Raw genomic sequence first — 576716 nt, forward strand, 5'->3', positions numbered from 1 at the left:
CCTCCACCCATAGAAAATATTTGAGAAAATTTCATTTTTGCTGAAATTTTCCATGGAAATTGTTGGTGAAATATTTAACACTTTCAACTGAAAACTTAAAATTTTAATTGAGAAGTGTTGCCATGGTGACTTATGGGGGGAATTAGTTCATGTGCCTTCTGTCCTGATTGTCCTGTATGGACCATGTTCTCTGGCCAGCCTACATCTGCTGTGATATACTATCCCCTTGCCAAACATCTTCAGTGAATAATATGAGTGCCTGGTCCCAGTGCATGATGGGAGATAAAATCTAGCCAGCGAACCTGGTCCACAGATGAGAGTGGGTATGACACACCTGATTTAAAATTCCAAGTTGCAATTTCCCATAAACACCTTTTCATGAAAAATTTTGTTTAGACAAAATTCCAATTATCAGAAGTTTTGATAGAATATTCAACCAGTCAACCTGTTTCTTAATGGATCCATTCATTCCCTGAGAGTTCTTAAAAAAGAGTTTTAGGTGGAGCTGGTCAAAAAAATAGGATGAAACTTTGACAGAGTTTGCATTAATAATTGACCCATTTTTATGGATTAAAATTTTTGAAGGAAAAAAAATCATTTAAATTTTAAAACTTTTCTACCAGTTCTAGTTTTGGGTAATTGCTTCTTGGTCCCAAATGTTCTTGTGTGGAATATGGCAGGAGCCAGTTTTATATCCCCTTCTTTTAAATTTTGTTTACAAGGCTGTTAGGAGAGGTCTTCAGGATACATGGGCTGAGGTGTATTGAGTATGCTTAAGAGACCCAGCTCTGCATAGCTATCACACTAGAAATAGCTTGTGCAGTGGAATGAATATCTCATCCTCATAAAACAAAAGTATATGAGGGCAAGCGAGATGAGCCTTAATCCAGACAAAATCCAAGGTATGTCAGTGGGTTGTAGTAAGAAGTAACTAGAAGAGTAGATGAAGTTGATATCTATTCCTAGGCTTAGCTTTTCTCCATACTTGGAGCAGTTTATCCTGCTTAGATCATGGGGGAAAAGGTTACTTGAAACAGCTTGGCTTTTTGCCCACTGAAAACTGTAAAGATAGGGGCTAGCCAGTTCAAAAAGTGAAGCACTGATGTGATGTGGTTTCATCAGTCAAACTTGCTTAGTTAATAGGATGCTGCATGCTAGACAGCTGTAGAGTAGTTTTCATGTTTCTTGTCTTTGGATGGCTAGAAAAAGCAAGGAATGCAAAAGCATCCTCAGATAGTGCCTCACCTTGACAATAAAAGGCTGGGGATGTCCACAATAGGTGGGCAAGCTGTAGGTCCCACTACTTCAATTTTTTTCATATCTGCTAGGGTCTCCTCTATCTTACCTGCACTGAATTTGAGCTACTACTTTTCACCCAGGATTGAGTTTCCTCCAGACAGTGGGTTAACGGAGAAACAACACTATCCATACTTGCTGAGGAGGGACATAGCTAGATGTCCTGGTATATTGGTGGCATTTTTTATTTGAGCATCTCATGATCTCTCCAAACAGTCTTATATGTATGCTGATGAGAAATTATAAGACTGAATCCCATGGGACTCTGCAGATGACAACTTTCTGAGAAAATAAGCACTACTCTCTCACATCATCAGAGGTGAAACAATGAAGCCATCCTAGCACCATTTTGTCTACTCCTGCATCATCACCACAGTTAGTCCATGGGCATTATATAAATGGTCTGAATCAGTAGCCATTCTGTATGCTGAGTATCTGCATAGTTCTAAAACATTAAGATCTATATTCTATATACATTGCACATTGTGATTCTATGGGGTGTAAATCAGTGGAATTTGGAACTGAAGTCTTATCTGATTGTGCTTATGGTGCAATGACAGAATACTGCCCTACACAACCCCCATATATATGTAAATGGTGTTAATGACTTCAGGTGAGAAAGAAAGGCCATAAAATTCAATTCAGTATTTGTAAGGTCTTCCAAATGAGGTGAGTTTTTTTGATGCCTACTTTTCTTTTTCAGTAGCACATAATCCAAAACAATTGCTGGGAACTACAGTTCTAATTATTATGCTGGTATGACTAATGTCCAATATCCATTTTTGGGAGGCTCACCATATATGGCAAAAAATATATATGAAGTCTTCTTTTATGTTTAATGGGGCTCCCATCATACTTTGACAATAGATCAGATACACCTGATGAGATCATTGTGCTAATGTTCAATGTGGTTTATCCAACATCCAGAGTTCTGTTTTCATTTATGTTAAGATGTTTGAATCAAGCCAAAATGCATGTGTAGAAAAGCTGGAACTGTGAATTCAGGCAAAACCAGACCTGATTAAGATTCTAGTAAGTTTAACCTAGAAAGAGCTACTCATTCAATGTATAGAAATATAGGACTTACCATACTGGATCTGACCACTTTATTTCACCTAATCCACTGTCTCCAGCAGTGGGGTATACCAGTTGTTTTAGAGTAAGGTGAAAATGACAGTATTTAGGTCTTGCACATCAGTTTTCATCTTCAGAATGCTTTACAAATGTTAATTGATTGAGCCTCATAACATTCTGTAATGTACGTATGGATTTCTCTCTCTAGTTTCCTGGTAGAAAACTGGAAGCAAAGAGGATGAGGGGCTTGCCTTAAATGTAGGGGGACACAGTGTCAAAGCCATACTGAGAACACCTGCCATAATGCCTTTTTAGGGTATTTTCACAGGTACACTCATCACTGGCAGCTCAAAATAGACAATGATGGAATCTGCTCATAACCTTTGACTTACCCAACCTTGGCATTAGAAAAATGAGATGATGATTATGAAGGAAAAGGAGATGGTGAAGGGGGTGTAAAAGGCATTAACTGTATAATTCAGTTTGGAGGATTGGTAATAAAAATATTAAAAAACCAAGCAACTCTGAGGTGCAAGATGAGACAACTATAAAAAGGGTGGAAGAGTGGGCAGAAAGATTAGACTGCAAAGTGAATACCAGGAAATCTTCTAGAGGAAGGGAAGGAGAGCAGGATGACAACATGAGCCATACCTGTTGGGGGCCACTCTTCCATTCTGTCAAGGTACTTATATGGCACTCATCACAATAGTATCAAACAGAGGTGGTAGAACAGAGGTCCAGGGGTGTGGGGGGAAGGCATATGGGGAGTTGGGTTAAGCTAGTGCCCCTGCAATGGAAATGTTGTAGGGACTTCACCCCCACATAAACTCGCACACAGCTAGGGGGGGAGGATGGAAGTGAAAGTGGGACCTAGAGGAGCAGGAAAACCTGCCACAGGACATGGGACTGGGCTGGGAAGCAGAAAGCAGAACCTGGAGGAGCAGGCCAAGCAGGCCCAGGAGCAGATAGGAATTGCTGGGATCCTCCTTCTTAACCTGGAGTTGGCTACTTCACCCCCACCCCAAATAATTCCTTCCTTCACTCCCCCTCCTAAGCCTCCACACACCCCATTCAGGGTGCTTTCCCTTCCTTCCACCCAGTGTCAGAGTCCAGATACTCAAAAGATACCTGTTTAGGCACATAAGTTCAGCATTTCAGAACCAAGGACATTTTTCAAAAGTCACTCAGCTGCTACCCCCCCCCCATAGGTCTTTAAGTTCCCTGCCCTCCCTAATGTCTGCTGGTCGGCATTTGCAAAGCCTCCTAAATCCTGATACCACGCCACAGCTAATAAGCAGCTCAGAGCCCTCACTGAAGCCTTGGAGGCCCTGAAGCAGGATTCTCAAATTAGGTGTGGGGGGGCACCTCTCTCACTAGTGGAGTCCACTCCTGGAGGCACGCTCAGAGCACACCTAAGACCTAATAGCTGTCAACCCTGAAGCAAGTGGCTTCAATAAGGGGGAAGGGCAGCACACCCCCATAAAAGACAGCTGAGAGGTACAGGGAAACCTGAGGCGAGTGTGAGGGATGTATCAAGTGTAAGCCGGCGACAGACTGTTACAGATGCTAGGGGCTGATTTGGTTTAGGTGCCTAACTTCGGGCAAGGATTTGTGGAGGAAGGTACCTATCAAGTGCATTAGGTCAAATCAGGCAGGTCCCCATAAAGCTTGCTGGCATCTGAGAATTCCTTTCTCGATGGGAGTCAGGGGCTTTAGAAAATCCCACTAGGCCCCTAGATCTTTGAGATCTACTGATGAAATGGGTTAAGTAAGAGCTAGATAATATTATTCTAATGGCTAGTCTACACTAGAAGCACTACATCAGTGCAGCTGCACTGCTGTAGCACATTCCTGCTGAAGATGCTCTATGTCTCAGCATAATAAATCAATCTCCATGAGAGGCAGTAGCTATGTCAGTGGGAGAAGCTCTCCCACTGACATAGCGCTATCCACACTGGTGGTAGGTTGTTATAACTTATGTCGCTCAGGGAGGTGCTTATTCACACTCCTGAGTGACGTGATTTAAGTGGTAATGTAAACCTAGCCTAAGAGACTCTGAGCAAGACAACGGTTTGAGATTTTTAGAGTTAAACTTCAGCAAAGATTTTCAGAATCAGCTCAGGGTGACACTCCTAGCTGGGAAGTAAGTAGGTATAATTAGGTGAGAAAAGGAGGTTGTTGTCTAGAAGCCAAGATGGAAAGCCATACAGGCAAGAAAGTTGCTTTGTTTATCTAGTTGTGTGTCTCTAGAAGGTTCTGTTCTTTGATGTTTAAGGATTTAAGACTCATGAAGAGAATGTGGCTGGAAACTGTCATTGGATGTGTCTATTTGGTTTTACAAAAGGCATGTAAAAAAATAAGCCTGAAACCCCAACCACAGGTGATTGCTCAAAAGGGGTCTTCAGGGAAATTTCTTCACAGCTTTCCGGACCCTGGCACTATCTCAACTCAATGCAGGAGAATAGTTTTTATTATACAGTGTCAGGAAGTATATTCAGAATATGTCAACATTAACTATTTACATATCTGTATATAAGTAAGCCAATATCAATGTATTTGAGGAACATATATACATACTAGGCATGATTCTTAATCTCACTTACATGGATTTTATGTTGCAATATCACCATTGGCTTCCATCCTACTCCAGTTTTAAACTGTTGCAAGTACAATCAGAATCAGTATCTATTAATATGCATCATATTTTCAGTTTACAGATTATATTTAAGTATTATCCAAAGATAAATTTCATAATTTTAAAAACATTTTAAATGATGAAATAATGTTCAGTTTCCCAGCAGGCTTTCCTGCAACATGGGGCCTCTTCCTGAGGTTCTCCCTATGCAGTTATCTGTGTGCTGTCTAGTGTGGTGTGGCCAAAATAAAAAGGGGAATAGGCTACTTTACCCTATTTTATCTTCAGTTGCTTTTCTGTTGCTTACCTGGTATATGGTAGCCGTAGTGGAACCATTGTGCTCTCTGGGAAACACTTTTTCCTGGCCATGCTGCTTCCGCCCGCTATGACTCACTCCTTTCAACCCTGGTCGCCATCCTGCACGCTGATTTGTATGGGTGAAACTGTGTGCTAACTCAGAGTCCCATGAAAGTGAATGATGTTCCAGATGGGAGCCGAGTCCATCCACATGGAGCACTGGGGGCTTCAAATTTCATCACTACAGATTTTCCAAACACTGAAAATTAAGAATTCTCCCTTCGCTTAGAACTACTTTTGGGCTAACATGCAACTTAAAACACCACAGGATTTACTCTCCATGCACTTATTTTTATTTGTCTTAAGATACCATAAATTCCACAAAGACAATTGCTCAAAACTTCTCAGAATGACTTATTTAAATGTGATTGAAACATCAGCATTCTACTAGTACAACTTTTATTTTTAGTGCAATAGATCATAAATCCTCTCTCATCTTTATTTGTAATGAGTGAGAGTTATTAAATATGCAGTTCAAACATTTCATACTTAAACTTTCTTAAGCATACTTTCTTTTAGGAAACTGCATTCATTCGCACATTCTAGTTCATTTTATTAAGCATTTGAATATTGCTTACAGCCATTAGCATTAGGGGAAAAAAGAAATTAAAATGCAGACATTTTTACAGGTCATTAGAGTATATACATTTAGTTACTGTAAAGCCCCATCAGGCATTTGAAAACATCAAACCTCTAATGTGAAAAGTGGTAGAATGGCAAAATGTAGTAGAAAATTACTTTAAAACCCTAAATGACCCAGCATTATGTGCCTTTAATAATAAATTATCTGCTGAACTATTCACTGTGGATCTACTCAGTGTGTGTGTTAATGTTAATCTTTAATATTAATTCAACCATTTTATATCCTTGTTGGTTATGTGATTGCATACCACTAGGCAATGGGACAAAGTATTGGGCAAATATTTGACAAACAAAGGTTAACCAGATTCAACTTATAAAAATATTCCATACACTCGCTGTAAAGTAGGTACATACATTATTGGTTTATAACGATTTATTGTCAAATAGAACATATCAAAATGGTTACAAGAAAAGAATTGTTCCTAAATCCTATACTTTAAGTTCCACAAGAACAAAGTTCAGAATCTGACCCAGACAGTTGCTCAAGTACAGTGAGCTGATTTCCTGCATCTCTCCAATTGAAATTGGATATGGGGCAGCATTATCAACAATGGGAGGAATGGGAAGATCCCCTGGTGTCACAATACTGGTGTAGCAGCTTCTACAAGATGGCTGCCTGCTGAAAATACTGTATTAATATAGGTTTCAGAGTAGCAGCCATGTTAGTTTGTATTCGCAAAAAAGAAAAGGAGTCCTTGTGGCACCTTAGAGACTAACAAATTTATTTGAGCATAAATTTATTTATGCTCACATTTATTTATTTATTTATTTATTTTATTTCAGCATGCTCAAATAAATTTGTTGGTCTCTAAGGTGCCACAAGGACTCCTTTTCTTTTTTGTATTAATATATTGAGCATAGCTGGGGCTCCCCCAAGACCCACAAAACCCTGGCTGATATTTTGGCACGTTGGGGGTATTTGGCAGTCAGCATAATACAATGCAACCTCCTGACTACTCTATTTGCTGGGGGCGGGGGCCACAATGGCACATTGCTGGCCTGGGACTGGGAGAGTGCAAAGTTGAATTTCCTGCTGCCTTTTCATTCATCCATACCTGTGCTGTATGCTTCTTATGGGCTACCCCTGAGGATCTGGCAGTCTGTTTTGAAGTCAAAACTAACTTCACCAAAGGGGTCACTATAAAATCCCTGAAGGCTATGTAGGCCCAAAAATAAGAAAACCAAATTGTGAATAAAGCCCTGAAGATGCTGAATTCAAACTGAATAGCAATGTTCTATCTGGCCAGAATCTTTAGTTAAAGAAACTCATCTCAATACATCGATTTGTGTTTCCAGATGAATTCCACCACAGAATAAGCAGTTCCTATTGTGAACTTGCTGGTTTGGAAGGAGAAAGGAAACCTGGGTTTTATTCCCCCACCCCTTCAGATTTGTGATGTTGGGTGAGATTTTCAAAAGAATTGGTCTAGCTTTGTTCCTACTGCAGGCTATGGCAAAACTCCCATTGCCTTTGGTAGGAGCAGAATTAGGCTGAGTGTTGATGAAAAGCCCACCCTTAGCTTATGTCTACACTGCAATCAGAGGTGTGATTGCAGCTCAGGTCAGCATACCCATACTAGCTTTAATCTAACTAACATGGTTAAAATAGCAATGAAGATGTATGTGGTGTCACAGGCTTCAGCATGGGCATGCAATCCCACTCAGTATCCTCATTACATGTACTCATTCCTCATTTTACTATACAATTATGAAATAAATCAATTGGAATATAAATTTTGTACTTGCATTTCAGTGTACAGTATATAGAGAAGTATAAACAAGTCATTGTCTGTATGAAATTTTAGTTTGTACTGACTTCACTAGTGCTTTTTACATAACCTGTTGTAAAACTAGGCAAATATCTAGATAAGTTGATGTATTCTCTGGAAGACCTCTGCATACCCCCAGGGGCATGTGTACCCCTGGTTGTGAACCACTGATCTATATAATGAGATTGGAGAAACACGAATACTGGTTCACCATGACCCACCACTCCCTTTCACCCTCTCTTCCCACCCACCACTGTGCCACACTGTAAGTGCCATACAGAATCTGGCAAACAGAAGGATGGTAACAGGAGTCCTACCCCAGATTTCTTCAAATATGTATGCCATGCAGCTTGGAGAATGTTAAACTAGAGGACCTGGTCACATGAGATCAATTGAAATCCATTTTCCCAGAGATAAGAAAAGGGGAATTGAATTAATTTAAACAAAAAAGACCAAATTAATATGATTCAAGAACTGTGTTGTAATTATGCTTGTAAAAACAGAAAATCCAAGGTATGTCAGTGGGTTGTAGTAAGAAGTAACCAGAAGAGTAGATGAAGTTGTTATCTATTCCTAGGTTTAGCTTTTCTCCATACTTGGGGCAGTTTACCCTGCTTAGATCATGGGGGAAAAGGTTACTTGAAACAGCTCGGCTTTTTGCCCACTGAAAACTGTAAAGATAAGGGCTAGCCAGTTCAAAAAGTGAAGCACTGATGTGATGTGGTTTCATCAGTCAAACTTGCTTAGTTAATAGGATGCTGCATGCTAGACAGCTGTAGAGTAGTTTTCATGTTTCTTGTCTTTGGATGGCTAGAAAAAGCAAGGAATGCAAAAGCATCCTCAGATAGTGCCTCACCTTGACAATAAAAGGCTGGGGATGTCCACAATAGGTGGGCAAGCTGTAGGTCCCACTACTTCAATTTTTTTCATATCTGCTAGGGTCTCCTCTATCTTACCTGCACTGAATTTGAGCTACTACTTTTCACCCAGGATTGAGTTTCCTCCAGACAGTGGGTTAACGGAGAAACAACAATATCCATACTTGCTGAGGAGGGACATAGCTCATGTCACATGAGATCAATTGAAATCCATTTTCCCAGGGATCAGAAAAGGGGATGAGGACTTTTATAACAACACATTGACACAACATCATAAGACACATCACAAACTACTACTGTGATGTAATTACTTTGTGATTCTCTTCACTCATAGGAGGAGAAAGCTGTTCAAGACTGGGTATTGCTGTTAGTTAGCCCTTTTCAGCTGTGCATCTCAAAAACCTTTACAAAGACGGGTAGGCATAATCATCATTACAGGCAAGACGACTGAGGCAGAAAGAGATTAAGGTCCCAACTCAGGAAAATTTATCCAAATTGTGAGATCAACTATAAAACATATGTCAAAGTTTATAAAGAGTTATGATAAGGTATCTTAAGAAATGTTAATGGGAAAAGGTGCAAAAGGGAGACAAAAATTGAATTAGTTTAAACAAAAAAGACCGAATTAATATGATTCAAGAACAGTATTGTAATTATGCTTGTTAAAAACAGAAAATGTAAAATGGAAAGTTAAGAAGCCAAATTGCTATGTCAGATATTAGGTCTAACTGGTAAACAAAGTAATGAAGGGATGGGCTATTCCACCTATCTTTTCTTTTAGGGTCCTTAAAAGAAAAATGTGGTGGGAAAGTAACAAAAGATCAACAAAAAGAACACTTGAAAGAACAAAAAAAGCTACTGAATGAAGCTTCACCATCATGGGTGCCAACCGTCCCTCCCTCCACTGCATATCCTGGCACACTGGGCCTTCATCATCCTGATCTTAAAAATATTTTGATTAGACCCCCCAGGCCAAAGAGAGGGAGCCAGATGACATTGCTACCCCTTCCCAGCTCCTTCTGAAAGTCCTTTAACAAGAGCAGCAACAACAGCTCCAGCTCATCTGAGCTAGCCTCGTCTTTCTTTTTTTAATCCTTTTTTTAAAATAACAATTATTACCATCTTTCTTACCATCTAAAAAAAGGTCAAACAAGGTTTGGTTTTTTTCCTTCTAAAATACTCTCCTGCTAAAGGGAATGTTAAAATGAAAGCCTTATTTAATACTCCACATTTCAAATGCTTTAACTGTTTTTCCTTCTTTTAATAAAAGGTTAACAAAATTAAATGGTGTATTTGCCATGGTACTAAGCAGGCTAAGGTATCTGTATACCAAACCCCAGACTGCCTTTAAAACCGTTTAATCTTAAACGGTAATGAGGTTATGTCAATACATTTGGCCCACTTATTCCATTTAAATTAATACAAGAGTGACTTACTCAGAGTTACACAGCAAGCCAATGGCATGGCTAAGACTCCCAGTCAGGTGCCCTGTACTCTGGACTAGAGTCGTGAAGAGAAAAGGTGATTCTATTTTGCAGAGGATTTAGATACTTTGACCATGGACCCTGGAAGCCCAGGCTGCTGAAGAACTGGGAGCTGGGGTTTGCAGGCTCCTGGCTCCCCATTAACCTGACTAGTGGTCTGAAGGGAGCCAGGAGTCTGCAAGCCTTTGTGGATCTAGGAGCCTCAAAGCTTGGGATCCACAGTTCCCAGGGCTTCCACCCTACTGGCATCCCATCGGACCACAAAATGGGCTGCCAGAGACCTGGGGACCTAGAAGCCCAGGCTACTGAGAAGTCAGTTGGTTGAGCTGGCAGGAGGCCATGCCTGTGTTCCACTGCAACTTTATTGAAATGGAACAATCTCCACAAAAATCTTTGTATTTTAATAAATCAGTATTCTCAGATAGAAAAACATTCTATTTGAGAATTTCCAGCTCTACTTCAGCTTATGCTGCCTGTCACCAGAGGGTATAACCAGTCCCTAATACCTTCCCCTTTGAGTCCTAAGTGCCACACAGAAAGGTAAGAAAGTAGGTGTAGTCTGGGGAGGCTGAATGTAAAGCTAAAAAGTTCCTCCACCATGTAAGCATTCCAGGGCAGGGAGATAGAGACATCCGTAACAATGGACAATTTAATTATTCACTAATGGAATGAGACAAAAATCTCTCACAAGGAACATGCAAATAAAGGAAGAATGTCTGAACAATCCCTTAGAAGTCAATAAATATAATAAATTACCAACGGAAATTTTTAAAACTTGTTTTTCTAATACTTCAGTGGTTACTTTTTAACAAGCCAAGCACAAAATAGCCCTAAGATAGCAGGATCTGCAGGATTGCAGATAGCACAGAATTTCATCATTGGCACTTAGGATATTATATCCAGTTACTAACTAATAATGCTTCCATACCCCCTTCAATTTTAACTGAAACTAAAAGTGTCTTATCGGACACTAGCAGATAAATTACAGCCAGATTCTCACTCTGAATAATCTTTTGCAAAAGGTTAACCATTTATCTCTTCTTCTCTCTCTCTTCAACCCCACCACCCTAAGGCCAAAAGGAAAAATACAGAAACAACTTTCTACTAGGTAGGCAGATGTCAGCACGGATTACTGATATGTTTATTTTATTGTTTCTCTATATCTGCCAATTTTTACATCCATCCATTTTACATAAAAGTGTTCCAATGTCTGTTCTCCTCCTCTCTCTTTGCTCATTTCCTATTTGTTAATATACCCACTTACTGTGCCTGGTTTTAAATGTAGGCTCTCAGCCTGCAAGTCATAGCACACAGGACTATCAATAGGGTTCTGCATGAGTACAATAATCCAACCATGTGCTGTACATTGTAATGTCAGGGTTTAACCTGTAAGCTCTTCAAAGCAGGAGCAGCCTCTTAAGCATGGCTTACATGCTGTTTTTGTACCATTATAATTCAGGTAGGGGTATGATTTTTTAAATCTAAATTGATACATGTACAGCCCCCTAGAGTGAATATAACTATACCACTATAAAGGTGCCAAATTGGTATCTCTGACTCCCCTTCCTGTAGAGAAATAAGCTATCAGCACTTTTATACTCATATAATTGCTTCCACACTAGAGGGGTTGGATTGCTATACCAGTGCAGTTAAAGCAATACAGCTTGTGTGTGCGGACATGACCTTACCGTAAGTTTGTACGCCTACTACAATAGGGCCCATATTAGACTGGGGATTCTGGATACTCCTGTAGATGAATTACAAACAATATAGAATTTTATAGTATAGTGAATTCACATGTATTTCGTACAACGCAATTAATGTAAATCATTAAAGATTAGTTGAAAGAGTAAAAATGTTCCATTAGAGATTTACATTACAGACAAGTCAAAATAAAAATCCTTACACAGAGAACCTCGCAAAATGAGTAAGAGATGGGAACAATGGGACTGGGGATCTTGTGCTGAACTCTAGTTGCCACTAAAGTGGAGGGATTTGTTTTTGTTTTTTTGGTTGGTTGTTTTTTACCAAACACATGCAGCAAACAAAAACATCTCCTCCCCTTCTACTATTTCTGCCCTTCTCCTCTAAGAAGCCCCGTAATAACATTCACCTTTTCACACTTCCTGTCCCCTTGCTGCCTCACACTCACATCTATCCTCATTTGCTCTCTTATTTAAATTCACCCTATCTCTGACTTCTCGTCCATTGTTGCAAATCTGTTTGTGCACATTTAGCAAACTCCTTCCCTGGGACTGTGGTGATCAGGTCTGTTTGTGGTAGCTCATATGTCTATAGTGCTATGAGAGGAAGAACATTGTATAAGAGACACAATCAGAGCATGTACACTACCCATGTAGAGATAAGAAGCCTCATACCTATATGATCTGAGGGCTCATTTACACAAACACTTAGGATACATAGCTGGGAGGTGTGATTCTGAGTTCATGAAGATGTACCAGTGCTAGCTCTGAAGCTAGCATGTTACAAAATAGCAATGTAGTTGGAGTACAGCTGGGGATGGGTCAGGCTAGCCACCCAAGTACGTACCCGCCCAGACCCCCTTGGTATGTAATTGGGTGCCTAGCATTATTCAGTGTGCTAGCTTGAACAGAGCTACCACTCATACATCTATACAAGCTGGGAATCACCCTTCACAGCTCAAATGCAGATGTATGTTTAGTTCGTGGCAAGCTGAGCTATAGATCTAACCCCTGCCCCCCCACCTGAGTCTGCCATGCACTAAGGCCCAGATTTTCAAGTTTGATGGGGTTTAGGGTCCTAAGTTTAGGCTGCAGGGAGGTGCCCTAAGGTGCACAAGTCTCTGAGTCATTCTAACTCGACAGAAACATAAGCACCTAGGAAACTTTTACTGCAGAAGAGTTGGTGCCAAGTGACCTTAGGAGCATGGCAGGCAAGTGGAAGTTTTGCGGATTGCAGTGGTGGCTAAGTACTTTATGGATTCCCTATTTAACCATGGAGTACAAAATAAATACATAAATCTGGCAACACAGAAGGAATTGCAAGAGTGTGGGAAAAGCCCAGAAAATATATAAGGGGAAGGCATATGGGAGTGGTGTAGTGCCCTGCTCCATGACCATGAAGAGAATAAGCCTTTGATAACATTCTAGTAAAGCTTCATCAGACTCTAGACCTCATGAATTCTGCTAGTTGAAAAGCAACAGAGCACATTCTCATTACTTTCAGTGATGTAGAGGAGTGGCTGCCAAGAGCTTTCTTCTTTTAACAAGTTTGTAGGGGGAATTATAATAACAATGGTAAATCTTCCCTCTCATCCATTAAATAGCCACATCCGCATCATCACATTCTAATTTCTTTCCATATGATAACACTGCATTTCCAGGGATAACTGGTGGAAATGACAGAGGGGTAGATGATTATGCTTTAGGACAGCTGTGAATCTGAAGAAGTCCATTAATGGCAGTTTTCATCTCAGAGATTTAGTGAAGTGAAAATTAGAATTACCACACAGCTCTGGTTCTGACCAAATAAAACAGTGTAAGCAGCCAGTTCGGAAAACAAAGAACAGTTGTCTCTAGCATGCTGATCATGTTGTTCTTCTCTTTAGCAGCGAATTTTGTTATCAGTCATAGAATCATAGAATCATAGAATATCAGGGTTGGAAGGGACCCCAGAAGGTCATCTAGTCCAACCCCCTGCTCAAAGCAGGACCAAGTCCCAGTTAAATCATCCTAGCCAGGGCTTTGTCAAGCCTGACCTTAAAAACCTCTAAGGAAGGAGATTCTACCACCTCCCTAGGTAACGCATTCCAGTGTTTCACCACCCTCTTAGTGAAAAAGTTTTTCCTAATATCCAATCTAAACCTCCCCCATTGCAACTTGAGACCATTACTCCTCGTTCTGTCATCTGCTACCATTGAGAACAGTCTAGAGCCATCCTTTTTGAAACCCCCTTTCAGGTAGTTGAAAGCAGCTATCAAATCCCCCCTCATTCTTCTCTTCTGCAGACTAAACAATCCCAGCTCCCTCAGCCTCTCCTCATAAGTCATGTGCTCTAGACCCCTAATCATTTTTGTTGCCCTTCGCTGTACTCTTTCCAATTTATCCACATCCTTCTTGTAGTGTGGGGCCCAAAACTGGACACAGTACTCCAGATGAGGCCTCACCAGTGTCGAATAGAGGGGAACGATCACGTCCCTCGATCTGCTCGCTATGCCCCTACTTATACATCCCAAAATGCCATTGGCCTTCTTGGCAACAAGGGCACACTGCTGACTCATATCCAGTTTCTCGTCCACTGTCACCCCTAGGTCCTTTTCCGCAGAACTGCTGCCGAGCCATTCGGTCCCTAGTCTGTAGCGGTGCATTGGATTCTTCCATCCTAAGTGCAGGACCCTGCACTTATCCTTATTGAACCTCATTAGATTTCTTTTGGCCCAATCCTCCAATTTGTCTAGGTCCTTCTGTATCCTATCCCTCCCCTCCAGCGTATCTACCACTCCTCCCAGTTTAGTATCATCCGCAAATTTGCTGAGAGTGCAATCCACACCATCCTCCAGATCATTTATGAAGATATTGAACAAAACGGGCCCCAGGACCGACCCCTGGGGCACTCCACTTGACACCGGCTGCCAACTAGACATGGAGCCATTGATCACTACCCGTTGAGCCCGACAATCTAGCCAGCTTTCTACCCACCTTATAGTGCATTCATCCGGCCCATACTTCCTTAACTTGCTGACAAGAATGCTGTGGGAGACCGTGTCAAAAGCTTTGCTAAAGTCAAGAAACAATACATCCACTGCTTTCCCTTCATCCACAGAACCAGTAATCTCATCATAAAAGGCGATTAGATTAGTCAGGCATGACCTTCCCTTGGTGAATCCATGCTGACTGTTCCTGATCACTTTCCTCTCCTCTAAGTGCTTCAGGATTGATTCTTTGAGGACCTGCTCCATGATTTTTCCAGGGACTGAGGTGAGGCTGACTGGCCTGTAGTTCCCAGGATCCTCCTTCTTCCCTTTTTTAAAGATGGGCACTACATTAGCCTTTTTCCAGTCATCCGGGACTTCCCCCGTTCGCCACGAGTTTTCAAAGATAATGGCCAAGGGCTCTGCAATCACAGCCGCCAATTCCTTCAGCACTCTCGGATGCAATTCGTCCGGCCCCATGGACTTGTGCACGTCCAGCTTTTCTAAATAGTCCCTAACCACCTCTATCTCTACAGAGGGCTGGCCATCTCTTCCCCATTTTGTGATGCCCAGCACAGCAGTCTGGGAGCTGACCTTGTTAGTGAAAACAGAGGCAAAAAAAGCATTGAGTACATTAGCTTTTTCCACATCCTCTGTCACTAGCTTGCCTCCCTCATTCAGTAAGGGGCCCACACTTTCCTTGGCTTTCTTCTTGTTGCCAACATACCTGAAGAAACCCTTCTTGTTACTCTTGACATCTCTTGCTAGCTGCAGCTCCAGGTGCGATTTGGCCCTCCTGATATCTTTCCTACATGCCCGAGCAATATTTTTATACTCTTCCCTGGTCATATGTCCAACCTTCCACTTCTTGTAAGCTTCTTTTTTATGTTTAAGATCCGCTAGGATTTCACCATTAAGCCAAGCTGGTCGCCTGCCATATTTACTATTCTTTCGACTCATCGGGATGGTTTGTCCCTGTAACCTCAACAGGGATTCCTTGAAATACAGCCAGCTCTCCTGGACTCCCTTCCCTTTCATGTTAGTCCCCCAGGGGATCCTGGCCATCTGTTCCCTGAGGGAGTCAAAGTCTGCTTTCCTGAAGTCCAGGGTCCGTATCCTGCTGCTTACCTTTCTTCCCTGCGTCAGGATCCTGAACTCAACCAACTCATGGTCACTGCCTCCCAGATTCCCATCCACTTTTGCTTCCCCCACTAATTCTACCCGGTTTGTGAGCAGCAGGTCAAGAAAAGCGCTCCCCCTAGTTGGCTCCCCTAGCACTTGCACCAGGAAATTGTCCCCTACGCTTTCCAAAAACTTCCTGGATTGTCTATGCACCGCTGTATTGCTCTCCCAGCAGATATCAGGAAAATTAAAGTCACCCATGAGAATCAGGGCATGCGATCTAGTAGCTTCCGTGAGTTGCCGGAAGAAAGCCTCATCCACCTCATCCCCCTGGTCCGGTGGTCTATAGCAGACTCCCACCATGACATCACTCTTGTTGCACACACTTCTAAACTTAATCCAGAGACACTCAGGTTTTTCCACAGTTTCGTACCGGAGCTCTGAGCAGTCATACTGCTCCCTTACATACAGTGCTACTCCCCCACCTTTTCTGCCCTGCCTGTCCTTCCTGAACAGTTTATAACCATCCATGACTGTACTCCAGTCATTTGAGTTATCCCACCAAGTCTCTGTTATTCCAATCACGTCATAATTCCTTGACATCACCAGGACCTCCAGTTCTCCCTGCTTGTTTCCAAGGCTTTGTGCATTTGTATATAAGCACTTGAGATAACCTGTTGATTGCCCCTCATTCCCAGTATGAGGCAGGAGCCCTCCCCTCACAGACATTCCTGCCTGTGCTTCCTCCCGGTATCCCGCTTTCCCACTTACCTCAGGGCTTTGGTCTCCTTCCCCCGGTGAACCTAGTTTAAAGCCCTCCTCACTAGGTTAGCCAGCCTGCTGGCAAAGATGTTCTTCCCTCTCTTCGTAAGATGGAGCCCATCTCTGCCCAGCACTCCTCCTTCATGGAACACCATCCCATGGTCAAAGAATCCAAAGCCTTCACTCCGACACCACCTGCATAGCCATTCGTTGACCTCCACGATTCGATGGTCCCTACCCAGGCCTTTTCCTTCCACGGGGAGGATGGACGAGAACACCACTTGCGCCTCCAACTCCTTTATCCTTCTTCCCAGAGCCACGTAGTCCGCAGTGATCCGCTCAAGGTCATTCTTGGCAGTATCATTGGTGCCCACGTGGAGAAGCAGGAAGGGGTAGCGATCCGAGGGCTTGATGAGTCTCGGCAGTCTCTCCGTCACATCACGAATCTTAGCCCCTGGCAAGCAGCAGACTTCTCGGTTTTCCCGGTCAGGGCGGCAGATAGATGACTCAGTCCCCCGAGTCACACTATTAGAAAACAGATTGACAGAGCAAGAGGGGTACCATCAGAAGACCCAACCACATGAGCCACACCATCAGGGGCTCATTCACCTGCACATCTATTAATGTGATATATGCCATCATGTGCCAGCAATCCCCCTCTGCCATGTACATTGGCCAAACTGGACATTCTCTACATAAAAGGATAAATGGACGCAAATCAGACATCAGGAATCCTAACATACAAAAGCCAGCAAGAGAACACTTCAATCTCCCTGGACATTCAATAGCAAATTTAAAAGTAGCCATCCTTCAAGAAAAAAGCTTCAAAAACAGACTTCAAAGAGAAACTGAAGAGCTACAATTCATTTGCAAACTTAACACCATTAATTTGGGCTTGAATAGGGACTGGGAGTGGCTGGCTCACTACAAAAGCAATGTTCCCTCTCTTGATATTGACACTTCCTCATCAATTACTGGGAGTGGACCACATCCACCCTGACTGAATTGGCCTTGTCAACACCGGTTCTCCACTTGTAAGGTAACTCCCTTCTCTTCATGTGCCACTATATCTATGCCTGTATCTGTAATTTTCACTCCATGCATCTGAAGAAGTGAGGGTTTTTTACCCACGAAAGCCTATGCCCAAATAAATCTGTTAGTCTTTGAGGTGCCACTGGCCTCCTTATTTTTTTGTGGATACAGACTAACCCGGTTACCCCTCTGATATTGTTAGGTGTTGAGTTCCTTTCATTTAATGGTCTGAATAATAAATCTCACTCTCTCTCTCACTCTGTAATTATCTGGAAATGTGTTGTTATAGTTTCCCCAGGAAATGTAGTGGAGTTTTTGTCTTTCACTACTTACTGAGGAAGTTGCTACATCTTCTAGGAACTAGCCAGCATGTTTAAATTAAAAAAGCAAGAGGAGTAACATTAAAAAATAAATGTTTATGTGAAGTGTCATAACTATAGACATTCTATACTTGTTTATTGACTGCACAATTTTCTTATAATGTTGCATATATATCTTGATACAGCTACTCTGAAGAATTATTTCAATGATGGCATATGATAGATTGGCTCTCCCTCTGAACATTTAAGTTGCTTATTAAATTGTTTTCAAGGGTGATAAAAAGTAGGTGATTTATTAGAATCATTCCTATTACTATACATGCTTATTTATAGCTATTCCCTTTGGATGGCTTAGAGCTGGATTAATACAGAAAGTGTTTCAAAAACATTTTTGCAGATAAAAGTGGTGAGTCCATGATTCTGCTGTGGAGCTGTGGTCTACAATGAAAATTTAGATGGAAACTAGCTACATCACTGAGGAGTGTGAATTTTTTACACCTCCGAGTGTCATAGTGAAGTCAGCCTAACCTCCTATGTACACATGGCTAGGCTGACAGAAGAATTCTTGCATTGACCTACCTACCACCAGGGAGGGAAGTGGTTTACCTAAATTAATGGAAAAACCCCTTCTGTCAATGCAGGAGGCATGGACACTACAGGGCTACAACAGTATAGTTGCAGAGCTGCAGCTGTAGCACAGCCATGTCCCAAGACACATTGAGCTCCCTTGTCCCCAGGCTGCAAGATAAAAAAGGGCATAGATGGGACACAGAGAGGGGGAGGACCAATAGTTTAAGGTTTCTCCCTCTCTCTCTCTCTACACAACACCCTGCTCCCTCAATAGCCCTATCTCTTCCCATATTCCCCATTGCCTCCCCTGATAAGCCAGACTAACTGCCAGGCTCAGAGGATCCAGTATACTGATCACATCTACTGTAAGGGAAGCAGGATGACAGCCCTGCAGAAGGAAAGTAGTGAGTGGAAACAGTTCAGTCAATGAGTAAGAATAACTTTATTTTTATGTAAGTTAGAAATGTGGCCTAAGCTTGAGAAGTTGGGGGACTCTGTGGGTGTGCGCGCGCATCTCTAGCTTGGAGTTTGGGGGCATTTGTGGTTTTAGAGAGACAAGAATATATCAGCTCTTCCCTTTACCAGTTTTTAAAAGGAGAGTATTTTTAAATCATTTCTCTTTAAATCTTTACAGTTAAATCCAGGGTGGAGGCTGAGGTATCAGTTATCTTTTGCAGAGTTAATGTGTCCAACTTAGTGAAGAATTTCAAATCATTAAAGTGGAATTTAAGTGCTGCTTTAAGTGGAGGTCTAAGTAGAACATCACCTGTGGGCTCACCACCAGCATCTCCATAGTTAGAAAGTTAGTAATGACATACTGCTATCTTTAAACGATTTTAATTAGGCCAGGGCCTAATTCATAGCTTATAACAGTGGTAATGAATACAGGTAGATCAGCATAGCACCAGTTTTGAAGTGAAATTTTATCTGATTGCTGGCACCATTAATGCTAACCTGATCCTTATCGGTCTAAAGTAAAAGCACTCCTCCTTAACAGCCTGTGTAATTCTTTATGACTGCACATACCTTACACAACATTATAAAAAGCCTATTGTATCAAATATGCACTGAAAGGGGCATTTGACTTCCCAAAGACATATCTGCAGTTTTTCTGTTAGTTTCACCAGGCTAATCTGTTAAACTGTACTTTGTTCCAGAAAGTCGATAAAGATTCATGTTTGACTACAGTGTTTGAAAACTCTTCCCATTTTTCTGTTTATCCTTGTAGCCAGAAAATGAAACATCCCAATGTTGAGAATACTCTGAGTTCTGCATATTGATGCAACAGTTACTACACTTTCAAACAAATAAGTGCCAAATATTTCACAATTTGTAGTTTCCTTTACTAAGCATAAGTATCATCTTTGTGCATAATGCCTTCTTCTGTATGGAGTCCAAAGCCATTTGCCACAAGCTTTACTTGCAGGATGTTTGAACTTGCTGTTTTTCTAATGATGTTTGGAGAATGCCAGTGCACCCTGCTTTGAAAACTCAAAGTTAACCCATAGTCAGGACTAGAATTATTTTTTGTAATAATTGCAATAGCAAATAGAAATCTGAAAGCATTAATGTCCAGTTGATTTTTTCTTGCTCATGCTCACCCTTGCATTTTGGGGAGGCTGAATTTCATCCTTTGGCCCAGAGCCTCTCCTCTGCCTCCGTTGGCTGTTTGCCTCATTCTGGAAGTGAAAGCAGATGGCAGTTACCAAGGCATTCCTGTCACATAAGAGAATCCTTGGGTGCCATGGAGCAATCCAACCAGGAACCTCCAGCATAGATAATGTAATGGGGGCATGGCTAGAATGAAAGGGTATACAAAAACACGACTGCATTCCAGTGATCCTCTGCTAGTGTAACAGACCATTAGGATATGTAGCAAGAGGCATAATTTAGAGTAGCACGCAGGCAGATTAGACACACCTTTCCCCTCACATTCCCCTCATCTGCACAAGGTGGAGGTCTGGTACAGCTGAGAATCTGGTCCTCCATATGTATTTTTGAGATTCTACATAAAATTTCAGTGCTTACTACAAAATGTATAGAAAATATTCAGGTCAGAAATTAAAGCTATGTAAAGCTTAAAGTGCTCTCACAAGCTATTACATTATTGAAAGGTTTGTTGAGATAATATTCAACATATTTTTTGTCTTTATTCTTTGGAAGATGGGTTGTTTTTTTGGTTGGGGGAGGATTCAGTTAATGTTTCGGAAGAAATCAAAAGGAAACCTTAGAAGTCTTCAAAGAAAATCTACTCCTACCAAACCTAAAGAAGCACAATAAAACAGTCACAGTCACATCATTTAAAAGTTGTTTTTCACATAACTGAGCTGTTCTACAATAAATATTCTGGGCAGTAGATGTCCTAATTGTCCTTTGGTAAGACCTTCTAGCTACACCAATCTAGTCAAATAAAGTATCTGACTGACAGACAGTTATCGACTAAAGTTTACCTTATAAGGCAAGGAGACTACCTCACTTTGATATAGACAATAAAGCAGCAAAGACATTATTAGGTTTTGCTTTTGGAATAAAGTAGCCACAGCAAATGTGATTCTAATTGTTGAAAGCTCAACAATTTTCTAGCCAAAGTTTCTGAGCTTCTGCCTCACTTAACAAATCAAGCAAATTGACAGTCTAGGCAGATCCTTACATATCCTAATGCAATTCTCCCACTGGGGATTTTATCAGTGAAGCTGATGGGTTTGTTCACAGGATAGAATTAGGTCAGTTGGGATTGATTGAAGATAACTCTGGTGGTTAATCAATGATTGGAGGCAATCAATTATTCTATAAAATAAAATGGGCCCTTTTATGTAATCAATAGGCCAAACAATGCACTGACACAAACTTAGAGATTGAGAGCTTGGGAAGCATACATACAGAGTCAAATTCTGCCCCCAGTTATATCTAAGCAACCAATCCTACCCTCATTGAGTCAAATCCAATTGACCAGTGCAATCTCCTTGATTTGTTGTAAAGAAGGTTAATAAGTGGGAGAAATGCTACAGGTAAAAATATATAACAATCTTATTTTTCAGTTTTACAAAGCTAGGAAAAGGAGCTGAACATTTAACAGCAAACACAAGGTCATTTTTATTCTTACTATAGTATGTCTAAAAAATAACTCATGGGGTTTCGCTGTGCAGTTTTTTTCCCCCACAAAACTATTTTGAAATCGAATCTAGCTGTATAAAAGATGAAAGAAGAATGACTACAGTAAAAACCATCTTAACTGTTTAGGTCTATTTAATAACAATAACAAAATATTCAGAGGCTGAGGTAATAATTATCTAAACTATCAGACCCTCTTGGGTGAATATTACTGGCCTGGAAATTTCAAGAAAACAGACCCTCTCTCAAGGGTTTCAGTACATCTTGCTTCTGGAAAATGCCAGAAATGCCAAGAGAATAGCTTTTTTTCCTAGGTCTGACTCTCCTTTCTCTTACACTGGTATAAATCAGGAATAACCACTGCAATCAATGAAGTTGCACAGATGCAAAACTGATGTGGCAAGAAAGTCTGGCTGGATCCAAGAAGTAGGGCATAAAAAATGACAAATAATGAAATAATATAATTACTTTTTTTTCAAACCTCAAGATATTCAATGCTTTTTTTGCCTCTGTTTTCACTAACAAGGTCAGCTCCCAGACTGCTGTGCTGGGCATCACAAAATGGGGAAGAGATGGCCAGCCCTCTGTAGAGATAGAGGTGGTTAGGGACTATTTAGAAAAGCTGGACGTGCACAAGTCCATGGGGCCGGACGAATTGCATCCGAGAGTGCTGAAGGAATTGGCGGCTGTGATTGCAGAGCCCTTGGCCATTATCTTTGAAAACTCGTGGCGAACGGGGGAAGTCCCGGATGACTGGAAAAAGGCTAATGTAGTGCCCATCTTTAAAAAAGGGAAGAAGGAGGATCCTGGGAACTACAGGCCAGTCAGCCTCACCTCAGTCCCTGGAAAAATCATGGAGCAGGTCCTCAAAGAATCAATCCTGAAGCACTTAGAGGAGAGGAAAGTGATCAGGAACAGTCAGCATGGATTCACCAAGGGAAGGTCATGCCTGACTAATCTAATCGCCTTTTATGATGAGATTACTGGTTCTGTGGATGAAGGGAAAGCAGTGGATGTATTGTTTCTTGACTTTAGCAAAGCTTTTGACACGGTCTCCCACAGCATTCTTGTCAGCAAGTTAAGGAAGTATGGGCCGGATGAATGCACTATAAGGTGGGTAGAAAGCTGGCTAGATTGTCGGGCTCAACGGGTAGTGATCAATGGCTCCATGTCTAGTTGGCAGCCGGTGTCAAGTGGAGTGCCCCAGGGGTCGGTCCTGGGGCCCGTTTTGTTCAATATCTTCATAAATGATCTGGAGGATGGTGTGGATTGCACTCTCAGCAAATTTGCGGATGATACTAAACTGGGAGGAGTGGTAGATACGCTGGAGGGGAGGGATAGGATACAGAAGGACCTAGACAAATTGGAGGATTGGGCCAAAAGAAATCTAATGAGGTTCAATAAGGATAAGTGCAGGGTCCTGCACTTAGGATGGAAGAATCCAATGCACCGCTACAGACTAGGGACCGAATGGCTCGGCAGCAGTTCTGCGGAAAAGGACCTAGGGGTGACAGTGGACGAGAAACTGGATATGAGTCAGCAGTGTGCCCTTGTTGCCAAGAAGGCCAATGGCATTTTGGGATGTATAAGTAGGGGCATAGCGAGCAGATCGAGGGACGTGATCGTTCCCCTCTATTCGACACTGGTGAGGCCTCATCTGGAGTACTGTGTCCAGTTTTGGGCCCCACACTACAAGAAGGATGTGGATAAATTGGAAAGAGTACAGCGAAGGGCAACAAAAATGATTAGGGGTCTAGAGCACATGACTTATGAGGAGAGGCTGAGGGAGCTGGGATTGTTTAGTCTGCAGAAGAGAAGAATGAGGGGGGATTTGATAGCTGCTTTCAACTACCTGAAAGGGGGTTTCAAAGAGGATGGCTCTAGACTGTTCTCAATGGTAGCAGATGACAGAACGAGGAGTAATGGTCTCAAGTTGCAATGGGGGAGGTTTAGATTGGATATTAGGAAAAACTTTTTCACTAAGAGGGTGGTGAAACACTGGAATGCGTTACCTAGGGAGGTGGTAGAATCTCCTTCCTTAGAGGTTTTTAAGGTCAGGCTTGACAAAGCCCTGGCTAGGATGATTTAACTGGGACTTGGTCCTGCTTTGAGCAGGGGGTTGGACTAGATGACCTTCTGGGGTCCCTTCCAACCCTGATATTCTATGATTCTATGATATAGTTCACATTTAGTTCATGTTTCAGATAAAGGTTTGTGGGGAAGGGAAAGATACTTTCCCTTATTAGCACAATAGTTTCAATCCAAAACTCACAGCAAATTCACATTAGTTGGCATATATTGTATATGGAAGGTCATGTCCTGTGTTGTTGGAACATTTGCTGACTACAGTCATTCATCCAAATACCTGTAAGTGTTACTACTGAAGTGAAGTATGGTCTGAAAGAGGAATAACTATTTTAAAATCTGATCAAGGTCACCAGGCTCTGGTTTTTAATTTAGCCTCTAAGCCAAACCAGATAAATTGTTTGATCACTAAGATCACTATTTTGGTTTGTGTGTGAAACCCAGGTATTAATTCAGTAGAGGAACCTGTTATAAAAGAAAATAGACAGCATAATCTTGACCTCAGCCTTTACGACCACATGAGCTTTTTTTCTAGTCAGTGTAGACTTTGAGTTTCAGACTTGTAAACCTTACCATTTCAGATGGACAGATTTGAAAAAAGTAAAAAAAAACACGCTGTCCCCCTGTCCATGGCATTCCAGCTAAAACCTTCTCCTTTTCAGTAAGTCACATGAGAGGTGTTAGCTGCTAAACCCAATTTAAACTGTTTTTGTTTCTTTTCCAGTATGCTCCCATCAGCAGCATGAACCGCAAATAGTGCCTGGCAGTTGGAGGGCGGCAGATGCCTGAATACCATGTTTTTCATCTCACTGCAATATCTTTGACTCATGCATCCTGTCTGAGCTAATGTTAGTTTTCTGATTGCAGTGTGTCTGGAGCTTTGGAGTCTCATCAAGCGCCTGAGCTGTTCCAGAAGGGTCACTCCTAGTCATTAGTAGATCTAATTCTGTGCACACTTTACTGTCCCCTTGCTGACTGTGTTTGGAAGTGGGCTCATAGGGCCAAATTCTGCTGGCAATTACACCAGTTTATAGGTGGAATTACTCTGGATTTCCACAGATGTAACAAAGCACAATTTAGAACATACATTTAAAATAGTCATAATTTATTCCCTAGGTAAACTCAAGCCAGAATGTTAGTTATTTTCCATTGAAGAGATGGAACTGTCACCCTATTGTATAAGCCAGTAATTCAGCCCCCAGAGAATCCACTGCAAAATTAAAGCAAAATGAATTACCACTAGGGATTATTGTATATCCACCCTATAATTCCTGTTATGTTGTCCTATTACCTCTATCATATGTGGTGCCCCAATTTAGAAAAAATGGGGACCAGAATATATCCATCTGCTGCTGTTTCCTTTGCAAAACGGGGAAAAAAATCTGGTAGAATGAACACCATTTTGACATTTTTGTTTTCAGGTTTCTTTTTAAGGAAATTATTCACTGTATTCAGTCTGAATTGGTGAATCATTTTGGTGCCCCACCAAAATTGCCCAACAGTCCCAGGGACCATTATTGCAGAATGACAAATACTTTTTTTGAAGGGTATGAAAATAAAGATTCCTTTATGTACTTGGGGAATACTCTGAGATGCTGAGCACTGAATGTTAGTTAAAATGGTTAAAAAGGATACCAGACCACATGGTAGAAATAAGAAAATTACCTAGTACACTTGTTCTAGTTCACCTATTTTAGCTCTGATTTAGAACTAGAAACCAGAGACTGGAAGAAAATAATAATGAGTTTTGAGTGGGGGCTTATTTTTATGAATCATGTTTAACTGAGTTTAAAAGTAAAAAAATAATACGTGAGGGGGAAACTCCATTTTGATCAGTTTACCCATTGCTAGCACTGAGCTGTGTGAAATGTTCACATGCAAAACCCATCTAATTCAAAATTCAACATTAATTCATTGAAACAATCACAGATATGTGGTATCAATTCAACTTTTAGGCACTGGTAATGGGCAGAGTAGACATGTATATTGAATAGAGCTGGGCAAGTGCTTTATAATTGCTCTTTCAAAACTTTAAATATATTTGCTTCAACTTTTGTTTAATCTATTTAATCTCTTTCCATATATGGCCTTTGTCCCCTAGCACCTCACAAATATTTATCTTCACAATACCCTCTTGAGACAGGGAAGTATTCTTATCCCATTTCACAGATGGGGCATTGAGACACAATGCCTAAAGTCACTCAGGAAAGTTTGAAGCAGAGCCAGGATTCCATGTCTCCTGACTTCCAGTCCACGTGTTTAACCACACCACTACCACCGCTGCCCTTCCTCTCCATCCTCCTTTGTGCTTGCTTCCCATGAGTTTCTAATGAATGAGTAAACTAGGAGGAATGTTTGTGGTAACAGCACACTTTAAGAGAAAATATGGAAGAATATTTGGGAAAAACAAATTTTGAATTCAGACATGAGCCTTCACACCAGAATCCTGATTCTGGCCCCAATCCAGCAAGATACATAAGCATGCACATTTAGTGGAACTACACATGTGCCTTAAGTCATGAACATTCTTGAGTACCTTGATGAATCAGGCTCCCTAAGAGCTATACTCATCCAATCAGGGAACGGAAACATACTGTGTTCCCACTGTAAACTTCAAAAGTCTCCTCTTGTGTGCCATGAGTCTTCACGGATAAATGAGAGACACTGTCCTGGCCCTAAGGGTTCTTAGGGCCTGATCTTGTAACAATATACTGACTTGAATGTAAGACTGCTCATGTGAACAAGAACTAGCTGAGTGAACAAAGGGTTCCAAGATAGGGTTCTAGCCTAAGACATGACAACATAGGGCTAAGAGCAGGGAAAATGAGGATAACAGCTATATGATCATATAGTACCTCTGGTTAGTAATACATACAGCTTGTGGGGTAAGTACTTTAAAAAAAAACCACAATAATGATGCTGTTAATAATGGATTTGTACTCCCATAGAAGAAGCACATTTTAAAGGGAAGACGTAAAGAACAGGAAGGGGGGCATCAATTAACGGGTCAGGAGGGGCAGATGTTGAAAGCCATTTATAGTAAGTCACAAAAACCAGAGACAGAGATGGAAACAAAGGGATCAGATGTTGCTGTGGCACTAGTGATGCGACTTCAAGCAATGATGCCTTATCTGCAGCTGCAGGCAGGGGGTCAAAAGACCCATCAGTACTAGTATGATCTATACTATTCATGCTCTAGTGCGATGTAGGGTTCAGTAAGTGCTCCTTTAAGATGACTGTGAGCTCTGTGTGATAATTTAAGCTACCTGTGGAGTCATGATACTTCTCACAGACCAGGTATGTCTTAAGTTCCCCCCTCCTCCTAGGGAACATAGAGCCTCCATCTAGCTTTCTTTCTGCCAGTGAACTCACCTCACTTCTGGACACATACATTACCTATTTACTCCACTACAAACCTCTATAGGTGTGAACCGCTCCAGTTGTCAAAACATTGGAGTAGCAAGTAGGGAGAAAGTCACACACAGAACCTTTTGAGCCAAATTGAATGGTTGTGCTTGAACTGCTCCTGTCTCTAATGGGCCTTGCTCCAGAGCTGCTTAAAGAACCATCCCTAGGTCATCTAGAAGTGACCCTATTTGTCCAGCCATTTAGGTAGCCTTTCCATTTTTTGCACAATAGCTATCTACGGGTGATATCATGATAACAAAGATGCAGTGTTAACATTTATCTTTGTTCTGTATTTGTTTGCTGGGCCACTTTCCTTAAACAATAAAATAGCTTTCAAATAATATAATCATTATGGATGCATTTGTTTAAATGACCCAGATTATGCAGCAGTTTGTTAAACACATCACACACCAGGTAAGTAGAGGAATAACATTCTCCCTGCCTCCAAATTTCTACTTGCACCATAAAAAAAAAAAAAAGCTCTTTTTCAGGGAAAATGACTCTTACTCCATTTGAACAGGGCACAACTGATCTCAGCAGAGGCCTCTAGATACTACTATTATAAACATATAAATAATGGTAAGAAAAGTCTGGATGAACAGTTTAAAAAATAAACCAGAACCTACACTGTAATTTATATTATTCAGATGTAACCTAAAATTGTCTACTTGTTTGATGAGCCCCAAAGGAAGCTGTCAGATCTACAGATAAAAATCCATTAGATCTTCCCAATTCTTTTGGCATTCATCTAAATCCAAACTGAAGTGCAGATTTCACTTGTGTTATTCCTCAAGATCAGATTATAATGGATATGCAGAGGTTGTACAAGAAGCCTTTTCTCCTAGCATGGCTGAGCAGTCCCCGAGACCCATAAGTCTCAGTTTCATTCCAAAATTTTCATAACTCTACCTAGCAGTCTGTCTCGGGATTACAGACAACAAACAATAGACCTTACCAACACCAAATGGACAGGGCACCAAAATAATAATTATTCCTCCACTGAAGGAGGTAACCTAATAAATCTTTTTCAATCTCTAATTTCTCTGATTAATTGAGAAGCAATCATGCATATTTCATTTGACATAAAACTGGTTGATATAAAGATGAGAATTCATATCACATATTTTACATCATTCATTATGTAGATCATGCATCAGATGTTGTACACCCTGTATCCTTTTGCTTCCAAAGGGATCCTGAACATTTAGATTCTTCTCCATTGGTTATGGTCTTTGAAAAGCTTCACACAGTAATTTTGCTCATTATTATGGGATTCTTCACCCATGTGGGATGAAGGTTGCTTGCTAAACACACAGGTAGTGTATTGGAATCATCAGGTAAAGAAGATGAGATTGAGGCGGAAAGGGGAAACATAAGGCATTTGCTCAAGAGTAGACAGTTTCTCCCAAGGGAATGTCCATATCCCATTGTGGGAGTTTTAAACAATTTGATATGGGATGTAGTTATGTGGAAGTGTCGCCAAATACAAGGTGACTGAATTATTTTAAAAACAGATACAGTCCCTTGGACAGATCTTCAGCTGTTGTGAATCAGTATAGCTGATAGAGCTATGACTGTTTCCACCAGCTGAGGATTTGGGGCTTTCTGTCCCCACTCTGCCTCCGGCAAATGTCAAAGGGAAGAAAAATCTTCAGCAGAGCAGCTATAAAGGAAAGGTGGCAATATATGACATTTCATTTTCTATCTCCAACTCCTCTACAAAAGTACTATGTGATCCATGAACCACACAATAAACAGTGAGAAAAGCCAAGAATCAGCCATGCAGTGCTACATGTTCCACCCTCAGTTAGAGCTCTGCACAGCCCCAAACCAGGTCAGAATGTCAGTGATGGAATTTGGCCTGTAGCTAGAGCACTTGATGCAGGCTAAACAAACCCAAACAAGCTGAACAGAAGATGTTGCTAAATTATTTTTATAGTGGCTATATATGTAATTTAATTATTACATATTGGCTATATTTTCCCTCCCATTTGAGAGTGAAATCATAAGCTTTAGGCATTTATCTTGTCAACTGTGTGAGGTTTTTGATTGTGTCTGACACTGCTATAATTAATCATTATGATGATTAATATTAGTACTACTGTAGTTGCAGGGGCATTTTATATGGAGCACTAATTACAAAATGCAAATAGGTCTCAAATTTGGACAGTTTAAGATATTATTTATTCCCAGTGGATACCTGTTTGCCTTCAATAGTATAGAGCTCATTTAGCAACATATCACTAGTAAATGATCCACACAGATACAAATATTACAGTGGAGCAATACAATCAGAATAGTTAAGGTTGAGAATAGCTTACCGGTTTATATACATGAGTGGTAAGTAATTGTCTCTTATACATAAAAGCTGGAATGGGGCCACATACCAACGGTCTTAAAAATCTCAGTTCTCAGGAATGTGAAGAATCTCATCTTATTAATATTTATGCATCTTTCCAGTCCACAGGGAGCTACTGCTCCAGCAGTCAATAAATCTAAATTCCAAGATTTCTCTCATATTATCTGTTGATAACTCTGTCAAGTCACAACACTGATTTTCACAACTCATTGTTTCTCCTATTTTGCTTTGGATTTCCTCTTTCCTGAAGAACTAAAATCAAAACTGAAGACGTTATTAATTTATGAACTGCCTGTATTAAGAATCAGTCTTTTGGGGTATTTAAGCACATCCACACAAAGAGCTGATGTGGGAGGGAGCAGTAGTAAAACCAGGCTTCAGAGAATTAAGAAAGCTAGCATTATGGACATACTTTTCAACACAATTGTAATAGTTCAGTTCTGCAAACTGACTCACCCTTGTGGAGCCTTACCTCCATGAATTCCCATTGACTATCGTGAGACTGTGCATGGGAGCAAGTGTCCACATGTGCCACTGTTTTGGGGCCATGACTTTAATCAACCTCTGAAGGAATGAAGGAAGAAGTATGTTTTCTTTCTAAGTGTAACAAACTGGAGACCAATCTTGCAGGCCTACCACCTTGCTCAGGAAAAAATCCCAGGATCAGGCCCATGATTGCTTTAAAAATGAGTGACAAATATTTATCAGCATGTCCACTTTCCAGACTCGGAAAGGGACTACTGTGAATGCAAATGGATCATTCATTTTCACACCATGCATACATTGTAGAGACACATATGTTGTAAAAAATTGAGTCCTGCGCACATAAAATACTTCTTGGTAACCCATTTTCTTTAAAAAAGGACTAGATCAAAATGCAAGATCTGAATGCCCCAGACATCAGGTAAATTCCAATATAGTTCTGGATTTGAATTTTGCAAGTATCCAATCACAGTAAGAACTCAGTACCACACTATTTTCTCAGTAAGTGGGGGAGATTCTCTCTCTCCACCTTCCTAACATGATCCCTAATCCTGCAAAGAATTACACATGTGCTTCATTATATGTGCTGTATATAGTCCCACTGAAATTAAGATCAATGCATAAAAGTGAAGCACATGTTTAAGTCTCTACAGAATTAGGGGTTTACTTCCCTCACCTCAAGAGATGGACATTTTACAACCAGTTTAGCCCTTTGCTACTCACAGAGATCTCTGTGGTTGCAGGTCCCTTTAAATCCTGACCAAATAATCCATCTGTATCACCCATAGTGGAGGTATCTTAAGATACATCTACTATGATTTATATAGATGGATTATGTTGGGGGCAAAATGCCAATATTTATGTTATACCAGACACCTCAGTTCTAGGTCCAGAGAGCTATCCAGGGTTTAACATAACAACTAGCTGTAATATCTGTCACATATGTTGTCTACTTTTCATGGGGCAGGACGGGCACAGGATGACAGCAATATGACAGCAAAATTGAAGACTGTTTGGGGCACTTTGCTGCATTTTCATTCTTTCATTTGTTATCCTTTTGTTTATTTTTTTTCCAACTTGTAACCATAACTATGAATTTCATGGCATTTGGGATGTTTGCATTTTTAGAATGCTAAACAGTCTATTAAGGTCTACACCCCTCATATATCCTTAAAAATTATTGTATATTTACACCTTTAACCTCACCATCTCACTTTAACAAACCTTTTTTTCTTTGGAAACTCTAGTATCATCACCTCACTCTGCAAGAGATATATGGTCATTCACTGTTGATACTTATGCCTGGATTGAAAAGTCTTTAAGACGATTCAAATGGCTGGTACTCAATACATTTCTGTGGCAGTTTTCCTCCCATTTCAGGGAGGAACTGAGTGTATTTAGTCCCAGCTCTAAGACACATAAATTATATTACAAATATAAATATCATACAGATAAGTCAATGACTGTTGTACCAAATGATGCTTATTGCAGTTGGAAAAAGTAGCATTTTCTAATTTTTGAATAAAATTCTACAAAGTTTGGGTTAGACTTTAATTAGTTAACTGTATTTCATAAGACTTATTTAGCAATCATCTTGATTGACACAAATTGATCACAGTTTTGACTTGTGAAATTGAAGAAGTTTTCACCTTCCCTCCTCCTATTTAATAAGAGCCTGCTCTCTCTAAGGGCATATTTCCAATTTTCACAGCTCAGCCCATGTTGTGTACTGTATTGCCTGAGGTTCATGACTCCAAGCTGGGACTTCCACTGTGTGTTCTGAAAGCCAAGAGAAACTGCATTCATCATTCAGTCATTACGAGGAAGAGAGCCAGAAGCCTCAATTTGCAGGGCTGTTCAAAAGAAATCTGCCAGAAAGTTACAGCTAACAAGAGAAAGAAAATTATTTCTTTTTAAGTATTACAAAACAAAAAACAAAAACTGTGAAAAGATGGAAAAATCAAGGTTTTTAACTCTTATGGGAAGTAACTAACAAGTTTAAAAAAAGCCATTTCTGAAGTTCAGTAAGTTACAGATCTACAGAGACAAGACTTTGTTCTATATATAGTGCTTTAAGAAGCCAGGAATGCTTTCCATCATGTTCATTTATTTTCTATAACTATGAAGAACCAGAATGTCCACTCTCTATACCACCCTCACCTAAATCCCAGAATTCTAGCAGTACAGTTGCAGCATAATCTACATACTCCCACAGCCCTTTAGAAGCCCAAGCTGAAATAATGCCCCAAAGGGAAAAGTTTCATTCTCTGACACTAGTGATAAATGAGTGCTGTGCCTAACCATGTGAACAAAGATTGAGGAGTGAGAATATAAAACTCCAACAAAAGTTTCTTCTGCCACTACTGGTGCCTTGCCATGCAATGCCTACAGTATACAAAAGCTCCATGGAAGTCAAATAGCAGCCTTCCAGCAACCCTCATGGGAGAATTATGAAAGTCTCTTTGATCTAGACGTGCCTTTTCAATCTGACAAAACTCACTGTCCACTAGAATGTCGAGCCAAGAATCCAACTGTTCCAAAGGCAGTTGCTCTTCCACTTGAATTTAAAAAAATATAAATAAATCCTAATGCTGTCAAGTAGTATCTTCTTCCAGGCCTTTAACTCGTAGAGTACAAGTCTATTGCTGATGAGTAACGGTGTTTCTTCTGTTCATTAGAAATTGAAATTGTAAGCATTGAAAAGAGGTTTAATTACACAGTACAAAAATAGAACCATAGAAGATGTGTCATCCCTAACCTTAGCAGAGTTATGCTGGGGTGGGCACATTCTATACTTGTTCAGGCAGGAAAAGGGTTAATTCTCTACAAAAAGCAAGTAAGGCAGAGGACTTTTCATGCCCTGAAGAAGCTGCTGAACCTGCTAATTAGTAGTAGTGTCACCAGATCACACACATATTTGGGAAAAGACAGCAGCTTGAAAGTGGTCAGAGGGAATAAGAAGAGGCCTGTCTCCCTTCTTTCAAGTCTGCCTAGGAGAGATGCAGATTCATAAACTGCTGGCAGTCTCTCCATCTAAAGAGTCTTCAAGGGAAGTGGGAGACCGGAAAAAAGAAGCCTTCAGAAACAGAAGGGCTATTTTGGCATTTCCCCCCAAAACTCTGCCCAGTGAGAGGGCCTTTTACTGCTGCTCTTGGGTCTCCATTTCAGTATGGTCCCGCTTCTCTGTATACTAGGCTGAGTTGTTCCTTTCCTCTGTCAGCCGTTGTCCAACTCCTGCTTAGGTCCAACCTGGAGAAGATCTACCACTGGTAACCCCGGTCTGAGGTTAGGTCATCTAATTTGCTTCTGCTCCTGCCACTTTACTTGAGTTGTCTAAGCCAGGCATTGCTCTGCCACTCAGTAGCACAATGGTAGTGGTAGAAACAAAGTCAGGGTATTTCTCATCCAAGCCAAACCAGAGCTTTACACCTGATTGATGTTTATGCAAATATTTTTCAGGTACCATTGCAAAGGTCAGTGTATGTCTAAATGCTGAAAGTACCTAATAACTCCTCAATATGGTAGTTGTGCTATAGGGCCCATCAATCACCTGCTGGGATGATGCAATGACTCTCCCCGTTAACTCTCCCCTGCTAGCAAATACCCACCCCAATAGCGAGCACAGCCAAACTGGAATTAATGCATTCACTGCTTTGGATTATTAGTACTGGAATAATGATGCCATGTGCCCAGTTCTGTCCCTGAAAAGTAAAGCTGGTTTTTATATTAAAGTCAAGTGCTATGGGCTAAATACATTCTAGCAATAAGAAAGTGCTCTATTTCTTCTGCAGATTATTACTTTTTATGTATCCAGTCAGGAGATGACACACAGAATGATTCATTCATTCCATCCTCTTTTAACCTCCCAAATTTTTTTCTGGTTGCAGATGCTAAACAACCCATCTCTAACATATTAATCCTGTTCCCTAGTGGGTTATGCTTTTGTCTTCTATGATTTGGGATTAAATATGTGGTTTGCTTTGGGCACTCATCCTGAATACAGTGCCCTACTAATGTAAAATATTAGTCTCAAACCTCTCCAATATGCTGCTTTACAGAGTTCTCCACTATGCATGAGTATGATACCTCAACATGCCTTATTTTATGCCTGTGAGCTTTCTAATGTAATTATAGTAAAAAAAGAGCATGTACTTTTAAGGGCAACTTTTATTTATTTTTTCAACACCCATAGCTGAATGGCAATATTGCAATCCTAATAGCTGACATCCACACCTTGCTAAGTCTTCTCTTCCACACACAGCTGTTACTTTTCCAAACCTTTCCCTAGTTATTTTCATTACTTCATCTGCAAATAAAATAAAAAGCAAAATTCAAAGTTAAACCTGCTATTAGCAGCCAAGAGTATGAGCCATCAACTTGAATGGAGCTGCACCAATGAACACCAGGAGAGAATTTGACTCTGTGTTCTTATAATCCACCCCCATTATGAGTAGAGACATTGCAGAGGGACTCAGAACAGTGCGCACCAGAGTACAATCATATCTTCAGTATTACCTGATCTGGACCATAGCTTTGCACACTGTACTCTTCTGCTGTATTGCCAACCGCAGGCATTCAAAAATCGTGAGTCAGGCCCCCAACATTGTGAGACTGGTTTAAAAAGTATGAGTTAAAAAATATTAGGCCTTTTAATTTTCCTGATTTTTGAGCTCTTAGTGTCCATGGTTTTTCAGCTTTTTCTTTGCAACCATAAGGACCAGAAACTTGCCTTTCCCGCTCTATTGTTAACACACACACACACACAAAGATTATCAAGTAATCACCTCATTACAGGAGACTGCATTTTAAAAAAACACCAAATATCATGAGAGTTGGCACCACTCCTGCAAATTGAGGTTATTGTTTAAAAAGAAAAACCACCACCTTCTAGGTTGCATTTGTTAGAAATCCAAAAAGTGTTCCAGCTGTAATGGTCTTGCAACATTTGTGTCTGTTGTAACTCTGTTCATGCTATTTGTTTATTGGATTGAAAAGTGGGTTTTCAATGTAAAAAAACTTCTCTCTGCCAAAAGTTTTGACTTTCCAGTTTTGGGGATTCTGATGAAAAATTTGAAATTTTCTATAAAAAAAATCAGTAAAACAAAATTATATGTTTCCATCTAAATTATCTATGAGAAAAAAAATGTCTGACTTGCTCTACTTTGTTCTTGATTGCATTGCTTCTGTATGTGTTATACTTTTAGGGTATGTCTACGCTGCAGTCAGAGGTGTGATTGCAGTTCTGGTTACTCACGCTAGATTTAATCTGGGGATGTACTTGCATTGCTAGAGGATTTGTGCAGTCCACATTGAAGCCCACACCACTGTGCCTTCATTGCTAGCTAGGTTAAAGCAGGGTATGCCTGCCTGAGGTACAATCATACCTTTAATGTGAAAATCACTCTACAGTCAACACTTAGAACTGCAGCACTTTGTGGAGTCAGCCCTTGGAGCCCTAGTCATGGACCAGGATCCCATTGTTCTAGTAGGTATACAAACACTGAACAAAAAGAAAGCCCCTGCCCCAAAAAGGTTATAATCTAAATAAAAGACAAGAGACAGATAGCTCCAGATATATGGGTCTACCCTAACCTGGCTGCAACCCAAGATATGTATGTGCATATAGAAATGTTCACCTTTGTAGTTAGCCAGTTTCTCGTGCTTTACTTAAGCAGTAATATGAGCCCAGTGCTTGAGCCTGCAGTCATTAGTAAGGAAGGGACTGTGTCATCTCTAATAAATCATGCAAAGTTAATTACCAGGATATTTTTTGTATGAAAAGAAACTCTGAAGGGAAAGAAAACTCATAGAAAAGTATGTGATGATTAAATACAGGTAAAATATGAAATTATTGTTTTAAGCTTTGCTTCAGTGCAACTCACTGAAAATAAGGCCCATCTTTCTTTCTGCCCAGAAGCTGACTCAGTCACTGTTCTTGTGCTTGATCAAAACTCAGCATCTGTGTAGCTCATATTTTTCTCTCATAGGATATCAATGTTGCTAGGATGAGCAGAATTTAATGAGGACTAACAGAATAGCTCTCACATGCAGATGTATTGCAGATCTACAAAATATCACCAGAATTTACTGAGCCTGTCAATGACTCCTTTGTTACAGCTTTTGTTTAAATCCAGTACAGTGTCAGTCTCCAGGGCCAAAAGCTAGTCTTTTTAAAAAGAGGTCCAGATTTATTCCCCCTGATTTGAATAAGTAAGAATGCGTTTTGTTGAAACCTTCCGAGAAGTAAATGGATTTACTCTGGAATTGCCTACTGTTTATGAGTTTTATTAAAGCATTTGGCACTTAATGATTCCCAGACTAATCTGAGGATTTTTTAAGAAAGAAAAAAAACCCCAAGAAATTGAATATGCTGAGTGTTAAAATGTTTTCCACAAACCTCACAGCAAACTTAATATAAAGACTTACTTCAGATGTCAGAGATTGTTATGATGGTGTAATGCTTACTGACCTACTTCTTAAGCATCTAGACTCAGTATAAACCCATATTCTGTTAAAAAAAAACAACAACAACAAAGCAAAATAAAAAGTATGGAAAAATAATTAGTCCATCCAGGTGGCCTCCTGAAACCCAAACCTTTTCCTCTCTACTCTGGTTTAATTATCTACCACTCCTCCCATATTCGACTTTCCCACAAAATTTAATACTCCCCCTCAATCAGTTTTGCAATCTACCCACTAACCATCCCTTTAATAGCCATAAATATATTCATTTCAACCTGCAATAAATTAAGCACACTGCAAGTGTATTTACAACTGCAAAGCTAGATTGTTTGGCAGATTTGTCATTAAATACTATGGAATAAAACAACTTTAGTGGGACACTTCCTGAGCAATTATTTAATTTTAGTTCTGCAGGCAAAGGGGCTCATTGAGCAAGACCTCTAATAAAAGACACTGGCACCAAAAATGCACAAAGAAGGTCACAATAAGTTGAATCTATTTGAAACATTTATATAGGGACAACTGTAGCAGCAGCACTGGTGGCGATGAGAATAAATACTATTTATATTACAAAAGAGAGAAACTACCAAATAAGTTTACATAAATATTTTAAAATCGACACACAGAGTTTGGAATAAAATACAGGGCGTTAACAGTTTCTCATGTGTACATCCTCAGATCTATGCACTACTAATCATACTTTGCATAGTGTGTGCTTATACTCCATTCCTTTCAGTGTAAATACTACTGGGAACTGTTGCTGGAGTGTATGTAGAGTTCAATAGCAATTAAGAGGTTAATTCCAAATAAATCAAAACTAGAAGTCAGTTACAGCACCATGGTTGAGATTAGGATTAGGCCAAAGAAGTGGTCATTACAGAACAGTATAAAGAGAGGGAATGGTTTGGAACCACCTGCTCCAACATGTTCCACAGATCCCCTGGAGCAAATGTAGGGGGTTGAATACAGAAAAGTATGGTGTCTGGCCTCTCAGATCCCTGTGCTCCTCCGAAGCCATCACCAGGGCACGGCACTGGAAGAGCGTTGTGGGGAGGAAATACCTACCAAATTAAAATGAATGACTGATCCCTTTAACCCATTGTATTCACCAAAACCTGGCTCTCCTCTTCAGACTGTGGCTCATTTAGGCCTTAATCAATCTCTTGCTGACCTCATTGGGCCATTGGTGGCCTCTCACTCCATCATGCTTCCCACCCTAATGGTCTTTGTAGTAGTCCTGGAATCAGGCTCTATAATTCTTGTCACTCACAGTCCCTCCCCTATCTCCTTACTGCATGTTTCCAGTACCTCTCTGCTCCCATCTCCCACACAGTCTCCTCATTCAAAGTGCTTCCGATTGCAAAGTGCATCTGGGTTTTCTCTTTCTTCTCCCTCCACATGGCTATTGTTTGTTGTCCTCTGGCTCTACATAATCTTCCCCACCGAATTTATTATTTGTCATATAACACCTAAAGTATGCTATATACTTTACAAACAAATAACAAGCTAAGGTCTCCGCCCTGAAGGTCTTCCTAGCCAAATAAAGCAGCATTTGGCTGTCCCTCTTGCTTTCATCTCCGCCCCCTACTCTCAATGATTTTAACCTCTGGTGATGACCTACCTGACTCTGCTGTCTCTCACTTCCATAGGTGCTAGAACTAGGGGTAATGGGGATGGTGCTGCACTCCTTGGCTTGAAGTGGTTTCCATCATATACAGTGTTTACAGTTTGGTTCAGTGGCTCTCAGCACCCCCACTATACAAATTGTTCCAGTGTCCCTGCTCATTTCTGATTTCTAACTTCCTCGTTTGATCTGAAACTCTGAGTCAGTTCATGGACTTACTGCTTTGGTCATCCTATTGCCTACTTTTCACAAAAGTGCCTCTTCAGTCTTTCCAGTCACCACCATATTGTCTGTAATATAAGTTCCTCCTTCTGCATTCTCTGACTTTACTAGTCATTTTCCCATGACCTTCTTCCCACCAGCATCCCTGACTTTTTTATAGAATCATAGAAATGTAGGACTGGGAGGGACCTCAACAGGTCATCTAGTCCAGTGCCCGGCATTGAGGCAAGACTGAGTATTGTCTAGACCATCCCTGACAGGTGTTTGTGGTATCTCTGTCATTGGAGATTTTAAAAAACAAATTAGACAGCTTCCCTAGTAATTTGTTCCACTGCTTAACTACCCTTACAGTTAGGAAGTTTTTCTTAATGTCTAACCTAAACCTCCCTTTCTGCAGTTTAAGATCATTATTTCTTGCCCTGTCCTCTGTGGTTAAGCAGAACAATTTATCATCCTCCTCTTTATAACAACTAATGTACTTGAAGACTGTTATTATATCCCCCCTCAGTCTTCTCTTCTCCAGACTAAACAAACCCAATTTTTTTTTCAATCTTTCCTTGTAGGTCATGTTTTCTGGACTTTTAATCAGTTTTGTTGCTCTCCTCTGGACTTTCTCCAGTTTGTCCATATCTTTCTAAAAAAACTCGACACAGTATTCCAGCTGAGGCATTATCAGTGCTGAGTAGAGTGGAAGAATTACTTCTCATCTCTTGATTACAACACTCCCACTTTCCTGCTAATACATCCAGAGAATGGTGTTCGCTTTTTTTGGCAACAGTATTACATTGTTGACTCATATTTGGTTTGTGATCCACTATGACCGCCTTTTCTGCAAAACTCCTTCTTAGGCAGTCATTTCCCATTTTGTATTGTGCAGTTGGTTATTATTAAATTCCATCCTATTATTTCAGACCATCTTGTTTGTCAAGTTCATTTTGAATATTAGTCCTGTCCTCCAGGTTTGTAAGATTTCAGTGCCCTTCCTTCCCCCATTGTCTTCAGATACCAACAGCTCCAATTTCAACTTCCTTTTCAACATCCTTTGCCCTCTGTGTTCATTCTTCACTCTATACCACCAATCCCAAGCCACTTCCTCTGTGCTTATTTCAATGCATTCCTTTGATCTTGTCTTTTATAGACATCCAAGGACCACATGAACTTCCTCTACTAAAAAGGTCATCTGTCTTTTCTTCTATCCTCTCTATAAACTCACAATACTTGTCTCTGCTTTAAATCCTTTCTCCTCCTCCTCCTCCTCTTCTGCCCAGGATCTCCTTAATTTCTCTACGGAGAAGATAATTCTGGCTTGACTTTCTCATCCAGTCCTTCTCCCCTATGCCCCTTTCCTTAGCCATTACCCTTTCCTCCCTTCAGCATTTCTTTAAACAGTTGATCCTTCTCTCTCCATTGGTCTCCAGAAGGCTCTATTCTTAATGTCAATCCAGCTGTTGTATGTGCTCATTGAGTTCACATGATATAAGTTCTTTTGAAGTTTTTGTTAAAAGAATGTCTTTATTTACAGAAACTGGCTCATATGTAGATATCGGTCCAGAAAACAATGTATGAAATGCCAGTTGCTAACAAGGTCGGTCATCACGAGACCTATTCATTAAAATTTAAAAGATGATCTATTTAAAAAAAACACATTTGTTAAAATGTATATATCTGAAAAATATGTACTTTGTGGCCTTTTTCACACAAGTCAAAATGTCTGTGTATATATTTCCTACCCAGTCAAGACACATTTATTTTATTTTTAAAAACCCACGGTATTCAAGTAAAGTTTCAGTGTTATATTTGTATGTCTCACAATTTTGGCTGAAATCTTTAACATGAAAAAACAGAAGCACTTTGTAACTTGACTGAGCATGTAAATCTATCTTGCAGGATAAGGTTATTCCACTTCCAAGAATATGAATTCTGTGCAATTAGGATAATCACCATCTGCTGATATTCCGTCTCTCCTGGGGAGCTTGATTGCAATTCTCTATAATGAAACACTGACAACAGATTGCTCAAAAAAATCCCTGAAACAACTTGTAAATCAAATGTGTATCTTTCAAAGTCATTCTCCATTTCATCGTAGCTTCTCACTTTTACTTTACACATCTAAAATCCAAATGTTGTTCTACAATGGAGCTGTGGGAGCTTTGAATTATACTGGCAAGCAAATCCCTCGTTTTAAAAAGATACTCCTTGAGTTTCCCACCTCTAAGAAGGAAAAACTAAACATATTACACCCCAAGAATAGTCAACCTCTGAAATGTAGAGCATTGGTGGTCTTAGCCTATGAAAGATTTTCAAGACTTCTTGCTTGCTTTTCAGTAAAATTGCAGGCTCCTCATTAAACACAATTTATCTCAGGACATCTCCACTCAATAACCATATAGAACCAGTATGTCATGGCAATGGCCTAGCTGCTGCCAAATAACCTAAAAACCCCAAATGTTACACTTGTGAATGCAAAAAGTAGTTCATTTTCTGCTTTGCTCCAGTTACTATTATTCCCATCTCTCTATTGACTAAATAAAAGATGACAAGAACAAAAGCTGTTACAAATCCAACCAGAACTGACTCGCTAAATCTCATCAAAACTACCACCTAGTCAAAAATCCCACAGCACAGAACCATTTGCAGAACTGCAACAGGCTTGCGCTCTGTAGTAGAAGAATAGATTCCAATCTCTCAATTAAACCATTGTAAACCTGGAATAGCTTTTCAATTCAGCTGAGTTACTTCAGATGTATAGCAGTGTAGCTGAGATCAGAATCTAGCTGACAGTATGGAGAGTTTGGAAGGAAATGTATTAATGTTTGAAGCACAGTATTGTTCTTCTCAGTTTAATTTGTGTAATTACAATGATAGTTCAAAGGTCAAACAATCAGTTGTTTATTCCCACAGCTTTGCTCCACATAGTACCTTAAAATCAGTCTTTCCCCCCGAAAGATGGCCACTTTGCTGGCTGGATATAGCATTTACTTACTAAAACTTTGTTGAGTAGTTTACCCACACAATTTTGCTTATCATTTGTGCTGCTTGACTACAAACATCAAAAAGGACATCATATTTTAATAGTGGTCAAATAACTGGGGAGCTGTTTTTTCTGATGTAGCAATAGAGTAAGTTGCTCGTTTATGGAGGCATAAAATGTAAAACAGAATTCCCTGTAAAGGCCCACTAATCTCAGCAACAAACAATAATTTGCCTATGCTTGTCTTGCTATCTGCTTATAGAATATCAGGGTTGGAAGGGACCTCAGGAGGTCAATCCCCTGCTCAAAGCAGGACCAATCCCCAGTTTTTGCCCCAGATCCCTAAATGGCCCCCTCAAGGATTGAACTCACAACCGGGGTTTAGCAGGCCAATGCTCAAACCACTGAGCTATTAACCCCCCCCAACGCACCCCATGTGACTGTGCTAAATAGTGCACTGCTACAATTATTGAGGATGATGATAATTTAGGATATGTGCAACTCCTTTGGAGATGGTGCTTCTGAAATATCACACTGACCCTCCAGGGGATGTACCCCAAACTTTAGTAGCAATGGTAGTAGAGGCTTAAGATTCTTTTTCCCAGATTGCCTAGGATATGGGGCAGAGATAGAACTGGCTGGAAACACTACCAGAACCAATTATAAGCCAGAACTCAGAGACAAAGAATTTGTTTTTACTTTTGGCAGAGTTTGGACTTTGGAGTGGAGCCGAGACACAATAAGGAGGCCCCTTTTATCCTCCACATTCCTACTCAAATGAAAACTTTGGGATTTCTAGGACATTGGGCAGTGTTATCTCAGGACAGACCAGAAACTCAGGAGGCTGAGGAGAGTCACTGTTAGGTTCCCAAGAGCTAGCCTAACTATACATTTGAATCCAGACCAGAGAGCCACAAAGATGATCTTACCATCCTTGGGGCGGATACTTTGTAAGAACTATAATAATTCTTTATTATAATATTGTATTTTAAGATGGTCCCCAATTTCAGTGCTGCACCACCCATCAAAAACTAAGCCCAGATATTCCTTTGTGGGGGTGTACAAAAGACCAGTCCTTGATTCCCCTGGTCTCCCAGAGCAGGGGAGTTTCCCCTCTCTTTGATCCACACAGTGCATGAGCCAGGGCTTCAAGGAGTCAAGTTCTTAGAAACTCCCTTGAGCTCCATCATACAGAAGGAGACTCCTGATGGGCCAGGTTGCAACACCACTCACTGATGTTAGCCCAGTCACCCTGCCCTCTGGACATAAGTATGCTTGATTTAAATCTCAATGGTGTTGCGATCACTCAGCTGGAGCAATGCTCTGGACTGCTCCAGCAGTAACCATATTAGTTAGTATGGCCCTACGGCTCCATAGCCCATGAAACTTTGAGCAAGGCATGGGGAAAAGAGAATTCACCCTACTAAATAGCCAATTGGTGCCACTGGTGGAGACAAGGCACTGTAGTTTTTGCCTCTATACAACTAGTCAAGGTATGTGGGGTTTATATTGTAATGCAATGTCAATGAAGCCCATGTCCACCGTGCATTATTTAAAAGCAGAATATGTAAATGAATTCTTTTTTTCTTAGCAAGAAACATAGTTACATTGCAGAATCACTGAAGCAAAATGTGAAATATAATATATTAATTAAAAACTCCCTAACCAGTGTAAAGAGCAAGCACTCCAGTGTAGTGAAAAAGTGCTGTTTGTGCCTTTTCTAATTAAGGAGAACTTTGCCTTTAGCTTCTGTGAAAATAGGAGCAGACCTATAATTTCTACTGTCAAATATTCTGTTAACATTGGATCACAGGAACTGTGGAAGGAGATAAGACTAGTTGCCCTTCTAGTCCAATATTTTGTTTGCCAAGGTCCTGATTCCATGACAAGTGAAAAGGCTCCCACTGACTTCAGATTGGTATGGGATAAAGCCTCAGATGTTTCAAAACAAAGGCAAGACACTTCCTAATAGATAAGTATAGAATAATCTGCTCATAGGGAAAGTTTTTGATTTCTCTGATGCTTCTATTATTTATTTATACAATATATTCAAATTAACTATAGCATGCAATGAGATAGTAGATACACGTATATATTCTGTTGTATAAAACAAAAAACATTTCTGCAAACAAAGTAGGCAGATAATGGTAACAATGTACCAAAGATCATTTCATTATCTGTGGCAATTCAGTCAAAGGGGTGAAGCAAAGCTATTGGCATTTGAGAGTTAGCATACCTCAAGAAGGGTAAAATAGAAGATAAGTTTTCTGATTAGTCTTAATCCAAGTATAAAATTCAATGCACAGTGTAAGATAGTATACAGAAGTACAATGCAATAAAATACAGCAAAAAACCTCTTTCTGAACATGAAATAAAAGCTTAAAATGTAAACACTATTCAACATTAAGTGCCCATTTACACACATCCCAAAAATATTTGGCTACACCCAACATTGTCTAGGACAGTGTTTCCCAAACTTGGGATGCCCCTTGTTCAGGGAAAGCCCCTGACGGGCTGGGTAACAAACCGGCCCAGCCCGCCAGGGGCTTTCCCTGAACAAGGGGTGTCCCAAGTTTGGGAAACACTGATATACAGCATAAAGCCTTCTCTGTCCTGCTTGATTAATAGAGGCTTTAAAATACACACAAATCACTATAGTCCCAAGGGTGTGTCACTACTTGTAAACTTGTAAGCACCTTTGCTCTTCAGTGATCAAATACCTCTTTCCAGGCATTTCAACATATTCATCATTTTTAAACCATTATCTTGGGCCCACTGCATCTATAACCCAGATAGAAAGTACATTGGGAGAAGATTGCTTCGATAAAATCATCCCAGTGTTTAAACTTCATGTATTCTCTATTTCAAATCACTCTTCTTGCCAGTAAATGCTGACACTGCTTATCCTTTACCCAGCATCTTCTCTTTAATGATTCATTGCCATTTTGGAGGATTTCTAGACTATTTCTGGACCACTGATATCTGCTATCACCTTGCACAGTGCTGCAGTTTGTCACATCAATACAATCCAAGGGACAGTACTCAGACTGTTCTTAGCATGGAGGTAAAAAGTTCAATGGAGCAGAGGAGCATCCATAAGAAACGAACTATGGGAAGGGCTTAAAAAGCAAAGTAGGGTTAATTGTATATTATCCATTAAAGGTGTCGGTACTATATGGTAAAATTGATAGATAGAAGTTGGATACTAATTTTTTGGATTAATTAGGAGGGCAAAAGCAATAAATCCTATGCCTGTAATTTTCCTGTGCAATACATCTTATGCTGAAAAGAAACAGTTCCTTCTTCCTGTATTTTGTAACAATTGCAGGGCTATGCAGTTATGCTGCACTTCATGGTCACTCAGAACTTCATGGCAGCATAGTGAATTCAGGTCCTCCCATTCCATAATCAGTAATCCATTCAACATTTGTTACCCGAGAATCAATTTTAGCTGGTAGGAGTAAGGGTCTATGTCACACAATGAGTAGTTCTGATTGCATTAATTAAAAGGCAGTAGCATATATACTAGCCTCTTTTTTACATTTCAGAATTTGGTTATGAACAATAGGTTTGATTCTCCTCTCAGGAGAGCAGGAATAACTTAAAATCAACCAATTTATGGCACTTTGGCTTGTGCCTGCCACTTTGGGAGCAAGAGTCAATCCACTCTGAACTAGCCCTGATTTTGTGATGTGATCACAAAGAGATCATGGGCTTGTCTGTACAGAGAGTTAGCGTGTGGCAACCTGGGGTGTAAATCTACAGAACACTAGCCTGCCATACACTAGAGTTATCATGTGGGCCCAGCTATCAGACACTAAAAGTTCTGTAGTGCGCTGTGACCTACCGGTTTTATTCACCCATTTTCACCTGTGCTCAAATCTAGAGCACAGAGTTCAGCCAAGAGAACTGTGCTGAGTAGGGGCAGGGAGGGGAATCCTTCTCCCAAGCTATGGAGTGGCTGCACAAGTTGTTATGTGCTTTAGTATGGCCTCCTGCAGGAAGGGGAGGAGGGTTTGATGCTGTGGTAAATCTTCAAGCTGTATGCCCACCCCATCTCTGTTCCAGTGTCTCCTGCACATTGTAACATAGGGAGCTTGCACAAAGATGGTCTCCATGGAGGTCATGCCATCCAGACATCTTGCTCAGCAAAACTGAATCAATTCTGCTGTCAAAGGGCGCTCCACAATCACAGGCAAATGGGCTGGATTTACTCTATTGAAACCTAAACCAGCACTAGAGCCTAGCTGTCTAGACATGAAAGTGGTGTAGTTCATTAAAAACTTGGATTCAGAAGATTAAACATATAGACATTTGACATGAACAGCAAAACTGGATTTTGCGTCTTCACTCTTCCAATAACCTTGGACATTTTAAAGACTACTGAGTGCCATTGGGCCACAACATGCGCACCCAAGTCAGTAACTTCTCTTCTGCTTCTATTCTCTGTAAAAGATCAATCCTTTTGATCAATCAGTAGTGCTCAGCATTCATTGAGAGAATTCTTCTTTGAAATATACCTTCATCTTGATCAATTATCTCAAATTGGCCCATACTGTAAACATTAGAGCAAAAAGCTGCAGTTGCGTTATGCAGAACTTTATCTGATTACCACATTTCAAAGCAGTTATCGTGTGATAATCTACCACATAAAAGAGTTAGACTGGATTTTTTTGAATGCACTTCCATGTTTTTAAAACCTAGCAAAGAACCTAAACTTTAGCATAGTTTTGTCTGTGTCATATAGAAATGCCTGCTACAGTTTGTCACCAAAGTTTATACCCTATTGAGAATACTACTTTATAGAGAGCATTTTGCATTGATACCTGAAATGAGAAAACTACTGTGGTAAAACCATAAAGCAAAAAGGCAAGAAAATACTTTAATAAGCCATGAGAATAAATGTGTAAAAAAAAAAAGATACTGGTTAATCAAATTTATGTGTGTGTGTGTGTGTATATATATATATATATATAACATTAATTAAAGAGAAATTTACTAGTGCTAGAAATAACAAATGTCATATATTCCTATCCAAAGACATCAATATTTTAACTGTTTTGTTCAAAACCAATGACTGACAAAGAACATTGCAGATATAGTAGGTACATCAATTGGTCTTTTTTCAGACTGCAGTAGCTTTAATGCAAACTAAAGCAATTTTTTTACACATAACATCTGTAACTTTTTTTAAAATTATAAATGCTTTAGGATTGGGAGCTCCAGCTGGTGTTAGACTGAAGGAATCCTCATGACATCAGCAAGCAGGAATTGTATTTCATTCACCCTTTTCACCATGGTAAAGAAGTCAACATGATCCAGATGGTTGATCTGGGTGTTTAAGAGCATCTGCTTTGTAATTATTATCTGAGACACAAGCCTTTTCTTAATAGTGCTGAAATAATTGATTTCATCCAGCAGTAAAGAATTCAGAAATGCAGCAATCTTCTTCCATTATTCTTCAGGGTGAGGAACCTTCTAAATGGCTTAACATGTTGCTGGTTACCATGAAGTTATGTAGTTTATCAAGAGACCAAACAAGTCAGGAGAAAATTGTAATCCAATGATCTGATTTCACTAGGTAATAATATACTAAGAGTGTAAACTGGAGTGCTAGCAAAGTGCTAAAGGACCCTATTTTTAATTTTTTTGAAAGTGTCATTTGTAATTGCAAATATATGACATTAAAGTGGAAATACACAATTGAAAAGAGATCTGTAGGAATTCAAAGTATGAAGGTGTGGGATTGTTGTTTGTTTATTTTAGAAAAAAATCAAAGAAAGTTCTCAGTTTGTACTTCACTATATAATACTCCTTAAGGTAAACGCATACACAGCTTCTGGGATGCAAAGTATTCAGATACAGTATATGCTTCTGTGAAAATATATTGTTGTTGCTTACATGGATACTTTTTTTTCTTACAAATCCAGCAGACTTGGAGAAAATAAGCATTCCATCTTTGTTGTAATATAATTTCTAACAGTGTTCACTTAACACTCAGGAGCTGGGTTTGTCAGGAGAGAAGAGATATGGTCCTCTTATTAAAGGCCTAATCCAACTCCACTGCAGTCAGTCTAACTGCAGAAGCATCCACTTCCTTCTGATCTTGGACACGCTTTTGGAAACACAGTGGGCGTGCTTAGAAGCTTAAATTAGTCATCAGAATAGACACACTCATACTAACATGGTAGAAGAAATATTATACCTACTATTTCGTAAGGGAAAAGAGGACCACAACTTCATTCCAATCCAAATCTTAATGCTGGTAATTTTTCAGTGTAAGATCTATGAGGTTGAGGATTTATATAGTCTCACACTGTTTTCCTTTAAGTATGCTATTTGTATCCCTTTCCATCATCTCCCGAGCAACAAGATACTATATGATTTTTCTTTCATTGATCACTAAGATGCCATTTCAAAATAGACAGTCAGGGACCAAAAATTAGTCTTCTCAGTGGAGACTCAAAGCACAATATTGTACCTCATTAACAGCAACACAACCAAGGGTGTTGTTACATTACAGAGCTTCCCAGTACAGGCCACTAGCACTTGTGTGATTATGTCTAAGTGCTTAGAAAGTACTTTCAGGAAAGGTTTGATGAGAGACAGCAATGAATAAAAGAAGGATAAAGCCTGAATGGTGCCTTGTCCAGGCTCTTTATGGTTACATGTAGAACATGCATGTACCAGCACCACATCACATACGCAGTAGCAGAGGAAACATTCAGATACCACAGTGGTGAATCAATATCTAGACAGATTAGAGAACACACACATTAAAAAAAGGAAGCATCATCATTACACAGGAAACAGATTTCTATATCAAGGAAAAATACCATACTATATCCTTGTAAATTCAATACTGTGTAATAGGAGTATACCCACTGGTTATAAATGCCACCTCTTCTTCACCCCGTTCTTCCCCCTCCCCCACCCGGTAATATCCAAGAGACTCTCAAATTATTGTGTAAACATACCCAACCACCCATGGCTGGTCCATATCAATTGACTTGGGCTCGTGAGGCTTGGGCTTCAGGGCTATAAAATTGTGGTGTAGATGTTTGGGCTTGGGCCAAGCTTTGAGACCGTGTGACAGGAGAGGGTCTCAGAGCCCAGTTCCAGCCCAAGCTGGAACATCTACACCACAATTTTACAGCCCTGCAGCCTGAGCCCCATAAGCCCAAGTCATCTGACCCGGGCCAGTCATGGGTCTTTAATTGTAGCGTAGACATATATTCTGAGGCCTCAGAATATACTATAGGAATATAATGCTTGGACAAAAGATCAGATGCCAGATACCGGGATATAGCTGACTTACACAGAGAGCAGGTAAGGAATGTACGAAGGCAACAGTGGCTTATCTCATCTTTCCATTCCCTGTGCATCGCCAGTACTCTTAGGTACAGTTACAGCAGTTTCTAACTTATTCCAGCTGCAAATGCCTCAAGAAAATGTGACCACAGCAGAGGATTAGCATAGGGCAAGGGCCTTTCAGCTTCCTCTTTTTGTCCAGACATATTTCCTTTTGCCTGTTGAGCTGGTAGTGGAGGTATGTGTGAGTTAAGAGTCCCTGCATCAGCTTTGTGCACTGAGGTGTTCCACCAAGCTGTTTAAAATGTCTTCTGGGCCAAATTATACCTGCAGTGTAGGTATGAGAGGGTCTGACCTCACATCAGCATTAAAGGGCTAACAACATCTGGTCGTAAATTTCCCGATGACATATTAGAAACGGAGTGTGTGAGCTGTAAAGCCAGATAATGCAAAGCTCCACCACATTGATTATTTTAGGGTATGCCTCACCTAAATCATGTAATCTTCACTATGCACCTGTATTGCATATTGTTGGCAACAACCAAGGGGACAATAATCAAAAATGTTGGTCTTTTGATACCTTGTGCATAGGACATGTTTGTAATGAGCATTTATTTTATACAGTATGTGGTGACAGCCCAAGGCAGCAAGCTCTGAAAATATCCACCCACATCGGATAGGAGCTATTTGCATTAAGCAGATATTGCTGCAAGGCCCAAAATCTGGGCAAGAGGAGAAAATATATATATATATTTTAAATGGGAATCCAGATATGCATTGCCAAATGTATAAGCCTCTGGAACAGCTCCTACTGAAACTTCCCCCAGGTTATCAGGAAGCTATAAAACCACAAAACTCATGAGAATTTACTTCCTGTCCCCAATCAGGCTACCAAATTAGTTATGAGAAGTAACTATTCCAGGTAGGCATACATATGTCTCTTGTCCTGGTGCTGAATGGTTGTGATGACATGCAGATGTGTAACTGAAAAAAATTAGGGGGAAATAAAAAGCCAGAGGTTGGCACCAGCTTCAAGAATAGATCAAGGAAACTGGGAAGCAGACTGAAAATGCAACCCTCAGGTAAAATATGCTGTATCCAGGAAAGTAACCAGAATATGGATGACAATGCAGACAAAAATATTAACAAAATGAGGTTTTCCAACATTGAGATGCTCTCAGCAAAACAATTGAGGAGGTGCTTAAGTCCATTCCTAATCAGAGAACACTTAAATAGAGTTCCATTGATTTCCATGGCATTTAAGCCCATGGTGAAGTGCTTTGTTGACTAGGATTCGACTTAGGGTATGTCGACACTTCAATCACAAGGTATGATTTCTGCTTGTGTAGACATACCCTAGCTAGCACTAATCTAGACAGCTTGGATACAAAAGCAGTGAGGCTGAAGCATGCACTTCAGCATGGACTGTACAAGTTTGCCCAGAATCCTGGGTAATTACCCACGCAGCTAGCCAATGCTGAAGCTCACACTGCCATGGTTTCATTGATCTAAGACCTGAGTTAGCTAGATTAAAACTTGCTTGGATATATCTAAATGAGCTTCAGACACACCCCATGACTGCAGTGTAGACATTCCTCTAAATCACATGCCTAAATGATTTGCTCAATCAGAGATTTCTGAAGAAGGCAAAGTCCCATTCTCCTAAATTTTGACTTAAAAAAATTAGAGTTCTATAAAAGAAAAGCTTGAAACCAAGCTGCAAACACAGGGAATAAAAGGGAGGAAGCCATTAACAATACACCAAATTCCCCTTTCCATTCTAACCATAAACATACTGCTAAAGAAAGAGACCTCCATTTAATCAGAAGGCATTTGACAACCAACTTATACATATAATTATTCATGTAGGTACCACAGTTACCATAGGTAACTGGTAAAATTTCAGGTAATAATCAATTATTTTGTTCATTTTCTCCTGAAGCATATATGATTATCTAAAAATATTTAACAGGGAAGCCTTTTCAATGTCAGAGGTGGAGTTCTCTGCCAATGTGTATCCAATTACTGTACTACATCAACATGACCTGAAAAAGGGTACCTTCCGAAAATCCCACACACTGGTGATAAAAGGGGCTTAGAGAGCACAAGTCCCATTCATTTCAGAAGTATTGAGCATCTTCAACCCCATTTAGAGTAAATAGGAATTGCAGGTGTTCAACATCTCTGAAAAAAATATATCAGAAATTGGGACACCCAAAATTAGTGGAAGCTTTCAAAAAATGTGGCCTTAATCTTTCTGTGCCTCTGTTCTCCATAAGTAACATGGGGATGACAATAGTTTCTCATCTCACAGTGGTATTGTAAGGATGAATTCATAAATGTGACTAAGTCAAAGAAAAGAAACAAATTTTAAAAAAATGAAGGAATTTTTGAAAAGTATTTTAAAATAATTTAGGCTTAGAACTATGTGAATTACAGATATTTTTCATTCACTGGCAATTCAAAGCAAAATTTAAAAAAAATAAAAATTGTTTGGGGTCAAATGAAATGCTTTGTTTTAACCAAAAAAACCCACTTCATTTTGATTTGGGCGGCTTGTAAATGTTTGCTTTTAAAAAATAAAATGAAAAGGAAGTTTTGAAGAAAAAATAAAGTCATGTCAAACCAAATAGTCCAAACATTATTTTTGCAATTTTTGAAACAAAATGTTTTGTTTTGTTTTAAATTTTGGGTGGCGGAGAAAATGGGTTGACCAAAACAATTAAGTGAAACTGACATGATTTTGGAAAATGTTCCAGTATTGCCATATCTGCATTTTTTGGTGGAAAAAAGTTTCATCAAAAATTTTCACCTACCTCTGCTTAGGAGCACAACCCCATTATAATTCTTTCAGAAATTTTCATATGCATATAGTACACTTTGTCCAACCTTAATTTGTAGGATTGCAGCAGTCAACCATAGGGCCCTCATGCAAAAGATTAATTATAAAAAGAATGCTAGATCCCTGCTTTCTTACCTCCAAAAAGACACAGAATCCCATAATTGTTTTAAACTATTTCCATTAATTCCTTTATTAAGTCTGTTACTTCTGTAGCCTGAACACTCTTTCCCATTATCTGCCTGTCAATAAATTACCATCTTCCTTTCCCTTTTTCCCACTCCCACACAGATTATTAGCATAACCTATTAGATTTGACCAGAGTAGTATGGACAAAGGTGAAATCCTCCCTGTCATGGAGGCGAGCAAGGAGGGACCTGGCAATGGAGAAGATCATGTCATGTGTTGTAAAATGCATAGGTCTTCATTTCTACATAGAGTTGCCTGATGCAACCATTTCTCTGTTCACTTTCAGTTTGTCAAACTTCCAATGGAAGATAAGGGGTTAGTATTTGTGTTTATGTTCATGAAATTTCTACAGGGAAGACATACATGTTTCTTTTTGCAATAGCCTGGGGAATAAAAGCAAAAGCACATTATTTGCCAAACTAAAAAGACACCATTTTGTGAAGTGACAATCCCTACCACTAGCTGAATCCTGGATTGTTACTGTTTCATAGGGTCCACCTGTTATGATGGGAAGAAAGAAGAGACAATATTGGGTGAAAAAACCCAACCTCCCACTGAAGTAAATGGTAACATTCCCATTAACTTCAATGGGGTCAGGATTTCACCAGCATCTCTGCATTGCCACATCAGTCATATTTTTGAATCGAACAATAACCAAACAGCACTCCCCTTAGTTTAACCCTCCATTATAACATCATATTTATCATAATAAAAGATACCGTGAATTCAGTACAAAGTTGAAACTGCATTGCATGACATTTAAAATTCTTCTTGATGACAACACTGACCTCTTTTTCCATTTCTACTCAAATCTATTTTTTTATTAGTGAATTTAATTAAATCCCTAGCTATCTAGAAATTCATATTGTCACAGTGTTGTATACAATATGCACTCTGAGCACTTCACAGCAGCAAAGACAGAATTCAGATTCTCTGCTTCAAAAATACAGTCCCCTACAACTCAAGTTAAAATAGAATCTCCATTAGCTAGTATCAATATAGCATCTATGACAAATGGTTGAATAGTACTGATTGCACAAGGTAGAAGGCAGTGATAGATACACTAGCCAGCTCATAACTTTCTTTTAAAAAAAATAAAGAACATTAATCCTGATTATCCCCTTATATCAGCATAAATCAGGGGGAACACTGCTGAAGTCAATGGAGTTACATGGGGTGACAATGGATATAAATGAAAGGAAACTTAGGCCCTGTTTTTTAACTAGATTACACAAATGACTCAACTGCTTCAAAATATCCAGTATTTATAGAACATATTATTGAAAGTTAGGGCATAACTACTGTACCTTACCCTGAGGTGGTACATTTTACAGAAGCTTGTATGTGTTCAAACAACAGGCCTCGATGTGTGATGCTATCTATGCTTTATTCTTCAGGTTTAAAACCCCATCTCCTTGTTAGGCGTTCTGGGTAGAGAAATCCAACGGTACAATTACAACAGCCACTAGAGAGTATATAAATTATTACATTCACATGTTTCTATATTACATGTGATGTGGGAGATAGTTAATACATAGGAAAGTTAAAACCAGTAAGGCCCCACTTTATTGAAAGCATAATCAATAGGATTACTCTCATGCTTGAAGTTAAGCACATGCTCAAATACCTTGCAAAACTGGCATCTAAAAATAGTAGACTCTATTGTCCCAAAAAAGTTTCTGGGATAGCAAAAATATTTAGCTAAACCACTTTTCATATAAGTGTGTGTGAGAGAGAGTCTGAAACATACACAGGACCTATAACAGCATTAAGGAGGATTTAACCGGGCTGTACTGTATTAGAGATGCTTTAGTTTTGTGCACATTACCATTTTATAACTCAGAGGATAAAATCTCTAAGTGATGAACAAAATCACTAAGATTTTACTGCATAAGAAAAACTGATCAGTTACTCATTTATACTCTGACCCAAACCAAAGCAACAGTTCTTCTATTCCCATCCTTTGTAAAATACAGATGGGTTAAACTGTGCTGCAACATAGCTTGATTTGTTTTAAATAATTCAGAGCTAAAGCTGTCATTCCGCACCTAATTTTAAAACCATTATGAAAAGGGAGTTGAAATCTTAAACTATTGAATTCCTGACAATGTATAAATGTGTTTAAACAAAGACTGCCTGAAATACTGCATACAAAGAGATAGCTGTGTGAAAGATGTTTATTCAGAAAAAATCATTTACCTCTGCATTTATTCAGAAAACAAAAAATTATTATCCTAAAATAAATCAAAAGTGCTGTCTGCCTTGAGACTGTCTTATTTTGTATGAATCATTCTCATTTCAGGTCAGTACCGCATTTAGATAATTAAGATGAAAAAAAAGCTTTTTCTAGCTTCTGATTTTATGCAACCAAAAACTTTCTACCTTCAAATATGTAACTGTTTTTCCCAGTTATTTTATTTTTTATCTAAACATGTGTCATAATTAAAGCAATTTTGAAAATAACTTTCCTGGCCTGTAATATTTAATATTCCTATCTTGTTAAAAAAGTTGTGTTTTATTACAGCTAGTCAGCACACATGGAATCTGTAGATAATTCTAAAGGTTGGAGTTGTAAAGGATTAATTTGGGGAACACACTCATTTTGCTCGTGCTATTATAATTGGTCAATGGTGGTTTCCTTCTAGATATTTTCAAACACTCCTTTTTCAGTGGATTTAAGGTGAATGAAAAAGTGCTGAACTGAAATGGAGGCAAAAGTTCTTTTGCCATAGCGCAGTTGCATCTTGGGAGAACCACGAAAGCTAAGCCCCAGATACTGAATACTTATTAACCTACTTAAATAATTCCTCCCCTGAGTAGCCCCACTAATTTCAGTGGAGCTTCCCACAGTTGTAAAGTCAAATACATGTTTGTTATAACAGGGCCTTATTCACCCACACTCACCACTGTGCCTCATCTCTGCCCTAGAGAAACTATATGTAAGGTCAGTAATTTGGTTTCTCTTCTCATTCAGTCCTTCAGCTTTGCTGAGATCACTATCAATGTCAGTTATTAAGATGTTTTTGTATTGTTTACACATGTGTAGTGGGAAACACATCATGGTCACAAAGGGTACAATCCACAATGGTACTTTAGGCATTTTAGTCCCATTTTAAGGAATCATTGTGATCCACAAAACTCCAGCCCAGATGCCACCTAACCCTGTAGGCACCTAAACTTACTTAGCGCCTATGTTTTTGCCTCTGGGCATGCATGCTGCTGCTGCCTCACTCTAGGTGCCTGGGCACCCATCTCCTGCCTGAACATACATGCTACTGCCTCATGCTAGGCATCTGGACACCTATCTCCTGCCTAGAGCGATTCACAAACCAGGAAAGATAGGTGCTCAGCTTCTCGCATGCAAGGTCCTGATCTGGTAAGTGTGGTCAGAGGTAACCTACCACATCAGGCCCCTCAGGCAAGTTCACACACCACAGCCTCCCTTATAACTTTTAGACTACTGGATAGGGCACTCACCCAGGATGTGGGTGAACCCTGGATCAGGTCCTCCCCCCACCTGAGGGGGGAAAAAAGGGGATTTGAATAAGGATCAGCCACCTCACTGGTGAGAGCTTTAACCACTAGGCTATAGGTACTCACCGGACATGAGGACGATCCCTGTTCAAATCCCTTCTCTAGGAGAAGGGGAGACTTCCCATATCCTGGGTTAGTCCCCTATCTGCTGCTCTAATGGTTATGAGAGAAGTCCTCCTTCTGCCCCCAGCTATTTTGTTTCAGGCCCTGCATGCAACTTCCTTCTTCCAATCTTACCCCAGTTCATGGATCTCTAGCAGAGCTAGTCATCTCCCTTCAGCCTGGATTTAGGCACCTATTTCCGTGGCATTTCCCATTAGCCATCTTAGGCAGCTCCTACCTAGCATGTGGCTCAGCGGATTGCAGTCTAAGGCACCTATCTCTCCCCTTTCAGAGCTAGGCACCTAACTCAGGCTTTTTGGATCACAGTGTTCTTCCTGTGATTTTCTAGAAGCCTAAAAGTTAGGCACACAATGTGCTCAGTGATTAGAGCATCCAGATGGGAGACCTAGGGTCCAGTCCCTGGGCTCCAATCAGTCTTTCATTATTTATCCACAGGAACAGCTTCAACAGAAGAGACTGAGGGAGCCTCACATCAAAATATCCCATTGCCCAGGTATTAGAACACTCTCCTGAGAGGTAGGAGAGAGGCTGTTCAAATAATTCTTTCCCCCCGCTCCCCATCACCCAGAAGAGGGGGGGATTTAACCTGGGTCTCCTACATCCCAGGAAGTTCTCTAGCTACTAGTCTAAAAGTTATGAAGTAGGCAACACCACAGGCCAGATTTTGAATGGGACCAATCCGGTAGACATGCTCAAAGACCACCTAATGGATCGGGCACCACATGCAATGTAGACAGCTGAATATATATGTTCCCCGAGTTTGTGAACTGTTCTGTTGCTTAGGCAGGAGACAGGTGTTCAGATACCTAGAGTGGGGCAGCAGAGTGCATGCCCCGGGTTTAAATCATAGGTGCCACGAGTACTCTGATGATTGAAAGTTAGGAACTGAGTGAGTTTTTGGCACCTACAGATTAGACAGCAGCCAAGTGGGAGTTTTGTGGATGCTACACACGAGGATTTAGGTGCTTAACTCTGGACAGTTAGCGCCTAAATTGCTTTGTGAATTACACTCTTAGTCACTGTCAGTTTGGACTGGTTTAGAATGCGTGACACAAAAGGAACAACTCTGTATCCCATGACCAAGTCCCAGCATCATTCAATTCTGTAGTTTATCACATTCACTGATGCATGTTTCATAAACTCAGTGAAACTAAGGAGGACGCAAATACACTACACTATACAATATACTATATCAATACACTAACTGTCTTTGTCTTGGCATACTACCTTCTGCTGGCAGCTATAAGCTTTGCCACAGATATGCTTTCAATACATTTCCAGAACTCAGCCCTGGAATATTCTTCTTAAACTTCATACCAGGCATTTTCTGCTAGAGACTAGATCAAACCAAAATCCTAACTATAAACATCTGCTGAACCTTGGGCAAGTTCACATTTAGAGTTCAGATCTGAACTTTGTTGTTCATTAGTCCATATCGTGGGAATACTTGTGATGTTTTAGTATCAGACATATATACTGCCAGAATGTGAAATAATGTCAAACTTTCCTTTCAGAGGGTACATTATATATATCCTTAATTTTCATCTGTATACTTTTCTATCCATTTAAAACAAAATGAATAAGTCTACTTTTCTTTGTGTTGGTGAAGAATGTGGATCAGCTACTTACCTTTGTGGTTAATGAAAAGGTGCCATGTCCTCAGAAAAAGAGGAACCAAAGACTCCAATTTTGCAACTAAATCTGTGCAAGTAAAACTTGTGCTTTCATGGAGCCCCAGTGATGTTTGGTTACATGATTCAGATTGCAGGATCGGATTAGGGCCTAAGGGAAAACCTAACAGGTGTTAAAATGTTTATCACCTGGTTAAGAGGGAGATATAAGAAAAAAAGCAGCTAATTGCAACATGGCCACTTTAGGACTACAGCTGCCTATGTCTACCTAATTTAAAGGACCAGTGCTCTGAAAGGAATATTAGGAAAAAGTTCCTACAAAAGGGCAACCATATACTGGAGATAGGAATAGTTGGAACCAACCAGTCACAAAGGAAAATATGCTGGGAACAGGCTGCTGCCATATATCATCAACACTATAATCATATGAGCTATTTTCTGATTTTCCCAGGCAAAATTATTTGAGGGGATGTCAATGCTGCTTCAGTCAAGAGGGATTAGAGCTGGTTACAAAAAGTGCAGAAAATGAGATTTTGCTACAGAAACAAACATCAACAACAGAACAGAAATTAAAACAATGAAAATTGGTTGATTTTTTTCTGTTTCTGACCACATATTATAAGAATAAGGGGGGGGGGGGAGTATATATAAATTGCATGATAAAAAATGCTTCTTGGCTTCAGTTGGATACACAGAAATTCTGGCCTATAAGAAATGGTTTGTAAAAACTGACATCTCCCTGCTATGATTTTGTTTTTCACAGCACAAGGAATTAAAACAAATCCCACATTGTTTTCGTACTTTGTTATTCCTTTGCTTATATCTTTGCAAAGCCATAATAACATGTAACCAGCAGTCTTTAATTAGACTGGGAATTTTATATGTTGTTTAGAAATTATTTTATTACAACAGAGAAATAAATATTTCAAACACATCCATTGTTTTCAAATTGACAATTTATTTGAAAAATGAATACAATTGTCTTTCTTCCTCATTTTCAATTGAATTATATAGTCCTACTCCCACAGAACATCATGCCTGAGTCTGATCACACTTACAATGGTGTGAATCAAGAATAAGTCCATTGTAGTCACTGGAATCACACCAATGTAAGGCCCCTATTATGCACTGTCAATCAGACTGCTATGACCATACATCATACCATAGACTCCACAACCTTTGGGAGATCAGAATCAGACCCATTGTATCATATAGTATGAAAACTATAGTTTGTCATGCAGATAGACAGATTTCAACATTAAAATTAACATGTGGAGTTACTAGTTATGTATTTCACAGGTGCCCAGAAAAATGTGTTACATGGGTAGAATGTTCATTATAGGGAGTATAATTTTCTTTATTTTTGTAAATTTCAGTTTCCTGTTTGGAAGATACTATATAGTTAAAAGCAAAGGAGGACTTGTGGCACCTTAGAGACTAACACATTTATTTTAGCATAAGCTTTTGTAGACTATCATTTTGGAGCTTTAAGCCTGAATTACTTAGATTTTCTTTTTCAGCGAAGGCTATAAACTCATACCCTTTGGCAAAGTGAGACATACTGTCATTGTTATATGGTAAATTTCTGCTCCATTAAGATGAAATTAAGAAACAAAACATTTGGGCTGAACTTCAGAAAAAATCTTTAAAAGTGAGATCTGTTAGACTTTGGAATCATCTCTCTAGAGAAGTAGTGAAAGCCGCATCACAAGTAATCATTGAAAACAAAAACAACCCTGAAAAATATACTGTGTGCAACAACTGTACATTCTTACTTTATGTAAGTAAGAATGCTAGGATTTTAGGAATATGGAGTTATTTGATTTAGTCTTCTACCTTTCAATGTCTTTTAGTCTTTCCTTACTCTAGAAATGCATTTCCATGCTCTATGCAAATAATTGTGGCAGAAGTTTCTTTTGATTGTGAGAATCTTGAACTTTTGAGCAATCTGAGGACTGCTTTAATTTAGGCCTTCTCTATGCTGTGGATTTGAGCAGGGGGGTTGGAATAGATGACTTCCTGAGATCTCTTCCAAACCTGATATTCTATGATTCTGTGACTTGCCCCACTTACAGCCATTGGCCAAAAGTGTAGGCACTCTGATGCACCTCCTCCTTCTTAGTGTAAGACAGGAAAAGGTACAAATAGAATCTGAGACAAGTACTGTACCAATAGCTAGGTGCATTAGTGTGTGTATGTTGGGAGATTCAAAGATGGAAATGAGCTTTTCTACCTCTGATGTATCACTTATTGACTACTACTTGGAGTAGGTTAGTCCAATGATCTAAGATAGTATGGCACATTGAATAGGCCTGTACTGTCATGGCATTTAACATTCCTGACTCTTCAGGTCACATCTGTCGTGCTGCTTAAAATAACAAACAAATGTTATTTGTTACACCAAGAATTTATTGTAGGACTTTTTAAATCTTTGACAGTCAGAAGAAATGCATTGGTTTTCGTCATTAAAAAATGTTTCAGTCTTCAGGTTCACATTCCTTCTTTTGAATGTCAAACAGATTATGCTGATGAGGCATACTTGGCCCTTCGAGGCCCCCTTCTGGAGGTCCTGTGGTCCTAGTACACCCTATCCCAGGAAGGAGCAGTGGAGGTGGGTCCTCCAAACCTGCCTAGAGAGGTGTGGAAGCATCCAATCAGAGCGTAGCAGGCTCAGATAAAAGGAGCTGCAGGTGTCAAGCAGGTCAGATCCTTGCTGGCCAAAACTGTAACCCCAAGGGAATGAATATATATATATAGGGTTCAAGGGGGAAAGCAGCAGCAACAAACAACAACTAATTAAAGGAAGCTGTATGTGGCTGCCATTTACAGGGTCCCTGGGCTGGAACAGGGAGTGTTGGGTACGCCTGGGTTCTGCTGCTCTTCACCAGTGAAGGAGCTTGAACTTTGAGCACAGAACAAGGCTCCTTTAGAGGTCTGAGCAAAGGGCTGATTTAAAAGGCCCAAAGATGGAGCTGAAGACCCTGGTGGAGACAGTTTGGTGAGCCCATTGCTACCCTGGGAGGGGCTCATATTGACAGTGACTTGGCTTAAGGGCTGAGCCAATGAAGACCCACCTAATGAGATCAGCAGGAGCATGCACAGGAATAAAAATTTATCTGCTTTTGGAGGCGCTAGCTTGCCCCCCACATGGCTTGAGGTATTGGCTCATGCTCTCCCTGCCCTGGCCCCTAGAGAAGTTCTGTGTCCTCACTGATTGGGGGGCCTGTGTCCCAGCTTGCCCCTCTTGTGCACACCCTCAGCAAACAACAGGGGGTGCCAGGAGTGAAAAAAGTGGCATAATACACCTAGCTAGTAGGAGGCACTCAATAAGTGAGTGCTGCCCCATCACACTCACCCTGTGTGTCTAAACAGCAAGCATGATTTTGTAGGCAAGCGTGAAAGCAAGAAAACCTGGGTTTTACTACTAGGCTTTTGTACACATCTTGTGACCTAGCACAAATCTTAAACCTTGTACCTTACTCTCCCCACCTATAAAATGGCAATAATCATCCTTATTTCACTGGGTGCTGTGAGACTTAATCTGTTAATATTTGTAAAGTGATCCGAGATCTTCAGATGCAAGGCTCTAGTTAAGTGCAGAGTATTGTCATTATGGTAGCTTCTTATTTATTACAAAAATACAACTTGGACTTTAGATATGACAAGAATTAGCTTTCACCAGGCATGCTTTGGAGATTGCTCTGCTCAATAATTAAGGCTTAGTTTACATTTCAGTGTTTGTATTTCGTGCTCCATTTTGTCTGTGTACTCCAAAAAGTTGGTGGTCAGAATTTTCTATGATTTATGGTATCAAGCACAATTTGTTCTACTCTTCAAGAGGGAGTTAGGTATTTTCAGAAGCCTCTAAACCTGATAAACATTTTTATATGGCCCTCAAAGGATGCTGCATGATAGTGATACTTGTGGATGAGCTGTAAAAGCCTCACCCATGTGCTGAGCTTGTCCATCTTTTGACATCTACATGTAATTTTCAACACCTGGAACCTTTTGTCTGAACCCCCAACATTTTGATGGTTAGGATAAAATAGACTATATGGACTTGAAACAAACTCATACAAAATTAAAAACAAACAGCTTGCCCAACAAAGAATAAATCATTATTGGTATATTCTGGCAACCCATGATCATCTTCTGAGGGATGGAAGGTGAGAACTTTTGTGATTTTTATCATGGTTATTTTTAAAACAATTCTCTAAGTCTGAGCTTCACCATGGCACGAGAGAACCTCCTGAGGTTTAGCAAGGGGATATGGGTCTCAAAATAGAATGGTTGCTGCTTGCATCTTGATCAGATTTCTCTAGAGCAAGCAGACTCATTTGTGCTTCCAGTGGCCTCTTGGGCTATGCCTACACTATGAAAAAGGGGTGTAGTTTTCCTGCTTGTGTATGCATACTTGCACTACAATCATTGAGTTAGAATGAGTAGAAATAGCCCAGTAGCAGCATCGGAGAGCCACGACTGAGCTGTGCCAAGTACAAACCCATCTGAAACACAGAGTTAGTGTAAGTATGTGTACGCAAGCATGGGAATCACACCACTAGCTCGTAGCATGGACATAGCAGTAATGTCAAATGCATGGCTTGAGCATTGACCTCAGTTTTTTCTCTTCACTTTCAGAAATGCCACTTCTGATGTGGCTATTTTGTGAACTTGTCCCTTAAAATCTGCATTGACTGAGTGAAGAATCACTGTTAGAAACCTGACCACTGTACACATAGTTTTGCAAGCTGCCAGATCATCACAATTTGGTTTAAGCAATTTCTCCCTAAGAAGCTCAAAATTGGGTATGTTTTATCCATTCACATTTCCCTGTTTCCCTTCTGTTATGTCTCAGGTTCTTTACCTGGTTTTGAGAGAGATTTAGTATCATCTCAGTTAGTGTAAATTGGCATCCCTCCATTACTCTGGCCTTAGTACAATATGTAAAGAAAGAAAATGGGCTCTAGTCCTGCTATGAACATTGCACAGATTGAAAATTGGCTTAACTTGGAGCCATTTAACTATGCTGTTGCAATTGAGCAGTTAGAATTCAAAACACTATCTTTAGAAATAAGGAGTTTGATTCTCCTTCTACTAACAGTTTTCACCAGTGTAGCTCCATTGACTCAAAGCAGTGTAGGTAAGGAATCGAATCTTAATTAGAAACCTGGCTTTTCAGTGCCTTGAATCTTGTACAGTCAAAATGTGGTTGTAAGTGGTATATTCATATTTTACTTTGTGCTGTTGTAAATTACTACACCGAGTAGAAGGCAATGGAGAATTAGAACCTAGGTGCTTTGTCAGTAGTTGCACAAGTAAACAGGTTTCAGAGTAGCAGCCGTGTTAGTCTGTATTCACAAAAAAGAAAAGGAGGACTTGTGGCACCTTAGAGACTAACACATTTATTTGAGCATAAGCTTTTGTGAGCTATAGCTCACTTCATCGGATGCATCCGATGAAGTGAGCTGTAGCTCACGAAAGCTTATGCTCAAATAAATGTGTTAATCTCTAAGGTGCCACAAGTCCTCCTTTTCTTTTTTGCACAAGTAAAGGAGGCTTTATACAATGTCTCCCTATCCAGTTCTGAGGCTATCTGGAAACCAGTTCAGTGCTGGATTTCTCTAAATTATCTGATTACAACAGCTTCCAGTGGGGTGTTCTGCCAGCTGAGAATCACTGAAATGCAGCAGGACTCCAACCAGGCATCTGGCTAACACCCCTGTTCCCTAAGTCATGGGCCAAGAGGGGACTTCTACAGGGCCAGTCCTATACCACATAAGTATTCATGGAATATTTCAATAGTGTAGGGGAAGAGAGAAAAACTGACTTTACAGCCACTTTGCACCGCCAATTCAGAATAATAAAGCTGCACTAGGGCTAAGCATCTGGTCTGCTAAGATGCCTAACACAGCTCCCATAATATTAAGATATGCCTGGAGCAGAATCCCAGATGCATTCAAGACAATTAAATCAGAACTTTAAAAAACTAGGCTCCCTTTTATGCTGCTGCTTTACCTCACGCTGCTTTGCCGTTGGTCGCATGCAACAACCTCAGCCTTACTTGTATTCAGATATAGATTCTGCATGTAATTCTATGAATAGTAGGCAGCTTTAATCAGAAATCTTACATGAAAAGAGCAGCAATTTCAAAAGCTCTTACATGGAAGCCTTGGAGGCTGATTGTCAGACTTCAGTGGCTATGTTTCGAGCATGGGGTATAGAGATTTAACTGTCCCACTAACATAAGGAGTCGTGAGGTTAAATGTCTGTGTGCCATTCTAACAATGTACTCACAAAGGTCTGGCAAAGAGCCTGCTGCAAGTTCTAAATGTTATGGGGATGGTGGTAGCCTCAGCTAGTGTGTAGCTCCACTGAAGCTGAGGAGTTCAGCTACCATATACCAGCAAAGCATCTGGCTCAACATTTGTAAATAAAGACTCTGCAAAGCAACACAATAGCTTTTTGGTTGAAAAATGAAGGGAGACTGTATGGTTACATACATAAGACTTACATAAAATAGCAAAAAGAAATGGCAAATGACTTCAGTTACATTTTGAAAGCATCTGAGAACACCGTAAGCAAAATCTAAAACACATATTGGTTTAATATAAGAGCCATGCTGGCAGTCATATAACTGAAGTGTTACTACCCAAAAAATTAAGATAGTCCATTTAGTTATAGTTTGCAAGAAGGTGCTTTTTGGAGACCCACAATTAAGCTACTGTACACCAGAAGGGGCTAACTTAAAATGTAGTCCGGAATTTCAAAATCTTTTGATCCTGCAATCTGTTTATGAACACCTGCAGTTATATCACATACACGTTCATTGGAAACAATCTGTTAACACTGTAAAATTGTTATAGTGTAGTCCCATACCATGTCACACTGTGGCAGTGCCTTTGATCTCAGCCCCTGGGAAACATTTTTTTCATGTGGGCAGCAGCAGCTGTAAATACAATGTTAATACTATTAGGGTATCAAATCTCCCTTTTATTTTGCTGGCTGAAGTCAGAGGGTTTATGCAGTACTACATTTCCCATATAACATGCTTTCAAGTTTCTGAAGTTTCAGGATAACCTAGTAAATGGACTATCTTAGTTTTACAATGGAATTACATGAGAGGAAAAAAGACCTTTCTGTTCTCTTTAAATCTGGGAACACAATCTGGTGATAAAGATGTGACTATTATGATTTACATTTTGATCCTTGGCTCAGTTGACTCTCAGTCAAGCTTTTGCTCTACAACTTTGACTAGAAACAACCTTATGACTAAATCTTCAGCTAAGTTTGGGATGGTGCTTGAAAGTAGTCAGATTGGATTTCCATTGCCTGTGATATTAATGAAGAAAAGTTTTTTAAAAAATTCAAATTAACTCTGTCAGTGCTTCTGTTTGTCTTCTAGCAGCACTGAAAACCTAGTCACATTTACTTTACCCCATACAAATCTCTGCCTGGCTCACTGCCCACAACTGCACCGTACACACTATTAGCACCCTCTGCCCCCAAATCAATAGAATATAGATTCTCTAACATTCTTTGAGAAACACTATAAAGGATAAATGTAAACAGCTATTCAGAGCTCTAGTGTAATGCTACCCTCATTCCTACTAGTTTACTCTAGTGTAATTATTTTGCAATAGCTTCTTGGCTATTCAACATATAAAGTTTTATGCAGGCTACTTTCTAAAGATTAGGCCTTTCTTTTTTCTTATCTCTACTGGATGTGCATGGTTAGTACATACATAAATAAAATGCGAAGTTAAAATTGCAGGCACAAGTTGATGAAGTAATCTTAACTCTGCTCCCTCTTTCTCCTTTTTGCTTGCAGAATATGAGAAATGTGCACCGAAGAACCCAGGTTTCATGAGTTGTTTTATCCATGCTGCTCTCTGACATCAGGTGATTTCCCCCTCCCCCCATTTTTGCTTTTTCCATGTAAGTGCTGCAATAGGAAGATATGGTGTGACTGGACAAGGTCCCACCTCTGTCTACACAGACTAGTTAGGTTTCAGAGTAGCAGCCGTGTTAGTCTGTATTTGCAAAAAGAAAAGGAGTACTTGTGGCACCTTAGCGACTAACAAATTTATTTGAGCATAAGCTTTCGTGAGCTACAGCTCACTTCATCGGATGCATTTGATGCATCGGATGCATCCAATGAAGTGAGCTGTAGCTCACGAAAGCTTATGCTCAAATAAATTTGTTAGTCTCTAAGGTACCACAAGTACTCCTTTTCTTTTTACAGACTAGTCAGAGACCTTCAGTTCTCAAACACCACCAAGTAACTTATTTACATAGCTCTCCCCCCACCCACCTTAGTGATCTATACACCACATCATTTGCAGCTTCAGTTCTCTTCAAACCTCTGCTAAGAAGAAAAGGAAGAGCTCTCTCCACCCAGAAATCTTCTGGGGGTCTAGCTTCTAGTCTCCCTTTCTCACCAAGCATTTACTTCCTGTGCTGCTTTCTACTCTCTGTTAATGGGCTAATTAGTGCTTTAGAGCTTCCCAGCTCATTCTAATCCCCACTAATTAGGCAGTCAGGTGTGTCTAGGGGGTGTTTAAGTGATCATAATGGTGCCTCAGCTATTGATTCTCAGTACTGTACACAGAAGTATATGAGGTTTGTATACGTATTTGGGGTTCTGTGCTTTGGAGCAAGCTGCGTCCAGTTCTTCTTGATAACCAGCCTATGAGAGTGGTGGGACTAAGATGGAAGAGGCAGACAGTTTGGAGTTTCAGAGCTGAGGAGGGATGCTAAACCATCCTCTAAAATTGATTAAAAGCTTCACAAGGATAAGAATTTCACAAGGATATTTCAAAATGAAAAATCTGCAAAAAACAAGAAAGGAAGGAGAATGAAAGACTGGCCTATGAGTAAAGATACAGACTATAAGTGAAAGAGGGCCTGAAAAAATCCTTCATTCTGATTAATGGGAATCTTGCCATTGACTTAAGTGGGAAAAGGATCAGTACCAACACTTGGAAAACTCTTCAAGACAGTAAAAAATGTTGTTGGAAGCGTTGTGTAAAAAGAGCAATGAAGTGAATCTCCATGAGAAATCAGAGAAAACAAATACCTGTGTAGCTTGTAAAGTCAGAGGATATTTTTGTGATATTCAATCCTTGAATATACCAGTATGTGATTTGATATTGGCTTAAAAATCCAAAATTGGCTATGTAAATATCCAAAATTGAGGATTAAGCAGTTTCTATATCTATGTAATAGTTCTTGTCTAACTCTAAACTTCTGCTTTTGTTACCCTGTGTTGGCTACTGATTCTATTACTTTAATAGAAAATGAAACTGAACATTAACAAACCTGAAGTTATTTAACGATATAAAAGGAGGTAAACATTTAACTTCAGATGGGGGAAAATATGCAAATGAAGAAACCACCAGTGCAGACAGTATAGCAGGTGGAGGTAGTAGATGTGCAATAATCTTCTACGTGCACTACTGGTAGAATTCTCAAATTTTGTGCAGCTGGAGATAGCCAGTTTTGTGATCTGAGGCTCAGTACATGTTAGGCACTCTGGATATCTCAGAATAGCTTGTTGTAAGATCCAAGTCTCCCATGTTCTCTGTGTGTTTCCACAACTGGGTACTCATTGGTGTTTTCAAGAGTGCTTAAAAGCTTTCCTTTGCTCCTCATTTGTTGTCAGGGACACTGCGGAGCCTATAGGCCCAGATTAAGCCATGCGGTTTACAGGTACTAGAACCACTCAGTTGCTCTGCATGCACACTTCCAGTAACATCACTCCAAAATTATTAAAGTGGTCAAAATATTGGAGAGGGGGAGAGGAGAACTAACAGCTTTTCCCCTGTGTTTTGTTGAAATTTCAAAAGTTTCTAACCAACCCTACTAAAATAAAGACACACAGGTTGGGTGACAGTGATTCTGATCCTCAGACAGACCAAGTTGTTAAGGGCTTTGTGGCTACTGTAGAGATAAAAGAGAGGACAGCAGGAAAGAGGACTGGAAGGGTTGGGGGACGTAAGAGGCTGAGGACTGTCTTGGGCTTTATAGGTCTGGATGGGGGCTGAAACAGTCATAGGCTTCAGCACAGCTCCTGACCATGCTAGGGTCACAGATGCACAAATACTCCCACACAGGTGCACCCCAGAGGCCAGCATCACCTGTGAGCTGAGCACAAAAGCTCAATAATTTTGGTTCTTTTGTCATAGATGCTCTAACAACATGTGGGCATATAAGGATGGAATAGGTTGTGACTGCTATCAGTTGCTATTTACTACTTTTGTTTCTTTTTACTTCACAGACCTTCTGATCACTCCTCTCTGCTAGGTCTCTTGTTCCTTCTCCTCCTCATTGATCAGTGAGCAGAACTTGGGGTTTGCGGGGGATCTTTGCACAGTTCCCTTCCATTAGTAAATAGAGCAGAGGGCTGCCCAGGGTGTGATCTGTGATATAGGTAGTAGTGAAACTTTGTCCTAATAGTGAGTGAGAAATGATTAATAGATCTCACTTAATCACTTCCTGCTCAGAGTGCCTGGTCCAAACTCTATTGAAGTGACTGGAAACTTTCCCATTGACTTCAACTTGCTTTTAATCAGGCCCAGAGTGAGGAGAGATTCCTCTCAGCTCTGTTGGCTCTGCTTGACTTAGAGAAGAGCTGATAGTTCAAACAAAAAGCTTTTCCTCTTGCCCCAAAAGGTCTTTGTTCCACTTATGAATCAAATTCCCTCAAAACAGTATAGAGTTAAGTCTCCAAATCTATATCATCTTAAAGTCAGAACAATAGTGTCCAGGAACAGTTAGATTGAAGTTTGGCTTTAAACCTATGCATACAGTGATGGGAAAAGTCTTTTTTGAATATAAAAGGAATGAAATCAATAGTGTTCCCAAAACCCATAGTTCTTTAAAGGGAACATTCCATAAGGCTCTTCCATATTACAGAAAGCTATTTAACTTTTGTCTGAAGAGTTTCTAATCAATTACCCCTCTTTACCCTTCTTTTATTATACTCCTGTGTGCAAACTTTTTCCTATTTAAATATCTTTACAAGTACTTAATTTTGTTGCATTTACTAGACATTTTCACTATACATTTTAAAATCCTGAAAACTGGAATTTATTTTGAATGGTATTTAAAGGGTATTCTAAAACAGAATAATTTTTTTTCAAATGAAATCTGTAATAAGCTGTCAAGAATAATTCAACATTCTGAATGAATGAATAAAGAGAACCAATTAAACAATGCTTGAAACACAGGAAAACACTGCAAATACCACAATCGGAATGCAGAGCTTTGTAAGTAGGGAGAGTTATACTTATTTCAGGAGATAAGAAGAAGCAGCAAATAAGTAAGTAATTATAAAGTTCCTTTTTGTTACTGTGGCTACAATAAAGCATTTCCCATAGAGAGAATTTGGTTTTAACTGTATTAAGAAAAAATTAGCAACTAATTAGTATGCTACTCTGTCTTTCAAGGCCACATAATCCAAGTTTTTTGTTTTAGTTTTTTTGGGTTGTTTTTTTTTTTGGTGGTGGTGGTTTTTAATTTATTGGCTTTTGATATTTTAGAGCATTGTTTTGTGCATAACTGCCAATTTTCATTCTGAAGCTTTTGTTCTTCCTGTTTGAATACGTGTGTGTGTAATATGAAGTTCAGAGTCTGTTTTTCTTTAAAAACAACAACAACAACAAAAACCTTCAGATATCTATCACTTATCTCGTGAAAGCAATTAAAAACTTAGACTTTTATGCTGGTGCTATTAAGGAGCATGAATTGGCACACTACTAAAAACATATTTACCCAGGGCACTTGTGACTCATGTCACACACATGCTAAAGGACTAAGTCCATAGATTATGCTGTAGAAGAAAAATCAGAAATGACAGTACAGATACTGAAGTTTTCAACCAATTTCCTCAAACCCCCAGAAATCTGAAAATAGAACTGTGTGGGAGGCATTAGCTTCTACTACCTGCTGTTCATCTTTATGAATGAGTCAGATTTTCTATTAAATCTTTGCAGTATGTGAGCTCTTACCTCTCTGTTGCAGACAGAAGGAATGTATATGGTACTATATAATTGCTTAGGTATTGAAATGGCACTGGCATCACACTGTTTTGTGTAGAGAAGGTAGAATCCAAACATAATTCATAACATTTTAAACATTAAAGATTCCTGAAGCTAGAAGGTTCAATAATGGTATGAGATTTAAGATTACACAGAGCAGAAAGACAAAAGGAGAGTGATGAGAGCAAGAGGGGGAAGATGCATGCATGCAATTCAAAGAATTCAGATCAAAGTCTGTTTGTCATTAAAGTTCTAGCTCTTTCACAAGGTATCTGGAATGTCTTGACAAAACTGGAGAAAATCCTAAGACTTCTCCCAACTGGCTTTTCAGTTAAAGGGGTGGGGAGAACCTATTTCTTTGAATAAAAGTTATAAGGTCTGAAAACAAAGTTACTTAGTTGCTGAAATCTCTATTTTAGCCTCGTGTGTCCCAATGACAGCATTAATAACTCTGGGTGGGGTTTTCAGTGTTGGCCAAATTCTGCTTTCATTGAAGTCAGAGATTTCCTGCTGACTTCAATGGAAGCAAAGTTAGGCCACTGCTGAATTGTGCTAAAAGTCTATTCATCATGCTTAAATCAAAATCATTTTTTCCATGCATATATCTTTATCTCACCTACATGATTCAGCATAGCACATACAAGTACAGACATATTCCTTAACACCTGCTAGTTTTTCCCCTTCTTTCAACTGTGGACTTTCTTCTTTCATATTTTAAGTGGTTAAGCCTGACTTTTTTCCTACATATTCACTCTGATAGAGGCCCTGAAATGTAACCTGTAACAGACAGGTAGTCATTCTTAAAACTACTTCTGGGTTATAAAAATCTCTATTTTACTAAGTCTGAGGTGTTGTATGAAAAAATTACAGACTCATGTCCTAATTGGGACTGCCTAATTATATTGAAAAGTACAGTTATAACATATGCTTATGCAGGTGAGGAAAGGATGACCCAGATTCTTAAATACTATATGAAGATTTTAAACTTAGGGCTTTAGGCTACCCGGATACATAGGGGCTGCACCCGCTGGCTGGAAGTGATTTTCATTTTATATATATATAATATGGTTTAAAGTTTGGGTCAATGGCTCTCAGCACCCCCACTTTAAAAATTGTTCCAGCACCCATGTCGAAATATGCACCCTATATATGCTATCTCATGCTATTTTGGTAATATAGAATTAGAAACTCTTAAATGAAAAAGAACACACAAATATGATTAGAAATATCACAAGTTATATTAGCATTAGTGCTCTTTTAAAAATCACTATGTACATTTTGAGGAATACAGTTCAAAGAAAGATGTTTGACTTTGTCTTCTAACTTTTATAGTAGTATGTCAAGCTTTATTTATGGTGTACACTTGTTTTTTCAATGAATGTGTCTGTGTATACACAGGCAAGTGAGGTGTATTAGGGAATGGTGAATAGAATACTATATTTGCCAAATAGCACAACTGAGTGCTATTCAGTGAGATAAATATGGCCTGAATGTTCAGCTTGCACATCTTCAGCTGCCCATCCTTCATCAAGCTCAGCTAGTTCTCACTGCCCGCAACAGTAGAAAGGTTAAACAGTTCTGTCATCAGCCTGAACATCTAGCCTCCCATTTTCCATATTTTAGACCTAAGGGAAACCTCTTCTAGTGGCCTGGAGCATCAGTTACAGTACTAAAAGGTAAACAATAATGAGAAGGAGCATTTTCTATCCCTCTGCTTTTTCAGGATGGGTGGAATGGGTAAAGTGTCTCTCTCTTGCTATGCTTTCAGGTCCCTAATTACTTTACATAGAATGAAATCCTGGCACTGAATTTTGCAATTGACTTCAGTGGGGCCAAAATTTCATTCAGTCCTCCAATACTGATCTCTCTGCTGGTGCTGGTGCTTGTGTTTGGATATTGTTATTATAGACTTGGTTGGGGAGCCCCTTGTTGGATGCTCATCAGGCTGTTGTGGTTGGGTCCAAGCACTGGATCCTGCAGGCTTGTAAGCCTACTGAATCTGAGAAGTGTCTAGGTACCATTTGACTTGGGTTTCTCAGGCTCACTCCTGCTGTGCAGACCTCCTGTCCTGGTACCCCTTCTCAGAAGTAAAACCCATGGTCCAGATCCCTTATGCCCCCGAGGTCAGTGCTGAACCCCAAGTCTCCCCAGTAGCTTAAGACCACCCTTTCCAGAGCTCTTCCATTGTGGGTACTCCAGTTTACACTTTAACTCTTCTAGGACATGAGACTCCTAGGAACTTGGAATCTTTGCAAAGGAACCTCCTATTGTAGAGAAAACAGATATTTTTGCATGGGTCTGTAAGTAACACAACCTGTCCACACAATCTCTCTCTCTCCAGAGCCCTCCACACTCCAAGAGCTCTTTAGGTTTTTGGTCAGCCTTCAGGTTAATCTCTCTGCCCTTGCAACAAGATCTCTAGCTTGTTCAGATCAATCAGTCAAAAGAAACCTTCTAGTTCAGAAAGCACCCGTCTCTTCATTCCTTGAACCTCCCAGATTCTGGAGTCAGTTCTTACATCTTGTTTTTCTATTTTGCTGAGGAATTTCCATTGCTCTGATTCCCACCACCACACTCACCACCTGCAGACAACCTGGAAAAACTAGCTTCCTTTAACAGCAAGTATCGCTAGTATCCATTCTATTGCCAAGGCGAAGACTTAATTCTTTGATTTGTTGTGTAGTTTCTTCCACATTTGGAGGGGGAAAGAGATGATACGTGACATGGTCCCTGTCAGCAAATGCATGGAGTTATGATTCTTGATTTTATAAACTCTGTATAAGTCATACAAATCTCCCAAACTATCATATCTATGTATTGGGACAATTTCTTTGCAGGGTGTACATGGGCACAAGTCCATTAACTTCAGTGGAATTATGCCCAATATAATATGCCCAATATACCAGTGGAGAACTGACCCATTAATTTCTCTAGCTGAATTGGATAATAAAATACTAGTGGCAGGGCTCAAATCTTGTGTTTGCAAAGGATTGCAAAAAGGTGCCCCTTTTTGGAAAAGACATTACTCATAGGTTAAAAGGCATGATTTTTCCCTTACTGAAACCATGACAATGTGAAATCGATCAAGTTATACTTGTTTAAATGTTATGCTATCCTACCTTTAATTAGCCTCTTCAAAAGTCAATGGGACTTTAGCTTCTAAGTCCTTTAGAGCTCGATTCAAAGGTACTGAAGTGTTGCAATGCTCAGAGTTCCAGTATCTATCTCCAAGGTACTCTGTTGCCTCGTGAGCTTGTCTGCCCTGAGGTAGGTGCCCAGGCTCCCCACACAATGTATGGGAAGAAACTACATGCCTAAGAATAAGAGTCTCTGCAGCTGTCAATCTGCGGCTAAGCTAGCCAGCAATGAAATGCAGAGGAAATGGGTGGGGTTTAGGATCCAGATTTACAAAGGGGGCACCTAATTCTGTCTCACCACTGGGCTATTGGGTGGTCTGGTATGGGTGTCTACTGTTGGAGCTGTCTTACTCTCTAGAAATTAAATATTCATTGGGCTATACCAATTAAGATGACTGATGCTATAGCCTGGTGGTTAGAGCACTCACTTGGAATGTGGGAGTCACGCTCAAATCTCTGCTCCAATAAATATTTAACTACTTATACAAAGTGGAACAGCTTCATGAGAGAGAACAAGCCACCCTAAAATACCCAATAGACTGATGGTAAAGGCTCCCACATGAGATGTCAGAGAGCTGATTCAAGTCTGTGCTCCAAATCAGGCAGATTGAGCATTTAAACCTGAGTCTTTCACTTCCACATCCCACTTGAGTTCCCTAACCACTGAATTATTGGGTAGACTGAGCCACACCCAGGGCAGTATTTTATGCGAGGCCTGATCCTTGAATGTCAGAGCCCAAATGTTGGATTTAGGTGCCTGAATACCTTTGTGAATCTAGCCCCTAGGTGTCTTTGAAAAACAAACCCTTCACCAGTCTAACTCTCAGGATTTTTCCTTGACTGTTTTTTTTTAAATGTGCAATCTGTACCCTATTAGCAACTTTCCAATCCTTCATTGCAAGGAAATAATAGGGCTAATTTATCAAATTTGCTTTAGCAGCCTTCCCAAAATTTGTCATGTCTGATTTAAAGTATTAAAAGAATTGGGAAACTTTCTCTACATTAAAAGAGGGAGGGACAAGACAAAGTTTCATAAACAAGGGGGGAAAGGAATCAATTAAAGTTCCTGGAAAAGAAACAATCACTCACAACATACAGTACAGCAAGTTTTTAAGAAGTAATTAGTGGGGGAAGGTCTTTGTAATTCCATACTACACTTGGTTTCCAGTGGCTCCATGGCTTATAAAAGCATTGGAAATGTATAAGGAATAATATAATATGAGTAACATATATGCCAGTAGAATTGTCACCACTTCCCTGATAAAATCTTAAGGGTTTAAAACTTCTTTCTATAAAGACTGCTGTGCCCTACTGTCTTTCTGAAAATGCTCAAATACCACTTGTCTCAGTAGCATATGTTTCAGTGATGTTATTATATTATTGAAATTAAATTACAATTGGATTTTCAAGTTTGACTGGAAATGCAGCCTTTTAAAATGGGGGAAGATGCAGAAAAATCAAAGCATCCAATATTATCCCACATACATCAGATTACATGAGATGGCTACACACCCTCACATATTTTATTCTAGACTAATCTCTCTTCAAGACACTTTATTCAGTCTGAGAACAACAAACCTTATGTCACACAGGAACAAAACAATGTTCAGAGCTTTTGATTTGTTGGATTTACTTCACAAATCTTGAATCTCAAAGCAGAGAAGAAAACAGATGTTGTAAGAACTCTAAAGATCATAGCACTCCATCCCCAATCTATTTACTATATTTCTGTCTTCACTTGTAACAACTGCAACACAGACCATATTGAAAGGCTGGGGGAGAATTACTTACCATGTAAGTAAAAATTTTTCCACAAATTTGTGATTTTTGGCTCTCATGACACTTGGCAGCATGAGGGATGACTATAATATTTAAATCTGACAATCATTCAGTGTGTGTGTGTGTGTGTGTGTGTGTGTGTGTGTGTGTGTGTATACACAAAAATATTGTGCTAATGTATATTATACATTAAATTCAGTGGAGTATAAAAGATATAGATATGTGAGAACAGAAATAGGCCCTGAAGGATTTTAGTTGTACCAGTGTAAATCTGCAGTAACTCTGAAGTCATGTTCTACTTGTCGTCAGAGGAGTTTCTCTAGGCAACTGTGTAAATATGAACAACAGACTCTGGCCTCTTTTGTTTGAATAACACCAACTTAGGGTTTGGTTTGGCTACACGTTGAGCTGGAAGTTTAAATTCCAGCTCAAGAAGACAGAGCCATGCCAGCTCTGATCAAGCTAGTATGATAAAAAATAGTGTAGCCTCAGCTGCATGAGGGGTTAGCCACCCTGAGAACTTGCATAATGCTTTGGAGAGGTATGTACCCAGGTCAGCTAGTCCCTCCCACCACCATAGCTACATTCTGTATTGAGCATACTAGTTCCATCAGAGCCAGCATGGGTATGTCTCCTGGAGCTGTACTTTAGGCCTCCAGCTCAAAGCGAAGTCATACCCTTACACTCAACTAAATTAGCTTCATGGCCACTTACTGATATATGGCTCACTTTTGCATCTGGAATTACTTACATGATGTAGAACCAGAAAGAAGGTTATTTGGGAATAAAGCAACTAGGAGGAGGTCAGAAGGTTGAACTTAAAATGAGGGTTTTGTCTTTCACCTGTGAAAGAAACAAAAATAAAACAAAATATTACCTCACCCATTATGTCTCTCTAAAACCCTGGGACTGCTAAAACTATACCACATAAAAGAACAAGCAATCTTAAATGCATTAATTAAAGCAATCTGATGGCAAAATGTCTCCACGTCATAGCCAACCACTATGATGTCATTTCAGATGAAAGTGAACAAGAGATGACCATAAGGAGGACAGGACCAGTGAAGAAAATGTACAGGTGTGAATGGTGATTTCATGAGGATTAAACTATGGAGAGCTATGTTAGCCCTTGGCTGGCATGTGAAGCATTGGGGAAGAGTGTGGAAGGATGAACTTTAAATCCTCCCTAATTTCCTAACCTAAGAATCCCATTACTAGATACTAATACTAGAGTTTAGTGGAAAAGCTATAGGAGTATGGAGTGTGCTACTAGAGCTCTGCTAATATATATCTGAAAGTGTGCCTGGATTTACCTTCTGCGAGACAGTACAGGCTGCAGCCTTTTGAATGGCAAGCCTGCCAGGAAAATGCCACCCACCTTCCTCAATGCGTGGGGAAACTTGATGGTGCTGGCTGTGACAGGAGACAGTCTCAGCAGCAAGGGAGGGAATACTTGCTGAAGGACACAAGGTAGTGTCTCTCCTGGAAGTCTCTGGCACCCATTGACCAACTGGGAGGAGGGTTGCTGGGTGGGCACCACCTCAGCTACCAGGATTCAACCTGGAGTGGGGGCCATGTGGAATCATTCAGCTCCATTCCAGCAGCCCCACCCTGAACTAGGAATAGGGATCCAACCTGACAGGTTCTGCCCATCTAGACCATTACCCATTTGGGGGTAGGGAAGTAATCTTTTCTTCAGTGGGCCAATTCTTTTTTTCCATTATTACTTGCAGCCAGTTTCTAGTGTGTTTAAAAGGGTAAAAATGAATGGTTACCAAAGGAGATGGGCCTTGGGCTCATGGGATCAGGTCAGACCTCATGGGCTGAGCTCCCCACCCTTCTGCACCTTCTGTCTGCCTTGCAAGGGGGAGAGTAAGGAGAGCCTACCTCAAGTTATGGGTTATCTTGTAAAAAACCCTGTAACCCCTGCATTCTAACCAGTTAAATGCCTGGTAGAGTATGGATGATGGTTGGGTAGAGCCCCTCCCCTGTGCTGAAGTTTAATAAAAATTGCAACCTGCCATTTAATTCCATGCATATATCTCTCCTCACTTCACCACTGTCTGCATCAAGTGAGAGGCACATTGTTCTAACACTTTAGGTCTGAGTCACCTAGGCTATGTCATGACACCACAATTTTGTGATACAAATGCATGCCAAAACCTGCTGCAATCCCATCCTGGTTATCAGTTTCCATTGTATTGTGTTAATCCCCACACTATCGTATAATAATAAATAGAAATATTTAAATCGTACGCTGTTTTTATCCATAGATTGATGGCAGCATCTCTATCTTACAGATGGGAAACCTGTGGTATGGAGATGAAGTGGCTTCCTTTACATCTCATAGCAGGTGAATGGCAGAGTCAAACAGAACAAAGGTTTCCTGATTCCCAGTCCAGTGGCCTAGCTGATGACTCATGCTGTGATCGCTTTGTTGATTCTAGAAGTATGAGGTTTTTTTTAAAGATGAAACCAATTAACTTACATTTCATATTCTCAGTTTCTTCATGATCCTTTGGTGCTTTGAAATTTCAGAAGCAATGAGAGTGAAAGTTCCCTGTTGTACAACAAAAGCAATATTAATTCCATACAACATTGATTCATCTGTAGATCCAAAGGCAACTGGGGAATATCTAAAATCCACATATCCATGAGTGCTGGATTTTGAATTTTGATCTCTTATTTAGCTAAAGTAATATGAAAAAACCAACAAACACAGGCTCCTAAAATGCTTGGGGCTGCAGCCATGCATGCTATATCTAATTGAAGATTACTATTAACTTGCACTCAAAATTCTTCCTTCTGATTAACCATTTTCCCATAGTGTAATATCATAGTGCTCAATGTGTACTCATTTAACTTATTTTTGTGTCTAATTATTCCCTTTCAGTAGGTATCTCTTGCACAACATACAAAATATAAAGAAACCACATGGGCACAGTGGGGCCCAAATAATTGTTTACTAATTATACACGATATGCAAGGTTTGTTCAAATTCATATAAACCCTGCTTTTCTGGTAAGATTCTGAGGGCCTCAGAAACATAGACATTGAGGCCACTAAAGGGATCACACCCTACTTAAAGGGCTATGACCCAATTCCTACAGGGGGTATCTGCAGACTAAACCTGAAGACAGGCTGATCTTTTGGGAAGATGACAGAATGAAAACACTACCATTGTACATATGATTAAAAATAGTCATTTTCCGTTAGGGCAGACATTGAAATAAATATGAACAATTTTTAGTGTACTGGCAAGGGCGTGTGCAGAAATTAACTTTGACCCCTTTGGGGAGGCACATTCTGTGCCCCCTGGCCCCAGCTTGCTCTTCCTTCTCCCGTCCCGGGGCTGGAGGAGGTCTGCGCCCTGATGATTATTGGGGGTTCCATGCCTCTGCTAGTCCCTGCCCCTTGCACATGCCCCTGTCGCAACAAGTTATATACTTATACCTCTTGGAGAAATTAAGATATTAGGCAAGACCATAAATGAGGTTAATACAGTGTCATGAAATTTAAATCTAACTTGAGTTAACATGATGAGGATCCTAGAGATTTATTTTTGGATTAAGATCTTTTTTTAAAAAAATACTGTCATGAACAAATGAGTGACTCCATCTCACTTTTCCCCACTTCTTTGACATGACATTTTTTTTTAGCTTTATCCAAAAATTGTACAGGACTGTGCTCTTCAGAATCTAAGTCTCTGTTTAACACTAGAAAACTAAATGTAATGTCTCAGTTACTGGAAATACTACTCCCACAGTAAAATTAAAAGGCCAGTAACACCAGTGCCAAGAAACTTAACTTGAAACTTGAAATCTAGGGACAACAGTTTCAAAATAAAACAATTCACTGTGGGAGCAGATTACTATGAGATATGTCCCAGCCTGTTTTGAAATCACTTATCCATTTGCTAGCCTTAGTTCCCCAAGTGGGAACCTTATGGATATGAAAATTGAGTCCTCTCATGTAAGGTATTGCATCAATTTGAGCTTTAGGGCTTTAAAACAGTTGTATATTTGTTGTGTTGTCTTGTAAGTACCTGAAAAGATAGCACTCTAGAGAATCTGTACATGTTTAATAGATATATTGTACAGATTTTAAATCAGTGAGTCAATTGCCCCAAGCAACAAATAGTTACTGTTTATCCCCTCAGTTATGTTGCAAGTCTGTCTAGATAATCATACTAGTCCCTTCTGGCTTTAACATCTATAAATCTGCTGATCTGTAAACTTGTAGGACTAGATTGTGCTTTTGATGCTCAATCACTACTCAAAATTATATAATGGAAGTATCAACTCCAAGTAACATGGATCTACCGGTCTTAATTGTGGAAAGAGCCCATACCAAAAAATTATAATCCCTCCACTAAGGCACAGTTGGGCACTTCAAATGTCAGTTGGGAAGTCCCAAGGACTGAAACTGAAAAGCAACTTTCAATTACTATAATCCAATGAGTTAAAAATGACTGCTAACTTTTAAAAAGTTCCAGGGCATGGGTTGTGTCATTCTGTTACTCTGTAACTGAAAAATTCTTTAACTTAGCAAAACCAAATAAATAAAACTAACCTGTGGTTCACACCAATCCTTAAGATACCACAGCTTAGATAAACATTTTAAAAATACACGAGAAGTTATTTTAAATAGCCTCTCAGAACATCAGACAAGATGTTCCTTGTTAAGAGGATTTTGGTACAACTTCAATCATAGTACAAACTTCAAGACTTATACAAACGAGTATGTACATAGATATCCTATGCACATTTTACAGCACCTTTCATCCCAAAAACTTCAGAATCTATGTATAGTACATGCACATACTGAATTCTGAAAGTTTTAAAGATGTAGAGACCATCAGGAGACAACAAAGAGGATTAAAAAATGGTATGATGGTGAGCCATAGCACCTAGGACAACCCTAGAAAGGCATGGTTTCTTCTTCCAACAACCTTGAATTTCTCTCCTGTAATCCTTTTAAATAAGGGTCTGACTTTTATTTACTATAAGGCCCCATTATGTAATGTAATGGGACCTTAACTGGATGTAAATGAAAATGGGTCCCACTAGAATTAAAGAGCAACAGACGCAGCTCATGAGTGTTCACCAATTCCTGGAATGATTCACACTCCCAAATAGCACATTTAGTTGTGTCCTCCCATACCCAGTTCCTTAAAGATGAAATGCTCCTGTCTTCATTTCCTCAGTGCAGGGGGAGATTTTCAAAGGCAATAGTGACTCTTAGGCACCGAACTGCTATTGGCTTTTAATAGGTGACTGAAGCCTAACTGCCATTTTTGGCTTTGAAAACTTCCCCAGGATCCCTGATTTGTGTCTGTGCAGCTCCTGAGTTTTTATATGATCACTGATTGCTCTTTACATTGCTTAACTGCAATGGCTCTGATCTGAAACATCCCTACAGATTGTTACTACCTTCGGGAGCACATTAGCACAGCTTCAGGTGGGCAGGAAATTAATGGAAAATAAACAGATTCTGGAGGCACTGCAGGCACTAAATAACAAACTAAATATAGCTAAACTGTAGGGAAAAGATACTTATGTTTGCTCTGGCAGGGATGGGAGATTGGGGTGAGGTGGAGGGCAAATTTAAATGTTTCGATGTCAAAATAATCCAAGGCTAGGGATAGGATTGCCTTCCCTGCCCAATAGAATCAGACTTCTATCCATCTTTCTGAAACCTTAGAATAAATCTGAGACTGGCCTTTTCTCTAACATTCAGATAAAAGTGGTTTTCATCCCCTCAATTCTTAATACTCTTTCTCTCACAGGTCACCGTGATGAAGGTTTGCATTAAGGCAGTGCCTTCCAATAACCTATAAAGGAAGTCAAAATTCTCCAACCCTTAAAGACTGTTTAAAACTGAGCCTCCATATTCAAGACAATACCCTTAACCCCAACACACCAACTGGCTTGAAATAATTGTATTAGTATGCCAATGATATATTAATTACAAGTACTCTATAGAGGAAAATATTTATGAACAAGACCCTCTGTATAACTTTCATACTGGAAAGAATGCTGCTCCTATTGATATAAATGTCATCTTAAAACATTGGCAAAGGGGAGTGCAACACAGCTTAAACACTGTATTTGTTGCTTCATATTCCCATGGGTTGAAAAGAGACTCAAATAATTTGTGTCATGGTTGTGTAGTGGGCTCTTAGTTCTTTTTTCTGGGTAGAGACACAGGTGATGTCATTTGTCTTTACAAATCACTTCAAATGGACTAGTATGGATAAATCATACTCAGCCCAAAGTGGACACTTTCAACCACAGGGACCCATGTGTAGTGGTCACCCCAACCAACTGGACCACTGAATATTTCACATACTAAATTGGTGGTTATCATCCTGCAGAGCACCATTCCTGGTCACTGCTACTTTTGTAAATAACATGTTAATCAACCACAAGATCTAATTGGCTGATTTTAAACTGATGCCACTTCCTGGTAGCAACTTTCTCTCTCTTTGCACTTATCTAGCACCTTTTGTCTGAAGATCTCAATATAAAATGCACATAAATAAGAATAATAAATAATAAATAATAAACATCATGTAACGCAAACCAGTCTTGTGGGAGAGACTAGCAAGTTAATTATTTGGCAACAGTTCAAAGGCTATTGTTGATACTAGAAACTTGATCCTACTTGGAAAAATAAAGGTGTGATTTCATACAGGATATTGTTCCAGGTATAGACCTTTTCCTATCACATAACATCCGATAATTCCACATTCTTATCTTTACTTTTTTAACTCTAAAGTAATGATTCACAAAGCAGATAGGAACTGCTTCAGAAGTCCAGGGCAGGTGAAACTGAAAAGTTTGTCAACTATCCGATCACACACATTACAAGGCAATTTAACACTCAAACACAATTTTCATGACATAAGGAAATATTTGACTTTTTGTGTATTAATTCATAATCCTGCTCTAGTTGAAGTTATCTCCCACAGTTAGGATGTAAATTCAGCTTTTCTGGGGGAGAGGGAGAATCTCATTGACATGGTTTCAAAAGTTGTACAATTTATGCTTTTTCTTAGGCTAGGTTGGTCTCTCTGGTTCAGCTCCACAAACCGAATAGAGATAAATCAAGAAGGCGATAATACATCTATTCCTTACTTTTACAAGTACTGAAATAACTAGATTACCTTGGCATTAACATGACATGTTACTGAATTACTGGAAATGTAAAATTGCCAAGGTTTCTGAAAGGAATTCTTCACAGCCAAGGCTTGTTTTCCATTGTGGTTGAATCATTTGGTCTCATTTTCTTTGAGGTTTTTACAGCTCATCTGTTTAAATATGACTGCACTTGCAAGTTTATATTGCAGTCCTTTAATATTTCTAGCTAGATTATAGTTGTCATTAGTAAAAAAAACCCTAATTGTTAAGGTTCTCTTGTCTCAACTATTAAATAAATTAGAAGCAGGAAGAGTAGTATTACCCATATGAAAACTACACCCATCTATAGAATTAGACTTATAGAAGTAAAACATATATCTGTCTGCTACAGTAGATTTTTGTAGAAATCTTCCACAAAATATGGCTTTGGATACAGTTTAAGAATCAATTATTTTTGTAATAATTGAACACCAGTAAATAAAACAGCCTGCTCAAAAAGGACTTTATCGCTTTTACTGAACTGCTTATGCCATATATTAATGTTCCATTCATTCTGTTAAAGGTATTTCTTTGATCTTCAGCAAATTTCTCTGCCCTTGATCTTTGGGTAAAATAGTAAATCTGGTTAGGTGTAGATATGTGCTTAGTTATATTAGAGGAAATAATATGTTTTATCAAATAATAAACTTACAAATAATATGTTTTATCAAAATCACCAATCATGTCAAACAAGGCCAGCATTGAATCCATATCGTATCTCTACTAACTTGTACTGTTGGCCCTGTATCTACTTAAACTCTCTGTGGTTGCTATGTGTCTCATTATAACTGACCAATCCAGAGTGAGAGAGACAAGGTAACTGAGGTAATCTTTTGATGGAAGGGACAAGATTTTGAGCTTCAAAGAGCTCTTCCTCAGGTCTGAATGGGCTTTCTAGTTATGGACCATTCACATTTGCGATCACTGCACTCCCTGTGATTTGGAGAGCATTGGGACTACTCACTGCTGCTTCCCCCCAAGGGAGAAGGATGCTGTAAAAAGAGCCAGGGGAAGCACGTCTGTTCTAGCCCCTGGATGAAACCAGTTGTGGAAGAAGCAGAACATGGAGAGATTGTGCCTTCCAGAGCTTGTCACTTCACTGCTCTTCCTGGGCTGATGGGTCTCCATGCTGTCCTCTCCAAAGTCATGTCTATAACTGTCCTGATGTAACCCTATAACTGAACCACACAACACAACACAGAGCAGAGGTTTCATTACGATCAGCATTGTGTACTGTATAAATCTTCGGATGAACTCATACTCAGTTTAAACAACAGGCATGAGAGAGCTATAGTTCTCAAATGTATTATTGCATTAATGTTTGCCTATAATATTAGACATGTGATTTGAGAAATTACAAAAGCTCAAAGATACTGCAAAAGGGGGCACCGGCAGGGTGGCTTCTCACTTGTAGGCTTTGTGCCTCATTTTTCCCCTCTGAAGTGCGTTAATAGCATTTCATATACTGAATGACTTACAGCAATATGAAGACATTGACTTACTACTGTATCTGCTCATTATGATCAGATGGAAGGTATGCTTACCATTTTAAGGAGGTCACATAAGTGGAGAGGGGGTCCATTTCAGGCAGATCTGCCACCTTGTTTTCACTGCAGGGGGCAGGCAGTCTACTAGTCATAGTGAAAGAGGACCCCCACACACAAGATGTTATAGAATTAGAGGAGTGGATCTGGCTACATTTTAAAACCCAGGACTCAAAGATGCCTTTGTCTACCTTTCTCCCTGCCAGCAAAGCTGACTTATCATATTCCAGGAAGAGCCCCATAGATTACATCAGAGGTAAAAACAGATCATCCTTGACTAAAATTGTTGGGGAGGAGTGCAACCAAAGCTTAGAATCACTAATTCCTAGTCAGCCTCAGGGCACTTCACTTATATAAGCAGTGCATTTTATTATCTTGTATGCACCAGTGCACTATAATCCTATCATAGCACCCCACAAGCATTAAGGTATGCAGCATCTACATGAAGGGCCTGGTGAGGCTCTTAGCTATGTATAGCACAAGCCCACACCACCTCCCTCGCCCTTCCCTCTCAGAGGTTTGACTTAGGGTTGGTTTGTTTTTGATGCTAGGCCTATGAGATTTACAAGGCCCAACTGTACCTCAGGCCACCACCAAAGCACAGTGCCGTGAAACCGGGTGGCAGGATTTCCTGCTGCTCCATCCTCTGAATAGGCATTGGATGTCTTCTGGGTAACTAAGTGCAGTGCTGACTTACTGGGGAATGTGTGGCTCATTAGACACCCAACCTGAATATAAGGAAGGTGGGAACAATCTCCTGGGGGCAGGAAGTGAGGGTCTTGGACAGACTGGCCTTAAAAGAAAGGAGCTCTATGAGCAGCAAAGTCTGAGGAAAGGAATTAGGCTGGTATAGAAGCTCTACAAGCAGACAATATCTAGGGTTTATGTATTATTATTGAATTAACTTTATTGTTAACAAAAAAAAGTTGAAATTTATTTCCTTTGCTTCTTCTCCCCCTACAAAGAAGTCACAGAAAGTTTGCTACTTATCTCCCAAATGCCACAGCAGTTCAAAGCCACGTGTGTGACTCAGTCACTTGCATAGTTGTCTTTTTGCATTGACCAATTATTGACTATGATTATTGGGCATTTATTTGTATATTAAGAGCTCCCCATTCCCACTGGCTTCAGCAGCACAATTCTAGTGCTGTGTTAAGGACTAATTGTTGCTCAGATGAGTAAAGTTTGTTTAGAATTTTTCTGTTAAGGCAAGAAATGTTAACTACACATTTTAAACGTGAATGTTTCTTCTGCAATTATGTTGTATCTATGTTTGTCCCAGGATAATGAGAATCAAGATGGGTGAGGTAATTTTTTTTTTTTGACCAACTTGTTGGTGAACAAGACAAGCGTTCAAACTTACAGAGCTCTTTTTCAGGTATGGGAAAGGTACTCAGTGTCACAGCAAAATACAAAATGGAACAAATAACTTATCAGCAGTTAACATATGGTTAAAGACCATTCAAGGAAAAGTGGCCAATTAATCCTTCTGCAGTCAAAGGACAAAAAAAAAGTGTGCTAATAAGCCATAAATCCAGTATCAAGTCCATGACTTTTAGTGTCTAGCCAAATTATGAACTTAAGCTCTCAGTATCTTCTTTGGAAGGTATTGTGCAGGTTTTCTTTAAGGATGAGGACATAGGTCAGATATGGAGTGATTGTTTTGTAAGTGTTCACCCATAGGTGATATGTTGTTTTTTGTCTTGTCACTTTTCTGTGTGAGTCAATATGCTTTCAAATTAACTATCTCATTTCATCAGTGTAATTGATATTGGGGAATTGAGTGCACTAAATGAGGTACATCACATGTTGTGATAAGCATGTGTAGGATTGATGGATCTTGAAAGGTTTTTGTGTGTGGGTAGGTGGGGGCGGGGGTTTGCATCTGTTTTCATAGCTCTGGCGCTGCTTTGTGTTGGAGTGTCCTGGTCTGTGGGAGCTTATTTCTGATGATGACCTTAAAGGTTTTGGGGAGGCATAGTTTCAAGGCCAGAAGAGGGCACTCAGGAAAGATTGTTCAGGATATTGAGTATGGGTTGTCATTTAATGATACCCTGTATGCATTCCAGTGGGGGGTGATAGATTACAACTAGGGATACAAAGGGTTTCTTCCCTCCCTCATATTGAACCATGTTCTGTTGAGGTATTTGGGTGGCAGGAGTCATGCAGACTCACTATATCTAACACCTACTGAGTCTTTGGTTGGGGTACCCTGAGGACTCTGAACAGTGATGGAGGACCATATCAAAGATAAGTTTTACACTTTGGCATTCAGCCACTAGTTGCTTAAAATCAACTTGTATTATAAATAAAGCTCATGTTTCTCTGTATCATATTTTTACTCACATCTAATTAAAGGCTGATGATTATTTCTACAATGGGTTTTCAGTTATGTCAATAGCTAATCTAAACTATGCCTCACAACCACCACATACACCAAGAATTTTTCTTCAGTGTTTATAGTTCTGAATACAAATATATTGAAAATAAGTGGAATAAATACAACTAATAGACAAGATGTATGTTATCAGCACATTGATATGTATAATCCCATACCCTAGTAACACTGAGATTGAGATCCAACCTAGGAGAATCTGACACTTTATCCTTAATATCTCATAGTAGTATGTTTTCCAAATTTGGCCTAGGTATAAGTCTGAAAAATTTCAGGTCACACGTGCTCAGTATAGACTGATTAGAGTATGGCAGCTAAATTTTCTGAATATTCAGTTTGCACTGAGCATGCTCCATTCCCTCACATATCTTTGAGTGTCAACTAGACTGCACATGCACAACCCCTGCGCCCCTGAGAGACCCAGCATGCACCATGTAGGGCTGCAGAGATGGAATAGGATTTCCATGCTCCTGGCTATTGAGCCCTAGCAGAGTGAGATCAGATGAGGAGCTGGGGGGATGGAAGATGGACTGGCTGGGCAAGGAGACAGACTCAGTGAGCTGGGGGTAGGGTAGAGGAAAAGGCTCAGAAGAGGGAGACAAGGACTGGAAGCCAAGGTAGGGGAAAAGAATGGGATGAGATAGCCAGGAGTGTGCAGACTTTTCCTGGAAAAGGGAGATGGGAGAGAGACTGGGACAATAAGCAGGGGGATGATTGCAGGGATAGACAGAACTGTGACAAGGTCAGGCTCAAGGGGACAGGGAAAGATCAGGTCAGGAGTCAAAGAGTTTGTGACCACTACAACCTGCTATCCCTCCAAACCTGGAATGGAACCTAAGATTCCTGAGTGTCATTATTCATATGCTGGTCCACACAGAGAATGGTAACCTATTACTGCATTTGGTGCCAGCGTTCAGTGGGGTGGATCTAAAGGTTCCAGCCCTGCTGATAAATCATGTGGTGTCAGTATCACGTTATATGATGGGATTTTTTTCAGGTTTTTTTTCCTTTTAACTCTGGGAAACTATACACAAAAATGTTAAAAGAACATTATTAAGTTTGCAAATTCAAGAACTCAAAAGCTAGGAAATGTGGATTTCTCTCTAGCAGTTACTGTATAGAAGTCTTGCATTTCTCTAATTGATTTTCATTCTGGCAAATACATTTCAGGTTTATTTTCATTTAATATATACCAGACACCCAATATATAACCACACAGATATTTTTTCTCCGAAAATTAGCTTTATGACTTTATTTGGTGCTTTGTTACAATCTGTAAATCCAATAGTCAAAATATAAACTAGGCATAATGTTAAAGCATTTTACAAGCAAAATACTTTACTCTTTTTTTTTCCAATTTGCATAGGATGGGATACGTGTATTGGTTAAAGGATATACTGTACATAAACAAAACCATAATTCATAAAACTGTTCTGAACAGAGTTAAAATCTTGGAAGTCAACTGCTTTTAAATGGACATAACCATAAATGAAAAACCATACACCTGGAGCAATAAATATGGCTGCCTTTCTATGAACACACTGTTTCATGAAGGCAACAAGCCATTGACCTTCTCTTCTCAAGATGTTGTAGACCTTTCTACTTCAAAGAAATTAAACAATAAAACAAGCCAGAATGGGTATATATATATTCCTGATTATTTTTTCCTATTTGACAAAAGGCCAGAATATAGAGGGATTTTGATAGCTATTTCTGAAATCATTTATAGTAACATCTGTTTTTCATATTTTCAGTACCATGGAGCCATCAAGCTTAGAGCTTCATCCACATTGATAATCTTTGCATTTGTCATTACTCTGTTTAAATGTGTAAACCCAGATTTGTTCCACTGTCTAGCACCAGACAATACAGAAATAGATGCTTTGCCATAGTAACCACATCTCTGTTCCTTCAACTGTATACCTCTGGCTTTAAAGTCTTACAAAACTAAAATATAGTTGATCTAGGTTGTAATAAAAAAGAATATTAAATACCTTTGGTAAAAATAGATATATTTAACAAGATTAGAAAAAGCAAATAGTTATATTGTCAAAAGGAGAGTATAAAAATGTACACGATAAAAAATACAAACAAATAAAAAGTCATAGGCCATAGTAATTAAAGTAAAGCCACTGTTCTTTTCAATGTTTGCCTCCTTAGCTCATGCTTATTGTCCAGTCAGCTTTTCTAAAAGGCAGGAGCTTTAATAGTGTGTGTGGAAAAATCCAGTCTTTCCTACTAGTATCAGACAAATTAAGTTTAATTCAGAACAAGACCATTTGTTTTAAAGCAAGTTTGTAAGACCTAGAACTATGATTTAGAGCATGTGGGAGTGGTTGAGTACAGAAAGACAGATTCCAGATGTCAATCACAGGCCAGGTGTACTGGAGCTGTAGAAGTAAGGTAGTCAGCAGAGTCAAGTCTTCGTGGTGTGAAATTTGCAATTTTTTACACTCAATTCTTAAATCCGTGTAATGTCAAGCCAACTGGAAATGACAATATATACTTTGAGTCATCCTCACTATGCCTTTCTCCCATCCTTTGACTGGGCCTCCAAGCAACAGAGCTTTTACACAACATATAATCCCAGTTTATTTTCTCCTCTCTTTAGAACTCACTGTAAATCCTGAAGATGGAAGATCCCCAAAGCAAACAACTGAGATTACGGAAGGAGATAATGCACAAGCCCCATAACAGAATCAGCCATTGATTGAATGTACTTTGAAAGAAAGAAGCACACTTAGCCACATTTATCCTTCAGTATTCCCTTTGCACACACAGGCACACTCCTCATGGTGTTCCAGGGGTACATCTGTCAATGATTTATGCAATCCCTTTACACCGCTCCTGGGCTTCAGCTGAAGAACCTGAAAGAGGACAATTGGAGCCAGGCTTTTAAGTAAATCATTAAACATCTTGTTCATGATCTACAGTACACTGGAAGTAGTAAACTGGAAGACAGGGAAACTACTAAAGGAAACTCAATCAACTTCACAAGTGAGCTTCTTCATTTATTCTGCTCATTAATATATATTACTGGGTTTTTTTTGGCTTTACCTCAAGCCTTCCACAAACTTGATTAAGACATTAAGATATGCTAGACAGACATTTATTTTGGTCAAAGCAAACTTTACTGCAGTGGGGTTTGGTGTTTTTTCTTCTTCTTTTTTGTTTGAAGGACTACTTATATAGTTGACTTAATAATTAAATATTATTAGATGGTACTGGTAAAATAATATTGACTTTAGCTATACATATTCAGGGATATGCAGTTTATAAAAAGGTTTTTCCACTCACAGCTATGGAACATTTTTATAGACAGTTAAAATATCTAATAGCTTTTTAAAATTATAAATTATTATAAGATGTATACAATATAGTTTAAAAGGTATACTGTTGTATATTTATATAATAGGCTAATTTATCTGCTCTTAGATGGTCCAGTGATATTTATGAACTTGCACATTATGTCAAGTGTTTTTTTCTCTAGAAAGCTATAATTTCTGTGATAACATGAGAACACAGATTATGTAACTAGTTGTAACCTGTAAATTAACTCAAGCCACTGTGTTACATATGCCCCTTCCTTTCCCTTTAGAAAATTACCACTAATCAAATCTGTTTCTTTACAATTGGATCATACCATTATGGCAATATATATAAAAACTAGTGAGTCACTGAATCCATATACTGAATCCATGCAAGTTTAGAATATAAATAGAGATATTAAACGGATATATTTAGGTCTACAATTAATTACAGACACTGGAGAAATCTTACATGACCTAGAGGTTGTTTATTGTCTTTTACATTCTAAAAAGTATGTTAGAGGATTTCTTCGGGCTTGGCATATTAACAACAAAACTGTAAAATGCTAACTTTCAAACTGGCCCAGTTGCTTGTGAAGCTGAGCATGAACAAACAGCAGTTTCAATTCACTTTTGTTTTGAAAAATAGAACATTTCATTTTGCCCAACTTAGATAAATTCTTCAAATGTAGAGCTCCTCAGTCTGCAAAAACTTCAGAGGTAAAAGCCCTTCTTGTGCACAAAAATAACCTCTATTCAAAAAATAACATTTGGAATAATTTACAACATAAATAGAACAGTTATATTTTCCACAGAGGTCCCCAAAAGAATGGAGTAAGAGAGCTCAGGCTCTGATTTTTTTTTAACTCTTAGTAAAAGAGAAAGCTTCCTCCAAATGTGTCACTGTACTGTGACATTAGTCTTATCCTATGAACTGCGTTCTGGTCAGCATTCACATTCCCATTAAAGATTGTTTCTTGAATGGATTTTCTCTGGTCTCAAAAATAAAAACACAAAATGAGGTACGTACCTCATGGTATTTTTTGGTGACTTTGGTTGGGACGCATTGGCACTCATTGCAAGTATGGTGACAGCAGGCACAGTTTCCACCGCAACGTTTAACCAATAGACATAGTGGCCAGAAGATGGTGTCAGTTCGCTTCAGCTCCTCCCTCAGTGACACTGAGAAGTTGCGAGGAGTACAGCTGTAGAGTCGCACCTCCTCCTTTAGAAGATTCAGATCCACCACTGAAGAGCAAACATATCTTTCTGTGACTCGTCTTTCAAATGCCATCAATAAACAAACACACTTGAATGCTCTTGTAGCTTCTCTAAGGAGTGCAAATCCAAGATCTCCAGAGCCACTGCAGACCAGATCCTTATTGGTATTTAAGTGTCTAAACTCCCATTGACTTCTGTGGGAGTTCATTTCAGTGGGAGTGAAATACTAAAGTACTTTAAGGCATCTGGGCCTGAGAGCTTTGCCATTGTGGAACTTACACAAAGTGCGCTTCAGCTCCTAGGCTGCAATAATGGCCTTAGTGTGGCCACATTCCCAGGATTCTCCCTCTCCTCAACACCAATGTAATTTCCCTGTCAAACTGCTGTACTGATACAGGATTTAGCCTGTAAATTAAACTGCAATACACTAAAGCTGTCTGTGGATTTTTATTATACTTCATTATTAATAAGGACTGGTAAAATCCACAGCAATTAAGGAATCTTGCAAACATCTTTTTTTTTTGAGTTTGTAAAACTTGTTCAAAGTGCGCAAAAGTTCTCTTCACTATATTTTCAATGCATGCTTTCAGCAAGGGAGATTCAATTGAAAGGAAAAACAAAACTTATTTTTCTAGCTAAAGCCTAATCATGGAACTTCTGGAAAGCTATGCTTACATCAGTGAATGTCCTATATACAGTGTGTGTATACATATATACACATATATACATATATATAAATATACATATATTTACTATACAAATATATACATAGATGGAGAGCAAGAAGGACTTATAAAATAAAAAAATATTTATCAGAAAAGTGTTAAGATTTTTCTTTTGCCCCTTCCTTGTCCCTTTTATAATCAGTCTGTCTGTGTCAACCTGTGTTGCTTTTCTCCATGCCATTTTCACCGTATTTATTTATTTATTCATTCTTGCTCCTCCCACTATCCGCCCTCTGTCACCAAAGTGGAACTCAGTAATATTCCTCCATTGAATCAAACTTTTAAATCTGTTACATTTGAGTAAGTTCAAAACTTGGTAAAACAAGTTAAGCCATCTCCACCACACATGAAACTTCACTATATCAGTTTCCTTATAGACAGGTTCCACTGTAGCATATGAAAGTTTTAGCATGTTGAGGGCTGAACAGCTTATGGAAAAACCAAAAATAGGGCAGTATACTTCTTGTTCCCCTAATTCTATGGACAAGAATTAATGGGCCTTGAAAAGGGAAAATGCCATTCTTTAAAAAACCTGGGGTTGGTTTTGTGGAACATTGAACACATTTTATTAGTGCAGGCTTTGATGAAAAGCACTGTAATTTGGCTTCTGGCAGAAAAGGAGGTTATAATGATCTGTGATATTTGGACTGATTCCTCCTCCCCAAGGAATAGATGCAATGTGTAATGGTATCGCCGATTTTTTTCACTGATGGGTTAGCAGCATTACATTTTCGTCTTTGTATACACCTCTGCCAGTGTGGCTATTGGAAATACTGAAATAAAAATCTCAGACGAACTAGCCCTGACATTTAAAAATAACCCTTTTCTAGAGGACCTATGATAGAAACCTGGGAGAAAAAAACAACCTCAAATCATCCGATTTATACCACAAATACATTCATATTAACATTTGGTAAAAACAAATCCTTTGTATACATTTCTAGTGGTTCAGGGAGGGAGAAAATAATCCTGGAACAGATTACTTCAGTTCCAGTTAAAAATGTAACTACTGAAAATGAAAAAAACAAAAGAAAGAATGTATGTATTATTAATCAATGGTTACCTGCTCCTTTTGTTAAATACTGATCGGCATGTATTCTTAATGGAAGATGGTCTCTAGTTTCAAATGGACTAAATATAATTTCCTCACCATTCTCCTCATGGCCATATCATGTTTTCTGGACACAGTCAGATAATTCACTATATGCCAAGGTGAGATGGCTTAACACTTTGTTTTTTCTTTTAAAGACGAACATGTGAAGAACATGTACTGCAGTGCAACTATAAACTGGTTAGGCCAATTGAGGGATAAACTGGCTACTAAACTAACTGATAACAATAGAAAAAAGAACACAGTGAGAACTGTTTGCCTTTCCCCCTGTGCATGAGGAAGTAATCCTTTGTCCACTTTAAAAGAGACATTTCAGTTCTAAGATGTCCTATTGGGAATTTTCTGTGTTCAAAACCACCATGTTAAATGTAAAATAAAGCTGCAATCATTACTACAATAGTGTCTACAATGGGCTAGCCACTACCCACACATGAAGAAAGACACAGATCCTGCCATAACAATCCTGCAATCTAAAGGTTAAAATACAGTTATGGGATTTTGTACTCATTGTGGCTAAGGTGAGAAGGCAAACAAATTACGTTTGCATTAGTTAATAATACAATAAAGTGTAATATTAATTGTTTGCCATGACATGGCAATACAGGTGCAGACAAATGGAGTATACTTGCCTCTTCTGGTCATCATCCTGGATGTGCCAAGCAGGACAAAGATATTTTTGTTTTTAACCTTGCTGCAAGCAGGGTTACTTTGATGACTTTCAGAACAAAGTAGGGTTTTTTTTATCACTAGTCTCTCATCCTAGAGCTGACACCAAAGAAATCAGTGCTGTCCCATAAAAATAATCACCAGGTAGGAAAATGTGTTTTTCCCTTGGCATGACTGTCACTGTCATAGAGGGATGGTTCTGACTAACAGTACCCCTAACTTTAGTGAGTGAGACCTAATCACTCAGCCAGAGAGGGAATAAAAAACAGGAAAAGAAAGGTTTAAAGAGGAAGGTGGGAAGGCTGGCACTGGATAACCTCTCCTCAGCAACAGCAACCCTTGTGTTGCTAAGGGAGGAATGCTTTATGCACTCAGTATTCAAATCCTGAAGGGGCCAATGTGCTTGGTGAAAGCATATGTATAGTATCACGTGGCCATTGAGCACAGCTTGTCCAAGGAGATCTATTCCCCTCCCCCACCCCAGGAAGTGGTTACTACTATAGTGGAATGGTCAGTTCAGGAGAGTAAAGGAAGCAATAAGGAATAGACTAGATGAATACTGGATCTTGAGTCTGGGTATCTGCTGCAGAATTGGGTGTCTGGTGGCTAATGCTGTAGGCAAACAAGTCATGGATGAAATCTGTATGTTGCCTGCAATCCATGAGAATTCCACTTGGAAGAGGGACCTCAAAGATGTTCCTATGAATAATGGATGGATCTGGGTTCTGTTGAGAGTAGTCAGCATAGATGTTCAGATGGTTCAGGATATAGAAGGTTTTCAGAAACACCAAGTGTTTTTCAGCATGGATTGCCTCTTGGTTCCTACCCTTGATGGTTTAAATAAGCCTTGAGAGTGATGATATATGACTTGATAAGGATGTGTTGCAGGCTGTGGCCTTCCCCAGTGGAAGGAGAACTAGTTAGCTCTCCCATAAATACAAGATACCGATGTTGAGCCTTTGCTCTAAATTTGATTACTTTCTCTAAAAAGACCTGAGAAAGCTGTAGTCCTCGTTCCTCCATAACAAATGTGATAAAGGGAATTTAGTAAAACATGACAGGGATGTAAGGGGTGGCCTGGTTCATTTTAGAAATAATTAAGTATAAAATTCCAAATGGAATCCCTGAAGTAAACCCCAGCATTGATCAACAGTGGGGATTTGCTGGCTTCTTTTAATAAGACAATCCAATGGTTCGGTTGCATGGGGAAGCTGATAATTTTTAAAATTCATGCCTGACCCCTTGCATGCCCAGTACAAAGCTCTTCCATTCAAATTGCCACCTGTGTCACAGAACAAAGACCATGATAATTGCCATGTTCAGAAATCAGGTGTCTGTGTGTGAATGCTCCAATGGAACACTGGATTAATTGGGGAAAGTAATTTCAGGAAACATCCAGAGCAGTCACCAAACTTCTATAGCTATTTCTGACTTTCAGCTTGATTATAAACAGTGTCAAATGTTCCCTGATCCTCTGAAGCATCTGAGCCACCTGAGGACAGACATCAGTATAGCAGATCAAAAAAGCCTTTCTTTCTCTGAAAGAATCTCAAGACTTGAGTCGGCTGTCCAGTTCTCCCTTGACAGCTATGTCTTTCCAATGCTGCCTTGTATGTCACTTATATGGATATTAGTATCATGTCAGGACATAGTCTTGTGGCTGCAATTCCACTCCAGAGCTTTTCAAAAATTCCTCATGTGTGCCCTGTCCACATACTGGAATCCAAAAAGATGTGTGTGTTGTGATAGATTGTTCAGTGAAGTATACTGAAGTCCTGCCTTTCCTTCTGTGTATTGGGCTGGGCACTTCATTCCATTACTATCAGGTTATGTTTGGCTACTAAGTGAACAATCTGATTTTCAAAAGTGCCGAGTGTGCAACAGCTCCCACTGAAGTGATTGATATGAAGCCAGCCTGCCTCCCAGAGTGGAGAAAAAAAATTCCTAGAGAAAACAGAGGAGGGAGCAGAGGAAGAGGAACCAGACTAGGAGAACTTTTTTGGAAGGGATACATGTGGTAGCAAAGAGGGGAATGGTTTTAGCCTTATTGGTCCAGGCAATAGTCCTGGGCTCAGAATCACTTTACATGTGGGGAGCTGAGCGCTGCACCTAAGCTGGGAATGGGGGCCTAAAGTGCAGGGAAAACTCCCAATCCTGCCAGCTGTTTTCTGCCGAGATTGAAGTGGTCTGCTGAAGTGGAGAGAAAGACAGACTGTAAATCACAGGCACATCAGACTTGTAATAAGGGCTGAAGGGCAGTGTTTGGACTTCCTGACACATTTCTTTGGCTTGCCTTTCTTCTCCACTCTGAAGATCTTCTAAAATGGAGACCTAAACCAGACACGTCACATGCTTCTCTTAGCAAGGCTGGAAGCAAGCCAGGTGGAAGGATGGGGGGATGCTACTGCAGGGAGTTCAAAAAGGATAGAGCTTGGCACAAAAAAATCTCATCCTCCTGCCTGACACCTCCTGCCTGAGCAACAGCAGAGTTACATGCCTATTTGCCTATGGCTGTTACTGACATGTCATGGGGCACGGGGAGTGGGGGTGGGGAGGGAGGGGAGTGGGGATTGTTCAAAATGGAAATTAAATGGATTATCACTTTAGAAACAATTCTGAGATGGGTTTAAACAGAGCCCTAGATCCAAACAGCCCAATTCTGGAAGGGTTCTGAACATGAACCTAGACTCAACATTTTCAATTCAGTATATTTTAGTGTGATTTATTGTAACAACAGAACTTCTGAGGTGTTGAAAAGCTTCATGTTCAGCTTCTCTTCTAACAAAGTACCCAAGGTGTACAGCTTTTATATCACATCATTCACCCTTGCCCTAGCTATCTTCTTATGTAATGCACTTGCATTAAAAGGTCTATGGCAAATTTGTCCAGTGCTTATGTAATCATTTCTTTGAACTGTGTGAATGAAGCTCTTATTTTTTCAAAGAGTACCTGTCTGTCCAAAATGTATTTTAACATACTGTGGGCACAAAACTAGATGACAGAATGTATATATTCCCTTAAAATGTTTACTTAACCATAATTTCCCAAGTGAACTAAGTTACAATACCTGTTATAATGTACTTGGCTTTCACTCATTTATCATGGTTGACGCAAAAGTTCTTTTTTAGCACTAGCTCAGAAAAAAACCAGTTTTTCCCCCCAAAACCAAGATATTACTGAGCAAAGAAAGAAAGAAAGAAAGAAAGAAAGTGATGCAGGTTGGTCTAAAATAAAATTGTATTTCAAAATAATGTATCTTCATTAGTTTATATAATTTAAATATACTAAGTTCACATCAATCTGAAATTAATTGCTTTTTATAATTGAGGCTATAACTTTCTAACTAATCTCCAGAGATGTGTACTAAAAATAATCCCTCTTTCCCAAAGCATGTACCAGCTAGATCCTGGTCTAAATAAAGCCAGGGGGGTAGACTGTCTCCTGCAGGTGGAGGTTGGTATGTGTGTATATGTGCATCAGGGAATTGGTTATGGCTCCTAAGCTCCACATCACCTAGAGATGCTCTCAGTGGCATAGGAGATTTAACAGCTCCTACAACAATAAAGGATTGGCATAACACACCTGCCCCCGGCTCTTCTTGTCCTTTGCCAGGAGTGCAAGGAGCACAGAGGCACATGGTCTCAGTACAGATATATGAACAGGAGGTTCCCACACACCAGGGGAATTATCTGCTTAACATAAGAACATAAGAATGGCCATACTGGGTCAGACCAAAGGTCCATCCAGCCCAGTATCCTGTCTACCAACAATGGCCAATGCCCCAGAGGGAGTGAACTTAACAGGTAATGATCAAGGGATCTCTCTCCTGCCATCCATCTCCATCCTCTGACAAACAGAGGCTAGGGGCACCATTCCTTACCCATCCTGGCTAATAGCCATTAATGGACTTAACCTCCATGAATTTATCCATTTCTCTTTTAAACCCTGTTATAGTCCTAGCCTTCACAACCTCCTCAGGCATGGAGTTCCACAGGTTGACTGTGCACTGAGTGAAGAAGAACTTCCTTTTATTTGTTTTAAACCTGCTACCCATTAATTTCATTTGGTGGCCCCTAATTCTTATATTATGGGAACAAGTAAATAACTTTTCCTTATTCACTTTCTCCACACCACTCATGATTTTATATACCACTATCATATCCTCCCTCCCCCATCTCCTCTTTTCCAAGCTGAAAAGTCCTAGCCTCTTTAATCTCTCCTCAGATGGGACCCGTTCCAAACCCCTAATCATTTTAGTTGCCCTTTTCTAATGCCAGTATATCTTTTTTGAGATGAGGGGACCACATCTGTATGCAGTATTCAAGATGTGGGTGTACCATGGATTTATATAAGGACAATAAGATATTCTCCATCTTATTCTCTATCCTTTTTTAATGATTCCTAACATCCCGTTTGCTTTTTTGACTGCTGCTGCACACTGCGTGGACGTCTTCAGAGAACTATCCACGATGACTCCAAGATCTTTCTCCTGATTAGTTGTAGCTAAATTAGCCCGCATCATATTGTATGTATAGTTGAGGTTATTTTTTCCAATGTGCATTACTTTACATTTATCCACATTAAATTTCATTTGCCATTTTGTTGCCCAATCACTTAGTTTTGCGAGATTTTTTGAAGTTCTTCACAGTCTGCTTTGGTCTTAACTATCTTGAGCAGTTTAGTATCGTCTGCAAACCTTGCCACCTCACTGTTTACCACTTTCTCCAGATCATTTATGAATAAGTTGAATAGGATTGGTCTTAGGACTGACCCTTGGGAAACACCACTAGTTACTCCTTTCCATTCTGAAAATTTACCATTTATTCCTACCCTTTGTTCCCTGTCTTTTAACCATTTCTCAATCCATGAAAGAATCTTCCCTCTTATCCCATGACAACTTAATTTACGTAAGAGCCTTTGGTGAGGGACCTTGTCAAAGGCTTTCTGGAAATCTAAGTACACTATATCCCCTGGATCCCTCTTGTCCACATATTTGTTGACTCCCCTCAAAGAACTCTAGTAAAACATGATCTCCCTTTACAGAAACCATGTTGACTTTTGTGCAACAATTTATGTTCTTCTATGTGTCTGACAATTTTATTTTTTACTATTGTTTCAACTAATTTGCCCGGTTAATGTCAATTAGACTTACCAGTCTGTAATTGCTAGGATCACTTATAGAACCCTTCTTAAATATTGGTGGTACATTAGCTATCTTCCAGTCATTGGGTACAGTAGCTGATTTAAAGGACAGGTTACAAACCATAGTTAATAGTTCCGCAATTTCACATTTGAGTTCTTTCAGAACTCTTGGGTGAATGCCATCTGGTCCCGGTGACTTGTTACTGTGAAGTTTCTCAATTAATTCCAAAACCTCCTCTAGTGATACTTCAATCTGTGACAATTCCTCAGATCTGTCACCTACAAAAGACGACTCAGGTTTGGGAATCTCCCTAACATCCTCAGCCGTGAAGACTGAAGCAAAGAATTAATTTAGTTTCTCTGCGATGACTTTATCATCTTTAAGTGCTCCTTTTGTATCTCAAACGTCCAGGGGCCCCACTGGTTGTTTAGCAGGCTTCCTGCTTCTGATGTACTTAAAATCATTTTGTTATTACCTTTTGAGTTTTTGGCTAGCTGTTCTTCAAACTCCTTTTTGGTTTTTCTTATTACATTTTTACATTTAATTTGGCAGTGTTTATGCTCCTTTCTATTTACCTCACTAGGATTTGATTTCCACTTTTTAAAAGATGCCTTTTTATCTCTCACTGCTTCTTTTACATGGTTGTTAAGCCGCAGTGGCTCTTTTTTAGTTCTTTTACTGGGGTTTTTTAATTTAGGGTATACATTTAAGTTGAGCCTCTATTCTGGCGTCTTTGAAAAGTGTCCACACAGCTTGCAGGGATTTCACTCTAGTCACTGTATCTTTTAATTTCTGTTTAACTAACCTCCTCATTTTGCATAGTTCCCCTTTCTGAAATTAAATACCAAAGTGTTGGCCTGTTGAGGTGTTCTTCCACCACAGGAATGTTAAATGTTATTATATTATGGTCACTATTTCGAAGTGTTCCTGTTATAGTTACCTCTTGGACCAGATCCTGTGCTCCACTCAGGACTAGATTGAGAATTGCCTCTCCCCTTGTGGGTTCCTGTACCAGCTGCTCCAAAAAGCAGTCATTTAAAGTATTGAGAAATTTTGTCTCTGCATTTCATCTTGAGGTGACATGTACCCAGTCAATATGGGGATAACTGAAATCCGCACTGGGTTTTTTATTTTGATAGCCTCTCTAATCTCCCTTAGCATTTCATCATCACTATCACTGTCCTGGTCAGGTGGTCGATAATAGACCCCACTGTTATATTCTTATTAGAGCATGGAATTACTATCCATAGAGAGTCTATGGAAAATGTGGATTCATTTCAGATTTTTATTTCATTTGATTCTACATTTTCTTTCACATATAGTGCCACTCCCCCGCCCTCCCGCATGACCTGTTCTGTCCTTCCAATATATTTTGTACCCTGGAATGATTGTGTCCCATTGATTGTCCTCACTCCACCAGGTTTCTGTGATGCCTATTATATCAATATCCTCCTTTAACATGAGGCACTCTAGTTAACCCATCTTATTATTTAGACTTCTAGCATTTGCGTACAAGCACTTTAAAAACTTGTCACTGCTTATTTGTCTGCCCTTTTCTGATCATCATTTTCTTTATAAGAATGTTTCTCATCTGATCTGGCCCATACTTTATCCCCTTCCATCCTCTCCTGACTAAAACCTAGAGAATCTCTATCAATAGACTCTCCTCTAACAGAAGTCTCTGTCCAATCCACGTGCGCCTCTGCAGCAATCGGCTTTGCCCCATCTCTTACTTTAAAAATTGCTCTGCAACCTTTTTAATGCTAAGTGCCAACAATCTGGATCCATTTTGGTTTAGGTGGAGCCCATCCTTCTTGTATAGGCTCCCCCTATCCCAAAATTTTCCCCAGTTCCTAATAAATCTAAACCTCTCCTCTCTACACCGTCATCTCATCCACTCATTGAGACTCTGAAGCTCTGCCTGCCTACCTCGCCCTGCGCGTGGAACTGGAAGCATTTCTGAGAATGCCACCATAGAAGTCCTGGATTTCAGTCTCTTTCCTAGCAGCCTAAATTTGGCCCCCAGGACATCTCTCCTACCCTTCCCTGTGCCATTGGTACCTACATGTACCACAACCACCGACTCCTCCCCAGCACTAAACGTAAGTCTATCTAGATGCCTTGAGAGATCTGCAACCTTCGCACCAGGCAGGCAAGTCAACATACAGTTCTCCTGGTCATCACAAACCCAGCTATCTATGTTTCTAATGATCAAATCTCCCATTATTAACACCTGCCTTTTCCTAATGGCTGGAGTAACCTCAGTGTGAGAGGATACCCCAACATCATCTGGAAGGAGGGTCCCAACTATGGGAAGGTTTCCCTCTGTTCCCATTGAGTGCTCTCCTTCTCTGGGCCTTTCATCCTCCTTAACAGTGCAGGGGCTGTCTGACCGGAGGTGGGACAAATCTACAATGTCCCGGAAAGCCTCATGAACATACCTCTCTGCTTCCCTTAGCTCCTCCAGTTCTGCCACCCTGGCCTCCAAAGCCCGTACATGGTCTCTGAGGGTCAGGAGCTCCTTGCACTGAATGCACATATATGCCATTCACCCACAGGGCATGTAATCATACATGCTACACTGAGTGCAATTAAGAGGATAGCCCCGACTCTGCTGTTGGGCTTCTGCCTGCATTTCTCCTACAGCTACCTAGGTTAATGTTTGTTTAAATCAAGAAATTTTGATTATAGTTTAGTTTAAAGGTTTTAAAGAAGGCCAAGTGTACCTTCTTTTTGTACCATTCATGTAGCATAAAAGAGCTGTAATTAGGCTGCAGAATGTAGCCCAAAGATTATTCACTGATTTTTGTGGGAGTAAGGCTGGACTACTTTTTTTCACTGCAATGCACTTTTTACTTTTTACTATGTATAATATTCCAAAGGAACTTAGTTTTTATATATGAAAATACTTTGGAATACAGAATCAAATTTTGCTTTTATCTACATGGAATAACTCCTTTGACCTAACAGAGGTATTCCAGATTTACACGGATATAATTGAGATCATAGTTTGGTCCTAAATTCTGGACATAAATCTGGCCTTAAATTAAAATGAATAAAACAAAAAGAAAAATGGCCTAATTATAGAATTTGAAGGGTACAATGTAGTTTTAATTAACTGATAAACATTTTAGGCCAGATAATTTTCTATAATACTTCTTAAAATAGATTTTAATGCAGTAGCGAGCATGTTATTAAAAACAACAACAATAAAAATAAAAACAAGCAAAAAGTTCACATTCTCTAACTATTCAAAGCAGCTAACAGTTAATACTGTGTCATCTTAATGGGACACATTTTCTGCCCCAGGCTATAACATTACACACTCAGTAATGCAGTCTGAGGGTGGTCCTTTTAAGATGAATGTGGCAATACTCTGATATGTTTATTCAAAGGAAAATCTATTTCATTGTCTAGTTAGAAGTCTTTAAAAGACTTACTCTGATAGTTTCTTGGGAAGATCACTGTCTTGTATGTAGAGAGTTGCTTTTGTCTATATAGATGTTATCCAACACCTGCAATTTTGTTTGTGTAAGGTTCCAGAAATATACATTGCTTTTCTCTCACTTATTATATACTTAAAATGGTAATGCAGTTAACAAATGGTGAAATTCTTTAATTAGGAAAGTGCTAAACGAATATTTGAAAGATGTGCTTCATAGCTGAAAGCTTTTAAAGACAAACTGCCTCCTGTCCAAGTCTTGATTTACCTATGTATAGCTGTAGCAAAAAAGCATGGCTAGAAGGGTAGATTTTTAGCTCTGATCCAGGGATCAGCTGTCAAAAAACTAATCTGAGTTATGAAAAGGATTCACCTTCTCTCCTTCCTTGCTGACTGAATGATAATCTACTTTACATTTGCCAACATAGGCACTGCTCACCGACATTTCATTTACACTTAAATATCTTCATTTTCATGCTATGTGACAGAGAGGGAAGAGAGTGTTGTCTGCATGCTGTTCATCAACATGGAATCCATAAATATGAAATAGTAGTAGTATCTGCAGGATATTTGGTGGAAAATGCACAAATTTCCAATGTAAGCAGAAGAATATGTCTTTCCTTGATTTACTCTTTGTAAGGTAAAATCCTTAATACAGGGTATATACTTTACACCTTCAATTAAGCAATTGCTTACCTCACCTAGGCCTGATCTACACTACAGGGTTAGGTCAAATTTAGCCATGTTAGGTCAATTTAAAAATTACTGCATCCACACGACCAACCCCATTCCGTCGACTTAAAGGGCTCTTAAAATCGACTTCTGTACTCCTCCCTGATGAGGGGAGTAGTGCTAAAATTGACCTTGCTGGGTCAAATTTGGGGTAGTGCAGACGCAAATCTATGGTATTGGCCTCCAGGAGTTATCTCAGAGTGCTCCATTGTGACTGCTCTGGACAGCACTTTGAACTCTGATACATTAGCCAGATACATAGGAAAAGCCCCGGGGAACTTTTAAATTTCATTTCCTGTTTGGTGGCATGGCGAACTCAGCAGTACTCAGCAGCACAGGTGACCATACAGTCCCCCCAGAATTGTAGCGTGTAGAATGTTTCTACGCTCCCCCTATAATCTCTGTCCCTGAGGTTATTGCAGATTAGAAGGCAAAAAAAAAAAGCACTCGCGATGACATGTTTTCTGAGCTCATGCAGTCCTCCTGCACTGATAGGGCACAGCTTAATGCATGGAGGCATTCAGTGGCAGAGGCCAGGAAAGAATTAAGTGAGTGTGAAGAGCAGAGGCAGGGCGCGATGCTGAGGCTAATCGGGGAGCAAACAGACATGATGAAGCATCTGCTGGGGGAGCAAATGGACATGATGAAGCATCTGTTGGAGCTGCAGGGAAGCCAACGAGAGCACAGACCCCCACTGCATCCACTCTATAACCACCTATCCTCCTCCACATGTTCCCATAGCCTCCTCACCCAGACGCCCAAGAACGCGGGGTGGGGGAGGCGGGGAGGAGGCTCCGGGCACCCAGCCACTGCACTCCAGAGGATGGCCCAAACAACAAAAGGCTGTCATTCAAACAGTTTGATTTTTATTGTGGCTACAATAAGCAATGTGGTCTTGTCCTTCCCTCCTCTCCCACCCCACCCAGGCTACTTTGTCTGTTATCTCTTTTTTTTTAAATTAATAAAGAAAGAATGCATGGTTTCAAAACAATAGTTACTTTATTTCGAAGGGGGGAGGGTGGTTGGATTACAGGAATTAAATTAACAAAGGGGGGGTTTGCATCAAGGAGAAACACACACAACTGTCACACCGAAGCGTGGCCAGTCAAGAAACTGGTTTTTAAAGCCTCTCTGATATGCAGTGCACCTTCCTGTGCTCTTCTAATTGCCCTGGTGTCTGGCTGCTCAAAATTGAATGCCAAGCGATTTGCCTCAACCTCCCACTCCGCCATAAACATCTCCCCCTTACTCTCACAGATATTATGGAGCACACAGCAAGCAGCAATAACAATGGGAATGTTGGTTGCACTGAGGTCTGACCGAGTCAGCAAACAGCACCAGCGAGCTGTTAAATATCCAAAGGCACATTCTACCACCATTCTGCACTTGCTCAGCCTATAGTTGAACTGCTCCTTACTACAGTCCAGGCTTCATGAGCCATGGGAGCAAGGGATAGGCTGGAGTAGGTGTGACTGTGTGGTGCTGCCGGCTGGGAGAGCAGCCTGAGGCAGAAGCTTCCAGCTCGCATGATATCCAGGCAGGACTGAATCTCCATGAGACGAAACTTAAAGAAGAGAATGACCTGGAGTCTCTGGCTCCCATTTGGTGCTCTAAGAGGAGGATAGCCATGTCTGTCCAAGCACCCCTGATCGACCTCACCGAGGTCTGCCAGGAGAACCCAGGAGACTTACGACGGCTATCAGTCCTACTGCACCATCTGCCACGAAGGCAAGGAGCTGCTGCTGTGTAGCAATGCAGTACCGCATCTGCCAGCAGCACCCAGGAGACATACGGTGATGGTGAGTTGAGTGGGCTCCATGCTTGCTGTGGTATGGCGTCTGCATGGGTAACCCAGGAAAAAAGGCTCGAAACAATTGTCTGCTGTTGCTTTCATGGAGGGAGGGAGGGAAGGAGGGAGGTGGGCCTGACGACATGTACCCAAAACCACCAGCGACAATGTTTTTGCCCCATCAGGCATTGGGAGCTTAACCCAGAATTCCAATGGGCACGGAGACACAGTGCACTGCTCTGTAAGTCAATGCTAGCCACGGTAGTGAGGACACACTCCGCCGACTTAATGCACTTAGTGTGGACATATGCAATTGACAGTATAAAATCGGTTTCTAAAAATCGACTTCTATAAAATCGACCTAATTTCGTAGTGTAGACATACCTCAAGTGGTGGACAGGAACACCACTGTTTCATGGAATAGTGTGGAAGAGGGCATTGACACAACTTGCTCTGAGGCCATAAAGATGGCTACATTCACATTCTGAGACAGCACTACAGCACCTGAAAGGAAGGTCAGGGATGGGCTGCACATCGGAAAGGTACAATTCCTTCCTGAATACCCCAATGCACAGTTTGTGAGCACTACACCATACTGTAGGTGGTAAAGAATATTGACCAATTTGTGCTTGGCCTTTGTGTGCTGGATGCTGAGAGATTGTCCTTTTTTTGCACACAACAGACAATCAGAATCCTTGCATTTGGAGGCAATGAGAAGTCAGGTGCCCACAGTACCCGTCAGTAGAACATGCCAGATGCAACTTTTCATCCCACTTTGGTCTCTCTTCTGTGTATACAATCTATTGCCTCTATAGATTAGATCAATAGATTAGAGAGATACAGCAAACATCCATTATTGTTACTGAAAGGCTACTGGGATTCTTTACACCTGGTCACATCATTGTTTTCCTGAGAGTAAATTTCCTAAGGTGCTGTACTCATTTTATTTTAATGGGAACATTCTCATCTTCACTTGGAACTCTCATCCCCTGCCTATGCCTCTTCTCAGTTAGCCTGGCAGCTTAACTACATCCAGAGAAACCCCTTTCTGGTGTTATGGCCCTTTTTGTTCCCCGTTGCTGTAATCTTTTTGGTAAGAAAAAATATATGTCATGATGTAAAAGAGTTAATGGCTGATCAGATGGGGGACAGGGAAGACATTCTGCAACCATGATCAAACTCATCAGTCCACAAGCTGGTTGGTAAAAGGGAGGAGTACAGGACCCAGGGCTGTATTAGGTAAGAAACTCCATCAAAGTCCATCTATTGCTCTGAAGAAGGGGGACTTCATTTCGAGTTCTATATTTTGGAAATTTCAATATAATATTATTATTTTAAATAGGACCTGGAGTGGCTATTCTCTCCCAGGGATGAGCCTGGTGCAAATGCCTCTAAATTCCCTGTGCTATGAATAGGACCCTACCAAATTCAAGGTCCATTTTGATCAATTTCACAGTCATAGAATTTTAAAGATCATACATTTCATGATTTCAGATATTTAAATCTGAAATTTCATGGTGTTGTAATTGTAGGGGTCCTGACCCAAAAAGGAGTTGTGGTGGGGGAGGGCGCAATGTTATTGTATGGGGGTTGGGGTACTGCTACTCTTAGTTCTGCACTGCTTCTGGTGGTGGCGCTGCCTTCAAAGCTGGGCCCTCAGTCAGCAGCCACCATTCTCTGGCTGCCCAGCTCTGAAGACAGCAGTGCAGAAGTAAGGGTGGCATGGTATGGTATTGCCAGCCTTACTTCTGCGCAGCTGTTGGTGGAGCGCTGCCTTCAGAGCTGGGCGCCCAGTCAACAGCCAGCACCGTCCAGCTGCCCAACTCTGAAGGTAGCTCAGAAGTAAGGGTGGCAATACCATGATCCCCCTAAAATAACCTTGCAACCTCCTCTACCCCCTCTTTTGGGTCAGGACCCCAGTCTGAGAATCACTTGTTCCCCCATGAAATATGTATAGTACAAAAGACCAGATTTCAAGGTCCATGATGTGTTTGTCCTGGCTGTGAATTTGGTAGGGCTCTAGAATTGAAACATGGAGAGATGCTCTGGCATTTGCTGCTTCAAAACCTATCTCATTATTTCATTTTGCTAAATTTCTCCATATTTTTGTGGAGACCTTTTTAGTCATTGCCCTCTGTCCAAGTCATAAAAATGTGAGAGTATCTATACTCCGCAAAGACTATAGAAAGTTAAAAGCTGTAAGACAGGGTGAAGAATGCGTAAAATGACTGTTCCTTTGCCAAGATAAACATCTCTGCAGAGCCATAAATTACAGAAGTGGGGGTTACCTCTTGATTTTCTCCCACGAATATATGCCTTTCCAAGGATTTGCCATGATGGTCTGTACAGATCTTCCAAATCCAGTTGCCACCTATCTGGTTCGAGATACCGGATAAGTTCTTCTACAGTACTAAATCCAGCAACAGCATTGTTTAGTAAATCTAATGGTAAAGCTGATGGGGGTAACATGGATGGGCTGGCAGCTTCTGTATGGTGCTGCAATAAAACAAAGAACAGTATCAGTTAGATATGTAATGTAATTGCTTAGGTCAAACATTGTACTTTATAAAGCTGGATAAACTTGGCAGTGGAGATTATAAAAGTAACTAGCTGTTTAACCAAATTACTGACTAAGACTAATGATAATCCAAGGAGCACCTAAACATTCCTCCCATTTTTAAAGTGCTAATTTGACTACACATTTTTTTCTTCTTACTTTCTTGTTTTTTAGGAATGACATGCTACTATACTTCTTTTCTGGAGAAGTTCATTAAATGATGGATGATATGTCAGAAATAATTAGAACAAATGGTGCGCTAACCCTTTGATGGAAAAATATAGCTCCATTACAAGCAATTACTCCCTCCTGAAATCTTAGGAAACTCACATTTCTCATGCTGCTTTTAGCACAAGGATTAACTGGCCTTTTGTGGGGTTTGGTGTTGTAGAGTCAAATATGAAACTATTCTAGTGTAACAATAGTAGAAAATGCTGTTGCTACTTATTAATGAAAAAGGGACTGTGTTCAGTGAAGTGCCAAGCATAGTGATGCTGACAACCAAATAATTCAGAAGAGTAACAGTAGCATTGTATATTATCTGCACAGATTAACAGCGTTATATAACAGCTAGGTATTATTTAATCTGAAATGCCCTCTCAACACTGCACACTAAACAGAACTTCTTTAAAATATTGAAAACTTCTTTAAAATATTAAAAGCCACTACACACACCATCGGAATTTTCTGCTATTGTAGCAATATTTTATTCCACTAACTGTAAGTGATCCAACACTTAAACTCTCCAGGAGGATGGGTACTAGATTAAGTGTGCGTCTGAGGGCTGACTTAAGGGTGAGGAGGAAAGGCAATGAGTGGAAGTAGTCAACATGCCTTTCCCAATATTTGCTTTCAAGAAATACCATGAGACTGGCTGTCCTTGCTTTATTTCTACCATATCCATGGTCCTTGGTTGTTGTTTTTTTAACTAGGTATCATGCAAGCATAGAAATATGTACAGCAATATCTAGTCTGTTGGTATTGGTAACTTCCGTAGAGATCTGTATCCTGTCATTCTAGCATTATTTCCAACAGAGAGGCTGAAGCCATCCAGCTGCTCAATGTTGGTGGGTAATTTAAATGAACATTCATCCCAGAAAACTAAGTGTTTATTTTCCTCATCTTCCTGATGCCCACAGTACAAATAGCATGACCATTGGGTTATGATAATAAACCAATATATTCTGGACAGTAATTTAAACCTTATACTGCATGGTGCTTCAAATTTCAAAACAGTGCTGTAATGCTATCCAGACTATAAAGAAAAATAAATATTGTAAGATTTTTCTTCCTGTTTTCCTCCAGAAAGAGTATTTATATATAAATATATGTTAATATTGATGTTTTCTGTTTTGAAAGTGTGGGGTTTTCTTTTGCTCAATAATAAGTAAATATCAGGAAGATTAACCTAGCAATCATTTTGAAGAAAACTCATTTTCTATTACTGATTTCTGACAATTTTTTTTTACAGCATGTTCTCATTTATGATGCACATACAAGGCCTGATTCACCAGTGTGGTACCCTCATATTATCCTGATGTAACTCCTATGAAATCATACAGTTGGTTCAGTGTAAAACTGGAGTAAGGAACTGGTGAATCAGACCCGTATTGCTTCATTGCAAAATGGATAAAGTAGTTTAAACACAAAAATTGTCATCACTGTCCATTAGTCTCACTTTAGAAGAACAAAATAAAACATCATTAAAAGATAGCAAAATTGCATACAATTGAAGATTCACGTCTTGATGAACCGTAATTACAAATGTATAACATCATTTAGCAAAAATAATTAAGTTTAATAAAACTGCATAAATCAGTGTAAAAACATTTATTGAGTACCCAATTTATTGAGTACATAATCGCAAAATTGTCTTTAAAGATGTGAATACTGTAATTGATATTTACCACATAGCAACTTCCTACTAAGTCTCAATTAAATGCATAGTTAAGTATTTTATGACAATTAAAATGTTATTCTTTGTTAAAACTGCAAATAGTTGTTTATTTTTCATTTAACCATTTTAGGCAGAATGTCAAGAGTAGCAATAAATAGTATTATTTTTCCTTTGGCTATTCCCATCATTCGTAACACGTTATTAGGAGTGGCGGCTTTATCTAGCTTGCAAACGACAAAAATTCACTAACATTTCAAAGCTTTTTAAAAATTATTTAATCTGTAGAAGTGTCATGATTTCTGAACACTGACAAAAGTTTGGATTCTAGGAGGGGGTACTCTCCCTGTTAGTAGTGAAATGAATTGACAAAAGATACAGTATCCTAACTTATTTACAAGTATGTACATTCTTTACAAGGATGTCAGATGGCAAAAGGCGAAGTGTAGATCAGTGGTTTTCAATCTGGGGTCCACAGACTATATCTAAGATTTTCAAAATAATCTGCACCTTCATTTGGAATTTTTTAGAGGTCCTCAAATGAAAAAAGGTTGAAAACCACTGGTGTAGATGATAATTCTCAGAGTTAGTATGGGAGTTGTAACCTCAAGCAAACAACTCTATATTCAAGTTCTCAACCAGACAGTTTCTCTCTTTCTGCTGTAGTAATGGAACAACAATGTAAGAGTATCAAAATCTGTCCATTTGTTAGTGGAATGTGTTTGGACTGTCACTCAAATTCACAGCACAATCAGCTGATCAGGTATATATAAAAACCATCTATGAGTGTTGCCAGATATACAGCTATTGATGTTTTGCAAGATAAAATGAAAACTGAATTCAGCAACCATCCCTCAAACATAAGAGCTCAACATCTGCCATTAACAGATTCTTCACTTAGATAGCACTTATTGTTCTATCTAAAGTGTGATTCTGTTCCACAGTTTGTTTAAAAACTTCATGAAATTCCATATTTGTGTTTAATTGATAACTGCACACCTCGTGAATCCCCCAAAAAACTGGCTCAGCTTTATGATGTAACAGCTCCTATGGGTTAATTAAGCCTATCAGTGTCATTAAAAATTCTTAATACAAATGAAACAAATTAATCCCTGTTGAAAATCCACAGGGCTAGAATCTCACCTGCGCTGAGTAAATCTCGGTGTATTCTAGCTCCTTGGGTCCTGCTGCAGCCTGTTCCAACTTAAAGCTGTTGTCAGCAGCTTTAAATTGCACCATTGGTTTAAGATCCTCAACAGACCTGATGACTGCGTGTAAAAAAAGTGTCTTTTACAGTGGGATAGCTAATGTACAACAGTTATCTCACTGTGAAATCCTAGTGGATACAAGACACTTTAGTTTTTACCACATGGTAGCAAGGTCAGCACTCTATCCTCTGGCCTTGATTGACCATGCCTAGTTTACCTCATGGAAAAAAACCACAGTGTCTTACCTTCACTAAGATTTTACAGCATGACACCTAACATACATTAGCAATCTATCTTTTTTGTTAATGAAGACTTTGCCTGAACAGAGCAAGACTCCAACACGCCTCTTCCCCACTCACTTCTTTGCGGAGAGGGTAGCAGGTCAGGCACTGACTGCACCAAAAGCAAACTCCCCTCCAACAGAGGAACTCCATAGTGGGCATTTGCAGTTGGGATATGGGAAAGGGGGCCGTAATATAGGTTATGAATGGGGCCCATTGTATCCAATGGGCTTACACCAGGGAGAAATCTGGCCCAGTCTTTCTAGTGAAGTTGAGGCACTCCAGAATATGGACTAAACTCTTAAACTTTTCTTTCACAGCTCCACATATTTGATTAATAGGAAAGTTTGGGGCTTCCCCCTCCCCCGAGAATGAGTGATTCACATCAAAACAGCAAAATGAAAATAATAATTTGAAAAATATCTTGACAAATGATATATTTTAGCATATTGCTCCCCCCACATTAAAAACAAACTTAAAACTTTTTCAATTTTTTTTATACCCAGCGAACCATTTTCATTTATTTTAATATGATGAAACATGTTTAAATACTAGATAGAGACAAACAATTTTGTCTTTACTGTGTTATTAAATATGAATCAGAGTGAAAACCAAATACCATAGTAAAATGCACTAGACCAGCAGCTGCTGTAGTAAAAGCCAAGAATGACAATTGTTGTTGGATCAAATGGAATTTCCAGTTAGGCTATTTATACTGCATTTTCCTGGGTACATTTGAGCCTATTGAAATGAATATCTTACAGATGTGCCTGAAGGAACTCTCAATCTTTAAAAAAAGTGGGAGAGGGGCAAAAGATTGGGGGGAGGGGAAGGTTGCGAGGACGAGATGCGACAGGAACCAAAGGACTAGACTGTAACTTTACAATCAGCCTCATGTAAGGGTTGACTTAAAGCTGCACTTCCTCAAGAACAGCTCAGAGAATGAACTTTGACTTAGAAAGTTAGAATTACTCCCCTGCTACCTTTTTGGTCAGGGACTGTAAGTTATTTCATCCCTTTTCATGCAGCAGCTTCTTTCCCACCATACTCCCCTTCCCCATTCTTCCCATGTGCATGACTAGCTATTCTGGCTGGAAAGGGGGCAGGGATGTAGTCATGCTTCCTCTCACCCTCTACCCACTCACTTGATAGGATGAATATCAGTCAAGTGGTCTTTGCTGCCCCCGAGGCCAGAGTCCTAATTTGAGGAAAACTGACAGGAGAGCAAAGGGGGCCTTATTCCTCTACATGGGTCAGAAATAGCTGTAACAATTCAGCCCAAAGTGAGTATTCTGATGTTAGGAGAGGAAGGATGGTACAGTGCTAGGGATGCTACCCTGGAATGCAAGAGTTTTGTGAACACTGCCCTGTTCAGCTACAGACTTCCTGTGAGACTTTGGGCATGTCACTTTGCCACAGTTTCCCATCTGTAAAAATGGAGATAAATAGCTCTTCCCTATGTCACAGGGGCTTGGTAAGGCTCAATACACTAATGATGGGGAGGTACTTAGACGCTACAGTAATGGGGACCATTGAAGTACCTTAGATAGATAGGTGCAGGTTATTTTTCTAAACCCTTCCCTTTCTTCTTCATCTCTCAGCCCTGCCTTCCGCCACACTTACCTCAATAGCTGTGGCTGTGCAAAAAGAAAAAAAACCCAAATAAACACATAATCACATGACATCAGTCAGCTGGCACTACAATTCAGAATGGCCCAGAAATCAAGGAAATTCTAGGTATCAAAAATATAATAGGATTATCTCAATAACTATGTTAAGATGAGTCATGAGATGCACATCGCTCCATTTCTTCTTTTCTGTCTCAGGGGAAGATGTGTGGTAGCTTGAAGGCTTGAAGGCTTTATAGGTCTGCAACGTGGCCCAACATCTAACTTGATTAGATGTCCAATTGAACAAACTCCTTCCAACTTACAGTATCAGATTTTTGGGAATGCAGACAAGAAGTCAAAGAGCTTCTTCAAGGTGGTTTAACTTGCCACTTGATGTTGAAGCCTACCATCTGTGTAATGTATATGAATAGTGTAGTATCCCTTTAAATAGTTTGAGCTTTCTAGTGGTGCTTACTGTGTTCTGTGTTTTAGAAGTTTCAGAGTAGCAGCCGTGTTAGTCTGTATTCGCAAAAAGAAAAGGAGTACTTGTGGCACCTTAGAGACTAACAAATTTATTAGAGCATAAGCTTTCGTGAGCTACAGCTCACTTCATCCGATGAATAAATAAATGCATCCTATGAAGTGAGCTGTAGCTCACGAAAGCTTATGCTCTAATAAATTTGTTAGTCTCTAAGGTGCCACAAGTACTCCTTTTCTTTTTGTGTTTTAGAAGCTGCCTGAAAATCAGTCAGAGCAGCAGAGTGGGTGTGCATGCTCGGGTGCATACTTAGACTTTGCATGGTGGGTGGGTGTAGCTAGACCAGAGTTTCTCAAACTGGGGGTCCTGACCCAAAAGGGGGTTGCAAGGCTATTGTAGGGGGGTTGTGAGATCACAACAGTTTTGCTGGGGAAGGGAAAGCTGAAGAGGGGGTTACAGCAGCTGCTGCTTTCTGGCCACCCAGCTCTGAAGGCAGCGCCACCACCAGCAGCAGCGCAGAAGTAAGGGTGACAATACCATACCATGCAACACCACTCTCCGGCCCCCAGCTCTGAAGGCAGCACTGTTGCCAACAGCAGTGCAGTTGTAAGGGTGGCATGAGCATGAGTATGCTTCTATGGGTAACTACAGTAATTTACTATCACTTTATTTTGTGTATGGGGGGGTGTCATTACAACCTGAAATATTTTCAAAGGGGGGGTCCTAGCAAAAAAAGTTTGAGAACCCCTGATCTAGACTTGCATGTTGTGTATATTTAGTAAACACAGTTATCTGGGCCCCAAGTATGATTTTCTCATATTGTATTTGTTATGCAAAAAACAAAAGGCACAACACAACCTGGAATGATAGGATATCAAAAATGGCTCTGGACATGGCACTGCCCTGGGCGTCCATTCCTGGTTCAGCAGACTGGGAGTGGGATTTGGATGTTAATGCTTTCAATCAGTTCTGGGGGATGATGTCCTAATAGGCATCTCCAAGACATAGCATTTACAATGGTTCCCCCAAGTTCACTGTGGATAGTTTTTAAAAAGACTGTCAAACAGAGCATTGACTGGCTGTGCCCCAGTCCCAGGTAGAAAAGGTACTGAATATTATCATCCGTTATTGATGTGGGTTCGCAGATATTATGGAGAGGGGCCATATATTACCTTAATAGATAGATGCCATTGCTTAAGGGGCAGGGCTTGAAGTCAGTAGATTTGGCCTCAGCCATGATCAGTATACTGGACCTTCAATCCTGCTAGGATCCTCTTAGAGGTACCATAATGTACATTAATAATAACTATATCAGGAAATACTGAGTGACATTGCTGATTTCCTGATCTTTGTTTACAATGTAGATAATTACCTGAGTAGAAGTTGGGGCTGTGCGCCCTTATATATTTTTACATAGGTGGCACAAAGACATGAGAATCAGGCATGCCCAGCCCCATGGACACTTCTGTCTGAAGAATTGCAAACTTATGTGATGAGGGCATGTATTAATCTATAGTGGGGCTCCATGCAGGCAATTTTAAAAGAACAACAGTTATTTAATTTGGATTTCTCTAAGACCATAAATGTCAGAAATAACTCACGGTAACATGCCCTAAATGCAACAAAAACAGTACTAATGTCCATGCTGTCCAATGTCATGTTGGAGACTTTGAAATCAATTCACTGTATTGGTGGCCTATGTGCCTGGACTGCAGTAGTTGTAATGTTTTTATACATAGAAAGGAGAATATAGAACGATAAATGTATTGGAACCTATATCTATGATGCATTTGTGTGGCCACATTGGAATTATGGAAGTGTTCAGTGCTAGGAAGTCCAGTTAACAACAAGATAAATGTCACCAAAGTAGTATTCAGTATCTCATGAAGAATTCATTGAAATTGCACTCTCACTTACTGTCAGCCGTATGTTCTTTATTCTACAAAATACAGCATCAGGAGAACTTGTGGCATCCATGTGAAATAACTTTGTTATTTATTGATTCTTTCATCCTTTCTATTAACTTATGAGAGAAATAGTAAACAGCTCTGTTAAACAGCCATGCTTCCAGAGAGCCTGGGGATTGTCAGGACCTGGGAAACAGAGCAAATGTACAGGGCCTCTGTGCGGGTGGCTTATCTCCTTTGGCTTCCCTGGGCTCCACAGGGCTTGTGGTTTAAATGTGTACCTCACCTTGCTGGTGGGGAGATGATTCCTGGAGCTTTGCTTTCTTTTAGCCTCTAAACATAGGTTTTTACTGTGGATGGGGCCACACATGCTTGTACTGGGATCACTGCATGGTGATGAATGCAGTCTAAGGACCTAAGCAGACAAGAAGTAACAAAGAGCAAATGAGATCCCCAGTGACTAAACCCCAATTCAGCCAAACACACAAGTATGTGGTTAATTTAAAGCACATGCTTAAGTGCTTTGCTGATCTGGGATGGATTTAAGCACGTGCCTCCATGCTTTGCTGAACCAGGACAAAAACTATACAAGTTATTGCTATGAATCCATTTTGCCATATGAATGCAAACAAAGCTGGCTTCAAAAGGAAGCCCTTTAACTCATTTCATTTAAATCAGTATTTTGGGGTTTGTTTGTTTCTATTTAAATTACTATAGCTACATTGAATGTTTTATTAATTTAATATCTGTCTTTTAGTTCCTATAAAATAGAATTTCTTTTTGGAACATTAATATTGGAATTATCTTATCTTTTAGCAAGCATAATCTCATCATTTACAAGTCTTTTCCTTGTTAATGTAACTTTTAAAATATTTCATTTACAATGAGCCTTTCCCACCCCACGCACACATACACCCTCCAAGAGAAAGAAAGTTTACCTTTCAAGTCCTAGCAACAGCTGCAAAATATTTTGGCCTCTGAACTTCAAAAAGATTTATGCCTCAGCTTTCTTAAACCAAACTCATACGGTACATTTAAAACTGATAAGATGCCTTTTCACCTTGTGCATATCCAACAGAAGAGTGAGGAGTAAAGATTAGATTTTATTGTTGAACGCTAAGGAAAAATAGAGTTAATCTAGTGGAAAACAAACTTTTTAGTATTGTAGCTCCATATCAATGCAAAGGTGTAGCTAATCTCATTCAGGCCACATCAAACTTTTATCTGCACTTTAAAGAGTTTAGGAAGAAGATGAGGCATGCAGACAAAAATGCCTGCCAGTAACAACTGAGAATAGGCTCTGCAAAGTCACAACTATGCCCTGGAACAATTTATTGAAATCTGTAAAAGTGGCAAAGAGTCCTGTGGCACCTTATAGATTAACAGACATATGGTATTCACCCACGAAAGCTTATGCTCCAATATGTCTGTTAGTCTATAAGGTGCCACAGGACTCTTTGCCGCTTTTATTGAAATACTTTCCTCAGAAAGAACTACCAAAAATGTATGTTGTTTGGGTTACTGCATATGACATTTAAACAAACTATGGAGGAAAAAGAAAATCATAAATGCTTATTCTGATCATAAAATTCAGGGTGCTGTACATTTAAGGAAAATATACATTGCTAACTGCAAGTGTGAAATCATTTTGATGTTTGGGAGTATCCTAATGAAATAAATCTTGAATGTAAATCAAAATGTGTATAATTCTTGTGTAAAAGGTCTAACACATTCAAAAAAGTATGTTTTTTCCCCTTACTGTTTTTTGTTCTCTTCAGAGTCTGTTTGGTTACATAACTGAATTTATTTCCTACAGACACAGTGTGGTCTAGTACATTAACACACAGCTGGGAATCAGAAACGCGTAGGATTAATTCTGGTTTTGCCATGGACTCACTAGGCCAAGCTGAGTTCTAGTATACAAAGGTCCAAACCAAATCTCCTATGTGATAATTAAGGAAACATTATCCCCATTGTCCACATTTTACAGGTGATAAAATTGACTCACGGACAAGATAAGTGTATTGCCCCAATCTACACCTACAATCTACTTGCTTATTCAGACCTCAATTTAACCTACTGTATAGCAGCGGGCTATAAACTTATTGTGTGGCTTAGTTTTCCAATCTGCAAAATTGGAACAATATTTACATAATCTACCTCACAAAGGAATTGTGAAGAATAACTATTGTGGATTGTAAGCTTTTGGCAGCAGTGACTTTTTTTTCATTATGTGTTTATATAATGTTTAGTATATGATGCAGGTTTCAGAGTAGCAGCCGTGTTAGTCTGTATTCGCAAAAAGAAAAGGAGTACTTGTGGCACCTTAGAGACTAACAAATTTATTAGAGCATAAGCTTTCGTGAGGTGCCACAAGTACTCCTTTTCTTTTAGTATATGATGGTCTCTGATACAGTCCCCAAGGTGTTAACACAATACAAATAATAAATGTTTGTACAGTGCTTTTGGAAATGTGAAGTTCTGTGGTGTATACTTGGCTATTATATAGCTGGCAGAGCTGGTTAAGTTATTCACTGTGAATAAATTATCTAATGAATTTAACCCTTATTTCTGTTCACATACTCTTTCAAAAGGTATTCTGATTTGTCATTTGTAAGTATTTGCTCAATAATCTGGGTGAACCACTTTTACAAGACTTTGTTTACAGACTCTTCAACTTTGAGTATCCGTTATTCCTAAAATGACTAATCATATGCAAGTCATGTGGTATTGTTTCTACTTCCTCAATAGATGACTACATTCTTTGAAAACAGAATACTGAGTATGTCTATTCTTGTAGATGCATAAAGTCCCTTGTTTGCATGAAAAAAAAGAATTCAAATAAGAACAATTATTTCTTAAACATGAGAATGTACAGATATAAACAGGAATTAGCACATAATTGAAGAAATTGTGTGTTTTTTGTTTGTTTTTTTCAGTATCCAGTTTACTGGTCGGGGTTCCCACCCCACTTCTTTATATAGTATATATTGGCATAGTTGTATAATGTTTTGTCCATGAAATGCTATTTTTGGAATGCCATGTTTTGATAGGTATTCTATGGGACATTTGTTATCCCTTTCTACAACAGAAATCTTATCAAGAATTATATTTTAAAATTTTGCCACAATAAAAGAGACAGCTTGAGGAAGTTTCTCTGCTCTTCTGCTCATAAAGGTATCCCAATAGGTACTTTTTATAGCTCAGATCAAAATTCAAACTTAAGTTTATAAGTTTCCTGGCTCCAAAGCTTTATAGAAACTCTGAACATACTATGTAATAATATGCGAATCCAAACAACGTCAAAATGGCCAAGCTTCTTTCATTAAATCTTTGGTCTAAATAAAGCACTCTATATGTGAAGTGTATCAAACAGTTTGAGTAAAGCCTCTTGTTCTGTACACTGAGAAACAAAACAAACATCATGGCTAACTGACTCTCACTCAGTTAAGAAGAAGGCCTTGCAACACCACAAACTGATTATTTATTGATATTTTAAACTGATATCATCCATACAGAAACTATCAGTATCTGTGATCAGATAAGTAATAATGTAGACCACAGTCCTGCAACTGGATACATGCCAGAGGACAAAGATCCACTTGCACACATCCAGTCTCAGGATTGGGAACACAATTTCTAATTGTTTCATTTATACATTAAAATTTGCACCAGGATGGGCTTCGATACATGCATCCGATGAAGTGAGCTGTAGCTCATGAAAGCTTATGCTCAAATAAATTTGTTAGTCTCTACGATGCCACAAGTACTCCTTTTCTTTTTGCGAACCAATTACATTTTCTTATACTCTACAGTAGAAAATTATTTTTTCTGCTTTATTTGCTGAGCACTAACCTGACAGTTAGTAAGGAATAAACAGCCCCACATATTAATATGTTTTCATAAAAGGAATATAACTGCCCCCAATAACAGAAACTTGGTGCACAATTCTATGACAGGAAATGTGGTCAGCCATAATTAAAGGATGTGTTCTTAGCAGCATATTTTTAAATTACTCATTTAAGTCAAAATATGTGAAGTTCTATGAAAACTAAACTAAATGGAGCATCTGTAAGTGTTTGGAATCTCAGTGGGAGATTATTTTTCTCAGTTTTTGCACAGTAGCCTACTTGTGAGCTGGCTATTTTGCAATGTAAAGAAAGGATCATCAGTGTGTAATGTCCGATAGAGGATATGAAACACCCCCGCAAATGGATTAGAAAGCTATTCATCACAGCATTCCAGAAGTCACTGAGGGCTAGATCCTCAAAGGTATTTAGGCACCTAGCTCTTATTGATTTCTATGGGAGTTAGTTCCCTAAATACATCTGAGGATCTGGACCTGAGCATTCAATAGAATTTTGTGGACAATTTCTTCGTGAGACCTGTTCTGTTTACTGAGTAGGACAATTGGTTAATTTTCAGACCTATGTAAAGTTCTATTTTCCCCACACTGAATTTCAAGTGAAAACATTCACCATTTCCTTTATATTGAAGAGTTTGGAAGTCCTGAAATTTGTAGTTTATGTGAGCAGCCATCTTCACTCAAAAAAACCCCCCAACTTCACTAAGCATTGTGAATTACCTTTAAAATTGTGTGCATCTTAGTGAAATTTCTGCAAATGTGTGCCCATTTTCTTGTTTTCAATTAAATCCAAAAAATAAAATAAAAATCAGAAATTACCAATAGTTTTGTGCTTTTATTGAAGTCTTTTATATACAGTTAATTTCCCATTACCCATTTCCATGTACCCATACATGACAGCCTTTTGCTTTTGCTGGCACTCTTAATTATCCTTTAAGATTCCTCTGTGAATTAGAAATTGATAACTGCTGTCATTTTCCTGGTATAAACACATAAGATTCATTAACCTATAAGTGTTTGGAACTACTGTCTCTTGCCAAATGTACTTGAGGATCTTAACAACACTGAAAAAGTCTTCTACAATGTAAGCAATTTTAATTTGATTTAGAATCCCTCAATTTACATTTGTTAAACTATATTTCATTCCAGGTTTGTGTTCATATCACAGTACAAATACAAGTGAAAAACATAGGCTTTATCATGTAACAAATCCACAAGGTTAATAAATGCACATTGTGGTAAAACAGAGGGATCGAGTTCCAGAGCCAAAGATCCTGCATGTAGAACTAGAACAAAATAACTACCTTCCATTTTACCTGAAGGGGAGGGATTTAGCTAGAACATCTCCACTAATCACAGCTATGGCGATATCACAAGGAGAGTAAGGTGATTTCTAAATTAGCTAAATCCCAAGAACATTAGGGAATTTTAAAGGTTGATATACTTAGGGTATTTTAGGTTAACATGAATAAAGATTACACAATCTATCAAATAAGGATAGTGGCAGAATTATAGTGGTGTGGTGTGTTCTCAAGCATGCTGTAGATTTCCTTTCAGAGATTTTAAAATAATCTGTTCAATTAGAGATTATAGCTCGAATCTCCTGTAATGAGAAGTCTAGCTTGGACCCTGATCTCATGTAAAGACCCACTGACTTCACTGACATTCTGCATAGGCACAGGGATCTATACTATCTTACAAATTTGCAATGCTGTGAAATTACAAACTCAAACACCGTCATCTGCAAAAGAACAAGTGTTACATACTGAAGCACCACTAATCTCAACCAATTTTCAAAGCATTATTCTATTGTATTAACATAAAAAAGGGGAACATTTTCTTTCAAAGGAATAGTTTTCATAAATATTGTAAAGTCTTCAAAAACGCCACTGTTCATTCAATTTCACATGTACCATTTTATCAATTTAAAAACTGAATACACCAAGTAATGACTGAAACATACTTCTGCTTTTATTTATGCCAGAAATTATTTACATTTAAAAATATTTTCTCTCTCTTAACTTCTTATTTTCCTGTTCTCCAACTGGGTGTTTTCTGATGATTTCATGCAGAATGTATAGAAATAATCAGAGAACTGAGTCATCAAAACTGTGGTTTTTCAAGCTTTGACTAATTGTGGTTTCATGGGCTGCTGATCTCCACAATCTAGGAAGTGGCTAGCTGTGGGGGTTTTCTGTGTTTTGTTCGTTCAAGCACAGAATTGTATTATGCGCCACGCTGATTTCACCTGAATTCTCTGGTACTTTAGTAAATCTCTGAACTTTAGACATTGTTTATATTTTACTGAATCCAGCATTGCTGCCTATATAATTTATTGCATTTGTTTACCAGATTGGGAGATGCTTGATAACTGCTAGCTCTGTCCTTTGATCAAAAGACAGTCTCGCAGGGACTTATACTCTTATGATAATAAATAACACCAATTCCTCCTCTTTTCACTCAAGCAAAACTTTTACTGAAGGATGGCACAACATATTACCCAAATAAATTAATACATATGTGATGGTTGTCTTTAAAAAAAGTCATCATTTTCCAGAATTTGCCACTGAGATACCACATATGAGATACCACGTTTTCCCCATGTGCTAATTGTAATTCTTGCATCACCCTGCTGACAGAAAAAAAATCAGTATCAAGCCTGGCAGGTAGGTATGGCCAGAAACAGCCCTTGAAAAGATCCAAACACTGAAGACTGTAATCATGAGGCTATCCGTGGGGATACTGCCTATATTAGAGCTGTGGAATGAGGCCCCACAAGATGATTTGTTTAAACCAGAACAAAACAGTTTTTAATTGCTCACTGCTAAAATAAAATGTAATGGAACTGGCATAGATAAATAATAGAAATGTTGACATTAAATGAAATAGTGTAAACAGGCCAACCGAACTGCCTACAATATCAGCCATGCTCTGTAATTGTTTTAACAGAGCTGTTGAAAGTAGGAAAGATTCCAAACTGATATGTGGAGAATAACCAAAGAGTAAGGGCTTCTCTACATATGGAAGTTAATGTGGAATAAGTTTGGGTGTGAATTTAAAGCCGATTAAACTATCTTGATTAACTCTATATTTGGTACTCTTTCTGTTGATTAAGCCAATTTTGAATAAGGAAGTCTTATTTCAGAGTAAGAGCATGCACACAAAGAGTTAATCAGGAATAACTCCCCATGTAAACAAGTCCTAAAATTTATCTTCCACTGCATTTTCATATAATATATTCAATTACCAAAGAAACAATATTCTTTATCTGTTTTTAACCTTCACCCACCCTTCAGTTAAAAGATATAATACAACTCTCAAAACATTTGTGCAGTCCTTTAGGGTAAATGTGCATTACAAGGATTTAAATTAATTAGGAGACAGGTGTGAAAAGGAGGCAAATTCTGTTCTCATTTACAACCATATAAAGCTGGTGTAAATCTACTGCATTCAGTGGAGTTACACTAGATTTATCTCAGGGTACCAGAGATTAAAATTTGCCCTACTAGCATTACACTTGAGCGAAGATTTCTGTTCTCTGGACAGAGGTAAAAATTAGCTATGCTACAGTCACATATTCCTCTATTCTTGTTCTTTATATGAAAAAAAAAGTTCACTATCCCTGTGAATCCTTGTCTGATTTTAAAATGCATCCAGTAACAAAAAAATTCTAATTGGGAGTCATTTAATCTTTTCCATATAACCTTTGGCATCCCAGTGACATCTTTCGATATGTTTTCGATGTCATCCCTAATAATCTCAAATTGCTCTGAACAGCATTCTGATGTAGTTGATGTATTTTATTTCTAACATACAGTTCCTCATTCTGCAGGGGAAATTTTAGAGCTTCAAGCAATGCAGAATCAGATTCACATAGCATGACAGTTACAATGTAATACAATTTAATTATGCATGATTTGGAATCTAAAAATTCCAAGTACAATATAAACAAGTGGATAACAGTTCTGAGATCAGGCACTCAGATACTACTCTGATGAAGACAGCATAAAAACCTCTAGGGGATAAAATATAATAGATTGGTCTCCAAGCATAAATTTGAAGTAGGACCCCTTTATGTAATATTGGAGTACTTTATTCCCACACTCAACCCCTTCACCACCAAACCCAAATGTCCAGTGTTACCCATGCCACTGTCTACCTATCCTCCCTCCTCATAAAATCTGTGTCTCATCCCCCTCCTGAGATTCCAAATCTCTAATCCTCTCCTTGCCTACTTTGGCTTGTCTGGCCCTTGACTCCCTGATTCTTGATGTCTGTGGCTGCTTGCCACAGTGCTACTACTGCCACGTGCTGCTCTCCAGGGTCAAAGTTACTAATTTCCATCACTGCCTGCCCCTTTTAGCCCCACCCCAATGTAACCATCAGGTCTCAGTGGACCAGATAGTCTTGACTGGCTGGGAGGGAAGCAAATATTTGACTCTGGGATCAATAAGGTGATTGGACCAAATGGTGGACAACAATCAGAGTGATCAGCTACAGATAGCCATAGTAAAATCTATATGCTTCCCCTTTTCTTAAGGTGATTGGACCAAATGGTGGACCAAATGGTAGACAACAATCAGAGTAATCAGCTACAGATAGCCATAGTAAAATCTATATGCTTCCCCTTTTGTTATTTATTTAACAAAAGTTACAGGCTTTGCTCCAGTGTGATGCTTTTTTCTTGAGATTACGTTAGGCAAATGTTACATCCTGAGGGAGGTGAAGGAGGTTGAGAATAGCACCTCTCTGACACACATACATCTACATTTAATTTATGCCCACACTATCCAAACACCCCTACAGAACATTAAACCTCTATGAAGTACATGCATTTGGGACACTGAATGCCAGCTTGGTCCAAGTTCCACTAATTTGCTACCTGTAAACACTTCCACCATTTTTAAAACACAATTTCTACCAATATATAATTTACATCACCATTTATTTCACTGCTGAATTTGGCCCAGGGTGTATAGTTCATTAAATTCTGATTACACATTCAATCAAAAAGAAAAATAAGAGAAGTGAGAAGGTTCTGTAAAATAAGAGCCAGGGTAATAGAATAATACACACATATCCTGCGAGCTGTTGTACGATAGGGAAACAGATTTTCAAACATGATCAGCTTCTATTTTAATAGGCACCAAATTTAAGTGCCCAGATTTTCAAAAGAGCTTAGCACCCAAACAGCTCCCATTCAGAACAATGGGAACTGTTTGCTGCTGAGAATGTTTGAAAATCTGGGCCTTAATTTTCAGAATGTCTGGACCCTAAGGCTATTAGGGCAAAATTAAAATCACACTAATAGCCAAAGTTTCCAAATTCCTATGGTTTGGAAAGTGCAACTGGATTTATTTGTTGAATTTATATAGTGTGCCTATCACTGTATGTCTTGGAATATGAATACTGTTTAAAAAACAAATAAATCCAAACTGAGATAATGTTAACAATAACCCTTAAAGTACCCTCCTCTACATAAGATTAAAACTTCCCCTTAACGCGTCTCTCACAGGAAAAGCCTAAATAAATAGATATGTCTTAAGGCCAGAAGGTCATTGCAAGACCTTTTGCATATTTAAAAAAACCTCTGTAATTTAAAAAGTTTTTTTTTCCTTTTCCCTTTAAAACAGCCACTATGTTTCAACAGGAACATAAGAATGTGTTTCAATAGGAATATAAGAACTGCCATAATGGAAGAAACCAATAGTTCATTTAATCTAGTATTCTATTTCCAGTAATGGTCAGACTTCAAAGGAGGATATAAAATGTCCATAATGCATAATTACCTGCAGGTCTATAAAGCATAATACCACACCATAGGAAGATGTTTCTGCTGGAGAACTCCTGTTAGAATATATAATCTCTCATCCCTGAACTGAAGGGGACAAGGTGTGGATTCCTTCACAAAGAAAATTCTTCTCATGTTTTGGTTAGGGATTTGATGTAAACAAACAGAAAATAGTGTTTTAAATAATTGTTATTGAAAAATATTTCCTTTCTCCTTTGCCATAGATGTAATAATCCTACTATTTTGCTTGTCTTCCAAGGAGTTACCTTTAGATTTAGACAAAGCCACACCCATGAACCTCAGCGAATTTTGTATACTAAGCTATAGCGCATTTCAGAAAAGTCAACTTGCATCTCATTTAATGATGCCTTGGGAATCTGCACAATTCTTTTTAAAATCTATGAATCTTTTTATCATTTTCAGAGGAAAAGGTGTTGTTTCTGTTCACATTAAAGCTGCTTTTGATTTACTAATTTTTTAGTTTTCCTCTATAATCCCTGAGTGACATGCAAATTTTATTTTATTATTTTTTTCTTCAACTGCAAGGCAATCTGCTTTTTAACTTAAAGGAACAGTTTTCCATTGTAACCTATGGAAACTTCTGAAGATAAACATTCGTTTTTTTAGGTTTCACATTCAGCCCCCTGTTTAGTTTAGTTTTACTGGGAGGGATGAGATAGATAAGTATAGTTATGAATAGCAAACGATAAAATAAAGAAAGTGAAAAATGTGTGGTGATTTCATTACAATGGGGTGCGGTGGGGGAGATATAAAAGACTGAAAACTTTACCATTATCTTCAATGTGTAGCTGCTGCCAGCAAAGTACATTTCCAAACACTTTTAGCTTATAACTTTTTCCCTACTAAATCTTATTCTTACGAAAGTGTTCTTTAACTAAATGAAATATATACAGTAGTGCCTCTCAAAAGTAATAGTTGGGTTGCTTTGTTCATCTCTCACCATGGGATCAGCCCAAAGATGTTCTCAGTGTTTAAATTTGGACATATTGTTGCTGCTCCATAGCACATAGCTACAGCAGAGTGGTTTACCACAGCAGAACAGAAAGCTGCTGTGTGGTTGGCAATCTTCCACTAGGCCGCACTTGTGCTCTTGTATAGTGGGCAGCTTTACAAATGGTGAGTTTTCCCCATATAGCAATCATACTAAATTCACTAATAAACTATTTTGTTGAAGTATAGCCACTCTTAGGTCTGTGATCGAGTGACCAGAGAGATTGAAGTGTTCTCCAACTGGTTTTTGAATGTTATAATTCTTGACGTCTGATTTGTGTCCATTCATTCTTTTACGTAATAAACTATGAATCTCAACAAAACATACCTTTTATTTTTTACTTTAAATTTACTTCTGGGACCAAGTGGCTTAACATAGACACACATTTTTACCCTGTCCTTGAATAAACTGAACTCTCTTCAAACAAAATATAATTAAAAGAACCCTCAGGTAGCAGCTAGAATATGTATTTATCAACTTTGCAAAATGAGCTCTTCAGCTTGAAATTCTAGTTAGCCTTGTGTCTAACATTTTCAAATTGTCACGCATTATAACGCAGCACTAGCTGAACAGTGAATATATTTGCAGCTTGATTCTTTGAAGTTCTAGCATTTTTAGACTTGCTTTGTTAGTGAAGTGGTAAACTACTTTCAAATTTACATATTTTCCCATCCCACATAAATATTTAGATCTAAAAGTAACTCCTCAGTTATTTTTTCTTAAGGACCTTTAGGTATGTACTGTGAAAAACTCTTTGGCAATGTATTGCTTTCTTTCTTTCTACTGTTCATTCAGCTATCTTTGGTTTCCAGTAAAAGGCTGAGCTATGTGCTGAAGCCTTTCATACCAGTGAATGGTTTGGAAATGCACACATGAAGCTTATGTTCATATTTATTTTGCATGCAAAATGTATAAATACTTTAAGCCTTTGATTGTTGGCCTTTTCTCAATGATAGATGACTATCTGTTGCTTAGGAAGCCAGGCAGTTAAAAAAGTAAAAGTAATATTTATTGACTGGTATAAAACTAGTGCAAATGACACAGGGCTAAAACAGACACAGGGCTTGACTACACTGCCCTGCATTAATGTAGTCCACTTTGAAAAGAACTATACTAGGAAACATTTAGTTCACCCCCACAATGTCCACGCAGGGGAATTACAGAACAGCACTTCGGTGTGCACCACTATTCGTACCCTCATAGTCCAAATTGCGGGCAAGTATAGGCATAGCCTAAGGCCCCAAATCGACTTGAACCAAACAAGGATATGAATTCCACACCCAAGTGGTCATTCCATAGAAAATTCAAGACCTGGAAGTCTTAAGACATAACTATGATTTACCAGAGCACCCTGTATTTTTAGGTCTCAGAGCATGGATACACATACAGAGAGAAGTTTCAGAGAGTACATCTGATCTGTCTGATGATGAACTTTAAAAGATTAACAAAATCAACTTTATTGGCAATATTAAATTTAATAGGGGATAAGTATAAGGACTAATGTTGAAGAAATACACTGGAGATGACCACCTTTAAGCAGGAGGGTTTTGGGCTGGCAGACGGAGTGAAGGGAACAGTGCTTTATGGCAGGGAGGGGGAGGGAGAGATGAAAACTGCTGCAAAAGGGGCAGTGTGGTTACTAACTCATCCCGTGGGAATGCAGGGTTTAAAAAGGGGCAGAGTGGTACCTCGAGTCTTCCTTTTTACATGGACCAAGGCTGAAGCAGGACCCACCCTCCCTCCCTTTTAGGTGGTAAAATACCAGGTTTGGTCAACACCTGCTGTGAGCCTTCTGTGGGACTACCACAGCAAAGCCAATAGGTCAAATTTATGGGCTGTGTTTTCAAAGCATATTCTTATCTCCTTTATAATTAAAGTCAGGAGTGTAGTTGGGCCATGTTGTTAAGACAATAATTCAACACAATTGAATTTGGGGTACAGTGGCAGGGCTGTCCAACCAATTGCCTGTGGACCACTTGTGGGTTCCTCCCCCACAAGGCTAGCTTCAAGCAGCAGTGGAATGGGTTAAGGCCTCCTGTGGGAATACCCAGCAAAGCTGTTGGGTCAAATTTGTGGGCTGGGTTTAATGGGGGTTCTTATCCCCTTTGTGTAAAATAATAATAATTAAAGTCAGAGATCGGGTTTGCCATGTTGTTAAAACAATAATTCCACAAGAATTAATTTGGGAGTACAGTGGCAGTGCTATTGCCTGTGCAATAGCCTGTGCAAAACCAACCAATTGCCTGTGCAAAACTTGTGTGTTTTGCCCCAAGGCTTGGTCCCCAAAAAGGCTCCAGGGAATTACATTGCTTCATAACCTCTCTGGGGTTGACAATGGCATAACACATGCCTTATCTCATTTTCAGGTACACAGATTTCTGGAGTTGGCACCAGGAGCAAGCCGGGAACCCAGGCAGATGCGACTAGCACTATGGAACCTAGGCATACAATGGTTGTCAGTGTGGTACAAAGATCAGTTGCTCTGCGCACGTGGCAGAGCTATGATAGAAGTTTTAACGATTTAATGCAATTTCAGGATCAGAAAGGCCAGACAACAATATGGCCTATTACAGAGGACCAGGTGTTGTGCTACATGCTGTCGTTGGCAACCCGTCAACTGGCATCCGCCACAATCTCGAATTGCCTTTCTGCCATTACATTCATCAGTAGGCCATAAATGGTTATCCTGATCCTTGCAGTGGATTTTTTAGTTCAAAGGTTTTTGGCTGGACAGTCATGTACCAGTGGCGCCAGGATGGATTGCCGTCGTCCCATCATGGTTACCATACTCAGGGATCTCGTGCAGATCCTTGGCACCATGTCATAGTGGACACAGGCGGCCTTGTTCAGGGTTGAATTCTTGATAGCATTTTTTGGTGCTTTCAGGATCAGTGGGTCCAGTAGGAGCTCTACAGGCACGGCTTTGCAACTGCGGGATATACAATGGCATGAGCGTTCAGTGATCCTACACTTGCGATGGTCAAACACAGATCAAGTTGGCAGGGGCAAATTTGTTGTCCTCCGGCATAGTGGTGAGCCTGAAGTCTGCCCAGTTCAGGCTTTTAAGGCCTACAAAATGATATGGCGAAGGGAAAACGGCCCCATTTTATGCATGGTGATGGGAGTCCCATCACAACATATCAATTTAAGATATTCAAATGGGGCCTGCCAGCCCGTGAATTTGGTTCCCACTTATTCAGAATTGGGGCAGCAGCAACAGCAGCCCAGCTAGGTATGGGAGCAGAGGCAATCCAGGCAATGAGGCATTGGCATTTGGACACATACCGAATATATGTGAGACCTCAGGTGGTAAGTCAGCATCAATTTGTTGTAATATCATTACAGATGTTGGACGACCAGCCATGCAGATGGTGGTGTGGATACACGGGCACAGTGTTGTCTTTTGGGCACATAGGCATGCATCCAGGTTGCCCAAGGGTTCCCACCTAGGCTTTGGTGGATGAAGCAATAATCAGTTGGCATGCCAGGAGGGGCATGTTATGGGATCAACTGATACCAATATTATATGCTGTGCAGGCCTGTCAGCAGCCACCAGATATAATTGTGGTGCATCTTGGGGAAAACGATTTGGAAATGTTTAAAGGGGTGGAACTAATGCTCAGAGCAAGGAGGAACTTGAAGATGATACTTGAACTTTTTCCAGGAGTTAACATTGTTTGGTCAGACTTGATTCAGCGCAGGATCTGGCGGGGAGCTGTAAGCCTCCCCAGGGTGGACAAGGCAAGGAGGAATGTGAACAGGGAAGTGGCCAAAGTCCTTGGGACCATAGGAGGGAGAGTAATTTCACATCCTGGCAGGGGTGCTATTTCAGATTTTGGTGGTGGTGGTGGGGGACTACTCTAACCATGATTCCAAGGGGTACTTAGGCACCTGAAAACTCTGGGGTTTTTTGGAAAATAACGTAGAAATTAGCTGATAGGAGCACTGTATCTAATTCCTATTTAAAAAAAGAGGATTTAATAAATATTAGACTCACTCAGCTCTAATACTAACATGTTCTCACATCTTGTGTCAAGTTACTTAAGTAACACTGGCTAGGTTTAAAATTTTAATGTATATTCTTTGTTACTAACTCTTCAATACAACAATTTAAACAACTGTAGAAAAATCGAGATTACTTTCTATCACTTTGTTGCAGTTTACCAAGCTTGGAATAGATCATTTAACTTTGGAAACATCATAGGAGGGCAAGGCCCTTTGAGTTTATACTGCACCTGCCTGGGGCTCTAGAGGTGTTACCTTACTACAAATAATAGACTAGAAACTAACAGGAGTGAAACTGACACTTTCAAGTCACTTTCATAGTACTGCCAATCCCAAATGTTCAAAAATCATGACTCAGGCTCACCAAAAATCATGAGATTGGCTTTAAAATCATGAGATTATGTAAAAATAACAGATTTGGGGTTCTTTTTATTTGCCTTCTGCTTTTTGAGCCTTCAGGGTGCACTGGGGTCATACTTTGAAGCTTTCTCCACAGCCACAAGGACTAGAAACTTCAATTTTCTTTAATAAAGAAGGCTGAAATCATCACATATCCACGTGACTCCAGGAGCTGGGGCTTTAAGGAAAACAATTATCATGGGACTCATGACAAAATCATGAGAGTTGGCAACACTGCTTTTACTTCTGTTTAAATGCTAGTTACTTTCATAGAATCATAGAATATCAGGGTTGGAAGGGACCTCAGAAGTCATCTAGTCCAACCCCCTGATCAAAGCAAGACCAATCCCCAATAAGGCTCTTAAACACAACACTACAGTGATTGAGTTGCAGTTCTCACAGGAGAATATTTAAAACCAAACACCCAAGAAAATTCTATATTTTAAAGTTGAGAAAAAAACTGAGACCTCTGAGGTATATCAGGGCCACTGCGGGCAGGAAAGGAAAGTAAACAGGCCTAGAGCTCTGGTCAGCTCTTCCTTTAGAAAGAAAGTTGGAGGGTTAAAACTTCTATTCCCATCAGTGCCTCCAATCATAGTTATAAACATCATAGTGAATATGTGATAACGTGTGTGGTCAATAACTATATACTTCATACTTAAATATTTGAGCCATCTTATCCAGAGTTACACATCTTATATGTATTGGCTCAGGGACTGGATTTTCTGGCATATTCTGAACAGTCCTGAGCGCACAGATGGTGCCCAGTGAATAATGCAAATCATGACAATAATCATTGACTTTATGGACTCTGTGGATGCAGTTTCTGTTCTTTGTTCTGGAATTGGCCTGAATACAGTTGAAACCCTAAGAATCTGAGGCATAATCACATCTGATACTTATCTGACACTTTCTCATTCCTTCTTTTTTCAAACTCAGAACAAAAAATGACTGAATAAAATGGTTTTCAGTTAAAATGTAAAATTGCACCACAGTCATTGCTGTACAACCCAGCCTGGGGCAGAACCTGACACCCCTTAAGAGTTAAGTGATCTTCTCTCATCTGACTTTCATTCTCCATCCTTCCTAACCTCTGTGCTCCTTTTCATGCTGTCAAACATGATATCCATCCTGTGACCATTTGCTGGAGTCTCAGAGAACTGGCAACCTTGGCTTTGCTCCCATCTATCAGAGTCCTCTTTTTTTGCAGCATGCAGCAGAGAGAGAATGGCTGCTCTGCTTGATAGGGAGCTAGCTCTGAAAGACCTGGGTTCTACTTCCCCCATGGACTTCCTGTCTGACTCCAGGCCAGTGCTTTAAGGACAGAATTTCAAAGGTTTTTAGGCGCCAAAAGATGTAGCTAGATACCTAATGGGGTTAACAAAGCATCAAACCTTCTAAGTACATTTGAAAATCTCACTAGGTACCTAAATATCTTTGAAAATCTGGACCTTAGTCCGTGTGCACCTCAGTGCCCCATCTGTACAAAGGGGATAACAGCATTGCTCTACCTCACTGAAAGACTGGGAGAATCATAGAATCATAGAATATCAGGGTTGGAAGGGACCTCAGGAGGTCATCTAGTCCAACCCCCTGGTCAAAGCAGGACCAATCCCCAACTAAATCATCCCAGCCAGGGCTTTGTCAAGCCTGACCTTAAAAACTTCTAAGGAAGGAGATTCCACCACCTCCCTAGGTAACGCATTCCAGTGTTTCACCACCCTTCTAGTGAAAAAGTTTTTCCTAATATCCAACCTAAACCTCCCCCACTGCAACTTGAGACCATTACTCCTTGTTCTGTCATCTGCTACCACTAAGAACAGTCTAGATCCATCCTCTTTGGAACCCCCTTTCAGGTAGTTGAAAGCAGCTATCAAATCCCCCCTCTTTCTTCTCTTCTGCAGACTAAACAATTCCAGTTCCCTCAGCCTCTCCTCATAAGTCATGAGTCCCCTAATCATTTTTGTTGCCCTCCGCTGGACGTTTTCCAATTTTTCCACATCCTTCTTATAGGGTGGGGCCCAAAACTGGACACAGTACTCCAGATGAGGCCTCATCAATGTCGAATAGAGGGGAACGATTATGTCCCTTGATTTGCTGGCAATGCCCCTACTTATACATCCCAAAATGCCATTGGCCTTCTTGGCAACAAGGGCACACTGTTGACTCATATCCAGTTTCTCGTCCACTGTATCCCCTAGGTCCTTTTCTGCAGAACTGCTGCCGAGCCATTTGATCCCTAGTCTGTAGCAGTGTATGGGATTCTTCCATCCTAAGTCCAGGACTCTGCACTTGTCCTTGTTGAACCTCATCAGAAGAAATAGAAGACATGGTGATACCTCAGATACCCTGGTGATGGGGCCACATAAGTACACAGATAGAGTGGGAACTTCTTTATACACTGCTAGCCCTTCCCTGGATTTAACCCCTTCTTTTTACCTACACCCCAAATCTCCCCCTTTTCTGAACGTAACCTAGGCTCAATGCTTTGCTGTATTTTTTTCTGAATCCCCCTGTTTCCCCTCCCTCCATGTTCTCTCTAAAACAACCCCTCTTCCTCCTCCCTCCTCCACAGAAGGATTCCTCTTTTACAAGCTAAACTTCCATATCCTTAATTTAATCACCAGCCCTTTCTTATCTTAATCACCCTGCCTCTGTTTGTAAACAAAATACTGACTCCCTGCCCCAGGGGCACCTCTCCTCTGCAGAACTTACATTTCACACTAATGCTGTGCTGTGAAAAGGGGCAGCGCGGTGCCTCGAGCCTTCCTTTTTACACGGACCAAGGCTGAAACAAGACCCACCCTCCCTTCCTTTTAGGTAGTAAAATAACGCAAAATAAGAACGGCCATACTGGATCAGACCAAAGGTCCATCAAGCCCAGTATCCTGTCCTCTGACAGTGGCCAATAGCAGGTGTCCCAAAGGGAATGAACATACAGGTTATCATCAAGTGATCCATGCCCTGTCACCCCATCCCAGCTTCTGGCAAACAGAGGCTAGGGACAACATTCTTGCCCATCCTGGCTAATAGCCATTGATGGACCTATCTTCCATTAATCTATCTAGCTCCACTGGAACCCCATAATAGCATTGGCCTTCACAACACTCTCTGGCAAGGAGTTCCAGAGGTTGACAGTGCGTTGCGTGAAAAAATACTTTCTTGTGTTTGTTTTAAACCTGCTACCTATTAATTTCATTTGGTGGCCCTTGTTCTCGTATTATGAGAAGAAGTAAATAACACTTCCTTATTTACTTTCTCTATACCACTCATGATTTTATATACCTCTATCATATCCCCCCTTAGTCGCCTCTTTTCCAAGATGAAAAGTCCCAGGTTTATTAATCTCTCCTCATATGGAAGACGTTCTATACCCCTAATCATTTTTGTTGCCCTTTTCTGAACCTTTTCCAATTCCAATATATCTTTTTTGAGATGGGGCGACCACATCTATACCCAGTATTCAAGGTGTGGGCATACCATGGATTTATATATAGGCAATATGATATTTTCTGTCTTATTTTCTATCCCTTTCTTGATGATTCTCAACATTCTGTTCACTTTTTTGACTGCTGCTGCACATGGAGTGGATGATTTCAGAGAACTATTCACAATGACTCCAAGATCTTTCTTGAGTGGTAACAGCTAGTTTAGATCCATCATTGTATATGTATAGTTAGGATTATGTTTTCCAATGTGCATTACTTTGCATTTATCAACATTACAGTTCATCTGTCATTTTGTTGCCCAGTCACCCAGTTTTGTGAGATTTTTTTGTAGCTCTTTGCAGTCTGCCTGGGACTTAACTATCTTGAGTAGTTTTATATCATCTGCAAATTTTGCCACCTCACTGTTTACCCCTTTTTCCAGCTCATTTATGAATATGTTAAATAGGACTGGGCCCAGTACAGATCCCTGGGGGACACCACTATTTACCTCTCTTCATTCTGAAAACTGACTATTTATTCCTACCCTTTGTTTCCTATCTTTTAACCTGTTACCAATCCATGAGAGAACAACCCCTCTTATCCCATGACTGCTTATTTTGCTTAAGACCCTTTGGTGAGGGACCTTATCAAAGGCTTTCTGAAAATCTAAATACACTTTATCCACTGGATCTCCTTTGTCCGCATGCTTGTTGACCCCCTCAAAGAATTCTAGTAGATTGGTGAGGCATGATTTCCCTTTACAAAAACCATGTTGACTATTTCCCAATAAATTATGTTCATTTATGTGTCTGACAATTTTGTTCTTTACGATAGTTTCAACCTCTTTGCCCAGTACTGAAGTGAGGCTTACTGGGCCTGTAGTTGTCAGGGTCACCTCTGGAGCCCTTTTTAAAAATTGGCATCACATTAGCTATCCTCCAGTCATTTGGTACAGAAGCAGATTTAAATGATAGGTTACAGGCTACGGACTAACGGCAGTTTGTCGTCTGCAATTTTACATTTGAGTTCCTTCAGAACTCTTGGGTGAATACCACCAGGTCCTGGAGACTTATTACTGTTTAGTTTATCAATTTGTTCCAAAATCTCCTCTAATGACACCTCAATTTTGGACAGTTCCTCAGATCTGTCACCCAAAAAGAATGGCTCAGGTTTGGGAATCTCCCTCACATCTTCAACAGTGAAGACTGATGAAAATAATTCATTTAGTTTCTCTGCAATGGCCTTATCATCTTTGACCAGGTCTGGTCAATACATGCTGTGGGCATTACACTAGCCGTCCCTTGTTTAGGGGGACTAGGAAGGAATTTTTCCCTTACCATGATATTGGTTTGGGTGCAGTTGGGGGGTTTTTCACCTTCCCCACAGCGGGTGTCAGGAAGGGCTCAGTTCATGCATGGCATGACAGGCGGAAGGCCATGTCACAACTCATTATTTAAGTGTAGGGTGGATGTCTGGTGCAGGTACTCTATAGGTAAGGTATACAGTGACCGGTTAAATGGCTTTGAAAAGGACTTAGAAAGAGGTGTTCATTAAATGAATGAGCAAGGGGTGGTTGGGGACTCCGATGATTGGTACAACAGGGAGCCAACTCCCGATTCGTATAGCCCACCTTTACCCTCCCTACAAGTGGGGGTGGGTGGTAAAATCCCGGCAATGGATTTGTTGGAGGGACCTGGATGGAAAAATATGGGGAGCTGGTAAAAGACCCCCAGGTAATTATGGAATAAACATGGAGTTACCTGCACTGTACACTGGTATCTGCTGGGTAGACCTAGATATCTCATAATAAAGTTGCAGTCTGATTAAATCCATGTCAAATGTCTCCTGTCCTTTTGGCATAGCCAGAAAATGATGTGAGTGTGTGAGAACTAGTGTGTTTCATTTTCATTCATCTTGTAAAGGTTAAGGTTCCATTTATTAAAACCTTTCCCCAAACCAATCTGTATCAGAAGTCTAAAGCTTTATCTTCTTAAAAACAGAGAAAGGGGTAGCAGAGGATACTCTAGTTAACTGATCTCCAATAAGAAACTCTTATTATATGAATTTAGCTATACTTTTTACATGCTAAAAACCTACCAGACTGATAAGATTGAAAAAAGAGAAGTACCCACAAATCCACAAGTATAAATATCAATAGTACTTCAGTTTTGCCCCATGAAGGAGTTCAGTTGTGAGCTGGAGGAATGCAGCACTACACAGTTGGGTGACATTATTGTGGAATTCCCCAAATAAATCCTTTAGCAGTCCCACCCCTTTGGACAATTGGAGTAAGCTAGTTTGGAATATCTGACGTTACATATTCACAATCTTTTCCAAAAGCTGTGCCCTTTACTTTTGTACGTCCAGCTTTCAAATGTCTTTAAGCCAAGTCTTTGACACACTAAATGGCTTCCTTTAATTTCCCTCAACTATGAGAGCCTGGCACATTCTGTTCTCTCTCATAAAAAGATTATTAATATTTTTTCTTTTCCCCAATGTTTTTATTACTTAGCTCATAAGTAGTGTGAAATGTACACTCAAATTGCATGAGACCTGCATGAGAATTCTATCACTAGAAATGCCTTTTGCCAGCTTGAAATTCCCTCAGTGCTCACACACAACATTTTTTTAATACATACAGTTCTTCAGCAGTGTGTACCAACCATCAATAGATGGCATGTTAGTGAACTCACAGAATTCTTTTCCTTTCTTCCAAAAACTGGATGCATATTCAGAGATGAATGAAAGCATAAGTGCAATGGCTTTGCTATTACTTATACTTTCTCAAGAAAAAGCATTTCAGCAAAACTCTTGGCTTGCTCTGTCATACATTTAATCATAACAATTTATGAACTCTTGATCATTTATGAAAGATGAGAAAATGACAGCTCATAATCCTTTTCTGTATCACCACAGGACAGGCACTGCAAAGACAGGACAGGTGCAAATCTCGGCATTTCCACAATGCATATTATCCAGGCCTTCTTAGAAACAAAATTGATTCTTTTAACAACACTAACAACATCTATGCATTAACCTTTCCATGACCAGACACTTGCCCTGGAGCTACTGCGCAGTGTTATTATTCTGCCAAGAATTTCTCCCCTCAGTTCCAAAGGTGCTTTCAGTCGTCTATAGCATTCAACTGTGCAGCCAGTCTTCTACAGAAACAGCTGCATGGTTTGATCTTGCATGCTTCAAACTTATCAATTATTCCATTTCCTTCACAACTCTGCTTTTGCTAACAGACCCTTTCATACCTAGAGTATACACATCAGGATAAGTAGGCTATACTAAGGTATTCTTTTGTTTGTCTTTTCTCAGATAATCTTCATTTCTATTTTTATCTTATCTTACATGTTCAAAAAGAAAACTCATACCCCCTAATTATTCACTCAAGCCCTGTTTTGTTAGGAAGAGGTGACAGGCAGTGTTCTGGCTTGACAGTCTCTAAGAGATGGATATTAACTTGACAGGAAAGCAGTGAGAATGGTTTAGCTCTTATAAAAATTATGCTGCTAAGTAAAATCTAAATGTCAAATGTGTATCTATTTTCATTTTTCATCAGTGAGAAAATCAAAAAATTTATTTCTTTATTTCTAAAGTATAAATAGATTGACAATCATATTGCAAAGGAAGGTACAAAGGTCCTTGTGCCTTCCCTTGTGTACATGTGCATGGATCAGGGATTAAGCTAGCCTCTAGTAAGAAGCTTCAGGAGGAAACAATAGAATCTGACAGTTGGGTATCTTAAAATATATGGGGTATAAGGGACAAAACAACATAAAAAGAACAATGATATTGGTAATTGGAAAGGGATAGGCAACCATACAAATGTATTCCATAATTCTTAGCAATTTAAGGGAAAAGATAAATGCAGCAAAACCAGGCAAATCAAGCTAATGGTGAGAGAAAAATAAGAGTGACTTTACAAATATATTAAGGGGAAAAGTACTACATAAAGAAAGTAGGTCTAAAAAATGAAGAGATGGATGAAATTAAAGATGACACAAAAATGGCTGAGAGACTGTACTCTTAAAAATCTATCATCAACAGTAAAATATAGAAATTAAATGTGAAAAAGTAAGAGGAAGAATGTAAAACTAGCTATTGGAAAGACTGGAAAATATTTATAATCTGTCATCAACAGTAAAAATATAGAAATTAAATGTGAAAAAGTTAGAGGAAGAATGTAAAACTAGCTATCGGAAAGATTGGAAAATATTTATATTGCTGTAGCACCCATAGAACAGAGACCCCAATTAGGAGTCTTGACACATCATGATAAGAGTCATACAAACATATATGAAGACATATATGAATTCCTCTCATTCAGAGCTTGCAATCAAGAAGTGACTTACACATTTTTCTTTTTAATTTGTGTGTGTGTGTGTGTGTGTGTGTATGTGTGTGTAATGTTGCATACGCAACCTTCATTTTGGTATTTCCTAATCTTACCTGTGCAACCTTAATACATGTGATAATGTAATTAAAAACTGTATCAGAATGCATAAATACAAGATGGCTGGATTATAGTTGCACTGGTGACTTTTCCATAGGCATTTCAAAATTTATGAGAGCTTGATTTTGAAAACTTAACAATGTGCTTTTAATATATTTTTTCTGTGAAATTTCTTAGGTTTAAAGAAAAGAAAAAAACCAAACAAATTCCATCAGGTAGCATCATATTGACACCCACATAGGGCACCAGCAGGGTTGGAACTTTTAGATCCACAGCACAGACCTCTATCACATGAACAAATAGTGTAACTGATAGCAGCAGTATGTTGTCATCCTTTATGTGGAGTAGCATTAGAGGGGGATGAGACAGACTCTGTGCCATGGATTTTCACAGAAATTTGTTGACAGCTAAAGCATAATGAGATTCCAGAATCTTGAGTTCTGCTCCAGGCTCTGAAGGGAGTGTTGTCTAGGGGACACACACTCTTCTGCCCATTCCTCCCAAACTTGATCCTTTATACCCCATCCCCCCCCACTCCCCTCTGTCCCAGTCCTGTCTGGTGCAACCTGAACTGTGGAATGGCTGCATCTTCTGTCCCACCAACCTGGGATATGCCTCTCACATTGCGAAGCTGTGACAAGCTGCAAAGCTGTGGCAAGTACTGCCCTTACACAGACATCCACAGGGAGGAACACCCAACTGAGTTACATGAATGCTTTGCCAGCCACTCATGAACCAACAATAGAGAGGCTCCAGCCAATTCCCCGCAGCTCCCCAGCCTTGCACCCCAGAACTGAACCATCTTGTCCTCATCAGAAGCCTGACCAGTGTAAGTTCATTACCTGGTCCACCCCTCCCTCAGTGTGGAGAGAACACACACTAGTTTGGGAAATCTCAGCTCTATTTACAAAGGCACTTCATAAGAATGGTCCTACTGGGTCAGACCAAAAGTCCATCTAGCCCAGTATCCTGTGTCTTCTGACAGTGGCCAGTGCCAGGTGCCCCAAAGAGAATGAACAGAACAGGTAATCATCAAGTGATCCATCCCCTGTCATTCATTCCCAGCTTCTGACAAACAGAGGCTAGGGACACCATCCCTGCCCATCCTGGCTAATAGTCATTGTTGGACCTATCCTCCATGAATTTATCTATTTTTTTTAACTCTGTTATGGTCTTGGCCTTCACAACAGCCTCTGGAAAGGAGTTCCATAAGTTGACTGTGCATTGTGTGAAGAAATACTTCCTTTTATTTGTTTTAAACCTTCAACCAAAATACACTGTTTTAGATCAAATATAAAACAGATTTATTAACTACAGAAAGATAGATCTAAGTGATTATAAGTAGTAAGCACAGAGATCAAAGTTGGTTACCTAAGAAATAAAATAAATTCATAGTGTAAGTTCTATAAACTAAACAGGATTTGAATCAAGCAGTGTCTCACCCTGGCAGATGGTATAAATACACAATTACACAGGCTGGGACTCTCCTCCAGCCCAGGATCACCCTCCCCAGTTAAAAGTCATTGTCTTCCAGATATGTTTTCAGGTTTTAAGTTGTGAGGAGACTGAGGCCAAGTCAGGATGTCACTTCCCCTCTTCATAAGATCTTTCCAGCAAGCTGGAAGAAACATGCTTGTGATGTGGAGGTCCACCCCCATTGGTCAAGCAGCCTCCAGTGTCTATGTGCTCTCTCTGAGAAGTCTTCTGGGATGGTTGTTGGGAAAGTGGATTCCCTTTAATGGGTCATCAGCATGTCTGGCTACTCCACTGTTGTACCTGAAAGGCTGATTGTGGGTGTTTCCAACCTCACAACATATTTCAGTAACACATACGTAACAAAATTTCATAACATCACATAGAATGATAACACATTATATCCAACAGGATATTAATATTCAACAGATCAGGACTTTTAAAAGGATGCCTCACAAGACATACTTTTTACAAAACATTATAATCATACCACCATGGTACATATGAAGGTGTCAGGGTGTTGGTTTGGGGTACAGAGTGCCATATATACCCCATCCCCTCCCAACCCATCTCTGACTCAGTCCTATCTCTTCCACATTCATGGCTCATTGTTTCAATCTCATTCTCCTCACATAGTCAGTCCTACTCTCCGCACCCAAACTTCTCATCATAATCTTGGTCTGCTTGCCCAGCCAGTCCTACTCTCCCACTTCAGACATCCCAGTCCGAGTCTCCCTCCCATGACCAATCCCATTCTCTTTGCTTAGCCAGCTCCAATTTCCCCCTCCTACCTCCTTTTCTGATCTGTCTCCCCTCACCACTGGCCTCCAATTGCCATCTCCCACTCATGTTTCCCATCCCCCATTGCTTCCAATCTCCCTCTCCAGAATCCTTATCCAATCACTCTCCCTCCATGGCTCTCCCAGTACCTATCATAGCTATTCCCCTTCCTGGCTCCTTGTTCCAGTGTATTTGCCTACCCTGTTCTCCCCATGCACGTTGTCAGATCCATCTATCCAACTTCCTTTCTTCTACCCTGTATTCTTGCCATCCAGTCCCAATCTCCTTCCCCTGCTCACTCCGCATCCAAATTTCAGCCTATCCCCAATTGGTCCCACCCAGTTCCCCAGGTTCCCACTCTGGCTACCAATCCCCCTTTTTTCCCAGTCAGTCCCAGTCTATTCTCAGCCCAGTCTCAGTCTCCTTGCCCAACCACTCAGCCTCCTCTGTCTCCCAATCACAGCTTCCCCTACTCCAATTCAGAGTCACAGTTTCCCTCTACCCCCCGCCTCCTGTCCCAGTTTTCAGCACCCTCAAGGCATTTTTTTCCCAGATCTACCTCCCCATCCACCCAGCTGGTCTGGCTCTTAGCCTCTCTGCATTCAATTCAGGCACCTTCTTCCTCCATGTTTCCGGGGCCCAGCAGGGGGACAAAGAACACAGGAGACACAAACTCACAGCTGTCAGTACCAGTGCCTAGAGCCAGCCCAGAGCAGCAATTGCAGGGACAGCCCTGCTCAGCCCTGGGCTGGAACATGCACTGTGCAGATGGAATCTTCAGAGATTTTAGATGGGAACCTCGAGCAAGTCTTTACATATGTGCAAACTGATGTTTTTCAAAGGCTTATAACTTGGCCAAATTTGGGTGGATATTTACAGAACAGCAAAAAGCACATACCTGATGCAAAGGCCACCGCTTGACAAATTTTAAGTCCCTACTCCAAAGCATGGAGGTTCTAGAGCTTCTTAAAGAAAAGGTTGCTAGAATTTCACAACATGCAAAACAACATTTTTCCCCCCATCAATTCCAGCTGAAGTTTTCCTAAAGCCTCAGGCAGATACTCAGAATGGCAAATGTCAGCCTGAAATGTTAATATTTGGCAAAGTCATAAGCAATTCATAATTTTTTATAATGGGAAGTGTTCACCAACCTTATAGTTGGTGCTCCAGCTCTGCCTACATTTACATATACACACACAAACACACACACACAGTTTATTGTATCATTATAAATTGATAAATGGTCAACTAGCCCCATCTCCCCCTCAACATAGCCATAATTAATTTGGTGATTTTTTAAAAATACACATTCTAGCAGAAATTGGTCTTAAAGACAGCTTTGAAAGAAGAGACAATATCAGCTCTAAAGATCAGTTTAGAAAAGGTTTGTCATGTGGCAAGCAGAAAACAACAAATTGTTTAAAAAAAGACCAATATTTTTAGCTGCCTTCCCCTAATTAGCTGTAAGAAAGATAAAGTAGCAACACAACTACAACAACACTGCATACTAATCAGTTGTAGTTAACCATATTTGCATAAATGTAATTTTAAAAAAGAAAAGAAAATCCCCAAATATTCTAGGAAAGTGTTTTACCATTTGGAAAAATAGGAACTGTTTCTTTCATTATGTTAATTACTTGTAAATTTGAAATGTCCTTCAAATGCCCAATCATAAAATGCAAATAAGGATATATTTAATTACAACATACAGTTCCCAAAACCTTTTAGGTAGTGCATGTTTTATTTCTTCAACCTTGAGGATATTTAAAAGTTGTAAATAAAGAAACAGCATTTTGCCAAAGACATTTCATTAAATTAAACAAAAATACTAAAAAATAAATGTTAGGATTATATTTCTAGGGCATCATGAGAGGAACAATTTATTTGTGAAGATAAACATTTTGAAATCAGGCCACTTATTTAGATGCCCACATTTGCACTCAGGAGCCTGACTTTAGGCATCCATATTTTAAAATCTTGAGGTCTAATCTCTACTGTCTGATTAGTGAATGCAATCTCAAGCTAATCCAGTAAGATTTTTTGAAATACTTCAACATTTTTATAACTTATTTAGAGTACTCACAAACTCTCCTTTAAATTTAAAGAAAGACTCCCAGAAAAATAACAGGACTGGTAATGCTAAAACCCCAGGACTGAAAATTACTTTAAGATCCTTGGTCTGCATTCCCTGCCCTTAATAACATAGTCTGTGTAAACTATATTTAAGGTCAATAAAATCAAGTTGTATGGCAGGGATAATACCAAGACTAATTACTGTGGTAATTCAAATAGCTATCCAATCAATTCTTTTCAATTTCCCCAAAGCACTTATATACATGCATAGCATTTTTCTTTTTTCCATTAACACAGACCTGATCTGCATGGTTCTCAGTTTCCTAGGATTGTATAGGATTTGATCTCTTGAACTTTTCAGAAAAATTGGTGAAATATTGTTCCTTTAGAAATTTCCCCAGCTGAAACCAAATTACTTGAGGTGACATACATATATGGCAGTCAGATCACTAAACACATCTTAAGAGCTCAAAGTTTTTAGAAGGTTTTTGAACTTGTAAGAGTCAAGGAAAAGGAAGACATTTTCAAAATTTGGAATTTTCTGTCTACCCTTAATTTCTCTTGTAGACATTTCAAATAAAAGGGAGCAACAAGCATAAGTGGTATATAATGCATTTGTAAGGGGACTTTTCATATTCCCTATTCTGGCACAGAAACAGGTGATTGAAACACCGGGATATAAATGAAACATCCTAAAGATTTCAACCCCTAAGCTTGGCGGAGAGGTAGATATGCTTGAGGGTAGGGATAGGGTCCAGAGTGACCTAGACTGATTGGAAAAAGAAAAGGAGTACTTGTGGCACCTTAGAGACTAACAAACCCATGTTATTTCTTCCTCCCCCCCCCACTGTTCCTCAGATGTTCTTGTTAACTGATGGAGATGGCCCACCTTGCTTGTCACCATGAAAGGTTTTCCTCCTCCCCCCCCCCCTTGCTGGAGATGGCTCATCTTAAGTGATCACTCTCCTTACAGTATGTATGATAAAACCCATTGTTTCATGTTCTCTGTGTGTGTATATAAATCTCCCCACTGTATTTTCCACCGAATGCATCCGATGAAGTGAGCTGTAGCTCACGAAAGCTTATGCTCAAATAAATTTGTTAGTCTCTAAGGTGCCACAGGTATTCCTTTTCTTTTTGCGAATACAGACTAACACGGCTGCTACTCTGAAACTAGACAAATTGGATGATTGGGCCAAAAGAAATCTGATGAGGTTCAACAAGGTCAAGCGCAGAGTACTGCACTTAGGACGGAAGAATCCCATACACTGCGACAGGCTGGGGACCAACTGGCTAAGCAGCAGTTCTGCAGAAAAGGACCTGGGGATTACAGAGGAAAAGAAACTGGATATGAGTCAACAGTGTGTCCTTGTTTCCAAAAAGGCTAACAGCATATTGGGCTGCATTAGTAGGAGCACTGCCAGCAGACTGAGGAAAGTGATTATTCCTCTCTATTCGGCACTGGTGAGGCCACATCGGAAGTATTGCATCCAGTTTTGGGCCCCCCAACTACAGAAAGGATGTAGACAAATTGGAGAAAGTCCAGTGGAGGGCAATGAAAATGATTAGGGGGTTGGGACACATGACTTATGAAGAGAGGCTGAGGAAACTGGGCTTATTTAGTCTGCAGAAGAGAAGAGTGAAGGGGGATTTGATAACAGCCTTCAGCTACTTGAAGAGGGGTTCCAAAGAGTATAGAGCTCGGCTGTTTTCAGTGGTGGCAGATGACAGAACAAGGAGCAATGGTCTCAAGTTGCAGTGGGGGAGGTCTAGGTTGGATATTAGGAAACACTATTTCACTAGGAGGGTGGTGAAGCACTGGAATGGGTTACCTAGGGGGGTGGTGGAACCTCCATCTGTAAAGGTTTTTAATGTCTGGCTTGACAAACCTCTGGCTGGGATGATTTAGTTAGTGTTGGTCCTGCTTTGAGCAGGGGGTTGCACTAGACTCTTCCAACCCTAATCTTCTATGATTCTAAGTTGGGCTCATCACAACATCACCAGCCCTTCACCTCAGCTCCAAACTTCCCCTCAGCAACACACAGAGTCCAGCTTCCTTTCTGCTCCCACTTTCTTTCTCCGTATGAAATTTCCTTGGGTTTTTTCGGTGTCCCCTCTCAGCCTTCACACCCAGTAAAATTTCTCCATCTATCTCTCTCTATCCCTGTTGAAGGAGGAGAGGTAGAGAGGGACATGAGAAGAGTATCCCCTCTTCTCTGAATGCCTTACCATTTTCAGAAAATAAATATTACACCAATTCATAGATACATTGAAGCGTAAGGCTGGAAAGAACCTTGAGAAGCCACCTTGTCTCCCCCCCGCAATGAGGCAAGAGGAAATATACCTAGACCATCCCTGACAGATGTTTGTCTAACCTGTTCTTAAAAACCTGCAGTGATGGGGATTCCACAATCTCTCTCAGTAATCTATTCCAATACTTAACTATACTTGCAGTATGAAAATTTTTCTAGTATCTAACGTAAATCTCCCTTAGTGTCATCTGCAAATTTTATAAGCATACTCTACTCCATTATCAAAATAATTAATTAAAATATTGAATAAAACTGGAACCAGGACAGACATTTACAGGATCTCACCTCCCTGTTTGACAGTGATCCGTTAATAACTACTCTGAGTAAGCTTTTTCAACCAGTTGTGCACCCACCTCATAATTTTTTCATCTAGACCACATTTTTTTATTTTGCTTATGAGACTGTCATGTGGGACTGTGACAAAAGCCTTAGTAAAATCAAGATAAATCACATCCACAGCTTCCTCACATCCACTACAACAGTAACCCTGTCAGAGAAGGAAATTAGGTTGGTTTGTCATGATTTGTTCTTGTCAAATCCTATTATCCTCTAGATGCTAGCAAACTGATTGTTTAATCCTCCCTGTTGCATCCTTGCTCTCTCCCACTCATTCCTTACAAGCCAAGGCAGAGAAGGCACTAAGCGGTGTTCTCCCCACTTGCCTAATAAGGAAGAAAACAATGATTTGGGGAGCATGACACTAAGGGTCTTTCTCCTCAGAGGCTGGGGGTTATCAGTTACTTGGTTCAGGTGTTTGTGGGGTGGCTGGCAGGCAGAGTAAGTGTAGTTCCCTCCTAAATTGCCCTGCCTCCTGCTAGTTTCTGTCAGCTCTGCTTGAATGGTTGCCTCTAGGAGTGGGATATCCTGAGAGACCAACATGCAGCCAGTGTCACTGGAAGTTAGAGAGAGAAAGAGAAGTTTTCACAGGAGACCTTTGTCCTCTAAAGTGACAGATGCTGGGATCCCCTTGGATCCAGCCTTTGAAAATCCTAAGACACCCTGAAAATAGATTAGATTAATGGAAAATTATCAGATGTGGAAACAGGATATCAGATATGGAAACAGCTGAGCAATTAAACACCATTACTAATAGAGATGAAAAAATCAAAATTGGAAGAGAAAAAAAGAAATAGAATTAAAGCTGGAGGACACAGAAAATGGAGACTGCAGGAACAACATAAGGATGAGAGGTATCCAGAGGAGACTGAATTGAGAAATCTGCTGGACACATTAGATGATATTTTCCATGACATATTAAAAGTGGCCAATAAAGATTGCATTCATATTGAGGGGGCAGATCTCTTTTCTTCAGGCCCCCAAGCAGGCTCCAGACCAAGAGACATGACTGTCCAACTACTGTCAAGACAAGGATAAAACACAGAGGATAATGAGGAAGAGAAGCTGAACCAATGATGATTCTTAACCAGTACATACAAATTTTTCCAGATCTGGCATCCTCAACCTGAGAAAGCAAAAAGGAACTATACCAAGTGACCACAATTCTTAGAAAAAACATAGGATACAAAGGGGCATTCCCATTTCGACAGTCCTTTAAATGGAAGGACAGATATGTCTATTTCAGATCCAAAAGAAGGGAAACAGATACTTATGGACACGGGAATAGGCGATTTAGCTCAAAAATATCTGAATGGGATTAAAGACATCGGTTCTACAGAGCACCAAGAAATCACTGGAAATCAGGGAGACCAAAGAGAGCCAGATATGACAGCAGAAGAACAGTACAGATATGACAGCAGAAGAAATAGTCCAGATCCAGAAGAACAAGATTAGTATATGGGCTAAGACAATACAATAGATAATAGATACTATATTCATGTGGTTATAATGATAAAGGGATATAGTGAAATGAAAGCTGGGCTGTATAGCACCCAGGATATTTTACTCTAGGTGGATACAGCATACTTAATAGATATAACGTTATAGTTAACTTATTTTATAATATAAACCACAACATTAAATTAATAACAAACTAGCAGGATACCCAGATCTCCCTTATTGAAATAAGTTTGACGTTAGATTTATTACAAACATTCCAAAATTTATGATAATTGAAGGGTCATCTATGGTAGAATATTTTAAGAATAGATAAACTAAAAGATGGTATAATAATCTCACAAGATCCAATGTTATAAAGGGGTTTGGCCCAATTAAATAAGGCTTGGTTCTTAAGAATACACATTTAAAAAAAGAAAAGAGAAAGAAATCCCTCTTTGAGCAGGGAACTAACAAGCCCATGGAGGAAATAAGGAAAGTCTGGGCTTTCATAGTTAGAGGGGACCAAGTGACAATGGGGGAATGCCCAGGGAGGGCGAAGGAGGGAAACATGGGATAAGGGAACAGATGTTAAATATTGTTGTATGCTTTAATACAAAAGATTACATTAATAAAAAAATGTTCAGGCACAGAATTTATAAGTTTATGGTAAATCAGACTCAGGATCAGGGTACAACAATATAGGCATTACAAAAGGAAAAGCAATGTGTGTGTGAGTTTTAAAATGAATGTGTGTTTGATGGGAACACTATCAACAATTTTACTTACAGAAGAATCGCAAATATAATGGAGCCCTGGCATCTGGCGGGGGGTAGGGTGTCTCACTACTTTTAACAAAGGGCAGTATACAGGGTGAGAGCAGAGCTGGTAGTCATGGGTAAGTTTATCAACATCATGTTTGTTAAGGTGAAGATGATGAACAGTCCAACAAAAAGGAAAAGTATATTCTGCTCACTGAAAAGATTTTACTAGTATAATCTATTTACAAAAAACACGCTTCAAGAAAAATGAGTATAAATACCTGAACACTTCTTGGATACAGATACCACAGGTCTCGCCAAAGCAATCTAACAGTAGAGGGGTGATAACACTCTGCTAAATACTTCCCTTTTATTGTTTCAGCACACACTGTAGATACAGAGGGCAGATGTATTTTAATTAAGGGGTCCTTTAGAGGTAAACTTTTCACCTTAGCCAAGATGTACGCTCCCAGTAAGAGGGAAACTTCGCTTTTTAATCAGTTTTTTAGGGATTTAGGACATTTTAGTGAAGATGATATTATTCTAAGAGGTACATGCCTAGCGGGAGCTGAATCTGAATGTCAGGGACTATATATATTATTCTGCTCCTCGTAGTTCTTATTCCAGGATTTATATGATTTTTGTGTCTAGGACCCTGACTAATTTAGTCAAAAAAATTATCTGGCAGATATAAAGTGGTCTGTTCATGCCCCTGCATATATCAGATTAAAAGATTGGAACTCAGTGGAAAAACAAAAGGCCTGGAAGTTGAACAGAGCTTTTACGTACAACTCCCTTAGAATTCAAGAGATGGAAGAAAATGTTAAGGAACATATAGATGAAAACTATAAGGAAAGGATTAATAAAAGTGTTCACTGGTATGCTGTAAAGGTGGTAAAGAGGAGGATCCTTATAAATAAAGCATCATACCTCAAAAAGATGAGAGGTCTTGAAGAAGAGAGTTTGGTTCAAAAACTTTCTGTTTTGCAAGGTAGACATAAATCTACAGGATCTAAAATAGTATAAGAAAATAAATTAGAAGAGGGAAGATTAACCTGTTACAAACAGGTAAGGCTGAGCAAACAATTAGATATATTAAACAAAAATATTATGAAAAGGTCAATAAAGTTCATAGGCTTTTAGCCAGAAAGTTAAAAAAAAGTAACAGGATAAATCAGCCATCCTTTGATTAAAAATAAAAAGGGAGATTTACTAATTGGCATGAAACAGATCTCTGAAACATTTGCTAACTTTTTCCATACTTTATATATGGTTCGGAAAATCCAAATCTTGAACAGCTCTCAGAAGATGATGTGGCAGCTCTTAACAGGCAAACTGCTGCTGAGGAAGTCAAAGTTGTAATTAAGAATTTAAAATCAAATAAAGCTCAAGGTGCCAATGGGTTTTCTGCAGAGTATTATAGAGCTCTAAAGCAAGTGTTGGTCTTTTTTCTTAACTGGATTGTTTCATGGTATATTGCAGGGGAACAAGATTCTAGGTTCATGGGAAGAGGCAAAAACTGTGGTCATTCCTAAAGAAGGAAAATATCTTACCAATTGTGCATCATATAGGCCTATTTCTTTAATTAACATGGATGCTAAAATTAATGCCAAGGTGCTAGCAAACAGATTGAGCATCATCTTGCCCAAATTCAATTACCCTCTTCAATCTGATATTATCAGAAGAACTCTGAATTTGATATGTCATGTTAATTCTAGCAATTCTTGCTGTATGCTTCTTTAGATGCTGAGAAAGCCTTCAACCCAGCTGGAGTGGGAGAACCTCAGACAGATTTTGGTAAGATTTGGCTTTGGAAATCAGTTTTATAGGGGCATCTTGGCCCTGTACACTCATCCTTAAGGGTCTGCCTGGGTTAATGGTCATCAATCCCTTTCTTTTAATTTGACTAGGGTACAAGATAGGTTTATCTCCCTGTGTGTTTTGGAATAGAGCCATTTGCAGCAAATGTGAGAAACGTTTCCACAGTAAAGGGCATCAAAACATCTTCTGGATTACAACACACAATAGCTTTGTATGATGATGATGTCATCTTACATTTGTAGGATCTCAATCCTTGTTAAAAATTACAGAACCATTGATATTGTAATTTGGGCAGGAAGTTTTAGGAATTTATATCCCCTAAAGGGTCAATATTTAGGAATAAATATTGTAGAGAAAAATATTATTTTAAAGGCAAATTACTCTCCAACAGGGAATAAAATAATAAGAGACTTGCAGGAATAGAACAAATATGAAAATTCTTGGCTAGGTAGGGTAGCCTCAGTAAAGATGATGAATATCCTCCCAAAGTTATTTTTGTTTGAGTGCATCCCTGTTGATATCGCTGACATGACAGTAAAAACAAGACAGAATGTGGTATTAAAATTTACATGGAAACAAAAGACAAAGGGTGAGTTCTAAATTTATGTATAAGCCTACGAAGTGTGGTAGACTAACTTTTCCTAACACGGCTTATTATTATTACGCATCACAATTAAAAGATGTGATCAACTGAATTAATAATAGATTACTCAAACAGCACTGGAGCCCAAATAGATATTCATAGTAACTCTTGGGTAACAAGTAATGCAGGTCACCAATTTTAAAAATTGGTCAAGTAATTAAGCAATCACCCATTCATCCAGACCACCTAAGCAGCTTTTGGCCATTTTTTTTTAATTCCCATTGTTTGGGCCCTCTCCCTTAAATATTTTCATTAAGAATTAGGAATTGATCCCTAGGAAATATCAAAGTTACTATTTATTGGGGGTAAGAGCTGAGATTACTCAATTTGGACAGCTGTTCCTGGATCCTGATTTGAAATCATACCAGTTAGCATGTACCAATGTAAATAAAAGATCCCATATTTTTAATATTTACAAGTCAAATATTTTATTGTGAAATCTGGATACAAAGCAGCTCTTGTAAAGACAGACCTTGTAAAGAGAGACCTTCTATCCATATTCGAGGAGGTAATCCAGGAGCAAGCTGGAACAAAAAACTTCAGTTTGTATATCCAGTTTTCATTGACAAAGATGTTGGTAAGAAACAACCCAGATAGTCAAATGGAAGAGGTATTTGGACAAAGAAATTTATCTGAATGAGTGAGTCACTATATGGGAAAGGGAATATACATCTTCAATTTATATAGCTCAGAAATCATAGAATATCAGGGTTGGAAGGGACCTCAGGAGGTCATCCAGTCCAACCCCTGGGTCAAAGTAGGACCAACCCCCAACTAAATCATCCCAGCCAGGACTTGTCAACCTGACCTTCAAAACCTCTAAGGAAGGAGATTCCACCACCTCCCTAAGTAACGCATTCCAGTGCTTCACCACCATCCTAGTGAAAAAGATTTTCCTAATATTCCTAACCTCCCCCACTGCAACTTGAGACCATTACTCCTTGTTCTGTCATCTGCTACAACTGAGAACAGTCTAGATCCATCCTCTTTGGAACGCCCTTTCAGGTAGTTGAAAGCAGCTATCAAATCCCCCCTCATTCTTCTCTTCTGCAGACTAAATAATCCCAGTTCCCTCAGCCTCTCCTCATAAGTCATGTGCTTCAGCTCCCTAATCACTTTTGTTGCCCTCCGCTGGACTCTTTCCAATGTATTGTTTAGATGGCATTTGACTCCAGTTAATATCCATTGTATTTTTGCTGGTAGGAAGGCTCTACTCTACTCTGTTGAAAGGGCTGTGAGGAAAGGGGAACATGCTTGCACATGTGGTGGTTGTGCCCAGAAATTAGATGATTTGTGGAGATTATTCTCATTATTATTGTTAGGGGACAGAGTTAAACAGCCCTGGGACTCACTTTGAGTTTATGTCTTATGTTCTAAAAATTCATGCTTTGGGAGTTCAGCCAGCCACTGGCAAGGGTCAGGAAGGGATGTTTCCATTGCTTGCATGTTTTCTGGGAGGATTTGTTTGGTTTTGCTTTGCTTTTATCTTTTTCCTCTGAACTGTTAGGGGTAGCCACATGGAATATGTTCTGTAAAAATTAAATGTTTTCCTCATTTTTAAAAAAAATCATTGATTTCTAGGCAATGAAACATATTATGTTACACTGGAATAAAGAGTGGGATAAACAGGATAACACAAAATCTTAAGCATGTCTCAGATCCCTGTGTCATGCATATGATGAACTCATAAGACTAAGCAAAAATACTTAGCAATAAATACCAACTATTTTTTTCTACAAACACTACATTCCACCCAATTAATCATTAAGTACTTTCACATTCTGATCACTGAAAGTGTTTTTCTTTTCCTTTTATTTTTTAAAATGCTTTTCAGTATGAGCTTCTGTCAAAATGATTTTACAGACCAATTTAAAAGAAGAGACACTCCAGTGCCGAGTAAACTAAGTATATTCCAAGTTTAGTGTGAGGGTAAGAAACCTGGTAAATTTGGCAGATGAGCTAAAAACATTTATTTAGTGGAGCAGTTATTAAGACAAGTATATTCATCTTTTCCTTCTGAGAACTCAAGGAATCAAGATTTGGCTTTAATGATCTTTTCGCAGCAGGATTTATGAGAATTAACACTGCAAAACAGCTAAGATGAAATCCTGGCCTCAGCAAAGTCAAGGGCAAAACTCCTATTGACTTCAGTGGGGCCAGGATTTCACCCCTCGGTGGGCTCTGACTTGGAGCAAAGGATTGCCCATCAGATTTCCTTTGCAGGATAAGAGCCTTCATTCTGTCTTGTTGCTGCACTGGTCCTCTCCCCCTTATCCTCATTGTTTCAGTTTTTGATATTTTTTTTTTAGTTGTGAGGGGTGGGTGGGACAAAAATGTTCTTATATAAAGACACAACAAAAACCACTGAGCAAATCAAACTAACATACTTTAATATAAACTAAATGGGGTGAAACAAGTCTTTGACATTCCACAGCTTGACTGGAGGGAATACAGTAAAAAGTGACTAAATAGTTCTAAAGAGAAGATCTCTGTAAATATCTACTCCAGTGGCCTCTCCTAAAGACTCTTCTCTTACGTCAATAGTACAAATTTAAAAATTTTATTAAAGCTGATGTTAAAAAAGTATATAATATATAGGTTGAGAAAATAGTGTCTGTACATTTGGGTATAGTGCTTAGATTATCCACAAATACAAAGTCATAAGATACATATAGAGCATAATCAGCAATAACCCAAATTTAGGTGAATGAATTTAGGAAGACAGTTTAGATATTAGCTGCCATGCATTAGGTACATTACTCATGAAAAAAGTTATACAGAGAGTTGGTGGCAGAAAGCAAAATATATCAATGAATGAAGACTGTTCCTCAGTAATTGAGAATTTTGGATAGGTTGTTCATTTAGAGAAAAAGCAGTCCATCAGGAAAGTATTTCAGTTACTTTCCTAACTGCGCTTCTCATCGGCACTCCAGCTCATTCCTCCTGATATTGCCAATGTTCAGTGATGTCTTCCATGTAGATGTCGCTCGACCACCTGATGGCATCTGATACCATGAGTTGCCGCATCAGCCAAGCATATCATTGACCGACTCCACATTCTCTCAGCACTCGCTCGTTACGGGGTCCCATGAGCCCAGGGCTCCAATGATCAGCATGTGAATTTGGACCTCATAGCCCCTACCTCTCAGGGTGTTGGCCAGAGGGGCATATTTCTCTAGCTTTAAAGATCAGGCATCATGGAAAGCCGGGGTCCTGGTTTCAAAGAGCACTGTGATGTCCACTATGATGATCTTCTTCCGGTCCTCATTGGTGATGATAATGTTTGGTTGCAGTTGGCTGTCCATTCCAGGGATGACAAAGTTCACGGCAACCTTCCCCAAAGGTGGCAGGATGGCTCTAAGCAGTTGATCTTGAATGGTGTTGTGTCACAGCTGCCAGGCTCTGGAATGGGGCTTGCAGCTACACAAGATGTGGGGTAGTGTCTCGTTGGCATAGCCGCACTGCCTTCATCGCTTGTCTCAATTTCCATGGTGGATGGTTCCATTCAGTGGGATGCAGTTGAGCCAGGACTGGTGGATGAACCTCCAGTTGGCAAATCGGGTGACGCAGCTCCCGGGGAGGAAGTGGTTGCTGGCACTTGCACATCACCTTGAAGGCCCTGCCCTGGTCCGGCTTCTGTTTCAGGTTTTCCACATATTGGCAGTGGATGGCATCCTTCAGGGTCTACTCCAGCTTGGTTCTGGTTCTCGGAGTGAGGATGGTGTTCTCCATGTTCTTCACCTGTGGCACCAGGCCTCCCATCTATTACATCTAAAGCTGAAGCATTTGACAAATTACCTTTAAAACTAGGGTGATCTTTCAGAAACTTCTTGGATTTCCATTTCCATTTCCATCTCAACTTGTATACAAGAGGGTAAGTATATTCCTTGCAAAGAAATTCTGGCATGATCTTCAGTGACAAATGACATGCTAACATGTGCCAAGAAAGATGGGTGATATAGTCACCCCCAACTTCAACTTTAACTGGAGAAGTTTTGTTCTCAATCTGCTGAATAATTAATAACTACTTTGGCAATCAGTCATGCATTCCTTAATGGCACCTCAGGCATCAAGTGTCCTATTCACTTGCTCCCCCAAGTAACAATAGATTTTATTACATCAAACTCTCTATGTCAAAGTTGTAACTGACATAATTGAAACTAAACAAGTCACCAGAAAGAATGTTACCCGGACACATACTGTAATAGTTCATAAGGTTTATTTCAACCACATATGGTTACTATGTAAATTACCGATGTATTGGGGTGAGGAGGGGAAGAAGTGAAATAGGCTTTCACAACGTACTTGGAGATTACTGGAAATCATTTCTTTGGCAATATTTTTTTCCCCTTTGTGATACAGCATGGCCAGAGGGCAGCAGAAGGGTGATAGAGGCGAGATATGCAAGCCTCAGGATGATGAGAGCCTTATTCCCTATAAAGGGAAGAGAGGTTGCTATAGATTAGAGCACCTGAAGCCAATTAGAGCATCTGAAGTCAGACATCTGATAAAAACCCCTGCTTCAATCAGACAGTTGGAGGAATTGAAGCAGAGTGGTCTGGTGTTGGAGCAGAGAACAATTTGAAGGAGTTGAAGCAGAGTGATTTGGTGTTGGAGCAGAGAGCAGTTTGAACAGAGAGCAGAGAACACCCCCCCACCCCAAGAAGAGAAAGCACGGGACCCATCATAGTGGTGCCGGCAATTTTCCACACCTTTTACACACCAAAAAAGTTGAATTGCGAAGTCATCATTAAGTAATCCTTAATGCATAATGTACCTCTCCATGAAGAAAAGACTCAAAAGAATTGGATGCAACATGGAAGAATGATTCAAAATGATGGACATTTAAAAAAAAAGTTTGAAAGCTTAAAATTATACCAAATTAGTTTCTATAGTACAGACAATTTCCAACACCTCTGCTTCATAAGATTCCAAAACAAATAATTTACAAATATAAATTATACATACAAGTGTATGAAGTTTCTGAAGAAAAAGTATAAAACAGAGGAGATGAAGTAAAATTAGGTCTAAAATAAGGGATGGCCAGCTGGTAAGTACTCGAAAAGTGAAGAGCTTCATATGTCTGAATTCTGTACTAAATAAACAGAAAAGTTTTTTGAAGAAAAGTCTTTTGAAGAAAAGTCATTAGATCTGGTCAGGGAATCTTTGCCATCTGCACTGGGTAGGGCCTGTATATAGTAGAACTAGAGTAAGAGCTTTCTATAAAATGATGCTGCAACTTGTGACACTACTGCTGGAACTCCTTTTGTCTGATTAAGTCTGAGAAATATCATCATCAGACTTACCACCATTCTTCAGATACTAAATCATCATGTAAAATGTAGGTTTGCAATTTAGTATACAAAAGTTTTTTAAAAAACTATTATAAATTACAGCAGAATTAAACAAAGTCATTCCCCCTCCTTAAGAGACATGAAATGTGTCCTGTGCCCCTAACTGTGTGTGGCCTCCAACAACAGAAACAAGCTTGCACTGCTTTATTTCAGTTTTGCTTCATTTCTCCTCAAACAATCTCTCATTGCTAATCTGCCAGCCTACCCAGCCCCCACCCCCAGCAGAACTGAGGGGTGGGGGAGGGGGGGTAGGAACATGTTAACTGTTTAGGACCAAGTCATAAAAGTAGACCAGTTATTTTTCAGCATCCATTTCATTACTCTGCATTCATTTAAACTTTTTGCTTCTGCACAAACAGGATCATCTTTCATTTTTGGACATGTGGATTTCTACCTCTTTTGAAGTATAATGTGATATAGGATTACGCAGAGGGGGTGGAAGGTCCCTGAGAATTGGGGAGAGGTAGAGGAATAGGAGGGGAGTTAGAGGTTCTCCAGACTGGGAAGGAGGGTCTCAGGGTTCCTACCTGCTCCCAGGCCTGTTCCAGACACTCTGGCTTCTGCTACCTGATCCCAGGCTCCATAGCGGTTACTCCAGACGATCTGGGTCCCTCTCCCTTCATGTCCCCCTCTTCCCTCCAGGGCACACACAGGTTTAGGTGGAGGTAGAGCCCCCCACAGTATTTCCATTGTATAAGTGCTAATCTCCCACCCCCCAGAATTACAGTTAACAGCAAAATTAATGACAGTAAGTTTTGTGCAACAGTTTTCAATATCTGTAGCTTAGATTAAGTAAATTCAGTTTTGAAGCTCATCACTTGTGATTAATGTGAAATATATAATGCCACATATTTGATGGTTGCATGGGCTGCATATTGAAATATGAAATATTATACTTTATAGCTTGTAACATGATAAAATTTGGGATGATAAAGAGTATTTCCTATTCCAAAGGGAGAAATGGATACATAGCCACACAGGTTTCAGAGTAGCAGCCGTGTTAGTCTGTATTCGCTAAAAAGAAAAGGAGTACTTGTGCCACCTTAGAGACTAACAAAATAAAATTCATGAAGTTGATAGATTTCCACTCCATACGGCTAAATTCAGTGCCTTGCATAATAACAGGTTTCAGAGTAGCAGCCGTGTTAGTCTGTATTCGCAAAAAAGAAAAGGAGTACTTGAGCTGTAGCCCACGAAAGCTTATGCTCTAATAAATTTGTTAGTCTCTAAGGTGCCACAAGTACTCCTTTTCTTTTTGCGAAAACATACAGAAGAAGCTATGAGGAACTGGATAAAAAAACAACAACACATAGTTTTGAAATATAGAGTAGGCATTCTGGACCAAATTCATTCATGGTGTAACTCCACGGATGACTTTGACCCTTTATCAATATTTTCTCATCCTTGGAAACATATCAAAATTATTTTGGCTGCCAGAGGGCTTCCATATTGTTTAACAAAGGAAACAGCAATATGCTGAAGAAGAAAATGGATATACATGAGTGAGTGATATTTCAGAGAGAGAACCTGGTCCTGAGACATGTTGAGTACCTGGAAGTTACAAGTGCAACTCTCAGGATCAGTCCCAAAGTGTGTTCCCCAAGAAAAATGTAATGAAAAGCAAGATATAACTAATTGAGTGTTTTGCTTCTACTATAAAACAATTAGCAATGACCACCGTTTTCCTGTATTTTAGCTATTTATAACCATTTATACCCCACAGAAGCTTGGCTGTGCCCTTGTAATGGCAAGTCACAACTAACAAATTAATTTATTATTTTAATTTTTCCCCTGGAAGAATGCTGGCTTCTCTGTTTAATTTCCCAATGAGCTTTGAAATGTTGTTTTCCAGTAGACAAGCAACTGATTCTTGATGCTGGCTAAATTCTTCCCAAAACTAGAAAAAATATCTTTTTTTCTGTACTGCGTTAGTAATGCAAGATTTTTTCTGAAATTTCTACATGAAGAACTGAGCCCACAACTTCCCAATCCAAAGCCATCCACGCTAACCACAAGAACATTTGGGTAGTTATATTACAGAAATAAAATTTATGGTCCTGTAAGACAGACTTAAGAATAATCATTGTGATAATAATGAAAGATATACAATTAGTAACTAACCCTAAACTATCAAGTCACTCTCCTGAGAAGTAGTATTGTTAACATTTTATGTTCCTGATACCTCTTGGTCATGAAACGATGTTACTTACTGGCATAAGGAGAGTATAATGGATGCAGAATCCAGGTTCAGAAGAAAAATATTCATCGGATACAAATCTTATCCTGATCTGGTTTCCTTTGGAGATTTGTTTGCTTGGGACAGTACTGGAACCACACCAGCGCCCTAAAATAGTGCCATCACTCGGCTCTTCAACTTCTACAAAGTCGTACCTGGAAAGAAAAGAAAATCAAACATTTATTGACTGATACATTTCCTATAGAATCCTCATGATTTAATCAACATAGTCACATTTCATTTTTAAAAAACCCAACAACAAATGTCTCTTTTCATACTGAAAGTAAGTAACTGAAGCCAGTAATTGTATTCCTACGTTCTTCATCCAAGTTGCTACTGGCTTAAACACATAATAAAGTCATTCAGTGGAGTTCAAAAAAAGCTAGAACCAGAGTTAGCATTCTGAACAAAACCTCTCAGTAACAAATGTATGTTTCTTATATGGAAAACAAGTATAATATATGGGACAGAGAGGAAGAAAATAATCATAAAAGAGAAAAGAAACAACATAATTTTGAAATATTTTAAAGTGTGATACAGTAATTGGTATGTGCTATATTAGCAGCAGAGGTAGTCGTATTTTGCTGATGACCAGTGTTCAATGGCTTCTTTTGCAGCTAACAACTTTATCCTCCTGTGCTCTGATAGGAAAGAAAGCTTGGAAAGGCTTGAAGTGGCATTAAGTTCTCAGTCCAGCAAAGCTCTTAAATATATTCTTAACTTTAAGCCTGTGTGTAGTTCCACTGAGAGCTTTGCTGGATAGGGCCTATCTATAGAATATACCAAAAATTATCCAGCATTTTGGGTAACTGTCTCAAAATGGATGGTCTGGAGATTGAGTTTTGAAGAAATAACACAAACAATGAAGGTATATCTCATCCCAGTCTTTTGTCATTCCTATCCACTCCAATCATCTGCTCTAAGGAATAGTTATTAAGAATAACCCTTGGAGTAGAGTGCTTTCTAATTCACCCCTCAAATAGAGGCACAGACATTATTAGGAAGGGGTGGGCAAGGAGCATAGGGCTAATCCAGTGCTGAAACTCCCAGGAGATGTTGCACAAAAAGGGTACAAATGGGCTTAAAGCCACCTTTGTGTAAACCAGATCCTTGACCAGTAGAAGGCCAAAGTGGACCCTAATGTAAGTTAGAGTACTTGTGGAGTTTGTTTCCATTACTCTACCACTTTCTCACTGCTACAAAGTACACACTTCCTTTACTCCACCCTTTTTGCAATCTTGGTTTTTCTGTCACACTGCATCAGTGAAAACTCTAGTTTCTAGCTTCTCAGACGTTCCCCAAACAGTCATGAAAGGAAATTATTGCTGTTCACATGATTCCGAACAGGAGCGAAAACATGGCAGTTCTGGGTCAGTTTTTTCTCTGCTGCAGCCTGGGAATCTCTGCGCAACAGCAGAGGCACTAGAGTTGTCCATCTGGTGACGTACAAAGGCAACACTGCTATTTAAGCTTAAAGGTGCCTTTGGAAGGTTATATTCATAACCATTAGGGATGGATGTTAAATAAATATATATATATATATATATAAATGATCATTCAGATTTTGAAAACAGTGATTGCAAATGCCTGGGGAAGTTTCCTACTCTCCCTCAATTTTTCAAGTATTGCTCACATTCTCATATATATATTTATGATTTACCAATTCAGGTTGCTTTGAGAAATGTATTTTGTGTGTGTTCATGTATGTATGCATGCATGCGTGTGTGTGTGTGTGTGTGTGTGTGTGTGTGTATATACACACACACACACACACACACACGCATACATACATACATACATACATGAACACACACAAAATACATTTCTCAAAGCAACCTGAATTGGTAAATCATAAATACAGTTCAACTGTGTTCTTAGAAACAAATAGTACTACCCACAACTGTAACTAATACTCTCATTTTAAAAAAGAAGAGAAACACACACACTCTTTCAAATAAGGCAGGCATTGTTTAATGTGAAAATCATTACTTCATAACAATTTTCCATTAAAGTTTTCTGTATTTTTTTTCTTCAGTAAACTTACTCTCTATAATTATTCCCAGTTCCCTAGCTAGACAGCAGGCAATAAATTCTTGTGTTTCATGTCTGTGCAAGTCAGGCTCATACATTTATTATCTCTGTTTAAAGGACCAGTATTTTTTCCACTTAATTAAAAATGAATAAAATGAACATGCTTATTGACATGTGTTCACAAGATATTACTGGCATATACTTGAATTTTAAATCTTCATTGAAATCATGATATACTACTAATTGCTTTATCACCATTGTATTTGATTTTCCAAATCAGCATCATGTATTTATATCATTTGATTCTTAAATTCATCCATCAATATTTTTCTTTGATGATCATGTGTTAGCATGAACACAATGTGTATGTAATAGCACTACAGGCTCAGGGATTTGAGAACATGTTTTAATTTGCCGTTTAAACGCAGTATATAAGTTTTTAAGAGGGTCTCTTTGTAGTTTATAGCCTCAGCTAGAAAACAAAAGAAAGAAGCTATCTCTTCTTCTATTTCATGGAATGTGAATAAAAATCTGTTAGGTGTTATATTTATTGACTTCAGACTCAAAAGTATTGGATGTCAGGCATACTACAGTCACCAGTGCATCTATGTAATTTATGCACTTCTTTCTATTGCACCTTCCAGACTCCTGGCACCCTAGGGGTAAAAGTACAATTCAAATTCCATAGCTTTAAACCTAGAGCTTTTTTAAATGAACACTAATAACTCAGCTAAATGGGAGACTAAGTAAGGATTCTGTCTAGTGAACAAAAGCCAGGAATGAGAATTATGACTCATATGCAAAATAGTCCCAGATAACATGGTTCATCTTTGGCTCACTTTTATATTCAGTTCTTGTCTTTCCAATTTTTGCACGTTATTTGAAAACAAGCTTCTGTTGCAACCAGTATACTTTTAATTCAGCATGTGTGTTACTAACAATAACTTGATTGAGCCTGACATTGAAACACTTGAAAGCGGTTTTATATTAAAAGAACAGATCACATACAAGTGAAAAAAAAACAAAACAACCCAGTACCACTGATAAGTAGAAAGCCATATGTCCCTAGGTGACCATTCTGGAGACACTGTAATCCTTATAATGCACTCACTAATATTGTATTGCAGTGTGCACAATTGCCCAAATCACTATTTTAAAGGATTTACTAAACCTATTTTATGAGCCAATTAAACATAACTTTCTCACAGCAACATGATACTGTACATACAGCACTAAGTGGTTTATAATGATTACTCCCTTATTCTAACATCTCCCTGGGGACCTATTGAGGATTTATGTTCAACAAACAAATCTGGTATTTTAGACAAAATTTCTGCTCTCATATGGGAATCTACAAGCTGTAAAGATCAGTTTCTTGCTGTTGAGCACAGGGGTAGGCAGTTTTTTGCAGAATAGGGTAGTACACCATTAAAAGGGGAGAATCTTTACACAGTCTATCTACGTCAGCAGAAAAACAGCACATTTCCCAGACATACTGAAATTCTGTCAATTAACTTTATTCCTGTCAGTTATCTAAACCAACTGTTCAGTCAGAGTCTGCCAAATGGATCAGATGTGCATCTCCAAATTCCTAGCATTGCACGTGTTGACTGGAATCTAAAACTTGCTGTGAAAGATAACAAAACAAACAAAATGGTTAGGAGTCTCCAGGCCCACACTGTACTTGGATGGTGTGCAAAACTTAACCTTCATGTGACAGGGCTGAACAGTAGCAGTGGCAAAATTCACAGCTATCCAAAACTATACTTTCCTATGTAGAGATTTGTTAGTCAAAACTGAGAAGGCACTGACAACAGATAAATGGTTTCACATTTTCCAATGAAGTTACAAAGATGATTTATACACTAAATAGTTTGCCGTTAAATAAACTACCTTTCCAGTTTTTCTTCTGCTATATAAAAGCTAGCTTGAGACTGCACTGTCTTCAGTACTATAATTAATTATAGCACTAATATAGCGCTTTACATTTTCAGTATATTATACAAACATTAGTCAGATTTTGGACTACAGTGCAGTTTATTCAGGAAGCCAAGTAGCCTTTTTAGTCATCATCAGCCCATTTTTCTTTCCTCTATTTCTGTGGTGGCATGAATATTCCACTTATTTTTGGTATATGTGCCTAGGACAGTGGACTGAATTAACAGATTATTTCTGTAAAGGACTACTTATTTGTAATGAGCAAATAAACAACGAAAATTGCTCTCTAAATTTTTAGGGCTTTCTAGCCAGGCAACGTATTTTTTTCCTGAGGAATGTATTTTTCCCACCTCTCTGTATTTTTCTATGGTTTGTGGGGCTGGCTCTAGTTTTTTGCCACCCCAAGCAAAAAAAAACCCCCCCCCTTTTTTTTGGCTTTTATACATGTTTGTACTTTGCAATGTTTTTTGTTGTTTTGTTTTGTTTTTGACTGTTTAAAATTTTAAAAAAATGAGAACAGAGAATTTGTAGTTAGTGAAATAAAACAATTTCCTACTAGTGAATTCATTTAATTTTAACAAAATCACAATTACGAACAATTTGTGTTCAACTACACACTGTAATGAAAAACGTTAGTGTCTTCCAGTGCGCCCAGTATCTCATAAATTAAAAGAATTTATATGAACTGAATTTTTCTGGTTTTTATACTCGCGTAGTCTTTTAATAATTCAGTGAAATCTAATTTTTTTGCAATGGTACTTTCAATTGAAATTAATGTGAGTCCTGACAAACGATTTTGAGACATGGTGGACCTCAAATAATTTTTTAGTAATTTCACTTTTGAGAAACTGCACTCACCAGAAGCCTCTGATACTGGTAATGTTAAAAGAATGTGTAATGCTATAGCAGCGTTTGGAGTGAGGTGCTCGGGGCTGTACATTCCGCACATGGGCCCCCAGCCCGATCTCAGACCTGGCACCAGCCCCGCAGAGGGGACAGTAACCGACAGAGCGGCTGGGGGTGGGTTAGCTGCAGGGAGGAGGGCAGACCAGGGGCACCCGCCCAGCGCTGAGCCGCCCGGGGCAGCGGGTCCCTTATTGGCTGCAGGCTCCGCTCAGCTCCGGCTCCTCCACCGCTTGTGACATTTGCGGCAGGAGCAGGCGGGGGAAGGGAGAGAGGAGCCACAAGGGGCTACGCAGGGGCTCATTGGTTGACTGAGTGGGGCTGGGGGGGAAAAAAAGGGTGGCCGGAATGCCGCCCCTGGAAATGTGCCGCTCCAAGCACGTGCTTGCTTTGCTGGTGCCTAGAGCCGGTCCTGGTGGTTTGCATTTTCATTTGCTAAATATATGACGTGCTGTTTACCTGGACCTGCAGCTTCAAGACCTTTGTGCATCTTCCCCCTGCCTCTAGTAATTTCAAAAAATAAATCAATGAATCTATAAACAGAAGCCTATAGATAGTATAATTCACTGTATCAGAGACCTTGGCTCTCCTTCTGTTCTTCTATGTGTGCATCTATGTTTTATAAATGAACATTTACTTAATAAAAATGACTTTGCTTTGGTGAAGTGTAATATTACTGCCTCCCTCAGTTGTTAGAATACAGAATTGTTCTTTTATGGAAGAATAGGAAATTGGTAAGAACCTCCCACTTGTATAGTTATTTGCATGATCCCTGTGTCAATATATTTGCTCTACCTCTCTTTAGAGAAGACTGTTAGGGACTAGAGCTGGACAAAAATTTTCTGACAGAACGTTTTGCCTTTGGAAAATGCTGATTCATCAACATTGATAGCTCGGTGGGAATGTGGCTATTTCAACAAATTCTGATCAAAATCTGTTAGATTTCTGATAACTCCTTGGTTGCCAGGAAATATTTCAAAAAGGTGAAAAGGAAGTGTCATTTTGACTTTTGCTAAACTAAATTTTGGAATTCACATTCCATAGGAAATTTCGTCTTGTTTTTCATTTTTATTTATTTGTTACATTTTGGAACTAATTTTTATTTTTGCAATTGGATGGGAAAGTCAGTTTCTGGCCTGCTTTAATTGGGACAGTGGGTTGGATTAATTGAATATCTGTCTACATAAGAGGACCAAGGGATTGGTAGCAGCTAGCAGGCTATATAGAATTCACTCTAACTTACTGGTGTTATAAGTGATTATTAGATGTTCCTGCAGGGCAGCAGAAACTTCCTAAAAGTGAGGGGGGCCATCAGTGCCCCAACTGTGGCCCTGCCCCTGCAGTGCCTCTCCCGCTACCCTTTCCCCCCTGAGGCCCTGCCCTCATGACACCCCTTTCCCTCAAGGCCCCGCTCCTGCTGTGTCCCTTCCCCGAGGCCCCACCACCTGCTTCCTCTTCTCTGCCTCTCCCGCCTTGCTCACCATTAGAGCCAGTAAAAAGTGGGGCGGGGGAGGGTGATGGCTCCCTGGCCACCCCATTCCAGCACACCTGTGTTCCTGGTGACATTACTATTGTCGTTTTTGGCCAAGCAAAATGAGGTTCTACCCTTAACATAATGGCATTTATGTTTGCCTGGTTTTTTGCAATGTGGTAACTATTAAACACCACATCTGATCAATTCCAAATTTACAGAGAATGTTCTAGGCACCAATGGGCACAGAGAGCCCCTGGCATGGACGAAGGGGACATGGGGAACATACAGAGCTCCTGGAATGTGGCAGAGGGTGAATGGGGTGCTCAGGGCTCATGGAATTAAACTGCTGTTGCGTGTCCATACTGTGCTCCTTGTGATGCTAGAGTGCATCCACATTAGCAGCTCTTGCAACGGCAAAGATAGCAGTACATTGTGGTAGCCATCCCACTGTGCAACTGGCTGCAGAGTGCTTTAGGAAGGGTTTGCAGTGCCTCATAGGGCAGGCACAGCATCACATGATGCAGGTTTCCTAATCCCATTGTTCCCTGGGCATCCTACTACACTGGGAAAAGAGTGTATGACAGGGAGTGTGAGTGTGTATGGAGGGGAGGAGAGACAATGTGCTTTGGTGGACAGAGAGTGTGTCAGCATGCTGTCTTTTAAGTTCAGACAGTGGCAGGAAGAAACCCCAACATCAGCCCCGCCTCCTCACAGCAATCTCTGCAGATCATCATAGTATGCAAATGATGTCAGAGACAGTACTTTGAAAGGGGAGGAACACATGTCTCCCATGCAGCCGAGTTCAAAACTATGAGCAGAGTGGTCACTTGAGGCATTATGGGACAGCTCCAGAGGCCAATTACAGAGCAGAAAGCAATCAAGTGTCTACACTGGCAATAGAGTGCTGGAGCCTCTGTGCAAATAGCCTTACGATTCTCGTCGAGGTGGGATTTTTTGCAGCATTGCAACTGAGGAGTTTCTGCACACAAAGTGGCTTGGCAGTGTGTACAAAAAGCTGCTTTACTGCGCAGAAACTTGCCAGTGTAGACAAGCCCCTAGAAACTTCAAAACACCCATTTAGTGCTTCTGCCTTTGAAATGGACCAAGTAACATTACATTTATTTATTTACTCATTTCCACAGGAGGATATTCCCCTGACAAATTTCCTTGTAGGCAGGATAAAAAGATATCACTCAGACCACATAGCAGCTGTCAAAACAAAACAAAAAACCCCACCACTCCTCTATACTTTAGGGGGAAAAAAATACCTTGGCAGACTCTGAACCCTTGTATCAGCACCTACAAAGATTGAGTGTCTGTATGGCAAAGGAGTAGGTGGAGCTATTTTGATTACAATTAATAGAAACGTGTGACCCAGGTGCTCAGAATTTCAAGAAATTTGAGAAATGCTGTTCTAAACAACATCACCCCAATTTAAAATGTTTGTAAGAACTCACCTCTGGCTATTCTGTAAAAAGGTGCCTAAAAGCAGTTTGTCTGCTAAAGAGAGCAGCCTGTGTAGTGTACTACCCTTAGCCCTCCTCCCCTCTACATGGACTTGGCTGAGCCTTGCACTAGGTCAGAGAGAACTCTTTAGGACACCACTACAGATTACACAACAGTTGGAAAGGAGACAAGATGTGCATATTAAATTACAATTTTGACTATGGTTGCTTCTTTTAAATAAAAATGTAATAATGATTTCTCACCATCAGTGATTTGAGCTGAAACTAATTTCCAGACTAGTATCTCTATATTGCATGGTATAATTCGTGTGCTCTAATAGCTAGTTGCAAGATGCAGCCTACTCAGACCTAGTCAAAAAAAAAAAAAGTAAGTACAAACTCTTTCATAGTTGGAAAATGCTTATAAACTTATACCTTTCCAGTCATAAATATTACTTCCTGCCTATATAGCAGATGAGTGTGGTACTGAAAAACAATATACCGCCATATCTATATTTACCATAAAGTAGTGATATTCACTGGCACAATCCAGCGACTAAGAACAACTTTTGCTGCTGTTCAACAGATATGTATGGGAGATATGCCTCAGACACATGTGTCACAGAGATATCTGATATGAATCAACAACAACATACTGTAGATTCTGCACCAATCTAATTTTATTTATTTCAGTCTAGAACATGCAATGTCTCTGGTCTTACAGACCAGGTTTCATTTTTTCCTGACTCTGCCTTAGCCAAGGCATCACCTGAAGCTGGAGCCTCTACATCTTGCTCAGTACATCTCATTGCTTAAAACTTTGAATTTAATCTAAGATTCAAGAACTCTTATCTTCATCTAAAAGTTCTTAGAGCATATTTCAGTGCTGGCTGACAGTGAAAATGAAATAAAAAGAGCTATGGGGAATAAACCATCACTGCTACTATCATAAGTGTTTGCAAGAGCAGTACCTAAGCCCATGCTTAATTTTAAGAATATGAGTAGTATCACTGATATCAGAGCCGTAGTGATTCAGTCCAAGTGAACTGGTAGTGCCAATACTAGCTGTACTGGTAGACCCATGACAGGTTATGTGCTTAAAGAATTCCATATTTAGGCATTGATCCTGAACTACTCATGCATCCATCTCAAAAAATGTACTGGAATTGGAAAAAGTATAGAAAAGGGCAACAAAAATGATTAGAGGTATGGAACATCTTCCTTATGAGGAGAGATTAAAAAGACTGGGAGTTTTCAGCTTGGAAAAGAGACGACTAAGGGGAAGAAGATAGATGTCTATAAAATCATGACTGGTGTGGACTGCTGTGGACAAATGCCTGCCAGCGGAGGGCAATGAAAATGATTAGGGGGCTGGGACATATGACTTATGAGGAGAGGCTGAGGGAACTGGGGATATTTAGTCTGCAGAAGAGAAGAGTGAGGGGGGATTTGATAGCAGTCTTCAACTACCTGAAGGGGGGTTCCAAAGAAGATGGAGCTATTCTGTTCTCAGTGGCAGCAGATGACAGAATAAGGAGCAATGGTCTCAAGTTGCAGTGGGAGAGGTCTAGGTTGGATATTAGGAAAAACTATTTCACTAGGACGGTGGTGAAGCACTGGAATGGGTTACCTAGGGAGGTGGTGGAATCTCCATCCTTAGAAGTTTTTAAGGCCTGGCTTGACAAAGCCCTGACTGCGATGATTTAGTTGGGGTTGGTCCTACTTTGAGCAGGGGGCTGGACTAGATGACCTCCTGAGGTATATTCCAACCCTGCCCTTCTATGTGTTATTTACTCCTCTCAACACAAGAAGTAGGGAGTCACCAAATCAATTAATAGGCAGCAGGTTAAAACAAACAAAATGAAGTATTTCTTCACACAAAAAACAGTCAACCTGTGGAACTCTTTGCCAGAGGATGTTGTGAAGCCCAAGACTATAACAGGGTTCAAAGAAGAACTAGATAAATTCATGGAGGATAGGTCCATCAATGGCTATTGGCCAGGATAGGCAGGGATGATGTCCCTAACCTCTGTTTGCCAGAAGCTGAGAATGGGCGACAGGGGATAGATCACTTGATGATTAACTGTTCTATTCATTCCCTCTGAGGCACCTGGTATTGGCCACTGTCGAAAGACAGGATACTGGGCTAGATGGACCTTTGGTCTGAGCCAGTATGGCCGTTCTTATGTTATGTTCTAAAGAATGCACGTTTACAGGATCAGGACCTTGGTCATTCCAAAATTAAGCTCTAAGTAGCCTTTTGGATAAATGTGTACCCACCTATAAAGCCTTTTTCTGTTACTAATCTATTACTAAAATGGCATGAAGCATCGTTAGAAAATACAGTGATACAACATCACTGTTTACAGACAAAAATCAGAGGCAAGAGACTAAAATATTGCCATTCAGGACTCTCTCTTATAATTTGTATTATTGTTAGGATTGAAAAAAAATTCCAGCCTTGTACCTTGTTTTATTTTATGCAGAGTTCTTTTTCCACCAACCACACACTCCTGGGGTTATGGGAGCAGCCACAGCCAAGGAGGAGCAAAACATTATATATATATATATATATAGTTATCTTACACTTACCAAAATTTAGGCTCATGCAGATTTCCTTCCCCCAAGATCCTTCCTGTGGGTTTTACCAAGTGAAAAATCCCCATAGTGCACCCAAGCAGTTTTGCAGTTCTGTACATGGGGGAAGAAATGTGCTTCTAACCCCTGCAGGAGATCAGCTTACATTTGAAGCATTTAAGGACTTTTACTCTCATTTCAGTTTGCATAGCTACAAGTTAGTGGTCATAAAATTATCCAAGCCTACATTAAGCCCACCAACAGTACATGAACCAATAACCTGTATGAAATAGCATTTCTATTATTTGTTGTCATTTTATTGGCCTTTGTTTCATGGAATTGTTCTTTTGCCCTACAGAATTGTTTTTTCCTTCCCAGACTAAATCTAATTTTTGTACATCCTCATTATGCATACATCCTGCCAGACTTCCCTTGGTTGCTCCCCACTACCACACATTTGCACTCTGCTTTAATGATTCTCCCATAGCTGGTAGGGCTGCCAACTTTCTACTCACACAAAATTGAACATCCTTGCCCTGCCCCAGGCCTCGCCCTGCCCCAAGGCCCAGTCCCTGCCCCCATTCAGTCCATCCTCTGTTGCTTGCTTTCCCCCCCACCCTCACTCACTTTCATCAGGCTGGCGCATGGGGTTGGGGTGCGGGAGGGAGTGAGGGGGTGCGGGCCTGGGATGGGGCCAGAAATTAGGGGTTCAGGGTGTGGGATGGGGCTCCAGGCTGGGACAGGGGGAGTGTGGTCCGGGAGGGGATATGGACTCTGGGGTGCGGCCAGGGATGAGGGTTTTGGGTGCAGGAGGGGGCTCCAGGTTGGAGACAAGGAGGTTGGAGTGCAGGAGGGGGGCTCAGGGCTGGGCAGAGGCTTGGGGTGTGGGCTCTGCGGTGGGCTCAGAGATGAGGGGTTTTGGGTGCAGGAGGGGACTCAGGGCTGGGGCAAAGGATTGGGGTGCGGACTCCGGGAGTGAGTTCCGATGCAGAAGGGGGCTCAGGGTTGGAGTGTTGGAGGGAGTGTGGGGTGCGGGCTCCGGGAGGGAGTTTGGGTATGGGAGGGGGTTCCGACCTGGGGCAGAGGGTTGGGGTGTGGAAGGAGTTTTGGGGTGTGGGTTCTGGCTGGGCAGTGCTTAGCTCAGGTGGCTCCTGGTCAGTGGCGCAACGGGGCTAAGGAAGGCTCCGCGTGGGTCCCAGAAGTGGCCAGCATGTCTGGCTCCTAGGTGGAGGGGCTGGGGGGTTCTGCGCACTGCCGCACCCACAGGTGCCACCCCCACAGCTCCCACTGACCGTGGGACCCGGCCAATGGGAGCTGTGGAGCAGGCGCTCAGGGCAGGGGCAGCACACGGAGCCCCTGTGGCCACCCCTGTACTTAGGAGCCAGACATGCTGGACGCTTTCAGGAATTGCATGGAGCCAGGGCAGGCAGGGAACCTGCTTTCGGTCCGCTGCGCTGTCAACCAGACTTTTAGTGGCCAGTCAATGGTGCTGACCAGAACCACCAGAGTCCCTTTTTGACCAGCCATTCCAGTCGAAAACCAGATTCCTGGCAACCCTAATAGCGGCTATGTTGGGTTTCAGGCTGCTTTGTACCAGCGGAGCAGCTTAAAGCAGCCACAGTGCATGATAGGATTGGGGACAATATTTCAAAGTTAACCAAATATAATACATACTACTCTTGATTTACTTCACCTGAATTTAGCAGTTCATCCCAGTATATAGAAAAATCCATATTATTTGCTTGAAGGTGCTGCCTATTTAGGTAAAAAGTATGAGAAAAAAGGAAAGTGAGAAAAAGTGAAGCTGAACAACAGGTGAGGAAACACAAATGTCTGTCTAGGACTAGGACAGTTGGTATGTCAGCTATTTCTGCTGATTAAACAGGAGGAAGCTGCTTATAAACCTGACAGTGAGCCTGCTGACTGTACTGTACTCAGACTTTCAGTAACTGAAAAACACCAGGGTGGGAGTGCATGCTATGTATAACTTACAGTATTTAGAGACTATACATAGTAAGTTTAGATTATGCTGTTGGCCTTTTCCTTGTAGTTTGCATTTAACTCTTGACATCATGGTTTAAGAAACCAGACAAGAAAGTATCTGGACTCTTAGAATCAAAACTGCTAAACTGTCTACACCACTGAACATAGAAGGCCATTGCTGTGAAGTCAGAAAGTCTGTTTTTAAGCCTTTTAGTGTATTCATTTACTTGTATCTTTTAATAAGTAACCAGAGGAAAAACCTCCATCAACATTAATTGTTCCCAGAATATCAGAGACAGAAACTAGATCTAATAGTGCAGCACTCATTTTCAAAGAAAATGACTTCAGTCTACACCATTAGAAACAGACCAACAACAGTAACATGAAACAATTTTAGAAGCAATAAATTAGGATTAGGTTCATTTACCAAAATATTTTGATACCGTGGATCTAGTTTACTTTATTTGAACAGCCTGCTTGAGACAGAGTACCAGTGAGGAATTTTAAGGAGTATGAAATGTTTTCTAAATCAATGCATGCAGTCTCTGGTGTGAGGAAAGAGTAGGAGTTAAATCAGCTGTCTCCTGTATGGCACACTCCCTGCTAAACTAGGAACAAAACTGATATTGGCAGTAAAAAAAGATATTCAAATGCTTTCCAAACAATAGAAACAACTATAGGCAGTAGCTTTCAAGCTAAGTATAGGTAGTGAATGCGATAGTCAAATTTGTAGCTATAAACTCAGCTTCTGTGGAGTACAGTTAGTGCATTTGAACTTTAAATATTTTGTTGTCTTAATAATCTTTGTTGTAACTGAAGAATATTTTGAGTATTCTAATTTTGTCTCCTTGTGTATTGTTTGTGACTTTTTTGCTTTATCAACTCTGCATAAAAAGTAGAATAAAATAGACAAACCTCAAAGAATTTGGATATTCTACATATATTCTACATTCATGATTACCGCTTCACTCGATGTATCTCTCTAACTTTGGTGATATTACTACCAACTCCACTGCAAGTTTTCAGCAAGTCTAGCAGTTTATAATCAGCCAGGTTCTTTCTACAAAACTGGAGTGCTCTGGGATTTCTACGTGCCATAGAGTCTCCAGGAGACTGTGCACTGGCTCTCAAGCCAACAACTGATTCAACAGAGATTGTCAAACCCAGTGAAGCCCCACCATGGATGATTCTATATGAAATATTATCCTGTATGCCAGGAGGAGAATTATCAGAGATCATGGAGAGCCTGGGATACATATACAGATCTTCCAAAACAAAAAGTCAAGATATAAACAGTTTCTTCCTCCGCTGTTTCCCCCCCCCCCCCCCGGAAAAAAACCCTAACGTACTCATCAGTAGTTTCAGCTAAAAGCTAGCATCTTCATAGAATGAACTACAGCAGTTCACCCAGTCTGGATTTATTCACAAGCAGATCATGTCATTTCTGTGATGTCACAAAGTTTGCCAGTGCTTCATTAATAACAACAAACCAGATGGAATGAGGCAACCATACTTTTTCTCTGTTCATTAGACCACAATATCACAACTAAAGTCAAAGTTAAAGTCTCTTAAAAACTGAATTATTAGTTTACTATTGCCTTTTCCAGGATTTTTTCATGTGAATCAGGATGCTCCATGTGCTCCAAGATCTCACAACCATGGATCAATTTAGATTCTTGATTAAATTTCACCCAACTTTTAAGTCTCTCCCAAGTAGTGCCATCATTCAGCTATCTTACACCAAACTGGTTGGGAAACTCTACCAGGCATGAGAGCCATATACTGAGAGCTATTGAATCAGGTCATCTGCACAAAGATTTAAGGTGCTGCCTATAGCTTGCTCCCACTTTTTGTCTGTTCATAAACATTAAAATATACATAAAAGCAGCTATCAGTTTTAAGTCATCTATCTCAGTCCTACTAATTCTCCCTCATAAACAGCTAAATCACATCACTGTATGGAGTTCATCCTCACTTATCTAGACACCAGCATTCTACATTCTTACCCTTCATATGGCATGGGTCTCTCTTCCAGACCCAAATAAACAGCAACAAAAATCGTTAATATAATGTAGATATTTTAAAAATCATCCCAATAAACAGGCTTACAAACTGCACACACATTTCTTCTTTGCACATGAAGGGGCTAAGAGTGAAAAAAGGCACAAGCAGCAAATGGATACAATACTATAGAATCATTGTAGACTGTATAGCTGGTGAAGCAAGAGGCATTTAAATGTTATAGATCACTTAGGTACAATGTGTACAGAGTCACCATTGTATGTGTTGCAGCATCCTCCGCTTTCTCAAAGTATAGCCAAAATCAGTGCCTGGATAAAGAGTGTCTAGCTAAAGCTGAACCCAGGTAATACTGAAGTGATAATTGTGAGAAGGAAGCACTATGAAGATTTGGCCTCTTCTATAACACCCTCTATTAGAGAGGGTGCCTGGCCATAGACTGTTATCAATTTGCAGCCTTGGCGTCTTTTTGGGCTCCTCACTGCTTTTGAATGCCTAAATAGCCATGGCAGGGGGAAAGAAAAGTCCTTCCATCTGCGAATGGTCATAAGTTCATGCCCCTCCCCATCAGACAGAGCCCTAGACATAGTGATCCAAGCAGTGATGATCTTCCAACATGTCTGTCACCAATCATTATGCAGGCACCCAAAAAGTACCCAATGGCACAAAATGCAGCAGCCCAGCTTCTTAGTAAAACATTCTCTGTTTGAGCTCCCCTTTAAACAGAGTCCAGTTCAAACTCAACCAATAAGGACTGGCTCATAAGTGTACGGAAAAGAACCTTCACATGCGCCGTGCCTAGCCTATGGAACTCATTGCCACAAAAAGCTAAAAATGGCCAGCTATCAACCCTTTCAGAACTAAGTGTAAATCTTATTTCTTCATCTTAACTTGACATTACTATGTTCTTCATGCATACATAGACAAACACACACCCAATCCCACAAGCACAAACAATAAATAAATCAAGATTTATTTGAGAGGCTGTTCAAGATAATCTACCGCCCTAGGTAAAACTTCAGTCTGCCAGCCCCTTCAAGCCCCCTTAGAAGTTTTTAGCCAATTCCCAGCACCTCCCCCACTGCTTCCACCCACATGCCTCATGCAACTGGGTCAAAGGCTAGTGGGGTAGACTCATGCCTGGGGCTGCAGAGACCCTGGGTCTCTGCAGGATGTGAACAATCCAAAGCCAAGATGATAATTGTAGTCCCCCTACCCCGGCCTCTGTCCTAGGCCATGGAAGTGGCCAAGACCCACTCCCTGGGTGGGCAATGACTCTCAGCTAGGGCTGCCTTTTCCTGGGAAGTTAGTACCACCCGCCTGTGGCTCAAAAAGGAAGCGAGTGAGCCCTGGCTCAGCACACTTGGACAGCAGAGCCTCCTTCCCCCAATTGGGATGTGGGCCAGGGGTGGCAGAAACTTCCTAAAAGTGGGGGGGACACCAGTGCTCTGCCCCCACAGTTCCCCTTCTCCCCAAGGCCCCACTCTCTCAGCGTCCTGTCCCCCACCCTCAAGGCCCCATACCCTGCTCACTCTTCTCTGCCTCCTCTTCCCCTCGCTTGCCCTTACGGTAAAAAAGTGTGTGGGGGGAGGGGGGCATGGCCCCCTGGTCCCTCCGTTCCAGCACCTGGTCCTGATTAACAGGCAGCAGAGATCCACTCCCCAGCCACACATGAAGGCACCTGGACTGGAAGCATTGTTCTGGAGTTTGGATCTCCACACCTCAGCCCCCACACTCCTGGCCAGACCCCAAGTCCAATCCTCTGGCTCAGCCCCCCACATCTACATCCCATCCAGCTGCTCTCTCTCAGGCAGCCGTACCAGCCTCATGCCCCACCACCACCAATCTCTCACCCCAGGAAACTGCTAAGTCTGCCTATAGCTAGAGTGACAGGTTTCAGAGTAGCAGCCGTGTTAGTCTGTATTCGCAAAAAGAAAAGGAGTACTTGTGGCACCTTAGAGACTAACAAATTTATTAGAGCATAAGCTTTCGTGAGCTACAGCTCACTTCATCGGATGCATTGTGAGCTGTAGCTCACGAAAGCTTATGCTCTAATAAATTTGTTAGTCTCTAAGGTGCCACAAGTACTCCTTTTCTTATAGCTAGAGTGGTGTCTGAATCAAGCTAGTTTTTCTACTAGCTGTGAAGGAAGATATTGAAATATTGTTATTTCTACTTTGAAATATTTTGGAGGTGCTCCGACACTATAGTGATGGGGAACACATAAGTATCTAGTAATAATCATCTTAATCAGTTTTAGCAGTAACCACTAGGAGTCTCAGGCAAGGACCAGTACCCCACTTGAAAGGAAAAGGCATAGGTCTCATCTAATCAGAACAAAGTTGTTCCACGTACTATGCCCAGTTCCTATGGATGTTGTAATCCTTCTGTTACAGGGAAACCTCTCTTGGGAGCATTATATATCCAAATGTTTAGTCTATTTATTATGTTTATCATAACTCAACACTGTATAATACTTATGTCCCTGAGTACAACAGCTAAGCAAATAATTTTCCATTGCACAGCTACAGACTACACAGAGAATGCTACATTTCAGCTGTCTGTGTGCTTCTTTTTGATACTTTTGTGTCACTGCCAAAAGTTAAGCAACAGCTACAGAAACAATGTTGATAATTTTCTAGCCTCAGATTAATTAAGGAAATAAATGAGTACTCAGAAGGCACATGTTGCAGAATACTTCTCCAGACTGATTGATAGTCTGCCTATGTTATCTGGCCACCAGAGGAGTTATGTGCTGGTCCATGTGGTCATCAGGTTTCAGCTCCCTCTTTGTAACTTATGCTGGATCAACACCTTTAATTATCCTTCAGGGGAGGAGACTCTTCTCTACCTGTCCAACAGCAATAGGCCCCAGAAGCTCTGTAAGCCTCATCATTGTGCCACTGCCGAATTCAAACCTAAGGTGAACCACAGAATATGCTAAATCTCTGTAAAAGATCAAACAAGCACCATGTGAACCTGTTGTAAAAAGTTTCAGAGTAGCAGCCGTGTTAGTCTGTATTCGCAAAAAGAAAAGGAGTACTTGTGGCACCTTAGAGACTAACAAATTTATTAGAGCATAAGCTTTCGTGAGCTACAGCTCACTTCATCGGATGCATCCGATGAAGTGAGCTGTAGCTCACGAAAGCTTATGCTCTAATAAATTTGTTAGTCTCTAAGGTGCCACAAGTACTCCTTTTCTTGTTGTAAAAAGGTATTAGGACCTGCAGTAGGATCAAGAAAAGGTAAAAAAGGCAGCAAAAAGTAGGACTGTAGGATTAAGTGAGAGCCAGGGAAGCTGCATGCAAAGTAAAAATATGGTTGAAGGGACTGAGCTAAGATATGATGGAAGGACAGAAACTAGTGTTGGAGGAGCTGAGAATTTATTGGTAGGCAGACCTCATTCATAATTGTAAGCAGCATCTGATGACAACACTGATCATTGTGTGCAGTTCTGGTTGCTCCAAAGCATAATAGGTGTATTAAAATTGGAAAAGGTATGAAAATGGGCAACAAAAATGATTAAGGGTATGGAACAGCTTTCATATGAGGAGAGATTTAAAAAATTGGGACTGTTCAGCTTGGAAAAGAGATGACTAAGGGGTAGACATGATAGAGGTCTATAAAATCATGAATGGGTGTGAAGAAAGCAAATAAGGAAGTGTTATCTACTCCTTCACCTAACATAAGAACCAGAGGGTCACTCAATGAAATTAATAGGCAGCAGGTTAAAACAAAAGGAAGTACTAGTTCACACAACACACAGTCAACCTATGGAACTCATTGCCACAAGATGTTGTGAAGGCCAACTACAATGGAGTTCAAGAAAGATTAGATAAGTTCATGAAGGATAGGTCCATTAATTGTTATTAGCCAAGATGATCAGGGACACAACCCCAGAAGCTGGGAGTGGATGACAGAGGATGGATCACTTGATGATTACCTGCTCTGTTCATTCCCTCTGAAGTACCTGATATTGGCCACTATCAGAATACAGGATAGTGGGTTAGATGAACCATTAGTCTGACCTTCTTATGTAACAGGATTTGTTTTAAGAAAGTGCTAAATCATTTGCATTTGTTTTTAAAAATCAGCATTTGTATACTTTTTCAGCAGAAAAATCTATGGCAAAATTTTTGTCAGCATTTAAATATTCAAAGGAAAATATTATTGTATAATCTTTCCTTTATGCAGTGAAATCATCAAATAATTTATTCTGACCTCAGTCATCCACTGGTCCAGTCTGGTTAACTTAGTTTTACAACAAGCTTTTATGCATTTTGGTCCTATATCTCAAAGGACCACTTCAAGTTTCCTCAAAGGGGGCATATTTGCTGAAATAGTTATGTAACTTGGTAAATACATAACTTCAGAATATTATTCAAAGATATTTGATCCATTGTTAATATTTCAGCACTGGAATTGCCTTCAAGTAACCAAATTGTCTTCAGGTAAAAAGTTCTCCATATTGCACGTGTAAACTAGACCCACTTTTTGCAAGTTTTTTTTTAAATTATAACTGTAGGTGTTTGTTTAAATAATGTTTACTATACTGGGAAGCCTGAGCAATATTAGCTGAAAAAAAAAAACAGAGAGTGAAGCTACTGCTGATATTCAAAATGCTCATAGCAATGAAGAAAAACAGGTTTCATAACAGAGGTGCTGACTTTTGTTTTTGCTGGTGGGAATTCCTCTTTGGCCCCTCCCCTCCACGTGAACGGGTTCTTGGGGGGGAAAGGCCCAGTGGGGTGGAGCCTCAGAAGGGAGCATGGGTGGAGTGGGGCCACTGTTCAGGCACCTGGGCCCATAAAAGATTAATCCAGCCCTGCGTGTACTGAGCACCTGCTACTTTTTTGGGTGGGCTTCATAATGAATGCATTTGGTTTCCTAAAAATCAAGCTCATTTCCAGTAAGTGCCCATTTCTCAGTAATCAATGAGTTGTACCTTATTTTACTTTCACACAGTTACCGTCACAATTCTATCTAAGACATTTATAAAGCACCCATTACTGTGCTATCAGGGCATGTTCCTGTGCTTTCTTAAAACTTATAAAGTAATCTTAAGGAATGGTAACTGATATTTAAAAAACAACTAAAACAAAGAAAAGCAATTGCATGCAGAATACCTAAAAGAAACAGAGTAAAGGAGGCATAAGACAAATTATTAATATACAACAGAGTTTTTTTATTTCTATTGTAGGCCCTTGACGTGATGTTCCAGCATGCAAACTGCTGACAACACCTGCTATTAAAAGGGATTGCCGCACACAAGCTCCCTATAAGGATACTGTACAATTTACCAACGCGGTGATTATTTGCTAGCCTTAGAGATATAAAACAGCAATTTAGGAAACTAATTGGGCTAAATTTTCTCCTGAGCTCCACTCAGTGCAGAAGAGGAGATAGGGGTCACCAAGGAGCTGGTTACAACTCCCTGATCACTTTTAGAGATGCTATCAGGCTACTTTAAAATATGCCACTAATCTAATGGTCTAGAGGGTTAATACACCACTGAAAGACTGGCATAATGGAGCTATGGGCTTGCCATGCCACCTGTCTACTCCAAACTCTTCTTTCCACAACCCCCTCCCCTCTTTATTGGGAAGGGGAGGTTTGCAGGACCTGAATCCAACACATCTTTTCAACTGGGAGATCTCTGCTAGCCAACCATGGACATTTTCTGGCCTCTTTGCACCATTTGTAGAGAATCTGCCACTGTCTTCTGAAGTAATGAGTGAAATCAAATGGAATAAAGCACACAGGTGAGTCTGAAAATATTGTAATATTTCAGAAACATATATCCATTTTACTCTTGATAAATACGCTTAAGGGCTATTTTGGCTCTAAGATACATGGATCTAACTCCCATTCAAGTCAACGGGATTTGTACTCACCTATCTAAAGACATAACTGAGGGCAGGGTTACACTTAAAACACTGCAGTGGAGCAGATGCACTGGTGCAGTTGTAGCACTTCAGTGAAGATGCTACTACATCAAGAGGAGAGCTTCATGAGAGGTGGCAACTATGTGATGTCAGGAGAAGCCCTTTGGTCAATATAGCACTGTGTACACCAGCGGTTAGGTCGGTGTAACTGCGCTGCTCGGGGGTGTGGATTTTTCACACCCCTGAGTGATGTACTTATACCAATGTAAGTTTATAGACCTGGCCGTAGTCTTTGAATTATGGAGACAAGGTGGGTGTGGTGACATCTTTTACTGGACACACCTCTGTTGGGGAGAGAGACAAGCTTTCAAGCTACACAGCAAGCTGAGGTCTGTGTCTCCTAATATCCTGGAACCTACACAGCTAAAAAAAACACTGCATACATCCTTTGAATAATGTTTTTTTAAAGGGTCAATGTGAATGGCCAAGGAAGTAGTAAAAAACAATCATTATTGAGAAACAAGGTGGGTGAGGTAATATCTTTCATTGAACTAACTTCTGTTAGTGAGAAAGACAAGAATTAAATATAATATAAAATGTTAATTGGACTATGAATATGAATGGCTGCTCACCAAAGTAAGCAAATAAGATTATCACCAGTTGGCCCTAAATTTAGAAAGTTGTGGAAAGAGATTTTTTAGCAGAAACAGGCTAGAGAGAAGGTAATACAAGATCATTCTGGCCGTGAGTCAGGAAAGCATTTAAGCACAGGCTTCAACTGGACTTCACACATGCTTAAAGTTAAACACATGTTTAAGTGCTTTCCTAAATTGGGGCCTCCCCCTCAGGAGGCTATACAACATATCCAGAATATTAGAGATTTCCCCAAGTCAGACTCCTATAGTGGGGATGAAACTGATAAGTCCAGGAAAATAGAAACAACAACTAATAACTCTAAAATTATAATTAACAGAAATATATTGTTCCACACCCACAGAAATGGGTGTGAACCTACTAAAGAGATTCAAAGTGTCAGGGGCAACTGTTAGGAATTAAGTATTTTTTTTCTTCACAAGGTTTACATGCTCATCTTAAAGGCTAAACCCTTTATGTGTTTGGAGGTTTGTTTGTTTAAATGTGTAAACAATATGTGAATTGGTCCCATATGCATTAGGAGAAACTTTAAAATGGTTAGTTACTTTAATCAACTATGTTGTAATACAATTATAATTGTGCATTGGGATGTGAACTAAAAGAAAGAGCTAATCTGCGACATACTAACAAAGACTTAGCACTTTGGACTGACACAGTCTCAGTGGTCTATAAACAAGGCATCTTCAGTTACATAGAACATACTAGCCTCGAGGGGAGACTGAAATAGAGACAGAGGGAAACAATGACCTTTGGGCATAAAATTCAGTGGGTCATGTCACACATTGCCAGAGAAAGAAATGCTCTAATACAAGTTGCATGTTGCTGCTAAAAGAGCCAAAAAACTTACTGCACTGCGGTTTTCGTCTCGTCTAACCAATAGATTGTAAAAGGGTTGGGCATTTCACCAGTGCAAAAAATAATTGGTCAATAGTCTGGTAAAATATTGTCAGACAAAGTAAAAAATGATCCAATACCTTAAAGCACTAATATATTAGCACAGTAACAAAAAGGAGTAAGGCTTTATGCGTCCATTTGGCTTAGCCTTAGAGAGATACTTATGCCTAAATACAAAACCAGGTTACTTAACTTGAGTTATTTTCACTCAGAAAAATGTGAAACAATGAAATAAATCTCTAAAGAAGGAAAAAAAATTACTATGACCACCTTTTAGTGATGTTAAGTTATCATTAAAATGTGAACGTTATTCAAGACAAGACAGTTACCTTTTCGGTAACTGGGGTGTTCTTCGAGATTTGTTGCTCATGTCCATTCCATGTTAGGTGTGTGTTCTCGCCACATGCACCAGTGCCGGAAGTTTTTACCTTAGCAGTATCTGTAGGGGACTAGCTCTGGCACATGGAGCAGTATAAGGGGCACCGCCAGCTCCTCAGTTCCTTCTTGCCAGAAATTCCGACAGTGGGAAAGGACGGCGGGTCATGAAATGGACATGAGCAACACATCTCGAAGAACACCAGTTATGGAAAAGGTAACTATCTTCTCTTCTTTGAGTGCTTGCTCATGTCCATTCCATATTAGGTAACTCTAAAGCAGTATCCCTGGAGGTGGGTAGGAGTTCACGGACGTGTAGATTGCAACACAGCTCTGTCGACCCAGTGACGTCCCTGGCCTGCTGAGAGATGGCATAATGAGTAGTAAACGTGTGGACAGAGGACCATATTGCAGCTCTACAGATGTCCTTGATAGGGATGTGTGCCAGGAAGGCTGCCAAAGATGCCTGCGTTCTCATCATAGATTCATAGATACTAAGGTCAGAAGGGACCATTCTGATCATCTAGTCCGACCTCCTGCACAGCGCAGGCCACAGAACGTCACCCACCCACTCCTATGAAAAACCTCACCCATGTCTGAGCTATTGAAGTCCTTAAGTCATGGTTCAAAACTTCAAGAGCAGAGAAGCCTCCCTCCAGTCAACCATGCCCCATGCTACAGAGGAAGGCAAAAAAACCTCCAGGGCCTCTCCAATCTGCCCTGGAGGAAAATTCCTTCCCGACCCCAAATATGGCAATCAGCTAAACCCTGAGCACATGGGCAAGATTCACCAGCCAGATACCCAGGAAAGAATTTTCTATAGTAAATCAGATCCCATCCATCTAATATCCCATCTCAGGGGATTTGGCCTATTTACCCTGAATATTTAAAGATCAATCATCGAATGTGCTCTGACAATCGGCGGCAACAGAACCCCCGCTAGGTTGTAACAGGTCCTTATGCACGAGGTAATCCAATTGGAAATCCTCTGTGAGGATACCGGATGATCCTCCTTCCTATCTGCTGTTGTGATGAAGAGTTGAGTTGGTTTACGGAAAGGCTTGGTATGGAAAGCCAAGGCCCTCCGGACATCCAGGGCGTGAAGACGCCTCTCTTCATTGGTCTTGTGCTGTTTGGGACAGAACACTGGGAGGAAGATGTCCTGATTCATACAGAAGGTGGAGACCACCTTTGGCAGGAAGGCCAGGTGGGGCTGCAACTGAACGTTATCTTTGTAGAAGATCATGTACGGTGGTTCTGAGGTCAAGGCTTTAATTTCTGATCTGTCTCACCGACGTCATTGCCACCAAGAACGCGACCTTCCATGACAAATGGGAAAGGGAGCAGGAACCCAGCAGTTCAAAGGGTGGGCCAGTAGCCTAGAGAGGAGCAAGTTAAGATCCCTCTGTGGGACGGTAGCCCGAACCTGCGGGAAGAGTCTCTCCAGAACTCTCAAAAATCTGACCGTACGTCATGGGAGAACACCATCTGTCCTTGGATCAGTGGGTGAAAAGGGGAGATGGCTGCAAGATGCACTCTAATGGAAGTGTGTGCCAGGCCCTGGTTCCTCAAATGGAGCAGGTAGTCCAGACAGCCTGTATGGAGAAATGTGAGGGAGAGATGCCCCATTCAGATGCCCAGTGGGAAAACCTCATCCACTTGGCCAGGTAAGTCAGTCTAGTTGAGGGCTTCCTACTTTCTAGGAGGACCTGTTGGACTCCTATGGGTTCAGCAACTCACCATCCACGCCAAGAGGGACATGAGTTTGGGGTTTAAGAGCGGACCGTGGTCCTGAGACAGCAGATCTGGTCGGTTGGGCAGGGGCCAGGGAGGGGCCGCTGACAGGCTCATGAGCGTGCCAAATCAATGCTGGCGAGGTCATGCGGAGGAGATCATGATAACCCGTGCCTGGTCTTTCTTGATCTTTGCCAGGGCCCTGCTGATTAGTGGAATCAGAGGGAATGCATATATCAGGCTCCCTGATCACGACAGGAAGAAGGCATTGGAGAGAGAGTCCTTGCTCAGACCCTATTAAGAACAAAACTGGTGGCATTTCCTGTTCTGTCTGGTAGTGAACAGGTCCACTTCAGGAGTTCCCCACCTCTGGAAGATCATGCAGGCTACCTCTGTATGGAGCGACCACTTGTGGTGAGAGGAGAAGTCCCTGCTGAGCTAGTCTGCCAGCATATTCCGGACGCCGGGAAGGTGACAAGCTTCCAGGTGGATTTCGTGGCTGATACAGAAGTCCCAGAGACGGAGTGCCTCCTGACACACAGCCAACGAGCACACTCCCCCTTGACTGTTGATGTAGAACATCGAGACTGTACTGTTAGTCAGGATACATACCACGTAGCCTGACAGGTAGAGCAAGACAACTCCACATGCTAGCCGGACTGCTTGGAGCTCTTTGACCTTTATATGTAACCGTGCCTCCTCCAGGGCCACATCCTGTATCTGGAGGTTGCTGAGATGCGCACCCCAGCTGACATCTAAGGCATCCGACACTAACTTGATGGAGTGAGAAGGGTTGTTGAACGAAACCCCCTCCAGGACTGTCCTGCGGTCAGTCCATCATCTCAGTAAGGTAAGTATCGCCTGGGAAATGGTAACCATCTTCTTCAGGGGGTCTCGGAACTGGGAATAGACTGTTGCCAGCCATTGTTGCAGGGGCCAAATCCAGAGCCTGGCATGGCAGACCACAGAAGTACATGCTACTATGTGGCCCAGCAGGCGCAGACAGATCCTGGCTATAGTCAGAGGGAAAGTGGAGACTTCCAAGCTGAGGTCTGCCAAAGTGTGGAACCTTTCCAGAGGCAAGAACACTCTGGAGCAGGTAGTGTCAAGGACTGCTTCAATGAACTCTATCCTCTGCACCAGCACTAACATTGACTTTTTGTCATTCACCAGTAGGCCCAAAGAGTGACATGTGGCTTGAAGCACCGCGACATCGCTTTGGACTGGAGACCTGGAGCCACTCTGAAGGAGCCAGTCATTGATATATGGTTAGATCTGGATACTCCGGCGCCTGAGGTAAGCCACTACCACCGACATGCTCTTGGTAAACACCCTCGGTGCTGTTGCCAGGCTAACAGGAGGACCATAAACTGGTAGTGGTGGGGCCTACCAAAAAACGGAGGAAGCGTCTCTGTCCTTGAAAGATCACTATGTGGAAGTATGCATCCTTCTAGTCAAGTGCGTCATACCACTGGATCCAGGGAGGGGATAATAGAAGCCAGAGAAACCATGCGGAACTTTAGCTTCTGTAGGTACTTGTTGCGGTCTTGCAGGTTCAGGATGGGCCATAGACCAACCTTGGCCTTTGGGATTAAAAAGTACCAGGATTAGAACCACTAGTTCCTGTATTAGAAAGGAACTTCTTCCACCACACCAAGCTATAGTAACCCCTTTACCTCCTGCATGAGGAAACTCTCGTGAAAGGGTCCCTGAAGAGGGATGAGGAAGGCGGGTGGGAAGTGGAGGTAGAAAGGAACTGGAGGATATAACCACATTCCACTGTGCTGAGGACCCAACGGTCTGAAGTTATAGTGATCCAAGCTGGGAGGAAAGAGGAAACGTGGTTGGAGAACACCAGAAAAGATGGATCCAGGGAATTGTCTGGTAGGTCGCCTTCGGGCGCATCATCAAAATGACCGTTTGGCTCCATGCTTATTACGGGTCGAGCCTGACTGGGCCGAGGGTGGAGGTGGGTGGCTCGGGCAGTGTTAGAGATAGGGGCCAGGGAAGAGGGGGTCTCCCACAGGACATCAGTGATTTTGGAGACTGTAGGGCCACCCTGGAGGGTGCCGAGGACCAGAGGACATCAAACAGAGAGACTGTGGGCTCTTCCAGTTCCTCTGCCTGAAGCCCCAGGTTAGAAGTGACCCTCTTCAAAAGTTCCTGGTGCACCTTGGCATCATCCTGAGGAACTGGCTGAGGGGGCTCCGTGATAGCCTCATCTGGTGATGATGAGGATGATGGCAGTGCCACAGGAAACTCCACATCCATTGCGGGTCCAGCCGCTTGCTCCCCTGGGTCCTCCTGGACCTGCGGGGTCTTACTCCCTGAAGCTTTAAGCACCAGAGCGGGACGGGATACCGAGGCCACTGGCCTCTCCGAGGCTCCCAACACCGATCGGGCAGCCTGGGAAGGTTGGGTGAACCCCCAGGGGTTCCATGGGTACCATGGCACCGGCCACTGCACTTGGGGCCATGAGGTAGAATTCAATGCCGATAATATAGTTGACACCGCTGGTACTGGGGCTTGTACCGCAGTCAGGGAACCTCGCTCTGAGCCAGAGCCACCAGTGGAGTGGTCTGTATTGGGCAACCAGTATTGGGCTGAGCGATGGCTCTTGTCTGACCGGTTCCTGTCACTGCATCCCGAAGCTGACCTGTCCAAGCGAGATTGTCTTGGTCAGGCTCTCAGGGACCGACAGCATCCGGCGGATCTGCATCATACACCGGGCAATCAATGCCTTCCGCTACTCGACCTGTACCGGGATGTTGAACGGGACCAGGAGCTACTGTGGGACGGTTGCCGGGAAGATTGTCCTGAATAGGACAATCTCCTTCTTGGAGATGGGTGATGATGGCCCTGCAACTGGCAGTCTCTGGTGTTGGATTGGTCCCGGGATTGGTATCAGGCCCTTGGAGATGGTCAGGGCCAGTCCCGAAGTTCTTGCAAGGTGGCATGTACCCCAGAGGGTCTGCGCCATTCCACCGGTGAGGTACGCCTCGAGTCCCTCATTTGGTGCCCCGGTGCAGGGACTGAAGAGGGCTCAGCTGAGCCTGCCTCTCTAGCCCTGAGGCATTATGGCTTTGGGCAGGCAAGCGATGATGGGACGGCCCTCTCGATGAGGAATGGTGTTGCTAAGGCTGGAACACACTTATAAGTCCCAAAGTGGGTTTTCCCCGAGACCGGGGTACCGCTGGAGCCAGGAGGGTCAGGATTTCCTAAGCCACTTGAAGGGATTCACACAGCTATCCGTGGTCGCAGGCCAAGTATGGGATGGGCTGCACCACTCAACCTGAGCTGGGGCCCGAGTTTCCAATGGGGGCATTGAGCTGCCTGGCATGGGTCGTGGCTTGCCCTCAGCCCTCTCCTTTCCCTTACAGGAGGTAGGAGATCTTCCTTTCATAGTCTTTTTCAGTTTTTCCACTGGAGCCGTGGATGGGGACTGGTGCCGGCTCGAGGACAGCGCTGGTGGATCACTGCGCATGGAGGCCGTGGTGCTTGGTGCAGAGTCAGACCACTGCTCTGGTGCTGAAGTCAGTGCTGACTGCATTAGGAGCGCTTTCAGATGGATATAGTGTTCCTTCTTTGTCCTAGGTTTGAAGGACTTGCAGATACGCCACTTGTCACTTACGTGCCCTTTACCTAAGCACCTTAGACAGCTGGTATATGGATCACTAACGGGCACAGGCCGTTTGCAGCAATCACAGGGCTTCAAGCCTGGGGACCGGGGCATGCCCCATCCCCTGGCTGAGTCCAGTTCGGAACCAATGAAGAGTTGAGAACTACTACTAAGGGTAACTAAGAACTACTAACTATATACAACAATATTACAAGTTTTCAAAGTTCGCAAGAACTGAGAACGAAACAAAGCTAGCTGAAGCAGCAGAAGTTCCAGCACCATCACCAGCGGCAAGAAGGAACTCAGGGTTGGGGAAGTCGGTGGCACCCCTTATACCACGCCATGAGGGCGCCACTGCAGGGGGTGCCAGAGCCAGTCCCCTCAGATACTGTTGAAGGAAAATCTTCTAGCACCAGTGCCTGTGGCGAGCACACACACCTAATATGGAGTGGACATGAGCAGCACTCGAAGAAGAATGAACAATTACAAAAGAAAAAAAAATAATCAGAAATAAACACATAGAAACTATAAAGGAAAGAAAGTCATTTTAATTAATAAAATAAACTGTGACATATTAGTGTGAGAACTGAAAGACCCTAGAATTGCTAGACATAGTTCCAAAAGGTATTACTGTAGCCATTTACTTGGCTTGTGTAGGATGTTTTCATTACAGCAGAGCAAAAGCTCTGCTAAAGTTAAATTTGAAACCAGCTTTGTGTCTAACACTGCACTCTTCTAAGTGCTCTAAATTCCATGTGTTAAATCACATTGCCTTGAAACTTGGTGTGCTTCATGGGGGGCACAGGGCACGGTCAGTGATCCAAATTTGGGGCCATTTGACCCTTAGATAGAGCTCTTGGGAGGTGGGGGGTAGAACAGCTTTTCTTAAAGTTGCCTGACACGGAATATGCAGTGTTTTGTAGATGTGTTGGTCGCAGGATATTAGAAAGACAAGGTAGGTGAGGTAATATCTTTTCTTGAGCCAATTTCTGTTGGTGAGAGAGACAAGCTTTTGATCTTACCCCTCAGAGCTCTTCAGGTCTAGGAAATATACTCACAGTGTCACAGCTAAATACAAGGTGGAACAGATTGTTTAAAGCTTGTCTCTTTCACTAACAGACACCAGTCCAAGAAAAGATATTACCTCACCCACTTTGTCTCTCTAACATTTTGGCAATGATTTTTTCCTCACAGATGGAGATCAAACACAGGTTCAGATAACTGTACTAAAGTCTGAAACATTTGAGGGTTACCCCAACAGAATGCATAGCACTCACCAGTCCATTCAGGAAAATCAAATTTAAATGTTATTTGAAAAAAAGAGTTGCTTCTACAGTTAGGCACACTAAGGCCATATCTACATTAGCAATTATGTCAGCAAAACTCTTGTCACTCCGGCGTATGAAAAAACACACCTCTGAGAAACATAAATTTTGCCAGTATAAGCATTCGTGTGCACAGTGCTATGTCAGTAGGAGACGCTCTCCTGGCAACATAGCTACTGCCCTTGTTGAGCTGGTTTTATTGTGTCGACGGGAGAGCTCTCTGGTTTACACTGAGCATGTGCAGAGAGAGGGGCAGGCTAACGATCTGTAAAAGTACCCCTTCTTCACTGGACCTGGGTAGTTCTTAGGATGAGGGTAGGGTAGTCATCAAATCTGAGTATCATCCCAGGCACTGAGTTCAAATTGAGCCCTGGAGTAAACAAACCAAAAAACAAACCAAAAACCAGGCATTTTGCTCCAATCTGCCTCTGTCAAATAGGGATTTCTATTTGTGGGAAATGTAATCTGAATATTCAGAAGGCACTGAAAAACTACATAAGCAAATGTTTGCTAGGAAGGGAGGGTGATTAGGAGTGAAAGAGTAAGTGGGAATGGAGGAGAGGTTGCAGGATCAGGTCACGAGGAAGGGATGAGGATTAGGGGCACTGGGAGGAGAAGGAAAAGGATGGAATATGGAGAAGGGAGCCATGGGGACAGTGGGGGAGGGGCACTGTCAGCCCCACATTCTCCTCGCATGTATGTGCCACAAGCCCCCAGCGCATATATGAGGACTGACCCCCCCACCCCTTACTTGCACCCTCTCCTGTGAGCCAGGTCCTGGAGGGGACTTACTTACCTTGGGGGGTTTGAGTTCCTTTCCTTACCCCCTCCTTTTTGAGCTGGGATCTGGGGATCCCTGTCCCCCACAATGGTGTTTGAGCCCCACTCCCTGCCATCATGTGTGACAGGATCTGGGGGTCTTCTGCCCATCTGTGGGGATGAGACTCCTCTTTCCTGCCCCCCCCATGTGTGCCAGATTCTGTGGGGCTTGCCTTTCTGAGTATGTCTGAGCCCCTCTCCCTACTCTTGCCATGTGAGCCAAGATCTGGGGAAGCTTAGGACACACATGTTCAGATGCACCGAGAACACACTGGCGAGACAGGGGTGCAGAGCTGAGAATGGATATGTCTGACACATACCAGAAACCCTCCAGCACTGGGGAAAGTGGAAGGGAACACTTACTGATATGAATAGAGCTACTGTTTTAGGCTGTATTCATCTCCATTGGGTATTCTCTTTCCGCTGAAAACATCTAATTGAAATGAATGGACTACTTAACGCCACTCTGAGACTGCTCTCCCTTCTATTCTCCCTTAAATTTCTTAAAATATTATAAGGGAGCACCAGCTCTCCTCTAGCTAAGGTTGGGAAGACTTTTCTCTTAAAAAGATGACTCTTCTTAGCACTCAAAAGCTTCCACGGATTGTTTTGCAATTTGTGCTGTGCCTCATGGGAGTATAGTGTAGGCTTAGTGATCCAAATGTGGGGTCATCTGAGCAAGGAGTTCCTGAGATACAGCTCCCAAGGCAAAAAACCCCAACAAAATAGCATTTCATTAACTTCACAGATTCTAGCCATTTTGAAACCCACCCTGGTCAAGAGAAGAAGAGAGGTTTAGGTCTTTAGCAAGGCATGAGGGTATTTTGGGGAGGGAGATACATTGAAATGGTGGTAGGGGAGGAAAGAGAGTTTGAGGGGGTTCGGGTAAAAGGCTGAGGGATAGGGATTGGGGGAGTGGGAGAGAGGAAGACAGGAGGTGTTGAGGAATGTGACAGGGAGAGAAGGAAGTTGTGGGGTTAGAGGTAGTGTGGCCTGTTGGCCCTGAATTCTCCCCTTCCATGTATGCGCTGGGATCTGGGGGAGCCCTACCCCTCCATAAAGGTCTGAGCTTCTCTTCCTCCTTGCTGTGTGTTCTGGAATCTGTGGAATCCTGCTTCTCTTGGGGTTTGTGAGCCCCTCTCCCTACCACTCCAGATGAGCTGGGATCTGGGCTGGAGGTGATAAAGGTAATAGAAATGTAAACTCCTGAAATCCAAAAATGAATAGTTAAGATGCACATCACCCCAGTGTGGGATGGCGGAACCTGGCAAGAATGTGTGAGGATTGGGCCCACTTTGGAGGAAGGGCAGACTGGGTGGACCAGGGACTTCACTGGGGAAGCCTGGCTAAAACACAGGTAGGAGGACCAGCTGAGTCAGTATGGGGAGTGAGGGGCCCAACTCAGTGTGAAGCTTGGGCTACATAACCACGGTAATGTGCAGCCCTTCAGTAAGCTGCTACCTGAGATATATATACGCAACAGCACAGGGCTGGAGGCACCAAGGAGCAACTTCTTACATGTGAATGGTTTCTGTAGTGCCAACTAACGGCTTACTAGGATTAGGAGAGAGGGAGGTTACATGTTGCAAGTAATGGTGAGGGAGGGGATGGAGAAGAAGAAACATACACCAGTCTTCTCTCACACGCTTAAAATTATTATAATAATCATGTAATAAAAATATCAGTGTTTCGGAACATAGACCATGGATAAAATTTCTCTTTCATGCTCTGTTAGCAGGTGCACACTGCAAACATTTCAAAGCTTGACCAATATCTCCAATTCACTGTAGCAAATGTACAAGAGCTGGGAGGAGCACTGAGGAATCACACAGCAACTGTGTGGCCTAAAGGAAACAGCCATGAACTGGGATTATTCCTAGGCTCTGCTACTGTCTTGCTGGCTGACCATGGGCAAGTCACTTCACTTCTCTGTGCCGTACTCTCCCATCTATTAAAAATGGTGATAATGATGTCAAGTTCTTTGAGATTTACTTATGAAAAGCACTATAGAAAAGCTTAGTTTCTTATTATTGCCTCAACACAGTAGCATATCAACTGCGAATCTAGGTGACACCTAAACTTCCTAAATGACCACCAGCTCCTACTATCAAACATTGCTCTTTCAGTTTAAAAAACTAGAAAATGAAATGGCAAAAAAAACTGTGCTAATGCAGAGTTAAGGTTGCTCAGTGATAGAGCATTCCAGAACACTGAGTCCAGCAAAACTCACACTGCTGAAAAGTAGGAAGTACTGAGTTAAGGTAACCATCCACACAACCTTAACTCTTCCCCCTTTAAGCAATGCCCCAGTATGCCCATAACACATCCACTCCTATTCTGCCTTTTCACTGTAATGGACAAGTGCTTTGCACTTGCCCTATGATCAAACACTGAGCCTACTCCCCCAACAGAATACCACATTTGTAAAATTTAACAACCACCTTTTACAACCCCTGAACACTTGCATTCAGGGTACCACCTAAACCTATACTTTCCCCTACCTATCATTAAATCCACAGACTGCTCTCATATTCCACTTCACTACTGACAGTACCTATGGCAAAAAAAGTCCCCAGCACCCTGCTACTGACACAACCTATACAATTCTATATTGAAATGAGGCAGACTCAAACGTTAAGTTACATATGTATCTCTTTCCTTTGATAACACACAAAGGGATAACACACTCAGACCCAGATCTCCTTATAACACAATCAGAGCTCTTTCAAGCTGCACCAGTTTATTACACCACCATTCAATACAGATGTTACCTAGCAGCTCTATGTTCTTGGGGAACCAGGGCGCAGTACCCAGCCTGTCTAATCATGAAAGGCCTCTCCACCCGCACCTCCTAGCCTCTGCTTGAACAAAATCTGCATCAGAAGAAAGTCTTACAAAAAGCAATGAAAAGGCAGTGGGAGACACACCTAAACCCCTGTGATAAGGATGACAAAATTAAGGAAACTCCGCTAGCCTTATCTGCATCGAAGATAGGACAAGGAGGCATCTCCATTAGCATACAGAATAGAGAACAGAGATTCCAAGGCAAGAACTGCACGGAACTCTGGGACCAGAAAAGCAGGGAAGCATTGCATGATGGGGGATCTCTGCTCCAGATGTTAATGAATGCACACCTACACACACCCAGCTCAGTAGTTATCAGACCAATTCTAGTAATAAATCCTTTATTGGTATCCAAAATAGTGAAGCTCCCTAATTGCATTGTGAGCTCCCTCCAAGGAACACCGCCCAAAGCTAGAAATGATCAGCTCCCATTGTGTACCCTGAACAAAACAACTTTGGTATTCTCCCTTGTTTACACATAAACAAATTAGTGTTCTCTCTTGAACCATTGTTGTTTCTCTACAAAAACCCCTATCCATGCTCAAGTAAGTGTTCTGATGCTTGGATCCAAAATCTGCATCAGTTGCATTGGTACTTCATCTCCTCCTGACTGGTCATGCTGGGGGCTCTGCCTGTTTCCAGCACTCCGGATCCTCAGCTACCACCACCACCTGGGACCCCTGATCAATTCAAGCTTCCTGGAGAGGTGAGAACCCAGCTCTCTCTCTGTCTCTCTCTCTTTCTCTAGGTACAGCCTTCTGACCCTGACTTGTGTAATCAGTTTAGTTTTGTAAACCTAACTTTTATAATCAAATGCAAGTTAGATTTAATATTATAACTGTTTTGTTTCCTTGGCTCACCTATGGTTATTACCTGACAATAAATAAAACTTTCATAAGTAAGCTGGTTGCTTCTCTTTTTCTACCTCACACTCATGAGTGTTTTTTGGTTCTCATTCACTCTGCAGCAACGCTCCTCGTATCTAAGCTAAAAGATCCCTGCAGCACCCAAAAATCCTGCGGGGTTTGCTCATCAAGAGGATTACTACCAGAACAACTGTAACATGAAAGTGGGGATAGAGATGTGCTGAACCTGGGACGTATGAGAGTGGCAGCTTGAAAGTGCTGCTCAACCCAGCGTGCTCAGGCATACTCTATTCCGGTGTGGTACTGATGGCAAATGAGGGTGACAGCTTGGAGGTGCTGTTCAACCCAGCCTGCTGAGTCCAGGGACATATAAGGGGTCAGCTTGGGAGTGCTGATTAACCCTGTCCTAACAGATCCTCCCATGCTCGTGTGTGTGTGTTCGTCTGATTCTGGGGCTGGAAGAACCTAGCCCTGGGGAACCTAGGTCCTGCAGGATAGCTCCATTGGGAGGGAACCTGCAGCAGGGAGAAGTAGAGCTCCCTATGAGAACACAAGTGACACAAGCAGTACATTGATAGAGGCACACAACCCGCCCACCCGCCCCAGAAGAGTAACCCTAATAAATGAGCATGCCCCAAAGTAACAGGCAAATGTGGTAACACAGATACACTCAGAACAGTTAATGCAGTTGGAGTGCATGCAGATAATTCTCAGTAGCAATTGTCATCTTCAGGGTCCATTTAATATAGTAATATGTTAATCACATTTCAATACTTGCTGAATTTGACTTAAATAGCTATTTATCTTCCTTTCACACCAGATAAGTTAGTTGATATCCTCCTGCTTCCTTTATTTAGTTTTAGTAGTAGTAGTAGTAGTAGTAGTATTTTAAGTTTTATTTTAAATTAGGTCAGAATATTGGTTGTTCTCTTTAGTTTTGTTTAGAAATCAAATCAATCACTTACATTTCACCTTCTCTTAAGTCTAACTTTTAAAGCCAAAACACCCTCAAAAATATACATTCACTACACAACCACCAATTACATTTGCACATCAGGTAATTTCCTGTACAACTTCCTGGTTTGCATGCACTAGGGCTGTCAAGCAATTAACAGCACAATTAATTTTTTTTTAAACAATAACAGATACCATTTATTTAAATATTTTTTTGATGTTTTCTACATTTTCAAATATATTGATTTCAGTTACAACACAGAATACAAAGTGCACAGGGCTCACTTTATATTTTTGATAAATATTTGTATTATAAACAAAAATAGTATTTTTCAATTCACCTAATGCAAGTACTATAGTGTAATCTCTTTATCATGAATGTTAAACGTACTAATGCAGAGTTATATACAAAAATGCATTCAAAAATAAAACAATGTAAAACTTTAGAGCCTACAAATCCAGTCAGTCGTACTTCAGCCAATCGCTTAGACCAACAAGTTTGATTACAATTTGCAGGAGATAAAGAGAACAGGTGTTCTCGTGGCACTGTTGTAGCTGGCATTGCAAGATATTTATGTGCAAGATGCGTTAAAGATTCATATGTCATGCTTCAGCCACCACTCCAGAGGACATGCATCCATGCTGATGATGAGTTCTGCTCGATGACGATCCAAAGCAGAGCGGACTGATGCATGTTCATTTTCATCATCTGAGCCAGATGCCACCAACAGAAAGTTGATTTTCTTTTTGGTGTTTCGGGTTCTGTAGTTTCTGCATTTGAGCGTTGCTCTTTTAAGACTTCTGAAAGCATGCTCCACATCTCGTCCCTCTCAGATTTTGGATAGTACATCAGATTCTTAAACCTTAGGTCAAGTGCTGTAGCTATTTTTAGAAATCTCACACTGCTACCTTCTTTGCGTTTTGTCAAACCTGCTGTGAAAGTGTTCTTAAAATGAACAGGTGATGGGTCATCAGCCAAGACTGCTATAGCATTTGCACATCAGGTAATTTCAAGACTACTATAGCATGAAATATATGTCAGAATGTGGGTAAAACAGAACAGGAGACGTACAATTCTCCCCCAAGGAGTTGAGTCACAATTTTAATTCCAATTTTACTTTTTTTTAAATGATCATCGTCAGCATGGAAGCATGTCCTCTGGAATGGTGGCCAAAGCATGAAGGGGCATATGAATGGCTAGCATATCTGGCATGTAAATACCTGGCAATGCTAGTTACAAAAGTGCCATGCAAACGCCTTTTCTCACTTTCAGGTGACATTGTAAATAAGAAGCAGGCAGCAATATCTCCCATAAATATAAACAAACTTATTTGTCTTATGATTGGCTAAACAAGAAGTAGAACTGAGTGAACTTGTAGACTCTAAAGTTTTACATTGTTTTGTTTTTGAGGGCAGATATGTAACAAAAAACCCTACATTTGTAAGTTACATTTTCACAATAAAGAGATTAAACTACAGTATTTGTATGATGTGAACTGAAAAATACTATTTCTTTTATCATTTTTACAAGACAAATATTTGTAATAGAAATAAGAATATAAAGTGAGCATTGTACACTTTGTATTCATGGTTGTAATAGAAATCAATATATTTGAAACTGTAGAGAAACATCCAAAAATATTTAATAAATTTCAATTGGTATTCTATTGCTTTACAGGGAGATTAATCATGATTAATTTTTTGAGTTAATCATATGAATTAACCATGATTAAATCGACAGCCCTAGCATGCACAAATTTGAGCATGCAATGATTGTATTTTTGTGAATGCACCTTTTGCTTTGAGATTTTTTAAATTTCACCAGTATCTGTTTGCATTCAATAACTGTTTACTCAGAATAAGTGTACTCCCAGAAAAATATTGCTCAATAGCTGTAAAGTTAAATAGTTAAAAGAACATTTCAACTTGTCTTACTTTTTCTTTGCAAGTGGACAAATGAAGCACCTTACTTGGATTTTCTTTCACTTGTCACTTCACTCTGCCATATGCAAAGAAAAGAAAAAGCAAGCTAAGTTTTCACTTGGAAATATGTACATATAAAATATTGTACAAAGGGAGTGCACGCATTTCAGCAAACATATGCTGCACAGTATGTAGTATGTCTGATAAGGCTGCTATAAGAGGAAAGAATTACTCCCTTCAGAAGAAAGAAAGGTGTACATTTGTATATTAGTTATGGAAAGGAGAAAAAAAGCAAACAAAACAAAGATAAGTGCAAAAATATCCGCATTTAGAATTAAAATTTTGTAACAACATACTGGTAAAGAAAACAAAACAAGTTACTAAATCAAGAGAGATTAAAAGAAAGCATCAAATTAAGTGAATACATAGGGTAAACAGCTCACAGTAAGAAGGAGCTATTTGGTAAATATTTGTCTATGAACATGTAACTGCAATGACATTCAATATTTTGCTCAGATGAAATAACCCAGTTGAAGTATCATTATCCATATATGCCTTTTTTTTTTCCATTTTGCCACCATATCCCACTGCATTGTGACCTTGTCTATCTTATGAATTAGGAGTTTTGTCTACCCGGTGATTAAGCACACAGCAAGGTGGGGTGTAAATCTACAGTGCACTAGCCTGCTGCACAGTAACTGACTGCGTGAACCCTGCTACTACACACTAAAATGTCCACAGTCCCACTTTGATGAACCTAAAGACAAAGTGTATTATAGAACTTCTAGTGTGTGGTACCAGGGTCCATATGATGACTGAGTGTGGCAGGTCAGCACACTGTAGATTTACTACCCAGGTTGCTGTGTACTAAGTCTCACTATGGACAAACCTTCACCAGCATCATGCTGCTAAACATACTCAGTAAGACATTGTTCCTGTAGAAAGCTGTGTTGGTGATCCAGTAGATGAAACTCTTTTCACTGAATGATTGTGAAACCAGTGCCATGGCTTGGCTTGTTTAGCCTAAGCAAAAGAAGGCTGAGGGGAGATATGATTGCTCTCTATAAATACATCAGGGATAAATACCAGGGAGGGAGAGGAGTTATTTAAATTAAGCACCAATGTGGACATAAATAGAAGTGGATATAAGCTGGCCATCAACAAGTTTATACTTGAAATTAGGAAAATGTTTCTAACCATCAGAAGAATGAAGTTCTGGAACAGCCTTCCAAGGGAAGCAGTGGGGGCAAAAAAATCTAACTGGCCTCAAGACAGCTTGTTAAAGTTATGGAGGGAATGATATGATGGGACTGCCTACAATGGCATGTGGCCCATCAGCAACTGCCAGTAGCAAAAATCCCCAATGGCTAGAGACAGGACACTAGATGGGTAGGGCTCTGAGTACTACAGAGAATTCTTTACCCAGGTATCTGCCTGGTGGGTCTTGCCCACATGCTCAGGGTTTAACTGATTGTCATATTTGGGGTCGGGAAAAGATTTCCCCCCAGGTCAGATTGGCAGAGACCATGGGGGTCTTTTGCCTTCCTCTGCAGCATGGGACACTTGCAGGTTTAAACCAGCATAAACGGTGAATTCTCTATTATGTGATGTCTTTAAACCATGATTTGAGGACTTTAGTAACTCAGCCAGAGTGAATGGATGAGGTTCTGTGGCCTGCAATATGCAGGAGGTCAGACTAGATGATCATGATGGTCCCTTCTGACCTTAAAAGTCTATGAGTTTATGTCAAGGGGCACTTTATCTTTTTCATATAGAAGTGAGAACCTGACCATTTGTGGATATTATAAGATTGTATGGTACTTTTATCAGAATAGGGGTGTTACATTCTAATGCCTTGACCAGAATTCCATCTGAGGTAATATGCCTGTGCAAATTTCCTCTGAAGAACCAGCTGGAGATACTTTCTTCTTTACTTCCTGCACTGAAGTGTAGTGTTGCTCTGCACTGTTAAACAGAAGCTGTATTCCCCCAAATATGACTATATATATATTTTTGGATAAGGTTAGGGATGTTGTTCTGGATTTTCAAAGCTGCCTGTTTGCTTTTGAGAGGCTAAGAGTTTGAACATTTTAATGCCAGCATAATTCTGTGGCTTATATGTTAAATGAAGGGAGGAAGCTTTTTACTGTAAGCGTACATAATTTTCTGACATCAATCTGAAGACAACATATTACTAAGGTACATTTTATTACTGTGCAAGTGCTGTGTTTTGGCAAACTTGATCAGTGCCAACACAGCTGTCACCATCCCCTCTTCAAGTTGTATATCAGCTAAGTAACTTACTTGCATATGTCATCTTCTGGGTCCTCAAGCCCAAATCTTTCATCAAAAGTAAGCTGTATCCACATATTCTCCTCTACTGCTACTAATCTCCATACCAGTAAAGTGTTGCGTGGGTAAGCGTGTGGGAACTTGGGACTGTGAATACTTCCATTGGTAGACACAGTAATAATCTTCTCATGCTGGGGATCTTGTACTCCTATAGCAGAGAAACATACACAAAACCAGATATAGTTAAGTTTTTATTATTTTTCTGCAACAGTTTGTTTCCCGCACAATCAAAGGCTTTTATTTTGTTTTGGGATTTTTTTGGAAGGGGGGGGGGGAAGGCTGGGCAAAGATTGCTGAGTCTAGGAAGATTTATATAAGAACAACATAGCAGACTGCAGAAGAAAATACATATTTCTTTTTTTTGGCTTCTAAGTAAAATGTTCAGACCCAGATCCTCAGGTGTGGCTGAGGAGAGCACAGTGAAACTAAGGAGAGGGACATCTGCAGCAGGTACTCCCCGATCCCAGGCAAGCTGTGTGCCAGGACAGTCCCCTGGCAAAAATTAAAGCAGTCACAAGAAGTATTTAAACTGTTCACAGGTTTCAGAGTAGCAGCCGTGTTAGTCTGTATTCGCAAAAAGAAAAGGAGTACTTGTGGCACCTTAGAGACTAACAAATTTAAACTGTTCAGGTTGCCAATGCCCCCTATAGGTCATTACAACAACTAGGGGTCACTGAAGTTTAGGAAAGCCCTGGTTATGCCTGCCACAGAAAAAAGGATGATGTTGGAGCAGTTATACTGACTCCATCCCAACAGAGGTTATCCCTAAACTGGTGGTTTCTTCCTATGGCTGACTAAGCTGGCTTTAGAGCTGCCCAAACACAGGGAAGACTCTGGGTCATAGTTTTAGAAGGTTACTAAATGTGTGAAGCAAGGCATTTATGGATGAATTTAGAGCAGCATATTACCCTTACATGATGGCGAACCCTCTTCGTAGGGGGTCATTGCCTCAAAATCTTAACAGGTGTCAGCCTATCATAAAACACTGGAAACTGAAATGCTTGCCTTACTATAAGACAGCATTTGAACCATGAAATGAATAAACCACCAACTATCTTTGCCCTTTAAAGCACACAGCAACCAAACCCTACTGCAAAGATTACCTACTTCAAGTTGGGAACTAAACTACTATAAGTAATCACAGGAAGAAAAAATATTTTTTCACTGGACAGTGGTGATGTACACACACACTATTACAATATTTAGGCAAATCTTATTTCTAAGGGTCTGAAATTCATATTCAGTAGTTAGGCATTAGTTTGTAACAAGTTAGTAACTGCAAGGAGATGCTGACAAAACTGGATAGATTTTTAACTTTATGAGATACAAGCCCTGTAGCCCCAAAAACAGAGTTCCCAACACCTCAGATAAAGAAGAAATTTCGTTATAGTAATAGGATTTTCATCCTCTGTGAACTAGCCACTGCCTAGAGCAGGAGTGGGCAAACTTTTTGGCCTGAGGGCCACGCTGAAGTTGCAAAACTGTATGGAGGGCCGGATAGGGAAGGCTGTGCCTCCCCAAACAGCCTGCCCCTGTCCCCTATTCGCCCCCTCCCACTTCCCGCCCCCTGACTGCCCCCTTCAGAACCCCAGACCCATCCAACCCCCCTGCTCCTTGTCCCCCTCCTGCGACCTCCCACCCCTAACAGCCCCCCTTCAGGACCCCACCCCCTATCCAACACGGTGGCATAGCTATGGGGGAGGGGGGACAGCGGGGGAGGAACCGGGGGCTAGCCTCCTCGGCTGGGAGCTCAAGGGCCAGGCAGGATGGTCCCGTGGGCTGGATATTTGCCAACCTCTGGACTAGAGGATGACAAAAACCACACACATAAGCAAGTATGATATCCCACGCAGTAGAGGGGAGTGGTGCACATATGTACATAGTGATCATTATAGTAACTAAATTTTTCGTGTAGTTTTATACTGTGCCATACTGGTTCATGAAAATTTTTTATTAATTTTGTTTCCAGAGGAATAGTCTCTTACAATTAAATAAAAATAAAAAAGGATAAAATAGTTAAAAATGCTAATACATATTTTCAATTATGTATTTTATAGTAAAATGTTTACCCTTTAGTTTATAGTAAAGAAAATTGCAATGCAATTGTAATCCTTCTTTTAGATCCACAGCTAAATTCTGACAGCTAGAATGAATGTATTTCAGAGGGAAGAGAGTACAGTAATAGCATTACAATTTCAGAGGAATTAATCTGTAATTAAATATAATTTAAAGTCTGAAGAACTAAAGCCTTTTATTTGTGGTACAAGAATAGTAAATTCTCTTTCAAGTTGAATTGCTACTCGCATAAAACTGATAAAGAAAACTGTGGTTTTACTGAACATCCACACACAATTTGCAGATGACTGTTAATCTTGTGTACAACTAAAATAGCACAACCTATAATAATAAAAAAGAAACAAAATGCAATGAGGAATGTCCTAATTTAGACTTTGTTGTTTTTTTTTGTTCGCTGAGTCACAGAGCATTTCTTCAATAAGGTATAAACTGAGATTTCCACACTAAACACTGGAGCCAACAGTAATAAAGATGAGATTATCAGAGATTATTATATGAGAGTGCTATTTTCAAAGTATGTAATCGCCTACTATTTTGCCTATGTCTCAACCTCGCTACTGTGGTATTCATGTCACTGTATCAAGCACCACACTTTTTGAAACCATATTTAGAGGTTCATTTTTCTTTAAAATGTGCACAAAACTGCCAATGATACTAAGTTTTACGGTATACATGTATATCCTGAGAAAGCTAAGGTGTCTCCTCCTTCTTTTCTATACTCAGGAGTGAAAACTATTGGCTCATCAAAAGATTACAGCCAATTCACCAGAAAGGGGCAAAAAAATAATTATGGGGTAATTTAGTCAATGGAAGTTTCAGAGCCTCCATTTCCTTGAATCATAATCTGTTTACAATGTAAAAATATATTTGCTTTAGCATACAGCCTTGTTCTATGAACACATCAACTTCTCTTGTGCATTGCTTGTTCATTCTAAATATTTGCTCTTGCGTAGTAGAATTTCTTCACTTTCAAGAGTAATATTTTATGTAACTACAAAGGCAATTGCTGTCACTGGAGAATAAAGCTTGCTATTTGTCTTTAGAGATGGTGTACTATTCCTTCTCATTCACTGTACACAAATGCATGCCAACCAGAAAAAACCTGAAAAAATAGTCTCTTCTAGCAAGACTAATTGGCTGTTCATGCGGATTCATTTCTGAAACCTCTTTTGAACAAATTGGGTGTGAAGAACAATGTCACAGGAATATGGCTAAGAATACTTAGCACCTTTCACACTGGATTTGAGCCAAAAGTATTAAAGTCACTTCACAGGGAGGACATATCATATCCTCGTTATTTTAGGGATAAATCAAAATCAGGATTTAAAAGGGAGTGATCCAATTTAGTTGAGTTCATGGTTACCATCTGCATAACCTCCAAGATATTTACATTAATTCTCTATTATGCTCCATCTGCTTTTCAATTAAAAAAAATAAGAGCAGCTTTGGACCATGTGGGCAGTAAGTTTCAATGAATGTCTTCTAACAACCAGTTTAAGGAACAACAGGGACTGAAGCAGCTGAGGCCTCCTACTGTTTTAGTCAGAGGGAAATAACAGACAAGCTGGTTGACAACATGTTTGTTTGTGTGTGTGTGTGGGTGGAAAAATGTAAGAAAAATGGAAAAACACATTGGTGGTTTCAGAATGGGATGGACATAGCTGTAGATCAGTGGTAAAAAAAAGTTAGTCAGATCAAAGAATTCTGTGTAGAGAAAAACTGAGATAACTAAGCCTAAGGGGTCTGTGAATATGTAGTGATGTCATTTTCACTGGTTATTGGGCAATAACATCACAAACTTGCTGTTAGTTACAGGATGTTCCATTCTGAGAAATACGCTAGCAGCAGTTTCCTTCAATGTGACACAAGATACTAATCATCTAATTTAAACACATATCAAGGTAGAATGTCCACCACAGAAAATAGGATTCCAAACATTCTGAAAGCACTACACTGTACTGACCCTTTAATTGAATAGGTAAAATGGAAATAAATAATCATAATACCAGGAACCGGATCAGCCATTGTCTCTGTAAACTAAAGCTCAATCCACTAATTGGACAAGCACAATCCTGTCTATTTTAAAGTACGATAAGTCTCTAGATTTCCAAAGAGCAGACCTGAAGAAGAGCTCTATGTACGCCTAAAAGCTTGTCTGTTTCACCAACAGAAATTGGTCCAATAAAAGATATTACCTCACCCACCTTCTCTCTTTAAACAGTCTTGATACCTGTTAAAATTACAGCAAGTACTCATCCTATTAACCACTATTTCAGTTCAGAAGGATTAGATTTTATTGGTAAATATCAATAGATATTGATTTCATTGTATACACACAAACTGAAAAAAATAATTCCACCAATAATAATGTAAATTTATAGATAGACAAAGTAAGAAAAATTCTACTTGAGAACTTATTAAAGTTTGGTTTAAGGATATTTACTTTGAATATTTTGACACTGTGATGTTAATTCTCTTTCACCCATAATTTTGCACAACTATAAAAATTTAAATTGATAAAAAAAATTAAAAATACTTAAACTAAAGATTAATATCCATCAAAATTATAAAAATAAAATAAAAATTGAATTCTGCCAAGCCTAACTATAATCAATACTTATTTTAAAGTAAGTGCCATGATTCCACTATAAGGTAAAAATTAAGTAAATCAAATAAAGATGTGGGGACAGGCAGAGCAGGGTAAGAGGAAAGAATGAGAGGGAGGAGCTTGTACTTTGGGAGTGCCACTGTGAGAACAGATTCATTTAAGAGTTTGTTACATTGATCTAGAAAATTCTGCACTGCACTGCCCACAAGGTACACTTCCTGTAGCTAAAACAAGCTGAGAGTAAAGCTAACCATTCCTTACCTTTAACATTGACAATTATTTAAGTATTAATCATTAACCCTTTATGAATTTCAAATACTCTCATTTGGATTATGTAAAAGAGATTTTTAGACATCCTGGGGACAGGAATAACATCCTTCTGTATATGTTCAGCACTGCCTGGAAAATAATGCCAAGCTAAAATGTAAAGGAATCTCTCGTTCTTTCATTGTATAGAGTGTGACAGAATAAAAAACAACTGTGGATTAATAGAGGATGTACCGTTAATTCTATTGTAGATACAAGATATAATTCTTATAAATGTGAGTTCTGTCTCTTAAAATTTAAAAACCAAACAAACAATGAGCTGCCTGTTTAGGCAAACACTTCCGGTCAGGAATAGGAAATAACAGAAATGAAGTAATTTAGCATGCCAAAAGGATTACTTCCAACACCATTCACCTGGAGGGAAGAGGGCTGCAAGCCACAGCTGTCTATTGCCCAGGTTCTTATTTGAAATTTTCATTAAAATTGTTTAAAAAAATTATTTTGACCGACTACACAACTCTTCAAAACTTTGAAAAGAGAAACAATGGATTTTTTATCTAATTTATTTCCTCCTTTTGATCTACTGTAATGTTAATAAAAAGAAAAGGAGTACCTGTGGCACCTTAGAGACCAACAAATTTATTAGAGCATAAGCTTACATGAGCTACAGCTACTTCATCGGATGCATTTGGTGGAAAAAACAGAGGGGAGATTTATATACACACACAGAGAACATGAAACAATGGGTTTATCATACACACTGTAAGGAGAATGATCACTTAAGATAAGCCATCACCAGCACGGGGGGGGGGCGGGGGGGGGGAGGAAAACCTTTCATGGTGACAAGCAAGGTAGGCTAATTCCAGCAGTTAACAAGTATATCAGAGGAACAGTGGGGGGTGGGGTGGGGGGGAGAAATACCATGGGGAAATAGTTTTACTTTGTGTAATGACTCATCCATTCCCAATCTCTATTCAAGCCTAAGTTAATTGTATCCAGTTTGCAAATTAATTCCAATTCAGCAGTCTCTCGTTGGAGTCTGTTTTGGAAGCTTTTTTGTTGAAGGATAGCCACTCTTAGGTCTGTGATCGAGTGACCAGAGAGATTGAAGTGTTCTCCAACTGGTTTTTGAATGTTATAATTCTTGATGTCTGATTTGTGTCCATTCATTCTTTTACGTAGAGACTGTCCAGTTTGGCCAATGTACATGGCAGAGGGGCATTGCTGGCACATGATGGCATATATCACATTGGTAGATGCGCAGGTGAACGAGCCTCTGATAGTGTGGCTGATGTGATTAGGCCCTATGATGGTATCCCCTGAATAGATATGTGGACAGAGTTGGCAACGGGCTTTGTTGCAAGGATAGGTTCCTGGGTTAGTGGTTCTGTTGCGTGGTATGTGGTTGCTGGTGAGTATTTGCTTCAGATTGGGGGGCTGTCTGTAAGCAAGGACTGGCCTGTCTCCCAAGACCTGTGAGAGTGATGGGTTGTCCTTCAGGATAGGTTTTAGATCCTTGATGATGCGTTGGAGAGGTTTTAGTTGGGGGCTGAAGGTGATGGCTAGTGGCGTTCTGTTGTTTTCTTTGTTGGGCCTGTCCTGTAATAGGTGACTTCTGGATACTCTTCTGGCTCTGTCAATCTGTTTCTTCACTTCAGCAGGTGGGTATTGTAGTTGTAGGAATGCATGATAGAGATCTTGTAGGTGTTGGTCTCTGTCTGAGGGGTTGGAGAAAATGCTGTTATATCGTAGAGCTTGGCTGTAGACAATGGATCGAGTGGTATGATCTGGATGAAAGGTAGAGGCATGTAGGTAGGAATAGCGGTCAGTAGGTTTCCGATATAGGGTGGTGTTTATGTGACCATCGCTTATTAGCACCGTAGTGTCCAGGAAGTGGATCTCTTGTGTGGACTGGTCCAGGCTGAGGTTGATGGTGGGATGGAAATTGTTGAAATCCTGGTGGAATTCCTCAAGAGCTTCTTTTCCATGGGTCCAGATGATGAAGATGTCATCAATGTAGCGCAAGTAGAGTAGGGGCATTAGGGGATGAGAGCTGAGGAAGCGTTGTTCTAAGTCAGCCATAAAAATGTTGACATACTGTGGGGCCATGCGGGTACCCATGGCAGTGCCGCTGATTTGAAGGTATACATTGTCACCAAATGTGAAATAGTTATGGGTGAAGTCACAAAGTTCAGACACCAGCTGAACACACAGTGCCATCCACAGCCTCAGAAACAACTCTCAAAAAGAAAAGGAGTACTTGTGGCACCTTAGAGACTAACAAATTTATTAGAGCATAAGCTTTCGTGAGCTACAGCTCACTTCATCGGATGCATTTGGTGGAAAAAACAGAGTAGAGATTTATATACACACACACAGAGAACATGAAACAATGGGTTTATCATACACACTGTAAGGAGAGTGATCACTTAAGATAAGCCATCACCAACAGCAGGGGGGGGAAGGAGGAAAACCTTTCATGGTGACAAGCAGGTAGGCTAATTCCAGCAGTTAACAAGAATATCAGAGGAACAGTGGGGGGTGGGGTGGGAGGGAGAAATACCATGGGGAAATAGTTTTACTTTGTGTAATGACTCATCCATTCCCAGTCTCTATTCAAGCCTAAGTTAATTGTATCCAGTTTGCAAATTAATTCCAATTCAGCAGTCTCTCGTTGGAGTCTGTTTTTGAAGCTTTTTTGTTGAAGTATAGCCACTCTTAGGTCTGTGATCGAGTGACCAGAGAGATTGAAGTGTTCTCCAACTGGTTTTTGAATGTTATAATTCTTGACGTCTGATTTGTGTCCATTCATTCTTTTACGTAGAGACTGTCCAGTTTGGCCAATGTACATGGCAGAGGGGCATTGCTGGCACATGATGGCATATATCACATTGGTAGATGCGCAGGTGAAGGAGCCTCTGATAGTGTGGCTGATGTGATTAGGCCCTATGATGGTATCCCCTGAATAGATATGTGGACAGAGTTGGCAACGGGCTTTGTTGCAAGGATAGGTTCCTGGGTTAGTGGTTCTGTTGTGTGGTGTGTGGTTGCTGGTGAGTATTTGCTTCAGATTGGGGGGCTGTCTGTAAGCAAGGACTGGTCTATCTCCCAAGATCTGAGAGAGCGATGGCTCGTCCTTCAGGATAGGTTGTAGATCCTTGATGATGCGTTGGAGGGGTTTTAGTTGGGGGCTGAAGGTGATGGCTAGTGGCGTTCTGTTGTTTTCTTTGTTGGGCCTGTCCTGTAGTAGGTGACTTCTGGGTACTCTTCTGGCTCTGTCAATCTGTTTCTTCACTTCAGCAGGTGGGTACTGTAGTTGTAGGAATGCATGATAGAGATCTTGTAGGTGTTTGTCTCTGTCTGAGGGGTTGGAGCAAATGCGGTTATATCGTAGCGCTTGGCTGTAGACAATGGATCGAGTGGTATGATCTGGATGAAAGCTAGAGGCATGTAGGTAGGAATAGCGGTCAGTAGGTTTCCGATATAGGGTGGTGTTTATGTGACCATCAGCATCGCTTACCCCATAACCTCAGCCATGCAGAACACAGTGCCATCCACAGCCTCAGAAACAACTCTGACATCATAATCAAAAAGGCTGACAAAGGAGGTGCTGTCGTCATCATGAATAGGTCAGAGTATGAACAAGAGGCTACTAGGCAGCTCTCCAACACCACTTTCTACAAGCCATTACCCTCTGATCCCAGTGAGAGTTACCAAAAGAAACTACAGCATTTGCTCAAGAAACTCCCTGAAAAAGCACAAGAACAAATCCGCACAGACACACCCCTGGAGCCAGGACCTGGGGTATTCTATCTGCTACCCAAGATCCATAAACCTGGAAATCCTGGACGCCCCATCATCTCAGGCATTGGCACCCTGACAGCAGGATTGTCTGGCTATGTAGACTCCCTCCTCAGGCCCTTCGTTACCAGCACTCCCAGCTATCTTCGAGACACCACCGATTTCCTGAGGAAACTACAGTCCATTGGTGATCTTCCTAAAAACACCATCCTAGCCACTATGGATGTAGAAGCCCTCTACACCAATATTCCACACAAAGATGGACTACAAGCCGTCAGGAACAGTATCCCCGATACTGTCACGGCTAACCTGGTGGCAGAACTTTGTGACTTTGTCCTGACCCATAACTATTTCACATTTGGGGACAATGTATACCTTCAAATCAGCGGCACTGCGATGGGTACCCGCATGGCCCCACAGTATGCCAACATTTTTATGGCTGACTTAGAACAACGCTTCCTCAGCTCTCATCCCCTAATGCCCCTACTCTACTTGCGCTACATTGATGACATCTTCATCATCTGGACCCATGGAAAAGAAGCTCTTGAGGAATTCCACCATGATTTCAACAATTTCCATCCCACCATCAACCTCAGCCTGGACCAGTCCACACAAGAGATCCACTTCCTGGACACTACGGTGCTAATAAGCGATGGTCACATAAACACCACCCTATATCGGAAACCTACTGACCGCTATTCCTACCTACATGCCTCTAGCTTTCATCCAGATCATACCACTCGATGCATTGTCTACAGCCAAGCGCTACGATATAACCGCATTTGCTCCAACCCCTCAGACAGAGACAAACACCTACAAGATCTCTATCATGCATTCCTACAACTACAGTACCCACCTGCTGAAGTGAAGAAACAGATTGACAGAGCCAGAAGAGTACCCAGAAGTCACCTACTACAGGACAGGCCCAACAAAGAAAACAACAGAACGCCACTAGCCATCACCTTCAGCCCCCAACTAAAACCCCTCCAACGCATCATCAAGGATCTACAACCTATCCTGAAGGACGAGCCATCGCTCTCTCAGATCTTGGGAGATAGACCAGTCCTTGCTTACAGACAGCCCCCCAATCTGAAGCAAATACTCACCAGCAACCACACACCACACAACAGAACCACTAACCCAGGAACCTATCCTTGCAACAAAGCCCGTTGCCAACTCTGTCCACATATCTATTCAGGGGATACCATCATAGGGCCTAATCACATCAGCCACACTATCAGAGGCTCCTTCACCTGCGCATCTACCAATGTGATATATGCCATCATGTGCCAGCAATGCCCCTCTGCCATGTACATTGGCCAAACTGGACAGTCTCTACGTAAAAGAATGAATGGACACAAATCAGACGTCAAGAATTATAACATTCAAAAACCAGTTGGAGAACACTTCAATCTCTCTGGTCACTCGATCACAGACCTAAGAGTGGCTATACTTCAACAAAAAAGCTTCAAAAACAGACTCCAACGAGAGACTGCTGAATTGGAATTAATTTGCAAACTGGATACAATTAACTTAGGCTTGAATAGAGACTGGGAATGGATGAGTCATTACACAAAGTAAAACTATTTCCCCATGGTATTTCTCCCTCCCACCCCACCCCCCACTGTTCCTCTGATATTCTTGTTAACTGCTGGAATTAGCCTACCTGCTTGTCACCATGAAAGGTTTTCCTCCTTCCCCCCCCTGCTGTTGGTGATGGCTTATCTTAAGTGATCACTCTCCTTACAGTGTGTATGATAAACCCATTGTTTCATGTTCTCTGTGTGTGTGTATATAAATCTCTACTCTGTTTTTTCCACCAAATGCATCCGATGAAGTGAGCTGTAGCTCACGAAAGCTTATGCTCTAATAAATTTGTTAGTCTCTAAGGTGCCACAAGTACTCCTTTTCTTTTTGAGAATACAGACTAACACGGCTGCTACTCTGAAACAAGAAACAACTCTGACATCATAATCAAAAAGGCTGACAAAGGAGGTGCTGTCGTCATCATGAATAGGTCGGAGTATGAACAAGAGGCTACTAGGCAGCTCTCCAACACCACTTTCTACAAGCCATTACCCTCTGATCCCACTGAGAGTTACCAAAAGAAACTACAGCATTTGCTCAAGAAACTCCCTGAAAAAGCACAAGAACAAATACGCACAGACACACCCCTAGAACCCCGACCTGGGGTATTCTATCTGCTACCCAAGATCCATAAACTTGGAAATCCTGGACGCCCCATCATCTCAGGCATTGGCACCCTGACAGCAGGATTGTCTGGCTATGTAGACTCCCTCCTCAGGCCCTTCATTACCAGCACTCCCGGCTATCTTCGAGACGCCACGGACTTCCTGAGGAAACTACAGTCCATTGGTGATCTTCCTAAAAACACCATCCTAGCCACTATGGATGTAGAAACCCTATACACCAACAATCCACACGAAGATGGACTACAAGCCGTCAGGAACAGTATCCACGATACTGTCACGGCTAAGCTGGTGGCTGAACTTTGTGACTTTGTCCTCACCCATAACTATTTCACATTTGGGGACAATGTATACCTTCAAATCAGCGGCACTGCGATGGGTACCCGCATGGCCCCACAGTATGCCAACATTTTTATGGCTGACTTAGAACAACGCTTCCTCAGCTCTCGTCCCTTAATGCCCCTACTCTACTTGCGCTACATTGATGACATCATCATCTGGACCCATGGAAAAGCAGCTCTTGAGGAATTCCACCAGGATTTCAACAATTTCCATCCCACCATCAACCTCAGCCTGGACCAGTCCACACAAGAGATCCACTTCCTGGACACCACGGTGCTAATAAGCGATGGTCACATAAACACCACCCTATATCGGAAACCTACTGACCGCTATTCCTACCTACATGCCTCTAGCTTTCATCCCAGATCATACCACTCGATCCATTGTCTACAGCCAAGCTCTACGATATAACAGCATTTGCTAAAACCCCTCAGACAGAGACAAACACCTACAAGATCTCTATCATGCATTCCTACAACTACAATACCCACCTGCTGAAGTGAAGAAACAGATTGACAGAGCCAGAAGAGTACTCAGAAGTCACCTACTACAGGACAGGCCCAACAAAGAAAATAACAGAACGCCACTAGCCATCACCTTCAGCCCCCAACTAAAACCTCTCCAACGCATCATCAAGGATCTACAACCTATCCTGAAGGACGACCCATCACTCTCACAGGTCTTGGGAGACAGGTCAGTCCTTGCTTACAGACAGCCCCCTAATCTGAAGCAAATACTCACCAGCAACCACACACCACGCAACAGAACCACTAACCCAGGAACCTATCCTTGCAACAAAGCCCGTTGCCAACTCTGTCCACATATCTATTCAGGGGATACCATCATAGGGCCTAATCACATCAGCCACACTATCAGAGGCTCGTTCACCTGCGCATCTACCAATGTGATATATGCCATCATGTGCCAGCAATGCCCCTCTGCCATGTACATTGGCCAAACTGGACAGTCTCTACGTAAAAGAATGAATGGACACAAATCAAACGTCAAGAATTATAACATTCAAAAACCAGTTGGAGAACACTTCAATCTCTCTGGTCACTCGATTACAGACCTAAGAGTGGCTATCCTTCAACAAAAAAGCTTCAAAAACAGACTCCAATGAGAGACTGCTGAATTGGAATTAATTTGCAAACTGGATACAATTAACTTAGGCTTGAATAGAGACTGGGAATGGATGAGTCATTACACAAAGTAAAACTATTTCCCCATTGTATTTCTCCCCCCCACCCCACCCCCCACTGTTCCTCTGATATTCTTGTTAACTGCTGGAATTAGCCTACCTTGCTTGTCACCATGAAAGGTTTTCCTCCCTCCCCCCCGCCCCCCCTGCTGCTGGTGATGGCTTATCTTAAGTGATCATTCTCCTTACAATGTGTATGATAAACCCATTGTTTCATGTTCTCTGTGTGTGTATATAAATCTCTCCTCTGTTTTTTCCACCAAATGAATCCGATGAAGTGAGCTGTAGCTCGCGAAAGCTTATGCTCTAATAAATTTGTTGGTCTCTAAGGTGCCACAGGTACTCCTTTTCTTTTTGCGAATACAGACTAACACGGCTGCTACTCTGAAACCTGTAATGTTAATCTATTTTCAAAAGTAAGATTTAGAGAAAAAAGGTAATATACTTACCGCTATACAATTGTTAAAAACAGATAATGACTACGACATACAGTAAACATTTCTTAAGACATGAGAAACCTGTGAGAAAAGACATCTGGATAAATACCTTTTGGGGAGTTAGGCGTGATGCCTGATTTTATACCAAACAGACTAACACCTTCACAGTCAAATTGGCCACAAACTAACTAAAGGGGGTGACAAAAGACAAGAAATCGAAAACAGAAAAATGGGTCCTTGACACACTGGGTGGGAGTGAAGAAAAGGAGAAAGGACTGAGCAAACTTTTCTCTTTCCCTACTCATTAAGTAGCTTGACTATTTGGTGTATTCCTACCCTCCCCGCTTCTACTGGAAGCTTAACAATACTGCTACCCCCAGGCCTCCCCTGTTTCATAGATACTAAGGTCAGAAGGGACCATTCTGATCATCTAGTCCGACCTCCTGCACAGCGCAGGCCACAGAATCTCACCCACCCACTCCTATGAAAAACCTCACCCATGTCTGAGCTATTGAAGTCCTTAAATCATGGTTCAAAGACTTCAAGGAGCAGAGAAGCCTCCCTCAAGTCAACCATGCCCCATGCTACAGAGGAAGGCGAAAAACCTCCAGGGCCTCTCCAATCTGCCCTGGAGGAAAATTCCTTCCCGACCCCAAATATGGCAATCAGCTAAACCCTGAGCATATGGGCAAGATTCACCAGCCAGATACCCAGGAAAGAATTTTCTATAGTAACTCAGATCCCATCCATCTAATATCCATCTCAGGGGATTTGGCCTATTTACCCTGAATATTTAAAGATCAATTACTTACCAAAATCCCATTATCCCATCATACCATCTCCTCCATAAACTTATCGAGTAGAATCTTAAAGCCAGATAGATCTTTTGCCCCCACTGCTTCCCTTGGAAGGCTATTCCAAAACTTCACTCCTCTGATGGTTAGAAACCTTCGTCTGATTTCAAGTCTAAACTTCCTGGTGGCCAGTTTATACCCATTTGTTCTTGTGTCCACATTGGTGCTGAGCTTAAATAATTCCTCTCCCTCTCCTGTATTTATCCCTCTGATATATTTATAGAGAGCAATCATATCTCCCCTCAACCTTCTTTTAGTTAGGCTAAACAAGCCAAGCTCCTTAAGTCTCCTTTCATAAGACAAGTTTTCCATTCCTCGGATCATCCTAGTAGCCCTTCTCTGTACCTGCTCCAGTTTGAATTCATCCTTTTTAAACATGGGAGACCAGAACTGCACACAGTATTCTAGGTGAGGTCTCACCAGTGCCTTGTATAACGGTACTAAAACCTCCTTATCCCTACTGGAAATGCCTCTCCTGATGCATCCCAAAACCGCATTAGCTTTTTTCACAGCCATATCACAATGGCAGCTCATAGTCATCCTATGATCAACCAATACTCCAAGGTCCTTTTCCTCTTCCGTTACTTCTAATTGATGCGTCCCCAACTTATAACTAAAATTCTTGTTATTAATCCCTAAATGCATAACCTTACACTTCTCACTATTAAATTTCATCCTATTACTATTACTCCAGTTTACAAGGTCATCCAGATCCTCCTGTATAATATCCCGATCCTTCTCCGAATTGGCAATACCTCCCAGCTTTGTATCATCTGCAAACTTTATTAGCACACTCCCACTTTTTGTGCCAAGGTCAGTAATAAAAAGATTAAATAAGATTGGTCTCAAAACCAATCCCTGAGGAACTCCACTGGTAACCTCCCTCCAACCTGACAGTTCGTCTTTCAGTAGGACCCGTTGCAGTCTCCCCTTTAACCAATTCCTTATCCACCTTTTGATGTTCATATTGATCCCCATCTTCTCCAATTTAATTAATAATTCCCCATGTGGCACGGTATTAAATGCCTTACTGAAATCTAGGTAAATTAGATCCACTGCATTTCCTTTATCTAAAAAATCTGTTACTTTTTCAAAAAAGGAGATCAGGTTGGTTTGGCACGATCTACCTTTTGTAAAACCATGTTGTATTTTGTCCCATTTACCATTGACTTCAATGTCCTTAACTATTTTCTCATTCAAAATTTTTTCCAGGACCTTGCATTCTACAGATGTCAAACTAACAGGCCTGTAGTTACCTGGATCACTTTTTTTTCCTTGCTTAAAAATAGGAACTATATTAGCAATTCTCCAATCATTCGGTACTATTCCTGAGTTTACAGATTCATTAAAAATTCTTGCTAATGGGCTTGCAATTTCAGGTGCCAATTCCTTTAATATTCTTGGATGAAGATTATCTGGGCCCCCTGATTTAGTTCCATTAAGCTGTTTCAGTTTCGCTTCTACCTCTGATATGGTAATATCTACCTCTATATCCTCCTTCCCATTTGTCATGCTACCATTATCCCCAAGATCCTCTTTAGCCTTATTAAAGACTGAGGCAAAGTATTTGTTTAGATATTGGGCCATGCCTAGATTATCTTTAACCTCCACTCCAACCTCAGTGTTAAGTGGCCCCACTTCTTCCTTTTTAGTTTTCTTCTTATTTATATGGCTATAGAACCTTTTACTATTGGTTTTAATTCCCTTTGCAAGGTCCAACTCTACTCGACTTTTAGCCTGTCTCACTTGATCCCTACATGTTCTGACCTCAATTAGGTAGCTTTCCTTGCTGATCCCTCCCATCTTCCACTCCCTGTATGCTTTCTGCTTCTTCTTAATCACCTCTCTAAGATGCTTGCTCATCCAGCTTGGTCTACAACTCTTCCTATGAATTTTTTCCCCTTTCTTGGGATACAGGCTTCCGATAGCTTCTGCAGCTTTGATTTAAAGTAATCCCAGGCCTCCTCTACCTTTAGATCCATAAGTTCTTCAGTCCAATCCACTTCCCTAACTAATTTCCTTAATTTTTGAAAGTCAGCCCTTTTGAAATCAAAAACCCTAGTTGCAGATTTATTTTTGTTAATCCTTCCATTTAGTTTGAACTGAATTAGCTCATGATCACTTGAGCCAAGATTGTCCCCTACAACCATTTCTTCTATGAGGTCCTCGCTACTCACCAAAATTAAATCTAAAATGGCATCCCCTCTAGTCGGTTCAGCAACTACTTGATGAAGGAATCCATCAGCTATCGCATCTAGGAAAATCTGAGCCCTATTATTATTACTAGCACTGGTCCTCCAGTCTATATCTGGGAAGTTAAAGTCTCCCATGATCATGCAGTTTCCATTAGTATTTACTTTATTAAAGACATTAAAAAGGGCTGTATCCATATCCAAATTAGATCCTGGAGGTCTATAGCACACCCCAAGCAATATCGTAGGAGAGGCTTTACTAGTTTTCTTCCCCAATGTAATTTTTGCCCAGACGGACTCTGTCTTATCCATTGCATCGCTTCTTATTTCTTTACATTCTACCTCATCATTGATATACCATGCTACTCCACCCCCTTTACCTTTGTTTCTGTCTTTCCTAAAGAGCACATACCCTTCAATACCTGTAGTCCAGTCATGACTACTATTCCACCATGTTTCTGTTATCCCTATCATATCTGGTTTCACTTGCTGCACCAGTAGCTCTAGTTCCTCCATTTTGTTACCTAGACTCCTCGCATTGGTGTACAAACATCTTAATTTTTGCTGTTTGGCCTCGCTCACATTTTGTACCCTATTAGGCACAGTCATTCTACATCCAGTATAACCTATTAGAGTAGTATCCACACCGCCCTCACTCCTTATATACATTCTCCTACCCACGGCTGTATCCATTCTTACTTCATCTTCTTCCCTCTCAATGCTAAAATCTGGCGTGGAGATTTTCTGGACATCTCCCAACCATCTCCTGCTAATTCCTAGTTTAAAGCTCTCTTTATCAGTTTTGCCAGCCTTGATCCTAGAAGTCTATTTCCTTCCCTACTCAGATGAAGTCCATCCCGAGAGATCTGACCTCTGTCCGTGAATGCCTCCCAGTGGCCATACATCCCAAAGCCCTCCTTATAGCACCAGTGCCTAAGCCATCTGTTGACAGTCATAATCTTGTCAGACCTTTGTTGCCCTTCTCTAGGAACAGGAAGGATCCCGCTAAAGATCACCTGAGCCTCAATTTCCTTAAGCGTCTTCCCCAGCCTAGCATAGTCTCCCTTAATACTTTCCAGCGAGAATCTAGCCATATCATTTGTTCCCACATGAAGGATAATTAGGGGATTCTTTCCCGCTCCCTTTAGGATCCTTTTCAACCTCAGGTCTACATCCCGTATCTTAGCACCCGGAAGACAGCACACCCTTCTATTCTCTGGATCAGCTCTAGTTACAGGCCTGTCTATTCTTCTCAATAAAGAGTCCCTGATCACATAGACCTGCCTTTTCCTGGTGACAGTGCTATTCTCCAGTCTCTCCCCTGTTCCCTCTGGCTGCAAGTTCTTTCCATTCCTATTTTCCCTTACAATCTTCTTCAACCCATCCTGTATCCTCCTGGGGCTCATATTTGGTGTAGTCTCCCTTGACTCTTCCGCTTTTCCTATAGGACTAGCCTCTCTTCTCTTCTTCCTTACCCTTCCACCTTCAACAAGTACCTGCTGAGCCCGTTCTTCATTTTCCAACTCTGCAAACCTGTTCCTAAGCTCTATTTCTCCTTCACTAGCCCATCTTTTTCTCTGCCTGGTTCTTTGAGTCACATGTTTCCACTGACCACTTTCCTCATCCAGTCTCTCCTCAAAATTCCCCAGCCCTGGTTCCATCTGTGAGTCTGAGGTTTTCCCTTCAGATACCTCATATCTTTGCTCCATCATCTGCTCAAACCCCTTCCTAAACTCAACCAGACTTTCCACCTGCATCTCCAAACCTCAGATGTTTTCCTCCATCAGCTCTATCAGACGGCATTTCATGCAGAAAAAACTCTTACTGGGTCCCCCCTCCAGGATCATACCACAGCTTCCACATCCAGTCATCCTCAATGTGTCTTCCACTACAGGAGTCACTCCCACAGCTGCCTCCGTATCTGTCATCGCCTTCCCAACTAAATCCTGTTAATCTGGGAAACACAAGCCACACCAAAAAGACCGCCCCCCCAGCAAAAGCAAACCCCAAACAAGCACCACAATACAAACACCCACTCAAACTCCCCTGTTTAGAGCTCTGTTTGCTAGCTTTTGTGCCACTGCAGCTGTCTGTGCCGCTGCCTGACTGGCTGGCTACCTTTATAGGGCCCCTAGTCAGAAGCCCCACCCCCTAGGCAGGGCTCAGCTGCTCTCTCAGCACAAAGCCCCACCCCCTAATCAGCCTCAGCTGCTCTCCCAGCACAAAACCCCTACACACACACACACACACACAAATACTAAAAATACAAAACCAAGTACAACTACCTTCTCCTCCAACAGAACTCCCACTCAAACTCCCCTGTTTAGAGCTCTGTTTGCTAGCTCCTGTGCCGCTGCAGCTGTTGTCTTTGAATGGCAAGCAGGGCTGGAAACAAGACACTCTTAGTTGCCCAGATATCACTTCTACTTGTCTCCAAGAACCAAAGAATAATCTTTAATTAAAGATTATGTCATTTGATGAAACCTCCAGGAATATGTCCAACTAAAATTGGCAACTCTATACTTGTACCAGGTCTCTGGACAATAGGATTTTCCTCAGAGGAAAGAGTCCTATGCCTCAAAGGAAGCATCCTCTCTTCCATACCCATATTAGACTGGTTTTGGTCCCCATCATCCAATTCAGGGTATAATATGGTCAATTCCATTGTCATCTGAAGCTGAACTGTTGAAACAAAGCATCTTCAATGCCAGAGACTCAGGAACTACAGAGACTGGAAAATTATTAACAGGCAAAGTTTAAATTAACCTCATTGGAAATCAAAAAGCTTTATCATCTCACATGTTACAGCCAGAAGACTGAAAGCAAATAAATGACTTCTTCATCAAAATCAAATTTCTTTTTATATAGGGATGACATGACAAACTTTTGGCGAGGTAAAATAGTTAAGAAGAATGTGAACATAACAGAGGAGAATCCTGAACATTCAGACTGAAATCCAAAGGTGCAGGGGCACAGATAGGGAGGAAGAATTCTGTGCAATGGGAGGGCAAACTCAAGAATTTGTCACAAATTCTGCCTGGCCTTTTTAAAGCTCAAACTCTGCTATTGAGCCAGCCTCTTTGCATGTATAATCATCTAAATTGACAAAATACCTTCTGAATGATTGCATATTCAGATACTATATATACTGTACACATCTTGTGATTGTTTGTACAGGTGGTCAAATAAGTGGAAGCGTATATAACTGTGGGACCACCTGATGCACTTCAAAATTAAACTTCTTGGGGATTCTTCACATAGTGGAATGCAGTTCACTGAAAGCAGTGTCAGGAATCACGAGAATGTACCTTATCTTATCCCATGTTTCATTTCTACAAAGCAAATCTGACCTGCTTCCTGGAGTGGGTAAGTTTTATGTCCCAACACAAATTCTGGATAGGAATGAACTTTACATAGGTATGCAATTTCAGCTAGTCTAAATTAAAACTGTTCTGGAGTGCTCTTCAGTGGCTTCTTTCTGAATGATCTGAAATGCTTTTTGAAATCCGTGCTTTCAAAAAAAAATGCTTTTTCCTTTGACATCTCCCATCCAAGTACTGACCAAGCAAAATGTCATTACAGCTACATTACATTAGATAGTTACCTTAGATATCTTGTATGGTTGCATGAATTTTCTGAGTTAGACAGCTACGAGTCTGATGCATGCTTGCTTTCTGGGTTTTGTGTTACCTACACCCTTTTATAGAATTGCATATGTGAAATCTACAGATGACCCTCCAATTATTTTCACCCTGAGAAATGTATCTAAAAATCTGACAACCACAAGAATACGGTAAACTCACTTCCTAATTAAAAATCTTAATTAAATTAAATTGATGAAAATTTTATAAATACTAATATATACACATAGCTACAACCTATAAAACTTAAAGGTTATGCAATAGTTTAATCTGCATGTATTTAGAGAACATAACATGTCCTGTTTACATTAAATATACAGAAAAAAACCCTCTTAGAAAGTTGCCTATCCAAAGTTGCCTATCCATATAATGCCTCCAGATGTTTTCAGAGTTTTTTTCTTTGAGTGATCATGTGAATGCATTTATGGTTATAACCTCTATTGCTCCCTTTAGTAGCCTATTCCAGTTCCACACATTGTTTAACCTCTGGATAATGATATTTCTCCTGAACTTATTAACCAAGTCCTTAATGAGATTCACAAATAAAACCCTGAAATTTGACCTTTTTGACAGACTTAAAATGCTTTATCAATTTATTCTTTTCCAAAACAAATGATTAAAGATTTTTTCCCCAGACTAAAAGAATGCCAGAAGCTTAGCACTCACAAGAAACCTTACATTACAGTACATATGTGATGAGTCAAAATGCTTGGTAAAAGAAAGACAGTTTAGCTGTCAATGGAGCTAGAACAATAAAATAAAATAAAAATAAATGAGGTACCTGTAAATGCAGTATCTGCTTCTCAGATAAATCAAGCCTGTGAGGTGTCAAGTTCCAGTAAGTAGATTGAGGGGAAACTTCCAGAGAGTTGGACAGAGTTTACACAGGACTGGAAGGAGATTTTGGTTATTTATTTATCCCCCATTTCTTCTTTACCTCGTCTGGCTCTTCCCTTGTTCCTCATCTTATTCTTTTATTGTAGCTGGGTGGGAGCATTGCACCCACTTACTGCCAGCTGGCTCCTCTCTCTCACTCAATCCAGGAAGAACTTCCCGCTCTGCTTAAAAACATATGGCCAGAACAAGGAGCAGAGTATACCAATCGGAGGTGTGTTCATGTGTTAAACATTGCAAGATACAAGAGCCTGATGGTTCTGGGCTCTCATTTCTGGCCATGTGTTTCAGGAATAAGGGTGGAAAAGGAGCAGACTGGCTGAGCAGCTCAGAAATGCCTGAGTGGGGCAAACGGGACTTAGTAGGAGACTAGAGAAGATTGCCAGGGGTGAACTGTGCCAAAAGCTTGTGCATTAAAGGCACAACATTGTCAATCACAGCCAAGGAGTGCAAGTGCAACTCAAGAAGGGATGTTGAAACAATGGCTGTAAGCCATTTTTGCACTCTCCTGATCCTGGTGCCAATGTGGACTGAGCCAATCGTCAAGCATAAACACAGCAGACCGAAAGCTGCTCTAAATTACACCATACCAATGACTTCAAAGGATTGTTGCTGCAACTGATGATTGCCAGAGCTTAGGAAAGCTCTGGCCATGCCCCCGTGCTCCCAGCAATAGGAGAAGCAATGGGATGGCACAAGAATAACTAAACAGCACACAAGGATCCCACTATGTTGGGGTGATCCTCCAATGGTTGGGTACACCAGATGTAGAGCTGCTTTATCTAACAGTAGAGTGTAAAGCAGCCCAAATGCAAAGGAAATTGTGAACTGGCATTGATCCTGAATGCTGAAGCATCCATAGCAGTAGGAAGTGATAAGAACATTAAGGAGCCATAATAATTAGTTAGTGAGAGTTCCTATTCCTAAATGAAACAAAATAAGGCAATGGTCACTTAAAAATGTACTAAGAGTAATAGAACCACTAAAAATTAACTAAATTCCTAACAATGGCATTACTAAGATATCACAGAAGGTGACTACAAACTGGGATATTTGTGATTCAGAAATATCATTTACAGGTAAACAACCCTCTTATTTCAGTAGTCTACAATACACTGGGATCTATCTAGCAGTTCCTTATAAGAACCAAGGCTGAAGTGAAGTAGAACTCTGGTTTAGAGCCTTGAACTTTGGTAGGAAACTGAGAAGGGAGTATTAATATTTAAAATCATTTCACAAACTGACCATTGGAGGTTTGAAATACAGACTGCAATAATGTCTCCCTGGGGTGAGAGGATGAAATACTTGTGGATCCCATGCTGCAAGGTGCAGGCAGAGGGAATGCTATCTCTGTGGCAAGTTCCTTCTGGAGTCTACAGAATCCCTTCTGTGGAACTGGAATCTACACCTCCAGCAAGCAGCTTGTCATTATCAATTCCATGGGAAATCCACATCAAGTTCATGACAGAGAGCACGAGTTAGGCGCACAAGTCCCAATGAAAGTCAATGGAACTTGAGCACTTAAGTGCTTTTGAAAATCCCACCCAGAGTCAGGAATAACTTTTGCATACAGTCTTTCCATGCTGTAGAATTGCTCGAGAGAGGTTCTGGGGGATGTGGCAGATGGGGGGAAGCACTCGGCAGCCTGGCTCCTTAAGGAGCCACACTCTCAGGGACCTAGAGGGGACTAGGGAGAGATAGGAGTGAGTGTAGAGGTACAGGATGTCTGGTATCCACTCTGTGATGCACAGAGATCTAAAAGATACATGGGTTTTGGCAGCTGCACACAGAGAGGGAAAGGAAAATCACCTTCCCAAGAGAATGATCAAGGAAAAAACCCCAGCAGCGGAGCCCGGTGAAGTTTCTAGTCTACTATGTGGATGTATCCTATGCTGGAGATGTGGGTTATAATCATTACTAGATACACTGATAACTTTCCTTTGATTCTAAGTTGTATAAAGAAACAAAACAAGCACAATGTTTATAGCCCTTGTATGTTCTGCCAGGCCACAGTTTAGCACTCTGGATACTCCTCAAAGGAGAGGAGGGCAATTAAGCAAGGAGTTTTCATAACATGTATGTTAAGAATTTTTGCAATAAAAGTAAACTCTTTATAAGATTTGATTTCAGACCAAATTCTTTTGGAAAGTCATCTTGATCTGGAACGTCTCAACATTTTTTCCATTAGATACGTATTTCACTTTAGCCAAGTTTAGGGATTTCTTTTGATAGCTGTCAGATGAGGTACAGTACTTGTGGCAATACCAGAATAAGTTCCAATTATTCTAACTTGTTTGAATGGGTATTAAATAAGAAATGTTCTCAATGGATGTGTTGCTATTGATGTAATATCAGGGGTGAAATCCTGGCCCCAATACAGTGGATAGCAAAACTCCCATTGACTTCAATGGGGTCAGAAATTCACCCAGATTTTATTAAACTCAAATATTTATAGGAGGAGGTTTTTGTAATAAAACTGGTACACCATCAACCTTAGTTTTTTTCGACCAATAATCCTGTAATCAGCATGATGGGAACGATTAAACAGCTTGAAAATATGCTCACCACATAAATATGTAAAATATTAAAGAGTTTTACAATACTATAATTGGAAGACCAATCTGTTTAGTAATACCTTTTTTCCTTACTGATGAAAAACAGCTCTTTTTAGTCACAAGAGCTCTATGGCACTTCCAACTCTTTTCCTTTAATTAATTCTTAATGACAGATTCATCAAAAGAGCTTTTGGAAACAGCATATATGAATTCTGAATCAGTGAATACACGAATAAGTGTCACCCTCCAAATAACAGTACTAACAGAAACAAATTGTTTACAAAGCTAATAATGCAAATACGGAGTTAAAAGCCATAGCTATATTATCTCATCACCCAGCAGCACACTGTAGAGGTCCTAAAGTGTTATATACAACTATAAGTTAATTAATTATTTTGATTTTTTAAAAATACACTCAATTTTCGAGTGCATGTACAATAAATATATTTACAAAACTTTACCAAAAGTAAGTCACTAATTGGTCTTTGCCCAATCAGCCAATCAAAATTAAGGCAACTCTCACTTATAAGCCAACATGTCCTCAAAAGCTTATGGGAACAGATAGACATTTGCAGTGTGCCCTTAAAGTCAGCAGACATGAACTGTATCTAATCAAGGGGGCAGGTGAAAAAATTCTAGTCAGGAGTCCTCACTCCAAGTGATCCCTTCCATTTAAACTATGGGACTCTTAGTTTGACTAATTGACTTGATCTCCCTTGCTGAGGTATCAGAAGAGAAAAGGTGTGGTTTTTCAGGTAAGGAGCTCTCAAACTATAAAGAATTTTATTGGTCAAAAATAGTATCTTGAATCACACTGGAAATGGATTTGAGATTATTACAGGTCAAAGAGCAAATGTGATATGTGTTCCAGAGAGAGAAGGACTCCACAAAGTTAATGGGCAGCTACATTCTGTCCTAGCTAAAGTTTCTGAATTTTCTCTAGGGCGGTAGCCATATGAGAGAGCACACTGCCATAACCTGATTTCAGCGTGACAAAGGCGTGGATAATTATACCATGGTCAACATCCAAAAGTATGGACTACAGTCTTCTGGCCAAATGCATATGGAATAAAACATCAAGTAGTAGTTTTGGTTCCACGGGTATTAGCAGGCTGTGAACCTGTGTTATTAAAAAGTGGGCATACACCCCCTGTCAAAGCAGCAAAAAATAACCTCCGCCATTCAAAGAGTACTTCCTCAGTCTAATTTGGACTGAGCTTCACCTAGCTGGTGCTTATCAGTGTACCTGTCTCGCTATTAGATATTGACTACATCGTTCAACTGCATCAACTAGGCTAGATATCTGCATCAGCTAGATATAAAAGGTGAGTGCCATCCACACACTGAAAGCACCATGATGAATATTTCATCGAATCGTGGAGGTCAACGAATGGCTACGCAGGTGGTGTCGGAGAGAAGGCTTTGGATTCTTTGACCATGGGATGGTGTTCCATGAAGGAGGAGTGCTGGGCAGAGACGGGCTCCATCTTACGAAGAGAGGGAAGAACATCTTTGCCAGCAGGCTGGCTAACCTAGTGAGGAGGGCTTTAAACTAGGTTCACCGGGGGAAGGAGACCAAAGCCCTGAGGTAAGTGGGAAAGCGGGATACCGGGAGGAAGCACAGGCAGGAATGTCTGTGAGGGGAGGGCTCCTGCCTCATACTGGGAATGAGGGGCGATCAACAGGTTATCTCAAGTGCTTATATACAAATGCACAAAGCCTTGGAAACAAGCAGGGAGAACTGGAGGTCCTGGTGATGTCAAGGAATTATGACGTGATTGGAATAACAGAGACTTGGTGGGATAACTCACATGACTGGAGTACAGTCATGGATGGTTATAAACTGTTCAGGAAGGACAGGCAGGGCAGAAAAGGTGGGGGAGTAGCACTATATGTAAGGGAGCAGTATGACTGCTCAGAGCTCCGGTACGAAACTGTGGAAAAACCTGAGTGTCTCTGGATTAAGTTTAGAAGTGTGTGCAACAAGAGTGATGTCATGGTGGGAGTCTGCTATAGACCACCGGACCAGGTGGATGAGGCTTTCTTCCGGCAACTCACGGAAGCTACTAGATCGCATGCCCTGATTCTCATGGGTGACTTTAATTTTCCTGATATCTGCTGGGAGAGCAATACAGCGGTGCATAGACAATCCAGGAAGTTTTTGGAAAGCGTAGGGGACAATTTCCTGGTGCAAGTGCTAGGGGAGCCAACTAGGGGGAGCGCTTTTCTTGACCTGCTGCTCACAAACCGGGTAGAATTAGTGGGGGAAGCAAAAGTGGATGGGAATCTGGGAGGCAGTGACCATGAGTTGGTTGAGTTCAGGATCCTGACGCAGGGAAGAAAGGTAAGCAGCAGGATACGGACCCTGGACTTCAGGAAAGCAGACTTTGACTCCCTCAGGGAACAGATGGCCAGGATCCCCTGGGGGACTAACATGAAAGGGAAGGGAGTCCAGGAGAGCTGGCTGTATTTCAAGGAATCCCTGTTGAGGTTACAGGGACAAACCATCCCGATGAGTCGAAAGAATAGTAAATATGGCAGGCGACCAGCTTGGCTTAATGGTGAAATCTTAGCGGATCTTAAACATAAAAAAGAAGCTTACAAGAAGTGGAAGGTTGGACATATGACCAGGGAAGAGTATAAAAATATTGCTCGGGCATGTAGGAAAGATATCAGGAGGGCCAAATCGCACCTGGAGCTGCAGCTAGCAAGAGATGTCAAGAGTAACAAGAAGGGTTTCTTCAGGTATGTTGGCAACAAGAAGAAAGCCAAGGAAAGTGTGGGCCCCTTACTGAATGAGGGAGGCAAGCTAGTGACAGAGGATGTGGAAAAAGCTAATGTACTCAATGCTTTTTTTGCCTCTGTTTTCACTAACAAGGTCAGCTCCCAGACTGCTGTGCTGGGCATCACAAAATGGGGAAGAGATGGCCAGCCCTCTGTAGAGATAGAGGTGGTTAGGGACTATTTAGAAAAGCTGGACGTGCACAAGTCCATGGGGCCGGACGAATTGCATCCGAGAGTGCTGAGGGAATTGGCGGCTGTGATTGCAGAGCCCTTGGCCATTATCTTTGAAAACTCGTGGCGAACGGGGGAAGTCCCGGATGACTGGAAAAAGGCTAATGTAGTGCCCATCTTTAAAAAAGGGAAGAAGGAGGATCCTGGGAACTACAGGCCGGTCAGCCTCACCTCAGTCCCTGGAAAAATCATGGAGCAGGTCCTCAAAGAATCAATCCTGAAGCACTTAGAGGAGAGGAAAGTGATCAGGAACAGTCAGCATGGATTCACCAAGGGAAGGTCATGCCTGACTAATCTAATCGCCTTTTATGATGAGATTACTGGTTCTGTGGATGAAGGGAAAGCAGTGGATGTATTGTTTCTTGACTTTAGCAAAGCTTTTGACACGGTCTCCCACAGCATTCTTGTCAGCAAGTTAAGGAAGTATGGGCTGGATGAATGCACTATAAGGTGGGTAGAAAGCTGGCTAGATTGTCGGGCTCAACGGGTAGTGATCAATGGCTCCATGTCTAGTTGGCAGCCGGTGTCAAGTGGAGTGCCCCAGGGGTCGGTCCTGGGGCCCGTTTTGTTCAATATCTTCATAAATGATCTGGAGGATGGTGTGGATTGCACTCTCAGCAAATTTGCGGATGATACTAAACTGGGAGGAGTGGTAGATACGCTGGAGGGGAGGGATAGGATACAGAAGGACCTAGACAAATTGGAAGATTGGGCCAAAAGAAATCTAATGAGGTTCAATAAGGATAAGTGCAGCGTCCTGCACTTAGGATGGAAGAATCCAATGCACCGCTACAGACTAGGGACCGAATGGCTCGGCAGCAGTTCTGCGGAAAAGGACCTAGGGGTGACAGTGGACGAGAAGCTGGATATGAGTCAGCAGTGTGCCCTTGTTGCCAAGAAGGCCAATGGCATTTTGGGATGTATAAGTAGGGGCATAGCGAGCAGATCGAGGGACGTGATCGTTCCCCTCTATTCGACACTGGTGAGGCCTCATCTGGAGTACTGTGTCCAGTTTTGGGCCCCACACTACAAGAAGGATGTGGATAAATTGGAAAGAGTACAGCGAAGGGCAAAAAAATGATTAGGGGTCTAGAGCACATGACTTACGAGGAGAGGCTGAGGGAGCTGGGATTGTTTAGTCTGCAGAAGAGAAGAATGAGGGGGGATTTGATAGCTGCTTTCAACTACCTGAAAGGGGGTTTCAAAGAGGATGGCTCTAGACTGTTCTCAATGGTAGCAGATGACAGAACGAGGAGTAATGGTCTCAAGTTGCAATGGGGGAGGTTTAGATTGGATATTAGGAAAAACTTTTTCACTAAGAGGGTGGTGAAACACTGGAATGCGTTACCTAGGGAGGTGGTAGAATCTCCTTCCTTAGAGGTTTTTAAGGTCAGGCTTGACAAAGCCCTGGCTAGGATGATTTAACTGGGACTTGGTCCTGCTTTGAGCAGGGGGTTGGACTAGATGACCTTCTGGGGTCCCTTCCAACCCTGATATTCTATGATTCTATGATTCCTTGCTAAACTTCCTATTGGCCCAATATACCAGTGGAACAGAAGATGAGATAGACCAGAAGCCTGTAGATTCCTGAATGAAAGGTGAAATTGCCCAACAGTGTTCTCTGGGATGTCTCAGGGAAAAAAAAAAGCCATTCAAGAGTTAAGCCATCTACTCCTCCACAAATTTGCAGATGGGTGATGAATGGTGTCAAGGGCAGCAGACAGATACAGGACAATCATTATGGACACCTCACCCCATCCATCAGCAGCATGAGAGATCAACAACACTATTTTTCCTGCCAAAGTAACTCCTTACATCATTTTTTCCCTTTTATGATGCTTGGAAACTGAAACCATTTAGAATCCATGTCCTATATAATTTTGTAGCTGCTTCTCATGTCTTATTTTCAGTTACTGTGAGAAAATACCCAGTCCTTCAGACACTCAGCACACAGAACTTGCATTAACTCCAAGTGGCTTGAATAAGTACACCGTCATGTGCATTGAAAACTAGCTAAGAGACTGTAAAAAAAGGCTAAAGATAGAAAGCAACATGTCTAGTTGCAGGATGTAGGAGATCACAGAGATCAGCAAGAGGTTCAGTTTTATTTAACATTTTCATTAGTGAACTGGTAGTAAGAGTAAACAGCATATTGATGAAACTCAAAGACAGTACTAAACTGAGTAGTTATTAATGTCAGCACAATGACACAAAGGAGTGATTAAAAATATGAGCAGATAACAGTAAAATGAGATTCACCTTGGAAAAATGCAAATATTCATAGATTTTGAAGAAAAATAACGTGAAACACATGTGCTCACTGGGAGAGGATATCGGGAAAGTGCAAGCTTCCCAGACCAGGTAAACACACTCACACTAGCAGGGCTCCAGCTAGCATGCTATTTTTAGCAGTGTGGACTTTGCAGCACCTGCGGAGGCTTGGCCTAGCCAGTGGAACTCACACCCACCCTACCCACTAAGTCCAAGCTCAGGTGACTAGCCTGAGCATTCCATGGCGCTGCAAAGTCCGCACCGCTAAAAACAGCATACTAGAAGGAGTCCCACTGGCATGAATCTATCCACTTGGGCTGGGAGGTTCACTCCCAGCTGCAGTATAGAAAAAAGAGACCAATGGATGAGTATAACAAAATAGAAATGAATTTTCAAGAGGACATCGTGAATGGGATTTATTTCCCATCTTATGACTTCTTAGAGATTAGCAAACAATTAAAAATTGGGGGGGAAAAAAAAGTAAAGTAATTGTTCTGGGTCAAGGTGCTCGAAGCACCACAGGCCTGGCAGTAGTACTCTGAGAAAAATGAGGCTTACACACAGCTGTGAGTTATTGGCTTTATTGAAGGTTAGTGACCCACCCGCAACGGGAACTGCAAGCGTTGCAGTCACAGAGGCGGGGAACCCAGCACACCGGAGCTTTGACTGGGACGGAGTCCAACGGAGGGGCAGATAGTCAGCATTAATAAGCATTACATAAAAACAGCTCATGAATATAGAATTAGGTACTTCTCAAAAGGAGGCTTTCCACTACCTGGCAAAAGGCCATGCAAAGCAGCTGTGTCCTTCAAGAACTATCTATATCCTGCAATAACGAAGCAGCTATCTATGTCCCACAGTAACCTCTCGGCTCGAGAAAGCGGAAGTTCCCTGGCTAGGCCGTAACAAAGTCTTCCTCAGTCCCTTACAGTAATTTTATTTTTTGGGGGGGTCCCAAATATTTTGGTGAAAATGTTCATGTTTTAACTAACATCTTTTCACATGTTTCCTTTTTCTTGTTTTCAGAGTAATAAATATTTAAAAATTGAAATGTCATCTTAGTCATATAGTGGGATTTTTAAAAAAAAATTAAAATATTTTAAAACATATTATTTAAAATAAATGAAAAATGTTAATAAAATGTCATGAAAATAATTGTATATGTAAATAATAGGCCTTTTAATGAAAAAATGTCCATTGTAAAATTACGACCACCCTATTATTATTTAACATTGTATTAGAACAGTGCCTAATGACTACAATCAATATTGAGACCTATTGTGTTAGGTACTGCATCACACGCATACACACACAGTCTTTGTCCTAAAGAATTTACTGTCTAAATAGATAAAACAGACAAAGGAAGTACTATAAGCCCCATTTTAGAGATGGGGAGTTGAGGCGAGAGGATTACATGATTGCCTGAGGTTAGACAAAAAGAAAAGGAGTACTTGTGGCACCTTAGAGACTAACAAATTTATTTGAGCATAAGCTTTCGTGAGCTACAGCTCACTTCATCAGATGCATTTGGTGGAAAATACAGAGCGGAGATTTATATACACACACAGAGAACATGAAACAATGGGTTTTATCATACACACTGTAAGGAGAGTGATCACTTAAGATGAGCCATATGTAGAAGCCCTCTACACCAACATTCCACACAAAGATGGACTACAAGCCGTCAGGAACACTATCCCCGATAACGTCACGGCTAACCTGGTGGCTGAACTTTGTGACTTTGTCCTCACCCATAACTATTTCAGATTTGGGGACAATGTATACCTTCATATCAGCGGCACTGCGATGGGTACCCACATGGCCCCACAGTATGCCAACATTTTTATGGCTGACTTAGAACAACGCTTCCTCAGCTCTCGTCCCCTAATGCCCCTACTCTACTTGCGTTACATTGATGACATCTTCATCATCTGGACCCATGGAAAAGCCGCCCTTGAGGAATTCCACCAGGATTTCAACAATTTCCATCCCACCATCAACCTCAGCCTGGACCAGTCCACACAAGAGATCCACTTCCTGGACACTACGGTGCTAATAAGCGATGGTCACATAAACACCACCCTATATCGGAAACCTACTGACCACTATTCCTACCTACATGCCTCCAGCTTTCATCCAGATCATACCACACGATCCATTGTCTACAGCCAAGCTCTACAATATAACCACATTTGCTCCAACCCCTCAGACAGAGACCAACACCTACAAGATCTCTATCATGCATTCCTACAACTACAATACCCACCTGCTGAAGTGAAGAAACAGATTGACAGAGCCAGAAGAGTACTCAGAAGTCACCTACTACAGGACAGGCCCAACAAAGAAAATAACAGAACGCCACTAGCCATCACCTTCAGCCCCCAACTAAAACCTCTCCAACGCATCATCAAGGATCTACAACCCATCCTGAAGGACGACCCATCACTCTCACAGATCTTGGGAGACAGGCCAGTCCTTGCTTACAGACAGCCCCCCAATCTGAAGCAAATACTCACCAGCAACCACACACCACACAACAGAACCACTAACCCAGGAACCTATCCTTGCAACAAAGCCCGTTGCCAACTCTGTCCACATATTTATTCAGGGGACACCATCATAGGGCCTAATCACATCAGCCACACTATCAGAGGCTCGTTCACCTGCGCATCTACCAATGTGATATATGCCATCATGTGCCAGCAATGCCCCTCTGCCATGTACATTGGTCAAACTGGACAGTCTCTACGTAAAAGAATAAATGGACACAAATCAGACGTCAAGAATTATAACATTCAAAAACCAATTGGAGAACACTTCAATCTCTCTGGTCACTCGATTACAGACCTAAGAGTGGCTATCCTTCAACAAAAAAGCTTCAAAAACAGACTCCAACGAGAGACTGCTGAATTGGAATTAATTTGCAAACTGGATACTATTAACTTAGGCTTGAATAGAGACTGGGAATGGATGAGTCATTAAACAAAATAAAACTATTTCCCCATGGTATTTCTCCCCCCCACCGCACCCCCCACTGTTCCTCAGATGTTCTTGTTAACTGCTGGAAATAGCCTACCTTGCTTGTCACCATAAAAGGTTTTCCTCCCTCCCCCCCACCCCGCTGCTGGTGATGGCTCATCTTAAGCGATTACTCTCCTTACAGTGTGTATGATAAAACCCATTGTTTCATGTTCTCTGTGTGTGTATATAAATCTCCGCTCTGTATTTTCCACCAAATGCATCCGATGAAGTGAGCTGTAGCTCACGAAAGCTTATGCTCAAATAAATTTCTTAGTCGCTAAGGTGCCACAAGTCCTCCTTTTCTTTTTGTGAATATAGACTAACGGCTGCTACTCTGAGGTCAGACAGTCTTTGGCATAGCCAGGAATGGAATCGATATCACATTAATCTCAGTAACATCCTCCATCTATGAGGAATCTCTGAGGACATTCTAATATCTCAAAAATGCAATTTTTCTATTGCTGTTTAACACATTTAAAAGTGTTTCATAAACGGTTTGAACTTAAAATCTGGGCTATATGAAAGTCAGGTCAATTCCTTTCAAACTAGAGGTGGCTGAAAAGAGGAGCTTAATTTTACTATGCCACTCTTTCATGTGCAGTTCAATTTCTAATATACAGCACTTGTTAAGAAGAGGTACTAGTAAATATATATGGGAAGAGTTTATCTCTAGGGTCTGTGGAATTTAACCTGAATATATAAATTCTGTGTATGATGTACAATTGCCACACTTTCAGACATGGCTGGTTATGTTAGGTATTAGGTGTTCAGCATAAAAGATAAAGATATAGTCCTAGCTTTTTTAAAAAAAGTCCTTCCACTATATATTATTATAATGGTTGCAGTTCAAAGAGGTTTCTGAATATCCAAACATTTCATTTATGATGATTATCGATCATATATAAAGATTAAAAAAGAAAGCATTATCCAAACCACACACAATTTTTGAAAAACACTAACTACATTTTAGCCACAAAGAGAATATGGCTGTTGAGAGCTGGTTAACAATTTTGAGTCAGAAAATTACAGTGAGGGGATAATGCATGAATAGAAACTAAAGAAAGACAACCTATTTCGTCTGGAGAAGAGAGTAACATGGGATAGGTATAGAAAATAATGTTTCAGAGCATGTGTTTGGGGTCCCCTCTATTTACATCTTCCCACAATACAAGCATAGCAGGATACTCTGTATAGTTAGATAATATGCTTAAAAAGGAATTTTAAAAACTACTACATACAACAAAAATCCTCTATGGAACAAATCTAGGATATTTAGGCAAATAGCCCAAATTAAAACTAGGGATAGAAGTAATGTAAGAACATAGGACTGGAAGGGACCTCGTGAGTCAGCAAGTCCAGTTCCCTCCTATAACAGGAAACAATGTCACATAATCCATCTCTTAAACTTAATGAGATCCATCTTAAAACAGTTACGTTTCTTGCCCCCACTATGCTTACTGAAAGGCTGTTCCAGAACCTCACTCCCCTGTGTTTAGAAAACTTCTAGTTTCCAGCCTAAATTTACCCATGACTAGTTTATATCCATGTGTTCTAGTGCCAACATTGTCCTTTAGCTTAAAGAGCTCTTTTCCCTTCCTGGTGTTTGCCCTCTTGATGTATCTATAGAGAACAATCATATCCCCTCTCAGGCTTTGTTTTGGTAGGCTAAACCAGCCAAGCATCTTTAGTCTCCTAGAAAGACAGACTCTCCATTTCCCTGGTCATCCTTGTAACTCTTCTCTTCAACTGTTACAGTTTGATTTCATCATTCTTGAATATGCATGACCAAATTGCATAAACTGTTCTGATCAGATCTTACCAATGTCTTGTATAATGGTACAAATACTCCCATACCGCTACTGGAAATAACTCATCTGATGCATCCTAGAATTGCATTTGCTTTTTTTGCAGCCATAGTCTCATAACCATCCCCTGCAATCAACTAATACACCCAAGTCTTTGTCCTCTTCTATGTGTAACATCTATGGATACACTAGCTAGGGGGAAAGTACAAGGATTATCAATCCTCTTGCTTCTATGCATAAAATCTTTGAGGTCAAAAGTAATTTCCTCCTCAATGTATTGGACAAGACCATATGAATGTATATTTATATAGCTAATTTTATCCCAAAGGATATCAGAATGCTTTACAAACTGATCTATACAACACTGCCAAATACAGAGACAAAATAATCTACATATTTACCAGAAGTAAGAAAGGGTTTTAGCCAGGTGCTAGCATAATTATACTCATCTTATTGTTCTAAAGCAGCAGTCTATTTAATTTTTAAAACAGCAAAAAATATTTTCCCCAGGAGAGACATCTAACTATGGTATGGGTTAACCAAAAAATGTGTACACTACTCATTTCTTCACAAAGTACGTGAAATATTCTGGAATGTGTTGGCCGTGATTTTATGAAATTCACCATTTTCACTGCATTGTCCAGCACTTCCTTCAGTTCCTTCGGCATGCGTTTTGCCGCGAGGGCTTGTCTATGGATACTGCAATGAGTCCAAGAGGTGTTTGATGCAACCTTTTTTGTACGAGCTACAATTCTGGTATACTTCCCAGTCATTGATGTGGCCCCATCAGTGCAAATGCCTAGGCAACAAGACCAATCTATTTCCTTTACTTGAAAATATGCATTAGTCAGATTGAAGATATTGTCTCCATTTGTATGTTCTTTCAATGGTCAGCAAAACAACAAGTCTTCTTCAACCATACCTTCATTCACATAATGTGCAAACACTAGCAAAACAGATAGATTAGCAACATCAGTTGATTCATCCAACTGTATAGCATACTATGGACTATTTTTCACTTTATGTACAATTGTGGTTCTACATTACTTGACATTATTGGACAAAGGTACTATGTCAACCCTTTACTATGTCAATCCTTTTCACCAAGCATGCAATGAACTACGTCTTTGATACATGGACCAATCAAGTTCTCTGCTATGGTATGGGATTCTGATGCTTTTGCTACTCAGTAGCTCACTTGATATGATGCTTCCAGTGCATTTTTGTTATCAGTACTTGGTTTGGATAAAAAACTAGTAATGTCACTTTTCCACTCGGCAAATTTTTGCTTGAAAGTATTAACAGGCTTGTCGAGTTGTGCAGCGTGCCTAGTTTCTATGTGTCGCTGAAGTAGAGAAAGTTTGAGACTGCTGTTTGCTAGATTACCACCACAAATTATGCGGTTTTAGACACTCTTGATCACCAATGCATGTAAAGCCATATTTTTATAATAATTGTCATATTTTCTTTTCTTCATAAGTGACTTTTCAGGACCATCATGATCATTTGACTTAGATTTCCACACTTTGGACTTGACAAAACACTAGCTGATGTCAAACATTTGTTTTCTCATGTCTTTACACTTTCTGTTTTCAGCCACTTGTCCAACACACTGAGAACACTAACAAACAAACAAACTAGTAAATGAGAAGATTCACTCATGTCTCACTGGAGCAAAACAGCACGCCACAGAGAATGACTGAGTATCGACTGAGGGAACGTTACTGCCGCTACATTAGCGACAATGATCTTGGTTCCAGTTTGGTGCGGACACACTTTTTCCTTCCACTATTACAGAATTTTTTTCCGAGAACCCACTGTAACATTTCATGAACCCCCAAGGACTTCCGAACAACAGTTTGGAAACCACTGAACTAGACTGAACTACTGTAGAACACAATACAGAATTTCACCCAGTAATTTCTGCATCAAGACCATAATATCTGGTTGAGCTAGAGTGTTTCTTTTGGAAATACATCCAATCTTGGTTTAAAGACTTAAAGTGATGGAAAATCATCACATCACTAGGTAAATTGTTCCAAAGGTTAATTAACTTTACTCTTTAAAATTTAAACCTTATTTCTAGCCTAAAGTTGTTTAACTCTGGTTTCTTGCCAATGGATCTTGTAATGCCTTTGTCTGTAAGACTAAAGATCCCTTTATTATCCAAAACTCCTTATGTAGGTACTTAGAGTCCATTATCAAGTCACCTTTTATCATGCTCTTGAATTATGTTAACTGTAAGGTCTCAAATGTTAAAATAGGATTTCCAGCCCTCAAGTCACTCATGTAGCTCTCTTCTGAACCCTTTCCAATTTCTCAACATCTTTTTTGAAATGTACACACCAGAACTGGGCACAGTACTCCACAAAAGGTCTCACTAGTATGATATAGAGAGAGGTAATACCCACCTCCTTAATCCTACTCAATATTCCCGTTTATAAACCTAAGGGTTACATTAGCTTTCTGAGACACAGCATCACACTAACAGCTCATCTTTAGTTGGTTATCCATTGTGACCCCTGAGTCCTTTTCAGAGCCACTGTTTATAGGATGGAGGACTATATCCTGAAAAGTGTGACCTATGTTATTTGTTCTGAGATATATGACCTGGCATCTGTATTCAAACATTGTTCAAATGAACCCATCTCACCAGAGCTGATCTCTCCTTATTTAACTCCACAAATGTGTGTCATCTGGAAACTTTACCAGCAATGACTTCATATTTATTTTGTTATCATTGATAAAGATATTGAATAGCAGTGGACCAAGAAAAGATCACTGCAGGACCCCCTAGAAACATCCCCACTAGAAGATGTTTCCCTATTTACAATTATTTTTTGAGATCTTTCAATTAACCAGTTTTTAAATCCACTGAATATGGACTACATTGATTTTGTGATTTTTTTTAATCAAAATGGCATGTGGAACTAAGTCAAATGCCTTACAAAAATGCAAGTTTATGAAATCAACAGTTACATTTATCAACCAAAATTGTAATCTCATGAAAAACATTAAGTTAATTTGACAAGACCTATTACTTATAAAACCACGTAGATTTGCATTAATTATACTTCCTTTAATTCTTTACTGATTGCATCCAGTATCAGCCTTCCTTTGATATTGCTCAAGTTCAATGTCAGGGTAACTGTCCTATAGTTACCCAGGTTATCCCTATTACCCTTTTTAAAGACAGGCACATTAGTTTTTTCCCAGAGTTCTTGAACTTTGACACATTAATGTTGATTAAATCTTAAAATAGTGGGAAAGAGCTTCTTGGCCAATTCCTTTACAACTCTTGGGTACAAGTAAGCATTGCAAGCTCAGTCAGGCCCCTCATTAGTCTTAGGTCATATCATTTCTCTGAGCAAAGAAGCCACTATTATAGTGAAGTGATTCACCACTTTTCTCTCTAAATTTATGCCAAACATTTGAATCCAGCTAAATGGAGCTCAGGTTAGGACCCAAAGGCATCTGGTTCACCACTTTTATACTTCCTTAATCACCGTGGTTGCTGGAGGGTGATTTGTCCACCAGAATAAGTTAGAGCAGCCACACAGACACTCTATCCTATATCAGTTGTAATGGTCCTTTACAGAGCATTATGTAGCTGAGGAGAACTGGTGTGCAGCACGTTCAAGGTAGATGCCCTCCTTGTCTCCTCACACCCCTGGCAACATCCCACCATTAGATAAATCCTCAGAGCCTATTTAGGGCAGCTTTATAGCCCCTTTCTGCCACCTGAGCAGGGGGATCTGGCCCACTGATTTCATGAGAGCAACACTGGCATAAGCTTGAAGTAACACAATAGTGAATCAGGCCAGTAGGAGTCAAAGCTCATCATGCCACATTACATGTGTCTGACATTTAGAAAGGAACCCAGTCTCACAACTGGATGATGTTTTCATAGACCTGGAATCAATATATTCAGAGTGACCTTTATTTTAAGGTAAGAGTAATCGTGTGATGGATATTTTTTTTCCGCTAAACTATGAACTAATGTTACAAAGGTATCAAAATGTATTGTAAACAGAAGATCAGTATCTCTCCTCCACCAATGAATTGTAATTTGGATTTGTACTATTAAGACAAAGTTTTGTGTGGCATGGCAACAAGTCATTCAGAGGAACAGGATATCTTTCATCAATACCATATCTTAATCCCCATTTAATTTACAACTGTATATGCTGAACATTTAAGAAGGCCTACATTAATGGTTTAAACACTGGCAGAGGAACATGATGTTAGTTCAAATGCAAACAAAAAGTGGGAACAACAAGCCCTCAGGATGGTGACCCCCCCGGTGTTTAGAGTTAACAAAAATTAATATTCACAATTTAATCCAGCACCCTAATTAACAGGGCTTTTGAATTAGGCAGCAATAAAACACCTACAAGAGCTACATATAAATATCTTGAGTACTTGGTGACTGAAGATGAAAAGAAAGTAAATAATTGTCAGACCTTCTTAGTTCATCACTGCATACTTCTAGCAATAGCCGAAATGTCTAGTAATTTTTTATGGCCTCTCATTTTGTTTACATCGTCCACCATGGCACTGTATGAAAAAGAATGATTCAAGAATACTTCAAAAAGTTTGAGATTGATCTGAAACAATGATTATATTCAGTTCCTGTTCAGATTTGAACCAAATTAATTTCTTTTTATTTCCCAAATACCATAGTCTGATGTCATAATTTTATGAAAATCTTGCATAATAAAAAAATAAAAGCTGCTGTTTAAAGTTGAAGCGTCAATTAAGGCACATTAAAGTAAGGTATTATCTGCACATCAAAGCCTGCCTGCTGGAAAGAAATATGAAGTGCTGGATCCCAAATGTTGTCTGTCTCCACTATGAACTTGAATATAGGGGCAAGGATTCCTGAGTGCAAAGCTAGTATGAGTGGGTTTTTTGTTGTTGTTGTTGTTTTTAAGAAATGTAGTTGTTAAAATATTTTTAATGCTAATAAATATAGTGCAATGTTTTTGGAGGCTGTGAAAGCAGACAGGCTGAATAAATGATATTCCTGTAAAATCTGTTTTCATGACTCAGCATATTTTAAAGCTGTATGAATACTCACTTCCCACTGATCTGGTTTCACTGAAATTTTTTGACTATTCTCTTTCATGTAGTGTTTAAAATGGCACTGACTGCCTACAGTGACAGAACAATGGAACAACATTGTTTTTGACAGTATACGCTAAATAGATTATTCTGCAGGGTGACACTGCATGGAACTTTTAATGAGGACATTATAGGTTCAATGCTGCAAACAAACATTTTACACAATTAATTTTTACCCAGAGTATTTCCACTGACTTCATATTGATTTTGATAGTAGAGAACCGTGAAACTTAGCAATATGCTTTACAAGCATTTATGTAAACATTTACTTATTTCTTGTTTACCTAAATAGCTATGCCGGCTGAAAGTGTGTTATTTCATCTATAGCTAGTCAAAAAACTATAATCCACCCTATCACGCTTGTGTTTGACATATTAATCTCTTTCGGGCTTAATGAATGAAGCCACCAATCTTTGGTGTGTGTACTTGTGTGAGGGGTAGCGGTTCCCAATGTAGCAGCCACTTATTTATCAATGCAGACTTTTGACAGTGCACCACCCAGCTCTTTGCTCTTAGCCCTTGTTTCCCTATGCTTAAAAATGGATTTAATTGCCTTGGTGTAGGCAACCAAGTTTAAAAACATTGGCCACTATGCAAGTAGATTCTGTTTTCTAAAGTATAAAATAGAATTCATTAAGTCTTGGGTTACTGAAATGGTTGGGAGGATGGGTGTGTCAGAGAGAGGGGGAGAGAGAGAATTTCCCTAAACTGTCCCAAAATGAAACAGTAGTTTTCAGAAGGCCCTTTTTCAATATATAAGGACAAACAGCAGAGGGACGATGATTGAAAGACAACAGATCTATGACACAAAGAGATGAAAAAACTGATTTTGTATTAATAGGTTACTTGTTCTTACAACCCCTGCCCCTTCCCCTTCCCCCCAAATACTGGTAAATCTAGATTTACCAATATGTGTTAGAGATACTTCCTTCCCCATCACACTGCCCTTATTAACATTCTAATTTCAATCAATTCCATTAAAAAACTAGTCTAGAGGGAAATAAACTAATTATCTCTTTAAATTGTATCTTTCTAATATACAGATGATATAGCTGATCTCTATCTCCCTTTGTACTGGGGTTTTAATAGATAGTACTCTGTGTTAATTATTTGTGTGATTAACAGCTACTGGCCAAGATTTTCAGACATAATTCATGATTTTGGGTTCCTCCATGTTTAGGTACCTAACTTAATCATCTTAAAGGGACCTAGTTTTCCGAGGGTGGATGCTCAGCTTGTTCTGAAAGCCAGGCCCGTTTAAGGTGACTCAAGTCACCCCAAAATTGGAGCACCTAACATCACTACTTCTGTCTGAAAATTTTGTCCAGTCTATGATTAACGTTGCTTAACTGTTTCCACTCTAACTGTATTTTCAGTCACTCATACCTTTCTGAAAACATTCATATTTCAAGCTGTATTTTCCAGAACTGGTCTCTGCCCAAAAGTCAACTGTTTGGGAAACTTTGACGAAAAACACTTTAGCCATTTTTAATCATAAGGCTTGAAGGGGGCTTTTATATTATCTTTTCCCCAATATAAAAATAGATGATTCCTCTTTTGAACATATGTAGCAGCAAACAAGGGGTTGGAAAGATGAAATATGAGACCTATGAAAGAAAGTGCTTATACAAATCAACTAAGTTTTCAACTAAGGCCCTGATCTTGTATCAGGATCTGCTGAGACAGACCCCTGCATCAATGTAGATTCATATTGAAGGTTCACTTATGTGGATTCTCACAGGAATCTAACCCGACTCCTCTCCTGTTGTATTTTTAAGCTGAAGTCACTTGGGTGAAGATCATGTGACAATAAGGGTTGCAACTCAATCTGGACAAGATGGAGAAGATGTATTCATCAGGGTGATGTGCTTTCAGAGACCAACACAATCTTTAAACTGCTCCATCAATTAAGGGTATATGACAGATTGTAGTCAAAGAAGTCTGCAGCTTAGATGGTCTTTCTACACTCCTCTCTATTCCAGATTGCATCAGTTACAAGAACCACATGCTTTCATCTATGGCTGACAAAAAAAAATCTGTATACACTTTTCCATAGAAGAGAATCTTGCCTTAAACATCTATGCTTTTGTGATATGTCTTGATGGCTCATACGGGCTCTTTCTGGGATTGACTGTGAAAGCTACTTGTAAACTCCAGTTAGCCCATAATGCAAACACTTCTTGTCCCATGTCTGGGTGGGCTGGTAAGAGTACAGCATAATCATGCTCTGCTCTGCACTCACTCAGAACTACTTGTGTAAAATTCAGTGTCACTATATACAAAGCCATCAACACCCTGAATTCAGGTTAATTTAAATTTTAGAGTCTCCAACCAAAAATGAAAAAGGAGTACTTGTGGCACCTTAGAGACTAACAAATTTATTTGAGCATAAACTTTTGCGAGCTATACGTCACTTCATCGGATGCATGATATACGAGTGTCAGAAATGCTGGAATGCACTGCATGAAGGCAGATCTTAGCAGGAGCTAAAGCAGGACATTCTCAGTACACACAACTCCCTCCAACCAGCCCCCAGGCATAGGGTGGCACAAAAGCTGTGGCTGTGCAGGTGAGAAGGTAGAGATGGTGGGAAAACTGGGAAATTCCTTTCTCTCTCTCCCTCCCCCCCCCCCCCCCGGGCCATCTGGGTTGGGAGGGTATGTAGGGCACTGGGCTTTAGGTGAGAAGCTGGGAGTCTGGGATCACTTTTGGCTCCTCCTTCTCTACTCAGATCCAGGAGGGGGAGCAGCAAGATTGCCTGCCTGCTTGCAGTGTAGTATCACAGCAGCCCCAGGAGGCCTAGTGAACCTGCGCAGCCGAGCTGAATAAATGACATCTCAGCTGATTTGAGTGTTTGTATGACAGAGATGCCAAAGATCATTCATCTCATGTGATACTCTCACATTTGGCAACACTTTGATACTGCACCCACATCTTTGAAAGTTGCTTCCCAGAAATGCCGTTAAGATTAAGCCTCACCACATTTAAAGTTGTTAGACTCTTGCCAGGCCTTTGCCCTGGATTCTTTGATTGATCTGATCTAATCTACGTATAGACTGACCTCAACTGACCAGCCAGATCACTTTGCATTCTCAGTCTTAAATCTCTAGGTAGTGTGGAAGTATACTACACTAATCATATACTAATATAAGCCATGCAAAGTGACCTGCAGTGGTAGGTGCCTTATAAATGCATTTATGTATCACTTTACACATAAAATAATGTTACCAAAATAGTTCTTACGGGATGCTGACATTAATTGCCTGTAATTGGAGATGTGTGAAGCCCACTGCAGGTGGGGCTGAAAAATCAATCTGTTCCTTAACTACTACAAAGCAAGTTTCAATGCCAAACATACCATAGGGGTTCAAGATTTCCTCCCACCACTTATGCATATGCAGCAAGGATCATTCAGAGAACCCTTATGAGACTACTGTAGCAGAATATAGAGAGAGCCTTCCTCCATCTGTCTAATATTTACTGGCCAGGAATGGCAAACTGGGAGCTACAAGCAGTCATACCCAAGGACACTCAGGTAAACAAAGCATCCCACGGCCTGCCAGGGGCTTATCCTGAACAAGCCTCAAACCAAGTTTGGGAACCCCTGGTCTAGATAATACTCTGTCCTGCCTCAGTGCAGGGGACTAGACCAGATTGCCTATATGGTCCCTTCCAGTCCAACATTTCTGATTCTATGATTGCAGGTCAGCAAATATCAGACATCTATTCTTGATAACACCTGCCCAAATAGCTTCATTAAGTCAATATTCTCATCAGAATCACCTAAATTATTTAGTGGTTGCAGTGTCTTTTTCTGAAGTATTTCTTTTTGATCATCCTATACAAAAGGATCCAAGTGAAATATTCCACAAGAGCCACCAGTCGCATCCATTTTCAAAGAAAGTGTTTGGAATTAGTTTGATTTATTTCTAAAAGTTAGAAAATTATAATGAAGCAATATTTCTTTTTCCTCTCTTAGAGTTACTATAAATAAGGACTAGATTCTGATTTCAGTGCAACACCACTAGTTTCAATGGTATTATTTCACATTCTGTCACTGGGCAAGTAAATAGTCTACATGTAGGGTGACAAGGCCAGAGATAAGATATTTATGTCACTTAAAAGGTATTACATGTAAATGTAGATGGCTAAAACACCTAGTGATAATCATCTGTTACATCTATGCATCCCTAGGGCTCAATCCTTCAAGATGCTGAGCATTGTCACCTGATGCAGCATAGCACTTAAGCACATACTTAACTTTAATTATGATAATAATAAAATGAAAAATAAAATAATATAATAATAATAACAACAACAACACCACGTAGCTCTTACAGAAATCTTTTATCCCAATGACTCTTCACAAATGAGGAAGAACAAAATCTAGACTACTTAATCTAGCCTAATATGAGTAATAACATTGAATTCCTTTATTTCTGTCTTTTACCTAATGGCATTTCATTAGGCAGCATGTTTTCAAGTGCTTTTAGGGAAAAGACAAGGTTAATAATGTATACCAATCCTGCATCTTTAATACACGAAAGCTTATGCTCTAATAAATTTGTTAGTCTCTAAGGTGCCACAAGTACTTCTGTTTTTTTAATGCAAAAGGATTTTGTCTTCCAGGGAGTCAAAGCTAGAAATAAATGTATCACATATGGCATCCTTGAATGCTTAACAAAACCAATAAAAGCCACTCTAATAACAGAAATACACATTCAGGTGACAGTTCACCCTTAAGATTTAGCATTAGGTTATAAGTGGTATAACAGAAATTCATTAGTTTTTTTGCAAGTCAATGTGTTTATTAACAGTTTTTGAAAGAGGAGCTTCCAATTCACAGAACTATTTCACCTGAATATTTAGGCTAGTCACAGTAGTTTGATGACATAATCCAATGGAATCTTTCTCATCTGCCACTGCCTTTTTTTATTCCATTTACATTTCAGATAGTAATGTGGATCCAATCTGGATGTCATATAAAGCACAGCTGCCTGTTTCTATTCTAGGTCTCAAGTGTTCTTCTTTACACACAAAAAGGTAGGTTTATTCTATCACTGTTCAAACTAATTTAATTCTAATCAAGGTCAGTTCAGGTAAAAAGAACCCTATCATGATATCTCCCTACAAGAAAGAAAAATCTCTTTCCTAAAATGTGGACACCCCTTGGTTACCTCTTGTGCTAGCTTAACAATAACAAAAATACACATACATTTTGGATGTCCCTGTCCCTATTTATAAAATGGGAAGATGCTTACCTTCCTTTATGATCTATAGATGAAAAGCACTACACAAGAGCTGAGCAGCATCATAATCATAATTAATTCTCTTAGAGAAAAGTCAGGCTTCTAAGCCTCATCGTAAATGCCTAAATAGCCTTATGAAAATGGGACTTAAAGCATTTTGAAAATTTAACATCTTATTCCTACTTTCACATCAAACACCCATTCACCACCTCAGTACCACCTCTCACTGTTCCAGAGCATAGCATAAATGCTAGGTAATTTATCAAGTAGCAGGGCTGCCAAATAAGCATGCTAACACATTGGCTCATACATGATTAATACACTAATTAATACATATTAATAATCAGAGTTTTACAATTTCAAAGCACCGTGCAAATGTTAAACTAAGGATGTACTAAATATTTAATTGTAGGGTTTGGATGAATACAAAATAAGTAGAAGTGGCATTTGGTCAAACTTGAATTATAAGTGGAATTGTAGCTACAGCAATAAATGGTACTGTTACAGCTATTATATTAGACTGTTTATTGCAGCAAGATGTTAGTAATAAAAAATACCAACTCAGCTTCATAACTTCACAAAACATACTGAACATTGCTTTATATATTGTTAAATTGCTATTGTCATCAAATTTTATGGACAAGGCACTGCAAATGGAACATCTACTTTTGATTGAAAACGTACAGAAATTTCAGTCTAATACTAACTAGTGGCAGAGCTGGTACCAACACCTATAGTTAAGATTACTCAATGCTTCCCATTATAAGACCCTGTTTCCAGTTGATTATAACTAATGTTAAGATTCTGTCACAGATATTTTAGTAAAAGGCAGGGACAGGTTATGGGTAATAAGCAAAAATTAACCGAAGCCTCTTATTGTCAGCAAATTTTATGGACAAGGCACTGCAAATGGAACATCCACTTTTGATTGAAAACATGTACAAAAATTTCAGTCCAATACTAACCAGTGGCAAAACTGGTAACAACACTGGTGAGACCTCATCTGGAATACTGTATGCAGTTCTGGTCTCCCATGTGTAAGAAAGATGAATTCAAACTGGAACAGCTACAGAGAAGGGCTACTAGGATGATCTGAGGAATGGAAAACCTGTCTTATGAAAGGAGACTCAAAGAGCTTGGCTTGTTTAGCCTAACCAAAAGAAGGCTGAGGGGAGATATGATTGCTTTCTATAAATATATCAGAGGGATAAATACCACGGAGGGAGAAGAATTATTTAAGCTCAGTACCAATGTGGACACAAGAACAAATGGATGTAAACTGGCCATCAGGAAGTTTAGACTTGAAATTAGATGAAGGTTTCTAACCATCAGAGAAGTGAAGTTCTGGAACAGCCTTCCAATGGAAGCAGTGGGGGCAAAAGACATATCTAGCTTCAAGACTAAGCTTGATAAGTTTATGGAAGGGATGATACGATGGGATAGCCTAATTTTAGCAATTAATTTATCTTCAACTATTAGCGGTAGATATGCCCAATGGCCTGTGATGGGATGTCAGATGGGGTGGGATCTGAGTTACTGCAGAGAATTCTTTCCTGAGTGTCTGGCTGGTGAGTCTTGCCCACATACTCAGGGTTTAGCTGATCGCCATATTTGGGGTCAAGAAGGAATTTTCCTCCAGGGTACATTGGCAGAGGCCCTGGGGGTTTTTTCGCCTTCCTCTGCAGCGTGGGGCACATGTCATTTGCTGGAGGATTCTCTGCACCTCGAAGTCTTTAAACCATGATTTGAGGACTTCAATAGCTCAGACATAGGTTAGAGATTTGTTAAAGGAGTGGGTGGGTGAGATTTTGTGGCCTGCGTTGTGCAGGAGGTCAAACTAGACCATCATAATGGTCCTTTCTGACCTTAAAGTCTATGATTACTCAACGCTTCTCATTATGAGACCTTATTTCCAATTGCTTATAACTAATGTTAAGATTCTGTCACGGGTATTTTTAGTAAAAGTCAGGGACAAGTTACAGGTAATAAACAAAAATTAACGGAAGCCTGCAACCTGTCCGACTTTTACTAAAAAATTTGGGGGAGGGGGGGTTGAGAAGAGAGAGAGAGAGCACTGCCAGGGCTTGCAGCTGTTCCAACCCCGCTGCTGCTCCAGTGGCAAGGAATTGCTGTTCCAACGGCCCCAGGCAGGGCTGGTCTTACCATGAGGAGAACTGAGGTGGCCGCCGCAGGTGCCAGACTGTGGAGGGGCGCCAGTAGGACCCAGAATGAAGGACCACAGAAAATTGTGTCTGTGGCTGGTGCATATGTATTCTCTCTGCTCTAGATGCACAGAGATAGTGGAATGCTGTGGTGGAGGAAGGAAGGCACAAGAGACATAACAGGCAGGCAGAAGAAAAGGTGAGGGAATAACAGAAAGAAGCAGGAGCTGCAGGAAGAGAGAGGAGGAGGAGCCTCTTATGTACCTCTCTAGCACCTCCAGGAGCCTGGACTGATTAACACCAGCTTCTCATGGAGCTTCCTGTTTCCTGCTGCTTACCTGAACCCACTTGAGGAGAACAGGCAGTCAACTGAAGTAGTAGGAGCCGGTTAGGCCCTTAAGACACTCGTATCTTCCCTTACTCAGGCCCCACTACTGCTTATTTGTCCCCTTCAATTGAGTTTTGAGAGCCACTACAGCTGGTGCAGAACAGCAGTCATGAGTGAAAGAAGAAAAGACCCCTCTGGAGCAGCATTCAGAAAAAGAAAGAAAGCAAAGGAAGCTTTTCTATCTAAGCACAAAGGAGCTCTCCTGAGATACACAGACACGGCCCCAGTGCGGATGTGAGTGTAGGGGAGATGCCTGATCTTCCAGTTAGTCAGAGTGCAGGTGACCTGGCAGATACTGCAGTATCCGTATCTCCATCTCAAATGCATGTAACCATTCACATTCCTGAAGAAAAGTGTAGATCAGAGAAGAGTGTGGTGGAGGCACAAGAAACAGCTGCTGCTGAGTTTAGTTCCTTAAGTCTAGATGATCCAGGACTGTGGACCCACTTAAGCAGTAGCCTGAGGGGCTTCCTTGTACTGCATGGGCCACAGCAAGTGGAAAAACTTCGTTCCCCAAAGACAATGAAAATAGAAGTTTCCATCCAACACATTACTGGCGTGAAATCCCCAATGGTGACAAAATGGAGAGGCCATGGCTTATGTACTCAAAAACCCAGAATGCTGCATACCGTTTTTGTTGAAACTCTTCCAGTCTAATGTTCCAGCCACATTGGGTTCTACAGGAACAAAGGACTGGAAAAATCTGGCTAGAAATCTGGCATGCCATGAGAAGGCAGCAAATCACCAGAGAGCATTCCATATGTGGAAAGAGCTTGAGATGAGACTAAGGTTAAAGATCACCATAGATAATCAGCATCCAGAGAAGATTGCATCAGAGTCTCTTTACAGGCAAAATGTTCAGAAAATGCTCCTTGCCATTGTTAGAATGCTTGCTACCCAAAACCTAGCACTGTCTGGCACTTCAGATCAGCTGTATGTGCCAAACAATGGAAACTTCCTTAAAATTGTGGAGCTGATGGCTGAGTTTGATGCTGTACTCCAGGAGCATCTAAGAAGAGTCACCATCCAAGAAATGTACACCCACCACTACCTTGGAAAAACAATTCAAAATGAGATTATACCATTACTGGCAACAAAAGTCAAACAGAAGATTGTGGCAGATCTGAAGTCAGCAAGATATTACTCTGCTATTCTGGACTGCACACCTGACAACAGCCCTATGGAACAAATTACTTTAATGGTGTGTTTTGTAACAACAAGAGAACATAGTGAAAGTGTCCCTGCAATGGTGACTGTCAGAGAGCATTTTCTAAGAATGTATTGACATTGATGACACTACAGGAGCTGGTATGACAAATGTGCTTCTTAAAAAGCTGGAAGATACGGGAATTGCGATAGCTGACATGAGAGGTCAGGGCTACAATAATGGTGCCAACATGAGAGGAAAGAACAGAGGAGTGCAGACACGGATCCGAGAGTTAAACCCTCATGCTTTATTGTCCCATGCAGGTTCTCATTCATTGAACTTGGTGGTCAGTGATGCAGCATCAGCTTCTAGTGAGGCTGCTGATTTTTTTAATGTAATTCAAAGCATCTATGTATTTTTCTCTGCATCAACTCATTGATGGCAAATTTTGAAACAACATCTTGGAACATCCTCTCTGACACTGAAACTACTGAGTGCCACACAATGGGAAAGTCAAGTGGAGGCAATAAAGCCTATCAAACACCAAATTAGGAAGATAGAAGATGCCATAGTTGCCATTATGGAGGATAATGCTATGACAGGAATGGTTTGTGGGAGAACAGTGGCTGAGGGAAATGGAATCACCAGAAACATACATAACTTCAATATTCTGTGTGGCTTAGTGTTGTGGTATGACATACTGTTTGAAATAAATGTTGTAAGCAAGAGATTCAAAGGTGTTGACCTTGATACATCTGGAGCAATGGAACAACTGGACAAAGCAAAGTCATACCTACAGTCTAATGAGGGATACCATACCGGTCAGATGAGGGATTTGAAAACGTTCTGAAGAATGCCCAGAAGTTGGCAGAGGAACTTCACACTGAAGCTATTTTCCCACCCATTCAAAAATACAAGAGTCACCAAAGAAGACGACATTTTTATTACGAGACGTGAGATAATCCCATAGGAGACCCCAAACAACAATACAAAGTTGAATTCTTTAACTAGGTGCTAGATTGTGCAATACAGTCAGCTGAAGAATGTTTCATGCAGCTCAAGGAACACAGCAGGATATTTGGAATGTCGTATGATATTACAAAACTCCTCACTATACCTGATGAAGATCTACACCAGCAATGCAGGGTACTAGAGACAGTGTTGACACATGATGTCATGCGCGATATTGATGTGAGTGATTTAGGTGATGAACTGAAAGCCCTTTCAAGATACATTTCAGCAGGATCAACTCCAAAGGCTGTTCTGGAATATATGTGCACAAATAAGATGACCTCCTTCCAAATGCTTTTGTTGCTCTGCGCATACTTCTAACATTTCCTGCAACAGTTGCCAGTGGAGAATGCAGCTTCTCCAAGCTGAAGTTAATAAAAACACATCTACTCTCCACAATGACATAGGAGAGACTGGTCGGCCTTGCAACCATCTCAATAGAGCATGAGCTGGGCCAAACTGTGAACCTTCAGCAGGAAGCAGTTCAAATCTTTGCAACCAAGAAGGCACGGAAAGCACCACTTTGATTATTCAAACAGATAAAAATGCAAGTGTTTACTATGCAGACAAGAAAAGTTACATTTGCTGTTCAGGTTGAAAGTTAAGTGTTACTTAAAATTTTTGAACAAGGCATTTTAAGTTGTTAGTTCTCCTTTAGGGGTAGGTAGCAGAACAGTACTATGAGAGGAGAAGAACAGGAAGAAGGCAGAATTGAGACCTTTCAGAGTTTTGGCCCAAGCGAGGGGATATGGAGGTGTCATCTGAGCTCCCTGCCTCAGATGCCAAAATGTTGTGGTCTGGCCCCGGGGCTGGCCACCGGTCAGTTGTTCTGGCAGCTGCTGCTCCAGTGGCTCCAGGATTGACAGTTGCTCCAGCCCTGCCCCAGAAGTTGTCACTGAGGTCCCGGAAAGTCACAGAATCCATGATCTCTAGGACAGAATGATAGCCTTACTAAACTAACCATTCAAGCTGAAATTCCCCATAGCAGATGTCTATCTTTGGCTGAATTTTTTGAAACTTTTCAGCAAAAATTGTTCTGCCATTTCCATGAATGAGATTAGTGAAAAATATGTTGTTTTTCCCATATTAGAAAAAATGTTATAATCATTAAGACGTTCTAGTGCCTCCATGCTTTGGAGCAGGGTCTTGAAATTTGGGGTTGCCTTTGTGCCAGGGATATGCCTTTTGATGTCCCTCGGGAAAAGAGCCCAAATTTGGCCAAGTTAAAATCTTAGCTCACACATGCTCAGTAGAGACTTGTTAGAGTTTTCCAACTAAATTCACCAAAGATTGTGTCTGTACTGAGCATGCTCCAGCCTGGGGTTGCAGGGGCTGAACAGGACATTCCCTGCAATTGCTCATTCCAGAGACTGCTGGAAGCTGTGGTGCCAGAGATGAAACTGAGAGCAGGGAGACTCTCTCTCCTGCGTTTCCAATGCCTGTTTCCCCCCTCCCCAGGGAGTAAAAAGAGAAGCAGCCTGACTCATCTGTAGATGGGACCTGTGGAAAAACAGTATGTGATCATATAATTAAAGACTACATCATAATGCATACTGTGGCAGAGCTCCGACCTTGTCCCCGTGGGTCCCGTGCTTCCAGGCAGTTTATGCTAGCCTCAGAGGCTCACTGTGACTCAACACATAGCCCTTTTCTCTCTAGGGCCAGGGTTACAGTCTACTGAGCCCTTTTCATCAGAAGCCAGCAAGGAGGTTGGTGAGAGAACTCCCACTGTCTCCGTTGTCCCTATGGGCTTGTTCCAGAACAGTTTAGCCTCCTGTCCTGAGGGGGGCCTGTCTTCCCCTCCCTGGAGATGTTTCTGTAGTGGCAGGTTGGTGGGAACCTGGGCCCGCCCTCTACTCCAAGTTCCGGCCCAGGGATCCTAATGGCAGCAGCTGTTGGCAGCCGACCTTTCACAGCCAGAGTTGCTACATTTCCCTGGGCCACTTCCCCACAGCTCTCCCACTTCTCTCTCTTAAAGCCTTCTTCACCCTTACCTTAGAGCTCCCTTTCCAGTGGCTTGAGGGTGTCTTCACTACCCAGCCCTTCAGCCACACTTCTGCTCCCTGGCTCTCTTTGGCCTGACTTGAGTGAACCCTTTTATACTATCAAAGGGGCCTTAATTAGAGTTAGGTGTTCACATTAGCTTAACAGCCTCACCTAACTCTTTGCTGGTTAATTGGAATCAGGTGTCCACCCTAGCCTGGAACAGCCCCTGCTCTGTTCAGTCAGGGAACAGAAAACTGCTTATCCAGTGGCCAATATATCTGCCTTCTACTACTCTGCTGTAGCCCCAGTGGGCCAGCCTATATTCCATCTTAGTCCCAAGGCCCGCCGGGGATGTCAGTTGGCGGCTCCTTCATGGAGCCGTGAGCACGGGTGTGAATTTGGCGAGGTTCACCTCAATCCCAGACACTTGCCCCTTTTGCGGCATGAGGGAAACCCTGGCACATATATACCTGGAGTGTGCCAGGCTGCAGCCCCTATTCTGGCTCCTCACCAATATTTTATTACACTTTTGGTTGCACTTCTCCCCTCACCTTCTCATTTATGCACTCCCTATCAGTGGCCCCACAAAGTCACAGGATCTCCTGGTCAACCTCCTCCTGGCCCTAGCGAAAATGACCATCTATAAAACCAGAGTGAGGAGGTTGGCCGATGGAGTCTCCTGTGACTGTGGGGCCTATTTCCGATCCTTGGTCCGTTCACGTATCCGGGCAGAGTTCCTCTGGGCGGCATCCTCTGACTCCCTTGACGGCTTTGAGGAGCAGTGGGCGCTGTCCGGGGTTCTCTGCTCGGTGTCCCCGTCCGGTTCCCTTCGTTTGACCCTTTGACCGCACTCCTGTCCCTGTTATTTTATTAGTTGTCCCCCGGAATTTTTTGGGTATCTAGGTCCTGTGGATCCCCCTTTTAGGCTGGGGGGATCCTTTAGCAGTGGACGGGCTTCGCCCGCCCACTTCCCGGATCCCAGTAAGACTACTCTGCTGTACCCAACTGGCCTGGGTCTATCACATATCCCTCCCTCCTGCTTAACACCAAGGGGTTGGGCAACTTGAGATGCCAGACAGTGTACACGTGATAAGGTGTTGCCATGGTGACTCCCCGCTCTGTGCTGTATCTGGAACTGGAAAGGTTGGAGGATAAGAACCACCTGGTTACCCTTGAGTTCTTTTCCTTGTTCCATTGCATCCATTGAAGAGGGGCATAGTATAGGAGATTCCTCTTGATCACAAAATAAGGCCCTGGCTCCCGGGCCTTTCCCTCTATAGGTACCCCATCTATCTCGGCCACCTCCTTCCTGGGGTTTTGTACCTTGGGTCTTCCACCTGGTCCCATCCAAAAATCTCTCTCCCGGGGCTTATCAGACCAAACTCTGAGGGATCTGTCCCTGTCCTCTCAGCCAGCTCTGTGAGGTTGGGGTTGGAACCGTTCTCTGACCCCTCCTCCATCTCGGGGCCCTCCCCTTTGGTTGCCCATGTACGTCTGCCTACACAGGCGGCCCTCGGTCCTTGTATCAAGATTCGGGTACCCAAGGCCTTGGCTGCCCTTCTTTCTCTCTTGGCATTCCTGCCTTTCCCCGGGACAGGGAACAGTTCCTGGGACATTTCCGTGAAAAATGGGAGTTGACATTCTGCTGTGGAAGCCCCCCAAAGTTTGGGGAGCTCCAATCCCTCCGGTGTAAGCAAATTTCCAAACCCAGGGAAATCTCTACCTATGAGCACGGGGTATGGGAGGTTTTGAACTACCCCTGCTTTCACCCTGGTGACATTTCCCTGAATTTCAATTTTCATCGGAGTAGTAACTAATAGTCCCATGGACAAAGGTTAACCCCGTATGCTTAGCCTGCATTAACTGGCTGTGCTTCACTAATTTACCCAAAATTAGCACTCCCCAAGTCTACAAGTGCATGGTTTCTACCCCATCCAACTTTACCTGCCTTGTATATTTATGTGGGGTGACTGCGACCCCTACAAGATTGAGTAGGCTGCATGGGTCTGCCCCATCCCTCAGGTTACACTGCATGGGCACTATGACACTGGGCTGCTATGTGCTGGTTTTCGGGAACCCACCTAGGACTCCCTGGGGATTTGGCTGCCTGTCCCCCCAGGGTTAGGATCGAGTGTTTGCTTCATGAAGGACCTCCCTTGGGTAACTGGGTCAATTCCCTGGCTGTCATCCGTTTTTCCACCAATGTGATCATTTCATTGTAGGACGGATCGTTCTGGCATACCCATTTGCGGAGATCTGGCAGCAGTCCCCACATGTAATGGTCCATGAGCAAAGTCTCCAAAATCTCCTCTGGGCTGCATGCCTCAGGCCATAACCACTTCCGAGTGAGGTGTATGAGGTCGAATAGTTGGGATCTCGGAGGTTTGTTCTCCTGGTATAATTGTTCTCCTGGTATTTCCACTCCTGGAACCTCTGGGCCCGTACCACTGCCATCACCCGATTGTGCTAGGAACTTTGCCCTCAGCCGGGAATAGTCAGTGGTGTCCTCGACGGGCAGATCAAAGTAGGCCTTCTGGTCCTCTCTGCACAAAAAAGGGATGAGAATGCTGGCCCACTGCTGTGGCTTATGTAGGGTCACCTCCAGAATTGGCCATGAGGTGGGAGTGAGACAAAGTGGCTAGCCTGGCCATAACGGCATTACCTATCCTAATAAGGATAGAATATAGCACCTCCTCTCACCTGTTCAGCTTCTTTTATTAGGTATTTGAAAACTTTGGCCAAAGATAAAGAGCAGAAGTTTGACTGAAAATTTAGAACACTTTTTCTGATACAATACTACAGTAAATCAATCAATACACACAACATCCTTATGATATACATAAATATTATTACTCCCATTTTACAGATGGGAAGAAAAAGATGCAAAGAGGCTAGGTGACTGGGCGAAAGGCATACTGTTAATCAGACAGCCAGGACCAGAATGTAGGAGTTGCATACTTCTTCCTGGTCATACTGCCTTTATTCCCATTTGCATGTCTCACAAGCGCACACACCACACACAAATTAATAGGCACACAGGCATCTATTGATAATAGAGTTGACGGATATTCAAAATTCCTCTTCCCAATCACACGAAACACAATAGTGTGATACAAGACCATCAATTAAAGGAATATAATCACTGTACTTTTGAAGGTGAAGGATGATTTGTCTTTTCAGTCTGACACAGTGTATTGTACATGCTGCATTCAACTCAATTCACTTAATCAGCACTCTGATGAATAGTACAGACACTTAATCGGAATAATAGCCTAGGGACAGATGCAATGCAAACAAATCATTGAATAAAGTGAATAAAGGCCTAGGTGCACCTCAGGATTTGCCCAGATTTCAGTCATTGGTAGCCATCCACCAGTATACCTGCACTAGTACAAAGCCTTGTTCAGACAGGGTTAAAAAGCTGTAAACTGCAATTTCAGCAGCCGAGTTTACCCTGGTTTCAAGCAGGGATTGGTGCCACTGATGCAAATAGCTTTGCCTGAGAACACATTAGTGGTTCGACTGCAAGCTCTTTGGGGCAGGGATTTTTGACTTTGTATAGTGACTAGCATGATGTGGCCCCAATCCAAGACTAGGCCCCCTAGGTGGTACAACAATACAAATAATAAAAATGAGAGTTTGCATCAGTGCAGCTACACCACTGATGGTTGTGATTAGGCCAAATCCCCGATATTGATATGTATCTAGTCATTTTTCATAGTCAATGTATATGGAATGTCTTGTTCATGATTATTAACAGGAGTGAACTGTTGAATATATAATATAATCTCTTTTTTCCTCCAAGGAATTTGATAGAGGAAAAAATTAACAATTTTTCTATTCCCCCCCCCTTTTTCCTTTTCAAAAATCTTCAACCTCTGAAAAGTTACAGAGTGGCAAAAGGCAAAATGAAACTAAGCAAAATATCCATTCTTTCCTGAAAAGGAAACAACTTCAAATTTTTTATTTTTTTCCTCCAAAAAACTCTTTCCTATTTTTGACCAACTCTACTTAATACATTTGTTAAAGCTGTGGTGATATGTACTATGCTTGTTTTCAAGACCCTCAATAGCGACTAAAGTGGAGCTACGTATTTCTGATAAACAAGATAATTGCCTTTAAAAATGGGTAAAAAAAGCTTATTAGCTTTTCTGCTCTTTCCACTGTTTACAAATAAGAGGCTTCTATTATAATGCATTGATACCAGAAAATATTCTGATCTAAGAACTGTGGGTCAACATTGTTTACTCAATTATTTCAAAGGAAGGAAAAAAGTACAGAATCTCACCTTCCTCGTGCCAAGTCATTTGATTGTTATTTTATGTATTAATTATTATTATTATTATTACTACTACTATTATTATTGGCAGAGTGTGTAAATAAAGATCTTACTTCCTATTTTTCTAACAAATGTTATTCTAGTTTGGGAGTTCTTCCTTGTTGATATGTAATACTGTTCTTTTAAACCATTTCCATCTGTAGAATTACAGTTAAAATACAAACTCTACAAGAACAGAGATCAAAAACTCTTATCTACCAGAAACAAATTCAAGTGGTTGTTCATTTAAAAATAATACATTCCAAAGTCATCCATATTCCTGTGTTCCAAAAGCAGATTTTCAAACATTTTTCCTCTGAGATAAGCTTTTTCCTTTCTCTTTATCCAGTTATTGATACTACTACCACTACATATACAGAAAAACAGAATTATTCTCATACTTGCAGGAATGATAGCACAGCTACCTCTATGACAGAATAAGTTTCTTACATTTACATTTAGAGAATCTACATACTCTATTTATATAATCACAGAATACATCTTGTTACTTTTCCAACAAACAAGGAAGTGCTATATCTGTACAAAAACATTTACCAAGACAAAACATTCTAATACCAGGTGTCTATTTCCAGAAGGATGGGCTGTCCATATGCATGTGGTTAGGGAAATGTACAAGCTAAATAAATAATTTTTTTAAAAGCTTACTCCTGCAGCTGTCTTTGTTCGGTCTGTTCAGCTGTGTAAACTATGAAATACCCACCTCAGATTACATTTTCAATTTTTTGAGTATTTTTAAAAGAGGACATTAATTGAACTTCAGTACATTTTATGAGCTTTTATACTACAGTACATAAAGAAGATACTATTTTGATTTAACATGAAATACTGAATAAACAGGAATTTATTAATATCATCATAGCAGCACTGCAGTAATTGTATCATACCCAACAAATTCTACCATTTTTCTGGATACAGGTTATCTGCAAGGGAGGGTAATTTCTGAAAATGTGTTCATCATTCATAGTTTGGAAAAATAGCTTTTGCAATAAAAACAATCCTTCAATTTGTGCCATGTGATTCATTATCAAAGTCAGTCCTCACAACATCCTTATTTTCTATCTGGATGCTGTATTTTACTATTTTCTAGCTCTAACAGGAGTCTAACTTCCCTTCACCCCCTTTTTTCTGTCTCAAACTTTCAATATTCATAATTGCTTCAGGGCTCTATTAAGTGAAAAATAAGAAGCTTTTCAAAATATCTCAGAGCCTTTCCAATCTAAATACTCTCCCAATATTTATTTACACTTGTATTCAAGGGGTCTTTAATTTCTGAATACATTCTTGCAAATAAGAACTCTCACCCTAACCTAAGTGACTAAAAAAATGCCAGATTCTGTCATCCCCACTAACTTTAGGGACTACTTGCAGAGTAGCATACTACTCAGCATGCATAATGAGAGCAGAATCCGGTCCTGGGTCAACAAATGGTGCTGTGAATATTAGAGAAATCAACTGATATTTTTAAAAAAAAATCTGTCACATATACTATTGTGAAGGCAAAAGTTTAATCTGTAGGAAATAAAACTACTCAGGATCACTAGGCAATGTAGATTTGAACAAGGATAGTGGCCCTGGTAGTAAATTGCTTGCAGCTAGGAATAGCTCAGCATACATTTTGGACAGGTTATGTACCAGTCCATTTATTCAAGAAATACTACTATGCAAGGGGTGGTTACATCCTGTTACAGGATCAATTTAAGGCCCAGTCTTCCTGTAATGAAAATATTAAGGGTTAATCCCTAACTGAAGAGATAACCACATATGATAAAATCTCATTTAAACCACCACCAACAAAAATCCTTGATTTTTTTTTTAATTAGTAAACTCATATTTGTTAAATATATACAACTCTTATAGCTAGAACTCAACAAGAAGAGAATACTGCCTGAAACTAAATTCTTACATCCACCTCATTCCAACTCAGGCAAAGCATGAGAAAAAAAGACAATCTTTTTCTACACTAAATGACACCCACTGCTCGTCAGATGGAGCCAAACTGAATTCCAGAGACCAGGATCATCTACTGAGGATACTGTGATAGAATCCCAGATCCCAAGATACTTAAATTGAGACACTGGTGGCTCAAGGTCTTCACCTATTTCAACTGGCTCAGCAACACATGGAGAAAGATATGGTATCTCAGATAGCCAGAGCCCAAACCAGATGAAATTTTAATGATGCGCAAGTAAAGACATATTCTTTACAGCCATCACCAACAAGGAGATAGTCACTGTTATTCAGTGTCAGCTTCAACTTCCAAGATAGAGCATATTAGAGTAGAGCATACTAGAGTAATCCATTCTTTTCTAAATTTGAAGTCATAAAAACATGAATGACTGGGGTAAAGCATGGAACTGAGCGAACTGGCTGCGTTTACTTTAACCATATGGAATAAAAACTGGTGAAAAAAGTTGCCCCACTAATAGTATCTGGGATTCCAGGAATAGCCAGGAGTCCAAAAACACCCTAAATTGTAAACCTCTTGGACAAAGGGACAAAAATTTCCTCATGATGTGTGGATAGATATCAGTGATGATAGAGAAGCAACCCTCACCATATACAGAATATCTTTCCCCAATCAAACTAATATAACTTCTTTCTAGTCAACCAGTTAACTCTTGTCTATCTTCCTATTCACCCAGACACTACGGGGTGCAATACTACAATGTACCAAGCACTCTCAACAACCACTGGGAAATAGTGAACAGGACTGTGCCCTTAAAGAGCCTAGACATGACACAATCTGGATAAAATGAAAAGAAGATGAAAAGATTCATATAATAAAGTAAGGACAATGTTATTGGGTATTTAAAATGTTTTAAAATATTGCTCTAATTGCAGATATTTAATGTCATGGTCTATTGTGCATGACACCAGAATTAGGAACAAACTCTGACCTTGAACAGTATCATAACTTTTAGGAGTGCTGCACACACATCTGAGGAAAAAATTGAGCGTAAGAAATTTACCGGCACTGGTCAAATGACCATTTGAAAGATTTGTTTCCACAGTATACATGAGAAGTTGGAAGGGTGGACAGGGAGGAAACATAGTTAGCTACTCTTTCCATTAAAAAGATCTGGGAACTATGGAATGACTTGACTGAAGTAGACTGGCAATCGTTTCCTCCACAGGAATGCTCAACAATGCCAGATAGAATTTCTAAAGAATTCAGATATTCATGGTTTTGAAGGTTAGCTCAATAGATTTGCAGAGCTGCTGTCCCTTTCTACTACAAATAGGTGCTGTATATGGATGTATTCAATGCATCCAGTGTCCCTAAGAACACCCTCAGTTTCTCTACTTATTTTTTTATATATATTACTCTTATTATTATCCATTGTAGGTGGCTGAGTAGACTTGGTACATCCATCAATATTATAACTATAATGTAACTCTATGCACATTTGCTCCCACCTCAAAATTCAGTCTTATAATTTTCAAAATTTGGAGGAATAAAAAAAATTGGACAGATTAGTAAACCCTATATATGTGTTGTGATACAGGAGGGCCAGGGAGCAGTGGGAGAGTGCTAGAGGAGAAACACATAAGCTCAAGGCCAATGAAGGTGTGGTTCCCTATAGACTAGGGAAGGTGGCAGCAGGTTAACTGGAGCACCTGCAGTCAATTAAGGCCCTGTTAGTAACCTAATAAAACCCCCTGTGTCAGGCAGACAGAAGAGGAGGAGAAAGGACTGGAGTTTGGAGGTGTGTTGAGAGATTTGGAAGACCTGAGAATTGGAGTAAGGAAGACCCTGCCCAAGTGGACAGGGAGACTCCCTTCCCCCCAAATCTAAGGACCGAGGGTAACCCCACCTAAGGGGGACAAGGGTAAGAAACCCACAGGGGTTGAGAGGTGCTGGGACTCAGAGTGAAGAGCAAATCCAGAACCCTCCCCTGCTTCCCACCTCTACCACCTTTTCGGGCTAGTAGTGGGGCCCTCGGCAGCCAAGAGCAGGGGCAAAGGGTGGCATCTTAGCTCCCCGCGAAGAAAAGCGCAGGACCCGCCAAACTAAAATCGGCCATCTTGCCACATGTGGTGTGAGAAGTGGGATTTCTGCTCCGTGAACATAGTCCAAGGGGGTCACAGCCACCCTGCCTCAAAATGGAGGATGTGGTCAAAGCACTGGTGCAAGCTATTGCCGCCCAGCAGGAGGCTACCTGGGTCCAGGCAGTTGCCCAGCAGGAGGCCATGCGGCTGTAGCAAGAGACCAATCGCCTCCTGATGACCCAGGCCACCCAAGATCGGGTCATGCTGCAGGAACTAGTGAACCAGGTGAAGGCCCTTATGGAGAGAAGCCGTGGGTATGATGGGACGCAGACCGTACGGGCCAGCTACTGTTTGCAGAAAATGACCCAGGAGGATGATGTGGAGGCATACCTCCTGGCCTTCGAGAGGACAGCCCTGTGGGAGGCCTGGCCCCAAGACCAGTGGTCAAGCATCCTCGCCCCATTTTTGTGGGGGGAGGCCCAGAAGGTCTACTATGATATGACTGCAGAGGAGGCGGCAGATTACCCCCGACTGAAGGTGGAGATCCTGGCCAGGGCAGGGGTAATGACAGCCCTGCGAGCCCGGAGGTCCCATGAATGGCAGTACTGTGAAGACAAGACACCATGATCACAACTATTTGACCTAATTCACCTAGCCTGGAAGTGGTTACTCCCGGAGGCTCTCAGCTCAGAGAAAATGATGGAGCTCCTGGTGCTGGACCACTATATGAGGGGACTACCCTCGGGCCTCCGAGCCTGGGTAGGCCAGAATGACCCCTCCACCTATGATGAACTGGTCACCCTCGTCGAGAGACAACTGGCAGCCCGTGAACTGTTTGAAACCCCAGGAGGTAGAACACAGAGTTTCAGAAAACCAGTCCCGACCCCGAAGACCCAGATCATGGAGAAGGCCAAGAAAGCCATAGCTGGAAGAACAGGCCCCAAGGAGCCACCTGAGGCTCCAAGAGAACCTGGGGAACCAGGGGGAGAGTTGGGGGAGCGAGTCAGAGGGTCTAAGACAGAGGGCAACCTCTGGGATGAGATATCGTGGTTATGAGTGTGGGGCGTTGGAGCATTTAGCAGCCCAGTGCCCCAATAGGGAGGAGCCCATGCAATGTAATCTGGGGGATCCCGGGGACCAGTGTGAACTAATCAGCCTGGTAGGGTCGCAACGGCCCCACATGAGTACACCAGGACGGTAAAAATGAACGGCATCCAGACCATAGCTTTGGTGGACTCTGGGAGTGCTGTCACACTGGTCTCAGGAAAGTTAGTGGGGCAAGACCAACTGAGCTGGGCCAAGAGCACTGGACTGACATGTGTCCATGGCACAGTAAATTTCTACCCCACAATTCTAATATGGATTGAGATACAGGGAAACACTACCAAGATGACTGCAGGGGTGGTCCCCAAGTTCCCCTATCTGGTCTTAATCGGCAGGAACTTTCCTGGGTTCGAGAGCTTACGCCCCCCATCGAGTTACAGGAGGGAAGTAAACCCCAAGCAGAGTCTGAGGTGCCCATGGATGACCCTACCACAATTTTTGCTGGGCTTTCCCCAGAGTTCTTTTCACCCCCTGGGAAGTCTCGGAAATCCAGACAGGAAAGGAGGGCAGACAAAAGACTAGGAACCAGGATTTTGGCAGCAAACCAAAGAGCTGCCCTGGTTGGGAGGAGGTACCAGGGAGACCCAGAAATGGCCCCCAGAACAAGCAGAAGCACCCCAATAGAAGGAGGGGAGTCCATTCCAATAGAATCAGGCCAAATCGGTCCCGCACATGACTGTTTTGGGCAGGACCAAGCCAATGACCCACTGTATGCGAACATAAGGGAGGAGGTAGTAGAGGTAAATGGCGTGCAAGTAGAAGGGAAAACCAAAGGCCAAGGGCCCTACTATATAATCAAGCAGGATCTGTTGTACCAGGTAGTGCCAATATGGGGGGAAGAAGTAGAACAACTCTTGGTGCCACAGAAGCACACAAGGACCGTATTAGAGTTAGCTCACAGTCATCTGTTTGGGGGACATTTAGGAGTAGACAAGACCCTGGATAGAGTCCTAAGGAGATCCTAACAGACTAAGGGACTGCCTTCATGTTGAGAGTAATGAAAGACTTATGTACCCTGCTCCACATCCAAGCCTTGAGAACTTTGGTCTACCATCCCCAAACAGATGATCTGGTTGAGCGATTTAAATGAACTCTCAAGAGCATGATCCGAAAGGTGGTGGCCCAAGACGGAAAAGACTGGGATACCCTCCTCCCATACCTGATGTTTGCAATACAAGAAGTTCCCCAAGCATCTACTGGATTCTCCCCCTTTGAGTTACTGTATGGACGCCACCCACGTGGCATATTAGACATCGTGAAGGAAGAATGGGAGGAACAACCCAACCCGGGGAAGAACGTCATTATACATGTAGCCCAGATGAGAGAACGAATAGCCCAAGTGACCCCCATAGTACGAGAGCATTTGGAAAAAGCAGAAGAGTCGCAACAAATCTACTACAGTCGTCGGACAAAAACAAGGAAATTTCAACCAGGAGAACGGGTGCTGATACCAACAATAGAAAGTAAGCTCCTGGCCAGTTGGCATGGATCCTATGAGATTGTGGAAAACGTTGGGGAGGTGAATTATAAGGTGAAGCAGCCAGACTGTCGAAGGCCAGAACAGATATACCACGTCAACTTACTGAAACCCTGGCATGATCAGGAGACGTGCCTGACCGTCCTGCCAGTTCCATCCCAGGTAGATGGCCCACAAGAACATGTAAATATATCCCTCAAATTAGCCCCAGAACAATAAACAGAAGTTGTCAAAATGATCTAGAGGAACCAAGACATGTTCTCCACACAACCAGGCCGTACGACACTGATCCAGCACCACATCATCCCGGAGCAAGGAGGACAATAAAATCCTATCACATACCAGAGGCAAAAAGAGAAGAAATTAGGGCAGAGGTAAAGATGATGCTGGAACCTGGGGTGATTGAGGAATCACACAGCCAGTGGTCCAGCCCTATTGTCTTGGTCCCCAAGCCTGATGGCAGCCTGAGGTTTTGTAATGACTTCTGGAAGTTAAATGAGGTATCCCAATTCGATGCCTATCCAATACTACGTATTGATGAGCTGGTGGATCATTTAGGCAAGGACCGATACTTAGCCACCTTGGACTTGACAAAAGGCTACTGGTAGATCCTCCTGACTGAGGACGCCAAGGAAAAAACCGCTTTCTCTACACCTGATGGCCTTTTCCAATATACTGTCCTCCCTTTTGGGCTCCATGGGGCCCCCGCGACTTTCCAATGGTTGATGGACAGATTACTTCAACCCCATGCCAAGTATGCTCCCGCCTATTTAGATGATGTGGTAATCCATAGCCCTGACTGGGAGACTCACCTGGGGAAAGTGGTAGCGTTACTAGATGCTCTTAGACAGGCTGGCCTCATCGCTAACTCATCCAAATGTGCAATAGGGTTAGCCGAGGCCAGATACCTCGGGTATGTAGTTGGAAGGGGCCTGGTGAAGCCCCAATGGAACAAAGTGAAGGCAATACAGGAATGGCCCTGCCCGATCGGCAAGAAGCAAGTCAGAGCATTTTTAGGGATAGTGGGGTACTATTGCCAGTTCATCCCTCACTTTCCCACAAGGGCAGCACCTCTGACGGACCTGATAAGAGCTCAGGGCCCGGAGATAGTTAAGTGGACCGAAGCAGTAGAAGAAGCTTCCACAGACCTAAAGGATGGCCATTTGCAGTCATCCAGTCCTCATAGTTCCAGATTTTAAAAAGGAATTCATCCTACAAACAGATGCCTCAGAGGTAGGACTTGGGGCCATCCTTTCACAGATGGTGGGGGATAAGGAGCACCCAATCCTTTTCCTTAGCCGAAAGCTCCTGCCCAGGGAGCAACGATACGCCGTAGTAGAAAAAGAATGCCTAGTGGTTAAATGGGGCATGGAGATTCTACGGTACTACCTGCTCGGGCGGTGGTTCACCCTTGTGACAGACCATGCCCCACTCCAATGAATGCACACAAACAAGGAGAGGAATGCACGAGTGACTAGATGATTTCTATCCCTTATTACAACCTTTCCACTACCAGATACAGCATAGAGCTGGAAGCCAACACGGCAATGCGGACAGCCTGTCACTGTCTCTCGTCCCAAGTAGCCCAACCCCGTGCTGTTGAGCCGGGGGGAGGGGGAGGAAGATATGTGATACAGGAGGGCCAGGGAGCAGTGGGAGAGTGCTAGAGGGAAATATAAAAGCTCAAGGCTAATTAAGGCGTGGTTCCCTGTAGACTAGGGAAGGTGGCTGCAGGTTAATTGGAGCACCTGCAGTCAATTAAGGCCCTGTTAGGAACTGGGAGGAATCTGGCAGACAGGGGAGGAAGAGGAAGGAGAAAGGACTGGAGCTTGGAAGGGTGGTGAGAGATTTGGAAGACCTGAGAATTGGAGTAAGGGAGACCCTGCCCAGCAGGACAGGGAGACCCCTTCCCCCCAGCATCTAAGGACCGAGGATAACCCCACTTAAGGGGGAAGAGGGTAAGAAACCCACAGGGGTTGAGAGGGGCTGAGACTCAGAGCGAGGAGCAAACCCAGACCCCTCCCCCACTTCCCTCCTCTACCATCTTCCTGGGCTAGTAGCAGGGCCTTCAGCACCCAAAAGCAGGGGCAAAGGGTGGCATCTTAGTCCATGCCAAGAAAAGTGCAGGACCCACCAGACTAAAATCGGCCATCTTGCCACAGTGTGTATATATATTTAAAGAAAGATTGGGTTGGAATGCACAACATGCAACCTTATGACCCGCTAATGGAAATTCTAGCTTTTATATAAAGTGTTTCTCAGTAACACCTGAATCTCTAAAACAAGGCTTCTTGTCTTATCTGTGAATTGACATTTTTTCTTACTCTTCAAATTTTTTAACAAGATTCTCCAAAGAGTGCCAGGAATAGAAACAGTCTAGAGATGACTGTATGCCAAAAGAAAATTAATGCCAGCATTTAAACTCATTAGGAATTTTTTTCTGAAGGAGCATATACCCCAGTCTTTAATACAACAGTAGATAGCTGAAAGGAAGTTAATTTCCTATGCAAAGGAGACATTTTTACATGGTTTCTCTGGCTTTTAAATAAGAAGTGGAATAGTTCTGTAATCCATGCTGATATAACTGGAACTGAGTAGGCAGAGTGAATACCAGTTGGGAAAGCAGCAGTGCCTATTTTAAAATTGTTATCTTGGGTGGCCTACTCAATCTTCTGAAGAGAGAGAGAGAAAAAAAAGAAGAACCCTTCGCTAATAAACGAAATGTTCCATGCTGCCTATTCTACCTTTGATATAATCTTAGAGAATCAACCTATGCTGTACAGTATTGGCACACCTGACTCTCAAAGAGGCCAAGGACATTTCTTAGTGATAAGGTTTTTAATGGTGTGTTATACAACTGGAGGACAATTAAATAAAAGATTAATGACAACATGTTAGCAGTAAAGGGATTTCCCCTTCTACTCCCCTTCTTTAACTTGAGTGGCAAGTTTAGCCTAATACCTCCTTCAGGTTGAAACATTCTCATACAAAAAAAAAATCACCTGTTTGATCTCATTTCTACCTCCTAATAATGCTGCCCTCCCTCAAATTTCTTGTGGGAATATCATAATTTACTTTAAAAAAATAACAGATGGTCCAATTAGTCAAGATTAGACATTGCTCAGCTAGTTCGACAAAGTGCAGATACCTCTGAATACAAAGGTTTTCAGAAGAATGCAAACATAGAAACCAAACTGCCATTTTAAGAGAGCACAACTGTCCATCTAGCAGTATCTGCTTCCAACAACTCAAGAGTCTTTAAAGGAAAATATGATACCCCATTTTGTCCTTAATAACCTGATATCTCTGACATTCCATAACAATCAATGTGCGTCCAGAACATGAAGCATAGATAGGTCAATAATAAGGGATATCAAGTATAGCTTTATATGTTATTCTTGGTTTTGCAAAAGTCTAATCGTGTGTTGAACAATACATTGCTATCAAAGGGGCAGCAGTTGTGCAAATGTTTGGTATTTCGAACTGGGACCCCAGTGCTGATGTGTGACTCCTCTAAAGTAAAGATGACCAGGAAGCAGAACAACTTTTTGTTCTTTGCAGATTATTCTGCCCTCTCAGTTTTGATGATTCTGAAATAAGAAAAAAAATCTTGGAACTTTTCAGTAGGAAGAGGGAGGCATCAGTAATGATTTATTTAAAACTGTAGATTTACACAGTGCTTTAGACCAGCAGTTCTCAAACTGTGGGTCAGGACTCCATTTTAATGGGGTTGCCAGGGATGGCTTAGACTGGCTGGGGCCCGGGGCTGAAGCCCAAGCTCCACCACCCATGGCCATAGCTCGAGAGCTTCAGCCTTAGGCGGGGCTCAGGTTACAGGCCCCTTGCCTGGGGCTGAAGACCTTGGGCTTCAGCTTTGGCCCCCCTGCCTGGAGCAATGGGGCTTGGCCATGCCCCCACTCCCCACCTAGGGCAGCGGGGCTCAGGTGAGCTCAGGCTTCGGTCCCCCGTCCTGAGGTTGTGTAGTAATTTTTGTTGTCAGAAGGGGGTCACGATGCAATGAATTTAGAGAAACCCAGCTTTAGACACAGAGTAAGACATTTTCCTTTCCCCAAACAGCTTGCAATCCAAGGCCTCAATCCTCCAAAATTTAGACAGGTGCATAATTTTAAGCACTGTGATTCATTCCATTGAAGTCAATGGAGCTACACATGTAAGGGTTTGTCTACACAAATACTTGCGCTGAAATAAATAAATCACTTTTAGTGCACACCTTTTGCTTTTTTGATGCATGTGTATGTGGATACACTTATTTTGGAATAAAAATATTCTATTTTGATTTTTAAAATTCTCTGCTTAGATTTAGCTTAAGTCAGTAGCTAAGCAAAATCAAAATAGGACACTTTTATTCTGAAATAAATGTCCACACACAGGCTTGTATCAAGAGACCACAAGGGAAGAATTAAATGTGATTGACTTATTCCAGTACGTTTGTGTGTATACCAACCATAAAGTGAAGAACATACTTAAGTATTTTCTGGGGTTTTAAAAGTTGTCTGAAAGTTGATGTACAGATATTTAATTCTTTCCAGATTCATTTTTTATCTAAGGTTTAGTTAATTTTATTTTATTTATTTATTATTTTAGCTGGTATTATTTAGACAGTAACTTTATGGTACTAAATAGGCAGAAAGGCTTCCTTTTAAAAACCACTGGCTAAGTACCATTAACAAATAAATAAACTTGTTGCCTCCAGTTTTGATAAGATATATCATCCTTTTAACACATTTTCCCTAAGGTCTTTAAAAAGGCACAAAATGAAAATATTCCATTGTCATATACGAAATATTATAAATTGAAAGAAGGTTACTATTAGCACAAACAAAACATAAACCAAGTAAAAACGTCCTACTGGAAAGAGGCCATTTAGACTTTAATAGTCTTTCCCCACTCCACACTTTCTTTGAAAAAAAGCTTTTGAATGTTGTAAATATATATTGTGTGATAGCAGGGAATAAAATGAAGTTTAGTGGTATAAGTGCAGTTGAGAGCTCCCATTTCATCTTGAATTTAGAAAATAAATGAGATGTCATCACTCCCTCAAGACTGAATTAATATATCCGATTTATTCAGGGCAAGAGTTATGTCATTAACATAAACAAAAGGAGTACTTGTTGCACCTCAGAGACTAACAAATTTATTAGAGCATAAGCTTTCGTGAGCTACAGCTCACTTCATCGGATGCATTTGGTGGAAAATACAGAGGGGAGACTCTGTAGCTGTAGCTCACGAAAGCTTATGCTCTAATAAATTTGTTAGTCTCTGAGGTGTCACAAGTACTCCTTTTCTTTTTGCAAATACAAACTAACACGGCTGCTACTCTGAAACCTGTCATTAACATACAATCACAATTTGCAAGAACTTATTCATTTAAGCTTATTTCCAGTTTGATTGCCAGCGGCTTCATCACTAGATGAATCAACAAGAGAGATGGAAGACCTTTCTGATGCATACACTCTGCTTAACTGACTTTCTCGGAGTACACTCTATTATACACAACAGATGGCAGTGGTCTCATGTAAAAAAGTGTATATACAATTCTTACGGGTTTTTTTTTTCTGAACTCCACTCAACCAATCACTCTCTCTGCACCAAGGGAGAAAGCTACAATGAGCACACTTCTAGCTATAGCTAATCTTTATTGCTTAAAAGGTATTTTGTATCACCTACAGACTAGGTGTGGGTGTTTGTTTTTTTTAAGAAATCTGCTCAGGATGAATCATGTCTGTAGGGAAGAGATTTTTCCCAGGTACAGAGGGGAATTAGGCACACAAATCTCATTGAGCAACTCCCATGTGCTCCTTTGAAAATCTCGCTCTGGATAATTACAGTAAATATTTTCAAAAGCATCTTGGAATCCTGATGAATAAATCACATAGGCCTGTAAATTTTGCAACTCAAAGATGGACTGTCTTCTTTATGCATCCGATGAAGTGAGCTGTAGCTCACGAAAGCTTATGCTCTAATAAATTTGTTAGTCTCTAAGGTGCCACAAGTACTCCTTTTCTTTTTGCGAATACAGACTAACACGGCTGCTACTCTGAAACCTGTCTTCTTTATGAATGTAATGGTGAAAAACATACTTTCCTTCAGATACATTTAAAGAATCCAAAGACAGGATATTTAATATCGATCTACCCAATTCTCATAATGTTTTCCTTCACTGTACACCTGTATCTGAGCACCTCCCAAAGTATCAAAAACCAAATCCACTACAACCTGGTTTTCCCCAAAGCAGTTAGGTGTGTGTATTTTTCTTTGATTGTTTGGTTTGGTTTTGAACTCATTCCTTACTTAATCAATCTGGCAGAATCTTATGAAATCAGAAAATGAATCACCATGCTCAGGTTTTCTCCTGACCAACCTACACATTTTATTTCTTATAATACTATTGATATTTCCAAAAGACAGCCATATTCTGATACTAGTTGGGGCATTTACAAACCTGCAGAACATCAGCTTCATATTAAATTCGTCATTTTCCAAGCAGTTCCAAATCCTGCTCTCAGTTTCATTTGCACAGCTGCAATGTGGCTAACTCATGATTTTATCATGAGTTTCACAATACCAAGTGTTTTTTCTTAAAGTCCCAGCTGCTGGAATCATGAGATTGCCTGAGAATCTTAGCTTTTATTTACTTTTTCTTTGTTTAAGTAGGCTTCTGGCTTTAAGAGCTGTGAAGAAAAGTTTGAAAATGTGAGATGAAACCAGAAGACAAATAAGAAGATCTCAAAAACAATATAGTTTAAAGAAAACTAAGGATTTAAGCCAGTATCATGGGTTTTGTTGGACCTGATTCATTTTTGAACTCTTTGAGTTGGCAATACTGCAACTGCTTCAATGCTTGCACAGATACATCTTAAAGCAGAATTTGAAGATAATGGGATTTGCAGAGGTGTAATTCAGGGTAGATTTGGCAAGCAGAATTTTTATTACTGGTGGTTGCATGCAAACCAGCAAGAACAAATCTTGCAGATCCAAAGTAAAATTTTCAGTTGTGCCACTGACACACACATTTACTAATATAAGCTGAGCGAATGAGTACCATAAAACATGAGCCTCCACAAACTTAGAACCCCTACAATGTCATTTGCATAGTGTCACTTTAGAGTTGAACTACACTTTAGGACAAGTATTGCCCTTAGTTCCATGGTTGCAGAGGGTCCTCTGGCACTAGGAGCAGTGTAGTTGATTTACATCAAGTGATAGTGAGATGTTGGAAAATCGGATGTTTGATGGTAGGGCAGGAAAAATGTGAAGCCAGAAGATCCACTATTGTGTGGATCCTCTGACCTGAATAAGGGCAATACTAGGACTTTTGAGATAAATCAACAGCAGAAGTACAGAGGTGTTAAACTGTAGAATCCCCAGCTGGGGATTAGGGACTGGATTAGCTCTTTCATACTCATTAACTTTTAACTAATTTCTGCTATACAACCATTTATTTTTTCTCTTTACATTGTACAACTTCTGCATATGCAACTCTCTCTTAGAAATGTATTGTTTTGTAAACTTCTATCATCTCAGGTAATGTAAGATTTCCCAAATATATAACTAAAGTGCACAACAAGACACAAAGGTACAAGGCTCATTTCTCAATATGTACCACCTGAAACTCACAGTAGGAAGAACAAGTAATGAATCACAGATAGTCTATGTCTAGAATCCCAGTGCTTAGATTCTTTCTCCTGGGGAAAGGGGGTTGAAAAGAAGTGGCACGTATCAGGTCTTTCTCCAGAAGTTTGTTATAAACATAGTATGACAAAGACACGTTTAACATAAAAAAAATGCCAATGTGAGGGGTTGGATTTGGACCCAAGGTGCCCATCATCATGGGCAAATAACCAAAAAATTTATTTTTGGCTCAGATTGACCACAGGGCACTGACCCAGGGGTCCCGATTCCTCCCCCTTGAAATGTAGCAGCAATGAGAGAATACTCACCTCTATAGAGTTAAGCAGATATCTAAGTGTTGGAAGAAAAACAGACTTGGGCCCTGATCCTACCAAGAGTCATTCACATGCTTAGCTTTATGCATGTGAATAGTCCTCTTTGTCTTCACTTACAATGTGTAAAGTTAAACATGTGAAAGTCTTTGCTGGAGGCCTTAAATTGTAAACTTTTGGGGACAGAGATCATGTCTTCCTATGTTTATACAGTTCCTTATACTTTTCAGATAAAACTAACATCAACAAACAAGTAACTTAGAAATGGAGAATGAGGGAGAAGAGACAAAAACGAGAGAATAAGAAGAAAAAATGTAGAAACAAGAAATGAAAAGAAGCAAGTCAATTACTGCATATGTATAGAAAGTTGCTGCTGAAATTTTATGACAAAATATAGATATTATTAAAAATATACATAGTGTATGTCCAAGTATTTTATAAACTAAAAACATTCAAATATATTTTCTTTACATTTTATGTATGATGGAACATTCTATCTTAATTTTTTGAAAGACTGACAGGAAAGGAAACTGTTCTCTCCCACATGGAGAATGGATTTTGATCTGCTAGCCATATGAATACAATATTGTAGAGTTCTCTTGTTTTTGTTAGTATTTAACAATCTATTTTTATGTGGAATTCTTGTAGTGTTAGTTTACTATAACTTACCTTAAATAAGTTACAGCATGCATGTTTTGTTTTGTTCAGGGGCGGGGGACATTGTGTTTTTGTTTGTTTGTTTTTTTAACTAAAAATTAATTCACTTTTGGAATTTTTCCCTGTAGAATGAAATTTTCTTAAATAATCAGAAAAAAACTGGTGACACAAATGGCATAATATTTATTCAAATTATAGTAAATTCTTTAGCAGCTGTCAGGTACACCTCTCCTGTGACTTTACCAACTTTCAGGCCTTGTCTACACTAAAGGGAAAAGTCAATCTAAGCTACACAACATGAGTTACGTGAATAGCGTAACTCAAACCAACATAGCTTAGATCTACTAACCGTGGTGTCCAGATTATGCAATGTCAACAGGAAACACTCTCCCGTCGACTCCCCTTACTCTTCTTGATCAGGTGGAGTACAGGCGTTGACGGGAGAGCGATCGGCAGTTGATTTAACAGGTCTTCACTAGATCTGCTAAATCTACCACCGAAGCATCCATCACTGTAGTGTCTATTCTCCGATAAGTATAGACAAGCCCTCAGTCAAATATTAACAAATACCACTTCCTTAGTGGATTTAATTAGTCTTCTACATCTAGTTCCATGCCCTGTAAATCTTGGTTGCAGCCCTATTTGGACCACTCTCTTTACAGTTTGTTATTGGCATCTTTTTCTCATACCAGTTTTTCACTATGGCACTTCAGGTATCTATACTAGGAATACACAGTATAGCCTAATTCCTCTTTCTCCATTTAAAAATGTATCTTCTTCCAAATGATCAGACTACTACAGTTCCTTATACATATTACATACATATAGGCATATATAAAAATAGTAGCAATTAAGCTAAGGTGCTAAAAGTCTGAATTTCCAATAAGAAAACTTTCTGTAATCATATAAAATTTGATTTTAAATAGTTTTCCCTCCAAGTTACAAAGTTCCAATGAAAAACTAAAGCACTTTAAAGAGTTTTGACTATCAACATTTATATCACTAGCACACTGTCAACTTTAATGTAAGGTCTACCTGTTGGCCTGCATCCTATAACCACAAGAGTACAGAGGTTTTGGCGTCCATTTTTAGAGCTTAAACTCAGTTTGACTTTTCTGTCTGATCTAATTCAGGGAACAAGCAATTACTTTCAAGAAACTCACATAAGTAACAGAAAAAGCACCTGGTTGGAAGTATTAAAACAACCACAGCAAGTTTTTGCTTCCAATAAAATGAATGTGAACCTACATTCCAGGGAGAGCAGCTGAAAAATTATTTTATCTTATTTTTATTATATCCTATATAAGTGATAGAAGAGAGCATCCTTAACATAGGGATGGGCAAAACTCTTCAGATTAAGTCAGAATGAACCCAAACTTTTTGTTTATTTGGTTTTCTGAGACTGGAAAAAAAAATTTAACTTTGTTTTAGCTTTTAGTTCTTTTTTTAGATGTCTCTACTTCCAAAATTTTGTAAGAAAGGCCTGCTTTCACAAGATTTCCAATCTAATTTTACAGAACTAATTGTGGTCTGAGATGTTCAGACCAAATTGTAATTTTTAAGGCTTTCTGTAACCATCATAACACCTCCATTCTATGAGTCAGCATTTCACTGATCTGTACCTCTAGCGCCCCTTTTGGCTGCTTCCTCTGCACTGGCTTATCTTTTGTCTTCTGAAAGAGCCCTCCAGCTAGACATTTCACCAGTCTCATCCTCTTTCAGGATACAAAAAGGCCCATGTTATAAGCGCCAAATAATCATAAAACAAAAAGACCTTCCACTCCGCCCCAGGGCTAGAGGTTGCCTCATCAGAGACTGTCTCCCTCCTTCAGAGTCTCTCTCTCTCTCTTTCTCTCTCTTTGCACATCCTCCTTTCTCGTCAGTCTTCCCCCTCCCCCCCGCAACTGAGTTCCCTCAGACACCTCATAAGGCCCAGGTATCTAATGGCTCATCACCAAGCTCTTCTGGTCATGAGGCAATCAGTCAATCAACTTACACCTGGAGCATATCTCTATTTTTTTTCCTTCTCTAGCAAGTGATGGGAGATCACCTCATCAGACTTACCTATCACTTCTTAATGTGATTTGCTTTCAATGTTACTCACTGTATGAAATATTATTTACCGTATGAAACCATGGTGAAATCAAGAATTCTTTTGATTCTTACGTGGATCATCGTGCATGCATCACCCCACTCATCCGGAAATATATATATGGGAGTGCATCAGTCTTGTCCACAGCAATATATCCCATTACCACCACCACCCCTCCTCTAGCTGTGAGGGTGGGCCATCAGTTGCCTAGGGATCCACACATGCAGAGGGTTGGAAAGATGTACTACATATTAGCTTTGCAGGGAATCCATGGGTAAGACATTATAGCCTGTAGACGTAGTAATATTTATGCAGAGCCCTTCTATACTGTGAAACCCCGTTTAATGAGATTCCAGAGACAGCCATAGGCAGTCAAATCCAATGGAATAGCAATACTGAAGTCAAAGAGAAGATAAGCATTGTTGGAACTGGTGCAGATACACAAAGGCTCCATGAAACTACTACTTCCACAGAGACATGGGAATGGGCAGCTAAGCCTTCTCTCTGACATAAGAATCTGGAAGAAGTTTAATGAGGTGAATATTGCTGTTAACTGATCATGCATGGATCTATTTCTCTTACAAACTGATAATTCCCAGAGCTTGCGATTTCATCTAAGCAAGGTTTACAGTAGAACCAAAGACTGTGAAAAAGCCAGAAAAAAAATAATATGGGAAGACTGCAATATCCCTATCAACTTCTAAAACTGCAGACATAAGAGATATCTCAATTTTTGTGTGATGTCACTATATATGGCATTGCATGCCAAATCATTCCATGTAAGGTTCTTCCTACTGTCACACATCACACAGGATTAAATGGTGTACAAATTGTTAGAACAGTAAATTCTTATATATTTAACTACTGAAACACAGAGCAACTCAAAATTCATAAGTTTGCCTAATAAAATGTGAGGTGGGAACTCTTAAAAAAAATCAAGAATCTTCTAGCCAAATAGGAGACCATTTGAACATATTGCAGGAATGCAAAAAAACCCAAAAACATGTACCCAAGGAACTGGGCCTTTATAGATTCAATGGTGTAATTCTACAGCAACACACAAGTTTTTAGCCACAAAAGTCCAGTTAAAAGTAAACAAAAGCCACATAGATAAACCCCAAACAACTCCTAGAAAGTGGAAGTTTTGATTGGGAACTGCCAAATATCTCCTTGACATACCAATCAGGCATACTAAGACCATTCCACAGTGGGATAGAATCCTTTCGGGACAGAATTACAACATCTGACAAAATGATAGACATGCCACAGGTTCTAGGAAAGAAAATGTTCTTTGCAGCTGTGGTGTCCTAAAGCATGGGCTCTAAAACGTCTGTAGACACATTCATCAGGCATTGGCAGCTGGAACGAAAAGAAAAGTTCCATGTTAAATGCCATACAAAAATGTATTGACTGTACAAACCTTTCAAGTGAAATGGTAGGATGATTATATAAGTGCTAGTAACCAGAAGACTCGGATTTATGTTCAATGTCAAAGCATTCTTCTCTGGTTGAATGTACAAATATGGGCATTCTTGAAGGCAAGAAGCTAATTGAGAGTACTCCTCCCCCCACATACACACTGTAAAACCACTACATTGTTATTCTTTTATTTCAGCAATAGATCTGATTATGCCTTTATTTTTTTATTTTTCCTTTTCCTTTCATTGCATGGTTCTTTGTGTATAATTGAGCCTGGGTAAAGAGACAAGCTTTGCAGCTGAAAGTATATAAAACAAGAGGGTTTTGTTTCTTTGTTTGTTTGTTTTTTAGTTTTAAGTCTCTGATCTCTCATTTAGTGTCACAACTCACCATGTTCAAATTGGTCTATACTGAAGAACTCCAGTTGTAGCTATCCTAGGGCCCTCAGTCTGTGTTTTAGTATCAAGATTTGCTTGTGCATTTCAAGTGAAGTTACTGCCTTCATAGGCATCTGGATGAGTGATCTAGTGTTAATTAAATGAATATTGTATTCAAAACCCACCTTTTTCCATAGGGTCTCCAACAGTGACCCACACTCCCATGCAAATAGTAAAATCTAAGTAGAAAAAAAACTATGCAGAATCAAACAACTTTCCATTTCTCAAACTCATTCTGCCTGACCTGAGTTTCCCCAGTCTCTTACCATCATATTATGTCTAATCTAGGGTCTAACCCTACAAACACTTAATGCCAGGGTACTCATAGCAATAAGCACTACAAACAGTAGTTAATGTTAACAGGAATGGGCCTCAGATTGTGTAGCTCTACAGTGAAAATTCTGTACAGCTCTATGCACATTTGGTGCTCTAAACAATGTTAATAATAACAGTAGTAATCATCAATAAAATATCAAGTGTATTTCACATGCCATGCCAATGTAGAAATGCATAAAACACAGCAGCAGAAAAATAAAAACAAAAACTGCAAAATTATTTTGTTTGCTTAAGTGGATAAATTGAAAAAGATAAACATCTCTGATTAATTAACTACTGTGCATTACCAACTAGAATAGTCTTCTGAAACCTTCCTCTTTTTCCATCGGACACCAGACTAGCATGTGATAAAGCAGATTTATAAAATAAAAACAATCAACATTATTTCTTCCTGTCTCCTGATTATCTAGTTAAAGCCTTGTAATTGAGCCTAATGTAATTTACAGCCAAAAGTTAAACAAAATGAATAACAGGAAACTGCAAAGTGTTAGATTTCTTTACAGTGCACCACTCAACAGTAGACAAAACAAACCTGCTTAGAGCTGTAGCCCCCAGTTACCATGCTCCATTAAACAAATGAAAATGTTAATTCTTTTCCATCAATTTTAGCTAGTTTTCTGTTTCCCTGAAATCAAATTAGGCTTAAAAAATGAAAATGTGAGAAAACCTTAAAGATCTTTACTGTGATATTCTAGTATCACAAATATAAACTGAACATCTGATCACACGAGCAAGAAGGCTGAGAACAATTACTGCAAACTCCAAGTTTCCAGGGATAGAAAGTATAATGCTATTCAGACTGATTTCCTTCATCTATGTTCAAATGAGACTACTGATTATAATTTTGAACACACGTCCCCAAAAAACTTCTCTCCCTTTGAAATTTCACAAATCAAACTTCTTGTAGTCACACTTTCACCAACTTTTCAGCCTTTCCCAACAAACAACCAATCAAATTCAGTTATAGTTGTATGTCAGATTGGATAAAAGAGATACAGTTGTGGGAGCAATGCTTGTAATAAAATCATGAGGAATGACATTAATTTAGCTTCTTTTTAATGTTATCAGGAGAATGAAGATTATTATATCACCTACATAGCATACACTCATTTTTGAATTTTAAAGCAGCAAGTCAAACAGATGAAAGAAAATGATTACAACAGTTGAGACATTTCTATTCCTGGAATTATAATTTTTAACATCAACAAAGCTGAATGAATACTGCCAAACATTCTTAAATAACTGCTCCAATTTATAAATGTATTTGCTTTACCCATGCCTATACCTCTTGTGGGCTCTATATCCATGAATATTCACATGATCAAGCTATATTGCTGTGAAGTTTTCAGAAAGTGAATTTCAAGTTGTATATATGAATATTTATGGAAACAGGGTTTTTAATCTGGATGACTATTTACTTCATCAGAATTTATATGATAATCTAATCTAGGAACATAATAAAACAATCTGATTTATCCTAAATGACAAACCAACATAGGCCATATCAATATAAAAATTAATACTGAATATTTACAAATAATTGTTTGTGATCAATACAGAGTTAAAAATGCAAAATATATTGAATAATATAGAATAAAGGCAAAGTACATGGAAATAGCAATATGCAATGAGCAAAAAGGGAGACCAAATTTTTGAGATAAATAATTTATTCTAAAACTGAGTGACAATTTAAGGAGAAGGAAGAACAAAGAGTAAGAATGGTAATGGAATAATTGAGCAACGCTATACATTAGCCAATGATGGGTCTTTTTTGTTTAGTGTGGATAACTCATGAATTATTTTCTGCTGCCTGACATGAAAAATAGCTGTTGCTGACATGGAATTGTAACAGAATTTACAATAAAATATAATCCATACCGACCCTTTGTTTCCTTCACTGTCTTTTAGCTGCCAACACATAGAAAGGTCTTAGAAATTTTAGTTACAGAAACCACTGGCTGAGAAACACCTGTTAAAAAGATCTCTACTACTTTTACTGATTGTTTCAAGGTGTGTGCAGAGGTGTGTCATTTTGCTAGGGTATGTGGGGGGAAGCGGGTTCTTTTGAATTGTTTTGTTTTTAATATACATGGTTATTTGTTTCAGAGTAGCAGCCGTGTTAGTCTGTATTCGCAAAAAGAAAAAGAGCACTTGTGGCACCTTAGAAACTTCCGATGCATCCGATGAAGTGAGCTGTAGCTCACGAAAGCTTATGCTCTAATAAATTTGTTAGTCTCTAAGGTGCCACAAGTACTCCTTTTCTTTTTATGGTTATTTGTGTTAGAGAAGGCAAGCTAAATTAAATGCATCTTGCACTTGGAGCCAAAAGCAGTGAGGTTTGTGATGGTCCTTATTTTTTTGGGGGGGGAGGAGAAGGAGAGAGGCAGTTCATTCCATTGGACTGGCCCCCTAGAAAGTTCTGTCTCCCACACAGGTGAGCTTTACTGCTCTCGTAGAGGATTCCATTTTGCCAAAGGTTCAAAGTTGTCAACCATGGTTTTTATCCCACAGCTTTAGATGGCCTTTTAGATATCCATGGAGTGCATTGAAGATAAGGACTTAGACCCTGAACTTGAGTCGATATTCTATGGAAACCCAGTGTAAAGAGCAGAGGACAGGTTTGATGTACACATGGTAGCTTGTTGATGAAGAGATGTTCTTCAATGTTCTGTACATGTTGGAGTTTCCTAAGTGTCGAAGGCTTGATGCACAGGTATATCACATTACTGTAGGTCAGCTGAAAACTGATGAAGGTATGAATAACTGAGGCCAGATCATCATCTACCAGGATGGGACACAGTTTCCCAGCCAACTGGAGATGTTAAAAAGTGTTATTCACTGATGCTACGATATAACAGCTTAGTATCAACAAAGAATTCATTAGTACTCCTAAACTATGGACAGAACTGACCATCTGTGAGTGTTGCTTTCAACAAAAGGAAACTGCACCTGGGCTGTGAATGCTTCAAAATGTTTTCCTCTGTCTCCCAGCATCACCTGTGTCTTGCTCAAATTCAGCTTCAGCCAGCTGTTCTTCATCCATGAACTGATCTCATCCAAGCACTGGACCATCCTAGTCATATATAGAGCTCTATGTCATGGACATATGGCTGGCACTTGAGTCCATGTCACCTGACCACTTCAACTAATGTCTGCATGAAGATACTGAAAAGGACTCGAGAGAAAATTGATCCTTGTGGGACTCCACAAGTGAGGGATCTAGTGGTGGAAATGTAGTTTCCTATCATTATTGATTCCATAAGTCCCTCCAGGAAGGACTCAAACCATTGTACTGCATTACAATGCAACTCTGCCACCTCTCTCAGGTGATACAGTACTATCTCCCAGTTAACAGGGAAAAAGCTGTGGTTAGATCCAGCAGGGTGAGAATGGATCTCCATTGACAGAAAGAGGCCATGTGTAAGTGCCACTGAAGCAGTTTTACTTCTTTGTGCTGGCCTGAATCCAGGTTGTGCTGGGTCAAAGACATTAGCTTCAGTTAGATGTGTTTTAGCTACCCTCTCTATAAGTTTGCTCAGGCATGGGAGGTTTGACATTGTGGAGTAGTTGGCTAGAACGGATATATCAGGGTAGATTTCTTTAGTTGTCAGTCGAAGTCTTGGTGTAGGTAGGGAAGATTTCTTCTTTGAATGATGCATTAGCTATATCAGTCAGGAGGGGAACGTATTTTCATTATTCTCTTTCACAGGCCAGGACATGGATCATATTCATAAGCCTTGGGTCAAGACTCCATGTGGGTGCCCACAACATTTTGATGCGTGAATATACTGAATTCTGGGAATGCAGTTAGTTTATTGACTGAGGAGTCCTTCAGACAGTTTGACCCAAGTCCATTTCAGACATTGACAATAAGGACCAGGATATTTTAAATACTCCCAATACAGGATAGAAAGGCAATGTTAAGTCTTTGTAGAATTCTCTTGAAACAAGTGGCTGCCTAATAAGAATGATCACTTGTAGAGTTTTCATTCTGGGTTTAGAGTTAAACTCCTGTTTAAGTGAGACATGAATCTCTTTATGCAATATAGCCCTTCAGAGCCTGGTCTAAGGATTCTACAGTGTGTGCACCTTTAAAAATAATTAAATGTAATATTTTAAGGATTGATCAGCCATTCAAAATGAAACCACAACACTTCTATTATCTGATTACACAGATATATCTTAACACACTTTGCCAACAGACAGTTGGAATTATCTTGTCTGGTGAAAAAGGCTGCCCACCAGCTGAACCAAAGCAAATGTTATTCTTGTGTTTCTAGATGGCAATTTACTGGACAATATTTAAATATTTCCCAGAAGCACAGAGAATATGCCGAGACTGGAAGTTCCATAGCAGGTTAGGCATATGATTTTTCAAAGACTTATTTACTTTCTAATTCAAACAGTCTCCACCAAAACAGCCAAATTCCAATTTAGTGTAAGCAGGTGCATTGAACTCACTATAGATGCACCTTGCTTATATCCTGTAAGTGCTGTTTTCAAATGTTTGCAGAGGTAATTCAAATATATCCTAAAACTCAACAATCCATGTTCTCTATTTCTAACCTGTATAATCAAAGTTCTCCTTTTCACTGCAATAAATGTCAAACCTCCTTCCCACCCACCCCCAAAAGCACACAGAATTTGTTAGAGCTTGTCCCTTGTACAGTAAGCTTCAGACACCACCAGACACTTCCAGTTAGGTGACAGAACTGAACTGCTATCCAACTTTAACAGGAAAGGCTGGAGCTAGAAATCAAAACTCTGGCCTGAAGATGGTCATTCTGAGCATGTCTGCAACCTCTAGTAGGATCCGAGAACTATGAGATTTTTCAGGAAGTTAGAGATAAGAACATGCTGCAATTTCATTTTTTATATGCAAAGGCATATTTTTCCAATAAGAGTAATTCATTCTCATTAGTTCCACCAAGGAACCTGGAATATTGAGGACCCAAATGAAAAAACAAATCACCAGACTATATGTGGATCATTCCCCCTCATTGTCATTTATCCATCTCCAAAAGATATTTGTCTTTGTAAATTCTTGTGAATCTCCTAAGAAAATGCTTAAGAAAAAGCAGTCACTGATGCAACCACCACATATTGTGGAACATATACTGATGAGGCTTCATGAGGAATAGGATTAAAAAAAAAGGTAGATACCAAAAAATATTTTCTCCCATTGGTCATTTCCATTTTTTCCAATTATGTCTAAGAATGTGAGCCTCTCAATTTCCAGCTGGTGGAGCTTGAAAGTGCGGAAAGAAGATTTGTCATAAAAGTGATATCAGTAGAGTTAATTGCAGCTCAGGGTAGGGTTTATTTATTTATATTCTAGCAGGAAGACAATTTTTTTATTTCTCAGGAATGACTGACTTTGTGTGCACGTTAAGCCATGTCCTTATTCCCCTAATGTGAACTGATTGCTATGATATGTGATCTACAACATAGATTTTATATTGCTAGCATGGCCATGATTGTCACTGTATTACTAACCTACCATATGTCAAATAAGGAAAGCATCATACACAATCTGGAATCTACATAGCATAACTTTGCAAAACAAATGGCAAGGAAAATATATTCAAATCATACTGAGGTGCAACGGGGAAAACAATTATATAAAGTAATTTTGAGGGGGGGGGTTAATCATTGCTTGTGTCATATACATCTAACATGTAACATAGGTTATATTACCGACATCTCAAATAAAATGACCACAGCATTACCAGGTCTCTTACAACTGGATCATCATTTTAGATTGTAGATCACCACACAGTACCTTTTAAACTGTTCACTTTATACTCAGCTCTTGACTGATTCGCTCACGACTGCATATCCATTCTGTTGCTGTCAATCACACTGTTTATTCATTCCATTTAATCTGCATTCCAAGATGCATTCTTTCTTAGAGAACAGGATTCCTCCACTTATAAGTTTATTCCCCTATACTTCAGTCATGTGTTGCCGTTCATTTTGGCAGATGTCCTGCTTTCATTTCCTAGTGCCACCTATCTTTCACTCTTCGTATCTGGTAAACTTACATAATAGCTTTCAGCTGTTATCCAGCATATAATTTCTTAATAAGTGAGACATAGCAAATGGTCCTCCTACATTCATACTGTGACAGGGTCAGGCCAGATGGCTACAAGAGAGTCGTCGAAGGTAGATACATTAGTTCCAGGTTAAGCAGGTCCCTTTTCCCTGGGTAAAATACCAGGAACTATTCCAGAACACTCCGGAACTTTCTAGAACTAATTAAGGCAAGCAGGCTAATTAGGACACCTGTAGCCAACTGGGAAGCTGCTAGAATTAATTAAGGCTAATCAGGACACCTGGTTTAAAAAGGCTCTCACTCCAGTTAGTGAGGTGTGCGCAAGGAGCTGGGAGTGACAGGACGTGCTGCTGGAGGACTGAGGAGTACAGGAGTTAACAGACATCAGGAGGAAGGTTCTGTGGTGAGGACAAAGAAGGTGTTGGGAGGAGGCCATGGGGAAGTAGCCCAGGGAATTGTAGTTGTCGCACAGCTGTTCCAGAAGGCACTCTACACAGCTGCACTCCAAAGGGCCCTGGACTGGAACCCGGGGTAGAGGGCGGGCCTGGTTCCCCCCAAACCTCCCAACTCCTGATCCAACACAGGAGGTTCCACTGGAGGGGAAGGTCTCTAGGATGTTCCCCAACCCACATGGTGGATCAGCAGAGTCTGGGGGGATTGTTCCTACTCTTTTTTTCCCCATGCTGGCCAGTGATGAGGTTATCTGAGTGAACGGCAGATTTGAGCCACAAAAGTGACCAAACTGAGGGCTACTGTGAATCTCTGAGGCGAGCAAAATCCACCAATGACCGCAGGACCCACAAAGATAGAGGAGGAACTTTATCACAATATGTATTTCTTATCAAAATGTATCTACAGTTTACCGAGCAAATGTAATATACAAAATTTAAAGATATCATGTTTAAAAGCTACAATAAATATATCAAGTTCAAAATTATGGGAAGTATTCTTTAATATAAATGCAAATCTCCTGCAGAGGGTAATTTAAATCCTAGGAAAAACTGAAAGTTCTAAAAATATTATTTTGTACTGTTTTTACCCAAATTCTATCACTTTTAAAAAGTCCTCTCTATTACAACATATATGAAAAGTCTGTAATGCTACAAAAGATTTTCCCAGAATCAGATATATATCAATTTTACTTCTCAGAAACGTTGATTTTTCAGATTACTAAAACCTGCATTTTAAAAAAAGTATGGTACATTTATATTTCAAGATGTTTTCTCATATATTGTACATTTTAAGGGATGCATAATTGTGTACAAGAAGCTAGTTTCTCTCTAGAATCATTCACACAGAGTTTGACATGAAACTACTTCGGAGTATGTTTAAATAAGTGCAAGAGATGAAAAACAGATTAAACATTTTATATTTACTTCATTGTAATTAAGCATGCTTTGAAGGTAAATGAAAAAAGTATGAAAGGCAAGTTGACTTAGCATTTTAATATTATCATTATTATTATTTTTGAAACACAACAAAGGTTTTTCTGTGATGCTTCAAGAATATAGATGTGCCTCAAGTGAGGTTTGACTTTCATGTCTCTTTCCATGTCATCAGAAGTCATATGTGTCAAAGCCAATTCTAGCTTATCCTTTTATCAGTAAAAGCTCAGGTAAAATGAAAGTGTTCGAATTAAATTAACTGAACCCTTAATGTGCTTAATCCATTCTGAGATCTGTTTGATGTACTTTCTAATAGGATGTTGAAATAGCTGTCTTTAAATAATCTCAGAAAAACTTAATTCTGACAAAAAAATGTTCAGTAACTGAGTAGACAGAATGCAAACTTTAGACAGCAGAAACTGTAATAAACTATTTCTCTTACAAAGCTAATACAAAGGCCACAAAAAATTAGGAAGTAGTTTACTTTGATACTTTAATAGTTTTCAAAACACTTGTAATGCAAAAAAAATGGAAATCTCTTAGTATAACTAGCCAAAATTAAGGTTGTCTTTAAAGTGTATTATTTAGCTCTAAGAATTAATAATAATTTTCTGATCCTGTCAATATCTTTAAAAATTTCCAAAGATGAGTTTCAACACAAATGCCAAGTCTTCATTGTTTTGATTATAGGCCAACTGGTAAATTTATTAGAAGCTAACTTATCTAGGGAATTGGATTGATCAATAATAGAGATATTTTAATCTCTATGCAGATCTGAAGCCACCATAGAGTGGCAGTGTGTAACAAACAATATTTAATTTTAATATGAACTGTACATATATGCATAGCTTTTAATGATGAACTAAACCTATAAACCAGTTTGATTTCTAAGTCTTTGAAATATATTTTCTGTATATGCTGTTTGCTGATAGGGAAAAAGAGGAGGAGGGAAAAAACACACATTTCTGTTTTCCATTCAATTGTAAGGAACCAAACATTGAATTAAGGCCCCTCTTAAACGCTATTACTGGAGAACTATAAAGGAAGAAAGGAGAGTAGCAAAATACAGACTTCAAAAAAGACTCCTTTAGGGAACTGATGGGCAGAATCATATGGGAGGCTAATATGAGGGGGAAAGAAGTCCAGGAAAGCTGGCTGTATTTTAAAGAATCCTTACTGAGGGTTCAGGAACAAACCATCCCAACGTGAAGAAAGAATAGCAAACCAGATTGGCTTAACAGTGAAATCTTTGGTGATCAACACAAAAAGGAAGCTTACAAGAAGTGGAAACTTGGACAGATGAATAGTGAGAAGTATAAAAATATTGCTCAAGCATGAAGGGCTGTAATCAGGAAGGCCAAAACACAATTAGAGTGTCAGCTAGCAAGGGATGTGAAGGGTAACAAGAGGGGTTTCTACAGGTATGTTAGCAACAAGAAAAAGGCCAGGGAAAGTGTGGGACCCTTAATGAATGGGGAGGCAACCTAGAGACAGATGATGTGGAAAAAGCTGAAGTACTCAATGCTTTTTTTGCCTTCATCTTCACAGACAAGGTCAGCTCCCACACTGCTGTCCTGGACAACACAGTATAGGGAGTAGGTAAGCAGCCCTCAGTGGTGAAAGAACAGGTTAAGGACTATTTAGAAAAGCTGGACATCCACAAGTCCATGGGTCCAGATCTAATGCATCCAAGGGCGTTGAGGAAATTGGATGATGTGATTCCAGAGCCATTGGCCATTATCTCTGAAAACTCGTGGCAATTGGGGGAGGTCCCGGACGATTGGAAAAAGGCAAACATAACGTCCATCTTTTAAAAAGGGAAGGAGGAGAACCTGGGGAACTACAAACCAGTCAGCCTTACTTCAGTCCCTGGAAATCATGGAGCAAGTCCTCCAGGAAACCATTTTGAAGCACTTGGAGAGGAGGAAGGTGATCAGGAACAGTCAATATGGATACACCAAGGGCAATTCATGCCTGACCAACCTGATTGCTTTCTATGATGAGATAACTGGCTCTTTGGATATGAGGAAAGCAGTGGACATGATATACCTTGATTTTAGCAAAGCTTTTGATACGGTCTCAGACAGTATTCTTCTCAACGAGTTAAAAAAGTATGGATTGAATGAATGGACTATACCATGGATAGAAAGCTGGCTAGATTGTCAGACTCAATGGATAGTGATCAATGGCTCGATGTCTAGTTGGCAGCCAGTATCAAGTGGAGTGCCCCAGGGGTCGGACCTGGGGCCAGTTTTGTACAACATCTTCATTAATGATCTGGATGATGGGATGGATTGCACCCTCAGCAAGTTCACAGATGACACTAAGCTGGCGGGAGAGGTAGATATGCTGGAAGATAGGGATAAGGTCCAGAGTGACCTAGACAAATTGGAGGATTGGGCCAAAAGAAATCTGATGAGGTTCAACAAGGACAAGTGCAGAGTCCTGCACTTAGGATGGAAGAATCCCATGCACCGCAACAGGCTGGGGACCGACTGGATAAGCAGCAGTTCTGCAGAAAAGGACATGAGTTTACAGTGGATGAGAAGCTGGATATGAGTTAACAGTGTGCCCTTGTTTCCAAGAAGGCTAACAGCATATTGGGCTGCATTAGTAGGAGCACTGCCGGCAGATCAAGGGAAGTTATTATTCCCCTCTATTCAGCACTAGTGAGGCCACATCTGGAGTACTGCATCCAGTTTTGGGCCCCCCACTACAGAAAGGACGTGGACAAATTGGAGACAGTTCAGCGGAGGGCAATGAAAATGATCAGGGAGCTGAGGCATATGACTTACAAGGAGAGGCTAAGGGAACTGGGCTTATTTAGTCTGCAGAAGAGAAGAGTGAGGGGGGATTTGATAGCAGCCTTCAACTACCTGAAGGGGGGTTCCAAAGAGGATGGAGTCTCGGCTGTTCTCAGTGACAGAAGATGACAGAACAAGGAGCAATGGTCTCAAGTTGCAGTAGGGGAAGTCTAGATTGGATATTAGGAAACACTATTTCACTAGGAGGGTGGTGAAGCACTGAAACAGGTTATCTAGGGAGGTAGTGGAATCTCCATTCTGGCTGGCATGATTTAGTTGGTTGGTCTTGCTTTGAGCAGGGTGCTGGACTAGATAACCTCCTGAGGTATCTTCCAACCCTAATCTTCTATGATACTATGTCTTTAGGTTTTGAAGTGACATTAACACATGGACTTCCTGCAAAAGCGACATCTCCTTAACAGGCTGACACACAGAATTTCAGATAGACTGGTACTACAGGAAGCACTAACCTGTTTGGCAGTGAGAAAGTTGTGGCCACACCAAGCTCTAGGTAATATTTCCATAATTTGCAAAAGAAGAAACTCACAATACAAGGGAAACTGAAAATTAATACACCAAAAATTTCAGAGTAAACAAATTGGAAAAAAAAATTCCCTTAAATTCTTTCAGTGCTAATATTCTTAGGTGTTACTTGTAGCTACAGTAGTCCAAACTTTTCAGACAGAAATGTGATTTTCAAATTGATGTCCTCTCTCTCTAACAATAGAGGCTACACATGTTTTAGTACCAATTATTTTTGCCATAATAATTTCTGACTACCTGATAATTATCATTTATTAGAATGAAAGTGTGGATTTGTAAATCTACAGGAGCTGTTGTCCCTTTGAAGTGCACACATTTTATTATTTCTGTTTCAGTGACACTCAGATCTCTAACAGGATCAGGCCCCTCTGTGGTAAGCAGCGTATACACATAATAAAAAGAAAATCAGTGCCCCAAGGAGTTTACCATCTATGGTGAAGTTTGTAACAAACTAACAATTTTTTTTTAAGTTCCAGTTCAAAATCTAAGGCCTAACACATGAAAATATACATTGGTTTAGTTTCTCACTTCTGTTTGCTAAATTTGTTTTTACAATTTTCTCTCTAATATTGAAAGCTGCTTAAGTTGAACAAGCTTTTAAGTCTTTGCATGATTAGGGCTTTATTGGGTAAAAGTTTATACATAACTGGTATCTCACAGTGGAAAACAGGAGGTTTTTTTAGTGCAATAAGATAATGGTTTATATAACTTCCATTAGTACAGTAGGATTATGCAGTTTAACTTAAATTTGCAGACTATTTTTTAAATATTCAAATGAGGGGATTAAATTAATAGGGGGTCAATAACAGAAGAACAACAACAGCCACATGAGTTTGTTTTGTTTCTTCCACTCAGAAAGAAAGCAATCAAAAATATAACAGTCAAGGAAAAGAAATACAGCAGAAGGTTGCATTAATTGAAGGACCAGGGACAATCAGAGTCACTGCACCCTTCATACTGTCTCAGGGAAGCACAACACTCAAAGGGCTCTGTTCTCTATTCCCCACTGGCATGTGTTGTCAGATTGATATTCAGTAATGAAGGGGAAAGAGGAGTATTTTACATCTGATTCTGCTCCACTTTGGGGTACTGCAAGCCCATTTGTGGGATTATGCCTTGAAGGTATAATTCAGAGCTAATATTTTATTATGAATTGTGGGTAACAAAAATATATTAAATATTGAACTGTTCAACTAAACTTCAAATTAGTACTAGTACCATCCTTCCCAAAAGACTTTTTCAATAAAATCTAGGAAGTGATTTTTTTAAAAGCTACTACTATTGGTCTTGGTCTTTTCACTATCTGAGGAATGTATCAACAGATTATTAAAGACTTCAGTATCTGTCAGACCCATTGATGTCAATGGGAATGTGTCTAAGTAAGTATGGCAGCATTGGTGCCATTCCCCCCCCCCTTTTTTATCTTTTTTAAGAGTGATGTATGATTTTTCCCTGTTATCCCTCAAATAGAAAGAATGGTCTAGTGGATCAGATACAGCACTAGCCTTCAAAGACCTGGGTTCAATTCTTAGTTCAGCCACAGATTTCCTGCCTGACCACAGGCATTCACTTAATCTTCCTTGTAAAATGGGAATAATATTTCCTTATCTCACAGAGATGTTGTGAGGGGAAAAATCCATCAATTGTGATGAAATGCTCAGATTCTACAGGAATAAGAGCAAGAAAAGTACCTGGATATTAACAGCTTTACATTTTAATATTTTTAATGAATCAGAATTTGTAGAATGGTCATTGAAACGATATTAAGAGAACAATTTATTCATTTGTAAGATGTTAAACTAGTATCTTTTTTGCCTGTCTTTGGTAGACCACAGAACTTTTGCAAATTAGTAGAGGGCACCCTCATATCATAAACCAACGAACTCATTCTCAATAAGTGTTTCTGAAATTCCAAGGCTGAGTGCAAATCTTTGGTAAGTGAAAAAAATAAGCAATTGCACCGGGAAGTACATTGTGATATATATAGAATTTATAGAGAAATGTGTATGTATAAATACACAAAAATTACTCACACACATGACTTAACACTTACCAAGTTACAACATGTCTCCAAGGTTACTTACAAATTAAAATAATGTTTCCAGACCCACAAAAATGTCTGTGAGTATAAACTAAATCACTTCCAAATGTAAAGTAAATTCTGAACTGTCAACGGGCACTATTCGCAAATGAAATTGAAATATAAAACAATCTTGGGGCACAGCAATGTGGTATATGGTACACAGAAAAGAACATAGAAAGAATAAAAATGTAACAAAGCTTTTTACTTTAGTTTGATAAATACATTCCAAGAATATTAATGTTTCAGACATTTCTTCTACACTTTTGAAACAAGAATGTGCCTTGCCCTGCTAGATACCCTTTTGATAAAGACAAACAAGAGAAACGGATATTGGCAAATACCTAGAGGCCCTCATTACAGTGAAAACTATGAGGTCAAGAGGATCTGCATAATCCCTGTACCATCTCTGCAGACTACCTGTCCAGGAATTCAACTGTAACCAGCTGACAGTGAACTGGAGATGGGGCAGAGGCTCCCAAATATGGTAGAAGCACAAAGAAGTCACATGGATTTTCCTGGCCCCTAGCAGATCTGCAAGATCCAATCAGCTCTGGAAAGACCCATGGATCCTGGGGATCTAATGCACAACATATTCTGGAAGCCAAAAACCTGGGGCACATCCTTGTGCCCATCCTGGGCATACATGCGTACACGCACACACGGAACATCTGAGTGTTCCTCCTTAAGTTCCCTCCTGCCATTTTTCCACTGGAAGAGGGCAATCTGGCCCTTTGCAATTACAGTAGTTACATTTGCTACTACAAATACCTCAAAAGGAGATACTACTGATGCTGAAAGAAGTTATTAACATTATAGCTCATATATGTATGTGTTACATTGCAGTCAATTATGCTGAAGTGTTTATGTTTAAGATTTTATTTATATATTTATGTTTCCTTTTAAACCAAATACTGGCTATTCAACAGACCCAAATGGTAGAAAATGGAGCAGACTACTTTAATATTCTCTCTCAGGAGAAGTATGTACTGCTCATAAATAAAAGGCCTTATGTTAGTTAAAACAACAGGCTTGCTGAGAGAAATATATCAGTATTGGGCTCAGGAAAAAAAAATCTAACAGAAATCTTAGCTAGAAAGCTTTATAAATGTCACTGTTCTGCCATTCACAGAATCCTGATGAAAGATGGGTAGTCTTTTTACTAAATCCTTGCTTTTACTGTCTCAAGGCCCATTTCTGCTCATACTGAACTCAATAGTTGTTTTGAACCTGTTTCAGTGACAGCGAACTTGGGTTCTCAGGCATTCTACAAATGAAAAACTAATTCATGCACTTTTTTAAAACCTACTGTTAAAAAAGAAAGACTTTAGATAACAGGGTCTGGGTTAAGAAGAGACAGCACCACAAAGCATCCCTATTTCAGAATTAGCACTGGCTAATGTCAGTGAAGTCAATAGTTGTAGTGTAATTAAGTCTACTGACCAAACAGAATTACATGGGGTTTGAGTTAGTACAGAACAGAGTCCATAAAGATTAAAAAGTACATAATTTCTCCTTCCATATTTAAGAATCTCTTCTACTGACAATTTTATTACCTGTCAAAAAAAGTGAGCTATCAGCACCACACTGCCTTCACCACTTATATACTTGATTCTCATACAAATGTACAGAACTTACTTAAAAAAATCAAACACACTAAGTTACAGAAGCATAGTGTCTTTATCAATATAAACTGAGGTTCTTAGAGAAAAAGCATCTTGGATGAATTGTACTGCAAACACCTTAATTAGTTTTTCCCTATAGTGCATAACTTGTACAACAGGGGAAGAAATTCAAATCCAGAATAGTTATATTTATTCCTTAAAATAAAACTTTTCTCATTTGAGATTTTAGTCTTTGATTCCCTGTAAAACCTACTCTTACATGTACAAGTCTCATTTTATAATTTCCATCTTAGTCTATCACATTAATGAGGCTTTTTGGACTTGTTATTCAAAACCTCTCAAGAATAAAGGCCTCGCACATTTTAGTCCATGTTGAATTGGTGCTAATTCATAGTCTTCCTACATTGAGAAGTTCCGAATTGTAGCATTATGTGATGCATAATTCTGCATAATACAGACATTTACTCAGGGTATGTCTAAACTACGAAATTAGGTCGAATTTATAGAATTCGGTTTTGTAGAAAGCATTTTTATACAGTCGATTGTGTGTGTCCCCATACAAATGCTCTAAGTGCATGTAGTCGGTGGAATGCGTCCACAGTACCGAGGCAACCATCAACTTCCGGAGCACTGCACTGTGAGTAGCTATCCCACAGTTCCCGCAGTCTCTGCCGCCCATTTGAATTCTGGATATAAATCCCAGTGCCTGATGGGGCTAAAACATTGTCGCGGGTAGTTCTGGGTACATATCGTCAGGCCCCCCTTCCCTCCCTCCCTCCGTGAAAGCAAGGGCAGACAATCATTTTGCACCTTTTTTCTTGAGTTACCTGTGCAGACGCCATAACACGGCAAGCATGGAGCCCGCTCAGCTAACCGTCACTGTATGTGTCCTGGCAGACATGGTACTGCATTGCTACACAGCAACAGTTTATTGCCTATTGGCAGCAGACAGTGCAGTATAACTGGTAGCCATCGTCGATTTAGTCCAAGGTGCTCTTTTAACCGACCTCGATGAGGTCGGGGCACTTGGGCAAACATGGGAGTGATTCAGCCAAGTCATTTCCCTTTTAAGTTTCATTTCATGGAGATTCAGTCCTAGTGGCAGTGCACTGTCTTTTAATCTGCAGCCAGCAAAAGACAATGGCCAGCAGTCATACTACACCATCTTCTGCCGAGCACCCAGGAGATGATGTTGGCTAGCGGTCGTACTGCACAGGCTGCTGACAGCAAGATGTAGAAAGATAGATGAAGTGAATCAAAACAAGAAATAGACCAGATTTGTTTTGTATTCATTTTCTCCTCCCTCCCTCCATGAAATCAACGGCCTGCTAAACCCAGTTTCTATCCTCGAGGTTTTGAGTTCTATCCTTGAGGGGGCCATTCTGTTTCTTGCAAAGCCACCCCCTTTGTTGATTTTAATTCCCTCTAAGCCAACCCTGTAAGCCATGTCGTCAGTCGCCCGTACCTCTGTCAGAGCAACAGCAGACAATCATTCCGCACCTTTTTTCTGTGCAGACGCCATACCACGGCAAGCTGGAGCCCGCTCAGATCACTCTGGCAATTAGGAGCACATTAAACAGCACATGCATTATCCAGCAGTATATGCAGTACCAGAACCTGGCAAAGCAAAACCGGGCGAGTAGGCGATGTCAGCGCGGTGATGAGAATGATGAGGACATGGACACAGAGTTCTCTCAAAACACAGACCCTGGCAATGTGGGCATCATGGTGCTAATGGGGCAGGTTCATGTGGTGAAACGCCAATTCTGGGCTCGGGAAACAAGCACAGACTGGCGGGACCGCATAGTGTTGCAGGTCTGGGACGATTCCCAGTGGCTGCGAAACTTTCACATGCGTAAGGGTACTTTCATGGAACTTTGTGACTTGCTTTCCCCTGCCCTGAGGCACAAGAATACCAAGATGAGAGCAGCCCTCACAGTTGAGAAGCGAGTGGCAATAGCCCTGTGGAAGCTTGCAATGCCAGACAGCTACCGTTCAGTCAGAAATCAGTTTGGAGTAGGCAAGTCTACTGTGGGGGCTGCTGTGATGCAAGTAACCAATGCAATCAAAGATCTGCTGATATCAAGGGTAGTGACCCTGGGAAATGTGCAGGTCATAGTGGATGGCTTTGCTGCGATGGGTTTCCCTAACTGTGGTGGGGCCATAGACGGAACCCATATCTCTATCTTGGCACCGGAGCACCAAGCCGGAGAGTACATAAACCGCAAGGGGTACTTTTCAATAGTGCTGCAAGCACTGGTGGATCACAAGGGACGTTTCACCAACATCAACGTGGGATGGCCGGGAAAGGTACATGATGCTCGCATACTCAGGAACTCTGGTCTGTTTCAAAAGCTGCAGGAAGGGACTTTCTTCCCAGACCAGAAAATAACTGTTGGGGATGTTGAAATGCCTATAGTTATCCTTGGGGACTCAGCCTACCCCTTAATGTCATGGCTCATGCAGCCATAAACAGGCAGCCTGGAGAGTAGTCAGGAGCTGTTCAACTACAGGCTGAGCAAGTACAGAATGATGGTAGAATGTGCATTTGGATGTATAAAAGCACGCTGGCGCAGTTTACTGACTCGGTTAGACCTCAGCAAAACCAATATTCCCACTGTTATTATTGCTTGCCGTGCGCTCCACAATATCTGTGAGAGTAAGGGAGACACATTTATGGCGGGGTGGGAGGTTGAGGCAAATTGCCTAGCCACTGGTTACGCACAGCCAGACACCAGGGCAGTTAGAAGAGCACAGGAGGGCACGGTGCGCATCTGAGAAGCTTTGAAAACCAGTTTCATAACTGGCCAGGCTATGGTGTGAAAGTTCTGTTTGTTTCTCCTTGATGAAATCCCCCGCCTCTTGGTTCATTCTACTTCCCAGTAAGCTAACCACCCTCCCCTCCTCCCTTTGATCACCTCTTGCAGAGGCAATAAAGGCATTCTTGCTTCACATTCATACATTCTTTATTAATTCATCACACAAATAGGGGGATAACTACCAAGGTAGCCCGGGAGGGGTGGTGGAGTAGAGAAGCAGCAGGAGGGATGGTGGAGGAGGGAAGGACAAGGCCACACAGCACTTTAAAAGTTTAAAACTTATTGAATGCCAGCCTTCTCTTGCTTGGGCAATCTTCTGGGATGGAGTGGCTGGGTGGCCGGAGGCCCCCCACTGCGTTCTTGGGCATCTGGGTGAGGAGGCTATGGAACTTGGGGAGGAGGGCGGTTGGTTACACAGGGGCTGTAGTGGCGGTCTGTGCTCCAGCTGCCTTTCCTGCAGCTCAACCATATGCTGGAGCATATTAGTTTGATCCTCCAGCAGCCTCAGCATTGAATCCTGCCTCCTCTCATCACGCTGCTGCCACCTTTCAGTTTCAGCCCTCTCTTCAGCCCGCCACCTCTCCTCCCAGTCATTTTGTGCTTCCCTGCACTCTGACATTGTCTGTCTCCACACATTCATCTGTGCTCCGTCAGTCTGGGAGGACAGCGTGAGCTCAGAGAACATTTCATTGCGAATGCGTTTTTTTCACCTTCTAATCTTTGCTAGCCTCTGGGAAGGAGAAGATCCTGTGATCCTTGAAACACATGCAGCTAGTGGAGAAAAATATGGGACAGTGGTATTTAAAAAGACATTTTATAGACCAGTGGGTACACTCTTTCACGGTAAAACTTGCTGTTAACATTACATACATAGCACATGTGCTTTCGTTCCAAGGTCGCATTTTGCCTCCCCCTATCGCGTAGCTAGCCCCTCATCCCTCCCCCTCCCGGTGGGTAACAGTGGGGAACATTTCTGGTCAGCTACAGGCAAACAGCCCAGCAGGAACAGGCACCTCTGAATATCCCCTTAAGAAAAGCACCCTATTTCAACCAGGTGACCATGAATGGTATCACTCTCCTGAGGATAATACAGAGAGATAAAGAACGGAAGTTGTTTGAACGCCAGCAAACATACACTACAATCCTTTGTTCTATAATGAATAAGGCTGCCCTCCCCAGAAACCTTTTGCAAAGGCTTTGGGAGTACATCCAGGAGAGCCACGAATGCCAGGGAAAATCAATCATTAAACATGCTTGCTTTTAAACCATGTATAGTATTTTAAAAGGTACACTCACCAGAGGTCCCTTCTCCGCCTGGCTGGTCCAGGAGGCAGCCTTGGGTGGTTCAGGGGGTACTGGCTCCAGGTCCAGGGTGAGAAACAGTTCCTGGATGTCAGGAAAACCAGTTTCTCTGCTTGCTTGCTTGCTGTGAGCTATCTTCCTCGTCCCCAAAACCTGATTCCGTGTTGCCTCCATCTCCATTGTAGGAGTCAAACAACACGGCTGGAGTAGTGGTGGCTGAACCCCCTAAAATGGCATGCAGCTCATCATAGAAGTGGCATGTTTTGGGCTCCGACCCGGAGCGGCCGTTTGCCTCTCCGGTTTTCTGGTAGGCTTGTCTCAGCTCCTTAAGTTTCACGCACCACTGCTTCGGGTCCCTGTTATGGCCTCTGTCCTTCATGCCCTGGGAGATTTTCACAAATATTTTGGCATTTCGAAAACTTAAACATAGTTCTGATAGCACAGATTCCTCTCCCCATACAGCGATCAGATCCCGTACCTCCCATTCGGTCCATGCTGGAGCTCTTTTGCGATTCTGGGACTCCATCATGGTCACCTCTGCTGATGAGCTCTGCATGGTCACCTCTGCTGATGAGCTCTGCACTCACCTGCAGCTTGCCATGCTGGCCAAACAGGAAATTGAAATTCAAAAGTTCGCGCGCCTTTTCCTGTCTACCTGACCAGTGCATCTGAATTGAGAGTGCTGTCCAGAGCAGTCACAATGGAGCCTCTGGGATAGCTCACAGAGGCCAATACCGTCTAATTGTGTCCACAGTACCCCACATTCAACCCAGCAAGGCCGATTTCAGCGTTAATCCCCTTGTCAGGGGTGGAGTAAGGAAATCGATTTTAAGAGCCCTTTAAGTTGAAAAAAAGGGCTTCGTCGTGTGGACGAGTGCAGGGTTAAATCAATTTAATGCTGCTAAATTCGACCTCAAATCCTAGTGTAGACCAAGGCCTAGACTTCCATATTTATTTCCCTTGTGACCTGTCTCATTGTTTTTCCAAGATGAGTTGCTTTGGTGTGGACTGGATAGAACAAAAGGTCATAGAGGCAAAATACAAACAAGATAAAAAGACTTAAGCAGCCAGGCATAATAAAATTATGCTTAGTTATAAGATTTCCAAAACTAAAAATCATTTCTCGCTTAAAATAATCTCACTAAACAACAGCAACTGACCTCACAAGAAAATACAAATAATATAGACACTTCAAGAATAAAATGTTTGTTACCATATTTAAATATTGGAATTACTTGCTCTTTTAGATTTGAAATAAGTATTAAGTCCTTCCAGCATTGCCAGAATGTGCATATACCTCAAACAGCAATTTTGACTGAAAACATGAGGGAATATTAAGCATGCCTTACTACACTGCATAAGCAAATTTCTCATATGTGCAGGTACATATAGCAAAAAACAAAAGCTTATAGAATCTCTGAGAATTAGCCCATTTGAGGTCCTTTAGGAATGGATTTTGTGTTTGTTTTTGTTTTGTTTAATGCATTTTAAATAATAAAAGCCTAAACTGTAACCTAAACAACATAAAAGTCATTTACATTTAAATACCTTTTTAAAATGTATTGCTGTAACTCTCATGCTTCCTTACTCTCCTCTCCCTATTGTTCATCATCCCCACTCATTGTGACATGAGATGTATGTGAGTTTAATGCAGAAAGTTAAGGATAGGCACAAGAGTTTTCAGGATCAGTTTTGTGAAGCACATAGTACACCTTTGTGAACTATAAAATAGTTGTCATTAAGAGCAATAAATTATCTCCTGCCATTACCAAATCAAACTCAATTTTAGACACTGGAAATTTTGGAATTGCACAGCAACTGCTGCAGCTGCACTATGAGACAGAGAAATATTGAGACTGAAAAGGAGCAGTACTATAAAAAAAAGCTTTCCCCACCCCTCAAACAATGCCAAAGGCAATGCCTTGTACCACAACAGAATTATCTGTCCCTGCAGTTTCCGTTGTTGTTGTTGTTATCTGTTCCTTTTTTATTCAGGTATTCAACAAAAGAAAAGGAAAAGTACAGTAGAGGTAACACTTGCAATGAATCAAAACATGAAAACAAGAGAGGACTGTGTAATTGGATAATATATCCTATTGTGCAAAAGATATAGTTTAGTAGGTTCTTTCTTCTCAAATTGGGATTTGCCACTACACTTCTAGAGTATCAAAACCACTCACTTTCAAGATTGTCAACACAGCACAGGTCTATGTCAGAATCCATTATTGTTAACCAATTTTCCACTGAACACAGTAAAATAGCGTCCCTAGTGAGCGTGCACAATTGAAGCAGAATGTCAGATATTTAGGGTACATTTACATAAAGAAGAGTTCTGTGAAAGCTTGAAATCTTGTCTCCCTCACCATGTGAAGTTGGTCCAATTAAAGACATCAGCTCACCCGCCTTCTCTCTCCAAGGTACTTAACCAAGTCATCCAGTCATACACACTTCCCCCATCCACCCCCAGTATATTTTTTCTTCCTCTCCCCTCACAGGAAAATGCATTTCTCTCCTTGCAAATCTGTTCCTCTGAATCCCACATTTCTTTCTCTTTCCCCAGACCCCACACTAGAAGTTAGAAGAAGGGAAGTAAGTGCCTCTCTTTTTCCTCTTGTGCCCTTCTTCTTCTCTTACCAATTCATATCCTCACAGGTCCCTCTACTTATGTAGGCATTTACACCATACATAGAGCCCTACCAAATTCATGAGCCATTCTGGTCAATTTCACAGCCAGAGGGTTTTTTAATTGGTCAACTTCACATTTTCAGATGTTTATATCTGAAATTTCAGGGTGTGGTAACCATGGGGGTCCGTACCCAAAGTGGGATCATGAGGTGGGTTGGAAAGTTGTTGTAAGGGGATCCCAAGATTGCCCCCTCACTTCTGTGCTGCCTTCACAGCTGGACTCTGAAGGCAGCACCCTCCCAGCTTCCTGCAATTAGAGGAGGTTCCCTGAGGTTGAGGTGGGTAGAATCTCCCCCATGATGCTGAGAGCGCCCCAGCCGGGGCTTCCTAGCTGTTAGTCCAGGCCAGGGACAGATTAAGGCAGGAGCCTCTGGCCAATTTGGGGGGCCCCAGGAAAAATGGGTGCCCCAGTCCCAGAAGAATCCCTATGGAGAAGCCCCTATTGGGTCACCCCAAGCCCTGACAGGAGTTGCAAGGGAAGAACCCCTGAGCCTGGGTTGCTCTAAGCCCGGGCTGGAGCCCCGGGCTCCCAGCAGCAGGGGAGATCAGATTTCACAGTCCGTAACATTTTTCATGCCTGTGAAGTTGGTAGGACCCTACCCATACGCATTGCTACAATACTACTCACTCCTTTTCTGCTTCCTATAGGTTTTAAAGCTCTTCAGACAGTTTTGTCCCTGCTTCCTTCACAGGTTTCTCCTGATCTCTAAGTTCAGTGCTGTTCCTCTCTCCTTCCCAGGCTTTCTGAGATGTAGGCTCAGCTTCCCTTCTTCCAACTTCTCAGCTTCTATAGTGAGTTACCCTCTTCTTATACAAACCAAAAGTTTTGCATACAACCAGACCATCCTCTATCTTTGTCCTCGTGTATCAGCTGAATTTGTCTGCTTTTCAAGATACAGGGAACCCAATGTCCCCCACTTGAGGGAGATGGTTCTTGAATTAGGGGTTGGGAGTGTCAGGAGGGAAATTATTGCCTTCAGTCCAGTGCCATTTGGTGCTGGCAGAGGAATGGGAAAACAAGAGATACCAGTATTTGTGAGGGGGCTGTGTTAGGGAGAAGCAGAACATGGCTTGGAGACAGCCCTTTGCTGAAAGTCTGCTAGGGATGGTGGGTGGAAAATAAGTTTATCCAATCAAAACCTGGACAGATGGCAAAGTCAGAAGGGAAGACCACATAAAAAAATCACTTTGCTGGGCTGGGGAAGGGATCCCCCTTTAACATGAGAACACAACACAGTTGGAGTTACAACACCAAAGAAGGCATTTAGCTGAAATGTTTATCTACAGAACTTCAGATTTACTGTGGAGATTAAATAAATCACATAAGAATGCTCAATCACTGCTTCTTCGGGGGAGGCCAGTTACTAAGATGCATGGGGGAGGGGGGTCCATGCTGAGGAAACAGCTGATTACAATAGCCAGGTCAAACAAAGGCAACAGTGAATCACACTATCCCAAGGGATTCTGCACTACTGTATGTCTCAAGCTATCCAGCAAATGTGGAGATTAATACCAACAATGAGTTATTTAACTTTGTTTAAAAACAAACCACAGGGTTTTCAATAAAAATTGAAAGATCTTAAAAGTGCCCTATGTTTTAGAAACTGTGTATAAAAGAGGGTGAGGGGTGGGGGGGGAGAATATCATTGTTTAAGTTAATTAATTAAATAAATAAGGCTCAGTCTGATACAACACCCACTGAAATCAATGGTAAGATTCCCATGAATTTTACTGGGTATTTGATTCTGGGCTCACAGATCCTTCTAAATAATTTCTGCTTGATCTCTACATTTCTCTTTATAAAATCACCAAAAGCCCTATTGTAATAATTAGACCTACAAAAGTATCCTAATATTGAGCTCAAATGTGAGAAGTGAGTGAAAGCTCATAAAATATCACAATAATCTCTATAATAACAAATGTTGATGGGACAAGGCACAAAAAGGAAACACAAGGGCTGAATTAGTCCAAACAAAAAGTCAGAGGTAAATCCAGAGTAAATTCATTGAATCCATTTACCTAGGCATAGCTGAGAACAGAATTTGTGTGTCTTCCAAAGAGGACCATAAAGTAAACCATTACAGTGTCCAGTGTCTGAATCAATGTGTGTAATATTATTGTTCAATGAACTATTATCTAAAATCAAATCACAGAATTATGAGGAACAAAACATTCCAATAGTCAGCTGTTTGTTTCTTATAATCAGTCAGTTATGTGGTTGCATAAACTATGTTTCAGCATGACATGGAGATACACACCTTGAGAATACTGTCAGTTTTTTTAAAATAAGACACGTGTTCATTTCAGCTCCACTCAAAAAATAGAACAAGAAACAAAATCAATTAAAAAATTACTTGACATTGTTCTTGCAACTACCTATTATGTTTAAATACCAGGCGAGGTCTTAACTTTGCACTTCCTATCTTGTCACTTGAAGACAGACACTGCACCTTTTATTCTGAGAAAGAAGGCAGGAAATCATTTGTTAACTATGGAGTGACAGTGCAGTGTCAGAAATACTTGCCTTAATTTTACAAGTTTTGGCTTTTACCGCTTAAAGGCCCTGAGGCAACAAATGCTCACTAATGCACAAGGAAGTGCAAAATAGATAAGTACCTTTTATTGTGTAGTAATTTTGAAAATTATTCATTATTTAATCTATAGAACTTAACAACCCCATCTATAATTTTCTATGTATTTATTCACTAATTTAAATCTCAAATTTAACGTAGTACAACTTGTTGGCTTATTTGAAGGTGTTACTTGTGCTCAGTTTGATCCTGATCCTGCAACTCTTACTAACATATATTGAGATCAATGGGACTACTTGTGCAACTAAGATCTACTCAAGGGAATAAGGGTTGTAGGATTTGGCCAAGTACGAAATTTATCTGCTCCTTTATGATCTGCTGTGTTAATACAGCTACCAAGAATAAAGAACACTACCAAGATAATAATCTAAGTCTAAGATACTTTTGGAGAAACTAGTTATTTTTAAATGTGCCACTCCATTATTAATTTAAAACAAATGGCCACCAATTTATCATACATAATTAAATATTTGGTGGTTCCTCTTTGACAGCAGCCAACTGATACACACTTTACTCAAAGCTATGGGTGATGCAAACACATGGATAAAGATTTACTCAGTAATTTAAAATATACAGTATCCCTTTAAAATTTAGAGGGTTTTTTTTATACAACTGAACATTGGAAAAGGCTTTTTGGGAATCAGTGTTTGCAGTGCAGTGAGAAGCTCTACTGAGCAACTGTGTAACTGATAAATGTGTGACCAATTCATGGATTATTTAAGTAGCATGCACTATGTTATATGGGCACTACTCATATTTCTGAAATTAAGGGTCTGTCCATGTTTCTTCAGCAAATTCCTGCTTTCACAGGGCTAAAGATTGGTTACAAAATATTAACTGGGCACAGACTGGTATTCAAATTCTGAACACAAAGGGACAGTATATGTTTAAATAAAAAAAAATATAAATCATTGGAAGAAAAGTATAATTTCAAGTATTTCTCTGCAGAAGGATAACTTTACATTTTATTTATACATCAAAGTCATTTTAAACTGATTCCTCTATTCACATTTGATATTTTTTGGGGGGGGAGGGGGAAGGGACAAGGAATAAGCCATCAGAGAAAGAGAAATTTAAATTCTCTTTCCCTCCTACCAAAGAGATAAACACGTATACATCTAGGCAGTCAAAACACACAGGACTTTCCTCTCACCATCGTAAGTGGGTTATACAAAGTTTCTAAGGCTAATGTTTCTAGTTTTTACAAAAACTGAAAATTTCTGTCTGAAAACAAAAAATTTTGATTCAGAAATGCAGCCGCAGTGTCTCATGGGATTTTAGTCCTGATAGCACATATGATGGCAGTACTTGCTGCACTACTTCAGGGTCTGGTCACTCCTGCCAACATTAGCCTCCATTCCAGCTGGTACCAACTGGTAATGTCCAATATGAGCCCCTGCTCAGAGTTATGACCGAAGGCCAGCAATGGACCGAACAGAGAAGGGAAACAGATCTTTAAACAGTGGTGGAGGTGGATAAGTTACAATGAAACCATCTACTACACGTGGAAGGGTTTGGTGTCCACAAACAAAATCACCACTCTACATCTCCCCTGTCCCAAAGAGCGAATCAAGTGGTATCTGATAAAACATGGTTCATAATCTAGGCCAAACTCCATAATTCACATGATTGATTTGAGAAAATCCACCAGATTTGCCACCTAGAATGTACTGACCCTTAACGACAGCTGGAAAGATATAACATTGCAGTTGCTGGAATCACTGAGGTGAGACTAGTGAATAATGGTCAACATTCTGTGGTGGATGCAAGCCTGTTGTACTCTGGAGAAATCAGGCATATAAACAAGGCGGTGGCACTCATCCTCTGATCACCTTTTAATAAATGACATACAAACGTGGCACCCTATTTCTGGTCGACTGCAATACACCAGGTTGAGGTATCACCATGTTCAGCTGTCCATCATCATAATCGACATTCCCACCAAGAAAGGTACAGATGCTAATAAAGATGAATTTTATGAACAGCTAGCAGTAGTGATACAATCTGTTCCATTGAACAACAAACTTAGTGTACTCTGAGATGTGAATGCCACATCAAGTCACAGAAATGGTTTGAAACTATTCTCAGGCTATTTTGCTCTGGAACAATAAATGACAACTCTGTGAGATTACTGTCCTTTTGTGCCTCTCACAACATTACCATCACCAGCAGTTGGTTCATGCCCTTAGACATCTCCTGGGAAACCCAGATAGCCAACGATGGCCAGACGAGGAAGGAGCTAGACCATATATTCGTCTGGAATCGTAGCACAGCAAGGTCATACTGGGTCTACAGAAGTGCAGTCAGAAAACAGTTTACAAAAACTATTAGAAATTTAATAAATGCTTCTAATCTCAGAGTTTCCCAGTAAAATCATAGTCCTAGGTTCATAAATCAGCCTTCCCTCCCAAGCAGCCTCCCCTCATATTCTTGGCACAATCTCTGTCTGAAATCTGCAGCCTAAGTAAAGACCCTTTACTGTATATTCATGACTATCAGGTCCTGACTCGTCTCTGCTGAGCAGGACACTGCAGTATGTCTGAAAGCTCTCTTGTTTTTTCGGATTTTACATAACCTTTACAACATGTGATCAGTGTGTCCATGTTCTGGACATGATCTTATTAAAATAGGTATTTCTAATAAAATAAGAAAAATAAGAAAATGAACATCAGAATTTCTACACAGAAATCTAAACCCACTGTAGAACTGAAAATGCTCAGATTGTATGCAGTGTCATAGCCATGATGGTCCCAGGATATTAAAGAGACATGGTAGATAGGTAAAATATTTTTTTGGAGCAACAGAAATTGGTCCAATAAAAGATATTATCTCATCCACTTTTAGTCACTTTATCAGCTACATTTTAAGGCTCTGATCCTGGAAACATTTATGCAGATGCTTCAGTGAGACTGAAGTGCATTGGCTCCAGTGGGAATACTCATGTGCATAAATGTTTACAAGATTAAGGGCCTAATTTGTTCTGCATGCTTCAGAGAGTCTCATTGCTGTTTTGTTGCTCATAGAGGAGAACAAAGGTCAAATTGAATAGTCCTTCACTATTAATCAGGACACACAGGTGAATGAAAACTGACAAAGGTATGGGTTTAAGCAGCAGGCCACAACTTCATTAATTTAAATACTGGGAAGTGGTACTATATGCCCCACCTCAACTCATCTCTGACCTACCAGACATTTAACTGGTTCCAATGCAGGGTTCCAGTGTGCCTATCATGTGACCAATAGCTTGGGGGTAGACGCTCCTCAGCCTACATCACTTCTGAATCATCTCAACCTCTCCCCCATCCAGTTGATACCAATAGGAGACCTTGGTCTGCAAAGACTTCAGAGATCTCCTTCTCCCATAGGCACAAAGGTCTACAAGTGAAATCCCAGGTCTCTTGTTTTAAGAGCTAGCCCTTTTTCCCTTTATTGCACTGGACACCAGCTGCAAGTTTCAACAAACTAAACATTCTTACAAATTTCTAACAGAAATTTCTAAGTCCTAATCCTGCTTAATTGAATTGTGGTGCTGTGAGGAAAGTGGAAAAAAATCCACTAGGTCTCTGCAAGTTGGTCCCAATATCAAAAGTTATGTTCTGGGAGTTAGTTTAAAAAAAAAATCAATCAATCAGACCCGCAGCATTCTAAAAACATTGCTCCATTTCTACTGCTAAAAGGAAGGAGGGCAGGGCAGCTAATGGGAGCCAGAGGTTCCCAAAGGCCTGGGCAGTTTTAAATTAATGATGGGAGTGATCAATCCCCAGTTTGCCCTGCCTGACCAATGGAAAGTGGAGAACACTTGGAGCGGGAGCCCAGCCGTGCACTCCTAGGCATGCTTCTCCTTGACCTTTTAGGATATGTCTACACTTAAACTGCTATAGCATACCCACTTATTACAGCAATGGAAAGGGTTCTCTCATCACCTAATCAATCCACCTCCCAAACAGGTGGTACTTAGGTCGATAGAAGAATTCGTCCATAGATCTAGTGCTGTCTACTTCAGGGGTTAGATCAGCTTAACTATGTCGCTCAAGGGAGTGGATTTTTCACACCCTGAGCGACATAGTTGTATCAACTTAACTCTTTAGTATAGATATGGCCTTACTGTGACATCCATTCCAAACGCTGCTCTAATCATTCCCTCTGCCCACTTAGACTGGGTGTGTGTAGGGCATTATCACATTCAAAGCACAGCTTTTCTTTTCATTGCAGTATTATGTTAACAGTAAAATCCACGTCAGCAAACTAAAATGTCATTTAAATTAATGTTTCCTCCTTTTTGTTTCTGTTTTTTATATTGTCTCTATTTAAAGTTAGAAAACTCCTTTTATGGCATGAGACAGTGGGTTTATACAATACATGGTTTCCAACAGAACTTGGCTATAATGTTTCTTCTTCCACAAGTTGCTTACATGAGAACCCAATTTTTCAAACACTAGTTGTCATGAGATTAGAATTTTGAGGTTACTGAAGATCTAAGTGTTTATCCACGCCATGGTTCTGAATATACAAGACAGCCAAGCACGATAACAAATAAATTCAGCAGGCAACATTGCACAGGAAGAAAGGAGAAAATACACAAAGAAAGAATTTTAATCACCCAGGGTGTTACTTATTATAAAGCAAACGGGGGCAATTTGAACCTAAGAATGGCTATACTGGATCAGACTAATGGTCTATCTAGCCTATTATCCTGTCTTCTGTCTTTAGCAGCAACAACTGATAACAGATACATGTATAATCTGGTCAAAATCATGCATGTCAGAGCCAAAAAGTAATGTCAGAATTAAACATGGTATTCACATGGAAATGAAGAAATTTGGCCAATGCATAACAAATCAAACTGGTGAAACCATTTTTGTCCCTTTTTTCATAAAGCAGTAAGAGTAAAAAAGATAAATTAATAAACTTAAATCATTTAATCATTTTGGAGTCTCCTGGCTCAACACTTAATATTTGACTACAGAATTAAGAAACTTTACCTCTATATACCACAGTGTGAACTTTCTTCTTGATATTAAATTAATTTTACATCACTGGAAGAAAAAATATTTAATCAAAAATTCTTCTAAATCAACAGAATTACCCATAAACTATCATATTCACCATCTTCCTGGCCCCAAAATTCTGTATCTTAAGGAGACTCTCCCTATCCATCTCTTCATAGCCACCTATTGCAAGAAAAAAAGGTTCAACCAACCAAAAGGAGGATTGGTCCATCCATAGCTATTAGCCAGGATGGGCAGGAATGGTGTCCCTAGCCTCTGTTTGCCTGAAGCTGGGAATGGGCAAGAGAGGATGGATCACTTGATGATTACCTGTTCTGTTAATTCCCTCTGAGATACCTTGTGTTGACCCCCGTCGGAAAACAGGATACTGGGCTAGATGGAGCTTTGGTCTGACCCAGTATGGCCGTTGTTATGTTCCCACAGAGCAATAATATCCATCTGTCATTTTTAACTAGAGATGGGATAAACTTAAAGCAAAAGAACTGATTTAACACAAAGTAGTAACAAACAAAACAGTGACTAAATTATTCAGAGTTTGAAAAGTATACCAGATACAAACCTACTAGCCAGAAGCAAACAAAATACAAATAAATAAGATGATGATGGTGTGGGGGGAAGGGAAAGAATGCTGAAACTGATAGAGCAGGGTGCTGCCCCAAGATCTTGTTTGGGGTTTCCATCTTTCACATTGGCCTATAACTAATAGATCTGTTACTCTGCCACCTGACTGTTTGGGTTGAGGATATACTACTCTACCATTACTCCAACTTACTTTTAGCCTTCTCCCCTCTCCTACCCCACAAACTGCTCCAGGGCTTGCCTCTGCTGCTATCAATATTTTTTTCAAAACAGAAGGAGAATTAAATTGACCAATTCTTGTCAATTTTGCTGATAGACAGATGGTTCTGAGGAGTGATTGCTAAACAGCCTCTCTGCTTTCACTTTGTTTCAGTCTGGCAAAGCTGTTAGTAGCAGTACAGGTTCTAGTACTCTCTCTTTGGACTCTCAGGAGACACTGCTGTGGTGGTTTGCATTCAGTTTCCATTTGGAAAGTAATCTGTACAACTGTAAGTACAAGAAACAATATTTATTTCAAACAACACAGTAAAGTTCTTGAGAAATTGATGTCTTCCGTTCCACTTACTGTCCCCCATTTACACACACAGGCACCCTTGTGAAGGAAAGCTCCTGCTCACTGCTGGTGAATAAGTGAGTGGATTTTTCAAGCCCTAGACTATCTAATACTCTAAACCTCATGAGAACATACTGTTGATTAGAGTCAGTTGGTTGTGTTTATCCACTGTTACATAGGGATACCAGAGAACATGTCCATTAAAGATCCATGCAGGTGTCCATAACACAAAGAATAACTAGCAGCTGATGAAGTTGAGACTGTAATTTCATCAGCCAACAGGCAATGCCCTACCTAAAAGCTGAGGGGGTCCAGGATGAATAGTGAAGGATAAGATTCTTACATGCGGCTGCTCAGAAATGACTGGCTTGCATAATGTCTCCAATAAACAGAAGAGAACAGGTGTTCGTACAGAGGAAAGGTAAAAAGAGCAGCAGCAGTATTTGATTATGAAAGAAACAGAACAAAGGATTCAGTATAGCCAAAGTGTATAGAGGGGTGCATGTTTAAAAAAAAAAAGTGTGTCCATATTGAAAGCCAAGATCTTCCCATTATGAGACGCAAACCCTTTGTATTAGCTTAAGGAACCATGTGTACTGGAGTCTTTTCAAAATTTTGGGTGAAGATTTTAAAGCTTTAGAATGGCATTGTCATCATCACAGTACAAATGACCCCTAAACACAACTCCCATAACCTAAAATCTTAAGTGCCACCTATTCAGTGATGCTTCCAACTGCTGATAAGTCTTAAAACCAGAAATCTCAAGGGTGTCCTTAAACCCATACCAAAACAGCCTTCCTTTTCTCCACCCACCTCATTTATATAGTACTGAAAAGGGTTTATTATGGAAATGTATTCCTGACAAAACCATCAGCTCACATTTTTTGAAAGACATCTTTAGATGTCCATTCTCCCCTTGCTATTTGCACTAAAGCTAATTAGCCTTAATATGATTTATACATGTGTGTACTTATGAGTTTACATTACTTAATCCTCAGATTATAATGTAGTCCTACAAAAAAAGCAACAAGATTGTACTTTAAGTTTTCTTTTCATTGAACTCTGAACTTTCTAAATACATATTTACAAAGGAGAGGAAAGACCGGGAACTGACCGTACTTCCTCTATGCCCACCTATGAGACTTGTATTCACATTGCTAATAACTTTAAAATATACAGACCTATCTACTTGAGATAGAATGTGTGCAGAATTTCTGCTTCATATTCCTATATCAATACATTAACATACAAACTTTTATAAATATGCTTACTGTATCTGAGCAGATGAAATTTTCTGGTAGCATATTTGTCCTTGAAATAAAAGTCATATATAAGTGAATTCTTTCTCTACTTAGATAAAATCTTGACAATTCCCAAGACAAACATTCTTAACCATCTATTTCTGGTTTGAGCACAGCTATTTCCTGGGTCTACATTTATCAAGTAAAAATAAGAACTATTTATTTTTTATTAAATCATGTCTATTATAGTAATGCCTGAGGGCCAACCAAGAATGAAGCCCCATTTGTAGACAGTCCCTGCTCTAAAGCATATATAATCTAGATAAAACAGACACAAGATGGGGCAAGAGGTGAACTATGTGATGGCAGCAAACACCATAGTTGCATGATTTTTTGTTTGGTTGGGGTATGTGGGGGGGAGTGGAGATGGGAGGGGTTACTTAGGAGGGGACAAGATAAATGGAAAGAAAAAAAAGGAGAAGAAAGCTGTAAGGGAGACGCGGCAGGAGACGAAAAAGTAAAAGGAACAGGTGTGGAGCGAAGCTAAGTAACCACCTTGCTAATGGTTTACCATAGACATGCACAGTTCATTGGTGCTGTTATGTATAATATTGTAAGGAATGAAATTTAAAATACAAACATGAATTCTATGCACAAGCTACTGGATAACAATACCATAGATTAAAGGCTTGAAGCTCTGTTTTCATAATAATAAGCTATGGTTATTTCTTCCCCCATATGGATTTTTGTTTCATTAAATTAATACAAGCAATTAGATACTGCAAAAAATTAAAAAAAATGTATTGACTGTCATTTTAAAAAAAATCACATATCAGTCTTGACAAGCAAGATTCAAACTCATTTAGGCTTTTCTTATCCATCTAAATACTTCTATGATCCCTCATCAATGTAGTATATGAATACTTCACAAACATTCATTAATTTACTTTTACAAGACCCCTGAGAGATCAGTATATCCCCATTTTACAGATAGGAAATCCAGACAGACATACATTTAGAAAAAATAAGAAAAGAGAGACAAACTTGTCATCTGTGACAATCAGGGTCCAGACTCCCCAAGAGGAGAACAGAGGGGTCTTACCCCAAAGAACAAACAATTGACTGCATTCAATATTATTGCATATAAACATATGTCAAGTAAGGTCTTTTAGGAAAGGATGTAATGTTCTAAACGTCATGGTCCTTAGGAGATCTGTATAAGGTTATGGTTATGAATGTATGCCTGTGCATATGGGCAGAACATTATAGTTGTAACTAGATTTCAACTGCAGCATCACCTCACAACAAGGGTGAAGTAGTCAGGCAGGAATGGTCATCTCCCAGGCTAGCTTATATGAAACTAACTCCAGCCACCTAATGTTTGACAGCCTAGGGAAAGACAATGCTGGACCACAAAAATTAATGGAAAAACATTGAAACCAAAAAGAAAACCACAGTATTGGAAAACTAAGGAAGGGGGGAGTTTCCCCTGTTCTGTGTAACCATGAGTTACCATAATCAGAAAAAGGGGGAAGAAAACTGCAGTTAAAAGGGATGATGGTTTCCAGAAACTGAGGGCAAGCATTTAAGAGAGGTGCTGGGAAACTGTTCGGAGGCAATAGGTAATTTATATTAGGAGAAAAAAGGGGGGGAAGGAATAACTAAGTGAAAAGCCTAAGAATGCATCTTTATGTTTATTTTCTGTGTAACTTGTATGTGTTTGCTTTTCCTCACCATTTCATCTTTGAGTCTAGGATTTTTTATTAAATAACCTGTTGATTTTTACCACAAACAGATCTCTGCTGTGCAGATTGTGTGGAATATATGTGCCAAAGTGAACTGATAATTGAGGACAGGTTTCACTCCTTTGAGGGTGATGAAAGGAGGGGAAAAGTCTGAGTGTCTGGTAGTTAAGAACTCAGGAAGATGGATTTGGGAGGACTCGAGATGAGAACATATAGTGGGGTCACCCTGCAAGGAGCAGCTAGGCAGGTTGAAGCCAGGATTGGGACCTTTGTGCTTGTAGGTTAGCTACTGGTGTCAGAACTCTGAGCCACAGTAGCATAGCATTAAGACTCCCAAAGTTACAAGACAGACGTGACAGAACTCTTGATTTTCTGGATGATCTACAAAATGTCACACCATCAATGATTTTGAATATATCTATATCTCTTTACATTTTAAATGTAACTAAACTGCTGACCTTATCCAGGACTCAGACAGGTAACTGAAGAATCCTACTACATTTGTGAAATTCTGCCAAAAATATGTTTTAGTTGGATTTAACGTACAATAATCTCGTGTCACATTTTCTGCCTCATCTGCTTAACAATGCTTCAGTTTTCCTGCCCAGAAACCTCAATTATATTTTCAAACTGTTTTCCTGTAGTCTATAGAAAAGTCAGACACTGTCTGCTGGGATAGCAGGGAAGTTGATTTTGAATGGACAAAAGTGACAAGAATTGTGAAGGCAAAGCATGTGACAAGCTTCAGAATGCTGACCTTTAGAACTTGACACCAGATGGATGACCTAGCTCTTCAGCAAACATGAATTCTTTTGTATTGTGGGTGAAATGGCAAATATTTCCTGTTATTAAAAAACATTTTTGGATTACCTTCCCCTGATTCAAATGCAGAGAAGATAACTGCCTGCAGTGACAATAAAAAGATTGTAAAGAGTGCCCTGAAGCTACAATGCAAAGGAGATAATATTTCTGTTAGAAAAAAGAGTAAAATTACAGGCTTGGTCAACCCACAAGAGCATGAACTTGTTTTTGCTGGTGCAAGCATTTCAATACCCTGACAGCCCAGAATTATTCATTTAATAATTTCAGTTTATAAAGACATACCTATGTAAAGGTCTGGGTGCATACACACACACACACACACACACACACACACACACACACACACAAGTATAAAAAATAAATAGAGCTAATGCCAAACAAATGGAGCATTAAACCCTAGATCCTGCGATAACTGGAGCTCCACAACCCAATAATGCATCCTTCCCACTAGGACAAACTAGCAGGAACAAATGGAACTTGCAAAAAAACCTGAAAGTCAACGAATTTTAATCAAGTAAATGAAAGAAGGAAGAAAATTTTACAATTGAGGATTCATCACTGAAAAGCTTACCTCCACCCTTTTCTCACTTAGTTTGAATGCCTCAGAATCACACAAGGAAAGATGAGAGGTCTCAAGACAACCAAACCAGCTCCTGTAAAACTTATAGCAACACCTTAACTTACACCCATATTGTTTGTAAACCAGTACAGATATTGGTGTGATATGGCCCTGCAAAAAACACACCATAACAAAAAGGCTGTTGCATTCTGCATCAGCTAAAGTTTGAGTGATTCTACAGGGCCTAATCCACCAGTCATTGAAGTGAATGTGAATCTGTCCACTTACTTCAATAACTATTCTGTCAAGCCCATGGTACGGTTCCATATAGAGCATGTTGTAGTAATCCTGTCCTGGTATGACAAAGGTAAGGAGGATTTGTGGGAAAGTCCACCTCCAAAAGACAAGGCTTTAAGCTTTTGGCCATTTGCATAAAAGGACAAAAGACAGGAAAACATACACACACACACACACACACACACACACACACGGTTATTCACAGCGGTTACAGGTCTTCCTTGTTTCCTTTCATCCAACTCCTACCAAAATTAAATGGATGTGAAGGTACAGGATGGGTCACATTCAGTCCACAAATTTAAAATCAGAGATATTATGAGGTGGAGCTAGAAATGACTATTTTATATTTTACAAAGCCAAAAATCCTCCTACTCAATGGTATAATGCAGTCATTTCTATTTTGAAAGGTCCGGATGTCAAACTCTACAATTTCAACATCAGGGGTTGAGTAGTTATGTTAGGTCAATTTCTCAAGTTTCATCAAATTTTATTATGATTTTTCCTCTCTGGGAATATCTACATTGCAATAAAAGACTCACAGCACAGCCACAGCTGGCCTGGCTCAGCTGACTCAGGCCCACAGGGATCCAAAAGCAAGGCTAAAAATTGCAGTAAATATGTTCAGAGCTAAGCCTGGGCTCTAAAACCCCAATGAGACGGGTGGTTCTCAGAGGCCAGACTCTAACCCAAGCCTGAATAACTACACTGCATTTTTTGGTCCCACAGTATAAGCCTGAGTCAACTGACTCAGGCTCCAAGAGTCAGTACCAAGCATTTTTTTTTATTGCAGTATAGGTGTACCTCTGAGTCCTGAGCAATCGAACTAAAGCAGCCTCTTTTTATAGCTGGAGAGATCCAAATAAACAAATAATTCAGTAAAGTGTCTACAGGAATATTTAATTATCAATTTAAATATGCATAAAATGGAGAAAAATGATTCTCCAAAGTGCTGAGCACTTAAGCACATGTTTAACTTGAAGCATGCGAATAGTTCCTTAGCAGTCTTTTCTGGATTAGGGTCAAAGTGCCAAACATCTTGCAGAATGGAGCCTTATATTTGGACTTGTTAAATCATGGTGTGGTGAAGAATTTGGAGTCGCTCATGTCTGTTTCTGATACTCAGTGGAGTTACTAATTCAACCACTAGCGAAAACTAATTTGCTCCACAGTATACCACACTGCTCACTCAGGGTATGTCTATACCGCAATCAGAGGTATGCTTGCAGCTTTGGTTACCTATGTTACCTTTAATCTAGCTAACCCATATAAAAATAGAAGTGATGGTTCAGCATCTCTGGCTTCAGTAAGGGCTGTACAAACCTGCCCAGGACCCCAAATATGTACTTGCATTGCTAATCTGTGCTGGGGCCAATGCTGCCCCATCTTCACAGTTATTTTTAGCTGTGCTAACTAAATTAAAAGCTAGCATGGGTATGCCTACTGAAGTTGCAACCACACCTCTAAGTGAAATGTAGACTTCTCTTCAGAAACATCATTAACAAGCAATGATACAGAGGTCACCACAAAAAGTCATCATTTACCAATCATTATTTCTCAGACACCACTTTATAATACCGTAATTTCCAGATTGCGGAATGACTTCATGTGGCAATCCCTATAGGGTTAAAAATTAAAGCTACTACAATGGAAGGACTTTGGTAGGTTATAAAGGAAAAGAAGTAAAGTCATCTCCTGGTTTGTAGAGGTAGAGTAAAAACTTAGCCTTGTGCAAAGATTGGATAAAGTTCTACATTTATTGCTCTGAAAAGTGAACCGTACTAGAATCACTCTTGGGGATTTGGTGAAGAAATGTAAACATATATTTCGATAAGAGACTTAGCCACTTGTACAGAATCAGAAAGAGAAGTCCGAACAAGTTTTACGAGCACATAACAGTAGAGAACCTTATATGCCGCTTTCAATCTTTCTTAAGATCATTCCAAACTGGAAGATATGTAACATATGCTTTCTGCAGAGTCTAACACCTGTACAAAGGAACTCTTGGGTTCATATATTTAGTGGTTTGGGAGGTTTGGGTTTTGTTTTGTTTTTTTATTTGGAGTTTTTTGCATGTCTAAATAATTATGTATCATACTCCTTGTGAATCAACAGATATTTAAAAACACTGTGACATGAATAATTTAACTCTAAGAATACACTGACACATCGCACACTCCCTTGAGGCCTTATTTTCTATATTTAAGTCCTGCCCACTAATTTTAATTTAAAGTAATAATCTCTCTCATTGCCTGTAGTTGAGCAAAGTTCAGAACTACGCCATTAATTAACTAGAGGCACTGGGATTTCTAGACCTAAGAACAGTAATTCCCCATGCTCCACTTCTACTAAAAGTCCTATCAAGTACACTATGCCAACATTTCTTACTCTCTAAAACTGGAACTCATGTCTTGACTCATCCTAGAGCAACAGATCAGTATATAACAGGACTTAAATTAACGAGCCCATGAGCCAGGCCAAAATTCTGCATAATGTGACTTAGATAAGAAAGTGAGTTACTGACTCATTCATAAACAAGGTATGACGGGTTAGAGATAAAAGTTCACTTAAAAGGAAAATATAATACTGCAGATTCAGACAAACTCAGCTCTTCCTGATATTTCATTTTACTATCATTTTAACCTAAAAGATTTTTGTTGTTGTTTTTCTAAAGAAACCCTGCAGGAAACTGAAAATTGGAGCCCACTAACTAACACTGGGAGAACCTGAGACAATTCAATTTTAGGCTGGTCCCACATTCCCTATTAGGAATGCAGACTCAACACTCGTTAAAGTTAAAGGGAGTTCTGCATGGGTAAGTGCTAATAAATATAAATAATGCTTAGCACTTATAGAGCACTTTACTACACATCTTAAAAGCACTGCACTAACATTAATAAATACAAGACCAGAACCATTAGAGAGCAAGGTCACTTTATTAAAAACATCTCCAAAATGATCTACCTCTTAAATCCTAGTCCAGCCTAAATTCCTGACACAATTCATGCTCACTTGCATTGTTCTATCAGAACATTGCATTCAATGATTGCACATTCAAGAATAAAGATATGGTTATTTAAAAATGAGTAAATCTGTGGATCCAAAGACTTAAAACACATGTGTAACTAAGCCGTGAGTAATCCCACTGACTACAGTGACTTAAGCACAAACTTAACTTTACACACTATGGGTTATCCCATTACTGCAATGGGATAACTCACTCACAGTGTATAAATTTAAGCATGCACATAAATCTTTGTAGGACTGTGGCCTTAAATGATATATGGTATTAGCAGAGTGTTATTAGAGTCATTAGAGATCACTGATACTAGTAAATTGAACAAACAAGGCTTCCCAATGCACTTAGGCTTAACTTTAAGCAAAAGAGTGGTCCCACTGACTGGAGCCATACAAAATCTACAGGAAGAAAAGGAGTACTTGTGGCACCTTAGAGACTAACAAATTTATTAGAGCATAAGCTTTCGTGAGCTACAGCTCACGAAAGCTTATGCTCTAATAAATTTGTTAGTCTCTAAGGTGCCACAAGTACTCCTTTTCTTTTTGCGAATACAGACTAACACGGCTGCTACTCTAAAATCTACAGGGTTCCTTCAATGTAAAATGCACTTTGGCTCTTTATATTGACATGTGTAATTTGATTTTAACTATTTATGATATTTCATCGCATCATAAGTAGATGATGTTATTCAGCTGGCTCAGCAACATAAAACAGTCAGCAAGTCAACGGCAAAACTAACTGACTGGAGTTGCAAAAAGGAAAAATTGAGTCAAAGTTTTAAAACATTTCCCTTCCAGCAGTTTGGCAACTTTTCATCATCATTATTATTATATCTTTTTCTTCATTTTGTGGATATTTTTGCTTGTTTTTCATCCAAATGTTGAAGTTTTTCTGCTTTAGCTGAAGAGAACAAGCAGCTGAGCAGCAAACTGGTTTATGGAAGACAAAATGAAAAAATTCTTAGTAGAGGAGCCAATCACGGAAGAGTTATAGTAACCAGTCAGAGTAAAGTTCTGTATATATATAGTATGGCTACTGAAAAATATAAAAGACAAAATTCTCCTTTACAGAGCTGGCTCTGTTAACAATGGGCCCCAATAGGCCCTTCCAGAGTATCAGTAATCTTATAAAAAAATACTGATGGTGATGTATCAGCAGTGTAGAGAGGAAACTCGCCCAAATGTATAAATGTTTTAAATTATATAGTTTCCTGAATAAAAACTAGTACCTCAAATTATAAACCTAATATTCTACTTTTATGACATGTAAAATTAGATTTTTTAATTGTGTACTTTCAAGTTTCTGACATTTATGCCATTTAAATAATTTCTGCAATAAATATAATGCAGAGTTGTGTGACTCATTGAAGTTATAAATTTGGTCTCTGCACAATGTCATAGTTTCAGAAATGATCAAAGGAAATGCCTACAGCAGTTATACTTACATTTTAAGTGAAAGAGTGGACAACGAGAGATCAGTTTCTGTTGTCTGAAAAAATTTTGTACTTGTCATACAAGAAAGCATTAATCTGAATATTTTTTAAAAATAGATCAGGAATTTTCATATCAGAAGTTAATGAACTGACACCAAACATGCAGATAGAATTCAGTGTCCCAAAACCTAACTATATAATTGACCTCTCTCCCAAAAACTGACAGTTTGCAAGAGGAGAAGAAATGTGCTCAAGTGAGTTTGATTTAATTACTATTTTTAGAAGTAAAACAGGAGTGGACACAAATTTAGGAGAAGCGGAGAGGTAGAAACTAGGTTTTTTAAAATATATTTTATTATTGCAGAAGTATCTATAAACAAATGAAAACAGATGAATGTATTGTTTTATTCTACCTCCAACAATTTTTGCATTTTAATTCAAATTAACAAAGTATTAGACATAGGATTCTGAACTGCGTGCTTGGATATGGGTAACTCTGTGGCTAGCACACAGACAAAGGGAAACACCCCTTTTGACCATAAAAGGTATGTAAGCATGTTCTCAAGAGGAAAGTGTGTGTGGGATCTTATTTACAAATGTCTAAATACATGCCATTCCTTTGCGCTTACAGGCACAGTTGAAAGTGAGCCAGAAAAGGAAGTACCAGCAGTCTAGCACAAATAGGATATGAAATTTCCATTGCATTTGTCCCAGCATGATTTTGTTTTGGCATATACTTTCATATATCAGTTTAATTATATTCATATTAGTGGATAAATGTCTGTGTAGCATTCACTGAATAAAGAAAAAATACGAAATTGTTACTACCTTCTGAAAAATGCTTAAATACTCAACCTGTAAAATACTGTACAAGGACATCCAATTTCTCCCCAAATACATATATCCCATCCACACCCCCTCCATGCAAACACTGACTGTGATTTTTGCAAGAATAGGAGGGCAGATATAGGAGACAGAGGAGAAAGGGCTAACTGATAAATGTTGTGCATAGCAACGAACAAGAAATTTTACTAATGGCAAACTTCTTGATCAGTGGCTTGAATGAGTAATTTCAAACATTTACACTTCTACCTATCTTACTTATGCACAAGTTTCCTAGTAACTTTGAATGAATGGCCTGTTTTAGCACCAAGATTTGAATCTGGAGTTCAATTGTTTATGCAAAAATCTTGGGGATGCAAATGAGACTTTCAAAAAAGCAGCTGCTCTTTTTAAAACTTGATCAGAACCAATGAGAATTATATACATTACAACCACTGTCAATTATCTTATGATTCTTTCCTTGAGAAGGGATCAATTCTCCACCAATAAAATCTGGGCTTTGCTTAAGGACCTGAGCCAACTCCTGTTGAAATCAATGAAAAGATTCCCAGTGATTTCAGTGAGAGCTGGATTGGGCCAGAGTTCATCCCCTTTTTAAATAACTATTTAATTTTCTTTATATTTTTAAAACATAATAGAAGATGGAAAGTATAATCTTTCAGAAATAGTATTCAATATAGAACAGGCCATTGTAAAATATTACCCAAACACCATCACAGGTTAACTTTAACCTTTCATAATAGATTAAATCTAAGAACCAGTTTGTTTCCATGATCTAAAATGAAGAGTGCCAAGTAATGCACTTGAAGAATTTAACACTATGAAGGTCAGAGAACAAGTAAACTATAGGTCAGTACTTGTAGGTCCAATGCAATTAATTGGGTTATTAGCAGAGTAAGGCGCTATTCAGTGTGAGGCCCGTGTTAATTAATTATACTGATTTTGCTCAGTATAAATTACAAAAATCCATCTGAGGTATGCACAGGAAGAAGAAAAATCTTTAATACCTTTTTATAAAAATGAGTATTTTTTTTTAACTGAAGCCAAAGTGAATACTTCTATATGCAATATGACATACTGACGCTGCCTAAAGAAAAACACCCAGCGATCTACATTCAAATGAAGCCTCCAGTATTTGGAATAAGTGTATTTAAAAGCAACTGAATTCAGACAGATCAGAACTTTTTCCATAAGAGGCAATATCTGGCACCCTATAATAGGGTGCCTCTTAAGCACCTCCTAGCAGCTGGGTGTGGCACTGCTATCTTTTACTCACACTTGGCACCCACTACAGACTTCTGGCCAACTTTGATGGGTTGATTTTGGCCTTCTGGCCAAGTCACAAAGTCCAACTGAACCCCTTCCAAAGCAGTAAAGAGTTGAATAAATGAACAGTCCCATTGCCCTCACTAATGTCTTCAGACCTGGCTCTGGGCCCTTTAAATTCCTTTGTTTGGTCTCTCAAATAAGCCCGGTCCCCTTCTTGGGGTTTACGCCACTGTGGCAGGTAGGGGAACCCAGGACCACCCACTACTCTGTATTTCAACTCAGGGATCCTATAAATAAAGCTATGCATTGCTTGATTTCAGTTTATTGCTGCTTCTTCCCTGGTACTCTTCCTGACTGTCCTATTTTAACTTCATCCTTACCTTAGGGCTAAGGTTCTTAGGTCCTCTCCCTCCCTGCAAATCCATCTTAAGTAAATGCAGCCAGAAACAAACTCTAGTTATCTCTCAAGCTCCTCTAGCTAGAGAATAGTTCACTTCCTTGCCACACCGGTCCCAGCAAAGAACTTACTCACTTAGGTCCTGCAGCTCCTTTTTATCTGAGCCTCCTGGGTTCCAATTGGCTGCTTCTGTAAGGCCTTGCTAGGCAAGCCTGCAAGACCCACCTTCGTTATATTTCTTTCCCATCACTTCACTGCTTTCTGGGGATAGTTGTTGGAAGACTGCAGGGCCTCCTGTAGGGAGCCACAAAGGCCAGGTACACCCCATCACACACACCCCTCACCCCTACCATAAATCTCCATAAGATGAAGGCAGATACTGGTTCTGCTTATTTAATTTTTACAAAATAGCAAAACTGGCAAAGAAAGAAGAAAAGAAGGAAAGTTCAATCCCTTCTTAAACTCTTGAGACAGCTAACCTACACTTCTCTTTCTCAGCAAAGTTCTTGAGACTATCTACTCTCATCTTTACAGTCACCTCCCACATAACAATATCCTTCATCATTGTCAGTAGAGGTGTATTCTGACCATAGCATGGAAACAGTTCTCCTTCATGAGGTAGCTGATTTCATAGGTTCATAGATACTTAGGTCAAAAGGGACCATTCTGATCATCTAGTCCGACCTCCTGCACAGAGCAGGCCACAGAATCTCACCCACCCACTTCTATGAAAAACCTCACCTATGTCTGAGCTATGGCGTCCTTAAATCGTGGTTTAAAGACTTCAAGGAGCAGAGAAGCCTCCCTCAAGTCAACCATGCCCCATGCTACAGAGGAAGGCGAAAACCTCCAGGGCCTCTCCAATCTGCCCTGGAGGAAAATTCCTTCCCGACCCCAAATATGGCAATCAGCTAAACCCTGAGCATATGGGCAAGATTCACCAGCCAGATACTACAGAAAATTCTTTCCTGGGTAACTCAGATCCCATCCATCTAATATCCCATCTCAGGGGATTTGGCCTATTTACCCTGAATATTTAAAGATCAATTACTTACCAAAATCCCATTATCCCATCATACCATCTCCTCCATAAACTTATCAAGTAGAATCTTAAAACCAGATAGATCTTTTGCCCCCACTGCTTCCCTTGGAAGGCTATTCCAAAACTTCACTCCTCTGATGGTTAGAAACCTTCGTCTAATTTCAATTCTAAACTTCCTGGTGGCCAGTTTATACCCATTTGTTCTTGTGTCCACATTGGTGCTGAGCTGAAATAATTCCTCTCCCTCTCCAGTATTTATCCCTCTGATATATTTAGAGAGAGCAATCATATCTCCCCTCAACCTTCTTTTAGTTAGGCTAAACAAGCCAAGCTCCTTAAGTCTCCTTTCATAAGGCAAGTTTTCCGTTCCTCGGATCATCCTAGTAGCCCTTCTCTGTACCAGTTTGAATTCATCCTTTTTAAACATGGGAGACCAGAACTGCACACAGTATTCCAGGTGAGGTCTCACCAGTGCCTTGTATAATGGTACTAAAACCTCCTTATCTCTATTGGAAATACCTCTCCTGATGCATCTCAAAACCGCATTAGCTTTTTTCACAGCCAGATCCTATGATCAACCAATACTCCAAGGTCCTTCTCCTCTTCCATTACTTCTAATTGATGCGTCCCCAACTTATAAATAAAATTCTTGTTATTAATTCCTAAATGCATAACCTTACACTTCTCACTATTAAATTTCATCCTATTACTATTTCTCCAGTTTACAAGGTCATCCAGATCCTCCTGTGTAATATCCCGATCCTTCTCTGAATTGGCAATACCTCCCAGCTTTGTATCATCTGCAAACTTTATTAGCACACTCCCACTTTTTGTGCCAAGGTCAGTAATAAAAAGATTAAATAAGATTGGTCCCAAAACTGATCCCTGAGGAACTCAACTGCTAACCTCCCTCCAACCTGACAGTTCGCCTTTCAGTAGGACCCGTTGCAGTCTCCCCTTTAACCAATTCCTTATCCACCTTTTGATGTTCATATTGATCCCCATCTTCTCCAATTTAACTAATAATTCCCCATGTGGCACGGTATCAAATGCCTTACTGAAATCTAGGTAAATTAGATCCACTGCATTTCCTTTATCTAAAAAATCTGTTACTTTTTCAAAAAAGGAGATTAGGTTGGTTTGGCACGATCTACCTTTTGTAAAACCATGTTGTATTTTGTCCCATTTACCATTGACTTCAATGTCCTTAACTAATTTCTCCTTCAACATTTTTTCCAGGACCTTGCATACTACAGATGTCAAACTAACTGGCCTGTAGTTACCCGGATCACTTTTTTTTCCTTTCTTAAAAATAGGAACTATATTAGCAATTCTCCAATCATTCGGTACTACTCCTGAGTTTACAGATTCATTAAAAATTCTTGCTAATGGGCTTGCAATTTCAGGTGCCAATTCCTTTAATATTCTTGGATGAAGATTAGCTGGGCCCCCCGATTTAGTCCCATTAAGCTGTTTCAGTTTCGCTTCTACCTCAGATATGGTAATATCTACCTGCATATCCTCATTCCCATTTGTCATGCTACCATTATCCCTAAGATCCTCTTTAGCCTTATTAAAGACTGAGGCAAAGTATTTGTTTAGATATTGGGCCATGCCTAGATTATCTTTAACCTCCACTCCATCCTCAGTGTTAAGCGGCCCCACTTCTTCTTTCTTAGTTTTCTTCTTATTTATATGGCTATAGAACCTTTTACTATTGGTTTTAATTCCCTTTGCAAGGTCCAACTCTACTCGACTTTTAGCCTGTCTCACTTTATCCCTACATGTTCTGACCTCAATTAGGTAGCTTTCCTTGCTGATCCCTCCCATCTTCCACTCCCTGTATGCTTTCTGCTTCTTCTTAATCACCTCTCTAAGATGCTTGCTCATCCAGCTTGGTCTACAACTCCTTCCTATGAATTTTTTCCCCCTTTCTTGGGATACAGGCTTCCGATAGCTTCTGCAGCTTTGATTTAAAGTAATCCCAGGCCTCCTCTACCTTTAGATCCATAAGTTCTTCAGTCCAATCCACTTCCCTAACTAATTTCCTTAATTTCTGAAAGTCAGCCCTTTTGAAATCAAAAATCCTAGTTGCAGATTTATTTTTGTTAATCCTTCCATTTAGTTTGAACTGAATTAGCTCATGATCACTTGAGCCAAGATTGTCCCCTACAACCATTTCTTCTATGAGGTCCTCGCTACTCACCAAAATTAAATCTAAAATGGCATCCCCTCTAGTCGGTTCAGCAACTACTTGATGAAGGAATCCATCAGCTATCGCATCTAGGAAAATCTGAGCCCTATTATTGTTACTAGCACTGGTCCTCCAGTCTATATCTGGGAAGTTAAAGTCTCCCATGATCATGCAGTTTCCATTAGTATTTACTTTATTAAAAACATTAAAAAGGGCTCTATCCATATCCAAATTAGATCCCAGAGGTCTATAGCACACCCCAAGCACTATCGTAGGAGAGGCTTTACTAGTTATCTTCCCCAATGTAATTTTTGTCCAGACGGACTCTGTCTTATCCATTGCATCGCTTCTTATTTCTTTACATTCTACCTCATCATTGATATACAATGCTACTGCACCACCTTTACCTTTGTTTCTGTCTTTCCTAAACAGCACATACCCTTCAATACCTGTAGTCCAGTCATGACTACTATTCCACCATGTTTCTGTTATCCCTATAATATCTGGTTTCACTTCCTGCACCAGTAGCTCTAGTTCCTCCATTTTGTTACCTAGGCTCCTCGCATTGGTGTACAAACATCTTAATTTTTGCTGTTTGGCCTCGCTCACATTTTGTACCCTATTAGGCACAGTCATTCTACAGTCAGTATAACCTATTAGACTAGTATCCACACCGCCCTCGCTCCTTACATACATTCTCCTATCCACGGCTGTATCCTTTCTTACTTCGTCTTCTTCCCTCTCAATGCTAAAATCTGGCGTGAAAATTACCTGGACATCTCCCAACCATCTCCCGCTAATTCCTAGTTTAAAGCTCTCTTTATCAGTTGTGCCAGCCTTGATCCTAGAAGTCTATTTCCTTCCCTACTCAGATGAAGTCCATCCCGAGAGAACTGTCCTCTGTCTGTGAATGCCTCCCAGTGGCCATACATGCCAAAGCCCTCCTTATAGCACCACTGCCTAAGCCATCTGTTGACAGTCATAATCTTGTCACACCTTTGTTGCCCTTCTCTAGGAACAGGAAGGATCCCACTAAGGATCACCTGAGCCTCAATTTCCTTAAGCGTCTTCCCCAGCCTAGCATAATCTCCCTTAATACTTTCCACCGAGAATCTAGCCGTATCATTTGTTCCCACATGAAGGATAATTAGGGGATTCTTTCCCGCTCCCTTTAGGATCCTTTTCAACCTCAGGTCTACATCCCGTATCTTAGCACCCGGAAGACAGCACACCCTTCTATTCTCTGGATCAGCTCTAGTTACAGGCCTGTCTATTCTTCTCAATCAAGAGTCCCCGATCACATAGACCTGCCTTTTCCTGGTGACAGTGCTATTCTCCAGTCTCTCTCCTGTTCCCTCTGGCTGCAAGTTCTTTCATTCCTATTTTCCCTTATAATCCTCTTCAACCCATCCTGTATCCTCCTGGGGCTCATATTTGGTGTAGTCTCCCTTGACTCTTCCGCTTTTCCTATAGGACTAGCCTCTCTTCTCTTCTTCCTTACCCTTCCATCTTCAACAAGTACCTGCTGAGCCCCTTCTTCATTTTCCAACTCTGCAAACCTGTTCCTAAGCTCTATTTCTCCTTCACTAGCCCATCTTTTCCTCTGCCTGGTTCTTTTTGTCACATGCTTCCACTGACCACTTTCCTCACCCAGCCTCCCCTCAAAATTCCCCAGCCCTGCTTCCATCTGTGAGTCTGAGCTTTTCCCTTCAGATACCTCATATCTTTGCTCCATCATCTGCTCAAACCCCTTTCTAAACTCAACGAGACTTTCCACCTGCATCTCCAAACCTCAGATCTTTTCCTCCATCAGCTCTATCAGACGGCTTTTCATGCAGAAAAAACTCTTACCGGGTCCCCCCTCCAGGATCATACCACAGCTTCCACATCCAGTCATCCTCAATGTGTCTTCCACTACAGGAGTCACTCCCACAGCTGCCTCCGTATCTGTCATCGCCTTCCCAACTAAATCCTGTTAATCTGGGAAACACAAGCCACACCAAAAAGACCCCCCCCCCAGCAAAAGCAAACCCCAAACAAGCACCACAATACAAACTCCCACTCAAACTCCCCTGTTTACAGCTCTGTTTGCTAGCTCCTATGCCGCTGCCTGACTGGCTGGCTACCTTTATAGGACCTCTAGTTAGAAGCCCCACCCCCTAATCAGGGCTCAGCTTCTCTCCCAGCACAAAGCCCCTACAAGCCTCTACACACACACACACATACTAAAAATACAAAACCAAGTACAAATATCTTCTCCTCCAACAGAACTCCCACTCAAACTCCCCTGTTTACAGCTCTGTTTGCTAGCTCCTGTGCCGCTGCAGCTGCTTCCTTTCTACTGCTGGTCATTCCAAGACCCAAGTGCTCTATACAACTTGGAGGAATCTTTCACCTCTCTGAATCATTTCCCTACATACGTAGCTGTTGACCATCCCCATAATTCCACTACTGGCTAAAAGATATTCTTCCAATCATTTTCTTGATAGTGCCTTCTCTGTGCCAAAACCACTCCACAATGGAGTCCCACCAAAGTCAATTACTAGTTCTAATCTGCAGTATTGTATTTTATTCCATATTATCTCAATCTTCACTTTTAATTACAATTGACAAAACCCAAGCACACATATTGTGATACCTTTAATAACCATTCCGTGACCACCTTTACAAAGTAAGCCAGTTTTATCTCAACTTCTTTTAATAAAACGTTTCAAAGACAGCATTGTTTTATTTGAATAAGAGAAAGAGCCTCAAGAACAGTTCTATCTTAAATTTACCTTATTGGTATGTAAACTGGATGGAATTAACTAATTCTTGCTTCTCCTACTCCTATAAAATCTCCTATGTTTGGAAGTCAACTTCTCTCTGCAGCATTGTCTTGTTTATTAACACTGATTTTTCTCTATCTCTGTTAAAATCTCCAGCCACGCTTTCATTTCCCATTGCCTTGACTGTCAATGTACTCTTCTGTGGTCAACACAAATCTGTTTAATCACATATCATTATTCTCCCTGCAATTTGGCTAATAAATGATAGATGCATATTAAATGTCAATTTTTTTATCTAAAGACCCAAGCCATTCTAGAATAGATACACAGATTTATTAACAGTGAGCAATAGAATTGTAGTTTTATTCTTATAGCTGAGAGCTGGGGTGGGGTAGGGCTATAACTCAAAAAAGGTAGTAAAACAGCTGCCACCTTCCACTACTGAGGTAGGGAAGTTGTTGACACATAGAAATAATACTGAAAAGAAAAGAAATTTAAAGGGAAGGGAACCAATTATTCCATTAGAATTTGGCCAGAGCAATGTAACATCTCCATTCTGCTATTGAGATAACTGCCATGAGATCTTAATGCTCACAAGTAGTTAATCTGTTAGTTTTACAATTCAACCAAAAGATGCACCCCTAGGAGCACAGCACTGTCATCAGTTCATAGTGAGTCAGCCAGTCACGTTCATTAGTGAAGCAGGATAAAAACGTAAGAACGGCCATACAGGGTCAGACCAATAGTCCATCTAGCCCACTATCCTGTCTTCCCACAGTGGTCAACACCAGTTGCTTCAAAAGGCAATCATCAAGTGATCCCATCCCCGGTTGCCCACTCCCAGCATCTAGCAGTCAGAGGTTTAGGTACACCCAGAGCATGGGGTTCCATCATCCCTGACCGTCTTAGCTAATAGCCATTGATAGACCTATTATATATGAAATTATCAATTCCTTTTTGAATCCAGTTATAGTTTTGGCCTTCATAACACCCCCTGGCAACAAGTTCCACAGGTTGATTGTGTGTTGTGTGAATAAGTACTTCCTTATGTGTTGTTTTTTTTTAAACCTGCTGCCTATTATTTTCATTAGGTGACCCCTGGTTCTAGTGTTATGAGAAGGAGTAAATAACATTTCCTTATTCACTTTCTCAACACCAGTCATGATTTTATAGATCTCTACGATATCTCCCCTTAGTCGTCTCTTTTCCAAGATGAATAGTCCCAGTCTTTTTAATCTTTCCTCATAAAAAAGCACTTCCATACTCTTAATCACGTTTGTTGGTCTTCTCTGTATCTTTTCCAATATATCATTTTTGTGATGGGGCAACCATAACTGCATGAAGTATTCAAAGTGTGGGTGTACCCTTGATTTATATAAGAGCATTATATTTTCTGTCTTTTTATCTATCCCTTTCCTAATGGGACCTAACATTGTTAGCTTTTTTGACTGATTTTGTATATTGTGCAGATGTTTTCATACAACTATACATCATGACTCCAAGACTCCAGCTAATTTAGATTCCATCATTTTGTATGTGTAGTTGGGATGATGTTTTCCAATGTGCATTAATTTGCATTTATTAACAATGATTTTCATCTGCCATTTTGTTGCCCAGTCACCCAGTTTTATGAGATCCCTTTGTAACTCTTTGCAGTTTGCTTTGGCCTTAACTATCTTGAGGAATTTTGTATCAACTGTAAACTTTGCCATCTTATTATTTACCCCATTTTCCAGATAATTTATGAATATGTTGAACAGCACTGGTCCCAATACAGATCCCTGGGGACACCACTATTTTTTTCTCCATTCTAAAACTGACATTTATTCCTACTCTTTGTTTCCTGTCTTTTAACCAGTTCTGATCCACAAAAGGACTTCCATCTTATCCCATGATTCCTTACCTTGCTTAAGAGCCTTTGGTGAGGGACCTTGTCAAAAGGCTTTCTGAAAGTCCAAGTACACTGTATCTCCTGGATCACCCTTGTCCACATGTTTGTTGACCCCCTCTGAGAATTCTAATAGATTGGTGAGATGTTTCCCTTTACAAAAGCCATGTTGACTCTTCCCCAACAAATCATATTCATCCATGTGTCTAATAATTCTCTTCTTTACTACAGTTTCAACCATTTTGTCTGATACTGACATTTAGGCTTACTGGTCTGTAATTGCCAGGTTCGCCTCTGGAGCCTGTTATAAAAATTGGTGTCACATTAGCTATTCTCCAGTTAACTGGTACAGAAATTTATTTAAGTGATAGGTTACATACCACAGTTAGTAGTTCTGCAATTTCATATTTGAGTTCCTTCAAAACTCAGGTGAATACCATCTGGTCCTGGTGACTTATTACTGTTTAATTTATCAATTTGTTCCAAAACCACCTCTTCTGACACTTCAGTCTGGGACAATTCCTTAGATTTGTCACATAAACTGAATGACTTGGGTGTATACACTTGACTTGCCAGAGTTTATACTCCTTTCTATTTTCCTCAGATGAATTTTACTTCCAATTTTTAAAGAATGTCTTTTTGCCTCTAACCGTCTCTTTTACTCTGCTGTTCAACCAGGGTGGCATTTTTTGATCCTCTTACTATTCTTTTTTAATTTGGAGTATACATTTAATTTGAGCCTCTATTGTGGTGCTTTTTAAAAGGTTTCCATGCAGCTTGCAGGCATTTCACTATTGTGACTGTTCCCGTTAATCTCCATTTAACTAGTTTCCTCATTTTTGTGTAGCTCCCCTTTTTGAAGGTAACTACTACTTCGGTGGACTTCTCTGGTATTTTCCCCCTCAGAAGGATGTTAAATTTAAGTTTATTATGGTTGCTTATACTGAGCAGTTCAGCTATATGCACCTCTTAGACCAGACCCTTGCTCTGTTTAGGTCTAAATCAAGAATTGTCTCACCCCTTGTGGGTTTCAGGACTAGCTGCTCCAAAAAGCAGTCATTAATGGTATCTAGAAACTTTATTTCTGCATCCCATCCTGAGGTGACATCTATCCCCATATTGACTGGGTAATGGAAATCCCCCATTATTATTGAGGTTTTTTTTTATTTTTATAGTGTCTCTAATCTCCCTGAGCATTTCACAATCACCATCACGGTCAGGTGTTTAACAGCATATTCCTATTGCAATACTCTTATTATTCAATCATAGAACTTATATCCATAGAGATTCTATGGTTCTATGAATCAGATTGATTCATTTAAGATTTTTATTATATATGACTCTATGCTTTCTTTCACATATAGTGCCAGTTTCCCACCAGCACAACCCATTCTGTCACTCCTATATATTTTGTACCCTGCTATTACTGTGTCCCATTGATTTGTCATCATACTACCAAGTTTCTGTGATGCCTATTATATCAGTATCTTCATTTAATACCAAGCACTCAAAGTCACCCATCTTAATATTTAGACTTCTAGCATTTTTATAAAGCACTTAGAAAATGTGTCACTTTTTTAGCTCTGCACCTTCGTGTAATGTAATAGAATGAGACTTTTTCATTTGACTGTTTTTCTTCAATCCCTATCTTTACTTTATTGACTTCTATTGTAGGAGTAGGACTTTATATTTATATTAGAGGTTATAATGATTAACGGTTATAATAATGTAGTATGTATTAAATGTATTAATGTAAAATTTGATTTATTAATGTATAATTTGATTTCATCCTACCAGCTACCCTTTTTGATTTCAAGGCAGGAATAGACCAGAATAGTCCTTATGGCTGATTATGGTCACCTTTTGTTTTAGGATAAGATTTCATTACAGTTGTAGGGGACTACGGAAGACTTTGTTATGGCTTAGCTAGGGAACTTCCGCTTTCTCATGCGGATAGGTTATTGTAGGACATAAAAACCTAGCTAGAACCGGCCGTCGGCCGGTTACAACTGCTTCACATGGCTCTTTGCCAGGTAGCGGAAAACCCCTTTTGGAAAGTACCCTAATTCTATATTCATGAGCTGTTTTTGTGTAGTGCTTATTAATGCTGGCCGTCTGCCCCTCCATTGGACTCTGTCCCAGGCAGAGCTCCGGTGTCCTGGGTTCCCCACCTGCGTGCCTGCAAAGCTTGGAGTCCCCGTTGCGGGTGTGTCACTAACCTTCAGTAAAGCCAATAACTCACAGCTGTGTGTAAGCCTCGTTTTTTCAGAGTACTCCTGCCAGGCCTGTGGTGCCTCGAACACCTTGGCCCAGAACATTTGGCGCAGCGAGCAGGGTACTCTGAGAAGCGATGCTGCTTTAGCCAAAGGTAGGGGAAGTAGGGAAGCCGTAGCTGTCCCTACGGTACATACCAGGATGGCCCCCAATGGAGCGCTGGGGACTGGTAGCACAGGTTATGGCCAGGTGGGCTGCCCCGGCGGATTGGCCGGAGTTTCAACAGGCCGCAGGGGTCACGCCCGTTGAGGGGTTACAACGGTTACGAGCGAACCGGCACTCTGGGACGGAGCGGCGGGCGATGGGGGAGCTAAGGTGGCTCCTCCTGACCGCCGTCTGGGCCCAGGATGAGGAGGTACTCCGCTTACAGTGAGAACTGGAAGGGAAGACTCAGGAATGCACTGCGCAGGCGGAGGCCCGTGCCATGGCTCAAGAAGTTGTCACCTCCCATGCGGAGCGCGCCTAGGAGCTGACACAACGTTGTGAAGTGTTGGTTGCCCAGGTAGCAAATAAAAGGCACCTCAGGCGCGGGCGGCAGCCGGTGACCACCGCTCAGGTGCGTGCGGTGACTGCTGCCCCCTTCTGGGACCCTGAGACTTGGGATGGGAACATTTGGGACTCCTCATCCTCGGAAGAGGGAGAGGAGGAGTCCCCTGCGGTGGCTCTGGCATGCCCGGTCTGGGAGTTACGGGTACAAGGAGGCCAACCAGAACTCCTACACATATTTAAAACGAGCGAGTTGTAGGAAATTGTGAAGACGTTCCGACAGGAGCCCGGGGAGAGCGTCCTGCAGTGGCTCGTGAGGGCCTGGGACAATGCAGGTAACACGGTTCTGCTGCTCCCTTATGAATTTTAACTGTTTGGCATCCTATCGCAAGACTCTCAGGTACATGCACAATTGGCAAAGCCGCCATGGCCGCAGGCCGGGGGGCAAGACATCAAAAGCCCCTCTTTGTACCGCTGGCTGGCAGCTGCAGTGGAGGCGGCCTACTCCTAGGTGGGGGAATTGGAGGCACAGGCGCGCCCCTGGAAGACCGTTCCAGAAGGGGTGCAAGCCCTCCGTCAACTGGGAATGGCCTGGGCCGTTGCCATGGGCAGGGAGATGCGGCCGGACGATGTACCAGTGACAAAATCAATTAAAGCCACAGTGTTACGCCTGGCCCCGATGAGTTAAAACCTTCCCTCCTCGCGGTTGTCATGCCAGAGAATGGGCGCGTGGGAGACTTGACAGCCACCCTTATGCAATTGGAGGCCGCCCTGGCGGGTGCTAGGCCAAGAGCCATATGGGCTGCGAAGGGGCAGCAAGGCGGGGGACAGGAGAAAGGGGAGTTGCGGGTGCCCCGGAAGATCTTGTGGCTAGATCTCTTGATGTCTGTCATGAGGAAATCAATGGAAAGCCAACGGCGGACTTATATAAGTGGTGGATGCAGCTGTCCCCTACCAAACGTAGTGCCGGAGGAAAAGGGGAGAAGAGTGTGGAGCGAACCAAGACAGCAGAGCTCTCTGCTCTGCCAGCCGAGTGGAAACTGCCACGCCCATATTGAGGGCGTGGCAGGTCCTCCGTTCCATGTGTCGCAGCGGCCACACGCTGGAGGGAGGCGGGGGACCAACGCCCCTATGTACCCCTAGCGATTCACTGGCCGAGGGGAGGAGTCCAACATGTGTTGGCGTTGATAGATACAGGCGCTGAGGTTACCATCTTGCACTCCACGCAGACCCAGGGCCAAGCCACTGTCGTAAAAGGACTCGGAGGAGTGGAGACCCCGGCGTATGAGTTTACTGTCACTCTGACCCTGGGGAAGACTCCCCCGTTCCGGGCCACAGTCTTGGTGGCCGCTATTGGAGAATACATACTAGGCATCGACGTCCTGCGGGGTTGCTCTGTGGATACCCAGTACGGCCTCTTCGCGTTCGCACATCCCCGGTATGTAAGTGCGCCTTGGGTACGGGAGGTACGGGCATTGACAATCTTACGGGGCTCCCCCCGTTGGGAGCCCATGGTGTTGCCTCTCCCAACTGCTGTAGTATCTAAACAACAATATCGCCTCCCTGGAGGGGAGAAGGAGATTACCCAGACTATCAGCGCGCTGTTAGAGGCCAAGATAATTCGACCCACCTTAAGCCCGTACAATAGCCCCCTTTGGCCAGTGAGGAAACCAGATGGAACCTGGTATATGTCGGCAGACTATCGCGTGTTGAATAGGGTCACCCCTCCGCTGACGGAAGTCATGCCGGATATGGTGACCCTGATCGAGCACATTGCGGCAACTTCCTTACCGTAATTGACCTCGCGAATGCCTTTTTCTCCATCGCCATCACCCCTGAGAGTCAGGAGCAGTTTGCATTTTCGTGGCAGGCCCACCCATATACCTTCTGTGTTCTGTCGCCGGGCTGAAAGCACTCCCCAACTATTTGCCATCAGTTGGTGAGTGCCAACCTTGCCCGAATACGGCTGCCAGACGTGACCCGTTGTTATCATTACATTGACGACGTGATGGTATCCGGCCCCTCCCATGAACGGGTTACTGGCTTGGAGGCATGCGGATGGACTCTGAACCTGCAGAAAATACAGGGCCCCGCTCAGACGGTAGTCCACCTAGGTATTATGTGGGTGGGACCAGATCGGCAAATTCCTCAGAAGGTGCAACAAACAGTGCAGGATTATCCCCCACCCCAGATGAAGAAAGAGTTGCAAGCCTTCCTTGGTCTACTTGGGTTCTGGCGTGCCTTCATTCACCATTTAGCCTTCCTCATGCGGCCTTTGCAGGCCTTGGTACAAAAGGCAGCACCCTGGCAATGGAAGCAGGGCCATCAAACTGCCTTTGACCTGTGTAAAGAGGCCCTGCTCACTCATGCTCGGCTCCACGCTCCGCAGCCTGGGGTCCCCTTCAAGCTTGAGGTCACCACGGTGGCAGACGTGGCCTCTTGGGGGCTATGGCAGCAGGTAGGGGCCCAGCAAAAGGAACCAATTGGGTTCTGGCCCCGTACGTTGAAGGGGGCTGAACCCGGATACACCCACCTGGAAAAGCAGATCCTGGCAGTGGTCTGGGTGTTGCAGGATACCAAGCACATAACGGGCCCCACTCCGGTCATCGTGCGCTCGCCCATTCCCCTGGGGCACTGGGTACGGACAGAATCGGCCCAAACGCAAACAGGGGTTGCGCAGATCGCAACCCACTTTAAATGGAAGCATTACTTGCAACAGCACATGCTGCTGGGCCAGCCCTCCCTTTCTACCCCACATGCCCTGTTACTGGGGGTCATCACATTCGAGCATGTGCCCTCTCTCACAGAGGAGCTGCCCCCAGTGGAAGACTCTGTGCCCGACTCTCCAATAGAGGAGGCCCCCTCAGTGGACCAATTGTCCACCGAGGAGCAGGAATATGCATGGTTCACGGATGGGTCAGCCTCCTTTACGGCGCAGGGAGCCCAGCAATGGTGGGCCATAGCCTATGCCCCCATGCAGATGTCGTGGAAATGGCTTGGGGAGCGGCCAGTTCCAGCCAGTGGACCGAATTGCGGGTCACCACCCTAGATTGAGGGCGCCCCACCACGGGTTTACCTATATACGGACAGCTGGGTATTATACAAGGGCCTCTGGACCTGGATAACTGCGTGGGAGGCGAAGGGTTGGGAACTCACAGGCCGGCTGGCCCCTGTGGGGAGCGGCACTCTGGCAGCAACTCCTGCGCTATGCCCAACGGGCCCCTCTGGCCGTGCGACATGTAGACGCCCACACAAAGGCTAAAACCTCTGAGGCCCACTGGAATGCGGCGGCCAATGCCATGGCGCGGGGGGAGGTCTTGCAGCTGGCGGAACAGTACCATGTGGAGGGTGGCCATCGAGGAGCCTGAGCAACGCAAATCACGGCCCTCCGCCAAGGTGCCTCCCTACCCTGGGCGGCCTGTCAAATGGTTCATGCCAGTTGTCCAGTTTGCTCCCGCTTGGTGCCCATTACCCTCCCGGGACCGACCGGCAGAATTTCTCAGGCTGCAGGTCCCTGTCAGGATTGGCCCCTTGCCTCAAGAGCAACGCTGGCAGTATGCCTTTACAGCTGTGGATACGTATACTGGCCTGTTGTTTGTATATCCCAGCGCCACCGCGGCCGCAGCCACTATGTTGGCTGCGCTACAGCAACTGTGCTCCCGCTACGGCACTCCACACACTCTACAGAACGACCAGGGAACCCACTTTACGGCCCAGGTCGTACGGACCTGGGCCGCAGACGTGGCAGTGGACTGGCACTACCATCTTCCTTATATGCCTACAGCGAGCGGCCTTATTGAGCGCCTGAACGGGCTCTTGAAGGATCAGATCCGTCGCCTCACTCCGGGTGAGGGTGCTGAAACAGGCTGTCTGGCTACTCAACAATCGCTCGCTGGGTGGCCAAACGCCCTTCCAGTGTCTGGTCTTTCCCCCTGGTGTACCTGCCTACCTATGGGTAAATCTCATACAGGCACCGGGTGTGACTGACCCCGCGCAAAGCTTAATTACCTTGTACACACCACACCCTTATACCCTGCAGCCCGGACAGGAGATGAACCCCTGGCCCGCCCAGTCACAGCTCCAATGTGAGCCACCATGCTTATTTTTTATCACACCGTTGGCTTCAGGCTTACAATTTTATCCCCCATATTGGTTAAGTTCGGACCGCTCGTTGTGCACCCTCTCTTGCACTAATGTTGCAACAGAACTATTGCAATGGGAGCGAGGGGAGGCCCTGTGTAACCTGTTTCCTTTACCTACCATAGGTCTAGAAACCAGCACCCCAAGCAAGACCGAGTGGCACGTATTGGCTAACGTGTGGTGGATGGTACCGCAGCGGGAATCGCAAGCCGCCATAGACCTCACCACCGGGGAAGGATGGGCATACATACTCCCAGAAGGGGAAGTCTATCCCTGCATGGTCTCACTCTCCCGTTTGTCGCGGTGCTCCTTATGAGAATCACCCCTGAAGGAGCTGCCACCTCCTCCATGAATGCCTGGTTGGTGTTAGCCCAAAGTACTGTTAATGCGACATCGTTTTGTTTACCGCGTACATATGCCATGGGTGCCGTGATGGAAACCTGTTTCATTGGATGCATTTGGTGGAAAGCTTATGCTCAAATAAATTTGTTAGTCTCTAAGGTGCCACAAGTACTCCTTTTCTTTTTGCGAATACAGACTAACACGGCTGCTACTCTGAAACCTGTTTCATTGGTGTCTGCACAGCACTGACCCTTGTCCAGCACTATTCCTTACTAAAGACAATTGATAAAACTATTACATATACGGATCTGTATGACTTGGGTCCCGCCCAATACAATCTAGACGTGTCTATGTATTCGTTTCATCTTGCCAATGTAACGTTGCCTTTTCTTGTATGTTCTTTGTAAATGCCAGGCATGTTAGGGCAAATCATATCAATGTGGATTTAATTTGTAATGAAAGTACTGATGTCTCATTTGCATATGGGCATATGAAATTGCCCACAGGATGGTTTCTCTTATGTGGCAGGACTGCTTACACCTACATCCCAGCCAATAATTCACGGGGCCCCTGTGCCCTTGGCCGTGTGGCCCCCCTCATCTTTCCACATCCTTCACAAGTCCTTGCCCGCCACAGGAGAGACACCATCCCTCTTAACTCCACCTGCAAAGCTGATGTAACCTTATTTTCCGAGGCCGAGGCTGCAGCCCTTGCTTTTTCGTTGATTGGCATTCCTGGGTTGGTGGTGCATAATTATCATGCGGTGGAACACCTTGAGTGTACTGTTGCGAAAGCCATCAACCTAACCTCTACAGTCCTCACACTCCTTTCACATGAGTTGGGCGAGGTATACCAGGGAATGCTGAAAAATAGGCTAGCTATTGATTATTTGCTACTCCGACACGGCCACCCATGCCAGGAGTTTGCTGGCTTGTATTGCTTTAATGTAACGGACACCGGGCCCTCTGTTGAAGTCGATTTACAACGACTCCGTCAGTTGGCGGAGGGGATCTGCCAACAGCAAGGGGATGCCTGGCTTTGGTCCTGGCTCTCCACATTACGGGGTAGGGCCGCCCATCTTGTCCAAGGCCTACTTATTGGCCTTATTTGCCTTCTTGGCTTGTATTTTTGCTGCCTTTGCGGCCATGGCCTAGTCTCCCAGTGCTGTGTGCGGTCTCCCCTCCACAATGTATCCTCATGGTCTTTGACGTCGCTCGAGAAAGCAAGGGGAGGAGTGTAGGGGACTACGGAAGACTTTGTTACAGCTTAGCTAGGGAACTTCCGCTTTCTCGTGTGGATAGGTTATTGTAGACATAGAAAGCCAGCTAGAACTGGCCGTCGGCCGGTTACAACTGCTTCGCATGACCCTTTGCCAGGTAGCGGAAAACCCCTTTTGGAAAGTACCTAATTCTATATTCATGAGCTGTTTTTGTGTAGTGCTTATTAATGCTGGCCGTCTGCCCCTCCACTGGACTCCGTCCCAGGCAGAGCTCTGGTGTGCTGGGTTCCCCGCCTCCGTGACTGCAACACTTGGAGTCCCCGTTGCGGGTGTGTCACTAACCTTCAGTAAAGCCAATAACTCACAGCTGCGTGTAAGCCTCGTTTTTTCAAAGTACTCCTGCCAGGCCTGTGGTGCTTCGAACACCTTGGCCCAGAACAACAGTATTTGCTATAAGGTCTTGCTTCTTTTATGCATTGCCAACTAAGTTGTGTAAGGTTATTTTGTAATCCCTTTAGTAACCATATAATCCTTTCCAAAATGTTATCTTGTCTAAAAGTCTCTGTAAAATTGTTTGGTCTGAGTAAAGGATGTGTGCATGGTTAAGGATGTGTGTGAAAGCCATCACAAATGTCCAGACGGTCAGGAAAATGTGAGAGACTTGGAAACACTAGGAGACAATCAGAAAACATCCATTGTATCTGATACTAAACATGTTAGCAGCATTGATGACCTCAGAGGTGAGGCAGGCACCCCCAAAGGCAAGACAACAAATAGGAGACAATGATGGGAAGCCGGACAATAACCATCAATGGTAACAGCAGAAAACCCCAAGATTAACACAACTTAAGAGCTAACGATTACAGGATGACATTGCAAAATGCATGGACTCAAAATGGGAATTTACAACTATAAAGATGGGGTGTTCTGCCATGAAACTCTAGGTTCAGTCCTGCAAAGCCTCGGCTGCAGGTCGTGTGTGTGTGTGTGTGGTGTAATTGAATGCATATGCTAACTGCTGTATTCTCAATAAATGTGGTGAATTGCCTTTTTTCTCTGAAAAAGATCCCGTGTGTTTCTTATAAGCACAATACTATCCTCTTCTTTTTACTAGGATATAAAGAATCCCTGTTAACAGATCCTCCCCTATGGGACACCTCTGTCCAAACTGTGTTTCTCTGCACCTGTCAGTTTTCTCCCAATCCTTAGTTTAAAAACTCCTCTATGATCCTTGTAACTTTATATGCCAGCTATCTGGTTCCATTTTGGTTTAGGTGGAGCCCATCTTACCTGTATAGGCTACCCCTTTCCCAAAAGGTTTCCCATTTTCTAGTAAACCTAAAACCCTCTTCCCTACACTATCATCTCAACCACGCATTGAGACCCTGCAGTTCTGCCTCTCTAACTGGCCGTGCAAATGGAACTGGAAGTATTTCAGAGAATGCTACCATGGAGGTCCTGTACTTTAATCTTTTACCTAACAGCCTAAATTTGGCCTCCGGGACCTCTCTCCTATCCTTCCCTATGTCATTGGTATCTACATGTACCACGATCACAGGCTTCTCCCCAGCACTGCACATACGTCTGTCTAGATGTCTTGAGAGATTCCCAATCTTCACACGCAGCAGACAATTCACCATGCGGTTCTCCTGGTCAACACAAACCCAGCTATCTATATTTCTAATGATCAAATCCCCCATTACTATTACCTGTCTCATCCTAATCATTGGGATTCTCCCACCTGGAGAGGTATTCTCAGTATGAGAGCATACCAGGACATCATCTAAAAGAAGAGTCTCAACTATGGGATCATTTCCCTCCTTTGCAGTTTGATGTTCTCCTTCCCCAAGACTTTCATCCTCCTCAGCTGCACAGAGGCTGCCAGATTGGAAGTGGGACCACTCTGCTGTATCCCCGAAAGTCTCATCTATGTACCCCTCTATCTCCATTAGCTCCTCCAGGTCAGCCACTCTAGTCTCAAGAGTCGGCACTCAGTCTCTGAGGGCCATGAGCTCCTTGCACCGAATGCATACATACACCACCTGCACACATGGAAGGTAATCATACATTCTGCATTCAGTGCAATAAACTGAATAGCCCCCACTCTGCTGCTGGATGTCTATCTGCATTCTTTTTACTGATGGGGCAAAAACATTGTTGCGGGTAGTTTTGGGTACATGTCGTCAGTTGCCCCTCCCTCCATGAAAGCAATGGCAGACAACCGTTTAGCACTTTTTTTCCGTGCAGACGCCATACCACAGCAAGCATGGAGCCCACTCAGCTCACCATCACCGCTGCTGTTGTGTCCTGGGTGCTGCTTTCAGCAGACAGTGCAGTACGACTGCTTAACCGTCATCATCCACTGCTTCCGCTGCAACTCTACTCTCCTGCTCTTGTAAATGAGCTCAGTCTCAATAGCAAATTTCTCCATGTTGTCGTCATCCACCGCTTCTCTGCTGCAACTCTCCTCTCCTGGTGCCATGAATCCACCTCGCAGGTCCTCTCGTTGTTCTGTATAAATATCTATTCTCGTGGCATTCATCATCATCCACCACTTCCGCTGCAACTCTGCTCTCCTGCAGATGCCATACCATGGCAAGCATGGAGCCCGCTCAGCTCACCGCTGCTGTTGTAAGCATTGTAAACACCTCACACATTATCCTGGAGTATATGCAGAACCAGGCTAAGAGACGCCAGCATGAGGACCATTTTGATGAGGATGTGGACACAGACGTTCCTGAAAGCACGGGCTGTGACAATTGGGACATCATGGTGGCAGTGGTGCTGGTTGATACAGTGGAATGTCAATTCTGGGCCCAGCAAACAAGCACAGACTGGTGGGACCGCATAGTGTTGCGGGTATGGTATGATTCTCAGTGGCTGCAAAACTTTCACATGCGTAAGGCCACTTTCCTGGAACTCTGAGAGTTGCTTTCCCCCGTCCTGAAGCGCAGGAAGACCAAGATGAGAGCTGCCCTGACAGTTAAAAAGCAAGCTGCGATAGCCCTGTGGAAGCTTACTAAGCCTGACTGCTACCAGTCAGTTGGGAAGCAGTTTGGAGTGGGCAAATCTACTGTGGAGGCTGCTGTGATCCAAGTAGCCAATGCAATCATTGATGTTTTGTTATCAAGGTTAGTGACCCTGGAAAATGTGCAGGTCATAGTGGATGGCTTTGCTGCGATGGGTTTCCCTAACTGTGGTGGGACTATAGACAGAACGCATATCCCTTGGCACCGGACCACCTTGCCAACCAGTACGTAAACCGCAAGGGGTACTTCTCAATGGTGCTGCGAGCACTGGTGGATCACAAGGGATGTTTAACCGACATCAACGTGGGATGGCCGGGAAAGGTGCATGACGCTCACATCTTTAGGAACTCTGGGCGGTTCAAGCAGCTGCAAGAAGGGACTTACTTCCCAGATCAGAAAATTACTGTTGGGGATGTTGAAATGCCTATAGTTATCCTTGGGGACCCAGCCTACCCCTTGCTCCCATGGCTCATGAAGCCATACACAGGTAGCCCGGACAGTAGTAAGGAACAGTTCAACTATAGGCTGAGCAAGTGCAGAATGATGCTAGAATGTGCCTTTGGACGTTCAAAAGCTCTCTGGCACTGTTTGCTGACTAGGTCAGACCTCAGCACAACCAACATTCCCATTGTTATTGCCGCTTGCTGTGTGCTCCATAATATCTGTGAGAGTAAGGGAGAGATGTTTACGGCGGGGTGGGAGGTTGAGGCAAATCGCCTGGCATCCGATTTTGAGCAGCCAGACACCAGGGCAATTAGAAGAGAACAGCAAGGCACGCTGCGCATCAGAGAGGCTTTGAAAACCAGTTTCTTGACTGGCCACGCTTCGGTGTGACAGTTGTGTGTATATCTCCTTGATGCAAACCCGCCCCCTTTGTTGATTTTAATTCCCTGTAAGCCAACCACCCTCCCCCCTTCGAAATAAAGTAACTATTGTTTTGAAACCATGTATTCTTTCTTTATTTAAAAAAATGGAGATAATGACAAGGTAGCCCGGGTGGGGTGGGGTGAGGGAGGAAGGAAGGACGAGGCCACATTGCTTATTGTGGCCATACTACAAATCAAACTGTTTGAATGACCGCTTTCTGTTGGTTGGGCCATCTTCTGGAATGGAGTGGCTGGGTGCCTGGAGCCTCCCGCCCCGTGTTCTTGGGCACCTGGGTGAGGAGGATATGGAACTTGGGGAGGAGGGCAGGCGGTTGTACAATGGATGCAGCGGGGGGTCTGTGCTCTTGTTGGCTTTCCTGCAGCTGCACCAGATGCAGCATCATGTCCGTTTGCTCCCCCATTAGCCTTAGCATTGCCTCCTGCCTCTGCTCTTCGTGCTCACTTAATGCTTTCCTAGCCTCTAACACTGAATGCCTCCATGCATTTAGCTGTGCCCTATCAGTGTGGGAGGACTTCATGAGCTTGGAAAACATGTCATCGCAAGTGCGTTTTTTTCACCTTCTAATCTGCGATAACCTCAGGGACGGAGATGATAGGGGGAACCTAGAAACATTTGCACCTGGGAGATATAAAAAGGGAGAGTAAAATTTAAGATGATACATTTCTGAGAACAAAAGGGAGACTCTTTCACAGTGAATCAAGCAATTCACAACAGACAGCACGTGTGTTTTAGGTACAAGGTCGCATTTTGCCTTTCCTATTGAGCGCCTGCCGGTATGGTGACACATCACACACGGCTGGGCTACAGAATTCGGTTTCCATGCAGCCATAGTAAGGCAAAGGGTACGTGGGTTTGGCTTCTTATGCATAACATGTGGGAATGGTTTCAAACTGTGGCACCATCCTTTCCCATAGCAAGCAATGGGTTGGGTTTCACATTTAAAAGGAGGGGCTGTGGTTTTCGGGTGGATGTGCAGCACACACATCCCCCCACCCCACCATGTGGCTATTCTCTGGGATGATCCCTTTGAGCCAAGAGCAAACAGCCCAGCATGAATGGGGTCTTTTTACGGTTCCCTTACAAAAATTCCTGTATTTCAACCAGGTGACCATGAATGATCACTCTCCTGAGGCTAACACAAAAAGATATAGACCAAATGTTGCTTGAACGCAACCAAAACCCAGGACCATTCGCTGCCATGCTTTGTACTGCAAGGATTTCAGAATATTTTCAGAGTACCTCCAGGAGGGCTTCATGGATATGTTCCTGGAGGATTCCCACTCCATTCCCAGACACGTGAACAGACTTTTCCAGTAGTTGTACTGGCCGCGAACGCATCCCAATTCTTCAGGGCAAATCAAACATTAAACACTATTGCTTTTAAACCCTGTACTGTAGTTAAAAATGTGCACTCACCAGAGGTGCCTTCTCCAGCTTCAGGGTCGGGAATCCTGCCTTCAGAGGGTATTGGTTCCAGGGTGATGAAAAGGTCATGGCTGCCATGGAGAACGGATTTACCACTTGCCTGCTGCGCATTCTCCTCCTTCTCCTCATCCACAAAATCCTCCTCCATGTTGTGTGGGACTCCTCCCTTGCAGATGTCCATGGACAGTGGTGGGATAGTGGTAGGATCCCCTCCTAGAATGTCATGCAGCTGATCATAGAAGCGGCATGTCTGGGGCTCTGATCCGAAGCAACCGTTTGCCTCCTTTGTCTTTTGGTAGGCTTGCCTCAGCTCCTTAACTTTCACACAGCACTGCTGTGTGTCCCTGTTGTAGCCTCTCTCCAACATGAGATTTGGCAAATATATTTTCATTTCTTCTTTTTGATCGGAGTTCTGCCTGCACAGATGCTTCTCCTGATACAGCAATCAGATCCAGTGTCTCCCTTTCAGTCCATGCTGGAGCTCGTTTGCGATTCTGGGGGGACTGCATGGTCACTTGTGCTGCTGAGTGTGCCATGCTGACCATACAGGAAATGAAATTCAAAAGTTCCCGGGGTTTTTCCTGTGTACTTGGCTAGTGCACTGGAGTTCAAAGTGCTGTCCAGAGCAGTCACAATGGAGCACTCTGGGATAGCTCCTGGAGGCCAATACTGTCGATTTGTGTCCGCACTCCAAATTCAACCCAACAAGGTCAATTTTAGCGCTACTCCCCTTGCCGGGGAGGAGTACAGAAGTCGATTTTAAGAGCCCTTTAAGTCGATGGAATAGGGTTGGTTGTGTGGACGCTTTCATTTTAAAATCGACCTAAGACGGCTAAATTCGACCTAACCCCATAATGTAGACCAGGCCTCATTTTAGAGAATGTTAGATGTATCTGGCTCTCTCACTCACTGTCTAAACTCCCTTGCAAAACTCCTGTTTGCTGCACTTGTTCGCTAGCTCCTCTGGCCATGGCTTTTTAAACCCCTGTTCTCCCTGAGTAGCCCAGCCTGCTTGTTAATGAATCCTAAAGAGATTAAGGATCAAAACCTGTTAAGAAGTTCTAACCCTTGCCTCGAAGGCCACTCGGCTCAGCACACTGCCCCCCGCTCCTACAGACAGCACAGTATACTACAGTACATATACTATATACAACAATCAAACAACAACAAACTCACCCCAAGTGTCATGTAGTCACTCCTCCTTCACAAAACTCCTGTTTGCTGCATATGTGCAACATAGTTGTTTCATCTTTCTCCAGGATGTAGGAGTGCCACATACCTCATCACTAGCACCTTTCTCCAACATTTCAGATGTCGTTGGAAGTCCATGTCCAATTACTTGCCAAACCCAACTCAGATTAACTTTCAAGAATATACTGTCTAACAGCCAAACTTCATGCCCTCATTCACCCATGCCCTACGGTATCTGCAGTTATTACCTAAGTAAGACTGTAACATAAAACTCATTACTTTGAAAGTCTATAGATAGCTGAAGTACTTGGCAATATTTTTGTATTAAGGAACCAAGAAAAATAAATTGTAAGTAAAATGTCCTACAGCTTACAGACATTGAAAGATTTTTTTGAGCTACTGTGGAAAGCATTAACAATGCCTGGAGCCTAATCTATAGCTGTAGCTCAGAAGTTATAAATCAAATGTTGAGAAGGTAATATTCTGAGGTAAACCCTCATCCAAAATACTTTAACAACTTGGACCAAAAATAAATGCTGTTTTGTGTCTGATACACACAAAGCAAGCAGAATATTATCAAGTCTCAAAAATGCAAGGAATGAGAGACTTGTTTTCATAAGAAAATATGGTAATTTCATTGAGGTTTTTAAGGTTATTAAGGGAGATTACTATTTTAAATATGACATCTCATCAAATAAATAGAGCTTGTATTAAAAATACAAGACCTAGTAAATAGTGCTTTAAAAAACGAGGAAAAACCCACTTACCTGTGGTTACTCTAAAAGAAGAACAGCGAAGGTGTGGTGAAAACTTTACATTTGTTTACAAAAGATCCAAAAAATAGGTGGAAGAATGTACAACAGTACTCCACCTGCTTTGTAAGTATTTTGTTGTATATAGTGCTGTATACAATGTTGTTGTAGCCATGTTGGTCCCAAGATATTAGAGAAATAAGTTGGATGAACTACTATATTTTATTGGACCAACTCTTAACAACAGAAGTTGATCCAATAAAAGATATTACCTCACCCACCTTATGTTTCTTGTAAGTACATTGTGTGTTTTCACTAAGGAATTTCAAATGCAGAGTTCCTGTAAGTTCTCTCTTGTCTCCTATGTTCTCTCATGTATTTGTAAGGAAAGATAATTTCTAAAAAAAACCACTGACTAGAGTATGCTGCTAAAACATAGTTATACATCTTTCACCAGGACCTGCTAAGCTTTGTTTCTACCACAGAAGGGTGTTTGGATGGCGTTGAGGGCTGCATACAATAGAGCTGCCTTATCTCAACCTCAAGGGGGGGAAAAAAAGAAGAGGTCTTGCTGCTGATAGGGGCATCCAAACGAGGACTCTTATCCTTTGATTTTCCACTTAATGAGGTTGCATGTTCGTAAGCAGAGTAATGCCCAAACAATTACATACTTAACTTTGCTCACAGAAGTAGTCTCTTTGACATTTGTTTGAAGAACTGGAGCTATAAGGGTTGCTACTCTGGATCTTCAGGTAGACAGCAAACAAGAATGTGATGGTGGCTTTAAAGAGGCCAGAAACAGAGGAACTTAACATGAAAGAACTGAACTGTGAGAAACTTGCCATTTGGGCCCCTTGATAAAACACCAGTCATAATTCTGGAAGGAAAGGAAGTTCCAGCATAGCCTGGAAGAAGCTGAGAAAGACAGGATCTCCAGAGCAAAAAAAGAAAACTTAAATAATAAATCACTGGAATCTACTATTAGGGCTGTTATGCTTGTTAATAGAAATACTTACACTTTTTATATAATTATTCTGCTGTCTCTTGTCTGGTCCTGACCTTCCCATTCTGAAACTAAAAATTTGCCTGTATGTAGACAGAAGGATTGGCATACACCCAACTCACCCACCATATACTATCTAAGAGGAGGCATCTAATTTACAGTAGTCAAGTTGAAAACCTGGGCATTATTTTTTACCAGGTTCTTTCTACGGAAAGTTATTTGTCCAACATGGTATAAATTTGATTTTCCAGCTGTGCAACTTACACAGGCTGCCCCCTTTTATCTCATGACAGTCTTGCACAATCAACTTGTTACCGTAATTTCCTCTTAGCAGGGTTTCTGTTCTTGCAGCTAGTACAGAATGCAGTAGCAATAGCTGCTCATAGGAATGAACAGTCATGATCATCACATTATGATTGCTTTATGTTCTTTACATTGGTTGATTATGTAGTGATGGACTGATCTGAGGCTGGTTCTTTTGGTTTTCAAAGCCCTGAAAAACACAGGGCCCCAGTTATATTCAAGACCTCCTCCTGTAGCCTTACCATGATGATTACACATGCTCGAACAGTATCCACCATCTGGGTTTTGACCCATTGAGCCTAGTATCAGCAGGTGACTGTGGTTTTGGCTGTGGTAGCTCCTAGGGTATGGAACTAGGGTTACCATACGTCCGTATTTTCCCAGACATGTCCGCCTTTTTAGTTCTTAAATAGCCATCTGGGAGGAATTTTTAAATATCTAAAAACGTCCGGGAAAATAGGTACATATGGTACCATAGATGGGAGCTGCCGGAGCCACGGAGCGGGGCTTGCAGGCACTGGCAGCGTGCAGAGAGCCCTCTGCCCCACCCCCACACCCGACCCTAAGAGCCAGAGGAACCTGCCAGGGGATCAGGTGGGGAGACCCGGCAGTGTTTACCTGGGGCGGCTCCCAGGAAGTATCCGGCAGGTCCCTCTGGCTCCTAGGGTAAGGGCGGGTCGGAGGGCTCTCTGCACACTGCCGGTGCCTGCAAGCCCTGCTCCGCGGCTTCGGCAGCTCCCATTGGCACGTCTCCCGGCCAATGGGAGCCAAGAAGCTCACACTTGTGGAGGGCGCAGCATGTGGAGACCACACGGCTGCCCCTGATCCTAGGAGCCAGAGGGACCTGTGGTAGGCAAGCGGGGATGGTGGTGAAGAGGCAAGTAGCAAGGAAGGCAGTGGCTGGCTGGCAGGCAAGAAGGTAAGTTGCGGGCGGGGAGGGTGAAGAGGCGAGTGGCCAGGGAGCCACTGCAGGTGGGAGAGTGAGGAGGCTGACAGCGGGCAGGGAGGGTGAGAAGGCGGGCGGTGAGCTAGCGGCAGGTGGGGGGTGAAAAGGCCAGCGGCAGGCAGCAGGGGGTTGAAGAGGTGAGTGGTGAGGCAGCCAGCGGCAAGGGAGCCAGCAGCGGGTGGGGGTGAGGAGGCAAGCGGTGAGCCAGCAGCAGGCAGCGATTCTCGGGCAGGCATGGGTTCTTCTGGCAGGTGGGAGGAAGCAAGCGGTGGGTGAAGGACTGAGGAGGGATGCATCAAGCCAGCAGCAGGCCAGTAGGTGAGGAGAGGTGCGATGGCGGGGCCGAGCAGGGAGGAGGCGGGACCTGGGGCAGAGTGGGAGTGGAGCGGGGGTGGACTGTGGGCGGGACCGACAGCACTCCAATGTGGAGTGTCTTCTTTTTTGAATGTTCAAATATGGTAACCCTAATGGAACTCAATTACTACAGATATCTGCTGCAACTCATCCCATTTCCCCTGCACAAGCACAAACACACTGAAACACATCTGGCAATATTCTTCCCCCCAAATATATTTTCAGAGGTAATGTTTATTGGTCCATCTGCACAGAAGTCACCATTAGAAAGTCAGCATTTGCCAGCAGACACTATAGCTACATGCAAACAAAGTGCTTTTTAAAATACATCTGAAAATGTTAAATTTAACAGCTAATTGACTGTCTGACTTTCCAGAGAATGTGGTGTCTGGGGTATTAGCATTTTTCTGTCATTTTGACTAAATCTGTATCTACCAGGAAACTAGTCCACTGGCATTTGATACCCACTTTCACAAAAACAATTGTCAGTTTTATTTAGGTGCTCAGTTTAAACTAAGCCATACATGAGAGTTTCTGCACAAATACTGGCCCATGCAGACTGCAGCTAGCTGCTTCTGCAAGCATTGTTTTTCATAGTTTATAAACACACACAATCCTCTCTGTAAACGAGCTCTTGAAGTGTGACTTAATGGTACAATCCAGCTGTTTTCACAAGTGTTCAAAACACAGAAATATATTTCTCTATATACTTACATTTATTGCTTAGAAATAGGATTTAGAGTTCATTAGCATCTAAAAAAAATTAAAATAAGGGTAAAAAAGAGACAGTTATAAATCTTGGCAGCAGTTTCTCAGAAGAAACTTTAGGCCTTATGAAATTACTTTCTCTTCAAAAGTACCAGATAAAAATGGTTACAATGATTCTATTTTGGAATCAAGGTGCAGTCATGTGGTTGCTTGGGCTTTTTTGTTTTGTTTTTATTTTTTGCTTTATTAGAATCAAGTTTCAAATGGCCACATGACCAATTAACATAGAAAACAAGGCCCAGCCAAGGACACTGCCGGTAAGTTGAAAAAGAAACATCACTCTTAGAATTCATTTATCAGGTTTCTGGATGCTAGGAAGTTCTGTGGGGTGATAGCTTCATTTTTCTAGTATTGTAGTAAGAAGCAGATTGGATCACACTCTTGCCCCTATAGTTGAGCAGCATTCAGGAGGATCAGGAAAGGCTTATTACCAAAATTTTGCAAAAAGAGGCATCAGATTTTGGATGCCACCATTTTTCAATTTTAAACACCCTGAGCCTGATTTTCAGAGGTAATGCGCACACCACTAGCTCCCAGGCAAACCAGTGGGTGCACAGCACTTTCTAAAAATCAGGACCACAGCATCTCAAGTTATGCACCCTCAAAATGAGGCCTTCAAAAAACAGAGGCCACTTCTGAAATTTTGTCTTTGGTGCTCAGGAAGAGAAAAAAGAGAAACAGAAGGAAGGCATGCTCACATTCAAGACCCCATACTGAAAAAGATTTCAGAGCATGGCAGTAATATTTTGTTGTTGATTGTCATATACTTACACTGCACAGAAGAAAAAGTCATTTAGTTTGAATAATGGCAATAACTGAAAGTATTCATTTCCCTCTTACCCTCAGGATAGGAACTCCTTGATTAACATGCAAAATTGACAGGGAAAAAGAGCTAGCATTCACTTATTTCTTTTCCTCAGAAGTTTAACTACAGTCAAGTTGGTCTTTAGGGAATAATAAAACACCAATGGTCTGTGTTGCAATGTTTCTTTGTAACTAATCAATTTCAGGAAATTATTAGTAAGGGATTAGGAGGTTGCACACCAGCTAAATCAGAATCATGTCTGTGACAGAAGTGAGGTATCTAATCAGAAGGTACTTCATGGACACCTCATTTGATGAGGACTGGAAGCTAAAATAAGCACAATGGAGAATAATACAAGGCAATATTCTGCAAGATTACTACTAGATTGCAGCCTTTCTACCTTGTACACAGCATGCTTCATTGCTGAATGTTAGTGAAAGATTTCAAATTCTGTGAGGAGTTGGAAGTTCAAGGTTTGAAAGGGAGAATGCACACCGGCTTCCAGTTCCCTTCCAAGACTTGAAAAATCAGGACAAATCTCTGTGTGGCAGACATGAAAGATTAAAGCGGAAGTTGAAGCATAAGAACTTAAAAGATAAAAGTCATCATCATTTTGGTAATTAACATTACTAGCAAAGTAGAATTAGGATAAAAGTTTCAAGTTTAAGAGCCCTTTTTATTCCATCCCCTCAAGGGAGGTAGAGTATTTATGTAAAAAGGCCATCACCTTAGCGTGGTTTACTGATAACTCTAAAATCCTTTTCTCCTGCAGATGGCTTTCAACATGCTGACCTCCTCTTCACATTTGATCTCACTTTCAACACATACCATTTTTTCAATCTCATAACGCATCCAGTTTCACTCAGCCATCTTGCAGGGATGAGAATATTTTTTTTCCACCAACATAAATCAAAATGGTTTTTAAAATGAAAAACAGAAAACGAATACCCCACAGCAAAAAGGATAAGAAGTCAATGATCTCAATGAACAGCCTAAAATATCATCTTACATTAGAGTGACCACGACTGTTGTCTGTTATTAAGGTATTTTCAACTCCTATATTAAAGAATAGTTTTCTCTGCCAGTTCAGCAATACTCTGTACATCTTTTAGCTGCAAGGAGCTATATCCACAGATGGAATGGAAAAGCCTCAGAACCAGTCACCCCAAATGCTGTCCCACCTGTTAATTTCCACTTTGTTATTTGCTTACCATGAATGATGAAAGTACAGCCTTAAATGGAAAAGAATATTAATATAATTAAAAATGCAGCTCATTTGGAGGACAGAAGTTAGTCATACTTTTACATTATATTGCATTTTCTATAGATAAATACAATTAGACTTACACACATTTGATTCAGTAAGTTCCATTATATATTCTTTTGTCAGGTAAGAGAGAGATAATTTATATCTAATCAGTGATTTTAAAGACTAGATACACAGATGTAAGAAAACATACTAAATACTATGGAAGTAAATAACTGCTGATCTTATTTAACTCCATGCTTCATTGATGTAATCAGAAGTCCAAAAAAGAAATCTGTTGGTTGCTTCCTTATCCCTTGTTTTGAATTCACAAGAAAAGCCCTCATATGGCAAAAGTACATATGAATAATTTTCAAAAGTGAGTTATCCCATTTACTTCATTAACTTCAGTGGGACTCCTCACATGATGATTAAAGTCATTCATGGTCATAAGTGTTTACACTTCCCATAGTAAACAACTCTTTCTTCCATGTGATTCAAATTGATCATTGTACCTTGCAAACTCACATAAAAATTGCAATACATAGATATTTAGGTTTGTAATGTGTGGCTATGGACTAGAGATATTATGGCTTTACTGGTTTGTTGTTTATGACAAATTTCATTCTTTTTTTAAAAAAAAGCTATATACTGGTACACAGACTACAGTATACTCAGTATTGAATCTGATGCTGCTGTCATTTAAAATCAATAGGCTAGCTATAGTAAAGGCAAGAGAATGCCTAGCATAAATTACTGGGGAAAAATAGATAAATGTACTTTTAAAGAAATATATTTATTACAGAATTTGAGTTTTCCAAACAATTAACATGCTGGCAACTGCAGGTGAAAAGTAACTAGTATTATTAGGAATATTGGTTACACATAGCATACAACAGATAATGTCTTCTCTGAAGTGCAGTGTTATTGGGATCGTGATAGTGCCCTAAGTCCCCCATGAGGATCATGGATCGTTCTAGGTGCCATACAAATATGGAAGATGTTCTGATTTGTTTACAAATCCATCCATTTTCAACATATTCCGCAGGTATTTTCCAGAAGTGTAAGAGACGACAAAAAAAATCAATGTGTTCCTAATCATTCCAGGCATGACCGTTTGTTTATACTAAAGACACACTCAATTTTTATACGTACCATGGTATACCCCTGAGTATCCTAGAAAATTAACTAATAAGTATCCATAATCAGTTTTCTAAGACAGTTGGGAGATGTGATCTAGCATACCAGAATAGGACTGAATCCCAAATGGTACGCTATCCTTTCCTTTCAATGAAAAAATAAATTAACACTAAATTTTAGTATAAGAACATCAGGGGAAGTGCATTAGTTTATGTATAAGAAGTCAATCAGAAATAAACATTATATTCTATATGAAAAATAAATTACACACACACACACATACATACACACACACACACACACACACACACACACACTCACTAACTGCCATTAAAAAACCAACAGTATTTTCCAACAGTTATCACCTAGAATTTGAATAGGAAAGACCAGTGATAATAGTTGGGAATATACTTGCAAATGTTGACCATTGTTTAGACATAGAATACCATTATTATGATATACTAAAATGGCATATTTTCCATATTTTACTTATATGACTGTATGTTTTAGGACATCTTTAGTATACTTCTAAGCTACCTCTGATAAAGTCTAAAAGCGCTTCCCCCCTACCTATCCCCAATATTCACTAATAGTAACTATCAAATATTCAGTATTTTTCTGTCTAGATCATTCTAAATCAATGAATTTTGTTAGTTTTAAGAAACAATGTAAAAACAGACACTCATCTAGAATATAAATAGTAAGCATTAAGATAAACCACAAATATTCTGAAAAGCAAAAGGGAAAAAAACAAATAAACCATTCAATATATTCAAATATTATTGAATGTTATCTCAGTAACTAGATCTAATTCTAAAACAATTACAGCAAATAAACATTCAAACACACATAGACAGAAGAAAAATACTTAGAATATACCACACAAAAATGGACGGTAATCACAAATTTAAGTAATTGTAAATAATGTGTCAAAGGCCTCCTGCCAGAAACAACAAAAACTATGTTGTTTACTGTTGTTCATAAGGAAGTAAAATCATCTCTCTATTGGGAAAAATGTAAACCAGACAGACGAGGACCACAAACAATATTAGAAATGTATGTGCAATTTGATACATAATAGCTAAATTAGCTTTATACAAGGCCAGCATGCTGCTTCAAAGATTCTGAAATAGATATTCATAATGTTAGTTTTATGGAGGTCTCTTTTCACAGCCTTCTCCCTGCATTGGAAAAAAAGGCTTTTGACATAGTTGAGTCGCAACAAGCTTGGTGTACTTAAAAAAAAAATTAAAAAAAAAATCACAATTGTTTCAGTAGCTACTGTCATTATACTGTCAAAGTACACAAGTATGCTTATGATATATCTTGACTAATGAGACAATTCAAAGAATTCTAAGTTATATAAAATTATCATTGATGAAGTAAGAGTGTAATTTAAGGACTTCAATGTGGAGAAGGCTTGAAATGTCTTCCTATCAACTATACAAAAAATTATCTGAAATCTGCATCCCCCAAGCAAGGGAAAAAACTTGTAGGGAAAGGCTCCAGATCCAGTTGGATGAGTAACTACCTCAAAAAGATTATTGGAGTAAGCAGAGAACCTATAAGGAATTCGGGTGGGGGGGAGGGAAGGGAGGGTTGATCAGTAAAGAAAGATACATTTTCTAACAAAGAAAAGGAGTACTTGTGGCACCTTAGAGACATGTTGTAGGAATAAAGTGAGAATTGTTGAAAGTCAAAACAGAATTAGCTCTTGCCAAGGAAATTAAAATAAATACCAAGAGGTTATTTAGTTCTATAAATAAAAAGAGAACAAAGAAGGATGAGATTAGGTTGCTACATAGTGTGGATGGGAAGGAGATGAAAGATAATCTAGGTATGGGCTCAGAACTAAATGAATATTTTGCCTCATTTTTCAATAACTATGATAATATGGAACCTGTGCATGAGTGCAAGGACAATCATTTAGGATCTAACAATAAGAATTTTTCCTACAAGCTGTGGGCTCATCAGTTGGAAGCAAAAAAGGAGGAGAGAGACTTGGGTGGGTGGATTGATCACAGAATGACTATGAGACACCGATGGGAGCTGGCTGCAAAAAAAGAAAATGCGATCCTAGGATGCATCGGTCAAGGTATTTCCAATAGAGATTGAGAAGTATTAAATGACATTGTACATGATGCTGGTACGACCTCATTTTGAATACTGCGTACAATTAAAAAAAGATTGATTTTAAGAAATCATGTTCAAGAAAGATTAATTTAAACTGGTACTAGTGCAGAGAAGAGCTGCTAGGATGATTTTATGAGAGGAGATTGGAAAAGCTTGGCTTCTTTAGTCTAGCAAAAAAAAAGGTGGGGAGGAGATATGAATGCTCTCAATAAATGCATTAGGGGGTAAATAATAGTGAGGATGAAGAGTAAAGGATAAGGATGGCACAGGAACAAATGGATATAAACTAGCCAGGAACAAAGTCAGGATGGAAATTTAGTTTTCTACCCTTCAGAGGGGTGTGTTTCCGGGTGTGTCTCTCAATAGGAGTTGTGGGAGCAAATAACTAAAATAGTTTTAAAAGAGAGAGACGGACAAATCTGGGAGTGTGATTATATGACGGAGTTGCTTGTGATGGTAGGGGGAAGGGCTCAGAAGCCCTGCAGCTCATTTCCAGTTTATGTCATATGTCCCTAAAAGCTCATGCTTCAGTTTCAGCTGGTCACTTGCAGGGGTGAAGAAGGGATTTCTCCTTCCCCCAAGGTGTTCTGGGGTTTTCTGTTTGTTTGATCCCACCCCAAAGTATCAGAGATAGCCATGACTGGAGATGAGACACTGGACAGAGTGGATCAGGACTCTGAGGTGGCACCTAGCATTCTCTCTTTTCAGGTGTTAGACTGGCTGGCTTTTGCTCACATACTCAAGGTCAAACTGATCCCCATATCTGGGGGTCAAGGGCAAATTTTCCCCCAGATCATATTGGCAGTGACCTTGGGGCTTTTTTGCCTTCCTCTGCTCCATTTGGGTACAGGTCACCTGACAGGATTATCTGGAAATATCTCTCAGTCATTTCCAAGGAATTGCAGGGGCCCCAAGCTCTGGTGTACTTCGGTCCCTCCCATTCTCAACCTGTGGCACAAAATATCCTTGTCTCATGCAGGTTATAATACTTTGGTTTCATTTCAGTTGTCGGGTGGCGTTTTTTTGGCCTGTGGTATACAGGACATCAGTCTAGATGATCTAGTGGTCCCTTCTAGCCTTAAACTCTATGACTCTAAAATATGCTTGTTTGTCTACTGACAGAGACAACTTGATTGAAAAGACTCTGGATTATTCTCATTTTAAATAACTGCCTACTTGGTGGTTTATAAAGTTAATAAAATAGATTTCTTATCATTACTATTCTCTAAACACCCAGGGTGAGTTAGAGGCCAATAAGACCCCAAGACTCAGTACTATGCCAATCACAGTGTCAATGTCCTCACTTGAGATGTCAGTCAATGCTTTGTCTAGCTCTTCCAAAGTATTTTCTTCTTCTTACCAACATGTAAGACAATCCTTTCAGGGTTCAGTTTAAACTACTTGTTTTTCATCATTGTACTTTTCTCTTGCAGGCATTGTGGCATCAAATAAAATTAGTTATCACCGTTATGATGACAATGAAGCCTGTGGCACCTCACAAGAAGTCGAATATAAATATTGAAAAGAAAAATGGACAGTATTAATCGGTGTGGTACTCTGTGGGGGAGGGTTAGCTCAGTGGTTTGAGCACTGGCCTGCTAAACCCAGGGTTGTGAGTTCAATCCTTGAGGGGGCCATTTAGGGATCTGGAGCAAAAATTGAGGATTGCTCCTGCTTTGAGCAGGGGTTTGGACTAGATAACCTCCTGAGGTCCCTTCCAACCCTGATATTCTATGATTCTATATATGAGGACTCTTGGGGATGTGGAAATTGCCCATCACTACTCCAAGCCCTGTTTGAGAGGAATGATTGAAGCCATTACAGCTAGCTCTTGTAATCTAGTCAGCAACATTTTGTAATCAACTGTATTGAAAATTGCAGTGAGATTGAATAGCCACATTCCAATCTGAAACTCGATTGTGGAGGGCGCAGGGTGTTTGTATACTCTCAGATTTTTGATACTCATCATCTTGATTAATTTGTCAAGGAACTGAAGGTTGGAAACAGGACCAGCAGAATCTGAAGCATCAGTCAGCATTATATGTTGATGAAGAAGGTGAACCATGGCATGTTGGCAGGTTATCTTCTTTGAAGGCAATATTGATAATTTCAGTTAAACCCAGCCACTTTTTATTTGCTGTCATTAGCCAAGAGACAGGCATATGTCTTCTTTATAAGGCAAGAGCTGCAGAGTTTCTTGATATAAAAAAAAGACCTATTTTTAACCCATATGGCCCACAGAATATTGGTCTTGATATTTGTCACTGACCCAGAATTACATATTTCTCAGTTTCAGGTTAGTGTCCTTTCAGGGGACCATTTATGGGCCACAGGGAGAAGGAAAAATATCTTTGACTATCTGCTTTTAAAGAGAAAGTGTGAAACTCCTCATAGTTGAAATATAAATAGACTTGGAATTATTAGAATTTTATCGGTAATTGTTGATTTCTCCATACACACACTGATGAAAAAATATTTCCATCAATAATCATTGACATTTACACACAGGCAAAGAAAGAAAAATGTTGCTTAAGAACTTGTCATAGATTGACTTAAGATATTCACTTTATATTTTGAAATGTGATCTTGACAATGTGTTTGAACAGTTGTAAAATTTTAATTTTTTGAATCTCAATTTACTGCCACTAAATGGTCTTACTCCACTGTTGTCTAACACTGCCTAATTTTCCACAACTGTGAAAATTTCAAATGATTAAAACATTTTAAAAATGCTTATCTGCTGAAATTATGGGGAAAAATTGAATTCTGCCAAGCCTAAATATTAATTGTTCTCTCAGTGCAGCGTCGGGCAAACTACAACCCGCGGGCCGAATCTAGAGTTTAGACAGAACTTTTCTTTTTTTCAAAGGAACAAAATGAATAATTGAGAGATCTAGAGACATTCCAATAATTATTTGCAAGTCATAATGTTTATTAAAAACAAATATAGCATAGATGTTTCTGAAGTTACACAAGAAACTGATAAGTAGCAACATGACATTTAGCACATTCAAACATTTAAAGAAAGCAGCTGAAATACTAAGAGGGGATGCTTACAGTACTATCCTTTTAGAAATCATGTGTTCAATTAAACAAACAGTTGTATTTATATGAACGCTCCTGAGAGCCAAAACAGTTATATTGTGATTAGTCCAAGCACGTCAGAGTTCAGAAGGAAAACTGCAGTTCAATTTTTTTTCTTCTAGAACAGTACATGATGCTACCAAAACTCTATAACTGCCCCTATCATGAAGGGAATGTTCCTCACTTTCCCAGAAAACAGTTGACTCTTCAGCCAGAAGAGAATAAAAATAAAATAGAGAACATTAAGAACAAATTAGTATTATGATAAAGGAAATTGAAATATTAAAAGTAAATTTTAATTTGTCACCCATAATGAAACTTTGGGAAAAAATAATAATTAGATGAGACTCTCATTAAAAGGATGAAATTTAGTCAAGATGCCTATAAAACATAATCCATGCCCTTGAATTTGGACTGCAAACCCATCACTTAAACATCTAGTAAGTGACCCAATTTGTTGACATGGCCCTGTAGCTTTTTATAGCCTTTCCATAAAGAAGTTATTACATCCATTCCCTTTATTTTGTTTTAGAGTGTTTGAATGAGCCCCAGAACCACAAGCAAGTTAAGCAGGGCCTCCTCAAATGGAAGTGGCCTCCTATAATTCACCACTACCGGTGAAATGTTCAGACCAATGTTTGTAGATTGGAAACACCCTACATTAACACACACCCCAAGAGAATTTCCTGTGCCTTTTGTTTTTCTAAATGCTTGGCTGTTGTATAAAATGAGGGCTGCTTTCCATTCAAGTAACAGAGAGAGACACCTCCAGTAAGACTTGCATCTCTCAGTACCTTGAGAAAAATGTAAATTACTCAGTGCAAGGGGTTGGGGGGGAAATCAGAAATTCAACTCTAATCAGTTATTTTATTTTGGGAACATTATAAAACGCATAGCTGGACAACTGAATACTAACTGAACTTCTTGTTAAAGACTATTAAGATGACAAGAATATTTTTCTGGCTGCAGTATTATCTGTTACTTCATGAATCTGCACCTCTATTAGCAAACCCATTTTTCCTATTACCTTTGTTTTGAAAAACAGCAGCAGAGAGAATAGCAGCACTGGATCAATCCAAGCAGATGTTATGCAAGCTTCTCTAAAAAACCTCTCCTAGTGCAATTCACGCCTCACATATAACACTCCCTAGTATTTTACATCTGGGCTTTCTTTTCCTCAGTATTCAGAGTAGCAGCCATGTTAGTCTGTATTCGCAAAAAGAAAAGAAGTACTTGTGGCACCTTAGAGACTAACAAATTTATTTGAGCATAAGCTTTCGTGAGCTACAGCTCACTTCATCGGATGCATACATACAACTTTACTGATATGTACCAAACTGAATAATAGTTTGAAGATGTGAAATATTGGGAACTATATTAAGGACATCACTCGTATATCTTTTATATCCTAAAGCTGTTTTGAAGCAGAGTTATCAGATTACACACTAATGCATTAACTAAATGCACCACCTAGCCTCCTGCCTCTCTTCCTTTTTACGTCATTTATTATCAATTCATATCAAGACTATGTGGTAAGAACCAAAGTAAAATAATGTTAACACAGTTTTTGATTAACATAAGCAGCTATTGATCTTTTTGTCAAATAAGTTTGTTATTTTACAGTAACATGCTGATTTCAATGAATTTAAGCCGGTCTTCCGAAACTGGCTCTTGATAACAAGTTTCAGAGTAGCAGCCGTGTTATTCTGTATTTGCAAAAAGAAAAGGAGTACTTGTGGCACCTTAGAGACTAAGAAATGTATTTGAGCATAAACTTTCGTGAGCTACAGCTCACTTCATCAGATTGATAACAATATTTCAAAAATACAAAGTAAGGGTAATGATAATGGAGTTTAACACTGTCTTGTCAATCATTATAGATAATTCCAGAATTTTGATAAAGGTTTTGATGCCCACCCACACTAGGGTTGCCAACTTTCTACTCGCATAAAACCAAACACCCTTGTGCCGTCCTCTGCCCCTCCTCCGAAGCCCCGAACCTGCCCCTCTTCTCTGAGGCCCCACCCCCGCTCACTCCATCCCCCCTCCCTCTGTCCTTGCTCTCCCCACCCTCATTCACTCACTCACTCATTTTCACCAGGCTGGCTCAGGGGTGGGGTGCAGGAGGGGGTTAGGGCTCAGGCTTGGGGTGCAGGCTCTGGGGTGGGGCCAGAAATTAGGAGATCAGGGTGCAGGAGGGGGCTCTGGGCTGAGGCAGTAGGTTGGGATGCGAGAAGGGATGAGGGCTCTGGCTGGAGGTGCGGGCTCTGGCGTGGGGACAGGGTGAGGGGTGTGGGGTGCAAGAGGAGGTTGGGGGGTGGAGCTGTGGGGTTTGAAATATTGGAGGGGGCTCCAGACTGAGGCAGGGGGTTGAGGTGTGGGAGGGGGTACAGGCGCTGGGCTGGGAGTGCAGGTTCCAGGCTAGGGCCAGAAATGAAGGGTTCAGGGTATGGGAGGGGGCTCCGGGCTGGGGCAGGGGGTTGGGGTGTTTGGGGGAGGGGGAGGGCTCTGACTGAAAATGCAGGCTCTGGTGTGGGGCCAGAGATGAGGGATTTAGGGTGCAGGAGGGGGCACCCTAAGCACTACTTTAAAACAAGTAATCATCTCTTCTCTCTTATGCCTCACTAGTCCATGAGGAACATTAGTGCCTTCCAACTTTGCCTATCTTCTGCTGAAGTCATTCTGATAGCTTACAATTCTATTGTACATTTTCATATTCTCCTTGGTCTACCTCATCACCTATTGCCCTCAGCGTTCCAGTCCAATGCCTGTCTTATTATGTTACTTTCCTCCATGTGTGTCCTAGCCATCTCCATTTTTATTCCATAATTTCGTCTCCCGTTGGTTTCTGTTTCATCCTCCACCAGAGCTCTTCATTGGTGAATTTTTCTGGCCATCTGATATTGAGAATTTGTCAAAGACAGCTGTTTATGAAAACATGGAGTTTAGATAGTAAAATCTTAATAAGTCTCCAAGTCACCGTACAGGAAGACCAACTTTACAATGGTGTTAAATATTTCAAGTTTACCTTGGAGGGCAAGATTTCTATTTATCCAGATCGGCTTTAAGGTTACAAAAGCCTGTTTAGCTTTTGCTATTCTGGCTTTAATGTCTTCACCTGTACCACCTGTTGTATTTCCAATGCTGACAAGATATATGAAATATCGGACCTCTTCTATATCAGTCCCAGAAAGTGGTATTGGTGTTTTTTGTTGTGTTTTGATTCTCATGCTTTTAGTTTTCTTTAATGGTATGTAGGCCTGGAGATCATATCTCTGTGGGTATTGGATAGCAAGTCAAGCAAGTCTAACTTCTCTGTGAAAGTCCATTGTATGCCTCTTGGCTATTCCATAATTTCTCTCATTACCCAATCCACAACCAATAAGATCATGGGTGACATCAGACATCTTTGTCTGACACCTGCAGTAACCTTGAATGGCTTAGTCAGCTCACTATTATGTATAACTTCCCATTTCATATTTTCATGAAAGCTCTGAATGCTGTTTTCAAATTTCTGAGGGATTCCATAGTGGTGTAGCAACTTCTGTAAAACTGTCCTTTCCAGTATATCAAAGACTATTTTATATGAATTTTATAGATTTCCAAAAAAGTTACTGCCATTTGATCAACAGTCCTATGATGACAGGATTATCATTTCTACTTGATCTATACATGATTTCACCTGTCTGACCTCTGCCAGTTCTCATCATCACCTTTATTCTATCTAGAAAAATCTGTGTAAATATCTTACTTGGGAGAGACAGCAATTGAATGCCCCTCATGTTTTACACTGACTGAAGTCTTCTTTCTTTGGCAGCTTCACTATATGACCCTTTTCCCACTCATTTGGGGTTTTTTTTCCCCTTCTTCCCATATGTTTTGTAAGAGGTCTGTCAAACTGTCTACTGTATTCTTTAGTCCACCTTAAAAACCTCCATGGGAATGTTATCCAGACTTGGTGCCTTTCCACTTTTTAACCGATTGCCCTCTCTAGTTCTACTCTGGTGATAGGTTCAAAAATACATATTAAGAAAAATCCAGGAAGAATTTCAAGGGTGGAAGTATCTGGGGGTTTTTTGCAGAGAAAACAGGATAAGACTTGAAAGATCTTTTCACCTTGCTTTTAATCATATTTTCAGTAAATGTTTACACTTCATTCATGAAAATTAATTAATAAGAGCCAAATTGCCATAGAAAAAAGATAATGTTTTAAGGACTCCTTCTTTGCATCTCTTCCACTATTAGTACAATGAGAGAATTCGACTGTATGCAAAATAACTTTTGAACACTACCTTATTTCTATCAGAGTTGAAATGTGACAAGGTGCAGGGATATTACGTGGTCCCCAGTAAATGAGAGGTTCACTCAGATTCTTTTACCCTCCCACGAATAAGTGGAAAGGCTATAAAAAGGATGAACTAAGACTATGTCTTCACTGCAGAGTTAACTCTGCTGCATTTAGCCTAGTTCAAGTAAGAGCAGCCACACTGGCAAATAACACTCAAGCTGTACAGATGGATTGTATGAGCAGCTAATAAGTTTCTACTATCTCAAGTGTAACTTTATACCCACAGGGTATAGGTTAAAAAACCCACAGGACAACAGTTGAGCTACAACCTGAGTAAACTCTGCACTGAAGGCAAGCCCTCAGAGACAGAAGGCCCAATACTCCACTGTCTTGCACAGTTATTTACACCTGTGCAAGGGGAATGTAAAATGCTAAATCAGAATGACAATATTTTACATCACTTAGCATTCATTTGACACATTTGCAAAAGAGTGGAGTATTAACCCACCAGCCCAGAAGGAGAACCTCTGGGCAAGTCAGCGCTCACTAACCTGATTCTAAGGACTGGATTGTCTCAGAGACTGAGGAAGTTTTTAACTGATATTTCCTTTTGCTTATATTACCTTGCTTGCTTTCTGTTCATAAAGATTTTCTCCAGTTTATGTTTTGTTTCTACTCAAACATCCCACCAATGTACAGAGATTAGCTGTTTTTATAACATTATTTATCGGTTATTTGCAGTTACATCAGAGGACCCATTAATACAATAGGTCTTGAATCCAGATAGCATGTTGTGGGAGCATGAGATTAACAGTATATAACCCCAGTGTAATATTGGCAATATGCTCTCTCTGCAAAGGGATCAAACGGCAGGTGCATACTGCAGCTGACAAATGTGGACCAAGAATGCATAAATTTTCTGGACCCTGAAAACTTAAAATAGTATCCCACAAGTCTCTCAAGAATGTGAAAATTGTACTGCAGCTTTGTGCTGATAAAACATTACGAGGTTTCATCTACGTGGTATTCCCAAATATTTCTGATTCAAATAAAAGCTGCACAAGTCTTCTGAACAAGGAGTAACAGGTCTGAGTAAACCACAGTGTGCAAATCATTTACTGGCTCCAAAGCAATCAGGTACATATAGATTTATTTAAGTGCTTATTAAACGTTCACATATGGGAATGTTACTTCAGTTATTGTTCTGCAATACAATTGCTTTATAAAGCTATATACTCTGCTGAAAGTTACTTGTCTACTGGGACATCCTCCAGAATGCTCACCCACCATGAGGTTCATTTTGCATGACATCCATTTTGTGACTGAGGTGAAAATAGCTCTTTTTTACATACAAAAAGCCATAAAGAGGAGGAGCAACAGCCTAAATTCCACTCAAATAAGCTAATCTTGTGAAAAGGAGAGCAGACTGCAACAGTTAGGAATTGCCAGACAGGTCTAATGACTACATGAAAAACGTTGCTATAAAGCAATACCACTGCTGCAGGCAGCAAAGCACAACTTTGCTACTACATGTCGGCTGGAATAATAATTAGAACCAAAAGTTTAGGATTAAATCCTAACTACGTAGATGACTTTATCTACAGAGTTCAACATGAGACCTTCACTAAAATGGCTCTCATGGGCTCAAGGTATACATTCTGTTTCTCTCTATGATATGAAAGTACTGTATGAGGTGCAAAAAAAAAACACAGTTTAAATACTAATTTGTGGTTCAAGTTCTGTAAATCTATTAGAAGACAATAACTGCAAGAAATCAGATTTTAAGCAAATTGCATTCAATATTCAGCTAGATATGTAACAAATGTAGACAAAAGGCAGGAGTGCACAGAAATGGGAACATGTAGGGAACTTTCCACACTACTAAAACAAACTTTACGTAACAGAGAGGAGTAGCTGAAATAAAGAAAGGTTACAAGTAGTACTATAAATAGTAGTGGTATTAATGTTAACAGTAAACTACAAAGCCAATGATGAGTCTTAAAATGTTCTTGCAGTTATTTACTAAACTTATTACGCGTTTGAAGATTTGTTAAAACTTTTCCAATTTGCCACATAATCCCTTGTTTAAAACTTTAAAAAAGGTGTTGTACAACCCTTAACTCTTTCCATAAAAGGGTTTTAAAAGTTTCACACCAAACCCACATTTTGAACTAAACAGAAACAGATTAAACTTCAGAAGTTTTTCAGGTCTACTTTTCCTTTTAGATAAATATAATTCTGAACATGTGACATCTATTTGCCAATGAAAAAAACTGCACCACCCAGCATCAGTCAGCAGATTTTCTTCGTATTTGTCAGACCAGTTATAGCTGGTAGCAGAACATTTAGATCTGGCTGTTTTGAAATGCATTGTTTTATTGTGAGTAGTTTTTTTCTCTAAATATTCATTCATAAACATTTAAATTCAGTTTATTCTTGAAATCATGACTTTCTGAGTCTTGCAGGATTTGGATTGGGGATGTATAAAATGCACAGGCTTCTACAGGACTACTTAGAGGATTGAGTTAAGTGAACTCAATCCTCCAAGGAAAATCCAGCACCAGCCCCTGACCATACTACAATCAATTACCTTCCCCTACACAGCCTCAATCTCTCTTTGAAGATATGTGGTGTAAGAAGTGGGCAACCAATGGTTTGGTTTGAGTTATTGTGGGGAAATGTGGGAGGCCAGCCATGGGAAGGAGATTCAATGAACACTAAAAAAAAAAAAGGAGTACTTGTGGCACCTTAGAGACTAACAAATTTATTTGAGCATAAGCTTTCAACACTGGCTCTTCAGGTGTACATTGAAACTCCACCCATGTTCATGGAGCTTTTTGTAGGCCACAACCTGGAGGTTTCTGGTTGTATCAACCTCCAATGGACTTCAGATTTGTTGCAAATAATTCAGACAGCTTTACTAAAAGTGGTGTCACTTTCCATTCTGGAATTCTTTATGAACTACACTTTTTATCATCATTTAACAAATTGTTGCAGGAACTAGATCACTAAATCAGAAGCAGAGACTCCGTTGATGAGATAATAACTTGTAGAAAATCAACAGATACACTGGTGCACTACCTGTGATTGCTGTTATTCATGCTCGAAACTTGATTCCATGTGAATTAATATTTCTAACCAGTTGATTTTGGTTGTGTGTTGATTCATCTCAAGCCTTTGGTCTCCTGAAGTTCTATAGTAGTTTATTTTTTAAATGCAGATTACAGATAAACTATTTTGTTATACATGGCATCTGATAATAGGTTTTCCTGTCATCTTACACAAAGAAGTATTATGTAATATTCTTGTACATATATCCTGATTTCTATAGTTTAATAGAATTGCTTTACAAAACTTATCTTGTCCCACAACAGCCAAGAATATGGCTAGGGAACCTACATTCTCCTGTCACTTCTATATTGCGGCCAAATTTGCTGAGAGATCAATAGACAAATCTCCTTTGTGGTAAATGAGTTGCACTTACTTCTGCCAGTGGTGAATTTGACCCATCCAACTTATCAAATGTTGAAACTATAGCACCATGAATGGGGGAATGAAAGACAAAAGGAGAGGTTCAGAAGTGGCAGGATGAAAGGAGTAACAGGAAAAGAGAGATGGGGAGGGGTAATAGGAGGGAAAAAATGCAATGAATGTAATAAAATCTTATGCAAGGGAGATTAGGAACTTCTCAAAAGAGTAATTGAATCTCAGAATTTTTTCTTGGACCCTGTTTCAGTATGGGTACAAAGATGGTAATGAATATATTGAATATATGATAGAAACTTACAAAGCTTTGTAAACTTGCCAACCCATTCAAGCAGAACCCTCTTGGTCAAAATTACACAGAAATGTGGAAACAATTCATCCATACAAATAGCAGCCTCCACCAAGTATATCACATACTCCAATCTCATGCCTACCAAATGATCACTCACTTTTGAACCTCCAAATGTAACAACTTATTAATCTTTAGCTTTGTAATTCAACTGAATAAAGATATTCAAGAATTAAATAATTTTAAGACTCCTTAATGCCAAGCAGAGTTTACAAATAAACCTTCAAGAAACTTAAACTGATTATACCAAAGGGCTGACAAAAGCAAGTATGTAGTTTTAAGTGGTTTCATGTAGATCTATATTGGCCCCACAGCATCCATCATGTTGAATTCCTGGCAGATGGCAGTAAAATACTTATTTCTGATGAGAATTTCTACTTTTTAATTGTGTACAAAAATTCAGACTCGGAAATCAGTATCTAAAATGTAATTCCTAATATGCAATATAACAAGAGAACGCCTTACATTCCCCCCCCCGCCCCCAAAAAAACTATATTGAGTCTCACTGTACAGTTACATCTTCAAGTTAATGGTTTGGACTCTTGATACTAAGGACCTGAGCCTGCAAATACTTATACACATGCTTAACTTTATTCAAGCAATAAGTTATTAGCTAACTCCCAGAGCAGTTTGAACCAATAATAGCTACTCTAGCATGCAGTTAGTACCATTTTAATTTGTTTTGTAGTACAACTGTTTGGCTAGATATCAATTTAGCAATTAGGAGTCAGAACTTTTTATTTCTAGGATGAAGGAGATAAGTGTTTCTCCCTCCAAGCCACCCCCCCCCTTTTCTTCGAACCAAAACATTGTATATAAAGCTTTGGCACGTGAACAGCAACATCGCCTAGCCAACTACAGGGAGTTTTAACCTGCCTCTAGCTAAAAGCTATACACGCTTTAGATTGCTATAGAGTTAAAAAAATCACTCTAATTAAATCAAGTTAAAACTGGTCTGACCAACGTTACTGATCCCCCAAATAATTAAAGTGTGTCAAAAAAATTAAGTATTGGTTTTAGTTTTAGCTAAACTTTTACATTAGACTAAGTGCAACAGTTAAGAGCTGGAAATGAAAGCATAGGTCAATAACTATTCAGATAGCTATACTATATGAACTATATTTAATATATTAAGAGTAACGTTTTTGGAACTCTTTTCTGTTTCTTCTGGTTTTGTATTTGTTACAAGACTGTGATGTAGTTACTGTACCTCACAAAGTGACAAACTGGATCATTAGCCACCTGAAGCTTGACCTCAGGCAGCTGCATTACCAGTGTATGAACAGTGCCTAAGTTGTGCTGTCAGATATAACTATTTATATTATCCATAAATATTTATTTTATAGCAATTCTACCTCTCTCCTGTGTAGCGGTTTCACTTTTCAGACTTTCTTATTGTACAACTAGGCAATAAGGCCTTAGTGTCTATTTAAGACCCTGTTGCACTGTCATATAACAAATCTCTTGTGGAAGGCAGACAACCTGTTATGTCTCTCACATGAACTTTGTCTGTGTTGAGAAAACAATGCTAATTCATACACTTCAATATGCTCCTTGTATATATCACATAAATAAAAGAGTAAAGCGTATTTTCATTACATTTGCCCTGAATCCACTTTGTCTCTATCTGGCTTCCTAAAACCTCCATCAGTCAGATGAACTGGGAGGATGGGAGATATTTCTATTCTCACACAACATAGATATTTTTCTGTACTGAGGACAAAGGTTAGTCTGATTAATCTTCCTGTCAGGTTTCTGACTCTTTTGATCACTTTCCCCTAGCCCGTTGCAGTTGCTCTGATTAGAGACCGATCCCTGTGCTGCTCTTTGATCAGTAGCCCAGGCAGTCTGCAGGTGCCATATGTCATCACATTAGCAAACAGCAGCAATATTAATCTCTTCTGCTAAATTTGGTAACACCACATATTCTATTAATTCACATAATGCCTGTAACAGGCCACTTAGTTCTTTATTTGTTTTGTATTAAAAGATGCAGCATATAATACTTATATCAAGAGAGTCTCAAATTCAAGAAGACAGTTTTTGCTGAACTGAGCAAGTCTTTAAATTTGCATTTTTGTTATATTTCATTTATAACCTACTAAAACTTTGGGAGTATTCTGCTTGCGCCTTTATGTTGGTTTGTCTAGGAGAAACAACAGTCTAGCTAACAGACAAACTTGTAAGATTTCCCCCCTTCTGTATTGGCAGTGGAAAACAGGGTGTTTAATAGCCTAATTGTAGACATTCTGCATAAATAGTGTGGTTTCATGTGGTACATAACATTTCTGTTTTTAAAGTAGTCTTTAAAATGACTTCATAATAGTAGATCAAGAGAAAAGGCCCTTAAAAATCTGAATAATGTAAATCATATGGAGTTCAGAGGCTAAGCAAATTACACACCCTGAAGCTGCCCTTGCTGTATGAAAGGAGCCTTTCTCCAGCTCTGAGCAATCCCTGCCCAAGGGAACTTGCATCTGAGAGTTTTCTAAACATTTCAGGTACACTTGAAAGCTGAAAGTAATTCTCATTTCCTATGCAGGAATAGCTGGTTTCCAGCACATACAAAATAGTGTGCATTCACCAAGGGGCAAAAAAACACCCTACCAGAGAAGGAAGGATTAGGGCACAAAGGTGTGGTTAGAAAAACAAAAAGAAAGAAAAGAAACATTTTAAACCACCACCCACAAAATAAAGTCTCCAAACAGGCTGTGAGCTTCCTTCTTTGCTATCTTCTGGCTAGTTAATTGGTGCCCTTTTACCTCCCCTGCTTCAGTTAACGAGGTTGACAAGTTTCCTGGAGTAACAAACACACACAGCTAAGACAGACCTGCCAAGTCTCCTTCATGTTGGCTTCGATCTTAAAGGCTCACTTGGGCGATGTAAGATTCCCCCCCCCCCACCCCCCCGCAGTGAGTTTCAAGGAGATATTTACAGCCTCGCTCAGCACGGCCTGCACGGTGTGTTGTGCATTGTGAAGTTACACTCCGTTGAGAGGGCCACAGGTTCGAGACAGCCCGGCGCCCGAAGTTGCAGAGTTACTGCACCCTCCCCTCCTTCCCCAGCCTGGATGGGACCACTGTCCGTGCCTTACCATTTTGCTCCTTGGCGCTGGAGAACTGCAGCTTGACGCTCAGATTGGACTCCGCTTGGGCTCCATGTCTCTGGCTGGCCAGGGCAGATGTCAGCAGGAGGAAGGCGAAGAGGAGCATTTGGCTGACCGGGGGAAGTGATCACACACACCAGGCACGTTCAGATCGCCGGCAAGTCCCGAGTCTCTTTCACCACCACCAGGCGATGGCTGCGCCGCTGGGGAGAAAGCAGCCCTGAGCCTGCTTTGGCAGCGCAGAAGTGCAAGGTAGTTTCCACATAATCGCATCCAAAACTTTGCCCTAGCGCCTTGCTCCGTGTCTCGGGGGGGCGGGGGGGGGGGAGGGCGCGGAGGGGGCGCTAAAGGATCAAAGCAAAAGCTGGACCCACACCAGCTTCGCAAGGGCTCAGCAACCCGCGCGGGGCCGGCGAAGGCGCCCAGCGCACCCGGGGGCCAAGGGCGGAGGGGACGAGAGGACTCGCCGCTGACTCGGAGCAGCACCTGTCAGCGCCACAAGCAAAACAGCAGGGACGGCGCGGGGGCGGGGGCGGGGGCGGGAGAGCAAGGCGAGCTCCCTGAGAAACCCCTTCTTCGCCCGCGGCGAGACAGCCGCGCTGCCAGCCGGGCAGCGTCCCTCAGCCCCTCCGCAGGGCTCCGCTCCTTCGCGTGGCTCTGCCCTGCCCCCCGGCGGCCCGGCCTCAGGGGAGCGCGAACAAAGTGCCCGTCCCAGCGCGCACGGCCGGGGCAGGCTGCGGCTCCGCTCTCCCCCGCCAGCGGCTGCACGCAGCCCGAGCCCGGCACCTGGTTTGAGTTTGACGCGACAGCGGTCCGCGTTAAAAGAAGGAGTCAAGCCTCGCTCCGCCGCCCGGAGCCCCCAGCGAGCCGGCCCCTGCTCCCCGCGGTCCCCCTCCTCCAGAGCCCTTCGGCTCTTCCCGGCGGTACCACCTTCCCCCGCCCCCTCTGCCCGGATCCCCCTTCTCCTCCTGCCCCGCGCCCCGCAGTTCCTCTGCCCGGGGCCGCCCGGCTCCACCGCCCTGGCCCGGAGGAGGTTACCCCTCGCGTCGCCAGGAGGGGCGCGCAGGAAGCCGGAGTGGCCAGCCCGGGCGGGGGCTGCTGGGGTGGGGGGAGCTTGCCGCTGCGCGGGGCAGCCGGGAAGGGGGAGCGGCGCAAAGCGGAGCCGCCGCCGCCCGCCGCCTCCCGCTCCCTGCCTTTGGCCGCCACCGGGCGATCCAACAGGTGCCAGAGCAGAGCGCGGCGCAGCCGGGCTCGGCCCGCTCCGGGCACAGGGGAAGGCTTCGGAGACCTGCCAGGCAGCGGCCCCCCAGCCTGCAGGGAGCCCCCGGCGCTTGTGAAGGCCGCCAAGAGACCGGAGGGAAGGGGCGAGTTCTGCCCTCTCTCCCCGTGCCCCCGCCGCTCCGGGTTTGATCAGCGGGATGTTGGTTGCCAGGTCGCGGCCGCTCGCAGGGGCGTCTTGTCTCCCGTCCCGCGCAAGGAGCCTTTCTGACCCTTCAGGCGTCGCTGGTTTTGGCACGCAACCCATTAGCCGCCCCTGGCTGTGGGGTTTGAAATAGAGATGGGCTCGATCCCCAGCTCGGAACACTGCCCAGCTTCGGGCAGGTTCGGCCCTCCAGCCAAACTTCACAGCTTGCAGCAGCCTTGGTAGTGGGCCCAGTCAAAAGCCTGGCTCCAAACTAGGAGGAAGTTCAGCTCCACATACAGACTTTGGCCCTACTGTTGCAATCAGGTCCCTGGGGGCAGACCCACAGCCCTGTTGACTTCAGAGGGGGCTGGCGAGGGTTGTCCATGGGGCTCTGAATGGAGAATCAGGCTCTTTGTGCTTCAGGCCAATTTCTCATTTTCTTTATTCATTGTCAAATTCCTTAATTAAGAGAAATCATTAGGGTGGCAGTTGTTTATTGTGAAAGTCTCTTATGTTTATGGGTTTTTGTTTACTTGTTTCGATGACAATTGGTTTGTAATTGAAAAAAAATAAATGCATAGTTAAACCCTTCATTTAAACTGTTCCCCTGATATTTAGAAATGAAATAGGAAGAGATTTTTTTAAAAAAATGCTTATTGGACAGCTTAGTTTTCTTTCATCACTACATATTATTTCATCTACCTTTAAATGAGAACGTTAAGCCACTTGCGTAAATAAATTGAAATCCTACTTTGTGTCATTCAACATTTGATAACCAGTATCTTCTTTCTGGTGAAATGTTATTTTGTAACGTACAGCATTGTTCAGTGAATCAAACTACATCCTTGTCCCTTTTAAAGCAGCCATCCTCTCAGAGAGCTTTTGTGCTGTTTCTTTAGCAGGATGAACCCCAGTTGTGTGAATCAATGAGTGCCCTTACATCTCATTCCTTTCAGTAGGAAATGATGAAATCTAAACATCTTTCAGGATAAGGCTTATATAAATACAATCAAAAATATTGTTAAACCTGCCAAGGACTCCCTAACCTGAGCACACTAAGCCTCACACTGGCAGTCCGGCACTCAGTCTGAATAAGGGGGTGAGGATGCTTAACAGATGTGTTGGGGTCAAGGAGGACAAATCATCTCCCTGCCCTAGTCAAAATGCAGTTCTGCAGCAGCTCCTCAGAGGTTACTCCAACCCAATGGCCTTGAGCTGACTATGGGGGAAGATCTATGCACCAATGGATGCTTATCCCCACCCGCAGTAAAGTTCCACCTGCACTCTACCAGGGTCCTCTATGGCAATGGTTTTCAAACTTTTTTTCTGGTGACACAGTTGAAGAAAATTGTTGATGCCTGTGACCCAAATGGAGCTGGGGATGAGGGGGTTGGGGTGTGGGAGGGGCTCATGGCTGGGGCAGAGGGTTGGGATGCAGGGGTGAGGACAGAGTGGGGCCAGGAATGAGGGGTTCAAGGTGTGGGAGGGGGCTCTGGGCTGGGGGAGGGGAATGGGATGCAGGAGGGGGTCAGGGCTCTGGGCTGGGGTACAGGCTCTGGGCTGGGGTCAGGGATGAGGGGTTTAAGTGCAAGAAGAGGCTCTGGGTTCATGGGGGGCTCAGGACTGGGGCAGGGGATTGGGGCATAGGGCTGGGATGCAAGCTTACCTCGGGCGGCTCCCGGTCAGCAGTGCAGTGGGGGTGCTAAGGCAGGCTTCCTGCTTGTCCTGGCACCTCAGACCATGCTGTGCCCCAGAAGCAGCCAGCAGCAGTTCTGGCTTCTAGGCAGAGGCACGCAAGGGGCTCCATGTGGCTCTTGCCTGCAGGCAGGCACCCCCTCCCCAGCTCCCATTGGCCGGGAACTGGTGCTCGGGCCGGGGGGCAGCATGGTCCCCCTGCCTAGGAGCCGGCCTGCTGCTGGCCACTTCTGGGATGCAACGCAGTATCAGAATAGGTAGGGACTAGCCTGCCTTAGCCAGGCAGCACTGTTGATGGGACTTTTAACAGCCCAGTCGGAGGTGCTGACCAGAGCTGCCACGACCCAGTGCCTTACATTTTGCAACCCAATACTGGGTCATGACCCAAAGTTTGAAAACAACTGCTCTATGGCCCTCCAGAACCTTGCTCCCCTCTGGTATAGCAGAGCTGCATCTCTACCATTCCTACAAGAGACTCTAAAACCAGAGAAGCATGGACAGGGGTTGTTTATTTTTAATAAAAAGAAAAGGAGTACTTGTGGCACCTTAGAGACTAACAAATTTATTTAAGCATAAGCTTTTGTGAGCTACGGCTCACTTCATCGGATGTATTCAGTGGAAAATACAGTGGGGAGATTTATATACATAGAGAACATGAAACAATGGGTGTTACCATACACGCTGAAATCTCCCCACTGTATTTTCCACTGAATTCATTCGATGAAGTGAGCCGTAGCTCACGAAAGCTTATGCTTAAATAAATTTGTTAGTCTCTAAGGTGCCACAAGTACTCCTTTTCTTTTTGTGAATACAGACTAACATGGCTGCTACTCTGAAACCTCTATTTTTAATGAATCACTTTGTAGGAGCACTTAAAGACCACAACGAGGTTGTTCTAAGCTCTGTACAAATATGCAGTAAATGACAGTCCCTGCCCCAGAGAGCTTTGGTACAGAAAAAGGAGACTGTATTTGATTTCTGTATTCCACCCTTGTTATTTAAAAATAAGAAAACAAATATGACAAACTGAGTGCTTTAAAGAAACCTTACTTGGGTGATTATAAACAATAACATTTGATTATCAAACAAAGTAGTATGTATTTTAACCAGGTTTTATTTGTTTTGGAAAATACAAGTTAGATTTGAATTAACATATATATATATATATATATATATACTTACAAATATTTAAATGCATGTTTCTGGAATAGAAATTATAGCTAGGGTGACAAGCTTATTTATCCCTTTCAAGATTTTAAAGTTACTGTACATAGGAACATTCATCAATTCAGCAGTGATTTGGGGTGCCTCCACTACTGAGCATCTAACTAGAGGCAGCTTAAGGGGGACTGATTTTCAGAGGATAGATGCTGTGTATTTTCTGGAAATTCAGACACCTTCAAAACATTTCACGTTCGACACTTACAAATTAAAGCACTAGTTGCTTTTGAAAGTTTTGGTTGGAGGAATTTGCATACTGCATTAGACCAGTGGTTCTAGTCCAGTATCCTGCCTCTTATACTTGCCAGCACCAGATGCTTCAAAGGAAGTGCAAGAAACCCCATAGTGGACAACTATGGAATAAAAGTTTTCTCTTTTGGGAGGTTTTGTTTTGTTTTATTTTTCTAAACCCCCAGCAGATAAAGATTGGCTTATTCCTTGAAGCACGGAAATTTATATCTTTTTTAAAAATCATACTAGTTTTTCTTCTCAGTGATATCTAGTGGCATAAAAGTATTTCCTTTTATCATTTTTAAATTTGTTGCTTTTCAGTTTCACTAAATGTTTCTTTGTCCTTGTATTCTGAGAATAGATCAATTGAAGCACTTAATTAACTTTCTGTATCCTTTGCATTATTTTTGTATATTTCTGCCATATCCCCTGTTATTTCCTCTATAAATTAGAGAATTATTTACTTTTAAATCTCTCTTCATTAAGTCTCTATGCATTAGTACTTCTTGTCCATCTCTAAGCCCCCTCTATTTCTGTTGTATCCTTTTTAGAAAGCGACATAACTAAACAATATTCCACGCATGGAATAATCTTTTAATTATTATTTTTCATCACATTTCTTATGCATTCAAGATTTGTTTGAGGGTTTTTTATTTATTTAATTGCCACTGCACATTAAGCAGAGGTTTACACTGAGTCACCCACAATAATGCCCAACTATTATTTTTTCTGAATGGCTGGTTACTTTAGGACACAACAATATATATGAGTTTTTCAGAATATTTCTTCCAATGCACCTTATCTTGCATTGTCAACACTGAATTTCACTTAGAGCAAGTCTACACTACAGTACTACAACAATGCAGCTGTGCTGCTGTAGCGTGTCTGGTGAAGACACGCTATGCCTATGGGAGAGTGACAGGTTTCAGAGTAGCAGCCGTGTTAGTCTGTATTCGCAAAAAGAAAAGGAGTACTTGTGGCACCTTAGAGACTAACAAATTTATTAGAGCATAAGCTTTCGTGAGCTACAGCTCACTTCATCGGATGCATTTGGTGGAAAAAACAGAGGGGAGATTTATATACACACACAGAGAACATGAAACAATGGGTTTATCATACACACTGTAAGGAGAGTGTGTGTGTATATAAATCTCCCCTCTGTTTTTTTCACCAAATACATCCGATGAAGTGAGCTGTAGCTCACGAAAGCTTATGCTCTAATAAATTTGTTAGTCTCTAAGGTGCCACAAGTATTCCTTTTCTTTATGGGAGAGTGCTTTCCCATCAGCATAAGTACTCTACCTTAGTGAGAAGTGAAAGCTATGCTGGTGAGAGATGCTCTCATGCTGACAAAGCGCCGGTGTGGAGAGCACAAAACTTGCGTCACTGTGGGGGGAGGGGTTTCCACACCCCTGAGTGATGTAAGTTAGGTCGACTTAATCGGTAGTGTAGATCTGCCCGTAGGCTCAGGCTACCTGTTCATCCAACACTATTAAGTATTTCTGAAATTCCTTAGTCTATTTTAGTCTTGACTAACCTAACTAACCCTGTGTCATCTAAAATTTGGACACTTTACTGTTCCTTTCCTTTTCCAGATCATTGATAAATACTTTGAACAGCACCAGGCCCACATAGAACCCTATTGCATCTTCTTAACCCATTGCCATGTCAAAAAATGACTATTAATTCCTCCACTTTATCTCTTAGCCAGTTCTATGCCATGACAGTACTTTACCTCTCACTTCATAAGAGTTTTGCTTCTTCAGTATCTTGATGTAAGGGACTTTATCAAAGACTTTTGAAAGTTTAAATAAATTGTGTCATCCACTTCATTATTTTGTTGACACTCAAAAATTTCTAATAGATTAGAGAGGCAGAATTTTCCTTTAGAGAAAGCTGTACTGGTTTGTTCTTCTTATATTATGTTCATCATGTTTTATAATTCCATTTTTAAATTATCATTTCACAAATTTTCCTGGTACTGGAGTGAAGTTCATTGGTCTGCAATTACTTGGATTACCCCAAATCGACTAATTATGAGCCAAATCTGGGCGTCCTTCCATAGATAGTGTCACTACTAAAGGCAATGGAAGTTCAGCCTCATGACTGAAGGAGTGCCCCCGTGAAAGGGTATATTCTTTCATTATTCAACCTATAAAAACTCTTTGATCAGTTAAGATTTCTCACATAAAGCTGGATTTATGCCTTTGGGGTGTGTGTGGGAGGGAGAATTTGCCATAGTCTAGCTCAAAAAATTCTTTATTATTAACCCATAGATCTTTGATATGGATTAGTATTTAAAGGCATTGTGCACAAACATACTGTCCTTTATGATTTTAGGTGACACTCCATTGAAATGAATGGGAGTCACATGTGGCTTGAGGAAGAAAGAACTTTTAAATATGTTAATACTGCAGCCATACTATCCCAAAATAGCCCAGGCAACTGAAAAAATCATGATATTGGCATTACCCATCAGGCTATTTGCAGACATTGAATGAAGTTAAGTGTTTGAGAGTTCAGTGATCTAGATCAGCAAAAGTGGATCAGAGACAGTGATTAGACTGAATGAATTTTCTCAGCTAGCCAGTTACATTTTGGGGAAGAACAGGAATAAGTTATTTGACCAAAAAAAAAAAAGGAAGAATAAATTAGAGCTGACGCACAGTAGCTCTAATTTATATGATCTTTCCTTTGGGCGCGATCTAAAACTTATTGACATCAATAAAAAGATTCCCAATGACTTCAGTGGACTTTGAATCAAGCACTTATTGGCCTAAAACGCTTAAGATATTTTTGCTTTCTTACAAATAGCAAGCAATAGCTGGGGATTTAGAAGTGTCAAGAATGAGCTCATTTAGCTGAGGCTGAGGACTAGCCAGGCCAGCCTCCAGGCACATGAACAAGCTCAGCTGGGTTACTTACAGTAGGACTACCTGATTGACACAAGGGAACCAGCAGGCCTGCTTTTAAGTTTAGCAGCAGCAGGTCACTGGCTGTTCAGCACTTATGACTGCAGCTGTGATCACTCCTGTTCCCAGCCTTGTTTCAACCACTAGCCCTGACCACCCACACTTTGGTCATGACAAAAAGAAAAACACACTCTCATGTAAACTCACACACACACATGGTGAGGGCCAGAGGCAAGCGTGGGACACAGAGGGGCTGGGATCAGGTAGGAACCAGCAGGACCTCCCACACTTCCCACGGAGAGCCAGTTGCCTCCCCCGGTCAAGTCACTAGTTCTCCTCACCCCACTCCCTGACCCTCCATCATCCTGTTCACAGTGAGCTTCCAGTCCTTCCCCTCCTTCCCACAAAATAAGTTACAAGTTCAGTTTAATGTACTGCACCATAAATACAGAAAGGTAGATGTAATAAAAACACAATATATATATATATAAAACATTTTACTTTCAGGGTGTCATAGGGCTTCTAGAATATCCTCTTGCCACCTAAGGGTGGCCCTGCAAGGACCCCCGCCTCAATTTTCCTTTTCCCTTGGCCTGATCAGCTGCCCACGTTGTCCTCCATACGTGAGAAGGTAGCTACAGCTGGGGCACCCTCCTTCATCAGCTCAGGGCATAACAAGTGAGCCTGCCTTAGTTTCCCCTTTTTCCAGAGTCCACAGGATCTCCACATACAGACAGCCTTTGCAGGGTTAATTTATTGAAAGAGTCCCACAGCCATAATCCCCAGCACAATCCAAACTGCATTCAATCTTTGAAGTCCCAGCAGTCCATCAATATACCATGTATAACTCTGGCATTTTTCATCATACTTAGGCACTCAGATGTGGCTCCTTCTCTCACCACTATTTACCCCTGTTTCTCAAGCTGGGGTGTTTCTCCACACAGTTTCCTTCCCAGGCATGGCTCCAACTCTTGCCCAGAATCATCAGAAGGCTGACCCCTTCATCACTCTGCAGCTTTTAGCCCTCCCTGGCTTCAGCTCTCCAGCTTTGAGAGCCAGCCAGGATATCCCTCTCCTGCTATCAGCCTTCAGCCCTATCTGACCTGGTGAAGTTTGTAAGTGATCCCAGTAGCCTTACTTGGCTCTACTACTCCTTAGGGGATTCTTACTGCTTCCTCCTTCAAAGGCATCTCTTCACTGAAGCTCTCAAGGTAGCACTGCTCTTCTCCTAAGCTCTCTCTAGTCTCAGGACTTTCCAGCTCACATTCTGGACTCTGGGTTCTGTGTTATTTATTGCTTTTGGAATGTCTTTCATTTATAGCTCCCGAGGGCAGCCCCATCCTCCTCATTACACCAACCACAGCACAAGTATATTGGAACAGGAGAGCTGACCCTAATTTCAATTAAGGGGCCAGCTACCCTATTACATAGGATTTAAACAAATATATATTATTTGAAATGTTTATTTTTATTTTTTCCAAATCCTTTTTGCCTGCAACCTCCTAAAAATAAACCGTTCAGATAAGATAGTTTCTGTCAATGTGTTTGTATTTTTAAAGATGCAGATATAAAATACAATGACAAAACAAAAATATATTGGACAAATTTGGATCCATGCCTGTTGTTGTGGAGATTGGTATAGTTGATTGCTGCAAGGACACAACATGGTCACATCCAATCTAATCTCTATTTTCCCTCTCTTCTGTTGTTTGGTGTAAAATACAAAGTAGAGCAACTAGCAAAAATTGATAACCAGATGCAGAAAAATACTAAAAACAAAAAAACAACAACAATAAAAAACAGAAAATGCCACAACTGGCTTTGTGATTTTGGGTTTTATTTTTTTACCTCCTCTATAGCATACCCAGCATTTTTAATGGTGTGGTGTGGCCTGGTCCATAGCCCATAGAAGTCAATGAAAAGACTGTCAATGACTTCAATGGGATTTAGATCTTGACCCTTGTAATCTTAACAAGGAAGCATAATCTCTTCCTTTCCCTGCATGCTGTCTCCTCTGCTAGGCACAAAGAAACTCCCATTTTGTATGCTATGGAAGAAGAGCTCCCCTTTAGAGGAAGGGTGAGAAAGGAGAAAAGATATTTTTCAGGAGGATGGAAGGAAGATTAAGGACCCAATCCTATGCTAGGATCTGCTTGCACTGACCCATTCTTCTGTGTAGAGTGCAACCAAAGGCTTTGATCTTCAGCATGTGCGTAACTGCTCACATGACTAGTCCCATCAAGTCTGTGACTCACATGAGTGAAGTTAAGCATGCACTTAATAGTTTGCAGGATCAGGATCAGGGCAAAGTTAGGAAGAAAGAAGGATGGGGACTCTCTCTTCCCCATCTTTTCTTACTGTTCATGAAGGAATGAAGTATCATTCACTACTAATGAAATGTTTTTAAAAATGCCTTTTATGAGTTGTTAAAAAATGGAAAACAAGCACTTTAAAAAGCTTAACATGTTATTTAAACCTGCATTGGTCTAAAGCCCCAATCCTGCAATGACATTCCCCTACACCTGTGCAAAGTTCCACTGACTTCAGTGATTGTTCATATAGGTCCAGGTATTCACCTATGCCAATGTTATTCTAGGATTGGGGCCTGTATTTTTATACTTGTATGCTTTAGAAATGGCAGTAGGTTTTGTTAATATGTAGAAAAAAAGTTTTCATAGACTAAAAAATTATATGCTAAATTTCAGCCTACAATGAAAATTTACTATTGTGTTATAAAGGACTAAAAATAGTATTATGGTGGTGTTTGGGGAAAAAGGTTTCCCTCTCGTCTAGGGTTAAGAGGGTTACCTTTCCGAGACTTCTGTATTAACCAAACAAACACAGAGTCGTGGCTCTTAGACAAAAAGAGGCACTTTAATGCTAGCAAGTACGACAGCTGAAGGGCTCACCAATTTGGTATGAACATGGAGGCTTATATCCTTATAAGGAGTTCTTTCCCCACGCAGGAAGTAAAGGTTACACATAGTTCAAATTCTTTCTACCCATAAGCATAGAGAAAAGACAGAAAGATTGCTTTACATGATTGTTTTCCCCCCCCTTTGAGCCTGAAGATAATTATCTTTCATGGCTCATTATTGGTTGTTTAACAGGTTCATATGCTTTTCATCTTGGTTAACGCCACCCTTTTTTACATATAATATTTTCACTGAGGCTATGGCTTTGTTACATACACATTAGAAGAAAGTACAACAACTGGACATACAACAGAACAGCAGGCCTATAATTATAAGGAATCCCATTCCATACACAAACAAGGATTTTAGCCATCCAAAGTTAGGCAACCAGCTAGTGAGCCAGTCCCATAAGTCAAAGCTAGTGCTGAGAGCGATATAAGCTTGCTTATGGAGGAAAGCTGATTCGTTGGCTATTATATTTGTGTCTGTAAGTATACGTCCACTTTGGTTTACATACAGGCAACATAAGGTGTTAAGGAAGGTACATACTCCTCCTTGCGTACTTAAGAGTTGATCCAGAACCAACCTATTTTGCATACTGTAGCGAGCTAATGAGTTTATTTCTTCTTGCAGAGCTTGGATTGCATCTCAGGTGGCGTTTGCAAATATTTCCATTTCAGCTGACATATTTTTTAGAGCATATTCGAGTTGGCCCACCCCCATCCACGGAAAAAGAATACGGAAGGCTCGCATACCTGCACTGCCTTCTTCAACAATAGGGTTATATCTGGTATCTCGACGGGTTCGTCGAGTTGTGTCCTTGATGTCCATTAAATTTCTACGATGCATCCCCCTGGCCAGGCATAGGCCACCGTGCATCGTCCTAACCAGTTTGGGGGCAAGGGTTTTCCTGCCCAAGTGCCATGTACCCATCACCAATGGTGGTCTCCTAATATTATGCTATTGTTGCCCTTATTGCTCCCAACGTTTTGAGAAACGTCCTGCAATCGTCCTACTAGGGATGAGGCATCATCAGGATCAGGTTCTATGCCTCCCAGATTCCATAATGTCATCTTTTTTGTGAGATTGTACCTCCATGACGATAGCTGGCCACCTCAGTACCATTAGGATACTGCAAAAGAGTAGTACCTGCATTTATTCCTAAAATTAGAATTTTCTCACATTGGGTATTTTCCCAGGCTCGTTTTATCTTGGGAGTGCAGTGACCTTTTTTCTACGCACAAGGGGGCCATAACAAGCAAGTCTGGGCAATGATTTGGGATCCAATTCCTAAAATCCATGGGTCCCCTACCCCTTTTCCCTTTTTGGCCGTACCATACTTGGTCATTTGTATTCAACCAAGAATCGAGAAGTGCTGGAGCTGGCAAGATGGGGAACCCTTGCAAGGAATGATAGGAGACGTGGGAACACACCCAACAATTACTAAGATTCCATGAGTTGGTTAGATTTTGGGCTAACTGTAAAAATGTGTTTTTATCTCAACCCACTAGGACAAAGTTCCAGGTTAATGCCCATCGCCATACATACATAATAAATACTAACAACTATTAACAAAACAAAAAGTTACACAATAATTGTAACAGTATGACTAATGCTCCAGAATTCTGTAGCTGCTTCTGATCCTGCAGACCGACGGTTCATGTAAGAGCGTCGGTCGTGATGGCAGTCGTTGGAGATGTTGGAGCAGGAACCTTTTTACAGTGGCTGCAGTGCACCCATCTATCGATGCCTTCGATCTTTACTGCAGTCGGAGTAGTCAGAAGGACTTGGGCAGGGGCCGACCACCATGGTTCCAGGCAGTGCTTCCTTCGATGAATTTTAACACAGACAAAGTCACCTGGAAAAAGAGAGTGTGTGCAAGTATCAAGTGGTAAAGTTTGGGCATCCTTTACTTTGTCCCACGCATCACTTAATGCACCTTGCAACATATGACAATAACCAGCCAACTTATCTTGCCCAGCCATTAAAGAAGTTTTTGCTGGGACGTTTGTACTTTGTACTTTGCCATTTATACTTGTAAGGGGGATTGGCAAGGGTCAGCCAAATAGAATTTTGAACAGTGTCAATTAAGGTTTCCTATGGGGTGTATTACACAGATTGGTTAACACTATGGGTAACACCTCAGGCCACTTTAATCCACTCTGTTCACATATCTTTGCTAATTGGGTTTTTATCAGCCCATTCACCCTTTCCACTTTTCCTGAACTTTGTGGATGATGGGGGTATGCAAGGCCTGTTTTATGCATAGGGCCTTCACTAAGTGTTGAATAATTTGGGAAGTGAAATGGGGTCCTTGGTCACTTTCCAAATGAGTCATTACTCCAAAGTGGGGAATAATATCCTTGAGGAGGCACCTTGCTACGGATACTGCATCTGCTTTTCGAGTGGGGAAAGCCTCAACCCATCCTGAAAAAAGGTCAACCAGTACAAGCAGGTGTTTTAGTCCTGTCACTGGTGGTAAATCCATGAAGTCCATCTGGACCACAGCAAATGGGTACTCAGGCAGTTTGCTATGTCCAATTATTTGTGGTTTGATTGCTCCTTGATGATTATGCCATTGACACAACCCACACTGTGCAGTGACGGCCTTTGCAGCTGCATGGACCCCCGGAGCAAAAAACAACTTTTCCATCTGAGCTACTAATCCCCCCTTTCCCAGGTGCGAGGCAAGATGGAGCACCTGGGAAACCTGAGGGAGGAGTTGTCTCGGTAGAACCGGACAACCGTCCAGGTTGACATAGAGGTTGTCCTCATTTTGGTGCCATCCAATGGATTTCCAACAGTCAACTTTGGCCAGAGGCGTCGTCTGCTGGGCAGAGAGCAAAACAGCCGGTGTCACTGGTTGCAGTAGCAGGGGTGCCCAAAAACGGAAAGAGGCTGGAACCCCATAGAGGGCAGCATAACGGGCCATGGAATCGGCTGCAGCATTTCCCTTGGAAACCTCATCTGGCGCATGGAGTGGCCCTTACAGTGCGTAACTGAAACAGCTGCAGGAAGTTGAATAGCCTCTAACAAGGCTGAAATCAGGGCAGCATGGGAGATCTGAGAGCCACAGGAGGTAAGGAACCCATGATGTTTCCAGAGTTGTCCAGTAGAGTGGCACACTGAAAAGGCATATTTAGAATCAGTATAGATGGCCACAGTTTTGTTTTCAGCTAATTGGCAGGCTCGAACAAGAGCCACGAGTTCCGCTGCTTGCGCCGACTTTTGAGTAGGTAAAGAATGCGCTTCAAGCGTTGTCATCAAGATAACAATTGCATAGCCAACTCGTAAGGCTCCAAACTCATCCTGATGGGCGGATCCATCACAAAACAATTGGAGGTCAGGATTCTGCAATGGAACATCTGAGAGATCAGGACGAGGTGTGGAGATCAAATCCATCAAGTGTAGGCAATTATGAGGCATCCCGTCCTCAGGCAGAGGCAAAAGAGTTGCAGGATTCAGAACTTCACAGCGGTGTAAGGTAATAGTCTGATTGGCAAGCAAGGCCAACTCGTACTTGGTCAATCTGGCTGCTGTGAGGTGCTGTGTGGATCCACGATTGAGAAGCGCTGCAACGGCGTGAGGCACCTGAACTAGAAGAGGGTGACCCAAGGTAAGCCCCAAAGCTGTTTCAACCAACATGGCCACAGCCCCAACAGCGCGGAGACAAGGTGGAAGACCCTGAGCATTGGGTCAAGAAGGACCGAAAAATAAGCCACCATTCGCTGGCCAGGTCCAAAAGGCTGAGTTAACACTCCAGATGCCGTGCCATATCATTCATGGCAGAATAAGGTGAAAGGCTTAGCATAATCCGGTCTGCCCAGAGCTGGTGCAGAAGTTAATGCCTGTTTGAGGGCTGTAAGGGCGTTGTCATGTAGAGTCGTCCATGGCAGGGGTTCGGGAATGGAATCCAGCAGCAAATCGGTGAGGGGGTGCACTAACTCCACATAAGCAGGAATCCAGGCTCTACAATAGCCACTTGCCCCTAGTAACTGGTGGAGTTGTTTTTTTGTGGTAGGCCTAGGTTTGCTCAGAACGCTTTCAATCCTGTCTTGAGTAAGTGCAGTAGAGACATATGAAATACGATGCCATAAATATTCCACCTCGGATTGGGCAAACTGTAGCTTGGAAAGCACCACCTTGTGACCTTTTTCAGCCAACGCAAAAAGAAGAATTCGAGTATCTTGTACACAGGCATCCTTGGCTGTAGAGCATAACAGCAGATCATCAACATATTGTATCAAAGTAGAACCCATAGCCAACGAATAGAGTCCAGATCCCACTTTAAATACTGGCTGAAGATGGTAGGGCTCTCCCTGTATCCCTGAGGGAGGCGGGTCCATATGTATTGACGTCCGTCAAAGGTAAAGGCAAATAGGAACTGTGAGTCTGGGTGCACAGGGTTGCTGAAGAATGCTGAAGACAGATCAATCACGGTGAAATAAGTAGCTTCTGGGGGAATAGCAGTCAAAACAGTTGCAGGATTGGGAATAACCGGAGCTCTCGGAATCACAATAGCATTAATCAGTCGGAGGTCATGCACGAAGCGGTAAACTGGTTTGCCATAAGAGCCAGGCTTGGGTTTCTTAACAGGAAGAATAGGTGTATTGCAAGGGCTGGTAGCCTCTTTAATGATTCCTTGAGTTAAAAGCTGTTGTAGGACTGGCTGAATGCCCTCTATGGCCTCTTTAGGTAACGGATATTGCATTTTCCGGGGCAGAGGGATATCTGTATGGTAAGTGATATAAACTGGTTCTGCTGACTTTAAAAGTCCAGTTTCAGTGGAAATCGTGGTCCACAGTGTTTCAGAAATATCAGATAACTCAACAGGGACAGTGGGGACAGTGGGGGCAGATGTGGCAGCTAACAATGCCATTACCATAGCTTCAGAGACAGAAGTAGGGACTGAGAGATATAACCCCTCCGGGCTGCAAAAAATAATTGTTTGCAGTTTACATAACAAGTCTCTGCCTAATAGATTTGCAGGACAGGAAGTGGCAATTAAAAAGCTATGATCCTCTGATAAGGGCCAAGCTGGACCGTTTGCTCAGCAATTAGAGGAAGGGCGCACACGGTGCCACCAACGCCTATAACATATACAGTGGCAGAAGTAGTAGGAAGGTTGGGGTCCTGTAGAGTACTTCTATCTGCTCTGGTGTCAACTAACATTGAATAAGTTTTTCCTCCCACCACAACGAGAAGTTCTGGGTGGTTTGCATCCAACTGCACTGTCCAAGAAGTGGAGGGGGTTTCTTGCGGGGGGAGCGAAGCATTGTGAGCGGCTAGCTTTCAATCAGTACTTCCTTCTTCTTGTCCCCTCTCCTGAACCCTTTGGTAGGCTTGGATGAGAGGGTCGGCTGACTGGGGGGAGGGTAATTCGGGCACTGGGCAGCCCAGTGTTCCTTTTGTCGGCACCACCAGCACTCATCTGGCCCTGCCCTCCCGGGCTGTGGCTGGAAGTTCTGACTTTGTGGTCCCCATCCCTGGGTAGAGCTGTCTCCCCTTCTGCCATCCCCAAAAGCCTCCCCGCCTACGGCTGGCGTCTCGTCCCTGAGGGCCGTCTTGGAACCTTGCCACTGCAGGTTAAGAAGCTTTTCAGACCTCCTAGTGTCTAATTCCTTCCTATTCCTCCAAACATGGGCTGCTAAACCCACCACCTCCTCTAGCGTTTTGTTTTCATAAGCTGGTTGCTACACACATACTTCCGAGCGAATGGCAATAGGTTTTTTACATACTGGCTGATCACTTGTGTTTTTGCTATAGGGGATGTTGGATCTAAGCCGCCATAATTTTTCAAAACCTTACAAAGGCGGTGGAAAAATTCCCCTGGATGCTCATCATGCTTCTGAACCCATGCATCTACTTTTCCCCAATCATAAACAGGCTTAGACATATCCTCTAATGCTTCTAAAATTCACTTTCTCATATTATCCCACTCACTAATGGTCTCCGGAACATCCCAATCCACTTCAGGTTTCTCTTGCAGATAAGCCGCCCTGCCTCGCACTGCCTCTCTGGCTTTCTTATACACCGTTTCCTTCTCACCTTCACTTAGCATTTGACTCAAAACCATCTCCACATCATCATAGTTACAATTATACATTGTGAAAATACCCTTCAACTTTTTAATAAATTCTTCCGGACACTTTTGAAATGGGGGAAAAGTAGATGACCAATTCGTTAGATCCGTGCTGGTAAAAGGGACATACACCGTTTGTGTTCCCCCTCTACCACTTGGCAGTTGTCTCATAGGCATTTGGACTGCACTAGCCATTGCAGCACCAGTGACTTTTGCCTTAGGTGTGCCTTGAGAATTATGAGAGCGGGTTTTTGCGGGCGTCGCGTCACTGGGGTGTCGCGGATCAGGACGTGCCACCTCCCTTTTAGAGGAGCCAGCCTCCTGAACATCCCCCGACTCTGCATCAGATGTGGGTGCATCGGGGTCGGACTGCGGTACCCCGCCCCACATCCAGGTACACTCTTCCAATTGTATAGGATCCACTGCTTCTTTCAATGGGAGTTGGGGATAAATAGAGTTTGGCGCTTTTGGCTTCCTGTCAGCATTACCGGATTCCGGATTATAGGGTGGAGGCCACACGGACATGGCCGGCTCCTTACCGGCTCCCGCCACGGCTTTAAGTTTTTCTATCTCGTTTCGTAAACTAGTAGTTAAACTGGTGCTCTTGCGCCAGTCGGCCTCTCTTATCCATACATCAGAATACTTAAGTTGCTGCGGTTTCAAATCATACAACACTTTTCGTAAATGAACAACATTATGTAACTCAAATGTTCCTTCCCCCGGCCAGCGATTTCCTGGCTCCAGGTCATCTTGCTTCATTCCCACCCAGGGACCTTGACACAAAAATATAAACTTATACACAGCATTGTTACTATCTGATTGTAAGGCCTTGATATCCCTATCATAATGTTTTAACATATAGCCCAGAAGAAGAAAGCGTAGAAGGATCAACAATTCTACTGCACCCCTCCCCCATCTTTTCCCAAAGACAGAACCCCTGACTGTTGTCTAGACAATCACAAAGAAAAAATTCAGAACTCACCAAGTTCCCACCGGTCGGTGTTCACCAATAGGTCCGGACCCTAGTGCCTTCAGGACGCCTTATTTCGCCAAAATGGCAGGTGGAAGCAAGACGGGAAGCCTTCGGGGTTAAAACAACCCATGTGCCAAAGAAGGATTCAGAGTCCCGACCGTCCACCATTCCGGAGAAGCGGCGATTCCGGACGAGCCCCCAAAATGTTTGGGGAAAAAGGTTTCCCTCTCGTCTAGGGTTAAGAGGGTTACCTTCCTGAGACTTCTGTATTAGCCAAACAAACACAGAGTCGTGGCTCTTAGACAAAAAGAGGCACTTTAATGCTAGCAAGTACGACAGCTGAAGGGCTCACCAATTTCCTACACAGAGGAAAATGGCGAAGCCTTGAACAAAGAACAAGTTGAGCTTATTTATATAGCTTGGCTCAACATAAATTGTGACATTCTCTCCAGTTCAAACCGGTTAAACCCAGTCCGTTTGAGTCCTGTGGTATGAACATGGAGGCTTATATCCTTATAAGGAGTTCTTTCCCCGCGCAGGAAGTAAAGGTTACACATAGTGCAAATTCTTTCTATCCATAAGCATAGAGAAAAGACAGAAGCATAGCTTTACATTATTGTTTTTTTTTCTTTATCAGTGGTGTCATAAATATAAAGGGAAGGGTAACAACCTTCCTGTATACAGTACTATAAAATCCCTCCTGGCCAGAGGCACAATATCCTTTTACCTGTAAAGGGTTAAGTAGCTCAGGTAACCTGGCTGGCACCTGACCAAAAGGACCAAGAAGGGAACAAGATACTTTCAAATCTGGGGGGTGGGGAGAAGGCTTTTGTCTGTCCGTTCTGAGTGCTTGCCTGAGAGAGATCAAGAAAGCAAGCAATCCAACTCCATTAGAATTAGTAAGTACTAGCAAAGGAAATGCGTTAGTTTATTTTTGTTTTGGCTTATGATTTTCTTTGTGCTGAGAGGAAGGTGTATTCCTGGTTTTCTTTTTGTAACTTTAAAGTTTTTGCACAGAGGGAAATGCTCTGTGTTTTAAATCTGATTGCCCTGTGATATTAGCTTCCCTTCTAATTTTACAGAGATGCTTCTTTTACCTTTTTTCTTTCTCATAAATTCTGTTTCTTTTAAGAGCCTGACTGATTTCTCTATGGTCCTAAGACCCAGGGGTTTGGGTCTCTGATTACTTTGTAACCAATTGGTTAGGATATTATTCTCAAGCCTCCCGAGGAAAGGGGGTGTAAGGACTTGGGGGGATATTTTGGGGGGAACAGGAACTCGGTCCTTTCCCTGATTCTTTGTTAAATCACTTGGTGGTGGCAGCCTACCCTCCAAGGGCAAAGAGTTTGTGCCTTGCGGAAGTTTTACCCTAAGCTGGTCGAAATAAGCTTAGGGGGTCTTTCTTGCGGGTACTCTAGAGTTCAGAGTGGGGAGGGAACTCTGACAGGTGGTAATACTAAAAGTTCTTTAATAGCATAGCAGCAAAATATTCTGCAATAATGGTCAGAGGTTAGGGGGCTTATTCCTTCACCCACTTACTTCCCTAGTCCTTCTCGCATGAACAGAGAGCAACAATACCCGAAGTCCAAAGGTGCAAACAATTTGATGTTTATTGGGGTGAACTTCCAGCAGGCATGATTCCAGTTTCCTTCCTTAGTGTCCCTCTTACCAGTTCTGTCACCACAGAGCCTTGCACCTGTGTCCCTGTTCCCATTCCTGCCCTTAGCCAAACATGATTCCAATTTCCCCACCCCCATTCCCTGTTCCCATTTCTCCCTTTAGCAAAACATGATTCCAGTTTCCCCATCCCCATTCCCTGTTCCCATTTCCCCCCCCCACACACACACCCACCCATTTCCTGATTGACTGCAGACTACATAGTAAAACTTGAGTTCTGCTTACCTATACCTTAACCAATCATTTTCCTGAAATTTAACTAACTAATTCTAACATATTGTAACATGATTATGTAACTAATTATATCCCACCACCTTAATTAGTTTATTGATAAGTGAGTTCTTGCCAGATAGGATGCTATCAAACTAAGTTTCCTATTACACTTTCTAGGCACTTCCCTTTCTCTGGAGGTTATAGGCATTATCAGGACAGGATTGTATCCTAACAGCCCAATAGCACCTTATTTCAATGTGACTAGTTTGGAATGTGAGGAGGTGACCAGTCGCTTCCCAGCTTATGACTGCCTCTGTTGCTTAGCCAAAGGCCTTAGCCTAAGAAGAGAGCCTCAGACTGTCACAGTAAGAGAAGGACCTTACACTGGCAAACAATGATTTTGATTCTTTCTTTTTTATACCTTTAACTAGCCAAGTGATAAGAATACACCTAAATTCTTAGAGTATAGGCCTTTACAGACAAGCCTAAATATCTATATCCTAACATAAATCATCTAGGGAAAAGTCCTAACTTTACTTATGTGAAAGGTTTATTGCATTTATGATGGAAGTGATTACATGATAAACTGGGGAAAAAAATTGAAAAATTTAAAATGATAGGAAGGGCAGCATAAAAATACTTGTATATTAGCAACTTGTCAATGGACTGTATTCATGCAATTTTGAATGAAACTAATGGGGAAATATGGCAAGTATAGAGATCATAATCTTTTGTTGGAATGTGCACAGTCTGATAGCACATGGTTAAGAACTAAAACTAAATATCAGGGAAATGAAAGTTAAACTAGATGTCTTATGTATCCAGGAAACATGGTTGGTTGAAAAGCTTGCATTTAAAGTTCCAGAGTATTTTGCGTTTAGGCATGACCAAAAACTAGGAGGAGGTGTTTGTGCTTTCATAAGGGAAACATTAAACTACATAGGAGTAGAGAATGAAGAAGTAAGCCTTGACTATAATGCTGTTGAGATCCCAATGTGGAAAAGTAATATTTCTTCAAGGATTTAAGGATTTATAATATTTATAACCCATGTGAGAAATCAGAAAGTTCAGAGCTACAAGAAATAGTGAAGAATGCTAAAAGACCATATATTATATATGGTGACCTAAATAGTCATAAGAAATTGTGGGGAAATAAGACAACTGATAACAATGGTGCATGCTTTGCTTTCATCAATGAGCATTTCTATCCAGTGGTTTTAAATGATGGCGTCCCAACTAGATTTAATGCAGCAGATGGCAGTTTTTCCTGCTTAAACCTGGGAATTATAACAGCAGATATTTCAAGTAAATGTAACTGGGAAATATATAAGGAAGAAGAAGTGGGGAATGATCATTTCCCTATACTTATTACTTTTCAAGGGCAAGGTAAAGTCAAAGATAATAGAGGAATCTTGGAATTGTAAATTAAAAGGAAACAAAGAAGCCACAAAGTGGTTATCCAATTCAGCAAATACACCCCAGATACATTTGGAAAACATGTCTTTTATAAGAAGCTCTAATCTCTCACTTCAGGGGACACCTGTGTAAAAATCTTTGGGGATTATCTAGGATTAGGATGAACAGCACCTTTAACATCAAAAGGATTTCAGACTATACATAAAATGACATGAATCATCTGGACCCTGTCTACATGACAAAAAGTTGTTTTCATCAACCAAGTTAGTTCAGTAGAGTTACTTTAACATAACTGGAAAGTTCACTTAACAGTATTGACAGAGTTTTAAACCTTTACAGTCCAGTTAGCTGGGCATATTAAAACTAATTTTGATTTCAAGAATCACCTCTTTTCATCATGTAGACAACCTCTTGGGGATGGAAGGGAGATGAGACACTTGGGGTATGTCTTCACTAGCATAAAAAGTGTGTTTTTAAAAACACATTAGCTAACACAATGCTAATGAAAAAGTTCCAAATTACACCAGCTGAGAATCTGTTTTATCTGGTTTAGTTTTTGCATAATTTGAGTAGACATTATACAGCTAATTTATTTTTCTCTCCTTTCATAATAAATCTTGTTTTTAATTAGACCATTTGAGACTTAAAATGTTTTAAGGCAAACCACCATTATATGTATTATATTTGGACTAGGTAGAGAAGGTGATAGAGACATGGGGAGATATTTAAAGACAGCTGTCTACTGTGGTAGCTTTATTGTTCTGACAGCAAAACAGAAATCAAAACCAATGTGAGGCTTTTCACTGGGGTGAGGAGTACGGGGCACCCAAAACACTTGAAAATACAGGACATCATATTCCTCCACCCTACTTTAAAATACTTTGCAAATATATTTACGTTATTGTTTAAATGTCTAACATAAAATACTATATAACCTAACTAAAAGTTGTGGGTGGACTACTGCAGACTTGAATTACAAGGGTTTATTCTGACCTGGAATAGCAACTCACTAGATAAACAATTTATAAATTCAAGCACATGACTTGTTTTTGACTCTGTTGTGATAATGTGGTGATGGTGATGCAACATTGTCTTGAACAACAGGAACAGTTAATGATAAAGTCAATGAAAAAACTCATACAGATACAGATAGACATCATCTTCCTTTCCAAATGCAAACAGATAGACATTATACCAAAAGGACTGAAGGTAAAAAATCCATTACAATCTACATACCACCCAGACGATGCTGACAGCTTGTGCCACACGCTCTCAAAAAAACTGTGGAACCACCTGATCAACATCCTCTACAGCAAACAGGGAAACATTAAGAATGAGCTTTCAAAACTGGATACTCTCATAAAAAAACAACCTTCCACACAAACTTCCTCATGGCTGGACTTTACAAAAACTAGACAAGCCATTTACAATACCCACTTTGCTTCTCTACAAAAGAAAAAGGACACTAAACTATCTAAACTACTACATGCCACAAGGGGCCACAACAGTGGTTCCCGTAACCGACCCAGCAATATTGTTAATCTGTCCAACTATACTCTTAGCCCAGCAGAAGAATCTGCCTATCTCGAGGCCTCTCCTTCTGCCCCTCAACCCCCACAGACATGATACAGTTCTGTGGTGACCTAGAATCCTATTTTCGACATCTCCGACTCAAGGAATATTTCCAACACACCTCTGAACAACATACTAACCCACAGAGACCTTCCTACCAAGACTACAAAAAGAAGGATTCTGGGTGGACTCCTCCTGAAGGTCGAAACAACAGACTGGACTTCTACATAGAGTGCTTCCGCTGACGTGCACAGGCTGAAATTGTGGAAAAGCAGCATCACTTGCCCCAAAACCTCAGCTGTGCAGAACACAATGCCATCCACAGCCTCAGAAACAACTCTTGTGGCACCTTAGAGACTAACAAATTTATTAGAGCATAAGCTTTCGTGAGCTACAGCTCACTTCATCGGATGCATTTGGTGGAAAAAACAGAGGAGAGATTTATATACACACACACAGAGAACATGAAACAATGGGTTTATCATACACACTGTAAGGAGAGTGATCACTTAAGATAAGCCATCACCAACAGCAGGGGGGGGAAAGGAGGAAAATCTTTCATGGTGACAAGCAAGGTAGGCTAATTCCAGCAGTTAACAAGAATATCAGAGGAACAGTGGGGGGTGGGGTGGGGGGGAGAAATACCATGGGGAAATAGTTTTACTTTGTGTAATGACTCATCCATTCCCAGTCTCTATTCAAGCCTAAGTTAATTGTATCCAGTTTGCAAATTAATTCCAATTCAGCAGTCTCTCGTTGGAGTCTGTTTCTGAAGCTTTTTTGTTGAAGTATAGCCACTCTTAGGTCTGTGATCGAGTGACCAGAGAGATTGAAGTGTTCTCCAACTGGTTTTTGAATGTTATAATTCTTGACGTCTGATTTGTGTCCATTCATTCTTTTACGTAGAGACTGTCCAGTTTGGCCAATGTACATGGCAGAGGGGCATTGCTGGCACATGATGGCATATATCACATTGGTAGATGCGCAGGTGAACGAGCCTCTGATAGTGTGGCTGATGTGATTAGGCCCTATGATGGTATCCCCTGAATAGATATGTGGACAGAGTTGGCAACGGGCTTTGTTGCAAGGATAGTTTGTTGCCATGTACATTGGCCAAACTGGACAGTCTCTACGTAAAAGAATGAATGGACACAAATCAGACGTCAAGAATTATAACATTCAAAAACCAGTTGGAGAACACTTCAATCTCTCTGGTCACTCGATCACAGACCTAAGAGTGGCTATACTTCAACAAAAAAGCTTCAAAAACAGACTCCAACGAGAGACTGCTGAATTGGAATTAATTTGCAAACTGGATACAATTAACTTAGGCTTGAATAGAGACTGGGAATGGATGAGTCATTACACAAAGTAAAACTATTTCCCCATGGTATTTCTCCCCCCCACCCCACCCCCCACTGTTCCTCAGATATTCTTGTTAACTGCTGGAATTAGCCTACCTTGCTTGTCACCATGAAAGGTTTTCCTCCTTCCCCCCCGTGCTGTTGGTGATGGCTTATCTTAAGTGATCACTCTCCTTACAGTGTGTATGATAAACCCATTGTTTCATGTTCTCTGTGTGTGTATATAAATCTCTCCTCTGTTTTTTCCACCAAATGCATCCGATGAAGTGAGCTGTAGCTCACGAAAGCTTATGCTCTAATAAATTTGTTAGTCTCTAAGGTGCCACAAGTACTCCTTTTCTTTTTGCGAATACAGACTAACACGGCTGCTACTCTGAAACCTAAGAAACAACTCTGACATCATAATCAAAAAGGCTGACAAAGGAGGTGCTGTCGTTATCATGAATAGGTCGGAATATGAACAAGAGGCTGCTAGGCAGTTCTCCAACACCACTTTCTACAAGCCATTACTCTCTGATCCCACTGAGGGTTACCAAAAGAAACTACACCATTTGCTTAAGAAACTCCCTGAAAAAGCACAAGAACAAATCCTCACAGACACACCCCTGGGACCCCGACCTGGGGTATTCTATCTGCTACCCAAGATCCATAAAGCTGGAAATCCTGGATGCCCCATCATCTCAGGCATTGGCACCCTGACAGCAGGATTGTCTGACTATGTAGACTCTATCCTCAGACCCTAAGCTACCAGCACTCCCAGCTATCTTCGAGACACCACTGACTTCCTGAAGAAACTACAATCCATTGGTGATCTTCCTGAAAACACCATCCTGGCCACTATGGATGTAGAAGTCCTCTACACCAACATTCCACACAAAGATGGACTACAAGCTATCAGGAACAGTATCTCCGATAATGTCACAGCTAACCTGGTGGCTGAACTTTGTGACTTTGTCCTCACCCGTAACTATTTCACATTTCAGAACAATGTATACCTTCAAATCAGTGGCACTGGTATGGCTACCCGCATGGCCCCACAGTATGCCAACATTTTTATGGCTGACTTAGGACAACGCTTCCTCAGCTCTTGTCCCCTAATGCCCCTACTCTACTTGCGCTACATTGATGACATCTTCATTATCTGGACCCATGGAAAAGAAGCCCTTGAGGAATTCCACCATGATTTCAACAATTTCCCTCCCACCATCAACCTCAGCCTGGACCAGTCCACACAAGAGATCCACTTCCTGGACACTACGGTGCTAATAAGCGATGGTCACATAAACACCACCCTATACCGGAAACCTACTGACCACTATTCCTACCTACATGCCTCCAGCTTTCATCCAGACCACACCACATGATCCATTGTCTACAGCCAAGCTCTACGATACAATTGCATTTGTTCCAACCCCTCAGACAGAGACAAACACCTACAAGATCTCTATCATGCATTCTTACAACTACAATACCCACCTGCTGATGTGAAGAAACAGATTGACAGAGCCAGAAGAGTACCCAGAAGTCACCTACTACAGGACAGGCCCAACAAAGAAAGTAACAGAACACAACTAGCCATCACCTTAGCCCCCAACTAAAACCTCTCCAACGCATCATCAAGGATCTACAACCTATCCTGAAGGACGACCCATCACTCTCACAGATCTTGGGATACAGGCCCGTCCTTGCTTACAGACAGCCCCCCAACCTGAAGCAAATACTCACCAGCAACCACACACCACACAACAACACTAACCCAGGAACCTATCCTTGCAACAAAGCCCATTGCCAACTCTGTCCTCATATCTATTCAGGGGACACCATCATAGGGCCTAATCACTTCAGCCACACTATCAGAGGCTCGTTCACCTGCACATCTACCAATGTGATATATGCCATCATGTGCCAGCAATGCCCCTCTGCCATGTACATTGGTCAAACTGGACAGTCTCTATGTAAAAGAATAAATGGACACAAATCAGACGTCAAGAATTATAACATTCAAAAATCAGTTGGAGAACACTTCAATCTCTTTGGTCACTTGATTACAGACCTAAAAATTGCAATTCTTCAACAAAAAAACTTCAGAAACGGACTCCAACGAGAGACAGCTGAATTGGAATTAATTTGCAAACTGGATACAATTAACTTAGGCTTGAATAGAGACTGGGAGTGGATGGGTCATTACACAAAGTAAAACTATTTCACCATGTTTATTCCACCCCCCCCCCCCACTGTTCCTCAAACTTTCTTGTCAACTGCTGGAAATGGCCCACCTTGATTATCACTATAAAAGGTTCCCCCTCTCCCCCCGCTCTCCTGCTGGTAATATCTCACCTTAAGTGATCACTCTCATTACAGTGTGTATGGTAACACCCATTGTTTCATGCTCTCTATGTATATAAATCTCCCCACTGTATTTTCCACTGAATGCATCCGATGAAGTGAGCTGTAGCTCATGAAAGCTTATGCTCAAATAAATTTGTTAGTCTCTAAGGTGCCACACGTACTCCTTTTCTTTTTGCGAATACAGACTAACATGGCTGCTACTCTGAAACCTGTCAATGATAATGACTCAGCTGGATCTGGTACCAAAGTTTCTTCCAAATAGTAATTGAAAATAGGAGTTGTAATGGAAGGAGTTTTGATCAGAAGAACAGAAAGGCTTACTGGAACATCCCTGGATACTGGTATTTATTGAGGCTGCAAATGGTCCAAATGTCATTTCTGTAAAATACCGTCTGATAATTTTACCATGAACAAAACAGGTTCTGCACTTTACAAGTTCTCTAGGTACACATTTCACTCTACAACACTAGCTGCAAGTCCACACTTAGTTTCCTACTTGAAAAGAATCATGACAAGTCTCACATTGTCAATCAATTAGCATAGCTTAGGATTTAGCTACACATGAGGCAATATCAGGATGCAGCATGTCCCAACAAGTATGGAAAGATCACTGAAAAAAAAGTTGTAGGTGATTTATGGATAGACAAGGAAGAGGGTGTCCAATTTCTGCTGATGACTCAAAATAGACTTGTTAGCTCTTATGGCATACTTAAGTGTCTGTACTAAGTGTTCTGCTAGTCTATTTGTAGCAGGATGATAAGGAGAAGAATGTATGATCTGAATTCCATTTGAAGCTTGGAACCTCTGAAATTCTTCAGAACAGAATTGAGGTTCATTCAATTGAGGTTAGTCACTCACTAACTGTAATGGTAAACCAAATGGACTAAACAAGGTACAAAGTTGTCCAATGGTCTTGGTAGCTGAAGTAGAAGTCATTCTAAAAACATCTAGCCATTTTGAATGGGCATCAACTATGACCAAAACCATATAACCTTCTATTGGCTGGCAAAATCCATATGAAAACATGTCTAAGGAATCTGAGGCCACCATCAAATGTGTGGATGAGTGGGCCAGGATCATGCTAAATCTACTGACATGCAGTACAGCACTTCACCTTCCTCTCAATGTCTCTGATCCCCAGCCACCAGACATGGCCTTCATCTATACAATGCCAAAATGACCTTCATGAAAAGCTTACAAAACCTGAGATTGAACTGGTTTTTTTGGAATGATCACACATTCCCCATCAAATGCAACCTTTATTCACAGATAATTGAGGTTGACATGACACAAATTGTGTAAAATGAGGATTCTTATGATTCAACGTTGTACCTTGTAGTACCATTCCAATCACAAAAGAAAGCATATCATCCTTAGTGCTTTCTTTGTTGATGTCTATCCTAGTGTTGGGTAACCTATCCATCAAATTGGGATAAAACACTTTGTCCAAAGTTTCTTTGGGTTGATAGAAGCTTGGGCATGACAGCCCGCCAGCGTTGCTGTACAAGTCCCTTTACAGAATTGAATAGCATAGGAATGAGCTGAACTTAAAATGCCCAAAGTTGCATATGAGCAGCAGCTAATGATGGAATTTCATGTTTTGGTCCATAAATTGAACTTAATGGGCAATGACCTGTCAGCAACTTTCCTTTCCTTCAGTCACATAAAGGACAACACCTCTGATAGTCCATCTAGTTGAACTTTCGTCTGGAATATATCTTTTGGGACTAACCTTTCCCCAAAATAAGTCTTCAAAACTGTGGAGGTTTCTTTCAGAGGAACTTGTGACAGACTCTGGTGATAGGTTGATACAGAAGTCAGTTAAATGGCAGATCCAGTCTTGTACGAATGTCCTCAATGAAGGGTGTACCCAGATGCCACCTCTTACTCCAACTTCTGATAACACATGTAGTGCTAGGTCTTGGTCAGTGTCACTAGAGTTCTTGTCTTTTTCCACATTATGAATTTCCATTTTCTGTCCTTTCTTAGATTCTGTCTTCATAAGTGTCTTCTTTGATAGAAGGTGGTCACTGTGTCACTGGTCACTCAACTGTGTGACAGATCTTCTGGCACTTTCTGGTGTGACTTGGCATATCCAGAAATCATTCTCACAGTGTATAGTTTGTGCACAATGGCCACATGGAAATTCCTTATATTCCTGTGGTTCTCTTTTTCACTGATTCAGGAGGTGAACATCTCAGCTCACGCTAAATTCAAGAGAACATTTTTTGCAGTTTCCTTGGCAATAGTTACCTCGATAGCCTTCTTGAAGGTAAGCCTTGATACAGTCAATAACTTTTTCTGAATCTGGTCATTGTGTAATCCAGAGACAAATTGGTCATGCAAGGCATCATTTAATGTTTATTTGCATGACAATGATTTGACAGCTTACTTAGAGCAGCAACAAACTGTGTTACCAACTCTCCACATCCCTGATGTCACTGATGGAACTGACATTGCTCTTCTATCATCAATGAGGTAGGAGAAAATTGTTCCCGCATTGCTGCAGTAATTGCAGCATACATGGCATTTCCAGCATAATTGGAAAAATAGGTGTTGCAGCAGTCTGTATACCTTCAGACCCATCATTGTCAGCAAGGTTGAAACTCTGTCTACCTGGAATGGAATTGCAAACTATAACTTGTTCTAAACATTTGAAGTACATTGCCCATGAGTCACAGTTCTCATCAAACTCACCTATACTGACCACATACGTTGCCATTTCATTTTTCTTGTTAACTTTGTGCCATCCTGTACGGCTTCTTTTACACAGGGAATTTTTTTTTATTTTTCCTTTGTAAGGTGCACTGGCTGAACTTGATCTCCCTCTGCTGGCTGTGTGCTTACACTGCAGATTCACTCCTTTGATTGTACTTGGGCTTCCTGTGCCGGATGAAGACTCTCTGAGTGCAGGTGGACTCTCTCGTTCTTGCTCTCTCTAGCTTGCATGAGAACAAATATGGCTGCTCTCCTCTCAAAAATGGCTGCTCTCCTGTTTTGTCTTCAGCAGCTTAGCAGCCACCTCCTACTTTGTTCTCTCTTCTTTGCCTAATTCCCGTCTCTTGCTGGCTGTCCCTTGCAGCAAAACAGCAGTCTGCCACTTTGTACCTGTTGGTGAACTTTTTCCTTTTTTATATAACATTATTTGCTTACTCTTCTTGTTCAGGCAATGAAACAGTCATGAGATAGAAGGTCCACATCACCAGTGTTATTTTTGGACCCAGCCAAAAAAGTGATAGAGATGCAGGAGGAGCTGATTTAAAGCAGAGCTATCTGCTGCAGTGACTATATTGTTTTGGCAGCAAAATAGAAACCAAAGTGTGGCTTTTCGCTGTGGAGGAAGAATATAGAGTGCTTAAACATTTAAAGGGACAGTACATCACAGCATATATGTTCTTGAAGGGGAAACAATCTTTTAACCTCTTATGAAAGACAGTCAGAGAAAAAACTTTATCTTTGGCACAGAAAATATCCTAAAACGAGATACTAATGACTGCTAATCAGTAGGGGCACAGGAAAAAATATTGATCACAAGGAGTAGCAGGATTAGGGAGACCAATGTTTAGAATGCCATAGTACTTATATATACATCTTATTTTTCAATGAAGACCATGCTGAGCCTGACAAAGCTCAGGGAACTGTGTGTGTGGAGAAGGGAGAGAGGAAGGGCAGTGTCAATATGCTATGTTTGTGACATTCCCCATTTATCAATTTAAGGGGAGTGTAAGGGACTGCGGAAAACTTTGTTACAGCCTAGCCAGGGAACTTCCGCTTTCTCAAGCCGAAAAGTTACTGTAAGACATAAATAGCTGCTTCGTTATTTTAAAATAAAGTTAATTTTTAAAAGACACAGCTGCTTTGTTATTGTAAAAAATAGTTCTTAAAGAACACAGCTGCTTTGCATGGCCCTTCGCCAGGTAGTAAAAAGCCCCCCTTTAAGAAGCACCTAATTTTATATTCATGAGCTGTTTTTGTGTAATGTTTATTAATGCTGACTGTCTGCCCCTCCATCGGACTCCGTCCCAGGCAAAGCTCCGGTGTGCTGGGTTCCCCGCCTCCGTGACTGCAACGCTTGGAGTCCCCGTTGCAGGTAAGTCACGAACCTTCAATAAAGCCAATAACTTACAGCTGTGTGTAAGCCTCGTTTTTCTCAAAGTACTCCTTCCAGGCCTGTGGTGCTTCGAGCACCTTGGTCCAAAACAGGGAGGATCTAATTTACAGTCAGCTGCCAGCATCCCCAATAAGCTTGTGTACCAGCTAAACACAGCTAGAAGTAAGAGATTCTCTGATCACATTTCCTATTCCCCAGCCATATCTTCAAAATGACCCTCTGCTGGGCAGCAAGGGTGGTGGCATCAGGAGCATTTTCCCATGTGGTTCTAGATTTATATTTCCTTTGTGCTGTCAAACATCTGTTCTCTATTTATATTATATATACACACACAAAGCTATGTTAAAAGAACATTATAAAGGTTTCAGACTCAAGCCAGAAATGCCAGAATTAAGGTTGTTGTATAGTTCTTCCCCCTTGGGTTTATACATTATGATACTGTCTAATTACATCATCATATATTGTTTCCACAACACCTCTGCTTCATTCAGTGCACAGTTAATGGACAGTGCTCAGTTAATGAGTAGCTATTCAATATTTAGTTTTCTTCTTATTGTTCAATGTGTAGCCCATGCCTTATTTACTGCACACTAATCAAGACCGGCTATGAATACAGAATTTTTAATTTTCTCATGAACTTTTGTATGGTGCATATCACCATAGTATCTGAGTGCTTCACAAATATGAATGCATTTATTTTCACAATACCCTATGAAATTAGGGTGTATTATTATCCCCATTTTACAGATGGAGAACTGAGGCACAACAGCAATCAAGGTCAAAAGTATCCACTAATTTGGGTGCCCAATTTGAGCTCATGGGACTTGATTTTTCAGAATATTTACTGGTGTATAGCACTTCACAGTTCCCATTGATTTTGATTGCAGCTGTGAGTGCTCAGCACATTTACAAATCAGACCCCATGGTCTCCAGTCAGGCACCCAGAAAATGAGACTACACACACGTAGTGACAATCTGTGAAAAGTTTGGTTTTAGTGATTTTCCCGGCATCACACAGGAGCTCTGTGCCACAGAAAGGGATAGATAGAACTAATAAGTTTTCGTCCTCTGTGTCTCAGCACCAGAAGGGGATGAGACACATACTTTGCCTGTGGGTTTCACAGCTATTTGCTGACATCAAAGGGATGGTGAGACTCAGGAATCTGGAATTCCATTCTAGGCTCTGGAGGGGAGTGTTCTCTAATGGGCATGGACTCTTCTTTCCATTCTCCCCAAGTTTGATCCCTTCTAACTGTTGTTCTTCTCCCAGTCCTGTCTTTTGCCCAAGCCTGACTCCTCATCACAGTCTCATTCTTCTCATCTAGCTAGTCCCAGTCTCCATTCCCCAGTCTACTCATCCCAGTTCCAATCTCCTTGCCAAAAAAGTTCTAATCTCACCCCTCTGGACTCCTCACCCCCAGTCCCAGTCTCCCTCACCCTTCCAGCTTCGTCCTTCACATGGCTTGGACCCAGCAAGGGAGGGGTCACTGAAAGTATAGGAGAGAGAGTCTCCTGGCTCTCAATTCCGGTTTTCAGACCTGGACCCAGCATGGCCCACAGCAGCTCAGAAAAGTAAAGTATTCCCGTTGTGGATGAAATCTTCAAGGAATTCAGATGCTAAAACCTAAGAAGTATCTAATAAGGAGGTGCAAAGTGTGCTTTTTCAAAGGCTTAATACAACACCAAATTTGTGCAGATTTTCATGAGGACAGCAAAAGATACATTCCTGACACAAAGGATACCTCTGTGCCAAATTTCAAGCCCCTGCTCTGCAGCATGAGGATGATAGAGATTTTCAAAGAAAATGTCACAGATCTTTTTTACATGAGCAAGACAACATATATTTCCCTCTAACCTTGTTCTCTGAAATGGCTGAACAATTTTGGCTGAAATTTTCAAAAATAAATAAATTCAGCCTGAGACAGACATCCAGCATGGAAAATTTGAGCCCAGTTTAGCACAGTTATAAGCAATTGAAAACAAGGTTTTATGAGAGAAAGAGAGTCAGGCAACATTAATAGACAGTGCTACCCGCCCCATCTATAATATTCTTCCTAGGATAATATGTACTGTTTTCTAGTACAATTAAATCATACCCATCCTGTACACCGAGTTATTATTTTATTGAAATATCAGATATGGGCAATATGGCAAAAATATTAATAGTTTTAGCTTTTTCTTGTTAAGAAATTCTATGGTTGAAATAAGCACTTACCCTACCAATTTCCCATGACACCTTTCTAAACAGAAATGGCCAATTTATGTTGGCAATTTTTAAACTGTTCACCAGGATATTTTAAGATGCTAGAGAATAATCTCATTTGATACTCATGGATATTAAGTAGCTAATCTTAACTAAAGCATAGTTCAGTAGTCATATATATTATGTTTTTTATCTGGAAATCCAGCTGATGCTGGAAGTTAGAAAACAGAAGGGAATCAAGGACTGATGATTGGATGAGAATATTAAAAATGTACTGACTGACATTATCTGTATTGGAAAATTATTGGTATTTCTTTGCCAATCAATGCCATGAAAATATACCATAAAATACATTGAAGCTTTGTCCAGTAATTCTTCACAGCTTCAAAGTTATCCTATTACTAATCACTGTAGTTTCAGGTCATCCATTTACACACACCCCAAAATATGGCCAGCCTTTTTCTTTACTGATCATACATTGGCATTGAATTACAGTATCTTATTCCCAAAGTACTGTGGGGGGAAATAAAGAACAATTTCAATATCACTACCAACTGCATCACAGATTATCCCATAAACATAGCCAGGTTGGCAGAGGTCTTTGAAGCATAATTTTAACACACATTTCATATTATGGTTCTTATATTGAAATGTGTTGCACCCCATCATGACCCATTGTGACCAGCGAAGAAATATCACACACCATTATAACACAAGAACAATATACTTATTATTTTTTCCTTTCGATTGATTAGTCTATTGGTTTGCCGTAACATATTTAGGATAAATTTGAAAAGATGAACAGTGATAGCAGGAATTTGCGGGGGTTGCACTGTACTGAGTCCTCTCAATGCTCTTTCATTTCACTAGGAGTTGCAGGTGCTCATTGGGGTAGGCACCTAAATCCCTTTGAGGCTCTGGTCTCAGAACCTCACAGGATAAGGCTCCAATTTAGGAAAGCACTTAAGAACATGCCTAAAATTAATCACATGGTTAAGTACTTTGCCTTATAGAGATGTACTGTTGAACTTGGACCTTAATGATTACAGAAGTAAATGACAAAAGAAACTCTGCAATGTTGTTGTAGCCATGTTGGTCCCAGGATATTAGAGAAACAAGGTGGGGTGAGGTAATATCCTTTATTGGAACAACCTTTGTTGGTGAGATGGACAAGCTTTCAATCTTACATGGATCTCTTCTTCAGACCTTTGTGTAAGCTCAAAATCTTGTTGAGGTCCGAAGAACTCTGTGTAAACTCAAAAGTTTGACTGTCTCACCAACAGAAAGTTGATACACTAAAAGATAATACCCACCCATCTTATGTGATAGAGTCACAGGTCCGATGCTCTGAAACTGCTCTGTATGAAGCCAGACAGGACTCTGGATAGTGTGACTCCCCTCAGGGCATGCTGTCCAGGGCAAAGAGCCCTTTGGCTATTGCCTTCCTGGGACTGACCTCAGAGCATTCAGCATCCTTGTTCTCACTCTACAGTTCCCCTTGGCGGGTCCACCTGAATGGGAACACCTGCGGAAGCCAGAGGGCCCTGCGCTCCAACTTCACATCAGCAGTGACCCTCAGCCAGCTAGTAAAACAGAAGGTTTATTAGTTGACAGGGACACAACCTAGAACAGACCTAATTAGCACAGAAATCAGTGACTTTCAGCAAAGTCCATCTTGGGGGGACCCCAGGCTTGACACCCTAGATTCCCTGCCTTTGAGTCCTCAACACCCAACTGCCCAGCTTCCAGCAACCTGACCTCCGATAAGACCATTGCCCCTCCTCCTGGTCTTTGTCTTGCTTCCCGAACAAGGTGTCACCTGATCGCATCTCCCTCCTGGTTCTCAGGTTATGAAGGGCACCATCCATTGCTTACATGCAGGCAGCGGGAGCAGCCTGCCCCGAGGGCCTCAGCAAAAGTCTCACATCCTTATTCCCACCACCTAGGCATTGGTGTAATATACTGGGACACTGGGAAACTGAGGTACACACAGTATTCATGCAAAACAGTAAAGCTCACATAGACTCGCATACAACATAGCAAGGGGGAAACCCCATTTCATCACATCTTGTCTCTCTAAAATAAATTATTTCTAAACTGCAAACCAATAGCCAGATAATGCAGACTTTTGCTCACCTGAGTAGTCCTAATTCATAAGGATTGGGTTCCAAATCCCATTCCTGTCACTCAGATGGGACCAGAACCTACAAACTCCTGCTCATGAGTAATCCTATCATAACGAGTCCCATTGTGTCTAGTCTTGTGTAAAGCAAACAAGATTTGACCATGCTCTACTTCACCATGTGGCTGTGCAGTTCATTTTACAAGTCATTTTAGCAAATGGCTCATTGAATGAATCCTTATCTCCATTATAAACGTCACAAAAAAAAAAAGCAAACAAACACCAAGCCCATAGAGAAAGAAAAAACACCAATCCATCATGTTACAGGAAAGAAATAGGACATTGTCCAATGATACATTCTATCTTGTTTATAGTATAATTAACACATTTTAATCATTTATGAAAATAGAAAAGAACATAATTTTTAATTCCATATCTCGTCACATGGAAATATGTATTAGCAAAATAGTATGATAGTTTTGAAGGATAGGCAGAGCTTCAGTGGTTATGTACCACATTTTTGTTGTTCTCTTGATGTCTCCCTCAATAATGTTGCAGGACTGATTCATTTTTATTCTTGGTCTTCCCTAAATTTTCTATGTTGACTGTATCTTTATTCTAAAGAAAACACAAACTAACACCTACTGTGTTAATCCTGTTTAGTACATTCCATGAAAACTGTGCTTGCTGAAACCATACTCACTTTAAAGTTTCATATGCTTCCAGAAGAAGGGATCTTATAAAAGCCAAAAGGTTCCAGTGACTAATTATAGTAATAAAGACACACTGCAGTAATCTATGGTATAGAATACCAAATCCTATTGAAATCAGTGGGAATTTTGCCTGGGTAAGGACAGCAGGAGTCGACCAATAGCGTTTATACCAGTTTTACCCCAGTGTAAATCCTTCGGTGGAATTACTGCTTATTTTACAGTGGTGTGAGAATTTGCTGGTAAAATGCAAGCTTTTACAGCAGATGCTGAATAATTATCACAGAGTTTCATGGTCATGCTCATTTCTTCTACAAATAAGTTCTACAGTCATGGGTCACTATTTGTTTGCACAGATCTATTAGTTTCCCTATTAAGGAAGGGGAGTGTGTGTGACTAGGCAATTCAAATAAAGCATTAGTATTTCTATATCCTTTTCAAATAAATGGAAAATGGTTATAAGAAAAGAGGGCAAATATTTTACACAACCCACAGATAGTCAGATTTCTCTGTAGAGCATTACAGACATAATTTTAACTTCTGCAAATTTATCTCAGACGCTACCCATCCAAATGTTATATATTGCCTTAAATAACCTAGAGAGATGACTGATAATTGAATTAAAAGGGAAAGCATTACTCACTGCACACACTCATTCAAAACTGCTAATACAATTATCAGACTTGGGAGTTTTGCCCAACATGAGAATCTTTGCTGTATCAGTTAATTCTTTTGTGAATATGGTGGAATTATAAATAGCTGCTTCATCCTGTAACAGTGGAAAGTTTCAGAGTTGCAGCTGTGTTAGTCTGTATCCACAAAAAGAACAGGAGTACTTGTGGCACATTAGAGACTAACAAATTTATTTGAGCATAAGCTTTTGTGGGCTACAGCCCACTTCATCAGATGCACAGAATGGAACATATAGTAAGAAGATATATATACATACAGAGAACATGAAAAGGTGGAAGTTGCCATACCAACTCTAAGAGGCTAATTAATTAAGATGAGCTATTATCAGCAGGAGAAAAAAAACTTGTGTAGTGATAATCAAGATGGCCCATTTAGACAGTTGACAAGGTGTGAGGATACTTAACATGGGGAAATAGATTCAATTTGTGTAATGACCCAGCCACTCCCAGTCTCGATTGAAGCCCAAGTTAATGGTATCCAGTTTGCAAATTAATTACAGTTCAGCACTTTCTCATTGGAATCTGTTTTTGAAGCTTTTCTGTTGCAAAATTGCCACCTTTAAGTCTGTTACTGAGTGACCAGAGAGGTTGAAGTGTTCTCCTACTGGTTTTTGAATGTTATTATTCCTGATGTCAGATTTGTGTCCATTTATTCTTTTGCTTAGAGACTGTACATTGGCCAAACCGGTAAATATATTGGTAAATATATTATCATTTGGGGCTATGTATTGCGGTTTTTAGGTAAATCTGCCCACAATGTGATAGATACATCTCTTAAATAGTAGTTTCCTTAGCTTTTCAAGGTGCTTAATTTAAGGTTCCAACTTGTACATTGTCATTTACGATAAGCAACATATTGATCTATAGAATATATTGGAGCCAAAGGGCCAAATTCGCAGCTACATACAAACTATAGAGAGTACAGGTCTGGGATATGAGTGCAAAGGTGATTTAAATCTCACTCATATCACATATCCATTCCAATAGTAAGTAAGGAGGATGCTTAACTGCTGTTACTGAAGTTGGACATATTTAAATCAGCAGGTTTGAATAACCTGCATCCACCCATTTTAAAAGATGTGGTCACCGGACCATTAATGTTGATTTTTATTAGCTCTTGGAACACTGGGAAAGTTCCAGTGGACCAGAAGAAAGCTAACGCTGTGTCAATACTATAATATTTAAACAGGATGACCCAAGTAATTACAGGATCATCAGCCTGACTATAGCCCCGTGTAAAATAAAGGTACAGCTGATATTGGACTCAATAAAAAAATAAAGGAGGGTAATATAATTAATATCAATCATCCTGGGTTTATGGAGATAGATTTTGTCAAGCTACTTGATATAGTTTATGATGAGATTACAAATTTGGTGGATAAAGGTAATAATATTGATGTAATGTACTTACATTTCTGTAAGTCATTTGATCTGGAACCACATGACATTTCGATTAGGAAAATAGAACAACACAAAATCATCATGGTATGGAAGACAGAGCTGGGCAGAACCTTGAGGTAAGGACAAGGGCAAGATACTTAGGTTCAAAACCTCAGGTGGGGTAATCCAGCATAGTTCCACTGACTTCAGTGGAGCAATGCTGTATTACATCAGCTGAAGATCTGACCCTTTAACATGATATGGCAAGTAAGGAGGAATGGTGGGACAGATTTTGCTTTTGGTTATACTGCTGTAAATCTGGAATAATTTAATTTACTTCAGTGAAATGAAAAAAGTATCTGGCCCAGTGGAGGATTTCAAATGGGGTGTGAAATCCAAATACCAGGCAACTTTCTTAGTTAATTGGAATTACATTGGTCCTCAGAACAAAGGCTAAATTAAAATGTTGTGATTCCTTGTAAAATTAGGAAGGGAGCCTCTTTCTATCAAAAGAATGGCTGGGCAGACCACAGTTCCAGGAGTGAATAAAGTACCTCTTATCCTGAAACATCTATAAGGTGCTTTGAACCCCAAACATACAGTAGAATCAATGGAATCTGATGATGCTCAGAGCAGGGTACTTAGTACTTTGCAGGGTTGGGTCACAAGAGAGGATGGAGTGACACAGTACTGGTGAAGAATAATGCTGATCAGGTTGAAAAATAAATACAAACACTAGCCATAGGTAGCAAAAACAAACTAAAATAGTACTTTGTTCCTGATTATCAAACAGTATTAAATGGTGTCACAATGTGACAGTGGAGATCAGGCATTTTACACTCAGCACAGCTGGCACCTTAAAAGGGTTAAAAAAAACAAAACCCTTTCCTAGCAGAGAATTTCTCAATTGCTTTAATCTTTAATGGCATTTTGAGTCAAAAAGACACTGATTTGACTTGAGAATTTCTAAAGGGTACATGTGTTGAAAGTCTGCAAAGAAGTCATACAATTGTGACCTTGCCATTTATTCAAGAGTGGATTATCCTATAATTATACTCTTCATCTGGGGACTTCAAAGTTCTTTAAAAGGTAAGTAAGTAGTATTATCCCTATTTTACAGATGGGGAAACTGATAGCGAGATTAATTGATTTACTTAAGGTCAAACTACAAGCCATGCATGGTTAGAAATAGAACACAAGTCTCCTCATTTCCAGTCCCCAGTTCTAATCACAAATCAAATTCACTCTCTACAATAACTTCTCCTTCTGACACTCATTATTTTCTTGAATTATAGTGAATATAAAATTGTGAAACAGTTCAGTGGAAGTATGTGACAGGGTGGCTGGCTTCTTTAAGAAGAAGTGGGGTCTGGTGCACTGATTACCTGCTGCCAAACTGGTCTTAAGGGTAGCTTATAAAGGGTAAGACAAGAGAAATAAAAAGAGGGCTATCCATTGCTCCTCTCAGCCCTAGGAGGTGAGGATAAGAGTGGGACTTAAGTGCCGGCCAGGCCATGGCACATTCCCAGCCATGACATGTGCAGCTGGTAGTTAAGACTACTGCATCCATAGCTGCAATAATGCAGCAAAAACCATTCCCATTACCTCTTTTAACTGGAAAGGCAGGAAAAAACCAGCCTGTTGACAACCCTTTTCATACAGTGGGTACATCTGTGCTGTAGGTAAAGGGGTAGCTTTAATTTAGTTAACACACATAATAGCAGTGAAGATTCAGCAGTATGGGCTAGCAACTCAAGTATGTAACCAGTGTCTCCAGTGGGCTTGTTTTGGGGCAGCTAGCATTTGCTGAAATGTGTGCCACCACCTCTTCACTACTGTTGCTTCCACACTAGCTAAATTAAAGCTAGCACAAGTATACCTGACATACACACTTTAATTTGTAGTATAGATGTACCCTATGCATCAGTAGGAGCTGGGTGCCTAACTCTGGCTTTCTGCTTCTACTCACAGCCATAATCCAATCAATGCCTAGTTCCTGTGTTTCCCATCAGTTCCTAGGGAAACCCCTCAGTCTGCATGGCTCAGTTTCTACTCCCATCTTGCCATGCTGATCTATGACTTGGGCAGTGGTGGCTTCTATTGTTTTAGCTACCACTAAACAAAGGGGAATTTAATCACTCCCTCATTTAGCTGTGCTAACTGCATTTCATTCAGTCTATCAGCTTCAGTGAAGGCTGTGATTGCTCAGAGATCCAAGACACAATTCCACCCAGCTGTCAATACCCTCCAATATGACAGTATAGTGGAGTCCAAATGGCATTGAAAACCCTCAAAGGGTGAAACACAAGGTTGATATGTATCTGCTAAACATTTTATAACAATCTTGGGCTGCCATGCCATTAAAGAGGCTTTTATAATCTTTTTTTTCACTTTTTGAACTGACTTTTTTCTACAGTCCCTCTAGATTCCCCTCTGGGTAGTACTTATAGGTGCTGGAACTCGGGGTGCTATGGCTGCTGTCGCACCCCCTGCCTTCAAGTGGTTTCCATTGTGATACAGGGTTTACAGTTTGGTTCAATGGCTCTCCTCACCTCCACTATAAAAATTGTTCTGCACCCCTGGTAGTACTGACCATGACAGTAAGCTTCCCTGTTCATGTTCTTTGGTCAGCTGTAGAGTTTATACAAAGTTATCTAGCTCTGACTTTGATGTAGAAAAGTTGATGAAATCAAAACTAGGATGAAACATGTTTTCATAGTTTTTTATCTGCTATTTAATTTACTAACATCAGGTTAAACATAGGTCATTGTAGTCAGAAACCAACACTCTGACCTCCTAAAGGTATATAGGCCTATATCCTCAAAGGAATTGGACCTGGGCCATTGTCCTTCCTCAGTCCTTCTCTAGTATTTGCTGTGGCCATCTGTCATAGTCATAGAGTTTGAGGCAAGAAGGGACCATCAGATCCTCAAGTTAATATGAAGTAAACTTGTTTTGTTTGTTCATTCAATAAAATAAAAATGATAATATAGCTTTATCTCATAAGACATTTTTCAAATGTCTTATGAGATAAAGCTATATTATCATTTTTATAGCACTTTTCATCCATAGCTCTGAAAGCATTTTACAAAGGTGGTCAAGCATTATTAGGCCCATTTTTATCGATGGAATAGTTAATGCAATGAGAGGTCAAATGAATTACCATGGCCCCATAAATATTCAGTGATAGAGTTGGGAATATCACCAAGACTCCCAGAATTGTGCTCAATCTACTAGATCACAGAAATCTGAACTCAATCTTAAAACGAATAGCAGCATAGTGGAGCATGAGGAGGGTGGAGGATGACGTGACTGTGCTTCTTGGTATATGCAAGAAAGTGCAAGGCATCAGCATTCTGCAGATGCTGGAATCTGGAAAGCTGAAGCTTGAAGAAGGCCTGGAGAAATTTCATTAGCAGAGCTTAAGCCAATCTATGGGAAATTCCAATATTTTGATTTTTTTTCATTCTGAATCAGAACGAAAAGTCTAAATTTACAGTAAACCAGAAATTCTGAAACATTTCAATTTGGAAAATGTAAATGTTTTATTTAGATGATGGTTTCATTTTGATAATTCAAAACATTTTATTTCAAGAAGGTAAAAACATTTCATTTTAATAAGATAACTTTTTGTTGCAATAATGTCAAAATATTGTAAAATATTCACTATAACACATGCAATGTATACTATATTAATATTTAATATAAAAGTGTTATGAAACAAAGTAATATGAAATGATGAAGTCAAAACAAAATGTTTTACCTTACCAAAACAAATGAGAAAGTTGAAACTTTCAGCTTTCTCCTATTGAAAAAGTAGTCAAAATCAACACATTCCCATGAAGCATTTTGACTTGGAGGAATCTGCGTTTTCTGCAACCACTTGAAGATTTTTCAACCAGCCTCTACTAATCAGTGAAAAAAAAATGATGTGAAGATGTGGGTGATGATTTTTCCAGTGGACTAATCACGACAGACCCATACATGGGAGATGTTGCAGAGGTAACCATGTTAACCATGTTATCCAGAGGTAATCCCACACTGGCTAGTAAGAGGTTAATGAAGCCCTGGGGAGACTGTGGAGAAAACAGCCAATTAGAGAGGGGCTGTGAGGAGCAGCCAGTCAGGGATGGGCAGGCTCATATAAGAAGGGCTGCTGGGCCAAACAGCTGTAGTTGTTCTCTGGAGCTCAAGGTGGGAGTACTGACTGGCTTGCAGGAGGAGGTAAGCTAGCATGCTGGACAGAGAAGTGCTGGGCAGGATCAGGGGAGAAACTGTGAGCTCCTGGCTGACTGCTAAGACTGGCATGCTGAGGCCCTGAGATAAGAGCAGAAAAGCTGCTGAGGTTGTGGCGAAGTGGCCCAGGGAAATAGACTGAGAGGTTGGAAGGGATGCAGTGCATGGCTGCCATTTACAGGGTCCCTGGGCCAGGATCTGGAGTAGTGAACAGGCCTGGGTTTTCTCCTCCCTTGCCACTGAAGAAGTGGCTGGACTGTGGTACATCCCCCCCACACCCCCCAGAAGGGGGCACAGAGTGTGGCACAGCTGGAGGGCTGTATCCTGAAGAAGATGCTGTGGTTGTATTGGAATGACATCCTTCCAGGAGCAGAAGTGACAGTGGTGAGACATCACCAGAAGAAGGCGCACTGGCTAGCGGAGCTAATCCCTGTGACAGCCAGCAGTAGGTGATGCAGAGGTGAGTCACACCCCATCAGAGGGATTTTTATAGGAATTGTAGGAAGAGGGGAGTTCAAGATCATGAATGATATCAAGGTTATGGGGTTATTTAGTAGCTTCAGCTCTTAACTAGAGCTTCAGTTTTATCTATCTCAACATAGCCATCAATCTAGAAACCACTGTACTAACTAAGCAGCCCTCATGTTCCACCACAAAAGTGGGCAGCATTTTAAAAAACAACCCTACCTAATACATAGCTATCAACCATCCCTCAAATATTTGTGGCTGCCCTGTAATGTCAGCTCATTTCTGTGTGAAACCTGGCAAATCTGGAAGCAGCAGCAGCAATGTTTATCAGTTCAGCTCCTGTTAACACTTCAAATACAAATCCACGTTTTCAGGAGTTTATAGCCAACACCATAAAAATGTGTTGCAGACTGAATTTGGCATGAATAAGAAGAATTTACAATGACAGTATGAAGGAGGTCCAAAAAGTAGGTTTCAGAGTAGCAGCCGTGTTAGTCTGTATTTGAAAAAAGAAAGGAGTACTTGTGGCACCTTAGACTAACAAATTTATTTGAGCATAAGCTTTCGTGAGCTACAGCTCACTTCATCTGATGAAGTGAGCTGTAGCTCACGAAAGCTTATGCTCAAATAAATTTGTTAGTCTCTAAGGTGCCACAAGTACTCCTTTCTTTTTGTCTAAAAAGTAGTTATTCTGCATACCTCATGGGTTCTTTTCTACTAGTAATGGTATTATAAAGATCTGAACACACAAACATAATGCCCTCTCCTGGTGCTAGACTTGAGGACATGGGGTTCTATTAGTAATTTCAGCCAGTAAGTGGTTGACAGTACATCAACTTTTTAAACTACACTCTGTTTCAGTCATCTTGTTTGGCTATGTGTGAAAACTGATTTTTCATAGCTGCTGTTGTGGAAGGAAAATGAATCTCTGACAGTGTGGTGAGGACATGATAGTTAAGCACATTGGACTGACTTTTCAAAAGTGGGTGTCCATAGTTAGACTGCTTGTCATACAGTGAGCTGGCTCTTTAAGAGGAAGGTAGCTCAGTTGTACCTGTGCTAGTCTTAGCCCACCTCTCCCAGTGGAGGGAATTAATAGAGGGGTCACATGACTGAAGTATATAATTCAGAACTAGGCCTGCTGGGAGATACCAAAGGCAGCATGAGATCAGTGATGGAAAGTCTCAAAGGTGTAGATGGGTTGTAGGAGTTACCCAGACATAAATCCTTGTTGTAGCTCTTGGGTAGGAGGCTTCAGGGAGTAGAGTGTAGGCTTCAGGGAGTAGAGCCACCTAGGTGTGGGCAGCTAGGCCGCTACAGGAAAGTATCAGCAAGGACAGAACTAAGAACCCTGCAGCAAGCATTGTGAGTAGAGCTATGAACATGATTGACTTATTGGTTTGCTGGTATTCAAAAAAAAGTCAGGGTTGAACTGAAACTTTTTGGGATTCTTGGAGAATTGAAAAACGTGGAAAATGTTTGGGGGGTGAATGAAACATTTTGTTTAGACTTTAGGTATTTTGAACACTGCTTAGTAAAAGCAAAGGAGGTGAAGGGCTTGACTCTCAAAACCAGGGAGGTTGTGCTGACCTCAGACTCGCAATTCTAAATCCTCTTGTAGCGGGAGGGCTAACTTGGCCAGGGCTTGCTCAAGAAAAACCACAGAGGAGGAAGTGGTAGTACTGGTGGTGCTGCAGTCCCCACTAGCCCAGTGCTTAGAACATTTATCCAGCATATGGTAGAACCAGATTCAAATCCCCATTCTGCCTGATTCAGAGCAGGGACCTGAAACTAGGTTGCCCACCTCCCAGATGAATGCCTTACCTATTGGGCTACCGGAGGGTATTCTGGTGTGGTGGAAATTATTCTTTTTTTCTGTGTACTAATTAAATAGTTAATTGGGCAGAAAGAGAATGACCCTTGGATACAGTACTCACCCATTATGTGGGAGACCTGGGTTCAAGTCCCTGCTTTGAATCATCCAGATTGAGAGGTTGAACCCAGGTTTCCCGCACTGGGTGAATCCTCTAACCACCATAGACTTCTCCTCTTCCCTTTGTGCAGGTGTGCTCTGAGTACAGAATCAAGGCCTGCAGGTGAGATAGGCAGAGGAACAGCTATTTTATGAATCCCACTGGGACTTAGGTGTGCATGGGCTAAGGGTCGAGCTGTTCAGTGGTGTCAGGACATAGATATCTTTGCATGTGCCTACCAGCAAAAACTCAGGTACTTATAGGGGTAGATGGTGGTTTTTTGAATGCTGATGGTGCCTAAATGTTGCAATTAGGTGCCTTGCTCCCCCTTGTGAATCTAACCCATCTTCTGTAGGGTCTTGAACAAAAAAACATGGACATGATAGGAGAGGAGTGATTGACTTCTAGACCAATGTCTCTTACTTGGATTTCTCCCTCTACTTCAGAGTGAAAGTTTCACTTCCTGCCAGGATGCCCCATAACTAAAAAATGAACAGGCCCACACTTTCATTCCCCTAAAACAAATTCCTCCTACACTTCAAAGAAATTTGATATTTTTGTGTCTTCAGAGGTATATCAAGAAAACTACAGGAAATTTCTCATTTTGATCTGCAGCCATTTATGTACATGCCAAGTCAGAATAATAGGAAACTAAAAAATTAGTAGCAAAGTGAACAATAATATTTAGAAAACTGCATGTTTTTGGGGTGTGGGGAAGAATTGTACCTCTTTCTAAACTGGACACATCACCTCCAATTGAATATTAAATCCAAAACTCTAGCATTTCATTTTTAATAGCCTTACTGCTGTCTCAACAAAGTAGCAAAAATCTGCCTCCTTCTCTATGTGGATTTCCTCAAACTCATAAACTCCTTTTGGATGGAAGTGCTTAAGTAATTTGAACTATAAGAATCCACCAAACTATAGGAAGGAATTCTCCTCTGAAGTGGATCTTCTGTCCTTTGAAAATAGAAAAAACATTTGGGAAGTGTTAGATGCACATTTACACATTCAGTTCTATGTATACAAAATAAAATATTTCACTAGATGTTACTAGTGCAGGGTCTGATATATAGAGCATATTTAACTGATTCTAATGAGTAATGGAAGTGTCATCTAAACAAATGTGTTTCGCACGTTTTGGTGTTATCCAAAACTTGACACCCTCTGTCTGAACCATTTTGCATCTACTTAGAACTTTAACTCTTCATATTATAATGTAATTATACACTGAAAGGTTAGTGTAAAAATGAGGTTCCATGTCAATGATTTCCATATCCGCTTTGTTGACAAGTAAGTTTTTGTTTTTTCCTTCCCAGGCACCCTGTAAATTCAACCTGAATCTGTTGTTGTTCTTGCATAATACACAGATGTGTGATCCAGAAAGACATCACCATATTCACTATACCAGTCAGAAAGCTAATGCAACTGAAAATTAACTCTGCTGATGGTATAGAAGCCAGATAAAAATCCAGTTCATTGTCTCAAATTGCTCTTAAAATATATATTTCTGAATATACACAGACGGTCACTTTTGTGACTTTAAACATTATGGATGATCAAACTGGTTCCAAATGCTTGCCTGTTTATTAGAACCAAACCTTGTTTTACTCCTGCTGTCTGACTGGGACTGTAATTAATTGTGCTGAAATAGCCTGAGACTGTTCCCAAAACTTTGGCAGGGACATGCAGCAGAAGTGCTGGAAAGCTGATCAAGGCCTGCTCTTACAAACAGAAGTCTTGGCTAATTCAGGTAAACTTCAAATAGGTGCCTTATCCAAACTGAACATGGACTTTGAACCTTTTCAGAGTTGCACAATAATAAATAGGATTCCAGAAACCTTAGTACTACATGGTGGCCATCTTAATACATTAACCTCACTAACAATAGCCAGGAAAGTGATTAACCCCCTTATTCTTGAATAAAACCACAGCACTGCAATTATAACACAGCTAAATACATACCCACAAAAACTGCAAGTTGGAATGAAGTATTAAATGTTAAACATTAGTAAGCTTCCTCCCCACCCACCATTATGGAATTGGTTGTAGATTTATCAAATCTAATCAGAATGGAAGTTACTCTGCCAGAAGAAATCGATTAGCAGGCAGTACAGATGCAGGCCCTGTGTAGCTGGGAAAACTGTAAAATATAATGACACTGTGCTCAATTCTAGGTTTAAGAATAAGGTAATACAGAATATGCTAATGAAATCAAGACTCACCAAACAATGGAGGACTATAAAGAAATAGGGAAGAAATTAAGAAATGCACTTTTCCTTGCAGGGGCAGGATATACAAATGATTGGAAACACTCACTCCGGTCCAGAAGATCCTAAACTCTAGCTGACAGCTGGCTGGGTTGAGAGAGAGACTTTTATACTATTATGTCAAATCTTCAGGTACCTTAGCCAATACTCGGAGCAACTACGTTCACAGCTGAGCTCCTTGAGCTCATTATACTTTAGTCTGTGTTTATATTCTGCTCAATGTTTTTGTTTGTGATTCTATTTTTTTATGCATGCTAAGTAAGTTTAGCTTTTGTTTTTGATAATTTGGATCACCTGTGTGGAATGTTCCTGGGGACAATCACAGCTAGGTGCCACCTAGGGAAGTGAATTGGCTTCTGAATTTAGTGGTAGAAGCAGGAGTGAGCTAATGAGTTTCAACCCTCAGGCAAAGGAAAGAGCTTGTGATCCCCTCCCTGAAAGGTAATGTGAAAAGGCTGGCTACAGTAAGTGTGGGCACATGGTCCCAAAGTCACAAAAGGACCTAGGAGTGTAACTCGCCACTTTAGGAGCCTGAGTACAAAATTTAGGTGCTACTGAGATCCTCATTCCCTGCTGAGCTGCTTCCTAACCCATTAGGCATCTGAACTCACTTACCCTTTGAATTTTCCCATAGAAAGCACCTAAACTTCTGCTTATGGGTATGCACATTGCTGCCTCATGCAGATGTCTGTATGCCTGTCTCATGCCTATGATCCGGTGGGAACCTCAGACCAAGTGATGATGGGCATTCCCCTGCCTCATGCCTGCAGGGCCCAGTCAGGTAGGTGTGCTCAGAATATGCCTACCAGATTGGGTCCCATACAAAATCTGGCTGGAGGAGGAAATGATGGTTCCTCTGTGCCACCTCCCTTATAACTTTTAGCCCAGTAATTGGAGCACTCACCCAGGATGTGGGAGACTACCTGATGGGGACAGAAGATTTGAAAAAGGATGTCCACCTCTCAGGACAGTGCCCTAATCACTGATATGATATGTGATATTCTGATGTAGGGCTTCCAGTCTCTCCTGTTGAAGTTGTTTCACTTTGGGTAAATAACTAGTCATTAGAGAAGGCCAAAGAGTCCTCCCTTTCTCTGACCCAATGAGTATTTAAGTATGACTATTGTTTAGCTTAAGTGGCTCCCTAACTAGCATGCTGGCTTTTTGTGGATCTCATTCTTAGGTGCCTATCCATTGCACAGTGTGCCTGGGCACCTAACTCAGGCTTTGCAGATTCTGATGACTTTCTAGATGCCTAAAAGTTAAGTGTTGCAACACTGAGCATCGCAATGCCAAAGTCCCTTTGTGGGTCTGGGCCATGAAGAACTCAATGACTGGAAGAGTACTAGACTTGTTTAAATGCAATTTATTTGTAAAGTTTTTAATTGTTCTGACTTTAGGATTCTTTCCCAGTAGCACACACTGAGGTCTGATTTTCATTGCACACTGACTTCACACTCCATGCCAGGGGTGATTGGATTATTCCTAAAAGTGCGGTGGTCACGAGGCCCTGCCCCCCAGCCAAGCCGGAGTCAGGTTGGAGAGCTGCAGACCCTCCACCTGCCCAGGGTCAGGTGACCTGAGAGCCGGCCTGTGTCCTCATCCCCCCAGACTCCCCTGCCCAGGGCAGATGGAGGGTCTATGATTCCCCACAGCTGCCAGCATGGCTCTCACACTAAGCCGTCTCTGGCTTCTGGTCTGGGGGCGGGACCTCAGCAGCCAAAGAACTGCAACTGGGCCATAGTAAGAGCCTCCCGGGCAGCTGTGGGGAGCCATGTACCCTCCACCCATCCTGGACAGGTAGTCTGGGGAGTGGGGACATGGGCGGGGACTGTTCTTGGGCTCCCCCCACCCTGGGCAGGTGGAGGGTCCATGGCTCTCCACAGCTGCCCAGACAGCTCTTACCCAGACCAGGCTCCAGATTCTGGTCTGGCCAAGGGGCGGGTACCCTGGGGGGAAGAGAAGAGGATGGGCTATGACCCCTTGCCTCCCCCCGCTCCAGGTCTAATTCCATTTCTCCAGTAGGCCTCATTCTCCACTGCCTCTACACCATGGGCCAGATCCTCTGAGTGCAAACTGGACTATCTGCATAGATGTCAGTGGAGCAACACCTATTTACACCAGCTGAGGCTCCCTGTGTCGTCATTTAGAACTCTGAAAAAGACCTAGTAGAGTGGTGCTACACAGTCCCTTGCCAGGGGCTGTAGCAGAATGTTACAATAAAGCCCATAATTATCTAAGGCAGGGGTGGGCAAACTTTTTGGCCCAAGAGCCACATTGGTGAATAGAAATTGTATGGGAGGCCACAAATGCTCACAAAATTGGGGTTGGGGTGCAGGAGAGAGTGTGGACTCTGGGGTGGAGCTGGTGATGAGAGGTTGGGGTACAGGAGGGGATTGGAGAGCAGGAGGGGGATGAGGGATGGGGCAGGGTATTGGGGCATGGGGAGAGGCTCAGGGGGTACAAGATCTGAGCAGCGCTTACCTCAAGTGGCTCCCAGAAGCAGTGGCACATCCATTCTCCGGCTCCTATGTGGAGGTGCGGCCAGGTGGCTCCACATGCTGCCCCATCTGCAGGCACTGCCCCTGCAGCTCCCATTGTAGCATGTAGTAGCCGGAGAGGGGTCATGCCATGCTTCCGGGAGCTGCAGAGTGCAGCCCCTGACCAAGCACCCCAGAGCCCGTGTGGTGCGGCTCATGAGCCAGCTTAAAACGGCCCACGGGCCGTAGTTTGCCCCCACCTGATCTAAGGCAACTCTGCTGTTTTTTTTTTTTTCAATCATTGCACAAATCTAAGCAGTTCAGCAGTTTCTTTCAACTATATCGGCTAAGGCTAGGGACGCTTTGCAGTTCAATACACCCTACAAGTTAACTGGCATTCTTTTTCCTGTTTAAAAATTACAAACTATTGGCCTACACTTAATGATAGATCAACATAGCTATGCCAGTCAGGGTGGAAAAAGCACACCCCTGATTGACATAGCTATACCAGCCTAACCCCTGTGAAGACACAGCTATGTTGATAGACAAATGCTTCTATTGATGTTGGTAATTTTGTTTGTGGAAGTGTGTTCCTACTGATTTGGGGAGGTTGTATAGGTTGTGTGTAAACTACTGGGTTATACCAGCATAGCTACGGCACCATGGCTAGCTAGTATGGACTCAATGTAGATACAGCCAAAGAATCCTGGAGATCTGGCCCTCACAGAATAGACCATGGGACCTGCCCAGAAACTGAGTGAGGACTAGGGACAGGGAAAGACTGGGATGAGTGTGGATCCTAAGGAGCTAGCAGAAGGTGTCAGGGTCTCCACAGCAGCCATCCCACTGTCTCCCTCACATACACTCATCCTACTCCCTGGCAGCATGGCTGCCAGTGATTCCCTAGGCCACTGAAAGTTCTGGCCCTGCTGATCTTAAAAATGTAGATGCTGTTTAACATCCTCATTAGTCACTAATGAGCTGGAAGGTAGTTCCTCATCCTCATTTGACATGAATATAACATCCTACTTTACTTAGAAAAGTCTGCAGGGCTAGTGTGAAGATCATGTGTGACATCTGTCCCAGGTCTCATTCAGTTCAGTCATTGCCTAGTCACTTAGTTCCCATTCCCCACAGAGTATGCAGGAGTGAAGGATTGGTCCCACAGAGGCAGAGGAGAAATCCATATTGAGAGAATTCCTTCCATGAATGGTGGCTGAGGGGACAATCCATGTTTCCATGCATGTTTTTTTAATTTTTATATCATTACACTTGTAAAGCATAGTATTTAAATCATTTTCACCATTTCAGACTTCCTCATGAATTTGTTTGAAGTCTATCATCAGAGTATCAGGATCATATAAAAGTACTTTCACACTGATAATCATAATTCTGTTTTATTGCTCTGGGAAGAGCACTTTCATCTAGGCAGGGATCCTTAATTCAAATCACTTTAGGGTCACTCAAGTTTGTCAACTAGCATTTAGTAATCAGTGAGTTATAAAAACGCATCTAAAGTTAGAAATTCAAATAATGGTAACAATTCATCAGTTGTTTAATTCAATTTATAACCCAATTTCCCCAGATTAATACAAAAAATCCAGTCACTTTTTTGCACATTTGCATGCACACATACAAAATGTGACATTGCAAACTCTCATAATACACATTAATGATTTTATAGTGGCCTTTACTTTCTTCTGAAATGCATCCCCTAGTTATAGTCACTGATAATCAATTTACCTTTTTTTTTTTAAGTTTACCAAACTTATGTTTTAAATCATAAACTATAGGAAATTAGAATCCTAAAATATTTACTTATGTATCAAGCCAAGCTCTGACGTTTTTCCTCTGATATCTGACACTTTAAAGCTATTTAAGTATTCAATTCAGGCTACGTCCTGCCCTGAACACACTTCCTTAACTTTGCCTCTGTATGTTCGCTACCATTTCCTGTTTAAGCTGTCATGGGCTGGTCTCAGTTCATACAGTGAAGGGTTTCCCCCCCTACATTGCACATAACACATGCCAAGGTCTCAGCACTCTTAATAATCACTTGGGAGCGGAGCTAGCGCTAGGCGTGAGAAGACTAAGCAATTGCTTAGGGCCCAGAGCAGCTCAAGGGGGCCCCCTATTAATTATTAGTAAGTATTGGGGGAGGGGAAAAAATATTCCTGTTTAGGGTCCCCAGTGGGCTAGCACTGCTTAGGATGAAGAGCATCTAGTCGTTAGGCGCAAATAGAGCTAATCCTCGCCAATAATGCCACAATTGTCAGATATATTGCCGACTGACTTCTGTGTGGCTGAAGTACAGCAGCATGCAGTGCAAGCAGTAACCACCATGGGACTTCTGGTGTGGCTCAAGCTGCTCCAGCTCTTGGAGACTGCCATAGGCTTGCATTTCGTGAGTGTCTACTGGCCCTACAGCATGTAGACTGGAAGTAGCAGTGGGGAGTCCCACACACAATGGACTTATGGGGGGCTAATTCAGGTTTGTACCGCAAAGGCAGAGTACAGGGCTCTCTACACGTGGCCCTTGAAGCATCCAAACCTTGAAGCCCCTGCAGTGTGTAGGCTGTAAACAGGGGTGGCTCTACCACTTTTACCACCCCAAGCAGTTGCTGCCAAATTGCCACCGCTAGAGCAGTGGAGCTGCCGCCCAAAAGCCGCTGCGGCAGGAAGAGCGGCGGAGCTGCTGCCAAATTGCCGCCATGGGAAACGGACTGCTGCCCCGTTCCCAATGCTGCCCCAAGCACCTGCTTGGAAAGCTGGTGCCTGTAGCCAGCCCTGGCTGTAAACAGACGAGGGAAGAGGCACAGAACAGAGAAGTGTGGCTTTTGAAGGGTTAATTCAAATCTACCCAAGAGGAAGTATGTGCTCTCTGCATAGTCCTTCCCTGCTGCCTCTGCAAGCTAAGCAACAGTGGAGTGGGGGAGGAAAGACAGTAGGGTGGAGCTAGATTTGAAGGAGACAGGGTCAAACTAGGAGAGAACAGTCAAGAGGAGATAGACTCGGACTATTTTCCCTCAGCCTTATTCTTGTGAATTGGCCCAGTTTTTCTTTCTGGACAGGAGGGAGAGGAAAGAGAATGACCCCTTTTCTCTTTGCATCCCCAGCGATCCTCCAGATCACCCACTGAAATACTACCCTGTGACAGATCCCCGCCTCCTGAGCACAGCAGCTTAGGTTATCCACTTTGAAATTATAATCAACATACAGCAGAAGGGTGGAAGAGGAGAGTTGAGGAGTTGGGCTGTACCTTGCAACCTGTAGCTTTTGCTTGGACACTGAGTGCTGAGAAATAATTTTCAATCCTTTGTTCCCAATATGAACCTTATTACTCAGACACAAGTAAACATACAGTTAAGGAGTTGTAGTGAATTAAGCCATGCATACACTTTCTGTAGTTCTGGTACACTTTCTGGTTAACTTAAAATAAAGTTATCACTTGGAGAATATATTCAAGTATAGAAAAGTTTCTTAGGTTAGAGATGTTACATGTGAACTCTTTAGTTTGCTATGAATTCTCCATCTCTGCCCATTCATGTTTAGTGGGAATCATAGAATATCAGGGTTGGAAGGGACCTCAGGAGGTCATCTAGTCCAACCCCCTGCCCAAAGCAGGACCTATCCCCAACTAAATCAATCTTGAAGTAGAATTTTCAATTTGGTTCATCTATGTGAAGACTCTAGGTTTTACTAGTAATACAAGTTTATTCCTTTATGGATTGAAAGCATGAGGAACATGAGTGTTTCCTAACAGGTCTTGGATGTTATCACAGAGAAGATCTACATCAGTGGTCAGCCTTCCTGTCTCCTCATTCATTCGATGTCCAGGTGATCTTCAATAAGGAAAGGAAGCAAAAGTTGAGACTAGGTAAGCTGTTTTATTCATAACTGAGGGTACGCTCACTTTAATTCCTATTTTAAAAAATCCTTAACAAATCATCATAGACATTCTTTATGGGTATTCACACCAGGACAGACAAAGCCAAATAACACACATGCATGGAATCAACCATGAAGGGTAAGATTATGGGCTTGCAGGAACTATTGTACATTGAGGCAAAATGGGAGGCAATAAGAGTTTATCTATCCACTCTCTAGCAGCAGATCAAGTCCACAATCAGAACAAAATATTCTCAAATGCTTTAATCAAATTTATTTGAGGAATTAAAATAAAATACTGGATTGATTGGGAACAAATTGTTGCCTCTAAGATCACTTTCTGCATTTCTGGGAATAATGCCTCTTGCCACTGCCTCAACCCCTTAATGTGGATTTGACTCAAAGCCAGAGTTTAGTTCTAAAAAGTACCAAAGAAAGATGGCATTTAAAATTCTGTATAAGGCCTTCATCCAAATCTCAGTGAAGTAAGTGGAAATACTCAATGTGATTTCAGCAAGTTTTGAATCAAGCCTCTCTTGCTGAAAGAAAAATGCATTACAATATGTCCCAAAAAAACACCAGTGGTCAGTATGATTACAAAAAACTTCAAAAGATACAGCAAGATGAATTTATTGTTGTAATAAGAAACCCTAGACACTTTTGGAAAGGCTTAGCTATGTAGATTAACCAAAGGAACTTCTTTCCAACCTTATTTGAATCTTACTTTTAGGGTCTATATTGAGCTACAACCTTATAGTTTCTTCTCTTCAGAGGCTACTAAAAGTTTTTAAAATTAAATATAGAAACATGACAAAATACAAGCATGTTTCCAAGTGTTTGACTCATTTTATAGATATCTCTTACTATAAGTGAACAATATGCAGTCAGTATTTCTTTCTGAAGGCAATAACTTCACAAAACATCCCATGTATTCTCATACCCTTCTGACACTGTGGATGAAGATGCAATATTGATATTTTTCAACTATGTTGTGCTTTGAGGAGTTCAGAACAGTCATACTTAAGTGTATGTATAAAGTACTTACTATGATTCAGAAGATGTCCTGTATTATTAACATTAATGTTTGTATAGTGTTGGTGCTGTACAACACAAATCTATACAAAATGTATCATTTGTATTTTTTCTTAATGTGAGGTACTGATGCCTTATAAACAGTTATTTCAAGAAACTTTGGGTCAAAAAGAGAATAAAGAAGCCCAAGCCTAGAATGTTGCATAGGGATATGAAGCTTTGGAGCCAGTTGTCAAGCCCTGCCTTTGTGCCCATGCTGTGGATGGCCAATACCTGTACCCTTGTGGGTGATGTTAGATACTAGACACACTGACCGCATTGGGGCAGAGCAGTGTTTTGGGGTAGAGCGAGGGAAGGTTCCCCATGGCTGAGTGCCAGCTATGGGAAATGGGAAGGGGCCATGTTTCCCAAAAACTGTGCTTTAGGTTGACCGTTCTAAATGCAGCTGAGAGAGGTATCCAGGCAGAGAGCTGTCCACCTCCACCAAGGCAACTGGAAAGGGACAAGGGATTTCTCATGATTCCACAAAATATAACAAGTGTGGTGTGGAATGCCAGCCTGGGGAGATTGGCCTGACCATTTTCTCTCCAAGACAGATCTTAGAGTTCCTCCTGTGCTGGGGGAAAAAGAGGTGCAGAATGCATGGAGATAAACATGGGGATTAAGGAAATCATGCACTCCCAGTGCCAGGCCCAACGATTTGAAGATCAGTCAGCCTGGTGGGGGGGGTATTACATAAAGGTAAAGGGATTATGCTTCCCTCTTACCTGTGTATCTATGGGCTAGGATTTGACCCTTAATATTTAAAGATTTGTTACTTTCAGCATGACAGGCAAAGATGCACATTTACTATGTGTTCCTCTATTTTGCCTCTATTCCTACTTTTTATTCCATTTTAGATTCAAGCAGGCAAACCTTATGGCAGGCCTAGACACAATACTGTGTCCTAGTTGCAGATGTCTACCTGTGGAAGTCATTTATTTGTAACTTTAATCCCTCAACTTGTTCAAAGGCTTTTTTTTTTTTCTTTTAGGTCAATAACAGAGAATCATTGGGATAGATAAAATTAACTTGCATCCCATCCATCTGTGTTTGCTGGCCAATGAGAATTTTTGCAGCATCATTTGGTACATACTCAGTAGCTGGCTTAATTTAGATACATTCTGAGGTATGCAGTTGAATGCTAAGGACCCAATACTGTTCCTATTGAGTGAGTTCTGCTATTCAAAATCAGTCAGTATGGGGATCAAGCAAACACTCACACTTTTGTATCTTTGTTTCTTATGCACTTAAATCACTTCTAAACCAATATCTATAACAAAAGATCTTGTAAATGATTCCTAAGACAAAATAAAGTTTAAAATTAAATAACATTGACAGAAAGGCTGTCTGACAATCATTATGCAGCACTTGATATATCAACTTCTTGTTTTCTCCTGTTTGTTCCCATTATGTTTAGTCTGCAAGGAAAACCTTTCCTGACTCTTCGAGGTTTGTGTTGGCCCATCAATTTTATTGTATTTAGAGGCCCCGTACTCACAATAAAATCCCATAGCACTGGCATACAATAGAAAGGAATAAGAATGTTGATGACAGAAGTGGCAACAGAGGGCTCTTTATCATTCTTAGCTACAGACACTTCCAGTCTGAATAAGAGCTTGTTGTTTTTCCCCCTTGATTTCACCACCATCATATTGTCAGCTTCTCAGGGCTGGAATCTCATACCTTAGATGTGTGGAAAAGCTACAATCAGAAGTGGAAGGTAGCCAGGAAGTTTGCAATAGGTTATCAAAACTGAAGAGTCAATAAGAAACTTAAGGTCAAAAGACAAATGGTTTTTGAGTGTTTTTTAAAGTGCAGGTTTCTATTCCAACTCAATCCACACTTTATCTACTGCTGACCTCATATCTATAACAATCTATGGAAGGAAAGGAAGGAAAGTTAGTAAAAAAAAAAAAAAAAATTAAGAGTATCTGTAATTCTAAAACTCCGTAAGATATTAACAGCATGGCTTTCATTTTGTTCTCAAAATCCATAAATTAGATACCCACTGTTCCTAAGTAGGAGGTAGGACCCCATATTGTTCCCACCAGAATCAACTAAAAATTCTAATGACTTGCATGGGAGTGCAATTGGGAGCAATGCAATTGAGTGCATAACTTCGTTAGTAACTTTGCTTCAGGATTTTTCCCCCCACAAAACTTACTTTCCACATCTAGAATTGGTATATTACATCAAACTAAACACACAATAGGCCAGATCAAGCCACTGATTTCTTTTTAACAGGATTGTGCCAATTGATTTAATTAAATGCTGCTTCAAAGTTGATACTTTTCTGTAAAAATAACTCAAGCTTGAATATACTTTAGGAGAAGTATTGGACATTAAAAAATGGAATCCAGACAAAGAAAAGATCAGTCCAGCAGCAATCAATTGAAAACAAATGTTTTTGCGTGCCTGTAGAGGCCATGGAAGCTGTAGATCACGTTAGTAGCTAGGTTTTTTCCTTTTCACTCCATCATTTTAGCTTTGCCAACCAAAATTTTTTTCCACTTATTTGAATGTTTGTAAGCTAATTCAAGTTCTGATTTTGTAAATACATGACATACTGTAGAGAATGTTACAAAATGACTATACATGAATGATTTTGTGTTAAAGGCAATCTGAAGATATACCAAACAATTTTTTTCTCACTTACTGACCATGCACTGTAGTTTTCATTTGCTAAATTTCAAACTGGTAGGAAAAAATCATGGATACTCTTTAGGGTCAAGAATGTTTCTTGTTCTGAATTTCAGGGTCATTAATTGAGGTCTTTAAAGCAGCCTAGGGGATATGAACACACATCTTCCATCCAAATTTAATTAAATTTCATTTAAAATTAAATTATTCTTCATTTAAGTAGTTATTATGACATCAAGTATGCCATCAATCTTTCACTGGCTGGATGATTCCCTCTAAGGGAGTGAACACTTCAGCGTGGAAGGGGTTGCTATGGAATATCTGAAATTAGCAGATAAAAATATTGTCAGAGCTAACAAAGTTGTACTGGAGACACTAGGCTTCAGGAATGAAGTTAGCCCCTAGTTCAATAGTTACATTGAAACAGATGCACACTTATTTTTTTAAAAAAAAGTCAGGTTTTCTTCCATTTAAAGCATGTAGGCCCTCTTGAAAAGTTTACCCAGTCATTAATAGGCCACTTGAACTTTTCAGTCTTTTCTCTGACCTAGTTCCTTCCACAGTAGTGACTGGGAAGGGTGCTTCACTGCCTTTCTGAAGCATTTCAGTATTACTCCTCTGTCTACTGGTGTCTAAATAGGGAGCTGACATTATTCAAAAAATGTACAGGGGAAAACTTTAGAGCCTATTTTCAAGATTCTTTTGTGTCAGAAGGTGTCTCCTAACTTTGAATAAAGTAGGAAATAATGTGCACTGATAAGTTTGGGATGAAATCCTGTAGCAGAATATAGGTCATTTAGGACCAAATTATGCCATTAATTACCGTGTGTGTATGTGTAAGGAGGGTACAGGACACAAGAAACCCCATCAAGTTCACCTGCCTCTGTAGCCATGCAGTAGGCAAGCATAATCATAGTGCTGGCACCCTAGTTCTTGCAACACTATCAACTTGTAAGGCAGAGGTGAGCAAACTTTTTGGCCTGAGGACCACATCAGAGTTCTGAAACTGTCTGGTAGGCTGAGTAAGGAAGGCTATGCCTCCCCAAACAGTCTGGACTCTGCCTCCTCCCACTTCCTGTCCCCTGACTGCCCCCCCTCAGAACATGCCACCCATCCAACCCCCCCCCCGCTCCTTGTCCCTTGGCTGCCCCCTCCCAGGACCCCACACCCCTAATTCCCCCCAGGACCCCACCCTATCCAACCTCCCAGGGCCGGCTCTAGGTCTTTTGCCGCCCCAGGCAAAAAAATTGCCACCCCAAGCTCCAAGAGTGCAACAGCCCAAGGTGTGTGTGTGTGTGGGGGGGAAATATGGCCAGAATGGCGCCCCTGGAATTGTGCTGCTCCAAGCACATGCTTGCTTTGCTGATACCTAGAGCCAGTCCTGCAACCCCCCCTGCTCCCTGTCCCTGACTGCCCTGAGTCTTATCCACACCCCTGCCCCTTGACAGGCCCCCCAAGATTCCCATGCCTATCCAACTCCCCATCACCCCCAGAACCTCCACCTCTTGCTCCCTGTCCCCTGACTGCCTCCCCGCCCCCTTACCGTGCCGCTTAGAGCACCAGGACCGGCCGGAGCCAGGCACACCGCCGCACAGTCTAGAGCACCAGGGCAGGAGTTTGCAGCCCTGCTACCAGAACACTGGCGGCATGGTGAGCTGAGGCTGTGGGGATGGGGGGACAGCAGGGGAGGGACCAGGGGCTAGCTTCGCAGTTCAGGAGCTCAAAGGCCAAGCAGGAGGGTCTCGCAGGCCAGATGTGGCCTGCAGGCAGCAGTTTGCCCACCTCTCTTGTAAGGGGACAGACAAAGAGGAATAAGGAGAGAGAAAGGGCCTACTGCCCCCAATTTCCACACGAGCCTGGTGAGCTGATCAGAAGTAGGGGGAGAATATTCTGCACTTTGCAGCTGGGTACTGTAGGAGCCATACTGCTCCTGAGCCCTGCCTGAAGCACAATGCGTTCTGAAGACCATGCTGAGATGGTGCTCTCACTATTGCCAATGTAGGGAATAGCCTCAGAAGCACTGTCGATCCCAAATAGAATGCAAGTCTTTAGGGCAGGGACTGTCTCCTCATACATTTTACACAGCCTTCTAGCAAAATGGGGTCACGTCCATGACTGGGCTATTGCAATACAAATAGTAATAATGAAAATAACAGTAATTCATTTATAAAAATGTTGGCTGAAAAAAATTTCAATGAAAAATGGCCATTAAAAATAGACTCTTCTATGATAAACTGAAAAGAAATTCAAGTGGTGGTGGAAATAAGTTTTTTGTTTTTTGTTTTTTTTTAATTTCCACACTTTTAAAAAATGAGGAATATTTGTTTCTTTCAAGACTTTTAACTGAAAATGTTTATTTTATAAAAAGCTATAGCTTTAAGGCTTATTTTTTCTTTCCCTGCACATTTTTTTTAAGGCCTAACATATGTCTAGGTCTGAAAGTACTGTTTGTATTGCTGTGTTCCTAAAAGCCCTGATCAAAATCCAGACCCAATTGTGCAAGGTGCTGTGCAAATATAAGATGAGACAAACCTTGCTGAGAAGAATTGCTAAAGATCTTTATGGCTTTCAGTGATCCTATTTCATAATGATGGTACTGGAAGTAAAAGAATGGCCTTGTCCAATCCTTAAAACCCTGCAGATGCTTGTTTGTTAAATTCAGGGTCTTCTTCATTCATTAGCTATGACTCTAATGGGGGCAAGACTGGACCCTGGTTGTTGCAAACTGACAGCTTGATATTGCAAACACCAACACATGCTTAAACTTTCTCCCATAAATAGTCCCACTGGAGTCAGGACTGGGGTTTTAGTAGCTCTAATACATAACTAATTTCTTGTTGAATCTTTTCTATGCACACTAACTTAATTACATTTCAAAATACTGTTTGCAATGTTACACTTGCACAGAATGTTTTATTTCTAACATTTTTCTTGTGTTCTTACATACCGAATTGCTTGTACAGGTTTTTTTGAGTAGCTTAGGTAGATTAATCACAAGAATCCATAGTAAGACACTTACTAAATAGATCAAATTCTTATTTTAATTAGAAGATCAACTACTGTGTTTCATATTTCAGTGAATAATTTGGTATTCTTTTTCTCTGCAAAACCTTTTTCGTAGCTCTATGCCACTGAGATGGTGTGGAAGCAAATTTTTATTAACAGAATTTCCAATTCTGCAACACCATTTTAACCCTTTTGGAAAAAGGAAGATCCACTGGTTATTTGAAAATCTGGTTTACTAACTTCATTTCAAGATAATGGTTTAAAGAGACCACTGCAGCCTGGCTTACTCACCCTCTTTTCTCCCCCAGGATGAGCTTCCTTGCTTTTGCAAATCTGTATTCTGAATTATATGTAAAAATTGACTGTTTTAAGAAAAAAAAATCATTAAAACCAATGCAAGAGTGTTTTTATTTTTTTGTCACAAAACTGTCAGAGAGCTTTGTCGATCAGGATATTGCTGGAGATTTGGGAAGGTTATAAAGTGAGTTGCCTAAAGAGGAAACTGATGCTGGCAATTGTGGGTATATTGAGCAATTGGTATTTCTGAGCAATCCTTGTTTGTTTGTAGCTTATATGGTGATCTTTTGTGAGGATTCTATGGGCTCTGTGTTTGTTGCCTCTGTATGAGGGAAGGGGCCTGGATCAGTCATCTTTCTTTTACAACCAGAAAGCAAAGAATGCCATGCATATGTGTAATCATGCTGAAAAATATGCATCGATTTACAAATTCAGTAACCTTAAAAAAAAGTAATTTTACATTCATTTACCTACATGGTTTCAAAAATATTTGTAATTTCAGTCAGCAATGGTATAACTTTGTTAGAGAACAATTTTTCAAATCTTATAACCTTCTCCCTCCATAAAATTCCCCAGGCACTCATGCATCTTAACCACATGAGTACAATTTCCAAAAGTCCAGCAGCACATTTCAACTCATATCAAAAATTATGCTTGGCACCATACCAAAGACTAATAAATAATGACCCCTAGGACAGACTTCTCACTCTGTCATTGTTGAAGAAAGGTCACAGAACTAGCCTCCAATTTAATAAAAGTCCAAGGGTTCATATTTTCCTCTCGCTAATAGTTTCTTCAGCTTAAAGATTATTCACAATGGAGATGTCTACAGCGCCTGTGTCTGAAGGTTTTCCCTGGTTCACAGTTTAACAAATGAACAATCCCAATTGAATTTTAAACTCTGATAACCAAGGACATGTTGATGTGATCTTTGATCAATAAACCTTTCTAGGAACATATGGACAAAACAACTTTTGAAAAGAGTACCATATCAAGAGAAGGTATTCTCCAGAAGTTGTGGCCCTTCAAATAGAGGTAAACAAAATAAGTTGTCTGAAAGGATGAGACTTCATATGCTATTAGGACATAACCATGCACTTTCAATGGTAAACATTTATTTTAATGGAAGATATGTTTAATAATGCTAATGACTTTCCTTACATCCGCCCCCATACCCCGCCCCCCCCCCCCGCCCAACTAATTGCTTTGACAACATAGGCTTCTGAAGTTGGATGGGTAAGGATCCATTGGCAATGGTTCATATCTGCACTAATGACATTGCATCACAGGATTTCTCACAGCTAATAGATGACTTCAGGAAATTCAGACGTGTGCTGAAGGATAATAAATGTCTAAATAGTCTTTGAAATCAGAAGGCAGAAGATTCTAAAAGTAAACTGATATCTAGGTAAATGATGTTTGCAGGATGGAGGGTTGTGGTTTTGTGGGACACTGGCCCACCTTCTATAACAGGGGTTCTCAAACTGGGGGTTGGGATCCTTCGGGGGGGTCACGAGGTTATTACATCGGGGTAGGGGGGTTGCAAGCTGTCAGCCTCTACCCCAAGCACTGCTTTGCCTCCTGCATTTATAATGGTGTTAAATATATAAAAAAGTGTTTTTAATTTATAAGGGAGGGTCGCACTCAGAGGCTTGCTGTGTGAAAGGGGTCACAGTATAAAAGTTTGAGAGCCGCTGTTCTATAAGAAATGGAGACTGTATTACTTGGATAGCCTTCACCTCAGCAGAAAGGGAACCAACTTCATTGGGGACAGGCTGGCTAGAATTGTCAGAGCATTAAACTAATAATGGAAGGGGAAGGTAAAAATAAGAAAGATATGAGTACTCATTTAGCTTCAAATTGAGATCCTGAGAAAAACAATCATGGAATATTATGACATGAAGAGTAGAAATTCTTTAATTGCCTATCCAATGGTAGGAGCCTAGCTAACAAATGAGAAGAATCAGAAGTGCTCATTTATGAGTATAAATTTGATCTATTGGTTTTACGGAATCCAGGTGGGACGATTCTCATGATTAGCATGTTAAAATCAATGTTTATAACCTATTTAGGAAGGACTGATAGGCAAAATGCCTGAATGTCAAAAATGGCATTACCTGTTTGAGTCACTGGCAAACCAGAAGAAGATGCTCTTGAATGCTTATGGATCAATATCCTAACAGATAAAAGCAGAAGATGGAGTATTAGTTGGTGTCTGCAACAGACTAGGGAACAGGCTGACCAGCTCCTTACACCACTATGTATATACAGGGGGAGAAAAGCTGCATGCCCATGGGGCACATGAATTTGAGTGTCATATGCTGGAGGTCTCATACTCCCAGTACTAAAAGATACTTGGAATTTATAAATATTGTAGATGACAGTTTCCTAATTCAAAAAGTATTGCATCCACCACAGGAATCTTCTATATTAGATTTTGTCCTGACAGAGGAGCTGATCACAGAATTAAAAATTAATGGTAGCTTCATTAGAAGTGATCATAACTTGATCACATTTATAATGTGCAAGCAGAATAAGCAATTTACACTTGGTGTTTTAAAAGGGCCAGTTTCACAAAGCTGACAACGATTACGAGCAAAATCATCTGGAAGGAAGAACTTAATCAGAAAAATGTGAATGGTAATTGGGAATCCTTTAAGAACCCTTTACTAGATGCCCCAAAAGCTACAACAGAGAGAGCACCATACTAGTTTTAAAAAAAAACTCACCTGGTTTAAAAGGGAACTGAAGGTAGGTATTTATATATTTACATAATCTCAAATAATATACACACAAATTGAAGAAAGAAGTCAACAGTAAGAAATATAAATCAGAAACCTAGAACTGTAGAAAATTGATATGGGAAGCAAAGGGACACAAGCACATCTGTGGCCAGGAGAGTTAAGGACATAAAGGAGTTTTAAAAGTATATTAGGAACAAAAAGAATCATAACAGTTCTATCAATCCACTCCCAGATGGAAATGGTAGAATTATCAATAATCAGAAAAGGTAGTGTTCAATAAATTTCTGTTCTGTAGTGGGTGGTGGGAAACAGATGATATATTTTCCACTCCAACAGTAACTAAGGATCATATTAAAGAGCAGCTATTAAAGTTAGACACTTATCATTCAGCAGGTTCAGATAATTTATGACTAAGAGTTTTGAAAGGGTTGGCTGCAGAGCTTGCTGAACCAGTAATAATGATTTTCAGTATGTCTTGGAAGAATTGCAAAGTTCTAGAAGACTGGAAGAAAACTAACAGTGTGCCAGTGTTGTTTCCTTTTTAAAGGGTAAATGGGATGACATAGGTAATTATAGGTCTGTCAGTCTGATGTTGGTCCCAGGAAAGATAATGGAGCAGCTGATACTGGACTCTATTAATAAAGAATTAAGGGAGGGTAATATAATTAATCCTAATAAACATGGGTTTATGGAAAATAGATCCTGTCAAACAAACTTGATATCTGTTTTTGATGAGATTACAAGTTTGGTTGATAATGGTAATAGTTAATATAATATATTTAGACTCATGAGCGCTGACTCCATGTGTGCTTCGGAGCTGGAGCACCCACAGGGGGGAAAATGGTGGATGCTGAGCACCCACCTGCAGCCTCCCCTGATCAGCTCCTCCCTCTCCCCCCAGTGCTTCCCGCCCATCAGTGGCCCCGCCGATCAGTGCCTCCCCCACCCTTCCAGTGCCTTCTATCCACCACAATCAGCTGTTCTGAGGCATGCAGGAGGTGCTGGAGGGGTGGGAGAGGGGCAAGGGCAGCGAATGCTCAAAGTAGGGGACTGAGCAAGGCAGGGAGAGGCAAGGCAGAGTTGTGCCTTGGGGGAAGGGACGGAGTGGGAGTCAAGCACCCCCCAGCTCACTAGAAAATCTATGTCTCTGTTTAGACTTCTGTAAGATATTTGACTTAGTACTATTTTGATTAACAACTCTAGAATGAAATAAAATTAACATGGCACATATTAAATAGATTATATACTAGACAACTGATAGGTCTTAATGTAATTGTAAATGGGGAATCATCTTTGAGAGGTGTGTTTCTAGGGAAGACCCTCCGATTGGTTCTTTGCTCTATGCTACTTAACATTTTTATCAATTACCTGGAAAAAAATATCACTGATAAAGTTTACAGCTTACATAAAAATTGAGGATATGATAAATAATGAAGAGACAGGTCACTGATTCAGAGCTATCTGGATCAAGTGATAGACTGGAGCAAGCAATCAAGTTGTTTTAATATGTCTAAATTTATATATCTAGGAGCAAATAATGTAGGCTATACTTACTATCCTGGGAAGCAGTGACTCTGAAAAAGATTTGGGAGTTGTGGTGGATAATCAGCTGAACATTTCAACTGTTTGAAATGGGCCATCCTGATTATCATTACAAAAGTTTTTTTTTCTCCTGCTGATAATAGCCCACCTTCATTGACTAGTCTTGTTACAGTTGGTATGGCAACACCCATTTTTCATGTTCTCTGTGTATATATATCTTCCTACTGTATTTTCCACTGCATGCAGCCAATCAAGTGAGTTTTAGCCCATGAAAGTTTATGCCCAAATAAATTTGTTAGTCTCTAAGGTGCCACAAGTACTCCTCGTTTTTTATAAGCTTCAAGTGTGACTCTCTGGCTAAAAGGGCTAATGTGATTGTTGGATGCCTCAACAGAGGAATCTCAAGTAGAGAGGTTATTTTTTACCTCTCTATTTGAGACTGGTGTGACCGCTTCTGGAACACTGTGTCCATTTCTGGTGCCAACAATTCAAGAACGATGATGAAAAATTGGAGAGGATTCAGAGAAGGGCCATGAGAATGACTAAAGCATTGCAAAACATGTATTATAGTGATAGACTCAGGGAACCTGATCTATTTAGCTTAACAAAGATAAGGTTAAGGGGTAACTTGATTAGTCTATGCCTACATGGCAGGAAATATTTGATAAGGGGGCTCTTCAATTTAGCAGAGAAAGATATAACAGGTTCCTGTGGCTAGAAGTTGAAGCTAGGCAAACTCAGGTTGGAAATAAAACATATATATATATAATAGTGAATAATTAACCATTGGAAAAGCTTACCAAGGGTCATGGTGGATTCTCCAACACTAGCAATGTTTAATCAAGATTGGATGTTTTTCTAAAAGATACATGCTGCAGTAATTATTCTGGGAGGTTGTATGGCCAATATGATCACAGTGGACCTTTCTGGCTTTGAAATATTTGAAAAAATGTTGACCTTCATGACTTAAAAGCATTGAAGTGAGATGTAATTTCCATATGGAAATTTCTTGTCACCAGTTGGAGCCTCTTGTATCATTTATCCCTTGTTTTGCACAGAAATGAGAAACTGTCAAGGAGAGATGATCTCTCTGGATCAAAGCTAAGAGTATATTAAATGCCTCATGGAAATGTGAAATTGATGGGACACACACAATATGCAATCCATCTTAAATATATCCAGCTAAAACTATTCCTAATACTAAGTAAAAATGCCTAGTGAATTATCTGAAGCAGAAGAATCATTTAGGAGTAGAGAAATCAAGGAAGAATGGCTACTGAAGCAAAAGAAACAATAAAAGCTATTCATAATGTCATTGAAAGAACAAAAATAACTATTGTTCAAGTAGAATTCTCATGAGCCAGAAAGCTTATCATCTGGGAATACAATCTAGATATTAACCTGTTTTCCCTCTATGAGCTGTCTCCAATAAGACTGATTTCTATGGAATGATATTCAGCAGTGTAGCCAGAAGAATCCGGTTACACGACTAACTTTAAACTCCCATGTTGTAGACTGATGACATATCTGATCAGTATGATGACAACTGTCTGAAGACATGGGTTAGCCTAACAGCAATGATGCACATGGGTGTCTTGACAAGAATTACTAACCTATTGTTATTGCTAAATTTTCTTGTTGGGAAAAATTTGAGTTAATCTGCAATCTCATACCCCTTTGGGTTTACCAAGCTGCTAAACAATGTTTTGAGCAAAAGCAAATAAGATACTGATATTCCATTCACTTTATTAAATCATCATGGGGCTTTGAAAAATAACAAGAAAGAGCTCCCTGGAGGCATTTTAAACAATCTGTGACCCATATAAATACCTGTATTACGTGCCTGCAAAACCCATTAGTCAGATCCTACTTTTCCATTTATCTAAAATTTGGCAACGTAAGCCTCTGAAATTCCAATCTTACCCCTGTGGAGCTCAGAATGCTCAGGAGCTGAACTTTTCCTTACCCAGCTCAGAGTTCATGGCCTGTATGATGGACATGGGACCATATTTTATGTTGTCAGGGGTTGAACAGAATTGAATGTGAACAGAGAGTACATTGCTTTGCCAACTGTGGGAGGAACTCCACATAGACCAACTGCCTGCAGCTTCTACATTGTCTTAGAAGTCATACATGCACAGAAAGAGAGAGAGCATGTCTTGGACCAATTGAATGAAAGATGATGAAAAAGGACATGTCCTACAAGATGTACTGCTAGTGATTGTCCCACCAATGAATACAAGTAACTCCCACTGAATGGGGTGGTCTAGGCATACTTAATCCTGTCTCAGAATGGGGAAACTGACTAGAACGCTTCTTGAGGTCCCTTCCAGACCTACACTTCTACAATTCTATGACAAATTGCCTGTATTCTGTGGGTGGAGAATAACGCACCATAAAAACAGTTATACTTTTATTTATAATCTATGGAAGATTCTCTACTTGAGAAAAGACACTTTAGCTGATAATTGGTCTTGAAAGCAGTTTCTTTATTAGAACTGGATTCACATTATTATAGGAAGACTTGCAATTTCAAGGGTTGCAGAAAGAACTAATTCATGATACCATGCTATGTAAAAAGCATTACATCACTCAGTATTTTTGCTTTGGTCAATGGAAGGATTCATAGATTCCAAGGCCAGTAGGGACCTTTCTGACATGTAATCTGACCTCCTGTATGCCACAGGCCATAGAATTTCCCAAAAATGATTCTGTTTAGAAAAACATCCAATCTTAATTTAAAATGGTCAGTGATGAAGAATCCACCATGAGCCTTGGCAAATTGTTCTAATGGTTAATTACTCTCACTGTTAAAAATGTATACCTTATTTCCAGTTCTAGTTTCAATTTTCAGATATTGGATTACAGGATTAGTCAAGGACTGCAGCACAGAGTATATTCTCCATTGGCTCAAGACCCGCCCCACCCCGCTTTTCAATTATAGGAAAGCATGCCTACTTTCCAAACAATAGAAATTTCTTTAATGTTTTTTACTATTCCTGTCTTTTCATACTGCCAACTGTAGAAGACAAAAGCAAAAACTATCTCTATTTGCATGTAAAAAGTCCTTATCTCTATAGAATATGCTAAATATCTGTTTCCACTATAGAATGCTAAATATCTGGTGCAAATTTCCTAAGTGACTCTCTCTCTCTCTCTGCCTCAGTTATCACATCTGGAATGGGAGTGAGGAATGGGGGGAATGACATTACTCTCCTCTGCCCAACGGGGATGGTTTGGTGTTTTTGCTCTTCACAGTTCTTATTCATTGACACTTTATGATCGGTCCCTGATATGCCCTGAACTCAGAACTCATAAACAAGACAAGAAAGTATTTGGGCAGGAGAGGATTTTTTTTAACCAGATACTGGAACTTCTTTTCATTTTTGAAAAGTAGACTGGGCTGATTCAGAGGCAGATGATGAACATCATCGCCGTTGCCATGTTTTTTCTCTGCCATCCTTATAAATAAAGAACTGTGTTTAGTTTTTAAATAATTGCAATTTCTTAAACAGCTTATTGTTCCTGCCCTTGAAATTGTCTCCTGCATTAGCCAACTGCAAGTCAAATGTTGTGGTGTAATGTGGTTTATTTAAATGCACAGAGGAACACAAACATTAAACACTAGGCCGACATTTCTATACTGAGACAAAGTTGGTACTATGCTCCTCCTACTTCTCCTCCCTTCCCACCCCCCAACTGCAGGGGAATCCTTTGTGGGATAGAACAGATATAATGGCTTTACCCTCACTCGCCCCTCACGGCATCTAGCATAAGAGGCATGGTTGGAGTGCTGCTGTGTTTTGCCTGTTCTCAGAAGCTGACAAGGCTCCTTGGGGCTCTGAGCAACTGAGCGTACATTATATTCGCCCTAAGGTTGCTCTGAATTATGTCAGATGCTGGATCCAGGATCAGATTTAAAGCCACCTTTGCTCTGCACATTGTGTTCCTGTGCCAAGTGTAGCTTGGCTGGAACAGCATATACTGAGGTTTTCAAGAAGTGCTATATAAATCAATATATAATCACACAACCACAGTGACCCAAAGTCTGCCTTCAGTACTTTGCTTAATTCTATGACTTCAAAGAGAGTTACTTTTAATTTACACCACTGTAACTGAACACAGATTTTGGCCTAGTATCTGGATTTGTTTAAAATCATAGGCCCTGGTCTAATTCCCACTAAAGTCAATGGAAAATGAACTTTCATTGACTTCAATGGAGCAGATTTGAACCCATAATAAAGACTGAGCTTGCTGCCAAGTGAGTGACAGTTGTCTTACAAATTGTGAGGAACATAACCATTTATGGGCCAAGTGAACAGTTAAACATAACTTTAATACTAATTTTAGTGGAACTAAAAGTAAAATGTTAGACAATAGTTTCATTTTGAACTACATTTTTCACTATATGCTTTCAAGTTCTTCTCAATGGGCAAGATTACTATAAGAGGATATATGGTCCCCACCCCTTGTTTAGGGTTGCCAGGCGTCTGGTTTTTGACTGGAACATCTGGTCGAAAAGGGTCCCTGGCAGCTCCGGTCAACACCACTGACTAGGCTGTTAAAAGTTCATTTGGCTATCGGCTATAGGGTAGGCAGGGAGCCTGCCCGGCTCCGCATGGCTCCCAGAAAGCTGCTGGCATCTCCGTCTGGCTCCTCGGCTTAGGGATGGCCCCCACGCCAGAGCTGACTCTGCAGCTCCCATTGGCCATGATTCCTGGCCAATGGGAGCTGCAGGGCAGTGCCTGCAGGCAGGGACAGCACGCAGAGCCACCTGTCCATGCCTCCACTAGGAGACAGAGGGAGATACTGGCAGCTTCCTGGGAACTGCCTGAGGTCAGCACCACCCAGAATCCACACCCCACATCCCCTCCCATGTCCCAACCCCAGGCCCCAGCCCAGAGCCCTCTCCTGCACTCCAAACCCCTCACCTCTGGCCCCACCCCAGAGTGCACACTCCCAACCCAGAGCCTGCATCCCCTCCCACACTCCAACTCCCATCCCAGCCTGGGGCCCCCTCCCTCACTCCAAAGCCCTCTACCACCTAATAGATTAACCCAATTGCTGCTTTTTTAACTTTTAGCTTTAACTAACTAAAGCTGCTTTGCTTTAAAAGACAAGAAAACAAAAATTAAAAACAAAAAAGCCTTTTATACTGCCAAAGATATTCTATGGTAAGGACTTTGAGCTTTACAAAGCTATAGATCAAGGGATCATAAGAAATAGTTCTTAAAGGAAAATACATCAGTTCATTTGTATGCTCTGACTAAAATAAACAGCTGAATTAAAAACCTTATCTTAATTTCACTAGATGCAACAGGCACTGATTTGGAAAAAAAATAGATTTTTCATTTTCTGGGTGATTCATCTAGCAACTGGCTTAAAGATGCATGGAGTTGCTTCGATCTGCATCTGCAATTACCATTAAAGTTAATGGAAGTTAGTTACCCTTACATTTAGGGGAGAATAGGCCCTTGAATGCACTGCATATAATGTGCACCCTTTTTAACTTTACACTATAGTTGTCTTACCAAACACCTTCACTTTTTTTTTCACTTGCAGAATATGTACTGTCTTATTGGGACTATTATATATTATTTTACTGTAGATTTTCACCAGGGTATAAAAATAAGAAAATCTTATGTTCTATATGTAACTTTATTTTCTCTTTTGGTAAGCAAGATTTTTGTATATCTGTACTAACAAAGAAATTTCATTAAACATGACTAATGTATTAAAACATGTATTAAAACTAATTTCACAATCTTCAGTAAATACTTAATTGACTAATACATCATGTGAAGTCTATTTCAATTGCATAAATTGCAGAAGAACAAAGTATGATACAGTAGAACCTTAGAGTTATGAACACCAGAGTTATGAACAGACCAGTCAAGTGCATACTTAATTTGGAACTAGAAGTACAAAATCAGGTAGCAGCAGAGACAAAAGAAAAAAAGGCAAATACAGTACAGTACTGTGTTAAATGTAAAGTACTAAAAAAAAAAAAGGGAAAGTTTTAAAAAAAAAGAATTGACAAGGTAAAGAAACTGTTTCTGTGCTTGTTTCATTTAAATTAAGATGGTTAAAAGCGGCATTTTTTGTCTGTATAGTCAAGTTTCAAAGCTGTATTAAGTCAATGTTCAGTTGTAAACTTTTGAAAGAACAACAAGAAGGTGTTTGGAACACTGAGATTCTACTGTACTTCGACATAGCACACAATTAGAGAGACAAGTTGGGCGAGGTAATATCTTTTATTGGACCAACTTATACTAAAAATCATGGTGTGAACAGAGACATTGGATTTATAGCTTATTACAACTGTCTGTAACCCACAAACCCCCTCTTTTTGTCCTATCGCTGCAGAGGTGTTACCAGGCCATTCTACCTTGAATGGTCCCTTATGATATGTGCTAATTACTTATGCTAAACAATCTGCTCCACCTTGCATTTTGGGAATACCTTTCCAAGACTGAAGAAGAGCTCTGTGTGGCTCAACAGCTTGTGTCTCTCACCAACAGAAGTTAGTCCAATAAAGATATTACCTCATCCACCTTGTCTCTCTCATATCCTGGGGTGGACTCGGCTACAACTACACCGCATATAGCACACAGTTGGTTTGGCTAAGCAAACCAAAGCCCCAGTCCTACAGCTGCCCAGAGTAGAAAACTCCCTTTGACTTCTACATGCAGAACAGTATTTAATCTATAAGCAATGAAATAAAATCTAGGCCCTAATCCAACAAAGCACCTAAACATACATTTAATTTTAAGCTCATAGAATCATAAAACTATAGGATTGGAAGGGACCTTCACAGCCATCTAGTCCAATCCCCTGAACTGAGGCAGGACTACGTATTATTTAGACCATTCCTGACAGGTGTTTGTCTCACCTGTTTTTAAAAACCTCCAGTAACTGAGATTCCACAGCCTCCCTCGGTAATTTGTTCTAGTGCTTAACTACACTTACAGTTAGGAAGTTTTTTCTAATGTCTAACCTAAATCTCCCTTGTTGCAATTTCAGCCCATTACTTCTTGTTCCATCCTCAGTGGAAAAGGAGAACAATTGATCCTTTTCATCTTTATAACAACCTATTAAGTATTTGAAGATGGTTATCATGTCCCTTCCTCAGTCTTCTCTTCTACAGACTAAACAAACCCATTTTTTTAGTCTTTCCGAATAGGTTGTGTTTTCTATACCTTTAGTATTTTTGTTGTTGTTGTTGTTCTCCTCTGAACTTTCTCAAATTTGTCCCCATTTTTCCTGAAGTATGGTGCCTAGAACTGGACATAGTATTCCAGTTGAGGCCTTGTCAGTGCTGAGCAGACTGGATGAATTACTTGTGTCTTGCTTACAACTCATCTGATAATACATCCCAGAATGATGTTCACTTTTTCTGCAATAGTAGTACATTATTGATTTATATTTAATTTGTGATCCATTATAACCCTCAGATCTTTCCTGCAGTACTCCTTCCTTGGCAGTCATTTCCCATCTTGTATTTATGCAATGAATTAGTCCATCCTAGGTGTAATACTTTGCATTTGTCCTTATTGAATTTCATCCTATTCATTGCAGACCACTTCTCCAGTTTGTCAAAATCATTTTGAATCCTAATCCTGTCCCCCAAAGCGCTTTCAACCCCTCCCAGCTAGGTATTGTCTGCAAGCAATATTCTTTATGCCATTATCCAAATCATTTATGAAGATATTGTCTATAACCAGGACAAATTCCTGTGGGACCTCACTTGATATACCCTTCCAGTTTGACAATGAACCATTCAGAAATACTCTCTGAGTATGGTTTTCCAAAAGTTATGCACCCACCTTATACTAGGTTGATCTAGGCTATATTTCCTAGTTTGTTTATGAGACGGTCATGTGAGACAGCATAAAAATCCTTATTAAAATTGAGATATCTCACATCTGTTGCTTCCCACGAGGCTTTTTACTCTATCAAAGAAGGATATAAGGTTCGTTTGACATGATTTGTTCTTGACAAATTCATGCTAACTGTTACTTATCACCTTATTATCTTCTAGGTGCTTACAAATTGATTGATTATTTCCTCCATTATCTTTCTGGGTACCAAAATTAAGCTTAACTGGACTATGATTCCCTCGTCTATAATTTCTATTAGCAGTCCTGTTGAAGTCAGTGAGATTACTCATGTGCTTAAACATTTGGGCCTAAATTACTTTACAAAAATATACGAAAATGCTGATATATCTTGCAGAGAATAAAGCATATCTTTAATAACCAGATTGTTTTCAAGGGCAAAAATAAGTCTCCCTCTTTTCTAGCAGCATTGATGTCAGATCCATTAGCACATTTATTTCACAACTATTCCAAGAGAAAAATAAAACGTATTAGCAAGAAAAAAAGTTATTCTAAGCACATAGTGAAAGGTCAGTGTGTTCTTTAATGCTGAATGAAAAAAATACTAAAATCCCTAGTGTCTTTATACATAGTTAGACAAGGAAAATAGTAAGATTAAAATTATGTGCTTGATATGTCACAAACTCTTGCCAGGACTCCTTGAACTTTTGCTGTTAGATTTGTTTGTATTATAAATGTTAGGTCGTTTGGATTATGAAACAATGCTTATAGAAATGGTTGTCGTAGAAATAGGTCATCCTTATGAGATGTTGTGCAGAAATTGTTAAGTGAAATAACATAAATGCTTATTAATTTCATACCTTGCAGAATGCAGACTTTGTTTTTTACAGAAGTCATTAGCTCACTCCCAAACCCCTACCAGAGGATCAGTGGACTGCATTAAGTCTGGTTCCTATCCTACAACCTGTCTGGTATGGGTGACCTATCAGGAGTTATGATCCCACAGCACAACTCTCGGAATCATGGGGGCATGCAAGGCTTCCTGCCACATTAAAACAAAGTAGTTATGGAAACCTACACTACTGCTATGATTATATAGATTAACAAGTTGATGGAATACACTAATGTACTGTAATGTGATTTTTTTTCTTTGTGAAAACATTTTCACAAAGATTATGAAAACTAATTGAGAGGAGACTTGGAGGAGCTGCTTCTCCAACTTGTCTGTATGACAAGGAGGAAAATGATCATAGAATCGGAAGTCTGGAAAGGACCTCAAGGGGTCATCTAGGCCAGTCCCCTCCATGACAAATTGCATTTCCATGAATATTTACAGCAAAATTAAAAATCATGGAATTCACTAAACATTTTTGAAATTCAAATATGAAAAATGTCTTAAATGCTAAAAAAAAAAGCTGGTAAAATTCTTTCCCCTATAATTGGTTGGGCAAAATTCACCTGAGTGCGTTTTTGTCTTGTTTTGGAGCACTCGTTTTTGACTAAAATACCTATAATAAAATATCCTGATTCAGCAGAGAATTTGAGCGTATACTTAAAATTAAGCATGTGCTTGAGTGCCTTCTTGAATCCAGAAGGTAGTTTTTTAATTTAGCTTTCTTACTCCACATGCAGAATTCTTTAGATTTCTCCCACACAGCTTAGTAAGTGGTTGATAGATTCATTTCCAAACCAAGTTCACAGGCCAAAATGATGATTGGCAATCAATCAAATGAAACTGGTTCTGTTGCTATGCCTGTAGTCACCATAACAAAGTGAAGCAATGCACAGTTACTTCTGACAGTTTCTGATTTTTTGGTTCTTATTAGATTACATCTGAAGAAGAGGACATGTATAAGTTGTCTAAGAGTCAAATTCTAAAGTCTTTACATAGATAAAGCTCCCAGGATTTGGTCCTAAATAAATGAGGCTCATATAGTAGCTGGCTCTATATATCTATGGCAGCCAATACCATCACAAATAGGGACAAATAAAACTGTTATTTGTTGCTGTGAAATGGAAACAAGGACATTTTGCCTAGAAATTGAGTTTATGCTAGTGGTGATGATATCACTTTTTTGTGGAAGGGAATTGCTAGGGTTGGCTAAAGAAACATTTTCTAAAATTCGTTATAGCACAGATGCCCAGAAGGACTGAAATCAGCTCATACCTAGTGTACCAACTTTCTACCATAATAATGGGTATCTTGGGAAAAAAAATTCCTTTGGTTAGGATTACTTAGCTGGCAGACATCTGATAAACTGTAAGGTTCCAGCATTATAGTGCTGGTTGGCATCATGCATTGGGTCTAGATAGGCTCTGTTCCTTCTACATACATTGACAATGCCCTCAGAGTGTTCCAGCAACTGAAAATGAGCATCTTGTGGATTTTAAGTTTCACCCTAAGGGCCTATGGCACCATATGTCTAGCAGGTAGCTGACAGCTGTGCAGACTGTGTACAAATCAAGAAGCATTTCAGAAAAGAGCAGTTAAGGTAAGACGCTTTGGTGTTGTAACTAGACAGAATGCATGCATTACAGTGAGCAAGGGGGAACCTTTCGAGCTTTGTTTTCCAGTGGGCTCAATTCTGCACTCATATACGCCCTTATAACTCCCACTGATGTCAGTTAGAGTTATGTGTTTATAATTTCTGAATGCAAAAATTTATTTCCCATGGTTATTAATATTATATGTTCCTGGAAATGAAATGCTTTCTGCCAGTGTTTGGCTTCTGACGTAGAGTACGTGTCTCTTCTTTTCTGTTTACACTTTAAGGAAAGAAAATGAGGACAGGTGTTTACTTATCTTGTACAAGTGTGCATGTGAATGCATGTATACACATTACATACATTTGATTATGCTTGGTTTTTTGTGGGTTTTAGCCAAATAATGGCATGATGGATTTTTCTGAAACTTTTCAAAATTTTTTTCCTTTAAATGGAAAGTGAGCATGAACAACTAAAAATGGTTTTTATGGATATTGCCTTTCAATCTTAACTACATCAATGAATTCCATTATAATATGGTAGTGTACAATCTGTTTAATTTTTTAATTGTATGATATTGATCCTGGATGCTATGTTTATACAGAGTTTAAAGCCAGTTCAGTGTCACTCGTAAAATGTTCCAACATAAAGACAAGAGTTGTGGACAAGCAAACACATTTTTTTGTCCCTGAATAATCTTCAAATGCTGAATAAATCCTTTTAGGAATTTATAAATCTGCACTTTGGCAACCTTCTTAAGAACACATTCAGTACTTATTCATATAGTGAAAGAAACAATTAACTTAAACATTTATGTAGACTGATTTGTAAGTCAGAACCTCTGTAAGGCCTTGCTCCTATTGAAGTCAGTGATAACAGAGGTGCAGGTTTAGATCCTAAATTTCTTTGGGAATGACCTCACAGCACATTGGTTACAAATGTTTACATGTACCTAATTATTTTGACATATGGATATTTAACCCTAATTCATCTCTACTTCTCATACTAAATGATCCTTTAGGAAGATCTCATGTACTGTACTCTGCTTTTCACAACTTTTAAATGGACATTGCTGCAATGGATTTTTATCAGTACAAATCTGGGAGGGAAAATCTTCAAGGAAGAATTCTATCAATTTTCTTCAGCACAACAACAATCTGAATTTGGAGATCAGCAAAGACAACTCAACAGAAAGGGATAATATAAAACTGCATATAAAAATATTTGAAGAGGTTTCCAGCTTGAAACCATAAAACCAATAAGGCTGGGAGGAACCCATGGTAGGCCATCTGTCCGATTACCTTAGAACATAAGAACAGCCATAGTGGGCCAGACCAATGATCCATCTAGCCCAGTATCCTGTCTTCTGACAGTGGTCAATGTCAGGTGCTTTGGAGGGAATGAATGGAACAAGTAATCATGAAGTGATCCATTCCGTGTTGCCCATTCCCAGCTTCTGGCAAACAGAGGCTAGCGACCCTTCTTTTATATTAGAAAGCTAAACATCACTGAGGGGCCCTCAAGAACTCCAAGACATCTGAGAAGACACATGTCCTAGCTCCAGCAAATAAAAAGGGAAATCCTTAGTAATATGAATATCTGTTATAACCAGAGCACACTCTATTAGTTTTGACAACAGTGCAAGTTATTTAATTAATTAGCACCAAGAAGATGGAACAGTGGAGCATCAAACATGCATAGTCTACTGCAGACAGTTGCACCAGCCACATTGACCATGGTTGATGGTTTTGCAGTAAGCATTGTTAGGGCACTTCCTATACTTGGCTCAATCCTGTAATCCCTAAATCTCCACAGGTAGGGTCATGGCATTCTGTCCTTCACATGTCAAGGGAGAGTTTGAGAGCATGGTATGCTGTGGTGTTTTTGTTCATTTTGGCAACATGGCTAAAAAGCCCCTTTAAATCAACATGGGAGCCCCGGACAGCATGGGCCACGCGGCATGGAAGGGCTGGCTGGGGGATGCTGACCCCCCCAGCCCCGCCCCTTCTCCCTAAGGCCCCTCCCCTTCCAGGGGCTGGAGCCCCCTGCCCCCCGCCCTGTACCGGTAAGTGTTCTCACCCCTGGTCAAACCATTTTATGTTCAGTATTTGGTGCTGACAGTGCAAATGGAATGTCTCTAGCCACTCCAAGTCTGCCTGTAAGACGGTCCAGGTTTCTGACTCAGAGAGCAATACAGGTAGTGCACAGGTTTAATAGATCCTGAACTTTGTCTCAGCCCAAACACATTTTTAAGTCCTTAAGCCACACCTGGATTTCACACAGGATGTGAGACTTATTCATCGAAGAACATTGGGTTTGCAGTGATCATTTGAATACTGCTTACCACCTAAGTAGATAAACTCATCACAGCTCTTCCTGTTATTTGACCCCGTCTGCACTGGGATTGACTGCTCGCCCAGCTCTGAGATTCTGGACTATGCTTTTCAACTTCATATTGTGAACAGGATGAGGATGAGGCTGAAATTCTCTGACTTCTCTACAAGCACGACATCATTGGCATAGTCTTGGACGGTGAACACTTCTTGACCAACCGTGTTTCTGTGATGTGGCACGCTAAGTCCTAATATCCACTTGATAGCTTAACAGAATAGTGCTGGGGCAAGAATGCATGTCTGCCACACACCTGAGGTTGTGTAGAAATGCTATGAAAGCCATGAATCAATGCACACTCTTGCACCAGGACCAGTATGAAGATCATGCATTAGGTTTAGCAGAACATCTGGAACACCAATTCCTTTAAGTACTAGCCAAAGAGCTGACCTGTTGACTGAATCAAAAGCTGTTTCATCTTGATTATATGCCTTGTGAAGCATGCGGTTAAATTCTCAGTGCAGCTCCGCTAGAAGCTGGAGGGTAACGACAGTGTTCTTCATTGTCAGCTGCCCAACAGTTAAATATGATTGCTGTGGAGGATAATGTCTGTTAACGAGGGGCTGCATCCTACCAAGGAGAATGTGAATGAAGACTTTTCCAGGAACCAATATCAAGGAGATCGGCCTGTAGTTGCCATACTTTGTATGAGATCCCTTGTCCTTTTACAGGGATGCTGTCTTTCCATTCTTCTGCTATTTTGCCTGATGCCCACACTTTTAAGAACAGTTGATGTAGGCTGATGCTCACTGGTTCAGAGGCACCTTTGAGTGGCTCAGGTGGAATGCCAGCATGTCCAGTCTGTAAATTTTGGATGACCTTTTGTACTTCCTCAAGTGCCAGTGAACAGTGGAGCACAAATAGCATAATACCATTCAGCAGCACTATGTCTGGAGTTTTACAAATGTTTATACATTAATTACATTCATCACACCTAGTTTAATTTGCATACATGAGCAAATCTGCAGTTTGCATGTAGTTCCTCAAAACTCCATAAAATTTGGAGGGGACATGTTTTATAAAGAACAAACAAAATATTCAGCTGATATTTGCTACCTTTTTTGTCCGTTTTTTATCTAAATGTTTTTTAATTAAAAAAGTCTAACCAGCTGTATTACGTAACCATCTTATAGGGTTCAAGGCTGAAAGACCTATTAGGCATGTGTGACTAGTGGGGCTAGGTCAAATAGAGTTATGGTCATAGAAGAATGAGTCATGTACTTAGATCTATCAGCATTTATTTTGGTACAGTAGTTTTAGATGAGAATGATCCTGCTAGGTGTCTAAGACAGATTCCATAATTTAAGCAAATAGAATTGTAGGTCTTATAAAAAGTCTGGCCATTCACCATGTTAATAAAATATACTTCAGGTATGATAGTTTGTATTATTGTTTAGACAGGGAAGAAATCGTGCAGACTTGCAGCACCTAAGTGAGAAGGAAAATAGATAGTGTTATTTCTGCAGTTTTAGATACCTTTTGTGCTAACCTTACCCTGAATTTAAAAATAAATCTATTGGATTTCCTCATGTACAATTTTTAAATTAAATTTATAATATTATATATAGAACTGACTTGAGTCCTACAGATTGTTTTGAATTCTTGTACTCTCACTGAAACAAAAATTTCTTTGCCTGCCCTGTAACATCTACAATCTTAAACAGCACATTGATTCTGGTTGAATAGACTGACTTATCCAAGTTGTTTCTTTCCACTGTGAGAAGAATTTGTGGTGTTTTGAAGATAACATTGATCTGATTTAAACCACTTTGTTGTGTTTTTTTCTTCTTCTCTGTGCTGGCAAGGCTGTATGTCAAGGAGACACATGCGAAGACTAATGCATTTGAGTTTTGACATGTGTTGCTGAAAGAGGTTGTGGAGATGTTGGTAAAATTCTGATGGGCACAGAGCAAATATTAGAAAGTACCCCAAGCATTTGCTATATAGCAGCAAAGCAAAAATCACCAGAGCATACCCACACGCACTTCCATTACCACAGGGCATGTTCTGGTGGGGGTGGAATAACCTTTTGAATGTACTCACCCTCACTAGCACCCATGCCTCATAGCACAGCATGTTTGAGGGATATGACACCCCTCAGAATGTGCCATTCAATACATTCTCATCTCTTATAGCAAGACACATTCTAAGGCATATGCTCAGCAGAATGTGCTTGCCCTTCCATTAGCATCCATGGTCCCCTGCAAGGAACATTCTGAGTGGCATGAGGCAATCCTCAGAATATGTCATTCTGTAAACCATGGCTGAAGAGTTGAGGATGGGCACACTTTGAGGAATATTACATAATATTGAGAATATGCCCTGCAACCAGGAATGGTAGTGGAAAGGTGCCCTGCTAAGGACTATGATGCTAATGGGTAAGTGGACTTGTTCTGTGCTGAGTCTACTTAGATGACTAAACTTACTCCTGTATGTGTTTCCATAATTTGGCCTTAATGCCCTGATTTTGCAAGTATTTCTGCACTTCATTGGAACTACTTATATGGTTAAAATGCTGTGTATGTGTACATTTCAGCAGGATTGGGGCCTACATTTTTTTTATAAATGATTTCCCTTTCTATTCATTCTTGATTTATAATACAACTAATTTATGTAATAATTAGGAAAGATTTTATAAACTAAAAGTTACAGTATCTGCAAGAGATGCAAAATTACAATGATCTTTGAAACAGAAATACTTGCTTTTTTTCAGGGGAATTATACCTGTTTAAATGATAAGCTCTGTCATGCTGTCTAATGCCCAAAGCTCCTCCAACAAGAATTTATCATTATAATTTTTATCTGCATTATGGTAGTGCCCCAACTGGAACTGGAACCATCTGTGCTAGGCACTGTACAGACACATAGGAGGATATAGTCTCTGTGATTTGTTCACATAATCTAAAACAAAAAAATGACAAAAAGAAAGGGCAAACATACAAGCAGAATGAGCTGGGTGGTGACATATATCTTGTAGTTCAAGATTATTTCCCCGTATTTGTTTACTAAAATTGTACTATATTACTGCTCTTGCCTATTTTTTCTTTTTCTCCCTCTCCATGTTTTTCTGATATTTTTAAACTACATCATTTCCCCCTTTCCCCCTATTTTAAAAATTGTATTAACTGTCCATTCCTATTCCATTTTCCCTACTTTTGTGTAGTTTCTATTTCCAGTGCATGTTAATTGCCCTTTCCCGTTTACTCTGGAACCCCCTTGGGTACTTACTCCCACCCCCATATCCCGAACCAGAGTTTCACCCCGCTACATGACTTCTGCTGGGAATTCTGCCCTCATGTCTCACAGTGGGTGTCCATTCTTCTCTGTATCTGAGCACTCAGGAGTGCCCACAAGAGCAGGGGATCTGGTTGGGGGTTGGAGGTTGGGGGTTGGAGAGCGAGCCTAGCGTTTTACCCCCTTATGCCACTGTCCCAGTTTAAAGGAAAGGAGGACTGGTGGCCCCTTAGAGACGAACACATTGATTTGAGCATAAGCTACAGCTCACTTCGGCGGATGCATGCATCCGATGAAGTGAGCTGTAGCTCACGAAAGCTTCTGCTCTAATCAATGTGTTCGTCTCTAAGGGGCCCCCAGTCCTCCTTTCCTTTTTGCGAATACAGACCAACACGGCTGCTGCTCTGAAACCTGTCCCAGTGTAACTTTTTTTTTTCCCTGCCGGAATGCTAGCGGTGATGCTCGTGGGAAAGAGCCCCTATGCGTCCATAGCCCTTTCCCTCTCCGCTCCCGCTATACCGCGCCCTCCCCGCGTTCCCTCGGGGAAAGCCAGGGCAAAGGGCCCCACCTCCCCAGGGCACACGGGCAGGCGCTGTGCACATGCTCACTGGGGGCGGCGAGCCTTTTGCACATGCTCAGTAGGGGACAGGGCGCGTTTCGAGGCAGGGTTCATTTTGCCACGGCTGCTGGAGGGGCTGCCCGGTCCGTCGCGGCTCTGCCATGGCGCGCGGCCGGTTCCCGAGCCACCTCCGGCTCTAGGAAAGGGGTGGGGTGGGGGGAATCGGGGGCTGCGGCGTCCTGCGCTCCGGCGGTGTGGGGCGCCCTGGGGTACGTACCGGCTGTCGGCAGGGTGGGCCGTGGGGCTGCGCGTGTGCTACGTTTGCACGGGCGCGGGGCGGGGGGGGGGGGACGGTGGAGGAGAGGCTCCATCATCCCCGTTGGCCCAGCGAGTCCCTGTCTCTGGGGCCCCCGTGCACTAGGCGCGCTTGTCTCCTTGCGAGGCGCCTTCAGTACCTCGGCCAGCACTGGGCAGCTGGTGGAGACGCCGCTGCTCGCGGCCGTGGGGAGCAGGGAGACGGGGAAGCTGCGCGCGAGAGCGGGAGGACAGGGGAGCCCCAGGGCTGGCCCGGCAGAGGCCGGCGGGGCGTCGCTCGCGCCGCTGTTGCAGATGGGATGGGCGGCGGCTGCTGGAGAAGGGAGGGCCCGGGGAGCCCCTGTTGTCGCTGGGTTGGTGATGAGTTTAGTGCAAATAACCTGCCGCTAGCACTATACGAGAGCAGGGGCGCTGGAACAATTTGTACAGTGGGGATGCGGAGAGCCGAACTGTAAGCCCTGCATATAACGGAAACCACTTCAAGCCAGGGGGTGCAGCAGGACTCCCTCCCCCCCCCCATCCCTAGTTCCAGCACCTACGTACAAGACCCACAGCTGAAGGGAGCCCCAGCCCCAGAGAGCCTCCTGTGGTTGGAGAAGGAGGCCATGGGGAACCCCCTGTTGCTCTGCTTGGGTGGGGGAGGAGTAGAGAGTCACCGTTGCTGTGATTGGAGAATGGTATGGGGTGGGGGTGGGGACGGTAGTTTACTGGGACCCGATGCCACAGTTAGTGTGTAAGGATCCTTTATGTGCATTTTGTAAAGCTCTTCAGGAGCCTCCAATGAAAGATTCTGTATAAATGATTATTATTTCTTATTACTATTGTGTATTAATGCTGCTTTCTTTGAGGGGAGGACAGTTTTCTAACTGGGAGAGAGGACAGGAAGTCCTTGGATGCTGTGTATGAGTGATGGTATTAAGGTATCCCTCATCCTCCTGCTGCTGCTGGGGTTGAGAGTCAAGAGACTGCTGCTGCAGCTGTGGAGGGTATCAGAGCTCTGCAGCTGTTGCTTGGGAAGGAGATGGAGAGTCCCATATCTTGTAATTTGGCAAGGAACCCCTGCTGCTGTTTGCTTAGGGCATAAGAAGCCCCTTCTGTTGTTGCTTTTGGAGGGTGGACAAGAAGCTCCTTCTGTTGCTGATGTTAAAAGCAATATAAATATCCTGCTGCTTCCAAGGGAGAGAGAGATGCAACTACTGTTTCTAAAAAAGAAAAAAAATCTATAAAGTGCTTCTGTTGCTCTAGGGAGAAAAGGATGGAAAAGCTACTTGTGGTAGTTAGGACACAAAATGCAGAGGAAAGCATAGTATTCTGTAGGTTATTGGTCACCCTTGATAATTATCATGTTCATTATAATCTGTAATTTCTATAATACATGTGGTATATTCTTTGTTGTCTAATGTATTTGAAAGCTATTCAAATATGCAATCCCATGTAAGAGCCTACACGTGCAATTTTTATTCACACTTAAAATTTAGATTAATGGGACTACTTGGGTGCGTTAAGGTTGCAGTATGAGTCCCTAACTTTGTGTCTTGTCTATTAGTGGTAAATTTGTTGATCACAGTGTTTTAAAATGAAATATTAAATTCTTATGATCTCAATACTTGGCGTACTGTGGAGTATGCTGTGGCATATAAATGTCTCTGGGTGAATATGGTGGGTTTTTAGAGGGGGAAGTCTACCCATGTCAGGTGAGAATTCACAGGCCTCTTGAGTTAGGGCTTCCTTTAGAGAGTTTAAATGTATTCCTCCAAAACACAGCAACAAAAATATGTTTATATCAACTTACTGTGTATCTCCTAACTATCATACAATCTGTCCATGTACGTAAATATTGGGAGGATACTTAAAACAAACACTGTATCTCATATGCATCCGATGAAGTGAGCTGTAGCTCACGAAAGCTTATGCTCTAATAAATTTGTTAGTCTCTAAGGTGCCACAAGTACTCCTTTTCTTTTTGCGAATACAGACTAACACGGCTGCTACTCTGAAATATATCTCATTTGTAACCGAGGAGCACCTCTCTCTTGAGATAATTTATTGAGCTGAGTTTTCTGTGATTGTTGTGTGTGAATGAAATACATTTGTTTACTTCCTATATGTAGGTGGTCCCATTTTCCATAATTAACCCCACTAATACAGCCCTTTTTTCTTATCTACCATAGATCAGCTGTACTTCTGAGACTTATGCCCTCAAGATGAAGTTCTTACTGGAAATTCTCTTTTTTGTTTTGTTGTCTTTATGGGTTGAAGAAGCCTATTCAAAAGAGAAATCTTCAAAGAAAGGAAAGGGGAAAAAGAAGCAATATCTCTGCCCATCGTATGTTCCTTATCTCTTTTATACTTTTTGTGTGACAAGACTGATGGATATTATCTTTCTTTTATCTGAAGAGATTGCATACAAGTATAAAGTGGAGCCTGATTTTTCCTATTGAAAGAATATAGTTGTTTAATAAATTTTGTGGGTGGGAAAGAGAACAAGGGCTTTTGGTCAGTATAATGTCTTAAAGGTCTATTAGTTGGCATTCGTTTTCTGCAGTAGATTCCTTTGGGTTTCCTTTCAAGTTTCATGAAAAAAATCTGATGGAAAAATGACTTTGTTTTTAATTGTGATTTAGAATGTTGTGATTTCAGTCCAATACTCTCAGATTTTTGCAGAAATAATAGTACAGACTTATAATTGTGTGTTCTCTAGCATCAGATCAAAAATATACTATTAATAAAGAGGGTTTCAAATGTGGTATTAAAATCCATTTCCTGGATATGTAGGTTTTGTTCCAGCCAAAAAGTAATACAGCTGTTCACATTTGTAATGTATTGGTAATGCAACTAGTGTCTTTAACATCTCCCCACCGATAAGATGTAAATATTTATTTTATATTAAAGTAAATACCATTGATGGTTGCTGTATTAGATGAACTGACAGATGCCTTTTTGGAACAGTTCTACTAATGAAATATAGAATTTAAAAGTTATTAATTGCCCAGTTGAATATAAAGAGATCAGTAGCAGAGAGCATATACAATAAAACCCTTAGTGAAAACCTAAGATGATTTCATTGTGCAAAGACTCTCTATTTTTAATTTCAAAACACTTTAGTTATATTTCAACCTCTAGAATGGCATAACAGTTTTCTCATGGACAAATTACCCTTTGTCATCTTTTGCATGATGTAATGTAAAGATTCCAGACAGGGACTGACAGGGTGGAATGGGTTACCACTAAATATAGAAAAAACATGCTGTAAATGCAGAGATTGCCAAAGTTAAATGGTGAGGCTAGAGGCCATGCATGAGCTACGAGAGTCACCAGTTTAAAAATCAGTATTTTACACAGTTACTACACAGGGATATCTGAGATACTGCTGTCACTTTGTGTGCTTCTGTGCTAAATATAGACTTTTTAACCAGTGTCATTGCTTAATGCACTATAAGAAAGAGGCAGGAATTAGGGGACATATCTTCCTGGGGAAAGAGAAAGGAAATATTAACTGGAAAAGCCATTATTATTTTTCTTTTAAATGCCAGACACAAATACTGGTTGTATATACCCTTTTTGAACTCTCATTTTGAACAATTGCTATAGTAATTGTTTGTTTATTTGGCATAGAATCAGAAACATCAATCTGTGGAAGGATTTATTTATTTATTTTGTTATTTTGATTGGGTTCCAAAGAATTGGGTGCTGGTCAGTTGGATTTGGAACTCCTGAGTTTTTAGTGTCAAACGTGACCAAGGATCTCCTGAAACGTTACAGGTAGATTTTACTTTTTGTTCGTCCGCCTTTTTCTTTGAACAATTGTCAGATGAACAGTATGCCTCATTGATTTGATTTAAGAATTTATTACAGTATTTAGAATCCTTTGATAAAATGTTTTTAGGTCATTGGAGAGAGGTTGTTTAAGGAAAACCTGAGGCTGAGAATAATACCTAACTTTTATATAACATATTTCATTAGTAGATTTCAAAGAACTTTAAAAAGGAAGTCAGTATCATTATTCTTATTTTATAGAGGTGGAAACTCAGGCTTCAGGTTATTAACATAAAGGTAGGCCCAATCAGATTTTCTAAAAATAAACAAAGTACCCATATTTGGCATATCTTACATTCAGAGCCTCACAGCCAATAGCATCCTAATGTTATGGAGGAATTCCTGTTGAACTAGTTAGAAGACATCGAGAACACATCTAATGTCAATGGGTGGTGAAAATAATTTTTAAAATTGAGGTAGAATGATATCTTGTGCTGAATCTGTGCAGAAATATTTTGATAGTCTATTTGCTATTGTCCTGATAAGAAAAAATGATGACTCAGCTATGAACATACCAGTTTCTGCCAGTTGATTCCAAAATCCTAAAAAATACATAATCTGTGTGAGTTTGCCAAACCTGAGAGAATTTAGATTGTGAGCTCTGCAAAATGTCTGTGCAGGTCTGTAGACCCACATAATCCTATAAAAGTTACACACTCCCTGTTGTTTCCCATAATGTCCCTTAAACTGCATGATACAGATTGGATATTTCTTTAGTTGATGACCTTGTATATTGTAGAGTTGTGTTTTGTTTATTTGAGGTTTTTCTGTTTTGTTGTTTGTTTGCTTTTTGCTGATGACATAGTTAAGTCTTTTTGTTCTTAATACTTTTTCCTGGAAAAATTCAGGGAGTATTGCTTCCTCCCGCCAATAAATTTAAAGAGGTAACCTCTTAAGGGCTGACTAAAATAGTCTCAAAGGAGTGATCTTTTCATAAAGCTGGATGAGAATGTTACTTGAAAAGCGAAATGGAATCCCATAAAAGATTCAATTTATTTGATGTGAAATATTATTGAATTCTTTATTAAACTAATATATTTTAATATTTAAAATACAAATACCTAGCGAAAACATGCTTAAATATATAAAGTCAAAATGTTCATCTGTCTTCCATTAGCCCTAGCCATTAGTGAAGGAAGAAATTTATAGCTTATTATAATGATCTACTGCAGGGGTTCTCAAACTCCATTGCACCGTGACCCCCTTCTGACAACAAAAATTACTACATGACCTCGGGCGGGAGGGGGCTCAAGCCCCGCCGCCCTGTGCTGAAACCCTTGAGCTTCAGCCCTGGGGAGTGGGGGTTGGGCTGCAGTCCTGGGCCCCAGCAAATCTAACGCCAGCACTGGCGACCCCATTAAAACGGAGTAATGACCCACTTTGGAGTCCGGACCCACAGTTTGAGAACCACTGATTTACTGTGAACTATGAACAATGCACTATGTAAATTACAGTCCTAAGTCATTCAGCTATTCTCCTAGGGAAAAATTATACTACATCTGGGACAAATATTTGGTTACTTTGATTGGAGAGATGGTAATTTAGTACAGGTAATTTAACACTGTAAAATGGACTATTAATGGAGGTCGTCTTTAAATTTTAACACCAGGTTTCTCTGTACTATACATGCAAATATGTTAGTATTTTCCCCATTTACCTGCACCGTTCCCAGTGTACTAGCTGTCAGCCAGACACTACTGTCCCTTGTGAAATTGACTAGTGTCAGCATGAAACTGCCAGATGGGGGGTGCAGAGAAAAAAGGTTGCATTAAATTCATTTTATTATTTACAAATATTTACTGAAAACTAATTTGTTTTGCAAACAAGAAAATTGTAGTTTCTATCTAAGACAAACTCTTGTCATGATTATTTATGATTCCTTTTTTTCTGTGTGTTTTATTTGATTATACAGTTGGTGAGTAGTATGATGTGCTGCTCTCTAATCTGTTTGGATCTGAACCAGTTTACCAGTTGTGTTTTGAAACAGTGCAGTATCTTGTTTCATTAAATTGACACTTAACAGGTTATCCTTATTGAGATTTAATGCTTATGTATAAACTTATAATGATTATAGTAGAATAGGACTGCTGTAGTGTCTGACCCTTGAATATTTTCTGATTTAAAGAACAAATTGATATATTGGAATTAAAAGGCCATAATAGGGAGCTCTGCTGTATAAACCTGCAAAGAATTCCGCAGATGGGGAATGTGTTTGTGAAACGATTTGACATAAACTCTTGCTCAAGGAACTACATAAATCCCATTGTCTCCATTGTTCACTAAGTGGAGGTGACTGCATGCTTGTGGTGTGTCTGCTGCAATTAACCAGTAGTTCAGGTATAGAAAACATGATGAATGGATTTGTGAAGTGAATCTGTGATTGCCACTGAAAGCTTTGTAAACACCTTGAGTGTTGGAAAGATTTCAAAGAGAGGAACATTGAACTGACAATGGTTTCTGAGTAGTAAAAATCGTAAAGGGACACTGTCCTGTTGATTAAGGCACTAATTTGACCTACCGTATATACTCCTTCCTTAGCCCGTTCGTTTATAAGCCAACCCCCCAAGATGGATAGGTAAATATAGCAAAAACTGTAGGACCCTTTCATAAGCCAGCCCTATATGTCAGGGGTTGGCAAACTTTGGCTTCTGGCCCGTTAGGGTAAGCCGCTAGCGGGCCTGGATGTTTTGTTTATCTGGGGAGTGTTCACAGGCATGGAGCCACTTAGTTCCCAGTGGCCATGGTTTGCAAACAAAGTAAACAAAATGTCCCGACCCGCCAGTGGCTTACCTTGATGAGCTGGGAGCCAAAGTTTTCCAACCCCTGCTATATTTTAAAAGCTGGCGTCACAAGAAACACTCAAAAGTTTTGCTAGAATTATTTTAATGTAATCTAATGAAAAACCTGTTGTTGTTATAATAATAACTAAACAAATATGTATTCACCTTCAAAATTACAGTCAATATTTTAAAATCAGTAAATGGATATTTAAAACAAGTAACTTAGAAAAATATGAGACTTTAAAATGTCTTAAAATCCTTCAAAGTCTGAATCAGTCTCTGATTCACCAAACAGTTCATTAAACTGTGGCTTCAGTCACAGCTGCACCTGCACTGTCATCGTAGATGTCGGCAATGTCGTCTTCAGACTCATATTCCTTCTCATCATCAGCCTCTGTTTTGTCATCATCAAATATGGCATCCTCTTCTGATCTGTTGAGTGCATTGCTGATACAGCATTTCCTAAATGATTTTTCTGTCATTTCCGAGGGAGTGGACACCCATGCGTCCTTGATCCACTGGGAGACCAGATTGATTTCGGGCTTCATAATTCCCACCTTTTGTCAACTTCACCATGCCTGAGCAAATCCATTCAGACCACATTTGTGTAACCTGTCCTTAAAGGGTTTGTTCAGGCAGACATCAAGCGGTTGTAGAACTGAAGTTAAGCCTCCAGGTATTACAGCCAAAGTAGTTTTCATATTTTTGGCCACATTTTTCACCTCATCTGTCTTGTGTGCCCTGAACATGTCCCAAACGAGCATAGCAGGTTTCTTGAAAAGTGCTCCTGGTCTCTTATTCCATACTTTTTCCAGCCATTAAATAGTCCCACTTCCATCCATCCATCCATCCATCCCTTTTCGTGTGCATGTCTGATGACACCAGCAGGAAATTTCATGTTTTTAGGCAAAGTTTTTCTTTTAAAAATAACAACAGGAGGGAGCTTTGATCCATTTGCCAAACACGATAAATCCACCGTAAAATGGATTTTTTTCATGGCCAGTGGTTTTAATTAAAACTGTTTTTCACCAACACAGGTTACTGTTCTGTTGCTCAGGAGATCAAATGTCATCTGTGTTTTGTCCATATTTCCTATCTGTGACAGTTCAAATGCATATCCCCTTTGATATTTTATAATAAAACTTTGGAAAGATTCGACTTTTTTCTTCCAGATCTCTCGGCAGGTTTTGCGCTATCTTTGTTCGCTGACGAAGACAGACACTATGACGGTTCATGAAGCGAGTACACCAGCACGCTGACGTGACAAACATTCATGGCTTTACTGACTTTTATTTGTCGTCTTTCGACATTTGCAGAGCATGCAGACGAATTCCAGTTCTAGTGATAATGTACCCATTTTGTCGACATTCAACAACCCAGTTATTGAGATCTTTCTCCAGCTTAGGAAATGAAGCGCATCTTGTTGGACATTTTTTCTTGCTTCTTGGCATGTCTTTTAGTGTTGTTTTATTTTTTTGTCATTGTCTTACTTGCTTCTCATTGATACAGAATTCACTAGCAGCGGCGCAATTATTGTTTGCTTCTGCATATTCAACAACTGTAAATTTGAACGCTGCCTGATAAGCAGACCTTTTTCTTTTGATTTCACCGTTGTTCATTTTAAATACTAGTATGAAAATAGATTATTATTATTATTGTAGTTATAGATTTTGTAGGACTTTATATAGGAATGTCACCTGCTTTATCACTGTCAAAGTATTATTGTTCTTTGTTTATTTCAAAGTAGCCCTATAGAGTGGCATGTCTGTGGGGATAACAGGCTATTTCAATTTTTAGAGATTCCATCGATTCTGCATGTTGTATTTTCATATTGGCTCGAGACTTATGAGGTCCATTGGTAGAAATGCATGAAGAGATCAAATTACACAGTAGCAGACTGACACCAGTGCTATAGTACTATCGTTCATTGTACTTTTCTGATTGGCTTGTAAGTCATAGCATTTTGTGAAATGCATGGGTCAAATGTCATGCAGATCTGCAGCACTGCTCTTTTAGTATTCCTTCAAGCCAATCTAGTCCACTAAACAAGCCTTTGCAACTTTAAAAGGCTGCAGTATTGACATTAATAAATGGGTTGGCAAACTTTGGCTCCCAGCCTGTCACGGTAAGCCACTGGCGGGTTGGGACGTTTTGTTTACCTGGAGCATCTGAAGGCATGGAGCCCCTCAGCTCCCTGTGGCCGCAGTTCACCGTTCCCAGCCAATGGGAGCTGCGGGAAGTGGAGCACCACAGGGAGCTGAGGGGCTCCATGCCTGCAGATGCTCCAGGTAAACAAAACTACAATGTATTAGATATTCAAAACAATGATTCCATAGAGTTTAAAATAATCAGATTTTGGTGTAGACCTGTTTATAAGCCGACCGCTGCTCTTTGATGCGTCCTATTTTTACCAAAAATATTCGGCTTATGAACGAGTATATATGGTATATTATAAAAATGTTAATTAGGTGGGAAATGTTTATCAGATTAAAAGTATTTATTTAATTTAAAAATCCATTCTTGTCACAGAGAATTTCTTTAAACTGTTCTTATTTTGCAGAAACTGGCAGAGGGCAAAGGAGCACAAGATAACTAATAAATGTTAGACATAGATATAAGTATTGTATGCTGTTGATGATGGATAAGTATGTGTAGATGGGCATCTTTGAGACTGAAATTCTGTAACCTGCTTCTAAGGTTTGTTCAAAGCAGTCATCAAGTAACTTGTTTTTTCCCAGCGTACATTCTTCTCAGTTCCCTGGTATTTCTGGTTAAGGCAAATTGAAATACATTGAGATTATTGCTGTAACTTGTAGCCTTTTTTCAAGATATTCTCCAAAATTCTGGTCTGTACTCAGTAACCCACATCAACCCCTTCTGAAGCTGGGAAATAGCCCCTCTGAGCATTATAGAGAATATAACTTCTGCCATTGGCCAGAAGCAGAAACTCAGAAAGGTCAGAGAAAACAAGGTCCAATAAATTGATTATTTTAAAAGAAAAGAAATACATTTAAAATTTTAAAATGTTAGTGGAATTGAAGATTTTCTAGGTGGCTAAAAAAGAATTATTTGAAAATTTATCCTAGAATTTTTCTTGGTGAACTACCGGTCCACAAATATTCTTTAAATAACTAAAAGAAAAGTAGAGAATGCATCTTGGCTCTGCAAAACCTCTCTGGCACACCACACAGCAGTCAAAAAAATAACCTCTTCTTTCCTTACCTGGTATCTATCTGGGTACTTATTTGGCTCCATCACTGCAGTGTCTGAGCACCTCCCAAATATTTAAATATGGGGAGTGTGGCAAAGAGGGAGAAGGATGAGCAATCATCTCTCTGTTTTTTTCTTCTTTCCTAGTTTGTAGGAGAAATAGTTTGCTAATTTACAAGGGTTTGGGGGTGAGTTGCTGGGGGTGTAAGTAAAATTATGAGGAAAAGCTAAGTTGAAGAAATGAGTTGTGTATTTAGTTTTTAAAGTTGTGAGGTTTTGTAGCCCTTCTGAAGATAAGTAGCTCCATAATCTAGATCTGGCTCCTGTGAAATTCCATTATCCACACATTCATAAGCCTGCCCTGTTGATCAATAGTTTCATTGTTCTGGTGGCACATGGCTGTCATAGGAAATTGGATAGATGATCTCCCAGGTAGCTAGGGACAGTCCCTGGAGGGCATTCAGTATCAGGACATCCCTCTATTCAATGGGGATAGGCATTCTGGAAAGTAAGGGGATAAAATTCTGTATAAACTGTGCATTGTATCATTTTTGTAAAATATTTATATGTAATATTACACATAATAATCTGGGCCCATTTCTGCAACCCTCACTCTGAGCAGTGCTTGCTCATGTGTATGGCTATACTGCATGTATTTTGACCACTGAGGTGATTAGATACTACTCCATGTGAGTAATGGTTACAAAATCTGTCCCTGTATTTCATCTTATAGTTATTAGTTTAAGAAACACTTGTAACTTCCCCTGGAAGTCTGTCCCACAATACAACCATATAAGAAAAATTTTAAGGACTGAATTGTATTCTCATCTGCCAAATGGATCTTTAAAAATCAACTAAAGTATCTCCATTTATATTTTCTAACCAAGATAGTATTATTCCCAAGATCTATATGTTATCTGCACATATTTAGGAAAAAGAGAAAATGTGGGTGATTAGTCTAAAACATGTTTCTTTGCCTGGTGCTCTCTAAAACAGGAAGATGCTGACCATGTTTCATGTGTACATATAATAATGCCAACACTAGATGGAATACCAGTTTGTGTATGTAATTCACTTAGGGGACCAATCCTGAAACCTTTGTGCATGTAAAAACTCCCAGTGAATTGAGAAATTTTGGAAATGCAAGGAATGTATGGTTGGATACTAGCAGTTGTCTGTTTACATGAGTATACACTTAATTATTCAGAGATCATAGAATCATAGAAGATTAGGGCTGGAAGAGACCTCAGGAGGTCATTTAGTCCACCCCTGCTCAAAGCAGGACCAACCCCAACTTAATCATCCCAGCCTGGGCTTTGTCAAGCTGGGCCTTAAAAACTTCTAAGGATGGAGCTTCCACCATCTCCCTAGGTAACCCATTCAAGGTCATCACCACCCTCCTAGTGAAAAAGGTTTTCCTAATATCCAACCTACGCCTCTCCCACTGTAACCTGAGACCATTGCTCCTTGTTCTGCCAACTGCCACCACTAAGAATTTCATGAGAATCAATCTTTCATTAGGAAAATAACTCATAAATACAAATGAAAAAACATTTTGAATTAAATCAATCCACCCTGATCTTTAGAGTCTAGTGAGGCCAGACTGAGACCCTCATTGGCTAGGAACATCCAGGGAGCCAGTAACAAATTCCAGTCCTGTTAGCATCCAAGCCTCTGTAATCCAAGGAACATCTGATGGCAGCTGGAGACAGAGGGGCACTGAGAATTTCTAACTCATGATTGCAAACACCGTGATGTGTTATTGGCTTTGAATGGGGGATAAGTAGTAAATCCTTGCCCCAAACAACAATCACCCGTTGTCCTTTTGAGCATAAGGGCTCTAGAACTCCTGACATGCTCAAATCTCTCTCCTGCTAGGATTTAGAGAATTTTCTCCATCCCCATGAAACAGAGATAAAGAGAAAGGAAGTGGCTTACCTTGGTCACACAGCAAGGTCATGCCAGAGCTAGAAAGAGAAGCATAAGAAAAGAGTTGTATCAAAAATGTTTTGCATTTAAAACTAACTGATTTCTTAAACAAAGGAAATGTGAGGTTTAGTTAGTGAATTGAAATGATACAGTCTGGTCACCATGTGTTTCAAGGTGTATGAACTAGTAGATCCATAGATTATCCATAGATTGAAGGAGGAAAACAAGTTTGCCTGTTTTGTGAGCTCCCAATGGTGTTCTTAAATTTCAGTGAACTGGTCAATTGAATGGAACTATTTGAATAAACTGAGATAAACTGTTCTAAAATAATATTATGAGAAATCATGTGAACATGTTAGCATTTCTGGAGGATTATTGTTCCTGATATTATTCAGTGCTTGTCCCAAAATGTATAGGGCAGTTAGATACATGCTAATATTCATCACATACATATTGTATAATTCCCCTCATACTGAAAGAAGTTATATCATTCTATAGTACTAGACCCTTTCTACAGTATAGTGCATATCACTCAGAATATCAAATGCCCACATCACAAAAGACTAATATTTCATATAAAAAGTAATAGTGCTTGCAGTTTACTGTGATATGTCAGACGTCTTGCTGCATTATGTTATGTTTCACTTCATTACGTTTCACTTTATCATATAGCTGCATCACTGTTATTTGCATATCACTGTTTGTGTAAAGCATCTGCTCATAACTCTCTGGTTAGATAAGCTAGAATCAAAGTCTGCAGCTTGAGTGGTATATTGTTTTTTGTTTTTTTAAATGCTTGAAGTTAAGACAGCTGTGTATATTTACTACACTTTCTATCAGTCAACCAGCAATCTTGAACTCTTCAATAGTGGGACATGATGCTAAATCATCCAACATCTAAGCTATAAGCAGGTTCTGGCAACTGGGTTTACATATCATATGACAGTCTGGACAGTAGTACAGTGTGTTATAAAATGTTATGTGGGTTAACTTGTCTGAGACATGTCTGTTTCTTCTCTGACAGTCATGCTACATGTCAACAGTGTATACCACACACTTATTAAAATTACAGATGCCACAGCATAATGAGATCTTAGGACAACAGATAACTGATATGAGAACAAGACAATAAGAAACATTATTCACTAGCAGTTCTTTTCCCAAATAATTATCCTTGTATAAAATGGTCTGTTAGGAGAAAGGTTCCCTGTAACCTCAGTGAATTGTGTGAGACAATAAATCCCATCATAGTGTATGTCTCAGAAGCCCAAAAGAATGAGACATAATGTATCCTGACAAACTCAAGGAAGTCTTATAGACTTCAAACTGAGAATGCCACCTATATGTTTGCTCAGACTTGCTGAACAATGTTCTAAGAGTCACCTTTGGTCAATGAATTAGTTCCTGATCCCACCACCATCAATATAAATGTATCTCCTCCACCACACATTTGATAATGCCTTGCTTCCATATCACATATGGGTAAGCTGTCTGTGAGTTTGTGTTAATGATATAGGATCCATATGGTTTACAGGAATTATACAGGTGAGATGATTGGAAATCTTTCATTTACGTCATTGTTACATCCTGTCAGTGATGCTAATGGTTACTGATCATGTAATGATTATTAAGAGGTCCAACGTATTCTACTGGATTGTGACAACTGCAACGTTAGCTGTATCTTTGTCCCTTTTTGACCTCTCTGAGCACACTCTCCTTTCAGCTGTTAGGCCTTGTTTCTTTACTTGTCCTGAGGTGGAATTGCACAGTATTTCTACTCTTTGACCAGGTCCTGTTCTACAGTTCCCTGTGTATCAACTGTACTTAGCCACCAGGTGCAACTGAATATGGGCACCTGTGGGTCTTCTTTTTGGAAGTCTGTGACCAGTTGTGTATATAGTGACCAGATAGTCTTCTTAAGCTAAAATATTGTTTATTTTGCAATCAGAACAAAGCATTTAGAGACAAGATTTTAAAACAACAAATAGACTACTTGCATGGCTAGCTTACCTAAAGACTTACCATCCCCTGGCAATCTATGCAGGCTTAACTTTTCCAGACATCCCAGCAGACACCTGTGTCTTAGTCTGGTTCCCCAGAACAACCCATCCTCTGTCTTGAGAGAGTGTTCTTTTTTTAAACTCTGCTGTAGTTCTTTTGATCTCCTGCATTCATTGGACTCTTCCTGTCCTGCTTTGAACCAGGTTTGCAAATTGGGTGGAGAAGAGGAAAAATATTCAAAGCTAATAGTCTTAGCACTTCCCTGTAACAAGCATCAAGTGTTTGTGCAGAGGTGGCCCTCTTGAACCATTCTTTCACTTCCTGCCTGTTTTTCTAGACAGCCTCCTGTTGATTGGAAGCCAGTGTAATCAAACAAAAAAAACCTATCCCTATAGCTAGCCAATATACTTTATTTATGAAGTATCACATAGCGTCTCCAAATCCATCACAAGGTTATTGAGGTAATAGAGACATTGGGAGAGTGATAGCAAAATGAATGTGAATTTTAAAAAAATCCCCTCCCCCAAAAATAAAGCTCCAGTAAAATGACTGAACTTAGGAGTGGCGAACAGGGTTTTTATGGATAACCTTAATGAAGTCTTAATTTTTAAATTTGGTGTCCAGATACCCTGGCGATAGGCTCATTAAAGATAACGATGAGAGATGATAATCAAGAAAAGGTTATATATCTCCCACTTGTCTAGGAATAAGCAACAGATCTTTCTCTGTCTCTGTCTCTCTCTCTCTAACACATTTCACAACATTGCAATTACAATGTACTTTTGTAGGTATGGTAACTAAGTTCTGAAGGTGAGTGTCCATGGAATATTAAAGGTCTCTCCTATCAGGGGCTGCCACTTACGTGGCAGAGACCCTGACTATGTATCTTAGCTACTTATATGAGCACCATCACCATAGTATATGAGCACTTCCCAATCTTTAATATCATTCTTTCTTCATCCTGTCTATTGTTTTCCTCCAGAGGCAGCAGATCATATTTTGACTGGCCTGTGACCACACAGGCTGAAAATGCATTTGTATTAACATGTCGTGAGGATTATGCTTCAAGACAAACCATTACATTAGAGGAAATGGTGTTATCAGTGGTTGCAGAGGCAAGAAAATGTAGATTTAAATGCAAGCAAGATTGAGCTTTAATGTCCTAGACTATATACATTAGCTATCCCACTGGAATCCATAGATAACTGGCTATCCTGGTAATTGATGGTGGATGTGAAGACTGCACAATAATAGTCTGTGTCTCATTTCCCAAGTCAAGAAATGGATCTACAGTTCAATTAAGATTGTGCAGTGCCACAGTCATTTATTCCTGGTACATGAAGAGACAAGTAAACCTGTCTGAATGTCATCTACATTTAACTTCCTTTTGTTTTTTTTTCCTGCTCATTTCCTAGTCTCTCTAGCTCCCTTAGTATTATTTCTCTTTTCTTACTTATGTCTGCCATCTCCCAATTTTGTAGAATCTGTGAATTTAATTTATACCTAGGTAGCATGCTACACGAGTCAGACAAATATCTCTGTTTAACCACTTTGGCCTAGTACTATAATATTCATATACTATAGCAACCAGGACAGTTTAGAAATTTGCACCAGAAACTGGTAACTTATGCTGCTAACAAGGGTTTCTAAAATGTTTCATATTTTAAATGCTGGACTTATATAATTTGGAAATAAATGCTATTGCCTGTGAAAGGAAGATCCCACTAAATAGATAGATAGATATAGATATAACAATTTGCACTGAAGTCCGTGGGGTTTATAAGTGCTCAGGACTTCTGAAGACCAATGACTTCAGTGGGAATTATACATACTCAGTGCCTCTTAGGAACAGGCCAGTATGGTGTTATATTAATTCTACTTGTGGATGTGATGTATGGACACTCGTCTTTCCTTACTTGCTCCCTCTTCAAAATGGAGAATGATCTTGGTCATTTAGAAGGGAAAAAATATTTTCTTTTTCACTTTAAGTTTAGATGTTTCTTGTTAACTGATCAGTGATATCTGCAAAAAGGTCATCCAAAGCTGTTTGCTATACCTCTATTGCTGATATTTTCATTAGTGGCCAATGGTCAATGCTAAAAGTTAAACACAAAATAATTTAAAGATCTGTAAGAGACAGGTTTTGCATTTCTACTTCATCATTTTGACCCAGGTCAAATGTGGGAATTTACAGACCTGACATTTGGAAAATTATTGAAAATAAATGTATTTAAATCCTCATCTCAAAATGGATGGGTAAGAGAAATTTCACACACTTACATAATGGAGGAGAAAATCCACACCAGGAGTAACCATTTGAATGTACATGTTGCACTCTGTTAGCTAATCAATAAACATGAGTAAAGGAAAAGAAATAACCTTCCTCCTTCTGGATATAAAACTGGATATCAGATCTTAATAACAACTACTAATTAATAGCAGTAATGTTAGATTAAGAGACTTTCAGTGTACTTCTGTGATCGTTCTTGTACAGTACTTCAAGTCTGGTTACCACTGCTCATTCCTTATAGATATATATATATATCAGTTTATCTCTTGATAAATACATTTTGTACTATTTCACCTTGTTACACTGACTATATTAATAAATATTTTTTTAAAAAATCATAATTTTATTTTCTATCTAATAATGATGTTACTCAGATCCTCTAAATGGGGTAGAAGTTGATGTGACTCACCCAGATGTGATCAGGGATCTGTATAATGCAGCCACTTAATATTATTCCTAAACTCTAACATATTACATATGTTATTGTGCCACCCCAAACTCCAGAACTAGAATTTGCATGTGGGGTGGCACAATAACATATGTAATACTTTGCATTGTCTTTCAATAGGATTCAGAATTCTGATTTGACTTGAAATTTGTCTAAAGAATATCTAACACACAGTTTGCAATTTCAAGGTGAAGTGAATGAATATTTATAATTTAAGAACTAAGTTTAGGCACTTTCCTTCCCTCTCCTCCATCTGCAACAGCATAAAAGAGCACACAAAAATCTAAAGCTGCTCGGTAACTGCATTGCTTACGCTGTTTTAGGTTTTAGAAATGTCTTTCAGCTGCAATATAGGAAAAGAAATCTGAGACTTCGGTGGGTTGTGAAGAGGATGTTTTTTAAACACTCTTGGTTTAAACTATGCATTTCCCCCACAGATTACATAGTTTTATTAATAGTATGGACTCTTGATGTTTTATTCTCACTTTCTTTATAAGAATTTAAATTTCGAAGAATTAGCCTGCAGTACAAATGTTGTAGTTGAAGCCCATTTAACAAGTTTCAATTACACAACTTGTGTCATAAAGTCTTGTTTTTGGATCATAACACTGTGAGTCACATCCTTAGGATTGGCTGTTTGTTGCCTGGCACAAATCAGAGAAGTGTTGGGGGACAAAGCTGGTGGGCCAAGGAGTAATTTAGCCTCGAAAGGGCAATTCTGGCACCTGAACCCACAGCTCAGCAGTTCTCTGACTCCCCTTCCCCCCCACCCAACTCCTGTTATGCTGGAGTAAAGTGCTCAGTAATGGATGCTATAGAGCAGGAGTGTGCAAATTACGGTCCTGGGGCCACTTCCGGTCCTTCAGACGTTTTAATCTGGCCCTTGAGCTCCTGCCGGAGAGTGGGGTCCGGGGCTTGCCCCGCTCCAGCGCTCCAGCCAGGGAGCGGGGTTGGGGGCTTGGCCCGCTTGGTGCATGCCGTGACTCCACACTGATCCCGGAAGCAGCAGCATGTCCCCGCTCCGGCTCCTACAGATAGGGGCAGCCAGGGGCTCACACGCTGCCCCCACCCCAAACGCCACCTCTGCAGCTCCCATTGGCCAACTGCGGCCACTGGAAGCTGCAGGGTGGCGCCTGCAGATGGGGCAGCATGCAGAGCCGCCTGGCTGCACCTCCACATAGGAGCCGGAGCCGGGACATGCCGCCACTTCCGGGAGCTGCTTGAAGGAAGTGCCGCCCAGAGCCTGCACCCCTGACCCTCTCCCGCGCCCCAACCCTCTGTCCTAGGCCCCATTCCGCCCTCTGAACCCATCGGTCCCAGCCCAGAGCCCCCTCCTGCACCCCAAACTCCTCATTTCTGGCCCTACTCCAGAGCCCACACTCCCAGCCAGAGCCCTCCCCCCTCCTGCAACCCAGTCCCCAATTTCCTGAGCATTCATGGCCCACCATCCATTTTCCATACCCAGATGTTGTCCTTGGGCCAAAAAGTTTGCCCATTCCTGCTATAGAGCCAAAATAGCTGGTTCTAGTGTTTTTTCTACAGTGAGTAGAAGCTTTAAAGCTGCTTTTCAAAACTGGGGTAGCAAAAATAAGCCTTAGCCAGGGCCCAGGGTCTGGCCCTGTCTGCCTGTGATCTCTGTTGTTTTCAGTGGTTTTACTCTTGTTTTATATGAATGTGATTGAAATGAATATCAAGCCAAGGGTTGCCAGCCCTCCAGGATTGTCCTGGAGTCTCCAGGAATTAAAGATGAATCTTAAAGATTATGTCATGTCATGAAACCTCCCAGATTGGCAACCCTAATCAAGCCAGGCTTACAGATAGTTTAAATACTAGGTTTTTCGTGGTAGCTTAGCAGCTGCTGATAGAGGATATATGGTTTATTCAGCTTCGAGGAAGGCAAGGAAAGTTGCCTTTTTGGTAAGGAAAATTGGCAAGGAAAGTTCTCATATAGATTATAGGGTTTTTCCCCCTCCTTCTTTAGGAGCATCTTGAAAGTCATAATTATACAACCAGTTTTGATGCATTATGCACCCCTGACCTTTCACTGTTGTATAAATCTTCAGGGATTCCATTATTTTTGTTCCTGAAAGTATTCTTTTTATTGTAGCACAAATTACATTTTGGGGAAATAACCAATAATACATTGTGGTAATATGTGGATGAGTGGAAGATTGATCCTGTTGGTATGTTTTTCCTTTGTCTGAGATATTAGAAACTTGATTATTTCATTTAGAAGTGCTGCTCCTATAATCACAGCCTCTGCACTAGTATAATCAAGTTGAGGGTAGTACTCTAATAGTGAAACCCTACTTCAAATCCAAGGAGGTAATCTTGGATTCTAAATATGAAATCTATTCTGTGGCTTTCACATGCACAGCATTTAGTTGTAAATTTCATGAACATGTAAATTTCATGAATCAAAAGCTCTCAACACATTCACTGAAACTTCACGTAAAATATGTACAAGCAAACTGAAACATCATAACAAGCTGAGCAAATTAGGTCCGTGACCTACTATTCAGTTTAGAGTGAGGTATCAAATAACCTCACCATCTGGTGTTATGTGATGCAACACACTTAGGTATAAACTTACTGTCTTATCTTCCAGGGAGTCTGAGTTAGGGTGTAAGTAGTATGATAGATTTGTTTAGTCATATGATAAATCACAAACAGGCTTAGGTTTGATGTTTCATTTGTTCTCATGAGTTTTGTTTGGGGTTACTCTGGAGTCTTGGAATTACCAGACTGTGTGTGTGGATGGTCCACTGAATTGCATGGGTGAATTGCAAGGAGGTATGTGTGTGGAGGCATGTGCATGCATGTGCCTGCTGACCTTAATATCAAAATTCAGTTGCTAAGCTATACTTACCTATCTCAAGCTAACTAATTTTACTGATCACCTGAAACACGAACAGTAATGGGAAGGTTAATGAGGATTGCAATTCTCCCGGCAAAAGTAAAATGAGAATTTGTAACCCCTTTTTTTCAATTGAAAAGGGTTATCAGGATTTACCAATTAAATTACGAAAAGCCTTCAAGTCTTTGTGGGATATCTGGGTCTGTCACATGAAAGCAATAGACTGCCAAAAACTTCTGAAAGTTTTGGCACCTAAAATTGCTTGTCAATTTGTTTTTCTAATTTGACAGTCACTAAAAATAGTCCTGTAGGGTACTTCTACTAATGAAGAAATTAAAGCAACACTGATATAAAAGTCATTCGTGCATTTTTGCTTATTTGATGTTTTTAGTTTTTTATTTAGTTTACAATCAGAAACTATTAGAGTTTTCATTGTTTTTATAACATTATGAAGAATCATAGAATCATAGAATCATAGAATATCAGGGTTGGAAGGGACCCCAGAAGGTCATCTAGTCCAACCCCCTGCTCAAAGCAGGACCAAGTCCCAGTTAAATCATCCCAGCCAGGGCTTTGTCAAGCCTGACCTTAAAAACCTCTAAGGAAGGAGATTCTACCACCTCCCTAGGTAACGCATTCCAGTGTTTCACCACCCTCTTAGTGAAAAAGTTTTTCCTAATATCCAATCTAAACCTCCCCCATTGCAACTTGAGACCATTACTCCTCGTTCTGTCATCTGCTACCATTGAGAACAGTCTAGAGCCATCCTCTTTGAAACCCCCTTTCAGGTAGTTGAAAGCAGCTATCAAATCCCCCCTCATTCTTCTCTTCTGCAGACTAAACAATCCCAGCTCCCTCAGCCTCTCCTCATAAGTCATGTGCTCTAGACCCCTAATCATTTTTGTTGCCCTTCGCTGTACTCTTTCCAATTTATCCACATCCTTCCTGTAGTGTGGGGCCCAAAACTGGACACAGTACTCCAGATGAGGCCTCACCAGTGTCGAATAGAGGGGAACGATCACGTCCCTCGATCTGCTCGCTATGCCCCTACTTATACATCCCAAAATGCCATTGGCCTTCTTGGCAACAAGGGCACACTGCTGACTCATATCCAGCTTCTCGTCCACTGTCACCCCTAGGTCCTTTTCCGCAGAACTGCTGCCGAGCCATTCGGTCCCTAGTCTGTAGCGGTGCATTGGATTCTTCCATCCTAAGTGCAGGACCCTGCATTTATCCTTATTGAACCTCATTAGATTTCTTTTGGCCCAATCCTCCAATTTGTCTAGGTCCTTCTGTATCCTATCCCTCCCCTCCAGCGTATCTACCACTCCTCCCAGTTTAGTATCATCCGCAAATTTGCTGAGAGTGCAATCCACACCATCCTCCAGATCATTTATGAAGATATTGAACAAAACGGGCCCCAGGACCGACCCCTGGGGCACTCCACTTGACACCGGCTGCCAACTAGACATGGAGCCATTGATCACTACCCGTTGAGCCCGACAATCTAGCCAGCTTTCTACCCACCTTATAGTGAGTGCACCTTATAGTGCATTCATATTATTGAAAATATTGTGCATATAGTGCATTCATATTATTGAAAATATTGAAATGTCAGTACTACAGTGTATTAGAATAAGCTAGCTAAAGGAAGCTAGCTATAGAAATTACCTGTAAGGCGTAAACTTGGGGGATGTTTATATGTCTGATGCCTTTTGGATAGTTTGAATGGCATTTTGAAATGACTCAGGAAGTTCAAAGTTACAGTACCTGCTATCTTAATAATAACCAATGCACTTTTTCACAGTGAGCAGTCAGCTGAAGATCTTGCAAGAGTACCTGTTAATTCTACCAGTAATATCTTGAATAGGCTATTGCTCGCTTATGATCCCAGGATAAGACCAAATTTCAAAGGTTTGTCACATTTAAAATACCTTTTCTACCTTTTCAAGTTATTAATATTTCCGCACAGAATCTGTGGAAACTAGATTTCTGGAAAGATACAGGATTACATTTCTGAAAAGGGGGTGGGGAAACAGCTGAAAATATTTACCCTTTTTAGCCAATGGATAGATAGCATATGAATATTTCATGCTGCTAACACATGGAGTATTTTAGGGATTTTTTTAATTAATAGCTTTTTAAAATTAAATTATATGGTTTTAAAATGGTTTTATTTAGTATTTGAATACTGTTTTCAAGGCAGTGTATTTTTAAAACATTAAACAGTTTTACTTAATTTCTTTTAAACAGGTTTTTGTCAATGATCATGAAAATACTACAGAATTTAGGACCTACAGTGTTAGTATTTCTAAAGCACACAGAAATTATAATTCCCTTAAATCTGTGCTATAGCCCTGTTGCTGCATTTTGGAAATTAATGTGATGCATATGCTTAAGTACATGCCCTTAGCAGCTATCATTTCTGTACTGTTATAATAATGACAGGAGTATATATCCTCTAAATAATATGTGATAACACTCACAGCTGCATCTTAAGTTTTCCAGGAATGAGATTCTTTCTAAAAAAAACAAATTTTATTACACTACTTGAACAGCGGCTTGTGAGTGTGGCTTTTGCCACATTAAAAATCACATATAAAATGTGTGTGTAGGTATATAATTGTAACACACAAATACACAGTATGCAGAAAACTATTCTGGGAAGCTATAATCTTGATTGTGCTTCTGAGGAGAGTGCTACAGATATGCCATTACCACCTTGTCCTCAAGATAAAGACTTTTCCTCTTCCCAATGGGAAATAGTTCTTCAGATATATCTACTCAACTCACTTTATAAACATATTAACCCCGCCCCCAACCTCAAATACTGTATCTTACCTCAGAAGAAACCTCACCCCCTTTTTGTTCACTATGGAAACTTACTCAGTTATTTTCAACAGTAGGCATTGTCACAGGGGTCGCATGTCCACCTAATAGGCTACTTGATATTCAGCAATAGGTAGTAGGCATATAGCCCAAAATCTTATTGCCAATATTTGATTCCTTCTCTCACACACACTCCCATTGACGGCAGTCCAGAAAGAATCAGGACTGAAGAAGAAAGAGCAGAAATGTTACATCAATTCAGAAGGAGGCGATGGGGAAAGAAGAATATCTTCTGACAAGTTATTTGCCCACGTTAAAATATTTCTCAAGCATGACTGATTTACTTGTCTTGCGCATAGACCTGGCCTAAATCTACAAGGTACTGAGCACCCTCAATGGCACTGAAGGCGTTTGGAGTTGAGGGCACTCAGCCACTTGCAGGAGGGGCTCAGCACGGCATAGTATCAAGCCTGCATATAAGGCAGAATCTACACTTTCACTAGTCAGTCTTAGCAGCATAAATTGGAATAATATTTGTCAAGGTTCCTTCCCCACTCTGAACTCTAGGGTACAGATGTGGGGACCTGCATGAAAGACCCCCTAAGCTTATTCTTACCAGCTTAGGTTAAAAACTTCCTTAAGGTACAAACTTTGCCTTGTCCTTGAACCCTATGCTGCCACCACCAAGCACGTTAAACAAAGAACAGGGAAAGAGCCCACTTGGAGACGTCTTCCCCCCAAGCCTTACACCCCCTTTCCTGGGGAAGGCTTGATAAAAATCCTCACCAATTTGCATAGATGAACACAGACCCAAACCCTTGGATCTTAAGAACAATGAAAAAGCAATCAGGTTCTTAAAAGAAGAATTTTAACTAAAGAAAAGGTAAAAGAATCTGTAAAATCAGGATGGTAGATACCTTACAGGATAATCAGATTCAAAACATAGAGAATCCCTCTAGGCAAAACCTTAAGTTACAAAAAGACACAAAAACAGGAATATACATTCCATTCAGCACAACCTATTTTACCAGCCATTTAACAAAAGAAATGTAACGCATTTCTAGCTAGATTACTTACTAACCTAACAGAAGTTCTGAAGAGCATTCCTGATCTGTTCCCAGCAAAAGCATCACACATACAGACAGACCCTTTGTTCCCCTCCCCCTCCAGTTTTGAAAGTATCTTGTCTCCTCATTGGTCATTTTGGTCAGGTGCCAGCGAGGTTATCTTAGCTTCTTGACCCCTTACAGGTGAAAGGGTTTTATCTCTGGCCAGAGGGATTTTATAGTTCTGTATAGAGAAAGGTGGTTACCCTTCCCTTTATATTTATGACAATATTAATTAAATAAAGTGTATATTAGATTCTGAATCTGAATGTTTCCCATGCTGTCTGACCTTATTTAGGACACAAACAAGATTCCGCCGTCCCTGTCCAGGTTGCTGGAAAGGCTACCTTGTTGTGTCGGCCTATTACTCAGCCCCCAACCTGGAGGACCAAAGGACTGCTTTTCATCGGGTCCCTCTCTACCCTTTGACCATCCATCTTGGGTGACCCCCTCAGGAATTAAAACTCCCACCAGCATAGCTCTCAGGGTCATTGGAAACACAAACTGCCCCATCATGTCAAGTTGTACTCTTAAGGGAAGAGTATATAAGAACAACCTTCAGACGAAGAAGCTGCAAAGGGCCATTTTTATACCCCACCACAACCACCAATCCCTTTACATATTCACACCAGACTTGCAGAAAGAATAGTTCGTCTGGAGAATCTAAGCAAATATGTCAGTATAAGTCACAAATCAGTGAAGAGAGCTGAAAGTGTATGTCTTTCCTCTGTACATATGTTGTCTGTATCCATTACACTATATACAGAGGCTGGTACTAGATTGTGAGCTTAGTGATAACACAAAAGCATTACATTTGTAAAAGATTTGCAAAAGATTCCAATTTACTGTTCATGTAGTATTTTAAGCTTAGAGATGTGGGCTGAGGAATTTTTCTGATTTCTTATCACCAGAATGAAAATAATGTCATAATTTTCATTTTAATGGGAGCAGGATTGGACACCATATCTTTAATCTAGCAAATGTATATTAGAAGATTAAAAGATACTGATGGCCTGATTTTTATCTCTATTTCAGTGCCAGAGCAGTGTTAAGCACATTTAAAAAAGCCCCTAAAGTGGGTGTGATTCAATTTAAGGACCCTTTACATTGCCAGAATGATATAAATGGTCACTAGCTCACAAGAGAATCAGGCCCTAAATCTTACACTGTGCATTTCTGTTTTTTTTCTTTAGGAATTCCAGTCGATGTAACAGTCAACATTTTCATTAACAGCTTTGGATCAATCCAAGAGACAACAATGGTAAGTGTGAAATTTGAATATTTGCATACAAAATTTCTTACTAAGTTAAACTAAATTAAATCTACTCATCCGCAAAGACAATTGTATCTTGTTGTTCATAAATTGTGAGAGGATTTATTATCTGATGGATTCAAGGCCTAAAAAATGAAAAGGAGTCTAGTGGCTTCTGTGAAGTGTGAAATGCTTAAGATAATCAGTTCAGCAGGAGAATGTGTATTCGTGTGAGGTCAATGACCGCCCTTAGACCCAGTTTTGTCCCTTATGCAATCTTAAGGTGAATGTTTGGCCCATAAATGAGACGCATGGAAAGGTGATCATGCCAAGAGCAGAAGGATGTGTAGTGTACAAATTCTTAATTTTCCAGGCACCTGAAGATATGAGTAAGCACAGTGGAGGAATGTAAAGAAATACAATACCAATACACAGTTGATCACATGTATACCCATGTTTGTTACCCAGGATGAGTGAAAGTAAATAGAGTATTGATAAAAGACAGATGGTAATGATTGGGAACTCCCTACTACAGTAAGTCATTTTGTGACTGTTGTAGTTTTTCTGAGTGCCAGCGTGAGACACATTCTCTTATGGACATAAAAGTCGAGGAATATTCAATAGCTTAGTCCTTGTTGGACCCAATGACATCAGCAGAAGTAGTCTGAAAGACTTGCATTTAAGTTTGAAACATTTGGAATTTGGTTTAAGAAGGGAAAGTCTAAATTTAAAACTTTTCCATGTATCACAGTCTGTTCCAATCTTATGCTCCCTCCCCAGCCCATCCCACTGTTTGGATTCATATTCAGTAGTCAGCAAATGCCCAGGCCAACTATTTGGGAATCAGGTCAAATACCAATAACCTACATTCATCACACCCCTGTGTGTGCGCATCCTATATTGCATTTGCTTCTCTTGTTGCCATATTGCATTATTAACTCCCTCTCTCTGCATTACTGCTTTTCAGGTTTTTCCCTCACACTGAATATCTTCTTTTTGATTATTTCTCCCCTGAAATATTAACCTGCTTTTTTCAAGATTAATCTAATTTGTGTTTTTTGCTCATTTTTTAAATCCCTTTTTTAAGTCCCTTTTGTATGATATCTCTGTCCTCATTGATGTTTGAAACTCCTCCCAATTTCCTACAGGATTGCAATTTCATCTGTGAATTTCATTAGTATGACATTATTTCCTCTCCTGTATCACTCAGGAAGATTTCATTTAAACAAACTGGATGTAACACAAATACCTGTGGTAATCCACTGGATTCCTCTCCCAACTCAGTCCTGCTATTTTCAGTTATTATTAGCTTAGTCATTCAGTAGGAATTGATTTGAGTATACGTTTTAGGAGACACAGTATCAAGTACTTTATGAAGGCCTATATACCCTGTCATATATCTACTATTTTCCTTACATCCAGTTTTGTGGCTCTTTCCAAAAAAAAAAAAAGCAATCAAGTTTGTCTGGCAAGAGTTTTGCTTTATTAAATCCTCACTGCATATTAACCACGGTTCCACTATCTAAACCACAATTCTTAAATATGTGCCAAAAGTTAGGCTCCTCAATCCATATTCAAATATCTAACTAAATAAGGATCTTTTCTGAAGCCCTTTGAAGTCACTGGGAATCTTTCCATTGACTTCAATGGGCTTTGGATCAAGTCCTTAGTTATGTGGTTTTTCAAAGGTGCTGAGCACCCACCAGCTCCCTTGGGAGCTCAGCAGTTTTGAAAATCAGTCCATTTACTTCTGATTTAGGCTCTGATTTAGGAAAACTTCCCTTACATACTGTTAAGGACAGTATTAATCACATGGACTACAATATGAATGTTAAATAATAATAGTAAAAGCTCCTTTTGATGTCAATGGAACTTAAGCATGTGCTTAAAATTAAGGACATACATAAGTGCTGTCTTAAGACAATTTCAATGGGATTGCTTAAGTACTTAAAGTTAAGCATGTGTGTAAATGTTTGCAGGGTCATAGCGGTAAGACCTGACTTTTGACACCTATATTTGAAGATTTTGGACATAAACTTTGTTTGTTTGTTTAGTAAGGCGTAAGTAAGGAACTTGGATGGATTTTATTGCAAAGGATAATAAATATATGCATTGTATTATAGGTAAGTGTCATTGAAACAAAGAATGTAAGTGTGCTCAAACAACCTTAAATTTATTTCTGGGGAAAAGAAGATTGAGGGATAAATGTGAAAAAAGCAGGAAGGTAAGAGTGAGATAAATGTTTAATATGTCAGGTATATTAGGCCAGATGGTCCTTTCATGTTTCTAAAATGTATTGAACACTTTAAAAAGTGACTTTTACAGAGGTTTCTTTACGATTCTCCAAGGACCAAATGGTAACAAAACATTGATGTAATGGATGTGCCTGCAAAAAATAAAAAAGGCTTGCAACCAATTTGTGCACAAAAACCATGTATGGTTATATGCAAATTGCTTGGTTTGAAGTATATTTATCTAGTTTGATTATTCAACTGAGGTTTTTTTGTGGGTCCAGCCTCTACAGGTACACTTAAGAACTTGACACCAAAAATGAGGGGTTAGGGTTAGGGTTAGGAGAGGTGAGGCAGGGCTGGATTAAGGCCTGGAAAGTATAGGCTCATGCCTAGGGCCCCTTCTTTGCAGTCATCTGATTACAGCACTTTCTGCATTAATATAAAAGAAGAGTGAGCCAGAAAGTTTCTAGTCCTCAAGGTTAAAAAGAAAAGCTTTAAACAATGTCCTGAGTGTAACCAATGCAGTGATGTCTGCCTAAGTCTGCAGACAGCCTGAAACAGTTTCTTGGAATGGGAGGAACTACCCCTTCCATTTCAAATTTCAATGGGCTGTTAACTCCAAGGTATTCTCCGAAAGCTCTGGGGGATCCTTCCAGCAACATCCCAGAAGAGGACTCTTTGAATGGCAGGAGAAAAAGAGTGCAGTGGGCCTAGCTCAGCCCACCTATCCAAGCAGATACACTTCAGCTATTATGGAAAGTACTGGGTTCTCCTCTACTGACCCTGACTGGCCAGGGAGCAAAGGGGACTGCCTGTCACTGCCTCTCCTACTCTCCAGGGGAAAGAGGTCCTTTTCTCCTTGAAAGAAGGAGGAGCCTCCTTCCGCTGCCACTCGGGTGGGTGGGTGGGAGGCATATCATGGTGTGCCTGTGACCCTGGATTGCCTTAATTAAGCTGTAGGTAAAGGAGATGGTTGAGCTTTCCTGACATACACCAGCCGTATCCTCCCAGGGAATGTGAGGGCGGGGTGGAGAGGTTGAGATGACTAACTATACAATGTTTGGAATTGTTATATATTCACCCCTAGAATTCCAGAGTACCGTACTCAAGGCCTTTACTTAGCGTGAAAAACTGTCCTCACTGAAGTAAGTGGAAAACCTCCTCCTTCTCTTCTTCCCATTCAAAACTTTGAACAAAAGGGAATTTTTGAATTTTCACATGCTTCAGGGAAAACTCAAATCTGTTTTCTTTTAATTTATTTATTTATCTTAATTTATATCAGAAATAATGATGTTGCTTTCTTTCCTAATTAACATTGCAGTTAATACAAAAATATCCCAAACTTTCCAAGTATCTAGTAGATGATATTTTGTAGCAAGGAAAGCAATATTGGCTGTCTTATCTGTTACACCCTATGAACTGGTCTGGCCACATGCCCACTATTCAGCAGGTTACATTTCATAGAAGTATATCCTCTCTCATTCAGACTGCAAAAAACTCTCCTCATGCTTAATTTTTCATAGGAGTACCAAATGCCAAGAAAAAAATGCTGAACATTTCCATGACATTGTTTTGGTAATCCTAGCTCTAATGCTGATGAGCAGCAAAAATTCTTTTCCATTAAAAGACAAGAGGGCTAAATATAATAATAATTAATAATTAATAATTAATAATTAATAATTAATATTTTATTATTAATAAATAATGAAAACAGCAAAAATGTAAGATTTTTTACCCTACTCTAACTTAAAGATGGCAAAATGTGACTTGTGTAACCCCCTTGCTTACCTACCATCTATAGAATTTAAATATAGTGTGAATAACTCAGGGTTAAACTTCACCCCGCAAATTAATGATTATATAAATTCTTCCCAAAATAGATATATAATAGAAATGCTACCAGACACTAATTCATATTCTACTAAAATGAAAGCACTATATCAGGGCTTAAATCAGGTCTGGTCTTATACCATGAACAACTCTGTTGCTCCTCCAGCTCCTGGATCCATGCATTTTCAACACTGCCCATCGACATGGAGTGACTCATCATGCCAATACCTTCTACTCATTTAGATCTTGATTCTGCCCCATTAAAGTTAATGGGAGTTTTTCCAGTGACTTGAATGGGAGCAGGATCAAGCCTTAAAATCCCTCCTAAGAATTCACTGTTCTGTTGATGCCTATAGAAATGAGTTATGATAATTATGAACGGTTTCAGAATAGCAGCCGTGTTAGTCTGTATTCACAAAAAGAAAAGGAGTACTTGTGGCACCTTAGAGACTAACAAATTTATTTGAGCATAAGCTTTCATGAGCTACAGCTCACTTATGCTCAAATAAATTTGTTAGTCTCTATGGTGCCACAAGTACTCCTTTTCTTTTTGATAATTATGAAGAAAACAACCCTTCTGATATCCATAACTGTGATTTTGCCAGTGCATCGTGTCTTCTGTGTATGTAATTGTTCAGTCCTGATACTGCAGTGACTTACACATACTTCAGTTTCTGCACTGTGAATAGTCCCACGGACTGTATGGTTATGTCTGCACTGCAGCTGGCCTGTGTCAGCTGACTCGAACTCCTGGGGGAGGAGAGGGTGACCGAGCCTGAGCCCAAACATCTGCACTGAAGTTTTATAGCCCTGTAGCCCGAGTTCTGTGAGTCTGAGTCTGCTGACCTGGGCAGCCACAGGTGTTTTAGTACAATGAAGGCATACCCTAGGACAGTGGTGGGCAATCTGTGGCCCGCGGGCCACATGCAGCCCATCAGGGTAATCCTCTGGCGGGCCACGAGACAGTTGGTTTACATTGACCGTCTACAGACACGGGCCCCTGCAGCTTCCAGTGGCCACAGTTCACTGTTCCTGGCCAATGGGAGATGCAGGAAGTGGCGGCTAGCACATCCCTATGACCCGTGCCAGTTCCCATAGCTCCCATTGGCCGGGAACGGCAAACTATGGCCACCGGGAGTTGCAGGCAGCCGTGCCTATGGACGGTCAATGTAAACAAACTGTCTCACGGCCCACCAGCAGATTACCCTGCCGGGCTGTCTGCAGCCTGTGGGCCACAGGTTGCCCACCAGTGCCCTAGGGGGCTATTCACAGAGCACAAAATTCAGAATTGAAGCCTTAGGCTGTTAACTCAGAGCAGATAAATTCCTTTATCTGTGTGTTTTGTGCTATAAAATAATAATTCCATGTATGACTCCTATTGTAGTTGGGCCAAAATCCTGCAATCAGTTTTTTATGAATGCATTTTCTGATCCTTATTAATTTTAGTAGAGGTCTATAGGGGAACAAGGATTTGTCTGTTCAGATCTCATGTAGGCTATGCCTGCTCTACACAGTTGACCCGGTTGATTGGCACTTGATTTTGACCACCTGGGTTAGCCTAGCCTGGGTGAGAGTATCTCCACAGCAAAGCCATACCCGTCTTACAGTGTCCTCACTGTTTCTGCACTCTCCTGTGTATGTCTGGGGTATATCCCAACTTCTTTTGTGCGGAGAGGCAGTAGGACACTTTTCCAGTCAATTATCTCAATTGTGGGAGAACTTGTTTGTACTTTGGGGGGAATTTTGAAAAGGGCATTGAAGGACTGTCAGCACTTGAGTGATGTTTTTTTTTGGCCTGGATCCTCACTGCAAGTGGGCAGGCTCCAGCTCAAGCTAAAGCAGAGCCCGGGCTCTAACCTATACCCTCAGCCTGGGTGAGGTAGCCCACACTTAAAGCACCTTCAAACCTAGCTCAGAGGTTTTTCTGTGTGGACAGCAGCGGAGGTTGGGTAACTATGCAATGGAGACAAACATACGCTTAAGGATCAAGACCTTGATGTTTTGTGTGTGCAAAGACAGAAGGCTCAGGAGTAAAGGGTGAACAAGTAAAGGGTGAATATTTATTAATATTTATTAATCAGTGAGTTAGATACTGGGTTTGAACACTTTGCTTTTACCAGCTGTTTTTTGGTGGTAATTTGAACAGTAGATTTTTGGAGGAGCTCAATTTTCAGTATAATCAATAATGGCATGCAAGTGAGAATAAGTGGTATAAATCACAAGTGGTTTCAAAACAATTAAGTAATTTCCATTGAAAAAATAAGTCCATGTGGGATAGAATTTCAGCAACACAAAAAGCAAACAGAGCCATAATTATACATGTAATTGAAAAGATGCATTTGGAGATAGAGAGAATAGCCTGAGTTCTCATGTATATTTAGGCTTCTTAACACCATGCTGGCAGTACAAAGGGGCCTACATTAACTCCCACTATGTAAGGCCTTTACACTTCCAGAGTGGTATAAAGTGGGCTTTAACGTAAATGAAAATAAGGTCATATTTCATTTTCTCCAAGAACAGACAGTCAAAAAGCCATACATCTCTAATATTAATTACAACTTTTCCAAAAGTATTTCCATCTTTTTACTTAATAAATTAATATTGAGTATTATTAATAATGTATTTATTCAATTTAATTAATATTAATAAATATTTCAGTTTTTTCCAGTTTTGATGACTTTCTGTTATTTAAAGTTAAATTTATTCATAAATACATTATTTTGGAAGAATGCCCAGACTATATTAAGAGAAAAGAGACTAACTTGTACAAGAAATGATCTTTTATCATTGGTTTGGCACAATGACAAATCAAAATGTACAAAGAATATCTCCACTAAATGACAGTTCATCCATAACAATTTCTTATCATTTGTAGACCAGTGGCAGAGTGTTCTCTGCTATACAAGGAATGAATATCATGACAGATCCTATCCCAGAATATTTACTCTCTAATAGACACACATAAAACACAACCAGTATTACAAAACCTAGGGCAAGGAGCTACTCTAGATAAAGGTTCTTTGCTTTAAAAAAATTAAGATAACTCTTTTTCCCCCATTTTTGGTTCACAATATTCATCTATCTCAAACCTAAATTAACAAGCAATAAGGGTAAAAATCCTAATTGACGTTCTGGATCAGATTGTTCTGTTTGATGCACACAGCTCTACTGAGGATGAAATGCATGTGGATACTATTGCCTTCAGACCCATGCTGCTTCAATTCCTGAAGGCAAAATTAGGCTCTCTCTGGGCCTGATTCTACTACAGTCCATATTCAACAAAATTCCTGCTGAATTCTGTGAAATTTTTGCCTAAGGTCTTCAATATTGGTCTGTCCAGGCCAAATTCCATTTTTAATTGTGCCCATGCTTTCTCATGGGGTTCAGTGATGTGCAAGGTGGAATGGGTGTCTCCAGCTAGCTTCAGGGGCTATTTCAAGCTCTGAGGCTGCTCTAATTTATTCCAGGAGTATAACAGTGACATTCCTCCAGTACCGCAGTGGACTGATACCAAAATTTAGAAACGTGCTTCATTTTTCTTTCGTTTGTTGTTTATTCTGTGGGTCCTTAGTATTACTTCTCTGCTCTGTTTTCTTCTTTGACAATGTAATGCCATATTGTTAACATACCATATAACCAACTGGAGCATGTGCTGTCGTTTACACTTACCAGGTCGTTGATGTAAATTTGAAATACACCTGGGCCCTGCCTGATACCCTGCTGCCTGAAATATATATATATTGTAGAAATAGAAGACCACCCTCTGTCCTGATTTACACACATGGGGCAGCATTGGTGTCATTGGGGCTGCACAGATGTGAGTGAAGGCAGAATTTGACCCATATTATTTTAATTTAACATGGTTAATCTTGAGAAACAAAGAATTTATGTAACCTAACTTTATGTATCTTTTAGCTAATTCCTTTGAAATCAAGAAAATTGTGTGCTGAAGAATGATCAGCTGTATCCATTATAGGAAAACCCAAAATCTAAATGGATCTTTTTTCATTTTGGAGCCTGCATGTTTGTTTGTTTGTTTTCTGTTTTGTTGTTTTGTGGCTAGATTAATAAACACATGCAAATTCTTCTCATCAGGATTACAGAGTTAACATCTTCCTAAGACAAAAGTGGAATGACCCCAGACTTAAATTGCCCAATGACTGGAGGGGTTCAGATACACTGACAGTGGATCCTACAATGTTTAAATGTCTGTGGAAACCAGACTTGTTCTTTGCAAATGAAAAGAATGCCAACTTCCATGATGTCACTCAAGAAAATATTCTTCTATTTATATTTCGGGATGGAGATGTTCTAGTCAGTATGAGGTACTGTGTTATTTTTAATTGTAAATATTTATTATTGGTTTTATTTAAATAATCTTCAATAAGTTATTTGGTGCAGGACATACATCTCGCTTTGCAGCTTAGTAATATGTATAATTTACAAAGATAATAATTGGTAGACCTTTCAGCTGATATTGATATTAAAAATGCAGAAAAATAAATCAGAGTAAATTCTCATAAAACTACAGATTCTAAAGCATATTGATTGATATTTTGACTAGTATGAAGGATTCTGAAGCCTAGGTATATATTAGATCATTATAAGATACCAAATGTAGGTAAAATAAGATTTTACAAAATGGAATAAAGATAGTTGGCCAAATTCAGCAGAAGCATAGTGAAACTGACAATAATTAGGGTCTTTCAGAGTAAGTGATACAATTTTCAGATCACATTAGATGCCCATTAATAAGAATTTGATTTATAGCTACTAACAATTGCCAGAGGCAGAAAATTAAAAAAACAACAACTCTATGACAGGTTTCAGAGTAGCAGCCGTGTTAGTCTGTATTCGCAAAAAGAAAAGGAGTACTTGTGGCACCTTAGAGACTAACAAATTTATTAGAGCATAAGCTTTCGTGAGCTACAGCTCACTTCATCGGATGCATCTGATGAAGTGAGCTGTAGCTCACGAAAGCTTATGCTCTAATAAATTTTTTAGTCTCTAAGGTGCCACAAGTACTCCTTTTCTTTTAACAACTCTATATAGAGGGTTGTCCATTGGTCTGTAAATGTAGCAGGAAAATACTGATTTGGGTCAATGTAATACTGGATATAAGTTTTTCAATAGATCCAAGTATTTTTTTATTAGAAGACTGTCTTACAAATACAATAAAACTTTTTTATTGAAAACTGAGTTAGTGGTAAAAGACACACAACAGAAACAATACGCCATAGTATAGTTAAATACAGAGGCTTGCAACCTTATTAAAACTATTGACCAAAGGGGAACCCCCTCCCCAAACTACCTAGCAGGGCTGCTCTTGTGTGGGTTTCACCTGGCATCAGTGCCCCTGAGTTCTACAGACCTGAAGGTGGGTATGGGAGCAATGCCCCCTTTATTCCCTCAGGCCTGTCTGGAGACCCTGGCTGGAAATCAGAGTCCCAACCCATTCCTCTCCTCCACACAAGAGGTAGAAGAGATGAGGAGAGCCATATGCTGCATGAGACATAGAGGCAACCCCATCACTATGCAGTTGCCCAAGTTGCTCATGCCCAAGCAGCCCACTGGGTTACAGAGATCTCACTTCAAAAGTTGTAATGAGTGTAATTTAAATTCCCCAAGTAAACCTTCCAGATGCCGGATAGAAGGTGATAAAACCCACAGAGCAGTTTGACAGTTTTGTCATATGGGAAAACAAAAATCCCTTCCAGACCCCGAACAAAATTTGGCAATCAGCCTCACCCTGGCATCGTGAGATCCAACTCTCTACACAAAAGTGGGCCTGGAAAAGAGCCTAAACTGGCTACTTGCCAACAGCAAGCAGAAACAATCTTCCCCCAGTCCAGCAGGTGAGAGCCAATCAGCTGGCTTATCCTGACCCCCTACTGCTGTTCAGTGGCAGCAGGAGCAGACAAGACATGGTCCTCCCCGTTTTCCTCCACAGCCTGGTGTGGGAGAGGGAATGAGAAAGAAGCAGCACCCTTCCCACAATTTAGTACTTCCCCAGCTGCTCTCACTTGAGATTTCCCCCTCCCACTACCTAGGACCCATCAAAGACACACTCTGACTAGTGAGGTGAGCATTTTTTCCCTCTAAATGTTATCCATTAAAACCTTATTGCACTATTTTTAAACCATACAGAATTTAGCTGACAAAATACATGAATAAATTTTGAATGATGTTTGTTCATTACCTCAGTATTTTGGAATCAGACTCTGTGACTCTCTACTCTATATACTCTTATTATTTTTGTACTTCTTTACATTTAAAGCAAGATATAAAGATATATAAAATCTTACTCTACTTTGTTATTTACAAAACAGTTCAAATTGTGTCTAAGATCTGTTTTTCCATTCTCAGATTATCCGTTACTCTGTCATGCCCTTTGGACTTGACCTTGTTTCCTATGGATACACAGCGTTGCAAGATGCAACTGGAGAGCTGTATGTAAATCAGTCTATGCATAAAAATAGTTACCTTCCAGGCAGGCCTGAAAATCAAACAAGAAATATATATGTTGTTTAGTGTAAACATTTCTTAATGAACTTTAAAATTAATATTCCATGATCATTACAAATTAAAATTTATGATTCTTTCCTACAAAAAATTTCTAATTTTTATGGCATCATTTGTTCTATTTTTAGTTTTTTGCTAACAAACACATAATGACACTGTTTAGCATTTTTGAAGACATTTAAAATTTATTGGGGAAAATCAGGACATAAATATCATTTGGAAAAATGAAATAGTAGTTTCCTCAGGTAGTTTTAACTTGCATGACGACCACTTCCTCTGCAGAATATCTTGGAATAAATTAGCTCTTGTATTATTGAGTGTAAATCTACCTAATTAAATAGGTCTACACCTGTTTATAATAGGTTTGAATTAGGTTTTATATATTTAATTAATACTGGGCTCAATCCTACAGTCCTTTGATTCCCAAAACCCTTGATATCAGTGGAAGTTTGCCTGAAAAGAACTTCAATATAAGGCCCATTAGCAGCATTCTAGATATCATATTTACTCAAGGAAGAAGTATTCATGAACAGTTTTCTCTACTTTATTAGAAACACTGACCTTTCTTTAATACCAGATGTGCTAAATTCAAACAGGTGAGGAGGAGGAATTGATTATTACCCACTCCCTTGAGTGATAGTGTGATTTAAGCTTTTGCCCCTTTTTATTCAACTAGCAACAGTAAGAAGTTAGCTCATGGCATAACTACCAGTATTCACTTCCAGTTCTAACAATAGGGATGCTTTCTTGTTTCACTTTTTTGTTACACATAAGATGTTTTATTTTACTTAATAACTTGACTAATGGAACTTCCAAAACCAAATTGTTTCTTACATAATGTCAGTCTTTTTTTAAAAAGGTCACCATCTGGAGAAAAAAAATCATGAAATTCAGTAAATTACATGGATTTGACTACGTGCTTATGCTCTTGAATTCTAGAGCAATCCTATTAATGTGTCCCTGATGCAAGGTCTCTGGATGCATTTTTCCCAATTGTATGCATTTAGGTGTTATTCTAATCTCAGATTGAATACACGCATGTCACAAAATATTGGCATAATATGTGTTTTTTAAAAAAGAACCCAAGCCTCTATGTTATACTGTAGCTCTAACAATCTGCTAGCACAGCTATGTATCTCATCCAAACCTTTGCTTAAACATACCAAAATGGAGCACAGTTTCCTAAAAATGGTGTAATAAAGCCACAAACTGCATACATAGAAACATCACAGTGATCAGAAAAAGCTTTAAAATGGTATTGGGGATCATATCATGAACCCTTGATTCCCGTCACACAGGTGCATATCACTTGAGCTAAAGGAAAATGTCTGGTAGCTAGTGAAGGATTACAGTTAAGAGCTCAGTTTTAGAGGGCTAGCCACAAGATGAGCAGAAAGCTATATAAGTAGGAGGTCTTTATTTATATACAGACTCTCAGGCTTTAAGGATTTAATGAGTGATGGGGGTTTTTTTAGATACATCTTCTGAACAATAAATCCCACCCAGGCTTTACTTTAGATCACACGGATCAAATGTTTTAAAGAAGTAATAATTAAATATTGTCCTGGCTTCCAGCAGTCAAGCAAAATTTTGTTTCTCCGGTGGGTTATTCCCTTGCTGTTTTGAAAGTTTAAAAATTATGGGCCAAATTCTCTTCTCTTCTTGTTCTATTCAGGTGACACAAAGGAATCTGGCCATAGTGGACTAACTGGGAATGCCCCAGTGTAACTGAGGCATTCATCTCTCATTGCAAACCTAGCTTAAGGAAATGCAGTCAGAAACAAACTGGTTATCCCTCAAGTTCCTTTGAGCAGAGAGGCACACCTCTCCTTAATCCGCTGATCCCATCCAGGAATTTACCTGCTAAGGCCCTGTAGCTCCTTTTATCTGAGCCTGTTGGGCTCTTATTGGTTTCTTCTGTGAGGCTTGTCTAGGTAGCCCAGGAGGTCACACCTTCGCTGCTGCTTTCCTGTCACTTCTCTGTTTTCTGGGGTGGGGTACAGTAGAACTGCTGGGCCTCTGGTAGGTAGCTTCAAAGGCCAGGTATGCCCTGTCACATCCAGTTTAAGGAGGATCTGTCAGCAGGAATGAAGCCAGCAGATCTGGCTCCTTTGCTGACTTCCCCCTTACCTCTGTGAAGAGGATAAGGAAAGGCACTTTGGGTGCAGTTCCACTCCATCAATTCTTAACTGGTACATGATCACTTATGGACCATACACAGCTGGCAAACGGCAGCTGTACTTCAAAATAGGGGAGCCGTAACCAGATCTCTGCTAAGAGAAACTCTCCCACAATATTTCTTTCTCTCATTCCAAAGTCTCTAGTAACCTCTATGTAATTTGAGATAGTAATTACACTGAATAGTCTGAGTTGGAGAGGCTTTGAACACCCACTGCTCCTGTTGACGATAATGGAAGTTGTGGACATTCTCTCAGAACCAAGCCCTATATTTGTGCTTTGGGGGGGCTGGTGGTTGGGTTTTTTTCCTAACAACTTGCTTCTGTAAAAGCATTCTCTATTGCTTACACCTTGAGAACCCCTGGCATAATGATGAACACAGAGCCCTTAAGAGATGTAACAAGGTGACTGGCTCTTTAAGGGGAGAAGGTCCAGCCTTGCCTGTAACACACATAGCTTGCTTCTCCATATGGAGAAAATGTTCGAAGTCATGTGGCAGGCAAGTCTTATTGCTAAATCAGGGTTTCTGGATGGGGATAAAACAAAACCCGATGGAGAGCCAGAGGGGAGAGAAAGAAAGACTTATGTTGAAAGTCCTGGTAGTTGCTGCTTGGTAGAGAGCAGGGAGAGACTCTCCCTAGTTCCCCAGGAGCAGGTTTGGGGGTGCATGTCAGCAGAGAACAGGATTCAGCAAGGATGGATAGAGTGTGGAGAATAAGTCTGCTAGAGGAGACCTTCAGCAGGGACAGGGCTAAGAAACCTGCACCAAGGGTTGTGAGCCAGCTAGGAGGACTGGGTAGGAGTTCTTGTGTTTCCTTGGGAACTTTGTTAATAAACCCAGGCCCCAAGAGGGGATGTTATTTGACACATAAAAAGCCTATTTGACATTACTGGAAAGCCCAAGGGTGGAAACTGAGACAGACCAGGTAGATATGAACATGTTTTCCTTTCATCTGTTAAGATGCTGTTTTATTATTCTGCAATCTCCAAAGGCACTGGAAATCTTCACTTACTCTTCTGCACTATCACACCACTTAATTTACCTGACTCCTTTTTACTTTTACTTTTAGCAGTTATCAAGAGATTGTAACATCATTTTAATACAAAATTTCATTAATCCATAACAGCACCATAGCCACCAACTCCACAGTCTATCTTTCTTTACTGCTAGTCTTCACCTTGCTGCCCCAAAAAACCTATAGCTGTTCTGCCATATCTGTCTGCATGAACATTCTCTTGGGAAAGTAAAACGCCACATTCTTGATCTCCCCACCATCTCTGGTCACTCTGTGTCCATAAGAAAATAGCAGAAATAGAGGGGGTTTAGAAACTGGTAATGAAAATTATCAGAAGCCTGGAAAGGCTTCTATGTGAAGAGAAACTGAAGAGACTGGCACTGCTTAGTTTAGAGGGAGATGAATAATAGAGTATATAGTTGTTCAGAGAAGGTAAATTAAATGCTTCTGTTATCCTCTCTCATAATCAAGGAGAAGAGGACATTTATTGTAGTTGAAAGGCAGCAAATTTAAAATTGATAATAGGTAATACATTTTTATTTAAAATAGAATTAGCCTTTGAAACTCATTTCCACTAGATGTTATTGAGACAGAGCCTGATGGGATTCAGAAAAGGAATATCTACAGTTACATTTAAGATTCTAAAAAACAGAAGGGATATAAACTCTCCTGCATCATGGGATAAGTCACACTTTACATGTTGGGTTTAGGAAAAATTTCCCTAGGCAGATTATGCCATAATTGTCAACTATAGAGTTTTATACTCCTTCCTCTGAAGCATGTGGTCTGGCCAGTATTAGAGACTGGATACTGGACTAGATTGACCAGTGTCCTGACCTGGTATGGTAGGTCCTAGTTCCTAACTTAGCTCACTCAATTCGATATGTCTTCCAGCTTTAGCTCCCTGTATCGCCATCATTTTACTTTGTAGCATTTTCACTACTGCACTAAAAATTCTATAATTCATAAGAAATCTGTCTTTGACCCCAGTACTCCCAACAACTGCTACCACCTGCACAAGTATCAGAGGGGTAGCCATGTTGGTCTGGATCTGTAAAAGTGGCAAAGAGTCCTATGGCACCTTATACATTAACAGACATATTGGAGCATAAGCTTTTGTGGGTGAATACCCACTTCGTCAGATGCATGTAGTGGAAATTTCCGGAGGCAGGCCACAGGACTCTTTGCTACCTGTACAAGTTACACTCATTCTGTAAAATGTTGGTGAGATTAGAGAAGTAAACTTTCTCCAATTACTTTGCTGCTCACCTCCTTTTGATCCAGGCCTGTATGTCTTCAACCTCTGCCATGGCAAGAAACTGCTTTACGTGGACTGTTCAGTTACCTCTTCCACTTTGCTAAAGATAACTCCTTGTGCTATTTATTCTTCTTCATCTCAGTGCAGCATATGACACCAATGTCAAGAAATATACTCTTTGACTGGCCTGAACACTAAGTAGATACGAGTCCCTCCTCACCTAGTTTGGCTACTATATCTCTAATTACCATTTATTTATCTCTAGTGCTGACTGTGCCTTGGATTCTAAACCATTCTGTTTTAGTGTTCTAAAAACTCTCTACTTCATTTGTCTCCTTTTTTTTACACTAAAAATTTCACAATTTAAGCACAACTACCTCTTTTATGTCAGTAACATCTAACTCTGTCTCTCTTTTAACTCTTTCATTTACCTTTCCCTCAACTCTCTCCAACCTCTCTGAAGCATATACATCTTTGATGTGATGTTAAATTGAATATTAGAAAGACAGGTATCCTCCACCTTTGCAAGAGAAGTATCCTCAGCTTTGTCTCTAAGACATGCATTTCCTTCCTCACCTCTGACCTTCCTTGCACTTCACAGGCCTATAATCTTGGAGTTATCCCTGACTCCAAAATCTCCACTGCAGCTCTCATTATTAATTTTTAATAGTCCACCTTACTACCATCTCTGCAATATAGTCTGTGTCTTCCTCAGCATTTACACGAAGAACTGCTTTTTTGTGAATTAGTTACTTCATGCCTTGATTATTACAGCACATTTCCTGCAAAGCCTCCTAGAGATCCTCCTATCTAAACTTCAGTCTGGGAGTGCTACCAGCTCTCTCATACCTATCACCTTTGTCCTTAAAGACCTCTACTGACTTCCCAGCCACTTGAAAATTGACTCATACTAAGTATCCTTCATGACTATGCCCTTAACTACCTCTGGTCTCCTGTCTCTTTACTCTTCTGCTCTGCCAAATGAGGTATCCTCTTACACTTATATTCTCCCTCTACTCTGATCCTTTGCTGCATCATCAGCTATCCTGACCATATGCTTGCTTCCCACTCCCTCACTGATTCTTCACATCTGCAGTTATTGTTATCAATCCTAAACACCATTCACTGTCTACTAAGGACACCCTCTGTACTCCCGCAGTTGACTATAACAGTTTTGTTGTAATTTGCTGTGCATATTTTATTACATTTATTAGATACATTTATTAAGGGTGTATTAAAACTTATTTTCATGATATAGCTTTTATTATACAAATGTGAAGGTAGATAATAAGTATTATGTTTTGAGCAGTTTTAGAGGTTCATTCACATTTTAGTTTTTTATCACAGATATTTTTCAAATGTGAAAATCATCTGCCTAATTCTCACCCTCTGAATGGAACAGCTCTTTAAGCATTTCTTAAAGATTCTGCATTCTTCGAAAAAAATTACATTGCATTCTCAATTTTCCATTTGTATGTTCCCCCATCCCTCCCACTACTTGTCATGCTCTGTTTGTGTTTAACTCCATTTTTAATGAATATCAATAACAGAAAAATGACATGTAAAATCACGCTCGTGACAGCACTTTTAGTTAACATCCTTTTATGCTCAAACATCATGGGCCTGCTTTTTCCACTGATTTGCACTATGTGTAAATACAGTGGTCAGAAGTGATCTGTGTGGGTGCAGATTTAGGCAAGCACTTAAGCATGTGCTTAAGTCCATCTCTATTTAAGAACACTTAAGCAAATGTTAAAATTGAAGTATATTCTGTAACTGCATTGACTTCAGTAGAATTTAGCCATGTACTTAATGTTAAGCACATGCTTAAGTGTTTTGCTGAAGGGATGCTTTCCTGAATTAGGCCCTTAAGTCTGTCCAAATCAGAGGGAAACACATGAAAGGCCACTTCTTACACATGAAAGGCCCAGATTCAGAAAACCACATAAACACAGTCTTAAATCCCACAGAAGTTGATGGGACTTAAGAACGTGTTTTAAGGTTAAGCATGTGTTAATATTCTTTGCTGAATTGGAATCTAAATGACAATACAACCTTAAAAGTTGTGGGGAATCAGGTACTGTTTTCTCTGTTTAAATACTGAGTGCTAAAATAACACTCTCATTCAGTTTCAGATTTTCAGTATTACAGAGTTCCATCAAGTCCTAATTAACAAATAGAGAATAAAAATCTAGTTGTGAATCAACTGATAATTTTATGACAGGAAGCAGGAATCAAGAAATGAAAGAAATTAATACATGCATATATAGATAGATAGATAGATATTTTTGCTGAATTGACTCTGGTGTAAGGTAGCTTTTAAATTTTTTTTTTCTTGTAGTTGGTTACACAACTGATGATTTACGATTTATCTGGCAATCTGGAGATCCTGTTCAGTTAGAAAAAATTGCTTTGCCCCAGTTTGACATTAAAGAAGAGGATATTGAATATGGTAACTGTACCAAATATTATAAAGGCACAGGTATGTAATTATATTAACTAATTTATTTGTTAAAGACTTCAGTTTGCATTTAGTTATTGTATATTGTTAATGATTAATGGTTGCATTGATAGTTTTTGTATTCAGAAGAGGACATTAGTTTTTAATTAATCAATAATTTAGATATGAATAACACAATAACAGCCAAATATAATAACCGTAAACTAATACAGACATTGAGATGTTGCAGGTCAGGATAGATTACCTCCTTCTTTTTGTTTAGATGTCTCTGATCCTCCCATAGCAATTTCATTTCCATTGTCCTGATAAGTTTTTATGTTGGAAAGTGCCTGGGCTTTTCTGGTTGGTCGTTCATCTAGAACTACTCTTTCAAATTGTTTTATGGTTGAGTCGTGTTAGTTTTCTTGTTTGAGCTTGTCAAATTTTGTTTCAGAATACTTGAGTATTACTTCAAACTCTTCTTCCTGCAGCTTCTAGCTTTTTTTGGTAGGGTGCTCTTGAAAGCATGTTTACTGTAAAAAACAGTTTACAGATCCTGTATTTGTACTTTTGCAATATCATGATATCCTGAAATCCAGGCTCTGCTTTGTACAATGATTTCTGTAATATGGCTTCCAGTGGTTTATTGTCTGTTTCTACCTTTACTGATTTCTGCCAACAATCATAGCTAGGAAATTGCTCACATCCAGAAGCAATGACTAGCATTTCTTTTTCAACTGAGCATGGTTTTTGTTGTATTTTGGTCAGTGCTTTTTGAAACATATGTTGCTGGCTTGCAGAAAGCCTCCAGCAAAACACAGAAAGGAGAGCTAAGGGGAAGGGAATCTCTGAGACTCCCCTTGCAATCATCCAGAAACTCTGTTCTGTAAAAGGATAGTGTTTGTTATCCTGCAGGTACTGTGGAGCCATACTCTATATCTGGAGAGTTCCCAGGTAATCGTAATAATCCTCAGAGCTAATTTGATCTGAGTCTGAAGTTTATATTGGAACTTGAAATCAGTTGAGCTTTGCATTATTTCAGGTTTCAGTGTAAGTATTCCTTGGAACTATGGTCTTAACTACAACAGGAATGAATTCTTAAACTGTTAAATCTTTCCTAGGTAATCCATTGTCTCTGGTTGATTTACCATTTTAAAATATTATAGAATTACTCCACATCCAGCAAAATTATACAACTGTAAAAAGTACAAGCCAGAGGTACTAGTCAACAGATCTGTTCACCCCTACTTTTGGATAAGATACCAGTTTATGTAGCAGCTACAGGGATATTTAATTCTTAAACAGTTAAACAATACATTACTCACAAAAATGCTAATAATTAGACTAAAAAAATTAAATTTGAGCAATAGGGAAGCACCAGATAATACAAAAGAGGCTGTTCCATCTTATTTGGGTGGTGAAAAATGGAATACTTAGGACCAATTGCTGTGTTATGCTTAGATGCTGGAAAAATATTTGACAGTTGAGTGGGATTAATTGGGGTTTTGTCCTGAATAAATTTATATTCGGGGGAGAAAGGAAGTAGTGGTGTTCCCTTATGATAGAAAAATAAGATATTTAATGGTAGATTGTGAATATCTTCAATGTTCCTCTCTTTTCTTTCTCATATGAAAGAAAGTTAACATTTAGAACTGGTGAGATTTTCATGAAAGTTGTTGTCAAATTTTGACTCTTTTTTTGTCAAAAATCAATTATTTTTTTTACCAACTCTCTTAATAATGTTCACCTTTGTAATAACTAGACTTTGGATCTAACACGCCCTTGATATGACTCTCGGCGGTATTGTCGTAGGTTCTTTGCAGATTCAGGGAGGCATCGCTAGGTTTGCATATTAATTTACTAAAGGTTCATATTTTGAAGGCATATGGTGGAAGAGCATCTCATTGCAATACCAAATTAAAGCCAATCTCATGCACTGTACAAAAGCACCTCATTAATGTACAAACTGGATTTCAAAGCTATGGTTTATGCTGGAAATGCTTGACAACTGCAAACATAGTCCCCGAGCTTGTTCACCCATTTATGTCAATGGGTGTTTGTAACATTTGCATCAGTAGAAATAGGATTGGATCCATATGTTCTGTACTTGTCCAAGCAAAAGAAAATCTGGGGATTACATTTGTATGATAATCATTGCCTGTACTAAAATAAAAGTCCCTGAATTTCTTTTTCTTTGTGTGCGAGACAGAAATTTCTCATGAAAGTGCAAAATGGATACCCTTATGATAAATGGTGATGGCAAAGAATATTATACTCTGCTTATTGAAAGATGATACAAGGCCATTAGCCAGAGTCAGAATGAATTTGACCTAACACAAACAGCTGAACACATAAAAGTCATAAATAATGTGGAAAATAAATAAGAATTTGAAAATATCTGGAAACCATTCACCAACTGCATAGGAAGAATTCCTCAGACTAAAGATCATAAAAGGGGAGAAGAAGAATTAAGAGCATATGGATGTCTTCTACCTACTAAATAATCAGGAAAACTCTTTTCTTTCTGTTTTTGTTTGTACTTGGCTTTGTGATTATTATATATTCAAACAACTTCTAACTGTAAACTGTGTGTGTTTGTGGTGAACAATTTATTAATGTAACAACATAAAAAAGAACGTATTTCCCTTTTTGCTATTTAAGCTGTATATTTAAGATTTACTTGCTTTTCACCAAATTTAGCTACTAACTGGAATAGACTAATTTTTAATGTATAAAGCCATGGGAAAAGTCTTGCCCTGAGATGGTGTTAGTGAAGTGTATGGAGTTGTTTTTATACTATTAAATCTGGTGAACATAAGACAATGTCAGTAGAGTTACATGAATTTAAATATGTGCATAATTTGGCTACTGTTTTTACCACCATATTCCTTGATCCCTTTGTTCTCTACCAGCAAATATAGGGGGCTGTGGAGTTCTTTTTTACTCTTTGCTCAAGTCACGTTTCCAGGTAGTCCAGAAGTATGTTTGTGGGTTTGTGAAGTTACATATTTAAATAAGCCTGAGCCTGTATGCCTAGTTTTTCCCAATTTTAAATTTAGAGGATTTTCTTTTAAAATTTTGTACCAACATGAAAAATTATCTTTATCAACTTTCATTATCACGGTAATTTTTATTAAGCCCTGCTTTAGGTCTCTACTTTTCTAATTTTTTTCTAATCTGAACAAGACTTCATAACTGTATACCTTATTTTAATAAATATTTCCTTCTTTTTCACAAAATTGATACCAGCTGGGATTTTCACATGAGCTTAAGGGAGATAAGTGCTCTGCTCCCATTTGGCAAAATTCTGCTTTTGGAGACAGTGCATCTTCGAGAACAGAATTTTGCCAGTGTGAGTTGGGAAGCCTAACTCTTTTTGGATGCATGAAAACCCTAGTCTCTGTCCATACATTCCACTTCCTTGGAATACAGAAGAATCCCCCCAGGTCCTCTTTTCTCCCTTTGGTTTTGCTTGTCCTTATTTGGCTTCCTGAATATGACCTTTCATATGCCTGTGGGAACACCCACAGCAATGACAAAACAAGATATTACTCTTCTTTTCTTGTGTGGAAAGACTTGTAAATCTAGAGATCGATTTAGCAGCAGTCACTCTGATTTTCTCTGTTTTCTGAAAGGTCAAGTGCAACAGGCCAGTCATGAGCTACAGTTCTCTTTTCATTCAGGTTTTGTAAGCTCTCATATGTGCTTCAAACATGTTTTCAGATGAACTATTTGGTTTTGGGAAAAACAATTTATTTTCAGCCTAATTTACTGAGAGCCTTATTGAAATCATGGCAGAATCCCCACTGATTTCAACAGGGCAGGATTCTGAGTAATGCTAAGGCATTCAAATCTGAAAAGTTTGGCCTGTAAAACATTTAGAACATTAATGTGTTTATTTCTTTAAAGGTTATTACACTTGTGTAGAAGTAATCTTCACTTTAAGAAGACAAGTTGGATTTTACATGATGGGTGTTTATGCTCCTACACTGCTAATTGTTGTTCTGTCGTGGCTGTCATTTTGGATCAATCCTGATGCAAGTGCTGCAAGAGTGCCACTGGGTAACCGACATTTACACCTACTGTCAGAACGCACTGAGCACCACTTTACCCTTTTCAGTTGCTTTGATAGCAAAAGATGGGATATTGAAAGCAACTACATCCCATTGCATGGTCTTCATTTTCATTGAAACCTTCCCATTTCTAGCCTCTATAAAACACATCTCTTCATCCAGGCTTTTGCTTAATGCCATATCTAGTGTTTAGGCACGGCTTTCCTATGTTTGCCTTCTAATGTGGTTTTGAGGCAAGCAGGTTGTAATGTGTCTCCTTTCCATACCTGGAAAAGTTCTCGCTTTTATATTATACATATATAGCGTGCACCACAGATACGGTGGTGATAGACACCTTATAGAAACTTGAATATATAAATTCATATATAATAAATAAATAAATAAATAAATAATGGCTAATCAAGATGATTATTAAAGTGTAGAATACCTACCGCCTGCAGCAGTTGTTTGAAGATTAAATAGCAGTAATGTTCTGAAGAGGATTAATGTCTACCATTACCAGACTGGCTTCTGTCTCATCAGGGCCTTGATATATCAAAGTACTTTAACCACGTGCTCATCCTGTTCAGCAAAACATGTAAGAATTTACGTTAAGGTTTCCTATGGGCTGAATTCAGGCTTAGAAGAGGTAATACTAGTCTTCAGGAGTGCTGCTGCTTCTGGTGAAGTCAATGACAAAAGTCCCATTGATTTGAGTGGGAGCAAGATCAGATTCTTCATTTGCTACCAAGCCGTAGGGGCATAGAGTTAATTAAGAAAAAACAAACTTGACTAATTGGATTGTATGTGATACTCTAATAGATGTTAAATGAAAATAAAACCTACATTAAATATAATAAATATAGTTAAAATTTGTCTTTTTCAGAGGAGTATTTTAGCATATCCATCACATGCATATGCTTTCTCCTTTCTTTTTTATTTGTCCTTTAAAAAAATAGCTATTTGTCTATGAAACATAGTTTATTTTAGTTTGATAGCAAATGGAGTATATCCTGTTCTAACTTTACAGTATTTACAACTTTACAAGGATCATGAATATAAAGTGCAACAGAGACAAATAATGTTTAGATGGAGGAATTTTTATGAAGTAGTATAGGAAAAATATATATGTGAAATAAAAAAATCTGTTGCAAACAAGTATTTTTCATATAGTCATTTCCAATATAATTAAAACCTGAATTTTTATATTTCAACTTTTTATGCATTAATAATACAACTTTTAAAAATAATTTAGTAGAAAGGTTTAATTAATTCAACATTAAATTTATAAGAAGCATGTTGCAGATTGTACAGTATTTGAGGATTATATATATATACAAGTATATTCAGAGTATTTCTTGGTCTCAGTAAATGAATATATGTGTCTGTTTTTTTTCAAATGTAATACAGCAGCATAATTATGTGGCATTTTTTGTGACCCCAAAAGGAAGCAATATGGATTGTACATAATTTGCCTACTCCTTGCTCAGGAGGTTGGAGTGAGTGTTACTAAGGGAGGGTTGGGACTTAAGTCCCCACAAATTACAGGTAGTGTGTTTTGCAGTATGGCATCAGGACAGACTTAAGTTTATAGCAGCATCCTGAAGTTTTGATTTTTTATAATCTAATGAGATAAAACTTCTGAGTGAAGTGGACTTTACAGTATAATCCATATTGAAACAAATCCCAAGTCAAAAAATACAAATATGCTTGTAAAATTATACTAATGTTTTTCCTTTGTACGAGGAAAATTGTATTGCATATGCAGTGTTGAGAGAGATCAGAGACAACTAAATCCAATAAAGCAGCAGTAATGGGTTTTGTCAACTCCATGTGTCTTGACTGATCATATATCACATTGGTACAACCTTTGGAGAAGCAATTTCTACAGACCTTAAAAGATTGCTTCTAGAATAGCTAGCTATAGAGAGCTACAAGAGGGGAGAGTGGCTACTGTCAATTCAGTCCTAAGGAGTAGGTTCAAGAAATAAATGTAATTGTGCCTAAATTCCATGGGTGGGATTTTCAGTAGCGTTTGAGTGACTTAGGAGCACAAGAGTCATTGAAAGTCAGTGGGCAAAAGCTGTTTGTTTTGTTCATTAATTAATCAGGAAAATTGACATGTGTTAGTGTGGGAAATATGTCTGTGTCCAATTATGAATTCCAGTTGGTTTTATGAACTCTATTTGTAGCGGTCATTATGAATTAGATCAGGGGTTCTCAACTTTTTTCTTTCTGAGCCCTCCTCCCCACCTAACATGCTATAAAAAAACTCCCCGGCCCACCTGTGCCACAACAACTAGTTTTCTGCATATAAAAGCCAGGGGGTAGCAAGCCTTGCAATTGCCTGGGGTCCCCAGGAAGATAACTTGTCAGGTCCAATTTCAGTTGTCCAACTTCAGTCCCAGGTGGAAGAGCTTAGGGCCCCGGGCTTCAGCCCTGCAGACTTCACGTGATTAGACTAGAAGAGCTGTGTTTTTTCTTTAGCTGACCAAAGGAGGACAGACTATTGATAAAAGTGGGCTTCTGCAAGCCAAGGGGAGATTTTTCATCACCAAGAGCACATGACTCAGCAGGAGGGTGAGGAAAAAAATGGCTGCCTCCACTAAAGATTTGGATCAAACCCAGTGAGTCCCACAAAAGGGTGAGATTAGATTAAGTTTGACTGCATTCGAGAGTTTGTTGTTTTCCATAGATCTCAATTCTATTATACTTTCTAAGAGTAAAGTCTGTTTAAGAAATTACTTTGCTAAACTGAGTGCCTTACTTTACTAGTATTTGGTGCCCAATGGAAACTAGGGAAATCAGAGCTTCGCCAGCCAGATCTATTCTTGGGGGAGAATGGGTCTAAACAACTGGGGGCACAGGAGGGCTATGGCACTGGTTCCTGGGCCTAGGCAGCCAGGGTTCAGGGTCCCACTGCCCAAGAGGGATGTCACACATGGGGTTTGCAGCTGGGGAGAGCACCTGAGAGACAGAGCTTGGAACAGTGACTAATTACTACTCAGACCTGGAGGGTTAGCAGCACATGGGATTCAGTAGGTGGATCTCAGCACAACCTGCTGGTATCCATCAAACGAGCGGGACTGGGCAAAATTTGCAGATGACATATGGTTATTTATGTTAGTTAAAACTAAAGAAGGCTGAAGAATTGCAGAGGAATCTAATAAAGGTACATGAATTGGCAGTACAGTGGCAGATGAAATTTTATTGACAAATGCCAGGTAATACACATTAAAAGGAAGAATTTGAACTTCTCATATGCCTGGATTCTAAATTAACTTTAACTATTCAGGAGAGAGACCTGGGTGTTGCTGTGTGTGACATTTCCTCTGTAGCAGTTGTAAAAAAAAAGAGAAAAAAGTTAAGATGTGTAGAGAATAAGAGAGAAAATAACGATGAAACTATTTTAATGTCAATACACAAATCAGTGATATGCCTCACTATGAATTCTGCTAGTTCTGGTCACCCTATCTCATATAAAATTTAACAGTAATACAAAGAAAGGCCACAAAATAATTAGAAACATGCAAATACTTCCATTTGAAAAGAGAATGTGACAAGATTAGGTCTGTTAATTTAGAGAGATGAGTAAGGAGACATGATAGAAGTTTATAAAATAATCAGTGTCACAAAGAAGGCAAATCAGGTGCTTATGTGTCCCTTTTCTCATAAGAACAAAGAAGAGACCAATGGTTTTTAAAGGCAGTATGTTTAAAACAGATGACAGGAAATACTGTTTTATATAACATATAATTAACCTGTGGAACTCATTGTCAGAAAATAACATTGAGACTGAGAATCTAGAAGGATTCAAAAAGGGATTATTGGCTACATCCCAGTCCAGCAAAATACTCTGCTGGATTAGCACCCTAATGAAAACACCCATAGTTACCTCAGATAGGAATTTAAAAAATAAGAGCTATAAATCATCATTCTTAGGGCCATAAGCCAACCACTAGCTGACAGGGGATTAAAAAGAAACTTCTAAAAAGAACTGGTTATTCCATTACTGTCCACCAAGGGGTGTTTTACACATCCCTCTAAAGCAGAAGTGGGATATGTGGACAACAGGTCTCATCCAGTATGGCAATTCTTATGTACCTGTGTTTCCTCAAACCCAGCTTTTGTTCTTAATTACTGCCTACGTTTGTCGTACAGTGCAGAGACTCCAGACGCTGCACACTGAGCAAAGGAACTATCATTTGCTATATGGGCATGTAGCGGGGTGAGCGCCTTGCTCCAGAGAGAAAGGGATTAAAACCAGCTCTGGGAAAGGGCTGCCCCGAGGAGCGAATTTGAGCCCGGTAGGGCTGGAATAAAGAGGGTGGTGAGCTGGGAGGTGGGCAGTCTCACTCTAGCCTTGGAGTTGGAAGAACCAGGCTGCCTGGGAGAATAGGGTACCTTCAACAGAGCAGTGGTGGGGAAGAGGCAGGCGCAGGCTGAGCTGGGGAGCTCAGGCCTGGTGTCCTCCCAGGCTGAGGCCTGACAGGAGGTAATGGGGCTGCAGGGAAAGGCTGCAGGTCCAACCCCCTAGCCAATGATAAGTGGCCATTGCAGACAGCAGTTTTCCCCTGAGTAAATGGGCTAGATGAGGACTGGCAGTGGTTAACTGAGGGGAGGTAGGCCCAGAGGAGTGGGGTTCCCTGTGTGAGGGGCTGCACCCCCAAGGTAAGGGGCACTGTAGTCCAGGAGGTACATAGGGCCTATATGTGGTGGAGATAAAGAGACTGCAGAGGGGCGAGACACCAGCCCATAGAGGCGCTCCAGGGCTGAGAGAGCTAATTCCTGCACAACCAGCAGGAGGTGCTCTGCTGGTGAGTCAGCGCTCTGCTACAGAGCAACACACAAAAATCAGGGAAGGAAGGGGAAATATTACTACTTGTCCTACTGGGCACCTCTCCCATGAAAGAGGAGCCAGGTTTAGACTAGCTGTGTGGTTGAACAAGGGCTGTTTCAAAAAGAAAAAAAATCCTTCTGTTGCATGGGGGAAACTACTAAGGTCCCCCCCCCCAAAACTCCTCACTAATCAAACAGTAAAGATGCAATAGGGATTAGCTGGGAGAGAAGGAAGTTAAAGAGGGAATCAGGTTACATATGGACCGGGAGTTTCAAGAGGATCCAGGTATAAAAGAATCCCACATTGCTAGAAGGAGTCATGAGAGAAGTCAGGTTAGGAGTTCCATGTGATTGGGAAAGAAACATTATTGTAGTAGGGGTGTCTGTATGTGCATGTGTGCACAGAGTAGGGGAATCCCAATAAAGGGAAATCAGGATGTGAGGCTTAGGAATTGAAATGTAACCTTAAACCTGTGAAATGCAAAGGTTGGTACTGCTCTTGGCATTGAGCAGTCCTGCTCCGTATTCCTGGTTAAACCTTTTTTGCCACCAACCTGGGGCCCTAGGAGAGGGAGAGGAACAGATACATTCCTAGTCCAGGCCAAGCACTTGTCTACTCCAACAAAATTGTGTAGGGGCTCTGAGTGCTCCATGGGAATTGAATACTGTTGTTTATATTTCAACTTTTGAGTTTCTTTTTTTTTCTCCCCAACCGTATTCCAGCATTTTGCTTTGGGCCAGTTTAGGTAAGCACCTAATAGAGCAGCACTCAGAGGTGCAACTTACCAAACTGCTGTCAGGTTTTCTAAGACATGCCAATGTTGATTTTGCAGTGAATGTTTGTTTAATAGAATATTTCTTCTTTTTCCTCCACCTGATTATATTCTTTCCTTGAAATCTGATAAAACGTTCTTTCCTTTCTTTTGCTCCGAGACTGAACTTTTTACCCCAGGTTTCCAGACAAATGGAAACTAGCAGAAGGTCACTGTGGCCTCAGCTGCCCTATTGAACAAAGTGATGAAAGCTCTGCTGTAATCTTTTCAATCAGTAGAATTTACAAGTTAGTTTTCCAACTTTAAGCCCAAGATCATAAGCTCCAAGTTCTTACGTACTTCTGTGCAGTGACTGTAAAGAGCTGAGTGTTTTCAGCACCTATCACATAATACTAACAAAAATGGCTTATTAGACCAGTAAACATATTTAAAGATAGTAAAAATAATTACCTATTACAAAGAATATCCAGGTTTCAGAGTAGCAGCCGTGTTAGTCTGTATTCGCAAAAAGAAAAGGAGTACCGGTGGCACCTTAGAGACTAACAAATTTATTAGAGCATAAGCTTTCGTGAGCTACAGCTCACTTCATCGGATGCATTTGGTGGAAAAAACAGAGGAGAGATTTATATACACACACACAGAGAACATGAAACAATGGGTTTATCATACACACTGTAAGGAGAGTGATCACTTAAGATAAGCCATCACCAGCAGCGGGGGGGGGGGGGGGGGAAGGACGAAAACCTTTCATGGTGACAAGCAAGGTAGGCTAATTCCAGCAGTTAACAAGAATATCAGAGGAACAGTGGGGGGTAAAACTATTTCCCCCTGGTATTTCTCCCTCCCACCCCACCCCCCACTGTTCCTCTGATATTCTTGTTAACTGCTGGAATTAGCCTACCTTGCTTGTCACCATGAAAGGTTTTCCTCCTTTCCCCCCCTGCTGCTGGTGATGGCTTATCTTAAGTGATCAAGTCTGCTACTCTGAAACTTAAGTGATCACTCTCCTTACAGTGTGTATGATAAACCCATTGTTTCATGTTCTCTGTGTGTGTGTATATAAATCTCTCCTCTGTTTTTTCCACCAAATGCATCCGATGAAGTGAGCTGTAGCTCACGAAAGCTTATGCTGTAATAAATTTGTTAGTCTCTAAGGTGCCACCGGTACTCCTTTTCTTTTTAAAGAATATCCAGTTTCAAAGAGATGTTTACGAGCCCATATTGGTAGTCTGTTTGGCTACTAGTGAGGTGATTCAGGTTCAGAATAGGTGTTGATTTTCAGGGCTGTTGAATGGAAGTGGATAGGTGTATTAAGCATTTTCTATAGCATGAGCAGTAAATAGGACATAGAGCTTTATTTAACTCTAACATTGCATTTACATTTCCACTCCCCACTGTTAAAAATGGGGAGTGAATCTCTAATGAGATCATCTCAGATAAGTGGTTCATAATGACATTGTGAAAGGCAAGGAAAAAAGGGGGATTTCTTGTATGTGCTCAAATGCTTCAGATATGAAACAGGGAAAATCATCTGGTTCAAGCACAGGGATTTCTACTTTAACTCTTGGCCCAGTGATATCAATCTGGTATTTCACTAGGGCAGGAAATAAATGCATTACAACCAATGGAAAGCTGGAATTTCAAGCTTTAGAATGATATAGGGATATTATCTCTTTCTAGACAGTATATTGAAAGGTTTTAACTTTGAAATCATATCACTTTGATTATTATCATTCCCCCCATCTTTGTTTTAGTAGCTAATATTTGACAAGCTGCCAGTGTTAGATTAATTCCTTATACTAAATAAAATCTGGAATTCTAAGGTGATAGGAGACAAATGTCTAATTATAGCAGTTCTGAATATACTGGCCACTACAATCTCACCAAAATCTAAGCAAAATAAACAAAGAGGGAATGGTGTGATAAAGTCTGATATTTTGTGCCCTGCTCATCTTAAAATTACTTTGATGGAGCAGTACAAATATTATAAGGACCATTAAAATTTTCCAGGCATAAGTGGATAAGGATCAGAAAAAAAATCCCTGCATGAATTAATATTTTGGTGTGTATATTGGATAACATATGTCATCAGCTTAGATGATAATATGGGGCTGACTTGATGCCTCTGCTTAAGGCCAGATTTTGAAGTTATTTACATCCATCCAACATCACTTACTTCATTGAGGTTGCACAGGTGCAACTGAGGGAAAATTTTACCAATAAAGATCATAGAACCAAAATTCTATTAAATGCTGTCTAGATTCCTGGGACACCTCTGGCTTAATTCTGGGTCATCATGTTAGAGCTAAAGGATATGGAGGAAAAGACAAGGTTTTAACAGTGTATTTCATGCCCTTCCATCTTCCTGGAGCTAGATACACATACTCAAATGACTCTGTGTGTGTGTGTGTGTAACCATAAGTAATTTAGCATCTCTGTGTCTATCTACCTCTCAAGCCATTTGAGGCTTATTAATATTAATAAAATCCTGTCTAGATTATTAAGCCATTAGTTAACTGAAGGCATGTGTATCATGTATATTCAGCAGATAGTCATTTCTTGCAAAATATACCTGCTACATCATGAAGTTCCATTCACTCATAAGAAATGTCATCCATTAGAATCTAGCAGTATAGATGTTTCGGGGACATGGGAAGAGCACTGCAGCAGGGAAGAGGCTAAGAAGACTGCATAATTTTCATTACTTTAATATATTGCTTTATTGTTTCTAGGTATCTTCTCAGTGCTCAGCTTGGCATCTGAATGTATGACTCTTGCTGCTGAACTCCCCAAAGTGTCTTATGTGAAGGCCTTAGATGTCTGGCTGATTGTTTGTCTTCTTTTTGGGTTTGCCTCACTGGTTGAGTATGCAGTGGTTCAGGTAATGCTGAACAATCCAAAGAGAATTGAAGCTGAAAAAGCAAAAATTGCCAAGGCAGAGCAAGCAGAAGGGAAAGGAGGCAATGTAGCCAAAAAGAACACGGTAAATGGTACAGGGACCCCCGTGCACATCAGCACTTTACAGGTAAGAGCTATGATGTTTGATTCTTGGTTATCGTTATTTAAGAAATATTTTTCATAGTTTAATAGTTTTAATCTTAAAAATGAGATTAGAAATAGCCAAAACATATTATTTTTTGTGTACGATGGTCATTAATGGGCAACATTCTGAACAGTCTACCACAAATGACTTACGTTCAGATGTTCCCAGTGAAAAAACCTGAAGCACATTTTTTAACACCCTAATGAGATGCCTGCTGCTGTGCTTCAAGTAAATCAACTGACAAGCAACTTTATGATGATCTTGCACTTCTAATAGCAGCTGTGAAATTATAACTGGGTTTAATTCAGTCAGGGCTTTCAGTAAGCATTTATTAAGAGCATACTCAAGTAGCAACAGTCTCATTGCTTTGCTTGAAATGGCCACAGCTGTACTGCATTATACATAAAGAATTTCTAATCCTGGGGACCCAGAAGTCTTGGCATTTATAAATATGGGAGATCTCTGTTTGTTTGCCTGTTAAACTGTCCCCTTCCTTTTCTTGTGCTGTTAGAGCTGATGGAGAAATCTGTTAGTTCTCATTATATGGTTAGGCATACTGTCCCATGCCAAAGTTTTCTATACTGATGCTGACTTTATACGGCAATAACACCATTCTTGTTCAGAGAGATGTGGACCCCACAGGCCAACCCCCACCTGTCCTAGATGATATTTAACTTGATATCTATTCCGCAGGAGGAAATATAGAGCTATACCAGGCACGAATTTGGCTCATGGTTTTCAATGACTCAACAATTTAAATGAACAAAAATACGGCTATTAGGCCAGATCCAGGGTCCTGCTAAGGACATTTTGAGTCTGACAACAAATTACCTTAAAAAGCTGCCCTAAGAAGGCATGGGAGGATTCACCCAGTATGAGGGGAATCCTGGGTTAATGAAAAGCTGACATACACCAATTCCTACTAGTCCACCAGCACCGGGAACATGCTGGGGTTGGACTATGTTATGCTCCACCAATTCCCAGCTGGCAGTATAGTCTCTAGGAAATCATTCTGGCTGGCATAAATTAAACCAACCCTGTGGCTGCTTTAACTTGTGCAAGGAGCTAATTTGGACCTCCAGTCATCCCTTGATTGGGGAGAGGGGTAAAGGTGGCTTAGCAATATCTTTGCCTCCCCACTCTCTGGTGCACTGAGCATGAACAGCTGGGAATTATGCCCCTGCCCTTTGTGTTTAGCAATTTGATGAGTACCAAATTCAGTAGTTCCTACAATAGAATAGTGTAGATACAACATTCCAGCAGAACAGCATGGAATCTATTGATTATTTTTGTCAAAATTAATTACTTTTGTGCAGTTTAATCAAGGTTAAGATTTTAAAATGACTACGGTGTTGTTAGCTAAAACACATCTATGTGATCCTCTATCCAAATCATGTATTCCTCTGATTGCATATCCCCTACCCACTGCATGAGGTCCTTTTAATTGTCTTAACCACACTGTGTAAGAACATTAGGTGTTTCTCTATCATCATGTCTTTCATCTGTGCTATACAATAGTAGTGTTCTGCAAAGCTTTCCTAAAAGATGGCATATCACTATAGATTTTTAAGGGCCAGATCTAGGTAAGGCATTGTGCATAGACAATCAACAGAAATATCTCACCCCTCCCCCCCAACACACACACACACACACACACATATGAGGGGCAGAAGTGGGATGAAGGCTTATACTCAAGTCCTGATTTCTCTCCCCAGAAACTGCAGGGGCCTACTCTGTGGGTCATCCATTACAGGAGCCTGGGAAGGGCACTCCAAGATGGAGACTGTTTGGCCTGCACAGTTTTGTGTGTTCCCCCAAGCTATCAGGGACCCTTATATGTGAACACCTTTTTCTCCTGGTGGGAATAATGTTTGCTGGATAGAGAGAGATGTGCTTATGGCTTCTGCTGGCCAGAATATAGGTACAAATGAAACAATGTTTTTGCTGAGAAATTTTGGAAGCATTAATGTAGTGGGACACAATTTGGCTCTGTAATAGGGTTGTCTCCTTAAATGATAGTGGGGTTTGGGTCCAGCTGATTCTCTGTTCCAAGGTGCAGCCCCTTTAAGAACAGGTGTTCTGAGACTGGTAGTTCCTGGAAAGATCACCGGACTGAACTGGGAGCAGGGACTCAGGAAAGCTTTGGAGATCCTGCATCAAGCGGGGAAGGAATGTTTTGAGCATGGAAAAGCCAAAGATTTGTGATAGTTTAATAATCCAGCTTTCAAGAGGGTGATCTACTGAAAAACCAAGAAGAAAAACTAAGACAGAATGATTGCAGTGCCACATCAGAGGGCAGCATTGTTCAGGACCTGTAACAGTCCCTAAATTTAGTAAGGCAGAAAGCAGTTTGATGGGCCAAGGTGAAGAGACAGGCCCAGATTCAAAAAATCACTAGTGTATTGCACATTATTCAGTGGATCATAGCAAAATGAAAGACACCATAAAACGGAAGTGGACATGGGATGCATTTCTCAAATATCTACAGAACCTCAGCTGGTGTAAACTAGAATAGCTCCACAGACTTCATTGGAACAATTCATATGCTTAAAACTAAGCATTTGCTGGAGTGGCCAAAGTGCTCCATATCCTCAACTTCTCAGCTTTAATTTCTTTTGAGCTTGACACACTTTTTTGCTTATTTCAGGGCTGAGGGAAGGAGGTCAAAACGTTCAAAGTTGGGTGCCTAAAGTTAAGCACCTGAATCCATATTTAGGCATCTACATAAGTAGTCTGATTGGTAGAGGTGCTGAGCAGAGTTGCATGCTCAGCACTTCTGCAATAAACCTACTTAGTTTGGTGTCCAACTATGGGCTTAGGTGCCTAAATTTTGGCACCCAAGTTTGGAAATTAAAAGTATGCCTGACTGAAAACTCCATATCTGAACTGCCTGACATTTTGGAAAGCTCTGAAATCCAAATCCACATTTCACAGATGGTTTTTATTAATACGAAGGGCTAAAAAGGAGCTCAAAAGTAGATCCCAATTATACATTTTGGGCCTATCTCACAGATTACAGAAAACATGGTGTAGAGATACTTAATGGTGAACACAAGAAGTCATGAAGGCCAATGACCAAGAGAGGAAAACATTAAGAAGCATACAGAAGGCAAGGGAGAAACAATGTTTTAAAAGAGATGGAGAATTTGAGACCCCCCCCCAAAAAATAGGAATGCTGTTTCAGGTGGCAGGAACTTCAAAAGGAGGCTTTCAGACCAACAGTGGTCTGAAACAAAAACCATGTGAGACAAAAGTGGAGATTGGCCCTAAATGTCTTGGGAGGGGTAAGCAGACAATGGATCGATGAGGTAAACTGCAGTTAACCCCACAGAGAGCTTTCAGAATAATTAAAGCTATGTGGAACTTGATCCTACAATGAATGAAGAGGAGCAAGGGGAGGTGCTTGAGGATGGTGATGCTTCTTTCCTCGTAAGAGAGAGGGCAGCAGATTTCTGAACACACTACAGTCCTGGAGACATAGACCTGTAATGGTTAAGGCAAGAAGGACTATAGGCATACCTGAAGATTTCACCAAAGGTGGAATTGAGACAGTGGGTGGAGGAGGAGAGCTATAGACCTCAAGGATAGCGCCAAGACTGAAGACTACAGAGGCAAAAGAAGCTGAGTGGTGGAGAGGGAGAGAGATAATTAATTGCAAATGCACCTCTTGTCCAAACAGAACTCCTTATATTTTGACAGTTTCCTTAAAGAAACTAAAACCAATTCACAAGTCAAGAAAGGCAGAGAGGAATCATCATTAAAGGTGACAAATGATACTGTCTAGTTAACTATTAGAAGAATTAGTCTAAGTCCCTGTCTACACTGGCAAGTTTGTGTGCAGTAAAGCAGTTTTGAGCACGGTAATCCCAAAGTGTACACACTGCCAAGCCACTTAGTGAGCAGAAACTGTGCAGATGCAGTGCTCTAAAAAAACCACCTCGATGAGAGGCGTAGAGCTTTCTGCGCCGTGGCTACAGGGCTGCGGTGTCAATGTAGACACCATGGTGATTACAGTGCTGCGATTGGCCTCCGGGAGGTGTCCCACAATGCCTGTTCTCACCTTTCTGGCCATCGGTTTGAACTCTACTGCCCTGCCCTCAGGTGACCAACCGTTAGCCCCACCCCATTCATTCCTTTGCAGATTTGAAAGTCCCCTTCCTGTTTGCTCGGCAATGTGTGCAGTGGTCTCAGTGCATCTTTCCAGGTGGCCATGCCTGCTCCATGCACCAGACGATCCCCCGTTTGGAGCATTGCTGAACTGCTGGACCTCATTGGCATTGGGGGAGAGGAGGCAGTGCAGTCACAGCTGTGCTCCAGCCATCGGAATTATGATACCTATGGTCAGATTTCTAGATGCATGATAGAAAAGAGCCATGACCGGGACACATTGCAATGCAGGGTCAAAGTGAAGGAGCTGCAGAACGCCTACCACAAGGCACGGGAGGCAAACGGCTGCTCGGGTGCTGCGTCCACAAGCTGCTGGTTCGAGTATCACGTCCAGCTCTTTGTAGGTGGTGACCCCACCTCCACTGCAAAGTCCCCTGTGGATACTTCGTTGGCTCACGTGCCAGTCAAGAGTGGACTGAACTAGGAGGAGGCAATCTTGGATGAAGATGGGGAGCCAGAGGCAGAGGATGATGGCAGAGGCCAGAGATGCATGCAGTCAGGATCTCTTTTCTACCCAGGAGGAGCCTAGACAGCCACATCAGTTGGATCTTGGTGAAGCGCAAACAGGAGAGGAGGCCCCTGGTAAGTGGATCTGATTTTGGGAATTGCTGAAGAGAGTTGTTGGGGACAGGAGTGTTGCAGAAAGCAGGCTTGTCTCCCACCTCATGCTTAGTTTGAGCAGCATGAGTTGAGAGGCATGTGCAGCCCTCACTTCACAGGAATCTTCCCTCAGAGATCTCCAGGAAACTCTCGTGGAGATACTGGGCAATCCACTGCTGCAGGTTCCTTGGCAGAGCTGATTTGTTTCTTGCCTCATTAACGGTAACTTACTCGCACCACTGTGCTGTCGGGAAGCTGGGGGACCATTGCTGCACACAGGCTAGCTGCATAGGGGCCAGGGCAGAAGCCCCAGGCTTGGAGAAGACCCTCCCTTGATTCCCTGCTCACCCTCAGCAGCGAGATATCTTCCATTATGATCACCTCCTGTGGAAAGTGTGGGGCCAGGAATGATTATCAGGCCCACCCTACAGTGCTGGCTTTCCCCAAGAGCCATGTGCCCTGTGTACAGCAGGGTCTGGGAACAGTGATTTACCCTGCCCCTGCAGCTACTCACCATTTTAGGGATCTTGTGGCTTATGTGTGCTTACTTGGAGTCAGTCACTTAGTGACAGGTGTGTGAGTACTGGCTGTGTTTTAAAGTACTGAAAGTGTTGTCCGTGTTGCTTCTTTAAAATGTTGGATTTAAATTCACAGAGATGACTTTGGGAGCACAGCCTCCCTCTTTGTTATCGGAAGAAGAACAGTTGTGAAGAATTAGGAAGCATCCAAGAAGAACTAAGGAGGACTTTATACATGAGGTTATGATGCACTCTGCCACCAAGAAAAAGGAATTGAAGGAGTGGCAGGACAGCAAGAAGAGGGAAAGAAAGGAGAACGCAGCACACCAAAAAGAAGCTACAGAGCTGCTCTTAACAGTTATGGAGCACCAAGCGGACACGCTTCAGGCGATACTAGCTCTTCAAACCGAGCAGCTTCGCGCCTGCCCTCCCCTGCAGCTGCTGTCGCAAAACTCTTTCCCATGTGCACCCCCCACACTGCCAACACACTCTTATCAACCTCCTGGCTCCACTCTCTATCTGCAGCATTCCACTCCTCCCTTCTCACAGTCCAGCAGTGTGGACTCCCAATACCCACTACACTCAACACCCATCCCTCTGCAGTTTGGCCCCGTTGAAGTACAGCACCCACTGCATCATACTCCAAAGGAGAAGGTTGGGTATGATCCCTGGACATACACAAATCTATAGAGCCTAACAAATTTTAGTCTCTAAGGTGTCACAAGTACTCCTTTTCTTTTTGCGAATACAGACTAACACGGCTGCTACTCTGAAACAAATCTATAGCTGTCCCGGGACCCCTCCTCCTCTTGAGACCCTTCCATTCCCCCATCCCCATCCCTGTTGATGATTTTTTTTTGTTTGATTCTCTCCTCTGGTTGTTGTCTTTCAAAAAAAGAAGTGTGTTTGTTTGAAATCAATCTTAATTCGATTAATTGAAAGCAAAAAGAGCACTGCAAAGCAACATACAATTATGTTAAGGCCCCTTCTTGCATCATGTGCACCAATCACCTCCTAGAACTACAAGCACTGCAATCCTGACCATAGCAACAAATTAGTGGCTGTCAGCTTCACATTGCTGCCTCAAACCATCCCTGATCCTTATGGCCATGTGCTGTGCCCCTCTAATAGCCTTGGTCTCTGGCTGTTCAAACTCAGCTTCCAGGCACTGGGCTTCTGCGGTCCGGCCCTGAGTGAAGCTTTCACCTTTTCCTTCACAAATATTATGGAGCATACAGCATGTGACAATAAGCACAGGAATATTGTCATCAGCCATGTCCAGCTTCCCATACAGGTATCGCCTGCAGGCTTTTAAATAGCCAAATACACACTCCACAGTCATTCTGCACTTGCTCAGCCTATTGTTGAACTGCTCCTTGCTGCTGTCAAGTTGCCCTGTGTATGGCTTCATAAGCCATGGTATTAAGGGGTAGGCGGGGTCTTCCAGGATCACAGTGGGCATTTCAGCTTCCCCTACGGTGATCTTCGGGTCTGGGAAGAAAGTCCCTGCTTGCAGATTCTTGAACAGGCCAGTGTTGCGAAAGATGTGTGCAGCATGCACCTTTCTGGACCAGCCTGCATTAATGTCTGTGAAACGTCCATAGTGATCCACAAGCACCTGAAGAACCATTGAGAAATACTTCTTGTGATTAATGTACTCAGTGGCTAGGTGGTCTGGTGCCAGAATTTGAATGTGCGTGCCATCTATTGTCCCTCTGCAGTTAGGGAAGCCCATCTGTGCAAAGCCATCCACAATCTCATGTACGTTGCCCAGAGTCACGGTCTTTCGGAGCAGGATGCGATTAATGGCCCTGCACACTTCCATCAACCTGATTCAAACAGTTGACTTTCCCATTCCGAACTGGTTAGTGACCAATCGGTAGCAGTCTGGAATAGCCAGCTTCCACAGTGTAATCGCCACACACTTCTCCAGTGACAGGGCAGCTCTCATTGTTTCGTGTCCTTGCACCGCAGGGCTGGGGCAAGCTCATCACACCGTCCCATGAATGTGGCTTTCCTCATGCGAAAGTTCTGCAGCCACTGCTCGTCATCTCAGACATGCATCACGATGTGATTCCACCACTCAGTGCTTGTTTCCCGAGCCCAAAAGCGGCGTTCCTCTGTGGTCAGCACCTCTGTGAATGACAAAAGCATTCTCCTGTCATAGCTAGTATGCGTAATGAGATCAATGTCACACTCCTCTTGCGTTTGTACATTAAAGAATAACTCCACTGCCACTTGTGATGTGTTGGTCAGTGCAAGCAGCATTCTGGTCAACAGCTTGGGATCCATTCCTGCAGCCAGAAAGAGGCAGGGCAGGCCACGCAGTACACAAATCTCTGAAAGATGGCACCAAATGCAGATGGAAGCACAGGGATTGCTGGGATGTGAAGCAATGCATCATGGGGCATTGGGACAGGACCCAGGATGCCCCGCGACCCCTTCTGCCTTCCCACAAGTCTTAGTGGCAAAAGAGAAAGATGCTCTGTGGGACAGCTGCCTAGAGTGCACTGCTCCGAATAGTGCCGCAAGTGTGAACATGCTATTGTGCAGGCAGCTGTCAGTGTGAACACACAACAGTGGTTTTCCTTGGGTGCTCTCTGAGCGGTGCTGTAACTGCCGGCACCGTAACTTTGCAAGTGTAGACATGCCCTAATTTGCCGTTGTAAACTGAGGTGAGAAATAGCTTTATTTCACTTAAAATCATCTGTGTAGAAAGTTTCAGCACTCAATACCATGAGATGAGGATTGGAAATGTACAGCTTTGCACAGATCTGTGCAACACTACTTTAACAATGCAGGCAGGATCCTTTACTACAGTGGTCTCCAACCTTTTTACGCCCAAGATCATTTTTTGAATCTAAGGGAAACCCAAGATTTACCCCATCCTTTCCCAAAGCCCCTGCCCCTTCCCCAAAGCCGTGCCCCACTCATCCCCCCACCCCCGTCCATCGCTTGCTTTCGCCCACCCTCATTCACTTTCACCAGGCTGGGGCAGGAGGTTGGGGTTTGGGAGGGGGTGCGGGCTCTGGGCTAGGGCTGAGGGGTTCGCACTGTGGGAGAGGGCTCTGGGGTGAGCCTAGGCACGGGGTTGGGGTGCAGGAGGGGGTGCAGGGTGCGGGCTCTGGGAGGGAGTTTGGGTACAGGAGGGGGCTCCAGGCTGGGGCAAAGTGTTGGGGTGCAGGAGGGGGTACAAGGTGCTGGCTCTGGGAGGGGGCCTAGGGATGGGGGTTGGAGTGCGGCCTCCCACTGGGCAGCACTTACTTCTGGTGGCTCCTGGTCAATGGCGGGTGCAGCGAGGCTAAGGCAATTTCCCTGCCTACCCTGGCCCCACACCGCTCCCAGAAGGGGGCAGTGCACCCATGGAAGGGGCAGGGGGCACGTGGCTCTGCAGGCTGCCCCTCTCTCAGAGGGAGACCCCTGCCCCCAAGACCGCAGGGCTGCGCTGGCCACTTTCAGGAGCGGCATGGGGCCGGGGTAGAGAGCCTGTCTTAGCAGCAGGCACGCTGTGCTACCTGAGATCACGATTGACTGGGAAATCCTCTAGGAGCAACCACTCGATCGCAAACGACCGGTTGGTGACCACTGTTTTACTATAATCACTCTGGCAACAAATTACCCTCTGTCTCCCTCTAGTGCTTCATTAGCATTATCAGCATCTTTAATAAAGGTCTTGGGCCCCAATCATTATCTTGAATGCAAAAAAGCACATTAGTAGGACAAATGTGCTGAAATTACACCCAAAAGTAAACATCCAGAGTGCACCTTATTTGTTTATTTATTCATTCAATTTATAATCAATGAAACAGAATCTATCCTGGGTTCTGGGTACCCGTTACATTATTAAAGGTACAGATAAAAACAGTAACTTCCCCTCATCCCCAAACTAGAAAATAACCAACCAGAGATTAAAATCAAACGCAAACAATACCCAGGCTCACCCAGAAATGCCAGTCCTTATCACGCCTCTCAGTCCCAATCTGTATAAAATGATGGTCTTTGCAGCATGTTCTAAAGGTTAAGATTGATGCTATTTAGGACTGAGAGTGGGGAATGAAAGCAAATTCCAAAGTCAAGAAAGCCCCTCCCTGGTAGAAACTCCCTCTTTTAAACCAGTGGGAGCCTACCTTGAGTTTTTCTGTTGATTGCACCTGTGACAGTATGACAAAGGGATCATATATGGCATGTCCCAAGAAATTGTCTCAATTTCTGAGCCAGAGAAAGATGGAGAAAAGCCTTTCTCTTCAAATCTGCACTCAGAACAGCAGGGGTTTCAACAACAGCCTCAGATTGTGAACTCTTGAAACAAAAAGTGGGTACACATCCATGGCTGAGAGGACAGATAGAATTATTGCTATATTTCCAGATGTTCCTACCAGCATCATCTTCCCCAGACTACACTTCAGATAGCTAAACGTCCTCTCTCCCAAACCCTGGATGAGGTGTTCAGCAGTACTGACTGAGTTGGATGAGAAGGAGAAATAGAGCTGGGTGTCATCAGTCTATTGCAATCCTCACAGCCTCTTCACTAACCCTCCCAACTGTCATGCAGTCATCGAGTTTAAGGCCAGAAGGGCCCATTAGATCATCTCATCTGATCTCCTATATATCCATATACATACTGAATGAAAGGAGACAAGATGGAACTCTGCAGAATTACCAATGAAAGAGTCATTAGTAAAGAAAACCAATTGCCCCAAATTATCTTCTAGAACCTCTGAGAGTTGAGACTGAAACATGTAAAGGGAAGTGCTGTCTTAGTCTGCTAGGGTTTACAGATGTGTTAACAAGGCCTCATGATCAGTGCTATCAAAAGGCATCTGGTAGATCTAACAAAATCACCATGGATACCTGTGTGAGAGAAAACAAAAGAAGATTCAGTTGCTGTTATAGTTTTTGCTAGTGCAGAAAGCTCTAAAACGTATCAATCTACACATCAGGAGCCACCTTTACCCACAGTTTCCATCACTGGTTCTAAGCATGGAGAAAATTTTGATAATCTCTGATGAAGCTTTGTGGTCACTTTTTTTTTAGCAAAATCTGACTTTTTAATGGGAATCACCATGGGAGTTTGATTTTTTTTCTACTGCAGAGTAACGTCATATAGTGAGAAAAACAGGAAAAAGGAGAACTGTTTGCAAGATGAGTCATCTTTTCTTTGCTACCACTGGTGGTGTGATTGCAGAGAGAGATTACATTGTTAACACTGGAAAATCCTCCTGGATTTGAAAAGTCACATTTTTATCATGCCCATTTATAGAAGTCATCCCACACATGTGTGCTGATGACTGAACTGAACATTTGCTAAAAGAATAATGACTTTGGCGGATGATGAATGGCTCCCTTAAGGTAGTGATAACACCCCCAATTCAGTCAGTCTTAAGGAGAAATAGGCATATTTCTTGCTAATCTTCTCAAAGCATTGCTAACATATTTCTGGGCTTTGGCATCTGATGCATATTATGTTCATCTATGCTGATTAATAACTTATATGATTATTCCTTTGATCTTACTATAGTGCTTTTTCCTTCACCTGTGTGCTTTAACCTCAGAGATTTTTCTTGCAGATTCATTACGTGCACAGTTTTGACTTTGACAGCTAAACTACTGTTTATGTATGTGAAAGCAATGTTAAATACCTTTTAACTGTTGCTGACTTAAAGACAAGCAGACCATGGGCACTTGGATTTTGTTGGTTTGTGTCTTTTGTGGCTAAGCATTACTTTTGATACTATTGCTCTGCCATAAAGATGGTTTAGGGACAGGTGTTGAGAATTTACAGAAGAGATGGTACTTAAGTATCATACCAATTTCCTTGATAAAATACAAGAAACTTAGTCAAACTGCCCTAAAATCATATAGGTAGAATAAATTCAAGATAATGAACCTAGGAACTCTATCACATTGTGTATTAGGATCAGGTTTGCCTGTTAAGGGCAAGACTCAATGGATCAGTAAGAGATAAAGCACAAGATGGAGTACTAGCTGGTCTGTTATGGACCACCAAATCACATTACAGAACAGGATGACTGGCTCCTTAAGTACCTAGCTATAGTGTGTAAAGAGGAACAACTCTGTTATCAGGAGGAACTTAAATCTAAGAACATATGCTGGAAGTCTCACGTTGCCAGTACTAAAACATCCTTGGAATTTCTAGAAATTATGGATGACAATTTTACTAACTCAGAAATTGTTGCAACCATTATATGGGAGAGTCTATTACCACACCTTATCTTGACAAATAAAAAGGAATTGATCACAGAACTAAAAGTTAGTGGTTGCTTAGGTAAAAGTGATCATGACTTGATTACATTTGTTATGTGCAAACAGAATAAATGTATTGTTATTTAATGTTTATTTTACCATAGCACATAGGAGCCCATACAATGGACCAAGATCCCATTGTGCTAGGTGCTGTACAGACTGCTTTAAAAGGACCAGTTTCACAAAACTCAAAACAATTATAAGACATATGTGTTGGAAGAAAGTACTTAAACATAAAAATATATATGATGATTGGCTACTGTTTAAGAACATTTTACTAGATACCTCAGAATCCATATTGCTGCAATGAAAAAAGGTTATACTGATTTTAAAAAAAACTTACGGGGGAAATGAAAGCAGCAATAATAATTAATAATTAAAAGCAGATGGAAAAAGGGGGAAATTGATAGCAATAAATATAAATTAGAAGCTAAAAATTAAAGAAAATTGATAAGAGAAGCAAAAGGACACAAGGAGAAAACTATGATCAACAGTTAAGAATAAATAATATGGCCTTTGAGTGCTTATTATATTATGCTTATTCCCCCCGCCCCATACTGTTACTCTCACCTTCTTGTCAACTGCTGGAAATGGGCCATCCTGGTTATCACTACAAAAGGTTTTTTTTCTCCTTCTGATAATAGCTCACCTTAATTGTTCGCTCTCGTTATAGTGTGTATGGCAATACCCATTTTTTCATGTTCTCTGTGTGTATATATATATCTTCCTACTGTATTTTCCACTGCATGCATCCGATGAGGTGGGTTTTAGCCCATGTAAGCTTATGCTCAAATAAAATTGTTAGTCTCTAAGGAGCCACAAATACTCCTTGTTCTTTTTGCTGATATAGTCTAACACAGCTACCATTCTGAAAAGAATAAAAGGGACCATAACAATGGTATGGGACCATTACTAGAGGGAAATGGTAGAATATTCAAAGAAAAGACGGAAGTGTTCAATAATTATTTTTATTTTGTATTTGGGGAAAAGACAGATGAGATATTCATATCATATGATGATGATTAAATACTTTCTATTCCAACAGTTGCTAAGGAAGATGTTAAATAGAACCTTCCAAAACTAGATACTGCTAAATCGGCAGGTTTCCATCACATATATCCAGGAGCTTTAAAAGAGCAGTTTAAAGAGCTATCTGGACTGTTAGTGGGTTTTTGTTTGTTTGTTTTTTAATAATGTCTTAAAAAAGCTAGGGAAGTTCCTGGAGACTGGAGGAAAGTTAATATTGCCCTCACCTGTATTTAAAAAGGTGAACAAGATAACTCAAGTAATTATAGGCTTGTCAGCCTAACATTAATCCAGGCAAAATAATGGAACAGCTAATACAGAACTTGGTTAATAAAGAATTAAAAGAGGGTAATATATTCAATGCCAATCAACATGGGTTTATGGAAAAGAGATCTTGTCTACCTGATATATTTTTTAATGAAATTGCAAGTTTGGTTGATAAAGGTAATAGTGTTGAGCTAATATAGTTATACTTCTGTAAGGCATTTGACGTGGTACCAGATGACCATTTTTATTAAGAAACTAGAAATATATTGAATCAAAATGGCACAAATTAAATTGATTAGAAACTTGTTAATTGATGGGTCTCAAAAACTAATTGTAAATGGAGAATCATCATTGAGCATGTCTGTTTCTAGTGAGCTCCTTCAGGGAGTGTTTTTTGGCCCTATGCTATTTAATATTTTTATCTATGACCTGGAAGAAAATATAAAATCATTACTGATGAAGTTTGAAGATGACACACAGATTGAAGGGAAACAGTGACTCTGAAAAAGATTTGGGGATCATGGTGGATAATCAGCCAAACAAGAATCCCTAGTGTGAAATTGTGAGCTAAAAGAGCTAAAGCAATTCCTGGATGAATCAATAGGGAAATATCAATTAGGAGGGTTATATCAACTCTGTATTCAGCACTGGTGACTGCTACTGAAATACTGTGTCCCATTCTGGTGTCCACAGCTTAAGAAGGATGTTAAAAATTTGCACAGGGTTCAGATGAGCCATGAAAATGATTGAAGGACTGGAAAAAATTCCCTATAATGAAAGACTCAAAAAGCTGAATTTATTAAGCTTATCAAGAGAAAGGTTAGGAGGTGAATTTGATCAGTCTATAAGTTCTTACATGGGGATAGTAGAGGGCTCTTCAATGTAGAAGACAAAAGATCTAGAAGACAAGATCCACTGGCTAGTAATAAGGCAAGATTTGTAGCAATAAGGTTAATTAATCATTGAAACAATTTACTGAGGTTTGTGGTGGATTGTCCACCACTGGAGATTTTTAATTCAAGATTAATTTTTTTCTAAAAGATGCTCTAGTTCAACCACTGCTATTGGACTTGAAGCTGGGATTAATTCAAGGATGTCTTTTATGGTCTGTGTTGTGCAGGAGGTCAGACTAGATGGTTAAAATTGTCCCTTTTGGCCTTAACATCTAAAAAATTTGGCTCTATCATGCAAATGTAGGTCCCATGTGTAATGTTTCAAGCTATTGCTACTCCAGACCTAGGATTGAGCAAATTATAAAATAGCTGTTATAAAATTGTTCCCATAGTCAAGTTATATTGTTTTGCCTGGTTATGATAAGACAATGTGCACAAGGAATGGAGAGTGGAGAGTCTTTAAAAACATTTTAATGTCCTTACGAGCCTTCAGTGTAACTATCCAAAAATCAATCTGCATGCTAGTTGACTTTCCAAAGAAAGCTGCCAGTGGCTTTTGATAGGTTTACAGGAATATTATGTTGCTAGGAATAGAAAAGCAGGTGAGCTACATTTAACATGGATAATTTCACATTCCTACCAGAAATTATAGACAAACTAGAAGGAATATAGAGAAGAGCAACTAACTTATTTGAAAGCTGGAGAGACTGATATATGAAGAAAGATTAAAAACTTGCCTAAGCAGTGACTAAATGAGAAAATGGGAACAGACTACACATAAATGTGCAAATGCCATGAAGGGAAAGGAATAATTGATGGTACTACAACAGGGGTTTCATAGGTGCCGACTCCACCAGCAGCCAAGCTCCCCGCCTACCCCAGTGTGCCGCATCCCCACTCCTCTGCCTACCTCCCAGCACTTCCCGCCACCAAACAGCTGTTTGGCGGCGCTTATGACTTTCCAGGAGGGAGAGGGGAGGAGCGGGGATGTGGCATACTTAGGGGAGGAGGTAGAGAAGAGGCAGGGCCCGGGTGGAGATTTGGGGAAAGGGTTGGAATAGGGGCAGGGAGGGGGCGGAGTTGGGGTGGGGACTTTGGGGAAGGGGTTGGAATGGGGGCACGGAAGGTGTGGGAAGAGGCAGGGCAAGGGTGGGGCCTCGGAAGGGGTGGAGTGGGTGCGGAGGTGGGTTAACCAAAGTAATTCTAAAAGTAAATGAGTGTTTTGTCATTTGAGTGAGGTGCATTACCGAGTGTTTATATTTTATTAAAACCTGTCTTCGCATTACAGTTTTTAAAAAGTTAATACATTGACTTTTAATAGCATACTATATTACTCTTCATTTTTTTTCATTTTTGACTATATTTTTGTATCGTTGTATGAAAAGGTTTCAGTGATGCAGCCCTCAGGCCAATGTACTAGTCCTCATGTGTCCCTCGTGGTGATTTGAGTTTGAGATCCCTGTACTACAAGGAGCATGATTAGGAGTAATATAATAAAATTACAAAAAGAAAAATTGAGACTGAATATCAGGAACAATTTCCTGAGAGCAGGAGTTGTTACAACAGAGAATAGTTTCCAAAGGAGAGCGGCACAACCTTGTAAGTTAATAGAACAATTAAAACTACACAGGACAAATCCATGGACTGTAAACTACAGGAAACAATCCTGCATTAGTAGAGGCTAGATCAGTGGTTCTCAAACTAGGGCCGCCACTTGTTCAGGGAAAGCCCGTGGCGGGCCGAGCCGGTTTGTTTACCTGCCCCATCCGCAGGTTTGGCCACTCGCGGCTCCCACTGGCTGTGGTTTGCCGCTCCAGGCCAATGGGGGCTGCGGGAAGCAGCAAGGGCCGAGGGATGTGCTGGCCGCCTTTCCTGCAGCCCCCATTGGCCTGGAACAGTGAACCGCAGCCAGTGGGAGCTGCAATCAGCCAAACCTGCGGACGTGGCAGGTAAACAAACCGGCCCAGCCTGCCAGGGGCTTTCCCTGAACAAGAGGTGTCCCTAGTTTGAGAACCACTGGGCTAGATAACATAATATTTTTACTCCCACCTCTACCTCCTGTGATTGAATAAGAATTATTTTGAAAATATTATAATATTTTTTAATCTTGACATCTTAATTTAGTTTATTGTTTGTTTTATTTTGAGAGCACTTGTTATTTCTTTATAATAATAATTTGTTTCAGGTAGTACCAAATTGCTCATGAATGGTTCCTGGTAGGAGTCTATGGTATGTCCATTCATCAAACCTGAGTGGTTTTAATCACGACAAAATGAGTCAGACACCCTAAAATAAATACAGATTAATAACAAGTGAAGAAAAAGAAGTCCATGACTCTTGATCTAAAACATTTACATTAAAAACTGATTTGGGCCCCAATCCTTCAAATTCTCCTTTCTTGCTGCCCAGGCAGATGCAGTTGCAGCATCCAAACATGTTTTTTGCCTTATCTTTGAGGTAAAATGTATCATTTAAAAAAAAATCTTTAATTTGTGTTGGGTAACTAGCACAGCATTAGTGCATTCTGTTTGCAAATTCTCGGTTTTTGTCTATAAAATTGAGTTTGGCACATGTGGCACAATATGATGAACCCCATAGCCAAAATCGAACACTTACTGATTACCTCCACCAAAATCACTGTGATCAGCAATAGAAAAATAAATAAATGAGCAGTGATAGTGTGATGTACTTCTCCTGATGCTAGGGTTTATTTTTATGCAGTATACCTTGGCAGTTTTCAAAGAGGGGTAAAATATAAACTCCAAAATATTTTTTCAGTTGATCCAAAAGTCCTGATGTGCTTTCCACTCCTGAAATTACCTGTTAAACCAGTATACTTACATTTTTATTTTTTGACTGCTTCTCTGAATATTCTAAAATGAAAGAAGTCACTGGGAGAGGTTTTCAAACGCATACAAGAGTTAGATATCCACCTCCCATTGATGCCTAGCAGTGGTCTCCAAATCTCTTCAGGCTGACTGGCTTGTGTGGTGGTTTAGTCTTTTTCTGGTGTTTGTAACAGCTGAAATATAAACTCTCTGCAGATCAGGTCTGGGGACCCAAGTAACTGTTTTTCAAAACCTTAGTCCTTGAATTACATCCAAAGTTTATTTTTAAAACTGTCTTTCTATGTACCAGCGGAGAGGACAAGTCTGGGATAGAGACAGACACAGCTGAGTTTAAATCCTTTTCCCCATGATCTGTTCCCCCTTGCTCCAGGAGTGTTGGGGGAACAGACAGCTGGGAGAAAGGTTGCCCTTCAGTCTCTTAGGGGAGTTTTCCAGTGATGAGATCCTCTAGCATGCCAATGTATGGCTCTGGGAAAGTGCTGTATTACCTTTGTTGCTGTCATTATAGAGGGGACAAGGACTATTGATACAAGGAGGGTGCTCTCTCTCTGTTAGAGGGGGTCCCTCTTTGACAGGGTTTAGGCATATTAGTTATCTGGTATGGGGAAACTTTCTGTGCTCAAGCTTAGTGGGTAAAGTACTGCAATTTCCAGTTTCCAATCCTAATTGGAGCTTCTGAGCTCTGGTGTAACGTAAGTATTAAATAATATCAATCTACTTTGATTTCTTGTGCTCTTAATCCACAAGAACTTTCTTGTGCTCTGAATCCACTAAGAAAAAATATTCTCTCTCTCTGTAGCCTTATAATACAATCTAGCAATATAGTGTAGTTAGTTCCACAGCATGAGGCACTTGTATATTCAAAATTATATAATTATCAATGTTTACATTTGTTTATATGATAGACTGATCATCCTTAAGTACTCTATATTACAACCTACATTCCTACATTCCTACAAATTAAGCTAATGTGGGAATCCCCATCAACAAGTAATTTCATATATATTTGTTTTCTAAGTTCTGTCACAGGTGCATTATGTTTGTGAATAAAATATTTGTGAGTCAATCATGATTTCCCAAACTCTTTATTATATAGGTTGGCGAGACCAGGTGCAAAAAAGTTTGCACCTCAAAATCTGATCTGAGATCCAATGATTTTAGCATCGTTGGAAGCTTGCCGAGAGATTTTGAGTTATCCAACTATGACTGTTATGGAAAGCCCATTGAAGTCAACAGTGGGCTGGGGAAATCTCAAGCAAAGAACAACAAGAAGCCACCTCCTCCCAAGCCTGTCATTCCATCAGCAGCAAAGCGAATTGATCTTTATGCAAGAGCATTGTTTCCTTTCTGCTTCTTGTTCTTCAATGTCATATACTGGTCCATATATTTATGATAAATCTTTTATTTTTTCATTTGTGTAAAATATATCTCATTTCATTATTCCCTTTCCCAATCACGAAGGCCAGTCTGTGAAATTATTTTGCATTTGCAAAGCAATATATTGCATTTGAGATGCCATGCGATTGTAATGAAAATATGGCATCTTAATTTTGAATGAAAGCATGACACTGCAATGTCTGTGCTGAAACCAACTGTTGTATATAAATGTACAGCATACATCCTGCTTTAGGAATATATGACGGATGATGCATACCACATTATTAAAGCAAAATAATTATCTTCCGTCATTAACATACAGATTTAAAGTGTTTCTGATCACGAAACTGATGTGCATGTTGAGTATTAAGATCAATATTCTAGTACATGTAGTATTTAACAGCTCTTCTTATGACTTTCAGAGAAAAAAATCTGTTCTTGTATAATTTTAAATGGCACTGTTAAAGAAAAAGCTAAGTTGTAATTAATATTATTTAGACTTTGTAAGTAAGTGGAGAAAGTATTGACTAAACTGATCTTGTCTATGTGGAAAAATAAAGATCAGAGAATAACTAATTTTGCAAAATTAGCTCATTTAGAAATATTACTTTGCATCCTTCAAGCAAACCAACTGCAAAAGTGAGTGCAAATGTGTTGGCAATAAATATTGGACCAAATTTTGGTTGCCATCTCCACAAGGCACACGTTTGAAAACCTGCAGGCAGAAGAGAAATGGGGGCTAGAGGTTGTCTTTCCTTTTTCTAGAACATGCCCCCCCCCAAATCTATCAACAGGCCACCTTCCAGGCTTCTAAGCAACAGGAATTGTGGAGTAGCATCACAGGGTAGGGTCTAAAATCTGTACCTGTCTCATCTGTGGCAAACCCTTCCAAGTTTGCAGAGTAGGAGTCACAGTCTGGTCTGGTTTGCATAAGTTTGCAGTTTCTGAAGTTCAAAAGGCTTGAATATAAGTGAACCCATTGTTCCCATGGTCAAATTCCATCATGACCCATATTCAAAGTTTGCATTTTCACACATTAGAACAAATCACCAAAAGTAAGGCCTAGCAACTATAATGAAAGGGACAGGTTTCTGATTCTGAACAACTCAGAGGCTGAGGCCCATACAAAAAGTCTTCTTGTGCAGAGGCTAGAGAGCAGGGGTGCAGTGTCTGTCCATACCAACCCATTTACACTGCTGCTGCTTGTTGAGAATGAAATCCTAAATGTAGTAAGGGTGTGACACAGAAGTTCTGATGAGAAGCTGCTCTTTATTTTCAAAAAGAAAAGCACGAAAGCTTATGCTCAGATAAATCTGTTAATCTCTAAAGTGCCACAAGTACTCCTTTTCTTTTTGCAAATACAGACTAACACGGCTGCTACTCTGAAACCTGCTCTCTATTTTGTAGACCTTAATTTCCTAATAGTTTAGTCCCATGAGGGCTGTAATATCATGGTTAAATTTTAGTTGCTGGGTTTAGTGTTCAGGTGATGGTGATGGCCTGTGCTATACAGAAGTTTGGACAACATGATTTGGTGGTTTCTGCTGGCCTTAAACTCTTTATGACTCTATGACCCAGTAACATGACATCAGTTAGTATTATAAAAGTATATTAGCTTAGTGTAGGTAGTACAGCAGTCAGTATTCACTGACTCCAGTGGTTACTATTACATTGTCCTTTGTGAAACTCAGATATAAAGTGAGACTAACAATAAAATGACATTTTCTGCTATCTGAAGGAATCGAAGAAGGTACGAGCAACATAGCCCTCCTCCAGGAATACACAGTGAGACTTTGCTTCAGCCCTAATGCAGCAACAGAACTGTGACCTCAGGGAATGAATACATTTCCTCTTGGAAAACTGGGTTATAGCTGTTAGTCAAAATATTAAAATAAGACATTTTTCACTAACTGGGGGATTTACCAACATTAATATGTACTAGTTCCCCCCTAAAAGATAGAAATGGGCTGGAAAAAAGTCTGATTTTCCCAGGTGAATCAGAGAGTTCAACTGAAATGCAGTCTTTAAGGAGAAGCACGTAATAAAGCTTCTACTGAGCTGACCCTCTTGTTCACAGGGACAGATTCAACCAGGATGGGCAACAGAAAAAAAATCACATGGCTTCCATGTTGTAACTTGTCATATGTCCCTGTGCACTTAAGCTCAAAATGCACCTGAACCAGCAGCCCCCAAAACTGCACACAGAACAGAAAAGTTCACCAGAGCTTTAGTGGGCAGCTCACAAACAAAAACAAGTTTTAACAAATAACTGCCCATCTGTGAACAAAGGTGGAGTACTTTTCTGAGGTGCAAGGTCTATGCCCCGCTTAAGCACAGAGGTGAATTTCATTTTTTGGGTATACTTTGATTTTCAGCAAAACATTGTTCACAGCTCTTACATTGAAAATTCCAATGCATGGAGATAATTTCTGATTCTAACAGTAATAATCTATGTATGGTTCAGAGATGTGCTGCTGTTCAGGATATTGGGTGCTCAACAATCTTGCATCTCAAATGTATAGGTATGCAGCCTTCAGGGTTATTTACGTAGGCAGCCTGAATATAGCCCATAGAGTGGTTTCTGACTGGAGCAGATGGAAGTAACCCAAATATTACTGGACACTGTTGAACTGAAAAACAAGTTGAGGGGTGAGAGAGAGGAGTTAACATTGTTTAGGCCTGTAAGTCTCAAACTTTTGTATTGGTGACCCCTTTCACACAGTAAGCCTCTGAGTGCGCCCTTCTTATAAATTAAAAACACACCTTTTTATATTTAACACTATTATAAATGCTGGAGGTGGAGGCTGACAGCTTGCGACCCCCTCCCCCCACCTAATAACCTCATGACCACTTGAGGGGTCACAACCCCAAGTTTGAGAATCTTTGGCTTACGCTCTGTTTCAAAGTTGCCAGTTTTTTTCAGTTGAGGTTTGGAAGTTGTTACAGAACTTAAGAAGAGATGAAGAAGATTCAGAGAGGGAAGGCTACATAAAGGCAGAGTAATATATATAATTTATTCTCATACTTGTCTTTTTTTCCTAAGGTTCTGGAGGGCAAGCAAATAATTACGCAGTGTTGGAAATTATATGCCTTCTGAAAGATACTTTGCTTGTTAGTACTTTTATATCAGATGACTTGTCTGTAATTAATGTCCATATTTGATATGTATAAATTCATTACAGATTTTATTGTTACATTAATCTCTGTTCCGTCTTGCTTTCTTGCTTATTTGATGGTGTTCGTGTTTACCACAAAACATTTAATCACCAATACACCATAATTACTTTCCAATTCAACTACCACAAGAGCAAGCAAAGGGAATATATATTATTATGGCAGATGTTTTGTTTCTTTCCTGAAAGCACAAAAAACTGAAGTCAGAAATAAGATGCAATACCAAATCCAAAACACACAAAATTTAGAATAACATTCATATGAGGCTTAAAATAGACGATACCTTGTACTTTGACAAGCAAAGGATATCAAATGTAGCAATATTTTTATCACTTCAGAACACTACTTGCTCCAGTGAGTAATAATTGATATAAGAAGGCTTTTAAATTTTATTTTTCACCCTACTGTTAAAAGATCATGAAGAGTTTCATATGTCATCTTATCATATCATGGTCCTTCAGCTCCCTCTAGTTGTAAAATTCTGCCTGTAGAACGACATCTGCCAGCTACATTCTGGAATAGGATGCAAAATTGCAAAACTGATTGCCTATTTGGGGGATACAGATATTAAGGACAGAGATGTTGTAGAGTAAAACAGTACTAGCAGGCTCAATAAAGAGCTAAGTTTGATAACTGTAGCTACTAATACAATAGGGGTTGTTAAGAAAACAATATTATAACAATTAAGAAATTCTAATAGTGAAGGTAAAACTTTAAATTCCTCCTGAGCAAACAGCAGATTTATAATTAGATTAAACATAGTAGTTCTGAACAACCTACATAGTGGAGTAACCTATTCTGAAAGGAGGAATCTTTGCAAGTTTCAACTTGCACGGTTTCCTTTAAATTTTCCCACCTAGACCCCTGTAAGCAGAAGAAACACAGGTTTCCATTCTCCTTTTAATTGGTACATCTTTCAAGATTCACTTGGGCCTCAGGGAATTCAAAATAGGCATGGTGTTACCCTTTCTCTCCGCTGTGCTATCTAGTACAACAAGCTCCGAAATGCTCCTGAACAGCACACTCCTGCTCAGAGAACATCCAAGTGGATCAAACGTTGTATTCAAATGTGCTAAGAACCTGTAGGTGACTCCATACCTTAAGATCATAGAATGCATTCCACCAGGTCCAAAACAACATACATTAGTAATCTCCATAGGGATGAGTTTGGCTGTTGCCTGGAGCACAAATCACACATTTATGTATCATTACTCTTTAGAATTGGCATCTAAATAAGATGTCCAATTTTGGAGAGTTATTCTGCAAATGTTATATGACGATCTTCCTCCTTTTATTCTCCTTTAAGGGATGTTACTTCTAGTTTCTTTTCTACAAGAGGGAATCTATACAAACAATTTTTGAAAGAAAAAGAAAGACTTACCAATAAATAACCTAACTTTTAGAAAACATTGCCCATATCGATCCACACTTCCAACCCAATTTTCTTACTTCTTCTGTGTCTTTAACAGTTTGAGTAAGAGGAAAAGGAAGTGGGTAGGGCTAATTTGTACCTGAATATTTCTCAGCTGCCAATACCACTTTGTGTTTCATTTTAAATCTTCAGATCATTACCTTTGCCTTGTTTCTGATTTCATCAGACAATACCCAATACCCTAATAATCGGTCCTCTTGAAAGGATTTAATGCAGGAATTACCTACTGATCATTTACCATGACCTGGCTTCAAGACATCAGTGGTGACATCATGTAACAGCCTTGGGTTTTTGATGTGGTAAATAAGACTAAAATTGTCATCTTGGAATCTCTTTGGAAAACTTAACTGAATGTCTACGAAACAGGCTTTTCCTCTGCAATGAGACGCTTTGTCCAAGTGCAATGATGGAGTGAAAAGTGTCTGTACAAGGTGTTCCCTGTATGTCTTGAAGCCATAGTTGCTTTCTGCCATATTTGCATTTTGTTGTGTTTTACTGACAGCTGTGGTGGAAGTGATTTACTTTGGGGTTTTTATTAGTACTTGTAATGCCAAAAGTGAAACCCACACTCACATGCACACATTTGGCGGGGGTGGAACTGAGAGCAGCGATAAGACTGTATGTGAATGTGATTGAATAAAGGTTGATCTGGATGTTAAAGTATATGTGAATAGTAAATAAGATGAAAATATATGGGCCTTATTTATTGCTCATGTATGAAAGGTAACTATATTTCACCATTGTTAGATACATGTGTAACTGTAGAATTATATGTTGTTTGGATGAATACCCACTACAGGCATGATATTTTCCAGCTCTCTCTAGACCCTAGAGATTATTGCTGAAAACACGTTATGAGAAACAAATCATAACATTTTCAGTCTTATTGATTTTGACTATTACCTTCTAAATTTTCGGTTGACCCAGAGGGCCAACAAAATATTCTTCTCAATGTTTAATAAGTGTTTACAACAGATGTATTTCTCAGTGTCCCAGGTAGTCTTCTTTGTTGGATTAAACTGTTCCTTTCTTTTACTGTGGAAGACCTGCTTGCATTGGAATTTGGGATTGATTTGAGGTTTGGCCATTTCAAAGGCTGAAAGGCATGCTCCTGAAAGGTTCTGAGGCGTAGATTCTCAAAGGTATTTAGGCACCTAAATCCTATTTAAATCAATGGGAGTTAGACACCTAAATACCTTTTGATCATCTAGGCCTAAGGGTCTGCTCCTCCCAGAGATGTCTCTCAGGATCAGGCCTCTGCTGGAGAATGGCACATTTCAATAAAATGTCAATAGGAAAAACATTATCCATTATAATACACTTAATTAATCTACTTAATTATATATTGTTACTAATCTATTAATGCTTCACATTTGTTAATTGGCTGCTCATTAGGACCTCCTAATTTCATAAGAATTTATTAAATGAAGACTAAAGAAACATAAACACAGGGGAAGGAATCCTTTAGCCCAACACAGCTGGGAAAAAATGTTGCTATTATCCCCTTAGAAATATGACAAGCAGTCTCTGGTTTCTTTGGATCTTATAAGTCTTGGCGGATTTAAGGACGTCGCTATTGCTACAGAACGAATAATTAAGCTCCCTCCCCCATTTGACTTATGGAGCGAAAAGGTGAAGAAAACAATAGGGGCGACAAAAGGGGACAGCATAGGATTGGTGGAGGTAGCGGGAAGCTGCCAAATCTCTGTTCTCGCTGCCAAAAGCCCTCTCTGTTGCTGTTCTATAGTAATGACCCAAACACCAACTTGGAATAGTATTAGAAATGCTGCAGTATAATTCTATTGGGAGCTTGAGTCCCTGCCCTGCAAAAATTCACCCTAAGAGATTTTAAACAGAAAACACCAATTACTTATCCAAGTTTGGCAGCAATTTATTATCTCGTATATTACTCACAACCACATTTTATTGCTTTATTTATCAAAATTCTTCCATGCTATTCCCATGGAAAAGCATTTTAAATTAGGAAGGTAGTGGGGTTTGTAACTTTTATTTTTTACATATACACAATATTGAACCATATTACAGTTTACATTATTTTCTTCAGGAATATAAAAAAGGATATGATGCATTTTAAATGACAGCTTCTCAGAGTGAATTTGCCAATCTCCATAAAGAAAGTCTTGATGAAATTAAATTGGCGGGGGGGGAAATTCACAGCCAGAAATGAATCTATTAATGCAAGAATAACTCATGCTGAGAGTCTGATGAACGTTGACAATTGAACTAAACCACTTTAGCTGAAAGGAGATTCTATATTTAAAAACAAGAAAACATTCAATCTTCAAATACTTTCCATTTACCAATGGAAAAGAAAAAATACCTTTATTGAAATTATCAGGTAATCTTTTCCATTATTGTAATGTCCATTCCCTGTCAATGAAGGATTGTTTCCTACAGTAAATGCTTCAGTGTTCTGACCAGTTCATTTTTAAATAATTCAAGGGATGAAGTAGTTTCTACTTTCTAGCTAAATATTATGGGCCAGATCATTTGATGATCACCTGAATTTTGCTGGGGTCACTGGGGTCTGTGAGGGACACAGGGGGCCAGAGCTGTGCGGATTACTGGCCTGCAGAGGGTGCTCCAGGCTGGAAAAGAGCTAATTCCCAATGACTAGCAGGAGGTGGCACAGGGGTGAGTCCTGCACTCTCACAGTGGTTATAAAGTAACTATTCTCCATGATTTGATTATCTCCTTTTAGAAATACACATGTGACATCTCCAGATGAGAGCTAAATACAGATAAACCAGAAGTGGTGCTAGTAGGCAAGGGTACATCTAAAATGCCAGGGCTGTGAGTGCCCCTTTTATTGGGAGTGAATGTCTGTTTGTGGCTCACACATTCAGAATCATTTGTCTTGACTCTACTGCTGCAACATGGTAAGCACGGAATTCTGTACAGAAAACTCAGCTATCAAATTTTGCATATAAAAATCATACAATTGAAAGAAAGCACTTCTGTGCATTTACTGTGAGTTTTGGTTTCATACATAAAGCTATATTAGCGTGCCTAATTACAATTATAATTTGTTTTGTTTTTATGTTTGCTCAGTAATAGTGACTATAATGTAATTAAATTTAATACCCTTGTGGGAGGGAAAAGACAAAAGAAGCCCACCACAGCATTTAACTTCAGAAAGGGGAATGACACAAAAATGACAGAGCTAGTTAAACAGAATTTAAAAGATACAGTGAAAAGAGTGAAATGCCTGCAAGTTGCATAAAAACTTTTAAAAAAATCATAAAAGAGGCTCAAATTAAATATATACCCCAAATTAAAAAAAAACACAGTAAGAGGACCAAAAAAGTGCCACTATGGCTAAACAACATAGCAAAAGAAGCAGCTATAGGCAAAAATGGCATCCTTTAAAAATTGGAAGTCAAATCCTATTGAGGAAAATAGAAAGGAACATAAACTCTGGAAAGTCAAATGTAAAAGTATAATTAAGCAGGCCAAAAAGAATCTGAAGGACAACTAGCAAAAGACAAACAAACTAGCAGCAATTTTTTTTAAAGTACAACAGAAGCAGGAAGCCTGCCAAACTATCAGTGGAGCCACTGGATAATTGAGGTGCTGAGAAGATAATGCCATTGCTGAGAATCTAAACGAATTCTTTGCATCGGTCTTCACTGCAGAGGATGTGAGGGAGATTCCCACACCTCAGCTATTCTTTTTAGATGACAAATCTGAAGAACTGTCCCAGATTGAGGTGTCAATAGAGGAGGTTTTGAAACAAATTGATAAATTAAATAGTAATAAGTCACCAGGACCAGATGCTATTCACTTAAGAGTTCTGAAAGAACTCAAATATGAAACTGCAGAACTACTAACTGCGGTATGTAACCTATCACTTAAATCAGCTTCTGTACCAGATGACTGGAGGATGGCTAATGTGATGCCAATTTTTAAGACTCCAGAGGTGATCCTGGCAATTACAGGGTTGTAAGTCTAACTTAAGTACCAGGCAAATTGGTTGAAACTATAGTAAAGAACATCATTACTAGATTCACAGATGAACACAATTTGTTGGGGAAGAGCCAATACGACTTTTGTAAAGAGAAATCATGCCTCACCAATCTATTAGAATACTTTGAGGGGGTCAACAAACATGTGGGCAAGGATGATCCAGTGGATATAGTGTACATGAACTTTCAGAAAAACACTGATAGAGTTCCCCACCAACAACGCTTAAGCAAAGTAAGCTGTCCTGGGATAAGAGGGAAGGCCCTCTCATGAATCAGTAACTGGTTAAAAGAGGAAACAATAGAGGGTGGGAATAAATGATCAGTTTCAGAATAGAGAGAGGTAAATAGCATTGTTCCCCAAGAAGCTGTACTGCAACCATGGTTGCAACTATATTCATAAATGATCTGGAAAATGAGTAAACAATGAGGTGGCAAAATTTGCAGATGTTACAACATTACTCAAGATAAGTCCAAAGCAGACTGTGAAGAGTTACAAAAGGATTTCACAAAAGTGGGTGTTTGGGAAACAAAATGGCAGATGAAATTCAATGTTAATAAATGCAAAGTAATGTACATTAGAAACAATAATGGGGTCTAAATTAGCCATTATTACTCAAAAAAGAGATACTAGAATACTTGTGGATAGTTATCTGAAAATATTCGCTCAACATGCAACAGCAGTCAAAAAAGCTAACAATGTGAGGACTCATTAGGAAAGTGATAGATAGGAAGACAGAAAATATCATAACGCCCCTCATAAATCATGTTATGCCCACACCTTTAATACTCTGTGCAGTTCTGGTTACCCCATCTCCAAAAAGATATATTAAAACTGGAAAAAGTACAGAGCAGGACAACAAAAATGATTAGGGGCATGGAACAGCTTCCACATGAGGAGGGATTCACCTAATGAAATTAATTTAAAACAAACAAAAGGAAGTTGACACTTGTTTGCAGCAACATCTTATAAGAGCAATCACGACTTACAAGCAACATTTCTCCCAGGAACACTTTCCCTACTATGAATTGTCAACACTCACAGCAACAGTCACTTAGGAGCAAAATAGCAAAAGGGCACTTATATGTTGCTACTAATGAGCATCCACTCTATACTTCACACAAAGCACAGTCAACTTGTGGAACTCATTGGAAGGGGATGCTGTGAAGGCCAAAACTATAACTAGGTTCCAAAAAGAATTAGATAAGTTGATAGAGGATGGGTCCATCAATGGCTATTAGCCAAGATGATCTGGGATGCAACCCCATGCTACGGGAATTCAAAGCCTCTAAGTGCCAGAAGCTAGAACTGGATGACGGGATGGATGGCTTGATAATTTCCCTGTTCTGTTCATTCCTTCTGAAGCATCTGACATTGGCATTGTCAGAAGACAGGATATTGAGCTAGATGGACCATTGGTCTGACCCAGAATGGCCATTCTAATGTTCTTAAATACTTGCACTAATACTACATAACATAATAATTAATCACTAGGAGACTATTTCCATGCAGTGGTGAAAGTTGAAATACTTCTGACCTATATTGTGAGCCAGTGCTGGGATTGAAGAACAAGTGTTACTTTGCCCAAAACTCAAAATAAATGTCCACTGGGCACAACCTAGTACATTGTAATGATAATTTGAATGAGCTTCTTCTTCACAAGATAACTCCTTGGAATGAAAAACTCTCCTGCCAAAACTCAAGGTGTTTATGGCAAATAAACTATCAGGTCATAAGATCAAGCATGATCTATTCAGGAGATCAGAATGATAGGAACATAAAATTTGCCATTCCAAAACTGACCAATGGTCTCACTGATCTAATATCCTGTCTTTGACAATGATTGGTACCAAATTCTTCAAAAAAAAGACAAAAAAGAGTAATCCAGCAATAATACAACTATGAAGGTAAGTTCTTTGTAACTCTAGGCAATTTGGTAGTTGGGTAGTGTCCTGAAGAAAGAGTTTTGGATTATCCTATATAACTGTATATATTCCTATTATTCGTATCATAGAATCATAGAATATCAGGGTTGGAAGGGACCCCAGAAGGTCATCTAGTCCAACCCCCTGCTCAAAGCAGGACCAAGTCCCAGTTAAATCATCCCAGCCAGGGCTATGTCAAGCTTGACCTTAAAAACCTCTAAGGAAGGAGATTCTACCACCTCCCTAGGTAACGCATTCCAGTGTTTCACCACCCTCTTAGTGAAAAAGTTTTTCCTAATATCCAATCTAAACCTCCCCCATTGCAACTTGAGACCATTACTCCTCGTTCTGTCATCTGCTACCATTGAGAACAGTCTAGAGCCATCCTCTTTGAAACCCCCTTTCAGGTAGTTGAAAGCAGCTATCAAATCCCCCCTCATTCTTCTCTTCTGCAGACTAAACAATCCCAGCTCCCTCAGCCTCTCCTCATAAGTCATGTGCTCTAGACCCCTAATCATTTTTGTTGCCCTTCGTTGTACTCTTTCCAATTTATCCACATCCTTCCTGTAGTGTGGGGCCCAAAACTGGACACAGTACTCCAGATGAGGCCTCACCAGTGTCGAATAGAGGGGAACGATCACGTCCCTCGATCTGCTCGCTATGCCCCTACTTATACATCCCAAAATGCCATTGGCCTTCTTGGCAACAAGGGCACACTGCTGACTCATATCCAGCTTCTCGTCCACTGTCACCCCTAGGTCCTTTTCCGCAGAACTGCTGCCGAGCCATTCGGTCCCTAGTCTGTAGCGGTGCATTGGATTCTTCCATCCTAAGTGCAGGACCCTGCACTTATCCTTATTGAACCTCATTAGATTTCTTTTGGCCCAATCCTCCAATTTGTCTAGGTCCTTCTGTATCCTATCCCTCCCCTCCAGCGTATCTACCACTCCTCCCAGTTTAGTATCATCCGCAAATTTGCTGAGAGTGCAATCCACACCATCCTCCAGATCATTTATGAAGATATTGAACAAAACGGGCCCCAGGACCGACCCCTGGGGCACTCCACTTGACACCGGCTGCCAACTAGACATGGAGCCATTGATCACTACCCGTTGAGCCCGACAATCTAGCCAGCTTTCTACCCACCTTATAGTGCATTCATCCAGCCCATACTTCCTTAACTTGCTGACAAGAATGCTGTGGGAGACCGTGTCAAAAGCTTTGCTAAAGTCTAGAAACAATACATCCACTGCTTTCCCTTCATCCACAGAACCAGTAATCTCATCATAAAAGGCGATTAGATTAGTCAGGCATGACCTTCCCTTGGTGAATCCATGCTGACTGTTCCTGATCACTTTCCTCTCCTCTAAGTGCTTCAGGATTGATTCTTTGAGGACCTGCTCCATGATTTTTCCAGGGACTGAGGTGAGGCTGACCGGCCTGTAGTTCCCAGGATCCTCCTTCTTCCCTTTTTTAAAGACATGTAGACATGTCTAATCAGTTTTTGAATACTGCTAAGTTCTTGATCTCGATAATGTCTTGTGACTATCAGTCAATAGGTGAAATTTGCTTTACTATTTAATATTTGAGGCATATTTTGTTTTAATGTCACATGATATTCTCTTTGTTATATTCCTATGAAAATTGTAAATAGGTGTGTTCAACTGATCTTTGTGTAGTCTTTTATTCATCTCCTCTGAGCCGGGGTGCTGAGAGCCACTGAAACAAACTGTAAGCCCTGTATAAGATGGAAACCACTTTAAGCCAGGGGGTGCACCAGCACCACCAGCAGCCCTAGTTACAGCACCTATGCTATGAACTAAATAGTCCTAACTTTTTAATTTCTCTTCTTTGCTGACCAAAAAAAATTGCTAAAGGAAACCAGATTGTCAGTAAAATAAATGAGTACCACAACCATTACTTGCAATGGGGGGGAGGGTTGTTTTGTCTTTTCTTTGTTAATATTTATAACTAGAAATGGACAGATTTATAGAAAACTTTCAAACACCCATCTGAGATTACTATGGGCCTGATTCTCATTTACACTAAAGCTAGTTTATACTGTCTAGCAGTATAAAGGGGCCTTACGGAGAGTGACTGTGATTCAGGGTAAAGTGACCTTAGTGTAAATGTAAATTCAGGCCTATACATCCTTGCACAGAGCCTTACTTCAGAAATTTTCTAAAGGAAAAGCATTCTAAGAGAGGAAAAGAAAAATGGGCGATTCATTTACTTTATTAGTGACCACAGTGAATTCTATTCTCCTTACTCCAAAGAGGGAGCAGCAAAACTGTCAGTGTGCCAAGTGGTAAAAAAGCAGCAAAAGACAACTCATATCTGTGAGTTCAATCACAATTTTGAATCCAATTGCTTTGACAGTTTGTTAAATCACCTACTGGTCTTGTGAGAAATACAGCTTCTCAGTCCAAAGAGACAGAGTTCATACACTATGCCAGTCTTGTGGTCCCCTCTCCCCCCCATGGTATGTTCCTGAGTATCTAGGCCTGCACACTAATAGCCTCACATCAGAGTTTATTGTGGTTGAAAGGACCTATAAGGCCTCAAAATAAGATATTACAATTGATTAAGGAAATTCCAACAAAACAGACTAGTTTGAGAGCATCTTGATCCACTACTGTACTATGAAATACTATAAAAAGTTGTCTTAATTGGATTAAGATCTTTGATGTAAGACTTTGCAATTCATTAGTCTTGCTGTTATTCCGGAATCTTTGAAAAGTTTACTTGCATTATTATGCTGAATCCTTTGTGAGGTCATATCACAAATTACAATATTGATCAATAGTATAATACTATCATTATTTGTAATATTTTAGTATTCATGATATAAATCTACATTGAATGTGTATATATATTTAAAAAAAACCAGTCAAGTGACTGACATTTCTCACTCTGTCTAAGCATCGGTTTTAAATGTCCAAACTCTGTGGAACAACCAATTCAAATTCCAACAGGATCAACTGAATTCTTCATCCTTCTATGGTAGGTAGAGTATGCACATTCTTTGTTTGGTTATTGTCGATAAGACCTTAAACCAAGGTCCAGTTTGCTCTGTGGGGACTTTAATCATTCCATGGCACATTTCGTAGGAGTAGGGTTTGCTTGAATATCATAGAATCATAGAATCATAGAATCATAGAATATCAGGGTTGGAAGGGACCCCAGAAGGTCATCTAGTCCAACCCCCTGCTCAAAGCAGGACCAAGTCCCAGTTAAATCATCCCAGCTAGGGCTTTGTCAATATGTAATTTGTAATTTGTAATATAACCTTTTCTTTCATAAGTTGAATAGGTTGAGCTTCTGGAGTCTTTCAAGATAAGGAATATTTTCCAATCCTTTAATTTTTCTCGTGGTTCTCCTCTGAGCCCTCTCAGATTTTTCAACATCCTCCTTGAATTGTGGACACCAGACCTGGACACATTATTCCAGCAGTAGTCATACCAATGCCAAATACAGAAGTAATATCTCTCTACTTCTACTTGATATTGTCCTGCTTATATATCCAGAGATCATGTTAGTCCTTTTGGCCACAATGTCACACTGATTTGTTATGTTTAGCAATTATCCACGATGACCCCCCCCCCAAGTCTTTTAGTTACTGCTTCCTAAGATAGAGTCCTACATACTGTAATTATGGCCTACATTCTTTGTGCCTAGATGTATGACTTTACATTTGGCTGTACTGAAATGCATATAGTTTGCTTGCATCCAATTTATCATGCAATCCGGATCGCTCTGTATCAGTGATCTGTCCTCTTCTTTATTTATGACTTTTGTAATCTTTGTGTCATCTGCAAACATTTTGATTATTTTAAATTCTCTTCCAGGTCACTAACAAAAATGTTAAACAGCACAGGGCCAAGATTCAATCTTTGCAGGACCCCATTAGAAACACACACACTTGATGATGATTCCCCCTTTACAATTACATATTGAGACCTATCAGTTAGCTAGGAACACTGAAATGATCATACTGGAATCGCAGGGCATCATCCTGCATTCTTTGAAGTAAGTGGCAAATATCCCATTGACTTCAAGGGAGTCAAGATGAGGTTCTTAAACTTTTGAAAGGCATTTCCCTATTATTTATGCTGTGGACTTCAGTAATTTATCTTTGGTGATTCAGTATAATAGTACTCTTACATTCCTTTTAATAAAGGTTGATCCTATGGTCCTTATTACGCAAAATACTTCCACTGAAGTCAGGAGGTTCAGGTTCTAAGTTTATGATTTGTATTCTTATAAACATTTCTTAAAGTGGATTGAGAAAGGATGCATAAGAGAAAACATGACCTTCTTTTTCTTTATTTTAGATCACAATTTTACCTGGCTTCTTACTAGAATCTTTTCCTTTTTTTGTGCAAAGAGTACTGAACATGAATCTCTGTCATATTATGTGGGTTTTTTATATAATAGTAATTAGTATGGTCTATTCTTACTATGTTAGCATAATTTATTATCAGCTAGTTTTTCTTTTTTTCTCCCTTGCCTGTCTTGCATCTTTTCACTGAACTAAAGATTTTTATAGAAAAAGAATGGAGAGATGTAGAATGCCTTATTGTATTGTCAGAATAACTTTTTACGTTTGTTTGTAACTTCTGATGTAATTACCTTCTTGCAGTTTCATTGGACCATATTGTCCTCTTATTTGAACCATTTCACCTCAATTGCAGTCACCAGGGTGGAGCTGACAAGAGAATGGGGCCAAATGGCTTTTATATTTTTTCTGCAGTTGACTACCTAGTGAAATAAAAACAAAAACAAAAAAACTGATTATTTTTAATTCTGCAGTGACACAATCGGATTATTACTACTGACTTGTTATTACACAAGAACCATGCACACTAGTCGATGCTAAACATCCAATTTTTTTTTTATTCAGTCCTCACTTTTCTACCCTTGCCACTTCTTTGTTTCACTCACTCTAGTTCCTTGTCTTTTAGGCCTTTATTCTACGTAGCATGCAGGTGGACTGCTTGGCCCACACAATGCAGATCAAGCCTTCAATTGTAATCTCTTTTGGGCAGGCACTGTCTTATATTATATAAATGTACAATGCTTACTACAATGGGACCGCAACTTGGTTTAGTCCCCTACTTGTTACTGTGATATAAAAAATAAAAACAACATTTTACTAGCAACAGGATAAAATGTGCCATCATAAATTATACTTACAACATTTCCGGCAAAGAAATACATGTGCACACAAATAGATATTTTTTCTACTTATATGTATTGGCCAATTTAGTTATTTTCCAAACTGTAAAGGCAATGAGTCCACATAATGGATTTATTCTAAATGTCATTTTTATCCAAGCACAAAATAGTCTCTGGTTAGTTTGCTGTTTGTTTTCTTGTTTGTTTCTTGTTTTATATCCTCACAAATAGGATTTTTGTTTGCTTGTTTGTTTAAACATAAAGTATCACTCTCAAATTAAGATATGTGCCAAATTTGTGTCACAATGAATTTTTAGAGTAGAGTTCTTAATCTCTGAGACTGGAGGGATAGACTGGACATATCTGTATTAAAGTTAAATGCAATATGACATTTGATAGTCCTCCAAATATATGCTTAGCGGGATTATTTATATGCACATTTTCCCTAGACCATGTGAAGTGCGGCAGGGCCAGTCATTTCAGTGAAGCTTACTACCCCCTTTCCAGAGCTCTGTATTGCTATCTTCATGTAGCACATGATATGAGCACTGGGAAGGGGCAGCCCAGATAAAGGATGGGGAGGGATGAGAGTAGGAATAGTGTGCCTTGCATAACTCCCACCTCTCCCCCACAAAATGGGGCACCTGGGTACAATGTAATACAGATGTAGGCTTTGTTTGTATTTATTTTGTATTGAGCCCATCCATCCTGGGGAACCCCCCCCCCCCTAATCCCAATAGTTTCCAAAGGAATTCCCTGGTAGCATGGCTGCAATGAAGCTGCATTTCTCAGAAACTAGATGGGGGTAAAGCTTTTTCAGTTGCTCATGATCTCCGGCAACTGCTAGTTTGGAGCTGCAAGCCCTGATTCTTCTGTGGAAAGGAGAGACAAACAGAATCTAATACAAAAATCAAAAGGAAATCCAACAGGAGAACGTCAGAGTTTTCCTTGTAGAAAAGTGTTTTTCCAAAGAAGGGGCAATTGCCTTCACCCTTACTATTTGAGATATGAATTAATTTAAAAATGCACTCACTATTCACCATTTATTGGCAAATTTCTTGGCAGTGTATGTATTAAAATGTTCTTACATAAGATAATTTTGGGGACAGCTTCTTATGGCAAACTGAAAAAACTGAAAAATGTTCACTTGTAGTTCACTGTAAATCTATCTATTGGAAGTGAAGTGAATCTTGGAAAATAAATGTGGATGCTAATTAAATTTGGTAATATGAGATTTGGATAAGCATTCATAAATAAAACCACTTCTTTAGCCATTTAACAGTATTAGTGTGTCAATTAAAAGCAGGTTTTCCAGATATACCTGAATTGCAGATACAGCCAATATTCATGCAGGTAAGATCTGGATAAGGATAAAACTAGTAAAAAAATGAGCTACCTCCAACAAAATTCTGCCCCCTTTTTCACCTCTGCTTTCCATCTAAACTAATCTCTCCTGTCCTTATGGAGAGAGATTTGTTTGTGGAGGTTTCTCTCCATTTTTTTTATTATTCACTTAGGCCAAACCTTCCAAGAGCCGGAGTCTAAAGTTAAGCTCCTAAATCCATCTTTTTCAGGCTGCTGTAGGTGCTCAGCATCTGTGAAAATCAGGACACTCATTCGAGTGAGGTGCCCAATTATTGGCACCCAAGTTTGATAATGTTGCCCATAACGTTTGGGTCTCTCATCTTTATAAGTGAAGGCACAGGGCTCTCCCAAAAAAAGCCTAAGGGAATTAGGCGCCAGCTCCTGCTGAGCCCCCAACACCCTTCAGCTTCTCTTGAGAATCCCCGCCTAAGTGGCTGAAACAAACCGAAGCACGTCCGGGCCGTTTCCCTTCTCCCGCTGCTCCAAGTTCAGCTGCCGCCCCCGCTCTGACTCCGCGGGCCAGAGCCGCTTGGGGCCCCAATGGGCGAGCTCCGCGTCTGCCGCAGACCACGCGAATCCTGGTGCGCGTCGGGGGGGCGGGGGGGAGGCCAGAGCGCGAATCCCGCGTCGGCTCCGGGTCCCTTTCGGCGGCACCACGAGGCGCTTTGGGCCAGTGTGGCCCCAACGCCGGAAGCCGGCCCGCCCGGAGCATGCAGGAGAGCAGCTCCGCAGCAGCGCCCCCTGCCGCCGCCACGGCTCTGATGGGGGAGAGGGGGAAGGGAGGCCCGGTGCTCCGCCGCAGCGGAACACACCCACCCACTCCCCTGCTTGACCTAGCCACTGACAGATAAGGGAGACCTTTACCCGGCCCAGCTTGGGGGGCGGGGGAGCGGTTAGGCCAGCGAGCCGCCCGCGCTGCCCCCAGGCGAGCCCGTCGGGACCCTCTGCAGCACTGGGGACCGGCGGCGGGTAGGTCTGCGGCGGCTTCGTTGCTCTGGCTGCGGCGCTGTCCGCGGTGCGCAAAGGCGCCGGACCCCTGCTTAGCGCTGTCCCGGCGGCAGCGGCCCCGGGGGGACGCGGGACGCAGCCGCAGCAGCGCAGCCCTGAGGCTGGGCCGGGCGAGCAGCTCAAGCCGCGCTCGAGGGCTGGGGCAAGGAGAGACAGTGGGGGCGGGCGCGCGCTCCCCCGCGCTGTGCTGCTCGCGCACGCGCGCCGGGTTCTTCCCCGCTCCCCAGCCTGTGAGCTAGCGCGCGGGGGTGCGAGTGTGTGAGTGCATGTGCGTGTGCTGGATGTACTCGGACCACGGCAGCGTTCAAGCAGCCTTCTTACTTCTGGAGCCGGGACAAGGACCAGACCTTGTGCAAAGGCTTCTCCCGCTTCCGCCGCTTCGGGGTTATTTTCCTTTCTTCGGGTGGTCTGGTCCCCCGCCCAACATTGCAGAGGATCTAATTCGCTGGCGAGAACTGGCAAAGAACGAGGAGGAGGAAAGGGATCGTTTGTGGCTTCGTGGATGCTCTACTTTTCATGGACATGCAAAAGATTATGCATATTTCTGTCTTCCTGTCTCCTGTGTTCTGGGGACTGATTTGGGGGGTCTATTCTAACAGCATACAAATAGGTAGGTTTCTCTGCACGGCAGGATTTTTTTTTTTCCCCTGATTGAGGTTTAATTTCGAGGGGTTATTTATTCGTTCATTCACAGCTGGCGTTGCGCTCGAGTATTCATGTCCTGTCAAGCCCTGAATGCTATGTATTATACACACACACACGTGTGTGTGATTTTGTATGACGCCCCCTCCCTTCAGAAATGATGGCTATCGCCCCTTTGCCTTAATCAGAAACGAAATCGTGTAGCTGGTCCGATAGCGGTTTGCCGATGCAGGCAATGCACGTTATTAAGAGACTCGCATCTCTCTGGCGTGATGCAGAATCAACGGCTCCAGACAAATAACGTGCCCCTCCGAGACAGCTGACTGGAAGAGCCCCAGAGCGAGCGTGCATGTAGCTGCCCCTTTCCCTGCCAGCGAGAATAAGTGGCTCCCAAGCGAGGCGATGCCCAAGCGTCAGTCCCCTCGTGCCTGAAGCTTCCCGCTTTGCAGCACTGATCTGGTCTCTTGTGTTTTATGTGTGTTTGTTTCCCTGCAGGAGGGTTGTTTCCGAGGGGTGCCGATCAGGAATACAGTGCATTTCGGGTAGGGATGGTTCAGTTTTCCACTTCAGAGTTTAGGCTGACGCCCCACATCGACAACCTGGAGGTAGCCAACAGCTTCGCCGTCACCAATGCTTGTGAGTAACGAATGCTGGTGTCATTCAAATAACCGTGGACCGGACGGCTCTGGGGGAGGCGTGAGACCGCCTGGACCCCTTTCTCTCGTGTTCGGGGGAGGAGGGGAGCAGGGACGCGTGCGCACTGGGAATGGGGCGGTGGGAGAGGGTGGTGTGCGGGCTGTCCAGTGCTTAGCCCCCCGGGAAGCTGTGTGGAGGCAGGTTTGGGAAGAACTCGCCCATCTAATGCGCTCCTCTGGCGATGACTTTGGGGCTTAAAGGCGCCTCCCCCGCGGATGGCACACACTGCTTTACAGATGGTCCAGGCTTAAAATGGTTCCTTTTCTGCTCTTTCCATACATTACATAAGCCGGGTTTACTGCACATGGTGTGGGATCATATGCTCGCTTCCCCCGTCCAGCTGGATAGGCAGGGTCAGCAAATTAAACGCTCCAAGCTCAGCTAGGAGCTGTTGAGCGGAGATCCATTTAGCTCTTCAATTAATCAATTAAACTTAACCGGGAGTGCCTGCTGCCCACGAAAGCTGTGCAGTTCTAGCTCAGTTGAGCGGCGGTCCTGATTTCCGCCTTGGTGCGGTACAGCGGTGCTCTGACAAACAAAGCAGGATGTGCCGAGGCGATCGGGAGCGGGGGAAGCCAAACGCGAGTGGATCCGCTCGGGTCTGAGCATCAATAGCTAAATGAGACACGGATCAGCCATTTTACTGTTTGCAATTCTCCATATTACATCAAGTTCCCCCTTCCTACCGTTACCCCAATAATTCAAGCCTCTCTGAGGAACCCCCTCCAGGGTGGCGGGGGGGGGCACGTTAACAAAGAGACCAGCAAAAAGATCGGATTTTCGGGAATAAATGCACATTAAGAAAGAACCCTCTCACTCCCTGTATAAAATCATTGCCACCTCGAGGGTAGTACTGTTGGAAAATTGATGCTTTCTTCCGACACAGAATCTGGGGTTTTCTTATAATCTACTGTATTATAATTTCATAGGGCCGGAACAGCTGCCATCCCTTCCCATCCTCGCGATTTCCTGTATGTTTCCCCGTGTTCAGTGGTTTTGCAGCGGGCTCAGACAATAGGTAAAATGCCAGGGTCACGCGAGAAAATACCACAGTAAAACCAGCACTGAAAAGCCCCTACAAATATCGTTAGTTGCAAACCATATCACCTCATCCGAAATAGTTGATTGAACGATTAACAAATTTGGCTGAGCAGATAGACTCGAGAGCCGTGATCATCCCACCTTTTAAAATCACAGGCAGAGACACTGTTGTTTTTCGTCTCCTTGATAAAATAAGGATACACCAAGAAAACATCATAAATCTGCCTAGATGTATAACAAATACATCCTTTGAGTGGGGTATATCAAAATAGCTGGAGTCAGGGTTTTAGTCTTAGTGCGATTAAAAGAGAGCGCGCTTCCTCGAGTAAGGTGTCAGAGTAGCAGCCGTGTTAGTCTGTATTCGCAAAAAGAAAAGGAGTACTTGTGGCACCTTAGAGACTAACAAATTTATTAGAGCATAAGCTTTCGTGAGCTACAGCTCACTTCATCGGATGCATTACAATGCAATGCATCCGATGAAGTGAGCTGTAGCTCACGAAAGCTTATGCTCTAATAAATTTGTTAGTCTCTAAGGTGCCACAAGTACTCCTTTTCTTTTTTCGAGTAAGGTGCTTTGCAATAACGTATGGTACAGACTCATTTGCAAATTTTATCTAGTGGTGTATGTGTGTACGCACCGATTCCGATGGGATAATTTCACGCCCATATTTTGCATTGTTTGTGTCGGAGGATTGTTTAAACCTGTGCAATATCTTGAATGAGAAAGGCGCTTTTAAATCTGGGAATGAATTATGAACGTTCAGCCTGGCCTGTGAGATTCCCTGATTGTACACTGGCGGCGCAACACCTTTAAAAAGAAAAAAAAGGACAGACCACTTAGGTGCTTGCCTAACGAGAAAAAATCATCTCAGACCCAGCCGATTAGAGCTACAATTTGTCATTCTAACTTTAAGGAGAAACCGTGCGATAAAGAGTGGAAAACCCAAACAACCGTTTAAAATGACAATTGTAACAAATCCAGGAGCCCTAAAAAGGCACACCTGTCTTAATGTGGAGCATTAAAAGCTGTAATTTGTTCCCCATGCTCCAAATGGCTTCCGACATAGTCCCCGGCTTTCAGTCTTGCTCTCCTACCGCCTCTGTTTGCAGTGAAATGAGTCCACTGCAGAGACACCGTTTGCAAGGACAAGCAGGCAACACACATTGATACTAGCTCAGGAAACTGACTGCCCCTTATTGTACACTATGAAGAGAGCATTGCATGGTCACACTGAAGTTTCCCTTAATTCTGCGTGTGGGCTGCATACGCAGCCACAGTCTCTAATTTTTTAATTTGTCCTTAAAAAAGTGGGAATGAAAGAAGAAAGTACCCTTTTAAAGAAAAACCTTGCTGTTATCTTTGAATACGAGTATTAATGGCTGGGAAAAAGAGATTTCCTCCAACAGCCAGCTAGTTTCATAATTTTATCGCATTAGTTATTTACTGTAATGTGAGAGAACTGCCCAATTTATTTAATAGACGAGTTCTCAGCTCATCAAATATCGTGGGAGACTCTAGGGACTTAATGCTATTTCTGGGTAGTACTTTCAAGACATTTTGTTGGAAATTAATCAACTGAATCTAGATGTTCCTTAATATTGTAGACCTGGAAAAATTCAAGGTCAGCCTGAATGATTGTTCTGTGTTTTCATGCTTTTCCACTCCCAAGTCAATGAACTCCTGAATGTGATTTAGTTAAAGCAGCACCAGTGATTTTCCTGTTGCTAACCCTCTCTAACGGCAAACATGGCTGCTTTACGATTTCTTCCAGAAAGTGGAGGAATCATGCTTTCTTTAATAAACCACATTTAATGTTTGTGCTTGACTCGTTCTTGAGCTTAAATATCTTCCTCCAGACAACTCCTACAATATTTATCGGACCTCTGGAGGGTTTATGAAAGGCTCTGACGTCATTAAAGAGCTGATATAGGCTTTCAGTAGGCTGGTGATATCGTGGGCTCTCCTTTTTCTTTTGTCTTTCTGTGTGTGGCCAAATCCAAAACTTCCATTTTCGAGCAACTTGCAGATTGGTGTCCAGGATAACAGCCCGGTCCATGACAAGCTAAAGTGAGTAAAGTAAGAGCAGGTACTATCTCTCAAATCTATCACAACTGACTGTTTAGTGCAGGTATCCTGTTAGTTCTGGATTGAATCAAGAGGCACATACTAAAAACAATTAGAAATAGTACTTCTTCGATTACCATCCAAGAAAGGTTTGTGATTAGCCAACAGAGGATACTGGAAACCAGCATTTGCTGAGCCAGATAAAAATTAACAGTTCGTTTAGAACTGGAGGTACTGAACATTTCAAAATTGGCTTTTTTTCCCCCATTACCGTTTCCATCACCTCATCCTATGAAATTCATTCTTTGAGAACTGAGGTTCTGTATCTGTTTTTTTTTCTCAGCTTGTTTTCTTGTGGTGACCTACAAAGCATCTTACAGGTGAAATAAAACTGATATTGGAAACTGCTGCTGGGTCTTTAGCCAGGCATTTTACAATAGTCAGTTCATCAGCCTTGCTTAGCAGAGGTGCTCTTCTGCTAGTTTAGCCCAGGCCTTAACCAAAGTTCAGTAAGCTAAATGGACAATCATAATATTCAGGAGAAACTGTTGCTATTCAAAGTAGTCATTGGCAGTGACTGAATAAAACAAAATGCTGTTCTGACCGCTAGAAACTCTACCCAGTAATTGCAAAAATGGAGTTCTCCACCTTTAAGAGTAGGTTCACAGACCGAAGGCAAAAATGTCAGGCATAGATTAAGCATCCAGCAGATGGCAGACTACTTCCACCAACAGTCAGCCTTTCCAATTCCTCTTCCCAAATGAAATTGTTGAGAGGATAGGAAGTCTTACTCAGCGTTGGATATCGATTTTAAACGTTTGTAAATCATTCTTTTGAAGCAGAGACACATTTCAGAAGTTAGCACGCACACAGACATATCAAACCCCCAATATTAGACCGTATGCAAAGTACTTCCCAAAATTACTAAAGGAAACCCAGGACGCAGGCTGTTCTTAGTTAAAGATCATATGTGTTATTGAAAACATTTAATTGCACGTAAATACTGAGTCTATAGACGGAACGAGGGGCTTTTACCTAAAGCAGAACTGTTTAAAGCATTATGTTCCCATATGCACAAACAAAGGAAGGAGGCTTGCGAGGTTGACAGTTGTCAAAACAGGCATCAAACAATCCGGTGAGTGAGTCCTTCTGATCGGTAGATGATGACCAAAAGGCAGATGTGTTGGGAGGGAGGGTCTGCTTTGGGTAGCACAGGTTGCACTAAGTTGTGTAACACACACCGCAAGCTGTCGTTTGGGAGAGTTCATTTTGGTCTTTAGCCAATACTTGAGGGCAAATCTTCAGCAGCTGGTGTCAATCGAGTAGCACCATTTCTTTCATGCCGGAGGTGAGCCTCTGGTTCGCGGTTTTCATTGAGGGTCTGTGCAGCCCTTACGCGGATGAGACCAGCGTGAGTGGTGCTCAGGGGCAAGAGTACAATCTCTCTGTGAGGGGGAAGCGCGCTAGAAGCAGCAGATTTCGATGTGCATAGGTGATCCAATGACGTAAATCAGGGAAAGAAGTAAAGGGGAAAGGAAAGTTCCAAGGTCACTACAATGCACCACAACCTGGTGTGTGGGAGATTTTGGCTTTTAACCGTTGTGACAAGGTTACAGTATTGGCGATGATTTATAGCGTAAAACTGGAGGTTACCCAGAAAAATGAACTATTAGTCCTTTTAGCACATACTATTAGCACAATATAATTAAACCCAACGCAACTGATGAAATCACTCATCATCTACAATATCAGGAATAGATTATATTGTGTAATTACATCAAAAACAGAAAACAGCTGAGGTGATGAACCTTGACAATCTTCCTGTAACCCTTCAAACACTAAATAGTACCAGTTATTTTGTGAACGTTAATATATTTTTTAACCCTAAAAAGAGATTTGAGTCCCTTCAAGAGAAGTTTCCTCCCGGTAATGTAAAAGCTCAATAATAGTAACAAGTTATTCATAAAGTAGCCTCTGCACAGAGGTAATATATGTAAGATCTTGGAAGTATAATCTTGCTGGCTCAAGAGGGGGTTGTGCATTTCCATTTTAAATCAAGCCTTACAGCTCTGCAGGGATCACTGCACCATGACATTATGACAAGGAGTTGCTGATTCATGCATAAATCGCAGATCCTCTCGCTATATCATCAACCAGCAGCTTTGAAAACCTATGAATATCTAGAGTACTGAAACATCTGAAGGAGAGAGGTATTCATGGCATTTGGTTTTCTAGCTATTTTGTACTATAATGCTACAGATAGAATTCTTAAGAGAATCACAAGCAAAAACATTTTAAAAATAAATAAATTAAAAAAACAGACTATCCCAGGAAAGCAAGGAGAGATGTATCTGTGTTTATGTGGAATAAATATACTCTGGATCAAAAGGAAATATATTGCACAATAATGGTTTTGTTTTGTTTTTAAGGAGAGGAGAAATTTGTTCAATAGTTATGCTTAGGTTTGTTCATATTTCTCCTGTTAGTTCTTTTTCATTTCTTTTCCCCTACACATCTCTACACAGGAAAGTCACTTACTTATAGTTAGAATTGACAAGCTCCAAACTGACCCTACCATAAAAATGATGTAAAAATATCTGGGGATGGTATGCTATATGAACTGTCACAGTTCTCACACTCCCAAATAACCCTTCACCTTCCCCCCCCCCCTTTCAATCAAAATCAAGAGCTTTAGCAGACTTTAAAGTACCTTCTTGCTGCTGTTGGCCTTACAAAATCAAATCCAGGACACTTGTTCCTTGTGATAGTTCCATCCCTGCTATGCCTATTTTCTTCTTGCTGATATTTAAATTTATATACATAGAGCCATGAATCCAGAAATTGGGGAGTTACACATAAGTGACATTTTTGGTTTGGCAGCTTGATTTTCCAGATTTTCATTGATGATTGCATAAATCTTGTCTATGTCTTAAATAAACATCCTATTTATATTTGTGAAGATAATTAAAATAAAACTAAGTACCAAATGAGCTAGGTTTAACTGCTAATCATGAGATACACATCAATTAAATCTTTACTAGTCTCTAAATATTTTAATGAATGAATTATCATTTTACTTGTCATTAAATAACTACTGAAATAAATGTTTGTTCCTTATACTTAGTAATATATTTATTGTGTGAATTACTAATTACTATAATAACTAATTTACATTGACTTTAATGGAACTACTCACTGTGCATAAAGTTAAGCATGTGCACAAATCTTTGCATGATCTGGATCTACTGCATGAACTGGGGACTGATCTAAAGCTGTTGAAGTAAATTATAGTCTTACTACTGATGTCAACAGAGTGGATCAGATCTCGGATTATAAAGATATATTTGAGAATTAAGAGGTGTGTAACTGCTACAATTTTTCTTGCACAGTTGATAATTGTTGAGGGGAAACGTTTTTCGTTAGTTCAAGATTATTAACCAAATTGAAGGTATGCTATCATTATTATGTCAATGTGTATAATTATCAGTAACTTTCTTCTAAAACTTGTCATGTCTACATCTTGACAGAAAAAGGTTTATGTAATGATAAGACGATTTGTAAAATCTGAGTGACTTTACAGAAAGTTCCAATAAGACCAGTTATTTGATACTGAAATGGTTGGGAAAATACTCCATGCTAAAGTTCTCAAATGAATGCAACTAATAAGTAAATACTTGGCTTTGGTGTAATATAAAGAAATAGCAGGACATTGTTTAAACCACACAGTAACTTTCTGAATAATATGATTCCAGAAGCCCTTACTAGCAAAATTACCATCTTAAGTCAACCTTCCAATCTCTATAAATCAGCTGGGAGCATGAATTACCAATATTTTATTCTGAAGGCTCTGTCCTGCATTCTTGGATAGTGCACACTGGAACTGAAGCCAAAGCCTGTAGGATGAGGCTCAAAGTAATGTTGAGAAGAGGGTTGAATAGGTAAATGCATCACACACGTTGATTAAGTATTGTGCTTCTCATACAAGAACGCCTGAGTCAAAAGATTTTTATTTTATTATATTTTTAAATCGTTTGATACCTAACTTGTGGTACCTACAATTATCTGGTATACAGTAGCCAGCATCACAGTACTGTGATAAATAATATTTGTAGAAGACCAAGAATTAGGGATTCACTCATATAGTTTTCTACAGTTGTTCTGCCCATGGTGATCTTATTCTTTTGTGTCACATAGTTTACTGAAAACTGGTTTCAATGTTGCAGAAGGTTTGCTATTGTAGAAATCTGTCTTATGTTATTTGAAATTAATGTATTTTATATCAGCATTATTATTTTGTTTTAAAACCTTCAGGTTTTACTTTAAAAAAATTAATTAAAATTGTACATTGGTTACAAATACATATTAGTTTTAAGCTAGTTAAAATTGAAAAGGTACTTCGATGATAAATAAACAGCCTGGTGTTTCATTAGTGAATGCTTTACAGTTTATTTGAATGGAAAGGAGAGATGAAAAGAACTAGACAAATACAGTGAATGCATATTTTAAAAAAATCACCTGTTAAGATAATACATACTGTGTCATCAGTAGCTCTATTTACCACACTGTATTTCTAATTTGTAATGTGTACTTACAGTGATATGGATTATGCTGTTTTAAGTATTATTTCTAATATTTATGCTTCATTTATCTTTTTGTCGGTTGCACAAAGGTGCTTTGTGAATCACTGATCAAGGGGAATACGCCCTTTTTTTTTAACTTATCCCTAAATACATCTTTGACATTTTGTGTGCTTTTAAGAAACTTTTACGAGTTTTCTTACCTATATATTGGTCAGTTTAAAAGTATTTGTGCCCTAAAGTTTCCAGTTAGAGAATGAAGTCAGTGAGTAAAGCTTTTGGGGCCTGATTCTGATTTAATTTACACTGTTTCGGGCAGTGTAACTCTATTGGTCTTCAAGATGCCTTGGTAAAAAGTACAAAAGATGTAGTAAAGAAAAGACTTTAACTAAGAGATATTAATTATTCTCTACAAAATAAGGGTCCAGTTCTTCTACAGTAGCTGACATTGAATATCATCTTACTCCACAGCCAACCTTGTAGAAACTAATGACATTGTTTTTTTGGGTTAAGGCACTATATTCAGTGCAATTAAAGATGGCAGGATCAGGCCATAAAAAATTTCCTGTTTCAGGACAAAGCTATAACTTTATTCTATATCAGACTAGGCTATTCAGCTCTATATTAGCAGATTTAACTTGGCATGGGATCCTCTTGCATGTTTGCTTGATGGTGCTGTGCCTACAACTGAATTCCCACTTGAATTATTCTGTGAATAGCTTATTGTGCACATCAGAAATGTATTTTCATTGTTAAACACTGAAGTTAAATTGGTGTAAATACCAAAAAGAAGAGAAAAATGGCAATTTCCCATTTGTGGTCTAATTTCATGATTCTTTTGCTGGCAAAATTCTCACTGAAGTCCATGAGAGTATTTACTTGTCATGTGCAGTGTAGGGGGAACGTCAGTAAAAATGTTCACGTAGGGCCAGATTTTCAAGTTTTCAGAATACGCAATTGGTGCTAGATTTTCAAGAGTTCTGCACTCAGCAGGTTCTCTTTGTGACATTCATGGCTCAATATTAAATAAAACTCAGTACGAAACATGCTGAGCTCTTTTGAAAATCTGGCTACTGATTTTGGTGCCTATGTGAACACTGGGCTCTCTTGAAAACCTGTGCCACAGTTTCTATTTTGTTTACCGGTAGACTGTAACACCCTTGAAAACTTATAAATACAGTTTCTTTCATAGACAGGCTGATTTGGCTTTAACTCCAGCTTGAAGTCCACTCAAGGCAAGGATACTATAACTGAGACAGTACATAAAATGCTCACAATAACCACCATCTGATGAAGTCTAGTTGCTCTATTTTCCCTTTTCATTTTAGCCTCTGATTGAATTTCAGTTACATAATACTGCATTTTCTCATATTACTGTAGTTAAGAATGTCATCTCAGCATTTTTATTATACATTTCTATTTATAAAGAGTTAAAATTTTGACCCAGGCTGAAACTGGGCATAAAGATATTTCAGCCTGGAAGCAAATTGTTTGATTTTATTTCCTTTTAGTTGATTTGAAAAATTAAAGGGTTTGACTCTAAAGTGTTAAGAATGAAAAGCAAAAAAACAAAGCAGTCCATTAGGTAATGCTTTCAGTTGCCTTTTTACCACCTCCTATAATTTATATGACTCTTATTACTGAATTACTGAAGTTTTGCAGCCCACTAGTGCATGGCATCAAGCATCATTTAGTGGCCTCTTTGAGGTGGAAAGAGAAGGAGCTACTGCACATTCAAACTAACCTTTTTCATAAAAAATGCCATTTGTTACCTTTTAACAGGATTAAGAGTATATCCAGCTTCCTTTTCCCTGGCTGAGAAAGGCCTCTGGGTAGTGGGACAAGATGGCTCTTCTGCACAGGTTGTGAATGTGCTGCTCAAGGAGTATGCCCTCCTTATATCGTGCAGAGCCCTGCTCTGTGAGTGGCAACACCCCTATGATGGGAGGGAAGGAGGAAAGACTGAGGCATGGTGACAGAGGGAAGGGATGGGGGTAGGGCTGGAAGATCCACTGTTGTGCAGTGAGAGGATTGTTTAAGGGTCTTCAGAGGTTACTTCAGTTGCTGAGCTAGAGTGTGGACAATAGAGTAGCTCTGTAGCCGGAAGAAAGGATTCTTCCCACGGTCCACCCCACTTTTCATCTGTGTCCCAATTCATTTGCCCAGTCCCTGGCCAAGTTATGCAGTCTAGGCCCTGGGCTCTGGAGTTGTTCCTTAGTACGTGTATGTGATATTTATCTAAATCTGCTCTGTGCCCATGACACCAAAAAGCTGCTATGAGCGGTCATTTCAGTGATGCACAAAATAGGGATTTAAACCATTTGGAGCTTTTGCAATCAGTTGGATCAATAATCTGCCTTTTAAAAAGTCTCCAACTACATTACCATATAGACTCCAATGGTTCATCTGGAAGTGTTAGCGCCATTTGTTCAGTGCGCCCAGTGCTTCAAACTTTTGACTGTGGTGGGAGTTGAGGTTGCTGAGCTGCTGCTTACTGAAGATTCTCATCTCTTCATAGGATTGGGCACAGAGTTAAACAAATGAGATATTTTTGTAGAAATATCATGAAAATCATTGAGTAAATTATTCAGCCAACAAATACTAACTGACCAGCTTTACCCAGAGTGTATAGTTTTAGTTGCTAACTTTTAATGAAAGATTAAAACTTATTGATGATGCAAGTGATTTTCTTAAGTAGTACTAAGAGAGAGTGACAGATATAAAAAATAAGGGAATAGAGCAGAATTGAGGTGCTATGCCATAGGTTGTGAGTTCCAGTGACAATACCTTTTTAGTATTATAAAAATGCTATCAATTTTTATTTCTATCATTTCATTACATCTGATCAATATTTAAGTGCTATGCCTAAATGCTATTGGTTACTTTGTAAATTGGACAGGATTACTACATAACCAGATGATTTCATTCCTGCAGGTGATCTGACAATCTGTAGTAAGAAGCCAGCAAACTGAGGGCCTGATTCTGTTTCTACTGAAGGCAATGGCAAAGCTCCTATTGACTTCAGTGGGAACAGGATCAAGCCCTAAATGCACGTAGCATGAGTTTTTAGTTTTCCAATCTAGTCAACATGGGAGATATGGCAGACTAGTATATTGCAGTGTATGTGTAAAATGGAGAAATCTGAACATTTTTAGAAAATTGTACTAAAATATTTGGCCATTTATATACCTTTCTTGACAAGAACACTGTGGAGGATAATGAGATACTCTTGCTTATGTGACCCAGGATTCCAAGTATTTAAAAGCTCTTCTAACATGGTTTCTTAAGAGGAAGTGTGGACATACTAGCAGGATTGTTAAACCAACGTAATTTAGCTCAAATATGTAGCTGAAACTGTGTTAGTTAAGCCATTTTTGAAAATGGGTTTGATTTCTGCTTGTGTAGATGGGTCTTAAAGATGAACAGCAAAGCAAAGATAATGTTTGTTTCCTTTCCACTTTTACATTTTACCTTTAAAAGAATATTATCATGATACTTATTTTATTTAGTCAATATCTATGTGAAATGTAAAAAGGAAATTACTTGCAGGATTGCTTAAACTGGCTCCATAGAAAGTAGCAAAACTCCACTTTGGAAATAACTGTGCACAACTACATACTACTAGCACTGAATTTTCTAGGAAACAGAGCATTGTAACATTTGTTTGGAGGAAAATACAACTTTATTTCTGTGTGTGTGTGCCAGTGAGTGAGTGAGTGCGTGTGTGTGTCTCAATTTTTGGAAACTCAATGTAAAACACCTTAAAGGGGCCACATTTTCAGAAAATTCTGATCAGCCATGCTCTGAAAATCAGGCTTCCTTAAAGTATCTCAAATTGAGCACCCAAAATCGCTAATCATTTTGAAGATTTTGGCTTTAGTCCTTGTAAAGTAATACAATGAAAAGGGAAATCAATTTCTGAGGCTACCAGCTATGATATAGTTTATTCAAACAATCTGGGGCAGATCCTGAACTGGTGTAAATGGTCATAGTTCCATTGGATCTGTCCCTCTGTGTAAATGTTTTTTTTTAATCTGTAATTCTAGTGCAAATGTTTTGTTGACCATAAATTGACACTCTAAACTGAAATAAACAACACTAATATTGTGACAAAAGCAAATACATTCAAAGGCCTTTCTTCCTGTGTCTATCAGCGTGACTTGATCTTGCAGGGATCTCAGATGAAAGAGTTCTATGAAATGTGCAATATTAAAGCCCAATGGGATACATACAGGCTTTGATTGTTTTTTGTAGATTTGTGACACCTGGAAAATGTTTCTTAAAATATTATATAGGATTTTTTGTGTTTCTCTAGACTACCATCAAAGATAAAACAATGGGGGTATTGTTATGTTTTGGTTCTTGCATGTTACTTTAAAGGAAATTTAGTGGAACAATATAAAACACATACACATCTTGAATATTAAGATCAAGTGGTAAAACTATGTATTCAAAGAGAAGGCTTTGGTTAAGAAATGGGAAAGAAAGTCTTTTATTAAAAAAAAAAGATGTATTCCTGACTGGTTTAAAAAAAAAAAAGATCCCCACTTAAATTATGAATTATGGGATAAATTTTAGTCTCACTTATACAGGTGTGACTCCCATTGACATCAATTTATAATTACAATTATAAAAAGGTGATGCTTGAGATACTGTTAAATATGCTATTTCCATCAAACTAAAAACACCCCAAATGACATTTCAGTGCCATTGAATTAGCAGTTGCATGACTGAAAGTATGAAGATATGCCATAATTCATAGAACTACCAAGTCTGAGGGTGTGTTACTTTCAGAATGATGTTCAGTGTGATGATGAAAATAGTATCTCTACATCCCTACAAACACGTAGAGTGTTGACTCTTGGGAGCTCAGAAGCTTTCTTAGATTGCTTTTTTTCCCCTGACACAATTAATTCCTATTTGCTGTGACAGGAGTGGATCATTCTAGATCATAATGTCTTTTTTGGTTTCAGAGTAGCAGCCGTGTTAGTCTGTATTCACAAAAAAGAAAAGGAGTACTTGTGATACCCTAGAGACTAACAAATTTATTTGAGCATAAGCTTTTGTGAGCTTCAGCATCCGATGAAGTGAGCTGTAGCTCACGAAAGCTTATGCTCAAATAAATTTGTTAGTCTCTAGGGTACCACAAGTACTCCTTTTCTTTTTTGGTTGTGTCAAATAAATGGTATATTCCACAGAATACTTTACATCTGTGACAACTGTTTGGAGTACCATTTGAATCATTATACTTCTTCTCTTCCCATTACCCTTTATCCTTTTGGAGATGACAAAAATGCCTAATTGCTTCTGCTTTAGGAATTTTGTTTTCCACTCTGTTGCAAAGTAGGTGTTTCTGGCTTAAATATGGACCCACAAATACTGTCATGCTTATCAGTATTAGTTTCATTTTATGGTACACTCAGATGACTAAGCACTGCTTAATCTTTTCTGCCTCCGTTTCTGGGCTTTATCTCGTCAATATCCAAAAACTAATAGCCTGCATTGTGTAGTGTGTGATATTTCATTCTGACATGATAAATAGAGAAGAAAACATTTCAGCGTGTAAAAAACCAAAAAATTTCAAACTGAATCTACACTGTCAAAAACCCATTATAACAAAATGAAGGAGTGGGAGAGAACTTTGCTTATAGGTTTATCTTCTTTCCTTTCTGTGAAATATTTTTGACAGTATTCACCTGGTTTTGAAGTTGCCTGTTTCGCCTGTTTGTACTGTTTATCATATTTTCTAGCCTTGAAAACAGTAGATCGTGTTGCAAAGTCAGCTTTGTTAGTCCAAATATTCCAACGTGAAAGAAAAGTGAACGCTGTTATGAGGGAGCCAGGTGTTGCACTGTTAGATCTGCTTTATATCCAGCCATTACATCTTCCCCATTCATTGTTCTCAAAAACATGAGCTTTGCTACTACTACTTTGTTGTTTTAAAAGTTTGTGAAAATAATAGCATTAACTCTCTAATTCTGGTTCACCAGTGATTCTACATGGAGAAATTTATATCTTGCAATTTTCCTGGTTGACCATTCGAAATAAATAAAAGTTCTTTTCAACCTTGTCTGTAAGTATCCTTTTAAACTTTGAGATGTTGAAGCTCTCACTGCACCCAGAAGCAAGTGTGACCTTTCTGTGTCACTTTTGGTAACTACTAAAAAAAAAACCCAGACACTTATCAAACATGTCTCTGAGTTCCTTGCTCCCTCCTTCATTGCAGCTCAAACATATGTTTTGGAGGGTAGTGGTTTGAATGTTTAGTTCTCCCTCTTGTTTCAAAAAATCATCCTTTCCCCTTTCTGGGCTCTTCTACTCTCCTCTGCCCCTGACCAATACAGGCCCCCAAAATATTTCCTTCCTCAGGGTTCTTAGGCAGTGAACCATTCCTCTACCCACGAGTATCATTTTCAACTTTTCCAGGTTCAGCTTCAGCAAGAAACTTTTCATCTAGGTGTAGGAGTTGATTTTACATAGGCACCGGATCAACTGGTTTGATGGTGATGGTAGTGATAGTGAAGGCACTACATAATTGAATATTTTTACATACGTTTAACACTGTAGATCTTGACATCTCATGATCCCCCATGTAGCTCCATAGATGCATTAAATAGGACATGAGAGGAACAATATAGCCTCACACATCTTCATAAGTGAGAGGTGCAGTTGTCTACCACTACCCTATGGGAGCACTTTGAGAGTAAGGTTCTGAGTCAGATTAGAGCATTTCCAGGCAGCCCTCCAGATCCTTAGGACTATGGGTCAGGTTTGGATGGTCTTTAATATTAGTAGGCCTTCCTGTTGTGTGAATCTCGGATTCTGAGAATGAAGATGGGATGGTAGCATTACATACTTTCTATGAGGTTATCCCTGATTCTGTGAAATAGGCAGATAGTTCTTTGTAAAGTGTGTGAGAGCTGAAAATTAGGAGGCTATCTCTGCTTAGAAATAGTTTTTCCTTTTGTGAGGAATTTTCCATTTACTATACTTTGTGGATTCAATCTAGAATGGCTACCATTGTAGAGGCTGGGCAGGGCTGGAGGGGATATCTTTTCTAGGGATATTTTGACCAGATTCTTTCACTGAACATTTGGAGGTACTAGTGAAGATTTTAGTCTGTAACCTCTGAATTGTTATTACTAATTATTTGTATTACCATAGTGCCTAGAAGCTCTAGTTATAGATCAGGAGTCTAGACATAGACCCTATTGTGCTATACAAACACAGAACAAAAAGATACTTACAATCTAAGTATAAGACAGGAGACAACAGATGGATATAAAAAGATAGGTGAGGGAGTACAAAGAAACAAGGCAACAGTATTGGTCAGCATGATAGGCTATGGTCTCAGTGCACCAACCTCTGTCAAGTTGTTTTTTTTTTTTATAGGCATCACTGCAAAGGAGAGTTTTGACGTAGACGAACAATGACAAGTAGGCCAAGTTCAGCAAGGAACATGTACATGAAGATTGTTTTTCCATCCAGTCCATCTTCTTTGTCAATAATTGTAACCATTTGATTGAGGAGATCATCTTGGCACACATTGTCATTTAAGTCTTTAGAGTTCAGATTAGTAACTAGTCCAAAAGGATGGCCACCCACAGTCACTGCAGGGTTGAAAGAGTACTCAACTGTGGCCTGTCTCGGTGGTGGAATCATTGTGTTCAGAGGAAAAGCTATGAAGTCAAAAACCTGGTAGTTTTCAGGCACTAAGAGAGACAGCAATAATATTCTCTGTCCACTTACTGGTGAAGCCTATCAAAAACTTTACAATGCTCATATTTTGCAAAATCAAGTAGGGAAATATGGGATCCATTGGTGTTAAATACTATAGATGCCTCCCAATTGGAGGTGGGGTTCCAGTTCCCTCTAATGAACAGCTGGTAGGCCCTTAGCCTGGAAGTCATCTCTTGACACTGTCTGTGGAAGATTCCCTATCTGTGGCAGATTGTTGAGAGGGCTGTGGAGAGGCAACTTTGGTATCAGTTCAAGGCCTTGGATCCCTTCCAGTCCATCTTTAGTGCTGATCATGGGGGAAATGACACAGTTCCCATGAGCTGGTATATCCTCTTGGTGATGGATAATGGCCAGGTGGCTATACTGACTCTGTTAGATCTCTTAACATCGTTTGATACTATTGCCCATGAGGTTTTGTTAGCTGTCCTGCAGCCCTTGGTTGAGGCAGATATTCTTTTCTCTTCAGTAGGTCTCAGAAGGTGATTTGCGGCAGTTGCATGCAAGACAAATCTTGTAGTGGTTTTTTCAAGGCTCTGTTTTCTCATCCTCCTTTCAACATCTATGAGTGTCATCATGGAAGTGGTAAGGAAATTTGGGTGTGTGGTGTCCTTAATGTGAAGAAGATATACAGATTTTCCTTGTTTTTTCCATATCTGGACAGTTTAGTATCAGTGTTTGACCAGTGCCTGGCCAAATCTGGCACTCAGATGGCTGAGAACAGGCCAAAGTTCAGCTCAGATAAGGTGTAGTTGACCTTTGTGGTTGGGGGAAGGATTTGATGGCATAGGAGGAGTATATTTCTCCTCATTATTGGGATTTGTCTACCATTTTTCTAGGAGACTTTTATTTTGAGAGTTCTCTTGGACTTCTCCACTCCTTCACAAGAAACTTGATGATATCAGGGGCCAAAAAGGCCTTTTTTCACCCACGTCTTCTATTTACAAACTTTTCTTGTAGAGCCAGACTTAGTTATAGTAATCCATGTCTTTTGTGACTTTTAGGCTGGGTTATTGCTCTACCTGGGGTTATTGCTGTACCTGTGACTTTTAGGCTGGGTTACTGCCCACATTTTTAGATGGTATTAGCCAAAGGCAACATGATACGCCAGTTGTCAGATAACTGCACTGGATTCCTGGTTTCTTTTGGATGCAATTCAAGGTGTTAAAGTTGATCTACAAGTTTTGTTTAGCTTCACACCTGGCTACATGAAAGACCACTTCTTCCCAATGAGCTGACATAGCTGTTATATTCATGGGCATTTAAGCTCACAGGACCAAGATTTAAATGTCTGCGGGGTGGTGGCAGGACATTTTCTATGAAGGGTTCCCAACTTTGAATTCCTTTTCTGACAAGTCTGATGGAGCCCAGTGACTTTAAACATAAAGCCCATCTCTTCTTAAGTATTTGCTCCAGGGGTGGGTTTGAGATGGGAGGAATTGTTTGCATTTCGGGTTTTAGTTATTAGATGAGATCAAAACTGTCTGTTTTGTACATTTTGTTCATGTAGACACATCTCACTTTATATATCAATCAACAACTATGCAAGATCTCCACTGTGTTTGCACACAATCAACAATGTGTGTACACATGCAAGTACTCCATTCCCAGATGGGGAGTTAAACAATTTTGAGAGCATTTTTCTTTGTGGATGTGTTTTTTACTCTGGGGATGACTGGGCACAAAGGGTGCAAGTTATATCCCACTTTATGTTCCTGTCCTCCTCCTGCAGAGGAACAGAATACAGTATGAATGGCTTGCTCTTTTTTCATTTGCTGTATAGAATATTTAGCAGGGTTTAAAAATAACAACAAAATGGACATGATCAGGCCAAACTCCCTGCATAATACATTCCTCTCTTGCACAGCACAAGAAGTGAGCAATTTGAAGTTGGTGTGAATAACTGTAGCCATTTGTCACGTAACAGGAAATGGAAAAAAAACAAAACAAAAAGATGTTTTTTTTTCTTTACAGGCATTGGAATAACAGTGATTACATAATCTTATGCAACTCTCAAGGACAGATTGATTTTTTTTTGTATCTGTTTGATCTAACTAGTTCTGACAACTAATACTTAGATTCTCCAGAAGATTGTTCCACAGTTGTGCACTGGATGAGGTAAAGCTCTATCTCCTATACAAACAAGCTTTACCCTTGCAGCAAAGAGTTCTGTTGTGCCTGGAGAATGGATTTTTCTCTTGCAGTCCTCATCTCAGAACTTGAAGTGATTTCTTAGGTATCCCAAACCCAGATCATTAAGCACCTAAAAGATGATGACTGAAACTTTGAATTTTACATAATAGCCTATGGGAAGCCAGTGTAGTGAGCGGAGGACAGGTCTGAAGCGCTTGTGCTAACTTGTGTTTCTGAGGACAAGTGCTCATGCATTTTTGTACTAGTGTAGTTTCCAGGTAGGTTGCATAGCAAAGAAGTGTGTTTTCAATTACAGGTTATTGTCCACCAAGGTGCAGGTTCCTAGCCAGCAATAGATGCTAGAATGTGCAGATGCTGCTGTGTGAGAGCTTAGAAGCAAAGAATCCAGGAGCCTGTTAAAATGCTGATTGATTTGACCAACTGGTTATCCCCAAACAGTGCCTGTAAACTCCTCTTAGTGTTTTCTTCTTCCAACCAATATAATTTTTGTTCTGACTAAATTCAGTTTCAATCAACTGTTCTTCATCCATGAGTTCATCTCAGCCAAGCACTGGTCAGCTTAATGAGAGTGCTGTTGTCTTTGTTGTGGAAAGATAGGTAGAACTGTATTGTGATAGGATATGTCATTGCATATCATTGACTCTTGACTTTGACTTGAGTCCATGATGTCTTCTCAGTTCACCTAGTGGTTGTACATGAGTTATAAATATGATCAAAAGAGAACTGATCCTTGTGGGATGTTGCAAACGAAAGGTTTGGTGCTTTATATGCAGTTTCCTATTACTATCCCCTTTGAGTGCATCCCTTGGCTCCAGGAAGAACACAAAGCATTTTAGTGCACATCCCTGAGACAGGACAGCAATATTTCTTAAGACTGTGTCAAATACTGCAGAGAGGTCCAAGCATAGGAGAGTGGACGTGTGCCCTCCATCCACTGACAGGAAATCATCCAACAGACCACTAATGCTGCTTTCATTCCATGTCCTGATCTGTATCCAGATTGTGCAGGGTCTATGATATTAGCTTAGTTAGATGAGCTTGAAGGTAGCCCTTGGTTAGCTTCTGCATGAGCTTGCTCATTAACAAGAAGCTTATTGCTTGATATTAGAGCCAGGTCCAATCTGTCCAGGATGGGTTTCTTCATTGTTGGTCGGACTATACTTTTTTTGAAGGAGGAAGAGATGATCCATTTACTGAATGTTACATTGGATGTTCCGGTCAGGAGAGGTACCAGTTCCTCATTATTCTCTTTCACAGAGAAGGGTGGGGTCAGATTCACAGGTCCTGAGTCCTGTATGTTTAAATGCCCTGTGCAATGTTTGAGAGTTAAAATACTGATAACTGGCTATTTTCCAGGTCAGCTAAACTTTACAAATTAAATATACATCATTTTAGTTATGATAATTTTGGTTATAAATAAAATTCTTTAGACACATACAGGCCATGCTTATTTAAGTAGGACAATTTAAAATGGTAACCAAACAAGTCATTCAAACTGGGAGTAGTTTTAATTTACAGTTAGCATGTGCCTTTAAAGGCTTGTCAGTCAGTCAACCAAGCAATGACCAGAAGCTTAGAAATATTATACTGTAATCAGTAATGTAGCTAAAGTGAAACTTAATAAATAAGGAGCTCTTGAGGTTTCAGTGCTGTGCAACGACAGACATAATGAAAATCTCGAGTGTATGTGTAACCAGGCTTTTCATCCCTCTGGTCATTTGGCTCTCCCTGCGTGCACACATTGTGCCAGTCCCTTTTCATTACTGTTTGGGGAGGGGAATTGCAATCCTATTTTGCCCTTGACCTTGTGACCAAGCCATCATCTCACTCCTGCCTTTGCCTTCATGGAGGTCAGAAGTCAGTTTCCTTCTTTCTAGGGCATCCAGTAGCAGTAGTAAGTAACATCAATTTCAGTTATGTTAAATAAAAGTTAACTCTTATTTTGCATAAGGCAGAAAATATCACAGGAAGAACAAATTTTAAGCAAGATCTAAACACAGTTAAATTGATCACATGTTTATCTAGCCAGGCCCTAAACTAATTTATAAACACAGAATATTGATGAAAAAGATGAAAACCTTAGATATAAGGGAATTCCTTGTCTCATCCAATTGCTGCCAATCTGTCTGCCTTTTAGTATCTGAAAAAGGTTCTCAAGACCCAGGAAGTCTCTGTAATGCAAGTGAGCATCATATAAGTGAATGACACATAAAATCTCAATCTTCTCACCCACGCTCTCCCGGCTATCTCCTTTCTCAATCATTGTGGCCAATACCACCATCCTGCCTGTCACTCAGGCCCATAACCTAGGGATCATCTTCAGCTAATACCTACCTCTCTCTAGGTCCTCACATCCAGACTGTCTAAATCTTGCCAATCCTTTTGCAAAACATCTGGTCTTTCCTGTCCATCCACACAGCTAAAACTCTTGTCCAGGCTCTTGTCATCTTGTCTCAGTTATTGCCACATCCTTCTCTTTGGCCTTGAGAAGTGCATTTTTTCTCCACAGATATCTGTTCAGCAAAGATCATTCTTTCAGCCTGTCACTTTGACCATGTCAGCCCTCTCTTTGTCTTCCTCCCCTCCTCTATTGCATCGAACACAAGTTGCTTGTCTTCACTGCCAAGTACCTTCATAGCTTAACCTCACCTTTCTTATCTCGCATTTGCTATTGAAATGTCGATTCTCATCTCTGATTGACCGGAAATGTCAACCTTCATCCCTCACTTGTTGAATTTTCAGACAGATGCCTTTGTGAATTCTCCCATGCTGCCCCTCATGCTCAGGAAGAGCTTCCTGCTAACATTCTCAAAGCTTCCTCATGATCCTTCTTCAAAACCTTCCTTAAAACTCTTCAATGCTATGATGCCTACAAAAAAATGTGATAGCAGCTAGACTGTTGGTGTTGGCTGTCTTCCAACCGCTGAGGCCAGTGCCTATCATGCTGACCAATATTGTCTCATTGTTTCACTGTACTTCCCCGTCGATCTTTCTGCATCTGTTAGCTTTTGTACTTAGATTGTATGCTCTTTGGAGGCAAGGACTGTCTTTTTGTACTGTTTGTCTAGCGCCTAGCACAGTGAGGTCCTAAGCCATGACTACGGCACTATAATACTACTACTAATAATAATACAAGTAGCATATGCTTTATATATTAGACACTAACTTTATGACCCCTTTTCATATGCTATATGACATACCTTCCCATCTGCCCTTTCCTTAGGTGATTGTTTTTCAAAGAAAAATAACTATTTCCTTCAACCACTAGTCTGAAACTTCAAAGGGGAAAGCACTTCTAGTCACTTATATATGTGAAGATTAATTTGGCATTTTCTCTGGCTATCTCATACTTCTTGGTTTAGCAAAATGGATACAGGCAATCTTGGGGAATGAGTTGGTAGAAAAAATTGTAGTTAGAAATCATAGAGTCATAGAATATCAGGGTTGGAAGGGACCTCAGGAGATCATCTAGTCCAACCCCCGGCTCAAAGCAGGACCAATCCCCAACTAAATCATCCCAGCCAGGGCTTTCTCAAGCCTGACCTTCAAAACTTCTAAGGTAAGAGATTCCACCTCTTCCTAGGTAATGCATTCCAGTGTTTTACCACCCTCCTAGGGAAAACGTTTTTCCTAATATCCAACCTAAACTCCCCTCTCTGCAACTTGAGACCATTACTCCTTGTTCTGTCATCTGTTACCACTGAGAACAGTCTAGAGCCATCCTCTTTGGAACCCCCTTTCAGGTAGTTGAAAGCATCTATCAGATCCCCCCTCTTTCTTCTCTTCCGCAGATTAAACAATCCCAGTTCCCTCAGCCTCTCCTCATAAGTCATGTGTTCCAGTCCCCTAATCATTTTTGTTGCTCTCCGCTGGAAGTTTTCCAATTTTTCCACATCCTTCTTGCAGCGTGGGGCCCAAAACTGGACACGGTACTCCAGATGAGGCCTCACCAATGTCGAATAGAGGGGAACGATCACGTCCCTCGATCTGCTGGCAGTGCCCCTACTTGTACATCCCAAAATGCCATTGGCCTTCTTGGCAACAAGAGCACACTGTTGACTCATATCCAACTTCTCGTCCACTGCGGAAAAGGACCTAGGGGTTACAGAACTGTTGCCTAACCATTTGGTCCCTAGTCTGTAGCGGTGCATGGGATTCTTCCATCCTAAGTGCAGGACTCTGCACTTGTCCTTGTTGAACCTCATCAGATTTCTTTTGGCCCAATCCTCTAATTTGTCTAGGTCCCTCTGTATCCTATCCCTCCCCTCCATTGTATCTATCTCTCCTCCCAGTTTAGTGTCATCTGCAAACTTGCTGAGGGTGCAATCCACACCATCCTCCAGATCATTAATGAAGATATTGAACAAAACCGGCCCGAAGACCGACCCTTGGGGCACTCCACTTGATACCGGCTGCCAACTAGACATGGAGCCATTGATCGCTACCCATTGAGCCCGACAATCTAGCCAGCTTTCTATCCACCTTATCCATTCATCCAGCCCATACTTCTTTAACTTACTGGCAAGAATACTGTGGGAGACCGTGTCAAAAGCTTTGCGAAAGTCAAGGAACAACACATCCACTGCTTTCCCCTCATCCACAGAGCTAGTTATCTCATCATAGAAGGCAATTAGATTAGTCAGGCATGACTTGCCCTTGGTGAATCCATGCTGACTGTTCCTGATCACTTTCCTCTCCTCTAAGTGCCACAGAATTGATTCCTTGAGGACCTGCTCCATGATTTTTCCAGGGACTGAGGTGAGGCTGACTGGCCTGTAGTTCCCAGGATCCTCCTTCTTCCCGTTTTTTAAAGATGAGCACTACATTAGCCTTTTTCTAGTCGTCTGGGACCTCCCCCGATCACCATGAGTTTTCAAAGATAATAGCCAATGTCTCTGCAATCACATCCGCCACCTCCTTTAGCACTCTCAGATGCAGCGCATCCAGCCCAATGGACTTGTGCTTGTCCAGCTTTTCTAGTCCCGAACCACTTCTTTCTCCACAGAGGGCTGGTTACCTCCTCCCCATGCTGTGCTGCCCAGTGCAGTAGTCTGGGAGCTGATCTTGTTCGTGAAGACAGAGGCAAAAAAAGCACTGAGTACATTAGCTTTTTCCACATTCTCTGTCACTAGGTTGCCTCCCTCATTCAGTAAGGGGCCCACACTTTCCTTGACTTTCTTCTTGTTGCGAACATACCTGAAGAAACTCTTCTTGTTACTCTTAACACCTCTTGCTAATTGCAACTCCAGGTGTGATTTGGCCTTCCTGATTTCACTCCTGCATGCCCGAGCAATATTTTTGTACTCTTCCCTGGTCATTTGTCCAATCTTCCACTTCTTCTAAGCTTCTTTTTTGTGTTTAAGATCAGCAAGGATTTCACTGTTAAGCCAAGCTGGTCGCCTGCCAAATCCCCTCGCTCCCCCGCCCCCCATGATTAGTGTTTATAAAAAAATAAGTAAAATAAGGTGATGTGTAAGCAGTGCAGAAACGTACCATTTTAAATTCATCCTCCCTACTTTATGGTTTGTGTTGATTTCAATAGACTTTGGATCAGGCCCTTGGACTTCTTGTTTATGGGGACCAAGTATTCCCTCTGCATCCAGTTGTAATGCAGTGTTTTCTTCCAGCTCTTGTAGAACTCTGTTAGAGAGATAAAAAAGAGATACATTGCTTATCCTACTGGGAGAGGTGGTTGCAGTATTTTGTTGCATGGTTCATTGATTTAAGTGAAGTAACACACACATGCATTTCAGTGGTGGCATACCAGCTAGGATGTGCCATATGGTAAAATAAGTGTTATGGAACAAATTAAGTTGCATACCGCAGCCGAGAGCCAGACATGTCCTTCACTTCATTGACATACATGCCATATGCTACAAAATTCTGCATTTTATTTCATTACATCCTGATAAGGTATATTTATAGAATCATATCTATCTGGTGCTGAAAATATTGAAGGGGCATTAGGAAGCTATATGAGTAAAATCTGTGTACACTTTTACAATCTAGGGGTTGACAGTGTACAATATTGGGTTGCCCTGAATGCTATCAGTATTGATAATATTTCTACTGGTTAAGTAATGCTGGCCCATATATTTGACATGATCTTTATTCAATAAATATAATATGGAATATTCTAATTTCTAGGTCCTGTTTTTTTTAGCCCAATAATACATTTGTTTCAGATAGTATTGCCCTGAGTTTGGAATATGATTTTCATACTTCCAAGTAGGAGAAACAGCAGATAGTGCATTCTGTGGTTTGAAGTCTGAATTAGGTACCTTAAATAGAATAGAATCCTTAGCTCTAAGCTCGCAATTGGGCAAGATATTGTTTTCCTATCTATATACTTATGTGGCCTTCCTCACTGCAGTATTGAAGCCTCTTATAATTATTAATTAATTTATCCTTACAGCATCCCTGTGAGGTAGGGACATACTACTCGTATTTTACAGATGGAGAAATTGAGGCACAGAGAGCTATGTGCTGCTAAAGCACAACCACGAAAATCTCTCCCATAGCCAGATTCAGAAACACAGAGACTTAAAAGTCAAAGGCCACAATCTGGTAGAAATTGTGATGCCCCACATGCGCAGAAAAATATTCTGTTTTCAGCTGAAACTTGTTTTTCATTTAAAATGCCACTATCTGACCCTGTATCTTTATAGAAGACAGGTGTTATATATCTATTGAACTATGCTATTACACAAAAAATAGAAGGCCAACCCTTCCTTATGAAACAAAAGTGCTACAATAATCAGCCGTTGTCCCAAATACTCCATTTTACAATAGTATTACTCACTGCAGTGGTTTGGATGACTATGGTAAAATACTGAAGTGTCTTTTTTTAACAAGGGAACAAATTTTCTTCTCCAGCAATGTAAAAGGGCAAGAAAGCCTCACAGAGTCCCCCACTCCCCTAGCCTTTCCACTCTCAACCTTCTCCCCTTATTTAGATCTCTAGACCAATGGAAAGATCTCTGCTGGACCTATGGAAAGAGGATATGGTTCTAGACTATATGGGTGGCTGAGCCCTTCTTCCAAATGGAGAGACAGATGTACTTACAGATTTGAGTGTAGGGAGGTAAGGGTTGACTTTTTACTCATTCTTTTTACTCATGCAAAATTCCCACTGAAGATGAATGAGACTTTTGCCTGAGAAAGGACTGAATGAAATATGAGAATTTGTCCCATATATTTTTATAAATATATTCTCTGATAATAAAGAAGAAAGGAGATTAGAAAACAAGTGACATTCACTAAAAGCAATGAAATACACATTTTACACTGCAAAACAGTCGATAGCATAGACATCTCAATATGAAAATCAGAGCAGGGCTCCAGTGAAGCCATTGCTTCAGGCTAGCTGCTGTCTGATGTTACTTAGCCAGAAGAAACCATATCCAAGAGACTAGCCATGGGATTAAACAGTAAGCAGCATCTCATTTATTAAACAGTGCTCTCTGTGTGGAATTGTCTCTGTCACAGTGTTGTGAAACAGACTGATGATTTCAAACGTTTTCCATCCCCATTTTCTACTATTCTTACTTTCTACTCCCAAAGGTAAAATTGAAGCAAAATATACTCTCTTATGCATATATTCTATTCTTAAGGCAGAATACACCCTTATGCATAGGTCTAACATATGGCCTATATAAGTGGAACTTAACAGGTGTATAAACCTTATACTGGAGCTTTCACCCCTTTCACCCTGCCTAGCATATATGCAATTAAAGCTCCCATTAATATTAAGGTGACCTGCTCATGTAAATTGCCCACATATATGGGAGAAATCCCAACAAACTGATGCTGAAAACTAAGGTCTGTGCACTGAGCTCTTTTTATTAGTAGAATTTTTAACTGTGCAGTAGTGATGTTGCAATTAAATCCATCTAACAGCGAATGAAATCCTTCCCAACACCCTGTTCTTTATCCAACCCACATCAAACTGGAACTTTGCCTTTTCTGTTTTGTTTGAAATGGAAATGTTTCAGCATAAAGTATGAATCTTCTGGACAGTGACAACTTTTTCTGGCTTGCCCCTCAATAAAGCCTTCCTTCCCTATTTTTAATAACTGAGCAAGAGTAATTTCTTCCTCAGAGCTTTACAACTATATGATGGGACGATGTCTAAATGTGGAGAGTCTCAGACCAGGAAAAAAATCAGTTATTTTATCCTTATGTCAATTGCAGCATTGTTGCCTGAACATGCCTTGTTTGCTTGAATTTATCCTTCCATAAGCTTCCAAGTCTTTGACTCCAGGCATGTAGGCGTAAGAAGGTGCTGCGGACCTGCTTACTTCCCCATCCCAATGATGGGTGGGTAGGACATCGGCAAACAGCTTTAGCTCCCTGCCTCCCCAATTGCTGCTCAGCAGAACAAAGCCAGAGTAGGGGGTGTCTAATCTGATGCTGGAATATACTGTCAGCAAATAACTACCCCTAAGAACAAAGAAGAAGCAGGAGAGGAATTGTGAGATGCCTCTTTTGGATGTGCAATGTGCACAACTTCTCTCACTCAGGGATCTACCTAAAGTCATAATCTAGCCCAGGGGTTCCCAAACTGGGGGCCAGGACACCTCAGGGGGTCATACGGTTATTACATGGGGGTTCTGTCAAACCCCGCTTTGCCTCCAGCATATAAAATGGTGTTAAATATATTAAAAAGTGTTTTTAATTTATAAGGGGGGGGTCACACTCAGACCCTTGCTATGTGAAAGGGGTCACCAGTAAAAAAAGTTTGAGAGCCACTGATCTAACCAGAGGCCACTCTATCTATAAGCAAGCTAGGAAGCTGCTCAGGGTGCCAGATTTCTTGGCAGCTGCCAGGAGTGGCAGATTTGCACCATCCGCCCTTTCATCATGACAGAAGGGTGGCTGGGCCAAACTGAGTGGCACTGTGAACCCATCTGCAAAGTTGCAATATCGCTTACTCAAACTGAGTCATGACAGAGGGGCAGCGAGGCCAAATTTGAGTGATGTGGGGGTGGCACACTGAAGTATTGACTAGGATGGCAGATTGTGTTGAGTGGCCTCTGAATCTAGACTTCAAGAGCCAGGGTACTTGGTTTAGTGCACAAAATTGCTAACATCCGGTGTTCCAAAATCATGAGTGAGGGCCCAGTCATAATTTTAAAAAACACATTTTGGAAGCTTGCTTATTTATTTATTTAGCCTTCTGGTGTTGGAGCATTTAGGTTCACATTTCCAAGCTTTTCTCATAACAAGGAGAGTCAGAAACTCACTTTAAAAAAAAATGCTGAGATTTCACATTATAATCTGGTTCCAGCAGCTGGGACTTTGAGACACACCAAATATTCTCAAAAAGAAAAGGAGTACTTGTGGCACCTACGGCTGCTACTCTGAAACCAAATATTCTGAGACTCAAATTGTGAGAGCTGACAGTCACAGCTACAGGATGACTTTTCTTAGGAATTCATCAAAACCTAGTGATAATTGAGCATGCGTTCTTTTTTTAGTATGTTACCAGTAAAAAACTGAAATGTTTCCTAGTTGGTGCTTATTCAAAAATTGTTTCTCAATGCAAAATAATATTTGATACAAGCAGAGGATGATTTTTGCCCCACCACACAATTAAAAGTGCCTGAAAAACATCACTTTTAAACTAAATTGGTATCCTGAAAATTTGAATATACAATTGCATGAAACATTTGAAAAGGAAATTGCAATGATTTATTTATAAATTCGTAGTATTATAGTATTTACAAAGTAGTGTTTATAAAGATGCTAATGATGTTTGTTGCCATTAATTTATGATAAACTTTTAAAGAATTGAAAACAATCTGATGAAAAAAGCTCATTTTGTAAAAATGAGTCTCTGGTCTTGCATGCACAGTAGATATTTTTTGACATCATGTTAGTTTTGCTCAGCTAAAGAAATAGCTTTGGAATTGTCAGTGTTCAAATAGGAGTGTAGTGGATTATCATTTTCCATTTGTTCTGTGGCTTCACTGGCACATCATACAGACAGTATCCCCATCCCTTTATCCAAGTAGCAGCGTAAGCCCTGGTCTATACACAAAATTGCACTGGTTTAACTGAAAGTGCATCTTTTAAACTGATTTAGTTAAACAATTGCAGCTTTGTTTGGGTACTCTTATATCAGTTCAAACTGATGTAAGCCAGGTTCAGATAGACAAAAGAGCATCTACTCAGTACTTTGCACTAGTTTAACTAAATCAGTTTAAAAACACACTATCAGTTAAACTGGTATAACTTTGTGTATAGACCTGGTGTAATAGTAATAGTTCCTATACATGTGAAATTGTGAAAAGAGAATGTGCAAGATTCATTACATTTTTGCTGGTTTCAAGGATTGGAAGGAATTGGTGAAAAAATATTTTAAAAAGATTTCACACACCACAACATTAGCTAAGTAGTACTACATAAAGTTGGAATCAACAGTATTTTATTTTTGTGACATCAATAGTCCAAAACAAAAAGTGCTAACAGCTACTGCTTATTTCCATATTTTCCACTGTTTTTTCTCCCCATGGAAATGACTTCATCCATATAAAATTTCTTATGATTTCTGATTTACACCAGTTTTTTATTTGCAACTCAGTTTCTGGGCCTCATAACATAGTCACTATTCTTCCAGCAAAGGAGCACTAGGATGAATGTTTCCTTCTTATTGAACTGAGGTGTTATTGAGCAATATAACATGCTCTAACCAGGTGTTGTGCACACTGTTTTGGCAATACTCCCAGACCCTTTTGGTTCAGGGGGTAAGAAACTGGTTTCATAAATCTAACCCTGGTCTCTAGCCACTTTAATGCAAAGCACTTCCACTCAGTAACTAGTTTCTCAGTGAGTTGATGTGACTTTAAACATTCAAGTATACATAAAAACTATCTCATAGGTACTGTGAAAAATGGTGAGTTTACTGAAATATAGAAAAGAAGATGCTTCCAGCAATGATAAATGAGGTTACAGAACTTTAAACATTCTTCTATTAAATATAGTACATTTCAGTTGCTTTTCAGAGTTTGTATTAGTAGTCATGTTAAAAATGGAAAATCACATTCTCATTGGGTGTAAATCATCATAACTCCATTCAAGTTAATTGACCCCAGATTCACATGAGCTGAGAATTTGGCATAGAAAAAAAATATATTCATTCTGAACTGTACCTGACCTTTTGTTTAAATTCATGACGACATAAATTCTATTTGACGCAAATAGTGTTCCCAGCAGCGCTTATCTTCATTACATATTATATAACTGAACAGATATTTTCAGAAATGTGTCTAGTAGAACTTATCTTTCCTATGCCATGTTTCATTACGAGCAATTTCAAAAATTATGCACAGGCCAAAAATAACATTTTTGTATTCATCTTTATACCCAAGTACTAGCTATCACTTTTAGTCATGTAATCAATAACAATAATTGTCAAAACAGGAAAACTACAAATTTTATCAATTTCTGTTAGGCAATATATTAAAATCAATTTCATGCTAAATTATTCACGACATCTAATTTCATTATTCATTCTGAAATATCTTTAAAATACAATATAGATGTATAACAATGCAACAATACTTTATTATTTAAAGCAATAAACAAAAATACACAGTGCTTTTGGGGAAGTATTCTTACTTGTGTGTCAAGAATTCAAAAGTAAATAAATGAATAATAGTTAAAAAAATATTGTTTTAATAAATGTTATAATTTTAAAACAATTTTCCCAGTATTCAAAATACGGGCAAAAGTTCATGGTTACTATGCTGCTGCAGTAGCCTCAAATGAAGAGCAGCAGTGAGTGCCTAGTGGAATAAGCATGGATCTAGACATCAGGGGTCCTACATTTTATTTTTGACCCTACCAGTGAATTGCAGCGTAGCCTTGGATAAATCATTGTGCCTTTCTGAGACAGTTACCCATCCCTCCCCTTATAAAATGGGGATAATAATTTGTCAAGTACTTAAGGACTATGGATGAAAACTAGTATAAGTGTTAAAATTACTATAATTTTTAGGTGCTGGCAAAGACACAAACTCTATGAGAAATATTGATCATCAATTTCCCGTAGCACTACAGGAAGAAAATTTCTCAAAACAGAAGGTTCATGGTCAGGTTAAAGTCAGAGATTTAAAAAAAAACAAAGCAGGTATGTTTAAGAAAATCAGTATCTAATTCTTATACTTCTTAGTCATTTCTTGCATTTCTCTCAGCCTGGAATTGACTTGTTTCACTTTCTAGTTCTTGTGCATTAGCACTAAACTACACTGTTTGCATTTAAACCAAGAACAAAGATTTTTCATAATAAATAAATGAAATAATTTTAAAAAAGTTCCATTTAATGCTAGGTTTTGTAAAAAGCTTTTTGTTTCCCTTTTTAAAAAAAGCTTATGTTTTTGGAATTAAAGTGTCAGTACAATATCCTTTTACCCAATACAATCTCTCTTTAAATGTGTTCTTATTTTGAAATAGCTTCCTGATAGTGCCAATTTAATTAACAATGGTTTTAATGGAAACACCTACTAAATACTTATTAGGCATAAATCCAAATAGAATTCATGATTCAAGTCTAAATGCATGTTACTGTGCAAAATTACTACAGAAGAAATAGGACTATATTGGCATTGTTTTTCAAACATAGAGCCCAGTCCTGAAAACTTTCACTCATCTGGGCCCTCTTTACTCTCTCACAAGTAGTCTTGATGTTTGCCGTGTTTGTTGTAACTGTGTTGGTCCCACGATATGAGAGACACAAGGAGGTTAAAAGATATTCCCTCACCCATCTTGTTTCTTCTGTAGTCTGAATGACTTAGTGCAAGTAAGTGCTGCTTATGTGAGTAAGATTTTGCAGGATCAGCCTTAATCAGCAGAAAAAAAATAAACACAAATTTAAATATAGTAGTAAATTTCATACATAAAAAAGGGTATGGGCAGGTGGGAATAATCTGCCTCCACAGCCTCCTGTCATCTTGGGTCAGTTATCTGTAGGTATCATTACCAGTGCTTAAAGTTGAGCTTTGAGGAATTACATTGTGATTTCAGATAGATTTGGAAGGCTGACAAATTTTTCCTTCCACTGTTCAACAGAGTTGCCAGACTATAGAATCCATGGTTCAGGGAAGTGTATATCCACTGTGATTGATAATATTGGAGATTATGAGCCCAGTACTGTTCTGACAATTCTACAGAAATGGAATATGTGCAATTCCTCACTGAGTAGATTATCATTTTTTTTATGTTTGGAATTTGAATTTCCTCTGTCAAACTTTGTCTCCACTTAGCATGCTTTAATGTAATCATATCATTCAATAATGTTGAAAGCTGAAGATCTGCTGCATGCACAGAATTTGCGAAAGAAAAAAAAATACAAAGCATTTGTTCATAATGGCCCAACTCTGGTTCTACACGAGATAAATATGCAAAAGAATGTGGGCTAAGGTACAGTACAGGGCCTGACACTCATTCACAGTGAGGCTTCTTTACACTGTTCTGACAGTATAAAAGGATCTTTAAAATTGGTGTAAATGTAGGCTTTTGGATAAATGAAAATCAGGCTCCAATCCCAACATATCTTCCTAGTTTTAATCACTTGACTTGTCTAATTTAAGCCTACATATTCAGCATTGCCAATCCTTGCAATTTTATCCCCAGTCTTGTGATTCCCCCCCCCAAAGGCCCAGTTGCTTGAATTTAGAGATTATATGAGAATCTCAGACTTCATTTACAATAAAATAAAATAAAATAGAAGGTTTCTAGCCCTCATGGTTGCAGAGAAAATCTTGAGAACTTTAAGCTAACTGGATAGCAAATTGCAAGAAACCTAAATGTATGGCTTTAAAAAAAACTCATTATTTTTAAGTTAATGATTTTGAGGGGCTTGACTCACAGTTTTTAACGGTTGGGGTTGGCAATACTGTGCACAGTTATTTCCCTCTCCTATATTTCTAGATCAAGCTGTCCTGAATTACAATAGTTTTCAGATTCTGAATTGCCATTGTTGTATGTTTCACCTTTCAGCCTTGCTAAGAAGAAACCCCTGCTTTCTGCTAGGCTGTGTTTGATTGATAGCTTTTGAAAACAATCCATATTGCTGCTTTATTCACATAATGCTTTTCTAATGTAGCATCTATCATCTAAGAATTCTTTTGGCAGCTGTGGTTCTTGATTGTTCTTTACTACTTTTGTTCAGTGTATTCTTGTTTGTAGTTCTCTTCTCATGTCCGTTTGTTTCTAGCATGGCCTATCATAGAAGCTGAATGATTGTTGAAATTACCAAGTGGATATTCAAATTCTGTCTCTCATTTCCTGGCTGCTTCCTCTTCATCTATTAACTTTTCAGCCCAACATACATTTTCCTTTATCTTCTGATCCTTTTTAACAGAGGTTCTGCTTAGCTGTTTCTCTACTCATGTGCCATATTTTCTTTAGAAGTGAGGGAATCATTACTTCATTGGATATGATTAAATAACTTGCTCTGAAAATTGATATATAGTTATGTCTTTATGTTAGTCTTGGAATTATTCTGATTCAGTCAACAATTTGTGCCATAGAGTCAATAGCAAATAAAAGTGTGTGTGTGTGTGTAGGCTTGGCAGGATTCAATTTAAATTGGTAAATGTCAGTAGGCATCGATTTCACCTAACACACTGAAATTGTATTGGCAAGCGCAACCTCCCCTGTACCTTGCATGTGCAGGGATCTGGGGTTACCAGCTCTGTGGCCTTGTAGGGAGTCCTCTCAGCCCTGCTGTTATAGCCCTGCTGTTACAGCCCCACTCACTATCTGAGATGTGGGGGCTATTTGTGGGCATGAGTCATTCAGCAGTGGGGTGGCCTCATTTGTGATCAGGGGTTCATCTTCCTCCTTCAGTCATGGCCGGCAGTATCCGCTCTGTCTTACAAGGATCACAACCTTCCCCACATCTTGCGCTTGCAGACATCTGGTGTCACTTGCCCCCCAGTTGCACAGAGAGCCTCCTTAAGTACTGGTATGAAAATTTATTGATAAAAATCAGAAAAAAGATTAAAAATAAAAATTGATATTAACCATGAATATACCCCCCCAAAATCAAATTTTGCCAAGCCCTCCCCCCGTTTAGTTAGCACAAAACAGTCAAAAGAAACTAATATAATTACAGTAGATTAATGCTTAATGAGCATTAAAAGGCTAAAATCAGATGAAGGGATTTTACTGAAAATATTTGTCTTTGGGTGAAGACCAAGTATAGAAATTTACAGCACAAAAGGTGAATATTTTGAAAAGTTAGGAACATATGAGGAAAAAAGTTATAATTTAAGCAATTTACAACCTTAACTAGTTGCAGATCCTGCTAAGCACCTCTACAATAATTTAACTGAATATTTACTAATTGAATTCAAGGATTTTTTCCTCCTACGTTGTCTTTGAGTTTTAAGGACATTTAGGCTCATCTTTCTTCTATGTAGGAGATTATGTTGGTTTAGAAAGACATTACTAGAAATCTGTTCTACATACATACTTTGAGGAAACCATTTCTGACTCACTTTATGCCTCTGTAGATGTTCATCTTGATAAGGATTGAAGAAATGTAACTACCCTTCAGTTGGGACCATTTTATAATGCAACAAATGTACATATTTTTGATACTTTCATATTATTCATTTTTATATTTAAGTTCTAAAATCTGCAGTGACTCTTTTAAAGTTAAAAGAAAAGGAGTACTTGTGGCACCTTAGAGACTAACAAATTTAAAGTTAGATATTTCAAGGACTGGATTCAATTCAAGGACCGAAATGAATGTAATATGTAGACCAGGGCGGGCAAACTTTTTGGCCTTAGGGCCGCATCGGGTTTTGGAAATTGTATGGAGGGCTGGTTAGGGGAGGGGGTCATGGCCCGGCCCCCACCTCCTATCCGTCTCCCCCCGAGACTCCTGCCCCATCCAACTCCCCCCCATTCCCTGACGGCCCCCCCGGGACCTCTGCCCCATCTACACACCCGTGCTCCCTTTCCCCTGACTGCTCACGGACACCTGCCCCTAACTGCCCCCTGGCGCGCCCTCCTCTCATTCCTGACTGCCCCCCAGAACCCCTGCCCCCATTCAACCCCCTGTTCCCACCCTGACCTCTATCCACACCCCCACCCTCTGACCACCACCCCGAACTCCCCTGCCTTTTATCCAACTCCCCTGCCCCCTTACCGTGCTGCCTGGAGAACCAGTGGCTGGTGGCACTATAGCCGCGCCACCCGGCTCAAGCCGGGCCATGGTACCACCACCACCACGCAGCACAGAGCACCGGGTCAGGCCGGGCTCTGCAGCTGCGCTGCCCCAGGAGCTCAGAGCCCTGCTGCCCAGAGCATTGCGCCGGTGGCGAGGTGAGGCTGCGGGGGAAGGGGAACGGCGGGGGAGGGGCCGGGGGCTAGCCTTCTAGCCCAGGAGCTCAGGGGCCGGGCAGGAGGATCCCACGGGCCGTAGTTTTCACACCTCTGATGTAGACTGTATATTTAACATGTCTTTTTTTAAAGCAGGCCACTAATGATAGGAGTCAAATAATTTCTGTAGCTGTTTTTTATTATTATTATTTTGCACCAATAATGTGCAAGAAAACAAGTATCATGGCAGTTATTGTCCAGAGAGTTTATAGTCTGATTGCCATTGAAAAGGTGATGAGGAGGGGAAGAGACAATATTAAAATATAGGCTGAGTTTTGATAAATTAAGAGTTTTGCAGGGCTTTGAAGATGAAAACAAGAAGTTTGAACTCAGAACAGTAAGCGAGTGGAAGCCTTTGGAATTATTTTTAAAAAGAGTCTGACCAAAAGTCTGACGTGGTCTGGCCAAAAGTCAAAGAAGATAATTTTGGCTGTTGTATTTTGGGACAGATTGTGGAGGAACAATATGATAACAGCAGGGAGCCCAAGAAGAGGTGGTTAGAGTTGTCAAGACAAGAGATTATAATGGAGTAACCAATGGAGATCCCAATCGAGCAAAGCATTTTAGCACATTTAAGTTTAGGCATGTACTTAAGTTCCATCAACTTCCATGGGACTTAATCACAAACTTAAATGCTTTGCTGAATGAGAGAAAAACCTATTGGAGTCTCTTTTTTTCTCCAGTATCTTGTATTGTTTTACTTCATTTTTGGGGATATGCATTGATGTGTCAGTGTGGACAATTACTCTCCACAAATGTTTTATATAGTGGATTTGTTTTCCACTAATCTTTATGTTGTTAGGTAGGCCATTTTCCAGTCCTAACAAAAAGGGACAGTATATACACAAGAAAAACACTTGAAAATAAAACAGCTTGAAATTAACTCTGGCAGTTGCTTATAATGTCTTTAATAAAATATATCATTCATGTTACAGTGGTTTGTGAGTCCTAATCATCACAATTTATTTAACTTAATAACAGTGAACAGCTTGTGATTCACCATTGTAAAACTAATGTCCTCCAGCAATAGCAGTATCACTGTAGACATTTGCAGAGTGGGAATTCTGCCAAAAAGAATTAGAGTTTTTGTTATTCACTGGTTCATCTCATATATACATATGAGCATCTTTCCTCATTTCCTTTCGTCTGCTCCCAAGAGGCCAAATCCCCCAGAATCATTGAGACCATTTGCCTTGTGACAAGTCTAGGAGCATATTGTAAATTTGTCTCTTGCTGACATTCCAGGGATGACCTCCCATTGATCTTTAACAGGAGTTTTGCACATGAAAGCACCACAGGCTGGGTCTATTTCAGTATACAATTGTAAGATTAATTGTTGTGGATGGGGAAAAATGTAGTCCAGGTTTAAAATTGACACCTGTATTCTGACTGGACCACATAGTTTAACATTTGAAATTGTATGCTGTTTTCTACTGTTTGACAGTTTATATAGATTATCAGGAGCAAATCCTGTTTTCCCATCTGTGCAACCTCTAGAAGTAAATGAGCCTCAAAGTGAATATTTTTATTGCCTTTAAATATTACTCATTTAAATAACTTTTGTAATCAGTTCTAACAGCACAGCAAACATCATTACACAACGTGTGACTGATAATATTAGACTACATTGAAGATATCAGAATACTTTTTTTTTCTAGCTTTATTTCTTTCAGGCTGGATTCTGACTGCCCCCTGCTTAGATACACAGTAGTGGAGTTAGGGAGTGGGACACATTTTAACCTTTAAAGAAGCTTCCCAATCCCACTCCTTTCTGTGGCCCATGCAAGGATTGCAGGATTGCAGTCCCTTCACTTGGCAAAGTTTAAGGGGTTCTTTGTTTAAGGGATTCTTTGTTCTTAGGAGTGTTGGAAGCAGTTAGTTGTTTTTGACAGTTGATTCTTATCAGCCAAGAGTAGAAAAGTAGTAACTAGAACTGGGAGTTTCAGTAGCTTAAAACATAAGAAGACAATTTCAGAAAGTATACAGTCTTTCTTCAAAACCTGCAGAGATACCTACTGAGAAATGAACTGCAGTTGTGGGGATTTCAGGCACATACAGATACCATCCACAGGTGGTGTTGATGCGCATGTGATAAATTGCAAATCCATTGGATAAATGCAATTTGTAAGTGTCACTTTTGACTACCACATCTGTGTTCTACCCACTAATTCATCCTTGCTGAGTCTACTTCTAATATTCCATTGAGATTTTTTTCAAAGAACTATTTAAAAAAAAAAAGAGCCTGAAGCAACATGACCTGCCAGAGAGAGAGATCCTTCCTTCCCACAAATGCGGAATGTTCCCAACACTTGCCAATATTAAGTTCTATACCCATAACAGGCTTAAAGTCCATAGTTTATAACCCATCAGAAAAAGAAATGGTAAATTTCTAATGCTATGGCATTAAAAGGGAATTCCTGAATAGAATATATTTAGTTCTAGCCCTCATAGATCTGCAGCATCTTACTGTAGTAAGGGATATTTAGAAGTCTTTATATTTTTTTCTTTAATTACTTTCTTCTTTTACCTCTGAGATCTGTACACTTGGGGAAGGGCTCTGGCTGGGGGTGTGGGTTCTGGTGTGAGGCTGGGTATGAGGGATTTGGGGTCCAGGAGGGGGCTTTGCCAGGGGGTTAGGGTGCAGGGCTGTCAGGGCTCCAGCTGGGAGTGCAGTCTCTGGGGTGGGGCTGGGGATGAGGAGTTTGGGGTGAAGGAGGGGGATCTGGGCTGGGACCGAGGGGTTCAGAGGGCAAGAGGGGGATCAGGGCTGGGGCAGGGGGTTGGGACATGGGAGGGGGTCAGGGGTGCAGGCTCCGGGCAGTGCTTACCTCAAGCAGCCCCCGGAAACAGCAGCATGTCCCCCCTCCAACTCCTAGGTGTAGTCGCGGCAGGCAGCTTTGTGCACTGCCCCATCTTTGGGCACCACCCCACAGCTCCCATTGGCTGAGGTTCTCGGCCAATGGGAACTGCGTAGCTGGCACTTGGGGCGGGGACAGCATGCAGAGTCCCCTGGCTGCCCCTATACCTAAGAACCAGAGGGGGTCATGCTGCTGCTTCTTGGAGCCATTTGGAGCTACAGCAAGCAGGGAGCATGCCTTAGCTCTGCTGCACTGACCAGACTTTTAGCTTCTTGGTCAGCACCGCCAGCACCCTTTTCGACCAGGCATCTGGCAACCATACTTCTCTGCAGCCTCTCCATTCCTTTTTCTTGGTATTTTTTTTCCTTCCCATGGTGAAGCAGACTTGATTGGATCGTCTAGAGCCACCACCAACTATAATTCCTACATACTGGGCAGTTTATATTCTCTCGTTCTGCCATGTGTCTTTCAGGTCATGTAGCAACCGCTTTCTAACGCTACCCCATTTCCTTCATGTTAACTAAATAACATAATGTAACTTTTGTTATCCTGAGCCATTTAAACTCCTCAAAAAATGTTTCTCTTTCTTTCTCAACCCTTCACATAGCCATAAAAGATGTTCAATTTTCTCTTATATCTTACAGCATGCACATAGTCCATCTTCGTGTTTATTCAAAAATATTTTTGTTTAAACCACAATGGACCATTAGTACTATAAACAAAATCAATTCATTTTTCCTATCCAGGCCCTGAAGTATGTCGTTATCCTCAACTCCAGAGCAAAATTCAGAAAAAATCTTCTTCCTCTTTTTTTTTCATTGATCCAATTTTTTTTGCCATTTCTCTTTTAATTTTTTCTGTACTAGGGTTTTGAATTCCAATTTACTGCAGGGTATTATCAATCCTTTCGTTCCTACAGTCCTTTAGCTGCTTTGTCCACCATTTTGTTTTCTGCTATCCCAATATGTGCTGGGATGCAGGCTAATGCTACATGTATTCCTATCTGTATTGTTATTAGAAATATAATTTAGTTGAGTAAATCACTTCTGCTTACAGAGACTCCCCTTTTTTATTGCCATGAGGCCTGATATTGAGTCCAAAAAAATGACTACCCCTGATGTTTAAGTTTAACACCAGCATTGTTACTATTAGTTCAGTCATGATAGCTACAAAATTGGATGTTCTTTTAGATGTACTAATTCCTAATTTTCATACACAATATGCTGTCCCTACTCTTCATGGGTTTTTTTCCTTTTTTGGACCCACTTAACATGTTGGCAAAAACAATACCACTTTTGATCTATATACTGGTATACTTCATTTTTTATACCTTTTGTCTCCTTTTTATCCACAAGTTTATAAAATAAATCTAAATCCACATTTAGATGTCAATTTCCATCCATAACTATTTTTCCCATGACTAGCAGTTCTGACTTCATTCAGCTTTTCCTTGTCTTTTAACTTCACATTTTCACTCAAACGGCAGCTGGAGCTCAAACATTGTGTGCTATAGGTTGCCTATTGAATTCCCAACAAACTTCATATATTTATCTGGTACTTCCATCTTTGCAATTCCCATTAACTTTGGCTCAGAAAGTTACACCACAAATGAAATTATTGGACCTAACTGGCATTTCACTAGCAACTCTCTGTAGCATATATGGGCGTTGTAATAAATGCACCATATGCAACTCATGGTTCCTGTGCTTGTATTAAATCTAATTTTTAAAGTTCTGATTTTGTCGCTGACCCAAAAAGCTTGGCAGCCATAGTTGATAACTGGTCTGATTAAGGCTCTGTATACCATCAGTAATGTTTTTTTCTTATCTGCCTCCCAGTTAGTTCCAGTAAAACTTTTTAAATAGGTTGATCCTTCCTTTGCATTTATCTTTAACATAGTCTATATGCTCTTTCCAAAATAATTTAGTATCGTATATATTAGTCCTAGGAATTTTAAACCTTTTAACTATATCTATTTGTTCTCCATACAGATACAGTTTCCATTCCTTTGTAGCTATCCTTTTTGTAAAGATCAATCTTTTGGCTTTAGCTATGGAGAACTTGAAACCCCATGTATTTTCCAGGTCTTTTCTGCCACCTCAATGTTCCTGCTCCTAACCCATACAACACAATCCCTAACTGATTTCTCCTCTCTGTTTGTATAAACTTTTCCTAACCCTTTCACAGATTGGATCACTAATTATCATTAAGTTGTCATATTACCATCAGATGGAGGTTAGCTGCTTGGTCACAGGCAAGGGTGAGCCTGGTTTGCCTTAAAGGGCCAGCTAGCTTATGACACTGGAAAAATTAAAAATAGAAAACATTTCATTAATACTAATCAAAGTCTGAGAAAAAAATCAATGAGAAGTCATTTAATTCAGAAATTAACTCAACCTTAAATTCTACCCCTCTACATATGTCCTAAAACAGTGATATTCAGACTGAGGTTCACCACACGCAAGTGGCTCCATTGGCTATTTGCAGCATATGATATTAAAATACTGTGTGATTTAATTATTAACCAATCAGGATGCTTTTACTATGTTATTAACCAATTGTAGTTGATAAATAATAGTACTTAGTCAGTCATTCTGCTGTGAGAATAATATATAATTTAATATTTAATTTTTATTTAAATATTTAATTAAATATTTCCCCTGTCATACTGTTGAAATATGAATATATAGTACTATAGTAAATGAAACAATGAATTCACACCTTCACACCACTCTTATTTTTGGGTAATGTGACCGCTAATTTGACTTCTGAACCACTGAGGTTTGGGTTTGAGTATCACTGCCCTAACATATAGTCTCTGTGGTCAATTATCATCATAATTAATACTTGGGCAAAATCATCCTCTGTTACACTCCAGATTTACATCAGTGCAGTCGAGAACAGATTGCAGCACATGGTGTTGAAGGACTGCAGTCAAAATTAATGGGCATATTCTCTTGATGGATCTGCCTACTATTTCAGGTGACTACATATAGACCATGAAAGCAGAGAGGAGAAATGTGAGTCAGATACCACAGATATTTCAGGGATAACACAGCAGAAGCAGAGTGAATATTTTAATTATTCTCCTCCTCTCCCCAGTTTTAGTAAACAGAACCATATATTCTTCTACACATGTGACATTTGCAGCGTCGATTACAGAATGATGCAGAAAGCATAGATGTTTATCCAGGCTGCAGTGATCAGCATTGTCATTGGCTTGAATTGTTTGTAGAAGTGATTTAAAAAAAAAAAAAGAATGATCAGCATATTATTTACACCCAACAGATTATTCTTTCTTCTATGTGTCCTCAAGTGTTATCCAGAAAACCTGCTTTTGCTGAGTCCTAAAAAGCTGATATTAAACATTTAATTAAACAATGCACTGGTACACAATAATATACAGTGCTACTACCTCTATCCTCCTGTTTTCTGTGTTTGCTGTTTTTTGTGTTTGGTAAATAGTTTTGAATTTGCAATTTCCTCAAGCTGTATAAATGGAAAATGTATTTGTTTAAGGTGTTTTGCAAGAAAGAAAAGACTAAAAAAACCTTGTCACCAAAACCAGATTGTATTTAATAGGATAAAAAGTAGCATTTTCCGTAATTGTGCTATAGTCAGACATGAAATTATCAATTTTTAAAGAAACAAATTCCAGCTCTCTTTTGTGCATGGAATTTATAAACCAGCTGTTAAGTTTTCTTTCTGAAATAATTCTTTTGAGTGTAAGCCACATAATGCATTATTACATTGTATATTGTATTAAGGTAAAAAGAAAAGGAGTACCCGTGGCACCTTAGAGACTAACAAATTTATTAGAGCATAAGCTTTCGTGAGCTACAGCTCACTTCATCGGATGCATTTTAGCTTTTGGTATATTAAGTTTTGTTAGTGATTAATAATACAAGATATATTGTTATATCTAGAAATATTGTATTTCTTCATTAATTAAAGTGTGTGAGTATACATTTGTAGAACATAAATATGTGATAGGTTTCAAACAAACTTTTACAAATCCGTGCTGTTTCATACATTTTGATCTCTCTTTGTTTCTGTCTCTGTTAGTCTGCTCCCAGTTTTCAAGAGGCGTCTTTGCAATTTTTGGATTCTATGACAAGAAGTCAGTAAATACCATAACATCATTTTGTGGAACTCTTCATGTCTCCTTCATAACTCCCAGTTTTCCGACTGATGGAACACACCCATTTGTCATTCAGATGAGACCTGACCTCAAGGGAGCTCTTCTTAGCTTGATTGAATACTATCAGTGGAACAAGTTTGCATATCTATATGACAGTGACAGAGGTAAGATACAGTACAACTTATCAGTATAGTTTTTGCTAGATGTACCTAACTGAAATGCTAAAGCAGTATTACAAAGACAAGCAGAGCAAGGATAAATGTTTTCCCTCTTATGCCACTTTAACAATGTAAAACTCAGGTCTGAGGAAAAGAAGCTTATCTGACTGCTGTATATGGTCAAAGAATAAATGTGTTTAACTGAGAATGAAATAGTTGTAGTATATATCAGAATTATGGACATGTGCTAATAAGCATTGATACAAGTATAATAATGTCTTTGGAAAATAGTTCCATTAAAAAATCTATTTTAAAATGTAAGTGTTTTAAAAAAATGAATCTTAACATTTCTCTATTTTTTAAAAATTTAGAACATTAAGGTTACAAGTACCATACCAATTAAAGTTAGAGAACCAAACCAAATTTCAGTCAGCTCATTTCTTTTACCAAACAGCAACTTTAAATGCAGATCCCTCAACATATAGTTCACTACTGCAGTCTCATAGTTCCAAACAATAATTGTCCAATTTATGAGGATCCAGAACTTCATCTCATCACAAATCCCACCCACCTAGAACACCACTCATAGGTCCAATTAGACTTGGTGGTAGTCAAGGGCATCAAGGGATGGTTCAGTCGCACAGACTCACTTTCAGAGAGTGTGTAGAATCTGTAAAGTGGAGAACCCAGAGTAAAACAGAACCTAAGGAAAAAGCTCTAGATCTCTAGACACAACCTTCTCCCCGCCCCCCATTTGTTGAACTTGGCTTACAGTACCAAATCAAAGTCCACTACCCAGAGGCTCAGATGACGCACTCACTCCATGCATGTCCTGCACAATTCCTATGTCCTTTCAAGATTATTTTTATTACAGTACTCATATTATTTTATACAATCAAAACAAACAATTTGCAAACGTGGCAAGTGTGTTAGTTGTATTTGAGGGTTTTATACAAAGTTGAAAAGGGGAAGGTTTTTGACTATCTTTGTTGGAATTCCACTTTTTTATTTGTCTCCAAGTGCTCCTTATTTTTTCTTAATAATCTTTCTTCGTCTTCTTTCTGTTTTCATTTTGTCCTCTGTCTTTGAAAGCAATTGTGTGGTGATTCTTCAGTATGTTCATGGACCACAAACTTTCCTTAAGGTTGCCCTGTCATAGATAAATGTGCAGAAAATGGTCAAGATGTAGTTAGATTTAAAAGATGATGGTTCAAATTTACCCTGGTATACCATTTTTTTTAACAAGCAGTGAAGTGGGTTTTGTGTACTCGCCTTCAAATGTCACCACCTTCCACTGGTCTGGTCTGCATTGTGTTGTTCAAAAAAATCAAAAGGAGCTTCTTCAAGACATGTTTATGTGGTGTTCATAGAATCATAGAATCATAGAATATCAGGGTTGGAAGGGACCCCAGAAGGTCATCTAGTCCAACCCCCTGCTCAAAGCAGGACCAAGTCCCAGTTAAATCATCCTAGCCAGGGCTTTGTCAAGCCTGACCTTAAAAACCTCTAAGGAAGGAGATTCTACCACCTCCCTAGGTAACGCATTCCAGTGTTTCACCACCCTCTTAGTGAAAAAGTTTTTCCTAATATCCAATCTAAACCTCCCCCATTGCAACTTGTTGTTTTTAAGCCCTGCGGTTAGGTAAACTAAAGCTCTCATACGACCTCTAAAAATGACTTTGTGTCATGCAGTATGATCCCTGAACTTGGATTTCTCTCAGATTCTCTTCAAGTTCACATCTGAATGAAAAACATTCTTTGTCTTTGCAGAAAAGGCAAATAGCTTATTCAATGCTCCATCCATCAATTCGCATTGCAGTGTGTGCTAGTACACTGCATTTGATTTCTATTTAGGAAAATTCTTCAAAGCACCCATTTCTACAATACATCTTACTGTCAGCTGTACTGAAGGGAGTAAATAACTAAGTGAAATAGTATATATTGCCACATTTTGGTTTTGCCATTTTTTGTTTGTGTTTTCACCTGAATGACCAGGCACCCAAGTAGGGAAGGTGATGGGTACCATTTGTAAATCTCTAGGGGCATGAATCTTCAAGACTTACTCATACTGAGTAGTGTATTACTCCTGGAGTTCTTTCATTGATTTCAATGGGGCTACATGCAGAGTCAAGTACTTCTCAATGTCAGTAAAGATAGCAAAATTTGACCCTAAATTAGGAGAAGCCATTTTTCTGCTCAAAACACCATCACCTCAGTGACCAGTGCCAAGGAGGTGTCTATAAAAAGTATACATGATTCAGCATGTTGTTTTTTTCTTCTACTGTGGAAAGAGAGAGACTTATTCCCATGGGATAAAACATTAATAAAGTGGAATCAGGTGAATTTATAGCAATTTCAGTTTAATTACTTACTCTACAACATTGAGTTTATTATTACAGCTCCAGTACCTTTGTTAGGGACGCATCTTGTGAAGTGCTGAGCTCTCTCACATCCTATTCCATTCACCTTTCAGAATCAGACCATTATTTAGTACAGTACTTGCTCTCATATGAATTAATCACATCTTGTTTTTTAGTGTTTTCTATACTTTTTTGCATCGTCTGCAATTCTGAGTGATATGGGAGTTTGCCTGGGTTGTAGGGAGAATGGAGACAGTGTTAGAGGATTCCATCTGCAGCCAAATTACTAATTCAAAAAAGAAAATGCCAATCTGACATTTTATGCAGTTACCTCTATTTAGTCCTCCCATTCAAAAGATCACTGAACTTAACTGTCTGTGCTCATTATGAGCATTTGGGGAAAAACACTCCTGATCCTCAAGTTCTGAATTAGTACTTGAAGATTTAATATGCTAGAACTAGGCCTTATGCATTCTCCCTATGCACTTGGTCCACCATAACAGCTACACAATGTCAACATAAACAGTAATAGGGACAATATGTCAGATATATATATCCATATGAAACCGTCTCCTTGCTCCAAAAACTAAACTCTTTGAGGAAAAATGTGATTTGCTACCTTTACTCAGAAGGATTTCATAGAATTAACATTGTCCTAGTCCCATCAAAGGTGATAAAGTTCTACATGTATAAGAACCCACTTTCATGATAATCAAACACCTCTTAAGGCTGAGGGTCCAGAAATCTGGAGATTTAATGTAAATGGATCAATAACCTAATTTGGATTTTGATGAATATACGGTAACAACCTGATTCATTTGTCCATTTGATTTCAGAAATCACAACCCTTTTTCTCCTCTCTCTCTTTCTCTCTAGATCAATCATAAATACGCTATATGATTTTTCCTTAAAAGTAGAGGAGGCCATAGGAGTGACTTGTGTTATGAGAGAAGCCTAGATCTCTATGTAAATAGTTAATAGATAAGGTCCAAGTAGATGTCTTAAAATTCCCTCTGTTTCAGTTGTGGTTGCCTTTCCCATAACATTGTGTGATCCTTTTGGACCATGAGTCCTGCTCTGTGGTAAATGAGCCACTTTCCTTTCCCTGTTGACCAACTCCCACTTGGAAAACCATGTTGTGCTCCTGGAACTGCTGCTTTAATTTGCTGAGGTGCAGTGACCCATTCCCACCACCGGGATCTGCTGTCCCTGCTACCCCTAAATGTTTAGGGACCTTGTTGTGGCTGCTCTCTTCGTCCCCCTATCCCCTTTCCTCTGTGCTTCTTTAAGGATGCAATCTGTTGCATGAGGCCCTTTATTGAGCCTGCCCATAAAAAAACAAGAGGTACAAGCAGCCACTTGGGATCCATGGAGAAGGCACTAAAAAGGGGGAGTCTCCCAAGGAAGATTCTATTTATTAAGGGAGATTTAATGAGTCTACAGCTAAGTTTAAAGCATAGAAACCTTTGTGAGCAAAGATTCATGGGAGTATATTGTAAATAACAATAAATATTCAACCCATGCCCAACTAAAATTCTTGCCAACTCATAGAAAGTGTATTGTTTAAAGACGTGCAGGAGGACTGCAAGCTGCAAAATGTGAGGTAGGACAATGATTATGGTTTTGTTGGCCTGCCCTGATCTATTTTAGAGTCTGTTGATTTGATTTTTAGATAAAATATCTATATATTTTTTTAAAAAACAAACAAACAACATCCATCAAAAAATAAAAGATTTCCCCCACACAATGTAGAGATCCACAGTTGTTTTCAGGAAACATTGAATATAAAGGTTTAAGCCTGAAATAATGGTGACCAATCTTGTATATCATTAACATTTTCAAAGTGTCAAAATTAATTGTTAAAAGCCTATTGGGCTTAGTTTAATGAGCCATTTGCAAATTACCATTCAAATGTAATTCTCGTTGTGTTCCTTGTCCACTTATATGTGTAACTGCTGTTACTGTTAATGAGAATAATGTGTAAAACTTTCTTTACATATTGTGGCAGAAATTTATCTCAAAGAAAATGCATGGCTCAGTTTATTTACGCCAGTCAGAAATGACTACTCAGGTTTTATGGTAGATAAACTATATATAGGTTTCAGAGTAGCAGCCGTGTTAGTCTGTATTCGCAAAAAGAAAAGGAGTACTTGTGGCACCTTAGAGACTAACAAATTTATTAGAGCGTAAGCTTTCGTGAGCTACAGCTCACTTCATCGGATGCATTTGGTGGGAAAAAAAAAATTTCCAGCAAATGCATCCGATGAAGTGAGCTGTAGCTCACGAAAGCTTAGAAACTATATATAGACACTGATGTGGTTGTGAAAAATCTACTGACTTGGGATAAATACTATATGCCACCCTAGAAATGATCCTTTTGGGATTCTCTGGGTAAAATTTATAGCTGATAATTCTCACTTATTGCTGGCAGTTGGAGAAATAGTGTTTATTTCAGGGTAGGCTTTCATTACTGGCACTGAATCACATCTTTCTTTATTCTGTTCTCCTTTACTTCATGTAAGGGAAATGTAGACCAGTAAAACTTCTACTGAACTTACAATATATTGTTAGCTGTTGAAATTGTACTGAGAATCCATCTCTCTGTCAAGATTCCATGTCCTTCCAACATAAAATAAAATAACATCAGACATCTGTACAAATTGCTTGTGGGGTGTTAGTACTGAGTCTGTTTAGGGTTAGAAAGAAAAGCATTTCATCAGATCTTCTGTAACTGGGGCTATTACTTTAGTCAACAGAAATAAGGGCTCAAGAAGAACCACGAAGTAATTGGGAGTTTTGCCGTGACCTCAGTGGCACTGGGATCAGGATCAGGCTTTAAATGCATTGCCACTAAAGCATGGGGAGGTAAACAGTTCAATAGCATTTAGTAATAAACAAGAAATTCCGTTGCTGTAATTGGATCATTTTTCTCCTAAAAGGCCTCTTTTGAAAAGTAGAGTATCTCCCAAATGCGTTGCAAGTTTTTATTTTAGGGTGATACAATTTCTTCCTGAAGCAAGCTGAAGCAAAAACAAACTGTAGTTGTTTATAGGGTCCAATCCTGTATTCCTTGCAATGACCTACATGGAAGTTGTGTGTGCACAAGGCATGCAGGATCAGAGCCAGGTGCATCACCTTTTCAGGAGAGTTCTGTCACAGCTATCTTTTCTGTTTGGCAGCCACACAAGTTACTGAGTAGTCTTTAAAATAAATTAGCTACAATTTACATGTTATGGGCCTGTGTTATTCTTGCAGCTTTATCTGTTGTCTTCCCCCCCCACACCCCTTACCAGGCTTATCAACACTGCAAGCAGTCCTGGATTCTGCTGCTGAAAAGAAATGGCAAGTGACTGCTATCAATGTAGGAAATATTAACAATGACCGAAAAGATGAAACTTACCGTTCACTATTTCAAGATCTGGAGGTGAAAAAGGAAAGACGAGTGATTCTGGACTGTGAGCGGGATAAAGTGAACGACATTGTCGATCAGGTTTGCTACCCTCAATGTTTCAATGACAGCAGAAATGGAAGACTTCTGGGTTGTATAAGCATACATAATGACAGGTTTCAGAGTAGCAGCCGTGTTAGTCTGTATTTGCAAAAAGAAAAGGAGTACTTGTGGCACCTTAGAGACTAACAAATTTATTAGAGCATAAGCTTTCGTGAGCTACAGTGAGCTTACGAAAGCTTATGCTCTAATAAATTTGTTAGTCTCTAAGGTGCCACAAGTACTCCTTTTCTTCATACATAATGAGTGCTCCTTTAGTGCTGCTTTATCAGCAGTTTTTATTTGTGTATGATTCTATTATGATGATCAGTTACTTTACCCTTTGAATCTTTTCTATCCTATATAGGTTTTTATACCATGCTCATCACTGTTGTATCTGAGTGCCTTTCAGTAGTGTATTAAGCAATATGACTACATATCTGTCACATCTTTGTTCTCTCATCCTCTCATCTCATTCTCATCCATGAGAAGTGGAGTGTTTTATTTTGGTAGGTTTATTTTTTTAAATTGCCATGTGTTTGTTAGAGAAGGCAAGGTCTTGCTCTCAGAGCGGAGAGTGGTGAGATTGGTGATGTTCCTTAGTTTATGGGAAAGTTTATTCCATGGTCTCGGACCACACGTGTACACAAACACACACACAAGCTTTACTCTTATTGTTGAGAGTTCCATTGTGCCAGATGAGTAATA

The 576716-nt window shown here is 40.5% G+C and overlaps 3 protein-coding genes and 1 long non-coding RNA gene across 10 annotated transcripts in view; 3 read left to right on the forward strand and 1 right to left on the reverse strand.

Moving 5' to 3' along the window:
- Nucleotides 1-86264: 86264 nt before the first annotated feature.
- Nucleotides 86265-357174, reverse strand: PDGFC (platelet derived growth factor C). The gene is made up of 6 exons (XM_043513275.1): nt 356274-357174; nt 193866-194061; nt 155274-155454; nt 105465-105672; nt 89378-89595; nt 86265-87906 (listed from the first exon to the last, which is right to left on the reverse strand). Exons 1-6 carry the CDS (start codon nt 356389-356391, stop codon nt 87790-87792), a joined length of 1038 nt encoding a protein of 345 aa, XP_043369210.1. The 5' UTR covers nt 356392-357174; the 3' UTR covers nt 86265-87789.
- A 45325-nt stretch (nt 357175-402499) lies between these two features.
- On the forward strand, nt 402500-411212 carry LOC122460091. The gene is made up of 3 exons (XR_006281164.1): nt 402500-402607; nt 408719-408832; nt 410909-411212. It is a non-coding gene; the product is annotated as an uncharacterized LOC122460091 (long non-coding RNA).
- Nucleotides 411213-436762: 25550 nt separating this feature from the next.
- Nucleotides 436763-509647, forward strand: GLRB (glycine receptor beta). 3 transcript variants are annotated; one of them, XM_038401016.2, is made up of 10 exons: nt 436763-436921; nt 439139-439293; nt 458106-458212; nt 461427-461494; nt 469645-469874; nt 471916-471998; nt 478865-479005; nt 482873-483025; nt 491360-491652; nt 509351-509647. In XM_038401016.2, exons 2-10 carry the CDS (start codon nt 439172-439174, stop codon nt 509645-509647), a joined length of 1494 nt encoding a protein of 497 aa, XP_038256944.1. In that variant the 5' UTR covers nt 436763-436921; nt 439139-439171. The 3 variants fall into 3 exon arrangements, with proteins under 3 accessions (XP_038256944.1, XP_043369175.1, XP_043369174.1); XM_043513240.1 differs by lacking the exon at nt 509351-509647 and adding an exon at nt 497092-497409; XM_043513239.1 differs by lacking the exon at nt 482873-483025.
- A 17733-nt stretch (nt 509648-527380) lies between these two features.
- Nucleotides 527381-576716, forward strand: part of GRIA2 (glutamate ionotropic receptor AMPA type subunit 2) — a 109507-nt gene continuing 60171 nt past the window's right edge. For all 5 annotated transcript variants that reach the window (XR_006280798.1, XM_043513237.1, XM_043513235.1 and 2 more), the window contains exons 1-4: nt 527381-528307; nt 528835-528975; nt 569928-570167; nt 575815-576011. Coding sequence is in view for 4 of the 5 variants with exons in the window: in XM_043513237.1 (XP_043369172.1) it covers nt 528214-528307; nt 528835-528975; nt 569928-570167; nt 575815-576011 (672 nt within the window). In the remaining variant the exon portion in view is untranslated. The remainder of the gene's footprint in view (nt 528308-528834; nt 528976-569927; nt 570168-575814; nt 576012-576716) is intronic.

The sequence above is a fragment of the Dermochelys coriacea genome, chromosome 4 (assembly GCF_009764565.3).
Source record: "Dermochelys coriacea isolate rDerCor1 chromosome 4, rDerCor1.pri.v4, whole genome shotgun sequence".
Taxonomy (NCBI): domain Eukaryota; kingdom Metazoa; phylum Chordata; order Testudines; family Dermochelyidae; genus Dermochelys; species Dermochelys coriacea.

Bases quoted from the DNA above. Each gene is read 5' to 3' on its own strand.
- PDGFC (XM_043513275.1), bottom strand. From the start codon at position 356,391: ATGCTCCTCTTCGCCTTCCTCCTGCTGACATCTGCCCTGGCCAGCCAG. The intron at 194,062-356,273 runs GTAAGGCACGGA...TCTCTGCTATAG, and splicing joins CAGCGCCAAGGAGCAAAATG to GAGTACAAGATCCCCAGCAT. The intron at 89,596-105,464 runs GTAACCCCCACT...TTTGCTCTTCAG, and splicing joins TCGTGGGAGAAAATCAAGAG to TGGTGGATCTGAATCTTCTA.
- GLRB (XM_038401016.2), top strand. From the start codon at position 439,172: ATGAAGTTCTTACTGGAAATTCTCTTTTTTGTTTTGTTGTCTTTATGG. The intron at 469,875-471,915 runs GTACTGTGTTAT...TTCCATTCTCAG, and splicing joins GATGTTCTAGTCAGTATGAG to ATTATCCGTTACTCTGTCAT. The intron at 491,653-509,350 runs GTAAGAGCTATG...TTTATTATATAG, and splicing joins TGCACATCAGCACTTTACAG to GTTGGCGAGACCAGGTGCAA.